The 576,716-nt window shown below is 43.2% G+C and overlaps 10 protein-coding genes and 1 long non-coding RNA gene across 24 annotated transcripts in view; 6 read left to right on the top strand and 5 right to left on the bottom strand.

The window, feature by feature from the left end:
• Window positions 1–78,430: 78,430 nt before the first annotated feature.
• CFAP58 (cilia and flagella associated protein 58) lies at window positions 78,431–166,857 on the bottom strand (the record flags this gene model as incomplete). Its single annotated transcript, XM_084903540.1, has 18 exons — window positions 166,647–166,857; window positions 162,841–163,122; window positions 160,639–160,787; window positions 154,803–154,959; window positions 153,421–153,615; window positions 150,644–150,781; window positions 148,543–148,702; window positions 144,530–144,612; window positions 143,106–143,297; window positions 130,586–130,747; window positions 129,547–129,693; window positions 123,355–123,495; window positions 122,168–122,391; window positions 118,931–119,042; window positions 116,188–116,292; window positions 85,044–85,163; window positions 82,536–82,669; window positions 78,431–78,539 (listed from the first exon to the last, which is right to left on the bottom strand). Exons 1-18 carry the CDS (start codon window positions 166,653–166,655, stop codon window positions 78,431–78,433), a joined length of 2,619 nt encoding a protein of 872 aa, XP_084759666.1. The 5' UTR covers window positions 166,656–166,857.
• Window positions 166,858–179,766: 12,909 nt separating this feature from the next.
• On the top strand, window positions 179,767–203,590 carry ITPRIP (inositol 1,4,5-trisphosphate receptor interacting protein). 4 transcript variants are annotated; one of them, XM_084903543.1, is made up of 4 exons: window positions 179,767–179,923; window positions 180,001–180,062; window positions 180,329–180,550; window positions 199,895–203,590. In XM_084903543.1, exon 4 carries the CDS (start codon window positions 199,908–199,910, stop codon window positions 201,564–201,566), a length of 1,659 nt encoding a protein of 552 aa, XP_084759669.1. In that variant the 5' UTR covers window positions 179,767–179,923; window positions 180,001–180,062; window positions 180,329–180,550; window positions 199,895–199,907; the 3' UTR covers window positions 201,567–203,590. The 4 variants fall into 4 exon arrangements, with proteins under 4 accessions (XP_084759669.1, XP_084759670.1, XP_084759667.1 ...); XM_084903544.1 differs by having other exon boundaries at window positions 179,767–180,066; window positions 180,354–180,550; XM_084903541.1 differs by having other exon boundaries at window positions 179,767–180,066.
• A 110-nt stretch (window positions 203,591–203,700) lies between these two features.
• Window positions 203,701–221,077, bottom strand: GSTO2 (glutathione S-transferase omega 2). Its single transcript, XM_084903547.1, has 6 exons — window positions 220,525–221,077; window positions 220,183–220,291; window positions 219,812–220,034; window positions 218,774–218,875; window positions 212,023–212,129; window positions 203,701–210,365 (listed from the first exon to the last, which is right to left on the bottom strand). The coding sequence occupies exons 1-6, from the start codon at window positions 220,556–220,558 to the stop codon at window positions 210,206–210,208; spliced, it is 735 nt and encodes a 244-aa protein (XP_084759673.1). The 5' UTR covers window positions 220,559–221,077; the 3' UTR covers window positions 203,701–210,205.
• A 4,669-nt stretch (window positions 221,078–225,746) lies between these two features.
• On the bottom strand, window positions 225,747–235,747 carry GSTO1 (glutathione S-transferase omega 1). Of its 2 annotated transcripts, XM_084903545.1 has the most exons (7): window positions 235,638–235,747; window positions 234,716–235,020; window positions 234,437–234,545; window positions 231,331–231,553; window positions 229,207–229,305; window positions 227,311–227,417; window positions 225,747–225,981 (listed from the first exon to the last, which is right to left on the bottom strand). In XM_084903545.1, exons 1-7 carry the CDS (start codon window positions 235,652–235,654, stop codon window positions 225,828–225,830), a joined length of 1,014 nt encoding a protein of 337 aa, XP_084759671.1. In that variant the 5' UTR covers window positions 235,655–235,747; the 3' UTR covers window positions 225,747–225,827. The 2 variants fall into 2 exon arrangements, with proteins under 2 accessions (XP_084759671.1, XP_084759672.1); XM_084903546.1 differs by lacking the exon at window positions 235,638–235,747 and having other exon boundaries at window positions 234,693–234,760.
• Window positions 235,748–239,979: 4,232 nt separating this feature from the next.
• Window positions 239,980–315,133, top strand: CFAP43 (cilia and flagella associated protein 43). The gene is made up of 38 exons (XM_084904014.1): window positions 239,980–240,160; window positions 241,971–242,224; window positions 242,980–243,076; window positions 245,377–245,544; window positions 246,829–246,979; window positions 250,556–250,715; window positions 252,107–252,174; window positions 254,338–254,469; window positions 258,827–258,943; window positions 261,031–261,111; window positions 263,864–264,012; window positions 265,402–265,505; window positions 269,088–269,228; window positions 269,976–270,148; window positions 270,915–271,064; window positions 273,199–273,329; window positions 276,020–276,161; window positions 280,349–280,450; window positions 281,155–281,232; window positions 285,695–285,820; window positions 289,231–289,335; window positions 290,340–290,456; window positions 291,800–292,030; window positions 293,551–293,757; window positions 295,632–295,721; window positions 296,017–296,097; window positions 296,674–296,799; window positions 300,248–300,367; window positions 303,831–303,938; window positions 305,907–305,993; window positions 306,790–306,878; window positions 308,490–308,703; window positions 310,027–310,139; window positions 311,037–311,196; window positions 311,705–311,869; window positions 313,492–313,572; window positions 314,543–314,696; window positions 314,906–315,133. Exons 1-38 carry the CDS (start codon window positions 240,096–240,098, stop codon window positions 315,070–315,072), a joined length of 5,004 nt encoding a protein of 1,667 aa, XP_084760140.1. The 5' UTR covers window positions 239,980–240,095; the 3' UTR covers window positions 315,073–315,133.
• Window positions 315,134–319,258: 4,125 nt separating this feature from the next.
• SFR1 (SWI5 dependent homologous recombination repair protein 1) lies at window positions 319,259–322,897 on the bottom strand. Of its 5 annotated transcripts, none has more exons than XM_084903371.1 (4): window positions 322,780–322,897; window positions 321,890–322,011; window positions 320,903–321,310; window positions 319,259–319,906 (listed from the first exon to the last, which is right to left on the bottom strand). In XM_084903371.1, exons 1-4 carry the CDS (start codon window positions 322,790–322,792, stop codon window positions 319,715–319,717), a joined length of 735 nt encoding a protein of 244 aa, XP_084759497.1. In that variant the 5' UTR covers window positions 322,793–322,897; the 3' UTR covers window positions 319,259–319,714. The 5 variants fall into 5 exon arrangements, with proteins under 5 accessions (XP_084759497.1, XP_084759498.1, XP_084759499.1 ...); XM_084903372.1 differs by having other exon boundaries at window positions 319,351–319,906; window positions 322,694–322,840; XM_084903373.1 differs by having other exon boundaries at window positions 319,351–319,906; window positions 321,894–322,011; window positions 322,780–322,833.
• A 212-nt stretch (window positions 322,898–323,109) lies between these two features.
• Window positions 323,110–355,559, top strand: LOC311632473. 2 transcript variants are annotated; one of them, XR_014796795.1, is made up of 3 exons: window positions 323,110–323,148; window positions 354,595–354,637; window positions 355,362–355,559. It is a non-coding gene; the product is annotated as an uncharacterized lncRNA (long non-coding RNA). The 2 variants fall into 2 exon arrangements; XR_014796796.1 differs by lacking the exon at window positions 323,110–323,148 and adding an exon at window positions 344,518–344,814.
• A 244-nt stretch (window positions 355,560–355,803) lies between these two features.
• On the top strand, window positions 355,804–405,764 carry COL17A1 (collagen type XVII alpha 1 chain). Its single transcript, XM_084904017.1, has 54 exons — window positions 355,804–355,998; window positions 361,240–361,302; window positions 361,807–361,851; window positions 362,859–362,963; window positions 364,370–364,501; window positions 367,247–367,294; window positions 368,265–368,300; window positions 369,380–369,427; window positions 370,882–371,019; window positions 372,316–372,474; window positions 373,317–373,388; window positions 374,621–374,692; window positions 375,462–375,530; window positions 376,466–376,627; window positions 376,976–377,053; window positions 378,629–378,673; window positions 379,647–379,877; window positions 380,653–380,871; window positions 381,155–381,184; window positions 381,548–381,574; window positions 382,886–382,912; window positions 382,995–383,057; window positions 383,769–383,873; window positions 384,575–384,634; window positions 385,308–385,343; window positions 385,899–385,952; window positions 386,207–386,242; window positions 386,714–386,749; window positions 387,573–387,635; window positions 388,958–388,993; window positions 389,247–389,318; window positions 390,035–390,061; window positions 390,680–390,715; window positions 391,214–391,249; window positions 391,501–391,554; window positions 392,711–392,746; window positions 393,190–393,267; window positions 394,237–394,290; window positions 394,438–394,470; window positions 395,018–395,050; window positions 395,148–395,213; window positions 395,522–395,554; window positions 396,055–396,180; window positions 396,752–396,889; window positions 397,326–397,397; window positions 397,733–397,852; window positions 398,486–398,575; window positions 398,669–398,779; window positions 399,262–399,408; window positions 399,646–399,945; window positions 400,398–400,535; window positions 400,747–400,809; window positions 400,955–401,035; window positions 401,379–405,764. The coding sequence occupies exons 2-54, from the start codon at window positions 361,251–361,253 to the stop codon at window positions 401,429–401,431; spliced, it is 4,281 nt and encodes a 1,426-aa protein (XP_084760143.1). The 5' UTR covers window positions 355,804–355,998; window positions 361,240–361,250; the 3' UTR covers window positions 401,432–405,764.
• Window positions 405,765–406,267: 503 nt separating this feature from the next.
• On the bottom strand, window positions 406,268–449,467 carry SLK (STE20 like kinase). 2 transcript variants are annotated; one of them, XM_084904022.1, is made up of 19 exons: window positions 448,671–449,467; window positions 440,090–440,254; window positions 437,750–437,798; window positions 437,270–437,419; window positions 434,299–434,371; window positions 433,950–434,144; window positions 432,510–432,591; window positions 430,595–430,723; window positions 428,895–430,250; window positions 426,157–426,287; window positions 425,595–425,718; window positions 423,655–423,834; window positions 420,951–421,043; window positions 414,112–414,241; window positions 413,375–413,499; window positions 412,660–412,848; window positions 411,979–412,104; window positions 410,751–410,864; window positions 406,268–407,395 (listed from the first exon to the last, which is right to left on the bottom strand). In XM_084904022.1, the coding sequence occupies exons 1-19, from the start codon at window positions 448,818–448,820 to the stop codon at window positions 407,249–407,251; spliced, it is 3,708 nt and encodes a 1,235-aa protein (XP_084760148.1). In that variant the 5' UTR covers window positions 448,821–449,467; the 3' UTR covers window positions 406,268–407,248. The 2 variants fall into 2 exon arrangements, with proteins under 2 accessions (XP_084760148.1, XP_084760147.1); XM_084904021.1 differs by lacking the exon at window positions 420,951–421,043 and having other exon boundaries at window positions 448,671–449,466.
• Window positions 449,468–473,118: 23,651 nt separating this feature from the next.
• Window positions 473,119–506,009, top strand: STN1 (STN1 subunit of CST complex). 3 transcript variants are annotated; one of them, XM_084904024.1, is made up of 10 exons: window positions 473,119–473,379; window positions 473,639–473,833; window positions 475,502–475,597; window positions 480,408–480,476; window positions 484,139–484,297; window positions 485,054–485,174; window positions 486,339–486,513; window positions 491,967–492,089; window positions 495,255–495,327; window positions 499,886–506,009. In XM_084904024.1, the coding sequence occupies exons 2-10, from the start codon at window positions 473,701–473,703 to the stop codon at window positions 500,041–500,043; spliced, it is 1,107 nt and encodes a 368-aa protein (XP_084760150.1). In that variant the 5' UTR covers window positions 473,119–473,379; window positions 473,639–473,700; the 3' UTR covers window positions 500,044–506,009. The 3 variants fall into 3 exon arrangements, with proteins under 3 accessions (XP_084760150.1, XP_084760149.1, XP_084760151.1); XM_084904023.1 differs by having other exon boundaries at window positions 473,634–473,833; XM_084904025.1 differs by lacking the exon at window positions 491,967–492,089 and having other exon boundaries at window positions 473,634–473,833.
• Window positions 506,010–526,420: 20,411 nt separating this feature from the next.
• SH3PXD2A (SH3 and PX domains 2A) overlaps window positions 526,421–576,716 on the top strand; it is a 213,135-nt gene continuing 162,839 nt past the window's right edge. Inside the window, exons 1-2 of one of the 2 annotated variants that reach the window (XM_084903835.1) lie at window positions 526,421–526,958; window positions 573,562–573,642. In XM_084903835.1, coding sequence (XP_084759961.1) covers window positions 526,887–526,958; window positions 573,562–573,642 — 153 coding nt within the window. In that variant the 5' untranslated portion in view covers window positions 526,421–526,886. The remainder of the gene's footprint in view (window positions 526,959–573,561; window positions 573,643–576,716) is intronic. The other variant, XM_084903836.1, reaches the window with a different exon arrangement.

Genomic DNA, 576,716 nt, shown 5'->3' with positions numbered 1-576,716 from the left:
TATCTCTTACCCCACATGCAGGAAGGGATGGGGGCCAGCAGTCTTCCACAGGAGTGGAGAGTGTCAGGGAGTCTGCCAGGGACAGGGCAGCAGCCACAGAAGAGGAAACCAGCCAGGCAGGACAGTCCTTGAATGCATCCTACCCACTGATTGATAGGTTTTAGTGGAGCCCGGTTTAATGAGGCCCTCACCCGCCTACACCCAGAAAACTCCCCACCCCGTTTTCAGAATGTTTGCATCTGAACAGAACAATCTCATGCCCGGCTCCAACAGATACCAGGAGTTCATTTGCTTCTCTCCACTTGATTGCCACCCTACTGTCCCTGGACTCTGTCACGGCCTCCCGAGTGTTCATGCTGACCCTTCATGGTCTGTTTCTCAGAGCAGCCAGAGTGGGACCCTCACACCACTCCCTGGCTCCAATGACTCCCACAACACTTGCAATAAAATCCAGACTCCCTTCCATAATGCCCATGATCCTACTAATCCTCACCCTACCTTTCACACACTCGGTGAGTGACTGATGGAATGTGCCTGCTTTGTATACCTGTCTCCATCTCCCTTTGCTACTTGAAGAAAAATTAAAACATTCTTACAAGGTGCCTCACAGCGGTTGTGAGAGATCAGACTCTTATCCCACCCAGTAGCCCTTCCCCTCCTCTCCAACAAGAGTCAAAATTAGGGGCAATGCCTCTGCTTTACCTTCCAACATCGTGCCTTCTTCTAAGTTCACACTATTTTCTTTTAATTGTCTACCCACACAGCAGAGGAATGCACCGCAAAAGTAATGGAAACTCTTTGGTGCCCCCTTGTGGTCATGTCTAGTTAGCCGGCTGAGAATTGCCCATAGGGATGCTTGCTTTTCCTGCAGTTTCGGAGATGGAGAAGGCTGCTCAGGGGACTTTCCAAATGGGAATTTGAGGCTAGATAGGGAAGTACTTCCAAGAGTAAATTCTAGAAATACACATCCACCACCCACAGGAGGAGGAAACCAGGTTAAAATGCTTACCAGTCAACTCCTCTAAGTCTCTGTCAGATTCCTGTTTGGTCAGATCGGTGTGCTTCTTGCCCAACCATTAGTGTGTTGTGAAGCTGCCATGAGATCAACTCTACATTTTTGCTGCTTAAAAAACATGCTTTTTCTAGTGCTCACTCTTGATAAATTAAAAAATGCTCTCCAGCCCCTGAACCTTTGCCTATTCATCGGAACTTTCTGTAGTCACCAAATGAGTCCGGCAGGATGGGAGGGAGGATGTGTTTGAGATCATGTGTGTCTGACAGAGAAGTGTCCGTATGCCACTCATCGCCATACAGAGATGTCCTGGAGAAAATGTCAGTGAAAAGCCTTTGCAAGTGGTGAGGTGGAGAGCTGGCGGGGGGGGGGGGGGGGGGGGAGTGCTGTTATCTCCCCTGGGAAACCCAAGGGCAGACGCTGGGTTCTGGGTTTTGCCAGGTGAAAGCCAAGATTCTATGATTAAGAAAACTAACCCTCACCTATTGTGTTTCCAGCCTTTGCATCCCACAGCCTATTAAAATGCGTGATACCAAACAGTAGACTTCTGTCTACTAGGTAGCACCTGAGCCATATAAAATTAAATAATTTCTATCCACTAGACAGTGAATGAATGAATGAATGAATGAGTAAATTTGATTTTGAGGACATATTTGCAACATCTTCAGCCCCCAGCTGTGAAGCTGCTTACCTTCTAGTCCAGCCCAAGCTCCTGAGGACCCTGTTCTTGTCACCTGCAGGCCTTAGCTTTTTCTTATCTCTTACGTTGAGAACAGTGAAAAGGGTACCTGGCTAATTTTGTCATGAATGCCTGGAGTCTTTAGATCCCTCTCTCTGCGCAGTTAATTTTGTGTTGTCTGTCTATCACATTGTCTTAGTCTGATTAGAGAAAATGCCTAATTGTAACAGTGAAAATGGATAACTTTTCCCTCCAAACCAGTTCTTAACTCTGGCTGAGCATTAGAATCATCTCAGAAATTTGTGCGCACACACAGACACACACACACACACACACACACACACACACACACACCAATACCTGGGCTCCATCCCAGACCAATTAAAATTTCTAGGGGTTGGGACCTGGGCCACAGTATTTTCCCAATACCCCCAGCCTCTGCAACATGCATCTGGGGTTAAGAACCACTGCTATGAATAGAGAGCACAGACTCACCAATTATGAAAGAAGAAAAAGCAGGTTTTCATGTTTTCTTCCAAAAACCCGTAGACCTAGGCCAGGAAGGAGGACAGGACCTCGAACCCAGAGCTGGTAAAGAATTCCAGGTTTCACTTCTCTTTGCGCACCTCCTTGTTAATGACCAAGAGGCATAGGGAACCCCAAGCTAGACCTGCCTCATTCAGATTGGGCAGAGACAGGAAGTCAGAAGCAGGCTCCAGCAGGTGTGATGGCATCATCACAGGCTCTGTGGTGGCCCTGCCAGCTCAGGCAGCCTGCAGGGCAAGCCCTGGGCAAGGTGAAGGAGGGTGATGGCTCCTTTTCATGGCACTAACTGTGGGGATGCTGCATGCAGAACACAGCACTCATTTCAAATTAGGCTCCCACCAGCCACTCATATTTCAAACGCAGCACATGAACCTGGTTTTCCTCTGATACGTTATAATTTCTTGCATTGAATTTAAGACCTGCAGGGCTTCAACTCATTTAAGGGACAATTGGTAACGAAAAGGACACCATCTTCTCACAAAAAAATGTCATTAGCATATAACACTGCTTCCCAAATTTGGAGCACAGTTGAGACTTTCCAAATCTTACCTCCACTTCAGGTTTTTTTTTTTAAAGTATATTTTATTGATTTTTCACAGAGAGGAAGGGAGAGGGACAAAGAGCCAGAAACATCGATGAGAGAGATACATCGACCAGCTGCCTCCTGCACACCCCCCAACAGGGATGCGCCTGCAACCAATGTATATGCCCTTGACCGGAATCGAACCTGGGATCCCTGAGTCCGCAGACCGACACTCTATCCACTGAGCCAAACCGGTTTCGGCCCACTTCAGTTTTTTTTAAGCTATGCACCAAAGCCATATAAAATTAATAACTTCTATCTACTAGGTCAGCAAATCATGGCCGTGTCCATCTCTTCTCCAACAAATCATTGGTTCATGTAATGTCTCCGTGCTCCTAAACATTCGGTGGCTGCCTCTGAAATCACAGAATAAACATGAGCACGATTCCTCTCTACACCGAGTGCAAAACAGTGGTCTGAGCGTGTTGCCGCGGGCTCCTGGTGAGAACAGCAGATGCCAGCTCCACCAGCTCCAAGCTGAGATCAGAAGTCCCACCCCAGGCGCAGATACCAACTGTCCATCATTGATGGGCAGGAACGTAGTGAGACCAGCCCTTTGTGTCTGATGGAAGCACACACGGGGAGAAGGCCGTGTTCCCGAGCTTGCTGCAGGCAGCGCTCGCTAGCAGGCCAGAGAATGAGAGGCACTGGCTCAGAGGCACAGAGGCAGATTGGCATTGATCAGCAGCACATCAGCGGGGGCCGGGCAGGTGCTCTGAGCCTGCTTTCCCGGGGTGCCCCGCACGGAGGCTTTAGAGGAACTTTGTCCACAATGGAAGATAAGTTACAGCCTTTAGAGTGAGCTTTTAGATAGCTTGTCCCCTGTGACTGCAGCAAAATAGCCTGGGTTGTTTTTTGTTTGTTTGTTTTTTTTTTTTTTTTTGTGGGTTGTTTTTTTATTGTTGTTGTTTTCATGCTTTTGGAGTTTGTTTTCCCAGTATGCTACAATGCTAATCAACATCACAAAGCATTCTTCTGATAATATTGGATAAAACGGTTCATTCCTTTTTTATCTTATACATTATATGAGGATAAATAAAACTTGAAGTGTAAGAGTGCGGGCTTTGCAGGAAGAAATCTTGGCGTTAAATATCAGCTCTGCTATGCCAACCCTCCCTTCTTCCTTATGTCTTTCTCTCTTCTTTTTAATTTATTGGAGGTGACATTGGTTAATAGAGTTCTATAGGTTTCAGATGTTCAGTTTTATGCCCCATCATCTGTATGTTGTGTGTTCACCACCCCAAGTCAAGCCTCCTACTAGCACCATTTATTTCCCCTATACCTTCTTCTACTTCCTCCTAACCCCCTTCCCTCTAGTAATGACCATACTGTTGTCTATGTACACAAAGTTTTATTTCTTTTTGCTCAATCCCTTCACCTTTTTTTACTTAGCCCCCTTCCCTTCTGACAGCTGTCAGTCTGTCCTCTGTCTCCATGAGTCTGTCTCTCTTTTATTAGTTTATTTTGTTTAAAAAGCATTGCCTTTCCCTTGCCTCACCCTTGAGCCTCATCCTCACCCACATCCCCCTCCATCTTCAAAACATTCTTGCCACAGGGAGAATACTCAGTAAATAGTTCTAATAAAATTCCCAACTAGCAAATGAGCAATTCTCCACTAAAAAGCTAACCCATGGGTCAGAAAGAAAGAAATCGGGGATAGAGCCTCCTCTGCTAGCAGGGATTTTGCTCAGACTCTTGTATTCATTGGAAGCACTTGATCTTAAATATCAAGGCCTTAATGGGGCCTTTCCTGCTCCCTCAAGAGTGAAGACAAGAAAACAGAAGGTCATGTTCGAAGGAGTCTCAGATTTCTTATGCGAACTCTCTTCTTTGGTGGAAGAGGAGTTTGAAAGACAGAGAATTACAGAACTTACACAGAGGGAGCAAGGGAATAACTGAGCTGGTGAGCGCACAGAATATGCCAAGATCTTTCTCTTCAAGCTCCCCTTCCAGCACCGCAGGGCGTCACCCTGCAGGGAAGCAGTCAAGACACAGCCCAGGCCGTTTCCACCGGAGCCTTCGTGAGGCAATGCTTCCAGGGAACTGGAGGACATGGAAAACCTGAATGAAATATAGCAAGTGGGGAAACTGAGGCACATCAGGCTCTTAAAAAAGAGGCAAAAGGAAACCATCGCAGGATTGGCCAATGCTTCAAAAAAAGACTGTGCTGAGTGAGAAATGAAGAAATAGACTTGGCTAAAAGGGGAGGGACTGAGTCTGTAGTGAATGATGGAGAGGAAAAAGCTAGGATTAAGGATCAAGGACAGTTCAGGTGCAGCCCTGACTACCTGAATAGCAGTGGGAAAATTAGGTCACTTTTTCTGAAAACAGTCTGTATGTAATGTCTCCCAACGTATGCTCACTAGGACACTCCTGGGAGGCAATATACTACTGTCCTTTAAAGTGCTCCAGGGCCCAGCTGGCATGGCTCAGTGGTTGAGTGTTAACCTATGAACCAGGAGATCATGGTTTGATTCCCAGTCAGGGCACATTCCTGGTTGCAGGCTTGATCCTCAGTGTGAGGCGTGCAGGAGGCAGCTGATCAATGATTCTCTCTCATCATTGATGTCTCTCTCTCTCTCTCTCTCTCTCTCTCTCTCTCTCTCTCTCTCTTTCTCTCTCTCTCTCTCTCTTCCTTCCTCTCTGAAATCTATAAAAAAAATATATTTTAGAAATAATAATAATAAATAAATAAAGTGTCCCAGGAAACTTGTCTACTCCAGTCATTCACGATGTAAAAGAGAGATACAGTGCATCTCAGCATCTTGAGGCTCTGAGCATTCCAGCAGCAAAAGAACCTACTTCGCCCAGTGTGGTCCACCCATGTCTGACCATGAAACCTTCTTCTCCAGGAGCATCCCAAGGAATTCATTCTATGGCCAACTAGCTTGGGGAAATGCTGTGTAAGCATTGGTTCTCAACCAGGGGTGACTTTAGCAATGTCTGAAGACAGCTTGGGAAGTCACCCTGGAGGTGGGGGGAGGGCAGCTAGTGGCATCTAATGAATAGAGGCTGGGACACTGATAGACTGTCATGCCCAGGACAGCCCTCTCACCACTCAAAATGGCCAGGGACATAACATCAGCAGTGCCGGAATGGAGGACCCCTGGTCTATACTCATTTCTATTCTTTCCCACCATTAACTCTCTTCTTTATCTCTGGTAACCAGCCCAGCTCAGCCTCCTTTGGGTCCATCCACATGTCATCTTATTGGCACCCAGGAGCCTTTTCTCATTTCTGTATCACTTCACACTGATGATCTCTATGTCTTTCTTGAAACTCTTTCCTAAGCTTCTAAAACCTTTCTTCTGATTTTCCAACCCCTCTGGCTTTTCTCCCTCTTCCCTCATGTAATCCAAGGATCCACCAAAGACCTTTCCAACCCTCTTTTCTTATGGTCCTTTTATCCTTCCCTAGACAACCACACCTCAAGAACCCAGTGATGGTCTCTACATGGCAAACACCCTGGGAAGCAGGGAGACAGAGATGAATAGATGGTTTCTGCTTTGTAAGAACTACTTTGGAGAAGAAAAAGGTAGGTGTTTATTTGTTCAGTGAAGTACCTACTAAGTGTCCACTGTGTGAGAGGCACAAAAAATAGACATGCCTCCCTAACCACGTGGAATTCAGAATCTAGTGGGAGACACGTAGGAATCAAAACACCATGTGAACAAATCTGAAATTGCTTCTGAGATAAATGATAAGGCAGAAGGGACCTGGTAAGAAGTACCTATGACAGGGAGATGGGACATGACAGATGGTCAGCAGAAGCTCAGACACGTGGCTGAAGGAAGCAGAGGGTTTGCCATGTGGAGGCAGGAAATAGATGGAGTTAGAAGTGAAGTCAGATTGGATCAGGTCTTGGAGGAACAAGAATGTTAAAACAAGTATGGACTGTAGATGTTGCAAATCCATTCAGAATTTTAGAATCTATAAATGGCATGGCAAGGAGCCTGCTATAATTCAAAAGACTAATTTTTAAAATATCATAAGATTGCAAGTTGCTGGAGACCTGGTGTGACATAAGACTTCCTGCAATATGCTGCTCAAAGTGAAGGTCAGAAATAGCTATTATGTCAATCTGAATACCCTGCCCCACTCCAAACACCAGAACCAACACATGACTCACCAGCTCCAAGCTACCAACTAAAGTACAAAATACCAACCTCATGCCAACAAAAAATCAATTTCTGTGCTTTACAAATGGTCTAGATTTTCCAAGTGCAGGAGAAGAAATAAGGTAACTTTTCCAATAAGATTATTTCATGCAAGAAACAGTCTCCTTTTCAATAAATAGTTTTAAAGCATTCTCCCTGGATTCTGAATCACACTACTCTCTGAAGATATATAAATATCAGGTAGCAGTTTTATTTCCTGTGAGTGGGGAGCTTTGGTTTAATAAGGAGGAAAGAGGCAGGGTGATAGACTTCGGGGATGAAGCAAGATCTATTAGATCATCTCAGCCATTTCGCTGGGCTCGCCGAAATTGCTCCCAACTGCATTGGCATATTCACTGCTGCTCAGGCTGGTCCAGTTTTAAATGACTTAAGGGTAATATATTAAAGGCTCAGGACCAGCTATAAAGAGGTGCTTCTGCCTGAGACACTGGCAAAGGTTTGGCTGTGATTATTGATGGATGCTCATCCGAGCAGAAATTGGAGGGCACCTTGCCACCCTTCGGCCAGTCCCACACCAGGGCCATGGAAGGTATGCGCATCCAGACTGCGGTCACCATCCGAGGAAGAGCACAAATTCCATGCACATTTATCAAAACCTGGAAGCAACCATGGGCTGTGCTGCTGAAGCAAAGAGCTGCATTCTGGCTATCCATGGCACTCCGTGCAGAACATGGTCATCCTGTTCCTTTTTAAACCTGGTTTGTGTACAAGGTGGGGTGCATACCTCAAAAAGATAGTCTTGGAGTAGCGGGATAGGAAGGCGTGGGCAGAATCGCCTTCTCCTCTTCCCCAACAAGAATGTATATTGCCTTTACTGAGTCCTGGGAGTGGTCTCTTATAAGACTGGAGGCTCTAGAACTAAGAAGATCCTATGTCTCATACACCGTTGTCCACTTAGGCTCATAGGATCAAGATGATATGAGTATATTTAACCGGTGAACTTTAAAATTTAATTTGTGACAACAACATAAGGGAGGATGGAGTTCTATAGGAGTAGAGATTTTGTATGCTTTTGAAATTAAGTTGATATCAATTCTAACTACATTGTCATAAATGTAGAATGTTAATCATTATCCCCATGGTAATCACTATGAAAATACCTTTATACACAAAAAAATAAGAATGAAATGAAAATATTACAGTACAGTACAAAAAATCAAACACAAAAAATAAAGTTACAAGACATACAGAAGAAAAAAAAAAGCAAAATGACAAAAGTAAGTCTTTTCTTAGAAAAAGTTCTTTCTCAGAAGTAATTATTTTAAATGTAAAAGGATTAAACTTTCCAATCAAAAGATAGAGACTGACCAAGTTGATTAAGAAAAAAACTCCACCCATATTCTATCTATAAGAGACTCACATTAGACCCAAAGACACAAATAGTTTGAATGTGAAAAGATGGGAAATCATATTTTATCCACATAATAACCAAATAGAATTGGATATGCTATACTAATATCAAGCAAAATATTGATAGAATCTAAGTCTAAATCTGTTACAAGAGACAAAAAAACGACATTATGCATTAATAAAGCCTATTCATCAAGAAGACATACTAGTAATAAACATGCATGCTAAACAACGTTATGTCCTGCAATGATAGTTTGAGACTTCAAAACAAACGAACATTTTCAGTAATAAATAAAACATGCAGACATAGAATGCATGAAGGAATAGAAGACTTGGACAAAACCATACTGACATGTGCAGAACACTCCATCCAGCATTACAGTATACACATTTTTCTCAAGTACACGTGAAAAATTCTCAAGGATAAACCACATATGAGGCCATAAAACAAGTCTTAGTACATTTTAAAAGATTCATATCATACAAAATATGTTTTCTAACCACAATGGAATAAAGCTAGAAATCAATAACAAAAAGAAAACTGGGAATTTTACACATAGGTGGAAATTAAACAACATATTTTAACCAATGGGTCAAAGAAGACATAACAAGGGAAATAAGAAAATACTTAGAGACAAATTACCAAAACTTATCGATGCTGCTAATGCAGTGCTCAGAGGAAAATATATAGCTATAAAAGCTTACATTAAAAAATCTCATATCAATAACCTCATTTAGCATATTAAACAACTAGAGAAAGAAGAAGAGCAAATTAATCTCAAAGCTAGAAGAAAGGGAAGATTGCCAGTAGAAATGTAAAATATTAAGCTGCTCTGGAAGATAGTTTGGTGGTTCTTCAAAAAATTAAATATACCTGCAATATGAACCAGCAAGTCAACTCAAAGGAATATAGCCAAAATAAGTAAAAACAGGCACTGAAACAAATACATGTTCAAGGCAGCACAATATTCAAAGGGTAAAATCCCAAATGTTTTCCCCCAGGATAAATGGATTTAAAAATTGAGCCATAAAAAGGAATGAAGTACTAAAGAACTGAATGAAGTACAACCAGAAGAACCATAAAAACATTATGCTACAGTGCAGAAACCAGCCACAAAAAAAAATTACATATTGTATGATTCCATTTATATGAAATATCCAGAACAGGTAAATCCATAGAAACAGAAAGGTGATGGCCAGAGGCTTAGGGGAGAGGAACACTGGTTGGGAGGGAGAGGAATAATTGCTTTGTTTGGGGGATGATGGGAATATTTTAGAACTAGAGGTGGTGGTTGTGCAACATTGTAAATGCACTAAAGGCCACTGAATTATTCACTTTTAAAATGGTTAATTTTGTGTTGTGTGAATTTCACCTCAATTAAAAAGAAAGAATAAGCCAGATAAACCAATTTTTAAAGTTTACTAAAAAGCAAAGCTACTGAAAGTAGAAATCAAGTCTCATTTATCCTTATGTGCCCTCACTGCCATCATCTTTAGCACAGACCAACTCATAAAGACTTGCCTGGTGCTTGCCTGGATGAATGAATAATCTGAAGAAAAGCTACATATACATTTTGGAGAGTAAGGAGTCTTATAAACTTTCTTACCTTTCATTCACCCTTTCTGTTTGTTTAAATGTTTCCTTAGATCTTTCTTTCTTCAACTACAAAAGCAATACTCACTTGTTGCTAGAAGCCAACAACAGACAGGTATAAAAAAGAATGCTGCCCTACCTGGTTTGAGCCTGCAGACTGAGGGGTTCCAGGTTTGATTCTGGTCAAGGTCACATGCCTGGGTTGTGGGCTCAATCCCCAATGGAGGGTGTGCAGGAGGCAGCCAATCAATGATTCTCTCTCATCACTGATGTTTCTGTCTCCCTTCCTCTCTGAAATGAATAAAAAGTATTTTTTTTAATAAAAAAGAAGCCCTAGCTAGTTTAGCTCAGTGGATAGAGCATCGGCCTGCAGACTGACAGGTCCCAGGTTCCATTCCAATTAAGAGAATATGTGGGCTTGATCCCCAGTAGAAGGCGTTCTCTCTCCCTCTCCCTTCTTCTCTGAAATCAATAAAAATATATATTTTTAAAAATATATATATATATATATATATATATATATATACACACACACACACACACACACACACACACTCACATATATATATATATATGTTCTTAAAAAACCATCTTTTAGAGCACAAGTTTTCCAGGGGCCTTGAGGGGGTGCTCCCTTAAGAGCCAAAAAAATATAAATAAATAAAAGTAAAAATAAATAAAAAGAATGCCTAGCACCTGTCCACCCCAACCCATCCTGCAACACTGCTGCATTCCTCAAAACACCAGGTTCCCCATATTAACAGTTCAGTGTGTGTCTTTCCATGTTTTCTTCCTATTTATTCAAATGTTCCCAAATGACAGGGGCAATCCACCGCTCGGTTACTATCTCAGTATTAGTATTCCCAGAGTGAATTACTCCTGTATGTTTTTATTCCTTCATCTCCTCCCCTGAGATGCCAGGGGCCCAAGAGGAAATGTTTAGGGAGATGTCCCCAGTCCCAAGGAATGACATTTCAACTGCTACATGTGCTGTGTAATTACACAAAGTAGGAGTTTGGTTTGAAACTTCACATGAGAATGCTTAAGTGGGTGAGACATTTGGCAACACCCATTCTCCCGCCCCTAATACATGCGATTCCTAATTTTTTAATCAGCCCACTTATCATCTGCCTCTCAGCCTCAATTTTATCCAGAAGTATTTTGACTTTTATCAACCCAAAGATGGAATTTCATCACTTCTAATATTTACTTATTCACTTACGTATTTTGCTTACCACATGTGTGTCGTGTCCCCCCACCCCCCACCCCCTCCTCAGCCAGCCAGCATGTTACCTCCACAGGGCAGAGATTTGAGTTTATTCTGCTCATTGAGCTATGCCAGCATTGAGAATACTGCCTGACATGTAGTAAATGATTGAGGGAGGGGAGGACTGTCAAATGAAATTTGTCTTGGCCTCTTGTAAAGGTCACTTCCGCTAGGAAAAGTTGGGAGTACAAGTCTGGAACATTTCCTCTTTTCCACCTGGTTTCCCAGGAAGATGGCAGCTAAGTAGGGTACAGACAAGGCTCTGGCTTGCTTGGACTCCCCAGTGACTCACCTTGCTGGGTCCCCAGTGAAGTTCAGATCATCCCTGAAGAATCGATAAGGCTCTCTACGTCAGCGTTTTTCAACCGATGTTGCCTGGTGTGCCGTAGGTGCAGACAAGACAAGAATTTTATAATTTTTCACTATTTTGTTTACTTAATATTTCATAATAAAGTAATTATAAAATACTTTCTTTGTGTTTATTTGATTCCTATTCAAGAGAATTACTTTATATATAGTCAATATAGGCACAGAGTTAAATTTTTTAACATTTTCTAATGGTGGTGTGCCTCGTGATTTTTTTCATGAAACAAGTGTGCCTTTGCCCAAAAAAGGTTGAAAAACACTGCTCTACGTGGTCTCATTGGGTCCTGAGGCCATCCTTTGGGAGAGGCAGAGAAGGGGTATCACCATTTTACAGAAGGATACCGGGAGGGTTTCTGAGTGACATGAGGTTACTGGGCCTGGAACTCACAGCTCCAGCTGCTTGCTCAGGACTCTGCATTGCCAGAGGGATGCACCACTTCTCCCTCACCAGGCTGCATTTTAAAACTCTAATTTAGCACCCTATTTGTCTACCCCCAGGAAGCAGGGTCCCCCCAATCTATTTTGAGACCAAATTACAGGGAAATCCTGTACTATTTTGGAACTTTTTCTGTAAATATAAAATCAATTAGAAATAAAAGGTTTTTAAAATTGTTATGTTGGTTGTTCTTATTCTCCCCACCTCTACGTACCTGGAAAGAGACAGAGGGAAAGACACACATCAGTCTAGCTTTTTGGGGGTCACAAAGATGGGAGCAGTCACCCCAACCAAAATAAGAACTGGAAAGTTCTACATGACTTCTGAGCTCAGTGTTGGATGACCAGCAGATAATGCACTCGCCCTGCAATTCCAAGATGCGGTATCTTGGACAGTTTGCTGAAATTTTGTTCCTAAATACTTGGTTGTATCCTAATGTAGGACCCTGGATGATTGGTCTCATTGGTCAAACTCTCTACCAACAGGGGAGGCCCTTGTTCTCCCACCTGTCGGCATGACCACCCTTATCTTCGTCTCTGGCAGGCCAGGGCTCTAGGCATGCAGTTATTAGCATTTCAGAAGATGGATTCCCCCCCACCCCCATCCTGACCCTAACTCTGCCCCAATTTATACTTGACATTCTCTGCCATTATCTCGGATGGCAGTGATGTGCTCCGTGTAATTTTCTACTTAAACTGTATAATTTTCACATCATCGAGGCATACTCAATATTTTGGTAGTACGTGTCAAGTTGATATCAAGCCACTATCCATTGTGGGAAGCTAAAAAAGAAAGAACTTCCAACAAACCCTAACCTGTCACATCTCATTCATTCAACAAATCTGTACTGGAAGCCTCTTGAGTGTCAGACACTGTGGAGCAATGGGGAATGGTTCACTGCCAGTACTGCCTTCTATAGCACATGGTAAGTGAGTCCTCTTTGATGAACTTAGGCCTATCCTAGGATTTGTTGAGAGCCCCAGTTTAGTCTGGACCCATGGGAAGCATGCACACACCCAAAGCCAAGGTTAAGGTTGATGTAAGAGACATTGAAAAGGAGCAAAAAAAGTCATGAGTTAGTAACCAGATGTGGAGGTATCCAAAAGGAGAGAAGGAAAGAGTAATATAGCCCTCCTCTGTTTCTCTTTCTAGGTACTGAGGCCAGATTCTAGCAGGAGCCTTAGATCTTACATCAAAGAGGCCCTTCCACCAACTCTCTTCGTCTGAGCTGCTATAACAAAAATGCCATCGCCCGGGTAGCTTATAAACAACAGAAATGTATTTCTCCTGGCCTAGAGGATGGCAGTCTGAGATCAGGGTGTCCTCATGGTCAGGTTCTGTGTCTAGTGAGAGCTCACTTCCTGGTTCAGAAATCGCTGACTCCTTGACCTAAACTCACGTAGTGAAAAGGAGCAAGGGAGCTTTCTCAGGCTTCTCTCATTAGGGCACTAATTCCATTTGTGAGGGTCCTGCCCTTTTGACCTAATCACCTCCTGAAGGCCCACCTCCTAATACCATCACCGAAGGGTTAGGTTTGCTACATATGAATTTTGAAGCTTTCAGACAATAGCACCAACTACCCTCAGTCCTTGTTATTGTTTTTTTTCTACAATAGATTAAATCTTGGACTCATCCTTATAGATGGAAATTAAAAGTAGGAATGATTTGGGTTCAACCTTGACTTGAACTTGACTTTTGAAGTTCTGAGCTATTCTAAGGGAGAAGACTAAGAGCACGTCAGCTTGGAGAACAGACTCCAGGACCCAGAGGAATCTTTCGGACCCTGCCCCACTTTTGTGGCTATGATGATGATATAACCATGGTGTTTCCGAGGCCACTGACCACATCCCCGAGTCCCCACTCCTCCCACTGTCCACTGCTGTTTGGGCTGCTGAGCTGGAAAGGCGAGGAGTTAACAGCACTCCGCACTGCCTTTTCTGAATGCTGAGAGGAGCTATTTTTCATCTAGTCCCTTAAATGTCTCCCAGCGTGAGTGAGATGCAGCCAGCTACCTTGTTCCCCCATACGTCGGGGGAGTGCGACTGTCCCACATCTGCTCAGCCCAGGCTTTTAATTGCTTAATAATAGAGAGTGGGCTCCCGTCTTTCCCTCCAGCATCGCAGTGTGGGGGGCTTTGACATTCAGGGCCCGGCGTGTGGGCAGGAAACACAGATGCGGCTGGGAAAATGTCAACCTCCTCCAGCTTCTCTCCCAATTAATCACCGCGCTGGGTGACAGGGCACACCTCTGACGAGGAGCGCCGGGCTGGCAGTCTACCAGCTTGGCTCCAGCCCTAGCTCCACTCCAGAATTAGCCACATGACGTAGAGTAGCTGGCTCACCCTCCGGAAGTCTCAAGTACCTACTGGTTTGAAACTTTCAGAGAGAAAGAATTGGAGAAGAGGGTGTTGAAGGGATGTTTTTATGGGGTGGTGGTTAAGAGCACAGACTCAGGATCCAGACTAGCGGGGCCCAGCTCCAACTCCACCACTTGCCAGGAGTGGGGCCCCAGGTAAGTGACTTAACCTAGCTGTGCCACAATCCCCTCAACTGCAACACAAGCATAGTAATGGTCCCTGCACAACAAGGTGGTTGGAAGGACGTGGAACCCACCATAGCATGTGGTATGCCTTTAAGGAAGATTAGTTGCTCTTATTCTTCAGATTCTAGTCATTCAAATTGATTGACTACATTCACAAGTCCAAGGGAAATGTTTTCAGAGATGAATAAAAGATGGCATTTGCCCCCCAGATACTCACAGTCTTGTGGAAAAGCAAAGACGTGCAATAAAACACTTGGTGGGCTGAAACCAGTTTGGCTCAGTGGATAGAGGGTCAGCCCATGGATTGAAAGGTCCCAGGTTCCATCCCGGTCAAGGGCATGTACCTTGGTTGTGGGCTCATCCCCAGTGTAGGGTGGGCAGGAGGCAGCTGATCCATGTTTCTCTCTCATCAATGTTTCTAACGCTCTATCCCTCTCCCTTCCTTTCTGTAAAAAATCAATAAAATATATTTTTTTAAAATAAAACATTTGGTGAGTGAGGTGGGCTGCCATGTGCTGAGGGCTCTACCTGTATTCTCCTATTTAACCCTCACAGCCACCCAGGGAGGTTGACTCCATTTCATAAAATGGAAGCAGACTCAGAACATTACATAATTTGCCTCAGATCACATACTTTCTGTGTGTCAAAGACAGGATTCAAACTCAAGTCTTAAGTCATTGCTCTTAAATTCTGCATTGCTCTTAAACATTGATTAAAAGGGAACTTCCATTTTCCCAAGGGCTCCCAAGATCATTTCCTAGCAGGTGCCTGAAACGTGACTATCAACCATTTGTTCCTTAAGTTAAACATCTGTCCTAGGCCAGGGGTCTCCATGTAAACAGAAAAGCCACCCAGAGGAATAAATAACACCCAATTCTTAATAACGTTCTGTTAGTTGAGGAAGGATAAACACCTGGGAAAGTGATACAGACAGAGGCAGAGGAAGGTAAGAGAAAGGCCCCTACAAATGGGGACCAGGGAGTGGCAGAGAGTTAGATGGGTTGTCTCCTTCATGATTCCACCAAGGGCTGCCTGTTTACCTCTGCCAGGGTGTTGACCCCTCCCCACTCTGCCTTCCCTTCCCGCAGGGATGGTATATGAGCTGGGCCCTCATTAGCATGTGCCACCTTGAGTTCAGAGGGATGAGTGATGGCTCCCCCAGAATGGAGGGATGTTTGATGCAGGCTCGTCGGCCCTGCCATCCTTCACCGGCACCTGGAGCCAAGATTCATATCCTCTGTCAGAGGCTCATCCAACACCCCGAGCTGGCCTCCACCAGAGTCCAATTTGTATACTTTCTCCCCGAGACTGGCAGGCAATCTTTCAGGGCCTGGAGACGGGAGACACAGCAATGCGCTGTGTTTCCTAGAAATTGCGTAGGGGCTGGGAGTCAGGATAAACTACAAGAGGAAAAGGAGAGGAGGATTGAGAAGGGATGCATTAACCATGACTTTTTCTTCTCAAATATATTTCATTGATTTTTTACAGAGAGGAAAAGAGAGGGATGGAGAGTTAGAAACATCGACAAGAGAGCATCAGCTGCCTCTTGCACACCCCGTACTGGGGATCTGCCCGCAACCAAGGTACATACCCTTGACCAGAATCGAACCCGGGACCCTTCAGTCCGCAGGCCGACGCTCTATCCACTGAGCCAAACCAGTTTTGGCAACCATGACTTTTTGCCTCTTTTCTGCCATTATCACACGTGTCCATCCTCCTCTGGCCCCATCCCAGGTTCTCTAGGCCAGTGTTTTTCAACCTTTTTTGGGCAAAGACACACTTGTTTCATGAAAAAAATCACGAGGCACACCACCATTAGAAAATGTTAAAAAATTTAACTCTGTGCCTATATTGACTATATATAAAGTAATTCTCTTGAATAGGAATCAAATAAACACAAAGAAAGTATTTTATAATTACTTTATTATGAAATATTAAGTAAACAAATAGTGAAAAATTATAAAATTCTTGTCTTGTCTGCACCTACGGCACACCAGGCAACATCTCGCGGCACGGAACAGCGGTTGAAAAACGCTGCTCTAGGCAACATCGCTTCCAGTAATGGCATATTATTCAATATCAGTTCAAGACACTATTCTGTCACACTGGACAGCTCCTCTCCAAGAGAAAATGATACCATGGCACGCCAAGATCAGATTGGTATGAGAAATAAAATTCTCAAGTCAAAAGTAAACAGTTTGACTATTTTAACTGGAAGCTCTGCTCACCTCTGCACCATTATGTCTTGCTTGGGATGCCATGTCTTTAAGGTAAGTCCCTATCATGTGCTGGGGGCTGGCACACACAATAGAGAGTGTGGCCAAGTCCCTGCTCCAGGAGCTCAGTCTTGAGCCTGTGATTGTAGGCCTACCAGGGGCAAGAGTGAGGCTTCCACAGTGCCTGGCACACAGTAGGTGCTCAAGAGGGCCTCTTCAGTGATCAATTTCAGTATCATCTTTCTCACACAAAAATGTTGCAGAAACCAACAGGAGTGAAGTCTTACATTGTTTTTCCTGATCCAATTCATTCCAGGGGAAACTGTTTTTTGTTGTATTTTTGGGTGTTTGTGTTTTGTTTTGTTTTCATTGAGATTGGACAATAGTATAAATGCTGCAAAACCTGACACCAGGTGCTCAGTCCACTTCCCTGAATTTGTGTGGTACCAGGGGAAGGAGGTCTGGTCTGGAGGCTTCCAGTTAATGCTGGCTGTACCCTAAGGCCCTGAGTGACTATGGAGCCCATGGCTGAACCTGGCTCTTCCTAACCTAGCAGGATACGAGAGGCAGCTGTTGTTCAAAGATGCCCTCACACAGAGGTTCTGCGATGGGGTCTGTGGGTTCTGGTCTCAAAGCCTAAAGTTGAGGGAACAAAACAGATGTGGGTTTAGGGCCCACAAGTTTTAAAGAAAATTGAATTCATTCCAACAACGAGAAATCAGGACCCTTTACATTTCAAAAGCTAACTATCTAGCTTCTCTTGAAAACTAGAAAGTCTGATGACAACAGACCAAAAGCTCAACATGAAAACTGCCTTTTGTGCTTGGAGAGGGGCTGTATCTGAGCCTGCGCTCTGCAGGTCCCTACAGTTCTCACTACAATCAGCATTGCTTTGTGCAAGCCACCTCCCTGGGTCCTGTAGGCACCTGACTGGGTAATACACCTGACTGGGCAATAATCAACTGCTAGTCCAAGACAGCATGTGCCCAACACTACGTAGGAATTCACACTTACAGGCACAAGTTGGCCCCCAAGCATTCAGAGGAAAGACAGCTCCGGGGTTTGGAGGTGGTGGAGAAAATGAATGTAAAATATGTGTAATGTAAAATGAATGAATGTAAAATAACCCCTTATCCTCACCATACAGGAGACATCACATTGATGTCCAGGTGTCAATCATTCTGGCTGGAGCCAGGGTCTGTGCAGAGAAGCCGGGAGGACCAGGCTGGGACTGGTAAGCTGAGCCCATACTGTAGGAACAAGGGCCCTGAATGCCAAGCATATTATCCTCAGCTTTTCATGCCAGAAACTCCAGATACAATGTGGGGTTTAGGGACAAAGTCTGCCAAGCTCCCCCTACACACATTTCCACTCCCACCTTCACACCGAGAGTTGAGGGAGGAATCTAGGCCTGGGGAAATACCAGGCCAAGCACAAAGTTCTGACAACCACTCTCCACCTTCGCAAGCTCCTCATTCTGCAGGTTTCCTAAAGCAGCCAGAGGCACCCCACAAAGTCCGAGGGGCAGCAGGGGGCAACTTCTGCATTGAATTCTCCCAGAGCACCTCTGGGGGGAAAGAATAGGAGAGAGAGAGAGAGAAAAAAAGGGGGGGGGGGGTACCTTCCTTTCAGCTTCATTAGAGTTCTTGCTTAACCAAGCTAAAAATAAAACTAATTGCTTTTGCTATTCTAATGTGAAAAATCTGTTTTTAAAGGATCAAGATTCCTTCCCTGGCTGAAGAAATCATTGAATCGGTAATAGACTACCAATGAATTATGAATATTGTAATCGAGTCTTGGTTACAAATGGGCACTCTAATTAGAAATATGCTAAGGTGCCTAAAGCAGACTGACCCCCACCCCACCTTTGCCTTTTTTTTTTTTTTTTTTTTTTTAAGAAAGGAGGCATGGACTGCTCCTCTCCAGGTATCTGGCTTGTTTTTGAATAACACCTTATCCTCACCATACAGGAGACATCTACACAAGAGAACATATGAACACCATCCCTTCCCATCTCTAAAAAGTCCCACCAATCTCCCCCAGGAATGACCAGGAAAGGGTTTGAAGCCTCTTCATCTATTACTCGGAATTCCACAAACTATAGGTATTCTAGGACAGCAAGCCGCCTCTTTTCAAATCTAAGAGGCCTGGGGTATGAGCAGGGCTCAGTCATCCACATGTTACTGAGAATCATTTTGATTCAACCCTTTCATTTGAACAAATAGCTGAGCTCTGCAGGATTGGGAGCTGGGAGAGTTAGGGTGTGCATATCAGGAAGATGGGTGCAAAATGAGAAAAGAGGGGTGACATTGAAAGTTAAGGTTCCAGGGAGGATGCATAGGAATGGGGCTGCTTCCTTTCTCCAAGCCCTCAGCCAGGAAGGAGAACAGGTCCCCCCACAAAACCCAGACAATGAGAAAAGCCAGTCTACATCAACAGGGTCAATAATAACAATAATGTTCTCCCCCAAGCTAGACTCATGCCTGTGAAGGAGTTATCTTACCTCATTTTTTTGAGGATGGATCCAATGTAAGCAAAACAAGGGCGGGGAGTTGCTGTCTTCTCTCAAATCCTTTCCCTTTGACTTGGCCTCTCGAGATGGGCTCAGTTCTAACCAGAAAGCACCTTGAACAGGAGCTACTTCCAAGAGCTCACCTTGTCCCAGCCCTGGAGCAGCCAGTTGGGGGAAGAAGCTGAGGGCTCGGCTTCTCTGCGCTCAGGACAGAAGGTGAGCCAAGCTCCTGGCACATCTCAGCATGACCATATGGGCTCAGTGTTCCTCAGCCCTGATTGCACATCAGCTTCACCTGGGAGATTTTTCAATGTAATATCCTGGAGCAGCTCCCAGCACCACTGTTTGTTACAGCTTTCTAGCGATGCTAATGTGCAGTCATGATTGAGAACACCTGACTTCATCATTCCCTTCCAGAACCTCTTCTCTGTCTTCCTGCTTCTCCTCTCAACTTTCCAGACCTGGAATGAGGGCTTCTCTAGCACGAGGGTCTCCAGAGGTGGCAATGCCTTTACCCCCAGGGTAAGGCACCACATTCTGGAGCAACTCTGGACAGCACCCAGGACAGTTTCCCCCCAACCCAAACCATTCCATTAGAAGAGGCCATAAAGCACATCTTATCCAGGGTAGCAAACAGGATGCATCAGAAATGGTTCTTTAGGGCAGCGGTCACCAACCACTGGTCCAAAAGGTTGGCGACCGCTGCTCTAGGGCACCATATTGAGAAAATCCTCCTCCACAGGACATGTCCACGCTCAGTGGGAAATAATACTATCTTCAATGTCAGCCAAGGGAGCAGGAAAGGGAAATGGCAGTACAGAAGCCTGACATTTGTCAAGCCTCAAAAAATGTCCTCTTTGGCTTAACGTAAGGTGACCAGATGTCCCGCTTTTGGCGGGACAGTCCCGATTTTTAACAATTTGTCCCATGTCCCATGGTGTTTTTAAAAAGTCCCGATTTTTTTTTTAAAGAATTGGGACTTTTTTTTTTAAAGAATCTTTCCAAAAATCGGGACTTTTTTAAAATGCTGTGGGATGCGGGACAAATTGTTAAAAATCGGGACTGTCCCGCAAAAAGCGGGACGTCTGGTCACCTTAGCTAAAAGAAAAAAAGAAATTCAGACAAACAAAGTGGCATGCCCAGTCACCATTTAATAAATCAACAAATTAGCTTGAAAAGCTCCGTCTGATACTGTAGTGTACAGCCTTGTTACACCACAATCCACAGGCCATCAAGATGAGCATCAGCTGGGACCTTGTTAGACACACAGAATCTCGTGCTCCATAGAAGATGCATTGGATCCAAATCTGCATTTTAACAAGTTCCCCAGGTGATACAACTTCACAAAGAATTTTGAAAAGTTCTGCCAGGGGTAGACAGAAGATGGGAGTAACAGAGGGCTCTGCCATCATCCAGATCAGTGTTTCCCAAACTTCTCTCATGATGAGAATCACCTGGTGGAGTTGTTAAAACACAGATTCCTGAATCCCAACTAAGAAGTGCTAAACTAGAATTTTTGGGAACATATAGGTAAAATTGTATACTTAACTAGTGCTCTAAGACAGATTTTATATACAGAGCACTAAGTTAGGTATGCAATTTTACCTATATGTTCTCAAAAATTCTAGTTTAGCACTTCTTAGTTGGGATTCAGGAATCTGTGTTTTAACAACTCCACCAGGTGATTCTCATCATGAGAGAAGTTTGGCAAACACTGATCCAGATGAACAATGCAAGTAAAAACTCAAACTGATGCAACAATGCTAAGCAGGGTGGGAGAACAGAAGTGCTGTCTGAGCCCAAAAAGGGGAGAGATCTAGTAAGTGGGAAATCCCAGAAGGCTTCAAAGAGGAGGAGGTGTTTAGACCAAGTCTTAAAGAATGGATAGAGTTTAAAATAGGACAATCCGGTGGGCGTGGCTCAGGGGTTCGACCTATGAACCAGGAGGTCATAGTTCAATTCCCATCAGGACCCATGCCCGGGTTGCAGGCTTCATCCTCAGAGTGGGGTGTGCAGAAGGCAGCAGATCAATGTTTCTCTCTCATCATCGATGTTTCTCTCTCTCCCTCTCCATTCCTCTCTGAAATCAATAAAAATATGTTTTTAAAGCATTCATTAAATGAGGACAAAAACCATAAGGCCCAGCCCTAGGGCTAACCCTCCTCTTAAAGCAATAGCAGAGAATAAGAAGCTCCCGGGAAGAATTTTAAGGCAGATATGTGATGTGGTTGATTCCCTATTCCTGATATTGGAATAATTCTTCTTTGATTGAGAACATGAAGGAGCATCTCTGTCTGGGTCATCCCTACCAACAAGCAGTCCTCCTACGGCTGCGGACTGTTGGGGCCACCTCTACCACGAAGGCTAAGTCCCCCTTGGGAAAGCCAGCCCCTGAGTCCTCTGAAAACATCACCCAGTGGAAATCTCCACCCCTGCCTCCCCTCTAGCCAAAGAGAACACCCTCCCTCCGAGTGCAGGGGACGGGGTGCTAACAGCAGGGAGGTCCTGCTTTCCCCTAGGTAGCCCTGGAGCGCAGGCGGCTGGGTGAGGACTGGGGGCTCCTAGAGTTATATTCCCCACTTCCCTCCCTTCTCAACGAAGGCCCGAATGGCAGGAGCAAATTGAATATGAAATCCATCCCTCAGCGGCTGCCGAGCGTAGGGGGGCAGGGAGTATTTGGAAGTAAAGCTGTAATATGCCTGCCATAAAAGTTTACCAGCTTTATATAGGTTCCCAATAATGAGGGGAGATATTTCAGCAGCTCAGCAGGTGCCGTGAGAGGAAAAGCAATTCCCAGCACCGCCTCTTTAAGACTAGAATCTGCCTCCCCCTCATGGTTCATAACTGGGAGTTTTTCCTATCTGGACGGGATTGCATTCTGTGCTGCCTCTTTCATTCTTCATCAGGGTTTGTCATGATGGCTCAAGTCTTCTGAACAAAGAGTTCATCAAATGTAACTTTGCGCCGGAGGAAGGTGGTGAATTTTTATTCCCCCAAACCTTGGAGGAGTTCAGAGTTAACAGCAACAGAAAGGTAAGGGGATGAGGAATTCTGGTAGGTTCTAGGAATTCTGGGGGCAGGGTAGGGGGAGGTGAAAAGGAAGCGTGTCCTTAAGCTATAGACCTTGGGAAATAAATTGAAGGGGGATCAAGGTGTTGTGGGCCTAGAGAGGGACTTTAAGGAGCGGTGTCCCCATGATGTGGTCAGAAACTTACCTATAGAGAAAAATATCCCAGTGCCTGGGAGTGGGGGAACAAGTGGGGAGCCGGAAAGAATGCTTGGCCACTTAGAAGCAGAGAGAATGTCAATCAGAGATACTGGGAAGGGAGGCAGAAGAAGGGCAGAGGCCAAGGCAAAGGGACAAAAGGAGGGAGGCCAGGACAAGGGCAGGTGAACCCGCTGTGTGGCCAGGAGAGCAGCCTGCTCTTACGAGCTGCTCTCCCACTGCTCAGAGAGAATGGACTCTCTTCTCCGCAGGGACCAGACTGTGGCCTGTGCTGAGATGCCCTTGTGGTTGGATACACATGCATGGGGCCCAGTGGTCTTCACTGTCCAGTGGGCATCCTGTCAGAGCTTATTAACAGAAACAGGCCTGACTTCCGACTTGTGATCATTTAGACACAGACAAGACTCGAGTTGACATGCGAGCTTTCCAGGAAAATAGTTGGTTACACAAATTAAGGGTGTGAAAGAATTATGAGCCAGGGGGATAATTAATCTTCTTGAGGAAAACCAACCGATTTGAAGAATTCGCAACGACACCAGCTCATCTGTGTGTGTATCCAAGCCATGTCACTTACAAGGGACTGCCACCTCACCTCAGGGTGGCCCTAGCAGACCCTCTGCCTCAACACTTCACTGGTCACTAATCGGTGTTGTTCCACATGCTTAAAATAGCAATTGTAACTCTCCCTTCATTCAAGGTCAAACTCAGGTCACCTTTCCTCCCCCTGCAGGAGGACTTCTCAGCCCACAAGACTTTTCCTAAAGCACCTGGTGTCTGCACCACCTCTGTGCCCTGGACCAGCTCCCCTGGGACAGTGGGTTCTCCCATCCCACGCCCGTGTCTCACAGCCCCAACTGAACTGGAAGAAGTACTTGGAGTCTGATTTATGGTAATTTGACCCAGTAGGTCACCAAGCACTCTATGTTGGCTCACGGAAAGAGAAGTGCATTTTTCCAGCAAAGTATTTATGGATGGGTACTATGAAATGCAGTTATTAGGAAGTGATTAAAAAGGATGAGTTGGAGCTCCATGTATTGATTGACCTAAAAAGATATCCATTTCACTTTTTAGTGGAAAAAAATGGATGGCAGGGTCATGCACGTTGTATGATCCCATTTTTGAAGAAAAAAAAATACTGGTTGGGATGTTTTAGAAATATTTAAATATGTTTGAGTGAGCATAGAGGAGAGGAAGGAAGGCTGTACACCAAACCATGGATGCTTGTTTTCTCAGTTTGGAGGTTGGGGTAGGGGGCGGAGGAAGTATGGGGGCTTTCCCTTGCAGGGCTCGGTGTTGCTTGGCTCATGACAATGGGCATGCATTACTTTTTACCTTGAGTGGGAGCTGGCAGGCATTACAAATAGTGCAAAGTCCAGCTTTGTCAGTCTTTGCACAGACCAACACAAGTTCGCCCCTTCCCCCATGAAGCTAAAGGCCAAGCTTGGGATGGAGAGGGGCCTGGCAGATCATCTGTTCCTCCTGCCATCCATGTAGCCTCCACACAGTCTCCCTGGGGAGCTCTGTAAGGGGTCTTCAGAGACTCCAACTTCCCCCTGCATTCCCACCTTTGCGCTCCCAGTCTCATCACCTGCTTCTCCTTGAGGGAACCATGACTGGACCTGCTTCTAGCATCCCAGACAGCCCTGTGTGAAATCAGGAGATAGAACTGGAGAGCTGGGGATCGTCTGTTTTTCCTCTAGGTCCCCTCTCCACCCCTCCAGCTGGCTTCGTGCCCCCGGAGGCTGGCATCATGGCCTGGGTCACTAGGACTCCCTTACAGATTGGGTTCAGAAGGATCCAACAGGAGACCAGAGGGTGGAAGGAGAGTGCGGTCAGGGTCTTCTCTCTTGAGCCCAGAGCTGCTATGGGGCAGCCCTAGCTGCTGCCATCCCTCTCTCGGGGTGTGCTCAGTGTTCAGATCCCGGGTGCGGAGTGAGTGTAGTAACAGTTTCTTGCTATTACTAATCCCGAGGTGTGCACATTCCTTGCTGGTTCCCTCTGACTTGCCCACCCCCTTGTGAACTGTCCGCCCCTTTATAAACTCTCTGCAGTCTTCCCCTTGTGAGGGTGACATCTGCTTCCTGCCGAAGCCTGAGCTGCCTCCTTGCTCTCTGCTTTCAGCAACAGGCTCCGGGGCACTCCAACAGAGAGCGAGGGCTCTCTCCACACGCTGCCTGTGCTGTGAGAGGCCTCTCTACACCAGACATGTGCACCCTGGAAACACCTGTCTCCACACACTGTCCGGCCTGAACGCAGGGAGGGTTCTTTCTCACAGCGATGCCTCTGGCTTCTCTCACCCACTGACCATGCAAAGGTAGTGAACAAGCCCAGCTCACCCCCTCACAGTCCATTTGAACTCAGGAACCTAGGCGAGCTAAAAGAGGTGGAACTCTCCAGGCCCTTAGCTGGGAGAGCAGAATAGCAGGGTGCTGGGAAGCCAGCCACTGTAGCCAAATCTCTCCCATAGCAAAGTCAAGCTCCTATGCCTCTCACCCGGTGGATGTCAATCAGGTGAGCAATAGGAAGGGAGCAGATGCAAACAAGCCAACTAAAAATACACCCATTGCAGACTTCGTTAAAGGTGCAGGAACATGCTCAGTCCCTGGGGCAATGATGGGACCTCAGGATCTCAAGGGACAGAAGAGGGAAGGCAACCAAAGTAAAACCCACTGTGAAAACAATAGCAGGCATGAAAAAATATGTGCCCCATACCAAAACAGAAACTGCTCATGTTCATATCCTGGTGGATACTAGCATCTAGTTATTAACCGAGCTGTGGTCTCCAATCAGCTTCCTTCCACCATCCAGAGCCCATCATTCGATCTGCATGAAGCCAGTGAACTCCAGGAGATGTGAACGGGGACCCACCTCAGGCCTGCTTCTAGATAAAGCAGAAAGCTCCACCACGTAGGGCCTGAGGGACGGGCAGAGAGGTTACCAAACAAGCAAACAAGCCCTCCTCCACTGCCCTCCACATCCTGGCAACAAGAGAATTAAGGATGTCCTAGACCCAGCTTTAGAACAACCAGGAGGACAGAAGACTGGCTTTCACATTTAGAAAGGCCTGTGTGTTACCTTTATGTTATGTTATGGAAGTCCCATTTAAAATGGCTTAAGCAGAAAAGGGATTAATAGAAGTGAAAAGGCCAGGGGGAGTTCAGGCATGGCTGGATCTAGGTGCTCAATGGATATCACCAAGAATCTCGAGCTCTCTCACTCTCAGATGTGCTTTCCTTGGTGGGACATAATTCTCACTCCTCCAAGGTGGCCCCTCGAAGCTCCAAGCTGATATCTGTTATTAAGCAACTCCGGAGGGAAATACATGCTGCTTCCCACAGAAGTCTTAGATTTGAGTTTCAATGGGCAGGTGACTGGTGTCACCTGCCCATCTCTAACTAATCTGTGGCTAGGAGAATGGAATGCTCTGATTGGCCAGGTCTAGGTCATGTGCTCAACCCTGGATCTTGGATGGGGAGTAGTCCGGCATGTAGTAGGCACTCAAAAGATATAGGCTTAATGCATTCATGAATGAATGAATGAATGAATGGTCCAGAAGTGTGAAAGCTCACAGCACATTGGGGCACAGTGAGTTGACCACTGTAGGTGAAAGAATGTGATGGGAAAACCAAGACAACAGACAGTGTGGTTGCCATGGACAAGGTGCTTGCCAACCGGACACAAGGAGAACTGGATGCACCACCTACCATCTGGAGCTTACACCCTAATAAGAGTCACCTGACAACCAGCCACGTGATATAACACAAGGAAAAGGTGATGGGCCCCACCAGAGCAGAGAGAATGTCTTCCTACTTGGGGAGGAAGTGGGGCTCAGAGGCCTTCTAGTGAAGGAGTTTGAATTCCATTTGGAGTTGTTGAGAGGGAATAGTTTGGACGGGTGAAAACAAGGATGAGAGCTTTAGGCAGAAACTCTGCTCAGGGAGGTGGACTTGATCGTGAGTTGGTCCAGGGAAGACAGACCCCTGTGGGAAAAGCTTGGGATGTGGGGCTATACATGGGTTCAGGAGACCCTAAGGGAGGCTGAGGCTTCTGGGCCAAGCAAGGACTTAAGAGTTTCACTCTGTTGGCTGAGGGGCATGGCAGGTGCGTCTTGAGCCTGATCCTCTCAGTCGCTATCCCAGAAGTCGCAGCGACCTTTTCTGGGGGCAAATCAATCCCAATTCGTGGGTTTAAGCCACAGACAGGATCTCTCCTCCAAATGGCTGCCCCCGCCTGCTGCTGCAGGAGTGGGCGATTCCTCTCCGAGGGGCAGTGTCCCCAGGCTGCAGATCGCCCTCCTGACTTTCAACCATTTGCAGCAGCAGTGGCATAGCTCATCTTAAAGAGGCAGGTTTCTCTGCATGCGTGATAAACTCAACTTTAAACTGATTATTGCAATCTACAAGCTGTTAATCCAGAGGCTGCCAGCAAAGCCTCATTCTCTCCACGATTTAATCTTCACTTACAGTGACGGGATTCATATGTTCTCTCAGCTGCTCTCTGCCTCCCCAACATGCCTCCTTCCCGAGACCTCTCCCGCAGACACTCTGTGCTGCAAATTCAGCCACATCCCCACTCTCGCGCGCGCTCGCGCGCGCTCGCGCTCTCTCTCTCTCTCTCTCTCTCTCTCTCTCTCTCTCTCTCTCTCTCTCTCTCTCTCTCTCTCTCCTTTCTCCCATTCTTGCTCTGTCTCTAAATAAGGCATATCTGAAAATTGCTGGTCAATGCAAGCACAGGAATCATTTGATGGCTAATTCTGTGCAGGGGAGAGGGGAGAAGAATGGATGCTCACGGATTTTATCAGGGGAATGAGTGTTCGGTCTGACGAGTGGCCTCCGCTGGCCACCTGGTGGGCCCCATGGTTGCAGCAAGCCTTGTCTGTGGCTTAAACCCCTCCTTCCCAATATCAGTTTGGGCAGGGCAAAACCATGACCAAATGTGTAACTATGTGTAGAACCTGTCATAGTTACACATTTACACTACTAATGTGACTATTTATCAATGTCTGTCTTCCCAAGCCATGGCCCAGATCAGGTAACATAACAAATATTTTTCCACTCATCAGGATGCCAGGTATTTATGGTTAGGAGTGGGAAATTATAAGCTCTGTACCAGAAGAGATGCTCTCACAACTTCATCTTTTGTCCCTTCACTTGGAACAGAATTCCACCTTAGGTACCTAGCATGAGCTCCTCAACAAGCCCTGGCCATGCAGTTAGGCAAGCAGGTCCAGACCCACATCCCAAAGCTGCGGGAACATGGCTGAGAATTAACCAATGGACAGAGACAGCAGGGGAGGTGAGGGCATGTACAGAAGTGGGGTGGGTGGGGGCAATGGGAGATATAGAAATATATGTAATATATTAATCAATTTAAAAATCAACTAAAAAAGAAAGAAAGAACAGAAGGATGTGGGGCTGAAGATCAGGGCCACTGGGTACTCCTGCAGGTTGCTCACCACACAAGGGCTCCTGGCAGGTGGGGTACCTTTTTCCGATTTGCACAAAGACTCCATAGGGAGTAACTATGGCCCTGAGAAGACAGACTTTTTAAATGGCTTCAGAAATCATTTCCCATCTCTGATGCCCAAAGTCAAATACCTCTATTATAAGCTCTCATAGCCCGTGTAGGTCCATGTATAGAACCTGTCATTGTTACACATTTACACTTATGTATTGTATGTGAATATTTATCACTGTCTGTCTTAATTCTGGATCATAATGCCCATGAGAGCAAGGGGTTGCTTTGATTCCTAGCAATGCCTGGCACATCACAGATGGTCAGTAGAGGTTTGATAAGTGAAAACAACTGTCCCAGTGTGGATCACCACAAAGCCCTACAGGTGGCTTTTGTGCCCAATCCCTTCTCCAGCAGTGGGCTAGCTCAAGTTCCTTGGATAAGGGCTGTGGATTGGAAATGGGTGAGAATTCTGGCGATCACCATGCTCTGGCATCTCCAGATTTAGAAGAGAGTGCATTCTCTGAAACTCCTCAAGCCACAGGCGAGGGTGGACCCTAATTAGGCTTCCTCACACCTGGTGTCCCAGCCCTCATAGCACCAGTGATGCAATGAGCCGGCCAGGAACGTCATGACAGAATGATGGAAAAGTCCAATTTTTCTAAAAGGCATCCACGTCAGGCTTTGTCTGAGATCCACAGCCTGCGTGCACACAGGCGTTATTCTGGGCTGCAGAGTTCCTCACAAAAGTCAGCAACAGGAAACACCTTCTGGAACAGAGGAAAATGGGCCGCTTTTCAGAGAAGCCCAGTTTGTTTCCTCCCACAGAAGCCGTCATCATTCTGGTTTTCACAGCAACAGGCTTGGCTCAGAGAGAAAGATGTTTGGGGAAGTTTTTACACCTCCTCCACTTCCCTTGAGTTCTCCATATTGGCAATAACCAACCATTTCTTCCTAAAATGTCCACGTTATCCCTTCAAAACAACTCACATCTCACGGCCTTCTATGTTTTTCAGCCAACACTGTAGGTTAACAATTGTACGATGAACTGTTGCTACATTACAAACAACCTCCCAATCCCCGTGGCATCAACAGTGGGCATGTATTTTCTCATAAATTTGCAGGTTGCCTAAGGCAGCTTTGCTCCATGAGTTTCTCATTCTTATAAGGGGAAGAGGAGGATGGAGGGCCACGAGGCGGGGGGGTCGGGTGATATAAAGAAGTACAGGAAGGCAAGACAACTGGACCGGCACATCCCAACCCTCTGCCTGTACCATGTCCACTAGCATCCCATTAGCCAAAGCATGTTCAGTGGCCAAACCCAAGGTCAAAGGGCAGGAATACAAAATCCACCTTTTTAAGAGGAACTGTAAAGTGACATGGCATTGGCATGGGGCATGGACATAGAAAGGGGGTAAGCTCACCCCCTAACAATAAGAGAACTATCAGCTACTCACCACGTCACACATCTGCTGAGTTTCCACTACATGCAAGGCACTATGGGATGCCAAGTTGAATTGGATCCAGTCTCTGCCCTCCAAGAATTTACAACCCAATAAAGGAAACAAGTGAGTCCATAAAGAGGTGACATTTGAATGTGAAGCAAAGAGCCTGGGAGCAGGAGGAAGTGACACATTCTGGCACATTCCCTGTAGGAATACTTTGCAGGGGAGGGAACATCTTAGCACAAGAATGATTTTGATGGCTGAAAAAGGCAAGGACCCTTAGCTCTCTAGCCAAGAGCAAGAAATCCAAGATCAGTGATGGGTGTCTAACATTGTGTTCTTTTATGTTGTAGTAAACTGCTTTCATAATTCTGGACAGTGATACTGAGGACGAAGAGGGTACTAGACTCCCAGCTGAAGAGGATTCGAGAGGTCCCCTAATCCAAGCCTGTTTCTGGACCCCAAAACTCTGCTAAGCCTGAGGACTCAAAGACAATGAGGCACAGGCCACTGCTTCCCCAACTGGTCAGTCCTTCAAACTGTCAGAATAGATGAGACACTTGTTGGTGTGGACAGGAGTGTGGCTCATGATGGTGAGAAATCTGCAGGGCTAGTTGTAGCACCAAAACCACATGAAGCCAGGAGAGCCCTAAAGTGACAGCCTCCAAGTGACAGAAACCCTGAGAGGCTTTGGGTCAGGGTCCACACTCCACGCCTCTTCCTGGAAGAGGCTCTGAACTCTGTGTGCAGGTGTCTGGGTGGAATTTCACTTGAAGCTCCGAGGCTCCAAAGGGTCTGGGGGACCTTGATTATCTTCCTAGCCCTTGGAAATTGGAAATATGATTGCCTCTTCAGAGCCACCTGTTCTCAATTACCCTGGGGAAACCAAGGCAGCGTAGCAGACCCTTCTCTCACCGGTGATCCTACATAACAAATAGTCAAGGGCATCTAGAGGTTAATGCAGCCAGGAAATCACTCGTAAGTCTGATGGCACATAAAATGTATGTTTTCCTGAGTACAATTTTGGAGGAAGAATTCATAGATTTCACTGTGTTTATATCCTCAATATCATTAGGTTCACCCACTCCCAGGAAGTTAGTAAACTTGATCCACTCATCCTCATCCCTTCATTTCTTCCACCAACACTTACTGATGCTGACTATTCAGGGACCAAGTACCCAGCACTAGGATACAAGGAAGATAAAACATCACCCCAGCCTTCAGCTAGGACCCTCCATACATCCTCTCTCTCTTCCAAAGAGCCTGTTATTAGGTCAGAACTGGAACCCTTTTCAGAATGTGGGCCCATCTGGCCACCCAACAGTATTCCTCATGAATCCCCGAATCCTTAACCCTCCGCACCACTCTCTCCCTGCCTCCCTCTCTGCCTTCAACCATTATTTAAGGGGCTTCCCCTATCTGTGTCTTGTTTAATTTCTGGAACCATGCTTTGGACTGAGCCAATTTTGAGGCAATACATCTCAAGGCGGGGGGGGGGGGGGAGGGAAGAGACAACAACTAAGGTCTCCCCTCCCCTCTTCCCACCCCCCTGCCCTACCCCAGTCAGGAAAAGCTCTGCTTTCTACTTGAAGAAGCCATAATGAATACTCCCCCTATGTTTATGGTTTATGGTGGAAGAACATTAGAGAATTGCCATGGTTACAGGCCCTATTCTGCCTCCGTTCGAGGACCAGAGGGAGCTGGAGGGAAGCACTGAACAGCAGCTCCTGATGCCACTCAGCTCGGAATCATCATAAAAAAAAAATGTTTACATCACAGGAGAAATTGCTTCTCAAATAGCAAAGGGAAAGCGCCAGGTTTGATGAGATTGTTACACAGAATCTTGGCTGGGCTGTTTCTCTCAGCCCCCTTCCCCCTGACCCATGATTATTTAAGGTTGTATTAAATCAGGCAAAGGGAGCAGCCGACAAAACGCAACTTGGTTTTGGCAGCTCTGGCAGGACGCCCGGGCTCAGTGTGGCCCCACATCTAATCCTCTTCATCTTCAGCTGCCAGATTAGCATCCCCTGCAGCCCTGCCTGAGGACCAGCCGACCACGGCGACCCCATTCCCTCTCCCTGCGGGCTCGTGGGCTGGAGTAACCCATTCTGATTCTGAAACCAAACCAGGGCAGGCCAGAACTGGCAACCAGGTCTGAGTCCAGCTCTGTCCCTTATTAGCTGTGTGTTCTTGGGCAGGTGCCTTTGCGTCTCTGAACTGTTACTTCCCTGTCTTTCAAACAAGGGCATAGGGAACCATCCTGAGAGGAAAGCAGTGAAATGCTGTTGTTTAGGGTCAGTTCCCTCGCCTGGATGGAGGCACTCGCCAGACGGAGCTGTGAGGACAAACACAGCATCACTCAGAGGTGGGCGTGGTCTAACCACTCTGGCCTCAACATTACCTGATGAGATAAACACGATAGCTATTCCCATTGTGGAAGGAAAAGGCACCTTGGAGAGGCTGAGTACCCTCTTCAAGTCCCCAAAGTGGATTTAAAATCAGAGCTGTCTTACCCCGGAACCTAAAGCCCTCTCTCTGTGCCCACTGCATCCCTCCTCAAGGCAGAAAATGAGGACTTCCATGAAAGCACCACGCCAGCTCTATTTAACCCCAAGCCCACGACCTTACCATTACCATAAGTCCCTTTTCCTCAAGGAAGTCCAACCAGCTGAAAGTCGGGGCAGCTACCAAAGCCAGCTGTGGATGCCCATCAGTGAGGGATGAAGGCAGGAGGCATAGACACGTACAGAAGGAACATCCACGAGGGTTGTCGGGAGGATGTGCACTAAGAGCAGTGAGCTGGCAGGATGGGCCCACCAAATCAGAGGGGGAACCAGCCCAAGCAAAGGTGGAGAGACGGGGAGACAGGGAAGGGGCAGGGAAGAGAGGAGAGTCCACCTGGACACCCTGTTGGAGGAAGTCCCCTCCAGGGGGCTGCGAGGTATGACAGGAGGTCACTCTAGGTTGGGAGTTTGATGACAGGGTTTCGAGAGCAGCTGTGAGCACTGAGCCCTCGACTCCCCGTTTGTCCCACAGAGGGGCTCTGGGAAAAGAACAATGCAGCTCGGACTAAGAAGGGGAGCTCTCACACTCCGCCCACCCATAAGCTCCCTCCTCAGAAGGCAAAAGGCAAAGCAATTTTCCATATTAATGTATCTGAGTCCCAAACCTGCTGACCTGTGAAAAACCCTTCCTAGTGATTTATTTGTCTCCTCTCGCTAAGACAACGGCCTCATTATTTTAAGTCACCCACACAACAGCGGCACTCGCTCCCTTCTGTGCTCAGACAGGCCTGCCATGGGGGCCAGAGAAAGCCCAGGACAGGTCTCCAGGGTATCGGGCCCCAGGAAAGCATCCCCAGGCAGGGCCACTTCTCTGTGACCACAAGGAACTCCTAGAGGTCCCAGACTGCAATGGATTTGTCCAGGAGGAGCCAGACCAAGAGAAAGGCTGGGCTTATGCTAACAGCCAGTGAAAGAACCTCTGGAAGCTTCCGTTGGCGACCTATGAAACCAGGCACCTGTGTCATGGCAGACATCCTAGAAGAGCTTTCACAGATTCCACCATGGACCCAGCCGGGACCCAGCCGGGATCAGGAAGAGTCTTGTACTTTAAAGGACCTTATTCTCAGATAGAAACAGAAATAAAGATATCCCATCCACCCCCTTTCCTTCTATGCTGGAAAAGGATGGATGTCAGAGACCAGTCCATTCAAAGACAACTCAGAAATGGAAACTCGGTTCCCAGTGGAACGAACGTTGACTTAGCACCTGGCACGTGGCCGGCGGGCTTCCCAATGTGCAGGGAAAAGAAGATAATTAACTGCACAAGAGCTAATGGCAGTGCCCTCCCAGCCACTCTCAGCCCTGAGAGAGGCAGAGTAGTAAAAAAAAGCAGGAGCTTTGGAGTCTGAGAGTATATGGGCTCAAACAAGCTCCCTGTGGCACTAGGCATATTATCAACCTCTCGGTGTGCCTCCATTTCTTCATCTGTAAAATGGGGATATTGGCAGCCACAGTAGATACTCAATTCACATGATTTCTCTCCCTTTATATGACTCAGTTATTCCACTTTGTGAAATCTTTCAAAGCTCACCTCTCCAGTAAAACATGAGCTATCTACCCCTCTACCTCTGCCTACTAGTACTGCTTATTATCTATAATCTTTTAAATATGTCATCAAATATTTTCATGTGCATAATACTGTTTTCAAAGTGAATGTCCTGCCCTTCAATCACAAGGACAGTTTCTTGAAGACAGAGCTGTCTTTATACATACTGTGGATCCCCTCCGGAATCTGGCATAGGCCTGGTGCAGGGTGGGAACTCAAGCAAGAGGTATTTCACCAGCAGAAGGGAGCTATGGGTCATAAAACTCCGTCTGCTGGACTGGCCAGTTAAGAGCTGGCTCAGTGTGTACTGAGGATGTGGTCTGCCCATTGCCTACACATACAAGGGTTGGATGGATGGATGGATGGATGGATGGATGGATGGATGATGGATTGTTGATGGATGGATGATGGATAGATGATAGATGGATGTATGGATGATGGATGATGGGTGTATGATGGATGGGTGATGGATGTGTGATGGATAGATGATAGATGGATGGATGATGGATGGATGATGGATGGATGATGGATGGATGGATGATGATGGATGATGGATGGATGGATGGATGGATGATGGGTAAATGGATGGATGATGGATGAGTGGAAAGAGGGAAGGAGAGAGGAAGGGATGATGAACACATAGATGCATGGAGGCATGGACAGCATGTCCTTACCCTGGGGAGATTTCTCTAGGTTCTTGGTCCCTTCAAGTTTAATCTGAATCTTGAACTTTCCTCCTCCACAGGCTGTTATTCTAGCCAGGCACCCAGAGGCCTGTGAGACAGGCTGATTAGTTTTCTCACTTGCTTATGTTATATAAATAAATAATATAAAAACAACTCAGTGTTATATCCCAAATGTTGCTGCCAATGCTGTCTGCCTCCTAATGAATGCCATTGCCTGGCTCTGCCATCCGGTGACTGTTTCACCTGTTTCCCTCCTGTATGATGTGAAGTTTGGACTAACAGATCCCTGAGGTTCTGTCCAGCTAGAACATTCCAGGGCTCCTCAGACACTGAGTGGGCAGCCCTGCCTGAATCAGAGCCTTGCAGTGGGGATGTAGATGGATCAGTGTCTAGTGAGCCAGCCCACCTTTATCTTTTTTTTATTATTAATTTTTTTACAGCAAGGAAGAGAGAGGGACAGAGAGCTAGAAACATAGATGAGAGAGAAACATCAACCAGCTGTCTCCTGCACATCCCCCACTGGGGATGTGCCCGCAACCAAGGTACATGCCTTTGACCAGAATCGAACCTGGGACCCTTCAGTCTGCAGACTGACGCTCTATCCACTGAGCCAAACCAGTTTCGGCCCACCTTTATCTTTTTACTCCAAATAATCCCAGCTTAATCCCTCAAGGCCCCAACTCCTTCCAGGGCCCAGATCTCAGCAATGACTCACCCATCACCCCTCCCTGGAGTCTGAGTTTGGTTCCCACAAAGTCACCTGAAATAGGGATGATCCCGTGCTCTAGTATAGAAATTTCCTTGAGTAAAGCAGATGAGAACAGGTGCATTGAAGAATTTCCCTCAAGGACCCTTGTGTGGGCTTCCATCCATTCCTGCAAGAAAGTGCATTCAATTGTCAGGCTATCAGTAGAAATATAAGTAGCATTGACAATCTGTGGCCAGGAAGGCATCATCCCTAGCAGCACTCAATCTCTTCTCAACAATCCCTGCAGACACGAGCCCATATCTTCCTGCTGCTGCAGCCAATGATGCATCTCCACTGAGGAACAGAACCAAGATAACCAGGCTCCCCATCCAGACAGGCCAGGGCCCAGCTTGTCTAATGCCTCCAGAAGAAGCCCCAGGAAGAGATGTCTACCCCTTGCCCCCTCCAGGAACTCCTGAAATGCCAGGAGTGTGGGCCTATCACTAGAGTTAGGAGACCTGGAGTCTCGTCCCAATGTTGGCACTAACAAGCGGTGGGGCTTTGCGGTTTGTCAACCCTCCTTCCTGGGACTCAATTTCCTCAGATTTAATTCTTTCCAACCCTGTATTAATGACATAATTAATTATAGTAAGATCCGAATTGCTTACTCTGTAATGATGATACATGAATTCAGTTAGATAACAGACAGCAGCCCTTTCTACTGAAAGATAACTTACTTTATGACAGGTCCTGAGCTAAAGCCTTTTACATTCATCAGAAACCAAACATCTTATGCATAACAAATTACTACCATCTTAGCTGCAGAAAAATAGTATCTATTTGTTAATTTTTGGTTACATAGTTCAGAAGTCCAGGCCCAGTGTGGCCAGGCTTCTCTGCTCAGGGTGTCATATATGAAATCCAGGTGTCAGCCAGGCTGCATTCTTTTCTGGTATGTCTGGGGGAAAGCCCACCCCAAGCACTACACTTCCTTCTAGCTGGCAGAGTGAGGTCCCCGTGTTCAAATCATTGGGAGAATGTACATTGTGTTAGGGACCAGAATCTTGAGGCTAGCTTAGAATTCTACCTACCAAAGCGTTCTTGGCTATTACAAATCGAGCTGCTGTAAAATTGAAGGGGGAAAAAAAAGCTAAGCATGTTGCATACATTCAAATCAGGTCAACCTGGGATAGACTGAATTGTGTGTCCTAAATCTCAGTCATGGGTCCATTGAATGGTAGCTGAGCCATTCTATGCTCTTCATGCCTCAGAACCAACAGGCAGAAAAGGGGGCTAAGGTGACTGATCCAGGGAAGGGGACTGATCCAAAGGGAAGTTGGGTTGCTGCTCCCCAGTGGGGCAAGAGAAATTGTGTCTGGAACTCCGGGGAATCACCGGGTACCTCTGGCATTCTTTTGTCCAATATTCTCAGCCAATGCAAAAGGCAGCAAGCTCCAGGTCCCACAGAATAAATACTTGGGACCCCACTCAGTAGGAGCTCAGTGACAGCAGCAGGCCTTCCTGAACTTCTTTCCTTCATTTATGAAGAGAAAAATCCTACCCAAATGCTCCTTTTGTTGTGCTTTAAATCGCAGAGACAATCTACTACACAGACTTTTAAGATTGAACCGCAGACTCTCCAGATTGGCAGTCACTTCAAAAATAATTCAGTTCACAGGCATCGAGAGGAGTCAGACGCACAGACAGAAAGCACGATGCTGGTTGCCAAGGGTGGAGGGAGCGGGAGTGGGTTCTGCAAGATGAAGAGAGATCTGGAGATGGGTGGCACAACAACGTGAATGCACTTAATATCCCTGAACTTAAGAATTGTAAATTCTAGCTTATGTGCTTTTTAAAATCGTGGTAAAAATACAATTTTAATTAATAAAATTTTTAAAAAAGTAATTCACAATTTATAAAAATAATTCAGTTAAACCATGACCACCACCAAAGTTCAACTCCCCTCTACAGCATTCTCTCTGAGAGGACTGGTCCATCACCACCACTGGCACCCTCTCTGTGCTCTCAATCCGGTAGGAGGGCAAGTCCGGGGCAGGAAGCAGGGGAAGTAGAACACGGTTCTTGCCTCTGGAGCTGTGTGCTGGGGAAACAGTCGAGGCTCACAGTTTAAACACACACAGATAACCTGGGCCCGTCCTCGCCCCTCCCCTACTCTGACCTTGGAGTAGCTTCCTAGGTCAGCTGGTCCGGCTGGGCTGGCCCAATGGGCAGCATTAATTGGAGACTGGAGGATGAGAGGAAGGGAGAAGTCAGAGTACACCCCCTTCCTTCTCTATCTGAGGACATATCTATGGCAACAGATGCTTCCCTAACTGGCACCTGCTCCCTTTGGAAATGCCGGCTCCATGACTCCAGTTTCTTCCAGGTGACACCCTTGCCCCCACTCCTGGGCTCTGGAAGCACCACCTCTTCCCTTTATCTGTTCAGCCTGGAAAAGACAACTACTTCCGCTATTGCTCATCTCTGTGATGCCTTGTCACCCCTTGCAGCTTGAGGCTTTTTCATCACATTGCATTGAATATCCAGCATTGTCAAAACTTCAGTGGTGCCTGCGTTTCTCGTCAGACACTGTCTCTGATACCAGCTCCTGGTTATGTCAGAATCTCAGGCCTGGAAGGCAAAGCACCTTTGGTCCATTGCTCTCCATGTAGCTCATCCATGGGTCCGTGGACCAGAGGAGGGACTCCCAGGCCCCAAGCAACTAAGAAAGAAGCTCAAACAACTTGCAATTCCAGGGACTGGAACTGCTAGTCCATGAGCTCCTCAGCTATGGCTCAGGCTCGCCCTCTGCTGGGGACATACCCTCCACTCCAGATGTGTTTGAGGACCCAGTGGCCAGATGCACCCAGAGACCACTCAGAGCTGGAAGAACCTGCCAATGACCCGACAGCAGTGGGGCCCTTGGTGGAGAGGGAGTCTGGAGCAGTTCTGAGAGGTCATGAGGGAAGCTGACCACCTCTCTTCCCCAATGGAGATGCGTAAATTCTTGCCAGGAGTCCAGGGGTTCTGCAGAGAAGTGTGTGAGGGTCGTTCCCACCTAATCAGGAGTGATCTCCCTCCTAGACTTGCACTGTTTACAATGGGGACCAATAGTCACATATGGCTTTTTCTCACTTCAATGTAAATTAATTAAAATTAAGTAAAGTTTAAAATTCAGTCCTTCTGTTGCACAAGCCATATTTGAAGTGCTCGTGGCTAGTGGCTGCCATATTAGCACAAACAGAGAACATTTATCTGTTGGGCAGCACTGCTGATAGATAATACCATCTCTATAAACAGGAAAAGAAATGAAACCTGCATAATACAAATTAACCAGTTGCCTTTAACAGCTAAACATTCTCCTGGCCACGTGTGTAACCAAAGGAGGGTTGCACTGTTATACAGAAGTTGGCTTTTAGCTGGATCAGCTGGGGGTTCCCTTGCAATGGAAGAGGCAGAGAGGTTGTTTCCTAAAGCCTTTTCCGAAGATGCATAAATCGAGAGAAGATGGGATTAATGTGAGAATGCAAGCCCACCAGAGTAAGGAGCCTTCAGAAATGAAAGAAAGATATTTACTTACATGGAAAAGAGAAAAACAACATGTTTACTCTTTACTTGGTTCTCTAAAGAAGAAGAGAAATAAAAGAGCAACAGCAAAGGAAAAGAATGTGTTTAACTACTGCACACGCTGAGTCTGAAGGCAACGCTGGCAGCGGCGAAGGAGAGGCTATTGAACCTGTCTGCTCTGACAAGAAAATTAAAGACAACGAGCATGGCATTGAGCCTGGAGACACAGACGTTCCTTTGCACGATACCTCCTTCTCTCACTACAGCTCTTAGCTGGAAGGAAACAGCTCTATTTCTAGTTCACTGAAAATCTACATGCTAACTGGGATGGGAGCGGGGAGGGGGGAGAGGGGGAGGTATACAGGCTGCCAGAAGGATAAAAGGGAGTCATTTGTTAAGCCTTGGAAACTTGATCTTTTTATAACAGACCAAAAGGGTCCGAAGGGATACTGACCTGACCTGGAGAGAGAAGACTCTAGGGGCTCTCCCTAGCAATTTCCTGTGCTCCATTACTGACTCAGTCCATCTGGTATCAAACCCAATAATTTTCATTTTAATAAGTTCTCAGATGATGTTGCTACTGCGGTGGGAGCTATTCTTTGAGAACCACTCTCTAGAGTGAAGTTTCAGACAAAGCAAACCAAACGAGGGTTATGTTCACTGTTGTCCACATGGGCCCATGTCTGCATAAGCAGAATGGGATGCACTAATTGTGATTTTTTTTAATGTTACATTAAAATATTATTTCTCTTGCCCTGGCTGGAGTGGCTCAGTTGGTTGGGCATCATCCTATGCACCAGAAGGTTGCAGATTCAATTCCCAGTAAGGGCACCTGCCTGGGGTTTTTGACTCAATCCCTAGTAGGGGGCATGCAGGAGGCAGCCAATTGATGTATTTCTCTCCTCAATGTTTCTCTCTCTCTCTCTCTCTCTCTCTCTCTCTCTCTCTCTCTCTCTCTCTCTCTTTCTCTCTCTCTCTCTCTCAGTCTCGCTCTCACTCTCGCTCTTGCTCTCTTCTCCTCCCTCTCCCTTCCTCTCTTTCTAAAAGTCAATGAAGAAAATCTTTAAAAATTATTTCTCTGGTTACTGAGGTTTTGGTGTCTCCCTGCTTAAATTTTGCACCCAAGGTGAGCACCTGACTCTCCTTACCCTAGTCCTGGCCCAGCTCTAAGATTGCCATATGGGTCCCCATTTTCTCCCTTTTGAGGCACAGAGAGATGTGGAGTGACTTGTCCAAGATCACAGAGTAAGTGCAGAGACTCCAGCCAGGACTTTTGGAGTCCCAAAGTCAGCATCCTCTGTCTGCTTTCCCACTGCTCATGTGACTCCTTTGGGCAGGTCAGCAGAGGCTGCCCCTTCCCCTCAATCCTGGCCATCCCCCATGCATACAAGGAACTGCTGTGACCCCCTGTTAGTCAACTCCCCTAGTCTACACCAATGAGCCTTTTTGTGTGTGTGTCTTATAGGTGTCCAGCTGGGAACTGACAATTCACCTATTGAATAATAAGAAACAACTCTGAACCAAGAAAAAGTAATTGCTAATATTTGTTTAACATTTACCACTCTACCTACAGCATCTCATTTCATCTTTATATCAAATGGGGGTGAAGGGAAGATACTGCTGGTCTTTCAGTTTCACAAATGAGAAACACATGTGACTTGCCTCCTGAGGAGAAAGGAAGCTCAGGGATTCAGCAGCTGCCCGCTGCAACTGCATTGATTGCAAATACCACACAAGGACACCTCCAATTTCTTCTTTCAGCCAAAGACTGATTGCACACCTACTATGTGTGGGCACCCGATAAGATTTAAAGATTCTTAGGCCTCAGTTCCAGCTTTCCAGGATTTTACTATTGACCTCTTCAGGCACACTGAGAGGGCTGCTCCTTCATGGATAATGCCCAGGTCATTTTTCAAAGAAAGAAAGAAAAGAAAGAAAGGAAGGAAGGAAGGAAGGAAGGAAGGAGGGAGGGAGGGAGGGAGGGAGGGAGGGAGGGAGGGAAGGAAGGAAGGAAGGAAGGAAGGAAGGAAGGAAGGAAGGAAGGAAGGAAGGAAGGAAGGAAGAAAGAAAGAAAGAAAGAAAGAAAGAAAGAAAGAAAGAAAGAAAGAAAGAAAGAAAAGAAAAGAAAAAGTGTAATGACACATTTTAGCAAGTAAGAAGATGCCAGAAGGTAATTGCTTTGCAAATTACTGTAAGTTATAAATGGATCAATGATTTTCTCCCAAGTTAGAATCAACTGTAATTAGCAATATGCAAATTGAGCCCTGTGTGGGCCACAATGAAGTGGGAGGCATCCTAAGCATGATTTACAATCTTTTGGAGGAAGCCCTGGTGGATGCTCACCAAACAGGGTTTGCAGGCTGTGAACTGAAGGAAGGTGGGGAGGAGAGGAGAAGAGAGGAGAGGGGAGTCCTGATAAAGTTGGAGGGTGCTCCTAGGAGCTCTCCTACCCCTGCCTGAGTGGGGATAGCAAAGGAAGACCTGGATGGCATATTATTTCCCTTCCACACCAGACAGCGGGGTTGGGAGAAGGGTGGGGACACTGTCAGGATTTAATTTCTAAATGAGACTGCTATGCTTGTCACCTGAAGGAAGAAGTTGGCCTGGGTGAGAGGAATGAGCGCTGGACTAGGAGTCCAGAAGTGTGGTACTAGCCCCAGCTCTGCCCTGTTAGCCTTGAGGCCTTGAGTCAGGCACCTCACCTCCTAGGTATTCAATTCTGAATTTGTATAAGGAGTGGATTGGACACAGTGCTCCTTAGGGTTCCCTCCATTCATTTATTCATTCACTACAAGCTCTTCCTCTTCCTACTGTGTGCCGCCGGGCACTGTGCTAAGCACTAGAGACAGAAACCTAAATAAAACATGTTCCCACCATTAGGAACTCTCAGAGCAAAGGTTGCATGCCCGGTCATCTTAAGGATGTACAATAAGCACCCCCATACACATGTAAACAGGTTCCTCCCAAGAGAATTGGAAAAGCTTCTGAGAGGAGGTGACATTCTTTGAGGTGTTGGACCTCAAAGAATGACTCTGTACTTCATTTCCAAGCAATTCACTTGTCACTCCATCTGGGGCCACTAAAGGTTTAAGGCAGTGCTTTGAGTTTTATGAACATGTGAATCGTCGAGGAGCATCTTAAAATGTCCACTTCTGGGGCCCATATCACAAAGATACAGAGCAATCCGTCTGAGACTGATACTGAGAACCTGCCTTTTCACAAGCTCACCAGTGATTCTGGAGCAGCTGGCCTGTGGACCACATTCTGAAAAAAAAACTAGTTCAGTTCTCCTTGATTCTGTCTGTATTAGCACAAAAAGAAAAAGAAAATTCCAGGGCTGTTTTCAAACACTTAACATTTGAAAATAATTCTCCACATTTCCACGTAGGGGATCTCCTCCCCAAGGAGCAAACCAACAGCTGCTGCCACTTCACTGGTGCCACCAAGAGGCTACAAGAGGTTTTTTTGTTTTGTTTTGTTTTGTTTTGTTTTTTTCAGAAATGAAGACCATCCCCCAACTCCCATCCATGCCCTGTGAAGGGCCAATGGCTCAGTTCGGTCTGTTCTTCAAAAGCACCCAGGAAGCAGTCCAGAAAGATGTCCCCAGTCTGTTCCTTCAACCTCTGACCAGACCACCTAACATCCTCACCCCCACCTCATCAGTCCACCCATCCTCTAAGATAGCCCTGTAAATGATGTCCTGATCCATCATGGTTCTGATCCATCATGCCTCCAGTACGTATGCCCTACTCGGTCTCATCCCATTGAATCTGGGCTGGGCTGATGCCTTGTTTTAACCACAGAATGTGGCCCAGGCAGCGCTGAGCCCTAAGAAGTCGCTGCAGCTTCTACTTTTGTGTTACGGACACTGGATCCCCCTCCTCCTGGACAGAGCACATAGAGAAGCCCCATGGAGAGGCAGAGGCCCTGAGACAACAAGAAAAAAGAGAGGGAAGGAGGGAAGGAGAGAGGGAGGGAGGGAGGAAGGGAGGGAGGGAGAGAGAGAGAGAGAGGCCCTTCTGACCTAGTTGATCCCAGACATCTCCAACCTGCCAGCCAAATGTAGCCACACAGGCAACCATCAGCAAGATTAGCAAAAGACCCACCCTGCTGAGTTAAGTCCTAAGTGTAGAATTGTGAACAATTTAAACAGGTGTTGTTTTAAAACACTGAGTTTACAAATGGCTGGCCATACTATGCAGTATAGATACCTGATACCATATCACTCCGTTTCCCTTTGTAGCACCTGTCACAAATCAACACAAGCATTACCAGGAGGTAAGCTCCGGGAGAGCAGGGGCCGTTTGCTCACTGCAGGATCCCCACCCAGAGCCTTGCCAGGCACCGGCAATATCCCAAATGTTGGTTGAATGAATTCACCACCATTCGTCTAACCTCCAGGCTGGAGCAGAAGAATGTAAGACACTAGTCTAGTGCCCGGCAGCCTCTCTGCCAGAGCCAGAGTCAAAAAAAAAAAAAAATCACGTTGATTTTCCATGAGCAAACTTCACACTAATCAAAGCAAACGTTCAAGGATAGAGAGGAACAGCTATTGGGGGATTTTATGCTTGTTCCGAGATGCCATAAACAGCTGGCTTACAAGCAACAAGCACTGCGGTTCCCGGGGGTCATGGACGCAGCAGCCGAGACCAAATAGCAGTAAAGCCAATCTGTGCACAGTCCCAGAGCCCACAGCCAGCCTTCTGTGCTCCTGCTCCCCTCCTCCCTGCCACCCGGAGTGATGGCACTTCCCAAACAGATTCTCAGCCGCCCCTCCTGCAGAGCACAGCCAGCTGCTGATGTCCCAGGACCCAACCATCCCCTCTGGGGTAGGCAAGCTGGCTACCTATGAGACAAAGGGGAACAGTGTGGAAAGATGCTTCTTGGCTGCTCTTTTTGCACAAATGGTCCCCGGACACCAAGCGTTTTACTCCCGTTTGCATGCTCTTCTGGCCACTTTGTCTTTCTCCACCATCTGTGTTTAAAAAGGCCAGCTGGACCCCTCTCTCCTTAGCAAATGGCTTCAAGGAACTCATGGAAGTGTGCAAGAGTGCTATCCGCCAGGATCCCAGTGCCCCTACACAAGTTGGCACTGGGATTTTTGAGACCTAGTCAACCCCCTTATCTTTTTTTTCTTTTAAAATATGATTTTATTGATTTAGAGAAGAAAGAGGGAGAAATAGAAATATCAATGATGAGAGAGAATCGTTGATCAGCTGCCTCCTGCATGCCCCACACTGAAGATCCAGCCTACAAGCAGGACATGTACCCTGGCCGGGAATTGAACTGTGACCTCTTGGTTCATTGGTCAGCACTCAAATATTGAGCCACACCGACTGGGCAACCAACCCTCTTATCTTTAACCTCTCCAGGTTTCCTTATTTTCTCTTTATCGGGGATTCTCTCAGCACTTTGGTGAGAATTAAATTAGGAAAAGTCTTTAAAGCAGTGGTTCTCACATGTATGTTGCTGTGCATAAGAATCATTCAGAGGCCTTGCTCAAACACGGATTACTGAGTCTTGCCCCAAAGTGTTAGTAGGTTGGGCACTGAGGCCCAAGAATTTACATCTCTTACAAGCTCCTCATTGACACTGATGCCGCTGGTCCAGGGACCACACTTTGAGAACCACTGACTTCACATAGCCAAAATGTAAATATGAACATCTAAATTCACACACGCACACACCAAGAGCCAGGATTTTTCTGCAACTGTCCCAGTTTCTAGTCAATAGAAATACATAAATCATCTTAAACTGCCCTCACTGCACAGCCCTCACTCAAGAGGCTGTTGAGAAAACAACTGAGCAGAGGAAGGCTGTAAAGGAGGCAGAGAGGAAGGCTAAAGGCTCAGAATCTGGTGGTCCTCACTGGTCCAGAAAGAAACCAGGGAGTGTCTGGGAAGAAGAGAAAGGCATCATGCATCTTCTAAATCCATTAGCCAGGGAGCATTCAGTACTTCATTACTCACCAGTCAAGGAAGACTTTCAGGTGGAGGCGGACTTTTAGGGCTGTGGGAATTTTGGTGTACTAGCATCAAGGGAACACACTCCTCAAGCTCTAAGATCCATAGACGTGCCATAACAGCATCACAGAAACTCAGGCCCACAGACGTCACTCCAGACCTGTGGAATGAGAATCTATCAAGGGAGGTTTAGGATTTCGTGTCCCATTAAGGATGCAAGGAGCTGGGAGAAAAAGAAATGAGCAGTTAATGTTTCATGGGTACAGAGTTTCAGTGTGGGAAAATTAAAAAGTTCTGGAAGTGGCCCAGCTGTTGAGTGTCAGTCGACCCAGAAACCAAAGGTCAGAGGTTTTTGCCAGGTTGCGGGCTTGATCTCCAGTAGGGGGCGTGCAGGAGGCAGACAATCGATGATGTTTCTCTATTATCAATGTTTCCATCTCTCTATCCCTCTCCCTTCCTCTCTTTCTAAAAATCAACTTTAAAATATATTAAAAAATAAAAAGTTCTGGAGGTGGATGGTGCTGATGGTGTAGAACAATGGGAATGTACTTAATACCACAGAACTATACACTTAAAATGGTAACTATTCTGTGATGTATATTTATCACAATAAAAAAAAAAAAAGCCCCATCCAGGAGATAGAAATATACCAATGAGATAAGTTGTACCTCATTAATTACAAATTCTTTTGATAAAGTTGTCATAATGTATTGGACGGAGTACAGAAAGACACAAGAAATAATGCTTGGCGGGATCCCTGCCCAGTTGAATGGATGGTCTGATTCTAATACCAAATGCTTCTGAATGAAGCAAAAGCATCTTCAGGATGAATGGGAGGCAATGTTTCTGGTGAAAATCCAGCTCCCTTTGCTCCTCTTCCGGGATCTGCAGGCAACATTCTGATGGAGGTCTTGTCAAGCACTGCTCTCCACCCCCACCCAACCCATCTCCCAGGAAGCCATGTGCCCTGCAGGTGCATATGGCTGGAGAAGCCTTCTATTGTAAATTTCCACCTTTGCGCTCTGCTACATGCCTCATCCCCCTGGGAAAAGCCATCCATTCCCCGAAACCTCAATGCCTGGCCAACGGAAAAAGCTGAAGTTCTAAACCTGCAAAGCCCAGAAAGCAAATGACCCCCCTAGAGGATCACAAATTCTAGGAGAGTGAACTGTCAACCCCATCCACTATCTTTCTCCCAACACATACCTGTGTATAATGAAAGTATACATCAAATCTGGGAAATGCTCTTATTTTACCCAGAAATGAAAGAAGCATCATCTGCTAATGCTTTCCAAGCTCCTCACAGGGATCTATCACATCCCACTTTAATTTCCCCTCCTCAGCAAAACCGTGGCTGAATTCTCCAATCTCATTCCCACCCTCTCTTCTAAATGCCTCCGGAACCTGAACCACATGTTGGGCATTTAATTATGCAAAGCCTGGCATACATAGCTCGAGAGGGTGCAAAGGGTCTGGGTTTCGTAGCCAGAGATTTAGCTTCGAGGCTAGCTCTGCCATTCCCTGGCTGTATCGCTTTGACTTGGAGCCTCAGAATCTACATCTATGCTTAGAATTTAAGAAATTCAGTGAAGGTAGAGAGAAAAAGCCAGTTAGACAATGCCTGCAAGAGTGCCCAGCACTGTGCAGGCACCAGACAGCTACTGCCTGAGCTTTTAGAGAGTGAGGAATGCTAGTCTTTTTCCCTTTCTCCCAGAGCCACGGCTGCGTATCAGTCTGGTGAATAGCTGTGAATGCCCAGAGATCCCAAGGTGTGGCTCAAACCTCATCTATTCTTTTAAAGCTCCCTCAATCCACTTCCCTATAGCAAACAGCACGGCACTGAGTTCTACAGATGTTCAAGGAGGACTTAATAAATAGATTGAGATACGCAGAGTTGTGTAATCAATATAATTGACAAGAAGAGATTATCCCTTGAAGGCATCATCATGATTGGGCTCCATTATCATAGCGAAGGAAAACCCCACAGAATATCAGATAACTGCAGAGGAGCATTACCTGGGCTGCCAAACACGTGGTCCTAAGGCCAAGGATCCCCACCATGTTTTTGTTAATTATTCACATTGGACATTAGCGTCTCTTCATGAACTGAGGCTCCTTATTAGGGAAATAAGCACCTTCTCCGAGACACACTTTGTTTGCTGCAGCGGTAAAACATAAAGGGTCACAGAAGATCTTGGGGAGGAAGAGCTGAAAAACCCTCTGCATATAAATAGATAGTTGGATGGTTGCTAAACTTGACCCTGGAGTCGTATAATTAGAGAACAGAGTGGGGGAAACCTCATTAACTACAAAAATCATTAGCCGAGAAAGACAGAAGAGGGAGGGCTGGGGTAGAGGTATTGAGCTTCCCAGGGAAGGCAGCTCTGAATGAGGCCAGGACTGCAGCTGGAGCCAACTCGGTGGGTCAGAACGGGAGTTCGAGAGACGAGAAGAGCTGGTCAGCCCCCGCACTCACCTGGGCTTTCCATAGAACACAAGAGGTTGGAAATGCCTATGGCATGGAATTGGCCGTGACCTGCCTCCCAATGCCTATGCCCTGAGTAGCGTGGTAGCACCCCTGCCAGCACAGAGGTCTACAGAGGTGGCCATGACTCACTTACACCCCATGCATGGCCATGAGGGGTCCCCTGTGACCTGGAGACTAAGCCCAACTAGCTAGCCCTATCTGATGCCGTTCCCCAGTTCCCTCATGGACTCTCCAAGCCCAGATCCTGCCTTTGACCCAAATAGAGTGAACTCTGACATCTGCCCCACGACTCCATGAGCATAACACACCTCGCATCCCTTCAGCCCAAGAAGCGAAACACACCTGCTTACATAGGAGCTCATATGTGCCTATATGACAAACACCCACCAGAGAGCCCAGCATTGACAAGACAGGGTCAAGGGCTCAGCCCTGCTTCTCCTCAGCAGATGCCAAGTGAAAAACATGCTAGCTTGGCAGTGCCCTGAGGCTTCAGCCATCGGGCAAGGAAGGCTAATTAATCAGTCTTACATCCAAGGGGGAAATGCTGACAAACCCAAGAAGCAGCAAGTGCCTGGGCCCCAGTGGCACTGGAACCACAGGAACGCGGAGGGCAGCAGGTGGGGGCAGCGGAAGGGCAAACAGGTGTTCTCCAAAGAGCCCTTTCCCTGCCGACCTCTCCGGCCTTTATTCCAGAGGTTATTTTTGAACAACATTAATGAGGCCTTACCCAGTGCCAGGCACTGTGTTCACGCTTTCTCAGATGCTCATACCTTAGAAACAGGAGAGGGGTGGATAGTAATGGAGAGCAGGTACCCAAAGTCCCAGGCTTTGCAGGGTGTGCACACTACACCGTCATCCTGGAATGTCAGTTCTCTGTCCAGAGGTGTGGGGGCAGAGACATCACCGGATATCAAAACAACCCTGTGTATATTATGAGATATAATGCACTCTCTGCAAAATGTTTAAAATAGAGCTGAAAGCTCTTGGATTAGGGCTACACACACACACACACACACACACACACACACACCCCACAGCACCTGGTCAGTATCATCTGGAATTGGGATGCATCAGTGGAAAAGCAGAATATAGTATACTAGAGGCCCGGTGCACAAAAATCATGCACTTGGGGGCATTCCTCAGCCTGGCCTGCACCCTCTCTCAGTCAGGGAGCCCTTGGGGAATGGGGAGCAGGCCTAAGCCATCAGTCGGACATCCTTAGTGCTGCCAGTGCACTCGCCAGCCATGAGCCCAGCTTCTGGATGAGTGATGCTCCCCCTGTGGGAGCACTGACCATCAGGGGGCAGTTCCTGTATTAAGCATCTACCCCCTGGTAGTCAGTGCATGTCATAGCAACTGGTTGTTCCACTGTTCGGTTGATTTGCATATTAGCCTTTTATTACATAGATTTTATATATTCTAATAGCAACTGTAAGGGTTAAATTTCAGATCTCTTTCTTGGGTGAAAATAATAATAGTGACTTAATGACTAGCTCGAGCTCACCAGCTCATGACTGAGCTAGAGGTGTAAACTGTGTCTGATCTGCCTCCTGTTCAAGAAGACAGCTGGGAGGACCCAAATCCCTATTCAGACTAGAAGAGCATTGAAGCCCCTCAGTATTCCCCCTCAGGTTTCCCAGTGAGCTCTGAGGGTACCCTGACAGGCAGAAAGAGACAGCTGTGTAGAAAAAGACACTGGACAGGCCCAGAGAGCAACAGGTCACCCCTACTGTCCACCCAGCCACCACAGAACATAAGAAAATCCTGAAACAAACCAAAATTGTCCCTTCCCCTAGCGAGGTGTGACGGACACTGGGTTATACAGAGGGGGGAAAAAAATCTCTTTTCATCTCATATAATGTACCTTTCTTTTGATGTGTCGTGACTCAGGACATCACAGAAGCAGACCAGTTGTGAAAAACTGATTTCAATTTCATTAATGTGTTCGCATACTTTCAGGATCTTGGTGGAAACATTCAATTATAGCCATGTCCAAGTATTTCTGAAGGTTAAAATTCATAAAGCTTGAGTGAGCTTTATTTCATTGGCATATCTTTATTTCATTTCTTTCCTTGCACATCTTCCAAACAGAAAGAAATACTATAGGCAGGTCTGGGAAAGCAGAACATATATTTTATATACACTTATACCAACTATAGGGGTTATTTCAGGGTCTCTTTAACAAATGAAAAGCTGCCCTGTGTTGGGGCAGGAACCAGGGTCCACACTGCTTTCTGGGGGGCCCCGGAGCTTTCCTGCCCAGAGAGCCCTGTCCAGAAGGCACAGACAACTCTACGGCGGTTATAGTCTAGCAAAGGAATAGACTATGGACTTCACCCATTCACAGATAGCTACCCTACACCGACTAGTCCGCAGAGGTCAGAGTCTAGCAGAGGAACAGCCTATGGAATTCACTCATTCAATACATAGCTACCATGCCAGGCGACTGACCCAGGTACCAAGGATACAACAGTGAGCATAAAAGTCAAACGTCTTCCCTCAAGGAGTGATGCAAATTCAGACTCTTCAGCGGATTGTTGATCTATCTCTAGTACAAAGCAGGAGCCCCGCGATGCTAGTTTTCTTAACTCACTAAATTATCTCACCTCCCCGGGCCTTAGTTTCCTCATCTGTACATGAAGGTGGTTTAACAGCCATTAGAAGAGGCTGTAACAATTAACCAGTTTAAAATAGATTACATAGGAAGCACAGTCCAGGAGTGAGATAATGACATGGGCTTGAGGGTCAGAGACCCGAGTTTGAGGATGTGACACTTAGGACAATGCCTGGGACATATCAGCACTGCATAAGGATTCGTTTTTCTAATGTATAATGAATGGTATTGCATACGTGTTCAATATATGTATGTCAGGTACCATACCTGCCTCCTCCTCTTTCTGTCCCCAGGGGGCTGGGAACGCACTGAGTGTTAGTGAATATGTAGGTCCGATCTCTGGCTTCACTGCAAACCAAAGAAATGATGGATTTTGAACTTCCTCTGGGTTTGCAGCAGTTGTCCCTGAGAAGAGCCGAATGTTACCCAGACACGAGGCCAAGCAGAGGAGTTTGGTTAGCATTTGGTTGTTTCTCAGCCTCAGTAATCCGGATCATGGCCTTATTGCCCTCTGGAACTAGCTCTCCTTACAAAATAAAAATAAACAAGTGAAGCAGGAGGAGGGGACGGATGCAGCAAACTGTGTCCTTGGGTTAAAAAAAAAAATTTCTGATCTGTGCTTTATTCCCAAATAGACAGGGGCTGGCTCCGCCAGGGGTAGTGGTAAGTAAAAAGCCAGTCCTGAGAGCACAGCTGGAGGTGGGAGCGGGGAGCACGCTCACAACCCTGCTATCTGCCCTCCCTCTGACCCCCACACTGGCCTTCAGTGCGGAGGGGGCCCATTCTCACAAAGCAGCACAAAGAAGCCGGTTGGGGATCTGTGGGAACAGATGTCTGACTTCCTCCCTGGCTCCCTAATGCTGCTTTCAGCTTAATTAACCAGCTGGGCCACTTTCACACCTGGATGGGATCCGCAGAGCTGAGCAAACACCCACTGCGCCCCTCAATGGACGGCCCACACGTCAGCCCTCCAGGCTTTGTCTGAGCCACAAGAGCCTGCACCCACACAAGGCTGCTCCTAGGAGCCTGGGCTGTAGCCTGCACCCTTGACCCACCACAGGGGCAGGCTCTTAAGAAAGACCCTTGTTGCCCAGCTTCCATCTAGGCCCCCACTCCGTGGTCCTTGTGAGGGAAGAGCAGGATCTCAGAGACCAGACACCCCCTACAGCTCAAGTGTGTGTGGTCCCTTACTCCTGACAGGAAGGCTTAAAGTGAGGGGTGTTACTTTGTTACCTCTGAGGGAACTGAGGTGCAGAGGGACTCGATAATACGCCTAAAGTCACTCAGCTACTGAGTAGTTTAATGACATTAAAATCCAGGCATTAGCCCAGCCGGTGTGGCTCAGTGGTTGAGTGTCAACATATGAACTAGGAGGTCACAGGCCTCAATACCCAGTGGGGGGCTTGCAGAAGGCAGCAGATCGATAATTCTCTCTCATCATTGAGGTTTCTACCTATTTCTCCCTCTCCCTTCCTCTCTCTAAAATCAATAAAAACATTTTTAATGCATTAAAATGGTATTAGAATCTGTGTTCTTCCCCATGACACCAGATGCCTTATGAATGATCTCACCAGGGAGCAGAAATGAGTGACTATGTTTTAGGTTTGAAGACAAAAATATGGATGCTGATCACCCATCAATCCAGGAAGCCAGTGCAGCTCCCAGCTGCCCTAGAGAGAGCAACGGAGGAAAGGAACATGGTTTCTGCCTGGCAAGGTTTACTGTTTAATAATAATGGCTGACATTGGTCAAGCACTTACCCAGCCCCCAACTCTATGTTTTTATTTTCATTTTACAGATGATGAAAACTGACACCTGGAGAGGAACATGCTTGAGGTCACATAGAAAATGCAAAAAGGGGGATTTGAGTGCACCTATCTATCTCCTGAGGAGATGAGCTGTTGACCCCTTTGCCAGGTGAAAAGGCATAGGGGGCAATCAAGAGTGGGACATCCTCTCTCTCCTCACCCCTTCTCGGAGCTACAGAAACTCCTGGGCCCGAAGAGCTAGACTTGGCCCTTGCCCCTATTGGGCCCACCTTTGGGCTCTCTTGGCTAATTCTGGAAATAAAGCAGAATCATGGGCTTTAGCCCTTTCCTCCTGCCCATGCAGCCCTCTCGACCAAGAACCAAGGTTTCCCACAGCATGTATTTGAGTGGGAATCCTTTTTCTCCAAGTTCCTCTGAGGAGAGTGGGCAGATGCCCCCAAGAAACCTGATCCTCTTGGCCTGGACCTGCCCCTGAGCCTGCTGTGCAACCCTGCCCAGCCTGCTCAACCCCCACACCCACCTTCCCATTTCCCCAGGGTGGTGAAAAGGACAGCCTGACCGCCTCAGGGGGATGCTCTCTGCAACTTCAAATTTTTGTTCAAACGGTTACTTTGACTTTTTGAGAAGGCTCTCCTGAAGCTCTGTATTTGGATCTTTTTTAAAATATAAATTTCCTATTTTCAATTTCGTTGATTTCTGCTTTAATTCTTATTCTTCTGCTTACTTTGGATTTATTTTCTTCTTTTTGCTAGTTCCTTAAGGTGAAAACTTAGATGATTGATTTCAGATCTTTCTTCTCTTCTAATACATGCATGTATGGCTACAACTTTCCCTCTAAGTACTGCTCTCACTGCATCGCACAAATTTCAAAAAGTTGTGCTTTCATTTTCATTTAGTTCAAAATATTTTTTAGCTTAAGATTTCTTCTTTGACCCATGTGTTCAGAAGTGTCATTTAATCTCTGTGCACTTTAGGATTTTCCAGTTATCTTTCTGTTATTGATTTCTAGTTTAATGCCACTGTGGTCCGACAATAGACATTGTATAGTTTCATTCTTTTACATTTGTTTTATGGCACCAAATATGGTCTGTCTTGGTGAATGTTCTATGTGAACTTGAAGAGAATATGTATTCTGCTGTTGTTGGATTGAAGATATCTATAGATTTTAATTGTATCTAGTTGGTTGTTATTGAATTCAACTAGGTCCTTACTGATTTCTGCTGGCTGGGTCTTTCCATTTCTGATTGAGGGGTATTGAAGTCTCCAACCATGATAGTGGATTCATCTATTTCTCTTTGTGATTCTAAAAGTTTTGCCTCATGTAGTTTTATGCTCTATTATTAAGCTATAGAGCAATTGTTAAGGATTGTTATGTCTTCTTGGGGAATTGGCTTCTTTATCACTGTGTAATACCTTTCTTTATCCCTAATACGTTTCCTTAGTGTGAAATCTGCTCTGCCTGAGATTGGTATAACTATGCCTGCTTTCTATTGAATAGTGTTAGCATGGTATATTTTCGTCCACCCATTTAGTTTTCATCTATCTGTGTCTTTATATTGAAAGTGGGTTTCTTATAGAGACCATAGATTTTGGTCTCTGGAGTATTTTTGCTTGTTGGTTGGAGCAAATGAGCAAAATGTTTTTTATCCTCATCTGAGGATATTTTTCCTTTTTTTTTTTTTTTAGAGTGGAAGGGGGTTTCTGTAAAGTCCTTAGAATGGGGCCACAAGAAGAAGCTGGGACAGTTTTTCCCTGCAGACTCAGTTTCTTCCCCAACAGGAAAAGAGCACTGGGTTGGGAGTCTGGCACCTGGGGTGTGGAAATTCATTCTCTCCCACATCAGCTGGCTGGACTTCAATTCCTCCTGTGACTTGGGGGTGCGGGGTGGGGGGAGGGCTCTAATTGGTTATAACTGCAGAGTCAGCAACTGTCTGGTTCAGTTGGGAATAGAGCTGCATGATGAACCCTCCCTCCCCCCAGGGGCCCCGATCATTGTTCAGAGTTAGTCATGCCCTGGATTTCCTATTAGAGGTAGGCTGAGCTAAAAACTCCCAGCCACTGGAGCCCCAGCATTAAGAGGGAGAAAGCTAGAAACCTTTGCTTCTTGCTGTGATGGTTCATTTACAATCCAAAGATGCATGGCATGTGGGTGTCAGAGAAAGTGGAGTTCCTGAATGGGGCCAGGAAAGCAGTAAAACTTAAGTAGAGAAAAAAACATTAAGAGCAGGAGAGACGGGGTGGTGGGAGATAAGAGGAGACGAAGAAAGAGGCTCCTGGTTAAAGAGCTGCATAACTCTAGACTGGAAAAAAAAAAAATTAAATCCAGGGGAATAAAAGCATTAAAAGGTTCATCAATTCATGTTGGGACTGATGCTGGTGCCACCCCAGCTCCTTGAGGCATTTGCAACCTTGGCTCCTCTGTCCCCACACTGTTAGGATGCTCTATCTGCTCACCCTCCCTCTCCATCTCCCTCTCTCCCCTCCGAGCTCTGGCTGCTTCCAAATGAGCCCCAGTTCTGTAAGCTGTTTTCTTAGATTGCATCTAACAGAAAGTGTTCCACTAGAATAATTTTGTTTTCATTTTACCGAGCAAGAGAAAAGACTTGAGATGCTTTTAAAAAGCAGCGAAGCCCAGGCAGTTTTAATAGGCTAGCGGGTGGGGCAATAAGGGTACTTTAACACAGATTTAAAATAAACACTCCAGAGAGAAAATGACAGAGAGAGAAAGAGCGAGCTAAACCACAAAGGAATGGGTTTTGGATCTGTCCTTGCAAACTGCAATGCTTCACCTGAAATCCAAGACAGGCTCTAGGAAAATGAGTGTCCACTGGCAGAGTGTCACCAACCTCCTTCAACAGCCTTGACAGACACTCTCCCTACAGCTGGCCCTAGTCAACGGTCCCCCTGAGAAGTCCTCAGCCATGAGTGACATTTAGGGAGACCTGTGTACATGTTTTCCAGAACAGGATAAGGTCCTTGGCCTTTCAGAAAGCCACACTAGGGGTCCTGCTCACCCCGAGGCAATATGGCACAAAGTTCCCTAGTGAGGAGACACAGGGAACTCTAAACCCTGCTAAGTCATGGGTGGAGCATGGTCCTCCTTTAAACCTGAGCTCTGGAACTTGGAGTGGGTTGGAGAGGAAGGGAATAGTCCTCTCCACTGGGCATGAAAAACAACTTCTCCGTCAGCACTGTAGCACTGTCTCCTAATGGGCTTGCTGCCTGCCTGCTTGACCCCACCTAGAGTGCCTTCTCCTCACTGCAGCCATAGGCTTATGTGGGAAACTTGAATCTGATTCTACCAAGGGAGGATCTCATCTGCTGAAGACCCTGTAGTCACTCCCCATATCCTATATAATAAAAGGCTAATATGCAAATTCACCGAACAGCAGAATCATCTGTCACTATGATACACACTGACCAGCAGGGGGCAGATGCTCAGTGCAGGACACTCAGCCAAAAACTGGGGGAGTGACACTCAGCCAGAAACCAGGCTCACAGCTGTCAAGCACAGTGGCAATGGCGGGAGCCTCTCCCGCCTCTGAGGCAGCGTTAAGGATGTCCGCCTAAGCCATCAGTCAGATATCCCCCAAGGGCTCCTGGACTGTGAGAGGGTGCAAGCTGGGCTAAGAAGACCACCCGCCCCCAAGTGTATGAATTTTGAATAAGAATGAAATCCTGTTAAAAGAAGGTGATCGTAAGTTCTGCCATTCAAACTAAGATAGTTTTTACTTACCTTAAATCTGTTCTGCCCAACTCTCTTTCTGGACCAACTTTACCTTGGTCCTCAAGTCCCATCACGCTGCCTGCCCCAAATCACTCACCCCTCCTTCTTGGTCATCCACCCCGCCTGGTCTCACACACAGTCTGGGCCACCAAAGGCAGCATTGGCTTGTGTCCTGCTCTGAAACATTCTTGAATGGTTTCATGAGTAACTGTCATGTCCCCACCTAATGTAAGTTCAAGAGCAAGAGCCTCTCAGGTGGAGGGATTCTCCAAGTTCTGAGCCAACTTCTCAACCTGAGTGGTTCTCAATCTTTTTTCTTTTTTTTTCTTTTTTTTTCTTTTTTTCTGCTCCAACCCACCTGAGACACGCAGCACCTCTCATCAGGCTTTAGCTCAGTGGTTTGGAGCACAGACATTAGGGAACGGCATTGTGGCAAGAGGAAACAGGATATACCAGTACAAGGAACAGAAAAAGTAGTGGGATAACTAGATGGATGGGAACAAGGAGAGAGTATTTGGGGGGAGCTTGGTGAGGGGATCCAGAATGAGAGGTGCACAAAGGAAAGCAAATCAGGTCCTTGTACTTTATAATTTACTGCCAGAAACAGACATGCTTGCAAAAATAACTGAACAAATCAATGTGTAGTCATCAGGGAGATAAGTGATCCAAAACAGCCCTGCCAGGACCTTTAAGTGATGATGGATAGAGGTGGGTACAGTATAATTTTTTTAATCTCCTATTCAAATTTAAATAGCCACAGGTAGTCGTGGCTATTGTATGGAACAGCATAGAAAAGAATAAACTCAGTTCTGAGAGTTTATAACCAAGGAACTGGTCTCAACCAGGGGATCAGGGTAGGTATTCGTGGGGAGGTGATGCGTTAGGGTCACAATAATGAAGTGGCAGATACTGCTGACTGGCTTGTCTCAAAATCCCTAATATACAGTCGAAGGGGAAACTACTAGTAAAACCAAAATACACAAGATTTTGGCTCTAGCCTGGGCTCACTGATTTACAAGCCAGGCAACGCATTATTCAAGTCACTGATTTGCTCTGAGCCTTAGTTTCTTCATCTGTGAAATGGGAATAATTGTTCTACCTAATTCACAGAACTATTATGCAGATCAAACAAAAGGATGCACATAAAAAACATTGGAAACTATAAATACTTTATACCTGTAAGATATGATTTTAATATCTCTTCTGCTCATTACAAAAGAAATACATGCCCATTGTAGAAAATCTGGAAAACATAAAGATTGAAAGGTTAAAAAAAATTAACATTTTATCGGTCTCTTCATCTTTTTCGTTGCACCTATGTGTGCATATATGTCATTTTTTAAACAAGATCTGGGAGCATACTTGTGTGCTGTTTTGTAGACTGCTTTTTTCCCCTCAGGGATCTATCATGAAGCTTCCCCCAAGTCATTCATTTCTTACAATATGGTTTTCAATGACTGCAAAGTGTTCCATGAGATGCTGTCATTTTACCTTCAGAGCCCATTACCTCCTTCATTAGCAGGTAGAGAGTGAGTCATGGGAAATCTCCAACTGCTTCGCTATGCACGGAGCTGCCAGCACATCCCGACAGTCCTGGCTCCTGGACCCCCGGCCTCAATGTCCCCAAACAAACCAAATCCTGAATGAAGAAATCTCCTGGGGAGCCTGCTGATCCCACCCAGATCTGCGCGGTCGCTTCCCAGGCCTGGAATCAAGCCAAGCCCAGATGGCAGCTCTGCCAGATTCAGCAATAATTACACCTCCACACTCGGCACCCAGTGCTGTGCGAATTCCCCAGGGGGGTCACCACCCAGCCCCCCTCCCCATGAGTTGGGGGATAGCTTCCTTTCTTTGCCACCTTTTGCAGGTCTTTACTATTTCCCCAGTTCAGGTGGCCCCAGGGCCCTCTGAGAGGCACTCCTGCTGAATTGGTTTGCAGACTGTGCCACTTCAAACATGATTTAAGAAAAATGACCGGAGCCTCCACTCTGACTGCCTTTGGAAATGGTCTTTGTGCTCACATCATTTGCCAGCGACACTCCATCTCCACAATTACCCCGGCTATTTTATCTTTATCCGCCTGGGACACCGAAGGGAGAGCGCGGATAGATAACACCATTATTTAAGTGGCTTGTTCAGCTGAAAGACGTTTGCCCCTCAGGGCAGGAAATACCCCACTGCTGCCCTGGCCTTTCCCTGGGAGACCAGACCCTGCACTGTCTTTAGGTTTGAGCGGGAGAGAGAGAGGCTGCCAAGGAAACGTTTCATTACGATAGGGCTGCATCCTTAGGAAGGCAGGACAGGTGGCCCATGGCCTAGGAAGGTATTTTACCAATCCTGTAGGACCAGTGTGGCCTCTGCACAACTACAAGACTCTGCAGTGGACAAAGCTATGGCATGCCTGAAAGGTTAACGGGGAAAGAGCAAGGATCAGACCACTAGGATGATCCCTCACGTGGATCTTTTTTATGCACTTACTATATACATACTCGTAATATAGATACCGAGAGGAAGATGCCACCCCAAACCTCCTGCCTTCGGGGAGATAAAATAGCAAAAGATACTGAACAAAACCAGGCAGTGCATGCCAGGCTAATAACAACAGCCAGCAATGACTGAGCGCTTACTACGCTCCAGACGCTCTGCTAAGCGCCATCACACTTTCTTATTTACTGCTCGCAACCATCCTATGAGGTGTAGGGGCTGAGCCTCGCTTTTCAGGTGAGGACACTCAGCAATAGTACGACTAAACAACTGGCCAGCGTCACACAGCAGAATTTACAACCAGAGCTATCTGCCTTGTAATTGGCACAGTGCTGTTTCCAAAGGGAGCGGTTAGGAGAAGGAAAAGAGGGGTCCCAGCCCACTTTCCAATGAAGGCAATCTATTGGCCGTTTCAAGTGGTAGGACTGGACACTGATACAAGAACGCAGGGCAGGCCCTGTGGGTGGTGAGCACAGCTCTCCACCAGCCCTGGCCCTTCTGAGACACACATCCCTACATTTGATGCCTAAGATATAGTCCTTTCAGGCTTTTTTCCTTCCTTCCTTCCTTCCTTTCTTCCTTCCTTCCTTCCTTCCTTCCTTCCTTCCTTCCTTCCTTCCTTCCTTCCTTCCTTTTTTTCTATTTCTTCTCCTTTCAAAATGAGATTCCATTCTTTCCTGTCAAAGATTGGACCCGCGGGAATACCAGCCACATGGGCCAGGGAGGGGCCTGGGAGACAAGCCAGGTCATTGCTCAGAGGAGCCCAAGACAGAAGTGACCTGAGAAGTCCTGCCAATTCTAGGTAAGGACAGAGCAAGAAGAGCCTCTGACAGCCCCAGACAAGCCATGGGTCAGACCTTAGATCCAAGGTGAGAGTCAGGGCAGAGGCCGGAAACAGGAGTGAGGTCTTAGGTGTGAACCCAGAAGCAGACTCTGAGCTAAGGCTGAGTGTGATGGCTTATTAGGGAGGTGGCTCTGAGAAGAATAGGGAAATGGTGATCTGACACAAGGAGAGGACGTGAAGACAAGGTGTGTTCATAAGATTATTATTTGGGGCAACTGGAGCGGATTGCACCAGGAAATTCTGGGAGACTATATGCAATGTGGCTCATGCAACATGGCTCGGAGTTGTTCCCCCAGGGGCTAGGGAGCTGGGGTATTTGCCCTCTGATGCCTTCACATAAATAGTGAGGGCTGCTCCCAAGTGAGATAAGTCTCAGCATTGCAGCCCACCCCACATACTCACAGAGGAAGCCCACAGGCAGAGTCTCACTCAGGTGCTAACTGGGAGTGGTGGGGATATGACCCAGTCAGAGCCAGAGCAAACAGTAACCAGGCGGGAAAGAATGTAAGGACAAGGTGCAAGTCCTCAAGCTACAAAGGGAATGGAAGGACTGTGGGATCCCTGGTTCAGCCTGGCTAGTGACTGCAGGACATGGGGACAGGCAGGCCTGGGGGTTTCAAGGGTCAGGGCTAGGCTGATGGGGAAGCAGCTACAACCGGTAATTCACCCAGGCCCTCTGTCCCTTGTAATCCTGCTCCTCGATCCTTTCCCTATCCTGGGGATGAGCTGGCCAACCAACCTTGGAATCAGACCCCAGGCTATGGAAGGGTGGCCTGCAAGGTCCTTTGGTCACCTTCGAGCTTCTCTCCCTGCCCCACTCCGCTCTTCAGGGCCCCACGAAACTTGGTCCCTAGGCCCAGGGCAGGGTGATCTGATTGAGATGGTACCTGCTCTCTTTCAACCCAAACCTACCTACTGACAACCCAAGCCTCACCCCCTGACAAAGGCTCCAGAACTGTCTCTGAAAATACATGTGGCCAGAGCGAGAGAAGTCAAAGTGAGGATCTAAGGGAGGCAGCTGGAATTTCACATTTGGAAAAACCCAGACATTTAAACAGAGGTGCTACTTCAATTCTCTCACTCCCATTTTCCTTTAACTTAAGACTGAGGGAGGAATAAACCCTCTCGGCTTGGTAGACTGAATTCTTTAAAGAGCCACCTTGTCCTTTTTTTTAAATTAATTTTTTTTTTTTTTCCTTTTGCTTAGGGCAGACATCAGGGGCTCAAAATGGAGATTTGGTACCTTGGTCAGTCGGCTCAAAATGCCATAAGTTACCATGGGAATAGGGTGCTACCAATCATCTTTTCCGCTAATCCAGAAGTCAAATAAGTCCATAAAGGCTTTTTTTTTTTTTTTCCTTTCTAGAATTTCAGGCTCCCTGAGGACTAATTTCTCTGAAAGCTGCATTAAACTAATAGCACCATAAAAGGCCCATTGTGAGATATAATGGGTTTGCAGGACTTTCCTATAAAAATAATAAAAAGACTGCCAAAGGCAATTTCCAAAGGTCAATTATCTTTGTGTTGCTTGAGCTGAGTGGAGGTCAGTCCCAGGATTCCATTTGATGGGCATATTCATCAAAACGGGGCCTGCCCTACCCATCTGACCCCATCACTGTCAGAGAAGTCACAGGTTCCTCCTGATGCTGGTCACCAGGAGGGAGCTCAGGGCTCCTTTTTCCCCAGGCAGAGACCGGCCGTCTACCACAGCGAATGCTAAGGTGGAGGCTGAAGTTTCCAAGGGACAAAAGCTACACCCTAAGCACAGGAAAAGAGACATGACACTCAGTGAGCCAGGCAGGCATGTGCCTGGCCGCATGAACAGAGACTAGGCTAAACAGGGACTCTCTCCCCAAGGAGCTGGGGAAGCAGTTACGACCAGGTTATATTTAACCAAAACCAACTTCAGTTAGCTTAAGCAATAATGAAAAGTTTGCTCATAGATACAGGTAACAGATTGGTGGTTACCAGGAAGGAAAATTTCAAATAGCAGTTTTTACACAAGATGGAGGTTACTATGCTTCAAAACTATATGTATAATATTCACGTGGACTCTGCATCTATTTATCAAGGACATGAATAGCAAACTAAACATTTGCTATTTATTACATTTCTTATTATCTCTCTCCTATGATTTAAAGCAGTCCCTTACCACATCCCTATGAGTTTTTGAAGGTGGGGAATGAATAAATCTAGTAATTGGAGGAATCAGAGTTTACCCAAGTTTGCTTTGTCTCCATCCCACACCTGCTTCCAGTGCCGGTATGCACCCTTCTCAGCAACAGTGCACCTGTATGTGCACACAGCGTGCACGCCCATAGGCAAAACATCTGTGATAAGCTTGTGCAATGTTCAGGTGCCGCATTTTCTGCATTGATTGTATATTAATATGCAGGCAGTGGAAAGGAATGCAATGTGAGAAAAACTCCAACAAGAAAGAAAAATGGAAGGTAGAGTTAACTCCACGAGAGAAAAATCAGTTTAACTTCAACAGTCCTCCTTCCCAATGTACAGAAAGTAAGCAGCTGAGCAGTAGAATCTAGACAGGCTTGGCCACCTCTGGCTTAAATATTAATACAACCTCTTCAGAGGAAATTTCCTGAAGTGTCAGGTGGGCATAATTATAAAATGAACACTAAACATCAGCAGGAAATAAACTCTGTGGTTATAAATCCCCCAAGGAAAGAGTAAAAAATAAATAAATAAATAAATAAATAATCTCTAGCTAGATAACAGCACAACACACCAATATTCCGGAAAGACAAACATGAGTATAAGTTGCTGCCTGCTTGAAGAAGAAGAAGAAGGAGGAGGAGGAGGAGGAGGAGGAAGAAGAAGAGGAGGAGGAGGAGGAGGAGGAGGAGGGGGAGGGGGGAGGGGGAGGGGGAGGGGGAGGGGGAGGGGGAGGGGGGAGGGGGGAGGGGGAGGAGCAAATTCACTCCGCTAGTTGGCTGAGTCCTGCCTATTACGGCCTGAAAAGTTACATGGCCCCAGAGCCTGTTCTCATATCCTATTCTCTGAAAGAGGTGCCGGCCAAACTGGGTTTATTTCTTCTAACGCTGGGACTGTGGGAAGTACAAATCTTTTCTTTAGAGGTTCATAGAAAACAAGACTGGCTTATGGTGAGTTTGGCTTTCCTGTTGTGTTCCTTACAATAACAAGAGGCTTTGGAAACACACTTGGGTTTATGAAGTATAAATCCCGCTAAAACCTGTAGGAGTTAAGAGGACGTGAGGGTTCTTTAGAGAAGAAAGCAGAACCTCTGGCGGGTTGCACTCAGCAATGTTCTTTCTTGTTGGAGATATTAACAAATCTCCAGGTCTTTGAGAAGGGGAGCTAAGACAAGGAAACTCATTTCAAATCATATCTCAGGTGGGCGTCTGAGCCAAAATACGATGAAAGTCATTAATTTCTTTTTCTGCTAAGCCACCAAGCACAAGTGGAATAGTTCTCTCCTTTCCTTATTTTGATCTGAAATCTGTTCAGAACAAGAGCCAAGATTCCTGTTCTAAATTTTCAGAGAATGGCACAAAATTGTTCTTTTTCTTTCTCCTTAACCAAAACAACTAGGTGTGAACAAAACTGTCGCTTAACGTGGTAATTAGTACAGGAAAATGTAATTAACTGCCACAAGCCTTCCTTTCTCATCTCAAACATCGCTAATGCCAAAGAGATCAATGTCTATATCACAGGTAGGATAATAAGCCCACCAAGTGGATAGGATGCTTTACCTGCCTTGATTTGGTAACAGGATGTCCCAGGTTAACTGTCCAATGATTTTTCCAAGGCCTCTTCATAGATGAATAGAGTCCACAGAGGCAAAATGCTTTCAGAGGTAAAATCTTCACATCTGCAAACATAAACAGCCTTGTAACAGACCACTTAACTTTCTGTAACAACATAAATAGGGGTGACACAAGTAAGGCAGCCAAACACTGACCTTGGATTTTAGGGCAAAGCTGGAATAATCCCCCATGGTCACACACTAGACAGGCAACACTCAAGTATTTAACCGCCTACACCAAAAACCACACTGCCATCCATCAACACGGGGCCCTATAACAAACAAGATTAAAATACCATTTTTAGCAGCCTGTGTTTAGATGTGGTTGCACAAATTTATACTACACCTGGCTCTCCATTTATTACAAGAAAACAAAGGCTGTTCGATCAGAAAATAAAGCCCAGGCATGCTGTTTGCTTCGTGTAAGCATGCTGCTCCTTTAACTGGATCATTTCATCACCACAACCAGCCCTTTCTCTCTGCATCTAAAACAGAACACAAGCTTCCGGTTACCTTCTTCCATGGCCCACCTTCCTCCTTATATCTGTCTATTCACACCCTCCCCTGTAGCTTATATACACAAGTCAATTCACTCTAGTCTTTGCTTCCTATTTTTTTTAATTGGGAACTTTAATGTGATCCTCCCTGTATAATGAGTTATAAAGTGTAATTACTTCTTTCTAAGTAGAATCACCATTCCATCAAGTTTATTCATTTCTTCAGAAAAAAATAGGGTTGCATAATATTTGAGTTGAGAGTGTTTTTTCCAATGTTGTCAATTCTGGGCTCTCTCTCTAGGACACGAATCCTGTCTTGAAAAGCCTCATTCGTGATCTTCTCTCTCTGCTTAAACACTTCAGGTAGAACGAAGGTCATCATGTTTGAGGCAACCTTTTGCATTGACAGGCTGCCAACAGCTGTACTTACATTTGCTGGAGACTGTCTCCTACAAATTGAGTTATTGATACGGGTTCCACTCTCAGGGGCTTGTGGACGAAAAAGGGGCCACATGCTCACCTGACTAACTCAGAAAAGGCCTGTGTGACAGCTGTGCAAACTCAAGAGACCTGATGTAACCACAAAGGATGGTATACAATTAAAAACTCTTAGTTAAAAAGCAATTTATAGTGGGTAGTCATGTCCTAGGCCAGTATCTTCCCTGACAAAGTCAATCTTTACCTTAAATGAGCCTATTGTCTTTTTGTATCTAAGATAACATGAAATGTTAGGGTATCTTGCAACTTCCCTTTTTCCAGGCCCCTCGGGGCAACCAAATGCGCCTGGGCACCACAAATTCCTTCACTGTTATTGTTATCATGTTAATTGTTGACTGAGCATTATTCGAATATGTTGACATTCTGTTTCCCGGCAATTGTCCACAGTTTGGCTCAAATAAACTCACAAAACTTCTTTACTGATTTGAGTGTTGTTGTTTTACATTAGAGGCTCATCAAGAATACCTCAACTGCCCTTCTAACTAAATGGTCCCTCAATCAACTAGAGACAGCAATTTCACCAGACACTACAAAAGTCAAACCAGGAAGGCTCTTGGAACAGGGGGAATCACAGTGTGGCTCATCCGAGGAGACTGGCAGACCTGGCACCACATGACTATTGTCATAGATGAATATCCAGTGCTGCCAGATCTTTCAGTTTCCAAGAGGCACATGAAATCTGAATTTGTCCCAGTTTTTGAAGGTTGACAACCAAGCCAGAAGATAATTTTAAACACCATGTAGCCCAAATGAAACTCATTTGGAAGCCAGATCCAAACCACAGAACTTACTAAGTTGGATCTACTTCTCTACAATCTTTTCTCCTTGGCACTAGAGGCATGTGGTTTAGCTGACAATGACATATGTTGTTTGGTTTGCCTTTTTATTTTTATTGCCCTACACACTCGCCTGTGGAGAATGTTAAGTGTCTTCTTGCTGAGAGTATATAGTTTTATTTACCTGGAAGCTTTCTTTTTTCAAACTATTCAAACCAAACTAATTCCTCATGCAAGTCTGCCCACATGAAAACACGTTAGATGGCTCTAAGTGACTTAGATAATTAGCCAGTATCATTAGTCATACATCTTTGTGTGGCCTTAGAAAATTCACTTAACCTCTCTGAGGCTCAATTTCTTTATCTGAAACTGGGATAAAAATTACTTTCCTTGGTGGAACTTAATTACTACCATTCCTTCACAAGTTGAGGTTGCACTTGAATTAGTAACTTGCTTCCAAAGAAAATAAGAATGAAAAGTGAAAAAATAGCAATTTTATACTAGAGAAATCTGGCAAACAATAAGTGACAAGGAGAAAAACTCAAAAATCCTAAAATGTATAGGCCTTTACATTTCCTGAAGTGCTTAACATAGTAAATTATATACAGTAGAAACTCAAAACATTGTTGACTGAATGTTCTTCCAATTGTCGTATCATTTACAACTTGTAAAATATCAATAAAGTCTAGAGATCAGAAAACACTATTATGTCAACATTAATTTTCTGAGGTTGATTTTATCAAAGATAGGTGACAGAGTTCCTTGTTTTTAGAAAATATGCTTCTGAAGTATTTAGGCCGACAGAGGCATCATCTCTACAACTTACTCTTAAATGGGATAAAAAAAAAAAATAGGTAAATTAATAAAGCAAATGGAGTAAGACAAAAATAAACAAAAATAAAATAAAATGAGAAATCTTAATGGAAACAGTTGATTTGTCAAAGGCTTGGGTTCTAGAAGCTTTTTGTTCTTTCTAGTTCTCATACTTATTACAGCTATATTGTTGGTACAAATATCTTAGAAAATATAAATATGAGAAAGAAGGAAGGAAGGAAACATTCTTCCTATCATTTAGGAGCTAGCTAATAAAAAGAGAACTGCTGGAGTAAGAAAATCACCATTTGGCAAAATATTGTGATTGCTGTTGATTCATGGTGCTAAAACTAGTGGGTGAAGTCTCAAATTGTTTATCTACTAGATATTTATGATGACAATGGATGAAGAGTAAATTTGCAATGGAGATTAAAGATACCACCTGAAACAAACTATCACACTTAACGAGATTTACCATCTGCCTCCTGACAGGATGCACTGGGAGCTCAGCATCACGTCTGTGACACTCCTGCCAAACGTGTGTGACCTAAATCTAACCATGAGCAAATATTAAACAAAATTGAGTTAAGTTTAAAAACAATCTTCAATACCATGAAATATAAAGTCTCAAGATCTGTCCCAGATGAAAGGGGTCTAAAGAGATAAGACAATTGAATATAACAAGTTGTTAGGTTTTTACATTTGCTAAAACAACATAACTAGGACAACTTGTAAAATATCAATAAAGTCTAGAGATTAGAAAACACTATTATGTCAACATTAATTTTCTGAGGTTGATTTTATCAAAGTTAGGTGACAGAGTTCCTTGTTTTTAGAAAATATGCTTCTGAAGTATTTAGGCCGACAGAGGCATCATCTCTACAACTTACTCTTAAATGGGATAAAAAAAAAAATAGGTAAATTAATAAAGCAAATGGAGTAAGACGAAAATAAATGGATAATCTGGGTGAAGAATATCAATAAATTCCTGGTACTATTCTTGCAAATTTTCTGTAAGTCTAAAAATAAGTTTAAATTTTTTAATAAGCCTGTAAGGTAATCCACAAGCAACTTAACTACCAACCAAAACAAACTTGCTTACTCTTTAAAGAAAGATAACAAAATCTAGACACTCAGTAGTGTAATGTTTACCATAGCTAGCATCAAATAGAAAATTATCAGATATACAAAGATGTAGAACAAAGTGACCCAAACCAGGAGAAATAGTCAGTCAGTAGAAATAACCACAAATTACAGAGATGACATAATTAATAGATAGGATTTCAAAATAACTGCACTCAATGTGCTCATGGATGTAAAGAAAAGCATGAACATAGAAAGGAGAGAGATGAAATATATAAAAAGTAAGCAAATGAAGCTTCTAAAGCTAAAAAATATAATCTATGAAATTTAAATTGTACTGAATGAGGTTTAATCACAGAGTAAACAAAGCACAAGGAAATATTAGGAAAACACTAAAACATAGCATCAGAAACTCTCCAAAGTGAATCACAAAATAATAACAACAAAAAGATTAAAAATAAATAGAGGAATCAATGCCTATAAGATATTATCAAACTGCCTAACATAAAAGTAAAAGGAATCCCAGAAAGAGGGTGTGCACACAAAATTTTTTTGAAGAAATAATGCTAATTTTTTCCCCAAATTTTACAATTATAAGTCTAGAATGAACCCTAAGCAGGATAAACATAAAAAATAAAAATAAAAACATAACAAAGCACATCATAATCAAATCCTAAAAATCTGTTTTAAAGGACAAATTTCATAAAGCAAAAAAATATTCAGGGGAACAAAGAATAGTGCAATCTTATAATCTACTTAATAAAAGAATAACATGCTAATCCACCGTACCTTCGTGACGCCCACCAGCCAATCAGGAGTGAGTATGCAAACTAAACTAGGAAAGATGGTGGGTTAATTTGCATACACAGGCACTGAGTGGCCAGGGACAGGATAGGACGCAGGCATTCCACACTACCCCACCCACTCCAGGCCTCTGGGCAGCTAGGGAAGGCAGAAAGGTGGCTTCAGCCAGAGCAAAGGCCCATTTTTGCACAAATCTTCATTCATGCATTGGACCACTAATCTTATCTAATAAAGAGGGAATATACTAATTGACCCTCACACTGTCACAAAGATGGTGGCACCCACAGCTAATAAGGAGGGAATATGCTAATTGACTGCCCCACCCTCAAAGATGGTGGCGCCCAGTCCCCTCAGCCCTGCCAAGGCGCAGATGCAAGGCAAGGCCAGGCCCGCCCCCAGGTGGGCCCAGCCATTCTGCACACCTGCCTCTGGAATCCCCCAGCCCCCTCATCCTCCCCTGCCACCCAGGGCCAGCCCAAGGCACAGGCAAGCCTCAGATGTCAGCTGCCCAGCTGCCCAGGGCTGCCCGAGGCTCAAGTAACCAGGGCTGGCTGAGGCTTACACTGCCAAAAGTGGCAGCAGCAGAGGTGTGATGGGGCATTGCCCTCCCCTGATCGCTGGGTCGCCTCCCGCCCCTGAGGGCTCCTGCACTGTGAGAAGCAGCTGGCCAGGCTGAGGTACCCCCCCGCCTCCAGTGCATGAATTTTCATGCACCGGCCTCTAGTCAGAAATAATACAAATCAGAACACAATTATAACAAAGGAGAAATTGGTAAAGAAGATAGACTTTCAGTTGTAAGGTGGAAAAGGTCTAAGGATATAATGTATTATATGGTAACTATAATTGATAACAATATATATTTTGTATAATTGAAAGTTGCTGGAAATAGAATTGAAGTTCTACTTACCCATCACAAAAAGTGTTAATTAACTCAATGGGGGAATGCTTTCACAATGTATACATATATCAAATCATCCCATTGTGTACCTATATGTCTTATAAAATTTTGTAAATTATATCTCAATAAAGTTTAAAAAAAAACCTCAGTATAGAAGCAGACTAGAAAAGAATTACAATGAATGGATGGGACAAATAAAAAACAAGCAGCAAGATGGTAGACCTAAATGAAGTAATATTGATAATTACAATTGCAGGGTAATTGATCTAATCCCTTCAATTAAATGGGAAAGATTATGATACTGAACTTTCAAAAAAAGCAATATCCAACTATATCTACAATGGATGAATTTTAATATAAAAACACCAATAGCTTACAAGTAAAATGATATGAAAAGATATAATATGAAAACACTAATAACATTAAAGCTGGAGTGACTATATTAATATAAGACAAAGTCAACTTTAAGACAAGCAATATTATCAGGAATCGAGATATTTCATAATATCGATAATAAAAGGGTTGTGTATCAAGAAGACATAATCTTGATGTCTATGCACTAATTTCTAAGCTTCAAAATACATGCAGCAAAAACTGATAACAGTAAAAGGATAAACAGATAAAGCTACAACCATATTTGTAGATTTAATACTACATACTTAATAATTAATAGGACCAGTAGACAGAAAATCAGTGAAAATTTAGAAGACTTAAGTAACAACAGCAACTACCTTGATCTAATGGACATTTATACAACACTCCACCCAACAAAAGCAAAATACGCTTTCTTTTTAAGTGCACACAGAACATGCACCACCAAGACAGTCCATATTGTGGCCTATAAAACAAGCCTCAATAAATGTGGAATGATTCAACATATACAGCAAGCATGTCAAACTCACAGTTCGTGGGTGGCAGGCTTCATACTTGGTATACAGGGACATATTCTCTGATGACAGCAGAATTGCATTAAAAATCAGTAACAAAACGATATCTGGAAAAGCACATAAATGTTTGAAAATTTAAGACATGATTCTAAGTAGCGCATGAGTCAAAGAAACAGTAATAAAGGATAAGTAGAAACTAGTTAAACTGAATCATAATGATAAACCACATAGTAAAATGTGTGGGAGTCAATTAAAGCAGAGCCGAGAGGAAAATATATAGCTTTAAAGACTATATTAAAAATAAAGGAAAAGACTAAAACCAACCGACTACCTAAGAAGCTGTAAGTGGAAGAGAAAATAAAAGAAAATTTAATACAAAGTAAGTAGCAGGGAAAAAATACTATTAAGGCAGAAATCAATGAAAAACAAAAACCTGGCAGCAGAGAAAAATTAATGAAACAAAAAGCTGGTTCTTTGGAAAGATCAATAAAATTTTACTGACAAACTCCTAGCTAAACTTTCAAAAGAAAACAAGGAGAGATGATTCAGATTACTAATATCCAGAATGAAATAAGGAACATCTGTCTATATTCTAGCAATGCTAACGATAGTAATAGGATATTTTCAACAACTTTATGTCATTAAACTCAACACATATGTAATACACAAATTCCTTGACAGACCCAAATTATCAAAAGCAGCACAAGATGGGAGGAATCCAAGATGGCTGCTCGGGTAGGCAACTAGCCGCAGCTGCACACAACAATTTTAATAAAATACAACTAAAATATAAAATGGACATTACCCAGAACTACAGGAAAGTCGACTGACTGGAAATCCTACAACAAGAAGCAAGGAGAAAACCAGAAGGAGGCGCGGAGGAGCTGTAAAAGCCCAAGGTACGGAGACACGCGGCGCGCGGAGAGGACGGAGCCGGAGAGGAGGGAGGCCGAGTGCCTGGCGGGTGTTCCCTAGCGGAAAGGAGAGAAAACTCCGACTGTGCTGGGCCCCTGACTGCTCTGAACCCCAGTTCTGGGCCAGACCCCGGGGACTCAGGCTCAGCCATAGGGAGCTGGGCTGTAAGTCGGAACCCCGGGGTAGCGGAGAAAGGAGGTCCCGGAGGCGCGCACACTGCCCCCAGAGAAGGGACGGTCGGCTGTGCCGTGGGATTGCCCTGACGGGAAGGAGACTGGGGCTCCAGACTGCTGTGAACGCCACCTCCAACTCCACTTCCAACTGAACTGAACCCCAATACCGGGCTCATTGGGAGAGAGCATAGAATGTTTGGTAGCAGGCGAAAATCGAGGGCACCTTTCTCTCAGAGGCGCCGGCAGCAAGCACTGAAGGACCCGCATAGGGCGGGGCTGACGGAAGCCAAAGCTGCAGGCTCCACCCTGAAACCCCGTCCCATCTGTAACTGCGAAATGCGACAACAAAATAGATCACAAACGAAAGAAATGGAGGACAAAAAGCGTCTGGATATAGAGTTCAAATCTACGCTTATAAGGTTTTTCAAGAATTTCCTAGAAAAGATGGATAAGGCCTATGAGGATATGAAAAGAGATCAACTAGAATTAATAAGGAGTCAACAAGAAATGATAAGGGATCAACAAGAAATAAAGAATACATTGTCTGAAATAAAAAATATTCTACAGAGTCCTAAAAACAGAAGGGAAGATCGCAAGAATCAAGTCAAAGATTTGGAACATAAAGAGCCAGAAGACACTCCTCCACAGAAGCTAGAAGGCAAGAGAATCCAGAAAATTGAAGATAATGTAAGAAACCTCTGGGACAACTTCAAGCGAACCAACATCAGAATTATGGGGGTTCCAGAAGATGAGAGAGAGCAAGATATCGAAAACATACTGAAAGAAATAGTGACAGAAAACTTCCCCCACCTGGTGAAAGAATTTGACTTACAAGTCCAGGAAGCGCACAGAACTCCAAACAAAAGGAATCCAAAGAGGACCACACCGAGACACATCATTATTAAAATTCCAAGAGCAAAAGATAAAGAGAGAATATTAAAAGAAGCAAGAGCAAAGAAGGTAGTGACTTATAAAGGAGCACCTATACGATTGTCAGCTGACTTCTCAACAGAAACCATGCAGGCCAGAAGGGAATGGCAAGAAATATTCAAGGTGATGAATAGCAAGAACCTACAGCCAAAAATAAGCTACCCAGCAAAGCTATCACTCAGAATCGAAGGCCAGATAAAGAGCTTCACTAATAAAAAAAAGCTAAAGGAGTTCATCACCACCAAACCAGAATTATATGAATTGCTGAAGGGGGTTCTTTCAGAAGAGAAAGTAAACAAAGATAAAAATTATGAACAACAAATACGTAATTATCAACAAGTGAATCTAAAAACCAAGGAAATTAAAAAAATCTGATGAACAATATTAACTGTTGAATATAATAGAATCAGAGGTATGGAAGGGGAGTGAACTGACGATTCTTGGGGAAAAGGGGAGAGGGGGGCGTGGGAAGAGACTGAACATAAACTGTGCACCTATGGATGAGGACAATGGGGAGAGGGGAAAGGGCAGAGGGTGGGGTGGGAACCTGGTGGAGGAGAGCAATGGTGGGGGGGGGGGGGGGAGGAAGGAACATTTGTAATAATATGAAAAATAAAAACTTATTAAAAAAAAAAATACAAGTCAACGCCAAGCAAGATTTTAAACGAATGTTTAAAAACATTAATTATTACTAGACCCGATATTATGACAACAGCAACAACAACAATAAAAACAAACAACTGAAAAAAAAAAACAAAAAAAAAAAAACAAAAAAAAAAAAAAGCAGCACAAGATGAAACAGCATATCTGAATAGCACTGTATCTATTTAAACCATCCCATAAGAAAAATTTTATTATCAGATGACTTGACTGCTAAATTATATCAAATATTTAAGGAAGAAATAATTCCAATTATACTCAAAGTATTTTAGGAAATGGTAGAGGAGCACTTCCCAACTCAGTTTTGAGGCCAGCAGAAACTTGATACCAAAACCAGACAAAGGCATTACAAGCAAAGTATAGACCAATAATCCTCATGAACATAGTTGTAAAAGTCCTTAACAAAATATTGTCAGATCTGACTCAATACATAAAAATAATATGTGATGACCAAGTGGGCTTTACCCAGAGACTGCAAATTAGTTTCATATTTAAAAATCAAAGTAATTCATATGTGGGATATAATGATCAACATAATTTGATGAACAAGAATAGATCCAGAGACAAATGGCAGGAGAGGGAAGGTTAGAGAGCAACCAAAGGACTTGTAGGCATGCATATTAGCATAACCAATGGACATAGACACTGGGGCAGTGGGGTATTGCTCAGGGTGAAAATGGAGGAGGGGCGGGGGAGGAGAGGAGAGGGTTAAGCAGGGGCAGGAGACATATGTAAAACTTTAGACAATAAATAAATAAGTAAATAAATAAATACCAAAGTAATTCACCATGTCACTAAGAGGAAAAACACATATGATTATTTCAATCTATGCAGAAAAAGCACTGGCAAAATTCCATATCTGTACATGACTAAAATCTCTAGCAAATAATGAATAGAAGCAGGCTTTCTCAACCTAACTAAAGACATCTATGAAAATTCTGTAGCTAACCTCATATTTTATGATGAGAGACTCAAACTCCCCTGACTCCTACACCTACCCAGCAAAGATCAGGAAGAAGACAGAGATGTTGCTCTCAGCATTTCAATTTGACACTGTACTAGAAGACCTGGCCAGTGCAAGTTTGGTGATTATGAACAAAGAAACAAATAATAGAAAGCATACTGATTAGAAACAAAGAAAAACTGCCTTTATTTGTAGAAAACATGATTATGATCACAGAAAATCCTAAGTAATTCCAAAACACATTGAAAAACAAATAAATTTAGCAATGTCATGAGATACAAAATTAATTGTATCTCCATCCTATATAATAAAGAGGTAATATGAGAATTAAAACTCAAGCCCTCACAAGATGGCGGCCTATGACCAGGCTGGCAGGGGGATTAATGAGGGGCGACCAAACGACTGAATAGCAGGCTGCTTAGGGTGACCAGGTCAGCAGTGGGGCCACTGGGGCAACCAGGCCAGCAGGGGAGGCAGTTGGGAGTGACCAGGCTGGCAGGGGGAGGGGGGCAGTTAGGGGTGATCAGGCCAGCAGAGGGGGAGCAGTTGGAGGTGACCAAGCCGGCAGGGGGGCAGTTGGGGGTGATTAGGCTGTCATGGGGGCAGTGAGGGGCAACTAGACCAGTGGGGGGGAGCAGTTGGGGGCAACCAGGCAGGCGGGCAGGTGAATGATTAGGAGCCAGTGGTCCAGGATTGTGAGAATAATGTCTGACTGCCAATTTAGACCTGATCCCTGGATCAGACCTAAAGTGGCAGCTGGACATCCCCCAAAGGGTCCCAGATTGGAGAGGGGAACCCCAACACTGTGCATGAATTTCGTGCACTTGTCCTTTAGTATACTAATAAAAATGAAAAGTGATACTTAAAATACCATTTACAATAACATCAGAAAATGCAAAATAGGCATAAATTTAACAAAATATGTGCAATGTCTATACATTGAAAACTACAAGGAGTAACTGAGAGAAATTTTAAAAGGTGTAAGTAAGTGAAGACATACATACCATGTTCATGGATTAAAAGTCTCAATATTGTTAAAATGACAATGTACCCAAAAGGGATCTATAGATTCAATGCGATTCTAACCAAACTCCCAGAAGACTTTTCTGTAGATAATGACAAGCTGATTTTAAGCTGTATAAAGATATACAGAGGACCTAGAATAATAAAAATAATTCTAAGGAGGAGAAAAAAGTTGAGGTTTTAATGCCATACAATTTCAATACTTACTATATAGTTATTATTATCATGATAGATAGATATAAAACTACAGAACAGAATAGAAACAACTCAAATACATTCAACTGATTTTCTACAAATGTGCTAAGGTAATTCAATAGGAAAATGACTCTTTTCAGCAAATGAGGCTGAACTACTGGTTATCCATATGGAACAAAATTGAACCTGTACACTAATCTCATACCTCACATAAAAATTAACTCTAAATGGATCATAAATCTAAACATAAAAACTGAAACTATATTAAAACTTCTAGAGAAAAACACATTAAAAATTACTACTGTCTTGGAGTAGGCAAAAATTACTTAGGACAAGAAAAGTACAAACTACGCAAGAAAAATAATGATAAGTGGAACCTTATTAAAGTTTAAAATGCCCGGTTCTTCAAAATATACTGCTAAGAAAATAAAAAGTCAGCCACAGAGTGAAAATATTTATAATATTTATATCCAGCATATACAAAGAACTTTTACAATCTAATGAAAAAATTAAAAATGGACAAAAGATTTAGACACTCCACAAGATAAGACATGTAAATGTCCGAAGAGTATGAAAAAAAAGCTTAACATTGTTAATTATCAGGAAATATAAATTAAAATCACAATGAAATGTCACTATACGTCCAAATAAAACGGCTTTTAAAATACTGACAATACCTAATAGTAACGAAGGTTGGAGTAAGTGGAGCTCAAACACAAGTAATTACAAACACAAGTGGAGCTCAAACATAAAATGGTCCAACCAGTTAGAAAAACACTTTGGCAGTTTCTTATCAAGTTAAATGTACACTTACCCTTCGATCCAGCCATCCATAGCTCAGTATTTACCAAAGAGAAAAGATAATACCTGTCCACATAATAACTTTATATGAACATCCATAACCACTTGATTCTTAATAGCTAAACATTAGAAACATCCTGACTTCCCATCAACAGGTAAGTCAATGAGCAAATTGTATTACGTCAATATAACAGATTATTATCCAGCAATAAAAATGAATTACTGATATATGCAACAACATGGGTAAATTTCAAAAAGCATTATAACAATGTGAAAATAAAAGCCAGGCACAAAAGAGTACATAGTGTATGATTCCATTTATCTGAAGTTCTAAGAAAAACAAAAAATACATAGATAATGATGAAAAACAGATCTGCCGTTGCTTAAGCTGGGGGGGGATGGGAATGTTGACTGCCAAGAGGCATGAGGGCATTGGAAATGGTGTGATAATTGCGGCTATATGGGCATATGCATTTGTCAAAGCTTATCACTTAAAGTACTTTCATTATATGTAAATAGTATCTTTTATTTTTTAAAGTTATATATATATATATATATATATATATATATATATGTGTGTGTGTGTGTGTGTGTGTGTGTTCATTTTAAATGTCCATAAAGATACCCTCAAAATTATAAAACAGCAGCATTGCATAGGTGATATTCAAAATATTTAACAATAGGGGGTTATAATATAAGCACCAACTAATTAGAACAAATTGTAGGTATGAGCAATTGGCACAGCTAACCTATGTGATGAGACAACTATTTGCTCAGAAAAACCATAGTTACCAATAGGTGGTGAGATTATTGATGTCCTCTTCTCTTTGCTTATCTGTATTTTCTAATTGTCTATCCATATTTTTAATCAGGTACTTTAAAATAAGGGGGAGGGAACCCATTTTTAATTACAATAGAGAAAAATGGTGCCCTGTTGATATCACATCTTATGCTATTATAAAAATGTAATGGGTCTCAAAATCCTAATGGAACTTTTAAATAATAGATATGAGAAATGGTATACTAAAATGGCATTGAATTAGAAGTTAAAAATGGATGATGCCATAAAAATATTTCCCATCTACTATAAAGAAAATAGTGAGATGTATTTTTAAACTATTTTACCATTTTAATATTTTAAAATGCCCTCCCTCAGCTCCTGTTCCAACTAGATCTCCACATAATTGGTTATGTTTAAGAGAGAGATAATATCTTTCCTTAAATTGTCCAGCCTCTGAAATACCATACTGCTCACAATGCATTACATAGTATTTTCCAAAGGGTATCTGAGGCTAGGTCAAACTTCAGAATCTTGCTGAGCAAACCAAGAAATCAAATGATAATTATCAACCTTGGATAAATTTTTATAGCAAAATTACAAGCTCTTGACAAGGCAAGTTGCTGCCATCTCCCCCTGGCATGACTACCACCATCTCTCTGGCTTATCACAGCAACAAACCTTTGCTCTGAGCAATTTCTTCAGAGGTAAGCACCATAAAAGCCTCGCTGTAAGAGCAGTCCCTGAGACGCTATGATCAGCAAATAACGACCAGGCAGTTCTCTTTATCATGTCTCTCTCTATCCACACAGAAACTATACCAGCTCCCCAGCAGCCCAGGAGAGAGTCAACGGCAGGTTTAGCAATGTGAGTCCTTTAAGAAACTTTGAAAACCCCAGGGTGAAATGATGCTACTGTACAATCTCCTAATGTTGCTCTACAGTGCAGCTGAAATTTGTAATTTTAAAAGCACCTCATCCCACTGTGAGATCACAGTTATCCTTAATGATTTGCAAATCTCAGTGTTTTGAACAGTTCATTTTTGTACTGTGGCCACAGTGGTAACACCTGCACCTAAATAGTTATTGCTTAGAATACCCTGGGCTCTCAGGATGTGCAGTAAATGAGAGGCAGCAGCAGTATCTTCCACCTTTTCTAACCTTAATTTACTTCTGCGTTTGAAATAAGCATACTGAGCCCAGAGGGCAGCCATGTCAGCCCCAGAGCCCACGGATCATCTGTCATCAGCAGAGGCTGACTACCCTGCTCCGTTACATGGAGAGAAACAAGAAGATGGTAGCTCAAGGCCACTCGTGTCTTTCCCTTTGGAAGCTCTGTATATTAACAAAAATAAAAATAAGTATAGAGAAGTTTTCATGAGGCACACAATACAGCATTTTTGCGAGATATTCAACTATAAATTTCATGAACAAATTCTGCTTCACCCAGACATATTAGTGTCATTCACCCTCTAAGCATTAGAATCACCTCTATAGTTGATATAATAAAGTATTATGTAATGATGTTTCTTATCTAGTTTTAAAACACTAAGTATCTCTTATGTCATAACAATGACGGATATGTATTCAACAACTATGTGCCTAACATTGTTCTATGCTTAGACATGCATTAACACATTTAACTCTTAAGAGAACTCATTGTTTTGAAGCCGGGATTTGAACCCAGCATCCATTTCCAGTCTTTGCCACACTGGGATAGATCAAGAATCATAGACCCCATTTCCCTGGAGAAGTGACCTTTTTATAGTTATCAAGGGCTCAGACTGAACAGATGGGAAAATCTCCAGTGCTGTGTATGTTATCATGACTGCCTTGCCTTACCTGCAAAAGCTTTTGTCTCAAGAGAATATGGTTGGCTCTGTGGAAAGATAGCACCAGTGATTTTCAAAAATAGAAATGGCCCCACTGTGATTCTTTAAAGTGCTCTCAGCAAATTCTCTAGGGATCATACCCATTCGCCGCAGCTGATGGTCACACCTCACCACAGAGAGGTCAGCTACATGGAGATTGATTTCTCTCTATAATTCTCCCTCTGGAACCATTTTGGAGAAATGGAAGACCCATTTCCCCAAGCCCTTAACCACTTTCACTTCCAACAGTCAGCACCTGTGGTCCCTTTGTCTGTCTAAGGCCACCCCCAGGCTGCCAGACCATGCTTTGCCCACAAATTGGAAGAACCAGAAGGATCCCTTCAGAGCAGTCCTTGGTCAATGACTAACAACATGAGGTATATAAGCACCCCAGCTCCCTCACCCCTGTTGGCGACAACTCTGAGAGTGATTACCTTACTTCAGAGTTCCCTGCAAGATCCAGCCAAAGTCCCCAGCATTGACTTGACTTGACATTGCACCCTCGATGGGTTCTCCTTCCCTTCCCAGTTCCACTTCCCTACTCTTACTGGGATTTCTAAGATTACTTCATAATAAATCACTTTCATGGCCATCATTGCCTGAGGTCTGCTTCTGGTATCAACTGAAAGGGACAGCAGAACATGCAGAAGATGCCTCTACAGTCCCAACTCTGCGTAATCTGATCCAGAGTATTGGGTCATTAGTCATCTCTTCCTCTCGATGAAAACCTTGGTTCTGTAATACAAATGGATGACCCACTTGCACAGTCCTTGTTCATTCCTGAGCTTATTCATCAATAACTTTTAAAAATTACAGAACTCAAGTTATTGTGAGAGAGATGGCCAGAGTGTCCTCGCATAATATTACCAAATGAGCACTCTTAATGAGGGAACGTTGGATGATGTACATCTAACGGTGGCTTCAACAAAAAGAAAATACAATGGATTCAACAGCTCACAACGCTGACGGCAGCATAGGAAGCCAGATCCCTGTTCTATGGAACTCCATTCTCCAACTGTGAGGTCTAGAAAGGACAGCCCTGTGAAGAATACCAGCTCAAAATCCTTATTTTACAGTCTTGAAAATGAACCAAATCCTTTAAGTTAAACATTTCTTACAGTACCTCTAAACCTTACTTACTTTGCCAAAGATCAAAATCTCTACAAATATTCTTTTTTATTTTTTATGATGAATATTTATTATGTCTCTTTGCAATAGATTTTCATAACCCAGGCCTAAAAAAGGAATTCCACAAAAAAAAATCATTCTGAAAAATGATTAACATTATTTAATTGTAAATATGAATAATTAAAATAGATTCTTAATAATAAGAATGCACTGCATTTCAGAAATGTTTTTAAAATATAACACCCCTTCAAATGCACCAATGTCTCATAACAGAGAAATAAAGACCCACAACTTTGTGCTTAAGGAGTGTCTAGATGTGATGCATTTCAAATCATCCAACAAACGTGGTCGTAACAAAAGACCTGCTTCATGCCATGGGTCAGCCTAACTGAAGAGAGATAATTCCACGCTGTTACTAGCCACGTGAACCGAGTAGAATTTCATCACTCTTATATGTACATGACTATGATAGTTGTGCATTTTCTTTCCAGCCTGTAATCTAAGCACTGATTTCTGTAAATTCCTAAGGGGTTTGAAAGAGACTTCTCCAAAAGGTTCCAGAGCAAATGTCATGAGCTGTTCAACTGGACCCAGCCAGCAGCTTCAGGTTAGGACTTCACTTGGGGCGACTTGCTGAGTGGAAATCCACCCCCAGTAAAACGAGTGCCAGTTGGTTTGCCCAGCGCGATGGTGATATCCATGGATTTGTCCTTTTGTCTGTAAGAGAGGAGGTGAGAGTTAACCTCCTGAACACTGTTTTCCTCTTTTAAGTTTGGCATTCTCTAAGTTCATAGGGTGAAAACTGCTTAATTAAAGCTCCGGTTTTAGAAAAGGTAGTTGTTCAAGATCTAATTAGGAGTTTGCTGGTAACACATAGAATTAGGGAAAGACACAATTAAATCTTCCATGCTGATGGGTAGACGAACAACCTCATTATAACTCAAGCACTATGGACTTAAGACGTCTCTGATTTGTAATCACCTTCCTGTTTTATAAAACACTCATTTAGTTCCAAAGATCAGAAGAATCTTTCTCTGGGCTCAACGATAATGATTAATTCATCATTTATCAACTTTTATATTCCAAAGTATCAGCACAAAGGTATCTTCGTCAAACTTGGACATTTATAAAAGCAAGTTATCCTATACACAAGCAGCAATTATTATTATTAAAAAGAGTTTAAGATGCAAGAAATCTGGGAAAGATAAATAAGATAGTTCGTTTAGCAGTAAAGGGATTTCTATCATAAAGTCCACAATCTATCTTCAATATAAAGGTCCTTTACACACACCCATAGCACACATACACATACCACACACACATATTCAGGTTTCCTACAGAGGTACCTTAAATTTACACAAATTACCTATTGTGTAATTAGGGGTATTATGAAAATTAACTCCGGAATCCCTTCTAACAATTAAGCAAACTACTAAGACCAAAACCAATTAGATTTGACAACTAGGAATGACTTACCTTAGGGAAGTGGTCTGCAAACTCATTAGTCAACAGAGCCAAATATCAACAGTACAGCAATTGAAATTTATTTTGAGAGCTGAAAACCAACTTCTGCACATGGGCCACGAAGTTTCAAATAGTGCACCCACTCGTGGTATTTTGTGGGAGAGCCACACTCAAAGGGCCAAAGAGCCGCATGTGGCTTGTGAGCCGTTTGCCGACCACTGCCTTAGGAGAATAAACCCAAATCTTGCAAAATAATCTGACTGGTACTTCAGACTCTAGACCAGCCTGGGGGGTTCAGAGTAGGGGAATGGGGAGCAGATGGGTGGGTAGGGGTACAGGTTGGGACTGAAGCATGATAAAAAGGGTGTTTGGAGGGGGAAAAAGAACAAAAAAAAAGGTAAAAATGATATGAGTTATATTATAAAATGCATGTGTGGGGAGAACACCCACAGAGATTATTCTAAATTATTCCATTTGGGAAGAACCTATAGACTCTAGAGTATTGGTTCATCAATCCAGCTGTCTCTTAGCAGAATTGATTTCACTATTACTTTTTTTTTTTTTTTAATCCTCTCAAAATAGAACAAAGTTGCCTTGAGTGGACCCAGCAAAGCGGATTCCTTCCAGCACTCTGGCAACTGCCTTCCTCCTGACTGTAGCTACATGCAGGCGGCTCTCCTCTCCCCCATCCCCTCCCCGCCCCCTCTGCCCTCAAATAACCCTATTTTTCCTCTTTGAAGGAACTCACCCTAAGGCTTCTGACGTGGCCTAAGCTGACTAATGGGAATGATGTCTCCTTTATATTCCCTTTTTCATGTATTTATAATTCCCTTCAGCCTTTTTCCTTCCAATCTAAACCACCCTAGCACTTTTGTTTTTGCCTTGGCTTATTTTCCTTAGTCCCTTGAATAATATTTTGCAATTCTCCTCTGAACTCATCTCTCTGTCTATCTCCAGTTTACGGGTCCCCAACTAAATGGAACCACCAGTGACACTCCAGTCAGGTCAGAGTGGCTACCAGTAATGAGCATGTAAGGGCAAGAGGAGGACAGGGAAAGGAAAAGATACTGATAGAGCAACACCAATAAGACTTTTGTGCTGATGGACAACCTCTGTACCTGGGCAGTGTCCACCAGCCCATGTGGCGACTGAGCAGTGGACATGTGACTGAGGCAACTGAGGAAGTAAAAATTTAATTTTACTTCATTGTCATTCGTTTTCATTTAAATAACTATAGGTGGCATATGGCTGGAGCCCTGAAGTGCTAGTAGATGGGCAGTTGGGAAGGGCTGAGTTCACAGAGGGATGCCCTCTGCGTACTCAGCATGCTCTTTGTGTCCAAAAAACTCTGGAAGATGGGGATCAATAAGGTCAAAGGAGAGTAGGCCAAACCCAGGGCCAACCCGGAGGAGGTAATCAGCTCTTAGAGAGATGATCAACAATTTAGCCAAGCTAGCAATTTGTTGGTGGGTAATTCATACCACCAGACTCCAAAATATAGTACAAGAAATCCAAAAGGTGAGAGACATGATCCACTGTGGACTGAAAAGAAGATAATTATCTTCCAAGTTTGATGAAGATACCTTTGGCACTTGCATTCTAGTCTCCCAGAGAAATGAGAGCTCACATGGATACCCCAATGCAGTTACTGAAGTCAGTCGCTAGACACAGAGATAGTTTATCTAAATCATAGGTGAAAATAATTTACTGGGGACTGAAAAGAAGATAATGGATAATCTCACTTTACTAATAATTACTCACAGTGTGACAATACTATTTGTATATAATTTGTAAATTAAAATGTATTGGAGGTAAAAAAAAATTTCTAAAATAAAAAAATCATTTTAAAAACTACATACATATATATTGGGAAGCTGCAAGTTAAAAAATGTTTTACTGAGAAGGGTGTGCAATACAAAACTTAGAAGGTCACGGAGCTAGACGCCTGCCCCATGTGAAAACTAGCCACATGGACAGCTTATAGCATGCCTTTTCGTTTCCTAAAAGAAAACTACAGTGTTTCCACTCCACTCATCTGATTCACGTCATTAATGGCCGTGGTTCTCAAACTTCAGCATGCATGGAAATTGCCTGTGGAGTGATTACTAGTGAACTGCAGATTTCCGAGGCCCGTCCAGAGCCTGCTGAATCCTCATATCTGGAAATAGGGACTGAGGACTGAGGTTTAATATGTCTCACCAGTGATTCTGAATCAGAGAGTTGCTAGACCCACACATTGTGGCAGACGCGCCTAAATTAGCTATAATCCTTGGCATATTTTATTCTAACAAGGAACTGACACTGAAATGTAGAATAGGAGAACATTCTCATTTATAAGGGTAGAATTTTTACTGGCAAGTGAATTTGCATCCAGTTTCTTTGAATAGCTGTTTGCCACTAACGAACCCTAGGCAGATGCATTCAAACCCTCTGAAATGTCTGTGTGGGAGAAATTGCAAACTTGACTTTCAACCCACAATGTGAGCCGCAATCCAGTGAGCTAGAGGAGTTGGGTAACGCCACACAGCCACGCCAAGGTTCAAACTGACTGATGTGGGCTCACTCTGTCCCCCTCAGATCAGGCAACTAACGCCAACAAAGGAAAGAAGACTTACTCCTTGACATGTAGGCATCCTGAAAAGCAAAACGCTAACCTGGCATTGCATTCTAGTCTCCCAGAGGACTGAGAGCTCACATGGATAGCCCAATGCAGTTACTGAAGTCAGTTGCTAGACACAGAGAAAGTTTTTCTAAATCATAGGTGAAAATGATTCACAGACTGCTCGTCAGGACAGTGGTATGGCTGTACTAGAGAAAAAACAGCTTTGCCAAGCCCAGACGCCAGACCCACTGGCAAAATTACCTGTGGTTTTCAATGTGAGTAAGCTGTACAAGGCTGACTGTGAGCATCATTTGCAAATGTAGTTATGTCATGATTATTTCCAAATTGTGAAAACAGTGTGTATGTGGGAGGGGGGGCGGAGGAGAATCACACTTTCCTGTGGTCCACCTTAGATCCACCAGTGAGCAGATATTAACAGATCCCTGATAGGATCCTAAGGAGAGGCCTTGGTATCAGCTGAGATACTGATCTAACTCTAATACATACCCAGTGAGTGACCTGTCAATTGTTCACCCTGTGACTTAGTTTACCCCAGTGAAATCTGCAACTCTGTGACTGTAGACCAAATATTGTCCCACCAGCCGGTAACAGGCACACCAAAATTAGAATACTGGTCTGATTCTTACTTCTGAACGTACTCTTTGCGTTTCTGAGCGAGGTATTTCTTCTTTAGATTCATCAGTTCATTGCTAAGTTTTCCCAGCTCATACTTATACTCTTCGCTCTGGGATTCATACATATTCAATTCTGAAGACAAAACCTAGCGTGGCAAGTAAAACAGCATAAACAGAAGACGTGCAGTTAGACATGGGCTTTTTCTGAACAATCTTTTTAACCTGCTGCCATTTCCCTCAGTGAGGCTAGAGGTACAAAAGCAGTTGAACAGTTAGCCTGCACGCTTCTACCAGGGCAAAAATCTGGCTAGGGGCAGAAGACTCATAATCCAGGCACAAATCTAAATGAAACCTCTTTCACCTGCTTAAAAAGAACTATCAGGCAACATTCAACAGGCTCACACATGAGTGATGTGATGTGTCTCGAGGAATACTGGGAGGACAGGCAGAAAAACTCACGGACACACTGTATAAAATTGCCTTTAAAACCTTTTTTAGAAAACATTCGGCAGAGATATCACTAGGAGTGTGATTTGTCTGAGGATTATGGTAAAAACAAAACAAAACAAAACAAAACAAAACAAACAAACAAAAAAAACCGAATAAATAAAAGATCTGAAGTCACCCTGCCACCACCCCACTAAGCAGGAATTCGATTTATGTGTTTTCTGCTAAATGTCCGTCACCTCTTGATTGTATTCTTTGCGACTGTTCACAGGTTCCTGATTTATCCCGGCACTGGGACGCTTTCCTCTACGAATCAGGAGCTATGACTGTGCCTGGGGGAGTCTATTGCACGTGAGGGCGGTAATGGGAAGCCCGGTGGTCCGCCTCTCCCATTGTGCTGTTCAATAGATGCTGCTGATGTCAGGCTGGGCAAGAAGAGCGGAAGTTTCCTCATCGGAACAGAAGTGGAAAACGTGCCAAAGCTGGGAGTGCTCCCCACAAAAGCCAAGGGGAGAAAAGAAAGGCTGTTGTTCTAAGGGACATGCACTAGACTCGTGTTTATTTTTCTTCTCACTCCGTACTTTAAATTTTTCTCTTTTGAGTGTGCATCTGCTTCTGAACTCTCTCCTCTTAATGGCTGGGGAAGTGATTCTGACTACGTTATCATGAGCTAAAGGATAGAATTTTCATGTTGGACTGAAACCTGTCTTAACAGTTAAAGTCTTTAGAAACTAAGATCTTGTGAATGTGGAATTTCCTTAAAAAAAAAAAAAAAAAAAAAAAAAAAAAAGGCCAGATCATGAGGATAAACTTGCCAAGAGATTCAGTGCATCTACCTCTGAGCCTCTTCCACCATTGGTCACATTTCATTCAGAGAAAAAAAAATCCAGATTTCCTGAAATAAAGGGTTAAAGTGACCAAAGGCTCCTATGAGCCATCAAATGCAATCCTGTGCTCAGTGTGGCTTTCTGACAGTAGTGTAAAGACAGGCACGTGCTTTTCTATTCTATACCCATCCCTGAGAAAGCAAGCTTCAATTTTGTTTGAAATATTCCACTATTTAAGGGGATGAAAACAATCAAAAGATTATGCCTCATGCAAAACTCAAATTACGTCTCAGGATGATCGTGTGAAATGGATACTTGGAGTGATACGTTGAAAAGTAATGTTCTAATTAGATTTCTGTTTCATCTGCCTTTTTTAACTAAAAGGATGCAATTCTGTCCTATTTGTGAAAGGATCGGGACTATATTAGTAGCATGACATCTATTGTACCGCAGGCAAGAAGGCTATAATTATCACCCTCAGTGCGCAGGTAAGTGCCAGAATCCAGCTGGCGTGTGCTACCTTCTGTGCATGTGTGTGTAACAGACTCCCCTGACATGCCCAGAATTTCCAAGTACTCGCTTAGAAGAAAAAGCTCAACATATACTGGGGAAGCATAGTTTTCTAGAAAACTTTAAAAAGGGCATGGGTAACGGTGAAATATTCTCTTTCCAATTGAGTTCTTATGTCATTCAGAAAGGAATTTATGCTAAGAGGATTCCTCAGGGTTTTATTTCCCATTAATGGCAATTTGTTTGATAGAAGGTCAAGGTCCTAGACTTTGAAGCAAGACCCCAGGGGCTAAGAAGTAGCTGGTGCTTCTTGTGCATTTATTTTAGGTGGAATAGAAGAGCAAAGATCTGCGTTGGCACAGCGATGTCCTTCAATGGGCAATGGTGTTAACGGTTCCTCTGTTCTCCCCCACCATCCAGGTGCCCTAAACCATCTTGAGATCATCCATACAAACCCTGACCCCCAATTTCCATCCCATTGCCATCATCTTCTCCCTGGCTCTCTCCCCACTTGCTCACTCCCCTCTTTCGGGAGATGGAGAACTGTGGGGTCTATCAGTCCAGGAGCAGAGAGGGGTAGCTCTGAGGCCTCCCTGCTCCTCCTGGGAGGAAGGTGCTAAAAGGGCTGGCCTTGGTGGAGTGTGGCATTTGGGAAACCAGCTCCTTGAGCTGAGGCAGCAGACTTGCTTGGGTGTGTTCCCCAGAGTCTGGCCTGGAAAGAGCAGAGGCTACTCACTTTCAGCTGCTTGGTCTTCTCCCGCAGCGTCTGGCGGTAGATCTGCAGCTGCTCCGCGGCCTCGGGCCCGGGCTGCCTGGCCAGGATGTGCTTTAGTTCCACATACAGTCTCTCCTTTTCCTGATGTAGAGCATAACCACAGTGGAGGTTAACAGCCCCAGCAAGACAAAGGAAGTGCCTCTGCAGCACGGTCAGGAGGGTTCAGGACCATCCTAAGCTACATCACAGCTCCATGCTGATTACACTCACCCATAGATTCCTTCAATCATGCATTGAGCCAACCCTGATCAAGGGGCTAGGATGTGCCCAGCATTTGGATACAAATAATATGGCAGCTAAGGAAAAGTGAGTCCCTTTCTACCTCAACTCACGATCTCAGCACTGAGACAAGTGCAGTGATGGAAGAGCTGGACAAAGTGTTATGTAAAGGCCAGAAGTGGCTACTTCCGGTTGCAGGAGCTGAGGGAGATTTCACATCAATGGCACTTGAATTGTCCCTTGCAGAATGAGTAGGAGTGTCCCCCAAGCAGAAAGAGAAAGGAATAGCTCTGAAGGCCAAGGTTTAATAAGAGGATAGAGGAGTGGTAAATCCAGATCAGCAGGTGCGCAGGGCAGGAGGAGGGAGAAGCAGAGAGAACAGGCTGGGCTCACTGGCTGGGACTAGACTGTGTGTGTCACACAGGATGTATTTGGGACCACATCCTTTACATGAGGGGAAGCCAAGGATGAGCCATGCCTGGGCTTGTCTTCAGGGGAATAACTCCAGCAGCAAAGCAGAGAACAAAACGAGGAGACTGCTCAGGGCACCAGTACAAGCTGGATGAAGAAAAGCTGGGCCCAAGGCAACCAGTTAGGATGGAAGGTAGGTAGATGTGACGACATTTCTGAGGTAGAATCAGTGGGGCTTGTTACAGAAAAGTGAGGAACCAAAGTCTCTAACAGGGACATGTGGGGGCTGGAGGGTGATGGTCCTGGAGACCGGCTAGAGGGGAGAGAGTATTGGGAGAAGGGTAAGGGATCTGTTACTCTACCCTCTCCTGATAATCAGTGGTGTTTGGGATATGTTGAGCTTGGGGCTGTGTAAGATATTTAGAAGAGGAGTTGAAAATGTGGTTCCAGAGTTGAGCACTGAGGAGCAAGCTGGAGCTAGAAGTGGGTCCAGGCCAGAGCCACAAGAGTGGATTCCTCAGCCAGGATGGCTCACAGGATGAGCCAGAACAACAAGATTTTGGGGAAAACCAGCATATACGTAGTAGAAAAGTAAGACAGATGCAGAGAAAGAAAATAAAGGAGAGTCATTGAATGTCCCCAGATGTTTAAAAAGGGAGGCAGGATGAGTGGACAGTGACATCAAATGGGGTGAATAGAAGAAACAGGAGAGGGACTGAAATGGCCTTCGGGTGGGCTATTAGGACATCACCACTGGCCTCATTCAGCATTTTGGGAGCAAAAGTTACAGAGGTTGAAGAACAAATAAAAAAAATAGGAAGTAAAGAAAATGAGTCTTTTAAGAAATATGGCATGGGTAGAAAAAGATCTGAAAATTGTTTGAGGAAATAGGAAAATAAAATCCAGAAAAACTAGAATATGCAAATTTGTAGACTTAAAAGAAAGGACTTCCTAGGAACCCAACACAAATCCCAATTTGGTATCTTAATTTAACCAATAAACAATATAGAAATCCCATTTGTACCCTAAGGTTTAATTGCTTATAATGTGTTTTCAGATCCTTGAACTAAAGATATTACATACAAGCAAAGATTTAATTCTAAGGCATATTAATTCTTGATTTCCTTTCTCTAGACTGCACTAACTTGAGCAAACATTTATAAAGGCTAGTGTCTAATCTCTACTCATTTGTCTCTGTACATATTATTTTCTTAAGATAATTATGTTAAAAGAACAAAATATAAATAAAAGCCCTCTCATTAAATGAAATATGCAGTCAAATGGAAACGATTTTTTACCTAGAGTTAAGTATTCTCAGCATTGTCATCAAATAATCTGTTTTTGCCAGAGAACATAAAAGTCATTTTATAAAAAAGGCAAAAGAAAATTCATTAACTAGTCACAGTAACCATTTGTCTTAATTTTTTTTTCTTTTCCCTGACTAAATTATAGAAACTTTATTATAAATAATGTGGCTCTATTTTCAAAAGAATGTATGCAACCTAAAAATTAGTTGGATGGAATAAGCTTTTGGAGAAACACACTTAACAACACAATATCCGTTATCTAAGAAATAATTCCAGCCCTGGCCAGTGTGACTCAGTTGGTTAGAATGTCATTCTGTACACTGATTCCCAGTCAGGGCACATACCTAGGTTGTGGGTTTGATCCCTGGCCAGGGCCTGTGTGGGAGGCAACAGATCGGTGTTTCTCTATAGCCCTCTCCAATACTCTCTCTTGAATCAATAAAAAGCATATTTTCAGGTGAGGATTTGAAAAAGAAAGAAAGAATTCTAGAAATGACAAGGAAATCCAAAAGCCCACGCAAAAGAAGAAAATATCAACAGACTGAATTACAAAGTTGTTGACTTCCCTTTGCTGTACAGCACCCCGTCACACCTTTTAATATAATCTTAGCCACTTAATGACTGCTCTGTGGGAAAAATATCACTTTTGCCAAGGCTTCCAGATGCCTCTGGAAAGAGTAATAGATATGTGGAGAAGCCCATGAGCCTGTTTTGTCCATTTCTTTCAGCTCACCATTCTCTAGACCGGAATATAGGTAGATTTTAAAAGTAGAGAACCCCACAATGAGGAGAAGGAGGAGGAGGAGGAGGAGGAGGAGGAGGAGGAGGAGGAGGAGGAGGAGGAGGAGGAGGAAGCAATCTGGTTTGGGATAGAACAATATCATAAAAAGACCCTTTTACTCAAGAACCTTCAAATGTTTCACAAGAGTAATTCTTTTCTATTGTTCTGGAAGGTGGGGAGGAAAGGAATACAGAAGGAATGCTGGAAGAAGCAAATACCGTTACGTTACATCGTAGGTGAGAATCCCAAGCTTAACAGGAATGAACGGTGTGTTCAAAGTTCCTCCACAAGTCAAAGCCTCATCATGAGATATTCGAGGGTCCCTTTTCCCAAGGAACACCACCTCTGGGGCTTGAAAAGGTGTTATAACCCTAAGGCAATCTAGATCATTACTATGAGCTACAAAGTTCCTAAAGGCTACATGACAACATCCTCGAAGGAGAGAGCCAGGTTCAAAGCCAGGTCAGAGGGCTTTAGCAGGAAGAGCATGGCACAGCTCCCACCTCCCCTGACCTACACCTTCCCAATGAATCTTGCCCATGTCCTGTCCTAGCACAAGCAATCTTCATAGACGGAGTGAACAATAGTGCCACTTATCCTGTCATCTTCTATTACTTCCTGTGGTTTTTTTTAGAGGCTGTATGGGAATTGAAATGGATTTACTCTAAAGGATAACTAAGAGACTGGACAGTAAGGACCCACAAGTGGGGAGAAAAGCGAAGACACTGAATCAATTAGCATTAAGCCTTGCCTGAGTGTTCCGAGTCAAAAAAGTTCTGAGAGTTAAATAACCCAGGACAAGTGATGCATGTGTGCTCACAGTGGGGGAAAGAATACCAAGTGAAACCTCAGGGATTAAGACAGTGGATGTATGAAGAGTGGAGGGAAAGGGGATGGGAGGGTAGTGGTAGAGATACACTGCCAGGCTCCAACGTGCATCATTTTAGTCTGCGCTTACGACAGAAACCCTGATAAAAACAGACGTGGAGGCTGGTCAGCATTAACATTCTAGCTGTGTGTATCATCCAGACTTGTATTTTGGAAGAATGTGCTAGTAATTTAGATAAATGTGGAGTGTTTGATGGATTGAAGGTCTTAAGTACGATTGTTTTCCAATTTATTTCTCTCCTAACCCTCTATAAGGGCCAACGAAGCTCTTCAAACATTGTGCAATGGTGTGTATAATAACCCCATTTAGAGACAAAGCATGCAATTCTATTATAAGGAGAATTTATCTTATGCAACAGAGACTCATTTGCTGTCCGACGTATATTGTCTCCATAAGCCGGCAGTGGCAGAACCAGCTGCCTCGTAATACACATCCTGTCCTTCTTCATTAAGCCACCTCCGTTTCTTTTTAAACCAAGTCAATTAATTTGTCACTGGTTTAGAAGCACCATATGTCAATGAAACATCATAAGAAAATCATAAATAGTTTATTATTTCCCCACCAACAAAAGAGCTCCAGGTCAGCGTTTATTTATTCAGAGTTTATTCATAATGCACATCAGTATTATATTATAGCATGCCTCACTCTTTAAATTACTTTATGAACAGCTATACTAAAAAAAAAAAAAAAAAAAAAAAGCCAGACTATTAACACCAAGAGACTAGCTTTCTCTTTGGCTGGGTATGTCTTGCGCACATTAACTGTATACTGTCCATCCTTAAAATGATGTTCTCTTCCTAGGTGTCCCCATCTCTCATTTGGACAGACTGCCACCCATGGTTATGGATTCTTTTGTTACAAGGGTCTTGACCAAGTTATATTGGGTCACAGTATGGTTCATTGTCAACATTAGCTAAGTAGAGTGGTAAGAAAGTAATTAACAGAATTATCTTCGAAGCTATGGTGATAGTCTCAAACCCCATCCTGGAAACTTTGTATTTTATCTAACAATAAAAGTCTACATTCTGAACAGTCTACACAAATAAGAGTCTGTGCTATTCTGGGTACGATTCAGAGGAAGAAGCTGAACTGCTCACAGAACGCCTCTCCCCGCCGAACTACAATTTTATATTCACTGTCTGTTTATACTCCCTGCCTTTTGCTTTGCACCTTCAGCTGAAAACAGAAGGTGGTTCGCATGCAGTGTGCACCTAACACTTCTTCCTCAGCTCGCCTACTCGAGGCAGTAACTGACTAAGAGGAACTAATTAATTCTGCTTTAATCTGAGTCTGTGTTTGGCAAATGCCAGTGCATTGGTTCTGCTCACCTCGCACTCATCAATTTGCTTGGATGAGCTCTGGGAATAATCACCGTGACTGGCTAACCCGTGTGAGACAGGCAGCTTTCCTCCGGAGTCCAAGATACCTGCTTATCTCCACCCACCAGGGTGAACGCCACCCACTCAGATGCTCGGATACCATGTACTCCAAGGAAAGAGACTCTGTCTTGTCTTCTCTCTAGCTCACCCGAGGGGTTCAAGATGAAATTACTATTTTTTTCTAATCCCAGAACCAATGCTTCTGAAAAAGGCTACTTCACAGACTGCACAGAAAATCTCTTTTCCAAAATGTCCACAGATGCCATTTATGATCTTGATGAATCCACTCCTTCTCTCCAATTGCATTATGAGCCTTTAAGTTCAGAACCACAGTGGATCTTTCCAAACATCTCTCGTACCTACTATTATGCTCTGCTCATTCTAGGAGCTCGGTTACTCTGTTGTTTGCAGTTGTATTGTCAGCAAACTATGCCCATTCGTTGTGTTTCAGTAGTACACATCAACAGAGGCAAGATATAGTTATTTTGAAACTTTTACTTGAATGAGACCATCGGGTGACTTATAGAATTCCCTGGTACCATAAATTCCATAACTTTGAGCTAAACGTTTTCATTGTATTATATATAACTCAAAAAATCACTTGATGCACAACCTTGATCTCTTATTTAAATGTTAGTAGTGCTTTTTTGATAATGTGAGTGGTCTCAAATGCTTTTTTAATTCATAAAACTTGAAGAAGTACTCAAACTACAGTCCTCAACTAGATAATGTGTTGACTCTTTTCTCCTCATATATAGAAATTAGAATTGCACACATAATTCTCTGCCACACCTAAAAAAAATACACAACGTTTTTGCTTCTTTGCTTGGTTTTAGTCCCTTTTTCATTCCCCAATTCCTAGCCATAATTTTTTGCAAAAGACTAAAGCCAGATTTCAAATCTTAAGCAAAATTGCTTTCCTCTCTCTGTAAAGGCAACTCCAGGATGCTGCCTAATTTATCTAGAAATGCCTGTTTTCATTAGTAGGGAAATAAATTAGAAACTCTGTAAACATATTACATGTCTATCTAACTTTAAAAAAAAGGAAAAATAATGGCTGATACGTTGGGACTTTATTGTTTATTAGCTTTATAACAAAAATGTCAGCTAAACTGATCCCTGGACCTACTTTGTTTATAATCATGAAGTGGTAGAGCCCCCTGGAGAGGAGAAGAGATGCTGAATTTGGGGATGAAACAGAATTACACAGCTGAGTTCCTTATGAGCAGGGAACTACTTGGTTACACAGCGGTTCTTAGCTTCAGATGTAGATGATTAAGTATTTTATGAGGCATATGAGAAATTTGCATGCACTAACCTTCACCATTTTTGCAACAATAGGAAAAAAATGCTTCTGGTGCATTCTGATAGAAGCAGCACAACTTTTCTGAGAGATCATTTTTCAAGGGTTTTTATTTTCAAATGCAAATAGATATTTGTAAAGTCCTATACAAAGTATCTAATCATCTAGGTTAGCCAGAACTTCATTAGCAAAACAGTTGACTTATTTCATCTTTGCACCTTACCCGGCAATTTAATATATGTGAAGAATTTACACAATTAAACAATGATAGTGTAGATTCTTTCAAAGCCTGCAATAAAACAGATCTAGAAAAATTCAAGGCAACTAAGTTTCTAATTGGTACCAGTACCATGCATATTATGGTGCTATTTCACAGAAAAAAAATAAGTAAGGCCTAAGAGTTCAAGGAGCTTACTATTCAGCTGAGGAAAAATAAATAAGTCATAAAAAAAGATAAGAATAATGCCAGGCCCCCAAAGAGGTGTCAGAAATAGTGTGTAGTGTATGGGTAGATTCAAAGGTAGAGATAATATCCATTTGGTGGACCATAGGAAGGGAAATAGTTTAGATGGATTTGGGTGAAAATAATGGAAACAATAACATTTGTATTTATAAATTGGAGAAGAACCTCATGGTCAAAAGGCAAATTTAATAGTTAAAGTCAATACACTTAACCTGTAACTGATTTCCATAAGATGTAGTAAATAAAAAGTTTGAGTAAGATTTTTTTTTTCTTGGAAAACTGATCTAATACTTATAAAAAGAAGTTTATTTTGTAATTTAAAATTTTCCATTTTAACTTTAATAATGTACTACTTAGTGGAAAAAAACTAATTGTTAAAATGATTGGGGGTTTTGACATAACAGCATTATATAGTACACATTATTGTCCTCATCCAGCCATTTGACTTCCTTCACATATCTGACTTCTACAATACAATTTTTTATTATTATGCAAAACCACACAAAAGAATATATAGCTTATATAACAATGAAGCATAATAAGAAAATGAAATAGGACATTATCAACTACCTGAAATCTTTGTTCTTCCTTCTCCATCCCATCCCTATACATACACATCAGCCAAGGTAAGCACCATGTGAATCCCATGATTATTGCCCAGATTTTTTCATACAGTTTTAGCATATATCTATTATTAAACTTTGCTTTGCTTTGAGCTTAACAAAATATATCCAAATGTACCTAGTTTTCTTTTATTTGTTTTATTTTCTCTCTCCCTGTGTGTGTGTCTCTCTCTCTCTCTTTCTCTCCTCTCTCTCTCTCTCTCTCACACACACACACACACACACACACACACTTGCTTTTTTTTGGTGATTTTTTTCAGGTGTGGGTGGACTAGACCGCATGAATGTTGGAATTCAAGAGAGAGGTAGCCTAGGGACATGCTTCAATCAAGTACATTACATATTCCTTGGTCCTAAAGGGGGCTCCTTCCTCAGGCCCTGTCTAATTTATTGAACTTAGGCCTCCTTTTCTCCTTAAAACCTGGGGTCAAGAGTCAAGCCAGACAGTGAACTCCCAGCTTCCTCTCACCAAAGGGCCACTGAGGCAGAAAACATAAGGAAAATTCTAGAACCATAAATAATTAATTGGGCCTAGAATATGAATGATCTCTTGGGGGCAAAGAGGAAAAAGCATAAGTATTCCTATTATTCATAAAAATAATCATTATAATAATAGCTAACATTTATTAAGCACATACCACAAGCTCTGAAAACCACTTTTAGGCATTGTCCATGTAACCCTCATACATCAACTCCATTTCACAAGTGAGGAAACTGAGGCTCAGCAAGGCTAAGTAATTTGCCCAAGATCATACACCTATAAATTACACTCAGAATTCTAACCTAGATCAGTGTATCTCCAAGCAAGGACCAGCACACCCTTGACTCCTTTCAGTCCATTGCCCAACAACTTCTCTCTACCACTCTACCCGCCAAACCAGAGGGAGTGGGGGGGGGGGGGTAAGGAGAGAACAGAGCAGCTCTGTAACTACATATTGACAATGATGGCTGCACAAAGCAAGGACCTTACACAACCAAGTTATGAAAACATGCAATGGGGCCAATGAAAGGCAGCCTGAGGGAAATCTCGCTAAATTGGGAAAATTTTTGGAATAGAGCATAGTTTTGAGTAAGCCAAATTAAATTTTAAAACAAGTAATACTCTGATGGAATTACATGCTCAAGTTGAAATAACTCCAAGTGATGTAGATATTGTGATTAAATCCTAAGAAGCTTCCAAGCAATAATAGGACCATGACATCACAGGATGGGCTCAGAACAGAGCTCCGTCCTCTCTCTCTGCTCCCTGTCACATTCCCTATTTGCCCATTACAATAAGTCACTGTCACTCCCTGGCCACTTATTTCTCCAGAATGCCCTTCTCCCACTACCACACCCATCCCTTGTCAAACCTTCTCATCCATCAAGACCTTACTCAAAGTCTCTTCCATTGGGAGTCCTTTTCAATTTCAATTTAACTACATCCTTAGTGTTATCAGAGTGTTGTTGGGTATTTTAACCTTGGGTTGATTTAGTCATATTCTTCAGTTCACAATATATAAGCATCATTGATCCATGGTTAATTGTATATAAAGCATAAATAGCACTACCATAGGCATCTTCAGTATCACATATTTTACACAAGTGATTTATTTTCTCTGGATTAATTCCTAATGTGGAATTTCTGAGTCAGAGTTTGTTCATTATAAGGTTTGTGATATGTGCTCAATAAATGATAGCTATTATTATTTTATAAATAATTGAAATAATTTTTTGTCTTTTCTTATTAGTCCTCAAGGGATCATTCACATTATAGGCCCAATTAATTATTTATGGCTCTCGAATTTCCCTTGTTTCCTTCCTCAGTGGCCCCTGAATGGGAAGAAGCTGGGAGTTCACGGTCTGGCATCACTCTTGACCCCAGGCTTTAACAACCAGCCCTCGGGCCATATAAGGCCCACAAAATCATTTGGTCTGGCCCTGCCAACGTATTAGGGGTGAGTAAATTAAATGTTTAACCAAGTATAGCAGGCTAATTTTTAAGTCGATAATTTTGTAATGGCAGACTGATGAACAAGAACAGACCAGGAGACAAGGAAGCATAGATCAGACTATCGGACCTCAGAGGGAAGGTAGGGGAAGGTGGGGATAAGGGGGAGAAATCAACCAAAGGATTTGCGTGCATGCATATGAGCCTAACCAATGGTCACGGACAACAGGGGGGTGGGGGCATGCGTGGGGAGGGTTTGGGGATGGGAATAAAAGGATGAGGACAAATATCTGATACCTTAATCAATAAAGAAATTAAAAAGAAAAAGAAAAAAATTGTAATGGCCCTGAGTAATGTTATAAATATCCAAATGACCATTGGCAGAAAAAAGGTTCCCCACTTCTGAACTTTTAGGAGACAAGCATAAAAAGTTTAAGTTACACAAATTAGACAGACCCTGAGGAAGGGGTCCCTTTTGAGACAAAGGAATATGTACTTGATTGAGTTTGACCTCTACCAAACTCTCTTCTAGAAAGTTTACTTCTATATATAAAAGTGCCCATTACCCCCACTAGCACTAGGTATCATTATTCTCTTTTTCATCTTTGACAATCTGATAGGCAGAAAAGAATATACTTTTAATTTTCATTCCTTTGATTCCCAATAATGTTAATCATGTTTTATATGTGTATTAGCCATACATATTATTCCTTTGTGAATTGTTTGCTTATATCTCTACCAATTTAATCTCTGAGGTAATAATTTTTTTCAATTAATTTTAAAAAGTTCTTTATATGTTAAGGTTATTAAGCTTTTTTTATGCAACAGTGGACAACTTCCTAGTGGCCACATCCTTTCCTCAGTTCCACTTCTGTTGGTAAATGCCAACAGTGATGACTATGTACTTCCCTCCTGAAAGTCTCCCTTTCTCTGGCCCCTGTGAGGCTGCCCTCTGAGTTCCAGTGTAAAACTGAACACCTTTCACTGAAAGATCCTGAAGACAGCCAAATGAGCTTTCCTTTTTCTTCTCCCAAAATCAAAGGAACTAAGAGGAGTTGCCCATCACAATAAGAATGCAGAGCATGCCGAAACCGGTTTGGCTCAGTGGATAGATCGTCAGCCTGCGGACTAAAAGGTCCCAGGTTTGATTCCGGTTAAGGGCATGTACCTTGGTTGCGGGCACATCCCCAGTAAGGGGTGTACAAGAGGCAGCTTATCAATGATTCTCTCTCATTGATGTTTCTAACTCTCTATCCCTCTCTCTTCCTCTCTGTAAAAAATCAAATATATATATATATATATATATATATATATATATATATATATAATTTTTTTAAAAAGAATGCAGAGCATGTGTTTGCACACACAATGTCATCTTCCACATATCCTTGCACAATCACCTTCTCTTCTGTTTCCTCTTTGGGAAAAGCCAAAGATGATAAAACCACACTAAAGTTTCCATAACCCTCAGTGTTGCTGAGGGGACTCCTGGTCAACCATCCTCCACATGCATGTCTCCAGGGGCCATAAGACCGGTCCTCCCTTCTTCGGCTAGCTTGCTCAGCTTCTCTCCACTCTACCTCTGTCATTACCTCTCTTTCGTGAGAAAGGGGCAATAATAATGCCCTAACTACACAGGATTTTGAAAAATGAAGAGAGATTTAGTGTCTGGACAAGGAAAGGATGAACATTTTATGTAGAGAATTTCATTTTAAAAGCCAGAAAAGAAAATATGTTTAGGGAATCACAATTAGATAAACCTTTTGAGTGTATGTTAAAATCAATGAATGAGAACATTAAATGAGGTGGTGTAGGTGGGAATGTTTTGCAAAATGTAACTTGCTAGACAAATGTTAGATACTTCCATCATCATCTATCTCACAGAGTTGTTGAAGATGAAATCAGACAATATAGGTAAATTTGCTTTGTCAACTGGAAAGAGTATTTATAAATTGTAATTATTATGTGATAATTTGCCTCTAGCTAGATTAAGAGTCAGACCATGGCAATACTGAAGACAATTAAAATATTTGCTAAATTCTTTTAAATCTGCATTCCTGGGCCTGTTTATAGACAGAGAATTCAAATTAATTTTTTTCTTCTCAGGTAAACTGATTGCAATAAACTTCAAAATCTATTAACAATAAAGCCAAGCTCCTGGTAACTATCAGCTAGACTATTGGACTTTGGATTTAAGGCCTGAAAGTCATCTTTTGTGCCAGTCCCACAATAACTAGGCCAGTCCATTTTCTTTTGTGACTATTTCAATTTCCCTCAGCATCATAACACCGCACTTCTACTGCAGCAGCTCCCCCGACATTCACTCTATCTTTAGCCTCTCTGAATTCCCATCCATCCTTCCTCCAGGTGCTGAAAACAACAAACAACATCATTTCATGATTCCAATTAATTTTTTTTAAATAACTGACTTTACAAACCAAGTGATGAGTCAGGAAATAAAAAGAAATGGAATATTTATTGGAAAGGAAGAAGAAAACCACTTCTTTGAGAAGATATGATTGTAGACCTAGAAACCCCAGAAAATCAACTGAGAAGTTAGGATGGGCTGGACACAAATAAGCATGTGAAAATTAATAGCTTTCCAATACGCCAGCAGTAATCAACTGGGACATATAATGGGGGAAAACTGTCTTTGATCCTAACTGCCAATCCCCAGCAGAGGCACAAGACAGAGTGTGTAACAGAAAGATTACTGGAATCTCTAGCTTCTCTGTGATAGTAGCAGCCTTTATATGGCATGGGTTTTCTTTCCTGTTTTGTTTTCTTTTTTGCCTTCTGTTGAAGGTTTAAAGAGTCTAAGTCCAAATCTCAGCCTGGACAGTTGTGGGGAAGAGGGAGACGGTCGGGGAGATATCAGGTGAGGAGGAGCAGGAGGGCTGTGATGTGGTCACTGGGCCCAGAGGCAATGGATTAGCAACATCAACCTAGGAGTTATTGACCTGGATGAAAAACTGGAAGCCACCTTTGACTTTTCTCCTTTGACCTTCATAGATATTCAATTGCCCCAAGTCCTACAGTTGGTCTTTTTAAAGCTCTCATATATTTATTCCTTTCTCCTCATCCCCAGTATCTGTCCCTTACCAATATCCTCAGTAACTTGGGCCCAAATTATAGCTGTCTCTTAGCTGCTTCTTTATCCCAATATGGTGACCACACCCCTGTGTCCCTTTCAGTCTTCCCTCCTCAGCAATTTTACTGAGTCATGTTCCTGACTGGTTAATATTCTGCAGAATGTAGATCTGGAAGGTCAACGAACCTGGGCTAGAATATGGGAGTCACCTCTTACCACAGAATGCATGGGTTTGAGCCCCAAATCTGCCACTAGTTAGCTCTGTGAACTTGATCACATTACATAAACACTGAGCCTCAGTTTCTTCATTTGTAAAATTGGCTTAATACATAAATAATTAAAATAATTGTGAGGACTAAAAATAATCCTATATAATAAAATGCTAATATGCAAATCGACCAAACGGAGGAACAACCGGTTGTTATGATGTGCACTGACCATCAATGGGCAGATGCCCAATGCAGAAACTGCCCCCTGGTGGAGAGCGCCACACAGCCAGAAGCCGGCTCACAGCTGGCAAGCGCAGCAGCAGTAGGAGCTTCTCCCGCCTCTGTGGCAGCACTAAGGATGTCCGACTACCACAGGGAGTGGGCCTAAGCCATCAGTCAGACATCCCCAAGGGCCCCCAGACTGCGAGACAGTGCAGGCCGGGCTGAGGAACGCCCCCCTGCCCCCCGCAAGTGCACAAATATCATGCACCGGGCCTCTAGTACATAAAATAAAGGACCCATCACAGGACTGGACACATAATAACACAATAGATATTCAAAGACCCTGACTGCTGCCACAGGAGTGTGGTGTTTATCACAATTAGAGATCATAGTTGTCTTCTGGAGCAAGTTTGATGCCTATGCTTCGTCTCTAAGACCATATAATTGGTCCCCACCCAACATATCCAAAAGTCCTCCTCAATATAAAATAGCCACTTAACCTCATATCCACATCCCAAATGTATGCACCCCATCTCAGAACTTTGACTCATCTTCCCTCAGCTTGAAATACCCTTTTCACTTGTTTCCAAATGTACCTCCTTCAAGAGAACTTTCCTTATTATTTCACCCATGTGCCTCCATGGTGCCTTTCCTATACCAATACCACTACCTTCATATGCAGTTAGCTCTGACAACCCTGCCTGCCTAGCTCTGTCTGTCCTGGACAGCTTACATGAGTTATCTCACTTGATCCACAAAGAACCCTGTGAACCAGGTACTGCTATTCTTGTTGCCATTTTACAGCTGAGTCACTAGGGCTCTGAGAGGATGAGTTGCTTGCCAAAGGTCACAAAGTTGCCCAAGGACTCAAAACTCGGTCTGAACTCTCTACTGCTATCCCATCCTTCAGCACATATTTTTAGGCGATGGCTGGTGAGTCATTTTAACACGTCCAAGTCCAGCCCAATCACGTCTTCTTTGTCCTCGAGAAGCCAGTTCTCATTCATCTCCCCCTGCTCTTACCCCTTTGGCTCTTCCAGCTGTTTTAAACAAATAGCATATTATATATGTCCTAGACAGTATCGCTGCTGCATAATTGGGCACTCACTATTGTCTGCATGCAACGTAATGTGATTATGCATAATGGGGTATTGTTCGGTAAGTGGAACCATAAAGTAATGATCTGGATTTTCACACACTGCTCATAGAGACCAGTCTCGTTTCTTCCCAGTTACACAGCAGGAATCTTCTCAAATAGAATATAAATCTCCTGCCAGTAAGGACCACATCCTTGATTCAATTGTGTCTCACAAACTTCTGCAGACATTAGAGATACCCCAAAATACCTTTTGGTTCATAATTGGCCTTCCAAGCAGGCTTTCTTAACTGGGGGATGAGGGTGGGGGGAGTAGATAGCGGATCTCCAGAGATACGCAGGACAAAAGGATATAAATGGGAATGATCTTCTATTATTTCAGAACAGAGAGCACGCTGGGTCCCTTAAACACATTGGAAAGAACATTTCCAATTGTCAGAAGCCAAAAGCAAACTGGATTTGATGGCATCAATATAATGCTTAATATGCTGCATATTTGGCATCTGTTCCAGAGGAGACTGCATGTCAGAAACTCAGAAAAGGTCTCCTGGGCATATAGGCAGCTTTCAGTCTGTCTCCACACATTAAATACACTCAGAGTGGGGAATATACATTTTTAAATGCATGGAACATGAGCCCGACTTGACACCCATCTATCAGCACTGCTTTAAGGGTAATAAAATCAGCTCTGCCATTATAAGGAGAGGGAACTTGATGATCCACTGGGGATTTCTTCCAATCTAAACGATTCTATAAATTCCCCTAAAATCATTTAAAAAAAAAAGCAGATTAAGGATTCATGTAGGTGTTTGGGCTATAAATACAAATTAATTTCTGTTCCAGCTGCAATTTTTCTCATCCTTATAAGAAACACCTCCATCGCTGAGGTATTTCTGGGTGCAACACCAACAGAGCAGCTAAAGATAGATAGGACTCCCTCAGGTTCTTGTTGGCAACTATTTTCTTCTAATTTCCCAAATAAATCTGCATCTTGAAATGAACTGAATTGAATCCTGCTGCTGTCCAAAAACATTTATCACTGAAAATCTGTTTTGTTTGGGGAGTAACATGTAATTGTGTACAGATTCAATAAGAACCTAAATGTTCCACTGAGAAATTCTTTATTGAAAATGTTTTGTTCGGACTCTAAATAATCTATTTATTTCCATCCTCAGTTACTAGTCATATAATTCAATTTGTTTTTACTTTAAAAAATGTGCTTAAACACTACTCTTATTTTTTTAAATGGAATAGTTTGTGATATTGGAAATTCATACTATTCTTCTCACTTGGCTTTGTGAAACAATTTAAACTCACCCTTATAAAAGAGAGAAAATTATTTTTTTTTAACATTCCCTCACCTATTAGAGCTCCTGCCTAGTAGAAATCAAAAGAAAATAGTAAATAACATTTTTAAAGATTAAGTTATCAACTAATAGATTTTTGGTTCACTTATTTGCTCTGATTCAATATGAAGTCAGAGACCAAAATAGAAAGGAACAAATGGATTGTGGATCGTGTCTCCAAATGCATGGGGATAAATGCATATCCCTAAGGAAATGTGCTCAATTATGACATCACAGCTGTTTCTCTTATAAAAAGAACTATGTCCTGCAGCAAACTATAATTTCCCAAATAAAGGGAATAAAAGATTAAAGAAAAGAAAAACATGTCAGCAATAAAATCCAAGGATAGGGACCAGATGCCAGGCATAATAAAATACCATATCAAACAAAGGATTAAAAAAAGGAAATCTTATACCACTTGAATACTTAAATGCAAAAGTATTTCTACCCAACCTCACCAAAGAAAGAAGATGGTTGCAATAATGCTACATGTATCCATGATCTTGGACAATCCTCTCCCACATTTACTCTAGGCTTGGCCACATGACCTGTTTTGGCCAATGGATGTTAACAAGCATGACACAAACGGAGGCTCAAAAACTGTTTGCACATTGGGGCTTAGCCTTTCTTCCTGGGAAATCCTAATACTGTCATAAGAATACACCTGGGCTAGCTTGGTGGAGACATGTAGTTCAGTCACTCCCCTCGTCCCAGCCAACTGCCAGCACCAGACACTGAACATGTGATTGACGCCACCTAGAAAAATCAGCTCCAAGCAACCCGCCAGCTGCTGGCAGAAACATGAGTCCAGGCAAGCTCCACAGAAGAACTGGATGGCTGAAACCTGCCTAAATTTCCAACTAACAGAACCATAATCTAATAAATGATTATGGATTTAAGACACCAAATTTTGGGCTGGTTTGTTATACCGCAAAAGCTAACTGGTACTGAGGTCATCACAGAACCTATATCATGAGAACACCAACTAATGGACCAATCACCATAGAGGAAAAGAGAGAGCTGTCTAATGATGGATAGGTCTAGCAATTATTCCTGAGAGTGAGTTTGCAGAGGAAATACTGAGTTGTTATACTAAGTCACTCATAAGCTACTATTTTGGAGATCCTTCTAAAATCTATATCCAAAATGCAATACCACGATAGTAGCAAGTAACATTTATTAAGTGCAAGCATTGGGATCTATGCTTGATAAAGACGATCTCATTTAATCTATACAATAGCCTCATCTGTATTTTACAATTAAAGAACTGAGGCTTCAGAAAGCTAAGTAACTTGATCACAAGATACTATGAATGAGCTTGAACTCAAAGCTGATTGGCTCAAGAGTCAGCATTCTTAATCACTATGTTGTTGTTTTTTTTCTACCTGATTCCTACCGCCCTCCATAAAAGGCTTCTCTAGTCCAGTGGGCTGGGAAAGTCTGGACCAAGAAATCTAGTCTATCTTCTTGAATCTCAGAAGGCCAGGCAGAGCAGACCCAATTGTACTTAGCCACCTAGTTAAAGTATAGAGGCAACAGTGGACTTGGTGGGTCTTGCTCTGGCCTGCTGACCTCATCCAGAGACCAGAGCAAGTGAGTGGTCAGTGCATAGGCAGGAGCTATTTAACTCATAATGGCCTGTGCTACCAGCAAGGTGCATTTGAAGTCTCTTGTGACTGTATGCTAATCAGATTAGCAATGCCTTCCTTTCAGTCTTGGAGGAAGGGAGTGGAGAGGAAAAAGATGTCATGGAGGGGGGCTGAAAAATAGTGGAAAGTTGGGCAGAGGTTCCTTTCTTCTCCTAGGTGTGGAAGGTGTTTCCATGAGGAAAAGGAAGAAGTTCAATATCTACTACACAGTTATTATCTATCGTTCCTTGTTAATGAACCCATTGGAGTTGGACCTGTTATTTCCTGGATTTCTGACAGTTTAAAATGCCTCAACCCTAACTCTTAATATTGAGATGAAAACAAGGGTGAGGAGAAGGAAGTCAGTTAAGACAGCCCCTTTTAAAAACTACTTGATTCAAGATCAAAACCCTTCCTAATCAAACCCAAAATCGAACCCACCAGTTAGCTGTGTAGCTCCTTGTGTTGGCTGAAATTCAAGTGTTTATAGAGTATGGTTGAAGGTATAAACTGGTTTTTAACCTCTATCTGCCTAATTGAGCCTACCAAAGCCAATCTGTTTTTAAGAAATTCTTAATGCTTGTAGGATCCTAACACTATGGGAAGTTATTCCTGGCACATTTATAGAGAACTAGTGAAAGGGAATATGAGAAGGCATGAGATAATTGAACACATTAAGTATACCTAGGCAAGTGTGAAGAGACACGGGTTGGGAAATTTATTTGCCTTAAATGAAGCTGAACATAATTTTAAGCCCAAAACATCTGCATATTAAAAGCCTGCTCCCATAAAAGAGAATAGTGAGTCCTAGACAGCCCTGCTCAATTGCCCTTTATCCTAGAGCTGCCAGCAATGACAGAGGGATTTCCTTAGGGCCTATAAATATCTCCAATCTTTTTTTTCCTGATCTGTTAAATGGGGGTGTTACAAAGATGAAGAGATAAAATAATAGTTCCTGGATTTTATATTTCTTAGACCTGAATAATTCTCCCCAAAAATCTTGGAGGCATCAGCATAGTCTTGCTAGTTTCTTCTTTTGCTAAGTTTTAACATGAAAAAGAAAAGACCAATCTTCCATATATATAAAAGCCTAATATGCAAATTGCCCCCTCAGGAGTTCGATCTGGAGACTTGGAGTACAATTGCTCACTATGACGTGTGCTGACCACCAGGGGGCAGTGCAGAATGAAGGAAGGCCCTGGCCAGCAGCAGGGAGCTAGAGAAGGGAGGCCCCAATCCACCCTGATCACTGACCAGGCATAGTGACCCTACCCATGCATGAATTTCATGCACCAGGCCTCTAGTACAATAGATAATATTAATGTATGTAATGTAGTGTTTTGTGCCAGGGACTATTCTAAATGTTTTCTAAATATTAATAGAATCTCCCCAACAATTTTTGAGATAGGTACAGTTACTCCCATTTAACAAATGAGGAAACTGACTTAACATTAACAGGTTAAGTAACCTGCCCAGCATTTCAGCGCTAATAGCAGAGCCAAGATTCAAGCTTCAGTAATCTAGCTCCACGATCCATGCTCTCAACAAATAGGAGATTGTCTGGAGCTCTTCCCAATTGTTTCACAAAGAAAAGGAATGCACACACTAAAATAAGAGAATGCCATTTCCAAAAATATTTTATATCTCCAAAAGAAAGAAGAAACAGAAAAAAATAGTAGTCCCCAAAACTGAAAAGTAAAAATTGGTTTTATACTAGACAGTCATTGTGTTCATTTTACTATAGACCAATGAATATTCATGTCTGGGAACATATAGATTCTCCCAGTCCCCGGATCAGCCTTTGGGAACCACTGAGATACAATGTATGGAAAGCCATTCAGACATTAATGGTTAGTATGGAGCTAAAAGATGATGAGCAAGGTGACTCAGACAGAGCCCACCCTCTTGGAGGGCTCGCTAAGGCTGTGTTAGCCAAACCAAGTGCATAGAGGTATATTGTCCCCCATGGGCCAGCCACATGAACGTCTGCACATCTTGATTTATGGTCAGCATCTGCTTTCTGTTTTTTGAACAACCCATCTCCAATTGTTCCTTCCATCCTCCCTGACGAACAGAAAACCAGCCTGCAAGGGGAAGCATGCTGGGGAAGGAGCCTCCTCCACCATTCCCCACACTTTAGATATTCATTGGTGACAACAGCAAGACTGCAGAAAGTATGTCCTCCTCTCATTCTTCTTCCCCTTGATTTTAGAACAGGACAAAAACCTGTGGATGGCCTTCTAATCAACAGCTTCAGGATACACTGTGCCTTTCGATCCATCGGGCTCCCTATTGATGGAGCATCTGCAACAATTTCAGCTCAGCTTTGAGGAGGATGACACTTAGTTACCCGCTAATAGAGTGGGCAAGAATTACGTTTAATGTAGGCTACCCCACCAGCAGCTGGGACATGATATTAGAATTCTGCTTTCCATATCTTAGAGCAGCTTTTAAGTAATTAAACAATTCCTTGGGAATTCGAGGAAGTGGAATGTTTAGTGGCTTTATTGGGAGGCACCATAGAATAAGGGTGAGTGGCTCCGTGCCAGATTCCAGTGACTAAGGTTGATAAGACAGCCCAGTAAATCTGTTCTGTAATGGACCAGATAGTAACTACTATGGATTTTGGGGACCATATAGTCGCTGTCACAACTACTCAACTCTGCTTGTTATAGCATGAAAGGAGGCATAGACACTACATGAATAAATGAGTGTGGCTGTGTGCCAATAAATCTTGATTTGTGGACACTGACATTTGAATTTCATGTGATTTTTACATGTTACAAGATATTGTTCCTCTTTTGACTTTTTTCTAACTATTTATAAGTATAAATACCATACTTGGTGTGGGCCAAATACAAACAGTGGACCAGAGTGGCCTAAACCCTGGTTTATATCTAGAGCTCTGGCATTTCTTAGCTGTAAACTCTGGAGCAAGCCTTGTTTTGAAGCCTCAGTTCCTTGTCTGTAAAATGGACACAATAAAAGCATCAACCTCATCTGGGTTTCCTGGGGGAGACGGTAAAAGGAAAATAATTTAGCACAGGGCGGCTGCATATACTCAGCATAAATAAATGTGAACTGTACTGCATTACCTTCTTTCATCAAAACGCTCAGCAGCTTCTGCCAAATCCATCCAGACTATTGTCAAACAGGATCGAGGATTTTCATGTCTCTATTAACAAAGAGCCATTCTAGACATTTCCTACTAACATCAGAACCCTTAGAGTTTGGGGGGGCCCTAAAACATACCTCAACGCTAGATGCTCTCATTTGTCAGTTTCCTCCTGGATCTCAGTCATGGCAGTTCAAGAGCTGAGGATCAGAATGTGAGGTTATCATGCTCCAAACCAGAAATAATGATCCCCCCCCCAGAAATGATATTTTTGAGCCCTGGCCAATCCTCATGACTGGCATCCTGCTAAGTATCCTCTGCAGTTCTTTCTTTTCATCTTCACAACAACTGAAGGTGCTGATGAGATGATGAGCTCCAGGTTTCAGAAAATGAAACCAAAGTGTAGGAGGCTTGGGTAAAAAGGCAAGCCCCATGCCAGGTAACCAGAAATCATGGGGTTCCTTCCTGAACCACAGCTCTTGCTTTGCAGCAAAGAAAGGGATGACCATCTTTTAGGGCTCCCATGCTTCTCTGACTGAACCAGTACCCTGAACCCCTGAGGATCTTGTTAAAATGCAGGTTCTGAGTTATTAGGCCTGGGAAGGTCCTGAGGTTTTGCATTTCTGCAAAGTTCTCAGGTGATGCCAACGCCACTTGTGCTGGGACATGCTTTGAGTAGAAAATCTAGATGGGGGGTTGACCTTTTTTCTACCAAAGGCCATCATGGGCCAAATAAAATTATCAACTTACTATGCCAAAGCAATATCTTCACCAATACAGCTCAGGGCAATGGAAAGTAAAGAGAAAATAAACAAATTGGACTACATCAAAATAAAAAGCTTCTGCAGAGCAAAAGAAACAATCAACAAAACAAGAGAGCCCTCTGCATGGGAGAACATATTTGCCAATGTTATCTCCAATAAGGGTTTAATCTCCAACATTTACAGGGAACTCATACAACTCAACAAAAGGAAGCTAAACAACCCAATCAAAAAATGGGCAACAAAAGGAAGCTAAACAACCCAATCAAAAATAGATACTTTTTTAAAGAGGACATAAGGAAGGCCAAGAAACATATGAAAACATGCTCAAAGTCACTAATCATCTGAGAGATGGAAATCAAAACAACAATGAGGTACCATCTCACACCTGTCATAATGGCTATCATCAACAAATGACAAGTGCTGACGAGGATGCAGTGGTGCACTGCTGGTGGGTATGCAGACTGGTGTAGCCACTGTGGAGAACAGTATGGAGTTACCTCAAAAAACGGATCTCCGCCAAGACCAGTTTGGCTCAATGGATAGAGCGTCGGCTTGGGGACTGAAGGGTCCCGGGTACGATTCCGGTCAAGGGCATATCCCTAGTAGGGGGTGTGCAAGAGGCAGCTAATCGATGATTCTCTCTCATCGATGTTTATAACTCTCTATCTCTCTCCCTTCCTCTCTGTACAAAATCAATAAAATATATATTTTTTTAAAAACGGATCTCCCATTTGATCCAGTGATCCCACTTCTAGGAATATATTCCAAGAAACTAGAAACACCAATCAGAAAGGATATATGCAGCCCTATGTTCATAGCAGCACAATTTACCATAGCTAAGATTTGGAAACAACCTAAGTGCCCATCAGCAGATGAGTGGTTTGGAAACTGTGGTACATCTACACAATGGAATACTATGTTGTGGTAAAAAATAAGGAATTCCTACCATTTGCAACAGCATGGATGGACCTGGAGAGCATTATGCTAAGCGAAATAAGTCAGTCAGAGAAAGATAAATATCACATGATCTCATTCATTTGTGGAATATAATGAACAACATAAACTAATGAACAAAAACAGATCCAGAGACAGAGAAGCATCAATCAGATGCTCAAACCTCAGAGGGAAGGTAGGAGAGGGTGGGAGTAAGAGAGAGAGGTCTAAATTTTATATATATGTGTGTGTGTGTGTGTGTGTATAGAGTGGGCAAGAATTAGATTCTAATATATATGTGTGTGTGTATGGGAGAGATCAACCAAAGAACTTGTATGCATGCATATAAGCATAACCAATGGACACAGACACCAGGGGGGTGAGGGCATGAATGGAGGGAGGATGGGGGGAGGGGCAATGGGGGGGATAAAGACACATATGTTATTCCTTAATCAATAAAGAAAGAAAAAAATTATCAACTTAAAAATTAGTTCACTATATTTGGTCAAATATTTAATTAACTCACCCTTAATGCCTTGGCAGGGCTAGATCAAATTATTCCAAGGGCCTTATACGGCCCATGGCCAGATGTTCCCTACCCCTACTCTAGATGAAGTGAGAAATTAGAATTTTTCCCACTAATGACCAAGGTGGCCCATACAAAATAAATCAATGACTATGGATTTCTCATGGTGAAGAGTCTTTGGAGCCAGACTGCAGAAGTTATACGTATAAGTCTACCAGATGCCAGATGTGTGGCCTTGGGGGCAATCTCTCAACCTTTCTGTGCCTCAAGTTTCCTGCCTATAAAGAAGAAAGATAAAAACTCTTAATCACATAGGGCTGAGATAATGATTCAATATGATTATATAGCATACTAAATATATATATGAAATCATATGTATTATACACACACACACACACACATATATATATATATAATTTAGAGCAATATCTCACACACTGTAAATGATCAAGAAATGGAAGATAGCCCTAACTGGTTTGGTTCAGAGGATAGAGCATCAGCCTGCGGACTGAAAGGTCCCAGGTTCGATTTCGGTCAAGGGCATGTGCCTTGGTTACAGGCACATCCCCAGTAGGAGGTGTGCAGGAGGCAGCTGATGGATATTTCTCTCTCGTTGACATTTCCAACTCTCTATCCCTCTCCCTTCCTCTCTGTAAAAAATCAATAAAATATATATATTTTTAGAAGAAGTGGAAGGTAATCAGAAGATCAGGAAAAATGAAGTATCTAAAAATGTGCTCTATGAGGTTTGTTCCCCCCACACAGCTAATAGCTTGAGCAGATCCATCCAAATCTGCTTATCATTCAAGCCATTTTACAGTTAAGTAAACCAGACTTGCATCCAGTCAGTCACAAAATTAAATTACAGAGAAAGTTCGCCTTGAAAGGGCAGAACCCAGAGGCCAACAAGGAAGCAAACCTTTCCAGCTTATTTATTATTTATTTATCTGAGGGGCATGTCCATTGCCTGGACCTCTGGGCACAAGCAACAATCGAGAATACATGCAACAATTTCCTAAAGGGACACAAACTGAATTCCACCAAAGCAGCTTCTCACTTAGGTCATGTCAAAGTGTCATTCATCATTAGGCGGTGTGCTCCCAGGCATCATAACCCCCAAAAGTAATTAACCCTCTAGTAAATATGTCACTGCTGTCTAGATTAAGGGAAATGCCTCGGTGGTCTCGTCTATAAAATGAACATTCTGGGCAAGATAATCCAGTGCTAACATTCTACAAAGTCAAGTTTGTGTCCTTTTACCCAAACTGCACCACCTCCTCAAGTGAATCGCAGGTCATTCCACGCCCCCACCCCCATCTGATGAGCTATTGTTCACTGAATGTCACCCAGCTCCTGAGGTCTATGGGTGATAAAGCACAGTGTCAGCCTCATAGGACATGCTCAATAAAGGATGGCTGTGATTAGAACCCAATCAGGGCTCCATCTTTTGTTGTTGTAATTTAATCCTTGCTCAAGGATGTGTTTTCACTGACTTCAGAGAAAGGAAGGAGGAGAGAGAGAGAAACATTACCTATGTGCCCCAGCCAGGCATTGAACCTGAAACTCAGATATGTGCCCAGACCAGGAATCGAACCGGAGACCCTTTAGTACACGGGATCACACTCCAACCCTCTGAACCACTTCAGCCAGGGCCAGGGCACCATCTTTTAAATAGAACCACAGTGTGACGTGATCATGTCATCTAGTTACTAGATATCAACTGGAATGTCAGTAGGTGGGGGGAATGGGCAAGGCCAAATGGGAACTTGTTGAGAAAGTAGTCCTTGCTCTTTCTAAAGTTGGATTGGCAATTGACCATGCAGCTGAGAGCCTAAGGGGGAAAGAGACTAAAAGAAGGGATCTATCTACTGGTTGGAGGTCTTCAGGACCTATCGGAAACCTCATCTCTCAAAATCTCAGCTATTAGCTGAAATTCCTGGCACACGGGATGGCCATCAGTTCCTGGAACACTCTGGCAGCTCCCACCTCAAGGGTGTGCAGAGTCAGCTTTTCTGCTGCAGGCCATGGCTTCCTCAGGGGTGGAAGTGAAAACAAGTCAAGTACCCTCTGCTTTCAGAAGCAGCCCAATGGCCCAATGCAACTTTCAACCAGTAGGGAATGGGAGTCAATGAAGTGACCCAGCCTCCCTCCCTTTGACAGGACAATTTCACAATAGTTTCAATGTGGTTTCTCAGAGGAACTCTAGTGACATTGGGATCCATATGTTCACAGCTGTGACCAGTTCTCTCTCTCTCTCTTTCACCGCAAACCTATCCCCCGCCACTGTCTCTCTCTTTTTTTTTAAATATATTTTATTGATTTTTTTACAGAGAGCTAGGAGAGAGGGATAGAGAGCTAGAAACGTCGATGAGAGAGAAACATCGACCAGCTGCCTCTTGCACACCCCCTACTGGGGATGTGCCCGCAACCAATGTACATGCCATTGACCGGAATCGAACCCGGGACCTTTCAGTCCACAGACCGATGCTCTACCACTGAGCCAAACCGGTTTCGGCCCCACTGTATCTCTTTACTGGCTTTTCCTCACCTGCCTCACTTCTGATATTACCTCTCAGATTACCAGGATCCAAGCCCTTGTCTTAGTCCCCGATTTGGGAACCCAACTGAGACCCTTAACACTGCAAAGTCTTGTTCAGAGTCCCATAGCATCTGTATGGAATCACAGCCCTTGTCACAATGCACTGTGACTGTAGGACTAGGAGGTCCACCCAGGCCAGGATCAAGTCCATCTCATTCACTCTGGAGCCCAGGTGCCCTGGCACAGAGGAGGCACTCTGTAACTGTTAGCGGAGCGAGTGCCGGCAATACATCTGCTGCCTGGGCATCAGGGGGTCAGGAGGCAACCTCTGGTCTTTCCAACAATTCAGAGAAGTCCTTTTCTGTTCTAGAAAGGCTTGTAAATAAACTAAGACGGAGTCATTAGCAGCAGGGGAAAAGACATCTAAAGAAGGTCCATCTTCCCTTAAGCTCACCCATCACTGTACCACCAAACACACTCCAGACTTCTCTGCTCTATGCTTGCCTCCTGGGAGGGACTCAGCCTCATCTACCTCTGACTGCCCATCCCCGCACATGACCTGCAGCCTCCGCCTGCTTCTCCGTCCACACACTTCCCTTTTTGTTCTAGTGCTCTGTATTCTATCAAGGAATCATAGCAAAGGACTAGATCAAAGAGAAGTAATTCGAACAAGTAAAGCTGATGGTATTATACTACTGCTGTTCCTTTAAATCTCTTTCTCCCCCCGGCTTAACGCTAGATGTTGCAAATTAGCCTCCTGCGGCTCAAGGGTGGTTGGTAGATGTGTTTCTGAGAAGCCCGTGCAATGCTCCTGAAGTTGCCAATATTTAAAACTCCACATTCCCAGCTACTCTTAAAAAATTAAAGATTTAGTAATGTAGGCTCTCACTGGGGTGGGGTTAACTGCTTCCTAGAGACGGGAGGCACAGCTCCCTGTGTGCTGCGGTCCCCACCACTCTCTTTTGCCTCCGACTCTGAGAGTCCTGGCAGTTGCCATTTACCATGGTGATGTGCAAAGTTTACTTTGTTCTTTCTTGTTACCTGCTTGGCCCTGGAGGGAAAGGGGAGAGAGATATATTTGAGCTTGCTACTCCATATTTAAACACTTGGAAAAAAACAAGTCCCAGCTGCTATGATTGTTCCATGTGTTTTAAGTGCCTCTGGCAAAAGGTTAGATTAGAGCTTCCTATTCTAATGCTATCAGGCCTTATGCCATTATTTGCAACCAGATCTTTATGACAATGGTGATGATGATGATGAAATGATTCCTGTGTAATGGACAGCAGTTACTCTTGCACATATGTCTGCTTAATTCTACAGGTGCTCTTTTTTTTTTCTTTCATTAAATCATTAAGGCTGAGGGATTCAGAAGTGATGAGGAATAAGTGGGGCAAAAACTGAAAGGAGAGGCCAGCAGGAGGCACAGCTCAGCGAGGCTTGCATTGCCCTTGCTTCCTTCAAAGGGCGAGGAGACCGGTGAGCAAAAGAAAAGAAACTCTTCCCCTCCACACCTTAGATTCTAATTCTGGCAAGAATACAGACTTCTTCATCTCACCGCTGAAGCTATCAAGTCAAGTTCAAGAACCATTTCACGTTGACCCCAAGCAAGGGAAGGACTTGGGGAGCACCATGTGAGTCAGCCTGCCTCAGCATGCAAAGAAGACGCTGACAGTTTGAATCACGTTTACAGATCTATAAACCAAGCCGCAGTAAATTCCAGACTCCTGCAGAGCTAGAAGTGAATGACAAAAAATGCAAAGCCAACAGGAAGAATCATTTCCATGACCTCTCAGAGCTCAAAGACAGAATGTAAACGACTGTGAGACATATCACTGACTGAAGGGCCGGCATTCTTCCAACGTTTAATCAGTCACTAAACCAATATTTGCCTGTGTGCAAGGACCCAAGGCAGACACAGGAACTGCCTGTATGAGTGGTCTATCAGGAAAGAATAATTAAACATACAATTATAATTATGTCATTCATTATAAGTGTGATGAGTGGCATAAAAGAAAAGACAATATATGGGAACATTTACAAAGAGCCCTCGCCCACCTCTCTACTCTAAGAAAAAAGCATTTAAGCCAAGACCTAAAGGGTGAGTCGAAGTTACCCAGGCAAGGAGCCTGTCCATCTTTATTGAGCACTTACTATGTGCCTGGTACTGCACCAGGAATTAGGGTTAGAGAAATTACCAATAGATTTTCCTCAAAGAACTCAGTCTACTGGGGGTAAATAGGTTTCCATCAGATCTCCTGCTGGGAAATGATGGGATCATTTTTAAAATGTTCTAATACTCAGAAGAAGTCAACCAAAAATTTTCTTAATTGCAAAATGTTCTGTTGTGAGTGCAGAGAACTTCTCTAATAACTTGATAAAACAGATGAAAATGAGAAACTGCCACATCCCGTGGGACACCTGAGGCTTCACCAAGATAACAAGGCTTGTTGTCTGGGGATGTGCAAGCCACCCAGCCATCCAAGAGAAAGGTTAAACGTGGACTTGAATAAAGGGAGAGGAGATTAAACTTTGGAGGCGTGTAGAAAACTGCTTGGTGATTAGTAATATTAATCATCATCATCATAATGCTAATGACATCTAAACACTGTCACAAACCTTCTGGGTACTTAATTAGCAAATTTAATTCTGCGGGTAGGCACAACTATTTTCCCCATTTTGTGGATGAGGAAACTAGCGATTACAGCAAACAAGAAGTTTCTGTTTATGGCAGTGTGGCAGATTAGTAACCTGAAAACTAGAGTCTACAAAGCATTAGACATGCTAAATAGAACGACACATCTGTTTCATCACAAAATGGAGATGGCAAGTAATTTGATCCTCAAGTGTCAAAATCAAAGCATGAACTGTATATTGGAGCCATGAAGAGATACTGCAATTATCCCTTGGGGGCTGATTGGGACAAGTGACCAGACTCACTGAGCAAAGAGCTTGGATTTTAATGGCCACAGGAGGATAAAAGATGAGGTGCTGGGCCTGTGTGGAGTGGGTAGTCAGTACTGAGACTCCTCCCTGTAAAGTTGGGGACTTAAAATGACAGCCTCAGTACAAAAAGAGACGATACACAGAAATCCACCCACTGGGACAGAAAGACCATCAAGAAACCTCTCTCTCCTAGGCTCTGGGTAGGGTGGGAGGCAACGGCTACTCAGAGAATTTGTATCCATAGATCTTCCATCACAAGAGTTTGGGGTTCTAATGTTAATTTACTGAATGGTCCGGGAAGCCCGAAAGTGAGAACTTAACCTAAAAAAATTATCTTAAGCAAGAAATATTCTAGGCCCCTTGTAAAATCAAATGAAAAGACATATCTTTAACCTGGACCATTCCAAATCCCATAAAGAAAGTCTTTCTGAAAACTAGTCTATAATCCAAAATCATAACATAATAGGAAAAAGGTCCATCACAAGTAAAAATCAGCAATCACAATAAACAATAGGAAGACCTCCAAGTAATAGAATAACCTAATAAAAACTATAAAATATTTAAATCAAATGAAGACATAAAGGAATTAATAAAGCATAAGATCAAGATGCTATCACCAAAGATTTGTGAAAAAGAATCTCTAAAATATAAAAAGAAAATTATTGAAAATAAAATCTTGACCCAGCCGGTGTGGGTCAGTGGCTGAGCGTCAACCTATGAACCAAGAGGTCATGGTTCGATTCCCTGTCAGGGAATATGCCTGGGTCACAGTTTGGGGTGTGCAGGAGATAGCCAATCGATGATTCTCTCTCATCATTGATGCTTCAATCTCTCTTTCTCCCTCGCCCTTCCTTTCTGAAATCAATAAAAATATTTTTAAATATTTTAAATAAAAATTATAGAAAAAGTATGTTTAAAAAACCTGGGCTATATTAATTCAAGGCAGTTTTGTAGGTAAAAGCATTATGAATAAAGGAGGTTTCTTGCATAATATTAAACAATTCATCAGGAAGAGATAAAAACCATATGCCTTATAAACATAATCTAAAATGTACTTAAAACAAAATAAAATGACAGAACTAAAAGGAAAAACAGTCTCCAAACATTTTTCAGTGATTAAGGAGACAAAAAAAATCAGGCAAGAGCACCGTTGATCTGATGAACATCATATCTATTCCTGACTTTTGAACATTTAGAGAGTACACATCCTTTTCAAGCTCACAGGCATCGGTTATAAACCTGTCCTCTTAGCTGATCACACAGCATGTCTCAACAAATTAGAGACCACAATGCATAAAGTGAGAAATCAATAATAAATAAAAAGTAAATAGAGAGATTTGAAGATGGCAGCGTAGGAAGAGATTAAACAAAGATCTTATATGCATATCTGCATTACCTATGGACACAGACAATAGGGTGGCAAAGGCCTGGGGCAGGGAGGGAACCAGGTGGAGGGAGGTAACGGTGGAAAAGAGGGACATCTGTAATAATCTCAACAATAAAGATAAAAAAAGAAAAAAGAAAAACTACTTCAATACTATATATTTAGAAATTAAAGGTTGTGGGGGAGGAGGGTTGGTTACCATGGGAGAAATAGTAAATATTTTTTAAGAGTTACTCAAGTCTTATTTAGAGCAAAAAGAAAATACCACGTTTCAAAACATATGGGAAGGAACTAAAGAAATTAAAAGACATTTTATAGCTGTAAAAGCTTACACTAGAAAGGTAGATTGAACATTAATAAGCTGAGCATCAATATTAAATAGAAACGAAACAGAATAAACCCAAAGTACATAGAAGGAAGAAAGTAATAAAGTTAGAGCAGTCAAGGAAATATGAAACAGACTTATAATAGAGAGGTTTGGCAAAACACAAAATCTGGTTCTTTTTAAATCTAACAAAGTGATAATAACTGGAGAGGCAGGGTAGGGAAGTGGTAGAAAGCATGGGCTCTGGAGCTGACTGCCTGGTTTGAGTCCCCACTCTGCCTCTTACCAGCCTCATGGCCTTGGGCATATGACTCATGGCCGGCAATGGTGGAATCACAGCTCAAACCCTGGGCTGCTGGACTGCTGTACCCAGGCACTCATTGGTTATTCTTACGACATGATTTCTGAGTAGTGGACTCTGACGAGACTGACTTCCTTCCATAACGAAACTAAGGATTATTATCCCAATTTAACAGACGGAGTAACTGAGGTTTGAAGGTTTTATATCATTCTCCCCAAGTCATGACATGAAGAATTGGAGCAGACTCAAGACCAGATCTCACTCTGAAGTTTGTCCTCTTAACCATCATGCTCATCTATGAGCAGATAGGAACATCTCTGTCGACCACTCAGCATAACAATACTCTGGAAAGCTACTTACTGTATCTCCAACTTCAGGAAAGATGCCTTTTTTTAAGGTAGAATGTAAAGAGAAGCAAAAAATGTCCCTTGTTCATAGACAGAATTTCCTACTCTTTCTTACGGTAAACCCAGTGGTTAAGACTATGTGCTCTGGAATTAGAAATATTAAGGATAACTGCTAATACTTATTAGACACGTACTATGTGCCAAGCATAATGCTAAGCTCTTTCAATCTTCACAACATCCCTCTTCACATCAATTATTATCCCATAATATTAACAACCACAGGTGCAGAGAAGTTAACCTCCTCCAGCTACAAATTGGCAGAGGCAGGATTCCATCCCAGGCCATCCAGCACCAGAGCTTACAGTCTTCTCCACACTAAACTCCTGGGGCCCAACTTCCTCATCCCAATGATTGGATGTGGCAGCACCCACCCTCATGAACTCTGATAGGAATTAGACAAAGTAGGTAAAGCTGCCACCAGCACAGTAGCTGGCAGGATGATGATAACGGTGCTGATGGCGATGACAGCAGGTACTTGCAAAGATCTAAGCCTAAAAGCACGGTGCCATTCCCGATTGCTCCCGAATAATTAACTGCATAAAACCCTCAAAAAGAAATCTTTCTTTCCATTTCACTCCCATAAATCTTCAAGAGGATATACTGTGAAAGCTCATTTTCAAAATCAAAATCACGGCATTGCACATTACGTGAGGATATGAGGAAAAGTATTTAAACAAATCTAACAAAGAGAACCGTGGAGAAGTTGGGGGGGAGGGGGGGAGCGCGCATTGCCCAATGCAATAACTCTAGCCTTGAACTTGTTTTCCAGAATTCTTGAAGTATCAGCGATGGCAGGATAAACCACCAATTAATCAGGTTGTTTGTTCTCTGTGTGTGAATCACTGTTGCCATCTACAGTTAAAAATGGGGCATGCAACCCTGCCAAGTAATCCTAAAAAAAACACAGTCCTGGAGGGGGCGGTGCTCAGAAAATGCGCTTGTTCCATGAGAACAGAAAGGGAAAATGCTACCTGAAGGAGCAGCTCTTTCTCCACCACCTCTTCGGTCTTGCTGATGAGACGCTTCTGCAGGGTGTGAATTTTCTCTATCAGCTCATAGGTAGTGGGGTCACTGGCCTGTTCGAGGGAACAAAATAGAAGACATTGAGACACCACCAGTTGAGGTCCCTTTGCTAAAGAATTACTGATTTATTGAAATCTACTATATACCTGCAGACCCAGTTCAGAGAGATGGGTATGTAACAGATGAGATGGTCGTCAAAACAGACTGACCTTTGACTAATGTCTTTCTATTGACTCTGCGTGGACAATACATGGAAAGTGAATATGTTTGTTCCTCCAAGGAAACTACTACTACTGATAACAACAGCAATAATGATAGCCACTGTGCATGATACCTGATTCTCTGTCACAACCAGACACCGTACGAAGTGCTTTTCCTCCATTACCCAATTTTAACCACACAACAGCCCTACGAGATAGCAGGAGTCTTTGCCTTTTACAGAGGAGACAAGTGAAACTCAAAGCATTAAGTTATTCACCCACACACGTAAGGGTCAGAGCTGGATTCAAGCCCAGATTATGCCAGGCTCTAATTACTATGTTCTGAGATTTCCCCTACCTATCACCACCTCTGTTTCCATAGGAATGAGACAGGGTTCCCTAATTCATTCAGCCTCAGGGTTCTCCTTCGATACTGTCAACAAGAAGATGCCTTACAGTCCGTGATGGGGAAGCTTTCTAGGATGCGGACTTCTGCTAATAACTGACAGCAGAACACGACCATGGCATTCAGCTCTCAAACGGTGTTATCAATCAGCAAAGGTCTGATGCACCTGCAGTAGCTATCTGTGTACAATTCAAACAAGATCGGCACTTATAAATTGATGGTCTGTCCTCCAGACTTTGAGCCAACGCTTCCCTTTCAACTGTAATGACATTCTGAATTAATCTAACAGCTACATCTTTTCAACTGCCTCCCACAATCTCTATTTTCTAATTTTTAAAATGGAAATTGACATGGCATTGGAAACTCTAAAGCTCAGCTTGCAAACACGTGGAGTAAACTAATGTGACAGTAAATGGATTTTAAATCTTCAGCTCCACTTCCCTACACATCCATATTACGGTCAGTTTACTAAACTGCGCCACTCCTGGCATTTGAAGAGGAATAAATGAGGGTCCAAGAGAGTGGGGGAGAAGGAGATTCCATTAACTCGGGCTTTGCTTATGAAATACTAAGCAGCGCTGAGTGATGTCCATGCACTGGGACTGCATTTGGCACACACTTTCACTTGGCAAGACCGGGTCTTGTTCAAATCCAGGCCTCATGTTTATATAACAATTTATAATGCATTATCCTTAATGCCTTCTTCATTAAGAAGGAAAACTAAAAATGAAAGAAAAAAAAATACCTTGGCTGTTTTTTACCCTGGCCCTGCTTTTTCTTAAAACACATCCTCTCCCAACATCCTAATTGTTCATTCAATTAGTGCAGGGGTCTTCAAACTCCGGCCCGCGGGCCACATGCGGCCCACAGAGGAGTCTGATCCGGCCCGCCAGGTTTTTTGGGCAGTGAACGCAGCCGAGGTGTTACAGTAGGAATTAGTAGTTCATATAGTCCGGCCCTCCAGCTCTCTGAGGGACCGTGATCTGGCCCCCACTTTAAAAAGTTTGAGGACCCCTGAATTAGTGGAAGCCCCTACTGGTGCCCACATTGCTGGGTACAACGAGAGGATATGGCCACCTTTTATGGAATAAAGCAGAGGCTGGTTTCAGCCGTTACCCGTGGTGCCGGTGGTAACATCTATCAGGAAGCCATAAAATAAAATAGGAAGTTTACAGGCATACCTCGGAGGTCCCAACCCAGAATAAAGCGTGTATCAAAAATAAAGCAAGCCAGTCATGATCTTTTTGCTGGTGGATGGGTTTGCCTTCAGTGTGTTTAAAAAAAATTAACACTGGTGAAGAGCAATAAAATGAGGTATGCTTCTATTATCCATCGCCTACCAATGGACTTTGTGCTCCCAAGATCCTAGGGCCGTGGTCGGCAAACTGCGGCTCGCGAGCCACATGCGGCTCTTTGGCCCCTTGAGTGTGGCTCTTGCATAAGATACCACAGCCTGGGCGAGTCTATTTTGATGATATGGTGTTAGAAAAAGTTTAAGTCTAAAAAATTTGGCTCTCAAAGAAATTTCAATCATTGTACTGTTGATATTTGGCTCTGTTGACTGAGTTTGCCGACCACTATCCTAGGGGAAAAGGTTTGACTAACACAATGCTAATCCTTCAAAAAGAAGGCAATTTCACAAGAGCCTTTATTTCCTGCATGAAATAAAAAGATGCAAAGACCAATTGAAACTTGGCTAAAGACACTGGGGGCCAATATAACTAGATGCAATGAACTATCTGAGACTAACAGGCGGCCACGGGATACTAGCTATTTGAGTAAAACATGGCAAGAAGAGAAAAATGAATGTCCATTGCCGAAGCCAGTTCACGACTTCCACTAAGTCTTCTTTAGGCAGAAAGAACTGTGTCCAAGACTGTTTAGACAAGCCCCAAGTGAACCATCCGCTTCTGGGAATGCCTGTTCTTCTGGGAACTCAATTTGCATTCGATCCAGTCTTACATGTTAGGGAACAATTTGCATAACTTTCAATAAAACCAGACTTCGTGTTGTGCTTCAGTTATGGAGCCGTGCGGGGCAGAAGAAGGGATTGGGGTGTGAGAGGAAGGCTCTGCCAGGGCTTACCTCGAGTTTCCTCCACCTGTGCACGTTCATGGGGTTCTCCAGCTCCTCCTCCAGCGCCCGGCAGCGTGTCCGCTCCTTCATGAACTCTCTCTGCATGTGGAACAGCTCCTGCCTGAACAAGGCACACTTCATTTGCAAAGGGATTCTCTACCCATTTGAAAACCTCATCTTTATGTGGTTCTACATATATGCTACATCTTATATAAAAAGTTGGAATTAAGGAGACTTCTATGAACACTGAGACCAGACTCCTAACCAGAGCCAGATACAGAGGATAATGATTTTTGCAGGGCTCAAACTTCAGCCTTAGCTTAAAAAAAATAAAAGTGCCAAAGCTTCAGAATCATAATTCTGGACACCCAAGCAATTTAGAAGTATTTGGAAAGAATAGGGAGGAGGTGAATTACAAGGATTTCAATATACTTTCAAAAAAATATTTTTTATTGATTTCAGAGAGGAAAGAAGAGGGGGAGATAAAAAAATATCAATGATCAGAGAGAATCATTGATTGGCTGCCTCCTGCATGCCCCCCACTGGGGATCAAGCCTACAACCCGGTTATGTGCTCTTGACTGAAAATGAACCTGGAACATTTCAGTCTGCAGGCTGATGCTCTTATCCACTGAGCCAAAACAGCCAGGGCTCAATATACATTTTATTTTTTTATTTTTTTAAAAATATATTTTATTAATTTTTTACAGAGAGGAAGGGGGAGAGAGAATCAGAAACATCAGTGAGAGAAAAACATTGATCAGCTGCCTCCTGCATGCCCCCTACTGGGGATATGCCCACAACCAAGGTATATGCCCTTGACGGGAATCAAACCTGGGACTCTTAAGTCCGCTCTATCCACTGAGCCAAACCAGTTAGGAGTCAATATACTTTTTAATGTTTCTAAATGTCTTTACAAGCAGCAATAAGAGCACCACCTACATTCCACCACAAGGTACGGCACTTGACTGCAAAATATTGAGGCTCAGATGATAACCTGGCCCATTAGAATCACCTGGGGAGGTTTGAAAACTTGCTTTGCCTGACCCTTATCCCCAGAAAGATTCTGCTTTACTTGGTCTTGCATGTGGCTTGGATTTTTTAAGTTTTAAAATCCTAGTGGTAATTTCTAATATGCAGCCAGGATTGAGAAACACCGAGTTAGGAGTGATGTTTAATGTTATCTGGTATTCCATAACTATACAGATGGCTGAAAGACTAGCTCTGGCTCAAACTAAAATCTGTGGGAATCTCTGGTTAGTAGGCAATGTGCCTCAGGCATCCCCAGTACCCCATGAGCTGGCTACCACCCTATTGAATAAGTCGCTTTGTTGGGGGGGGGGGGGGCGGTAAGGAGAAGAAGCAAGCACTGGCATTGAAACGGACCGTAAGGTTGGACAATACGGAATTATTATCTGTCCTCGTCTGCTGTGGGTGTGCAGATTACCAAAACTAAGCCATCTCTTTTACTTAATTGCTTCATTTAAACCAATAATGCAACTTCCCCTCATTAGCAAGGCAAACCATTAGAATTAACTGCATCAGGCTCACTCAACAGGGAGCTCAGAACAAGCTGCTTGGAATTAAAAGCATATTTTTAACACTTCTATTTTCTAAAGTGCCATCAGAAGAGAAGGGCAAGAGCATTAGCTACTAGACTCTGTGGGAGGCACATTCTGTTTGTTTTCGTGTTTAATTGTAACTACAAGTCTTAAGCCCAGAGAAGTTAAGTGACTTTCCCAAGGTCACACAGCTTGAGATTAGAATTCATGCCTGCTTGCCTCCAATATCTTTATTAAGTTGTCTTCCCACTGAAAATAAAAACAAAATCTATTATCAACAAGCCAGCAATCCTGACTAGGAATGGGTAGAATTTGGTCCTTTGGATATATAATAAAAATAACTCATGGCTGGCAAGTTTAGTAATGGTGTCAGAGATCATTCAGTAGCTACTTAGAATGAATCCATTTGTCTCCAAAAAGCCAATGATGGTATGAATCTCTGGGTAGTAAACTTATGAGTAATTTTTCTAATTCCTTCTTTATATTGTTTCTGCATGTCCCACATTTTTCTACAATGAATTTGTATTACTCTTATCATCTGAAATACTAGCAAATCTTAGAGGGGGGGAAGAGTATTGATATATCCTTGGTAGTGGCAACTTCCTTTGCTATTCATGAACATATTCACTGCATCTAAATAGCAAAACTATTTTCTAATTGGATTCATTTAAGAAGGCAATCCAAACGGTGTCCTTGTCCCAAGGTTATCAAGGATACTGTTCATCTACAAGTCTGTGGGGACTAAAGATAGTTACTGAGCAAACACCAACCCTCTTATTTGGTTCCTGCAATTGCCTATATAAAACATGGTGATGGTTTCCCAAAGGGAAAGTACATCTTACATAACGTAAGATTTAAAGCAAGAGGAAGGCGCACTAAGCTAAAGTGAAAGCTGCAGGAGATAAATCAAGAGTGAGAAATAAAATTTGGCCTCCTTCTAAGGAAACAGAGTTTTCAAATAGTGATAAAATTAAATGTACCCCCTCTTTTCATTCTGAATATAATTCCAAGAAAAAATATGTGCAAATGTTACCAGGATTAACTTTAAATATTGATGTTCCATCTCTTGGGTACTGCCTTATTAAAAAAAGTATAAAGAGCTCATTGGGGGAAATTTTTTTTTTCTGAATTGTAACTAGTTCATATTTGTAATTTGACTTGAAATGTCTTCTTTTAAATTCAAAATTAAATTAAAAAAAACTTTTTGCAGTCACTTATATTCCCCTGAAAGGGAACAAATTATTTGTGTGTGTGTGTGTGTGTGTGTGTGTGTGTGTGTGTGTGTGGCATAGAAGGGGCACAATGTAGATTCTGAATTATGGGAAAGTTATTATTTGCCAATAATTTCAATGTATAAAAAAATGTGTACAACTTGATAAAGACCTCAATGATAAACAAAAGGAACACAAGGACATATAGCTGGTGTGGCTCAGTGGTTGAGCATGGACCCATGAACCAAGAGGTCACTGTTGGATTCCATGGTCACTGGTTATAGGCTCAATCTTCAATAGGTGTTGTGCAGGAGGCAACCAATCAATGTTTCTTTCTTGATGTTTCTATCTCTCTTTTTCCCTTCCTCTCTCTAAAAACAATAAAAACATAAATAAATAAAAAAGGAACACAAGGTCATTTCAGGAACTCCCCACAGATTCCTGTGCCCTCAGTTCAGAGGGGTCTCCTGTTACCTGAGTTCCTCGACATTAGCCACACTCCTGGCAAGAATCCCCTTTTCCCGGCGAAGCTTCTTGATCTCAAGCTTGAGGATCCTCATGTCCTCCAGCCTCTGGTTGTACTGGGTCTCGCCTTTATTCAGCACGGACTGTTGGATCTTGATCTTCTCATAGAGCAAAGCCAACTCATCGTTGCGACGAACAAGCTGTGACCCGAGGATATCTCTCTCGCCGATGACCTAGAAAGATAGGGAAGGACATGGCCACCAAGGGACAAAAGGTCTCACTCAGCATTCATTCAGTCGACAAATACCCGGCCAATGGCCATATGTGCTCTGCACCCAGGGGATAGGGTACTGGAAATGGTCTGCTCGTCAAACACTGCGCTCCTCCCATGAGGGCTTGCAATCTTGTTAGAAAGAATACAACATATATTCCATCATAATAATAATTCAGTAATCCTTGGCCTATAGGTATTGAGTCTTTTTTCCCCCCAATCCATCTAAACTAATAAAAGACTATGTGGTCATCACGCCCTCAAGCCGTGATGCTCTCACGCCATAACAATCCATCACCAGGAGGCTGCATGCACAGAGAGGCCGGGGGGGGGGTCCCAGCGGCTCCATGTGCAAGGAGATCAAGTGTGGGGCTCCCGCACTGATAGTGCTCAGGCCAGGCTGGGGGGGAACCCCATCAACCCCAGCCCCAAGTGCACAAATTTCATGCACCAGGCCTCTAGTTATTTTATAAATGCTTCCATTTGAGTGACTTATCATGGGCTAGCTTTTGCCACATTGCATCACTCCTTACTGTCTTACACGGGCAATTTCTTTTTTTTAACCGGCCTGTTCTTTGAAAGCATGTTTGTAATCCCCATATTATGTAATTATTAATTACAATTATATGCAAGCAATTATATTACACTAGAATGTTCAGCTCCCTGAAGACAGGAATCTTATGTTCTTATTGGTCAATGGATCCCCAGTTCCTAGAGGAGTGACTGTCACATAGTAAGTACTTGTAGATATGACTTGGATAAATAAATATTTCATAATTAATCAAGAGAAGATGAGCCTCTGCTACTGTTCTTTCAATAAACTGAGTGGAAGAGCTTAGAGAAGAATGCGGACTTGTGAAGAGTTGAATCAAACAGTTGTGTCTGCTGATGAGGTCTGTAGATCTGGTGAGGAGATGTTCCTCACCTGGTCTAATTCCTTCTTCTGTCTCAGCCTCTCCCCATCAGCCTCGGCAATAATGCGCAAGAGTTTTCTCTCTTCAGCTTCCTGTTTTTCAATGAAGTGTTTGGTCTCCAGGGCTTGTTGTCTCAGCTTCTGCAGCTCGGCCTGAGAAACAGTGAAAAATACAGGCAAATTTCACTCTGTAACAGCACAAATCAGGACTGCAGGGTCCAGAATTAGATGTACAGTGAACTTCTCACTCTCCTCTGATGTTTTAACATAGTTTGATCACTCTCACAATCAAAACAATCTACACATACACACACACACACACACACACACACACACACACACACACACACACACCATAGCCTGTAAAGAAACAGCAATGCACATTACAGTGATCAGGTTTATTCCATGAATTGTACCCTTGGGAGATTTCCATCATTTTTCTATATGTGTGTAGCAGGATCTTCGTTGGTATTCAGCAGCACTTCTCTAACCAACTAAAAATGAGAAAAAATCACAAAGAATAATGCAGCAGAAGATGCGGGAGTGAGCCATTTCCTGTAATGGTCCTAATACTACCAGCACATCAACTACAGAGATAAAGACCATTTTAAGAAAAAATTAAATTAATAAAGGTAACAGCCTATTGTCTATCTTATAAAACATCTTGATGGAACAGAAGAGATGTCATGCATAAAAAGATATGTAAATCCTACTCCTAAGATGCTTCCAACCTAGATGAAAAATAAGATATGTAAATGTTATGCAAATATGAACAAGTCCAGGCAATAATGTTTCCATATTGCTATTGTCACAAAGACAGCGACTTGATGTTACAGGAGGTCAGAGGATTGGGATTGTCAGGGAAACTTCCTGGAATTAAATGCAGATCTTGCACCTCTTTAAGTTACATGAACTCATAAGAATGATGGAGAAATGGTGTTATAGTTGCTAAGTTTCAGAAGGAAAATTTCTCTAACCAAAAAAATACATTCACTTCATTTCCACAAGTGTATTTGTGACCTACAAAATCCTACAACATTCTAGACATGATATTGGGTATTTTGCATAGCTACTCGTATTCCCATTTCACAAATGCAATTACAGAGACAAAGAAAAGCAAATTAACTCACCCAATGTCACACATCTAGTAAGTAGCAGAGTTGAGATTCCAACCTGGATCTTTTGGCCCCAAAACTATCATCACACAATTCATCCAAGTCAAATACAGAAGAAGAGTAAGGCATGAGGTTGCTCCATCCATTGGAGATGATGAGTATAACCAACCACACGACAGTGTGGAAATGCTATGAACAGTATGAAAAAGGACATGGGGGTACACGGGAATAAGTTCCTGTTTCTGCCTGGTGTTTAGATGAAATAGTCAATCAGGGCCTTAGCGGGTAAAAGATATTCCCAAAGGGGAATGTTTTATGGGGAGAGTAGCTTACAGTCTGGCTTGTGTGAACAAAGGCGCATGCAAACTCTAAAGTGCCCAGTGCACTCACCAGTCAGCAAAACATCCCATGTGGCTGGATTAAAGTGTTAGGTAGAGAACAGCAGTTGGTAAGGCTGGTCAAACAGCTGAGCCAGCCTGGAAGGGCCTTGTAGGCCACACACTGTAGAGTGTAGGCAAAGGGGAGTCACAGAGGTATCCATGCCCAAATTGGAAAAACAGGTGTTATCACAGCCCAGGGGAGCACAAGAAGAAACAGATGGGAGGAGAGCACTGTTTTACCCATGCCGAGAATCACAAGGGAGATCACAAGACAATATTAAGGTTTTAATTCTTCAATGGCTTGCAGATCAGCAAATGACAGTGAACAAACAAAGGAATAACATTTTCTTTCAAGGAAATATTAGCAACCCCACCCTCCCTACTCATGAATCCCACTGGGATGCTAGAAAAGCCATATTTGCAAGTGCCTGTGAACCACCCCAACTTTTCTTAAGGTCTGCCTCTAATCCATGAAGACCAAGAGTCATTAACTCCATACTTCAAACTTATCCAAGCAGTAGAAGATACTGGGCGATGCCACAAATGTGTAATGTGTAAATGTCACAAACTAAATGCAGTCAGCTACTGTAAAAACAAGGGCTTCTCTTATGACACTTTGTTTGTTCACTCATGAAATACGTTCTGGTCCAGGGATAAGCAAAAGGAAATACTTACTGAGAAAATATCTGGTTTAGTATTTACCACTTTGGGGGATTGCCTGTTAGGAAAGCGTTTGAAGAACCAGCCTTACGATTTCTATAATCATTTAAGGTGACAGTGAAGACAGCAATAAAATACCTGCTTGGCTCATGCTTTCTTTAATAAAACTTTTATTTTCCCAGATGTGTAACATTCACTTCCCTGTTCTTAAGTGCCAAGAGCTGATCAGAATCCATCAGCAGAACAAAATGAAATCCCTGTTATATTAAAATGCAATCAGTGGTGTGTAGAAGTCTCTGTCTGGAATGTAAAACCGCTAGTGCGTTTGGCATTGCTGGGTGTGTTTTTTCATAATATATCAAAATTCTGGATGGTCTCCTTATGTCACAAATTTATAGGCTGTAAACAAGATGTGGCATTAGGTGTTGGCAGCAAATGTTAACATCAACACAATACCTTTGGTCTAATGCATTTAGCAGCTATAAATCTGAGCTGTCTCGCCCAGAAAAGTTGGTAACAACTGCTCTGCACCCAAACACCCATCAAGCAATGTTGTAGGTGTAGCCCAAGGTATCAGCATTTCTCAAAGTGGGGTGAAGTTGTAATACGGTGGCTGGACACATTTTTTAGTCACTGCCTCCATAATTATGCCGTTGTGTAGTAGTTGTTTATGGAATATTCACCATCTAACCTGGTTGCAGGCATAAACCATATCTCCAGAACAACGAATGTGGGAGTTTCACCCATTCATACATGATCTTGATATTCACTGGGCTTCACAGAAATCATGCATTTACCAAACAAACAGGGGGCACATGAAGCCCTCTCTCCCTCCATTCCTCCCTCCTTCCCTCCCTCTCTTTCTCCTCCCATCTCCCTCTCTTTCTGACAGTCCCCATCTATGTCATTCTAGAGTCCACTAAGTAAAAGGATGTGGTGCCCTGAAGCCAGTCACTAATGTGATCCTCAGCTCTGGACATAGAGAATTTGCTGCTGAATTTTTCACCAGAAATCAAAGTGCTGTCAGATTGATGTGGGATGATTGGGAGGTGACGAGACAGAATCAGAGGCTTGTTAGGACTAGAGAGCAGACACTCCAGATGAGCTGGCTCTTTCAGTGCTGATGAAACAAGACTGGGACAGACTGGATGCAGCCACATCTACCGAGAACTATTGACATTCTGTCATAACCCTAATGCGCTGACAATGGCTAGTGTCCTGAGGAGTCAGTAGAGCCTGGTAGCAACTTAAAAGGGAAAAGAAACGTGAAAGGAGGAAGATTTTTTTCTTTTGAGCGGATTAAAAGAGAATAGGGATGACCGATTGTAGGCAATGGTTTATCTGTTGGCTTGGAGAAGTAGTAAATTGTGTTATCCTGTCAAAAGGCACCTCCCGGTCTACCAAACAGATGAGAGGGCCTGCCTTCCAGGAGGATTATGTACCCACGTGGCTTTGTAGAACTCACAACAATAGCTAAATGTTTCTTGGAGCAAAGTTACTAGGAAGTAACTGCCCTTCCCCTCGGGGTTTTGGTGTTTGAACTACAGATGCATGAAATCCAGAGACATGTGTGGAATATGATTCAAATTTGAGGCTAAACAAGTCAAGAGGCTCAGACTCAACATTTGAGCTGTCATATTTTTCTACAGAATGTCAAATGGGCTTAATGATAGGCCAGAAGTACCCAGTAGAAGCACCACTGCAAGTCACCCTTGGATAACCTCAAATAATAAATCAAGCTGGCATCCTTTTTCTGTTACTCATTTTTGCCTTAATGGGAAATGCTGGGGGGAAAGGTATCATAGTTTCACAGTACGTCCAAAGCAATCATCTTACTATAACTGATGACCCAAAGCTACGCAGACCCAGGATTTCCCATTTAGAGCAGACTTTCTGGAGCAGAAGCTCTTTAATCACCTTTCATGTGCACCAACTCTGTTGGATCAGAACCAAAAAAACAGGGTCCTATTGACCTTGTTTTATTTTATTCTGATGCTTCTTTGGAGCTATACGTCTGGATGCCTAGTGATGGAATGCATAAGTGAAACCAATGTTAACCGAAGTCAAATGCTAAAGAATTAGGAAAAAATGCTCTTTTGCATAGGACATTGCTTATTCTAAAGCAGGATTTGTATGGGTTAATAATTAATCTTTTAAATAGTAGTAGAGCATTACTTGGGAAAGGAAGAGATGAGGATCAATGCTATCCTGTAAAAGGAAAGAGATCGTGTACTAGATCAAGTTATACTGAAGCCTGGCTAACATGGGTCCATGAGGCCATAGGTAAAGCGATGTTTATAAGATTATTCTAAATAATTTAATGATAAATAAACCCATTTCCACTACAGGCTTCAGAGTGGAACAAGATAACTTCTATAAAATTAAACTTTTGAACAAGGATAGTAAGAGCAATGATGCAGGAAAGTTTCGCATTTTAGAAAAGGTATTCATTTATAAATATATATATATATATATATATATATATATATATATATATATATATATATATATATATAAATTTTAATGCAGAATCCTGTATTACTTTTCATCATAAGCTAGAGTTGGGAGATGAAAGTCTCAGACAGGTAAGTGTAATCAATTACATATTTTTTGTAAAGATGCCTTTCTTACATGTTAATCTTTCTCAGACCAAATGTGCCTTAATTTAATGTAATGTTAGTTCTAGTTCCATGAAGACCTGTCATTAGTTTGCGAAACCCATTTTGAGAGTGCATAAGTCAATTGATGGCATTTTGGAATCAAGGATATATAGCATTAAATCTGTCAATACAAAGATATGTGTATTAAATCTGATTACACATTTTCAAGGTAATCTGATATACTCTGCAAGCTAATATGTGCAGAAACCAAGGTATTCAGTTCTCTTCTTTGTTACAGATAGTTCCTGTGAGTGGCTCATAAGCACCCATGAGTATTCTGGATGTATATTTTCAAAATAAAGTGCCATCATCCTCTCAAAAGTTCCTTTTTTAATTCTTTGGTCAAATGGATTAGAAGAGAAATCTATTGGATTGAATAAGAAAAGGAAAATAGATTAGGTTTAGTAAATGTGTATAGTAAAACATATTTGGTTCAAGAATTTGAAATAGTATAATTATGTTGTATGTATTCTTAAAGATAGATTTATGTTAGCAGACATAAAATGTCCTAAGTTAGATTTAAAACTATGTCTTAGTGCAGGGGTCTTCAAACTACGGCCCGTGGGCCACATGCGGCCCGCAGAGGAGTCTGATCCGGCCCGCCAGGTTTTTTGGGCAGTGAGCTCAGCCGAGGTGTTACAGTAGGAATTAGTAGTTCATATAGTCCGGCCCTCCAGCTCTCTGAGGGACCGTGATCTGGCCCCCACTTTAAAAAGTTTGAGGACCCCTGTATAGTGTGTGTGTGTGTGTGTGTGTGTGTGTGTATACATATACACACACACACACACACACACACACATATATATATATGTATAGACACACACATCACATATATGAAGTCGGAGGTAATTCCCTGGAGGAGTTGCTGCAAAGTGTTTAGATCCAAAGAGGGAAGGTGAACTGTGAACCTGAGGTGAGGGGAAATCAAGTGAGAACCCAATACCTAATGATATTGTGGGCAGAAAGTCATGCACAGGTGAAGTAAATAGGAATTAGGAGCGGAGGGACAAAGGGTCTTGCCAACATTGCCTTACTGAAGGCCCAGGGAGGAGAGTAGGAGGGCGGGCCTGTGTTGTCAGTGCAAAGGGATTGTGGGAAGCCTGCAAGCTATAGGACTTCCTGGGCACTGCTGACCTGCTAGGCTCTCTTCTGCTGATGTGATGATAACCAACATAGCTGAGCCAGGTGTCTGTGCGTCTCCACCAGCCTCGTCCTTACTTACCTGGGAGCATTCCTGTAAGGCAGCCTGACCTAGAGGTGGTAAAACTCATCCTCCTGGCACCTCGGCTGTCCTCCCTCCCTCTTGTTGCCTTCGGTGAGTGTAGAGCCTGCCTCCATCCATTGGATAGAGAGACTATTGGTCCATCACGTTCACTGTGAGATCTGTACCTTCAATGTTTCCTTCTCCTTCTCTATGCGTTGCTGTTCCAGATGTAGCTTCACAAGCGCTGACTCTTTGGAAGAGATTTCCTCCTTCAGCTGATCTACCTGATGAGTCATAATCTTTAATTTTTTCTTCATTTCCGTTATTTCATCCTAACAAAATGAAAGGAGAAGTGTTTGGAAGTGAATTAAATTGACACCACGGTCCCTATGGAAGTTCAAATGTGCATTCGAGAACTTTTAAGGGAGGCCCTCTCAAAACAGTGGTCTCCTGACTACTTACGAAGGGGCTATTCCTTTGTATGCCATCAACCTCACGGTACTTTATAGCAGGAACTCTCAAAATATTCTCATGAGATATTTACAAAGTATGTATAATGACTATACCAGACACACACACACACACACACACGCACTTATTCCTCATTTTACAGGAGAGGAATTGGAATCACTACAAACATTATAACTAAAAGATTACAAAGCAAAGCTCTGAAACTAAATGACAAGAGTACGCTGCTGCCCTCTGAGTCACAGCAACTAATAGCAGTTTTAAAATTTAGAAACAGGAGAATGGCAATGCTACATAATAATTAAAAGCCGGACTGAGATAGTCAAGTTGAGTCATATCCATTTCAAACAATCTGAGAGTTCTGAATAAAATTCAACTTTTTTTTTCCCAGATGAATTCCTCAAGATTATTTTCTTGATCTATTCTAAATTCTGCTATTACAATAGTATGATAGAAATTGCTTTAAACCCAGGATGGGGAGGGAGGAATCAAAGTATTTATATATATAAAAGCCCAGTGACCAAACAGCGGAATGACCAGAACGACTCGCTATGACGCACACTGACCACCAGGAGGCAGACACTCAATGCAGGAGCTGCCCCCTTGTGGTCAGTGCTTCCAACAATGAGAGTGCCCCTCGGCTGACCAGATGAGTGACTTACCCACAGCTGCGGATCCCCGCAGGCCATGCCCCCGCCCCACCCAATGCATGAATCCGTGCACTGGGACTCCAGTAAAGACAAATATATTCTTTACCTGAGCTTCCACCAGATTTTTGCTGTACAGATTCCTGTCTGACCTCACAGCTTCGTACAGGTTCTGTTGCTGTTTTAATTTAGTCTCTGATTCGGCGATTTTCTTTTTGTAGTCAAAAATCTGCATTTCGCGGACTTTTATGTCTTCCATGTTCATGAGGACCTGGAGGAGAAAGAATACAAAAACGGTTAAACAGCCCATTTGTGGTTATCAGTTCAGTACACAGACATTTTTATCCCAGGGTAGCTAGTAGAAATGCCAGCAATCAAAAAATTGGACTGTGCCTCTAATCACTGAGGTACAACACAGAAATTCAGCCCTGATGATTAGGGGCAAACACACATTTTATCTATTCTGGAGTTATGTTCAAGGATGAGCTAAGCACGGTTATTTTGTGATCACAAAAGGGGAGGGGCGGGAAATAAAGAAATCCTTTCAATTCTGAAAAACCTGAAAAGTCTCAGGTTTAAACAGATCTTAACACAGAGGGCTCAGAAAGATGAGAGATAAGTTAGCTGTTTGGATACACTCAGGTCTTTGTAGTTAAACACAAGAAAGAAAAGTGGCCTTTACACACTGATAGCAATCACAACACTGTCATGCCACCATCCATGTCTCTCCATCAGGGAAACTCAAAGGACTTCACAAAAAATGTGTTCTATCCTGCACAAAACACTTCTGGGAAAGATAAGATTCGAGAATAACTGCCTCCTTTTTGCAAGTATGGAAAACTTAGGCACAAAATTCCACAGAGAGCCGGTACCTCTCAAGCAAGCAAGCCATACAATGAGAGTTACATAATCATGACTCTTGGAGCTGCAATGTCCACAGAAATGGATATTTATAAACAAACTTCTTCAGAAATTCCTTAAATTTCTTAAATTATCATGTATTATACATTATCACGCATAATGACTATTATCATATAACTATAATTATTTATTAATCATTAACATTAATGTAAATTATGTTAATAATGTTATTTATTAACATTAATAAAAATGTTAGTGATTCAATCAATGGAACTCTGGTCTAAACAATACACAGAACGAAAACACATAAAGAGAAATTTCTTAAGATGTTACTGCATTTCAGTGAAGTTCTCTTAATTCTTGTATAGAATGGAAGGAAATAAACAGAGCAGTGTGGTAGAGAATAAAAGGACAGGGTGTACTTGAAGTAACACAGCCAGGGAGGTTCCTCTGATAAAGAGGAATTTTACCTAGAATTTAAAGGTCAAAAAGTACTTAGACCTCTGCCATGCTGATCTTCATTGATTCAGGTGTGGGCTACCTCTGAGAAGCATGTCCCCAAATCATTGCACTACAGGATTCTTTTATTCCACAGGTGGAACTAGTATTCTGGAGAATACACTTCGAGAAACCCTGTTGTTACATTTTTCCTTCAGAGTCAATGATAGCTGGTGTTTATATCTTTAAATAAACACCTTTCAAAGTTTCTTGAACTTATAATTAAGGAGAAATGGTATTAAATTTTAGCAAGTGTCTTTTCAGCATATATTGTTTCATAGCATTTTATTTTATTGTATTAGGTTTATTGATTTGATATACTTGTATTCCTTTTACAAGTATTTTAATTTTATTTATTTATACACAACTGGAGGCCCGCTGCACAAAGATTTGTGGCAATAGACCTTCCTTCCCTTGGCTGCCAGCACCCGGGACCCAGGCCGCAGCAGAGCCCAGCCTTCAGCCTTCAGCCTTCAGTCTTCACTCAGGCAGAGCCTTCAGTCTTCGCTCCATTCCTGCATATGCAAATTAATCTGCCATCTTTTTTTTGGGGGGGTTAATTTGCATGCTTATTCCTGATTGGCTGGTGGGCATCACAGAGATAATCAATTTGCATCTTTCTCTTTTATTACTGTAGATTCTGTGTGCCAACATTTTAATTAAATGCATAAATGTTTAAATATACATTTATTTTATTTTCCTTATTTACTTGGAACTTCCTTATCTTTTGAACCCACATCAGCTCCTCATTGGTACATAAAGTAACCAGGTTAACAATCTAGTATGTTTTCTTCCCTGTTTTCTTTAAATTCTGCATATTCTATTCAAGTCCAATAACATCATCATCATCATCATAGCTAATATTTCTCAGGTACTTTCTATGCAATTCATTTAATCTTCACAAAAATCCTATAAAATAGACATTATCATCACCCCACTGTTCAAAGAAGGAAACCAAAGACAAAAGAAGTAATGTCATTCAAAACTATTCCACTAGTACATATACAGATGCAGAAATTTGTTTTGTTTTCCTTAGTTTTGCTTTTTGGGTTTTGTTTTTATGTTTTGGCAAAATGGGGTCTTTTTATATACACTGAGTGGCCAGATTATTGTGCTCTCTGAAAGCATGCCTTGTGCTTATATTTTTGCTTGGGTAGGGTCTGGCCAGCCTGGCCAGGGGAAGGGGACATGGGTGGTTGGCAGGCCTGCCTGCTAGTCGAACTCCTGGTCGAGGGGACAATTTGCATGTTAGCCTTTTATTATATAGGATATACACTCAGTGTATACTTTTATTCACCTTGCTTTCTATCATTCAATAATACTTTGTGGAAATCATGTGAACTAGCTCTAATTTATTCTCTTTAAGTTGGTGTAAAACCCCATAGTGTGGGTGTACTATCCTATATTCAGCTCTTCCCTTCTGAGAGCCATTAACTTGGTTTCCACAGTTTTGCCACTATGAACCGTGCGGCAATGAACAGCGTTGTACATATGTCCTTTTACTTCTTCCACTTGTGCTTTTACTTCTGCTGGGATGGATCCCCAGGAGTGGCATATCTGACTCAAAAGAAATATATCTTTTGAAACTTTAATAGATATTGCTAGATTGCTTTCCAAAATGGCTGTAACACTGCACATACCCATACTGCCAGCAATAGTTTCCTTAATAGAAAACTCTCCTTGTGGTTTTGGGATAAACTCTCTTTGGTCACAGTGGATGATTCTTTTAATGTACTGTTGAATTTGGTTAGCTAGAATTTCATTTGGGATTCTGCATACATATTCATAAGTGATCTAACTCAATCCCCTTCTTTTTGGTTCTATTTTAAAATCAAAGTTTCTGCTGGTTTCAGAAAATGAACGGAATCTCCTTCTGTTCACTTATTAATTCACTTACCCATTTATTCATTCCATCAATAGACATGTAATTGAGGGCTTATCTAGGGCAAGCACTGTAAAAGCATTTGTGGTGTAAAGAAGAAGGCTCATTGCCAACCCTCAAGATCACCTCTAGTGAGTGACTCAACCATAAAATAGATAATCAGGGAATGGATACAACCAGTAAACTGAGATATGCACAGAATGTTATGAGGGTCTGAGGATGGTCCTACTCATCTTATCTAAGCAGTTAATATTGAACATTTGCAGAATTTGTGGGACCTGCCTCTGTCTTGATATTCAATCATTCCAACCTCAGACCCTAAGCTCTCTCCTGGTCCTGGAATCATTATTCGTTATCACTGCAGAAGGCATGGGTAATATCAGCACAGCAATGCCTATCAATATTACCCCAAAGAATACAAAGTGCATGAACAGCACTTTTCTAAATTTATTTGCAAATATATGTGTGTGTGTGTGTGTGTGTGTGTGTGTGTGTGTGTGTGTGTATTGCCTGGGAATTATCTGATTCTTAAAAGTCTGAAGAAACTCAACTCTATAATCATTAGGCCCTCGACAATGTTGGAGCTAAATTTCTCTCAACTTTTTTGGTAGCATCCATTGTTATTGATCTTTCCATATTTTCTACTTCTTCTTGGGTCAAACCATGATGTACATACACATTTTTCAGAGAACTATTTCAAACCATTTTTAAAATGTTTATGTCTAGAGTTGTACAACATAAATTTATGCTTTTAGTATTTTACTGTTATTATTTGCTATCAACACTGTTTGGGGAAAAAATGGTCCAAGGTAAGAATATATGCAGACTCAGCAGTAGATATCTTTAAAGGTTGGGGGCCTAGAAAGAATAAAATTAGCTGATCTGGTTCAGTGGCTAGAGTGTCAGCCTGTGGACTGAAGAATCCCAGGTTCAATTCTGGCCAAGGGCACATTCCTGGATTGTGGGCTTGATCCCCAGTAGGGGGCATACAGGAGGCAGCCAATCAATGATTGTCTTTCATCATTGATACTTTTATCTCTTTCCCTCTCCCTTCCTCTCTGAAATCAATAAAGATATATATTTTTTTTAAATTAGAAGACCTATGACAAGGAGGTCTGGGGAAGAGGCATGTGAATAGATCTGAAATGAAAAGAAATTCCCTTCCTTCTTCAAAGTCTTTGATCCATATCTAATTTGGTTCCAGCCCCACAGCTGGCACCCCACATTCTCTGATAAACCATTTTTAATGGGGGACGTGTTTCAGTCCTTATGTTTTCATAAGGACTGAAAAATTTTTAAGGTTCCTTAAAAATCAGTAGTAGACGGTCTTTCAAGATACCACCACTAGAAAATGTGAAACATGAGTAAGGTATCCATGACCGGATCTGTTATTTGCTTGATTTTTTTTTAAATGCACCTTTCTCTGAACATGATCACCCTCTTCGGGGTCAGTGAAATGAATAGACTGAAAATACTTTGAACAGCATGATCAGCTTTTGGAATATCAAGAGGCCCATCAGAGAAAAGAAAATCTTCAATCACTTTGAGAGATGTTATAATAATCCTTCGCACAGACAGAATAATGCTCCAGAGAAAGGATTCCCACTTCTTCTGGGGCATCACCTGGCAGGATCCACCTCTCTGCAACAACAATGCACAATCTCACTTCTGCATCCTTGAAGCTGGGAGCAGTAAGAACCCATCGTGATACCAAGAAGATCAAAGGCATTCCAGTTAAATGACAATGAAACCATAAGGACTGAAACTAAGGGAAAAGACAATTCACAAAGCCATCTAGTTCTGTGTGTTGAGAACCAACCTTTTTTTTAAGGAAATCATTCAGAGCAACGTCATACAGACGTTCCAGTCCTGAAAATTCAGAAACGGTGCAGGGTGTGAAGTAGGAGCAAAACCTTTCATCAGCAAAACATCCCCCCATTAAAAATGGTTTATCAGAGAATGTGGGGTGCCAGCTGTGGGGCTGGAACCAAATTAGTTGATTACACTTTAGATATCTCACCCCAACACATGAGATAAATCACACCCAAATATAGAAGCTTTTATCACAGCCAGAGAGCTGGAGCTCCCGGCATTCGCAGGCCTGCTTTAGAGGAGCCCAGAAACTGCTTACGGTGCACTATCGTACGCATGGGCACGTGCGGCCCCAGTGTATAACCTACTCCTACCTTTTCTTTTTCTCTTAAAACAACCTGCCAATAGAAATTAGACTGAGATAAAAATCAATAATACAGGCTAGAAAGCTGCAGCGTAGTCAAAACATCATATAGACGAAGACGGGGTAAGGAAGTAGGTCACTGAATGTGGAACTCTTTCACTTGCATTTGATGAAATAGTGCAATAATCTTTTCAAATAAGTTTTTCTGACTTGATGTCAATGGTCTGAAGGTGACAATGCCTTTGCCTTCATAAGGACCCTGAAAAACTCACTCTCTGAAAGAAAGAGCCTGGGTGCCCAGGCAGGTGAAATGTTAAGTCTTCTTTTACTAGCTTTCTTATTTCATCCTCGATCTTAAACGTATAGTGGCATGTCTATGTTTCTGGTTTTTTAATAACGTTACAATACATATACTATATATATATATATATATATATATATATATATATATATATATATATGTGTGTGTGTGTGTGTGTGTGTGTGTGTGTGTATATATATATATATATATATATATATATTTATATAATGCTAATTAGCCAGGCATCACATCACGACCACTCAGGAGGAGCTGCACACAGAGATGGGCAGGAGGGCACTGCAAGCCGCCCCCAGCCCCAGCAGCCACGGGGAGGCTGGGGCTGGGGGCAGGCCAGAGTGGAGACACAACACACAGGAGTGCCTGCTCCCACCCCAGCGGACACAACGCCATGGCCGGTGCTACGCGGGTCAGGCATGGGTCCCAGATCCCGCGGGGTGCCTCCTCACAGGGCGGGAGGTGGGGCGCCTCTTCCCACGCTTGGCCTCTAGTATTACTATATAATGAGGGATATAATGATATCTACCTCAGAGGACCATTATGAGGCCTTGAGTGAGAAAATGTGTATTTGTCATGGTACAGGCTGAGAATTTCAGAGGGAAGGTGTGGGTCGGGGTGGGGGAGAGTGATTAATCGGGGAACTTATCTTCAGAATTAAAGCCTAAGCAACTGTTATGGCGGAATGACCAGTCTCTATGGTGTGCACTGACCACCAGGGGCAGACGCTCAATGCAGGAGCTGCTCCCTGGTGATCAGTGCGCTCCCACAGGAGGGTGCCACTGAGCCAGAAGCCGGGATCACAACTGGTGAGTGCAGGGGCAGGAGCCTCTCCCGCCTCCATGGCAGAGTGGTAAGGAGCCTGCAGATAAGGAGCAGCAAGCCCAGCAGTAAGGAGAGAGCAGGCAGATGGTAAGGAGCGAGGAATCCCAGAATGCGAAGTACGTAGGCTGGGCCGAGGGACACACACCCCCATGCACGAATTTTCGTGCACTGGGCCTCTAGTATGCATATATGGGCACAGATAATAGAGTAATGAAGGCCTGGGAGGGGCAGGTGCTGGGTGGAGGGGGTCAACGGGGAAAAACAAAGGGAACATCTGTAATACTTTAACAAAAAGAAAATGTGTATTTGTGCCACCATTTAAGTACCTAGCATAGCATAAATCTAATCACTTAACAAATACTAACAGATTACCATGGTAGGCTAACATTATATCATATTGTATTAGCAGTATACTTAACAAATCAGTTTGATTTTTCTATGGACCAAATTCCGTTCTGCAGGAAAATAGTGACCGATAATACACTTCTTTCATTATAACACCAAAAGCTTATAACTTGTGGATGCCTCATTGAGGTTCCTCTCCAGGGTTCTAGCCTATTGAAGATGCTCTGTCTAAAACTTCAAATAAATATCAAAGAAACAGGAGCTTCAGTTCATTATGCAGTACCTATTCAGTGAACAATATTTCTTTGATCTTTTGCTTACTTCTAAGCCCTTGAGAGCACATTATTTAGTATTCATTTCTTGGAACCTGTGTCTAGAAGAGCTTTGCTTGACACTCTTATAGGCAAGCTAGCAGCGAGCTAAGACACTTGTAAGGAGGATCTCGTTGTAAAAGACCGCTTTGGGGCATGTAAAATGTATGGGAGGCAAAGGGCAGAAGTTTAAGGTTTAGAATGAAAAGGGAGGGGCCCTAATGTAAGCCATGATGTGCAAAATTCTCTTCAGATTTAATAATTAACAGAAGCGGTTTTACTTAAAATTTGTTAACAGTTGAGAAAAAGAGTACGTATGGTGGACCACAACCTACAATGCCATTCCTGATGCCTCTCAATTTATCTGAATAGTAAAATCTGAGAGTGCAGCAGAAGAAAAACCATGAGGCTAAAAGGTGCTGAAACACTGCAGTAAATCACTTTTGGGGTCTACAAATATTCACTCCCTCTCCCTACCCCTACACCCTCCACCTTCTACAAGAGCCCAACCTACTTCTTTTTTTATTATTATTAAACTATTTTTTTCATTTCTTTATTGATTAAGGTATCACATATTTGTCCTCATCCCCCCATTCCCATCCCAAACCCCTCCCCACGCATGCCCCCACCCCCCTGTTGTCCATGACCACTGGTTTGGCTCATATGCATGCACACAAGTCCTTTGTCAACCTATTTCTTGTATGTTTGTATCATCTCATCCTTTCAAATCTCCTCCACATTTCCTGCTCACCAAAACCCCCTCTCTTTCCCAATTTGCTACTTGTCTTACTTTTCTTTGTTTCACTCTGGTTCATTTAGGCCCCGCCTTTCAAACAATGCAAGGATCAATGTATTTTGCTAAACAAACACTATCCTTTACCTTAGAAGAAACTTGACAATAATTTTCTTCTATTAGGTCGAAACTTAAGAAATCTCTGATCATCCATGTTTTTCAAAACAAAAACAGCTATTTTTAGAGGTTCAACCTAAATATCTTCCCGTAAAGGAATTTTCAGAGCCTGGCTTTTACCCTGGGGCTTCCAGAGGCCATTCTCTTTCTCTAGTTCGAAGGCATATTTTTTCCGTAGACCCCATTAAGCTGCCTTTTTCCTTATTTATTCTTGGAACCAGGAGGATTTATTGCACCCTGGGAGCAGCTCTATTAAGGTGGATTCAACTCTTAGAATCACAGGATGGTGCTAGAATCCACTTTCAAAACTGCAGGTGGGAATACGATGATGTACAGACAGCCCTGTCCACATCTAATCTTTAGCACCCTTTCATTTAGGGATATTGTAGGAGCTCCAGGCCCAAATGCCCATTCCTTATCACTGTGAGCTGATGTAGCCTACGGACAATTGTAACTCCCACTATGTCCCACTTTCAGGGGTGATTCTCTCTGCCCTGCCACATCCCTAAACCGCCATCCCCACAATGCACTGGGCAACCACCAGCCCCACCCTGCCTTCCCCATTCTTTGGATTGGCCACCATTGTCCGACTGGCTGGGCACAAGCACTTGACTAGCAGGAAGGTGGAATGACCTGGTCAGTGTAGACACTGAGTAGGGGAAGAGATGGTAGAAGAGTTCTGAAGCATCTCTCTAGCTCTTCTCTTTTATGAAGCAAATTCAAGGGACCGTGAGTTGAGGTCCAGATACTAGATTTTCTCAGTTCACTTCTGTTGGTTTTAAAATTCCATTCTCCTTTCTTCTGCTTCAGCATCAGGCTCTATGTCTGCCTTAGTGTTTGATGCTGTCAAAAGTTTTCATTTCCCATACAAACCATTGTAAACCTATTTTTATCTCCCAAACAAACCATTGTAAACCCGACCTGTACAATTTTGCATTGTGTTTTTATCAGATTCATATTGTAAGCATGTGTCCCATTTTTTAAATGTTTTTCTAACATTTAATGTACATGGTTTTAATGGTACATAATACTTTATCAAATACATGTAGCACAATTTATTTTGAATAATATTCTTTTATAGAAATCTTTCCGTGTCTTACGTTTCCATAGATTCAGTTTTTAAAGAAATTGATGGATCAAAAGAATAACTTTGGACAGTGTATACTCTAGAAGTAGATGAAAATATCAGCTTCATGACATCATCCCCAGCACCTGACATTATCCCTCAACTCCCTATAAATAGAATGCATGAAAGGCAACTTTCTGCTTATTCAAATAAGGAAATAAGGGGTTGGGGTGTGTGTGTGTGAGTGTGTGTGTGTGTGTGTGTGAGAGAGAGAGAGAGAGAGAGAGAGAGAGAGAGAGAGAGATGGGGGGAAAGAGACAAAAATATGAGGAAGAGCAAAAAAGACATATATGTCCTTGATAAGAAGTCCAGAGAGGACACAAGTTGCTATAGCAACTGATATATGCTATCAGGGATTAAGTAACAGATAGAAAAATTATAATTGATAATATATTTTAAGGACTTAAAACACTGTTTAAATTATTTAGGTGAGACATTGTATAATCTTGTGCAGTTAAACATCAGAAAAGTTGTGATAAACAGTTATCAGCCAAACTTGGTACTATTATACAATAGTATCTCTCCTTTGCAGGGAAACAGAAAAATACATAATCCTATACTGAAACCAGTAGCAGCATTCTTTTTATCACACATCATCTATCCATTTGTTTAACAAACACTGTTTTGGTGCCTACTATTGTATTTACCAGCATGCTGGAATGAAACAGTAAATGAGATAAAATCCTTGCTCCCAAGAGCTCACTGTAAAGTAGGAAAAACAAATATGCAAGGAAATAACTATACTAGAGGATGATAACTGCCATCCCAGAGATATAAACAAATCCATCGAGTAGGAAATGACTAGCTCTGCCTAGGCAGTCAGAGCAGGCTTGACCCCAAAGATGAACATTTGAGCTGGGTATTGAAGGATGCATAGGAGTTTTCCATGCAGAGAAGGGGAAGAAGAACTTTCTAGGGAGAAACAAAGGGCTTGGGTTCTGTCTTTTAAGTCCGAGCATACCAATTGCTGTCTTGCATGGGTGACAGGTATATACAAAAATATTGATTCACTCTACCCACCGGATGGCCAGGTGAGGTGGGACTTGGGCAGCTCTCATCCCTGGGTTAATCCCCTCCAGCCCTGTCTCATCCTCCTTTTTCCACCTGCCAAAGGCATTGTTTTCTATGAGTGCTGTGATGCAAAAAATGTTACGAAGCACTGCCCAAGGTGGCTCAGAGGTGACAAAGGCTGGTAGGGCCAGGAATAATTATAAGACTACATTGGGATTTTTAGCAGTTAGCTCTGATGGTGTGGTGGCAGCCAGGAATGGAGACAGACTGATTACCAGGAAGGAGAAGTAAGAGGCTGCAACGGATTATAGGTTCCGATACGTTCAGTGTCTGGCCATATAAGCCCCTCCTTTAGGGGGGTCACCCTCCCGCCCAGGAAATAGGATCAGGCTTTGCCATGTGCCTTGCTTTGGCCAATGGAAGATGAGTGGACAGGCCCTGTGCCCTTCCTTTGCCAGCAGAAGCTCTGAGAGCACCTTGAAGGTCCACTGTTACACTATTTTCCCTCTGAAGAGCCCAGCACATCCTCCCTTCTTGAAGTGAGGAGGACAAGAAGCAGGGCTGCGGCTGACCCTCAAAGGCCACTAATGTGAGCAAAAACGAACCTTTATTGCCGTAAACCATTCAGCTAACGCTGACAGATACTGAGGCCAATGGGCTAGCCCCATGGTCGGCAAACTGCAGCTCCCGAGCCACATGCGGCTCTTTGGCCCCTTGAGTGTGGCTCTTCCACAAAATATCATGGCCTCTCTCACCCAGAGTCTATTTTGAAGAAGTGACATTAGAAGAAGTTTAAGTTTTAAAAAATTGGCTCTCAAAGAAATTTCAATCGTTGTACTGTTGATATTTGGCTCTGTTGACGAATGAGTTTGCCGACCACTGGGTTAGCCTAAGCCAGAGAATATGAATGCCTGAACTGACAACTACCGTAGTCCTCTCAATAAATCAATCCAGGGAACTTCTAAGATGATTAAGTCAGCAAAGAAATGTGCTGAATGCCAGAGGCTCCCAATCAGGGGTAGGAAGCTGGACGGATCATATGCATTTGTGCTTCTCTAAACTTATATTCTGCAAATATCTGCTCAGCATTTATTTGGCCTAAATGGAAAGAAGTTATAAAGCTTGTTTCCCACTTTCTTTATGTTTATGACTCAAATGTTGGCTGTCCTCCTTTTCATCTTGGAAATTCTACTAAAAAAAAAAAAAAAAAAAAAAAAACACACACACAAAACAAAACAAAAAAAATAACAAAGCAAAATTTAAACATGCAAAAGCATCAGTAAACACTGTAGAATTTACTGCAGGTTTTATTGAGATGGAAGAGAGGGCTATGCAATCATAGCAGACAGTACTTTGCTGGAGGGACAATCTCATTAAATCAGTCTTTTCTCCAGAACTCTCTTCTCAGCCTCATAGCTAAAACTCTTCTTCATTCCCCAACATCCCCCCATCCTGAAACCACTGCTCATTGCCATCTGTGAATGCACCAAAACAATACTTGTCTAACCACTCATGCTTCATGCAGGCAATGTGCTAGGGTGACTGGTTAAAAGTAACATTCAAATCCCTGAAGTCCTGCCTGAGGATACTGCCTGAGCCTTCGCCCTCATAAGCAGTTTAGAAGTAGAATCTGAAACTCAGATACACAATGGGAGGATTTCCATTACTGGCAAAGTTTAAGGTTCCCAATAGTTTTAAAATAAAAATGCTCTTTGAATGCTCTCTCTCTCACACACACACACACTTAGCTGATGCCAGTATTAACTCTTGATCTGAGGCCATTTAATTAGATGCTTTTCTCACAGGGAAGATGGAGAACCGGGAAATTAGGACAGAGGACCAGAAAGGGAAAGTGAGAGCACCAAACATAAGCCTTGCCCATTTCACTGTTTGGCCCAGGATCAGCTCTGGGACAGCTTTTATACAGTCAACACCATCCCTCTTAAATCTTCATGTAAACCACAAGCTGAAATCTGAATAAATCGCCTTTATGTGCCGATCGCAAATGTGACCACTAGGGCCCTGGCCGGTGTTTCTCAATGGTTAGAGCGTTAGCCCACACACTAAAGAGTCACGGGTTTAATTCCTCGTCAAGAGAACGTGCCAGGGCCAGGAGCATGGGGGAGGCAACCAATTGATGTGTCTCTCTCACACTGATGATTCTCTCTTTCTCTTTCTCCCTCTCTTCCTCCCTCCCTCCCTTCCACTGTCTCTCAAAATCAATAGGAAAAATATCTTTGGGTGAGGATTAACGAAAAATAAATACAATTAAGAAAAATAAAAAATTTTTAAAAAGAAAGAAATGTGACAATCAGAAAGAATGTGCTGCAGTGTCCCCTCCCACCCAGACCATCAAGGAATGGCTTACCTTTTGGGTGAGGTCACTGGCTTCGTTGATGTACCGATCTCTGTCCTTTTCCAGTTGAAAGATGATCTTTCTCTGCTTCTGAGCCTCATCTTTGTAGTTCTGGATTTCCTCCTCCAAGTTCCTCTTGGCTTGTTCATGGAGCTTCACCAGGTCTACCTGTTTCTGGGTCGCGTGGATTGCCTTGAGCATATTCTAAAAATAAGGACAAGAGAGCATCCCCATTACTCAAAGTGTTTGGGTATTTGCAGTTAGATGTACCCCCTGCCTCAACCCTAAAATAATTAGATGCCTTGTTTTTGAGATGAGCTCTAGAGAATATCACTGTATATAAAATACAAATAGACTAAATGTTATGTGTGTTAAAAATACATTTAAAAATCTAAATCGAACAATACTGTTTGCATGTACAAATTTATAGAAGGAACAGTTTCCAGGATTTTGGGGGGGGGGGGAGATTCAATGATTTTCCTAAGGAGTGCTATGCATGTAATAACATCTAATCAATTATTTCCTGAGATTCCCTAACTAGTCTACCAGGTTATCTATTTTATTAACAATTGTTCAATTCTGGGAAACTTAAAGAAATCACAAAAAGTCAGAATGAACAAATATAGGCTGTGTCTACTTGGATGAGATGAGATTGTCTTGGCCAAAAGCCATTGGGCTGTTAGGAAGCAGCCTGCCCATTCTGCACCTGGCCAATCACTTTTCCTCCTCGAAGGAAATCCTTGAGCAGTAAAGTTATTCCTATAACCCTGAAAGTAGTTAATCTCCTAAGGGTGACTGTCAATGGAAGGAATCCTTTGGAAGAGGCAAGAGGAGGAAAAGGGTAGGGGTCTTGCCTGGAATGAAGGATCTCCAGGCCATAAGCTCTCCCAACCCCTCCTTTAGCTTTTGGCCATACTGCGCTCAAAGAGTAGGAGAAAGAAGGGCAGAGAACAATACCCAAAACCTACAACAATCCTGAAAAGATGGAGGCAAAGTTAGAGACTTTCATATCACCATCCCTTTTTCCAGCATCCCAAAGTTAAAATTTTATTAGCAGTCAGCTCTGCTTTCTAGATTAGCAAAAGTTACAGATCATAGATATTAAACTCGGATACTTTAAATGACTTGGGCAGTTTGGGATGCCAAATAACACACCACCAATAAAAACAGAATCCACAAAACACTCTGAAACCCCCTGCTAGTTTGCATGATAATGCTCCAAAATTCCTTTGTGTTCATAGGTGATAATGCAGTTTCAATTCACAGCCAGTAAATGCTGGACTGCAGACAGCTCCTTAGAGGAAAATTGAGCACTATTATTTATTCTAATCTACTGCTGTTTGCCTCGGAGTTTCCTTTCCCCATACAACCTGATATAGGCAGTTATTATAGCTAAAGAAAGGCATTTATTTACCAGTGTTACTGTAACAACTCACCTTATTTAACATGTCCCTTTCTCTCAGAAGCTCATCCATTGCTTTCTTATCAAATTCTGCTTGTTTCTTTGACACCTCCACCTCTAAAGCACCAGGGAGAAAAATAATGATAAATATGGAATCAACCTAAAAAGAAATCTGCCCAGCCCGACCAATGTGGTTCAGTGGTTGAGCATCGATCCATGAACCATAAGGTTCAATTCCCAGTCGGGGCACAAGCCCAGGTTGTGTGCAAGAAGCTGGTAAATGTTTCTCTCTCATCCATGTTTCTCTCTCTCTCTCTCCCTCTCCCTCCCTCTTTCTCTAGAAAGCAATAAAAACATTTTAAAATAAAAAGAATCTGCCCACACCCAAGTGATATAAAACTTGCTTTATATATTTATCTATAGCTATAAAATTACTGTTTTTTTAACTGTAATTCACTCTTCATTATAACTAAGGAAGATCTTCCTGTCTCACTACACCACTGGTCGGCAAACTCACTAGTCAAACAGAGCCAAATATCAACAGTACAACGATTGAAATTTCTTTTGAGAGTAAAAGTTTTTAAACTTAAACTTCTTCTAACACCACTTCTTCAAAATAGACTCACTCACCCAGGCCATGGTATTTTGTGGAAGAGCCACAGTCAAAGGGCCAAAGAGCCTCATGTGGCTCGGGAGCTGCAGTTTGCTGACCACGGCACTAGACAGATGGAAACTGAGGCATAGAGAGATTAAGCTACATGCCAAGGATCTGCAGCTAGGAGATAACAGGGCTGAGATTGGGAGCACAGATTCTCTGACTTGAAAAGCCCTTGCTCTTTTTAAATCCTTCTTATTATACAAGTAATTAGAAACACAAAGAGCAAAAAGAAATGAATTCAAATCAACTGCAATCTGTTTAGGATTTTGATGTCTGCAGATATTTTTCCTGTGCAAATTATATGTGTGTATCATTATAAATATATATGCATGCCAAAGTAATCATGCTACACATATTGTTTTGTAACTTGTTTTTACAATTAGCAAATAAAATAAATGCCTCTCTATATTATAAATGTGCATAGACATCAGTTTTAATTACTGCATACTTCTCTAGATGAAAATGTGTTATTTATTGAGCCAATTCCCCTTCTTAACATTTAAATTGCTTCCGTTTTATTTACTTATTTGAAATTTTTAGCAATGATCCTGTAAAAGTTCTTTTTAATTTGTTACTCTAGAAGTGGAAACCCTGAAACAAAAGGAATTTAAAAAAAAAAAAAAAAAAAAAAAAAGACATTTCTCTCCTACTGCCAAATTTCTCTCCAAGAAAAATTAATAGCAATTTAATTCCTCATGCAAACCACCACTGGTTGTTATCATTCTCTTTGATCATTGACAATGTGATGGATTATTAAAACCAGTATGCCTGTGTTTAATTTATATTTCTTTGTCTGGTAGTGAAGTTGACTACTTTTTCACATTTAATTATTTATTTGTATTTGTTTTTCGAACTGCCCACACTTTAACCTTTGCCCGTTTTTCTCATAAATTGTTTATCCCTTTTGTGGGTTTTTAAGAACTCTTTATGTATAATAAGGATACTGACTCTAACTGACAATATTTTGGTCAATTTGCATTCCTAAATCCTTTAGTACATTAAAAAAAAAAATAGCTATTATTTCACTAAATCTCTCAATCTTGGATTTATAGTTTCTACATTTGATGTCAACTTTTCCCCAAAAAAAGTAACTTATTACCATACTATCATTTTTTAATAACCAAGTCTATATTGTACAGTTGTATGAAACAACACCTTTACCTTAAATGAAATTTTTGGATCTTTCTGTGGCCTTTCCAATATTTTCCATTGATCTGTTAGACATCTTCACTATACCATTTAATTATTGGAGCTACATAATACACTTAAATACCTGGCAAGGCAAATGCTCCCTTATCACTCTTCTCCAGAATAGCAAGGCTATTGTTACATGTTTATTCTTCTGGAGAACACTAGAATCGGTTTTCAAGACCCAGCAATATAATTCACTGAAATATTCATATTAAATATACAGATTAATTTAGACAGATTTCTATTATTGTTACATTAAGTTTTCTAATCCAGGAACTTGGTATATCTCTCCATTTTTCAAGTCTTCCTTTACACCTCTCAATAGAATTCTGTTGCACTTTTTATATATGGGTCTTGCAGATATCTTGGTAACTTTATTCATAGATATTTTATTACTTTAGCTGCTATTTTTCCATCATATTTTCTAACTGATTCTTTGTATGAAAGAAAGCCATAAACATCTATATATTTATTTTATAACCTGCCAACCTATTGAACTCCCATTAGTTCTGGCAGTTTCTCAGTTCATTTCTTGGGTTTTGTGATAGAAAAAAAAAAAACAAATAAATGGAGGGTTCATCCTCCTAACCATTATGTCTAATGTCACTCTTTGATCAAGCAGATCAAAAGGAAGAGGTCCCTAAGAAGAAATAATGGTTAACGATATCTATAAACTAACAAGAAGAGAGAGTGTGAAGACCTCTATGAACATGATTTCAGTATGAAGAGTTGGGCTCAACACTAAATATGTAATTTATTTTCAAAGCTTAGAACTACTGCAAGCAAAAACACAGAAATAAAATAGAGGAGTGTTTTTAAAGTCACTAAGCCCGTTGCAAAACAAGCTCTCAGGATCCATTTTCCTTCCTATCTGTCACATTGGATTGTTAAACCGTGTTAAAGCATGCTGAGGGCAGGGGCCTCCGTGCACCCAATGCCTAGCATACTGCCTGTGTATAGTAGGCATCCAATTTACCGAATGAAAGAATAGGTGAATGGAGAAACTGTCAAGATAAAAGATTTTTTCCTGATGTCTTAGAAGGAAAAATAGCTTCCCTTCTCAAAGGCTTACATGACATATCTAATATATAAAGGCCAGTGGGACGACCAAACAACCAGTCACCAGGAGGTGCAGTGATGGGTCCCGTGGTGGCGGCAGGAAAGACTCTGGGTCCCGCAGTGGCAGCGGGCTGGACTCTGGGTCCCGCACAATTTCATGCGCTGGGCCTCTGGTATTTCCAATAATCTTACCTGGAGATTTAGATTTTACCTAGATGTATGTTTTTTGGTGATTTATGACTCACAGCAGCCCCCTGGGAGTGAATTCAGTGTTCCTGCCTCACATATTGTGGTATCGTTGGAATTCAGACCCGATCCTCTGCCTCCAAGTCCAGAGCTTTTTCAGACACCCCAAATTTGACTAGTTTCCCCTATTTTCAATTATATTACTTTCAGAATGATATCCTACTCTGTCCTACGACTATATACATAAAATAGTACTATACCTAGATAATAATAGATGACATTGAGTAAGCACTTATTACGTGCTAGGCACTTGGCCCCACATGTTTTATGTGTATTAGTTCATGTCATCCCCCAAGACCTAAATGTGGTGGAGGTGGGATATGAACCCAGGCAGACGTGACTCCAGAGTTTGTATCCATAGTGATTTTTCTGTACTAGATGGCCTTCCATGGCACTTAAATTTTGCCTCCACAGGCCAATGGGAGAACTGGTAGAACAAGTGTTTGCCAGACGGTAAAGTACTAACAGAGAAAAGAAATTAGAAGCCATTTACTTTCATCCCACTGATCCTTGGTACAGTATTGCCTCAAAGATTGTTGATGGGGGACATTCATTTTCATTGATCCCCTATCTTCAGTGAGAAAGGAACTAATGCTAAAGGTCACGTAGATCCAAACCTAACAGTATAGATGTCACTTACTCCATGACAAATACTGAGCAATACTTTGGGCTGGATTGACAGTGTACCAAGATAGTCTGCTGAAGGATTTTTAAGGAATTCCTAATGATGCCCCTCCATATTGCCCACCCACCAGTTCGAACATGGTTTTGCTGATTTCATTTGGCATGGTTTGTGTTTGTAACATACGGAGCCCTAAGTTGCCAAATGACATGAGTCACCAATGAAATGTCTATAAATGTATTTTAAAAGAACAAAATAATCCTTGGTTTACCTCTCTCTAATCCCAGGATCTGATTTTTCAGAGTGTCCTTGTGCTGCTCTACTTCCGCCTTTTGGTCTTCAATCTGGTGTAGTTTCTTATGGATTTGCTCCCTGACTTTGTTGAGCTTCCCGATGTCAGTGCGCATCTGATGAATTTCTTCCTCTTTGGCCTGTAATTAGAGAGAATTAGCCAGGGGGGACATTCGGTAAATAAAGGGCGACTGGGGGATGGTACACTCAGAACCAATAAGAGGAAATTCTTCCTCTGTCAGTGTGAAGTTACTCTATTGGACTAAATCAAAACACACACTGTTGGGTTTTGAGGGAAATTGAAAAACTCTATTCTCTGAATAAAATATGTGGCTATATAAGCTAAAAATAATAAAAAGACAGATTAAACCTGATGTCCCAATGCACCACTGAATGCTGAGCTGTGTGTATCACAAATGTGTGAATTTTGTGTTACAGATGCTATATTCGATTAGCGTTTTCACAGACTCACAAAGTGATCTCTCTCAGAAGGTTATTAACATGCCATAAAGTATTCAAATACTCGTTTGACCCACATGGCCAAGAGGAGGGGGCCATGCAATTATATCCACAAGAGGAGGGAGCCTCCGTCCTAAGAGGCTGGCAGCCAATGGGTGTATATTCAGACAGGTGACAGGGCAATATTAAAAGGTAAATCTACATAATGCCCAAAGGTACCAAAACAATAAGTCTAGCAAAGGAAAGCAGTAAATTTTTGTCTATGGGCTTCAAGTTTTATGAATTTCTTTTTACATTCAAATTAAATTCATTTTTCAAAATTTTGTCACTTTTAGAAATTATTGGGAAAGCAACCAGTGACACATCTGCAAATAAAGGTTGGGAATTATTCCCAGGTCTTGCCACTGAAGAGTCTGAACCTAGCTGGGCATGTTATCCTCAAATTACTGGGAGAAGTTGAAGGCCCTCGGTACAGGATCCCTTAACAAAAATCTATCATCTTTCAAGGTGCCCCAGTCGTGTTATCAAAAGAGAGAATTAATGGCATAAGTAATTTTACTTTAAGTTCACCTTAGGGGCTAATATATTATTTTGCCTTAAGTAGTCGTTTCATTTCTGCTTTAACTTGCAGCATTCTCCCAGAGAATGCTTTTGCGTTAAACCATTCTGGACTGTTTTTAAATGTTCCTCAGCCTCAGGTCCTGCAGGGTCCAAATTAACTTACTTAAATCCCCTTTTAATTGCAATAATAAGGTGTTCTAATTCAATAATTATGCACCCAGACCCCAGAGTCAGACTTCAGAAAAATCCTGGGGACCTCTGAGACTACATACAAAACAAGATATAAGATGTGCAATGTGTGTGCGCACGTGAGAGTGTGTGTGTGTGTGTGCTTACTTTGAGCTCTGTTCATATACTTTTGTTAGATTCTCAGAAGGGCCTGTGATGCAGAAACTGTATAATTCATTGCTCAAATCTTAAGTATTACTTTTGATCGGTCAGTCATTTTATAACCAATATTCTAACAACATAATGGGGTTTAGAGTTTTCAGAATTTTCTATTCTAGTAAGCATGTAGGCACAACACATGTACCCAGCATAAAGTTGTTGAAACTTAACTCGCGAGCACCCTTCAGGAGAAAGGGAGGAAGAACGGGAGCCCTGTCTTAAAATTTGCATTGGACAGAGTGAATATCATACTTCTACAATCCTAGAAGTAAATACCTAATAGAACCAGCCCATCCCCCGCCCTGCTCATTCTACCTTCTCCACACAAGTAATAAAATGCAATCTGACTCCTTTGCTCTTCGCTCGTGTAAATGGTTTCTAGCTCTCGGCAACCGGTGGCTTGCAAGGCTAAGTTGCAGAGATGAACAGCTGAGCTCGCTTTGGAAAGCATTTGCATAATCATATGATCAATAATCAGGTTTGCAATTTTATAAGTAAGAATGGAACTTATCACACTGTCTGCTTCCAGGCACAAAGCCATCATGGTAGGCTAGCACCTGTCTGATGCATCAAGGCTAATTCAGATTCTAGAACCAAGAGCTCCAACCGCACAGCAAACATATAGGGAAGGAAGGAGGGAGTGCTGGGCAACTGAAGTGTCACTTGATGCTTACTTTGAGCTCCAATGCCTTCTGCTGGTTTTCCTGGGATAGCTGCTCGCAAACCAAAATGTGTTGTTCGTTCTCTTGCTGAAGTTTAGCGTTTCTCATCTGAAACTGCTCCAGTTCCTTTGCAGCTCTCTCGTTCAATATCTGAAAGAGGTAGAATGAGCTGGTTAATTTTTTTATCTGATCACAATATCTGTGTCTCCACACAGGAAGCCCCACTATTTTTGTCTTTGTGGAAATGGTTCTTTATCCCCGTGAAAGCTCTAACGCACTCAGAAATGATGAATGTTACAGGTAAATGGAAGAGGAAAAGGACTCCTTATGATGAATAACATGGAGAGAACTTTTTTTTTTTTCTGAGAGCCTTGGGAAGTCTTGTTCACAGGTGGTGGATAAATATTTTAATACCATTCAGCAGCCTATGCGTACACAACCATTACTATAATCATTGCAAATGAGCTAGGGATTCAAACGAGTTTTATCTGCTGTGAGGTTCCCAAGCTACCTCTTCAGAAGCAAATCCTGCATTAACATGCCTGCTACCTTTTCTGGAACAGAACCATTCACTAACACCAACACAATTCCCCTTTAATCCAACTTATGTCAAAACCGTGGAATGGCAGTGGGCTGGTTTCTATCAGCCTGACTTCAGTGTCAGCTGGCTTTTCCTCGCACACACCTAGACTGTAGGTTTTATAGAAAGAGAGGATTAGATTTTAGGGTGCCGTTTCTATTGGGAGAAATTTGGGGAGATGGAAGGATATCAAATCGCCTGAAGGACAGAAAGAGAAAGACCTTGAACAACGTGAGGGTTAGAGGCACCCTCTCCACACAACTGAAAATCCACGTGTTACTTTTGACTCCCCGAAAACTTAACTACAGTTGCCCCTCAATATCCACTAGGGACTGGTTTCAGGATCCCCTAGAATACCAACATCATGGATGCTCAAGTCCCTCATATAAAATGGCACCAAACAACGCATACAGTTAGCCCTCTCCAACTGAGGATTCTCAACTGCAGGGTCCTAATGGATCAGAAACACTATTTTTGATCCATGGTTTGTTGAATCTGCAAATGTGAAACTAACAGGTAAGGAGGGCCAACTGTATATTGAAAAACATCTGCATCTAAATGGACCCGTGCAGTTCAAACCCATGTCGTTGAAGGGTTAGTAAAGCTTTCATGCAAGCAGGAGTTAAACATGAAAAGAATCCTTCCGATTTCCCACCAATGGGGACTAAATAAGATATAGCTGGCTATGCTAAAAATAAAACTGTTTTACAGGAGTTCTGGATATTGCTAAACAAAGCACTATAGTTTTTATCATGATGTCCAAAATTCTCTCGGATCCCACGCTCAAAGAAGTCTCATGTTTTTCTTGAGGATACCATATACTGTTTATTATCTATTTTATTTCTGGCTCTGTATAAAATAAATAAAGCGAACTGACAAAGAAATGTGTTCTAATATCTATTTTTTAAATAGAAAAATGCTATATGGCTTGACAATTCTTTGGAAACTTCCTCAGAGAAAATATTTTCAATAAATGACTTTTTTTCAATTACATGAACTGCTTCTTTAAGAAATGAGAAATGACAGACTAGAGTTATTGCTAAGTTACCTTACACCACTATTACAGGGGAAATGTTACCAAAAAAAAGGGCCTTACTTAAAGTGCATAAAGACTTGAGTATGGTTCCCTAAACTTGAACCTTAAAAATAAACTTGTTAAAAATAAACCATGTTATATTCACACAGTGGAATACTATATAGCTATGATGGTGAATGCACTATGAGCTCTGTCCAACAGAACTTTCTGCCCTCGTGTAAATATTCTCTTCCTGTGCTATCCAGTATGGTATCTTCTCGTCACTTCTGGATCTTGAGCACCTGAAATGGTGCTCGTGAAACCCCAGGAACTCAATTTTTTATTGTATTTAATTTTAAAACAAATTTAAATAGCCACATGCTGCTAATGGCTTACCATACTGGACAACACATATAACTAGGTGGCAATAACATGAATGAATCTCACAGAAAAATATGGATAAAAGGAAGATAGACATAGAAAAAAGTACATCCTGTATGATATCATTTCATAGTACAAAAACAGGCAAATTCTGATCTCTGCTTAGAACTCGGAATAGAGGTGACCTCTGGGGGAGAACGTGACTAGGAGGGGGCAAAGGGGAACCCCTGGAGTACTGTTTTTTGGAATGAGTGCAGGTGGCCAAGTGGAGAAAACAGATCAAGCTGTATACTTGTGACTTATGCACTTTTCCATGGTTATTATACTTAAGAAAAGATTGTCCTGGCCAGTGTGGTTCAGTTGGTTGAGCGCTGTCCTATACACTGAAAAGTCACCAGTTCGATTCCTGGTCAGCTCACATACTCAGATTGCGGGTTCAAGCCTGGGTCGAGGTGAGAACAGGAGACAACCAATCAATATCTCTCACATTTATATTGTTGTTATTTTTTTTTTCTCTCTCTCTCTCTCTGCCCCCTCCCTTCCTCTCTTTCTCAAAAATAAATTAAAATGTATTTTTAAAAATTAAAGGTTAAAAAGAAATTAACCTGTTGAAGCTGGGGGTGGAAAAAGAGGACACATATCAACCTATAAGAGCTATTCAAAGGCTCGGTGTCTTACTACCAGCAACTACAGTGAAGGGCATCTGCTGCTTTCCAAAGAAAATACAAAATGCCCCAACGGACCATGAACCAAGGTGCGTTTTGTTTTTGTGAGGACACCCCCTCCACCCCCGCCCCCAGGTGCAGCCCGCACCTTCTGCTCCTTCAGCTGCTGCTCCAGCCTCTGCAGCTCCTCCTTGCTCTTCTGCACATACTGCTGCAGAGCCTTGATCTCCGTCTGCCTGGTGTCCATGTCCGTCTGAATCTGCTTGAGCTCTTTCTCTAGTTTTTCCTTCTTTCGGGTCTCCCGCAAAGCTTCATTCTGACGTTGCTGGATTTCTTGTTGGAACTACAGGCACAGAAAGGACAGGGAGGGAAGACATGAACGCCTCCCCAGGGCAGGTCTCAACCAGCCAAGCTTCTCCCTCTCTCGGGGCAGTCACTTTGTAGTAGCATTTCCCCTACAGGTCAGTCATCTTTGAGCCCTCATGTAAAAACATCTCAAGAGTATTCTGTTTTGCCCAGCCAGCATGACTCAGTGGCTGAGCGTCAACCTATGAACCAGGAGGTCACGGTTCGATTCCTGGTCAGGGCACGTGCCCAGGTTGCAGGCTCAATCCCCCAGTAGGGGGCATGCAGGAGTCAGCCATTCAATGATTCTCTCTCATCATTGATGTTTCTATCTCTCTCTCCTTCTCCCTTCCTCTCTGAAATCAATAAAAACAAGTTTAAAAAAAATGGGATGGGTAGGAGATGGGAGCTGAGAGGAAATGGGGAAGGATGGGGAAATGGGAAATATATGTAAATTCTATCAACAATAAAGAATATATTTTTTAAAAGAAAATTCTGTTTTGTTTTTCAGAGCCTTGACACCAAATATCCACCTTGATGGTGGAAACAAATCCACAAAGAAGGTATAACATCCAATTAAATATGGAAGGCAAGAATCGAGAAAAGTTGAACATGGAAGGAGCTCATCCAATTCTCCATCAATGGGAACTAAATTTAAATGTAGCCAACTACCCTACATGTGAAATCATTTTGTACATGAGTGCTGGATATTGCTAAAGAAAGCACTAGAGCTTTATCACGGTGTCCAAATTCTATGAAAGGCCTTTCTCTTATCTCACAATCAAAAGTCTCACGTTTTTCTCCTAGAGTTGGGATTTGTGTATTATCTATTTGACTTCTGGCTTAATGTAGAAGTGTCCAGAAAGGTCCAGCCAGATGGCTTCCTTACAATGGAAAAGGATCAAGGGCACTACTTTCAGCATCTCCAGATGCAGGGCACCCTGGCCTTCACCAGGGACAGTTCCTTGGGCCAGAACTGGAAGCAGTGCCCTGCCTTAGTGGCTTCTCAGACAATGCTGAGAAGAGCGGCTCCAGTAGAACTGCTCCTGCAAGAACAAACCAAAGAAACAAGCAGAACAGTGGATGCCACCGTAGGATGGGGGAGCAGGGGTGTGAGAGAGGGAGGCCGGGGAAGGACAAAACCTCCTTCTGGTTCTTCATCGCGCCCTCCTTGGCAGAGCTGACCTGATTGATGGTGTGCTCTGCCTCGTCTCGGCTTCGCTCTGCTTCCTGCTGATGTTCAGTGATGTTTGCTAAGGACTCTCGTAATTTCACCACTTCGGACAAGAGCTGGTCTCGCTCCTTAGTCACTTCTTCTTTGAACTTCAGTAAATCTCGGATACTAAAGGAGAAGAACACAAGAGTCAGACTAAACAGCCATCTGCCCACGAGGCCTCCTTATCATTCTCTGAGCTCATTTTCATGGGAAAGACTCTAGGTAAGTGGTTCTCAACCTTCCTAATGCCGCGACCCTTTAATACAGTTCCTCATGTTGTGGTGACTCCCAACCATGAAATTATTTTTATTGCTACTCCAGAACTGTAATTTTGCTACTGTTAATGAATTGTAATGTAAATATCTGTGTTTTCCAATGGTCTTAGGGTCATTCGACCCCCAAAGGGGCTGCGACCCACAGGTTGAGAACCACTGCTCTAGATCAGGGATGAACACTATTCAGGTGTGAAGGGGACAGATCTTCATGCCCTGACATGGGAGTTGTTTGTGAGTTGTTAATTTAAAAAGTGCCAATAATACCATGCACAATGTAGTCCTTTTTCTTATATTTATGAAATTACAGTATCCAGGGGAGGCAGGGGAGATTAGGTGAGTGGGAAGAGATTAATCATATAACTTATATTCATATATACATAACCTATGGACACTAGTGTGAAGGCCTGGGGTAGGAGATGTGGGCAGGCTAGAAGGGGATCAGTGAGGACATCTATAATGCTTTCAATAATAAAGATAAATTGGAAAAAAAATTTGATTAAAAAAATAAGGAAAAAAAACTGATGAATAAGTACTCAATATAAGTGATTAAATTTTTTATATTAAATTTATTGAAACAATAAAAAAATTAAAAAGTGTCTGTGTGTGTGTGTGTGTGTGTGTGTGTGTGTTTTATAAGGATTTAGACACCAACTATGGTAGTAGCTTATCTCTGAAAAGTGGAATTTAGTGTGGAAGAGTTGGGGAAATGAAGTGAAGATCACCCATATCTCTGTAGTATTTTGAATTTGTTACAATAAGACTATAATTGCTATTGTTAACTCTTGTAATTAACCCTAAGGAATTATGAATTTAGGAAACTATTGATTTCATATGTTCCCTGGAGGTCTATGATTATAGCTATAAAGTCTAAAGTAAAGACAAACAAGCAAATATAATAACACACACTGCCATTTTTCTATCCACTCGGCCACAGAGTACATTTTCTCCCAAAGAAATGCAACACATATCAAATGTTTCCAACAACAAAGTTTGGAAAATCATTCATGATGCCAGTATTTAGAGAGTATGTGATAATATTTGTTTATTTGAATTGTAAGCCAGTTACTTCCACATTTCAAAAACCATTACATATAATTTGTCATGACTTTCTGCAGAATTAGCATTTTGAAAGCAGAAAAACTATGTCTGATATGACTTGTGCAACAGAATTAGACTAAAGCAAGGGAGCCACTTTGGAGCTGAGAAAGCAGAGGCCCTTGCAGCTGACAGTCATCAAAGGACTTTTCCAAACAACAATAATCTGATGTTTTTTTACCAGCAGCTTTGATATAACATAAAACCACATTGAAACTCCTTTCCAGAAACAAAACCTCAAATCCTAAGGTTACTATGAAGAGAGAAACTACACCTGAGTGCACTATTGAAAATAAAATCTGGGCCAGTTTCTTCAATTTCCCTCCTTAACCAGGTGCCACTTCTCATTAAAATACCTCCTAACTCAGCGGTCTGCAAACTCAGTCCACAGAGCCAAATATCAACAGTACAATGATTAAAATTTCTTTTGAGAGCCAAAATTTTAAACTTAAACTGCTTCTAACACCACTTCTTCAAAACAGACTCACCCAAGCCATGGTATTTTGTGGAAGAGCCACACTCAAGGGGCCAAAGAGCCGCATGTGGCTCTCGAGCTGCAGTTTGCTTACCACAGTCCTAACTGAATCAGCTCCCTCACATTGCTCTACAGTAGCTGCTCTGATTATGTTTGACTTCCTTAATTAAAAAATATTAAATAATTTATATGATTAAATATTAAATATGATGGATACCGTATCTTATGTTTTTCTAGTCCCTCCCCCAATACCTACACTTAGAACTATTATCTATCCACATTGGATAAATGCATCTATCGATAGAAAGCATAAGAAATCTAGATGGAGAAACCAAGATGGCAGTGTAGGGTAGACACCTGAATGCAGCCTACCACAGCAAATTTGAATTTAGAACTGGAAAACAGGGGAAACATCGCCCTGAAGCACCGGACAGCTGCCTGAGAGGAGGCTCTACCATCTGGGAAGGAGAGAGAAGGCACACTGAACCTCAGGAACTGTGAAGGTACGGTGAACTGCGTGCGAAAAGGCCGCCACCCATCTTCGCTGCTGGCTTGCTTGTGGAGCACGGAGAGGGCGGGCCGGGTTCGCTACTGGCTTACTCCCTGTACATAGAGAGGGCAGACAGCTAATGCGCGGCTAGCTTTCTTGTTCGGGAGGAAAACAGAACCACCCTATTTCTCTGATAGATGGCCCCAGACAGGGAGAGGCCAGACTGTCAGGCAGTGGGCACAGATCTCTCGGAGGTGTATGAAGCCAGCGGCCATTACTGTGGGACTCAGAAACCAGACCCTCCTGGGGAGGGGCTGACCAAAGCTTGTCTGCATCACACCAAGACTCCGCCCCATCCAAGCGGAGCACAGAAGCCCTTCCAGTGGCTAGCTTTCTCGTTCGCCGCAAATAGGACTCTCCTAGGGAGGGACATACCAAAGAGGTGCTTGCACCTGCAACCAATCTTGCGGGATTCACCAAGGCTTGTCTGTGCCACCCAAAGACTCCGCCCCATCCAAGCAGAATACAGAAACCCTCTTAGCTGAGACACTTCTGGTCCTCATAGCCAATTGGCTTGGAGATCAACGCTTCCCAGTGATACCAACAACAAGCAAGGCTTAACAACAAGACTACACATACAGCCCGCAAAGGGCTACACCAAGACTGTCCACCTCAGGTAACTGGGAGGCTGACCCACTGAACCATATAGGACACCTTGGCACACAAAGCCACCCTACCAACTCAGGGAAGCTGAGAAAATGCCAAGACAAGGAAACAGATCACAAACAAAAGAAATGGAGAACAAGAAGCAACTGGATATAGAGTTCAAAACCACGCTTATAAGGTTTTTCAAGAATTTCCTAGAAAAGGCCGATAAAATAAATGAGACCTATGAGGATATGAAAAGGGATCAACTAGAAATAAAGAATACATTGTCTAAAATAAAAAATATTATACTGAGTCCTAAAAACAGAATGGAAGATCGCAAGAATCAAGTCAAAGATTTGGAACACAAAGAGCCAGAGGACACTCCTCCATAGAAGCAAGAAGATAAGAGAATCCAGAAAGTTGAAGATAGTGTAAGAAACCTCTGGGACAATTTCAAACAAACCAACATCAGAATTATGGGGGTCCAGAAGAAGAGAGAGAGCAAGATACCGAAAGAATACTGGAAGAAATAGTGACAGAAAACTTCCCCCACCTGGGGAAAGAAATAGACTTCCAAGTCCAGGAAGCGCACAAAACCCCAAACAAAAGGAATCCAAAGAGGACCACACTAAGACACATCATAATTAAAATTCCAAGAGCAAAAGACAAAGAGAGACTATTAAAAGCAGCAAGAGAAAAAAGCAGGGAGTTACCTATACAGGAGCACCCATAAGATTGTCAGCTGATTTCTCAACAGAAACCATGCAGGCCAGAAGGGAATGGCAAGAAATATTCAAGGTAATGAATAGCAAGAACCTACAGCCAAAAATACTCTACCCAGCAAAGCTATCACTCAGAATTGAAGGCCAGATAAAGAGCTTCACAAATAAAATAAAATAAAATAAAATAAAATAAAATAAAATAAAATAAAATAGCTAAAGGAGTTCATCACCACCAAACCAGAATTATATGAATTGCTGAAGGAAGAGGAAGAAGATAAAGATAAAAATTATGATCAACAAATACGTAACTATCAACAAGTGAAACTAAAAGCCAAGGGAATTAAAAAAACTGATGAACAATATTAACTGGTGAATATAATAGAATCAGAGGTATGGAAGGGAAATGGACTGATGATTCTTGGGGAAAAAGGGAGTAGGGGGTGCGGGAAGAGCCTGAACAAAAACTGTGCACCTATGGATGAGAACAATGGGGGGTGGGGAAAGAGCAGAGGGTGGGGTGGGAACCTGGTGGAGCAATTGGGGGAGGGGAGGAAAAGAGGAACATCTGTAATAATCTGAACAATAAAGATTTTAAAAATATTAAAAAATAAAAATATCAATTAAAAAAAAAATCTAGATGGCAGTTACATTTGGTTAAAGATGACTAAGAAAGTGCATGTTCATTCCTGAGTAATGCAAGGTTTTGCATGGCATGCACAGGGCTAGACCCCTGAAGGGAAGGTAAAGATGTCTTACATCAAGGGGTTCACAGCCTAATGGGTACAGAAGCACATGAACAACTAATTTCAATTCAATGTGATCAGTGCCATACTCGAGGTAGATGAAGATCCTATGGAAACTGTGGCTTTTCTGCTTGGTCATTGAGTCTGGGGATGGGAGGGAAATTGGAACAGAGATGCTGATGGCCATGAAGTTAAGAAAGTGTTTGAGATGGGTCTTGAAGGATGCATAGCTGTGTACTGGCTGGAGAAGGGAAGAATAACACACACTGCCATTTTTCTATCCATGCTAAGCATTCCTGGCATAGAAAACAACACGTTCAAAGGTGTGGAGGCAAGTAAGCACGGTGTTGCTGGACATGAATCGAGCCAGCCTAACCGGGGCACATCTATGAAGAGCCCAGAAAACATGTTCAAGATTTTGGGCTTTATCCTTTTGGAATGGATCGATTTTCAAAGGTGTTTATGCTGGGGATGGAATCATGCAGGTACATGTTTCAGCATCATAAACCTGGCAGGTGGCAGATGGTGAAGCGATATCTCCTTGAAGGCAGGGAAACCAGCTAGGAGTCTACTACCAAGTCCAGCAGGGGAAGGGAGGTCCAAACCAAGGCAGCAGCACTGGAGATAGCGGGGAGGAAAAGATTGAATCAACAAGACAAAGTTTTTGCCGAAACCGGTTTGGCTCAGTGGATAGAGCGTCGGTCTGCGGACTGAAAGGTCCCAGGTTCGATTCCGGTCAAGGGCATGTATTATACATTGGTTGCAGGCACATCCCCAGTAGGGGGTGTGCAAGAGGCAGCTGGTTGATGATTCTCTCTCATCAATGTTTCTAACTCTCTGTCCCTCTCTCTTCCTCCTTGTAAAAAATCAATAAAATATATTAAAAAAGAAAAAGAAAAACAAGACGAAGTTTTAAGGGAAGAAGCAGTGGCAAGGGTGAAGAATAACTCTGTTTTCTGGCCAAGAACCTGAGAAGCCAGAAGGATGGTGATGCCACTAATTGGAGAGAAGTGGGGTGGGGAGTGGTACATGGGAGGAGCTGGAAATTAGAGCCAAAAAGCAGCCAGTTCCTTCCACACACATTTGAAAGAAATAAACCTTTATTCATTTTGAAACTGTAGTACTGATTCCTATAGACCCAAAAGTTTAATATAATCATAAATTAGGAGTTTTGTACAGGGAGAAAGGCAGTATTAAAAAGAAAAAATAGCAATAGCCAGAAAACAATCTCTAGGAAACCAGAAAAAAAGAGAGAGTCTTATATCATGTTCAAAGTGACACCGGCAAACCGCAGGCTGTCTGCTGAAAGAGTTCTCTACAAAGGCAAATCCAAATATACGAAAAGGCTATGACCTACTTGCTATCCTGGTCCATTGTCAGGCCAGACCCTTGCTCGACTAGTTTGGTTAAGTTCACGATTTCCTCTTTCAGAGCAAGAATCGTCTCCTTCGCCTTCTGCTCTTTATCATAGGCCGCGTCCACCATCTTCCAGGCCTTTTCAATTTCCTAGGTGGGCCACAGGACATCAGTGAGAAAAATCAAACACCAGGTTCCAGATGCAAGGTGAACTGGGTAAACAGAATAATAAAACCACTCCCATCCAGTAGTCATTTATGGGGAAAGAAGATCATAGAGTATACATTGTGCTTTAAATTTGTACTGAGTGACTGAATTATTCAACATGAGCTAATCCATGCTGAACACCAGTTTTTAAGGGGGTACTGGAAAAGGGTATTTTTTTTTCTTGTGTTGGTGAGTGTGGCTACAAAACTCAGAATCTTCAAGGGTGACTATCATAGGAGGATGTTTCTGCTAAAAAATGTTAAGATAGAAAAGCTTATGTGCTTTCCAAGTCCAGATTTTTTAAGTAAACTTTATCACATAAGGAATGATCTTGGATCTAAGCCCTAACTGTGAAGCTCCTGATAGATTCTGAATTTTAAAAGATATATTTTGTCCTTAGGTTCCAAGAGGACTCCTAATGGCCATGTGAGCTTTAGAACAAGCCATAGCAAAGTGGTCTTTGCTGTGATCTAATTGTGCACAACGGCCTTGGTAATTCCCATTTCCAGAAACTCAAGCCCAGGCCTTTCCATCAAATAATTATAAAGAAAGAACAAAACCCACAGCAATGACTCATGTAGCTTTGGCTTCCCTACTATTATGAAATGCATGGTTGAATATTAACATAAATACTTAAAAGTGAACTACAGCCTTCAAATTAATGAACAAAGCACAGTAACTATTGCAACAGTCTTGATTTTTACCCTGCCACTTAATTTTCTTGCAAAATTTCACCCATTGGTATGTGAATTTTTTATGCAGGTAAGAACCTGTTGATTTAAGGCAAAAAAAATATTCCACTTTCATGTTGACAAGGAATAGAATGAGTGGTAGAAAGTATTTAATTTAATTAAATAAATTCATGCTATTATAACAGAAAGAGATGGCCCTTGGGTTACAATTCAGTGATTTAAGACAAAGTGTCACTTTATTGGGACATCTTTTTCGATAGCAACCATGTGTACTATTTTTAGCAAAACAAATGAAGAATATTTAAATGAAAATATGATTATATGAAGATTTGTCCAAATCAACTTCACTAATTAGATTTTAAGCAATTCATAACTTCCATTTCCACTTTTTAAATTTTCAATAAAAGGTGTGTGTGTTTTCATTATAAAATGAACTGGAGCCTTCTTTATGTTGATTTTTCAGCAAAGAAGGAAATGACAACGGCAAGAAAATAACACTTCAAAAAAAGTTGTTTCTAAGAAAACATGTCATATTTTGCACTAGTCTTGGAAATTTATTTGAAGTGGCTGACATTTAATATCATGACATCAAAAGAATTTCTTAAAAGTTTGTGAGGTTTTTTTTTCTCATCCCTAGGGTTTTCATTATAAATTAAGATGCCTTAACCTCTTATCACCCTAAAATCAACATGGAACATTTATGTTTTACCTTCAAAATAATGCAACACACTTTAGGATGGAAAAGAAAGTGTAAGATAAAGCCAGACCAAATCCCTGCTCTCCCACTTTGAGGAACTGGGAGGATCAAGGCAGAAGCAAAGAGATGCTAAGAGGAAATATGAACATTACTATTTGAGTATTTTCAGGCTACTATCTCCTAAAACAGTAAGAAACAAAAAAAAAAAAAAGTGGGAAAATGGAAATATCTTTACCAAGCTATCATTATGAGATATTTAATTACTCATCTTGTATCAAACAAGACATAGACATGCTAAGATCCCGAATATTGCTCTTACTTGCCTCTAATTCTTTTGGCTAGCCCAATATTTTTTCGAAACCAAGCCAGTGAAGTTTTACATTATTTTCTGAACAGTAAAACTCATCCAGCCTAAGTCTTTCCTCTGAAAATGAACATTATTCCCTAGGCTTAATGAATACATAAATCATGTAAATTTTACCTTAATAACTCATTTACTATCAGCCCAGAGCTGTCAATATGATGAAAAGATGATGTTTTAAATACAGGATGCATTTACATACAGGATGCAGCTCTCCACGGATCTCGTCTCTAGAAGATCACTGACCTTTTTCAAGGATGCGATGGTGGTCTGGTCATCCTGAGAGAGCTTCAGGGCAGTGGCGACCTTCGCGGAATTAACCACAATCTCCGCATTTAGTTCTCTGCATTTGGCCATCAGACGCTTTTCATTTTCATAAGACTTTTTCATGACAGCATGAAGCTTCTCATATTCAAGCCTAAATTTCTCCAGACTTTTGTCTCCTACAAGTTCATTGAGAACCACATGAAAATCCCTTTCGATTTCTTCAAATGCAGTTTCTTCCAGCACTGCTTTGTCACTCTTTTCCTGTATGGGCAGGGATGGGAATGAGCATTGCAACCTTTACTCCGTGATTATTCAAAAATTGCTGTGAATATCTATGAATAAAAGGCTTTCAGACAAGCCAATTAAAAAAGCCCTGACAGTTAGGACATTTAAGACTGAATATCGGGAAGGGAAAAACTATATGATGTTCATCCCCTGATGCTATTAAGATATACAAGGGTGGGCAAAAGTAGGTTTACATTTGTACGTACACAAAACACAGAGTTTATTCTTGTATTATTATTTATTAATTATTGTACTATTTATTTGTATAACAATTGTAAACCTACTTTTGCCCAACATCCCTGTATATAATATTTCCTACCATATGGTGTTGTTATGGATTGGATCAAAAAGGATAATTCATGCTCAACACTTAGCCAAGTGTCTGGCAAACCGTAGGCACTCAAAAAAATTTTTATAGCTGTTACAATATACAGCTGTACCAAACCCTGATCTGTTTTCATTTCATCCTACTTCTTGTTGCCCTCAGGATTGCAGAGGGAGTCCACAGCATGTTGCGTTCAAACATAGGAAAATTTAGTATAAATACCATGAAATCACACATACTCACAGGGAAACCCATAAGAAATATGCAATGAGTCTCCTACAAGATATTCCATCATTTTTATCCCTTAAGAAAATTAGGTCATCTCCACAAGTATACAGAAATGCTCCCTGTGCAATGTTCATGGGCCTTTTCCAAGATTATGTAGACAAGTTCTTATAACTATCAGCCCAGATACACAAATGTGATTCAAGCAAGTCTGGCTATGATTTAGATGAGAACCCAGGAGTAAGATTTATAAGATTTTATATATATATATATATATATATATATATATATATATATATGATTTATTATTTCCAGCGTATGGGTTGAATAGTGCCCCTGCCTCAAACACACACACACAAAGTTATGTTGAAGCTCTAACCCCAGTACTTTTTAATCTAACTCTATCTGTAAATAAAAGTCATTGCATATATAATTAGTTAGGTTGAGGTTATACTGGAGAAAGGTGTATCCTAACCCAGGTGTCCTTATAAAAGGAGGCTGAGTGGATTATAGCTCTGTGGGGTAATGGATGTTAACCAAATTTATTGTGGTAATCATTTTTCAGTATATACATGTATCAATCATTGTATTGTATACCCAAAACAAATATAATATTACATATCAGTTATATCTCAATCAAAACCAGTGGGTGGGGTGTGGATTTGGACACAGACACACACAGGAAAATGCCATGTGAAGACAGAGGCAGAGATTAGACTAATGCAGTGCCAAGCCAAGGCAACTCTACATATTTTTGGTTTTCAAAAACACTCGCACCCTTGATTCATTTCTAAAGATGGCATGCAAGCAAAACAGAGCCCACATCTTAAAACAGATTTCTGAGTTACGAGCATATCTATAACATTTCATGTAACAATGTTAAATTCAACAGAAGTTTTCTTCCTGACTAAAAGCAGATTATTGCAATTCCACAAAGGAGGAAAAAGCCATATTAAGGAAATATGGAGCTGCTGCTGCTCTGTGCTTTCCCCTTGTTGATGCTAAACATGAGCACACCCAAAAATTCATCATGGCAATGTTCTCAGCTCCATCCCTGTAAATGGTATTAATGTCAACACTTGATCACCAGCCTAATGATTTATTGGCAGACCAGGTTTTCCCTGCACACCTGGCCCTTAGCAAAGGAGTAGGGAAATATCGGAGAAAGAAAAGTTTTAAAGAAACTTGGATGAACAAAAGAAATGTGTTCAAATTTATATTTTTTAAATATACTATTAAGAGGAAAGCAAAAATTGTCTCTTGACTGTGACCAACAACCAGTTGGCATATAAAGCTATCTATTTTGGAAGCCTGGTTTCAACAGGAACTAATCAGAAAGGAACCGTGTTGCTCCTTCATTCAACACCTTTCAATTGAATGTTTACTATCTGCCAGACACTGTTCTATGTGCTGGGAATAGCAATTAGTGGGGAGAAGGAAAAGGGAAAGAGAGCCACAATGAAAAATGAGGCCAGAGTGGGAATTAAGACTTATGAAAGCAGAGGTGAGAAAAAGTTGGCTGAGATCAAGTGAGAAGAAAAATAGAAAGAATAAGGGGAGATAATGATAGGGAAAAAAAGACTGGGAAGTAATTATTTCATAATATTGGTATCTGGGGCTAATATATGGAAAATGAAGAAGAGTGAAATAAACCAATGACTAGTGGAGGGTGGAGGAAATACTCAAAAGCAAGGAAAAGGGAGACTTAGAAGGAACGGGAGGAGAAGATGGGAAGAAAAGAAATATGAATAAGTGTGAGTAGTGGGGAAAAGAAATGTGGCCCCAGCAGTATGGATATGAGAGAGACAAGAGGTGATGGAGCCCAGGCAGTAAGGAAGGTAGAGGGGATGAAAGAGATTGCATGATAAGGAGAGGGAACTCTTGGCCACGGAAGATGGAGTTTAGAAGGGGAGATTAGACATGGAGGACATGGCATGCTGAGGGGATGTGAATGGTGTAGAGGAGACATGGGAACCAATAGGGGTGGGAGTATGATGGTGGTGGTGACAGGAGCTGGGACCAGGGCTGGCCTCATGGGTTGCATAGGGCCCCTTGCTCAGACGGGCCTCATTTTACTACTTTACTGTCTCATCTTGAAATTCTTAATAAATTTTAACAAGGGGCTCTGAATGTTCATTTTTCATTGAGCCCCACAAATTCTGTAGCTGATACTGAATGAGACTGACCGTGTGATGGGTGAGATGGGAGAGAGCTCTGATAGGGCCACGAAGGATTCTGTAGGGCCTTGGTGGACGGGGACTATGCATGGCAAGTGATGACAGGGACCAGCCATCGAAGTTACAAATGAGGGTGCTAATGGGCAGACAGCTGTCTTTAGAGGGTTGCAGAGATTACCCCTCATCGGTGAGGCTGAAGATGGGGTGAGCTACAACGTTGGAGAGTGAATAAAGGCTACAAGATCATAACACAATGGCCAAGGATAACACAGGGCAGAGGTGATGGGTGATGAAGATGTGTCACATAAGGTGCTTAGTTAATAGGGAATCATGGTGTGACAGGTATACAAGAGTCAGTGAATAAGGGTGACAGGAGATATCTCCTAAGCCTTCTTGAAGGTCCCATCAGTCCGTGGGCCATCAATATATCTATTGTATATGTCTCTTTCTTGCGGCTCAAAATGTAGGAGTGGGTGCCAGTAGAGCATTTCCTTCCGGGCCTAGCACTGCGCCAATGTAATAGTTGGAGGTGGGGGTGAGAGGGGAGACAGAGGGGAGGGGAATCCACCCAATTGAAGGAGGGGCAGGAGGTCATGGGGCCAGAGCGAACTGGGCCAGGGGAGGGTGGGGTGAGGTTAGGATATTAATGGGGAAAATACTAGAATCCGTGGGTCTGACAGAGGTTAAGTGGACAGTAGGAGAGGAACGGGGTGGGGGGGGGGGGAAGAAGGGGGTGGAGAGAGAGGCGACGGAGAGGGGCGCTGCCTCCTGACCTCGGCCATCCTGACGCTCTCTGCGGGCAGCCTCCGAGGCTGCGGTGGAGGTCGCAGAAACCCGATGGGCTTTTGAGGAAAGGGCTGTGCACTGGCCCCAGCGTCTAAAACCGCGCCACGATATTTCTATTTCCGGCGGGGGGTGGGGGGGGCGGGCCGGGGGCAAGCGGCGCCCGCGGACGCCAGGGCGTCCTCCCGTCGCCTAGCAACCGCCACGCTCTCTCCAGGCGCCACGGAGTTTCGAAGGGGGAGGCGCCCCTGAGGCTCCCACGGGGGCCACGTGCTGCCTTGAAATATGCAAATCTCCCAGATGGGGCGGGGTCATGGAAATGAGGGGGCGGGGCCTCTGAGAAGCTGGGCGGAGTCCCAGGGTGTGCGGAGACGTTGGGAATTGCCAAGAGAAAAGGGAGGACGAGTGGCTGGAGACAACGGGGAAAGGGGACTGTGGAAGGGGCAGGGAGCCGGGCAGAGCAGAGCCCGAAGACTAGGGCTTGTGGGGACGTGGGGACCGGACGGTTCTGGATGGGGGAGGGCGGGCAGCCACCCTCTGCGACAGAGACTCTGTCTGGGGAACAAGAAATCATCTCAATTCGAGTCCATTCCACCCCTTAGGAAGCAGTTAGTGTGTGTAAAACACAGGCAGGAAAGGGGAAGAGAGAGAAACTACGGGCTCTGCCTCTAAAGAGTTTGGTCAATGGTGTGAGAAAAAAATAGGGTGCGGAGTTCAAGACACCCTGGGAAAACGTCTTTGAACCACATTGTGAAAATCTGCTCTTCTCTCAAGATATCTCTCTCTTTCTCTCTCTCTCTCTCTCTCTCTCTCTCTCTCTCTCTCTCTCTCTCTCTCTCTCTCTCCCTCCCTCCCTCCCTCCCTCCCTCTCTTTCTCTCTTCATAAATCATGAAAGACCCCTCTAGTTCTACTTTTTCCCCTTTACCCCCATCCTACCCTCATCCTTAGCCTCTTGGCATTCATGCTACTGTGCTGGGCTATGGAATTTGAAGTATGTATACCACTTTTATTAGTGCATTTGTGTTTGATAATGGTATCAGACTTTAGGAGTCATCTTATTTTCTACTTTTTTTTCACTCGACGTTCCTTTTCAGTATCTATCCCTGTTGCAGTGGGTGTTGTCATCCCAGTTCATTGCTTCTGATTGCTGCACAGGACCCTGTATTGGACACCCACACATTTCACCTCTATCTCCTAAGTGGAGGATACCAAGGCTGCCTCCGCATCTCTAATACCACCAACAAACAATGCAGCGATGATTGTCTGTGGTCCTTCATAGATCCATGTGCAAATTCCTCTGAAACATATACCTAGGAGTGAGCTTGTGACAGTCATAGGGAATGCACAGGGTCATAGCATTCACTTATGCAACTTGTCCTGCACAGAGACACCCAGCCAGGAGGCCGGTGGGGGCTGAAAAGCAGCCCCTGCTCTCTCTTCTGTAATGTGCCCTGCTGGAGGAAGATGTCTCCTTTTCTTCCCACAAAAGCTCTGTTCCCTAGTCAAGTCGTGAAGCTAGAAGGCTAACCACCCAGAAGTTATGCCTGTTTCAAATTCACGTGTCCAGCGGTGAACTCCATTTTCCAATGCCACAAAGTTGCCTAGCAGCTTGATGGAAGCCTGAGTACTTACCTTCACCAAGTACTGCTAGATTGCACGCCATAATTGCTGCCCTCCACTCTAGTGTAAGGGTTTCTGTCCGCCACTCCCATCCTTGTCAGCATGTGGTAGTTACTTATTTAAAAATTCATATAGTGTTTACTAAGTGCCAGATAATAGTCTAAGTGCTTTATAAAAACTGACTCATCTAATTAGCCAATTTTTAAAAATTTCTGTCAATATTGAATAGCATCAACACATTTTTAATTAGCATTTCTCTAACTTCTAATGATATTGAGAATCTTATATAATAAATCCTCCTATATAGAAAAAGGGTAAAATGCAAATAGACTGAACAGTGGAACAACTGGTTGCTATGATGCATGCTGACCACCAGGGGCCAGAACACAGGAGCACCACTCAGTCAGAAGCCAGACTCATGGATCATGGCTCACAGCTGGCAAGTGGGCCTAAGCCATCAGTCGGACATCCCCCGAGAGCTCCTGGACTGCTAGAGGGCACATGGCGGGCTAAGGGACCCCTCTGAGTCATTAATCTTATGCACCGGGGCTCTAGTTTCTTTATATATGCATAAGCCACTTGGGATTCCCTTTTTGTGAACTGTCTATTAATACCTTTGCCTGTTTTTCTATTGGTCTTTTTCTTTTTGATTTCCCAAAGGCCTTTGTAAAATCTGGACATTAATCTGCTTTCAAAGACTGGACATTTTGTCTATAATGTTTTTTGTAGAACAATGATCCTTAATTTTGTAACCCTTTTTTTAATATTTTTAAATTTTTATTAGAGGACCAGTACACAAAATTCATGCATGGGTATAGTCCCTAGCAGCTGCTAGTTGCCAGCTGGGGCCTCCCTTTCCCCACACCAGCCCTGGGCTAGGGGGAAGGGGCTGTGGGCAGTTGGCCAGTGGCTCTGCCCCCTGTTCGAACTCCCATCAAACTCCTGGTGGAGGGGACAATTTGCATATTAGTTGTCATGGTTAAAGGGCAAGGCCCTCAACCTTACTTCTTTGGTCAAAATTGCATTAGCTGTTCATGAACCTTTACCATCCCATATAATTTTTTTTAAGTTGTTCAAGTTCCTCGTGAGAAATTTTACTTGGAAACATCATTGACTTTATGAATTAATGTTGGAAAAATTAACATTTATACCATGATATCTTATTCATGAACTGAGACTGCTTATCTAGTGGACAAACAGAACAAAATATGGCTGAGGCATCATGTGCAGGGAGGTGGTGGGAGAGGTGGCAAATGAAGCTGAAAAAGCAGGCTGAACCAAACTGTAAGCCACACTAATAGAAATGAGGTGGAGCTGGGCAGGCATCAGGTCTTGGGTCACTTGTATGTTTATGGGAAACCTGACAACACATTGGGACCACCAACTGTGGGACCACCATGATTCTAGAGGGACTCCATAACATTCCTAAAGATCATACCATCAGAGTGAAATAGCCATCCATTTCTTATACTCTTGTGGAGCTCTGTGTCTTCTGGTTTTCTAGTTATTTCTTAAAGGACCATTGCACAAGCAGGTGGCCTGCCGAGGCGACAGTAATCCAATCCAGAAAACACTCTTTTTAAGTACCTGTTACATGCAGGCACAGGCAGGCGCAAAAACCACAGCCGTGACTAAGGCAGAGCCACTTCCCTTTCCACTGGGGGAAAGGAAGAAAGAGAAGTCTGCAATTCTAACACAATATGGTGGTATCATTTAGAACATGCCATGTCAACAGAGAGCACACAGGTGCTCAGAAAATCTAAACACTGATACTTGAAAGCATTACTTATACGGTGGGGAAAGAAAGACCCGAGCATGGGAAATCAGGGAACCACAGGAGGTGGAAAGGAATGTGACATGTTCAACTCAAGGGAAGGATATGCATGTGGACATAAACATGGATGAATGGCTAGATGAGAGCATGGGTGGTTGGACAAATTAATATATGCTGATGAGAGAAAATGCTTCGCTTCTGATTTTTCAGATTACTGAAAAACCCTCCAACCTGCTCCCCTTTGTTGTTGTCATACAAAGGAACACTAGGTGGCATCATAGTATCAAAAGTCCTCACCTTTTAGAGCCTCTAGGAATAGCACACCCACCAAGCTTGGGTTAGCCCCTAAGTTAGACGAATAAAAAGTGCTTCTATCAATTTCATTTCTCATTACAGCCACTGCACTTATTTACTGAGCACCTACTATGTCCCCAGGCCTATGCTGTACACTGGGCAGACTACGAAGGAGTCAAAAGGATATCCTCCCTAAAGGAGCATGAGGAGAAGCCAAACATGCATCCCCCCCACACAAAAAGGTTTTAGAACAGTCCAAGGCAGGATGTAATAAGCACTGACTTGAAGAGGTCAAGACATACTATCCGTTGTAATCTGACCCATTTGACCTCCTGGTGCCTTCCTACCGCTCCTTGTCACGCTGAATTCCTCAATTCCTCCTATGTCTGTCCTTTCCCGCTACTTGAAATTCACAAACGCTGAGCTCTCGGTCTAGAATACTCAGCCCTCCCTCTTCACCTGGCTGATGCCCATGCATCCTTCCTACAAATCTCACTTCCTCAGGGAGGCCTTTCCTGGCCAACTCCCCAACACCAGACGATCTCGTCAAGTACCATGTGTCCCCATTCGACCATCCCACAATGGTAATTAATTATGTATCCATGGAAATGGTTGTGTAATATCTGTCTTCTCTACCAGGCTGCCAACAGCAAGAGGACAAAGATTCCATGTGTCTTGTTCAGCCCTGTCTCCACTGGTGTTATGGGCTGAATGGCATCCCCCTAAAATTCATATGTTGAAGCCTTAACCCCTCCTGTCCCCTACTCCCCAGTACATCAGAATGTGACTGTTTCGAGATAAGGTCTTTAAAGAGGTTGTTAAGTTAAAATAAAGCCATTTGGGTGGGTCTTAATCCTTTGGACACACAAAGAGACACCAGGGAAACACACACACAGAGGAATGGTGCAACTAGAAAGAGGCCATCTACAAGCCAGGCAGAGAGGCCACCAGAGAAGCCAAACACCTTGATCTTCGACTTCCAGGCTCCAGAACTGTGAGCAAATAAATTTCTGTTGTGTAAGCCACCCAGTCTGTAGTTCTTTATTATGGCAGCCCCAGCAAACTAATACAAATGACCATCATGCCTTTCAGTATGTAACTACTGAGTGACTATTGAATAAGGAGCATTATCAGGGAAAGGGTTATGGTAGACATAGCTCTTATACTTGACCTTACATGCTACATTTTGTGAAACCCAGGAGAGGCAGAGAAAGGTAGGTTGCATAGAGGGAAGAATAAAGCAAATGAGCAGGAAGAGGGAACCCCCAGGCCCAGGAGAGAAAAGGAGAGTTGAGGGCCAGAGGGTTTCCTTGGCTGTTGGTGCCCCCTCTGTTTCTTGTTTCAGAGCCCAAGGAGGCCCAGCAACACCTGCTTTCTTGGGTTCTGCTAGAATGGTCGGCAAACTGCGGCTCGCGAGCCACATGAGGCTCTTTGGCCCCTTGAGTGTGGCTCTTCCACAAAATACCACGGCCAGGGCGAGTCTGTTTTGAAGAAGTGGTATTAGAATAAGTTTAAGTTTAAAAAATTTGGCTCTCAAAAGAAATTTCAATCGTTGTACTGTTGATATTTGGCTCTGTTGACTAATGAGTTTGCCGACCACTGTGCTAGATCATCTGCATCTTCCTAACAAAGTCACCTTATTTGTTTCATCCAGAGGAAGTGAGTTTCCATGGCTTATACTTGCCCCCACTCCAAAATAAAGCCCAAAGCCTTGACCAACATAGGTCGTATTTGTGCAGTCATTCTTGTGGAATCTCTGGATTTAGAATCTATGACATCTAAAACCTGCACCATCAGGCCCCAATAACCTGGTAAAAACTGCTCGGGCCATCATATCTAACATTTCTCCTCCAGTCTGTTGGGAAGATTAAAAACCCACGTGTTGCAGAAAATTATTATCATTTACAATATCAGCTGACCCCATGCTCACCTGAGATGTCAGAGCAGAGTCCCAGCTGGCATGTGCTTTCGAAACTGTTCGGACCACATTTTATTTCTTTAATCTGAGCCGTTTCCAGCAAAGGTAAAGTAACAGAATATTTGTGCAGCGTTTGACATGGGTTCCCAGAGGGTCTTCATACAAACTCTCCTCTTGATACCAGAGGAGGCAGCAAAGCTCGGGCAGATTTATTAGGAAGACTGAAAGGTCAGGCATGCGGATGAAGCGGCCGGCAATCTGCCACCGCAGATCGGTTTTACCAGGAGAAGGAGACGACAGTGTCACAACCACCCAATCATCTTGGGATTTTATTGGCTTAACAGCAACTGCACTTCTCCCAGTCAGATTACTTTTGAGTGTGACTAGGCCAGCTCTTTCAGTTGGTGCATCTTGCCCACGAGGCCAAGGTCACAGTTTGGTGTCCTACCTAGAACTAGTGCTGACTTGCTAACCAGAATGCTTAAAAAGACTGAATGGCCGAGACCAGTTTGGGTCAGTGGATAGAGCATCGGCCTGCGGACTGAAAGGTCCCAGGTTCAATTCTGGTCAAGGGCATGCACCTTGGTTTCGGACACATTCCCAGTGGGGTGGGGGTGGGGGGGTGCAAGAGGCAGCTGATCGATGATTCTCTCTCATCGATGTTCCTGATTCTCTATCCCTCTCTCTTCCTCTCTGTAAAAAAATCAATAAAAATATATTTTAAAAAAAGACTGAATGGTTCCACATAACCATTCCCACCACAAATAAATTGAATAAGTGAGTAAATAAGTAAGTAAATTAGTTAACAAATAGAATTTTTTATTTTTTCAAAATCAGAGCACCCATCCCTTGGAGTATGGGTCAATACTTTTATTTCTACTATCTCCTGGGGGGGGAAAACAACAACAACAACAACTACATTTTTCAAATAGCTCCTGACTTTATCTATGCAGGTCCCTTGTCTGAAATGTCCTACTTTATCCAGTGAGTTACTCAAGTGTCGCTTCCTCCAGGAAGTCCTCCCCGGTTTGGCACTCCTCTCTGTGTTGCCAGAAAACCTAATTCTCCTCCTGTCAATAAACCGTATTTTAATCATGTGTTTATTTCTGTGTCTTTCCCAAAAGACTGGAAGGACCAGTGTTTTCGGTCATATATCTGTGGTGCTGATACATAAGAGACACATAAAATAGAAAGTTTGCTGGAGAAAAGAAGAAAGAAGGATGAAATTAGCTTCTACACTCAGACATACAGCAACTACTCCTGGGAGTCAGTGGTGACTAAGGGAAGTTAAAAGCTATTGGAACACAAATATTTAAGATTCTAACTTAGCTGAACAGAACCACCTCCAAGTACACACTAGGTCCCCGAGCAGAAGTACTAAGAATTACAATTAAATGCATTTATCTCATTTCTCTTCCCATCCTGATGCAAATGACAACCAACCAAGTTTTGTTTTGTTTTTAAACCCACAGGGCCAGATGCACCGTGGGTACTCAAGTGGATGCCCTGCTTCTCATGGCAGCAAAGATAGACATCTATAAAATGAAACTCTTTGCCGTGTTAAAGAAATAGGTGGCTTTCTTTCCGATATCTGCTGCCAGATCTACTGAATAATTTCAGCAGCAGAGAATGCCTGCTGGGCGCCTACTGTGAACAGGTGTTCTCCGAGGCAATTCGAGGGAAGCAAAGGTGTGGACAAATCCCAACCCCCTCCTCCCCAAGGAGCTTGAAACCCAATTGAAGCTAAGCAGGATATTTCAAATCTACAGGATGGCAGAGACCTGTCTCAAATGCCATTATATTTTTTAATCTAACACCAGAGTCTGCAAACTCTTTCTGTATAGGGCCAGATTAAGATATATTTTGGGGTTCATGGGGCTCTTAATCTCTGTAGCAGCTAGTCCACTCTGCCATCATAGCACAAAAGCAGCCACGGACAATACTTAAATGAATGGGCGTGGTTGTGATCCAGTAAAACTTTATTTACAGAAACAGGTGTTGCTCTGGAGTTGGCCGACTGGCCATAGTTTGCCACAATGCCTGCTATATAGTAGGTGCTCAAATATTTATTGAATGACTAGATACATAGATGAAGGTTTTCCTAAAATTACAGCATGGTGATTTGTTTTAAAGCCCCTGTGTATCATCTTTAGACATTAACTACTGTGAGAGCAATAAATACCTACTGACCAGAAATGAGCTTGATAGAAATTATCTGAGCGTCTTTCCTACTCCAAGCGATGTATGGATGGAAACTTAACATGTATAAACCACTAAGAGCTGTCATGTCATAACAGAGCTCTGAGCAACAAGGTTGATTTAGAGGAGCATTTTTTTTTTCAAACTGTAGATTATGATTCAGTAAAATTATAACCTGTAATTTTTCTCAAAAAAAGAGTAAGAGATGGAATAGAAAAAAAAAGGAGAGGGAATATTCCGGGGTATATCACAAATAGTAAACCCTAGGATTGTTTTTAAAGAAACTTGCTATTATAACACTCTGTGTGTAAGTATATTGGATTCTACGGTAAAATGTACTTTCAAAACAGTTTGAAAAATATTCTAACTATTGTAATCTCATTTGTGGGAAAATTCAGTGCTGTACATTTGAAGGGGATTTACTATGAACATGACATAGAATCATAACTAAGGACAAGATTCTGGAGCCAAGTTTCTGGTTTAAATCCCAACTCTGCCACTTACTAGCTGTGTGTCCTTGGGTTAGTTACTTAGCCTCTCCAGGCTTCATTTCTTCATCTGTTAAATGGGAATGCTAATGACACCTATTGTATGCGGTTATGATGATAATTAAATGAGTTGTTAATTGTAAAGTGCTTAGAGTAATGCCTAGTACCTAATGTAAGTTTTAGCTATTATTATGTTGTCACAAAGCAAAAGGGTGACCTTTATACGTGACCTAACTTCTCAGGGCTTCATTTATGTTGGTAAATAATCTCTAAAGGCTCTGCTGGCCTAACATAATAATAGCTAAAATTTACACTAGGTACTAGGCATTACTCTAAGCATTTTACAAATAACATTACTCCAACATGCCTGGAGGAGGTGGAGGAGTTCCCAGGACAGACTTTGAGTAAAGAAATAGCCAATGGCAAACCATTCATCCTGTTCAACGGACACCTTTGAGGTCTCAGCCAAGCAGTCTGTTCCAATGATACATCCTGTAAGCCAACTTGTTATTATCTCTCAAAATTGCATGCAAAGGTGAATTCTTGATGGTGATAAATTGGCCAAATCAAGAAAAATGTTCTTTTTTTCCATCCATCAGACCCTTCATAACTGACACTGGCTTCCTGTCCTCTCCCATTGTCATGTATTTTATTCCATTTACTGGGAAAACCACAGCTGGGGGTGAACAGGAAATCTGTCCTCATGTTTGTTCTTTTGCTTTTATTGCCAATGTTTCTGACGGTGAAGTACAGTGTGTAGCTGCCCATGGTTGGTCCAGTGTTTATCACCTCTCACCTCTCACTGTGGAATTTGAAGTCATAACTAGCATCTAAGATCATGAAAAACAAGCCAACAGAAAAATAGGTGAATTTATGACTATTTACAAACAGAAAAGTTCCATTAAATAAAATGTTCCATTTTGCCTCACTTATAATTAAAGAAATGCAAATCAAGACATTAGGATATCTTTTTTTTTTTCACCTATAAAAGAAGCAAACTAATTAAAATCAGGAACTAGCCAGTGCTGAAAAAGACTTAAAGAAACAGGCATTCTCATATTTAATTGGTGAGTCAAAATTGGTGAAACACCTTTAGAGGACAATTTTGCAATATACCAGATTAAAATAGTAAGTGTACATAACTTTGACCAGTCCTCAAACTATCAAAACATTGAGCCAATTGCAGCTCCTACCTACAGACCTAAAAATAAAGCCCACTCATGGGGTGGAGTTGGGAATCAGGTGGAGGGGAGCTATTGGGGGGTGGGGGGGAGAGGAACACCTGTAATAATCTGAACAATAAAGATAAATAAATAAATAAATAAATAAATAAATAAATAAAACTAGAAATGCACTATGCGAAAAATAAATAAATAATAAGGCCCTGATTGTTCAAGTCTCTTATAGTTTTAGACACATAAAATTATAGTCAGATATTCTATTACTTGCAACCAAGCACATTACTAATTGACAAGTTAAAAAAAAAAAAAAAAGGATAAAAGAAGAATTCTTTATCTTGCACTGACTTTAACATGAAGGTTTCTATTATTGCCCCATTAAGCATGATGTTGGCTTTGGGAGTGAACTTCATCTCTCATTTTTTATCATGCTACAAAAGTGTTTGTTTACATTTGGGTGCCGATTTTATCTAATGGCTTTTCAGCATCTATGGTGAAGATCTTTCCATTTGTCTTTTTTTATCTATTCATGATATAATAATTCTTTTGATGTGTTACTGGGATTCTGTGTTAATATTTTATTTAAGGTTTCTAAAACAGCATTTTTAAATTAAATTAGTATTTTCTTCATTTTCTCCTTTTTTAATGAGTTATTTCTATTGGATTTTTGGCTGATATGTTATTACTGACTTAATGGGGGGGGGGAGGGGGGATTCCAACCATTGAGGTTTGAAAATCTAAATGACTAAATATTTATTTCTATATGTTTTATTTGTGCTTTTTAAAGATTATTCCTTTTTCATAGTGTTATGTTCTATCATTTTGACTCTGTAATTATTTTGAACATAACTGTTCTATTGTCTTTTGCAAATTATTCCATTGTCTCCAGTTCTGAAGGGGCTAATTCTCCTCTTTATTGATCCATCCTTCATGTAGTTCATTTCCTACTTTGGTTTATAATTTCTTACTGTAAACTCATCGTCCATGGGAGTTGTTCATTCTGGGAAAGAGCAGAATAAACAACTAACTGCATTTGCTTCTGACAGGACCAAGGGGGTCACTTTGGAACCAGCTTTTATATTCTGTGTTGACTTCAGAATTCCCTCAGCACATGGGTAGTGTAAATTGGAACCTCACACCCATGAATGGGTTAGGCAAACTCTGGTTTCAGTTTCGCTAGCAGTCATTTTTAAAAAGTCATCCAGAGCCCCAGACAAACCACAAACTTCCTCATTGTGGCCTTGGACCAGTGGGAGGATTCTTGGTATTTTTCCGTCCTCCAGTCACTGAGTCTTTTTAGTGTCCCCGATTTAAGTGGGGTTCTCAGTCCAGATCTCTTATCTTTCTAGAATCCAAGGCCTGAGTGGGTGTTCACCTCCCAGTCCCTAGCCATTTAGGCTTATATTCCTGGCAGACACCCTTATGTTCCTGAGAGGTCCCTCCTCCCATCTCATACCTAGAGATTTCCCCCTCTCCTCCTTTCAACTGTTAATTTTTTCCCCCCAGCACTTCTGTGTTTGAAGCAGAGGTTACCTGACTTCTTGGCCTCTCATTTTCCCAGAAACCGAATCCTTTGTAATTTCCTGTCTTTTAAAAAAACCTTTTCTAGAGCAATCACAAAGTGCTATGGAAACTACATCGGGAGGTGGAGAGGGTGTCTAATCCAGGTGTGGGTGTTCAAGGAAGACTGCCTAAAACAGAAATCATCCCATCTGAAGACTGGAAAACTGAGTACATATGCAGGGGGGTGGGGAGGAGCGGGGGAGTTAATGTGCACTGCGCGTGACAGGAAGGAGGAAGAGGTGGGGTGAAGGTTACCAGCAGAAGTTAGAGCACATGTGCATACCCAAGTGGGTGGGAACAAATCAAGCATCACGTTCTGAGAAGCACACGTTCCAAGAAGTGGAGGAGTTTGGTGTGGAGCATGAACTGAGATAGGGGGTTGGGGAGATAAGTAGACGCCAGCTCATGAACGGCGCATGTGCCCGGTTAAAACAGTGGTCCTTGTGCTGAGAGCAGAGGGAAGCCAATGAAGGAGACCACGTGGAGGGATATCATCAGGTTAAAAAGAAAAACAAATCTAATCAATGTTCCTTATATAAATAAATACGCACAGCCGGTTAGAAATAGCTGATGACAGTACCACAGAGCCTCTCAGCACTCACTTCGGCATTCCAGCATCCATAGCCCTCAACTCTTACCCCAAGGATTACAAGTTAGCATAGTGACACTCAGTTTAGCGTCCCCATCTCCCACTCATTCAACTTGCAGACATTTTGTAAAAACACACGTCTTTCAAGACTATTTCCCCAGATTACCTCTCCTCCTGCCTCCCCCCAATCTCTCCCTCCCCCCCACCCCTGCCAACCCCCAAACGCAGGTCCCAAAACTGCCATCACTGTGCCTGATGTAAGTAGCAGCAGAAGGAGCTGTAAGTAGCAGCAGAAGCTGGAAAACAAGAGTAACCCAGGGCAAGGGCCAAGGGATCTATTTTTAAAATTTTTCCTTCTCACCCTGTCTGGGTCAGATGCTGGAACCCTGGGTCATGGAATGGTGGTCAGGACTACTGTGGAGGTCTGGACCCCAAAAAAGGACTGGATACTGGATTTGAGAACTGTGACCCAGATTGGCCTTCAGGGCCCTGGCATGATGGTCCGGGACCCAGATGTAGGTTTGAGCCCCATATGGAGGTGTGGGTCCTGAGACAGAGGTCTGGGCACCGGAGGGTGGTCTGTGCCCCAGTGGAGGTCTGGGTCAGGGGCTGGAACTCTGGGTCATGGAATGGTGGTCAGGACATCAGTGGAAGTCTGGACACCGATTAAGGACTGAATGCTGGGTTTGAGGACTGGGCCCCGGAATGGCCTTCTGGGTCTTGGCATGAAGTCTGGGACCCGGATGTAGGCCTGAGTCCCGGATAGAGGTCTGCATCCTGGGAGGGAGGTCTGGGCACTGGAGGGCGGTCTGGGCCCCAGTGGAGGTCTGGGTCAGAGGCTGGACCTCTTGTCATGGAATGGTCTGATCTACTGTGGAAGTCAGGACCCCAATAAAGGACAGATACTGAGTTCAAGGTCTGGGCCCCAGCATGAAGGTCAGGGACCTAGCTGTAGGTCTGAGCCCCAGATAGATGTATGGGTCCAGGGATGGAGGACTGGGCATGGGGGCAGTCTGGACCCCAGGTGGAGGTCAGATCAAGGGTTGGACCTTTGGGTCATGGAATGGTGGTCTAGACTACAATGGAGGTCTGGACTCCAATAAAGGACTGGATTCTGGGTTTGAGAACTGGGACCCGAGATGGCTTTCTGGGCCCTGCCATGAAGGCCTGGGACCCTGATGTAGGTCTGAGTCCTGGGTGGATGTTTGGGTCCTGGGAGGGAGGTTCAGGGCTGGGGAGGGAGATCTGGACGGGGGGGGGGGGGGGGGGGGGGGGTAACAATGGCAATAATCACTTGGGTTTTCTCCTAATATCCCCAACCTGCCTTCACTGATGTTTGACTACCCCCAAAGCAACTTGTGTAGGATTAATTCAGCCCTTCCTGGTCACCTCCGCTGGCTGTGGAATCTGGGCAGGTTCCAACGATCACAGGTTATGGATTTCAACCCGCTAAGTACCACCAGGGTGGTGCTGCCCTCCTGGCCTCAGTTCCCTGGCGTCTAACACAGAGGTCGAACCAACTTCGCAGCTGTAAGCAGACTTTGGAAACTAAAGCGCCCTCTGCAGATAAAAGCATCCAAGTCCTCACTTCCCTTTGTGCTTAGGGAGAAAGGCAAGATGCCTTCGTTTATCGTGAAATTTTGGTGAGTTATCTTAAGCCTTTCAAGCCGAACAGGAGAAAAGGGCCGGCCCTTGTTTCTGTATTTATATTTCCCTCCAGAGGACAAAAGAGGTGGCCCCTGGAATCCAACTCCCAAACAACGCGCGGGCGGAAAGCGCACGGTAAGTGAGCATCCCCCGGGACCGGTTTTTAAGGGAGTCTTCCCGGATTCCCCGTTCCCTCTTCCCGGTTGACTCTGATGGCCAGACCCCGTCCCTCCTGGTGACCCTCCAGTTCTGCTGCCCCCTCCGGAGATCCTGGGGGGCAGGGAGGGGGTCCATGGACAGACCCCCGCGGCGGACCAGGGCCCGGCGTCCCTAACTCGCGCGCTCCTCCTTAAGAGGCTTCTGCGGCCGAGCGTTAGAGGCGGGTGTTTTGTTCTTATAAGGAGGAAAAGTTTCTGTGACATCCAGGAAATGAGTAACTGCGAAGCCCTTTAGTAGAGCGCGGCCGATGGAGGCCAGAAGGCGGGAGCAGGCCGGGGTGTCTCCGCCCCCGATCGTCTGATCGCCCACCCGGACCTCCGCTGCAAGCACAGCCCTCGGCGGCACCCAGGCCCTGGGGACCCCGAGTGCAGCTTCCGCGACGGCCAGCGGGACAAAGGCTGAAGGTAAGTTCGCACCGGCAGCTGTGAGGCTCTGCTCCCTCCTCGTGGGTGGAAGGTGGAAGGAGGCGATGGCCCTGGGGGCCCAGGCGGAGCTGCGCCGAGATGGCGTCTTGGGGCACGGGGGTGCGGGGCTGCATGCGGACGAGGTGGTCTCCTAGGGTCCCCAGGTTAGCGGCTGACTCTGGAGACCCTGCGCAGCGCCCGAGCCCACGGGGCGCATTGTCCTCTGCGGCTCGTGATGCCTCCTGGCGCGGCGCGGGGTCCCGGGTCCCACTCTCCAGCCCCCATCGCGGGCGGACTGAGGCCCCTCTTGCAGGCGCCCGAAGCGGGACCACGTCTTTGTTCCTCCTGCCTGGCGATCCGTTACTTTTCACCGTCCGAGCGGAGTCCTGGGGCTGAAAGACCGGCCGGCTCTCCTCCCGCTTTCTTCCCCCTCCTGCGAGGAGGGAGCAGGAGGGAAGCTTGCTTGTTCTTTCTCTGTTTAGAGTAGTGAAACTGGGAGGTTGCTGGGGCCGGATCAAGCCCCCACCGCTTCCTCTCTGAGACTCTTAGTGGAGGAGACCCCACGCCGCACAGAACTTTCTCTTGGGGTTGGCAAAGTCTCTGCCACCTGACCCATAACCTCATCCCAATCCCATGGCCAACCTTTTCCAAGTGTCTCCACCTTTCTGTGCCTCTGAAAACTCTGGGGCAGGGCTTCTCTTTAAAAAAAAAAAAAAAAAATGCTGCCCAGCAAGGGAATATATTTTATTCTCAGTAATAACACGTTGCTTTCCCCCCTCTGTCTGGTGTGAGAAGGAGACTCCTTTCAAAACTAGAAGAGCACCAGGTACTTGGCAGAGCCTGGGTCCCAGCCTTTGAGATCTCAATCAGTTTCCGAGTTGTATTCCATTTTCTTGTTCCTCTTTTGGATTTGACCAAGGGCCCTTACCTTTCATAAACCAGCTCTGCCTTGGAGAGGTTGCCAGGTAAAGCTGACTGGTGCCCTGTGCAAGTCCCTGGTCCAGGCTACATTGGCAAATGGCATGGCACACCGTAGAATTGCTGCCCTTCACCTCCTTACTGATAACATAATAGGCTGTGCTTCTGAGTCCTCCTTGCAGCCTCCTGCCTAAGTGGCTTTCGTTGTTGGCTAATTCCCTGTGTCTGCTGCTGCTGCTGCTGCTGCTCCAGGCCATTCTGAGCCTCGTGGTTTCCACTTGTGGGTAACCATGAAGTGGCTATCCTGACTCTGCTCTCTCTCTCTCTCTGGGTGGATGGAAAGGCTTTTGCTGGAGTGCCATCCGCTAGCTCCAGAACGGTCAAAGATGCAGCAGTTTCCAGCTCGAGCTGGTTACATTTCACAAGGATCTGAAATGTAACCAGATGCCATCTTCCCAGAACTTGTCACCTTTCCAGGAGGAATGGGCTCTCAGCTTCTGCAGTGCCCACAAGGAAAACAAAAAGGAGGGTATGTGGGTGGACTTTTTATCCAAGGGCAAGTTCAGGGAGAAACTTCAGGATGGAGACTTTTGGCAAACTTGTCCATCCGAGAAGGTTCTATCTGGGAGGAACCTAGTTTTGTATTTTTCTCTTTTGAACTCCTTGGGTCAATAAAGAGAAAGAAGGTGCTGGGGGGAGGGGCGCGGTGCTGTCTGATGGAGGGGGTACCCCTATTGGTGGAAGGCAGTGACAGCATCCTGGGCACAGAGCCCAGGCAGAGTAGAGTTAGTCCACTGGAGAACAGAAACTCCCTCCGTAATGTCTTTTCTGTCGAAGGATACTGCTGCCAAATGGGTACCTGTCCACCATGAGGGAAGGGGGAAGGGTGTGCAGGTCTGAGAGGTATGCTTGTGCGGGAGAAAGGAATGCACAGGCAATAGTTCCCGTGAGGATAAGAGGCCTGGGGCTCAGGGCTGTGACCTTCAGGAATCTCAAGTATTCTCACTTGAGAAAGGATTTGTTCTGCCCAGCCTCAGAGACTACTGGTTAGGAGAAGCAGGGGATGGAGCTTACTCAGAAGTCAGAAGGAACCGCCAACTAGAGCTCCTCAGTAGGCATGCACTGCCCATCACTCAGCAGAGACGAGTGGCCATTGACAGTGACCAAGGAGAGAGTCCTTTCAGAGGTTAAGCCTCTGTGACTCCATGCTTGGGGCTGAGAGTCCGTCAGTGGGGATGAAGTAGTAGGGCAGCCTGTGGGCCTTTGGGGGGAAGGCTTTAACCCAGAAGTGTCCTAGGTGGGGGCATGTGCACCCTGTTTTGTGGGGAGCTGAGGAGCAGGACCTTGTGTGTGCTGAGACCAGTCCATCTTGGACTCCCCTCTAATCCAGGCTTGCTGGGGAGGAGTTCATGGCCAGGATAATGCTGAGAGCTGATAAGAATAACCTCCAGGGCTGCTGGTAGCCTGTTCGGTCCTTGGTGAGAATTAGAAAAAGGTGCTCTCTCTATCGGCAAGAAGATGTTTCCTTAGTGCCATTCAGAAAAGGAGTCTCATCTTGACACAGCCTTGCACTTAGCTGGGCAAACTGCACGTGAGTTGGATCTATCCTCACCACCCTGCCGGGTGTTTTAGAGCAGTGCACCACCTATCCAGCCACACACAGCAGCCTTGATAACCAACAGTCACTAGGGACTTAACATTTCCTGGGCTTTTTTTTTTTTGTCCCCCTAAAAACCCTAAGTGGCCTGTATTAGCTTGTTTAAACTTCACCGTAGCCCTATGACAGTGGTCGGCAAACTCATTAGTCAACAGAGCCAAATATCAACAGTACAACGATTGGAATTTCTTTTGAGAGCCAAATTTTTTAAACTTAAACTTCTTCTAATGCCACTTCTTCAAAATAGACTCTCCCAGGCCATGGTATTTTGTGGAAGAGCCACACTCAAGGGGCCAAAGAGCCGCATGTGGCTTGCGAGCCGCAGTTTATCGACCACAGCCCTATGACATTAGGTATTGTTATCCCCATTTTATAGATGAGGAAACTAAGGCACAGTAAAATGTTCAGGAGCCTGGAAGCTGAGTCCCAACCACTGAGCAGCATTCCCAGCACATGAAGCAGGTTAAGCTTAAAAAACATTTGTTTGATGTCTCTTATGGGGGGAAAGAGGGAAGAGCAGTTGTCTTTTTGTTTCCTTATCAAGGGAAGAAATACCCACCCTCAGCTCAGACAGAGAAAGAGATAGAAAACTCATCTGGCAGAAGAAAGGCACAGAAAGAAAGAGGCAGGCCTGGCCTTGATGACTGATGGCAGGCCTGCCCCAAGCATCAGATGACTTCTCAATAACTGGGTGGTGTGAGGTGGCAAATCCAGTTTGGGGCCTGGCATGAGGGTGATGAGTAAGTGCCACTTGGGTGTGGCACAGAGGGAAAAGGCCACAGCTACACAGGAGCCCTCACAGGAGCACTCCCCCAGGAATGGAACCAAGTGGGAAGTGTCTAAATATGCTGTCCTGACACTTCCTACACACCGCTACCATCCGGTCCCATCCCCTTCCAGATCCTGTTCACCTGCAAACACTCTTCCCAAGTTCATTCAGGAAACATTTCCCAAAACTTATGCTTCACAGCTCCATCTTTATGATCACTTATTTTCCACGCTATACATCTCAGCACTTAATTAGCTGGAGTGGCACATTTTTCTACATACAGATGGACAGAGAGACAGCATTTTAGACAAACCAGGCTTCTCAACCAATAAGGAATTCTCAATGACTTCTTAAAATATATATTTTTATTAATTTCAGAGAGGAAGGGAGAGGGAGAGAGAAACATCAATGATGAGAAAGAGTCCTCGATTGGCTGCCTTCTGCATGCCCCACATTGGGGATCGAACTGCAATCTCCTGATTCATAGCTCAATGCTCAACACCTGAGCCACACCAGCCAGGCTCTTGATGTCTTAATGTCTCCTGGGAAGGGCTGGCCCAGCAAATCTTCATAAGGATAGTTTTTACCTGAATCATGAGACCCGTCCCAGGGTCTGGCTCTTAGTTGTGCCCACTCAGAAACCCTGTCTCCACAATTTCCAGAGTAGTTTGGACTTGGGCTATTGAGTCACCTTGAGAAAGCTCCCAGAAGTGGATGCAGATCAGAATGCTAGTTTATGAATTTGCAAGGAGATCTTGTGATGCAGACTGGATGCTATCTGTTCCCTGCATCCTGAGCAAGCCACGTGGGAAACCAAAGATTAGAAGGCAGCTTGAGTCTTGGGAGGCAGAGGGAGTTTTGAGGAGTGATGTCCAAAAGTATGCGCTTTGTTTGCCTCTGTAGACCTCTCACTAATGGAGAAATGCCTGCCAGGTAGACCAGTACTCCGGTCATCCTGGCTGAGTGCATTTCCTTGGTCAGTTCCCTAAAGTCAGTGTTTACCTGGTAGGATTTCCCCATTTTCTCTTTTTGTAATTTAGCCATTTTTATTTATTTTGCTTAGTTCATTATAAGTTTTAGCTCCCAGCCACTCAAGTTGCATTTGCATAAGTTTGACTACTGGACAGATTTAGGGTGGGAGTTTCAGGCCACCGGGGTAAAAGCTATATGCAAATCAAGAGGACAGTCAGGTGGCCTGGATGAGTCAATAGGTAGCCAACCACAAAAAAAAGGAACCTGGTCCCTAATCTGCACTGCTGCAGTGGGAGGTGGAAGGGGCAGGACTGGCCACCAAATGGCAGCCCCTGTGCAGCATGGAGTCAGGCAGTCCTAAGGCAAGTCATTACTTTAGCTCCCCCAGCCACCTGGGCATCCTGGTTGACTTCTTTGTATCGAAAGGGTTCTTCCTTATCTCTGCCCAGCCCCCCTCATGGCCCATCTTCAGTAAGCTGCCACCCAGGCAGGCTTGGAGGAGGGCAAACTTGGGTTGCATCCTGGCTCCACTGCTCAGTGGTTGGGTGTTCTCTGTATTGAGGCAACTGCTTTGACTTTTCCAAGCGTTGGTTTCATCCTCAGTAAGATGCATAGGGCATGCATGGAAAGAGCTAAGCACAGTGCCTGGCTCATATGAGCTCTTAAAAACAGTGGAGATCAATCGAGAATCTGCATTCTCTGCCAAACTGGGACCCTCGCTTCCCCATTAGTACCGCTGCTCCCTCCTCTGAGGTCTGAGCAAAGGACAAGGTCACAGGACCCAGGCCGTCCTAGACGGTGAGAAGGAGATCCTCAGTGCCCTTGTGTGCAGTTTGTTCAGAACTGAGGGCAAAGCTGCTTGTCCTGACCTTTCAACCAACTCTGGGAGAGGGAAGGTCAGGTTTGAGGCTTGGCCTGCCACAGGCAGCCAGGTGGGAGAGAAGGGTGAGAAAGGCTTCTTGGGAGAGAAAGAAGGTCATTTGGAAGTGCCCAAAAGGCCTACACGATCCTCCTCAGCAGTTTGAGACCTGTGATGTTTTCTAGTAGAAAGCACACCCCCCTCCAATGGGTTGGCCCACCCCATGACATCAGCAGAATGGAAGCACTCTGCTGGTGACATCACTGTTGCCCAAGGCAACAACACCTCCACCTTAAGGTAGATCAGGAGGAGCAAACAACCACCCTAATTGTAAGAAGCAGGAGCACAGAAGGCCTAGCATCACAGGTGTGTTTCTCAGAGGATGGCCAAGAAGAGGGAGGGGCTGCAGGGCCCAGATCTGGGTGGTGAGCCAACTGGGGGCTGGTCTTCCGGCCTTGGGTTTAGCCTAAGGGAATAGAGCTCAGTGCTGACCGCTGCAGTCTTGTTTTCTTCTCTGAGCTGTGACAAGGAGCAAAGAGCATGACTCCATACAGGCCTTCTGGGCCTCCCTTCTACACAGGGATGGGGACATCAGACCTGTGGCTTCCTCTTCTTCACCCTCACCCCCAACAAAAGTGAGAAACAAGGATGCTTAGGTCCTACTATGGGGGGTATGGGGCCTGACTGAGAGAAACCTTCATTCACTGATTGGGCAAGTATGTATTATGAACCTACGATAGGCAAGGCATTGTGCTAGGGATTCAATGGCCACATGTAACTGTGTGATTGTGTGACCGAACACACACAGAGAGGAGGAATGCCTGGAATCCACTGCCCCAGAGGTTGGGAATAGAAGCGAGGGCTCACGGGTCACATCTTACCCAGCTCTAGCACGCCCCTGGGAATTCCTGGTGGTTCAGTTAAACCTTTGGAATCCCTTCCTGCCCAGTAGCTCATGAAGGCATGAGGAGGTATCTGAGAATACATCTGTGTTAAAGAGGACGGCATAGGTGTCTTCTGCATCCTGCCAAAAGGAAAACCTGGGGACAGAGAGCATTGGGTAGAAACTCACTTGGCGATTCTGATGCTTGGTGGTTTGTGGTTTCCACCACGTCTCATAAGGAGATGCCTCCTGTTCTCCTTAAGGTAGAAATTCCTAAGCAAGGACCGTTAAATGCCAACACAACAAATGAAAAATACAGAAAAGGAAGAACGCCTTGCCTTAAAGAAAGGTAAAAACCTAGACGATGTGGTAGCTTTCCCTCTAAAGAGGTTTCAGAACAGGAATTCCCTTGTCTTTCAACTTGAAAGTATTCAATTAAAGTTTTTTCTTTACACAACTGGCCGTAATTTCAGATGCTCTAACATAGCTTCCCAGACTTCTGGCATATCAGTGGCTAAAGAAATGACCCTAATTTTTTTTTTTTTTTTATGAATGTAGCCTTTTCAGGGTTATAAATAAAAAATATTTATCATTATCAGAGAATGTTATTTGCAAATTATGCTTAGGAATCTGGTCCTCAAATCAGTTGTCATCTTTTTTAATTGCTGAGTGAATACATGGTCAAATTAAAAGGAGATCTTTTGTTCATAAAAGTAGAATAGCCTTTAAAAAAAAAAAAGTGTGTGTGTCGGGGGGGGGGGGGGGGAGGAGGTGGACCTTCATCCATTAAGTACCTACTCTGTCTGAACCAAGCCCCATCGCAGGGGCTCTGCATATATTTATTTCTCTTCCTCACAACAGCCCTTTGAGCTAGGTCCTAGTCCAGCTTTATAGGTGAAGACACAGGCTGAGAGAGGCCAACCTACTTACCCAGAGTCACAGAGCTTCAAACCCAGATCTGTGCCTCCCATAACCTTTGGCTCTTTCTGCCACCTCCGGCCTCTGCTGGACACCCTAGCCCAGTGAACGTAAAGGTAGCATACAGAACCTCACAAATTCTAGGTGTCAAGGGTGAGAAGGCAACAGGCAGAGATCACCTACGCCACGTTCTCTCTTGCTGTGACATGCTCAGTGATATTCGCTGACGGAGTGCCGTTTTCCTATCTGTTTAATGGGGGCAGTAGCAGCCAGCATCAGATAATATTCAGAGCACTTGAGATCCTCAGATGGCAACCCCTAGAAAAAATAACAAAGCCCACAATTTTCAAATGACTCACTTTCAGGTGGATAACACAGTGGGACGCTCACTGCTGGGGAGGAGGGCTCACCTTGAAGCCATCCTAGGCTACTCCTTCCTCCCTCCAGGCTTTCCCTGCAGAGAGTCTCCTATCAGCCAGGATCAAGCCAAAGGAGGGCGTTGCCATAATTCTGGCCCTACTTGTTAGTGCAAGACCACGTGCTCATAACAAACTGTTCTCCTGGGAGCCCGTTTCAATAGCCTTCTTAGCAGCAGACAGGGGACCCGCCTGAAGTTCATGAAAGGGTTCTTTGTTCGCTGAGACTTTGTTCCTGAGTCATTGAGGAGACAGGACCACAGTGTGCCTGGGTTAGAGGGTGTGGACGGAGAGCAGGGGATGCCTGATACCCCTGTGTGTTGCTCCAGAATGCCCGCAGGGCATCCATGCCACTTTCCTGATGGTCCACCCCAAACACCACGGCCCAGTGCCAGGAGAGCCCTCACTCCTGTTCCCTAAACCACTGTGGGGAGGGCTTCCCCATCCTTTTGGCTGAAAAGCCATTTCATGTCCCAGGTCACACTCCCGTTCTCTCTCCATTAAGTCTCATTCCCTGCTTCCTGCCTAAATTCCACCTAAATTGTCACCTGCCTTTCCCTAAGCAGTGAGAAGAAAGCCCATAGGCCAGGTCACTGAGCAGCAACATGGGGAGACTGAAGACTTGAAGATTAGACAGTCCTGGGTTTGAATTCTGGCTCTGAGATGTTGAATGAGTGGCCTCACCTCTCTGTGCCTTAGTTTCCTTATCTGTGAAATGGGGACAGTACCTCCTACAGAGCTTTATTGTGACATAAAGCATTTGCCCAGTGCTTACATCTGGTGTGTCGGTTGCTAACCCTCCCGTGGGTGACAGGGCCTTGTGGCTTGTTGGGTTTTCTCACTTGCTCGTCACTGTGCCTAGGATTGCTTCTCTGCTCCTTCGTTTACCTGAATCTCATCAGACTCTGCAATCTGCCATTCACCTTTCATTCCAAGGACAGGGTTTCAGGGAGAGAGGCAGCGGTGGGGTCAGATAAACTGACATGGGGGTTCAGTCCTGGGCCATTTTCATGGTAAATGCTGGTGGTGAGTCAGTCTGCAGCTACATGGAGGCCAGCCAGGCTCTGGTCTGTCTCCAGGGCTGCGTCTGGAAGGGATGTTGCTCACATTTCCCAAGGCACTGACCGCAGTTGGCACTTGGCTTTTCTGACCATGGGGTGCCTCCCAGGAGAAAAACACTACCAGTTACTTCACCCAGGACTTCCCACTCTACTCCTGTTTCGGATTCTTACTCTTGGAAGTGAAGGCAATAGGTTCTTTCTTAGGCCTGACTCCATTCATGCATCCATTCAGCAAGCATGCATGGCGCTCCTGCACCTTTAATGCCGGGCAGCAGGCACCAGCACTGGTTTGTCCTTCTAGGAGCTCAGCGGGAGAGGAGGAACTTTCAACGGATGCTGCCAGGCTGGAGTGGGGAGCTATGAGTTTCCCGGGACCCAAGCTTCCTGCTCCAGCTCTGTGGCAGCCCCTGAGGCCTTTAAAAGAGAACATGGAGCCGAAACCGGTTTGGCTCAGTGGATAGAGCGTCAGCCTGCGGACTGAAGAGTCTCAGGTTCGATTCGGGTCAAGGGCATGTACCTTGGTTGCGGGCACATCCCCAGTAGGGAGTGTGCAGGAGGCAGCTGATCGATGTTTCTCTCTCATCAATGTTTCTAACTATCTCTCTCCCTTCCTCTCTGTAAAAAATCAATAAAATACATTGACAGAGAGAGAGAGAGAGAGAGAGAGAGAGAGAGAGAGAGAGAGAGGGAGAATAGAGGTTGGGGGCCATGTCCCCAGATCCTGGAGTTGCTGCAGGGATGTTGGTGACCCTCCTCTTCGCAAAGGAGTACCTAAGGTGCACTCTGTGGGATTTAACAAATTAAAAGGAGGCCTGGCGCTATCGCCAGTACCATAGCCAATACCATGTCCCTTCCAGGGCACTGCCATGGGACTTCCATGCCATACGTAGGTTCTGTTTCCATATCTTGAATTGGGAGATTCAAACACAGGGCTACCATAGGGAAGCCTCTGCAATGGGATAAGCTCCTCTGAGCCTAAGAGCTTTGGCTGTTTCTTTCTGGTTGGCCTTGGGGCAGGAGTTTGTCCTGGTGAACTTGGCAGTGTCGGTGGCTGCTCGCTGCCCGCCCCACTGTGCACCAGTCGTTGGTTCAAGGACACCTACTATTGGTCAGGTGTCACCTCCGGCAGAAGCCAGGGCAGAGCGTGGGCATCACTCGCCTTCACATTATCCCTGTGGCTGGAAAACGATGTGGTTGTAGGTCAGTGTTCTGGGAGGGTGTCTCTGTGCTCATAGGTGATTCTGGGGTAGTTTTGCTGCCTGTACCTGGCCTTAGCTCAAGGCCCCTACTTTCCTTGAAGGACAAGAATTGGGTGCGGCCCTGCTGTGGGAGGGCAGGCCGATGCCTGGCCCTGGTGTTCAGTCCCAGGCCCCTGCAGCAGGGCACACAAGCCAGGAAGCCGACCACAAGCTCTTAAGTATTTTACAGAGGGCTTGGCCTCCCCCTCGCCTTTGTGTCTCTTGCTGTTTCCCTTTATTAAGATGAAAGGGGTTTTAGATCTCTGCAAGCTCCCAGCATGAGTGTGTGTGTGTGCTTGTCTATGTATGTATGTGTGTGCATGTGGGTGTGTTTGAGTGGGTATGCATGTGTGCGCCTCTACACAAGAGGCCCACAGTACTTCCCTTTCTCCTCACCCATCTCCCTCTCTCTCCAGCCTAGCTGGGGCCCAGGCATTGTGTCAGGTACCACACAGGCAACAGGGAAACACGGCTCAGGATTTCTCGGTGTGGGGGCCCGAATCCCCCTAAACCAGGACGTGAGTAAGAGGTGTGAGGCAGAGAGGGTGGGCGGGGAAACTGTCTCTGCTGTGGCCGTGGAAAATCCCTGGGGCCCGTTCCCCATGCTGAGCGGCCTGGCTGTCTCTCTGAGCTGGGCTCTCCTTGTTCCCACCAATGAGGAAGGCGGCTTGTGGGTACCGGCAGTCTGTTTAATTCCATCCACCCCAGCCCTTCCTGAGAGCGGGCAGCGGGTGTCCAGGGGAGAACGTTGTGTCCCCTTCGCTGTCCTTTGTATTACTCTCTGGATCCTGCTCCACCCGCTCAGGTCTCCTTCCCATCAAGCCGGTGTGTTCGCTGTTGTCTGGAACCTGTTTCTGTCCCTGACCTCCCTGCCCAGCAGCCAAAGTGTGGCTGGTCCTGAGCATTCGCGGCTCTGCTTGGGGGCGTGGGTGGGGGTGGAGAAAGAGGGCAAGTTTGGGGTGCCTTGGCATGCCTGCCCTGAGGTGGGTGTTCATGTTCCCTCCTCCGATGTGCAGGTGTTCTTGTGGGTGAGATGGGGCCACCGACAGGGAAACTGAGAAATACAAGCTGAAGACAGACACGTCTGAGGGCTGCTTCACCACGTAGCACCGTGTTCAGTTGTTAGCACGCCCCTGTGATTTCAGGTCTAGAAGTCTCAGATGGGAATTGGGGGTCCAGGGAGGCCCTTTGGCGCACACTTGCTGCAGGGACCGCTCCTTCCTAGAACGGAGCCTTGAAGCAGGCTTTCTGTCGGAAAGTGGGTGTGTCTAGCAAGCCGGGTATGAGCATACTGGTGCGTTCCCAGCTTCTGGAGGGTTCCCAGGATTGCAAATGCCCTGCGTGCTGTGAGCAGGCAGCCCTGCCTGTGGTCTCTGCCAGGCACTCTGGGGAATGGCAAGACAAACAAGCCCTGCCTGGCCCTGCCCGGGGAAGGCAGCAGTGGTATGAGACCAGAACTCAGGAGCTCATCTGATGAAAGCGCAGGACGGGTCACGGAAGAGGCCTGGCCTGGCCTGGCCTCCAGCTCCTCTGCCCTGTTCCTGCTTGTGTGGCCTCGAGGGGTTGCTCACCCGCTCAGTGCCTGGGGCTCCTGCCTGGGAACTCGGCTCAGGTGAGAGAGCTGCCGAGGATGAGATACACCTGCACAAGTGGCCGGGCGCTGCCTGCACTCAGAGGGGCTGCACAAATACTTCTCCCTCCACCACTTCTGTCCCTTTCAAGAAAGGATTTGTCTCAGGAGTGGGTGGGGGTGGGGGAATGGGAGTGGGGGCAGATCAGGAAGGCTCCTGGAAATGGTTTCTGAGATAGGCTCGCTGTGAGGTAGGGTTTTGAGCACACAGACGTGAGGTGTGGCCGTGGTGCAGGGAGTGGTGGGGAAGGACAGGAGGTGTTTGGGGACAGTCGATAATCTGAAGTGGCCGGGTTGACCGAAAGGAGTCAAAGGGTCCCCTGAAGCCGGTTGGAGCCAGGCCATGAACATCAGGCTCAAAGCTCGGTCCTGTTGGGAGAAATAGGGACCCTCCGAAGTGGGGGAGGAAGCCCCGCAGAGCCGGGGAGTCTGCTTGTGGTGCCTGGGATAAGGGGAAGCTCAGAGAAGCTGATGCCACAGGTCCATGCTAGCCAGGCCCGGGAGCCCCATTCGTGTGGCATCCCCAGGCTGGGTACTGGAGGTGGGGAGAGCGGGGTGCATGGAGCTTTGAAACCGAGTTAGTCTCCTGGGTCTGCTGTGACAAAATACCACAAACTGGGTGGCTTTGAAAAACGGAAATGCGTCCTCTCACAGTTTTGGAGGCCAGATGTCTGAGGTCAAGCCACCTGCTACGCCACACACCTTGCAAATGCTCCAAGGAAGAATCTGCCTCCATCTTCCATTGCCTTTTCCTCTTGGTCTCTTTCCTCTATCTCTTTATAAGGACACTTGTCATTGGATTTAGGGCCTGCCCGGGTAATCCAGACTGAGTTCAGCTCAAGATCCTCAATCTAATTGCATCTGTAAAGACCCTTCCTCCAGATAAAGTCGAATTCACAGGGTCTGGGTATTAGCATTTAGATTTATCTTTCTGAGGCCCACCATGCCACCTACTACAGTGACTGTTGGATTCGAGGTGCCCTAAGGAGAATGGGGAGTGTGGGACTGAGCTCCGGGGAGCCTGTTCCTTGTCTCTTGACCTGCAGACCTCCCTGTCATCCCTTAGCCTCTTCCCCTTCCGCAACACAGCCTGGCCAGGCAGTCTGTCTTTCTGCTCCAAAGTCGCTGTGATTTTCTGCGACGTCCCGTGGGTCAGGGCCTCTGCGGTGGGGAGTCAGCATGGCTGGACAGGAGGACCCCATGTCCTTCCTGGGAGATTGATGGCTTCCCTGCCCTCTACCTCCTCTGGGACAGGAAGGATGTGGGCTCTCCCACCCACGTCGGGGAAGTCCAGGCTGCTGTCCTTCCTGTGCCTGGACTGGCCAGCTGCATGACCCCAGTCCAGAGGATGGGATTGGCATCCTGGTGACTTCTTGGAAACCCCTTCCTCTTCTGAGAGTGGGCCTTGAGGAACCTCAGTGCTTTGGTGGATGGGACCGGGCACCCTCTGCGAGTCTGGCCAGTGTGGCCAGGGGCGGCGCCAGCACTGTTCACCTTAGTGAGAAGGCCGCTCCCCTCACAGTGTATACCTTCCCATGGCCTCACCGGGCGGCCCTCCTCCACTGGGCATAGGGGTGGGCATCTCCTCTATGCTCTCTTATTCTGTTCCTCCGCCATCATCAAGATCCAGTCTTGACCCCTGGGGCTTTCTGAGCCTGGGTTTCTGCTCAGTCTGCCTGGGACCTCCCCTGGGTTAGAGAGGGGCAGGGGGCTCTGGTTCTCGGGTCCTGGGGACCACTGACTATAGTCTATAATATCAAGTGCTCCCTAAGGCAAGGTGTCTTTCTCTCTGTTTCTAGTCCCTGGGAAGACCATGGGGAAGACAGTTCTGTAAGCCCTGTGCACAGGCCTGGCACATAGTCAGCACTCATAAATGCTAGTTATGGTTATTCTGAGGGTGGCTGCTGGGGCCAACTGGTAGGCACCGGCCAGGAGGGTGGCGGGCCAGAGGAAGCTGAGCCTGGCTGGAGGCCAAGCCTAAGGTCCTGCCTAGTGGGAGAGGTGGAAGGTGACTACAGGGATGCAGGGAGGATTGCAAAGATGTTGAGAAGGGGAAGTACTAGGGGCCCAGAACTGCACCCTTTCTACCCACTTTCTCAATTATTTTGGCCTGGGCCTCTTCCTTCCTATTTCCTCACTTCCTTTTTTTGCCTTCCAAATGTGGGCTGTTAATGAAAAACATCATCACTTCCACAACTTCTGTCTGTGGGAGTCCCTGTGAGGTTGACAGGTGATATCCAGCCTGCCTGGACCAGCTCTCCCTCCACCCACCTGCCCTCAGAGTCAAATGCATCCCTTCTTTAGGCCTCGGCTTTCCCATCTGTGAAATAGGGCATAGGTTAGCATAACTAAATCCTGACACTTGAATTTTTGGCGTTATTACCCCCAAAGAGCAAAACTCCAGCACAAGGCCAGGCGCACAGTAGGGCTTCAGCCCAAACTTATCAGCAGTTGGGTTGCCCTTGGCCCCTTCTTTCTCCAAGGGCCCGAAACCTAGGCAGTGAGAAAGGGACCCAAGTCATCCCCCCTGGGGTGAAAAGTGCTTTCTCCTGCCCTCAGCCCACCTTCTTTATTCCATTTTGTAAGAAAGCACATCAGCTGTTCCTTTGGGCTCAGAGGATGAGGCCAGGGCCAGGGCTGCCTTTGCTGCTGTAATTAGCAGAGCTAATGGCACCTGACAGGCTGGGCCTGGGGCAGAGCCTCGGAGAGCTCCAAAACCTGGGCTTCAGTGACACTCCGGAGCCCCGCCCACCTCCTCCCCGGAGGCCTTCCCTGCTTGGGCAGGGGTGAACTCAGACCTGAGTGGGCATTAAAACCACGTGGAGGGCTTGCAAACACAGGTGCTGGGCCCAGCCCTGTCATTTCTGATCAGCAAGTCTAGGATTGCACCGGACAATTCGCATTTCTAACAAGTTCCCAGGTGATGCTGGGAACCACCTTTTGAGAGCCACTGGTCCAGCAGGACTGCTGGGTCACTGAGAAAGGGGTCCTGGGCACCCCTACTGTTGAGGCTAGAGTCAGTCAGCCCTGGGTCGGGGTAGGTGGGCGTTTTGGGGTAGGAAGCATATTGAACACATCATGGGGTTGGACACAGGCTCCCACTGTTCCCAGTTTGTCATAGGAATTCTGTCTGGAAGAAGGCAGGGAAGTGGATGTGGAGCTGAGCAGTTTCACACCCCCATCTCCCCAGGAGGTGGGCACGGGAAAGCTCTACAGACAGGGAAGGGTCCCGGATGAACAGGAATAAAACTGTCTCCTCCTATTGCTCACACACTATTGATGCCCCACTGCTCATTCTGCCCTGTGACTCATTTGGTGGCTGTCCGCTTTCCCATGTGGGCTGTAGTGTTTTTACTGGCAAGGATCATGCTGCAGCCTCAGCACACAGTGTGTTCCTTGCGCACAGTGGGGGCTCTGGAAACCTAGCACCGCGGAGAGAGCTTGGGCTGTGCAGGTAGAGGCAGCAGAGCAGCTGGGTCTCAGCCAGCTGTGCCTTTTCTAGCTGTATGGCAGGAAACGCACCTCGTCTCAGGCTTTGGTTAACTCATCTGTGAATAGGGGTAGCCCACTGCTTAGAAAGCTACAGGGGTCACTGTGTACAATGCCCAGCACATCCCAGCAAGGGCTTGTTGAACGGAAGCATGTCACTGACAACTCTTAGTGGCATTCACTGGATTAAACTACGGTGGAGGTGCTGGAGGGCTCTGGGGGGGACCCAGGAGTGAGGGACCCCAGGGAAGGGAAAAACCACCTTGGATTTCTCCCCCAGGGTCTGGCCAGGCTCAGAGTAAACAGTCTGAGTAAATCACTGGTTCTGGCCAACCACCTGCAAGCCTCTGCCCCAGCCCCCGCGGCCCCGTGACCCTGGCCCTTTGCCAGGCTAAGTTTAGCGGTGACCTGCACGGGCTGCCCTGCTCTGTGGGCAGGGGCCGGGGTGGAGAGGAACTAAGCAGGCTTCCTGCCGGCTTCCTGGCAAGCAGATAGGCCCAGCCCTCCGAGTGACCCGGGTTTATTTTCAAAGCCAAACCCACCCACTGGATATCTCAGATCACGTGTGTGGGGCAGCCTCTTACTAGTAAAGGTTAGAGCTTTGGGCCAAGGAGGAGGGGGACATCCTTGAATTGGAGGAAAGGGGTCCTTTGGGAAGAAGAGAGAGAGAGAGAGAGAGGAAGAGAGGGGGGGGGGGTTGTGAGAAGCTCCCAGCTACTTGTCCTATCCCCATAGTCTCTGAAATTCTAACTGCCCAGATTCCCTCCACTCATATTTTTGTCCCCATGGCCCCAGGGCAGTGTTCCCGGTGACTTGGTTTGGGGAGGGGAAGGAGCGAAGGCTTCAAACTCACCCCAACTAGTAGGCACTGAGTGGCAGCGCCAGCCTGCGCAGAGGTTAACAAGGAACAGAATGACTGCTGGGATCCCCTCTGATCCCTGGGAGGGCGTTGATGGTTTAAGTGCGGAGTGAGTCAGCGGGAACTCTGCCTCCAGGAGGATCCAAGGCTCAGCAGGCTTCTCCCCTTTGCTGGGGGGCAGGGTGGACGGAATGGTGTGCCAGGAACAGCCATCCCCAGGCAGTGTTTGTGCTTTCAGAGCACTTTTGAGCGTGTATTCCTCCACGCCCTGGGTCTTGGGCAGGGCCGGTGCGCTTAACAAGTGACAAATAGGCCTATGGAGGCCCAGATGGGAGGGGCCGATGCTGTCAGGTACCTCCCCTTGGCAGCGCATGCAGGGGTCTTCAAACTACGGCCCGGGGGGCCACATGCAGCCCCCAGGGGAGTCTGATCCTGCCCGCCAGGTTTTTTGGGCAGTGAGCGCAGCCAAAGTGTTACAGTAGGAATTAGTAGTTCATATAGTCCGGCCCTCCAGCTCTCTGAGGGACTGTGATCTGGCCCCCACTTTAAAAAGTTTGAGGATCCCTGTTAAGCGCTTGAGATGCATTGATATGCATTATCTCACTTATTAACTCCATCTCCCTGTGAAGGAGGGATTGCTGCAGAGGAGCCCAGAGAAGCCAAGTGACTGCCCAAGGCCACTCAGCAACGAGCAGAGTCAGGTTCAAGCCCTGGCCCCTCTGCTCCTACCGCCCAGGCTCCTCCCACTGTTCCCCTCAGGCTCCTGTCCAGGTCTTGTTTGTGACCCTGCTTTTCACAGTGTTGTTGTGGGCTGCCTGCATCCTGCCAGAGCTCCTCCTAGGGGCATCTGTATGGCCCGTTCCATCGTGAACCCCTGCGGGAAGGTTCATCTGCTCTTCCCATTCCCATCCCAACTCCCCCTTTACAAGAAAACTTGCTCAGGGGCAAGCATTTTGCTAAGTGCTTTCTGTGAATTCTCTCAATCAGGCTTTACTGTAGATATAACATCCCACTTTATAGATGAAAAGACTGAGTTTCTGAGAAGTTCAATGATTTGTCCAAGGTCACCTATGTAGTAGGTGCACGTGGTGGGTGCTGACCTAGTCTGTCTCCTCCAGAGTCCTTCCTGTTACCCACCTCATCCACGGAGTCCATTGCTCCAGTGGGTTTGGAGTTGTGAACCTTGCTGCCCCAGGACAAGGTGACCCATATAGCCCTTTATCCTCCTGCAGACACCAACACAGGGAGCCCTGTGGAAGCTTCGGGTAGAGAGGACTTCCTAGTCAGGGCTTGGCGATGGCACCACTCCCCAGCTGGTGGCACCCTATCCTGAGTTGACCTGGAAACCAACCTCCTGGGTTGGGAGTTGCCAAGGGCTATTACTGTGACTTGTCAGGACCTGCTGTGCCCAAAGGTGTATGACTAAAGGGGAATTCACATTATCTCCTCACTGGCTGCTGCCTGGTATTCTAGCATTAATACTCCCTTATCTTAAAACTCGATTCACATGAATCCGCCAGTCTCATGGCTTTGCTTTGGACCTTCCATTGAGGTTTCTCTAATGTAGAAACCAGGGCTGATCTCAATTACTTAACAAGCTGCTCCTTGTCTGGGTTCAGAAAAGCTGGCTAACTGCCCCCCCTGTCCCCTTCCACTGTGACTTCCTCCACTTTCTCCGGTCCTCTACTTCCTCCTCAAGTGGAAACAACCTGTTTGCTTCCTGCTGACACATCCAGCTGTGTACAGCGTGGAGTCACATCTGGGCAGCAACTCAGGTCATTTACATCCTGACCCTGCCAGTAGGAATTGCAGAGGGATCTTAACTTGGTGACAGATAACCTGCTGCTTGGCACCATTAGGGTAAGAACCAAAACAGGTGGTTTCCGGGGTGCAAATTCAAGATGAGAGAACGGACTCAGACACCTCGAAGAAGCTTCTATCAGCAGGTGTTGGCATGCACCAGGGGTGCAGTGGGAGGAGCTCTCTGCATTCTCTTTGTTGTTCAACAAGGATCTCATTTGGCCATGTGCTCTCCTAGCTGGGGTCTCAGGCAGGAAGGACAGCCGGGCTAGTGTAGAAAAGGCCCATTGTCATTTCTCAAGGGTTCTGCTGAGAGAAAACAAGGCCTTACGCCAGGCCTGCACTGTAAGACAATGCTTTTCAGGCTTTCAAGTGGACGGGCGATTAAAATGCAGATTGTGGTTCAATAGGTCTGGGATGTGGCTGAGATTTGCACTTGTCGCAGACTCCCAGGAGATATTGCAGCTGCTGAGTGCGAATGGTGATGATGGGAAAGGGTTAGCCCTTCCCCAAAAGTCCCTTGAGATAATAAATAAGTAAAAATTTGTTTATCCTAGAGGAACGGAGTATCCCCTTTCTCTATCACGTTCAGATGACTCACGGTAGGAAAACCAATGACTGGTGTGTCTCTAAGATTGTCCTGGGAAAAACCCAAATTTGGGGTGGGTCTTCCAGATTGGAAGCGTTTGCAGTAGGGAAAGATAAGGGCTCAAAACTGCTGCAGAAGCATAGCTGTTCAATGAAAACAGTGTGCACCGTTCACTGTGCTGTGTGTGCCGTCTGCATGGATCACCACATCCATCAATGCAGTGACTCTGAGTGCCATACTTCCCTGGTGTACAGTAAGGAAATGGGCTCAGAGATGTGGGTTAACATGCCCAATACCACCCAGCCAATCAATGACAGGGCTGGCTTTGGAACCCAGCCCTCGTATCCACTGGGCTTTACTGCATTGAGGAAAGATGCATTGCCACACAGCATTCGTTTGGGGAAGAAGAGGGTATCTTATTGAAGACTATTTGAGTTTCAAGTGATAGAAAAACAGCTCAAACCAACTTTGTCATAAAGGGGAGTTTATAGATTTATATGATTTAAAAGCCATAGGCGCCAAAACCAGTTTGGCTCAGTGGATAGAGCGTCAGCTGCAGACTGAAAGGTCCCAGGTTCGATTCCGCTCAAGGGCATGTACCTTGGTTGCGGGCACATCCCCAGTGGGGGGTGTGCAAGAGGCAGCTGATCGATGATTCTCTCTCATCGATGTTTCTAACTCTCTATCCTTCTCTCTTCCTCTCTGTAAAAAATAAATAAAATATATATTTTTTTAAATAAAAAATAAAAGCCAGAGGCAATGGCTTCAGGCAGAGCTGGATCCAGGGGCCCACTCTCCTCTATGTTGGCATCTTAGGCAGACCCTGCTTTGAGTAGCTAGGAGCCAACAGCTACCTCCATCTCCCATTGACCCGGATGGAGTCATGTTCAGTCCTGAACTAATCACATGGTGGGGGTGGGGCCTAGTCTCGGGCCTGGTGATAGGCACCCCTGGAGCTGGGGGTGTTTATTCCCACCCAAGTCATATGGACCGAGCTGTAAAGAGTTGGTTCCCAGGGAAAGTGGGGTGCCGCTACCAGAAAGAGGACTGTCTGGGCAAACAGCAGAAGTCCATCTCAGTGGGTCATTCAGTCAGCATTGCTGGGGTGGGTCAGTGCTGTGGCTATTCTCCAGGTCGGCCTGTAACACCGAGGAGATGGTGGGTGGAGCGCAGGGAGAACTGTAGGACATTCTCACATCAGCAGGGCAGGGGTTGGTGGGAGGGTCCAGGGAAGAAGCGGTGTGGAGGGAAGCTTGGTATGATGGTCGGTCTCCTTCTGTTTCCAGGAAAGCTGCCACCATGGCACTGGGGCTCTTCCGGGTGTGCCTCGTGGTGGTCACGGCCATCGTCAACCACCCGCTGCTGTTCCCGCGGGAGAACGCCACGGTCCCCGAGAACGAGGAGGACATCATCCGCAAGATGCAGGTGCTGGAGGAGAAGCTGCATCTGGAGCAGCTGCGCCTGGAGGAGGAGGTGGCGCAGCTGGCCGCCCAGAAGGAGGCCCTGGAGCGGGTGGCCGAGGAGGCCCAGCAGCAGAACGAGAGCCGCACGGCCTGGGACCTGTGGAGCACCCTCTGCATGATCCTCTTCCTGGTGATCGAGGTGTGGCGGCAGGACCACCAGGACGGGCCCTCGCCCGAGTGCTTGGGCGGGGACGAGGACGAGCTGCCCGGCCTGGAGGGTGCCCCGCTCCGAGGCCTCATCCTGCCCAACAAGGCCACGCTGGACCACTTTTACGAGCGCTGCATCCGGGGGGCCACGGCGGACGCCGCCCGCACCCGGGAGTTTGTGGAAGGCTTTGTGGATGACCTGCTGGAAGCTCTGAGGAGCCTGTGCAACCGGGACAGGGACATGGAGGTGGAGGACTTCATCGGCGTGGACAGCATGTACGAGAACTGGCAGGTGGACAAGCCGCTGCTGTGCCACCTTTTTGTGCCCTTCATCCCCCCTGAGCCCTACCACTTCCGCCCAGAGCTCTGGTGCTCCAGCCGCTCGGTGCCCTTGAATCGCCAGGGCTACGGCCAGATCAAGGTGGTCCGGGCGGACGAGGACACGCTGGGCTGTATCTGTGGCAAGACGAAGCTCGGGGAAGACCTGCTGTGTCTCCTCCATGGCAAGAACCACTTGGCACAGCCCACCAGCGAGGCGGAAGAGCCCCTGTGTGCCAGAGGCTCCCCATACCTGGACACAATGCAGGTCATGAAGTGGTTCCAGGTGGCCCTCACCAGAGCCTGGCACCGCATCGCCCACAAGTACGAGTTCGACCTGGCCTTTGGCCAGCTGGACACCCCGGGGTCCCTCAGGATCAGGTTCCGCTCGGGGAAGTTCATGCCCTTCCACCTGATTCCTGTGATCCAGTGTGACGACTCGGACCTGTACTTCGTCTCCCACCTTCCCAGGGAGCCCTGTGGGGGGGACCCGGCCTCCAGCACGGACTGGCTCCTGTCCTTTGCCGTCTACGAGCGGCACTTCCTCCGGATGACGTCGAAGGCACTGCCCGAGGGCGCCTGCCACCTCAGCTGCTTGCAGATCGCCTCCTTCCTGCTGTCCAAGCAGCGCCGCCTGACCGGCCCCAGCGGGCTGGGCGACTACCACCTGAAGACGGCGCTGCTGCACCTCCTGCTCTCCCGGCGGCCCGCCGACTGGAAGGCCGGGCAGCTGGACGCCCGTCTGCGCGAGCTGCTCTGCTTCCTGGAGAAGAGCCTGCTGGAGAAGAAGCTCCATCACTTCTTCATCGGCAACCGCAAGGCGCCCGAGTCCCTGGGACTCCCGGAGGCCGTGCGCAGGGCCGAGCCCCTCAACCTCTTCCGGCCCTTCGTCCTGCAGCGGAGCCTCTACCGGGAGACCGTGGACTCCTTCTACGAGATGCTCAAGAACGCCCCGGCGCTCATCAGCGAGTACTCCCTGCACATCCGCTCGGACCACGCGAACCTGCCCCCGAAAGCTGTCGTCCGGTAGAGCAGCCGGGACCCCGAGGACCGAGATGCAGGGCATCCCACGTGTCCACGCCCCCAGGGGCATCCGCAGGCCCTGTCCTGGGAAGACGGCGGGCTTCGTTGGGCGCCACGGCTCAGCCTGACAGAGGCCCTGTCCTGGGGGAGGAATAGAATTCCAAGCTGGAAGCCAGTTTGCTTTCATGCCATCGGGGCCTGCTGGTGACGCTGGTCTCTGGGTTTAGGGACTGAGCCTTTGCAGCTTGCTTTTGGGTCATCGCGAATGGCCGAGATGAGGACAGAGCACTCTATGGACGTGGACTTAGAGATAATGCAGCATCAGGTTGGGTGTAATTCTCTTTGCATCCCAGGTCCAGCCTTTACTTAAGTATCCACAGAGGATGGAGGGAATGCTGATGGGGTTAGTGTCTCCAGGAACCCTTGGCCCCAGGCATCTAGTAGGGACAGATACGGGAATTCACCACCTTCCATCCACAGCCTGCGCAGCCTGTGACTGCCATTTTTTATATTATTCGGCAAAAGGACCTAGTAGAGATGCAAGGCCCCGAGTGACTAATGTCCCCATTGCACAGAAGTGGGTACTTGGGGGCAGAAAGAAGTTCATTTTGCTACTTTTCAGCTGCATGTCTTATCCAGGGTACACCCCCTTTTCGCTGCCCCTTTCCCCCAGCGTGCTGTGCCCCACGCACCATGGGCACCGCATACCATGCTAGGTACCAGTTCAGTGGCCCCTCACCCCTCTTTGTTCTCCCCACAGCTAGTAGAGGAGGGCAGGCACTAAAGGTAGACGATGATAGAGAAAGAGGGGCACAGGATGACTGGGGTGAAGGCCAGCCTGGCACCCGGGGTGCTAGGATCTGGCTTGCATTCTGGCTTCTGATGCCCAGTCCAGGGAAAGTTGCAGAGCTGAGAGGTGAGGATGCCGTAACCCTGAGTCCTCCTGGGAGCAGGAGCTGCTGTGGAAACCCAGCTCCCAGACCCAAGACCCCCTAAGACCGTCTCATTATCCTTTCTGGGAGGGACTTGCTGACTGCACAGACGACTGACACCCTGAGAATCCAACAGGGGCTCGGCTGACTGGAAATACACAGACAGCACTGGGGGCACAGCCCCAGGCCTCAGGGAGGCCACCTCGGCATGCTGAGGGCACCAGAGCCTGCAGTTGGAGCTGGCCTCTGTCTGCAGGCCCGGTTCAGGAGGGTTGGGAAGCCATTCCTCCTCCACTTGTGGCTTCACTGGTCCTTTGGGATTTCCTCTCTTGGCATCGCCTCATTAACCCTTGCAGGGAGCGAAGGAGGAGGCAGGAATGTGTGTGCCTTCACCAGCTCCTGGTTCTCCCTCCAGGGTGAAAGCTGGCTATGCCTCCCAGACAGCAGACCCAGTTCCACGGGGTATCGGGTTCACCACAAACTGAGGAGAGGATATTGTCCCTGCCCCAGGAGCGCTCTCACCTGGCCTCAGAGTGCTCATGATGGACAGTTTGCCCGACAGGGTTAATGGAGCCGGGAGGCTCAGCCACAATGGAGCATTGAAGTCTGTGGGAAGCCTTCCATGTGAGCTGGAGTTAGACAGAGCAGTGCTTGCATCTGCCCTCCCCAGGCCCTCCGTGGCTGGGACCAAACCTACCCACGTGGTCTCCAACAATAGCCCACACCCCTCATTCTACTGGGATTCATTTCCAGAATCAGGGTGAATTTCCTTATTTATTATACCCTGTGCCTTCCCCTGCCCCCTTCATCTTCATCTTGTGCTTGGAGGAGACCCCGCCAACCAAGAACCGGCCCCCAGAGGCCAAGACCAAGCCAGACACTCCCTTGGCTTCCCCTTTGCTTCCAAGAGAACATTCACTGAAGAAAAAAAAAAAAAAATACCTTGTCTATACAAAGAAGACGGAACTCAGCGGGAAAAAGGGGCTCTTTTATCCTCCAAGGCAGCTTCTGAAGCAGAAAGCAGCAAGGCTCTTGGTGTTTCTTGCTGCCTTATTTATGTTAATGGAAGAATTAAATTCTTGCAAGGAGTAGAAACTGGTCACAGTGTTTGTTTTTACTTCTGGAAATCTGAGAGGTTTCCAGGGCAGAGTTGGAAAAGGGGGTGAATTTGGTGGGTTTTCTATTGACGAACAGAAGCTTTCACTCTTTTTTTTTTTTTTTATTCTTATGCTTTCAGGAAACTTTTTTAAAAAATAGCAAAATAGCTGGGCCCGTGTGCTCAGTGATTGAGCATCCATCTATGAACCAGAAGGCCACAGTTTGATTCCTGGTCAGGGCACAAGCCCTGTTGCAAGATCAATCCCCAGTGTTATAGGAGGCAGCTGATTAATGATTCTTATCATTAATGTTTCTATCTCTCTAATCCTCTCCCTTCCTAAAATCAATAAAAATATATATTAAAATAATAACAAACTAGAACATTTGTAGCCCACCTTTGAGGCAGCCTGCAGTAGCAGAAAGGGCCTTGAGTAGCCAGCTGCAGAGTAGAATGTAGCCCAGCACCTTAGTTGACACAGCTTGATGTGTACAAAGAAAAATGTGGGAATGGGAAGCTTTTGGTTTTCAAGGACAGATTGTCTTAGATAGGCGAGTTTTAGCCTTTTAGGACATTTTGGCCTTCCCACTGAGGACCACTCTGCTGTCTTTTGCCGAGGAATCCTTTTCCTTCCCCAGGATTCGTGGCTTTACCCAGCATCTGCTCGCTTGCAGGCCAGAATGCTCCGGGGCTGCATTTTGCTGAGCCTCTTGACAAGGCTTACGTGAGTAGGGTCAGCCCAGGGCCCAGTGGTTGGTTAGGTTGGGGAGGGCCCTATATCCTCAAAAACCTCATCCCCAGCTTCTGCCATGCTGAGGCACAGCCCAGGTTGAGAACCTGGAATCAGCACTTCGGTTCATAATCAAGGTCAAATGCCCACACCCCACCCTGGACCTACATGGTACCCATGTAAGGCTTTATCTAAAGCTCCCTCCAGGGACTGATGACATCCAGAGTTGAGGATGGCTTTTTACATCCTTTCCAGATGGAAAGTTAAAACTTGTGGCCTGCTTGCCCTGCAGAGCTGTTGGAAGAAGCCAACCGGCCTGCTTGGGGTCAGCTACACCACAGCTTCCCGCGAGTGCCCCACACGCACAGCAGTAATAAGAGCAGCAGAGAGACGGTGGGGGAGGGAAAAGTTGGTGAGCACTTCTTTCTAGCAGGTCATTAATAGTCTACAAGCAGTTATTGGGAGCCTGATATACGAGGCATTGTGAATGAGAAAAATAAATAGGACCGAGCCTGTGCCCTGGGGAGGACGGTAAGATGGCTTCTCAAATCCTCACCTGTGAAAAGCGCGGTAAGAAACTGGCAGTGTGCTGCTGCTGGTGGGGTCGAAGGGAAAGCCCAGGTAGGGCCTGACTCCCCCAGGAGGTCCTGCCCTACCCACCTGGTGATCGCCCCTGGGCAGGTGTCTTGGCCCCCCACTACAAGACTTCAGAGGAATCTCTAGGAGTCAGGCTCAGGAATCTGCATTTGTAAAGCTCCCAGGTGCTTGTGAACCATTAGGGCAGGTCTCATGGTAGGGTGCTGCCTGATACAGCTTCTCAAAGACAGACAGCACTGGCCAAGAAAAGCATTCTAACCAGCCAGGAGCATGAGTGAGGGTGGAAAAGCAAAATAATAGATGTAGGCAACATTTAAGTAGCAACTACCGTGTGCCAGGCACACTTCTATGTGCCTTCATGTAGTCATTTAATTCCTATGTCAACCCTATGATGTGGGTGCTGTTTTGTCCAGATGAGTTAGGATTGGAACCCAGTGGTAAGCAGTTAGGACTGGAACCCAGACAATGCTGGAATCTCAGTGCTGATATGTACTGAGAAATAAGTTTTTAAATGTTGAGTAGGGTTGACCATAGAAAGCCCTGAATACTGGCTTACGGTAAAATTGAACTTGATACACAAAATCATTTCATAATAAGATTTGGACTTCACACAATGGCGAGCTATTGGGGATTTTTGAATGGGACAGCAACTTGATTCACCCCAAAGTACGAATCCCTGAACTATGAGATCCTCGCTGTTCAGTGCCAGGGGGTTCGTGGCTGGCTTCCAGAGTGGGGCTGGTGGTAGCTGTGGCAGCAGTCGGTGAATGTCCCAGAGGTCCTCACTTCAGTCACTGAAGGCTGTGGTTCAGAACGTTCTCATGCTCCGTCCCTTCAACTCCTGGGACAGAGCTGGAAGGTTGTTTGGTTTGGCCGGCAGACTGCAATCAGAGAGAGCCAAGAACCACACAGCAAAGGAAATGTGTGCCTCAAACTCCTTCAACTCGCCTCATCCCCACCCACGTCACCCTCCTCTGCCCGGACCCACTCTACTACCCTGGAGGGCACTTTTTAGAGTTAACTTTTCTCATTGCCACCCAAAGATAGCTTGTTTATCTAACTTTTTAAAAAATAAAAACAATGCAGTCATGATAAAAAAAAATTGTCAACCACTGACAGGAAATTTAACACATAAAAGCTCACCCTCCTGACTCCAGTCCATTCCTCAGGAATAACCAGGATGAGGCTTCTTGTATATACTTCCAAATGTTTTTCTATGCATGGATAGATCCCTTTTGTTCTTGTTTACATAAATTGCATCATACCATCTAACTTCTTGGATATCTTTCATGAACATTTGACTATCATTTTCTTAAAATAGCTGCTTACTATCTCCCTGTATGTATAAGTGGTCCCTAATTTACCAACTTCCTCTGCTGAGGAACACTTAAGTGCCCCCTGCCCTATTTTTTTTTTTTTTCCTATTGTAAACAACATTGCAGTGAACACTGCGCATAAAACTGGCTTTAAGGGATTCTTCCTCTCCTGGTAATTTCTATGCGTATTCTGTAGTCAACTACATACTGTACTGTGTATGGATTCACCACCAAGCATTTGACCATAAAAATAAACAATTGCCTGGGATTGATTCAATCATCATGACGCCAGAGTGAAGAAAAGGCATTTTTATAACTAAATACAGCTCCTGTTCTACCCTGGGTCATGCCCCATGTGGGCAACAGAAGTTTAAGGCAAGGGCTGTGTCCCCAATAAACTGGGTCTATTGGGAAGACAAGACCTATGGTCACAAAAACAAGTCAGAGAACAATGAAGGGTGTTGGTAATTGAAGGTGAAAGGATGTGGCTCTGAGCCCCGCATGGCATGGCACGAGGGAGTTGTAATAGCTTTTGCTCCCTTATACGTGGAAAATGTGAAGAACTCCTGCAAGGAACTCCCTGATGTCATTCTGTCCCCAAGTGCTTGTGTTCCACTCATCTGAGCCCAGGGCTGGCTTATTGCCTCCTGCACAATGTGGGGCCCCTGCTCTACAGGTGAAATGCGTTTTTCCATTGCTTTGGTGTTCCTCCAAGCCCCACAAAGAAACCAGGAAATAAAACATCAACAACAAATTATCTCCCAACAAAATGCAATCACATAACACTCAAAAATGTTCAGAGATCTTTCTACTCTTCTTGAGTAGAAAAAGCTAGGTCTTCAGAGTCCAAGATGAGATTGGCAGGGCAGGGGTGGGGTAGGAGGACGGGGAAAAATTGATCCCATCTGTTTCTTTAAACCCTACCAATCAGTGATAGTTTAGGTTTCTTTTAGGGAAACTATTTAAACTAGAAATAGAAAGTCAAGACCCACTTCCTGCCACTTATCACCAGCCAACTCTGGGCCTGTCTTCCCAGCTGGCCAAAGATGACTCACCCAGCCCCCCCCCCCCCCCCCCCCATGTCATTGCTCACCTATTCCTTGAGAGTGGACTAAGCTATGTTAGACCAAAGGTCTCTTGGGACAGTGGTTGGACCCCAAAAGGATGACAGTGACCTTGCATCTCTCCCAAAAGTTACAGTTTGCTGAACCAGCCCCCCAGGATTTGAACTTCAAGTCTCCCAGTGAAGGATACGAGTCAGCTCTTCTATTCCCCCAACACCAGAGAGATGACAGCAGAAGGCTTAGGTAGAGCCAGATTCAGGGCTATGGAGGTTGTCGGTGGTCATTCCTCTTTATATTCATGGTTTCCTAGGATACCTGGTAATTCAGTTAATCCACTCTATCACTTTATTAGAGAAATTTAGAGCCAGAAGGAATTTCAAGTAACATTTAGTACCATCTCACCCCCCCTCTCCTACTACCACTGCCACCTGTCCGGGCCACCTCCATCCCACCCCTACCTTGTAACTGGACTTGGTCCAGATGTAAATGGACTTTGTCCAGATGGCTCGAGTGCAGAACTCTAAAGCAGCTCTACCCAGTCTCCTCTGGTCATGGGTCAGATGGCAATGGGCTCTTTCAAATGTTGTCTGTGGTTGAAACTATTTTTCTCTTTTTTCCAATCTACAAGATATAGAGGAAAGCTTTCTCCTGCATTCCTTAAATTTAACATGCTTTTATATGTACCAATTATTAAAATTGGTTATCTCTGAGACAAGAGAAGCAACACCTCCTATTCTTTTTCATTGAATTTTTATTACCCTGATGCATTTCTGCCCCTCTCCCAGTAAAATAAGTGGTATTTTAAAAAGCTCCTCATGCCCGGCCGGTGTAGCTCATCGGTTGAGTGTTGACCTATGAACCAGGTGGTCACAGTTCAATTCCCTGTCAGGGCACATGCCTGGGTTATGGGCTTGATCCACAGTGAGGGGCATGCAGGAAGCAGCCCATTAATGATTCTCCCTCATCATTGATGTCTCTCCTCATTTCTCAGAAATCAATAAAAAAAAATTTAAAAACTCTTCATGGAACATTAAATTCCTCTTTTCTCTGGGCTAACTCCTAATATAGTTTCATGCAGAGATTAACAACTCAGATCCTTTTGTGGGTCAGATGGGTGGCATTAAAAAAACAGAGAGAGAGAGAGAGAGAGAGAGACTGAGAGAAAGTGGAAGGTGGAAGTCAGTGTAGGTGACCCTGGCAAAATGCAGAGCACAGCTGGCAGAAAGGCATTCAAATCCCAAACTGGGCTGTGGGCTGCCGGCCTGCAGCCTTTCCCACAAGCACTCTCCTCCATGCTTTATTTCGTGGTGCTTCAAGCCTCCTAAATTAGTATGTGGAGCCCCAACAGAGAACATCTTTGGTTTTGGCCATCAGAGACATGCCATTATCTGTTGCGCTGACAGTAATTTTGGTCCCATGCTAACCACTCACCAGCACATGGCATTAATACCTACAAGGACCGATCAATCGCCTTGGAGAGGCCACAGAAGCCAAACACAGATCCCAGGAAAATGTAACTCAAAGACGTCACTCTGCATTGGCTTGGCTGCCATGGCAACAGGGCATCCTATCCTGAGAAGTCGGTGCAGCAAATGTCCCCTGTCATGTGGCGCCTGCAATGGCAGACCAGGCCACCTCACTGAGCAAGATTGCTTCTGTCCAACTGGCATGGAGTCACACTGGTAACTATTTACATGAGTCAAAATACACCCAGAGGCAGCAGATGGCCAGGCCAGGCTGAGACGTGGGGAGAGATGAGGCCGGTTTGGGCTGAGTCAGAGGCAAGGGCAGCAGACAGTTCCTCTGTGGGCATCGACAGTTCACAACATCACTCCTGGTGCTGCCCGGTCTCTTAGCCTGGCTGGAGGCTGGGGGAAAGTTAGGCTGAAAGGATCCCAGGCTGATCCCTAGACCCTGAGACAAGATGACATTGGACAGGCCCGCCCCACGCCTAAGACACCTGCCGGCACACCGGGCCATTCTTCTGGTGTCTCTGTCACCTTCAGTGGTCCGAGCTGGCATATCAGGCTGAGATCAGCATTCCCATAGCAAGACAGGCAGCTCCAAAACACGCGGTCTAACACCCCAACCAAAACGAGTGGCGGGCCCTGGGGCTCCCATGTCTTTGTCACCTTTGTCATCTTATCACGCAGCTGTCCCGGGGTTTGGTACACAACAGGCAACGGGAGGTGTTGGTTGCAATGAATTGAAAGAGTGTGTGACGCAAATCCAACAGAGTGACCTTTGCCTGGGACGGGGTTTGGGGTGTGTGTATTTTTTTAAGACAGGATGTTGGCTACAGAACATTTTGTGAGCCATCACGATCCCCGACAGCACTGGTAAAATCCTGACGTCCTTAGTCCAGGGTGATAACGGGTGTTTCATTTCCTGCTTTGGAATTCTTTCAGTCATGGGACCCCCGGTGTCTCCCAGGCCCACAGCCAAAATGTGGACGACAATGATACGCATGCTCACCCACGTGAGCTGCCACTTTCGTTTGCCAAATGGAGAATATTTGGATTTGGAAGTGTTTTCTTCCTTTTCCTCTCTGCCTTCCCTCCCCCCAGGGAGGTTGTCTATAGTGACAAATATCCATGATGGGTAGGCCTTAAACATCAACATCAGCATCCATAATCTGGAGGTCAAAATGGGGCCAAAGGTCAAGGAGCCAGGACACACACGGGCTCCTAAAATGTGCCCTGGGGACTGGATCTCTAGACAATCCTTAGCAGCTATGGGCTCGAGGAGTCAGACAGCAATTACCAGAAAGAATACCTTTTCTGTCCCCATGTTTATTAGGAACCTCAAAGAAAAAAAAAACACAGAGATTGATTGACCCACCCAAACAACTTCTGGTACAGAGTCAGACATGCTTGGGAGTTCTGGGTGGTGAAGGGGTGGACCATGAGGCTCAGCATTTCAGCCCATAGTCAAAGGCATCGGGGTGGTTCTGAAAATAGAGATTCAAGAAGCCCAGGAAAATGTTCTTATCTATGAGAAGAGCACACACCGTGGGGTCCTGCTTCATGGCATCTATCCAGAGCCGAAGAGCTGGGGTGTGGTTCACGCAGCTGCAGGACAGGAAAGAAGTGTTAGCTTGCCGGAAGAGGAAGGCATCAGGGAAAATGGCACGTGTCGCTCTTTAGATACCAAAAAATGGTTTTCTTTGGGCAATAGAGTCATCTTAGTTACCTATGATCAACTGAGCTTGATCACTTACTGAAGGAAAACCTTGTTTTGGGGATACCCGTATGTGCTTTTGAATTGTGTAAGTTGCTACTGACTTTAACAATACAGTTCAAATACTTGTGGGCTGATCGCTCTGGGGAAATAAGGTGTCCATGACTCGCTGGTTATCAACAGGAAGACAACCCTCTCTCTGAAAGAGATATTCTTCTGTCATTCTCAGAGCTTACGTTAGTGGGTTTGGAAAAAATAAAAACAAGTCATTTCCAAAACACTTAAAAAAATAATAAGAGTAAAAACAATCATCAGCCGAAACCGGTTTGGCTCAGTGGTAGAGCATTGGTCTGCGGACTAAAAGGTCCCGGGTTCAATTCCGGTCAAGGGCATGTACCTGGGTTGTGGGCACATCCCCAGTAGGGGGTGTGCAAGAGGCAGCTGATGGATGATTCTCTCTCATCGATGTTTCTAACTCTCTATTCCTCTCTCTTCCTCTCTGTAAAAAAATTAATAAAATATATTTAAAAAAAATAATCATCAAACTTTGAAATAATGAAGCTGATTGGGCTCTATTATTTCAAAGGTCAGAAGTTTAGGTCTAGAATATGTCCAGTGACTCGTTCATGATAGTACAACCTATTTGTGGGACATCTTTGGTTCAATACTCTGTCCCCATGACAGGTTTTTCATGATGTTTGTATTGAAACAGAGTTTAAAATACCTGAATATGTTCTATCTGATCTTCACTCAGAGACAGCCAAGGGGGAAGTGCAGATGACTCCTGGGTAGAGTCAAACCCACGCATTACAGGGGCACCCATGCAGCTCTGGCGGGGCAGGACCGAATTCCCAAATGTCGTCTAGCACCCACCATGCGACTGGTTGGGATTAGAGCAGGTGCCGGCACTTCTCCTCCAAGCATTATGACAACAAAGCACATGTTCTGCCAGGGCCCCTACACAGTCCCCCAGCCCCCCCCCCCTCAGGCAATTTCTTCTTCTTTGTACATCCCTGCACTTCCATGGTGGCTATTTCATTTGTTTGTTTTAAAGTCAAGTATCTACTGCTTTTAAAATTGGTGCTTTTGTTTTGTTTTTAGGATTCCTATCTGGGGAAGATTCCTCAGAGAACTAAATGTGCGTAAAGTGTAGGGTGGGCACTGGATTTCTAGACAATCCTTAGGAGGATTATCTCAGCAGGTCCAGGAGCAGAGTCACTGAGGGAGCTGCAGACAAGTCTCCAAAACCCGGTGACTAAGACTCACCAACTGCTTGCACCCCTGGCCTGAGTTCGGATGGGCTGGTGAGGACAGGAGCTCTGAGGTACCCCAGGGTCTTAGCAGAAATATGGGGGGGAGTTTGGGTCCCCAGAGAGTGGCAGAAGAACACAGGTGCATTTTAAACAAGGAAACAGTTTAAAACCTGATTTCATTTCACACGCATCGTGAAATTCGTCCGAAGGAGGACAAAATGGCACACACGCCATTTCAACCACTGTTGCCCAGTCCGCCCCCAGGAATTCATGACCAAGCGGTCAAATGTCTTACTCAGCTATTCCATATACATCCAGCCGCTCAAACCAGGGCCAAAAGAGGTAATCAATCATGGATATACAGTCTCCACCAAAGAAGACGGTGTTCTGATAGCTAAGAATCTAAAAGTTTAAACAGAACAAAAGCAAGTTAATTTGCTGACCTGCTGGCATAGTTATAGACACTAAATACAAATATCAAATTAGTTCCCACAGAGGGAGAATTTAGGCTTTGATTCTCCTCCTGATTTTTTAGGTAAGTGCTTCCTCCCTTTTTCTGAGGTTTCCTCCACCATGTTTAGGGTAATACTCCTGGCCACACTCAGTCCCTGCCCTCCTTTGAACTGGGAGGGTGTGGCTCCTCTGATTGGAGAATTTGGAGGACAACCCAGTCTGAGGGAGCCCCGCCCCTCTCCCTTAGCCTGGAGCAGGCTCCTCCCAGTGCTATTCCCCTAGAGAGGGGAGGCTCTGTGTCAGGCCAGTGCAGCCCAATGCTGGGATGGAGGAGGGCCACATTGGGAACCCCACTTGTTCCAGTTGTGAACCCCGACTCTCCAGGATTCACTTTATCTGTAACAAAGGGGATACTGTATCTCCATGTGCCTTCCTCTTTCACTTTCTTTCATTTTTTTGTGTGTTTTTTTTTAAATATTTTTATTGATTTCAGACAGGAAGGAAGAGGGAGAAATAGAAACATCAATGATGAGAGAAAATCATTGATCAGCTGCCTCCTGCACGCCCCCTATTGGGGATTAAGTCTGAAACCCAAGCATGTGTCCTGACCAGGAATTGAATCATGACCTCCTGGTTCATAGGTCAATGCTTAACCACTGAGCTGGACAAGAAAGAGCAGTGTTACTTAATGGACTTCTTCTAATCCCACCATTGCCTTTTATCATATTTTCTTTTTTATTTCAGTTCTTTGAACCTCACACTTGTTGGCCACTCAACATTATCAATTTTTTACATTAAAATAAAATTTCCCTTTCTCAAATGGGGCAAATAAATCCAGATAGAAAGCAGATAAACTCTTAACAGACAGCCTAAGTCAAAATAAATAAATAAAAGCACCTGAAAATTTAAAAAGCAAAGTACTTAGCAGAGATTATTGTTGGGTCAGGTTTTCCCAGAGAGAAAGGTATGGTGTCCATTACCTAGCTAAATCAGATGACTTTGACTCATTTAACTCATAATCAACTAAATTCTCCCCTGTAGTTATAGATCAAACTTTGAAATAATGATTTCAAAGATTCCTGTGCCCTTTATCCACACTCCTATCTTTGTCAATCAGACTTGATTTTTTTATACTCTAAACCAGCTGTTGATTCTATGATATAGTGTAGGGTTGTAGTTAAGAAAGTAAGTTCTTCTCTGGTGGTTTGGTTCAGTGGTTAGAGTGTTGGCCTGTGGACCAAAGGGTCATGGGTTCAATTCTCAGTCAAAGGCATATACCTCGGTTGCAGATTCCTCAGCCCCATAGGGACCCTTGTGGGAGGCAGCCAATCAATGTGTCTCTCTCACACTGATATTTCTCTTTCTTTCTTTCCCCCCTGGTCCTATGCTTGGCTCCATCTCTGACTCAACATGAAACCCAAGGCAACTTATGTACCTCTTCTTCCAAGCCTCAAATTTCTCATCTGTAAAATGGTGGCAATGTTAGTGCCCACCATGCATGGATAAACGTGAGCTTTTGTGATGACAAAGCACAGAGACCTCAGAAGGTTACATCTACACAAAGCAAATCCACCCCTCACAGAAAGCAAATCTTGTGGCCCTAAGTCTAAATCTTCATTGTCTCCCAATATGGCATAGAGAAGCCCCCTTCCTGGTGTCCTGAAAATCTGAAAAAAATGTGAGATGGCGTCACTTTGTTCAAAGAAACAGGATAGTACTAAAACAGCAGAATCTGGCCAATAAAAACTCAAAACAGACACTATTTTCAGTCATGTATAAATAAGCTCTGACGTACAGAGTCGAGGAACAAATTGTTCTGTTTTGATGAATTCCAGAAAGGCACAAGCCTTCTTTATGTTCAGGAATAAAAATAGTAATAATAATTACCCAAATTTGTATCACCGATTTTGAAACACATCCCTCCAGCTTAGGGGTGTCGAACTCAATCAGAGAAGGGGCCAAAATCTAAAATCCAGCCTAAATTGCGGGCCGAATGGTTTACTGAACAGTCATAAACTGACAATGTCATAAACTGACAGCAGAGTGCAGTGATGACAGCGCGGTGCGGGCCACATTGCAAGGCCTGGCGGGCTGGATTTGGCCCGTGGGCCTTGTGTTTGACATATGTGCTCCAGCTTATTACTGGCTTTCATGGCACAAGTCAGAACCCAATCTAAGCAGATCGACTCTGGGATTTCTGTGGAACTCCTGTGCTTTACACGGCAGAGGTGCTTTTGGGAAAGTCATTGTCAGAAGAAATCATATGCAGACATTTAATGGAGCCCAAGATGAGTCCTTTGGTAAAGTAACAAGATATTTTAAAAATGAATAACTGCGTAGTAATTGATATTTATTTAGTATATATTTCTGAAGCTTTTAATTTACTCAAAGTAGGAGTATATGCCACTACATATATATGATCTTATAGCTATGATCAACCTGTACATGAGCTCTCACAAAGTAATTCAAGTCTTAATGAGGTAACTTTGTATAGTAAAGTCAAAATGAGCATACAGATGAAATGGGTGAGCCATCAACAGTCTTCTGGAAGCTTCTACCCCATCCCCAAAATACATATGCACATTCTTTTGCACTTTTCTTAAATCCAAGCGTGACCTGGGACCACTCACATTAAGATCCTTAAGAGTTCTTGCCTCAGCCGCCCCGGACAGACATTTCTCCACCAGATTTCTCACAGGGCAAATCTAAAAATCCCAGCAGAACATCTGGCTTCCTGTAAACTTGCACAACATGCCAGCTCCTTTACAGACACATCCCAGTGATGTAGGAGAACATACTGGCGAGCCCTCCTCAGAGATTTACTGAAATCTCAGGACTCTCAATAGGAGAGCTCCCTTCTATGCAAACCTGATAATTCCCAAACATGTGAAATAACTTTTTCCCTTAGAATCGCAGAACATCAGCACCGGAAGGGCCACTGGAAGTCACCTAGTATGACTCCCCTCCCCCCCACCATTATTTTGCCATTTTTTTAAGACCATGCTCATTACATAAAAGATTAGGGCTGCAGTGTAAAAGAAGTGTGCAAGAAAATATTAACTATGAAAAATAACAAAAGGCTAAGATCTGGGATAATAAAAGAACAGAAGGTCAAAACAAGGAAGGAAAATGGTATCAAGATATCAAGCCAGGAGTCCTGCAGAGACCTTTAAAGCTTTGAATTGGACTTGGGTTTCCTGGCAGCAGAATTGGAGAGGAAAACATACTGGCAAGCTGAGTCTTGTCTCTCATGTGGAAGCACAAGAGACTCTCACTGTCAGGGTAGGAAACAGACCCGGGGAGGTAAAGGGACCCTCTGGCGAGAGTGCCAGAGCTAAGACAGAAACACTATCCTCCCAAATCCCAGACTAGAGTCGATCCTTGTGTCATTCTACTTCAAATGTGGGAGGACTCTACTCACAGAAGATTCCAGTCTTTTGTGAACTCTTTGTTTGTTCTTTAAGAATCAGCAAAAAGCTTAGAGTCAGCATATTCTGAAAGCCTCTCCTGCTCTGCAGCTGCGGATTGGCTCAGCTCAGCCTCCCAGGAGAACTGCCCCCTCAATTCTGCTCTTTCTCCCCACTTAGTCAGGGGCTCTGCAGGGAGGGGACACAACCAACATACTCATGGTTGCAGAGCTCACCAGAATTCCCTCCTTCCTGTTTCAGGCCTTTGATAAGGTCTTCAGGCAACTTCACTCCAATAGTTCTTCTGTGTTCTCAGTTTAAACTAGTGCCTTGCTTACAGCCAGTGAACTCTGACAATTTTTGGGATAGTCAGCGGCAAATCTACCCGGCAGTCTTAATTTCCAGTGTCTTATCTTTCCTACGTGTTTTGTCATCAGAAACAGACTGGGAAGCTGCTGCTGCTATCCCTGAACCCACTTAGCCGTGGTCATGTTAATATCCTGCATCATTTTTTAAAACTCTATTTTGAGATCTTTCTGTTTCCCGCCTGCCACATCAAATGATGTTGGCCATTCTTAATATGGAATGGCTTCTCTCACAGTGGAATCCCTCACTCTCAGAGCTATTGTCCTTGGCATCACCAAGCAAGGCAAAACGGCCCGCTTAGAGGAGACATTGTTCTACCAAGGCCCCAGGCATCCCACACGAGGGAGGAAACTGAGGCTCTGGCTTCTAGCCCTGCTAATACATCTTCAATCCAGGCTTAAGAAATGAGATATTTTGGGGATAACCATTTTTAAAAAATCTATTTTTTTTTTTAACTTTCTGTTCTCCAGTTCACTGAGAAATGGCTACAGAGGGTGGTCCCCTTGCTTTTAAAGGATGTGGCAAGAGATGAAGAGCGGGCATGCAAATGAAGAGCAAGGGACCACTTAGTTTGACCAGGGAACACTATTTCCACTCCCTGAAGGTGAAAAGCCTGGAAGGAAGATCCCCTCATCTTCTGCGAGGACCTCTCGGGCTCCCCCAGGGGGATGGAAAGGAGGTTAGCACTGGAGCACAAGTGGAAGGAAGAAGCGTGCTGGGCTCCCCCTTGTGGTCATCGATGGTGAGGCGCACTGCCTGTGGCACCAGCAGGAGGTTCACAGGGAGGAAGAAATCTTATCCGTAAGGTTTTTGTGTACAAACAAGGTCACAAAAAAAGAGAGAATCCAAGACTTCCTCAAACCAAGCATTCTAACAAGCTTCAGTCTACAGTCCTGGACTCCGGGATTCAGCTTCGTAATTGCTGCCCTGCACCCCCAGCCTCTAAGGAGGACAGACAGCGTGGTAGTTCACAATGGGAGTGCTGATGTCCTTGCAGGAGGAGGAAAAAGGCAGGATGGAAATAGTTCTGTTTTTAAAAAAAATATTTTTATTGATTTCAGAGAGGAAGGAAGAAAGAGGGAGAAAGATATAGAAACATCAATAAGAGAGAATAATTCATCAGCTGCCTCTTGCATACTCCAACTGAGGGTCAAGCCAACAACCTGGGCATGTGCCCTTGACCAGAATTGAACCCAGGACTCTTCAGCCCGCAGGCTGACGCTCTATCCACTGAGCCAAACTAGCCAGAGCTGGAAATCGTTCTTAAGAAGCAGAACCTCTGCTCCTTCCCTCCCCCCTACACACACACCCAAAAGACACAAAGCTGCTTGCCAATAAGCCAGCAATTCAGACCCTTATCCAAAAGCAACCAGAGGTAAAGTACTCAACTCCAGAGCAGAAGTCTTTTGAGTTCATAAAAGATAAGGCGAGATTCTCAAGATTTTGAATTTCAGGGCCTTGCTACATTGATATACAGCTGAAGTTGAACGAATGACAATGAACCAATCCCCTATAAAACAAACCAAGGGTGTAGAACAGAGTATAGATAAAATCATTTGTCCTCTACAAAGAAACCTTGGAAATAGTGTAGGGTAGAACATGCCCCATCTTGCTGCTCATCGCTATGAAGCTTCAGAAGGCATCTTGCCAACATTGGGGATTAAAGGACCACCCTGAAAATTCTATCCTGGAATCCTTTTAATGGGCTTAATTCTTTTGCCAAAATTTATTTGTAAGATGGTAAGGGGGCTGGAGCTAGCAAAGCAATGCTTGACAAGTCAAACATCTTTAAAGTGATGGATGGTGGATGAAAAGATAAATGAATATTGGTCAAAACTCTGCATTGAGGGGGAGGGGGGCCTCCTGTGTATGAAAACCATGGAAGAAATCAAAACAGAAAAGATTATGGCACCATATTTTTTAATGTTATAGTTCTATGCATACAGTAAAAGAGAAGTCAAATTAAAAGTTATAGCAAAAGAAAAACAAAAGTGTCTTAAAAACAAGCCAATATATTTTACCTATGAGATACTCTTTAAAAGGAACTTTCACAAATCAGCAAGGAAAACCAGTAAGCCCTTGATAGACAAGCTGGCTAACAGACCATTTTCACACAAAAGAACACTAAGAGATGGCATACTTTGGGGGAAATATCCCAGTGTGCTAGCAATCAAAGGAATACTCATTATATCAACAATGAGAAATGGCTCTTTCTCTTTGAAACAGGCACATATCTTTTTATGTGAAGTTTCCCAATAATGAAAAGGGGCTGGAGCAAAGGGCATTTTCTTTTTTCTTTCTTTTTTCCTTTTTTCCCCCAATATATTTTATTGATTTTTACAGAGAGGAAGGGAGAGGGATAAAGAGTTCAAAACATCGATGAGAGAGAAAGATCAATCAGCTGCTTCCTGCACACCCCCAACTGGGAATGTACCAGCAACCAAGGTACATGCCCTTGACTGGAATCGAACCTGGGACCTTTCAGTCCGCAGGCTGACGCTGTATCCACTGAGCCAAACCAGTTTTTGTGCAAAGGGCATTTTCATATCCTGCTCTTTGGGGAGGAGGTAGCATCCTACAGCTCCAGCATATAAAGTGTTCATGCCCTTTGATCTGATAATGCCATTCCTGGAAATCCGATCTAAGCACATATTCTAAAATAGAGAAAGCACAAGTTAAGATGACGGGTAGCTGAACTTACCTAAGTCAGGCAGAAAGACTAAGTCTATGACAGCAGAAGGTGTCAGGGTGACCAGGTTAACGACCCTACATCGCTCCTTCCGTTGGATCTAACCAGGAGAGGGGCCCCTTTTCTGTTACCTCTTCAAGGTTGCAGAATTCCTCACGAAGGGCTAGCTTCAGATCACAGCATTCTTTCCCGCATCTCAATGCCACCAGACACTCCTTGGTCAAATGTGGGACCTGATCAGAGGACACAGGTTTCTTAGTGGAGAAATCGGCGGGAACTCCAAGCTTCTGCTCTGCCTAAAAGCGCAGCCAAAGCTTTGTCCCTCCAGCTTAAGAGGCCAACGCCCACATCCCCGGCTCCTCAATAGGAGTATCACTCTGAGGGGTATCTGTGGGGCCAGCAGATGTCATGGCTCCCTGGTAAAACAAGGTGCTTTTAAAAAGTGTTCTCAAGTGCTTCTTCCTTGATCAGCTATTTCCATGCTGTACAATCTTAGGCAGGCACTTAACCTCTCTAAGCCTCAGTGTTCTCATCTAAAAAATGGGTACAGTAATAGTACCCACCTACAAGGGCAGTTGTAAGGGTTGCAAGAGTTAACCTTTATAAAGGTAGTTAGAATAGTGCTTGGCACATCATATATGCTCAATATATGTCAGTTATTTTTATTGCATTTCAAAAAGAACCATCTTAAAGTTTCTCCACTCTCCCCCGACTCCCCGTTGTCAGCAGGTACACCCTTTTGTCTTCACACTTCCTGGACAGTTGGCACTCTTGCTCTGAAAGAAAGAGCAGTTCTCTTCCATGCATGAATGTTTTTATTCCCCAATATTTTTTTAACCTGCAACCTTAATAATATTCCCTGTAAAAGCATCACCAGTTTTCAGCTCTTTCCATGTTTCTATCTTAAGTCACACAGTCAAAACTTTGCCATAATCATACCTCGGGAGACTGCTACTTCCCATGGAAGGCACCTATCAATAAAGGCTTTAACCTTTAATTCAGAGGCGATAGCTCTACTATAATCGCATACCAGTGATTCTCCTAAATAAGGCACAAGCAGTATCAAAACAGTTTCACCGATGATTGGGCTTTAAACGTGAATTGAAGTTTGGGAAAGACATACAAAGTAAGAGAGAGTACAAGTGGCTTTAAAAAAAAAATCCACATACCTTATAGAATAGCTCCAATAGCATCTTTTGGCGTGCTCGCTCGTAAGGGTCATACGGATACAGCTTCCTTCCGGGATAAGCATCATCCAGGTACTCACACGCGATCACAGACTCGTAGATCAGCTGACATCTGCTATTTTCCAGGACAGGAATTTGGCCAAAGGGGTGCTTTGTGTAGTACCAGTCAGGCTTGTTTCTCAGGTTAATGTTGATAATTTCATGGCTTAAAAAGCAAAGGGCAAACAAGACAACACAGATGAGAGGCTCACACAGGCAGACACTCATCTCCAAAGCAGGAGGAAAGCCAGGGCGCTCCGGATTTTCAACATCCCCCGGTGCCTGCAGGCTCTGACTGACCTTCCATCTCTCACCTGATGCCTTTGGCCAGGAGGACCAGGCGCGTTCTGTGGGCGAAGGGGCAGAACCTCATGCTGTAGATTCGGATCAGGCCCTCCGGGACAGGCCCTGGGGGGACACTTCCTGCAGAGCGGGTGAGGGGGACCAAGAGGTGGATTAGGCCACGGGGGAGAGGGGCTCAGTCTCCTCCCAGTGACCTCAAGAGGGCTGGGCACACTCTCCTCCTTCGGAGTCCCCAGACTGGACACTTTTTTGCACGTGGCTTTTGTGCAGAGGAACCGGTCCAGGCCCTCCCCACCGCGCTGGTCGGGGGGCCAAGGCCCAGCGTCTCCATCCCGCGGGCCCAGAGGACTCACCTTTCCCTAAGCTCCTGCTCGCATCCTCGCCCATGGTTGTCGCGCCTCTGCTCAGCGCCCAGCGATCCAAGCCTCGGTTTTGGGGCTCACCGCCACCGCAGCCGCAGGAGGCCTCGGGGCGCCGCCCCTGCAGCCCAAAGTCAAGGTTTAAGGGAATGGAAGGGACTGGGCTCTGGTAGGGCAACGGGGACGCGATCTGGGACACAGCTAGGTAGGATAACAAGACTTCGCCCCAGTTCGATTCCGGTCAAGGGCATATACCTTGGTTTCGGGCACATCCCCAGTAGGGGGTGTGCAAGAGGCAGCTGATCGATGATTCTCTCTCATCGATGTTTCTAACTCTCTATCCCTCTCTCTTCCTCTCTGTAAAAAAATCAATAAAATATATATTTTTTTATCTTGATGGGTTTTGAATATTGAATATTGAATGAAATCAAGCAGGAGTGTGGGCAAAACAAAACAAACGAGAACCCAGAAAAGTACCCCATGCTCTGAACACGTGGGTGCAGCATTGGGTGGGGTCCCTTGTCCACACCAAGAATCTGTCAAGAGTGAGCATTGAAACGCCCGCATGTATCTCAAGCGAGTTGAACAAACATCAACCCGGGCAACAACACTAAGGTTTTCTTTCCCGTTCTAAGCCCTCCCTCCTGCGTTTCTAAGACAATAGGCCACATTCTCTGCAGGAGCACAAAAACTAAAGGCAAGCTTTTTCATAATATAGCCGATGAGAAGAAAAACATGTTAGTATGGAGCTCTTGCATACTCATGAGAGTACGTCCTTACATTTTGTTCCCTCACTGGCCTCATTCCAGTTCCAGCCCTATTTGTGAGATTGTACCAAAACTATGAAAAAAACAAAACAGCCGAAACCGGTTTGGCTCAATGGATAGAGCGTAGGCTTGGGGACTGAAAGGTCCCAGGTTCGATTCCGATCAAGGGCATGTACCTTAGTTGCAGGCATATCCCCAGTAGGGGGTGTGCAAGAGGCAGCTGATCGATGACTCTCTCATTGATGTTTCTAACTCTCTATCCCTCTCTCTTCCTCTCTGTACAAAATCAATAAAATATATTTTAAAAAACAACAACAACAACAAAAAAAAACTGGTAATGGCCAACACTGGTTTGGCTCAGTGGATAGAGCGTCAGCCTGCGGACTGAGGGGTCCCAGGTTCGATTCCAGTCAAGGGCATGTGCCTTGGTTGCCGGCACATCCCCAGTAGGGGGTGTGCAGGAGGCAGCTGATCGGAGTTTCTAACTCTCTATCCCTCTTCCTTCCTCTCTGTAAAAGATCAATAAAATCTATATATGTTTATTTTAAAAAAAAAAAAAAGAAAAAGAAAAAAACTGGTCATGAATTTGAAACAAGATGCCTAGGGGCAAAGAAAAATTGGTGGGCTCTCCCCATCCCCCAGCATAAATCTTAGAGAAGACTCTTTATAATGGCTAAGGACACATTGTCAACAGCCCAGCAATGCAGGGGTCTCTTGGATGGCTCTTCCATCTACATGAAATCAAGGAGGTCGCTGGCCTTTGTTCTGACCCTAAGAAGCTGGGTGATCCTGAAATTCAGCAGATGGAAAGACAACTTATTTGATTTCACAGGATTGAGCTGAAATAGGAATTCCTCATCAATGCATTTTGGAGGGCTGACAGGTAAAGAAGGAAAGAAGGACATTCTATGCCTCACTCATTCTGATTAAATGGTTTCCATGGATTACCTTATTTGATTCCTACAACTACTCAGTTAGGCAACAATTATGATTCCCAGTTTACAAAATACAAAATATCTTTGGGAAAATGAAATTATTTGTCCAAAGTGACCAGCTAGTAGGGTTGGAGAACTTTAAAAGTCCAGAGCCTGACTTACTGTCTTGACCTCTAAAGCTGCTAACAGTGTGGAGAGGAAAGGATATGCTAGGAAATCCTGGAATAGATCTAACATGGAATTGCTGCTCAACAATTGTTAGCTGAATCTAAATATCCTTTATTAAAATGACAGGACCTAATTATGTAGCTCATGATTGGACACCTTTTGTCTTTTGGAATTCCAATCTATCCAGAAATTCTTGGTTAATAGTGTTAACATTTTTCCTTACTAAATAGGAATCTTTGAAAATCCTTGGAATAGTAACTCAACATTTTTTTTGTTGGGTCATGCAGAGTGATTTCATGTGAGACATGACAAGTTGCTGCGGATTTATAAGTTTGGGGAATGGCAAAAATGTTCTAATAAAATGTTCTCTTTTTCTTAAGAGAAATTGCCTATGTGTCAGCAAAAAGTCTGGTTTTGGAAAAGACATTGGTTCTTAACTTACTATGATGACAATTTTGCATTTTGGAAGATAAAGTAATAGGATAGCTACTATTCTATAACTAATTTAATCAATAAAGACAAACGGAGGGTGAATAGTTTACATTAGGGTTTCCTCTTGGTGAATTTCATATAATTTTCACATGTCATAAATTACAATTCTTCTCTTGATTTTTTTCAACCATTTAAAAATGTAAAAACCATTCTTAGTTCTTATGCTGTATAAAACCCAGCAGTGGGCTGGATTTGGCTCTCTGGCCTGAGTTTGCACATCCTGGAGGAAACTGGCAATGAATGCATTTTTAAGGGCCAAACTGGGAAATCCATTTGCAAAGTAAAAGGTTCCACTTTTCCAGTATGCTAGAGAGAACCTATTTCTAAGATTTCCCCCCATTATTGTTGCCACCTTTTAAAGGAAACCAACTCTGAGAGTTGGTAAATGCTGTTTCTTCAAAGTTTATCTGTGTATGAGAAGTCACATTCTAAAATGTAAGTCTATTTGGTGTAGTTAGAGGAGAATACCAGTAGACAAAGTAATGAAAACAATTCTTCTTCTGAAGGGAGGAGGAAAATGTCAAGGTTCTCCATTGGCACTTACACTCAAACCCTGGCTTTGGCACTTAGACAAGCTATCTTTCTCCTTTGACCTTCATCCTTCTCATCTGTGAAATGAGAAACAGTACCTTCTGGATGGGTTTTGAATATTGAATGAAATCATACAGATGATCCTCAGTATAGTAAGTGGCTAATAATAGTGAATAAGAACACATTTTAAGAGCAATTTTGTATCCAAAAAGATGAAATGCACTGGTATCCAGCTTTGCCAAGCATGTTAGAATTAGAATTCAACACTGAATATTTATTTCACCAGTTACCAGTTAAATGGATTGAATGCTGCAGGCTACATTTCAGTAATGTGGTTTTTAATCTTACCACTGAACACTATGGTTTCCCTGGAAAGAGTTTAATTATGACCTTTGAGCTTATCCCTACTTCCCTTTAAAAACCCAATAGGTACTTCTTTGAAAACTGTCCTTCTATGTAATTATATCATGTTTACACCTCTATTATCCAGACTCGTTCAAGCAAGAAACACATGGTAACAAGGCCATATTAAACCTACTCCAAATTGGTTTCCAGCTCCCTGAAATATAGTCTGATCTATTTGAAAACGTGGGGATCTTCAGTAATAGAAACTTAAGTCTTCTAGGAAAAGAATGCCACCACAGAAATAATTTACTCTACTTAATGGAATCTCTGTTTTGAGAATAGAAGTGGAGTTTGCATTTTTCAGGTTTTATTAAAAAAAAAAAAAAAAAAAGTTTGTTTTTCTTCTCCTACCTATCTCGGATAGTGGCAAAACCTGGAGGACATTCCTCTTAATACTTCAGAATCCTGATTTACACGAAAGATTACTAGGTGTTCAGATATTGTTCACTGAGCTTGAAGAATGAGATAAGGGAGAAGAAGGGGGGGGAAAGCTCTATTTTCAAATAGACTTGTTTGAAATAGAATCAGGACTTGTTTCCAGAACTGACCACAAAGCCCTTTTCCCTTCAAATGCAACCCTGGCCAGAACCACTCACCCACCCGGTGGAGGTGGCAGGACCCGCCCCCCGGAGTGAGCTCCTACCCGCTTACTGGCCCCGGCGCCCAGAGCTCCAGCCAAACCCTCAGTCCTTCAGAAGCGCGCCGCCGGGCAGTGCCGAGCCTGGCCAACGGGAGGCTGCGCCACCGGATCCTGGGAACCGAAGTCCTGGTTCCCCACGGGCGTCTGTGACCGGGTAGTGGCTCTCTGTGGCACTTCAGTGCCCGGGTCTGCATCCGACTGACCGCCCGCAGCCGACCTGAGCCCAGAGTGTGTGGGGCAGGCCAAAGGGGGCAGAGAGATGGATCGTCCCGAGCTTGGGCGTTGGCGGCGGAAGACCCTTTGTGAAGTCAACCTTTGTCAGCTGCCCCGCAGGGTGCGGGCTCCAGATCGCTTGCATCACAATAGGGTGGGAGGGGGGCGCTCATTTCAAATGTGGCCCATCCCACCCACCCCCAGCAGTGAGCTCTCCGGGGATTGCTAGGTGCTCTTCCGCTTAAGTACAGGAAACCAGACTGTGTTGTGGCTGGCCTGTCAACGGCCCCTTAATCCTGACAGTAAGAACAGGGTGCTGGGTGTGTCCTCCAGATATTTCTGCCAGCATTTTAAGGTCTCATTTAACCTCAGGACCTTAGTTGAATGATCTATAGAGTGAAGTGATGCTCTCCAGCCTATCTTCTCCTGGAGGTGATGTGATGATAAACATTAGTGAGAAGACCAATGGGACTGTGGAAGTGTATGGAAGATGGCATTACTACTTCTGAATGGGGATATTACCTGTTACTCCTTCAGCCTTCCATACCGCATTAAGGGGTTTACATAGTGAATGGGTTGTACAACATAATCTCTATGTTGAACACCTGAACTGGGATTTGGTAGGAAGGAGTTGAAGAGGATAGAGATTGGATATTGGAGATCAAATAGGAGGCCACCTAGTCACCTGACTTTGAGGCGATGCAGGTCTGGTCTTCATGGGTGACAATGGCAAGTGAAATTTAGTTGATGATGGGAAAAAATGAAGAATTGAAAATTCTCAATTCAGAACCTCGAAGACAAACTTGAAAGGGCATCTCGTGAAATGGCAACGAGGTATCCAAGTGGAAATGTTCTAGGGGCGGATAGAAATCTAGATTGAAGTCTAGATCTCAGCAGAGAGGATGACTTAGAGGTTTTCAGCATGGACTGATAGAAACCTTAGTGTCATTTGAGCACCCGGAGCAGGAAACGTGTTTACATTTCTGTAGGAAGGCCTTAAGGAAACCCCACCGCTGGGCCATGATGGCAACTCAAAGAAGGCGATCCCCAGAAACATGAGAGCGCTTGTTAAGATAAAAGCATGTTTTTATTCCCATTCGTGAAGGAAAGCATCAGATATATTTTCATTGTTGACTCCTGCACCCATCAGAGCCCGTAGTCACAGGCCTCCACGCTGTTCTGCACGTAGAGATTTAAGAAACCTTGAAAGGTCTTCCCATCAGTGACGAGGGCTGACACTGTGGGATCTTTCCGCATGGCTGCCATCCAGAGCTTAAGTTTCGGAGTGTGGTCTATACACCTGTGTGAGAGGGAAAGAATTGAAGGTGTGAGCTAGACAAAAGAAGAAGGCATTGCAAAGTCTACATGTCATCACAGCACTCTGCAGGTTCACTTTGTTCTCTCACTTTTCAAAGTAGTTCTTTAAGAAGAGTTCTTTAAAATGGACATAGTTATAGAATAAGGCATGCCTCCTTTTGTTGGGCTTCTCAGATGTTGCGTTTTTTTTTTTAACAAACTGAAGGTTTGTGGCAACGAACCTGCATTGAGCAAGTCTGCACTGAGCTAGTCTATGGGCGCAATTCTCCCAAGAGCATTTGTCCGACTCCGTGTCTCCATGCCACGTTTTGGTAATTCTTAGTATATTTCAAACTTTTGCCATTATTTTTATATTTGTTGTGGAGATCTGTGATCACTGATCTTTGATGTTACTAGGGCAAGACCCTCCACTATATACATATACGTATATAGGTAACCCTGAAGAGCTCTAAGCTCTAAGAGGGAGATAGCTAAAGTAGTTGCTAAACTTCAAAATATGGAGCTTGCAAACTAGTATGGAATCTTACTGGTAACTGGGAGGTAGCATTGGTCATATAATCCTGCATGACAGCCTTATTAAAATGTACATCCTTATAGATTAAAAAAATTTCAATTACAGTTGACACTTAATATTAGTTTTATATGTACAGCATAATGGTTAGACATTTATATAACATACAAAGTGATCCCCCAATAAATCTAGTACCCATCTTACACCATATCTAGGTATTACAACATTACTGGCTATATTCCCTATGCTATATTTTACATCCCTGAGACTATATTGTAACTGCCAATTGTGCTTCTTAATACCTTCACCCTTTTCACTCAGCTCCTCCTCCCCAAACCTTCCTTGTGGATTTTTATTAAGGAGAGAAGGAGCTGAGACCGGTTTGGCTCAGTGGTAGAGTGTTGGTCTGCAGACTGAAAGGTCCCAGGTTTGATTCCTGTCAAGGGCATGTACGTTGGTTGCGTGCACATCCCTGGTAGGGGGTGTGCAAGAGGCAGCTGGTGATGTTTCTCTCATCGACATTTTTAGCTCTCTATCTCTCTCCCTTCCTCTCTGTAAAAAATCAATAAAATATTTTTTTTTTTTAAAAGGAGAGGAGTAAATTATTTTTAAAACATTTTACCACATGTCACAGAACCCGTGATGAGAAGCAGTGGTGCGTGTAGGTATAAGTCTTCCTCCTGTCTGCCTTTTCCCCATTCATAAAAGTTGTATAAAATATTTTTGTCCAGAAAAAGATCAACATATACTATTCAAATTATCATTATCCTAAATTATGCACAAAATAGTCAAATGTCTTACTCATTTAACTCCAGTGCTTCCAACCGTTCAAACCAGGGCCAGATGAGGTAATCAATCATAGAAATTGAATTGCCACCAAAGAAGGTTGTCTTCTTATTGGTCAGGACCTGAACATTAAACAGCATAAGAGTACTTCTTATTTCAATATCTAGTGAGATTCATCATCAGAGATGATGCAGGTGAGTTAAGTATAATGGTGAGACCAGCAGCTTTTACCCTGGCATATCCAAGTTCTATTTGATCAAATAGTAGAGTTTAAGCTTTACTATTAGTTAGTTCGGGATGAAACAAAACAATCAACAAAATAAACTGGAAAGTGGAGAAAAATAAAATAAGCAACAGAGTGCAAAATCTTCATAATTCAACATAGGACTGCTATTCAGAATGTAGAAAGAACTCTTGGGAATTAAGAAAAAAAGGCAAACCACCTATTTAAAAAATTGGGCAAGACTTACACTTCACAATTAAAGGATTTCCAAATGGCCTATGACCATTTGAAAAGGTAGTCAACTACATTAGTTATCAAGGAAATGCAAATTAGAACCAAAATGTAATACCACTATACATCCATCAGAATGGCTAAACTGACAAGACAAAGTTAGCTAAGGTGATAGGAATGTAAATTGGTGCAACCATGTTTTAATAGTATCTACTAAAGCTGAGTGCATGCATACTTTTAACTACTTGGATATGTGAACATATATTCCCCAAAGAATGTTCACTGCAGCACTAATTGTAATAGCCCCAAAATGGAAATGTTTTCTGCTCACAAGAAGTAAAAAAGATATTTTAAAAAACTGTGATATAGCCATATGCTAGAACTACAAAAAAATAGGAATGACCTACACACAACACAGATGAATTTCACAAACCCAATACTGTATGACATAAGCAAGACCCAAAAAAGTGCATATTACATGAGTCCATTTATATAACAAAAAATAGCAAAAATGAATATTCTGTGTTTTGCTATAGGTGCTGGTTCTATGGCTATGCTCCCTATGTAAAAATTCATCAAGCTGGACTCTTATGTTTTGAGTACTTCTCTGCATATAATTCTTCAATAAAACAATTTACTTAAAATATGCTGGGTATAACTAGTTTAACAATTAACTATTAAATAAAATTATTTGAAAACCAAGCATAAACTATGTATTCGAAATTCAAGAAGGTAAATTGGTATTATGGTTTTGTCAAAGGGGGGAATTCAGGATATTATTTGATTAGTCAACGTCAAACCAACTTAGCCCTTTATAAGACTTCTATAGTTTTTTTCAGTATAACAGTCTACATTGTAAACTGATTGTTTAAATCTACCTGAAGTATTTGGAATGTCTGAAGGCCAAGAGGAAGACTCAATCTAAGGCCCAAAATGACAGCTCTCCCCTGAGGAGGTAAAACACATATGGCTTTGCCAAGTGTCTGTATGATTCATGGCAAACTCTTTGTGGTGAGAAATGTTTATTATATAATACTATGTAAAACAACACAGAATGGTATCTATGCTCTGATTACATTTATGTTAATCTTTTATTTTTTTTAATTTATTTTTTTTAAATCTATGGACAGGGACTGGAAGCAGCATGGGGGAAAAAAGAAAATAGGTGACACATTAAAGAAATATTGGTGAACTTCCTTTTTTCTATGTTATTTTAACATAGATGCAACAAAACATTTTAAAAGCCCATGACAAAATATTTTTAGGTGTTTTGGTTTATATCTTAAATGCACAGCTTATGTCAATCTGTTATCAAGTAAAATTTCTTATTTGGTATTATTACTGATTGCTATAAAGTGGTATGGGGAATGAGGATATGAAGAAAAGAGAGCAGAAAGAAGTGGGGAGGTGCAGTGTATCATTTACTCTGATAAAAGCCAAGAGTCGCGATTGATTACCTCCTCAAGCTTGCTGAATTCTTGGCGAAATTCTTCTTTCAGGCCAGAGTGGTCTTCCTTAGTTTTGCTTCTTATAAATCTTCCAACCAAAAGTGGCACCTAGACAGAGAATAATTGCCTAGTTTATTGGTGGGAGACTAAGCATACCAGCTTCACATAAAAACACGATAGAATCCAGTGTCAGAGTGTTCTAGAAACTTCAAGGGTACACCCATTCTTGTGTTCACAGAGGTCATATACTGATCTTAAAAACAGTTTTGTGGCCAGAGATGCTATATTAAACAGGACTTTGTAAGTTGCAAATAAAAGAACGCACTTTGGCAAGTTTGAGCCAAAAACATCTGTAAAGGACACTGAGTGTTGAATTGAATCCTTGGGAGGCTGAACAAACAGGCTCGGAGCTAAGCTGGAACATTCCAAAATCATGCCCAAACTTGCCTGCAGAAAGCAACCCACTGTGACCTGTGAGCTAAAACTAGAGGTTACAGTTTGTGCCGCTGCCAGCAGCGACTCTGAGATAACCAATGCCACTAGCACGAAGCCGTAGCTGCTCTGGAATGTAAACTCCCAACCAGCATGGCTCCTGAAATCCAGAAGCTCTGCTACCAGCCACTCTCACCAGCAGCACCAGTGCCTCACGCCAACCCATTTCCTCACACTGATCATTTCTGAATTGAACTCTACCATGTGTTCTGACAGGGAGAGCCTTCTTCCCAGCCCTTGTCCACAGCTGCAAAGGGAGCTTGAGAAAGAGAATCTTTCTGATTTCTACCTTGGGGAGGACATGAGAAGACTGTTCAAAAGGGACTGACTATCTGAAGACCTGACAGGTGTAGTGTCACATGCTGTAAGGCTTGTGGTGGAGGTGTTTGTTGTCTGTTTTAATCCTTCAGTCTTTGGTATCATCTCATTGCAAAAGACAGAAGTCTACTCATCCCAGTTTAAGTACACAGGCACTCATAAAAATTCAGGGGACTCCCCTGCATGTCAGTACAACTTCCCCCATTGGAGCTGAAAGTTTGCAGGCAGCCCTTCCATCCACATTTCCTGCCTGTTCTTTCCTCTTATCCTTAAATATCTGTTCCACATTATTTTCCTCATACAGTTTCTTTTGCAGTGTTTTTAATTTCCACTTTTCCAAAAATGTATTTTTTATGTGGTCTTGGTTTGTCAAGTCTCTCTCTCTCTCTCTCTCTCTCTCTCTCTCTCTCTCTCTCTCTCTCTCTCAGCTTCCCCACTTTGACTGTCTTAGTCCCGTAGAAGAACTGTATTTTAATTACTAGCAATATTGTAGATTAGTTCAAGCAGTTAGTGTTCACTAAGACATGACCGATAGTAGACAACAAGAATAGCAATGTCAGGTTATATAATCTTCTACGGGACTGCCATTTATGCCATTTACTCAGTCAGTTGAGGGTTACTGCCAGCACAAGCTCACTGCTAGACACGGGCTAGAACAAGAACTAACACTGAGATTTACCATGTGTCGGACTCTGCCCTCCATGTTTTCGATTAACTGATTTTATCTATGAGGAGGACATAATTACACTCATTCAGCAAATAATGACCTGAGACACAGAGGTAAAAAGCAATACTAAGTAGCTTAGCAAGTTAAACAACTTGGACGGGGCAGAACGGATCACAAACCTGCAGTGAGTCAACAGTAACGGCAACACTGCCCTCACCCTCAAGGAGCTCACACCCTGGTACCACTCACAGGCTTAAGGCAGGCAGGCAGCAACAAGGAAATGTTAGTACTTGTGGGAGCATAGAACTGAGCGCTCATACGGTCTGGCAAGCTTCTGGAAGGCAGCGACATCTGAGCAGATGCATGAAACAGAATGTGGAGAAAACCAGGCAAAGTGAGAAGGGGGAAGGGTCTTCCGGTAAGAGTTGATAAGGTGGTGAGTTTGGGAACCTGAAACATTCAGTATGGCTGGACTATAGTGTTTCCGAAGAGGGGTAACTTTGTAGGGGTAAACAGGAACCGATCAAGAAAGGACTTGCAAAGAGTATAATCCTGTTTTGTTTTCCAAATGACTGAATCATACATGACCACTGATGTAGCTTAAAAAAAAAAGTGTTTTTTTTTCAAATAGGAACTGAAATTTCTTATATACACACCTTAGAAAATAACTCAAAGACCATCTTTTGGCACGCTTTCTCATAGGGGTCAGCTGGCAGCAGCCTCTTCTCTGGATATGCTTCATCCAGGTACTCACAAGTGATGGCAGATTCGCAGATCAGTTGGCCCTGGTGGTTTTCCAGAACTGGCACCAGACCAGCGGGATTCTTCTTAAAGAACCACTCGGGCTTATTTTTCAGATTGATGTTGATGACTTCGTGCCTGAAAGACACAATAGAAGACAATGGAGAGAATGAAACATGTTTGCACTTCTGAAAATCCTCACTGGATCCTACCATCCACTTAGCTGACCAGACCCCAAATGTAGGAGTCCACTCAGCCTTGATTCCTTTCCCCTTGGCCCCCTTCCTCAAGTCAAATGGTCAGCTAGACCTCCAAATCACACTGACTTTATTCATTCATAGCTTTATCGCTTCCAAAATATCATCTGCCACCTGGACCTCTGCAACAGTCCCCTACCAGCCTCTCAGCTTCCACCATGGCCTCCCTACTCTCCATTCTGCACACACGGCCAGGTGAAGCGCTGACAAAATTAGATCAGGTCACTCTCCTGCTTACAACCTTCCGACTGCTACTCAGTACAAAGAGGATAAACCCTGAATGCTTTCTATGACAAGCAGGGCACATCAGACCTGGTCCCTGCTTACTTGTCACACCTGTTTCCCACGACTTTCCCTTGGTCATTCTGATCTGGGCCCATCGGCCTTTCTTATATTCCCTGATTTTGCCAAACATGTTCCCATCTTAGAGCCTTTGCACTTACTGGCCCTCTGCCTTCTCAGCCTGTCTTCCCAAGTCAAACATCCAATGTGCAGAGAGACCCTCCCTGACCACCCATTCTGAAGCTGCCGAGAGCCTCCATTACAAGATCATCTTGTTTTACTTTCTTTATTAAACTGATACGTATCTGAAATCACTTTGGCCATTTATTTACCCATTATGTCAGTTATCTAGAATGTAAGCTCCATGGAAGCAAGGATCTTATATTTCTTGTTCATACACACACACCAACATCTTTTTGTTGTTGTTAATCTTTACCTGAGGATATTTTTTCCATTGATTTTTTTTTTTTTTTTTTTAGAGAAAGTTGAAGGGAGGTGGAGAGACAGAGAGAGAAATATCGATGTGAGAGAGACATATTGATTGGTTGTCCCCTGCACATGCCCCAATCAGGGCCTGGATCAAGCCTGCAACAGAGGTATGTGCCCTTGACCAGCATTGAACCTGGAAACCTTCAGTCCTTGGGCTGATGCTCTATCCTCTGAGCCAAACCAACTAGGGCTACACCAACACCTTTGTAGAACAGCACTTAGTTTAAGGGTTTAAATATGTCATCACCCACGGGAACAAAGGAATATCCAGATGAAACACGTCTCTGTGTGTATTAAAAGATTCATGTGCTGAGATAACATTGGACACTCAGATCGGAGCCAGTGCAAGAAACTATCAACACTTATGAAACAGTATACTATAACAACAAAAGGTAGATCCTAGGCTTGTGTAATAAAGAAGGTTCTCAGAACACACGGATTAGGTGGTAACCTGGCATCATGAATCAAGTCACAAGTTGGAAGGTGTATCTTATAAAGAAAACCATGCTTTGTTAGGTTATACCATGTGGTAAAAACCTAGTACCTCTCTGATAGTCTCCTGGGACTCAAAACTGACCCATGAATGTAGCAGGCCTCTGTTGTCTGCACTATCTGGCAGCTGTCACCATTCTTCACCCCCACCCCCATACACACCCTATTACACTAAAATCATTTCAATTTTCCTTTGGAAAATGCCCAGTAAGTAAGGTAAGGCTGTTTTCAACCTGAAGTTACAGGAGGACACATAACCCAGGATTTGGTGCCCCGAATTCAGCTGCATCTTGCTCTTGGACTTTTCAATTATATGAGTACGATATATGCCTTTTATCGTCCAATTTGAATTAGTTCTCTTACTTACAATAAAATAATTCTGACTAATACAAAAATATTACAGTATTTTGATAAAATACAGTGTTTTGGATAAATGTTACTAAATGTTGAATATTTTGCTATGTGTTCAGGATCAATTTCATTCAAATAAGATGCCAATCTTAGTGAAGTGAGGGCTAATCCATAAATAATTTTGGTGGTGGTTTTCTTTTTCTCTCCTTTAGAATGCATCTTACATTTCTTTTAGGGAAAGGAATTGCTGTCTAATCCTCCCCCCCCCCCCCCAAAAAAAAAAAGACTAAAATCTATAATAATAAAAGTGTAATGTGCTAATTAGACTGGACGACTTTCCGGAGGAAGCCAGGGCTGCGAGGGAAGCGGGTGCTGGCAGCCAGGGGAAGGAAGGCCTACTCTTGCACGAATTTCATGCATCGGGTTCATTAATAAATCTTAAGCACATACATGGAAAATTTCTTAAGAATGGGGGGCTATGTTTTAAACTTCCACATCATAGGTATCTATTCTATTGCCTGTTCCACAGATTCCAAAGGACATTGGAATGGGGTAGTTCCAATGGATCTTTGGTGTTGATAGAGAAAGGTCAAATGAATCTGCATAATTCCTGTGGCTAACTCCTATGTCAGGAGCCAGGCCAGTTCCAATGAGGCTTCGCAAAAGACCCAACTGTACTGTACATATTCCTGTAGTTAACTGTACACCCTGCCAGGAAAGTGAAGCTCTGAACTCTGTACTGGGGCTCATTATCGACTATTTAGTAAGGAACGATATACTCAGAATAACAGTCAACAATGCCAGATAAGCTGGACATGCATGGAGAAATCTGGTGAAAGTGCAAGGGCAGCTGACCAGGAATCAGGGATCTACCAGAACTGAAAGAGCCGCTGCCTGTCACTCCCTTAACCGGAGCCCATCTTTCTGACCATAAAGTGAGTAGGTTCCTCTCAATGGAGTGTCCTAGACCGCTGGATCTATGGCATTTCTGCCTCCCCAGGGAGAGGGCCCATCCCTAGCCATGCCCTCTCCAAAAAGGCCGAGAATACTCATTTTATTTGCAGTAAAGGAAGCCCCAGGGGCCCTAGATTCCCACCCCCGCCGCCCCCAGCCCGCAGCCCCTACCTCCCGGCCTCCGCTGGGTTCTCACCTGATCCCCTTGGCCTTCAGGACGAGGAGCGTCCTCTGGGCGAACGGGCAGAACCTCATGCTGTAGACGCGGATCAGGCCCTGGGGGACCGGCCCCGGGGGCGCGCTCCCTGCAGGGGACAAGCGGGGCCAGTTACACGGCTGGGAAAGCGGCCGGGACCCCCAGCCTCCTCCATCTCCCCTGGGGCCTGACCCATCCCCTCCGGGAGGAGACCCTGCGGGAGAGTTCGGCTCCGGATCAGCGCCCAGATCCCCACCTCCCGCGGCGGCCGGGCCTCACCCTTGTCCAGGCTCTTGGCTGACCCGGCGGACATCGTGGCGCGGGTTTGCAGACGATCCAGGAAGTGCAGGCCGCGCCCTCCCTCCGGTCTCCCCAGCTCGCTGTCCGCTAAGTGCGAACTGGGGGCGGCGCTTCCGGGGCCCCGGAGCGGGCCCGGGGCGGCGAGCGCGCCGGGCTCCTGCCCACCCTGCGCGGGGGGGACCGCGGCGCCCCTCCCAGGGCCGGCCTTCCGGGGTTTGTGGGGATCGTGCTTAAATCTCTGAGCCCAGAGATCAACCAAAGGACCTATCTGCATGCATATACGCCTAATCAAAGGACACAGACAACAGGAGAGTAGGGGCATAAATGGGAGGTGGAGGGCGGGGGGGGGGGGGGGGGGGGTTATAGGGGAAATAAGGACACAAATGCAATACCTTAATCCACATGTGTCAAACCCAAGGCCCGCGGGCCAAATCCAGCCCGCCAGGCCTTGCAATGTGGCCCGCACCGCGCTGTCATCACTGCACTCCGCTGTCAGTTTATGACATTGTCAGTTTATGACTGTTCAGTAAACCATTCGGCCCGCAATTTAGGCTGGATTTTAGATTTTGGCCCCTTCTCTGATTGAGTTCGACACCCCTACCTTAATCAATAAAGAAATCAATCAATCAAACAAACAAAACCCTGCGCCTGGAGGATGTGCCTAACTGTACTGTGTTGGCCCAGGGAAGGGATGCGCGCGCGCACACACACACAACTCAGAGTCATTCCTTGTCCCTGAAAGAGGGTGGTCTGTTGTCTGCCCTCCTTCCCCCTCCCCCCCGGGTCCACACCCCTGCTGGGAAGCCCCCCTCCTCCGTGTCAGGGGCCTGGTCATAGCTCCCCCTCCGCTCCAAGGCTTCCCCCGCTTCAGGCCTGTGTCCTGGGCCCAGCGCTCGCTCACCAAAGGTTCCGGTCCATAGCACAGGGACAGGTCGCCCAGCCACCCGGACAGCCTTTTCCTTCTCCTGCCAGCACTAGCTTCCTACCACTCCTGGGATGGCCCCTGTCCCTCCTGTAACTACAGGACATGGCCTTTTAATTTTAACCCAAAAGAAACAGCCCAAATCTGGATCTTACTAACCTCCGTCGGTGCTGTTTTCAAAAAAAAATTTTATTAAATATTTGAATTTTGAAGCTCTGGTAGGGCTCAGAGTCATGCAGGCGAATGGAGTAAATTCAGTCCCACTGGTCTGCTCAAACAGCCCCTCTTAGTTTAGGTTTAGGAAAAAGGGATTCCAGTCGAGGGCACACGGAAAAGGATAGTCAATGTTTGACTTGTCTGCCTAAATTTGAGAGCTGGTGACTCCTGGGCCATTGATTTGCAAAGCAGAACGGAGTGGTGGTTGGTGTCTGCTTTTATGTTGATTAGCTCTATTATGGGAGAAGCAGAGAGTAGGGGATAAGCACATCTATCTCAGAGTCTTCCTGTCTGGGTTTGATCCTTACTCTAGACCTGTATTTATTAGTTTGCCAGGGTTAGGGTAACAAAGTATCAATACCACACTCTGAGTGGCTTAAACAACGGAACTGTATTCTCCCAGTTGTGGAAGCTAGAAGTATCCAGGTAAAGGCAGGGTGGGTTCCTTCTGAAGATGGTGAGAGACATGTGTCCCAGGCCCCTCCCCTAGCTTCTGGTGGTTTGCTGGCATTTCTCGGAATGTAGAGCATCACCCATCAATGCCTTCATCTTCACGTGGCACCCTCTTTGTGTGCATGCCTGCATCCCAAATTCCTCTCTTAATATTGGGTTAGGGGGCCATTCCACCCCAACGTGATTCATCTTAATTGAACTAATTATAACCGAAATGAACCTATTTCCAAATAAGATCACATTCTGAGGCCCTGGGAATTAGAGCTTCAACACAAGAATTCATGAGTTTGTAATTCAACATATGAATTTTTTATGAAACCATAGTAGTTGTAGTAACCCCTTATTAACCACCGTGTGACTACAGGCAAGTTCCCTCTGTGATTCACTTCCCTCGCCTGTAAAATAAGGTGGCAAACACCTAATAGCTCCTTTATAGAAGTTGAAGAATGATTAAATTAGTGAATATTAGAAAGCACTTTAAGCAGTTCTTGGCACAGAATAAGTGTGACATAAATAAATGCTTGTTATTATTGCTGAAACTCAGTGAAAACAAGTTGGCTACATTTTTGCTGAAGCATGGATGTGGCTTAACTCTTTTTCAGAAAAGTAACTTTTTAGAAGGTCTTTTAGCATATTGATACATCATTCAAATTAATGTAAATTTAAACTTGGACAGGCAACACCCCTAACTGGCCAAACTAAAAATTTCATGTCAAGGTATATCTTGAGAACTTTTACTTGAAATGGTCTGTCCCCTAATTCGTATGAACAGTGTATAATGTTTTATTTAAATGATTTGAAAGATCCAATTCATCAATAAAGTAAAACGTTAATTCCTCAAAGAAATAAAATGAAAAAGAAAATATACATCCAAGGAAACAACTGTACTGTTAGCACCACTCTGCATTATAGAGAATCATCTCCAAGTCGTTGGTGGATATGTACATGATATGTGCACATCTGGATACATATTGCTGTTAGCCACAGGGAAAAACATAGTATTTCACACTTTTTTGCAGCTGAAACGGTCAATAATTAACCTGAGTGGGCTAATCTCAACTGATTCTGCTGGTTAAAGATTAAGAGTTAGAGGTCCTGCTGGCCAAAATGGCTCAGTGGATGAATATGGACCTATGAACAGGAGGTCACAGTTTGATTCCTGGTCAGGGCACATGCCCAGGTGGTAAGCTTAATCCTCAATAGGGGCATCCAGGAGGTGTACAGGAGGCAGCTGATCAAGGATTCTCTCATTGTTGATGTTTCTACCTCTCTCTCTCCCTCTCCTTTACTCTCTGAAATCAATGAAAAAATATATATATTTTAAAAGTTAGAGGTCCTAGTGATAAGAAATAGTTTTCTACATTCTAAATACCACCTTCTCTTTCCTGACAATATACACCCACTTGATAGACTTTTCAGGAATATTACTTGAATAATTTTATACTCTTTAATCTATAATAATAAAAGCATAACATACAAATCGACCGAACAGCCGAACAGTGGAACAACCGTCCAGATGACCTTACTGACGACCTTCCAGAGGACCTTCCAGATGAAGCCGAAAGGGCCAAGCCCCTTGCACAAATATGCATCAGGCCTCTAGTATATAATACATCTATATATATATATATATATATATATATATATATATATATATATATATGGTATTATATAGAGCAAGTTAGGAATATTGAAAGTCACATGAAGTGTTTCACTGTTATTATTTTAATTAATTATATTTAAAATATCTTTTTTTAAATTAGGGGCACTTATCTTATGAATATGAATGTTACTTTAAAAATTAACATCCCATGACAGTCCATAGTAGGGAGAAATAGCTTTCATAAAATAGATTTCATGGAAAGATCCTGACTGGAATGATTGAGTGAAAGTATTATGGGGCCTAGAGTGAGATCAAATGAAGAAAAAAAAAACTATTATAATCCTCACGATAAGAAGCTATACAGAAATAAATAGTCCATAAAGAAAGGAGCTTGAATAGCAAAAAATATATATAGGTGAATATTAAAACTGCATTGAGAGTAGAATGGATAAATAAATCGTGGTCTATTCATATAATGAACAACGATCCAGCAATGAAAACTAATAAACTACAGCTACAGCTATCAAAATAAATGTATCTCAAAAACCTAAGATTGAGTAATAAAAACAATATATATGACTACATAAATTAACTTTAAGAACATGCAAAATGAAACAGCATATCGGTTATGGCACATACATATATGGTAGAGTTAAAAAACAAGAAACAATAAACAGAATTCAGAAAAGTTTTTACTTCTAGGGGAAGAAAAAGAAAAACTAAGGGGGATTGTATAGGGGGAGTGCTTCCCTGATATTAATTTCCATTTCTTAAGCTGGAAGGTGGCCTCTGGAATTCAGGTAGGAAAGAATGAGGTGAGAAAAAAAAAATGTTGTCATTTGCAAAACCTTCCTGTGGAATTTAAGTTTTTACTATATACTATATGGAGGGGGGTGTGATTTATGGAACAGATTTCTAAAAGAAAAACAACAAAAACCCTAACTACTGTTAAAAGTATATATATATATATATATACTGATGCAGAAATATGTCCAAGATATGAAAATGTAGAAAAACAGCATAGAGGAGATAATTTCACTGGTGAATGCAAATTGCACATCTGCTAAGCATTCTATATGAATGAAATGTCGGAGAGACGGTGGCAAGACAGGAAGGAGGGACTTAAAGAAGGAGGGGGCAGGGTAAAGGAGAGGACTGGAGGGGAGGGAGGAAGGAGAAAGAACCGGGGAAATGGCTAGGAGGGATCTGAAAGGGAAGGGACGAAGCTAGGACAAGCTGCAGACAGACCTTTTGATCAGATCACTTTCAGAATCTCTCTGCCTATTTTAAGTAGTAGAGGGTACATTTGAAAGTGTAACATAGCAACGAAAGGCTTGGAGCTCGCGGAAACCCGTTTGGCTCAGTGGACAGAACTTCGACCTGCGGACTGAAAGGTCCCAGGTTCAATTCTGGTCAAGGGCATGTACCTTGGTTGCAGGCACATCTCCAGTAGGGGGTGTGCAAGAGGTAGCTGATGGATGATTTTCTCATCGATGTTTCTAGCTCTCTCTCCCTCTCCCTTCCTCTCTGTAAAAAATCAATAAAATATGTTTAAAAAAAAAAAAAAAAAAAAGAAAGAAAGAAAGAAAGAAAGAAAGAGAAAGGCTTGGAGCTCTAGATTTACACTAGACCTTGCTTTAAAACCCGTTTTTGCAGCTTCAGGCAAGTTACTTTTCTTATCCTCACTTTCCTTATCTGTAAAATGGGGCTGATGGGGAGTTGAGGATTAAATGAAATAATGCCTTCATGGAGCTTGAAATGTCTGGCTCGGCAGCATTCAATATTAATTTATCCCATTGATATTCATTAATATTGAAATTATTATAATATTAATAATTACATAATATACAGTTATGTAATTGTATATTACGTACATAATTGTAATGTGTGGGGCCCCTGCAGCACTTACTCAGAGAGGCCCGCCCCTCGCTTCGCTTGCCGCTCGCCTATTGGCTGACACGCTGCAGCGCTTTCACCAATGCGAGCGGCTCTAGAAGGAGAAGGCCGAAGGGGCAGAGCCAATGGGCGCAGGGGTTACGGTCTCCTGGCGACGATGCAAACAGTGGCGGCTGCGCCGGCGGGGCAGCCAGGAGCCGCGGAGCAGGCGTTGCCGAGCGGAGGCCGGGGTCCAGCGTTTGCCGCCCCGAGCGCGGCTTTGAGGAGCCATGTCCATCCCGCGAAGCCGAGAGGAGCGCTCCCTCTCCGGCGGCGGCGCGGCCCTGTCCGTGAGGTGCGGACTGACTGCGGCCTCGCGGAAACGCTTCCTCTGACTTCACACCCCTTGCCTACGCTCTTCTTCCTCCCTTTCTTTAGACCCTCGGTCCCAGAAACGTGGACCTCTTCTCTTGAAACCCCGACACCTTCCAGCAGACACCCCCCCCCCCCCTCATCCCTGGGTGACCTCTTCTCTCCATCCCGTAGTCAGTGGCCACACCTCCATCTGTCTTTCCCTGCCCCTCCCCGTTCCATGTCCCCCACCCCTCGCTGGTTTACCTTCTCCAGGCTCCGTATTGCCTTCCGTGGTCCTTTTTCTCCCGACTTTTCTTTGCAAATACCTCCCCGTCCCAATGACAGCGCCCATTTTATCCTTGTAGTCTTTGGGGCCCTTCATCTCTTCCTCCTAACTCCTAGCCAGTCTCTGGATTTATTTGCATTTATAGCAGGCTTTTGATTCACTCACACCGGACAGCTATTGGGTTGGCTGTGGTCATTTTTTAAAATTTGACAATCTAAGGGAAAAGAGAGCAGTGCCCCTGGCTAAATAATCGGGTAGTGATCGCATGGTTTTTTGTTTTCTTGAATCTATTGGGGTGACACTGGTTAAAATTAAGCAGGTTTTGGGTGAATTCACAACACATCACCTATGCACTGTACTATGTATTCACCAAGGTATCGCATGTTTCCATTGTGGCACAATAGTTGCAAATCACTATTCTGGAGTGTTAGTTGCAGTCTGTTCCACACAGTATACTCCCCTGGTCCTGGCTCTTCTCTCCAGTCTCTTGAAGTTTCTTAGCAACCTAGTGTCCTTCTCTTACCTCCTCCGCCATCTATCTTTAAGCATATCCTTAATCCTTCCTATAGAGTAAAGATGTAATATGCAAATGGTCATTGTGCAGTGTAACAACCGACCAGGAAACTGCTGGATCTTGGATCAGCTGGAGGGTGGGGCATAGAGTTACAAGCAGGCAGCAGAGAGCTACAGGAGGATGCAGGGCAGTAAGCTATGAGGGAGGGGTGAGGGGAGTTACAGGAGGGCAGGGCAGCAGGCACAGAGCTACTGGAGGGCAACAGGGAGCTACTGGTGCACGGATTCGTGCGCAGGGCTACTAGTACTTAAATAAAACTGGAATCTCCCCTCATTTCAGACTCTCCTTACTTCTAGCATATACCCACCACACATTCCTTCCTTTAAAAGTATCTTCCTTTTGTGTTCTAACCTTTCATTCATGTTAGCTTAATTCCTTTATTTTCTATATCCGTATTTTTAGATCTATAATATGGCTACACATGCTTCATCTTTGTAAAGAAAAACGTTTCCTACTCCACTCACAATCACAAAGCAGGCTGCCCTCTTCAAAGTTGTTCTTTAAAGATTGTTTTTTAAAAAAATCAAAGCTAATTATAAAAGCAAGACCCAGGATACAACCTGTTTTCTATTAGAATCAAGGGGGTGTGTGCTTCTCTTTCTTGCTGTTTTCACTCTCCCCAACCCCCTCAAGTAGACAAGGCCCCAGAAATTCTTCTGAGACTTCCTTGGGTTTGAGTAGAGGATTTGCTTCACTGAAAAAGTTCTCTGAAGAAGTTTTCTTGAAACCCATGAAACTTTAAGGCTACGTTTAAATTTCTCTCCTACTTGGATTCAAACTGGCCTCACAGCCAGCATAAGTGTTCTTTCATATTAGATAGTGTTTTAGGCAGAGAGGGGGTGAAATTAGTGTAGACGTGTTTCAAAGATTTTGATGACCTTTTGTTTGCTTTGTCAAAAACAAAGTGTTTGGAATGTGTTATACTGATGGTGATATATCTTTTCCCTAAAGATGGGTGCAAGGATTCCCTAAGCAGAATGTCCATTTTGTCAACGACAGCACCATTTGCTACGCCAGTGGCAATTTCATAATATTTATTAATCTCGAAACCAAGAAAAAAACTCTACTCCAGTGTATGAATGGCATTGTGGGCGTCGTGGCAACTAACATTCCTTATGAAGTTGTTGCTTTTTCTGACCGGAAGCTAAGACCTCTCATCTACATATACAATGTTCAAGGATTGACCAGAAGGACCAAATTAAAAGGTATCCCTCAAGACCCTCCCTCCGCCGTAACTGAAGGATCTTGTCCTAAGATGTAACCAAACCTAGTTCTGATAAATGAAGAATGTTTTTGGAAGATTTTTGTTGTTGTTGTTGTTGTTATAATACACATTTTTAAAGAAGGAATCAGGCTGATCACAACGGATTTAATGAATTGGGCTAGAGCCTTGCTACTCACAGTGTGGTCTGCTTACCTTCAACATGGTCATCACCTAGGGTACTTTAAATGCAGAAACTCTGCTCCCATCCCTGACTTAATGAATTAGAATCTGCATTTTAACAACATTCCCCAGGTGATTCATATGCACATTATGATTGAGAAGCATTGAGCTAAAAGACGCAGTTACTAAATACATTTTGAAAAAAACCTTTTTCAAAACAATTTTTTTTTTTTACTTTTCTGGTAGTTTATTGAAAATCCAGGTGAATTGATGTATTAAAGGTAAGTCTCTGAGCCTCAATTTTCTTTTCTGTGAAATGGGGATAATGGTAGTATTATTAAGACTAGTGATAAGAAATAAAATTATATCTATAATAACAAAAGGGTAATATGGTAATTAGACCAGAGAGCTGAATGACCTTCCGGACATCCAGATGTCCTTTCTGACAAAGCTGAGGCCCCTGGAAATAAACTAGAGACTGTAGTTAATCTCAGAATATGATAATTAAGTCCCTGTAATGTTTTTTTTGTTTTTGTTTTTGTTTGTTTGTTTTTGTTTTTTTTTTAAATATTTTAGGCAATGTTCTTCTGGACTATACTCTACTTTCATTCAGTTATTGTGGCACCTACCTGGCTAGCTACTCCTCTCTCCCGGAATTTGAATTGGCTCTCTGGTAAGTTTCAGCATCCTGCCAAATTCCTTTCATTTGAGTGAAATTTGACTAGTTAAAAGAATTTACAGAATGCTTTTACATTAGGTTACTTATAAAAATCAAAGGAGGGATACATGAAAAATCTGAAACAACGAAAACAGAAGAAGTAAAAGTCCTAATCATGACGTTTAATTTTAGTTACTACTTTTAGGCATGAATTTTGGTAGGGCAAAAGCTAAATGAGAGTTAAATTAATTACCCTAGTTCTCTTTTTATTAATGTGTTACAATATTTCTTTTGTCAAAAAAAAAAAAAAAAGAATGCATTTATAAATACATAAGCTTTCATCTTTTCTACAAATAAATAGCCTGCTTCCCACTAATGTTGAACTTAGTTAGATGGTCTCTATATTAGAGCTCAGGGTGAAGTGGTTGTTTTGCTGTACAGGACTACCTGTGGATAAGATATAGCTGTGGTCTTTGCTGGGTGGTTCCATGTGGCCAGATTCAAAACTGCAGGCACTCTTCCATCCTTAAAACAAACTCCTTCAGGGGAGTCTTATTAAGGGAAAATACAAAATGTTCCAGGAATGATTGAGGATGCTCCTTACATATTAGTATTTCTTACATAAAAGCTAGAGCCCAGTGTGTGGAATTGCATGACACTCAGACCCGCCTCGCCAGTGCAGGACCCATCACTGCACCTCCTGGTGAATGGTCGTTTGGTCATTATGGTGTTACAGCATTACAGCCACTGGCTTTTTATAATATAGATGTAATAATCTAGGTTCAGTGAGCCACATTTAGTTTATGCAGTTTATTTCTTTTTTTTTAAAGCTTTATTGAGATATAGTTGACTTATAATAAAATATATATACAAATGTACAATTTGATAAGTTTTTACTTATGAATAAACCCATGAAACCATCACTGTAATCAAGATGATAAGTATATCCATCACCCCCCAAAAGTTTCTTTGGGCCTCTCAGAGCCTTCCTTATTGACCCTTGCCACACAAACTCTTACCCCATCACTGCCCTGCTCCCTGCCCCCTGCCCCCAGTCAACCACTAAAATGCTTTCTGTCACTCTGGATTTGTTTGTGTTTTCTAGAATTTCATATACAGGAAGTCATACATTGTATACCCTTTTTTGGGGGTCTGGCATTTTCTATGCAACATAATTATTTTGAATTGTCTTATTTTTAAACTCTCATGCTATGTATCAATTTCATGGTATAGGTAAACCACAGTTTGTTTATCTACTCACCTGTTGATGGATGTATTAGTTTTCTAGTTAAGCAAGTACCACAAACTGAGTAACATAAACAGCAGAGTTTATTGTCTCATGATTGTGGATACTACAAGTCTGAGATTCAGGTGTGAGGGCTGTGAGGAAAGCGACCACTTTAGAGAATAGAAGAGAGCCCTCAACAGAGAAATAGTGGCACAAAGGTTGTATTGAGGCTTCAGTGAATGTAGTAACCAGGAATTGATAATGTCACTGACACACATAGTACTATGATCTTCCTATGTCTCCCTACCCCATGTTTTCAGTTGTATCCATCCAGGCTTGACAATTTTTGCCAGGCATCTGAGGCAGAAAAGTCTAAAGATCAAGGAAGCAGCAATACTAGCAATAGAATGATTGACATGATGGACAGGACATTTGGGATGAGGATGGAAGAAGGCGAGAGCAGAGGAAGCCAAAAGACCAAGCGAGCTTATAAATATTAATTCCAGTTTCACAGTCACAACTCTGAGTGGAGTGCTGGCTGCCTGTATGCTGCGGGTGAGAGAAGGGAAATAGCTTACATTAATTTTTTTTCTTTTTATTTCATCTATCAAAGGACATTCAGTAGGCATTTATGACATTCAAGTGAATAAACAAATTAATACATTTTAAAGTATTGGTACTGTGATTGAAGAAACTCAATAAATGATCAATTAACATCAATGTATACAATACACCCCAGTATCATAAAGTATTTGCATATACTATAGAGATTTAGATACCTACATTTATTTAGATACCTACATTTATATTCAATTTTCTAGATTTGGATGAGTAAAATACAAATTAAATAAGGAAGATAAAATAGACTTGGTAGCATATGAATAATATTTTTTAAATAGTTATTTTCCTTTAACAGGTACAGTATAATGATAATCATAACTGTTTTATGAGTGTAATATTAATGCCATAGAGTAGATAAATTATAAGTCACAATTTATGTAAATTGTATTCATATAATTAGATAATTATTCTCAATATATGAAATTCACATGAATTGTGTTTTTACCAAATGCCATTTTTCTCTAAGGAACTGGGAATTAGGTGTCATTTTGTGCAAGAAATCACAACCTGGTGTAGATGTGAGCCAGATGACCTTTAACCCCATGAACTGGCGCCAGTTGTGCTTGTCAAGTCCAAGTTCAGTGACTGTGTGGACCATTGAAAGAAGTAACCAGGACTATTATCTCAAAGCAAAGTGAGAGACTTCATTGTAATACAATTAGAGGCCTGATGCATGAAATTTGTGCGGGAAGGGGGGGATCCCTCAGCCCAGCCTGCACCCTCTCGCAACTCAGGACCCCTTGCTCCGAACTGCCTGCCTGCTCCTTACCGCTCAGCTAACCGCTCCTTAGCACTGCCGCAGAGGCAGGAGAGGCTCCTGTCACCACCACGCACGCACGCCAGACCTGAGCCCGGCTTCTGGCTGAGCAGTGCTCCCACTGTGGGAATGCACTGACCACCAGGGGGCAGCTCCTGCATTGAGCGTCTACCTCCTGGTGGTCAGTGTGCTTCAAAGCAACCAGTCATTCTGGTCGTTCCACCATAAAGATCGCTGGGCTTTTATTATATAGATACAGTGGTGGACTTCGTATTCATGTAATGTTGATTGGATCAATTTGATGAATTAAATGTCTTAACCATATATCTTAAGTTATCACATCTTTCTAAAAATATAATGACATTGGTTTGCATTCCAAAAAGATTCTCTATGACTTGATTTCGAATCAATTTCTTTTAAATAAGAAGTCCTCTTAGAGTTTTAAAAACAGCATGATTTAATTTTCCAAATTTTTATTTGCTATTACTATTTCAAAACATGCCTATTATATAAAAAGAACAATTTTGAATTTTTGCTCCTGTTACTTCGGTGCCCAACTGAAATATCAAAAGTAAGAAACTTTTAGATATGGAAATTTTATATATAGGTTATATCTTCAGCTACATTATCTATAAATAAAAGGGTAGTTGCATATAGTGGATCATGATAGTGACCTATTTAAATAAAACTGGGTCAAAGAGAAATTCTAGCCCTGGCCAGGTGGCTCAGTTTGTTGGAGTGTTGTCCCATACACCAAAAGTTGGCAAATTCATTTCCCAGTCAGGACACACCTACATTGTGGGTTCGATCCCTGGTTTGGGATGCATATGGGAGGCAACCAATCAATGTTTCTCTTTCTCATCAATGCTTCTCTTACTCTCCATTCCTCTGTCCCTAAAATCAATTAGCCTCAGGTGAGGATTAAAATAAATGAGAGAAATTCTATAACTCATGTCCTGGTGATAGTTGACGATAATGGTGTCTTTATTGAAAAAAGTTCAAAGATTCAAGATGCCCCTGAGCTGACTCTACTATCCCAAATAAAGACAAAGGAGATGTTGGCCATATACATCCTTGAAACTGTAGTATTTAAAAACTGTCTTCTTAAAAGAAATGTAAATATAGTAAATAAAGTTATTCTGGTGTTTCTTTTTTCCATAGATCGGTAAAATTGCCTATGGAAGATGGGTCATATTTTAATGAAAGAGACATAGTGTTCCCTGAATCACTGCCCAAGGATCTTATCTATGGACCTGTCCTACCACTGTCAGCCATTGCCGGGCTAGTAGGCGAAGAGGCTGAAACTTTCAGGGTAATGACCTGGCATGTCTTCCTATTTATCTTCACACTAGAGTCCCGATGCATGATATTCATGCACTTGGGTGGTGGGGCTCAGCCCGGCCTGCACCTTCACACAGTCTAGGACCCCTCAGGGGATGTTCAATTGCCATCTTAGCCCACTCCTCCTGGGCCTAAGCCGCCAGTTGGACATCCCCTGAGGGGTCCTTAGTGCTGCTGCAGAGGTGGGAGATGCTCCCACCACTGCTGCTGGGCTCGCCAGCTGTGAGCTCAGCTTCTGGTTAAGTGGTACTCCCCCTGTGGGAGTGCTCTGACCACCAGGGGGCAGCTCCTGTGTTGAGTGTCTGTCTCCTAGTGATCAGTGTGCATCATAGCAACTGGTCATTCTGCCGTTTGGTTGATTTATTTATTAGCCTTTTATTATATAGAATGATCATCCCTTGAGACATGCAGGATAGAGAGAATCATACTGGTTTTTAATACAGATTAGCCTGGACACCATGAGACATGAAGACTGGGTGAAGATAATGGCACTGCTAACTGACACTGGGAGCCCAGATATGATTTTAATTTTTGACATACCAAATTTGGTGTACTGAGAATGCCTCCAGCTGCAGATGCCAGGCAGAAGTCAGCAAAGTGATATTACTGTTAGGGAGAAGTCAGGGCTGCAGACATAAGACATCAGAGTCATTCTCACAGAGTAGAAGCACTGAGGGGAAGGATGTGATAAAAAGGAGACAGAGGGTGTCAGGGAAGAGAGCCAGAGAGGAAACTGACTGCCAAAAGTTGGAAGAAGGAAGATGAGTCTGAGAAGGAACAGCCACAGAATAGGAGCAAATCCAGGAAAGAGCAAGACTGTGTAGTAAAACAGTGGAAGAAAGTTTCAAAAGAGAGTTGGTCAGCAGTTGCACACTTATTCATTCATTCATTCATTCAACAAATTTATCAAGCTCCACCTATGTCGCAGGAACTGTTCTAGGCAATGGGGTCACATGATGACCAACCAGGCATAATAAACACTGCCACTTGGAGCTTACATTTTATCAGGAAGACAGACTAACAACACCAAAAATAAAGAGAAACATTAAATCACTGAAAAAAGTGATAATTATCTTAGGAAAAATGGAGAATGGAGGTGAGGACAAGATTAACATATGCTGGTCAAGAGAGGTCTTTGGGGAGATGACAGTGAAACTGAGACTCTAAGGACCAAGAGGCATTACTCATGTGACAAGCAGGGTTGAGTGTTTAGGAAGAGGAAACCACATGAACAAAGGTCCTAGGGGAAGAAAAGAATGGAGTATGTCTGGGGAGCAGAGAAAAGACCATGTACTAGTAGCTGGAGCATCTATAATAATAAAAGCGTAATATTCTAATTAGACTGAACAGCCAAATGAACTTCTGGACATACTTCTAGACAACCTTCCAGATGAAGACGGGGCTCTGAGGGCCAAGGCAGCCACCGCAGCTGTGAGGGCTGAGCCCCTTGCACGAGAAAGAGTGAGGTGTAGGTAATCTTCAGGAGGGAGGCAGGGAGCAGAGAGTAGCACAGGCAGGGTCTTTGAGGTGAAGGTAAGGAGCTTGAAACTAAGCCTCTTTGGCCTACAGTATGCTAATGCTTGTTTTAAAGCTTCAGGTCAAGGATAAAAGAGAGGTTCCCAAGTGTTTTACCACTGCAGAGAATTAAGCTATAGATGTTAAAAATAATTCAATGTGGTAGTTTATTTAAAAATTTCTGACAAACACGAGAAAGGATTGTATGCTCTTTGTGTTTCTTTTAAAGTATGGCAATTATTTACTCATTTAAATTACTGAGAGTGACTAATTCCTTTTAATAGCACAGACCTTAGCCTTGAAAATACAACCACAGTGGGGCAGCAAAGTAAACACAAATAAATCGCCATCAGGGTTTTACAACTTAAAGAAAAAAAAGTTTATATGTTTAATATTTCATATGCAGGACTCCACATATTCAACTCTCTCAAATATTTTCTTTTTTGTTTTTCTGTAGGAGCCCTCAATCTTTCACATTTTGCACCAACATGATTAACACTACATACAACATTTAAAATTCAGGCAATTGCCCTTGTCATTTGAGAAATGCTATGGGAATGCCTTCCTTAAATATTTAAAAGTGGAATTACCATCTTAAAAAATTAAAAAGACATCTTTTGTACTCAGTGCATTTTAACTTTTTTCTGAAGACAGAAATTTAATGTTTAAGTTTGACATCTCTAAATCATACAGGGAATATTAATAAAGCCATATAATTTGTACTTAAATAAGAAATTAACTTTTTCAATATTTCTCCATTTTATAGATAATGAAAAATGGCTAAAACATCAATTTCTAATCAATGAGTGAAAGCATAAAATAGATCTCAAATGTCTTGATTTTATTCCTTCCTTTGAATGGCATTTCTTTTTTTTTTTTTTTTTTTTTTTTTTTTAAATATATTTTATTGATTTTGTACAGAGAGAAAGGGAGAGAGACAGAGAGCTAGAAACATCGATGAGAAAGAGTCATCGATCAGCTGCCTCCTGCACACCCCCCACCGGGGATGCGCCCACAACCAAGGTACATGCCCTTGACCGGAATCGAACCCGGGACCCCTCAGTTCCCAAGCCGACGCTCTATCCATTGAGCCAAACCGGTCTCGGCTGAATGGCATTTCTTGTGACCTGCTCTGTCCTTATAGAAAGGGGGAGTGGCTTCTGCTCTGCTGGACACAAGCTTTAACACTGCAGGAGGCATAATGCTGCGGTATTACTAGTTAAGACAGCAACCAACAGACTATAATGTGCTTTTGTATGGCCCCAGCCTAAGAGTGTCTTTTACACTTTTTTAAGGTTTGCTAAAAAAAAGAGTGGGGATGTATGTGACAGAGAACTATGTGGTCCACAAAGCTTAAAAATATTTGCTACGTAGTTCTTTATAGGAAAAATTTGCCTTAGATTCTTTGCCCATATTATTTTTAGTCTCCAAAGCCAGATCTTTTTTTTTTTTTTTTTTTTTTTTGCTTTTTTTTTTTTTTTTCTAGGTACATCCCATAGATTTTGTGCATTTTTCTTTGAGTTTTCCATGCAAAGTCACAGGATGTTTCATGAACCGCATTTGAGAGGCCACCAGAATCAGACAAGTATTCTTTTCATTCCTCATGAAAGCTAACTAAGCAGAGGATCTAAGGAGACCTCTCCGTAACCACTCCAGGAAAAGTTGACGAAAGTCTTCCTCAAAAAATGGTGATTGTAGTTAGACCATGACTCTCTTAGATTCAAGATACAAAAAAGTCTACCAAGAAACATTGTAGAAGTTATTACTCAAAACGCATGAAAATCTGTGACACTAGATCTCTGAGTGCCACCAGAAAAGTGGTGACAAGAATGCCTTTTCCTTGTGAATTAAAACGTAGAGAAGTAGAGAAAGAAAGGGAAGTTCAGTTAACTCTTGGCAAATAGTGGGGCCAGTGGAGGTGTGTATGTACATATTTATTTTTTCCCTCTTGGAAATTAATTTGATGGGTATTTCTCTGGCTCTTAGGCCATAATTGTTTTTTTAATACAAGGTTTCTAATCTTTCTTTGAAGCCCAAAGATGATCTATATCCTTTGCTTCACCCAACTATGCACTGCTGGACTCCACAGAGTGACCTGTATGTTGGCAGTGAAGAGGGTCAGCTTTTAATGATTAGTGGAGAAACCCTGAAGGTGACTCTGCTTGAGAAGATAGAAGACACATCACCATTGGGTGAGAAACTGCTTTGCTTCCTATTCCCAGAAGCATAGCCATTAGCGATGGTTTTGCACTTGAAGGTGAATGTGTGTTTTTTCCTATTTTTCTCTTTCTTGGAGACATCTTGAAATGTCTTGACTCCCCCTCCTTCTTTATCCTGTAGTAGTTAGTTACTTTACCAAGTCCTATACCTTCTAGTTAACTAATGTTTCTTAAATGTTACATGATCTAGTCATTTTGCTATCACTCTATAATGCAAAATCCTCAGAACAGCTTTACAAGAGATACATTTTTATCTCCGTGATATAGATGAGAAAATGGAGGCATTGAGAGGTTAGCAAATATGCCTGAATTCACATAACTAGTAAACTGTAGAACTGAAATCTAAACCCAGGCTATAAGACTTCAGAGTGCAGGTTGTTAGCTACTTTTCTATATCCTTTTCAGTAATATGCCTATTCTGTTTAATAAGCTAATGTGTTCTTTTCTGACCTTTATCCTCTCAACCCTTTCTCCATAATAGTCTGCTTAGTTCAACTACCATCTTGAAAATTGCCTTTATGTTAAGTGGTCAGGATTTCTAAGAGAACTTAATCTACTCTCTTTAGATCGGGTGTCCATTCCTGGTTCTATCAGCTCAGTCCAGAGTCGGGCCTAGGTCACAGAAGCAGCTAGGTATAGGCCCTTTGAAAAGGGAACCCTCCCTGGGCCAGCTTCTCCATTCCTTTTGCTCTGATTATTTCACACCTTGATTTTTGCAACAACCTTAGGACTGACTTAATTGACTTTAATCAACAACTGACTCAAACCAGGCAGCTCATCCCTGCCAAACTGCTCTTCTTTAGAACCGTTTTTTAACATGTAATTCAAGGTATGCTCCACCTTCCTTTCAAGCTCTCTCCAATCTGATTCTTACCTGCCCCAATAGTATTAGTTCCCACTACAAGTCTTCTGTCTAAACAGCCAGTTCTTCCCATCATTTCGCAGACATACCTCCTACTCATTCCCTTCCCACTTTACTCTCTGAACCCTCCAATTCCCAGCTCAAACATCGTTATTTACTGAGGTATAGAAGTTTACATACCATAAAATGTATAAACTTTAAGTATACATTTGGTGATAATAATATAATAATATAATAATAATTCTACAATGTTAGTTACATAGATCTGATGATACTGACCTTAAAAAAACTTGTGTGATTTATATCAGTAATCATTGCTAAGCAGCTTTTATTATTCATTGTTTGGGAGAATTGTAGTACATATTCTAATATGAAGTTGATTTTCAGAAAGAAAAAAAAAGTTACAAAGAAATAATAGTCCTAAGAAATCAAATGAGATGAATTACTCTGTATTGTACTTTTAATTATGTCACCTGTTTTCCTTGTTTTTCTTTTCTAAAAGGTAGAAGAAATCTTATCAGTTCAATCACCATAGCATATCAGAAGGGAGGTCTGCTTGCTTCTGGAATTGTAATGTATTTTTTTCTTAAAAATTAATTGCTTTCAAGAAAATGTGTAATTTTCATTTGTTGCCATTTACTATTATGAGCCATAATTTGGGATGGCAGGATCTGTGTGATTATGAATTGAAGTTGTTTCCTTTTTGGATGCTATTATAAAACTTTGTGCTATGAAGAATTTCAAATATATATAAAACTAGTGATCACAGTATAATGAACTACCACATATTTACCTTATTGCAAATAGGCAAAAAAAAAATTTAAAAACCAAGCCTCCCCCAAACACTTACTATCCATCACTCAATTCCATTCCTGTTTGTGCACTTAAAGTATGTTTTCAAGTACAACTGGAACCTTTTGTCAAAGCTTCAGCTTAGCCTCCTGTGTGGGCCCATTTTGTTTACCTGTATTATATGTTACCAGTAGCCCTGTGCACAAATCTGTGCACCAGCAGGTCACTGCCATCCTCCTGTGGCTCTCCTCCCACTGCCCCACCCTCCTATAGCTCCCCTGCCCCTCCCCCACTCCTCCATTATAGCTTGCTGCCCTGCCCCCTCTTGTAACTCTCCACCTTCAGGTTGTAGTTCGCTGCCCCACCCTCCTGCAGATCCGTGATTATCATTACACCTCAGGGCATAACGGATAATTAGCATATTCCTCTCTTATTATATAGGATTGTCCATGGTAGAATTAGTATTAATAGCCACTATTTATTTGGTGCTTATTTGGTGCCAGGCACTATGCCAAGTGCTTGCTTTATTAGCTTATTGTTCCTTCCAACAACCCCATCACGTAGAAACTATTGATGAAGGAACCATGTCTTACTGAGTTCACTCAGCCTCAGTACATATGTCAAAGGTCAGACCATGTTACTTTTCCATACTGTAGTAATCAGTGTTAAGGTTTGGAGCTGACCTACATTAAAATCTCAGGTCTATTGGTCCTGAGACTACTATTGTTGCCACAAATTACATCTTTAGGACCCCAAGGGCAGCTCGTCAGTGTTGTCAAGGTAAGAGATGTAGCTCTATCAATGAGAAACAATCTGGAGCTCATAAACCTACCCTCAGTTCATAATACACTCCCCCCAAACTTGTAATGGACTACCCCCACTCCTACATTTAGTCTGCATTGAGTGTTTTCTTAAAACTAATTTAAAGGAATGATCTGAGCATCTGCTCTGGTGAGGGATAGAGAATGAGGAAAGCACCTGGCATGTTCCCCCTTTTCCCCCAGTGTATGAACCCAGCTGTCTCACAAACTCTTACTCTTAATTGTAATGGGGTCTAATCTAGAAATTAAGGATGAATTTGCGGAAAGCCTCTTCACTATTGTAGAAGTAACTCAAATTCCTCGTGAGTGGTAAAATTTACCTAAATCTGTTCATGATCAACCAAGCAACTAACTCATTTTTATTGCATACTGCAAGAATATAAAGGAAACAAACAGCACACTCCCTATCCTTGGGCCATTTAGGGAGATAAGAAATTACATATAACAATGATTAAAGAACACTAAGACTAGTGTCCTTTGAGGTAACGAGATTGTTATATATACAATCCACTCAATAAACTGTGCCTCATTTACCCCGCCTTCTGTAGAATAAAGTAGATGATAAGAAGATAGATGCTAGAAAAGTTCAAAGAAAGAAGAGGTCAGTAAAATTTTAGGCAATTGAAAAATTTATCACCAAAGAGATAAAATTGAAACTTGATCAGAAACCATGGTTAAAAGTTGTCTTGATAGCCCTAGCTGGTTTGGTTCAGTGGATAGAGCACTTCGGCCTGTGGACTGAAGGGTCCCAGATTCAATTCCAGTTAAGGGGACATACCTAGGTTGCAGGCTCCATCCTCAGTAAGGGACATGCAGGAGGCAGCCGATCAATGATTCTCTCTCATCATTGATGTTTCCATCTCTCCTTCTCCCTTCCTCTCTGAAATCAATAAAAATATATAAAAATAAATAAAATAAAAGCTGTTGAGCAAAATATGTTACTAAAAAAAAGTTACTTAAATAAAGGTAAGAAGATAGGGCATTCTAGATCATGTAAACAGATTATTCCAAAAGTAGACATTAGTTGGTCATAAGTCTTAGCTTGTCTGATAATGAAAGTATACTATGCAATGACTGAAACTGATTTTTCTGCATTTATCTCATTGCTTTTGGTCTCTAGGACGGCTTTGTATATTCTTTTATTATGAAAGATACAACTTACAAAGTAGAAGATTTTCTTCAGGTTGAAGAGCCTGTGGAGCATCTGCTGTTTTCTCCCAGTTACAAAATGTTGCTGATTCAAACAGGGAAGGTATGTTAGATGGCCATTTCTTAGTATGCTGTTTTCAGATATTATTATACTAGAGGCCCGTTGCATGAAGAGATTTGTGCAATAGGCCTTCCTTCCCTTGGCTTCCAGCACCAGTTTTCCTCTGGTACCTGAGACCCAGGTCTTTGCGCCGGCCAGAGTCTGCCACCTTTGCTGCAGACTCTGGCCAGAGCCTGCCTTCTTCATCTTTGCTGCAGGCTCCAGCCAAAGTCTGCAGTCTTGGTCTTCACTGTGGCCAGAGTGCTGCTCCTGGAGATCCCTTCACCCTTGCCTTCATCCCTCTCATAGTAGGCATCTGTCCCACCTGGACACTCCACACATGAAGCAGCTGGGCGGCCACCATCTTTCTCCTTCTAGTTGGCATTTTTCCCTTCTGGTTGGCTGGTGGGCGTAGCAGAGTGATAGTTAATTTGCATGTTTCTCTTTTATTAGTGTAGAAGATCACTAGAGGCCCAGTGCACAAGATTCGTGCACTCGTGGGGGGTGGGGGTGTCCCTCCACGCAGCCTGTGCTCTCTCGCAGTCCGAGAGCCCTCGGGGGATGTCTGACTGACAGCTCAGCCCTGCTGTCAGTCAGACATCCTGAGTGCTGCCTGCCACGGAGACAAGAGAGGCTTCCGCCACCACCACCATGAGCTTGGCTTGTGGCTGAGTGGTGCTCCCCCTGTGGGAGTGCACTGACCACCAGGGGGCAGCTCCTGAGTTGAGCATCTGTCCACTGATGGTCAGTGCATGTTATAGCGACCAGTTGTTCTGCTGTCTAGTCAATTTGCATATTACCCTTTTATTATATAGGACTAGAGGCCCGAAGCACAAAAATCATGCAAGAATAGGCCTTCCTTCCCCTGGCTGCTGGCACCGGCTTCCCTCTACCACCAAGGACCCAGACTTCCGTCCAGTCACTGGCAGACACCTGGGATCCGGGCTTCCCTCACAGTCCCAGCTTTGTCCAGAAGGTCACCAGGAAGGACATCCAATCTAATTAGTAGATTACACTTTTATTATTATAGATTGCATGACAGGAATGAAGGGCAGAATATGCTGCATAATGATACTCTCCAGAGTCAGGACTTTTTTAAGTTGCCAAGAAAAAAAGAAGAATTAAAAAGGCTTTACTAGCAAAGGGAACTTTGTTTTTGTGCATGTAACTGAAAGGGGATGTTCATCCGAATCCAAGAGCTCCCATAAAGCCACTGGCCTTGTTTCTCTGCCTTCTCTTGGCTCTGTTTCCTCTTGGTTCTCCCCTTCCCATCCAGAGTCACCCCTGTGGTGTCCATAATTGTAGTTTATAGTTTTGTCTTTTTGTTGATCTTGATGGAAAGATACCAAATGAAAAAAAAATGAATCTAGACTCTTGATACTAATTTGGGTCACCTCTCTTACCAGCTATCAATTACTATGTCCATCTGGATTCTAGGTTCTGATTGGCTAGGCCTACTCTTGGACCCTGGGTAGAGTTAACCCACCCAAACATGGGCTGAGATTGGAGTCATGAGTAGTTCTCTAAGGAAAATATGGGTTCTATAAGAGAAGAGAGGGGAATAAATGCAGGATAAAACCAAATGTCCACTTTAATTATCCTATTAGAAAGACTCCTAATTAATGGAATGACCTTCAAAGATGAAGATTAGCAGCAATTTATATTGTTAGGCAATAATTTTAAAAGTGCAATGATTTTTCTGTCTAATTTTTTTTTTTTAATTTAAATATGGAAAGACTTTAGTTTCTGATAATTACCAGAAGTTAAAACAACTGTATTCACTATCTATATATATAAAAGGCATTCATCCAACGGATAGCTATGATGTGCACTGACCACCAGGAGGCAGATGCTCAATGTAGGAGCTGCCATGACGTGCACTGGCCATCCTATATAACCCTATATAATAAATGGCTAATATGCAAATCGAATGATGGAATGACCAGTTACTATTACTGGCCACCAGGGGGAAGATGCTCAATGCAGGAGCTGCCCCCTGGTGGTCTGCACTCCATAGGGGGAGTGCTGCTCAGCCAGATCTGGGCTCACAGCTGGCAAGCGCAGTGGCAGTGGCAGGAGCCTTTCCCACCTCTGTGTCATCGCTAAGGATGCTTGACTGTCAGCTTAGGCCTTCTCCCCATAGGGAAGGGCCTGAGCTGGCAATTGGACATCCTCCAATGGCTCCCATACTGCAAGAGGGCTCAGGTCGGGCTGAGGGACCTTCTGCCCCGAGTGCACAAATTTCGTGCACCAGGACTCTAGTTCAAAAATAAATGGCACCACAGATCTGGCACCTACAAAGCAACACTCGGCTTCCACCAAGTAGAACACAGGCCTTGCCACCACCCCAGAGCAACACCCCACCAAATTTCAGCCAACACTGCCAAGACCCCATGGTGCAAAGTGGGGCCCACAGCCCAGTCCAGCCTGGAAATGGTCGCTGTGGATGCTGGGTAATGATGATATGTAGCAATACCCAGCTTCTTGTCCCTAGCAACTAGCCTCCAAGTTTCTTTAACCCAGGAACCCAACTTGCTTTATAGCCAGGAGGAAACATTTTACAATTTAACCAATGTTTGTGAAGTGTTTTCCTGTGCCTCATCTCATTTGATCCCCACAGAAGTCCTGGAGTAAGTAGATAGGAGACTCTGTAGAATCCTATATTCTTTTCATTAGCAAGATGCAAATAGCATTAGTAAAATATTTCTTCTAATTAATTTCCTTTCAATGTGCACAAATCTATGCACTAGGACACTAGTGTTTTAATAAATAACAATTAAATGACAAACTTAAAATATTTAGAACATGAAATTTTTTTCTTAAAAAAATGTAACATAACAGAAGGGAGAAAGAACCAAATAGAACTTCTAAAAAAAAGAAAAATATACTGACAAAGTAAAAATTAAATGAATATGCCTGATAGAAATTGGACATAGCCAAAGAGAGAATTAATTAAACTGGAAAACAGAAGTTATTCAAAATATAATCAGAGCCACAAAAGTGTAGGAAGTATGGAAGGAAGGGTATAAGACATGAAAGATACAGTGAAAAGATCTAACATATGTTTGATTAAAATCCCAGAGATGAGAGAATGGGACAGAGGCAATACTTAAAGAGATATTTTCCAGACCTGATTAAAGACATGATTTTACAGATTCAAGAGGCCCAGTGAATCCTAAGCAGGAGACATAAAAATATATCCACCTTAGACTTAACAAAGTGAAATTGTTGAAAACCAAGGCAGAGAGAAAATCTTAAAAGAAGTCAGAGAGAAAAGCAGGTTATTTAAAAGGAATTTCAATTACACTAACTGCTGGCATCTATGTGGCAATAATATAAATAAGAAATAGTGACTATATCTTTCATGTGATGATCACCACACTGTGGCCAGATCTCCCAGTAGAATGTAAGATGCTTGAGCACAGGAGCTTTATGTCTATGTGGTCCTCTGATGTAGCCCCAGCATGCAGAGCAGTGACTGGCACAGTGTACCCATTTAATATTTGTTGAAATATTAATGACACATAAAATTGGTAAATATCTACCAGATTTTGAACTCTACAGAATTGTTTTTTATATAAACAAGAACAAAAATATTCATATTTAACTCAAACTTGAAAAACTTGTGATTAGTAGAAAACAGACTTCTTATTGCTAGTTAAGTGACCATACCATATTACAGTTATCTTGGCAGAGATGCATAACTTACAGGATAGATTTTTTTTTTTTTTTGGTGCGGGGAGTGAATTTGGAAGCTGGGAATGGTAAAGTGACATAAAGTGACAGCTTCAGCCACATCTTCACAATTTCCTCACAGGCTTATTAAAAGCTTTCATTGGTGTTCACCATGATCTAGTATATGACAGGATTTAATTCATCTTAATAATTTTTCTAGTTTTTCACATTTCTCAAATTTTCCACATCAGCAGACATTTTTATTTTCCCCCCGTTATGTACTTTATTACATATACCTTTACTAAGTATTTTTTTATTAAAAATATATATCCTTAAGATAAGTATATTATTTACACAAATGGCTTTGTACAGGTCTCCCTGTGCATAACAGACATTATTTTTAAGTTAGAAAAAAATGTGTTTTTTTTGTTATGTTTTATAACTTAAAAAACTAATGCCTGGAATTAAAGAAAAGAATAAAGTCCCACTTATTGATTATGATGAGTGAATCAATAAACATATTATGCATCTAGGTCAGTGCCTTAAGAAGTTGATCTCTAATATTCCATCACCTAGTCCCATTTAGTGCTTTACTCACAGGAGGCATTTAATACATATTTGTTGAACTGTTCACACAACAATTCCATTAATTTCCTTTTTATTTTTCCTTTTGGTATATTTAAAGGGATCTGTTTATATTTACACTTTTGGTGAGGAGCCAACCTTGGATAAAGTCCTAGAGGCTTGTGATGGGAAATTTCAATCAATTGACTTGATCACACCTGGAAATGAATATTGCATGGTAAGGAATATTTTATTGTGTCATAGTAGGATTTAAAGATGAAATTTTGGAAGTTTGTGTGCAAACTGATGCAAATAGGAGGTAGAGATTATTCTTGAAGATGTGGTATAAATGCCAACCACTTTCATCATCAAGTGTATTCCCAAATTAGAATGACATCATCATGTTGGGACTCCATAATATTAATTTCTATTGCCAAAACAACAGAAATGTTAGGAGCCATTCTGTTTGCATTCACCATACAAACTTTCCAAGCCAGACCTTGAAACAAATTCATCACTAATGAGTCATCAACACTGGTTTAGTTATTAGTATTTACCTTCTTTCAAAGTGATGCAGTACCATCTGAAGATGAAAATGAAAGAGCTGCCATGCACAAAACATAAATCCCATCTACTTAGGAAAAGAAACCTCTATATTTCAAAAATAAACTTTTTTTCTAGGTGTTTAACTATTTACCTATTGCTGATCTTAAGAAACATAATTTACTTTTCATATGATTTATCAACAAATCCATTAAGATTTGGGGAGTTCTAATAAGTAAAAAATACATAGATTATGGAATAGCAAACATTTAAATTTTCTTCCAATCTTGAGGTTCTGATGATATGATTTTTCCTCCAGGTGTTCTCTGAGAAGCATTATGTATATTCATATGTTTGTTTCAACTCAATTAAAAATTCCATACAAGATTTTCACATTTAGGGTTTAGATACTTGGCCCACATTTCATGTTACCTACTCCATAGTAGTAAAAAAACAAAAAACAAAAAACAGAAATCATACCATATTGCAGTTACTTTAAGCTGCTTTCAGTCTTGATCTTGTGAAAAAGTAAAAGTTATTTGTAAAAATGAACAATATGAACTCCTGGATTCCAATTCAGCATGTAAGGAGCCTCACAACAAGAAAAAAGATGAATGAATTTAAAATCAGTAATTCTTAGATCCATCAGATTGAGGTTCTAGGGAAGATCACTACCCCAAAAATTATAGAGATAGACAGACAGATACAGAGAATCACAGCTTATGGAGATGATGCCCAGAAGTAGAAACCATACTGGAGCCAGTACCAGGGGGATTGCAATGGAAAAATATGCACACCTCAGACTTTATTTAAGAAATCTCATGGGAAATCCGAAAAACAACAGGGGGAAACAAAAATAATAATACCAAAGGAAGCAACCCAGATGTCCTTCAATAGGAGAATGGATATACAAATTGTGGTACATCTATACAATAGAATATTATTCATCATTCAAAAGAAATGAGCTATGAAAAACATAGAGGAAAGTTAAATGCATATTGCTAAATGAAAGAAGCCAATTTGATAAGGCTGTATGATCCCCTCTATATGACATTCTGGAAACAGAAAAACTATGGAGAGAAAAAGATCAGTGGTTTCCAGGGGTCCAGTGGGGAGGGAGGTGCAGATGGGAAGCAGAGGATTTTTAAGGCAGTGAAACTATTCTGTATGATCCTGTGATGGTGGATACATGTCATTATACATTTGTCAAAACCCATAGAATGTGTAACACAAATAGTGAACCATAATGTAAACTATGGGCTTTAGTCAATAATAATGTATCAATATTGGCTCATCAATTGTAATAAATGCACCACATTAATACAAGATGCCAACAATAGGGGAATTGTGTATATGGGGGAGGAGGAAAGTCTCTGTGCTATCTGTTAAAATTTTCTGTCACCCTAAAATTGCTCTTAAAAACAAAGTCTATTCAATCAATAATGTATGATTTTCTATTTCTAGGTTTACTCATTAGACAATACTCCCATTGAATTTTAAGTAATTTTATCTCAATTATGTCAGGCAGAAAAAGTATTTGTTTTACTTTTCTAATCCTAATTAGTAATTATGTTAGGTAAGTCATATTAAAAGTAGTAGTTAATGTTTGTTAAAATCAGATTGATGTTGAGATTGTGAAGTAATTGTAATCCACATAAGTAAACTAAAATTTTATACTAAATAATCAGAGTGATAGACATACTAGAGAAGCATTTAGAACATGCTTCCAAGACAGAGTCTTGTTTTCCACTTAGAGTTTTATTTTTAATTTTTTTTTTACAGACAGTCACATATTCAGGGGAAGTTTGTATTTTGTTAATAGAGGATGGTTCTTGTGTCAGCAGGCTTCCTCTAAATACCCATGTAAGTATGCCTTATAAATGGACTTTTAAAAATATATTGCATTCTAACCAATCTACTTTTGCATATTCACTGTCAATAGTCTGTGGCAATACAGTTTAAGATGCCTTATTGCATTTTTACCTTATATATTTAGAGTAAATCTTGTGTATATAGTATATTTTATAGCCCAGAGGATGAAACTTGAGGCACTACATTGGTGTATAGGAAAGAAAAAGTTTTTCTATGGTTGCAGTTATTTCTGAAATTCTAATGGTTTCTCTCTCATTCATAGTATAATTTCACTGTGGATTTCTGCTCCACACAGGCTCTCAGGGAGACAGGCCAATGGAGGCTCTATCAATGAATAGCTCCTTGGACCATGTCATTGTAAGAGGGTGCTAGAGGATCTTGAATTCGCAGTTAAGTGCTTTTACTCGGAAATGAAATATCCTCTTGGCCATAACTAGTTAAATGGCCCCACCTAAGCTCAAGGGGATTAGGTCTCTGTATACTATTCTTTATTTCAGTCAGTGTATGCTTAATTTCTAGTTGGTCCTTTTTCACATCCTTGAGGGTCTCACTATATTTCTCAGAGGTTTCTAGAAGATTCTTGAGAAACCTTATAACTGTGGTTTTGAACTCTATATCCAGTAGTTTGCTTTACTCCATTTCTTTCATTTGTGACCTGTTTCTTTGTCTCTGCATTTTGGCTGCTTCCCTGTGTTGGTAGAGTGGCTTTGTGTGCTAGGTGTCCTATAGGGCTCAGTGGCTCAGCCTCCCTAATTACCTGAGGTGGACACTCTTGGTGCAACCCTTTGTGAGCTGTATGCACAGTCTTGTTGTAGTTAAGCCTTGATTGTTGTTGGTATCACTGGGAGGAATTGACCTCCAGGTCAATTGGCTGTGAGGATCAGTTGTGTCTATAATGGGAGAACTGTGCTGGAGACAACCTTATGGGGCAAGACTTGCTTCAATGGGGCTTTGGCACTCACTGAGTCTGCCCCCTGAGTGTGTCTCTTATGGATGTGAAGAGTTGTAATCTGGATCAGTGGTCAGCAAACTGTGGCTCACATGCGGCTCTTTGGCCCCTTGAGTGTGGCTCTTCCACAAAATACCACATGAGGGCGTGCACATACAGTGTGATTGAAACCTTGTGGCCTATGCACAGAAGTCAGTTTTCAGCTCTCAAAAGAAATTTCAGTTATTGTACTGTTGATATTTGGCTCTGTTGATAATGAGTTTGCTGGTCACTGATCTGGATGGTCTCACTCTGACCACTGTGTACACTGGTTCTTAGATCTCCAGAGAGATGCAAAGTCAGCCACTGCTGAGGCTGCCCAGCAGGAGCTACATAGAGATCTGCAGATTCCTCCTCTTTGTTTGGGGTTTGGAGGTGCCCAGATGAATATCAGCTGTGAAGTAATGGAAGCTGCTGTAGAGCCTTGGGCCTTCTTTTGGAGGCTCTGGGCTCTCTGACCCAGCTGCAGTATGTTAGCTTTTAGATTGCAAAAGGCTAGGCCATTCATATGCAAAAGCCTCTGCACACAACTTGGGTGCGGTTGTAAATTGGGTGGGGTGGGGGTCTCAGGGAATCACCAGGGTGGAGAAAACAGCAATGGCTGACTGTCAGCCCTGCCCCAAAGAGGCCCCGGGTCTCTGTGTCCCACAGCACTATGTAGGAACAATGATTGCTGCAAGCACCTCTGAGAGAAAGCCGCCCTTGTGTTCTGGCCCAATGCCAGATGGTCCAGTTTCTCCCTGTATGAGCCTGGGTCCCCATAGTCTCACCCAGAACTGGAGTTCCAAGCAGTTGGGAGCTTGTATCTTCCCCCCAATTGAAAAAGACAACAGTGTACTCAGTTTCCAGCCCCTTTCTGTGTGCACCTCCATACCTCCTCCCAGTCTCAGTGTGCTTTTCTCTTTCCTTCTGATTGTATAATTTCCACTCAGCCAGCCTTCCTGTGGTTCTGGATGATATCCGTTTTGTCTTTTAGTTGTAGTTTTGAAGTGGTTGTACAAGGCAACAAGTTCAGGTGTTTACTGATGCCACCATCTTGGTTTCTCTCTCATAAAAACATATTTTTAAAAAACCTTTTTTAAAAAAATATATTTTATTGATTTTACACAGAGAGGAATTGAGAGGGATAGAGAGTTAGAAACGTCAATGAGAGAGAAACATCGACCAGCTGCCTCTTGCACACTCCCCATTGGGGATGTGCCCGCAACCAAGGTACATGCCCTTGACCAGAATCGAACCTGGGACCTTTCGGTCCACAGGCTGACGCTCTATCCACTGAGCCAAACCAGTTTCGGCTTTTTAAAAAACCTTTAACATTCTATAAAGATGTCAAAAGGGTGCTAGGAATTTATTTTAAATTTCTTATTTTATTTTTAACTATTATTGGTGTAATTTTATAATTCTTTAGGGATAAAAATGAAGCCATTGTTTAAAGTTTAAGAAATGTCTTTATATTTTTATCATTCTAAGCTTAGGATAAAAGAATAAGATGTACAGATTCCTGTGACTTATTATACAGTTGGTTAGTTCAGAACTGTTGAATAATTTGTCATACCACACTACACAAGCCACTCTTCTCTCATTCTGCAAGCTTTTCCAATAAACTAGAATTCCGATGTGTAGGAGATCTGGCTTCACTTTTTTATTTTATTTTTGTGTGTGTATGCTTGTTTGTGGTTTTTTTGTTTTGTTTTGTTTTGTTTTGTTTTGCTTTTTGGCACCATGAAGTTAAGCATCTGGGGTTTATTTAAACAGACAACAGTTCTGGCTTGCTGTCCCTCCTCCTTCTCTGCGGCAGTGGGGACTGCAAATGGCTCTGTCCACTTCCTTGATGTCGTAGATGCCGAAACCCCTGAGGAAATTATCATGGTCCATGTTTGTGACACTGAAATTCAACACCTCCTGTAAGTACTGCCTGCTTCTGGCAGCAACGTTGTTAGACCTGTCTGTTGAGAATTCCAGTGAAGCCACAATTCCTTTACATTTTAAACTTTAAGTGTTTAATTTTAGAAATTAATATATTGACCCTGTTCAGTGTAAAAAAAAAAAAAAAAGTACAGAGGGATGTGTAGTGAAAGGTGTCCTACCCTTGTCCCTGAACCCCAGTTCTCCTCTCTGGAGGCAGCCTGTTCCCAATTTCTCAGTTTCTTGTGTCTTCTTTCCAAAGATATTTTATCCATAACGAAGCAAAAAGATATAAACTTTCTTTTTTACACAAATAATTATCAAGCACTTAGAGTGTGCCAGACACTCTATTATATTAACTTTATGAGTTACTTGTATTGTCTCCCTTTTACAGCTGAGGGAGATGAGCACAAAGAGTTTAAATAACTTGTTTAATATTATACAGGTATAAATGGCGAATGTTGGGATTGGAGCCCAGGCAGCGGGGCTCCAGTCATTGCCTCTCTCTAAATGGGAGCAAAATCATATACAGTGTTCTCCATCTCCTTTTTTTTTTTCTCCTCCTCCTCCTCCTCCTCCTCCTCCACAAATGAGGGAATTTAGGTTCAGTAACCACCCTCCAGTTACACCCTCTCCTCGGTCCCATGTTTTTGTTGCATCTTCTTTCTCAGATACCTTCTTTCTTACATTAATTTGTATTTCTCCACTTCTTCTAATTTCATGAAGGTTGAGAACCATTTCACTACATCCTTCCTCCTCCTTCCAAGTACTAGTTCTGAAGGATACTGACGTGTACTCATCACTAATTTCAGAATTGCTTATTTCCACTTGAAATGTCTAGAAAGCTCTGTTGTTGTATTTCATTCACTTATCCTATATAATAAAACCCTAATATGCAAATCGACCAAATGGCAGAACGACCTATTGCTATGATGCGCACTGATTACCAGGGGCCAGACGCTGGACACAGGAGTTGCCCCCTAGTGGTCAGTGTATTCCCATAGGGGGAGCATTGCTCAGTCAGAAGCCAGGCTCACCTAAGCCTGCAGTCAGACATCCCCTGAGGAGTCTTGGATTGCAAGAGGGCGCAGGCCAGGCTGAGGGACCCCCCCATAGTGCACTAATGTCATGCACCGGGCCTCTAGTGATGAAATAATTGCCCATCTTTAAGTGAATCTTTCTGATTGTGTTGAAATTTGGAAATAGCATTAACCTAGAATGCAGTGATTACATTTATACGTACTCGCTTGGCTTTTATAAGGTCAGATAATATTGAAAATCACAGACCATTAGAATGACTGGGTTTGAATGGATCTTTGTGCTGTAGTTCAATAAATATTTACCATCTTACTAGTGAAACAAGTAAAATCAGATTTCTCCTTTTCCAGTTATGACCAGCGAGGGATGTTTCTATTAGCTGGGACAATGGAAGGACTCATCTTTGTTATGGATGCCAGACCCTCAAACTCATTTCAGATTTTTGGATTTGTAGGTACTACATAAAATGCTTATTAATTTAAAATATTGGTCACTTTATTCCAAAGAACTAAAGGTGGTGAAAATGGGGCAATAGTGAGATAATTATTTGTGGCTTATTTTCTAATAGAGAAACATTTAAATAACTGTTAAAAGTTACTTAGGAGTATTCCTATGTCATATTTAGAGGTATTTGGTATATCTGCTTGGTACATAGTTGATACTAAATAAATTTTCTTGAATCAATCAATGAATTAATTAACAAAATGGATAAATATTCCTAATGTTATTACAAAGAGAAGTTTGATTGTTTATACCTGAAATATTTTTTTAAAAAATAATATTTGACCTCTATTTAATAAATATATTTAAAGAAAGTTTTATGACATGAGTCTTTAATGTTACCTCTTTAAGCAAAATGATATACAGCTTTTTTCAATAATGTTTATTTAAATGCCCAAGTAAACCACATTTAGAGGCAAGATGGCACTTAATGATAAACAGTAAGAACTAATATATATTCTCTCTGGCTTTATGTACTAAGTACATATATCTATTTCACCTGAATATATATTTTAAAAATCCATTTACCTACTAGGTATAAAATGCCAAATTAGGCCCTGTGGGGTTCAGAAAGGCCAAGGAGACAATTTAGTGCAGGAGGAATAAGCAGAGTACTGTGTAGGCACAGAGGAAGAAGCAATTTTAATTCTGCCAGGTGTGAGGAAATGAGTGGAGGTAAAGGGTGGGTGGTGGTGGGGGGAATAGTGGAGGTTAGTGCAGAGGATGGGGAAGAGTTTTCCAAGGGGTTAAAGAGTGGAGGATGGGCCATATTAATATTTCATCTCCAGATGAAAGTTGGAACAAAAGCCCTTGGAGTGGTAAGTCTGGTGTAATAAATAGGTAAGCAGAAAAGTTTAGTAGGTGATAATTATGGCGATAAAGTCTGAAAGAAGTCAAAGAGTCTTGAGTATCATTCCAAGGAGTCTGGACTTTGCTCTGTGGTTAAAGCGATATATCGTCAGAAGTTTTCAAGATGGAACTAGCGTGATTTGACTTAGTTTTCAGAGGATGACTCAGGCACAAATGTGAAGGATAGAACAGAAAGGCAAGAGAATGGGATAAAAAAGATGTTAGGCAATTATTCTAGTAGCCAGACATAAAGTGATATTAATCCTAACAATAGCCAACTTTTATTGAGGGATTTCTGTGTTCCAAGCACTTGTTAGTTTATGTAATTTGTACAATTTTTATAGGTAGGGACTATTATTGTAGTACTAATTTACAGATAAGGCATTTGAAGAAGAGAGAGAGGAAGTGCTGTTCCAAGTCATGCAACTAAGTAGTGGTGGAGTCAGGACTCAAACTCAGGAAGTCTGACTTCAGGTCTCCTGCTGTTATCCACTGTGCACATGCCAAGGCAGTAATCACAGAAAGGAAAAAGGAGGGAACAGCCCGGGCTGCTTTGGCTTAGCAGAGCGTTGGCCTGCGGACTGAAGAGTCCCGAGTTCAATTCCAGTCAGGGGCACATGCCTGGGTTGCAGGATCGATCCCGAGTAGGGGGTGTGCAGGAGGCAGCTGATCAATGGTTCCCTCTCATCATCGATGTTTCTATCTCTCTCCCTCTCCTTTCCTCTCTGAAATCAATAAATATATCTTAAAAGAAGAAAAAGGAGGGAACAGCTATGGGTGATGGGATTGTTGGTAGGACTTGGTTTTTGACTATATGTGAAAGGGCAAGAGCAGCAATTATTAAATTTTCTAGTCTGCATGGTGAAAGTTAGTGATGTTATCAAATGAAGTAAAAAGCAAAGAAAAAAGAAAATTATTGAGGTTGAGGAATTGAGTGAGCTAAAGAACTCTGTAGATTTGAAACCAATAAGCTTTTTATTCAGGGATCTTTAACATTAGTTTAGAGATGGAGATTTGTAGTTCACAGTTAATGGTAGCATTCTAATCTTGAAATCATAGAAACTGTTGAGATGGCAAGAGGACAGAGTAGAAACAAACCCAGTTGCTTAATGAGGCTAGACAGGTAACCTTAATATGTAAATTAGGTGGCACAGAGTGTGGTAGGACCTATGGCTGACCTCAGAGTGGATGCAAGTTCTGCCTAAATAGTTCGTTCTTATTGTTGTTGATAATCCTCACCCGAGGATATTTTTCCATTGATTTTTAGAAAGAGTGGAAGGAAGAAGAGAGAGAGAGAGGGGAGGGGAGGGAAGGGAAGGGGAGGGGAGACATCAATTGATTGCCTCCCACATCCCACATGTGCCCTGACCAGGGCTGGGGATTGAGCCTGCAACCTAGGTACCTTCCCTTGACCAGAATTGAACCCAGGATCCTTCAGTTCGCAAGCCCATGTTGAGCCAAATCAGCAAGGGCAATATTCCATTTTTAAATAAATCTGGTCAAAAAGAATATGGGTTGGGAAAAACTTTGAAGTAGTGGACAGAGAAAGATGAGGCAGTGAGGAAAACTGAGGACAGGCCAAAGTAATAAGAAAACTGGGAATCGCCCACTCTAGACAAAGCTTGAAGGAAGAAGGCTGGGTGAGGGTATATACATACTGTGGCAGACGTGGGGTGAAGACTGGGAAGAGGCTTTCATATATATCTGCCCGTCATGGTAACCCCTGGGAGAGTTATTTCTTTAGAGGGGAGAGACAAAGAGGTTAGGGAGAGAGTGGTGATCAGAAAATAGTAAGTGACAACTCCTGTTTTAAGAAGTTTGCAGTTAAAAAAAAGAGAATGGGATTGTAATTGTGGTGGGGAAGTAGGGTTGAAGGAAGGACCTGATTTGAGCATAGGGGAATCTTTAGGGTTAAATAGAAGAAACCATAAAAACAAAAAACAAACAAACAAAAAAACCCACAAGAAAATAAAGAGAAGTCATTGATAGCCCATGGTCTAAAAGGACATTATTAGAGGCCTGAGCTCATTTCCCACAAAAAAATGTCAGGAAATGCAGGGGGAGGATGGGAACAGTGTGAGATCTGGATAAGAAAGTTGAGGTCATGTTCTCAGTCTGCTGTGCTAAGTAAGAGGAAAGTTCATCCACTGAACACCTGAGGGGAGGGGCTGATATTTGGGGCCTGAGAGGGTGGTACATGCAGAACAGCCCCCATAGAGTGGGAGTAGTGACCCGGAGAGAACTCACGGTGGGCCCCAGGTATGAACCCTGCAGAGGTCTGATTATCTAGGTTTCTGGAGGACAACTAGTCCTGTATATTTCCACCGCACCCTCAATACCTTGACTTAAGATGCAAAGAACACTAAAGGCTGCGTTTGTCCAATATTGGGAATGGGCATTCCATCTAGAGTGGACTTTCCAGGGGCAGGGCATACAGGTGTTCTGAGTTTGGTAGGCCTGGAGGATTCCCCGGAGCCTCCCGGCCGGGGAAAGATACTGAGCCCCTTATCAGGAGACTCCATTATCTGTTCACTTACTATGTTGAAAGGTCATTTTAAATATCTAGTAAATTTGGATCTAAAGATTTAGTGAAGGCAATTCTATAATGTGGTATCTTACTTGGAAAGATAAAAGATTCCTTAAGCTTATCGATGAGCACTTGTGGTGTTGGTCTCTTTTCTTTCAGAGGTGGCCAAAGGCATTTTACAGATATCCACGGTGTCTCTTTTGGAAACAGATATAGTGGAAGTGATGGTGCTTTCTCCAGCTCCAGAGACAGGACGAAGCAGGCTGGAAATATTTACTCTGCCTAACGTGCTACCACTAGGTAAAGAAAAGCCAAGCAACCAAGTCTGTCCTGTGTTGGACCCTGCTATAGCTTTTTTTCTTTTTCTTTTGATAGCATCCTGCCCTCCACCCTGCCCCCTTTAACACGTGAAGAGGTACAATGGCCATCGTTTGTGTATCTTACAAAATGAAATTAATGAGGCTACTCATCAATATGAAATATGGACTTTCTTCTAGGCCTTGTCATTCATAAGAATCTATCCAGTTATCAGAGAAAAGAAATAGGATCAACTGGCACTTTTGTCAAGTTGATTTGCCATTTTGTGGTGTCTCTTTTTTTGTAATTTTAAATATACATAGGGTGCTGTGGAGTTACTTTCACTGATGAAATTCTAAAGAAAGCTTTTTGGCCAGAGGTCTGATTAAATATCTAGGTAGCTATTTTGCAAACACAAGAGAGCTAAAAACCTCAAAGTATGTTTATATTTTCACTAGCCATGTTTTAATTAAAGATCATCATGAGTTTCTTTGAATGATATATCTGTTTAATTGATGAAACTAAGGCCTTATAAAAGATATCTTATTCACTATTTAATTATTTAATACTCAAGTATTTCTGATGGATCCAAGTTTGTTTTTAAATCATTTTTGTCACCTACTAGCCTCTGTATAATTAATTGAGCGTTTATATTTTTTATTTCACTTTTCAGAGTTTTTTATAACAATTAAAAAAAATAAAATCAATATATGGTGCAAGTGATCTCTCTTCTTTCTTACATCCTTACAGTTTTTGCAACCTTTGTTGATGAAAGAGGGAAGATGAGAGATGAATTCATTCATAAGTTCCTGTATGAGACGGAGCACTCTCTGTCCTCTGCAGTGTTGGACTTCCAAAGTCACATGGTATACGGTTTTTGCAGTGAAGTGCCGTACATCTGCTGCTATCGACTTTCTAGACAAGTAGGCCAAAACTTAAGCTTGCCATCATTTATCTCGGCAATCAAGATTGACACATGGTATTACTTAGACTTGACCCGTGCTTTAACATTATAGTCCAGTTAACAAATGGCTTTATTATAGTACATAATTTCCTTGAATTAGACATATGTTAGCACGACTTGTTAACCCATCAAAATACGTTGCAGCAACTTCACACTTGTGCTACATATATCATACTTGTCAGATAAATATGCAGATGACATATTATTAGTTTAGTGGAAATTTGTACTTAAATCCTAGGCAAAATTGGACAAAAATAGAGACATGGGAAAATATTGTGGACCATCCTTCTGGGGGTTGGGGAATGGGATTGCTGAGGTTGGGAGGGAGTAGGATTGGTGGGGATGGGGAGGAGCAGAGCATTCCAGACAAAAGTCACAGTGTGTCCAGAGGCCTGAAGATGGGAGTACGTGAAACATATAGGGGGTATATTGAGTAATTTATTTTGACTTGAGCATAGGGTTATATGAAAGTAATTCATGAGAAATATTCTCAGGGTAGTGTGGGATCTTTATTGGTAACTAACACATAAAGACTTTTCTTAGTTGGTCAAAATGAACTTTTATTTGCAAACAAAGATGAAAAATGTGATACAAATACAAATGCCTACTTTGTATCAATGACTGAATTTGCACACTCGAATCTGACTGTGTATGCACAACTGCAAACCCTAAGATGCTGCTTCCCTCATCTTTCCTATAATGCAATCATTTTCTTTGATTGGCAGGAACATAGCGGTGTTTTCGTTACTAAGCCAATGCAAAAAGCGCAGAGCAAACTATATGGACCTGGAATGCTCTCTCTGTCTGTTCATGGATTGTGGCTCATATCAAGAGCTAAATGTGGAACTATACATATCCGAGACGTTTACACTTTGGTAATCTCTTTTAAAAAAATTATGGGATGTATATCTTGATCTCATATAAGGAGCAAAAACCCTTAGGAAAGGAATTGGAATTCTTTCTTAAACTGAGGCCTCATTTATTACCACTGAAGGTATTATTGACTTTAACATTAAGTGTATTTATGTGCCGAGGTTTACATTTCTGAGGGAGGAAACATCAACCGGGGACTAAGAACTGCAAAGAAAAAGCCCATGGCAGGACTGCCAGGCCAGCTCTTCCACCACGTAGTTGTGTGTCTTGGAAACGCACTGAGCTTCAGATGCTCCTCTGTAATATCAGGGAAGGCTTGCTTGCTCTCAGCAGCGGAATTCTGGCAAGAGCCAGTGGGAGGATATATGCAAAATTGTTTTGGCAACAGTGCAAACCTAGGGATTATTGCTGTGCCAATTTAGGGATTATTGCTGTGCCAACCTAGGGATTATTGTTGCCATCTGCCTGTCCTGAAGGGCCTCTGGGCTGGTTGCTGCTGCCCCCACCTGAGTCTTTCGTAATGCTGGAATCAAGTTGTACTGGTCATCAGTATAATGTAATGCAGTCAGTGAATCTTATCCAGGGTTCCACCCCACACACTTGAAGCTTCGCAGAGACCCACACAACACATGCCTGGTGTTCAGATCAATTGGGCCCTAGTTGTGCCCATCCAGTTCTCGCTCACATGTGCAAGAAAACGTATTTGGAACAAGGTGGGGCAAAAGTGTAATTATTATTATGCAGGAAAAACCTTTAATCCCTTAGAGATTATTTTTAAGTGAACAATTTGCAAACTCTGTTACACTGTGTATTAGTCAAATGATTTGTAATGTACAAGACAAGTGATAGTGGCATGATGTGGCAAGATGTCAAAGATTTGGGGGTTTATTTTATGTAAAGTACCTAATATACTATGAGGTTATTATCCATGGCAGCATTGCTTGTGAAACAATCCAATGCCCATCAACAGAGGGCTGGTTAAATAGAAGATGGTACATAAACAATGCATAAGTACATTGTGGAATATTACACAGCTGTAATACAGAATGAGAAAATCTTTATGCAACAATATGGAAAGAACCCCAAGAACACTGTTAGGGAAGAAAAGCAAGGTGCATAATATAGGTATTATACTATAATTTATGTTTTAAAAAGTGTGTAAACATTTATCTGCATAAAAATGCCTGAATTGTTGAAGATATTGCCTTTGGGAGGTGGTTGGGGAATGGTGACATGAAAAGTTCACTGCATGCAATTTTATAGTCTTTTAAATTTTGAACCATTTAAATGTAGTACCTATTCAAAAAGTTTTTTTAAAAAAAATTTAAGGTATCAAGTGTTGAGAGAATCAGTATGACACAGAAATCCCAGTTTTGAGTCCAGGGGCTTAAACTGTTACCCTGTGTACCAAATTAGTGATGTGTTTGGGTTCTAGCTAAACTGATTTGATTCATGTCCTCCATGTGGGGCATGTTATCCTTTTTAAAAATATATATATATATTTTAATTGTTTTTGGAGAGGCAGGGAGAGGGAGAGATATAAGCATCATGATGATAAGAAGACTCATTGATCAGCTGCCTCCTGCATACCTCTGAATGAGGATCGAGCCTGCAACCCGGCTTTGTGCCCTGACTGGGAATCAAACTGGCTACCTCTTGATTCCTGTGTTGATGCTCAACCACTGAGCCACACCAGCTGGGCAGGCATGTTATCTTTTTTTCACTATGTCTTATCAACCTCTCTTCTCACACCCAGCCTCTTTGCACATAAATGGAACCTGCCTGATTCTTAAAGCCATATGAATTTGCCACTCGGCTTGCTCAAGGCCCCTCCCTTAACTTCATAGTTTTCAGCAAGTCATTTACTTCTCTGTGTATGATTATCCTGTTACAAATAGATGATGATAGTCCCTCTCCTTCCATACTACCTCAAATGGGAGAATGACTCAGTCTTGGTGTTTGGACTAGGGATTTTCAGTGCCTTGTCTTACCCAGAGGCTACTTCCTTATCAACTGAAACACTTGTTAACAAATAGAAAAAGACTTGTCAACAAGCAAAGTACACGTTACCCCCTTAGAAAAACCACGTGATAGAATTGTTAGTAACTTTTGCACTTTGTTCCTAAAACTATTAAGGAAATACTTGTTCGGTGTCGGACTCATTCTCACCAGGGGCATGGAATTCATTCAGTGAGAATTTCATTTGATGGACAAACCATTCTGGTGAATGGGAGAGATGATGGCACCCTTGTTTGCCTAAAATGGAGGTACGTACAGTAAATGTAAGCAACCTCACATGATATGTTTTAAAATAAAGACTTTGTTTTTATTTAGGTACAGCAAAACCAACATAACAGGATACAACTGCTATTGAAAAGATTGTCATGCTCACAGAATCCAAGGGTGGTGGTGGGGGGGAATATGCCGTGCTATTGGGGGCCCACATGGGGTACCACCAGGGTAGGTAAGGAGGCAAGAGCCTTTATTTTGGTTTCCATGGGAAGGGGCAGACAGATTTAGGATTGACTAGTTTGGATAATTTCAGTGGATTCTGGGACATAGGGACTCCTAATTGTCTGATACTTCACCCTGAGATTATTAGGACCAGGAAACCATGGCCCTGTGTATAGAATCCCAGTGGAGCTAATGGTTGGGGTGTGGGGTTCTGGATTAGTTGGTTTGGATTTGAAAGGTGGGCTGCTGTATAAGTTATTGACTATCTCCAGGATTTGGCTAGCCCTGGGAGGGTAGTCCCTTCTGGGTAAGCATGGCCCAAAATGTCAAAGGATCAAAAGACAAGAAAAGGCTTGGTTAATATGTATAAGATTATCAGTCCTCTTTTATGAAACCTGTTGGAAGAGTACAAGAATTGAGGACAATTTTGAAGAATACATACTTTAAAAACTCTTGTTTATCCCTAAAAATACTTACATAGATATGTATGTAAGTGTACACCAGAAGAGGCTGACTCTTCAAATTATAATTTGCTTAAAATATATTAATTTATTTACTAGTAGACTTGGATTAGACTAAAATTAAAATTCTAGAACTGCAATCTAGAAATCTCTGTCATTTATATCATGTATTTCCATGTGTTCCAGATTGCTTTCTGGGGATTTCTTATTTTCTTTCTGGTTGTCCTTGTAACCATGGTTATTCATGGTATTTGCTGTTCTTCTTTGTTTAGACTCTAGACTAGACATCTATATCTGTCTATTTTAATGACCCCTAACAGCCTCCTCTGAAGAGGTCTTCCTACTATTTTCCAGTAGATGGCGGTAATTCACAAGATTTTTTAGCTCTGTGATCTAGTGAACTTCCACAGCTTTCTTAGGATAGTAGAGGCATGCTGCTTGCAGGTAGGGTTTGTTTTGCCCTCATTGTAATAGTGACCCCTGGCCTCTGTGGGGTCCTGCCCCAAGTACCCAACCTGGGGATCACTTACAGAGGGAATTAGAGGTTCTACTGCGATAGTTCTACTGCAATAGTATGCTCCTCAACTGGACTTGAGGACAATGAGAGGCGAGCTTTGGGAGTCCAAGGGGCAGGACTCTGTGGTTCCTTTTGTTTGTCTGAAACACCATCACTGGCCCCATAGTGGAGAGCATCATGGCAGAATCCCAGGCTCTATCATGCATCTGCTAACTCACACACTCTTCACCCTACTGGGCTGCCCTCCCTCCCCACAGCATCCTGTTCCTCCAGACCAAAGGAAGCACCTGTTACCACTGGCTTCATCCCCTCCCCAGGCTAAGCCATCGCTACTTCTGCAGGCTGTCTGCACTTTCCTCCCTTTCATCTATCTGTTTATTCCAGGTTGCCTACCTTTAGATGTTTCAATGCACAGATATCTCAGGCATGCCTCTCTATTGAGCAGGGAATTCTTTATTGAATTATAGTTGATTAACTTCTAATTTCAGGGAGAGAGACCAAGGAGATCTCTCATACCACCATTTCTCTGATGTCCTAGAATTCTAAATAAACAAATACTACTGAAGCGTGCAGATAATGACCAGGGGCAGAGAGCAAGAAGGTGATATCCTGGACTTTGAGTGTTGTTTTGTTTGATCTGCCAGTGGACATCACTAGTCACTGTGCAGTTCATTTCCTTAGAAATAATATCTCATAGTGCCTCATGTGATAAAAGCAATAATAAATTTGGGTGACATTTGAAAATGTTAAATATTGTGGAGATTTTATATCATAACAGTTGTGTTGGCCACTTAATTCAAAGACTGATTTGAATACTGCAGCATCATGCTCATTTTATTCTCAGACTCTTAACTAACTTGTATTTTATATATGTCCTAACATACCCTTTATAGTCGGTGAACAAATAGCATCTAAGGTAACAGCAAACAATATAGTTTTCTTTAAGCCCTATTTATGGAACTAAAGACATTTCCACCCATTATAATTAACTAGAGGCCCGTGCACGAATTCTTGCACAGAGGGGTGCGGCCAGGCTGGTGGGAGTTAGGGGAGACTGGAGGTTGGCCCGCTGGCTGGGGGGAGGGGCTGTGAACAGTTTGAAGGGTAGCTGATTGGGGCCTGATTGGGCCTGTTGGCCATTGCAGTTCATGTCATAGAGACTGGTCATTTTGTTGTTTTGGTCACTATGAGGACTGAATGTGATTATGTATGTGAAGCACTGCAGCACCTAGTACATTCCAAGGGATCAACCAGAGTAGTGGCTCTTCTGTGTCATGACCAAGGCAAATACAGAGTACGTGCAGGGCAAGGCTATGCAGATAGCATGTGAAGCGGTCACCCAAATAAATCCGGGGGCTTGTCATGTCCTGGAGCCTGTGAATGGGCTCTCCTCTAAGAAGTAGAGTCCTAATATCTACAGTCCACATATTTCTTTGTGTGGAAATGGTTGTGTGTCTGGAAATAATTCTGCTAAATGTGACCTTTGTGGTTTTATAAACTGTGTTTTTTCTTTTTATTAATACAGGCGGTTTAGAGGAAGCATAAGCAGTGACATTCTTCAACATTGCCAGCTTCTTTTAGCTTCTCTGAGCAGCACCATGGACGAAGAGAATATTTATTTAAGTCTGAGACAAAGGGATTCCGTGGATACAGAATCTGAAGCAATAGTTGAGTTACAATATAATTTTTTTTCTCTTTCTGTCAATGTAAGAAATATCCAAACCTGTAAAGAATTTTTGTAGGATTTATTGGAGCCAAATTGACAATTGCCAGGAAGCAGTATCTCAAATGCTTCACAAATCGACAGTTTCACAGTTTCTTTTATGCATCTCAAATTAGGGAGGGAGCTAATGAAGATTATATGAATGCAAAACAAACAAAAACAAACAAAAAACAAAAAGGCAGGGATTGTTAGGCAAGGATAGGATAGTTAACAAGACAAGACTATGCCCTCTGTTGGGACATAACAAAAACCATGGGTAAGTCTTGCTTAAGGCAAAGATAAACCTTTTACTAAAGAAGTTATATGCCTGGGGACTTTGGAAACTGCCCATCATGATCTGCCCAGTTAGGGATTTATGATTAGAGCTGTCTCTGAGGTTACTTTCCATAGAATCCCTTTTCATCCACACTCACTTTCTTTTTAAATCAGCTATCAGTTTACAGTTATAGTTTTCTTTAAGCAGATATTTATTGGGTCGGCAACTAAGTAATTGCGGATTTTTTAAAGAAAAAGACAATTTTTTCATGGAACTAAATAACTTTATTCTGTAATGTATTGCCCATTTTTATCAATGACCTTTTGCCATCTTTCAGGCAGCATCATAATCCCACGTTCAAAAAACTTCTGGTTTTTATTAGCAAAAAACCGAATCAGGTACGATTTGACATCATCATCATTATTGAAATTTTCACCATTCAAGGAGTTTTGTAAAGATCGAAACAAAAAGTAATCAGATGGTGCAAGGTCAGGACTATATGGTGGATGTGGCAAAACATCCCAACCAAGCTCCATTAATTTTTGCCGAGTGACCAAAGATGTGTGTGGCCTTGCATTGTCATGATAGAATACAACACCTTTTCGATTTGTCAATTCGGGCCGCTTTTCTTCAACTGCATTGTTTAATTTCGTTAGTTGTTCAATGTAGACATCAGAATTGATCGTTCGGTTGGGTGGTAAGAGTTCAAAGTAGACAATTCCTTTGTAATCCCACCAAACTGATAACAAAACCTTCTTTTGATGAATATCAGCTTTTGATGTTGTTTGAGTTGGTTCACCTGGCCTGCTCCACGATCTTTTCCGCTTGATATTGTTGTAAACAACCCATTTTTCATCACCAGTTATCAGTCATTTTAAAAATGGATCATTTTCATTACGTTTCTTTAGCAAATCGCAGCTGCTAATGCGTTGCGTTAACTGTGATTCTTTCAGTTCGTGAAGAACCCATGTATCGAGTTTTTGAACATAGCCAAGTTGTTTTAAGTGATTTTCAATGCATGTATGTGATACATGAAGCTTCTCTGCAATCTCACGTGTTGTACTGTGAGAGTCCGAATTGATTATTGCTTTGATTAGGGCGTCATCAACTTCAACTGGACTACCAGAGCGTTTTTCATCTTTGAGTGAAAAATCACCAGAACGAAATTTGGCAAACCAATTTTGACACTGCCGTTCTTTTAAGGCTTCGTCACCATAAACAGCACATAACTTTTTATGAGCTTGCAATGCGTTTTTCCCTTTGAGGAAATAAAAAAGCAAAATATGACGAAAATGTTCCTTTTGATTTTCCATTTTTCAACGAACGCCAAACGAAAACTACAAAACAGATCAAAAAACTTTTTTTACTGATTAACAGCTGAATAGCCAACTATCAAATAACAAAATGTGTTTTACATTTGTACTACGTCTGCAAACCTAAAAATTCAACTGAAGCCATATATGTGTGAAACCCGCAATTACTTAGCTGCCGACCCAATAGTCATTTTCCTTTTTATCCAGGTATACCATGATTCTCAAAAAGAGCGTGAGCTAAATGTGACTGAGAGAAAATATTCATCCTTTCTCAAAGCAATGGCAAATATTATACCTCAGAAGTTATTCAAACCATAGTATAAGATCAGGCTTGCCTGGAAAAAAAAAAAAATTCTTACTACCAATTCTGGTGCTTAGTCAAGTGGTCTCGCTTCTATACTCTTAGGTCACATACAGTATTTAGGAAGCATCTGGCCAGAGAACTACATTCATTCATTCAATCATTTAACAAATATTTATTGAGCACAATATGCTCCATGTGCTAGGACTGTGGGGAGTATAGGCATGAACAACATAGACGTTTCTGCTTTCATGAAGCTTACATTCTAATTGAGGGTTGGGAGTGAGCAGAGAGGGTAAGCAAGCACATAAATAAGAAAAGTAGATAGTAACAAGATCTATTTGGTGAATAAAAATGGCTTGGTGTGGTAGTGTTTGGCTGGAATAGCCTCTCCATGAAGAATTTAAGCTGAGACCCGAATTAAAAAGAGGGGGCCCACATGCAGCATAGATGGGGCAGAAGTCCTCAGGGAGGAGAGGAAAAAGAATTGGACATGTCTGAGGACCTAAAACAGGCCTGTGTAGCTAAAGGGAACAAGAGAGAGAAAGGTAGGAAATGAGGTCCTCAAGCTGGGAAAAGGCCTGGTAACAAAGGGCTTTGTAAACCAGATAGAGTTTAGATTTAATTTGACATTTGGTAAGAACCTATTAAAGTGTTCTGAGGAGAGGATTTGCGAGATCTTATTTACATTTTTTTGAAATAACTACTTCCACTGTGTGGAGAGTGTTTTCTGTAGGGGACAGGAGTGGACTTGGTAGATTAGTTAGGAGGCTATGCCAGAGATCCAAATAACAAGGATGGACATGGAGGACTGTTGTGGAGAGGAAGTAATTTTTACTTGAAAAACTATGCAGGTGATGATATTATTTGTGAACATGGGGACGACTGTGGGGCAGGGAGCTTCTCTGGGAGAAAGAAGGGAATCTGAAATCGGTTACTAATGCCAACCTTGAGATACCAAGTAAGCCATTGGAGCCTTGAGTTCTGAGAATGGGCCAGCACTGGAGATGTTGATTTGAGAGTCAAAGGCATGTGGATGGAATTTAAAGAAAAAGAACAAAAACAAAAAACCAGGCAAAGTCATCATGGAAGAGTGAATGATAACAGAAGGGACCAGGAGAGAGCAACTTCTATATATCCAGGAAAAGAATTTAGGAAGGCAAAGAAAAATGAGAAGTGTAAGACAGTGAGGTTACAGAAGGGTCAGGAGAGTGGACATCCCAAACTCAAGACGTTTTGTTGAAAAGAAAGAGAGAGAGAGAGAGAGAGAGAGAGAGAGAGAGAGAGAGAGAGAGAGAAGGAAAGGGGTGGTAGCTGGAGGGGGGATGTGATGGTCAATGGAGAGTGGCTTTCCTAGGACAGGAGATACTGTGTTTCCCCAAAAATAAGACATCCTCCAAAAATAAGACCTCCTTACTGGTTTCCTTCTGAGTGAAATATAAGGCATCCCCCGAAAATAAGGCCCCCCTAGGCTAACCATGAGAGATTTGGTCCACTGATTCTGAAAGAAATGGAGTCACAAGAAATTCACCAGGAAATTCAGGAATTGGATTGTTATGATGATGTTCCAGAAGATGATGACATGATTGTCATTGAATAAATGAGTAAATTCTTGATACTGTAGGATTCACAGTTTGTCTGGTTTGTGTTGACAACTATCGTACTACCGTACCGTACACAGGTAATAAATTTCCTTTATTTTCACTTAACTATAAATGTGTACAGTATTCTTCTTCATGGAAAAATAAGACATCCCCTGAAAATAAGACCTAGCGCATCTTTGGGAGCAAAAATTAATATAAGACACTGTCTTATTTTTGGGGAAACAGGGTACCAGTGCGCATTTGGGAAAGATTCTGTAGAAGAGAGAAATGGATGATGCAGAAGGGCAATGGGATTTTTTTTTTTTTTTTTTTTTTTAAGTTAAAGACCTCGAGAAGGAGGAAAAGATTAAGGTCCTAAATCCAAATTGTGGAGCAGGCCTTGAATGGCAAGAGCATTTGGCCTATGGTAACATGAAGAAGCAGAGAGTGTTTTGGTGAACATGTGATCACCTTCTTTCTCAATGCAAAATGTAGCTGATGTGGGGACAGACTGGTGGAATTAAATTAATAAAACATTGCATGTTGGGAAGGCAAAAATTGTGGCTTTTTTTTTTTTTTGATGCAACAAATGCAAAAGGATTCAAAATAATTATATGAAGTAGGCTGGGAGGAAGAGAACTTGATGAATTTTAAATTTAAGAAATGTCTTTTTCTAAGGTATATGAGGATGTCACGTTCAGCATTCAATCATCACAAGAAGATTTAGTCCAACGTGATACTAAGAAGGAAATTTCCTGGTTAGAACGAAAAAGCCAAGAGGTATTTATAAAATATGGGAGAGTTTGAAAGAATGCTTTCCTATGATAACCTGCTGGCAAGTAGAATGAGATACTACTTGGCCAAGCATCCCATCATACAAGTGTAACCTTCCTGAAAGCAAACGAACACCCCAAAAACAGCCCAATATTTTAGATGATATATGAGCTTTAAGGACTATACTTACGCTAATATGAAACCCAACAAAGTTGCCCAGGTAACCCAAAGCAAAGAATGAAGTGTGATACCTTATGCGGGAGGGAAATTTAGGGGAGCTGCACAGGTGATGAAAGAGAAAGGTGGGCCAAAAATAGGAAAAGGGACATCCTGGCTTCAGACAACGGTAGTAGTAGCTTGTGTCTGGATTGAGCCCACTTATCTAGTCTCACTGATTTTCCTTTGTCAACCATTCTCTAATTTTTTACTCCTTAATTATTTTCTTTCCATTGGCCTTACAATTGACTGGAAACTACCATGTTGCCTCAGTCAACATAATAGCAGTTGACTTAAGCAAGGTATTGCAGTAGTGTTACTTAGGGTACAATTTTATATTATTAGTCTTTAAAAATTTTGTTCCTAGAGAAGTGCTATCTATTACATATCTATCTGTACCTGTGTATATATATCTGTGTTTCTGTGTGTGTGTGTGTGTGTGCCTCTCTATAATTTCTCTTGCCTATTTAAGTGATAAACTTGTCCCATTTCAGGCCATCGAAAAGGAGGTTAAACAGTTTACCAAAAAAAGGAAGGAGATAAAAAGAGAAATCAAAGTACTTGCTAAAACTGTAAGTGTTGTGGTTTCATATACTAATACAGTTGACTCTCATTCTAAAATCACTTTTTGACATTTATTTTGTTCAATACAGCATGAGAAGCTATACCCATTTTCTTTTTTGCCTGTATGTAAGCTCAGTTTTCTGGAGTACTTCAACAGGGTAGAAATTTTACCTTACCGTACTACATATAAACAGTGGGTTTTTTCTCCAAAATACTTTATTAAAAACACATAACTTTAAAATAATTATTAAAAAGTAAGATAAAGTAAGATAAATACTTTATCTTACTTTTTAATCATTATTTTAATAAAATTTATGTGTTTACAATTTTACAAAGTTAAGTAATGAGTTAAATAACTAAAAATAAGATTTTAAAGCAGCACCTGCCCTACTTTTTTTCACTATGACTTCTATACTCTGAAGGCTGTTTTCAATTCTTCAACATTTCTGTTTGGATATTTACCTCCATCTTTCTAAATAGTTTTCTTGATACTGTTATCTCTTAATATTTCTATTTTAACAATAACTATGGGATTACTGGTATGGTAGATGAATATTTAGGTTCTTTTATACCCTCCACCCCATCACTACAGCATATATATAAATCCATACTTACTGTGCACACTATTATAGTTATGTAAATACGAGAGGCCTGGTGCATGAATTCATGCATGGGTAGGGGTCTGGCCTGCCCGCCCCGATGGGGCCCTTAAGCCAGGCCGGCTGGGGCAAGAGGTTACAGGCAGTTGGCTGGCCAGCCCACCCCCAACCGTGGTGTTGGAGGACAATCAGGGGTGGAACCGGCCAGGAGGAGGGGCTGCAGGTGGTTGGCCGGCCAGCCCTCCCCCAATTGGGATGTTGAAGTCAGTCAGATCCTGGATCAGTCTGCTACAATGCATGTCATAGCCACTGGTTGTTCTGGTCATTCTGGTTGTTCCACCGTTCTGGTAGGTGGGCTTTTATATATATAGATTCTTCAGAGTTGAGCCACATGGTATATCATAATTACATTACCATTTTTACAATTTTATTTTTCCTGGAATTAATCATTGCTTTTGTTTTGGATCGCCATGCCTATTCAAACTATCTTAAAATGCCACATTAGAAAAATAACCTCTTCTCAATAAAAGTACCTGAGGAAATCAAGCTGTCAGAGTTGTGTGTGTCCTCCCTTCCAGAGCTTTCCATTTTCTAGATCCAATCTAAGCACCTTGCTCTCTAGACCAGGCACACAGTTGCTGTCCTAAGGACTTCTCTTGTCCATTGTCCTAGAAACCTTCTCACCTGCCTTCTGATTTGTAGCCCCTGTTTTGGGGGTCTCATGCATTTATCTTTGTTTTCTTGGTGTGTACCTTCCAATAGCTTCCTATGCAGGACTTCTGTGTTGTCCCATGCTTGTGGACAGCATTTATCATGTAGCTGTGCTTCTGGCATACCATTCAAATGTAATAGCAATGTGGATGGTACCCGCCCCCTCTAAGAGTTGGCTCTTGATAAAGGGTACATGGGAGCTACATTTTTTGAGACTTGGTTTTTCTTAAAATGCCCTTATCCCACTCTCACACTCATATTTGCTTAAGTATACAATAATTTCCCCTCAGAATTTTTACTTGCTGCATTGTTTTCTAGCTTTCAGTTTTTGGTTTAGAGAATTCAATACTTTTTTGATTCCCAGCTCTTTGTAGGAAACCAGATTTTTCTTTCTGGAGATTTATAGGATCCTATCTTTATCCCCACTGTTTGGAAAACTCACAGTTACGCACAGTGAGATGTTTGGTGGATGTTCTTGGCTTGCTGGTACAGAATTGCTCTCCACCTTTTCTCACCCTGTTCTGAGCCCCAAGAGGCCAGCCTTTGTCTCCAGCTTCTGTTTAGGTTTAGCCACTGAGTGGTAGCAGCAGGAGATCAGAGTTTCTTTCTCAAAAACCAGCTCTGGGTAGATGTTCAAAGCAGCAGCTGCTCTGTTCCAGGCATTCATTCAGAGACTAGGGTGGTGGAGACCCTGCTAGCTTCTTCATAGGGCTTCTAAGGTTGTCTTGCTTGATCTCATCCCAGAAAGAGGAAAAGAGCATGAGGTGTGCGTGGGGAAAAAATCTAGAGATGGCCCTTATTATTTGATTGAACCACATGAAATTGCTGTTTTATATGGTTCAGCCTAATATACTACAAGTATTTGGTCTTCTTTCAACTTTTATAATGTGCCTTTTTTAAATGCACAATTTAAAAATTATGACCCAGGTGTATTGATCATTTTATTTATAGCTTTTGATTTTAGTGTCTGATTTTAGGAGAGCTTCCAATGTCTCACATATTTTCTTCTAATACCCTTCATTTCACCTGTAATTTATTTTCATGAATGGTATAAGGTGTGGAGCTAACTTCATATTTTTTCAAATAAATAGCCTATTTCATCAGTGCTTTTTATTGAATAGACCCTCCTTTCTCCACTGATTTGCAACTCCTCCTCTATTAATCCCTGGAGTCCCAGGTATATGAGATTGTTTCTGGACTCTCCATTCTGAAATTGAATATTGATCTTTTCCTGAGCTAATTCCAAACTATTCTGATTGTTATAACTTTATAAAATATTTTTATATCTTGAAAGTAATTCTCCTTTTGCTCTTCTTTTACAAAAAAAATTGACTTCTTTATGCACACTTTTTTTTTCTTTTTTTGCAACTTATTTGCTCTGTATGTAGAGGGACATGTTCTTGGAGTTCCCTTCTATGCACACTTTTTCATTTGAATTTTAAAGTCAGCTTGTCAAGTTCCACAAAAAACTCTGATTTGATTTTGATCAAGAATATATTGCTCACAGTATGATTTGGGGAGGAATTTCTTTGTTATGTAAAATTATATATATGTAATATATACGTTTATAATATAAATCTTATATGTAATATGTATTATATAAATGTAATATATAAGCATATATCTATTTAATTTTTAAAAACATTCTTCAGTGAAGTTTTATAATCTAAAAGTGACTATAATTTTCTTATTAAGGTTATATTTTAAGTATCTTATAGTGTGTTTTGCTTTTGTGAGTGGAATATTTTTCTATTACATTTTCTAATTGGTTACTACTGCTATATATATGAATGCTATGATTTTACATCTGATAACCTTGTTGAATTCTCTTTTTTTTTTTTTTTTAAATATATTTTATTGATTTTGTATAGAGAGGAAGTGAGAGAGATAGAGAGTTAGAAACATCGATGAGAGAGAGTCATCGATCAGCTGCCTCTTGCACACCCCCCACTGGGGATATGCCCGCAACCAAGGTACATGCCCTTGACCGGAATCGAACCCGGGTCCCCTCAGTCCCCAAGCCGACGCTCTATCCATTGAGCCAAACCGGTCTTGGCTGAATTCTCTTTTTTAAAAAATATTTTTTTATTGATTTCAGAGAGGAAGTGAGAGAGGGAGAAATAGAAACATCAATTGTGAGAAAGAATCATTGATTGGCTGCCTCCCACATGCCCCAATTGGGGATTGAGCTCACAATCTCCTGCAACCTAGGCATGTGTCCTTGATCAGAATTGAACCTGGGACTGTTCGGTTCGCAGGACAGTGCTCTATCTACTGAGCCAAACCAGTTAGGGTTAAATTCTCTTTTTAGTTCTACTATTTTATCAGTTGATTTTCTTGGATTATGTAGGTATACTACCAGATCTTCTGAAAAATCGCATGTCTTTTCCTTATCAATCTTTATACTTCATTTCTTTTTCTTGTCATATGGCAAAGTCTTCTAATATAATAGTGGTCATGATTGGAAACATGCATATCTTCTTCCTAACTTTAACAGGAATGCTACTAGCTTTTAAGTATGATGCTTGCTGTAGCTTCTGTCTTTTGTTACCTCAGAGTTTTTATTGTGAATTTCATTATGAAATCGATCAAATGCTTTCTATGCCTCAGATAGACATTGGGCATTTTAAGTAGTACACCAGATTCCATTTGCTAATATTTTATTTAGGATCTTTGTTATTTCTATTCATAAGTAATGTTGGTCTAATTTTCTCATGCTTCTTTTGTCTCTCATCAATGTTTCTCTCTCCCCTTTCCTTCCTCTCTTTTTCTTTTTTTAAAAATATATTTTATTGATTTTTTACAGAGAGGAAGGGAGAGGGACAGAGAGCTACAAACATCGATGAGAGAGAAATATCAACCAGCTGCCTCCGGCACACATAGCTATAATAGCATTGGCACACCTAAATATCAATAATTCCTTAATATAATTTAATGAAGTCATGATTTTATACATTTTGTTGGTTATTAATAGATGAATGAGCTTTTAAGGATTAAACTTTAAAACTTAGATTATCACAATAAGCACATAACCTACTTCTTTATCCAGTAGTTACAATGAAATAAACAGAACATTTTTTTTTTATCTAAGGGTTGGAAAACTGTGTCTTTAAAATTTAATTCTTCACTTGTCACCATCCTTTCCTATTTTAAAATTCAGGTTATGAACATGATGGAAGAAAATGAAGCAGAAGATAATATTGCAAAATTAGATCAACGGGAATTTGGCCTAGATCTGGAAGAACTGGACCGGCTTCAGAAAGAAAGTGAGAGAGAAGTGGCAGAGGTATGGAAAAATCTGACTTAAGCACTACAGTGAAGGAAGCAGAGAGAAAATAGGAAGGAAAACTTTTCTAGAATTATGCAAATAAAACAAAAACTTTTCCAGCACACAATGTGAATAAAGCAAACCTAGAGTGAATGGGTGAAATGAGTCAGAGAATTTTCGAATTTGGGGGTAAGGAGGAAGAAGACCATCCAGGCCAGCCAGACATCTGATGTCTGTCTCTCTTCCATGATATTCATACCAAACATCTTCCACCATGTGTTTGAACATTTTTAGACATCCCCGCCGCCACTTCATGTCAACTTTGGACACTGTGGAGTTACCCCTTAATTAGAATTGAAATCTTTTTCCCTATTCTCACTGATTCTTCTATTCTTTGGACACCATCAACTCTATGGCCACTCTGAAAATGGTTAGAGAAGATTGGTAATTACCATGGTATCTTGTATTGTCTCAGCTAATTATACCAGCTCCTATCACCATCATATAATGTAGTTTGAATAGCTTCATCATCATCACACGTAAGTGAATTTTCTCTGATTTCATTCTTTTTGAGGCTGGCACCCACAAAAGAATTCCACTTATTATCTGTCCAGTTTAGAGAAAAGCATAAACTGAAGCCTGTACATTCAAAATTCTGTACTTCTATTAATTTAGCCTTTGCTTCTTTTTGTGGCAGTCACATCACATCGTTTACTCATATTGATTTTATTTTAGGCAAAATCCCTAATTGTGTTTTATACTGGATGTTCTTAAGTTTCCCCTTTCTCAACATTCATGGTATATTTGATTTTTTTGAGTGTACATGTGTAAACACATTTCCCACTCTTAATAAGAGAATGAAATATAGCTGGATTTAAGGACATGTAAGTGAATTACATGGTTGGTTAAACAATTACATAAACAGAAATGATGTCTCTGAGAGAGAGGTTTCTAATAATATGCATCAGGACTCTGTCCTGTTAAACATGTTTATTAATGACCAGAGGCCAGTGCACGAAATTTGTGCACTGGGAGGAGGTGTCCCTCAGCCCAGCCTGCACCCTCTCCAATCTGAGACCCTTCAGGGCATATCCTACTGCCGGTTTAGGCCCAACCCCACAGGGTAGAGCTCTAAACTGGCAGTTGGACATCCCTTTCACAATCTGAGACTGATGGCTCCCAACCACTCACCTGCCTGCCTGCCTGATCACCCCTAACCACTCCCCTGCCAGCCTGATCAACTCATAACTGCTCCCCTGCTGGTCCAATTGCTCCCAACTGCCTTCCCCTGTCAGCCCGTTTGCCCCTAACTGCCCTCCCCTGCAGGCCCAGACACCCCTAACTACCCTCCCCTGCAGGACTGGTCTCGCCCAATTGCCTTCCCCTGCCGGCCTGGTCACCCCCAACTGCCCTCCCCTGCCACCCTGGTTGCCCCTAACTATCCTCCCCTGCAGGCCTGGTCACCCCCAACTGCCCTCCACTGCCACCTTGGTTGCCCCTAACTACCCTCCCCTGTAAGCCTGATTACCCACAACTACCCTCCCTTGCTGGCCATCTGTGGCAGCCATCTTTGACTCCATGGGGGCACCCATGTTGTGCAAGGGCATGAGGGTCAATTTGCATATTAACTCTTTATTATATAGGATTGGGATGACTATGTAGAAATGAGGCAGATATGTCAAATTGGGGGACATGATGCTGAGGATAAGTGAAAATTTATTTGGATAACAGAATCAAGATCAAAAGGACCTCAACAGACTGACTCAAGAAGATAAAATGTACCTGAGTGATTGCTTATCTATCCATCAATTCATTCCACAATGCTTATTGAATACCTATTTTTTGCCAAACACTATTGTAGGTGTTGGAAATCCTATATAATAAAGCCTAATACACAAATAGGCCATGCTATGACATGCATTGACCACTAGGGGGCAGATGCTCAATGCAGGAGATGCCCCCTGGTGGTCAGTGAGCTCCCACAAAGGGAGTGCCACTCAGCCAGAGACAGGCTCACAGCTGATGAATGCAGCAGCAGTGGCAGGAGCCTCTCCCACCTTCACGGCAGCACTAAAGAGCAGTGAGCCGAGTGGTAAGGAGCAGTGAGCAGGTGGGCAGTAAGGAGCAAGGGGTCCTGGATTGCGAGAGGGTGCAGGCCTGGCTGAGGAATCTCCACCCTGCGCCCCTGAGTGCAAGAATGTTGTGCACTGGGCCTCTAGTCTATATAAAAGCCCAAACAACCAGCCGACTGGCCAGTAGCTATGATGCACACTGACCACCAAGGGGCAGATGCTCAACGCAGGAGCTGCCAACCTGCAGTGATTTGGCAACTGCGGTTCTCAGGTGACACACCCAGAACGAGAGAGGAGGGAGCCTGGTTCTGGGGTGCGTAACCCGAGAACTGCCCTCTCGCTATCCAGGACCCCTTGGGGGATGTTGGAGAGCTGGTTTTGGCCCGATCCCTGCAGGCCAGGCCAACGGACCCCACTGGGCCTCTAGTACAGTAAATAAAACTACATGGGGCTAATCTAGTGGAAAAGACAGACCATAAATAAACAAACCTCTCTATATTGTGTGATTAAAACAAACTGGATGCTGTGATAGATGTGGGGGATCCACTTCTGTAGTAAAAGAAGATCACTTAAAAGGGTAACATTTCAGTTGGGAATTAAAGAGAGGGAACTGGCTATGCAGAGTTCTGGGGAGAGAATGTGGGCAATGGCAGCAGCAAGAACAAAGGCCCTGAGGCAAAAGTGGCTTAGAGTATTCCAGGAAGAGAAAGGCAGACAGGCTGTGGGCAAGAGAAAGCCTCATTGAATGTGGAGAGGTATTGATTCCTTGTGTATCATGGTAAAGAATTTCACTTTTTGAATTAAAAGTGCAATAGGAAGCTGTTGAAAACGATCCTATTTTTATTATATCAAATAAGCACCAATTTGGGGGCTTTCTGAATGTTATTTGGTTTTGGAACAATCCAAAAATATAGGTTTTTGTTTTCCACACTTGCAGAAACTGAGACTTCAGGGCTAAGATCCCATGACTAGGATCTGAATAAGGAAGTGCCAGTCTGCCCACCAGGCTTCAGGCTCTTCCTCCTTGGCCCTGCCTTCACTCAGGCCTGGAATGTCTCTTCCTTATTCTGGTACCGGGTTCTCCCAGCCCATTCTGCTAGACTGCTCTGCAGGGAGGGTGGGTTAGGTGCCTGTTCCCACCCTCACTCTGGCGTTGCTTCTGTCTCCAAACACACGCTGACTACCCAGTGCAGAGCAGCTGTGGGCAGAGCAGAGCAGCACTGTGTTGGGGAAAGAAGACAAAACTCCATCACTATTAAATAAGCAGCCCTGACATTTAGTGAATTTACAAATGAGATTTTTTTTTTAAGAGGCCACATTTTCATTTTTATCTTCGTTTCATCTATGTTCTTCAAGATAAAAAAAGATGTGGAGATGCATAATCTAGCCAAGAGCTATTTGGCTAATATTATTAAAGAAGAATGCTGGAATTCAATGGCTGTGAAAGGTCGAGCTCTGAAGGTAAAAGATATAACTGCAGATATAAGGTACCCACCTTAATTTAGCCAGTGAGAAGTTTCATTGAAAGTTATGGCAGAAAAAAAAATTAAAAAGAACATTAAGAAAATTTATACATAAAAAGTATTCGAAGCATACCTTGCCCTTTTCTGTGCTGAATTTTACCTAGATGTGTCACTTTTTCTTGTCTCATTTTTCCCTCTCTGCTCAGTCTCTGTGTATTTCCAAGCTAGCACCTCTTAAGATTTGTCTTAGCATCTCTTTCCTCTATAATACTACCTGCATCCAAATCTTCATATCTGTCTGTTTCAAAATGTCACTCACCATCCACACAGATTGAAAATTAAACACTATTTTTTACCTTTCTACCTGTGCCTGCCTTCACATTTTCTAAAAGACTGTTTTTCATTGAGATTCCTGTTTCCCTCTTTGTGTAGGGTGACCCAAAGTCCCAGTTTATACCTGTGATCCCTCAGGAACTATAATATTAACAGCACCCTCTTCACTTTTCATTATGCCCCGGACCCCATTTGGTTAATAAAGTATATGGTCAGACTACGTTTATGTGATTGCATATTCCACAAAAACAGTTTTGGACTAGATAATTCTTTATTGTGGATTGAATGTAGGATGTTTTGCAACATCCCTGGCCTCAATGCTAAACCCCCAATGCTTCCATTAGTAAAAACCAAAAACGCCTCAAGATATTGCCAGCTGTCCCTGGGGGGCTGGAGAGGAGGGGGAAGGGCAAGCAGCATCACTCCCAGTTGAGAACCACTGCTCCAGAAGTATGATAAATCCTTCACAAAGCACAGTTTTTTTAAACAAAGTTTACGCCAGTACTAATGGAATATATTGTTTTATTTTCAAGAAAGCTTCCATCTTCACTGTCACTCATGCATGATAACCTATGAGTTAATTTTCGTCAGGGGAAACATCCCCCACTCCATCCCAGATGCACACACTTGCACTAAAAATGGATTTCTCTTGTGTGTTTTTCCAACAAGTGTTTTCATATCCCCGTCGTGGTTGAGAACTTCCCAATGAAAGAACGCACGGAAGAAGAGCTGAAAGAAGTGAAGAGGGTTTTGCGGCAAAAGAAGATTGAAGCAGAATGTTTGAAAGTACAATTTTAAATATATGTGTGTTTATATAAGTGATATGTTTTATTTCAAAACCTTCACACAGATTTGAGTTGGGATACAATTTAGAATGAATTTAGGTATTGTCTGTATTTATGTTTTCATTCTTTGTTAATTTGTAGAACATATCCTAATGAATATAGGAATCAAATCCACAGAATCAAGAAGCCTGTATCTACACAACACTGACTAGCCTTTAAATGTGAGGATATAGCCCAACCAGTTTGGCTTAGTGGTTGAGCATTGACCTATGAACCAGAAGATCACAGCTCTATTCCGGGTCAGGGCACATGCCCGAGTTATGGGCTGGATCCCCAGTGTGGGGCATGCAGGAAACAGCCAATCAATGATTCTCTTTTATCATTGATGTTTTTCTCTCTCTCCCTTTCCCTTCCTATCTGAAATCAATCAAAGTATATTTTTAAAATAAAAAAATAAATGTGAAGATACACTTTAAAAAATGAGATTTGGGAATGAAATGTCCTATTCTTTTTATTATATCTTCTCATCTCTCTAGGGATTGCATTTTAGGATAATTGATCAAAGATGAAGTAGTGTCTGTTTGATGGAATTAATTATGCTTTTTCCTAAAGCAATTCCAGCTTTTTACAAAGCAGCAATCTATCAAACCACTACAAAAACACTTGCCCCACTAGTGTAGTTTTGTTTTGGCAAGAACCTTGCATCCATTATTTTTCTGAAACATAAAATGAAGATATATTTAATTCTTCTCAACTTACACCCACCAGTCCTGCGTGAACAAGTTCAGTTGTAAAACATGAAGAGGTGTATTTTTAAAGCTTAAGTTCTAACAAAGATTCAAAATATTTACAAACAGCTATCATCCTGACAGCAAAATATAAATATTACATACTAGCAAAGACAATTTCTACTCTTTTGATTTACCTACAGTTTATCAGTTTCCAAAGCTTTCATCTCTTCTGCAGCAGTTTTAAGTCTATCCATCACTTTGAATTCAGTTGTTGACAGGACAATTTAAAAAACACACAAACAAACACATTTTTATTGATTTCAGAGAGGTAGGGAGAGGAAGAGAGAGATAGAAACATAAAAAATGAGAGAGAACCACTGATCAGCAGACTCCTGCACACCCCCTTTTAGAGATCCAGCCCACACCCTAGACATATGCTCTGACTAAAAATTAAATTGTGATCACTTGGTTCATAGGTCGATGCTTAATCACTGAGCTACACCAGCCAGGACAATTTAACATCTTAAAGTGATTGTTGAAGCAATTAAGTTGTCACAAAATTGCCCTTTAGAGAATTCTTATTAACTTCCATGTCACCTTTTTCTATATTTAGCTACGAAAGGAAATTATAGAGGTTCAATCTGCTATTACCATGGTTACAAAGCCTCATCATGAAGAGGAGGATGAAGAAGAGGATGAAGAGTTGGTAATAAAAGATACCAGGTTGCCCAATTACCTGCTTGGCAGTCTGTGTACTGATTTTGGGATACATGCCTCTTTGTTGACAAGCCAATTGGAACTTCATTCCAGAGAGGAGAAAATCAACCAAATTATATTATTAAAAGTGGGTAAAATTTTTTTTTTCTTTATCCCTGAAAATCTCTAAAAATTCTCATGAGGTGTCTTATAAAGGTTCAAAAATGGAAATCTCATGCCAATCAAGTGATGTCTTTATATACACAGAAATATCCAGATGTTCTTTAAATATCCACGTTCTTTAAGCAAAGCTGTGTACAAGCGTGTCTTTCATCCATTTGGATTGGGTTCTGTGATAACAGATTTTCTAAAGAACACCTACACTGCCTGACACCACAAACAAACCATTCTTCTACTTAAATCTTCAATAAGCTCAAAGATAAAAGAAATCTTTGAATGCCATCTTCAAGGAAACCCCGATGTCAATTAGGACCTCCTTGCATGATCAAGGTGTAATTGCTTGTCTATCTCTTTAACCTTGGAACTATAATTTCCTCCCTAAGGTTTGCATAACTTCTGGAGCTCAGAAATAAGGTGCAGCATCCCTCAGGCTCTAAGCTCCTACTGCTTACTTTCCACCAAACAAAACTCAGTGTCAGGACACATCTGTACATGCCTTCGGAATGTTTTTGAGAATTCAGTGATGGAGATCACACCAATGCAAATAGTCTGAAATTTAAAATTCATTCCTGATCCTGGAAGTCCTTCAGCCATGTCTACACTTTGAGTTCTAGCCTCCTGCCATGTTACTCTGCTCTCTCTTCCTATTTATTTCTCTTCTCCTTCAACCCCTGAAATTACTGTGCATTTATAATAAGAACTGTTTAGTTATCTCTTTTGCTGCCTGTTGAACTATGCATTTAAGGTCTCACTTTTCTGCTGCTTTAATAAACCATTTTCCTACAAAAAGGTTCTTTTAGCCCAAGATAAATTCTGGTGCCAGCTGCGAGGATCATTTTCCCATCCTGCTTTAATGGTTTCATCTTCAATAGGATAGATATAGAGACTATACTCTGAAGTAAAACAAAGCCTACTTTGAATTGATCCATTGTCCCTAGCAGAGATGGGAACGAGTCATTGAAACCCACCTGCCACCTTAGTAATTGGCTGATCCACCTAGCCAGGTTACATCCCCTTCTTACCTGAGAATAGCCTGACTGTACGTGGGATCAATATTGTGTGTGGTTGTGCTTGTCTAGTAGATTTCAAATAACCTCTATAGGCCATCTCTTCCTCACTACATCTCCCCCAAACACAGTTCCAAAGAAAAGACATTTCCCAAGTTAAGCACGTACACATTGTTTTTTGCATGTTTCATGATAATTTTTAAAGAATATATACAAAAGAATTTCCAACTGTTCACCCCCCACTTCAGCATATTGAGTTATAACTTACATTTTGGGAAGAAGGTTGTGGTATAAGTTGTTGCCTTAATCTTATATATGGGATACCACTGTGGGTTAATGAACCAAGAAATGACTTAATTTAAACTGTTTTAGAAAGAGTAATTTGCTGAAACTTAAAATGATTTTTGTGGGAAAAGTAAAGCTGTAGGATTGTGTTACCAGTAAAAATGTAATGTTTTTCAGTAACATATTGATATTTCAGGATATCATTTACAAGGTAAAAACTGTTTTCAATCATGAGTTTGATGCTGCTTTTAAACAAAAAGAGTTTGAAATTATACGTGTGAAGGAAAGAAATATAAGAATTCAAGAAATTATTTCAGATCTGGAATTGGAAGAACCAGACTGGACACCAGAGTTTGACGAATGTGAGAAGCCAGAGAGAGCCCTTGTTGTGGCAAGTGATGAGGTACTGACAAGCTGCATTATCTCTTCTTTTGTTTCTCGTGACTGTTTCTCAGGCTCTTATTTACTCATTTTGTTTGTACTTCTAGAAGTGACAGCATTCCCAGTTATCAGTAACAAAAATGTTGACATAGCCTCAGCAATAATGAAGATTTTTTTTATGAGGCCCAAGTTGTTCAGAGGAGATTTGGACACCAAGTCTAGAAGGAAGCAGGAACCTCAGACTGGAGTCTGGTGGGGAGTTTGGGAGTCTGTCTTCATCTCTTGGTCCTCTTCTCTCTTCATTTCAGCTTCCAGAAGCTTCTGCTTTGTATCTCCCTCACTGAAGAGAGCAGCTGATCTGGATCTTAATCTCTTAGTCCCAATGGCAGATTTATCTGGGAGGGGGCTCCTTGGTGCAACTTGTGTCCAGTGCCTGTGCGGCAGGAGTTTGGGTTCCATTGTTGGAGGGAGGGTGACAGCGCTCCAGTAATTCTGTAGGCCATCAGGGGAGCATGGGCCCCAAAGAAAGGGGCTTCCTGAACAGCCTTGTTAAAAGGTGTGTGGCACAGAAGCGATTAACAAGAAATGCTTAAAAAAACAACAACAAAGTACAACCACATTTCAATTCTAAAAAGTAAAAAGTACTAGAGAATGTTCAAAGAAAACCCCTTGTTCACATGAATTGTTCTAAATTGCTTTGGGACAAAAGGAAATGATGTCACTTAGAAGTAACAGCACACACTTACACTGTCACTGTTCAAAGTGCCCTAGATAGATTGAGACTAAGTTATCATTATAAGAGTTTATAAAATAGGGACCAATATTACCTCCGTTTTACAGAAAAGGAAACAGGCACAGAGAGGCGAAGACCACAGTTACAAAGGTAGTAATCATCAGAGTTGGGGTTTGAACTCAATCATTATACTTCCAAGTACTTCCTCTTGCCCTCTACACTCTATAGTACCTGTTTCAGGAAGTCGATTCTTCCAGAGCCAGACTCTAGCTACAAGACTTAAGACAAAAGGACCCCAGCCAGCTTCTCTCACAGTCAAAATTGCTTACAATTACAAGGGAAATATAACATTTGAGATTTTTGCAATGCAGTTCTACTGTTATCCCCTTCCACTGTGAAGAAACATTCCCATGTCAAAATTGCTGCTCTAGGCTCACTTTGTATGCTCATAGTTAATGCTGCCCACTGCTTCCTCTCATGTGCTAATCCCTGCTGCATTTAGGAGAGTGATCTTATAAAAACCATTCTGTCCTTCCCTGCTTAACCCCTGCAGTAGCTGTGCATTTCACTCTGGATAACACCCACAAGTCTCTTTCTAATGGCCCACCCTGGGCTTCCTTCACTCCAGCTGCTCCCCCTGCCTAGCTCTGTTCTGGCCACTCTTGCATTCTCATAATTCCTTGAATGTCCCAAGCTTTGCCCTTTCAGAACCTCCATCCTGAAGGGTTTGGCTTAGATGGCACTTCTTTGGACCCCCTTCCCTTCCCATCTAAATCAGGTCCCCTGTTTAATTTCTTTAGTGACAGAGATGGATTTAGACAGCTAATAGAGAAACAACTAGTTTTTGTTTTTTTTTCAATCTTCTCATTTTATTTATTTATTTTTTAAAGAATTTTTGTGAGTTTATTTGAGCCAAACTGTCGACATATGCCGGGAAGCAGAATCTCAACGAATTGAGATAATGCTCCGAAGAATGGCGGGGTTACATTTAGCCTTCTCATTATAGACCTTCTCTTCATTCCAAATATAAGAAATGGGTTGTAAAATCTGGATATACCCTTTATCCCCTTGATATCTTCTAACCTCTTCTTAGTGTGTAGAAGGAACGTTTGGTTGAATTTTGTAAGAAGAGCAGCAGAAAACTACTTTTTTTCTTCTTTCAGATTTCAGCTCAAAAGCATATTCCTCCTTGGCAAAGAGCCAAAGCAGAATTGCTTGCAGCCCAAAAAATGGAGCAATGGCTTATGTCAAAGGTATGCAGTTTTGCACAGTACCTAAGACCCTCATTCCTTTATGGTTTCCTGAACCTAATTTGGTTTAATAGTGTTGTTCTTGAACTCTACTATAGAAACATATAACATACTTATCATGGGCAGAGTCACTGGAATCTCAGTGGCCCCCTTCTCCTCTCCCCTCCATGCCACTGCTCACCCTCCCCTTCCTAAATGCAGTCATTCTAACATTGAGTGGTAGGCTGCCTGAGGTCCCACCAGAGTGTCCAATCTCTGGGTCATCTACCTGCCCTCGCTGACCCTGGCTCTTTTTCAGGTCCATAGCACCAGAAATCGAGCCCTGATGGACATGATGGGAGGAGTTCTGGAAGTCAAGAAGGAAGACATTCTGAGAATGGTGAGATTTCCGACACCTTTATCAAAAGTGGAATTGGGTGATGAGAACTATTTACAGTTGACCAATGTTGTCTATATGAACCTGAGCTTCAAAGTTCTACAGCCACAAGTAAACAACCTCCAGTACCTTATAAACATACCCCATCAGGCAAACAAGATATTGGGAACCACAGACTTGCCTTTCCATCTGACAAAAAAGGGCAAACAAGCAACCATAGTGGTTTGGTCTCACTGAAAGCAGGGATAATGCTGCACCTGTTGTCCTGAGGATCATTCCCTTTGACACCTGACATAGGTGTCCCTGGAGCTCAGGTGTAGTTCTAGCTATGAAGATATCAGCACACACCTCCAAACCTGTCACCTAAGAGTTTGGGTACATCCCAAACTGTCCAACCTCGTTTCAGTTACAGAAAAACAGTTGTTACATTTTTTTCCCTTATATTTCGGTCAAAGTGTCAGGTGATTAGCTTGCCACTGTGAAGAACTATACCATGTTAATGGGCTCTTGCTTTGAACTTGTATTGTACTGCCACATGTAGGTTTGTGCTCCAGTACATGTTTTCCTTTCTATCTTCAGGTGATTCCTCAACCTGCTTTCATGGCAAAACCTGACGCTATATGGACTGAAGAGGAAAGAAGACAATTCAAAGACTATGAGAAAAAAGTCAGGGAGTTAAATGAAGAAAGAGATAAATATAGAAAGGTCAGAAATGCAAATAATTCATTATATCCTACCATATCCAGGATTTTGTTTTAATATATTTTCAAATGAAGTGTTCTTGATTTTTCTCCTTGTCATCAGTAGTTTAAGGATAGTGTTCACCCGAAATTTTGAAGGTAATTTAGGGAAGTGGGTGGATATAAAGTTAAAGAGTTAGAACAATTTAAAACAAAAAGAATGTATTTAAAAAAAATGTTTAAGTCCTTACTGATTTCAACATTTCCAAGTCATTACAATTCATTTGGTTCTCCAAACATTCTTCAAGTGTTTCATGAACACCTACTACAGTATATTCAAGGCACTGCTCTGTGTTGTCGACAGCTATTTGAGTTCAGTATTCCTCCTGCTTGATTTACTCTCAGTCTCAAGGAAAGGACCTGAGGGAAGAAGGACACCATCAGCATGGCACACACTTTACAGTTCCAATTTGAGGTTTTTGCAATGCAGTTCTATTTTTATCTCCTTCCATTGCGAAGAAACATTCCCACATCAAAATTGCTTACAATTACAATGGAGATATAAAAGCTGATGGTATACAACCAGATAAATAACATGTATTCCTCTGTGAAGAAAATGAAATCATACTGTCATTCGAGGCAGGACAGTTTGTCAGTTTTACAGTGACTGTATCTCATGGACAGTTTCTTTGAACCTATTGTTAACCTGTCCTGATTTTATTCACTGCAGTCCTCTAAGAGTGCCCTGGCATTTTATCTTAAGATAGTACTTTCCTGAAAGCCAAAATGAGTAGTTTTGAATGCAGTAAAGATTGCAAGGAGTTGGGGAATAGATATAAAGTGTGATATTTACTCCATGGTCCTGCACTGTATGATAGTGCACTGCCCACTCTCTTACCTCCCTGCTCCCTGGTCACGCTCACTCGGTAAAACCCAGCTTTGACAAAGCCCGGCACTTGGCCTTCTCTGCGCTTGCACCTGCAGTAGGTAAAGAAAATAAAAATACTGACTGGTTTCGCTCTCATGGCCTTAATCTTCATTAGGTCCTGACACCTGCTCAGCAAAGCTAGTCCATCTCCCTCCCATGGTTACTCCAGCACTTTGCCTTTTCCCCTGCTTAGTCCACATCACCTGGGAGAGCTTGTTACACGTGCAGATCCGATCCCATCATTCTCAGGAAATGGGAGTTTGTTACACATGGAGATCCATATCTCATCATTCTCAGGAAATGGGAGCTTGTTACACATGCAGATATGGATCCCATCATTCTCGGGGGGAGCTTGTTACACATGCAGATCCAGATCCCATCATTATCAGGAAATGGGAGCTTGTTACACATGCAGATCCGGATCCCATCATTCTCAGGGGGAGCTTGTTACACGTGCAGATCCGGATCCCGTCATTCTCAGGGGGAGCTTGTTACACGTGCAGATCTGGATCCCATCATTCTCAGGGGGAGCTTGTTACACGTGCAGATCCGGATCCCATCATTCTCAGGGGGAGCTTGTTACACGTGCAGATCCGGATCCCGTCATTCTCAGGGGGAGCTTGTTACACGTGCAGATCCGGATCCCATCATTCCCAGGGGGAGCTTGTTACATGTGCAGGTCTGGATCCCATCATTCTCAGGAAATGGGAGCGTCCTCAGATTCCTAACAAGCAGCTAGGCAGTAAGCCAACCGCACTTTTGTACTCTGGTCCTAGAGGCTCACTTCACATGGTCTCTAGCCTTGAACTTCCAACCTCCCTGTCACTTTATGTTCTGTTGCACTTGGAGAAGAAGAGCAACTAAAAAAGGTTTCCCTTACTCTTCTGCCACTACATCTTCCAGCCCCTGAGGTAAATCCCTACAATCCCCCTGCCTTGCTGTTTCTTGTGGGAGAAACGGCCTTGCGTCCACCCACGCCTGGTCCTCCACTTGTGCACTAGAACCATCCCGTCTCCGCCATGCAGCATGGTTACTCCAGCACTTTGCCTTTTCCCCTGCATCATCAGTGTTCCCTTCTCTGCTGGAGTTTTCCTACCAACATAAACATGCTGGGATCCTTTACATTGCATACAAAAGAAAAAGAAAAAAAGACTTTTGTGAAGGAGATTTTGGAGTTCTTTCTACTAATCTTGTTACTTAAAAATAAAAAAGTTAAAAGAAAAAAAAATTCCTTTGATCCCACTTTACTTGTCAACCCACTACTCAGTCTCCTCAAAAAAAAAAAAAAAAAATTCCAGAAACAAACTATGATCATTCCTATTTCTCTCTTCTCAATCTTTAAAAAAATAAACAAACAAACAAACAAACAAACAAACAAATAAATAAATAAGGGAGGAGGAGAGGAGAAGGATAGACATTGAGCAAGTGACAAAGCAAATGGGGCAAAATATTAACAACTGATTAAATTGGTTAAAAGTGTATGGGGATTCTTTGTACGTACTACTGAAACTTTTCTGTAAATTTGAAGTCATGTCAAAAGGTAAAAGATACCAAAAAATTTTAAAGATAAAAATTGTAGCAATGGGTCTAGAATTGATCTGCAGTTGTTGTTTTCTTTAAAAATATAAATTCATAGTTTTTTACTTACTTAGTGTATGCTTAGCTTTATGTCCTGGTGGATTTGTTTTTAAAGGGGGTGGGAACGAGCCAGTATTGCCCAGGGGTTGAGCATCAATCTTTGACCCTTGCACCAAGAGGTCACTTGTTCAATTTCTGGTCAGGGTACATGCCTAGGTTGTGGGCTTGATTCCCAGAAGTTGTGCAAGAGGCAGTTCATTCCCCCATTGACCTTCCCCCGGGGCCAACCCGTAAAAGGAGACATATATAATGCTATATGTAATATTTTAAACAATAAGATAAAACTTAAAAAAAAAAGAGGCAGTTGATTGATGTTTCTCATCGCTGTTTCTATCTCTCTCCCTTTCTCTCTCTCTCTAAAAATCAATAAAAACATATTTTAAAAAAATAAAAAGGGGGTGGGACTATTTTTCCCTGATGTAGAACTGCTTAGAAAAATAAAACATACCAAAAAATAAGGGAAATTATATATTCACTTCTTATTTCCTTAAAATATAAACAATTCTATGAAGATGTATTCATGTCTTTTACAAAAATCAAGATTTCTTTTTCCAGGCTGAATGTGTGCCTGGAAATTTCTAGCCTATATGGAGTCATAATTTTCTGGAAAGATTTGCTGTGATTTGTTTTACTAGGCTTACTGCCACCTACATCATTAGTAATGATCAGTGGTTTTTAGCTTTCCTTTTTTTTCCAGTAAAATATTTTTAAGTAAAAATCTCAGACTCATAATTTAATCAACAAATCCAGGTACAACATCTCTGATTGAAGTGGGGCAGAGGGCCCAGAACACCTCTCAAGACTTGTCTGCCACCTGCCCCTCCCTTGTGGCAAAACATGAACACCACTTCCTAGGACATTTGATGTCCCTAAATGTTAACTTTGCTGTTGACTTCCTTTCTTTCAGTCCTTAGAAGCAGAATTGAAGAAACTTCAAAACTCAATTCAAGAAAGCACACAGAATTTTGATGAATATTTGAAAAGACTGTTTGAAAGGAGAGTGAAGGCAGAAATGGTTGTCAACCAGGTAAATAAAAGTTCCTTATATTCCTTTTTTAAAAATGAGTTTCCACGTCCTTTCAGTGTTCTTGGGATATTGACCAACATCCTTTCTGGCACCAAGGTCCCGGGGGCTCTGGCCCTGGCTCCCACTCCAGCCTCATCTGTGCCACCCGCCTTCTCACTTGCCACACCCCCCTCCTCTGGTGCCTTTTGTCCTTCCTCCCAACTCTACTAGTAATAGTCTATGCCAACTTCTTTGCATCCTGGCCTGTATCTATTTAACTGTCAGGTCGCAGCTTAAAAACCAATTTCTCAAACTACATTAGATCTTCCTATTATATACTTTGTTCTTTTGCTTTGAATCATTTAGTTCAACTATATTTTAATTTTTGTGAGGTTACCTTTTAATGCTCCCAACACTGTCTCCATGAGTTTGTCTTGTTCATCCCTGTATCTCCAACAACTAGCAAAGGGCTGGGTTTATCTAGTATATGTTAAGTAAGTGAATAATCTACATACACAAAAGATCAAATGAAAAATATGGCTTAATTTGATTCAGGAGTAAGAATATAAATGAAGCTTGCATTGACTAGAAAAGCAAGAAGACCAAGAAGTGGAGCCTTTAAATTCTGAGGGAAAATTATTCCTAACATTAGACTTTATACCTTGCCAAGCTATCAACTGCATGTAAGAGATGAAGAAGAAGATTTTGAGAAATGCAAAGTCTCAAAAATTTACATGCACCCATTTTCAGGGAGCTGCTGGAAGATGTTTCTCACCAAAGCAAGGGGACCAACAAAAGAAGATGAGGGCAGTTAAAGGAACCTTGAGGAAGCAATCTATATTCTTCACAGCCCAACAGGAATGATATACCAAAGAAGGTTTTATTTAAGAGAGTTTAATGCAAGGACTCTTTTTTTAATATTTTTTATTGATTTTGTACAGAGAGGAAGGGAGAGAGATAGAGAGTTAGAAACATCGATGAGAGAGAGTCATCGATCAGCTGCCTCTTGCACACCCCCTACTGGGGATATGCCTGCAACCAAGGTACATGCCCTTGACCGGAATTGAACCCGGGACCCTTCAGTCCCCAAGCCGACGCTCTATCCATTGAGCCAAACCAGTTTCGGCAATGCATGGACTCTTTACTGAGGTATAGGCAAGGGAAACAACAAGGAATGGCAAAACACACAGAAACTAGAACCAATGGGAAGCCAGTACCATCCCTAGAGCTAAAGAGGCAGGAAAGGAAGCTGGTACCAGGGCCCAGCAAGACCTGTAGCCATGGGAGAGGTGTCACTGCTCAGCAGACATGGCCATAGATAGAACACAGTGACTGGCCTGGCAGGAAGGGAGTGTATGTATATGGTAGTTGGGTGGGGGAAGACTGGAAATGAATATCCCAGCATTAGTCATAAGAGCAGCATTAGTCATAATGGCCAAAAAGTAAAAATAATCCAAATGTCCAACAATTGTAATGGGTAAATAAAATGTGGTTTATCCATATAATAGAATGTTATTCAGCAAAAAAAGCTAGTGCATGCTATGTCATGGATGAACCTTGAAAACATGCTAAGTAAAAGAAACCATATACCCAAGACCACATAATGAATAATTATATTTATATGAAATGTCTAGAATAGACAAGTCCATAGAGACAGAAAGTTAATTAGTAGTTGCCTTGGGGCTGAGGCAGGGAAGCCTATGGGAGGTAAGCAGGGGGGAAAGGGGGAACGTGGGGCGTGGAGAGAAATGGGAAGTGACTGATAAAGGATTTATTTTCAGAGAGAGAAATATTCTAAAATTGATTGTGGTGATGGTTGTGCAACTCTGTGAATATAGTAAAAATCAAAATGGGTTATACACTTAAATAAGTGTATGGACTGGGAAACACATCTTAATAAAGCTCTTATTTTATAAAGATATGCTTATAATATCTTTCATACAAGATAATGAGAAAACTATCACAGACTACTAAGTAATATCAAATGGACTCAGGAAACAACTTTAAAAGTTCCCCTAAAGGGAACAATTTAAGATTCAACAATGGTAATAATTGCAACAAGCTGAAAACCATCAAATTTGTTTAAATTTATAAATTTGTGATATTTTAAAAAGTAAAAAAATGCTAATGGTTCACTTTAAGAAGATAACAACCAATTCGTTATATTAATATAAATAAATAGGTAAAGAGAAAGCATCAAGTATTTATTCTACCTTTCTATATGCACTGTAACAAAAAGAAGAAACCTCTCTTTATAAAATAACTAGAGGCCCAAAGCACAAAAATTCATGCAAGAGTAGGCCTTCCTTCCCCTGGCTCCGGCACCAGCTTCCCTCCGGCCCCAGCTTCCTCAGGAAGAACATCCGGCATGATGTCCAGAAGGAATGTCTAATCTAATTAGCATATTACCCTTTTATTACTATATATTTCAATTAGTAAGTTAAAAAAATAAATAATAGAAATAGAATATTACCATTTTGCAACTCCCAATGGATTAATGGACCTGGGCATTGAGCATTGATAGCTGCTAACATCACAAAAAGAAAGACAACTGGTATTATATGTCTCCTTTTCAAAGAACACAGTATCTCCTACAGTCTTGCCAAAGGGACCTAAATATGGGTCTCATTAGACCTCTGATCCAGCTGCCAATTTTCAGGAAATACATGGGATGAAGGACCCTGATAAAGTCACCGTAAATATACAACTGGTAAAATGTAGATTAGGTGATAACTACAGATAAATGTAAGGAAAAGAAAGGGATGGAAAGGAATCTGTGGAGTATTAAAAAACTTTAAAATGTGACCTTTTTTAATACATAAGGTTATACTATTGTACTTGGACAAACATACTTGGGAAATAAAACTCTAAGGAAACACAAGAAAATGATTACTCTGAGTGATGACAGTGGTTATCATTGGGGTGGAGGCTATGATGAGACACATGGAAGGGCTTTGGGTTGTGCAAAGTTCTGTTTCTTGAAGTGGACAGTGACTACAAGGGTATCTGCCTTAACAATAATACATTAAACTTCATATTGTTTGATACATTTTTTCTGTATATATGTTTTACCTTATATTGAAAAGATGAAAAGTGTAAAATAACTAAGTAATTATTGTAACGGTTTATATCCCCATTTTCTTAAAAAAAGATTTATCTTTCTTCTACCCTGTTTCCCCAAAAATAAGACAGTGTCTTATATTAATTTTTTCTTCCAAAGTTGTGCTAGGTCTTATTTTCAGGGGATGTCTTATCTTTCCATGCGCTAGGTCTTATTTTCGGAGGATTTCTTATTTTCGGGGAAACACGGTATGTCATAAACTTGATTGATGAGTGCCAAGTCTTTGCCCCTAAGTAGAATAATCCTTTATTTATTATTATTACTTTAAAATCTTTATTGTTGAAACTACTACAGATAAAAAAAATCCTTTCTTAAGTAGTACTATTGATCATTCTCCCCTCCTCTTTTTAAATATTTCCACAGGAGGAATTGAAAATAAGTAACCTTCTCTTTTCTTTGCTATTGGATGAAGAATTAAGCACCAGAGAAACATTTCTAAACAACTATCTTACAAAGAAGCAGGAGGAGAAAGTAAGTATAGTATCTGATACCTGAGTACAGCATTTTTGGATAGACATGCTCCTTTCGTAACAAGAGCACACATGCCTCGACCCTTCCTTCCTCCCATATTCCTCCTCAGCTGTGTGCCTTCCATGGCGCCCTGTCTGGGACTTTGCTCCGGGGTCAGGTGAAAGTTATGTGATTCTTCATTTGCAATCATTTAGTCAAAAGAACCATTTACCTTTCATGTGACAGCTATAATAATAACAGTATAATATTCTAATTAGACCGGACATCCCTCCAGACAACCTTCAGGACGAAGGCAGGGCTTCAAGGGAAGCCTGGGTCCTGAGTGCCAGAGGGAAGCTGGTGCTGGCAGCTGGGAGAAGAAAGGCCTACTCTTGCATGAATTTTGTGCATCAGGCCTCTAGCATGGTTTATAAAATGAGGCCATATAGCTTCATGGTTGAAAAGATCTGATTTTAATCACTGACTGGCTATGGGGCCTTGGATAAGACATACAGCCTTTTAAGCTATTTGCAAGCACTTCACTAAGGAATGTTGTTCTCTCTGGACCATATGGCACCCTAAGTTTTACTAATGTAAGCATTGGGTTAAATTATAGGATAAAAAGCTATCATATTCTGTAAAACTTTATCTAATAAATAGGAGCATGGATAGATATGCTTCATTAAAGAGACAATGAAAGAAAAATACTTGTCACATAATTTTCTAAAAATGTCAGCCTTTATTGGTAATACTAATAAAAGATAAGTTATGAATATGGATGATTTAAAGTATCATATATGACATATGCACTTACTCTTTGCTAAGTCTGTTAAGCAGCATATGCAAAGCGCCTTCTACATACAACCCTACTCATAGCAACCCTGCAGGGTATTGGCGTTCCTTACAGATGTGGAGAGCATCTCAGAGAGACTGGTAACATGCCTAAGTCACCCAGTACATAATATGGCAGGAACTGGAACCATGAAAATAAGTGAAGACCATCTAAATAAGAATAAGCAGACTATTTATTCAGAGCTTGATATAATAAGGGAACCAGCCACCATCATTTGTGTTTGGCAGACATTCAAATGCAGGCAGGGGGATGGGAAAGTTTTATAATAATAATAATAATGATAATAATAATAATAATAATAATAATAAAAGAGGGCTTCAGGTGCCCTCTACTCTGATGTTATTGGCATGAGGAAGTGGGGTGGGAGTATGGGGGAGAGGAAGTTATTTAGAAATTCAGCAGCCTATGTGATTGGTTTGGGGAGTACGTTGGCTTTCTCTGATTGGTCCTAAGTTAGAGATGGTGGCAAATATTGAAAAAGATGAAAGTTATTTTTTCAAAGTCTTGACAGTTTGTGGCCAATTGCTATAGAGGTTAAGAGTAAGAGTTCTATTTTTACATTTCATCTGGCCATTGTCCTTTTACTGTGTATATTCAGTCTCTCAGAATCCAGCTCTAGGAGACTCCCAAGCCTGTGAGATTTTATCATCCATACTGCTCTGCCGAGAATGTAGCATGCTCTGTAGTCACTTCCACACTCACAAACAGAACTAGCTATCCTCAGAAACAGGTGATTAGATGTTTGTTTTTATAATGTTTCCAGTTGGTTTATTTTTCTGTAAATGTTATCTGCAGCCCAGCTGCTGTGGCTCAGTGGTTAAGTATTGACCTATGAACCAAGAGGTCAAGGTTAGATTCTCAGACAGGACACATGCCTGGGTTGCAGGCTCAATCCCCAATAGGAGGCAGCCAATCAATTATTTTCTCTCTTATCAATGATGTTTCTACCTCTCTCTCTTCCTTCCTCTCTCTGAAATCAATAACCCCCCCCTTTTTTTTTAATGTTATCTGCAATGGATACGTCACTGGAACATTTATCTTGTACTAGAAATTTCTTGTTTTTTTAGTACCTCAAATATTTTTGTTTATTCTGAAGAATATTCCATTACAACTGGCTATTCCTAATATTATTATAGACCCAGACTACAGAGGCCATCCAGAAAGCTAAAGATGACCTTGAATCGTACAAGGAAAACTATGACAACTTACTGGCAGAAGACAAGGTGAGAGCCATAGTCTTACCCACTCACCAATGCAGTAGAGTTGGTGCTGCCTGGACTTAAGAGAAGATTAAAAGGACTACAATTTAATTTCCTCATAGATTCTTCTCCTACTACAATTCCCAGTTATGAGTTAATTCCATTCTATACCTTTATATATTTCTGAGAATCACTGTGTAAAATAAATGAGTGTAAACATCTCTGGTTTAAGCTTTCTCTTGCACAAAAATAAGAGAGATCATCTAGACTTTGGAGTTTTTCAAATTTCAGGTTGCAGGCCCCATTATTTGGTTATGATATCAATTTGGTAGATTATGATCAGTAGTTTTTTAATGGAAAATAATGGAATAGGGAAGTATAGAAAGAAGGATGGAACAGCCCTTTCCAGTGTTCCTCAACTGTTAGCACATAGGCCCAAGGACTGAAGGGTAGTGGGTTCGCTGCTTGGCCCTGGTTGGGGCACATGTGGGAGGCAGCCAGTCAATTAAAGAAAAAAGAAGAATGGAATAGGAATGGGAAGGAATGGAATAGATTTTCATGTTTTACGGGTAAGTATTTTGTAAAACTTCAGTTCTAGGACCTCTTATATGAAATAATACTTTTAATTCACTGATGTGCTTCCTAATAAAAATAAATCTTTGAGAAATCCTTGTACAGTGAGTGGTCGCTCCCTAACAAGTCTACTTTATAAACCGAGTTTTCATGGATTTAAAAATCAAAGTGATAATAACCCTATATTGCCAACAAATAAAATGTTTCTGAAACAATTGCAATCCTGCAATGACCTGTTTGTGCTTAGGTTATGGATCGCAGCTTTAAAAAGGAATTTTCTGAAGTCCCCAGTCATCAGGTGGATATGCTCTACAAACTTTTTAAACGCCGACCAAGGTTTGTATCTCCTTTGCTATCATGTTTCTGAGGAAAAGTCTCTAAATAAATAGGAATGTTATCAGATTTCAGCTTTTCCTCACAATTAGATGGAAATATTCAGCCTAACATCTTTTAAGTGAAAATGTTCAAGTGTCTTGATATAATTCAGTTTTTTAAAAGATTATTCTTATATCTTAAGGTTAGTAATGAAGAATAATCATTTCTTTTCATTATGTAAAAATAGTTACCTAAGTAAGCATAGAGTCCCTTGTGGTATGAATTGGAACTACATGTAAAAGGCTTCCAGGACAAAATAAGTTTGGGGAAAACACTGATTTAAAAAACCAAAAACGTTAAACAGTTTTCTTTACAAGAACTTCTCAGGACTTGTTTTTGGCCTTTGGATCTCCAAATAAAAAAAAATATTAAAAAAATGGAGTAAGCAGTGTGCTCCAAACTTATTTGACCACAAATCACTTTTTCTCAGAACATCTCATGTGATTGTGTTTAAGACAAAGTTCAAAAAATGCCAGTACAAATTCTTGAATTACATTCCTGCATATTTCCAAATTTTTATAAATTTATATTTCCGTAGTTTTCAAATGTAATCTAGAAATCAGGAGTTTGTCAGAAAACTATAGGCTCATTTGTGTATGAGATACAAACTCATTCTCTCACCCTTGATGGGTTACATGCAACCTGAAGACCTCAATTTAGAACATGCTTCATATCTTGATTTCCCTATTTTTAAAGTAATGCATTATAATAAGCCTTGTGAAGAAAGTAATGAAAGCTCTCATATATTGGGAGGCAGCAATGGGAATAGTTTAAGTTTTATTGCCAAACAGAATTAGCCTTAAATCCTAACTTTACCATCAGATCTGCCCTGTGTCTTGGGACCAATAAGTTCTCCCAGAGCCTCACTTTCCTCATGTAGAGAAACAGAATAACAATATTCACGTCATGGTGTATTATAAAGCATTTGATAGTGAACTCCCTTCCCAGCCACAGCAGGGGAACAAAACTAACGTACTAACGTAGATAAAAGAGGCTCTTTTCAAGTTGTGTACGTATCGGAACATAGCCTAAGCTACTCACCTGCAAAAAGGGTAGCTGCAGAGGACATGGCACAGGACAAGGGAGCACCCACCCTTCTCCTCGGCCTTCCCCTGACAGTTAAAAAAAAAACACCAAGAAGGGTGTATTTTTTCAATTCTCGTATTTTCTCATTTCTGGTTATGACCTTTCCTTTACTGCTTAAAGAAAACCATTTAACATTTCTTGTAAAGTTGGTTCATTGGTAATGAACTCCTGTGGATTTTGCTTGTCCCGGACACTCTTTATCTCTCCTTCAAGAAGGGAGACATTCTGTAATCCAGGTAAATTTGCCAGTGCTGACAACAGTCAGGGAACATCTATAGTTTAGCCAAGGTCATGACTGGGATCCAGAGAATATGGAAACAGGTCAAAGAGGGTGCTTTTCTCTTTGGAATAATCTGACTTCAAGTGCCAAAGGAAAAGTGTCATGCAATGTCATACCTATGCTAAGGATCATATTATTTAACATTGATTTTGTTTTTGTATGTGTGAGGATGTGAAAGGTTGATGGGCTTTTATTGCTAATACCAGGATTCACAAACCAAAAGCACAATCAGAATCGGCCACTCTTGTGCCTTTTGGAGAACGACCAGGATCTGGGAAATTGAATAGAGATGCCTTTGCTCAGTTAATGAAAGCCATGGATGACCTGGACAATGTGAATAACATGCCAGAAGGCGTGGACCTCGCAGTCTGGAATCATTTCTGTGCAACCAGACGAATGAAAGTGGAAAATGAACAAAAAGTATGTAACATTTTATTTCTTTTCATTTAGTGCACTAATATAAAATGTATAGGTTATGGTGGTCAGTACTCCCAGAAAAATCTAATTGTTTAGGTTTTCTTGCTATGGTAGTATTAGTAATATTAATAAGAATAAAATGAAATAAAATATTAGCCATAGTGTTACTGAGGGCTAAGTATAGGTCTGTACCTGTGTAGACCCACACTGCATGTAGTTATTGTTTACTTGAAATAAATATGGCTAGTCCTAATTGAGACATGCTGTAGGTGAAAAATACACACAGATTTAGAAAACTTAAAATAATGAAAAAAATAATAGTAAAAGTCTCAATATTTTTATATTTATTACAGGTTGAAATGTTAATATTTTGGATATGTTGTGTTAAATAAAATATATTAGTAAAATTAATTTTACCTGTTTAATTGCACTTTTTATAATGTGGCTACTACAAAATTTAAAATTACATATGTGGCTTGCATTTATGGCTCATATTATATTTTTCTTGGCTACCACAATATAGACATAACTTCCCTTCTCCTCTCTGCCTTGATCCTGAGTAGTTCTTATCTCTTTTTTGCATAGATTAGAATTATATTTCACCAGAAACAACCTTTTATAGTTCTGCTAGAATATTTTTTTTAATGTAACCCAGCCAAAGTGGCTCAGTGACTGAGCGCTGACCTATTAACCAGGAGGTCACAGTTCCATTCCCAGTCAGGGCATATGCCTGGGTTGCAGGCTCAATCCCCAGTCTGAAGCATGCAGGAAGCAGCCTATCAATGATTGTCTCTCATCATTGATGTTTCTCTCTCTCCCTCTCCTTTCCTCTCTGAAGTCAATAAAATATAAAATGTAGAAAGGGTAAAAAGTTGAGAGTGTGTTTAATTGGAAAGAGAATTCTTCCTCTTGTTGCTTGTTGACTACCTCCTTTCTCCCCTCCCCCAAATTCCCTAAATTCAGTGCCACAGGTTGGCCTATTTTTATAAAGTATCTATGGTTTTATCATTTTACCTAAGGTGATGAGAGCAAATGTTAAAATATGATATAAGAAAAATTCTATTGCTTGCATATTTGATTTTCAGCAAGAATAATATTTGATACTTTTCAAATTATTCATGGGATATACCATATAAGTTTTAGAAATCTTGTATTATTACATATGGCAGGGATCTAATTTTTTATTAATCTCTTAGAAAAATGGGTTTGTTACAGTTTTGTTACAAAGTTAAAAGATGTATGTTTTCTAAAATTATTTAAAATTTTATTTGCTTTTATTTCTAAAGCTCCATATGTTCTGAGATGTTTGTGGCTTGGTTTCTTCAGGTAAAGCAGAAAGCAGCTGGTTTAGTGGAAATGATGGCTTTCCTCCGGAAGAGAGTGGAGGAGGATGAGAAGGTGCAAGAGGAAATTGAAAAAGTGACCCATGAACTCGTTCTGTAAATCCAACCTTTCACTTATGTTCATTTATTCAAAGTCTAAGCTAGGACTAAGTTAGCTTCTATTATCCTGGAGGAAGAATGCCTGCTCATTGGCTTACAGGTGGCAGAGACTTATCTATCTCCTTGAGCCTCAGAATTTCTCCGAAAAAGTGCATTTTGTTACGTAGCACCTTATTTCAGAATGGAACTTGCCAGCATGTTCCATTGCTATTATAACAAATAGGTAACTTTTGGGGGAAAATTAGTATTTTTTTCATCTCCTTCCACAAAAAAACACAAAGAATTTGTTTTTGCTGATCAGTAATTTGGGGCTCAAACCACACAAACAACTGCGTGGAAAAATTAAGCAGATATTTAAGAATTTTCCATTCAGTCACCTAATCAGCTAATATCTTTTTCTTTAGGAGAACTTGTTGTATTTTGCTGAGTGTGGGGATAGAGCTTTGACCTTGCTTTACTTTTGGCTATATTTACAGCCATATTAACATGTCATTTTAAGATCTAGTTATAAAGAGAAATGGATTTGATAAGTAGCAGATAGATTAAACCTTGTTAATATATCATCAGAAGTCAATACATAGCCAAAACATCAATAGATTTATTATTTGGTAGCATTTCTATTTTCTTCAACTTATATCACAATTATATTAATCTTTTATATAAACTTTATGAATATATTTTTGTCCGTACCATTCTTTGAGCAGCCCAAGTGATCCATATTAATTAAAAAAAAAAAAAAAAAAGGTATCCTGGAGACATCTAGGAAAGCTCATTATTGGGAACATATTTTCCACATTAATTTCGGACATTTAAGTTTGGATAGTCTCAGATAATGGTGAAATTTGAAATATAAATACATTATAACTACTTACTTTGAAGTCTTTTTCAATTTAGATTACAGGAAGAGAAAGTGAAATTCCAGTTGAATTTGACCATCCAAATTCTCCTTAAACAAGGACAAGTAGAAATAGAGAATTTCCAGTTATTGCTGGAGTATGCTGACGCCATTCTTATCAACAAGACCATCATTGAAGACCTTAATGCCGTGATTCGGGTAATTATTATTTTTTAAAGAGAAAACAATTTAAATATTTTTTATTCTTTCATTTTTATGACAAATGTGATTATTTTCTCTGGCTTACAAAGTTTTTGACATGTTACGTACTACATTTCAAAAATATATATTTGTTCTCTTCACTGTAATGTGTCTGCCTTTGAGACTTTTTCTTAATCTTGGTTTTCAACAGTTTATCTGTTGCATCAGGAAGCAGGGCAGAGAGCCAGGTTACAAATGCATACAGACTGGGAGATTGAGGCATTGGCATATAAATCGGCTATATCATTCAAATTTATCCTATAATTTCTTCTGTTTAATAACTACCATGCTTGATAGGGATCAGATTTTGCCCAAGAAGTAATTTTTTAATACTTGCTATATTTTTAAAGACACAATTATTTCTGTGATCCATGTTTTCCAATTATAGAATATAGCTTCAAATATTCTGTGTTCTTTGTGCAAAATCATATTATATGACTATCAGATTGTACCTTTTTTTTTTAAGACTCAAGGGCATAAGAAAGTTGCTAGCATGATGGAAAGTAAAGATATCCACAAAGGAATATTTCAGATTGAGTGGGAACATAAGAAAATGGAGATGGAAATGGAAGATCTAAATCAGAGGGCTTGGGATATTCAGATGCTATTTTTCTCAAGAGAACGTCAAAAGGTAAGTTCTCCCTGCCCCTCTATATAATTTTAATTTCATTCAACCAGTTCTTAATAAAAAGCCTCAATGATATCAAGCATTTTTGAAGCCAGAAGTATTTCATAGTGTGTCTACAAAATCTGTCTTTCCTTCCAGTAATTTACATTTACTGCCTTGGGTTCTTTGCGATCCATTCTGTCGTATAGCTCTATCTTATAGTTCATCAAAGATTTCCTACTTATCAAATCCAGTGGTCACTTTCCCAGTCATCAAGATCCTTCAACTCTCCATAGCATTTGACTCTCTTGATGCCCACTTTTGTAGCTTTTATCATCCTCGTTTTCTCCTTTTTTGCTTCCAACACGTCAAACCACTTTGCCCCTTTTACTGAATTCTCTTTTGCTTCTAACTCTTGAATATACCTATTTTCTAAGACTTTGCCCTTAGCTCTGCTTGTGTTTCTTTCCATGCCCTCTCCTTTGATGGTCTCTGTTTTTCTAACTTCATTGATTACTTTTAAAAGACTAATCCAAGCTCTCTGGTTTCCAGTTCAATTTCATTCCAATCCAAGCTCTCTGGCCCTTACCTCCCTCAAACTATTTCTATATTTCACACCTCTCAAGAGCAACTCTTCTTAAATTGCTCCTGTGGTATGTTTTTAGTCACTCACTCAGGCTTAAAGTTGTAGTCATCTTTGATTACCCTCTTTGCCTTGCCTTCCATGTCTTGCCTAGTTTAGTTAGGTATTTTTTCATTCTCTATCCCCACTGCCTTTACCCTAGCTCACAAGTTCCTGTTCAATGGTTTAGACTAGGTATTTTATAATCATCTCCTAACTGGTCTCTTGACCTTGACTCTTTCTCTTATCTAATCTATACTATATACTACTGTCAGATTGATATTCATATTCTGCTCAAACATATTTCAACTGCCATTTCTTACCTGGCTTATGAATTATGAAATCCTTAGGTGAATGTTCAGTATCATTCAACCTTATTTTTCAAATTCATTCCAAGATCCTATTATACGTCAGTATTCTCAAACCAAACTGATTACTGTTATCTAGGATTCTATCTCTATGCCTTTGCTTATTAACAGTTCTTCTCCTTAGAATATCTTTCCTCATTATTTTTACATCCCAATTCTATTTTTCAAAGTCTAGCTTAAATGCCATGTCTTCCATGAAGCCTTTTGATTTCCCCAAGTCCAGTGAAACCACATCCCAACACAATCTTCGAATTTGCAGTCATTTTATATATTTCTTGGCAACTAATCAAGTCTATATGTTCTCTTTTTCTCGATGGTAGGTTGTGTTAATCTTTGTATCTCCCTCGGTGTTTTTAACGAGAACACTGTTAATGTGGGACTCAAATAAGATAATATTTAGTGACTTGAAGAATGAATGAGAAAACAACTGTAAACATTTGTAATCATTAGCATTGTAGGTGAGCATTTCAGTGGCTAAATACAAGTAAATATTACAGCAAAAAAGTCGAATGACTTAACTTAGATGTATAATTTTTATGAAAATAATAACTCTTAAAACTAAGATATCTTAAAGTTATCTATTGAAAGAAATAGAGAAAAATGTTTTTACATTTATTGTGAGGGGTTTTTTTTGTTTGTTTTTTCTTCTCTCAAAGTACCTAAATGAACCAAACTATGAGACTCTGGTTGCCATTCAGATTGGAATAATGGAGCAAACTATTGCTGTTATAGAAAAGGTAAGTCTCAAAGATATTTATCATTATAATCCCAACAATGGTGATCATTTGAACAAAGTAACAGTGTTCCAAATCATGAATTCAAACAGAACCTAACAAAATTAAGGACCTTTACTGATATCAGGATTAGAGGTCCCTGAATAGTGTCTTTGCAACCATAACAAGTCTGATAAATGAAGCACTTCTTTTAATATTAGAATTAACCTCTTGGGACATATCTGAGTGCACATGAATTTCCTATTTCACATTAGTTTATGATTTGTATAATAGAAATATTGATAGACTTTTCTTGGCATTATGAAGTTATTTTTCATAACTGCTTAACAAATGTAGCACATCTATAATAATTAAAGTATAATAAGCTAATTATACTGGACAGCCGAATGACCTTCTGGATGTCCTTCTGGAGGAAGCCACAGTGGCGGGGGGCTGAGGCAGAGGCGGTTAGGGGCAATGAGGCAGGAAGGCAGAGGTGGTTAGGGACAATGAGGCAGGCAAGCGGGAGAGCAGTTAGGAGCCAGCAGTCCCGGATTGCAAGAGGGATGTCTGACTGTCGGTTTAGGCCCGATCCCTGTGAAATTGGGCCTAAACCTGCAGTCAAACATCCCCCAAGAGGTCCTGGATTGCAAGAGGGTGCAGGCCCGGCTGAGGAACTACCCCCCTCCTGTGCATGAATTTTGTACACCAGGCCTATAGTAGAAAATGAAAACAAAGTAATATCAAGTCTACATGTTTTAATCTTATCTCATTCTTAAGAATATACAAGATCTTCTAAAATGTTGTAGTGTACAGTTCCTTCTTTCAACAAATAATTTAAGTACCTACTATGTTCAGGCATTATTATAAACACTAAATATATGATGACCAGATGATATCTTAATGATGATAATAAATTTTAAGAATAATGTCTTTATAAAATATATTTTTTCAAAATTACTTTTGTGGATCTTCATGGGAACAAAAATTTCAGACCCATAAAAAGGACGTGGAACACCGTAAAAAACTACTAAAGAAACTAGGAAATGTCAGCAATCAAAAAGATGTAGCAAATTATAATCTAAGCTGCAGTTTACAAGAAGAATTGGTGGCTGTCTCAGAGAGAAAAGACATCTCTACTGCCATGGGTAAGCTTTCTTTATGTCTTTACTCAACTGTAGGTTTTTGTTTTGTTTTTGTTTTTTTAAAGTAACCAGTAGTTCTGAAATCTGTACAGTTGTTATAAAAGCTACCAGCATTCCTTTTATGCTTTTAATTGATTCTGTATACTATCATTATATTTGACAGTATAGAAAATAACCCAACTAATTTTTTTTCTTCTTCTTTTTTGGGATAGGGTCTCAACTGACTTTTGAAAAAATTGCCAAAGGACAATATGCAAGCATGATGGAACAACAAAAATTAGCACAAATTTCAAAAGAACAAGCTGAACAGATTTTAGTACTGCAAGCTGAAGTTCAAAGATTAAGGATGAAAACATATCCTGCTCTTATGCAAATGTAAAAATACTGGTGGGAAACACAAGACCAAATCAATCAATTAAAAATATTTTAATTTGATTAAATGGTTTTTTGTTCTTTCATATCAGGAAATTTAAGTGGAGCCTCTTCTCAGTTGCATAGTTTAATAGCAAATTATTTAATTTTAGTATTATTAATTATAAAAATGTTTGTCATGCATACATAAATAAATTATTGTTTTTAAGAATGAACAAGATTTTTTCTCAGAATTCAAGATCTATTTTATTTCATTTCAATTTTATCAAAAATTATTTCCACAGTGATAGTATAGGAAGTACTAAAGATAATAGAAAGTTATTTTTTGCCACAAGTGACATTTCTAATTTTATGAATTACCTGAAGTTATGATGAAACTATGGATGATTTTTATACTTTTCTATATTTCCTAAGTTTTCCTCAATAAGCATTTCTTCTATAGTCAGAAGAGAAATTGCCAGAACATATAAGATTATTCCTTGTTCTAGCAATGAGAACATGGTAAACGATTTATTTTTATCAAGCCCTAAATCATTCATAAATTATGACATTTTTTGTACATAACATACTAGTAATCTTCTACATGTTATGTTCATTGTAACAGAATTCAATTTTGTGTCCTACCCAATTGTTTAGCAAACAGAAAAAAAAATGTGTATTTTTTTTTTTATTTCCATGAAAAGTTTATTGCTATGTTCATGCAGATGAGAATGGAATAATGAGATTAATTGGTCAGAAACTGCTCTGCTCTTCTATAGCCAGTGGACTGCTACATTCCAAGATGATACCATATGGAACACTGACCACAATCTTCAAGTGATGTCAATGTCTCATTGTTCTGCAATTTGTGAATTAATTGCTAATTTTAATCTGCAACGCCATGTCCAATGTATACTGGTGTAGGTAAATCAAGAGAGCTACTCTAAAACCTATTTAGAAAAAAGTAGTTAGGAGATTTAAAATTTATTTAGAAATTGTCAGGACAATACTGTAATTGACCACCCACACACTGATCAATACTAGATGGGAATGGTAAGAGAAATAATATGACCAACATTTTTTATGACTTCCCTTAGTAATAGAATCACTCCTGAAGTAGTCAGATTTTTTTCTGATTCAGCAGGGAAGTGCCATTGGTAACATTTCCTATATCTAAAGTCCTTCAAAATTATCTGACAAGGGAATTTTGGGTTTGGGGCATGGGAACATAGACCCAAGCATGGATAAGTGTGTGAAGAATACAAATACCTTGTACGTAAGATAGGATTGACAGTTCTCTGTCCTGTCAGTTGGAATCAATCATGGACATTCTAGTCTTCCTCCCTTCCTCCACTGGCGATACAAATTCCATGTCACCCAAACTAACGGCCTGCAGGCTCCATTTGCTAATAGTCCCAGGGGTCCTCAAACTTTTTAAAGTGGGGGCCAGATCACGGTCCCTCAGAGAGCTGGAAGGCCAGACTATATGAACTACTAATTCCTACTGTAACACCTCGGCTGCGCTCACTGCCCAAAAAACCTGGCGGGCCGGATCAGACTCCTCTGCGGGCCGCATGTGGCCGTGGCCCGCGGGCCGTAGTTTGAAGACCCCTGGAATGCCATAAATTTCACTGGATAATGCTCTGTGAATTCCAAGATCTTAACAAACCAAACAGTCTGTGTGGTTTCTATTTCTTAGTAGCCACCCTAGGTGACCGGCAATGTTTTTTGCTTGAATGCCACAGCTTTGAGACGTGCATAGAGTGGAGATTAGCAGGAACCTCATACCCCCTCCCCCCAGACTATATTCTAATATTGAATAGCAGAACTTTTCGAGAGAAGGTATCCTCCAGTTTGGGGGATTGGCTGTGGAAAGGTACCTGGGTCATGCACCCCAACCTATTTTTGATACTGTCCATGGTACTGATGCTTCTCAGCTTCTGCTGAACTAACAGCAATTATATTCATATTTTATAGCACTTTAAAATATCTATATTATTTAAAAGCAATGTAATGAACTGGGTCAAACATAGCATGGCTTTAAGGATAGCACTTAAGAATAGGGCTCTGGTATTGATTTGCCTGGTTTCAGATCCTGGCTCGGGCACTAATTTTAAATAACTAGTTTTTAAAATAACTACTTGATATTAAATTTCCATGTCTTAAAAATTGTGATGTTGATCACTGTAATACTCAAATGAGCTAATATAGTTTTTAAACTGGCACAAAGCAAGTGCTAAGTGTTCACTTTCATTTTTATGAATAAAAATGTTATTCAGGCCCTGGCTGGTTTAGCTCAGTGGACAGAGCATCAACCAAGGGACTGAAGGGTCCTGGGTTTGATTCCAGTCAAGGGCATAGTTGCAAGCTCCATCCTTGGCCCCGCCCTGGTTGAGGCATGTGCAGGAGGCAACCAATTGATGTGTCTCTCTCATGTCAATGTTTCTTCTGTCTCTCTCTCTTGCTCCCTTCCACTGTCTAAAAATCAATGGAAAAAATATCCTCAGGTGAGTATTAACAAAATTAAGGCTTATGGCAATACTGCTTCAAACAAGTCTGTTGGTGCCATGTTTTCAACAGCATTTGCTCACTTCATGACTCTGTATCACATTTAAAATTTTTTTCATTACTGTGGCCAGTGATCTTTGATGTTTCTATTGTAATTATTTTGGGGTGCCTCAAACCATGCCCATGTAAGATGGTGAATTTAATGGGGAAATGTGTGTGTCCTAACAGTTCCACTGCGTGGTTGTTCCTTTCCTTGGGCCTCCCTATTCCCTGAGACAAGACATAAGAATATTTAAATTAGGTCAACTAACAACCCTAATAAAGCTAGAAATGAATAAGCTTAATGAGGAAGACATTGAAATCTGAGATGGGCCAAAAACTAGACCTCTTGTACCAGTTAGCCAAGTTGCACGGGGAAACCAAAAAATTCATTACTCTCTTTATTGTGGTTGTCTGGAAAGGAACCATTTTTAATACCTCTGAGGTATGCCTGTAATGTGTACCATTAAATGGAGGTGAAATTCAACTGAAAAGATTTTGTAAAAAGGGACCACCTCATGGGCATCCCTATGCTCCAAACTCTCCCGTAAGTCTGAACCATATTCCATAACCTACTCCCTGTTACTAGAGAACCCACTATGCTGTTGGAGCCCTCAGCCTCCAGCCAATGCCTTGGAAATGCCCATTACTGTGCCATCTACTCCAATTCTCCTAGAACCAGACTCCCACTGATGCTGTAGTTCTCCCAAGTGAACACGAACATGTAAGAGTGACCCCAGGGGATGTGCTAAGTTAGCAGTGCAGCTGCAGTCAAGTGCCAGCACCATCAGCACCTAAACCACTTTCCCTGCCACATTTAGGCCCTCTGGCTGAGCAGCAGTTGATGGAAGCTGGTTGGCACAAAACAGCACAGCTCCCCAAGGCCAGGGAAGGTACATGTGAGGCCTAGCCCAGTCCTCTTGGTTCAGAAGCCAGTGACAATAGCAATTTCCAAGAATGGAGGAATTTGTGTATTGGGGGAGAAGATAGATAGGAGGGAGGTGACCGAGTTTACTGTCATGGGCACTAACAATTAGGATGGATGCAAGAGCGCAGTCCTTGGGTCTCCTGCCATGCCAAATATTAAGTTTGTTAGATCATTGGGAAGAACTGGGCTGAAAATGAGGTGCACCTAGAGGAGGGGGGTCTACAAGTAGGGAATAACTTTTTTTTTAGTTAGTTGGGTTTTTTAAAAGTAAGTAAAGCTGTTTTCGCCCTTAAAAGGACCCAAAAGCAGAAATCCAGAAAGCTCCCAGGAAGGACTTCCAACTTTAGATACAATAGCTTCAGCCACAAAGCTTCCAACTTTACATACAATAGCTTCAGCCACAAAGAAATGAGCTTTCTTCTGAGCACAATTCTAAATTCTCCGAGACTGGGCCAGCTTGGGTTATTGTACATGGCCAGGATGACACTGTACAACAGAGCAACCAGAAACACAATCATATGACGATGGGTTTCTGGCTGAGAAGTATCTGTGAACTAAGTAGACACTCCCATCTATTTCACAGCTGAAGCTAGAAAGGGAGATGAATGCAAAGACCTTGTAGGCCATAATGTCTTAAAGTAGGAGATGATAATGTGGTTTTGTAAGAGAAAGATGGTCATGTCACTAAATGAGATGAGGAATACAAGAAACAAATTTGTAGAAATGGAAATATAATTTTGGACATATGAATTTAATTACCTAATAGAGCATATTGATGGAAATATGTGGTAAATTGATGAAAACAAGGTTCACAAACTTAGGAGACAGGCAAGCATTTTAGACCAGTTTAGGTTTAATCATTCACCAGATTGAACTATTTTTTAATATTTAAAATAAAACATCTTTTTATAATAAACAAAAAAAATGTATTATAACTGACTTCCAAAACTGTCCAAATTGTTTTAAAACATGATTTAAATTTTTTTCAATTATCTTTGTCAATTTTTTTCACAGATTATCCAAAATACTAAACTTTAATTTTAGAACTTACATATTTATCTAACAGAGTACCCTAAATTGATGTTCATCAAGATACCTCCTTTTAAGCCCTAATGGTATATATCTTTCCCTTTAAAATGTGTAAGTATTTTTTAAGTTGTCATCCTCAAAGATATTCTGGAGGAAAAATTAGAAATTAAACACCAATAAATTCTTCTTCATTTCTGTTGTAGTGTAATAATTTATCATCTAACCCATAGAAGTCTATCAACTGAGTAAGGCTGAGTTTCTTGTTCTCCTCAGACATAGCTGACTGCAACTCGTGAAGCAACAGTTGGCTACAGCTTCTCCACTTCTTTATTAACAACTGTAACTGAGACAGGTCATTCTGAAACAGGGGGAAAAAAAAAAAAAAAACCACATATAAATGTATGGCAATAACTAGACAGGCATAATATTTTAACTTAAGTTGTTAAATCAGCGGAGTAGGTTTGAAGGGTACCAAAATATTTGGTCATGAATGAGTCTTCTACCCGGGGAAAAATAGGGTGATTTTTACGATGACACTCCAATTGAGTTCTAGGGTATTTTGTTTGGTGGGACCTCTAGGCCTCCCTTTACCCTCAGGGAAACATCAAAGCATTAAGTAGGGCAAAACTATGTAGAAAAACAAGAATAGGTTTCTATTACAGCTGTACCTTTAAAAATGAAATATTCAAAATTATTTGCAGCATAAAACTCATAGCTGTATTTAGAAAAATCCTAAAAATTTGAAACAGCAAATAAGATTTACTGTTCCATCATTTATTCCACATTACTAGGGAAGGAGAAATTGCAGATATTTGAATGATCCAGGTAAATAAAGGTTATCTTCTTTCAAGTGTCCAAGTCCTATTTAATTCAATCTATCTGGGATGAAATCTAAAGTATATTTGTTGTTGTTTTTCAAACAAAATGTGTAGAACTTTTAATAAACTTGGAGGAATAAAAGATCACTACTAAAAATGCTTATTCTTATACTCTGTGGCCCATGTTTAACTTTTTAAATCATCCACTATCACCTGTCACTTCTATTCTCATTGTACTTACATATAACATTTGATACTTCTAATATTGCTACGTGCTAGAAAAACTACAACTGCTATTAAACAGAGGGTGGTACTTTTAAAAAGTTGAACCTGGTGTTTAGAGGCCTTGTCGATTCTACTAGTAAATCTGACATATTTAAGTTAAAAGTTGTTGGAAACCAGGTTTCTAGAATACTTGGCTTATTGCTTATTATGCTAAAAATAATTTCTTCTTTTTGAAATATCTTTCCTACTATTTACCTAAAAATAAATTTAACAATTTAAAAATTATGCAATGACTCTGAAATTATCCTCACCTTTGATCTATACATTTTGACTAGTTTTAGCCTCCTAAGAAGGTCTTCTTTCTCCTGAATCTGTTTCACCAATTTTGCCTTTTCTTCATCTAATCCTTTTTGGGGAAGATTCTCATCTAAGTCATTTTGGAGATCACTGCAAGAGCCAGTATCAAGTGGTTTATATTCACATGCATTGATATTCTTGATGGTATTTTTCAAATATGAACTTTCTTCAAATTCACTGTCTATGTGCTTAAAATTATCTTGCAGTTCCAAACAGTTTTCTTCAGTTGAACATGATGGTTTCTCTGGAAAGGTCTGATCATTTTCATCATTCTCTATTTTAAGACGTTTTACCACACTGTAACAGGAATTAAATGAAAATCTGGTTTTCCTCAATCGTTCTCTAAGTGTTGCACTCATAGGCTGTGAAAGGCAGAAAAGCATTAATGTTAATAAAAAATATTCTTGATGTAATTAAATCTACTAGAAATAAAGACCATACATTTCTATGGCACACAACACTATCTAGATGGCTGTCTCCATATATCTTAAGTAACCATCACAAAATGTCTTTAATTCCTGGAAGCTCCATTAGTTTTATTCTAGCAAAGTCATCACTCATCTACAACAGTGTTGAGACACTTATTCCAGGAATCACAAACATTTGTTCAGCAACTTAGCACATGCCTGACCCTGCTATAGGGGCTTCAGTTACAAATTTCAGAATAGACCTAGATCCTGCCAGCAAAGACCTTCATGCCCCTGCAGATTCAAACTTCTTCAATTTGTAATAACCTGATCTGAAACTAAATAATTGACTCAAAATGAAATTTTTGGGGTGAAGAAAAGTCAAATACATTATCTTGGGAAATCTAAAATTATTTAATATACTTATTAATGCTACACATGATGTTAATTAACCATCTTCAGTAGACTTAAAACCACCACTGCCACAATCACTAGAAACAGAACCGGCCCACTAAATGAACTAAATTTTCATACTTGCTTTCTTGAACTACTTGTTTGGGGAGATGGTAGATCGACACAGCCCTGTGGAGTGCTAGGTAAAATCACAGCTGAGTCCGAGGGACTTTCCACCTTGAAAATGTTATCTTGGTATACTTCTAAAAAACAAAAAATCATCACAAAACGGAAATCAAATTAACCCCCACATAAATTTTCTTTATCGAAGAATGTTTTATTATAGGTAACATCAGCAAGTAAGCCAGCGTCTTCCTCTTTCACTTAGCTGTGATTCGTTACTGCTTTTTGCTGTTGTTTTCCATTTACCCTCCTAAATAAGGTTGTGTTGGTCCACAAGGTGGCTACTAGTTTTTTTCATGACAAATTAGCTAGCGTCTCCATTTGTTTTCATATTCAAAGCCTGCCATATGGGGAGGAGAACAACGTTGGAGAGTTAACAATTCTTTTATTTCGTTCTGCCAGCTTCATAAGGAGAGGAAATACAATTGAAATCTTGCCCCCAAAGAACATGATCAGACAGTCCTGTCCCACCACCCTGAACCTTAAAGGCTGTGCGATGAGAACCAATGACCCTCCAGAACCCAGGGATAAGGAACACAAAAGCAAATAAATGTACGCCTTGTCTGCACCATTTCCGTTTAAATAGCGAAAAGACCCTGCAAAGCAGAGTCCACTTTAGCTTGTTTCCCGAAACAAAGGCGCCAACTTTACGGGGAGGAAGGGGGTGTGACAGAGGAGTCCTCCCTTCCCTCCCACCATTGCAGGAAACCACACTAGCCCTGGAGGCCCCGGGCCCGAGGGGAGGTTACGAGGACCCCTGACCGCGGAAAGGCAGCGCTGTTCGTCTGCACAGCGGACCCCCAAGGCAGGTCAGCTTCCACACAGCTACCCGCGGCCCCGGACGCTACCTCCCTCCGCCATCCCCACGGCGATGGACGCCCGGACCAGGGCTGCTCGCGTTCCAGGGGCCGGGCCTCGCGGGAGACGGGAACCGCGCGCGATTGGCCAGACTGACTGACGCGCGCAGCTCGGCTTCACCCAGCTCTCGAGAGCGGCGGCACTGCGCGCGCACAGCCAGGAGTCTCCACCAGGGGGCCAGGGAGGGGAGGGGCGGGGCCTGGAGGGGCGGGGCGAGGCCAAGGAAGAGGCGGCAGAGACGCGTGATTGGTCAAACTGACAGGCGCGCGCGCGTGCGCGCGCGCGCGCACGGTCCTGCTCCGCCCACCGCCCTGGAGCAGCGGGGCTGCGCGCGCAGCAGCGAGCCTCTGCGGCGTCAGGTAGGCGGGGCTGAGCGTCGGAGCTCATGGTCGATTTCTGTGGGAGCGCGCTTTTCTTCGCGACTTTCCCTCCCTCTTCTTTTCGTGCAGAACTTTCCTTCCTGCTTCGTTGTGTTTGTGTTTGGGCTCCTTGCTCGCCACAGCGAAGACCTTTCCTCGGACTTGACAGGACCGAGAGCCGCAGGGAGGTCTGTGTGTTGAATTTACAGCTCGTAAACTCCCCAAAGGCCGAGACCACCAAAGAGCAGCGCTGGGTTAATGGCCTGTTGAGAATCCACCCAGTTGAGCTCTTTTTTCTAGCCTTTGCGGTCCAGTCACAAAGGTTCTGCTGTATCTACCTCAAAAGTTAGATTTCCTCAGTTTGGCTTCAAATGTGAGAGAAAATGCCTCCCAAGGATGTTTGTGGTGGTACAGCAGAGGAATGAGAACACATCCTATCTGATAAAAGAGTAATATGCAAATTGACCATCACTCCAACTCAAGATGGCTGCCCCCATGTGGACATAAGATGGCTGCCACAACATGGCCAGCAGAGGAGGGCAGTTGGGAGGGACTAGGCCTACAAGGGAGGGTAGTAGGTAATCATGCCTGCAGGGAAAGGCAGATGGGGGGACCAGGTCTGCAGGGGAAGGCAGTTAGGGATGACCAGGCCTGCAAGGGAGGGCAGTTAGGGGCAAACAGGCTGGCAGGGGAGCAGTTAGGCATCAATCAGGCTGGCAGGGGAGTGGTTAGGGGGTGATCAGGCTGGCAGGCAGAAGCAGTTAGATACAATCAGGAAGGCAGGCAGGTGAGCAGTTGGCAGTCAGCAGTCATGGATTGTGAGAGGGATGTCCTCCTGCCCGTGTAGGCCCGATCCTAATTGGACATGCCTCAAGGGGTCCCAGACTGGAGAGGGTGCAGGCTGGGCTGAGGGACACACACACCCCCATGCACGAATTTTGTGCACTGGGCCTCTAGTCCCTACATAAGATTACGTTGTTGCCTAATGCAGACGTTTGAAGCAGACCTGGTCCTTGCTGAATCCTGGGCAGCGACAACCTTAGTCTGAAATACCCTCTCTGTTTCCTGTGTGGCGATGGTCTGTTGCTGGGCAACAACCATGTTAAGTAAAGTGGGTGGAGTACTGCGTTTAGGGAAAGACAGTTGAGTAATTTCTGAGTCACCAGGAAGGTGTGAATTTTAAGGGGCTAGAGTTCTCAGTCCTAGTGAATGAATGGCCCTTTTAAACATTGACCCTGTCTCTGTACTGGCATCTTTCTAACGGGCTTAGAAGTGGTCAGGACCCAGGAGGATTTAACAAATGTGGGAATCAAATGGCGGAGGTTCAAATTCCGGCGCCATTCTTTCATGTGTTTTGTAATGTAGTGTCTCTGTGCCTTGATTTCCTCCTGGGTAAAATGGGGTTATAATACCGACCTCCTAGGGATTAGAGGATTAAATGAGAATTTATTACAGATGATGAAAACAGTGCTAGTACCTAAGAAGCAGTCTATTTGTTACTTTATATGAAAATCTTGAATGGGTGTGGGCCCTACGCCTGGCAGGCGATCTAAGCACCAGCATCTGTCATGGAAGGGTAGGTCCCAGCTGACCTCTGGACCTGGGGCCTTGGGGTCCCCTCCACCTGAGTCAACAGCGCTGGAGTCCCCACACAGAGATATGGTGAGCACGGCTGCAGGCCAGAGTGCAGTGTAGGCCTCTTGACCTGGTGCTGCCCACTCATCTGCTCCACCATCCTGCCACAGTCCCACTCTTGTCAGGGCCCATGGGGCCGGCAGCCCCTCCACTGCCGCCTGCTGCCAGTGCCACTTCGTCACTGACCCCCACCATGTTCTGTGCCGCCCCTGGTGGTCAGTGCATGTCATAGCAAGCAGTTGAACGACCTGGGGGGGGGAGGGCAATTTCATATTAGGCTTTTATTATATAGAATAGCAACTATATTCATCATTCCCTAATTGACTTAAAGGAATGCATCAGATACTTCTTTCACCCCTGCACTTACCTTTCCAAAAAAGGCCACAGATTTTTTTTAATGGGGGCTGTGATCTGTGATATCTCTCACAATTTAAACCAGCAGGAAATTTGGAACCTCCACGTAATTAATATGTATTCCACTCCTAAATTTTTCAAAAATGATATAAATTCATCTCAAGGAATTTAGAAAATGAGTATGAGAACTCATGATTTTGTAATAGTGGTGTTATTCACCTAACCAAGCCACAGGTCTTAGTCTGTACTTTTATTTCTCCCTTTACTCATCCATTGGCATCAGTTACTGAGAATGATTTGTCCTGACACTAGAAGCACAGTGCAGACTCTGCATATTCTTTTCACCTTGGGGCATAAGGTTGGGTCCTTTTTATGATTCCCTCAAGTCAGCTGCTCCAAAATCCTTTTATCATTACAACATAAGCTCAGAGCTGTTTTTGCTGGCTGCATAAAGGAAAACATCTTGCCTTGCAAATGTTCTGACTTGCTTATTATGTAAACTGGTATATTAAAATGAGATTGTTTTGGCCAGATTTTTAAAGAACTTCAGAATAAGCACTCAGAAAGACCTATTTTCAGCCCTTGCTGGTTTGGCTCAGTGTATAGAGCATTGGCCTGCGGACTAAAGGGTCCCAGGTTCAATTCTGTTTGGGGGCACATGTTGGGTTGTGGGCTCCATCCCCAGTGGGGGGGGTGTGTGTGTGTGTGTGTGCAGGAGGCAGTCGATCAGTGGTTATCTCTCATTATTGATGTTTCTATCTCTCCCTCTCTCTTCCTCTCTGAAATCAATAAAAATATATTTAAAAAACAACACAACAACCCTGCTCTTCCCATATATGTTTGTGTTTTACCTACTCCCATCACATACCAAAATGGAAACATACATTCCACTATCAGATTAGTGTAAGGCAGTGTTTCCCAAACTTCTCTCATGATGAGAATCACCTGGTGGAGTTGTTAAAATACAGATTCCTGAATCCCAACTAAGAAGTGCTAAACTAGAACTTTGGGAAACATATAGGTAAAATTGTATACTTAACTTAGGAGTCCTATATGTTCCCCAAAATTCTAGTTTAGCACTTCTTAGTTGGGATTCAGGAATCTGTAGTTTAACAACTCCACCAGGTGATTCTCATCATGAGAGAAGTTTGGGAAACACTGGTGTAAGGGATCTGGGATATAGCCTCTATGGTTTTCACTGTACTTTTAGATAAAGCCTAGCAAACATTTCCATGTCCTTAGGAGCCCCAAATCTTTTGACCTTTAAGGAGTTTGGTGTTGCTGACACAGGATATTGTATTTTCCTATGAAATTTTTCAGGCAGAGAAAAACATTGCCAGCAGACAATGACTCCTTACCCTACCATGGAGAACAATTTGAGGAATGGAATTCAATGATAATAGTAATTAATATCAACCTAAGGCAGGTTTTCTCATTGTGTTTTTAAATTTCTTCAACACCCAGGGCTACCATTAGTCACTTCGTTATTCATTAAGGAGTGGTAAGATGTACCTTCCATTCTTCTCTGTGATTATTGTTGGTAGGATGATGACAGAGGCCTCAAAAATTTTTATGAGGCTTCTTATTCTTTTTTAATAGCAAGAAGAGCATAGTGAATGCTGTCTCCCTCTTCCCTACCCCTTTTCTTTTTACATACAAACACACACACACACACACACACACACGCACACTCTTTTAAGCCACAGTTCAAAATTTTGTTTCAGAAGATGTATTTCGTTTTTTAGCTCTTGGCTTTAGCATTATTTTAAAATTTTTAACAGTAATCTCAGGGGAACCTAAGTTCCATTCCATTAACTTTTCTGCATTTGACCAAAAAGAAAAAGAAAATAATATTATGTAGACATAGCTAGTATAGGTATATTTTTAAACAATTAAAAATGTAAATATACATTTTTAAAATATATTTTATTGATTTTTTTTTACAGAGAGGAAGAGAGAGGGATAGAGAGTTAGAAACATCGATGAGAGTGAATCATCAATCAGCTGCCTCTTGCACACTCCCTACTGGGGATGTGCCTGCAACCAAGGTACATGCCCTTGACTGGAATCGAACCTGGGACCTTTTAGTCCACAGCCCAATGCTCTATCCACTGAGCCAAACCGGTTTCGGCTATAAATATACATTTTTAAGATCAGGTTTAAATCCACTTAGGTGAGGAATTATACAGAATGCACATGATTAAGTTGATTTATAGTGTTTATTAAGACAAATTAAACTAATTCAGATTTATAACACTCAAAAGAAAATACAAATTCTCTTAATCAACTTTCAGTATTTCTAATGACATTTGTATATAATTGCCTTTAAAAACTCCCCTCTAGGTTTCTCTTGCCAGGAATTCAAATATAATCTTAAAGACTAATCTATTGGTAAAGAATATACATTTTATTTAGTCCTGTCTTCTCATAAGTTTCCCTTTGAGAATAATTGACAAACTATTTATTTTCTCTATTACCTAAAAACCTCATATAAACATTTATAACGTGTAATGATTCACTTGTAGAGAGTATTGAACACACTGTTATCAAAGGGGTGAACTGTTTAATACTAGTATACTTTAGCTCAGGAAGGAAAAAATTTTATTTTCAACCTCAAGATGAAAAAACCCTTGCCTTAGCTAGAGGCATGCCTGAAAGGTTGCCCCACTGAGTAGCAGGATGTCTACTGAGAGCAAAGAAATTCGGGAATGGTTAACAGTATTAGTATGATAAAAACCAGTCCACCCCAGGCAACTAGAAAATTGGTCTGGTAACTAATACTGAGGGTAATATATTGAACAAGATCCTAAAGAGCTCTTTCCCCCTAAAGTTCCTTTTCTTTTATTCTCTCAGATCTGGCATTTTATCAAGTCCATTAGAGACCAGAGAAGTAAAGAGTCTATGACTCACTGCTATTACTGGGGTGTGTTCCCTTGGAGAAGAATAGAGTGATTCAAGTTAGATTAATAACATTGAGGAAGGGGGTGAGGGTGTATGTGGGTGGGAGGGTCATGGCAGATGAGTTAGATTATGGAAAAGTAATGGTAATAAAAGTATTGCTCAGGGCCACGTCTTTCTCAGATCCTTTATTCACTCAGAAATTTCAGCAGTGCATTTATTTGGAGAAAAAAGGCATTAGATGTCAGCAAATCCTTAAGCAATAGAACATGTTTCATAATGACTTTTAACTACCTGAAGTTTGAGAGATAATTCCCAAGATAATTTCACAGTGCTTAAATCTGTTTGAAGTGCCAGCAAAAGAAGAAAAAAGAAATCAGCTCAATTTTCTACCCTGGGCTTTCACTTTTGTTCAGTCTTAAGAGTATAAAAGGGTACTTCTCAGTGATGTTTTTTTAGATGGGGAGCAAGGGTATCAATGGTACCAGGAAAAAAGGGGTTAAGAGACCATTCTACCATGAGCTAGGACTCTTTTGATCTTTTTGCTTCTGCTCTTCTACCACTTAGCAAACTTTGATGACAGAGAAAGATAGTAGTAGAGAAAATCTGAATTGTTCAGAACCAGGAATTTTATGGCCCTGTTCAGGATCTGAGAGCTAGAAAGAAACTTAATCCCCTTTCCACCACTCCCAAAGGTAACATAAAATGTCTTAGATTTTCCTCATGGACCTTTATGAGCTGTACCAAACCCACTGAATGCAGAGCCCCTGACCACCAGATCTGAATCACCAGGTAGAGTCCATGGAGAGTCATGATGAAAGATGGGGGAGTGGCTTGGGCAAAGGCATCTCTTACTTGATCCTCTCCCTTCCACCTTCAAGATTGGGCCTAGTGCTCATGTCCCCCGTGTCGCGTTTAAATCACACAGATCGTCAGTGAGATCAACATTACCCAGCTCTCTTGCTGAAACCGGTTTGGCTCAGTGGATAGACGTTGGTCTGAGGACTGAAGGGTCCCGGGTTCGATTCCGGTCAAGGGCATGTATCTTGGTGGCGGGCACATCCCCGGTGGGGGGTATGCAGGAGGCAGCTGGTTGATGTTTCTCTCTCATCGATATTTCTGGCTCTCTGTCCCTCTCCCTTCCTCTGTGAAAAAAAATCAATAAAATATATATATTTTTAAAAACACCAAAAACACATTAGCCAGCTCTCCACCTCTGTAGCAACCAATAATAATAATAATAATAATAATAATAATAATAATGTGTGAAGTTTAATAATGGCAAATATCACTGTTTTTTTTTATAGTGAAAATACATCTTTCCCATAAATAAGTTCTTAGAAAGAAGCATAGAACACAGCTACATTCACCATGACATAGTCTTCCAACATTACCCAGCTATTTAGACTTTGTTAACACAAGATTAAGACATAATACTTTTCTTTCAACGGTGTACATACACCTTTATCTCAAATTCTTCCCAACCCTCCCATTTCCCCAAATTTCCACTCTGTGCCACTCAGATTATTAGTAACGCAGCTGTCAAGTACCTATATCATCTCAGTTATTTTTCATTTGATGTAAGTGGCTCTGAGTCAAATTATCCTTTTCTTATAGCCACTTATTAACCTTACTTTTGTCATCTTTTAATCAAGAAAAGGTTAATTGTTTTCCAATACTCACAGTACGTGGGAATGATGGTGTAGTCTATCTCCATTGAACTGTTTACTCTTTTCCTTACACTCTGGTATAACTTGTGAATCTATGCCCTTCTATGAATGCTGGATATTGAAAATTCAGCTTTTATGTTGCTGAAGATTTGCTGTGAGTGGAATTCATACCAAATGCAGGAATAATACTCACCTTCAAAGATGGTCTTCTCAGACTTTTGAAAGCCTGTCATTTGGCAGTCAGTATCCCATGATACTAAAGTACACAGGTTTGGAGGGCATGTAACTAAACACGACTACATTTATAAGCAACGTCTTGTGAAACTATACATTATAAGCTGCCCATAGGTTTTTTAAAAAGAAACAAAAGCATTGCTACAGGTTGGCTTTATCTGAAATGCTTTCCTAGCTTAATTCTGAGCCACTGAAATAGGGTGTTTTGGACCTGTTTGTACAAGTTTAAGATTTTTGTGAAGCTGCCAAGTCTTAAATATAACAATAATTAGCATAAAGCTTGTGCAATTGAACTGCCCCAAAAGGAATGAGTTTGAATCTTTGGCAAGATGTTCCTCTTTTTTTTAAAAGCAGTTTTGTCAGTACATATTATTTTCACTCAGAGCTGTTTTCCTCAACTTGGGAAGGTGTTTAAAGTTGACTTTGTTTCATTCCAATAATTGCCTACGGAGATAGCGATTTATTTCCAGTCACTAATTTTCAGGATGAATCAATCAACCACTTCTACCCACCAATACAACCCTGTCTGCTATGAACACTTTCTAATTTTATAGTTTGACAGAAACAGACTAACTTCTTCCTTCAACATAGAATTCTTCCATGCTCAGAATGGGTTAAGTCCCCAAAATAAGCTCTAGGAAGAAAATCCATTTCAGAAAAGAAATTCATGGATATCAAACAGTAGATGCAATGAGTCACTATCTGAAGTGACTTGATTTTGAGCAGTGAAAATAGCATGTTATCACAGGTTTGAAAGACCACAGGTAAGAATTATGTGGACTAATGAGAGTACTCAGGAGGCTGAAATTGAACATTTGAATACTAATTAGCAAACCTATCGCCTTCCAATCAGCAATTGCTTAAGCGCAGACTACAGGAAGCTTTCCTGGACCATCACATTCATAACTGAAGCTGTCTTCAAGAGTTGAAATTCAATGCCAAGAATGTTGTTGGGGGCGAGGGAGCAAGGGAAAAGAGGGGTGGAGAAAAGGGGGGAGGAGAGGGAAGTGGGGTAGAAAAAAAAAGAGAGGAGGGAGAAGCAGGGAAGGGCAACATCTTTATTATATACTAGAGGTCCAGCACATGAAATTTGTACACAGGTAAGGTTCCTAGGCCTGCGATCAGGGCCACCTTCCTTGGCTGCCCGCAGCTGGCCCTGCCCCCTGCCGCCACCCACTCCTGGTTCCCCATTTACCATTGGGCAATTGGAGCCTGCCAGTCAGAAGGGACTAAGAGGTTGGTCATTCCTGCCCACTGGCTGCCACCCATACCCCCCACCACAGTCGCTCTGTGTGTAAGACAACTGGTGGGGTGGGGGCCTTGGCCTGATGCCATCAGGGTCCCTCACCACCCATTCCCGGTTCCCCATTCACCATTGGGCGATTGGAGCCCACTGGCCAGGGAAAGAGACCAAGAGGTGGTCAGTGTGCCTCATAATAATGGGTCGAGCAGTCATTCTGGTTGTTCCATTGTTAGGGTCAATTTGCATATTACCCTTTTATTATATAGGATTTCTTGTCCTTAACCAGAACAAAACTCTTGTGTTTTAAAATACTACTTGTTAAAACAGACTATTGATTACTAGGCTTGTTTACTTCATACTATAACTTATTCTATAGATTTAATCTGGGTTTTAATATCCAAATAATAGATCAAACACCACAAAACCTGAACATATTTAATTGGGCAAAATTCTAAAAAAAAAATAATTTCTTCCTTAATGAGAAATACATAATTTAATGTTATCAAAGTATTTTGATACAATTGAGTAAAAAAGATTATGGAAGTGCAAAAATTATCCTATCTAATAAAAGGGTAATATGCAAATTAACCATCACTCCATCACAAAGATGGTGGCACCCAGTCCTCTCAGCACCGCCAGAGTCCCCCAGTTCTGAGCGGAGGGCAACTGCTGAGAGCAGGCAGCGTGAGTGCCTGGTGGAATGCTTGCTTCATCGCCATGGTGTGGATGGGCCTCTGGGCTGTGGACAGCCTCTGGGCAGCAGGCATGGAGTGGCCAGGCCCTGCAGAGAGCTACTGGCACACAGATTCGTGCACAGGGCTACTATGTAGTGATTAATAAAGATGTAAACATGCATTATAGGTACAGGTGTATTTCCATAGGACAGACAGAATATTATAATAGGTTAAGTCAGATTATGTCTTGTAAATTAAATAAGCCACAATTTACAGCAGGTGAAATTTTAAATGAGTAAGGCTGTAAAGCCACAGACCTTACTTACTTACATTTTCTTCAGCAGTCCAAACATTTTCCTTGTTAATTTTTGTTGCTCTCTGCAGTGAATTGGGCATGAAATGGGCTGTGGTCACAAACTAAGAAGGTGAGGTTACTTAAATCTGTACTAAATATGATATAATCATGGGTTGTCAGTTTAAATAGGGGAAGTTATTTGGGATTTTTGTTTGAATACAAGTTTAGGTGAATACAAATGACACAATTGATGTTTACAACTCTTTTTCTCTGATTCATTCATTCTGATGGAACTGTGGCTACGTCAGGGATTAGGACTGAATCAGAGCAACTGAGTTCTTTACTGACCCTGCCACTAACAGCTAACTAGCCTTTGGCAGATTCAATTAAGTTCTATGGTCCCAGTTTTCTCGCCTATGAATTGTAGAGAAAAAGGCAATCTTTTCCAGCCCTGAGTTTCTCTGATTTTAGCTTTGGTACATTTTGGTACACCTGAAATTACCAGTTTCCAACATTACTTAGTTCACAGAGAGTTGGAGTTACAGATAAAAGTTCCTATAGAAATAACCATTATGATGATACTATGGAAAATGTGCTAGGTGCTGAAAATGGGAAAAGTATATAAAAGTATATTTTTTAGGAATTTACAAAGACAAATTGGATACATTGGTAGTTGTAACATAGATGCAATCAGCACCAGCCCTGGGGAGTGGGGGATTGTTACATTGAGGACTTTTTTCTTCAGTGACCTTTCCCTTCCTCTTACTGGTAGCAACCTTCCCACATCATCTGAGTCCCAGTCTCCCAAGCCCAGGACTTCAGGGTGAGTCCTATTTCCCACCACTTGCCATTGCAACACCCCTGGTTACTCTGGTTAGTTTTAATGTCATCTTCTGGAACTCATGCCCTTGCCTTTATTAACATTTGATGCTAAGGAGCAGCGAGCCAAGCAGTAAGGAGCAGAGAGCAAGCAGGCAGTAAGGAACAAGGGGTGCTGGACTACGAGAGGGATGTCTGACTGCCAGCTTAGGCCCACTTCCCGAGGGCTCCTGGACTGTGAGAGGGTGCAAGCTGGGCTGAGGGATCCTTCCTCCCAGTGCACAACCCCTCGCTCCTTACCGCTCACCGGCTCACTACTCTTTACCACTCAGGTCGCTGCTCCTTTAGCTCTGCCACAGAGTCGGGAGAGGCTCCTTCCACTTCCACTGCACTTGCCAGCTGTGAGTCTGACTTCTGGCTGAGCAGTGCTCCCCCTGTGGGAGTGCACTGACCACCAGGGGGCAGCTCCTGCACTGAGGCCCCATGCATGGATTCATGTACCAGTGGGGTCCCTCAGCCTAGTCTGCAAGGATCAAGCTGAAACCAGCTCTCTGACATCCCCAAGGGGTCCCAGATTGCAAGAGGGCACAGGCCAGGCCAAGGGACACTACTGTTGCATGATTGGAGCCGAGGAGGGCTCTAGGGCATATCTGGCCCATCTTGCCCTGTCCCGATCGGCCGGACCCCAGCAGCAGGCTAACCTACTGGTCAGAGGGTCTGCCCCCTGGTGGTCAGTGCTCATCATAGCTACTGGTTGAATGGGACATTTAGCAAACTAGGCTTTTATTATAAAGGATAATCCCTCTCTACCTCCCCCCTACTCCAGGACAGTTCCTGGTACAGTGCTCCTAAAATCCTTGTAAAATCCTAGGTAATAAGTCCACTAAGACCATCCTTATTTCAAATTTTGGTCTTTGACTTTAGTTTCTGACACAGCTCCTAAATCCCTTGTAATTTTCTGGGTGATAAGAGTGTCTTTGGCTGAAACCGGTTTGGCTCAGTGGATAGAGCGTCGGCCTACGGACTGAAAGGTCCCAGGTTTGATTCTGGTCAAGGGCATGTACCTTGGTTGTGGGCACATCCCCAGTAGGGGGTGTGCAAGAGGCAGCTGATCAATGATTCTCTCTCATTGATGTTTCTAACTCTCTATCCCTCTCCCTTTCTGTAAAAAAATCAATTATATATTTATTAGTGCTTTTGCTTCTAATGAGGTGACTCTGGCTCCTGGATGTTAGCTGGTTAGCAGGAAGACCAAGCCATGATTAGAAGCTTGGAATGTTAGTTGCTCTCCTACCCCTTTTCTGGAGAGGGACTAAAAATACAGTCAATAATTGATCATGCCTACCTGAGGAAACCTCCATAAAATCCCAATAGAATGGGAATTGGACAGCTTCCAGGTTGGTGAACACATGTACGAACTAGGAGGGTAACTCACCTCAATGCCCTCTGTATCCCCTCATCTGGCTGTTCATCTTTATCCTTTGTCATGTCCTTTGATAAACAGGCAAACATGTTTCCTTGAGTTTTGTGAGCTGTTCTGGGAAATAATAAAAGGCAAGGGGGAGACTGATCATGGGGACCTCCAATTTGTAGCCAAATTGGATAAAAATTGTGGGTAACCTGGGGGCCTGCTATTTGTGATTGGTGCCTAAAATAGGGGGGGGGGGCAGGCAAATGGGACTGAGACCTTAACCTGTGGGATCTGATGCCACATAAGTAGATAGTATCAGAATTGAATTAAATTATAGGCCACCCAGCTGATGTCACAAAGAATTGCTTGGTGTGTGTGTGGCGGGGGGGGAGGAGGGGGGAAACCCACACATTTGGTGACAGAAGTGTCAGAAGTAGTGTGAAAGTAAAGACACACAGGAGGAAAAACTGAGTATTTTCCTAATACACATGATCCAGCAATTTCACTTTTTAATATATACCCAAAAGAATTGAAATCAGAGACTCAAACAGATATTTGTACACCAATGCTCATAGCAAAATTATTCACAATAACCAAAATGTGGAAACAACCCAACTATCCATCAAAAGATTCATGGATAAACAAAATGTAGTGTGTGTGTGTGTGTGTGTGTGTGTGTGTGTGGGTGTGTGTGGAGATATATATATATATAGCTAATATATATATATATAGCTAATATGCTAAGTGTCCGTCCGACGGGTAGCTATGATGCTCACTGACCACAGGGAACAGACGGTCAATGCAGGAGCTGCCAAGCTGCAGTGATTTGGCAGCGGTGGTTCTCAGTGACTCACCCCAAAACCAGAGAGGAGGGAGCCTGATTCCTTGTGGGGCTGTGTGATTCCACCTTCGGCCGTGGGGCACTGTCGGCCCTGTATCTGGATTATTGCAAGCTTGCATTTGCGTTCCACACTCTGTACAACAGCAACTTTGCAGAGTGCCCTCTCTCACTTCGCGACCCCTCGGGGGATGTTGGAGAGCCAGTTTCAGCCCAATCCCTGCAGGCCAGGCCGAGGGACCCTACCTGCCAGAGGGACCCTGCTCACTCTACAGATGCCCTTCAAGCTGCAGCACCACCTCAGGTGTGGCAAGCTGGGGAGGGACTGTGGGAGGTTGCCTCCAGGACGTGTCTCGCCCAGTCCCACCCCAATAGCCACCTTTTAATTAATTTCCTTTCAATGTGCACGAATCTGTGCACTGGGTCACTAGTATAAATAAAATGGAATGTTATTCAGACTTAAAAAGGTATAAATTCTGATACATTTTGCAATATGGGTGAACCTTGACAACATCATGGTTAGTGAAATAAGCTAGGCACAAAAGGGCAAATATTGTCTGAATCCTCTTATATGAGGTACTTAGCGTAGTTAAATTCATAAAAATAGAAAGTAGAATAGTGATTATCAGGTAGGGATAGAAGACAAGAGAGTTTTTGCTTAATGGGTACAGAGTTTCAGTTTGGGATGATGAAAAGGTTTTGGAGTTGAACGGTGGTATGGTGATGGTTGTATAACAGTGTGAATGTACTTAATACTACAGAATTGTACTTAAAATAGTTAAGATGGTCAATTTTTTATATATTTTACCACCATTCCCCCCAAAAAAAAACCTCTAGTGAAGAATATTCTTTGGCATAACTGATATCGATACTGAACAGCTTCTCTGAGGGAGAAGCTGTTCCTCAAATCTAATCTAAACCTTTGAGCTGCATGTCTTATCTTATTGATGCTTCTGTCATTTGATCAAAGAGTCATAGAAATATTCACTAAAGACCAGCTCTCTTGGAAGCAGTGCCTTTTGAGTTGCTTTGTTTACAATGGGATGGGTTTTAACAGGTTTATCTTTTCTACCCCTTAGCCAATCCTCTTGTGAGAGACAGCATAATTTGTAGTCTGTGTAGCCAGGGAATGGAATAAAAATAAGGCAGGTTCATGGAAACCAACCTCTAACTTCAGCTTCAGGAAAACAAGTCAGATGGGTGCCTCAAGAAGTAAACATATGTTAGGCTTCATGAAAAGAACACTAATTCTGTTAATTCTGCTAACTGTGCTATAAACCATTAGTACAACCTCTGGGAAAGGTAGAGAAACTTGAATCATTTCAGGGAATATGAAAATGTAAATGCGTTTTATTTATCTGAAAAGCTAAGATTAGTGTTTTATTTTGCCCCATTTATTCATTTTATTTGCCTAAATTAAGTCTTGTCTCTCACTTCAACATCACTGCTGCTGTCTGAACTCAGGTCTGGCTGGATGCCTGCCTGCAAGAGCCTCCTGACTGGTCTCATGGCTTCTAGACTTGCACTCCACTTTCCCTATGCCATCTCATTGCCCCGCCCATCTGTTCTCCACATGGCTGCCAGGATGATTTTTCTAAAGATCTTAAGATTGTTCAGTGACACCTAATACTTAAAAGATAAAATCCAAATTCTTTACCAAATCACTCATACATACCTTTCCAACTTCATCTTGTGCCATTTCCCAGCCCACACCCCACATACAAGCCTTCTCAAATTATGTACTTGCAGTTCCCATCATTCAGGTTCCTCTCCTTCTTATCATCTTGTCCTTTTCTTCTGCACACGCACAGATAACACAAGTGCGTGTGCAACACACACACTCCTTCTCCATCTGCCTAATTCCTTTTGCCATCTTCAGACTAGAATCAAGAGTCAAAATTCCTACTCCCTCACCTAGTGGCCCCTATACTCGTTTTCTCTCTCTCTCTCTCTCCCAGGTCTTCCAGCTGGAGGTAGGTGCCTGTCCTTTTTCACGGCACCCTGTAGGTATCACCAGGAGCTATTTGAGAACAGGGACTGTGTCTTTGATCTTTGTATTCCCAGCAATTGCACAAAAGGCTTTTCAGGGGATCCAATCGGGGATGCCAGTCATGCCAATCACCAATTTTTAAATTCATAGAGAAAAATAAAATAAGAGGTAGAATGCTTCCTATTATAATTTTTTTTCTATATGCTCTTTTTAAAAGTTTAGTGTCTGCAAGTGGATGACATAATGAATAGGTGGCAAATTAATATTAAAAGGAAACATTAGTAAACTGATTTATTTTAAATACTTATCAATACTCAACAAAAGTTGTTTTATTAAAAGGGGTTTTCTTTTATAAAGACCTGTAAGCATGTAGCTTGGTCTCTTCATGCTAATATTATTGTTCATAGTTCATATGGCAGAATTAAATATTACTTTATTTTATGCTGTTCTATAAAAAGCACCAGGTCATACCCATGCTCAACTACTTGCAGAAGCACATGTTCTGTTTTTGTCAGCATCCCATTGTCTGAAGCATCAGAGTCCTAGTTACTATGGCACCCTTAAGGCTTTACTAAAATGTCCAACTCTTAATCTCCTAACCTACTTTTATAGCAGAAGAGGACTGCCTTACAAATACAGAATAAAAAATTTTTACAAAACCTTTGTTGCTACACACTTGTTATATATGTTATATACTCTGAATAAGTGAGTGTATCCATACCTAGAGTTACTTTCTATGGAATATTCTAAAAGTGGGAGTTAGAATAAATAGAAAATGTAGAGGAAATATGTCCTGCTTTAGCCCATGCTCAATACCAGTCATCCTCAAGAAAAGAAAACTATGCTGTTCACAGCTAAGAATTTAACAAAGCAGCTGCTCAATTTTGGAAAACACAAATGATTAAATCATGATTCGTCTTCTCGGAAATCCTCACAGGCTCAGAACAACTTGTCTATTGCTTGTTCTTGATAAGTAGCTGAGTCTAGCATATTTCTAGGTGTTGACTGGCATGACTGATTCCTGAGGATTGCAAGAAGCCAACCTGCTGAATAGCCTTAGACAGCCCTCCTCTCATGTTGTGGCTCAGTGTTACTTCATCCATGTTTATTCTAGTAAGTCTTCTATGTTTAGTCAGAGGCCAGGGAGAAAAGGATCTGGAAATCTCATTATCCAGATACAAATAAACTGGCTAAAAGAACGTAGCATGAATATGAAGATTTAAGTCCAACTTTTTCCAGGTAGTCCCTATTGTTGAGGGCTGGATGAACACTTCTGTATGTGTCAAGTGTGACTTTTGCAAATATAGTTCCACATTCAAAGACCTGTCATAATCATAAATGTGATTATTTGTATTTTTGTTGATTGCTTATCTCAAGTGTTGGTTTTATTGCTGTGAAGTGAATCTGACATGTAAACAAAAATAGGAGAAGTGCCCTAACCGGTTAGGCTCAGTGGATAGAATATCGGCCTGTGGACTGAAGGGTTCAGGGTATGATTCTGGTCAAAGGCACATACCTTGGTTGCAGGCTCCTCCTTGCCCCAGGCCCTGACCAGGGCGCATGCAGGAGGCAACCAATCTATGTGATTCTCTCACATCGATGTTTCTGTTTTTCCTTCTCTCTTCCACTCTCTCTAAAAATCAATGGAGAAATATCTTTGGGTGAGGAATAAAAAATAAATTTTTAAAAATTAGGAGTAGCACTCTTTCTTCCTAAGGATTCTGTACCCAACCACAGTTGACTTTAAAAGGAAAGCTTGATGGTTAGCTTTTGTTTTAAAAAAGGAGAATTTACAACCCTCTGGGGCAAATTTCCTGGGAAACTCTTTCTTATTATAGCTATGTGAGCCCTGATATTTGCTAAATATACTAAACAAATCCTTACATCAATAAACTCTTCTCTATACTGATAAAAGCATTTGATAAAGTTCAACATTTACTTATGGTAAAAAAAAAAAAAAAAGCAAATTAGTAATTAAAAGGAACTTCTTTATCTAATAGAGAATTTAATTTTAAAAACTATGATAAATACAATGGTGAAATGTTGAAAACATTATCTTTAAAATGTATGCTTGCTATTAATACTTCTAATCATTATTGTACTGACTGATGATATAATTCTTATTACTAGATGTAATAAGGAAAAAAAGGGGGGAACTACGGGGAACCAAGGTGGGTGGCGGCAGGGTGGGACTGGGGACTGGCGAGCAGATGGAAGGCAGACCTCTTGACCCCTCTCCCCCCGCCTGCAGGCTCTGATAGGTCACCAGATGGCGAACAGGGAACTGGGGTGGATGTCGGTGGCGGGGAGGGACTGGGAACTTGTGAATGAGCAGAAGATGGCCCTGATTGCAGGTTAGGGACCCTACTCATACATGATTTTTTGCGCTGGGCCTCTAGTTAATATATGAAAAGGTAAGAAACCTCATTAGATAAGGGAGATTCAAATTCAAGCTGCAATGAGATACCAATATAGAACCACCAAATCAGTAAAAGTGAAAAAGACTGACTATACCAAATGTTCATGTGGATATAGAGCAACTGAAATTCTTATACACTGCTAATGGGAATGTAAACTGGTGTAACTCCTGTGGAATATCTGGCATTAGTTACTAAACATGTATATACCTGTTATTCAGAAAGTACATTCCTAGGTATAGATCCAACAGGAACTTTCTCCACATGTTCAACAAACGACACATACAAGAATGTTTGTAGCAGCATTTTTCATAATAGTCAAAGTCTGAAAACATTGACATGCCATCAACAAATGATATATAAAAAACATATAATATATTCACACAATGGAAAACTGTACAGCAATAAAAATGAATTACACACAATAGTAAGGATAAATATCATAATGTTGAGCAAAAGAAGCCAGATACAACAGATTACTTTACAATTCCATTTTTTTATTTCAAAAACAGAAAAAATTAATTTATGCTACTAAAAGTTCCTGCAGAGTACTATTTCTGAGGGGCTGGTGATGTTCTATTTCTTGCCCTAGATGTTGGTTATGTGGGCATATTCACTTTGTGATTATTTATTAAGCTGTATGTTTATGATCTGTCTACCTTTCTGTATGTGTACGTATTTTTTAACTAACAAAGCAATAAAAACAAAAGTTATGCAGCAAATGAAGAACTTTCTCTTCCATGTTTTAAGTTTTTCTCCATTTTTTTTTTTAAAATTATGTTTTTATTGCTTTTCGAGAGAGAGAGAGGGATAGAGGCATAGAAACATCAGTTGGCTGCCTCCTACAAGTCCCCACTGGGGATTGAGCCCACAACTAGATCATGGAACCCAACCAGTGACCTCTTGTTTCACAGGCTGATGCTAGGTCACTGTAAATCACTGAGCCACACTGGCTGGGCATGCTTCTTTTTTAATTCAGGAGTTTTGAGGCAACAATGTTGATTAGCTACATTATTGAATTTTTAAAAATATTTTATTAATAGACTTTATTTTTTAGGGCACAGAAAATTTGAGCAGAAAGTACAAAGAGTTCCCATATACCCTCTCACCTTCTCCCCACAAACCATAGTTTCCTATATTACTGTATTATATTTTGCATCATTAATGTGGTTCATGTGTTAAAATTGGTGAGCCAATATTAATACATTATTATTAACTAAAGTCTATAGTTCTTTAAGGTTCATTCTTTGTAATGTATATTTTATGAGTTTTGAGAAATGCATAAAGGCATGTATACACCATTAAGGTTGAATGGGATTCTTAAATTCATTTTTAGTTTAAGTTCAGTTTCCATAAAGATGATTATTTCCCATTGCTGATTGATTTTGTCTTCTTTATAACTGCAGATATTTCCCAAAGAGGATGTAAATTTCTTTTTTGTACCACTAGCCAATGGTTTGTTAAATATCATCAAGTTAATGATTTAAGGCCAAATGTTTGGGCAAAATAATTGGCTTCCAGGCCTGAAGTTTCAGAGTTAGCCTACTTTTCACTTGTCATTGGTAGTTAGATGTGTCAACATTCTGGTAAAAGACTCTATTATAGTGTTTCAGAAAGAACTTGCCATGGGCCATTCACCCTCATCCCCAACACTGAGGATCACTGAGTCACGCTCTGAATCAACACATGATTCAGGACAGGATGCGTAAATTCTTCCTCTTGGCACAGTCATCTTTAAAAGGCCCACTACAGTTTAAAAAGTGAATATGAACCACACTCCACACGGAGAGGGTCTGGACAGCAGAATTCTTCTCTGCTCCTCCTTCTGCATTTCTCAGGCCAGCCCCTCAGAAATGACTAATATTATGACTGGGTAGGAAGATAACTATTCTCACCTGCCTTAGTTCACAAAGAAGAAGCAGATAGTGGTGGCTTCTAGTAAGCACTCAGGACTAACGGGAAATCTAATGACTGCATTTTAGCCTTAGAATGAACTTTGTTGGATTTGTAATTATGAGCACTGAATTAAAGATAGAGCCACTTTTTAGTCATTGGAAAGAACAACATACTGGGAGTGATGATTATATATTAGAAGAAGAAAAAGCAGATACACTTAAATGTGTTTAGAAACAACCAAAAAAACTGTCACATAAATACAACCCTTCCACTCTCTCTAAAAATCAATGGGGAAATATCCTCATTATAATACTAATTTTACTAAGTCAAAACAGAAAGATTAAATTGACATCTAATGACTCTAGGCTTAATGAACTTTCTCTTCATTGGAAAATATTAATAAAATTGAGGGGAATTATTTAGAGCTCTAAGAAAATAAACCTATTGTTAAAACTTTAACACCTGTAATCATTACAATAATTACTTACTCAATAAAACAGTGCCTTCAACAGCTACAATAAAGTAGTATGTTACCTGACTTTGAGTTACTATAACACGAGAAGCGAATTCATTACATTCATTAATTCATGTTTTCTCCTCAGATCATGGGAGTTCTCAAACTAGCCTGAATTATATTTTCTTTCTCTATCACCCATCTTTATTCTTATTTAGAGATTTTTCACCTACCAGATCATAAATCTTGTTTAAAATTAGCAAATATATAAACATTCTTTTTTTCTTATCACATTCTCATCACTGAAGCATGGTGACCCTTAGGTCTCTAAGATACCAATAGGCTTCCCCATTCCCAGGCCAAGTCTGTCTTCTGACGAATGTCATTAACTGCTTTTTGAAGTGCAAGGTTCTCAGATGTGTTTAGATAAATACACCTGCATAAATATAAACACTGGTAGTAGAGTTCATCCATGGTGCTAGTAATTTGCGAAAAATTGGGACTTATCTGAAAATGAGCTATGTGCTCGTTTCATTTGCTATGTGGTAGATGTCATTTGCTTTATTAGGAACGAATGTGTTGTTGTTCTTTCGTGAAAATTACTCTTGCCTGTGAACTCCCATTTTTTAGGACAATCCTTTGAGTTGTATGAGGGTTATACTGAGTCCCATCCTGTTGCCTAATTTCCTTGTGAGTACCATGCCTGAAGTCAAGCTGCCTTATGTTTTCAATAATCATTTATATTAGAAACCTAGACTGCAAAAAAGAATATGCTTCAAGTCTCTAGGCCAGGGGTTTGAGCAGGAAGGGACCTCCTGTTATTGGTTTTCACTACCTGCCTCCTGTGCTGACTAAAGGAGTTAATTCATAGACTCTCGCCTATTTATACTTCAATGAAAATTTCCATTCCAATAGAAAACCCTCTCCCAGGGATGCCAGACATCTGGGGTGCATAGGTTTTATGTACTCAGCATGTGAGGACAGCTGCCTCAGGAATAGCAGGTACTTTCACGGATTTAAAACAAAAATCACAGGAGTCCTTTCAGTCTCTTTTTTAGAACAAGTGTTGAAAAAAATAATTTCTCTGGAAAAGACCCTTTTCATAGATCTAAGCACCCTTGAAAACTACCAGATGGCAGCATGATTTTAGCAAGTCCCTTAAAATGACGGAATATTCATTACACATTTCCCTGCGGGCTATAATGTACCTCCCACAAATAAAATCAAGGTGTGCCTGTATCTTGTCTTTACTTGAAAATGTCTTGGGGTTACAGTTATGACATGTCGTCGCTCAAAGAGATTAGAGCATCTGACATAAAATAATCTAGCAACAGAACCCAAAAAGAAAACCAATACGTTACAAGACTGTAAAAACTCCAGCACTGGGAGAGCAAGCAAGATCTTGTCCCCTTACCTACCTAAGGCAAAATTGAGAATCACTCCCCATGGGAAAAACAAATGAACCTCAACCCTACCTCTGCATTTCAGAACCTCATCTCCAGAACTATAAGGTTTAGAAATTAGGAGTCTAATCCTAATTTTTGCCAACTGTCCTATAGAAACATGCTTCATAGTGGAACATAGCCCAGCTGCTGATAGCTGCATGTGTGGGAATGGCTGCAAAGGTGGAGACATGCCTCCAAGTCCCTTCTCTCATCACATAAATACCGAAAGTCCAACCCAAACTGGAAGCAGTGAAGACAACACTGAAGGGAAGTGGAGAAGATGGGAACGTGATCTAGCTCTTCTTTCAAGGGCACTTGGTGAATTCCATGCCTCCTGATTTTTTTTTTTTTTTGGGAGGGGGGGGGGAAGTGAAGGGGAATGGGGAGTTTAAAATATCTTTCTCACCCTCCTCTTCCCTCCTTTCTCTTTGTGGCCTTCATAATTCCCTTCTTCATTTTATTATTTTTTTTCTCATGCTTCTTTTCTGTTCTCTTTTTCCTAATTTCTCCTCTCATCCCGCTTTGAATATTTTCTGAATACTTAGAGTGAGTCGTGAGTCTGATACAGCCCAGGCCCTGCAGACACACAGATAAATACGGTACTAGAGGCATGGCTGAGGGGAAGAGACAGGGGGAAGAGAAACAAGTCTGTTTTTGAACATGTTGAGTTTAAAGTGCCAGTGGGACGCCGATGGAGGTAAACAGTGATAGTTGGGAACGTGAACCAGGAGCTTGGGAGAGAGGAAGTTTCACTAAAGGCCTGCTGTACTATAGGCACTGTGGTGTTGGCATATGATGAAAAGGTAAAAACCCAGCCCATTTCTCCAAGGGCTTTAAGAAAACAAACAAGTGTGCTCAAGTTTTAAAGGTGCAGAGGTGAAAGAATGGGCATGTGCTGAAGAAATACAAAGAACAACCGGTCAGATGTACCCCAGATAGGGGGAAGGGGTGACGTGAGCACCTCAGTTTCATTAAGTGGATCAGCCAAGGTGATCATTGAATTTGGGGTTGGCTGTTGAAGCTCTATTGATACCAAATTGTTTCAGCCAGTCTCACCCATGGGATGTAAGCTTTTCTGATTTGAATCCTTCTTTCGCTAACTGGATGCTGATCTCCCAGAACCAGAACAGTCTTCATCTCTATATAGAGAGGGGAAATCCATGACTACCTGGAAGGGCTCCTTCCCAAGTTGTTATAAGAAGCCTGAACCTTTTAGTTTTATTGTCAGTCTTAACACGATGGTGAATTTGCAAAATATCATCAGTGATCTCTCTCATTCCTTCCCATGCACTTCCTGGGCCCTAGAACAAGCCCGAGGGCATTCTGGGATGAATATGCAGGCTTTAATAAAGCTGCCAGCCTGAAGGGTTGCAAGAACTTCCTGGCAACACAGGTAAATAAATCTCTATTCTGTGATATCTGACTAAACTAGCTTTCTATTTCAGAAACCCTTCCCAGCTTTTGTGATGAAATCCTCTTTGACTATCAACTTATTAGATCTTAGAACTAAAGGCAATTCCTTCCCACTCTATCCCTAACCTATCCCAACCCCATTAGTTAGACCAACAGAGAAAACTCTCTACTCTTCCATCAGTCACCCATAGTGTCTCTCTCTCCTAATCTAAAAAAAAAAAAAAAAAAAAAAAAATCTTCATAGCCTGATTAAATAAATAAGGTTTACATACATAACTTAACTCTCCCTGTCTTTTCGCAGATACCGGAGTTAACCCAGACAAACCAAAAATGGAAACCCGAAGGTCACATACCTGCTATATTTTAATCCCTTTAAAGGAAAAGTCTCCCTTTGTGCTTTTCCTGGGCCAAGAACATTGCTGTCTAGCCACAAGTATCGCTAAGAAAACAGGAAGCCTTGAACATTGGTGTGGGCTTCTATATATAGTAAATCAATATGGCTGCCATCAACTTGGATATTTTTTCTCAGTGATGTCTGGGTTAATTTCAATTCAAATTGTTGACTTTCTTCCAAAATTACCTATTTAAGTGTTATTTAGATTATGGTAGTATATTATTAATTCATCACTCCTTGAAACTTATTTATGATACTCTTGCAAGTTACACGGGGTTATTATGAAAAACTTACATTGAAGATAAAACTGCTTCTTGTTCATTTTGGGAAACAGGAAGGACTGCTTATTAATTCTAATTTTTTGCCCATTAAAAATTTAATTAAGTCTCTAGCTATAGGCCAAAGAGGTGAGGATTTGAGGTCACTGAAAATGATAATATTTTTTTTTTAATTTCAGTGTCTCATTTCAGGTACTCTCCCTGTTATGGCTGTCCTATATATGAAATGAGCCCAATATATATGAAATGAGCCCAATCTGATAATATAAAATATATGTATGTGGCAAAAAATTACTTTATAAAACATTTGATATTATGCCACACTAACCATCCTGTCCTTTCAATCACCTTGTAGGTATGTAGAATGGCTGAGCCTACTTCTTGTTCCTAAGAGAAATGAGTGGATGGTAGAAATCATCAAGAGTAGAGTAATTCTGTTTAAGTTCATCATCACCATCGTGTTTCACTGAAAATGGCTAAAATGTGCTCAGAATTTTAGTGGCATAGACTTGGTCTGCAAATTTTTTGTAATTTCTCAATAATATGGATGAATCTCAAATGCTAAGTCAAAGAAGTCAAATTCAAAAGACTATCTACTGTATAATTCCATTATATGACATTCAGAATAAGACAAAACTATAGGGATAAAAAACAGCCAGGGGCTGGAGATGGGGGTAGACAAAGGAATTTGGGGATGTGATGAAACTATTCTAGGTCTTGAAAGTAGTGGTGACTTGACTAAATGCATTTGTCAAAACTCATACGATGCTAAAAAGGGCAAATTTTACTGAATTTAAGTTATTTGATTTACATGTGATTCTGGCAAATGGCTAAAACACCAGGGTCTCCAAAACATAAGCTGGGAATCACTGGAATAGCACAGTTCAGAAATGCTTGGATGAGTTATTATTAGTGGAACACTGAGTCAATGAACATGTCAGGCCACAAGACCGGATTTTCAGCATGAGTGTATGTATTAGCGATATACCCATGAGGATAATAGTGGTAACCATAAATCAGATAATAGGGTGTGGTCTTTATCTTAATAAAGACAGTCCTTGTGTTGACATGTCTTGTGAGAATCAGACCTGTCTTCTGAATCATGGCCTATAGTCAAGAGAATGCTCATCACCTGACAGACTTTTTAGATCTTCAGGCTAAATACCATTAAAATCTAGTAATAATCCCATCTGTCATGTGGCTTCTGCTGTTTAGTTGAATAGTTTTTTTCTTGCTCCTGAGTAGGGATCAAGCTTTACACATATTTTAAACAACTTGTCTATTTATATTAAATAGTTCACTTTTGAGAGCACATCTTTTTCTATGAGCAGTATTAAGTTTTTCATCTCTTGATGCTTCTGACATCCTTCCCATGTCATTTCTGAGCAAATAAAGGGCAAATAGCTTGGTTTGCCCCAGTTCTTAGAGAGGCTTAACACTGCCTGGGTGGGCAGGTTAACACTGCCAAACATAAGGCTAGAAATGACTTCCCAGCTAGACAGAAGGATTTTCATTTTTTCTATCAATAGAGAATCTTTTGGATTCCAAGGGAAGAATTGGAAGGCAACCACCATGACCACTATCACACATAATACATTCTTAGTCTACACAGAATGCTGTGCACAGAGACACAGCAATAACATGTACTGCCCACTTCTGGAAATCCTTGGTCAATTCCTTTCTAAATATAAGATCAAGGTCCATTATCACTAACCACATTATTAGTGATTTGTATTCTTTGAGGGAGGGGGTTTGTCTCATATGTGTTTCATCCCTCTGCTAGATATATTTCTTCTTTTTTGAGCCCACTGTTCTGGAATACCCACTTTTAAAAGATTTTTAATATGTTTTTATTAATTTCAGAGAGGAAGGAGAGGGAGAGATGGATAGTAACATCAATGATGAGAGAGAATCATGGATCAGCTGCCTCCTGCCACCTTTCATTGGGGGTCAAACCTGCAACCTGGGCATGTGCCCTGATCAGAAATGGAACCATGACTCCTGGTTCATAGCTTGATGTTCAACCACTGAGCAACACCAGCCGGGCTGGAATACCCACTTTTTTATTGATAGCAAGTGCAGTGAGTTTTGCATGCCCTCATGTGACAATTGTGTGTTTTTTTGTTTGTTTGTTTGTTTGTTTGTTTGTCTTAACTATTCTGACTCCTTTTTATTACCACCCCTGTGGCAGAAATTATTGATGGTGATAATATTAGTAGTAATCTCTGTCAACTCATTTGAGACTAGTTCAGTATGCAGATCTGTTTTTCTTCAGCAGCATCTTTACTGAATATTAAGAAATCATTACATGTTTTAGTTGTTGCAATATTTGAGATTTGTCCTCTAGGAAAGATGCACATACAAGATAGGGTGATTTACCTCAGAACTATTATTTCTTTTCTCTGATTACAAAAGAGTAACAACTAGTAAGACTAACACTTCACATATTTTTCTTTGGCTCCTTGCTGTATTATGACAGAACTAAGCTATAAATGTTAAATTGCTAGAAACAAATTATAGACAATTTAGTAGGGCATGTTAAAAAACACACAGCGGTTTTAAACCAATAAATGTATCACCTACAGATGACATATTCTAATATCCTATTGTTTTCATATCCAAATTCTTCAAGACATAGCATAAACCATTTTTTTAAACCTCACATTTGTAATGCGTCAGGTAATGAACACAGGACAAAATGGGACTGGGGAATGTTGGCGGCGAAGCAGCAGCGGGAGTTAGACCAGTAGAGTCAGACTGCATCTCTGTTCAGCAACCTTGGTGCTTGAGTTCTGGCTAAGAAAGAATTCAGATCCAAGACTCAAACTATAAAACAAAGTTTATTCAGCAAGCAAAGCAAAAGTTACACTTGAAAGAAGATTTTAGCCAAAGAGTGGCCCTGGGGTATTGACAAGGGCTCCTTGGGTGGGGGAGAGGGGAGGAAACCTAACTGCTTCCTTCTTTAATTTGACCCATGGGCTTGTCCCACTGTCTCCTGTCCTTGTATGGAAATCATGTGGGGCTTTTCTTCAGCCCCTTGTTTCTTCTCTAAGGTGCTCTACCTACATGGCTAGCTACATGCCAGTGGAGAAAAGGTCAGGGAAGGGTCTGACCTGCATGACGAGCTAGGGAAAGAAAGGGTGCTTCAGGGATAAGGTGCTAACTTATCAAACATATTTTCAATATTTGCTCTCCCTGGCTACCCATTGCTAGGTACCTGGGATTTTCTTCTCTGGTGGCATTCGTGCCTGACCTATTGACTTGCTTTGTTCATGCCTGTCTAACTGCCTAATAGAGGGAAGAGACCAAACCAAGGGGAATTTTAAAAATACATTTTTATTGATTTTTAGAAAGAGAAAGGGAGAGAAATAGAGAGCTAGAAACATTGATAAGAGAGGAACATTAATAGGCTGCCTCCTGCATGCACCCCACTGGGGATCAAGCCAGCAACTCGAGCTTGTGCCTGGACTGGGAATCCAAATGGTGATATCTTGGTCATGGGTTGACACCCAACCACTGAGCACACCAGCCGGATGGGGATTTTTTCAATCCTCCACTGAAATGTAAGTTTTAACAGGTGGACCTTTGAGGAAGTTAACTTGGCAGGGAAGAAGAGGGAAATGTGGTCAGATGTTAGCTTGGAAATTTTCAAGGGAAAGAACCATGACCTCCAACTTATTTCTAAGGTGCTAGGGAAGGTTCCAAGGTCATAGGTCCCCATCTTCCCTCCAGCTCTACAGCCGAGTTTTGTGGGACTGCTGACTTTTCTATTCTGTGATTGATTTACTGCCCAATGTTTCTGTTTCATTCCTGATCCTTTCTAAAATGCATTTTTCCTTTTATCAGGTGTACAAAGTTAAATACTGTGTATTTATTGCTTTAAAAGACATGAGGGGAAAAAAATAAGCCTTTGGTGTTTTCCACAGATGTTTAAGCTTCTCTATAAACTTGAAATAAACAGCCAAAATGGTGCAAAAGAAAAAAAAAAAATTTTCAGCGTCATCCTAGGCCATGTCCTCGTTCTCATCCTAACAGCAATCACTGAATGCCTTGTCTCTGTTCAGCCTCACTGATATTGCCCACCTCGGTTCCTTTCTTTTTCATCCTTATCTTCCTGAACTTTAGGCCTGTATCATCTTTTACCAAAACTGTTGTCCTGATCAGTCTCTTTGTCTCTTTTCTGGTCCACTCTCTACATTGTCACCAAATTAATCTTTGTCCAACCCAACTCTCATCATTTATTTTTTTTGTCTTCCTAGAATTCCCCTTCACCCACACAATGACGATAGACACTCCTCAGGCTGGCATTTCAGATTTCCCACATCCAACTGGCACATTCTACACTTCCAGCTTCTCCCCATCTACTCTTTTTTCACTGTTTCATCATCCTCCACTTGGGCCTTATTTTCTCCTGTACCTGTGCCTTCATGCTGGACTCCCTCCTTGAAATTCCAGCTCCATCTTCAGCTTCTTACTACTACCCATCTTTTAAAGCCCAACTCACATGACACCTCTTTCATGAAGCATTGGCTGCTATCCACAGCTGGAAGTGGCTTTACGTGGTTCCTAAATCTCTAATGGATTACATTCTTCCTTATATTATATTTTTTTGTATATGTGGTAAATACACCCAGCTGTCTTTTTTTTTACATTGTTAATTCCTTGAAGGCAGGTTGTACATTTCATCCTCAATTGTATCTATACATGCAGTGTCATGTTCATGGTAGACAGTCAATGGATATTTGTTTATTCATTCAACAAATATGTATGAATTTTGAATGGATAAATAAATGAATAGATTTGAAATTGGAAATGGAAGAAAGGAAACCAGAGTGCATTGTTATTATCATAAAGGCAGCAGAAACAATTTAAGAACCATTATAAACAAGAAAAGCTGATGAAGACCTTATACCCATGTATGAAGGGCAGGATTTGGTACTATTTCTCAGCTGCAGCCTTCCAAAAGCCAAATGCTCCATAACTGTGACATATATTATTGTTATAATTGCTTATTATCCAGGAGCACATGCTAACCAAAGAGAAAGCTAGGAGGAAATAGGGGCTTCTAGTCTTAGAAATGTTGTAGCAACCTGCAACAAATAATCATATTCTCTTTATTTTAATATAAAGGAATTCAACTTTTTTTTAAAAAAAAGTCAGTGATTTTTTTTTCCAACAAAAAAGCTAAATCAACTATTGTAGATAATGGAATTACTTCATTAATTATAAAATCATTTCCTCCTTTTTTTTAAAAAAAAATACTTTTATTGATTTGCTACAAAGAGGAAGAGAGAGAAATAGAGAGCTAGAAATGTCAATGAGAGAGAAACATCGACCAGCTGCCTCCTGCACACCCCCTACCGGGGATGTGCCCGCAACCAATGTACATGCCCTTGACCAGAATCGAACCTGGGACCTTTCAGTCCACAGGCCGATGCTCTATCCACTGAGCCAAACCGGTTTCGGCCTTTTCCTCCTTTTTTAAATGAAATGCTTATGAATTTGAATGTTCTCCTTGTGCAGGGGCCATGATTATCTTTTGTATTTAAAATTGTATTATTCCAATTTTAGTGTATGTGCTGGCAAAGCAAGCACTATTTTCTCCTTTAATGAACTTCACTTCTTATTGTCTCTTAAGAGTACAAGGCAAATATGTCTCAAAACTCTAGGATCCCTTGATGAACATTAGATAAAAACATATCGCTATAATAACCAAATCCAGCCCGCCAGGCCTTGCAATGTGGCCCGCACCGCGCTGTCATCACTGCACTCCGCTGTCAGTTTATGACATTGTCAGTTTATGACTGTTCAGTAAACCATTCGGCCCGCGATTTAGGCTGGATTTTAGATTTTGGCCCCTTCTCTGATTGAGTTCGACACCCCTAATCTAATAGTAGAAGGTCACGGAATAGGGAGAAATCCATCTACAGGGTTTATTCCTTTAAACCAAACAGATATAGCAAAATCTGTGTTCACAAAGGTTAATGAGGTAATGAATAATCATTTGACAAAAACATCCATCCTAGTCACCAAAAACCAGATTTACACATCCAGTTTTTCAGAAACTCATCAGCCACAGGAAATGGGGTATACCTGTACTCAAGTGCTCAGCAAGCAATGAGAGTCTGGTACCAGGTGTCAGTCTGGGCTACACGTAAACAGACATCTTTTCTCTCCAACTTAAAAGTCAATAGATAATTTGGGGAGGATGAATATTTTCCTGGTTGCCTCTTATGGAAATTTTCTTTCTGCTTCATCAAAAATTGATTAAATGTGACTCATTAAACTTAGTCCAAATGGAACAAGAAACACCTTTCCGGTGTCTTAGTCATTGCTTTCTCCTAAATCTGACTCTGTTCTTAATTTTAATAAGAATTTTGTTGCTTTCTGGCTAATTTGAAACATTTAAAAGACAATTCCCTAGTACCAGCATATGGTAGAAACTTAACATATGAATGTTAAATGAACATAAGGTTTCTTTCACCACATGTACCATGTCTTATTGGAAATAATTTTGCCAAGTACAATAAACTATGAAACTTTAAGTAACTAGAATATAATATGTATAGAATATAACCAGTACATATAGTATATACTAGAATATTAGTTATTACAGGAATCCAACAGGAGGAGAAAAACAGCTAACTCCAATGGTTGGTTGTATGTAGTAGTTATATGAATTGAATAATTGATCAGGTTATGGTTGCCAGCATCTAATACAGATTTTTATCTAAAATCATCTATAAAGTATACCAACACCATAATGCTGTGGGTTGAAAATATCTCCATTGTTCAGATGGTTTTAGTTCTTATTTAAGTTATCATTTTCCCTCATCTAGTTCTGTTTTGATATTGCCTGTCTCCTTTCAGTTCAAGCTGAGGGCATACTTAAATCTTAATAATACATAGGCAGTGGGAAATGAGGGTTCAAAGGTTAAGTGGAATATAGGCTCTGCACTGTATAGAAAACATCTCCTAGTCCTCCTCCTGTGTCTTTCTTTACTCTCACACTAATACCATACTCACAATACTTCTGACACCAGACATGATGGGTTCCCACAATGTGACACCAAGCAATTCTCCATGACACTAGCTAGGTGTACTACATTTAACTTTTCAGACACTATCTACCTGGTAATAGTGTCAGTACCCTCTGGTTAAAAGCTCAGTCCCATGGTACTTTAGATGCCAATCACAAGTGGTAGGACCCCAGGTTACCCACAACTTCTGTCTTATTGGGCTATACATTGGAAGTTCCCATAACCCACTCCCCCTTGGATTCAACTATTTGCTTAAACAGTTCACAGAACTCAGGGGAACGCTGACTTACATTTACCAGTTTATTAGAGGATAAAATAAAGGATACAGATGAACAGCCAGATGAAGAGGTACATAGGGTGAGATCTTGGAGGGTGCTGAGCACAGGAGCTTCAAGCCTCATGGAGTTGGGGTGTTTCACCCTCCCAGTCTATGGACGTGTTCACCAACCTGGGAGCTTTCTGAACCCCACACTGTTGGCATTTTAATGGCGACTTCATCATGTAGGCATGATCAATCTTTAGCTCCTTTTCCAGTCCATCTTCCCTCTCTGGAGCCACTTATTAGATGTAAGATCTTTGGCCCGGTTACTCAGTTTCTCTGAATTCCACTTTTCTCACCTATAAAATAAAGCTAATACATACCTCTTAGGGTTGCTGTAGGGATTAAATAAGATAATATATGTAAAATGTCTGACACGTAATAGACTTTAGAAAACATTAGTTCCAATCTCTCTTCTTTTTTTTTTGTTTTTAATGTTTTTATTGATTTAAGAGAGGAAGGGGGAGAGGTAGAAACATCAATGATGAGAGAGAATCTTTGATTGGCTGCCTCCTGTATGCCCCCCACTGGGGATCAAGCCTGCAACCAGGGCATGTGCCCTGATGGGAAATGGAATCATGACCTCCTGGTTCATAGGTTGATGCTCAACCACTGAGCCACACTCGTCAGGCTCTCTTCTTTCTTAACCATCCAAACATTCATACAGTGCCTATATAGAGTTGTTCCCAAAAGCCAATTTAAGAATATTTGCCAAATATTCTTTTATCAAATACCAAAACCACCTTCCTACCATGGCCTTTGAGACTATGTGTGATCTAGCTCCTGCCTCTCTCCAGCTTCTCTTCAAAATGTATTTTCATCACTGTTCCTAAACTGACCCGGCTTCTTCCACTTCAGAATCTTCTCAAACACTCTTTTCCCTATCTAGGTTCTAGAATCCCTCCTTTCACCTGTGTAATCTCTATTCAACCTTCACCTATCTGTTTACTAGTCATGTCACTTTCTTAGCAGGGCTTTTTCTTACATCCCTCCTCAAGATTATGTCTCCTCTTTTGCTCTCTCATAGTACACATAATTCTTTCTTCATAGTAGCTATCATATTTTGAATGTATATTGGTACATAATTATGTGTTGTGTACATAATTTGTTGTAAATTATGTCCCCCCAGTTTCAAATATTAAAGGCCAACCGCCAGTACCTTAGAATGTGATAGTGTTTAGGGACATGGCCCTTAAAAAAGTAATTAAAATGAGGCTGTTAAGATGGGTCTTAACCAATTTGACTGGTGTCCTTATAAGAAGAGGAGATTAGGATATATAAAGAGAGACACCAGGGGTGCCCGCGCATGCGCGCGCGCACACACACACACACACACACACTGTCGTGTGAGGACCCAGCAAGAAGATAGCCATTGGCAAGCCAAGGAGAGAGGCCTCAGGAGAAACCAAACCCGCTGACATTTTAATCTTGGACTTCCCACCTCCAGAACTGAGAGAAAAAATAATTTCTGCTGTTTAATCCACCAGAATTTGTTATGGCAGTCTTATAGAGTATTCCATTGTTTAAGGCCTATCTTATTCCACTAGGCCATGAACTCCCTAATGACAGAGGACATGTCTATGCTTCACCACTGAACTCTCAGCATATATCGATAGTTCGATGTCTGGTTCCAAGCATGAGCGAATATATTTTTGTTCAATTTATGAATTAATAAATAAGTGAATGAATGATGCAGGGTTGTATCAATTTCATGCTGTCTCTCTTCCAGATTTTCCAGTGCTCTTCTCTGAAACTGACAGCAGACATGTTGAGTAAGTATTTATTTGGGGAAGGCAGGAACATCCCAAAAAGCAAGAACCCAATAGTGTCACATTCTGGGACATTGGAATATTGGGAGCATTGGAGAGAGAACCCCACAAGTAGTGCTAAAACCAGTCAATGCATGAATGCACATAGCACGGTGCAGACATACATTGGTGTTCTGCTAAAGGAATTCCTTGGCTCTCCTCCAGGATCTTAGAATGATGCCTCAGAATTGGGAATCCAAAACTGACATTGGGTCCCAAGAAGATGCTACGGCTCCAAAGAAGCCTGAGTGAGTTCTAAGTTCAGACTTCCCAGGTTACTACACCAAGAGTCTCATCTAGTCTTTAGGGGTCCTGGAAAGCCAGAAGCTCTTCAGATAATCATAAAAATTATCCAGATTGGTGCGAACCGGCCCTCGAGGGAAGCCAAGGGTTCCACGGAATGAACCCAAAGTGGCAGGGCCCCTGGGAGTCCACCAAGGTGTATGGAGACTATGCAGTTGCTGATTTGAGGAACAAGAAGATCCTTAACCCTCCCCAACAGTATCCCTCTCCATTATTTAGGTGGCTACATGCCTAAATCCTGTGACTAACATGTTACTCTCTGGAGTCAGCATCACTACATCAGGTTGCCTTATTTTAAAAATATGAATCCCCATTCCACCAATTGCTTCACATTTTCTGTCACTAATATCTTATTCTAACTTAGTTCACCTACTATTTCTTCCAGGTGGACTTGACCTGGCTTGGGTCAGAATGGGGAAAAGAGGTCAAAGGTCTCGAACATCAATCCTGCCAACTTCACAGCTCTTTCTGGGGCTTAGACGACTTGACCACAGGCCACTACATGCCCAGCTACACCACGGATCATGCATATTGGGATTTTGCATATGCCATGGCAGTGAGGAAGGGGAATACCAAGTTGTGGCAGTTCTCTGGCTTAAAAAGGTAAGAAGTAAAACAAGGGAATTTCCTTTACACTGACCTTAGTTCCATTTCCCCACATTGGGCCCAGAAATGGTTAATCCTCCTAAACAGGTAGGAGAAAATTTCTGCAGCCTATAAAGTTTGATTCCTGGAGGCAGATTTTTTTTTTAAATCCCGCTAGTGTCAGATAATTGGGAGGGTGGAGTAACGCTGTAAACCACGACACACCTTTGTCAGGACTTGTCTGGGAGCAAAGGACTGAAAGAAACAAGGGGGGAGAAGAAGTGAACATTTCTGAAGGATCACTCAGCTTTAACACACCTTGGCTGGGCCTGGATAAAAAAAGTGGGAACTGCAAACATCTAGAGGACAACATCAGGGGAAGAGAGAGGGGGGATTTATTCAAAGTTGTTCCCCATTCCTTCAAAATCTCAAACGAGGTAAGTAACAGGAAGACTTTGATTTTTTTTTCCCTTTGCCTGAGACTTTGATTTGAGACTAGCCATGTAGAACTTAAATGTTTGTGGGAGAAAATAAGATAAAGTTATTGAATTTCAAGTGCTCTCATGGAAGTGATCAATTGATCATAAGTGATGTCTTTGATTTATGCATAATGCTTAGGATATAAGTCTTTTAAAGGATCAACAAGAAAGATTCATCAGTGGTAAACAGAAATGAAAAGCTAATTGAGATACAGTGGGCTCTATTGCAAGAACTTTTTGTGTTATTTTCAGTGTTATAAAATGGCTTGTGTTAAGTTGTTTTATTTAGAATATAAGAGTTTATGATTTCTTGTCTCTGAACCTCTCTCTCGTTCTTCCTCATTCTCCCCACTCCCTCTCTTTCCATCTCTCCCCTGACAGCAGAGGTGAAGTGGGGGAAGGGGAGCCTTCAGGAAGCAGTCCCTGAGCACTAAGAGCTGATGTGCTGCCCAGGCCTCTGTGCTGCCAGGTTCTGGTTAAGCTGAAGGCGCTGGCGAACGTTGTTTATCACACTCTAAAATTACTACTTGCCTAATCTAAAGCAACGTGAAATATCTGCAATGATATAATTAATCCAGGAATTTCCTAGTGTCAAATGTAGAACAAAAAGCAAACAAAAAAAAAAAATTGTGTGTGTGTTCATATTTTAACTGGCCAATTTGGGCCCCCAAAATCATTTTGGGGGCGAGAATTACCGGCTGAGGAGTCCCACTGGACCACATCAACTACTAACTGACAAATTACTACTTCACTTTCTGAAGTATAAGCAAAGACTCTGGCACACCACTTCTTTTGAGAAGCGGTTCATCAGTAGCCTACTAGTTGGATTTGTTCTGTCCATAAAAATGTAGTGAAATTTCATAAAGAGTTTCATTTGAAAAGCAGAATAGTTCCTTCCCGCCTCTTAGAGCTAAGGCACAGAGCTAAGTCACAACTGAACTAACGCAGGCGGCCAGCCCCTTCAGAGGATCAGAGGGGCCTGCTCTACTCTCGGCCCCTTCAAAACACCCCAATAATCTGAGCAGAGTTTACATGGGGAAAGCTAACATGGACAGTTCTGATTTAAGCTTCGATAGAAACTCCTTATTTTAGTGAAACCAATCCCACCTGAGAACTGACCACATTCTTCAGTGATGCCTGACCCAAAGAAACCTGTGTTTGCCTGGTTTGGCTCATTGGTTGTTATTGGTTTAACCAAACATGGCTGTAAACGAGCACCATAATCACAAAGCTGGTGCCCAAGCTTCCCCACTCCCAAGCTCTGAGAATCCTAAGACGCCAAATATTGCAAGTGCACCAACCCATTGCTAGCCTAGAGACAAAAGCTTGGAGGCAATCAACCCCAGGGCGCTGGTTTTCTTTGCTGTCAAACTGCTTGGCCCTCTGTGTCTACCGATCAATAGCTAGAGGGTGGTTTTCTTACACTTTGGCCATTTTTCCTTCTGGTTTTAAAAATAAATGTTGTTGTTGTTTTATATTAAAGTGGTACAGAGATTGGAGTAATAGCTATAAAGAGAAAACAAGCTTGTGATACCTTAGCAGAGTATAGGGACATTTATTATTAAAATAGAAAATAGAGAGAAAAACATTTCGCTTCTCTATTCTTTGTATCAAAGACCAAGGTGTTTAATGAGCCATTAGAATAAGATGAGGTCTATGCCGTGGTTTTCTATTACTGTCATTGCTTGTGGTTGTGTGTTACACCTCATCATCACTGGACTAGATTTAGGTGGATGTGACATCATTTAAATGAAGTGAAAAGAAAAAACTCAAAGAAGTAGAAAAATGATTTTGTAATTGCATTTTTTTTTTTCATCAGAAAATGGCCTGGGGTCAGTCCAACAGAGCATTAACTATGAAATAACCACAAAGCAGCCCCCTTAGAACTATAGATGGAAATTAGCATACTTTAGAAATTAAGAACTTGAGTGACTGCTCATCCTTAGTCCTGGTGAAGCGGCCCAAACATCCAAGAAGTTAGAAATTATTCTACTCTACTGTGCTTCTATTAAGTAGTGTTTTTGGAGGAGAGCACGTTGCTCAGAAAGACAGGATTGGGCTTGTGCCTGGGTATGTAATTTCCTTTCCCTACTGTTAGTTATGCTTTTTAAATCCATCGTCTCTTAAAATGTTTAAAAAGGAAGTCTTGTGGAAATACTGTAGATCCCACAGGATGATCCCAGTCTAGGTTGGTGCCTCAACCCCTTGTTTTCCATTTGATAACCCACTTACAGCAAGTTTCCTGTCACATTTAGTTTAAAGGAATCCATCTCCCAACACATTCCTACCACTTAGAGACTACCAGTCTGGGAAAATTTTGGCAAAGTCAACAAGTTCCATCTTGTACATTTCAGGCCCAAGAAATCATTCTGTTTGGCCATGGGACGCCCATTGGAAGGGCTTCAGGCTGAGAGAGAGGCAAGGGCCCATCCTGCACCCACCTAGGCCACATTCTATCCCAGCTCTAGGCAAGGAATGAAGCACCGTGGAAAAAGTCCCAGGTGGATCTGAGAATCCACAGAAGGGCTTTCTGTAGGTAGTATGTGCCCTCCCACCCCAGACTCTGAAGAAGGGCATCTGATTTCTTAGCACGATGTCTCTGGAAGTTGGGAAACTGTTGGCTTTCTGCTGCAGATCACAGGGCTCCCTAATTAGGATTTAAGAAAAAGACGGAGGGGCGGGGAAAGTCTGTTATTTTTCTGGGTATAGAAACAACAAGAAAACACTTGCCTGCTTTGCTACTTAGACACTTTAACTCTTACCAAAAGGTCATCAGCCTGCCCTGGCCGGTTTGGCTCAGTGGATAGAGCATCGGCCTCCAGACTGAAGAGTCCCAGGTTAGATTCGAGTCAAGGGCATGTACCTTGGTTGTGGGCACATCCCCAGTAGGGGGTGTGCAGGAGGCATCTGGTCGATGTTTTTAACTCTCTATCCCCCTCCCTTCCTCTCTGAAAATAAATAAATAAATAAATAAATAAATAAATAAATAAAATATATTTTTTAAAGTTTTTTTTTTAAAGGGCATCAGCCTGCCTTGATGGCCACAAGTGGAATAAACCCATCCCATGCCAAAGTTATAGTTGCTGGCAGCAACTTTCATTAAAGGATCAAAACAAGCAATCATTTGTGGGAAGTAAAAGTTTCCATGGAGTGTAATAAACAGTTCCTTTCAGGATAATGTTTCCTATGGATTCAGGTGCCATCCTAGGCGCACCCATTGGCAGCCAGGTGCATTTGAATGTTTAATCTTCAAAATGGTTCACAGCTAATGCCCTTTTTTTTTTTTTTTTTTTTTTTTTAAGTGGAGAGGGGCTTCAGAGGAACCAAAGCAATTAATGCTTAAACAAAGGATTTCAAAGAGGATTTCCAGTTATGTGTAGGTTTGCATGACAAAATCATGCAGGTTGTTGCTGGAATGCAGAGAGTCACAGGCCAGGTTTGGCCTCTCAGAGAGGCTGGATTCCCTTGTTAAACTGTTTATGGGCTCCTCCTCTAGGCTTTGGGGCACATACCTACCGAGAGGCCTTCTGTGGCTTCTCAGATCCACCCAGGAGTTTTTCCATGATGCTTCATTCCTTGCCTACAGCTGCATTTAAAAAACTTCGATGAGCAAGAAGTTGGCACATTCAACCCAGCCCTGAAGCTAGCTGTGACGATCTTGGTTAACTCTACCAGGTGGTTGCATGCAGTCTTGCTTTTCAAGGTGGGAAGTCACTCAGGGTTAGTGATGACTTTCATGGGTCCTAGGCACTTTGCCTTTGGGACCCCTTCCTCCATTAAAAAAGTAAAATATCCTTTAAAATGTATTTCTTTTATAACTGCATTGGAATAAGGTAATCCAGGTTGGAGTGTGTCCATTTTTTTCCTTCTGGTTTTAAAAAGAAGTTAAAATAGTTTTTTGGGCATGTAAAAGTATGATGGTATTAGGCACTAACATCACCAGGCAAGAAAAAAAGCTTGAAAGCAGAGATCTTCAAGTAAGGGGTGTCCTGGGCAGAAGTGGGTTGCCTCAGAATTCTAGAATCCAATTTGGACTTTATCCAAAAAATAACCTGGGAGGAAGGACAGGTTGGGAGTGTAGGGGAAGAAGACCAAAGGGAAAGCCAGATTTCAAGTTTCTCCAGAACCTGAAACTGGGATCTACAGCCACACGAGCTCAGTTGGGCTATATAATCATGCATGTTTAGACCTGAGCCCCACCCCAGCTCACCCCTTGTTGTCAGTCCTACCTTATCCCATCCACACTCTAGGACACAATGGACAAGATCTCAATGATTTTCCTTTCCAGAAGCAGAGTAATCATGAAGGGGGAGCATAGCTAGCATGTATGAATATTTTATATTCTTACATCTTTCAATAGATTTTACACATTTTCTTCATATTATTTTTCTAGTTATGTCTGTAAAAAAGCACAGTAGGGCTAATTTGTTATAAAGAGAAAGTTTCAAATTGTTAACAGTGTAGTTCCATACAAGTATGACCATTATCATGATTATTACCCTGATTTCAATCCATCAAACATTATTCTCATACCTGAACTCTAAATAATAAGGCATAAATGTCTTATATTCATAGAACTCCATATAGAAGATTGAACATTATATGATACATCAAATGAGTTACTAGCTGAAAGTACTAAGTGCTTTGACAGATAGATATCCTTCAGCTATTTGTTACTTTGACAAAGTGTGGAAGTATTCTAGTCAGAGGTCCGGGCAGCACATCATCTATGTATTAATGCCCAGCAGGGGGCAGGCAGCCTGCTCATTTAGATTCTGAAAAATAAGATCTCAGTACAAGGAATAGAATCAAAATTGAAACTATTAAATTGCTATTATAAATGATACAAGAATGACAAGGGATGCCTCATAAAAAATGTGCATGTGAAAGAATTATGCTTTGAATTCCAGGAATCGAGTTTTAGGTTCTCAGCTTGAATAGTAGGGACCTATGATTAGAAAAAGTGATAGTAAGCCTGACTGGCATGGCTCCATGGTTGAGCATTGACCTATGAACCAGGAGGTCACGGTTCAATATCCAGTCAGGACACATGCCTGGGTCTTGGGGGTCGATCCTCAGTAGGGGATGTGCAGGAGGCAGCTGGCCAATTATTTTCTCGCATCATTGATGTTTCTATCTCTCTCGTCCTAACTCTTTGAAATCAATAAAAATATACTTGGTTTCTGGCTTTTTCCACAGGTGGCTATGGTATGGATGTGACCAAGAAAAGCAAACGAGATGGCACCGAAGTCACTGAAAGAAGTAAGAGCATGATATATATGCCATTACCAAAGTGATTAAAATTTGGAAAGAGTAAATAATTCATCCCTAGTTCCACCATTAACTACTATATCATTTTTTTCTTTTTTGTTTTGTTTTTGTATTTAAGGTGTGGGGTTTTTTTTGTTTGTTTGTTTTTGGGTTTTTTTTTTTTGTTTTTTTTTTTTGCTTTTTAAAGAAACTATCATTTTAAAGGTGTTTCTAAAATATACATATATTCCTTCCCATGAAATTCCTTTAGTTTATTTTTATTTTAACATACTAGTAATAAAAAATGTGTTCTGCTTTTTCTTCAAAGATGAAAATTGCCATTTTGATAATTTTTATAAGCAGCATTTTTAATGGCTGCATAACATTCTGTTGAATAAATTTGCTATCTGTGGAACTGAATTTAATGCACTGAGCCTACGACAGATGAGACCTTGCTAGACTACAGGGATTTCAGTGCCTTACATAAGAGCTGACCTTTTCCTTGTCTTTTCCTAGTTATCACCGAAACAGTGACTACAAGACTCACATCCTTACCGCCAAGTAAGTGACTGTCTCCAGAGCTACTTCTCAGTGAGCCATGTGTGAAGGGCTCTGTGTCTGACCTTTCCCAGCAGCCCTCACACTCCAGTAGAGCAAATCCAAAATACCTGAAATCTCTTTTTCCTTTATAGTTATATTGACATCAATTCGTATCCATAAAATTCACCAGTTTGGGGTGTAGAATTCAATGGTCGTTAGTATATGTAGAGTTGTGCAGCTATTTCAACAATCAAATTTTAAAACATTTCCATCCTGCCCAAAGGAAACCTCATGGCAATTTGTAGCCGCTCCCCACCCTCTGTCCAGTTCCTGAAAACCACAAACCTACTTTCAGTCTCTATAGAATTGCCTGATCTGGAAACTGAAATGTTGACAATACTATTATTATCCCACCTGAGCATGGGGTGGGAGCAGGGAACCACCAGGGAGGTTTCTGTTTGAGTCTACATTTTCCTCGGGAGGTCGTTATGTGTAGTGGATGGTCTGAGCCCTCAAGTTAGTCCTGCCCCTCCCAGGAAGCCTGGCACCCAGAGGCAGAGGAGGGGTGTGGAAATCCACCATCAACATGGGAGTTTGGAGTATGATGGGCTGCCAGATGGGAAACTAGCAACACAGAGCTGTTACCACTCCCTCCAACAATTCTAGGGGCTGCATGCCTGCGGCACTGAACAGGTCTTTGAAAAAAGCAAGCCCAGCCCAGATCTTGGCCTCCAGGAGCTTTTTCATCATTCGCTACCTTTTCTAATATTTAAATTTTCCTAATAAACGACTTGCTATGCTCCACCCAGAAGACGTTCCTTTTAAATCAGGTGGAATATTTGCTTTTAACATTTCTATCAGGAACAAATGGAATGAGAGCCCGGCAGCTTGCACTCTAGATGGGAAAGGGAGCCCAAACCAAGAGGGTCATGGCTGAGAAGCTAGGGGAGGCTTCCAAGGGGCAAAGGATGAGGGACCCTCTGGGGTGACTTCACCCATAAATGACCGCCTACTTCTTGTTCCTGCAGAAGGGGGCACCACCAATGGCTATGCTAAAACGGGCTCCCTCGGTGGAGGGAGCCGGCTGGAGAAACAGAGCCTGACCCATGGCAGCAGCGGCTACATAAACTCAAGTAAGTGCCTGCTGGTGGGGGGTGAGGGTGGGGGAAGAGCTGACTGGGAGAGACTGAGTCCTGCAAGGAGAGGGGCCAAACTGCCATCCATCCAAATGACCCAAAGAGCATGTAAATGACATCGAACCCAGAAAAAGGGAGACTTTCACATCATCTGCATTTGATGCCAACCTAAAATGGGGTCCACCTTCATTACTTCCCTAATATAAAGAACAATGATTAATTAAGGAGGCTTCATGGGGAGGTGGCTCCTTCCCCCCAATCTCTCTTCATCTCCTTTAGAGAAGGGTGTGCACAGCTGAAGGTTTACAATTTGAATTAACAACAACCACTAAAGAAACTGAAGGACTAGGTCACTGCGCAGGGAATCTGGTCCCACACCCTGCGAGTTTCCACTGGGCAAGCACCCACCATCGGCCCATTGTTCCTCGTGAACCGCTCTTTCATGGTAGCTTTCAAACTAAGCAAAACAGAACAAGGCAAAGGGGAAAGCAAGCACACACATAGCCCACCAATTCATTTTTAAAATCTTGGAGTGACACTAAAAAAGAAGGCCCAAGCCTGACCGGTGTTGCTCAGTGGTTGGGCATCGACCTATGAACCAGGAGGTCGAAGTTTGATTCCCAGTCAGGGGGCATGCCTGGGGTGCTCAATCACCAGCAGGTGGTCTGCAGGGGCAGCTGAACAATGATTCTCTCTCATCATTGATGTTTCTATCTCCCTCTCCCTTCCTCTCTGAAATCAATAAAAAAAAAATGTATTATTTTTTAAAAAGACCCAAGTCAGGCAAATGGTCAGGCTAGCCAAGAAAAGCGTCTGCCCTCATCTGTTGAGGAACCTTCCACATGGGATTATGTTCTAGTCTAGGGGTGTCGAACTCAATCAGAGAAGGGGCCAAAATCTAAAATCCAGCCTAAATCGCGGGCCGAATGGTTTACTGAACAGTCATAAACTGACAATGTCATAAACTGACAGCGGAGTGCAGTGATGACAGCGCGGTGCGGGCCACATTGCAAGGCCTGGCGGGCTGGATTTGGCCCGCGGGCCTTGTGTTTGACACATGTGTTCTAGTCTCTCCAGCCGTGAGCTCAGAGTAGTGCCAGGTCTTTAAGAACAATGCTGCCGAAGCCCCTCCATTTCCATACACTGCAGCTGTGTGCATCAAGGACCCCCCCCCCCCCCAGCTTGGGGAGGAAGGGCAGGAACAATGATGCTGCCCCCATTTCTGAGCACCCGAGGGCATGTGGGGTGGAGCCTTTCAGTGCTATTGTCCTCTGGCCGCTCGCTCGCTCGGTGGAGCCTCTTTCATTAAGAGCAGCCTGATAGCAGCCTGGTGTGCGTAGTTAAGATAACTGGCTGCCAATCTGCGGAGATGCTAGAGGACTGACACTCTTTCTGGTTTGCAGGTGGAAGCACCCGGGGCAATGCCTCCACCTCCAGTTACAGGAGGGCTCATTCACCTGCCTCCACTCTGCCCAACTCACCAGGCTCAACCTTTGAAAGGAAAACTCACATCACCCGCCATGGAACGTACGAAGGTATGAGAGAGAGAACCACTCTCCTCCCAGTAACCTCACTCATCCTTCGAAGAACTGGCACCTGTATTCACCTGGACCTGCCCTGCCTCCTCACTTTTCTCTCCACTCTTCCTTCATTTCTAAGGACTGACGTTACCCCTTCGTTCATTCATTCGTTTAGTCACTTTCTCATGTGGTATTGTATCACATATCTACCATGTGTTTGACACCATGCAGAATGCTTTGAGGGGCACTTAAATGAATCAGACGCTAAATGGATCTTGTCTTCAAGGAATCTATAGTCTAATAGACAAGACGACAGGTAAAAACCGTAATACAAAGTACAAGGCAGTTATCATTTCAAGCTGAGTCTCCAGGAAAGTGTCTGTAGGGAAGGGGCCTGTGAGCTGGGCCTTCATGATGTGTAAGAGTTTGATGCCCGGAGGTGGAGATATGGGTGCTCCAGGCTGAGGGAGCAGCAGCACAGCAAGGACAGGCAGTAGAGTCAGGCCCGTGGTGCTTAGGTAAGAGGGAGGGCTTGAGGGACTCAGCGTCAGTGCCAGGCTAAAATGTTTGGACTTTATTCTGTATATAGTGAGAAGCCACAGAGACTTTTGAGCAAAAGAGTTGAACATATTTGAGGTCCAGGACTAGTGTTTTGAAAGCCACATGCAGGAAAAATAGGGAGGAAAAATGTTGAACATGGTAACGTGTTAGACTGTGCTCAATAGTCCAGGGAAGGGAAAGCTTGGCTGGGACTAGGGCCGTGGCAGTGGGAGAGGAGAGGAGGAGCTGGAGGGGAGACGCATTGCAGAAGGGAAATTGACCAGTTTGACAATTGATTAAATGTTGGGAAAGGGGGAGTGTCAAAAGGTCAGAAATTACAGAAGTAAAACCAACGAATCGCTAAAATACTAGTTAGTAAAAGTGTATTGTGTGCACACCAGAAAAACAGTTTGCATGTTGAGAGCACTCAAACCAAACATGGAATGAGGCTCCAGGTTGTATTGTTACAAAGCAGCTTATGCAGGTTATATTTCATGGTGACTGATTATACTGTTAGAATTCCCTTAAGTGATAGGGAATTGGTCAAAAGCTACCTCATTTTAACCTTGGGAGACAGTTCTCGTTTTGCTTATGATTTTCAGAGGCAAGAGCAAGAGGCAACTTAGTTCATCTTTCAAAGCTAAACTACGCTTTGCTTGAATGATTCATCAAGTTTTGTCTGTTGAGGAGATTGTTAAGGCTGGTCTCCCTTTGTTTTTTATTTTAACAGAAGAAAAAGGAGTTAGTGATTTTGCTGAAATTGGATACACTTGTGATTGGGTTCATGCTGGTGCCAACAATTACAGCAGGGAGCTCACGCAGATGAGTTCAGTTATTCGGTCTTTAAATAGAGCTATGGCAGGGCTTTCAGGTGTGGGTACCACGCCAGTAGAGGGACTCATAGAACTTCCGCTCATGGGAGAAGTCAGAGCCAGACATCCCATTTGGTGCCATTCACCAAAAGATGTTAGTAGAAGGTGGAAAACTGAAGGAGCTGGCTGAGGAAGAGAGTATGAAAAATAGAAGAGAGCAAAGAAAGGTAAGCTTTGGGGAAGAAAGAGAGCCGGGGATACAAAGGAAGAAGATACTTGGAGGGGAGCAGGAGACCATGTACAGGCGGCATCACTGAAGTCAGTACAAGAAAGTGCTCAGGGTCGAGAAGGAGATGACAGAAGGCAGTTACTGGAGTCCGGTGGTCTGCAGAAGCAGGTTTAGTGGAAAACAGACAGGCCAGGCAGAAAATGGGTCTAATATTGACTGGAAAAGCAGGATTAGGGTTGGGTACCCCCAGTAACTGACTTAAGATCCAGAACTGGCCCTAGCCGGTTTGGCTCAGTGGATAGAGCGTCGGCCTGCGAACTGAAAGGTCCCAGGTTCTATTCTGGTCCTGGGCACATGCCTGGGTTGTGGGCCTGATCCCTAGTAGGGGGCTTGCAGGAGGCAGCCGATCAATGATTCTCTCTCATCATTGATGTTCCTATCTCTCTCTTGCCCTTCTCTCTGAAATATATATATATATATATATATATATATATATATATATATATATATATATATATATATATTTAAAGACCCAGAACTGCCAGGGAGTCTTGGGGAGCCCCGAATCCAGGCTCAGGATGGTGTCACCACACTGCTTTCTGGTGTTGGGCCTATGCAGGGGCTAGTACCTTCATTTTTACAGGGTCCACACTCAGGGTGATCTTCGCAAGGTCAGAGACACTCTAAATAACAGCATATCTACTTGACCAGGGCCAGGCCACCTTCACCAGCACTGTAATGGGGCAAACAGTTGAGAAAGTGAAAACAAAAAAGGCTCCTACCTTCCTTTGTTCAATCCTTGCCCCACTGAGGTAGCCCAGGGGGCAGATTGAAGGGCCACAGCCATGTCCTATAGGTAAAGCAGGTGTAAGTCAGGAATTCGCTCAAGAGCACCTGTTGTCCTGAACAGGCAGGGCGCAAGGTTCATAAAGGGGCACCCGGCAGCACCTTCTCAGAAGCTGTTTGGGTTCACGGGGTCATTGGCACAGGCAGACCTCAGAGCGATTGCGAGTTTGGTTCCAGACTAGGCCGCCTCAATAAAACAATTATTGCAATGAAGCAAGTCATAATCCTTTTGCTGGTGGAGAGTCTTGCCTCCAATTTGTAGAAAACGCCAACACCTGTGAAGCACAGTAAAGCAAGGTGTTGTCTGTACTGAGTTATTTGTCCTCTCTCCAGGAAGCTCCAGTGGCAACTCTTCTCCGGAGTACCCTCGGAAGGAATTCGGTATGTCCCTTCCTTATTTCCTGAAGAAATGGTCAACTGAGGCACTGGAAAAGGGCGGGGAGCGGGGGGCGTGGTAGTGGGGCATGTAGGGGGAAAGAACATCCTGAGTTAAATGGATTCTCCTAAAAGAGTTTAACCTCTGCTGACCTGGGTTTTTTTGTTTGTTTTTTTCTTGATTTTCATACTAAAACATTTTTGGGGGGTTTGCAGCCTTTGCTCGTGATGCTACTGAAATAGCAAGCTATTCATACAAAGCTCAGGCGTAGACAGATAAGCCCTAAGGCCAAGCAACAATTGTAGGATTTATTTCCTTCCACAGAGACCTCCCAGCAAAGAGGAGTGGGGGTCAGAACACACACATGCCAAACATCCAGCACTTCGCCATAGCAGGCCTCTGAGAGGCATTGGTAGGACCAGTGAATCCCAAGTATCTTCTGGCCTTAAGTCTTCCATCCATGTTCTCAGTTCTCACTGTGCTTATGAATTGATATGGTCATTGATTATATAGTGGTTATAATTTTATTTGTTTGCTTTCGATGAGAAAACCAAAGCAATCTCTAACAAAACAAACAAAATAAAGAAAAGATCTGGCAACCTTTTGATACATTTGATCAGTGTATAGTGAGCTAGTCCAAATGGATCATGCTCCTAAATGGACTACCTCGGCTAACTTAACACTCTCATGGATTACCTCAGCCAACTTAACAGCTAACTAGAAACTCTTAAGTGTGAGCTAACTTGACATTCATTTAGCTATAATACTTTAGGCACTGGGGCCTTGCAAAACTCTCTCTGCCTTTTGGCTACATGGTCATCATTTATTAAACACCCACTATCCATAAGGATACCTATCTGGAAAACACATACTGTGAAAACCAGCTCCTCCCCGACTCAAATAGGTCTTACCCCCACATCAAAAATAGTTAGCATACCACCTCTTATCTAAGATAACTTTTTGTTTGTTTCTCAGCATCTTCTGCAACCAGAGGACGCAGCCAAACACGAGGTGAGCTCTATCTCTGGGTTCAATTCAATTCAATAAACAAGTATTCTCTGTGCATTTAACGTGTCCAGCCTTGAGCCAGGAAATGGGAGGAGTGCAGAAGAATAAATGAGGCCTGGTTCTACCACAAGGGGCCTACAGCATCCGGGGAATCTTTTGCTGGCTCGACCAGGATGGGAAGGGTAGATTTGACGATAATCTAACAGCCCATGGAGGTAGGAATGAAAATGCATGACAACCACCTGGGCAGTAGCTGGTTCTGCTGTGGATTGTCTGAAGATGATGGCCCTACATCTTCATTTCTAGCCTCCTGGTTGACTTTAACAAAGGTGCCGTGAATGCCTTTATGCATCAAAACTGAGCAAAACCCCTTTTCCCAATTACCCCCGGGGACAAAAGACTCTGTGACAGTGGTGCACTCCTCACATCCACCCATAGATAAGGCTGTAAGCGGGAAACATGGTCCCCGGCAAGCTGCCCTGATTGAACCTGGTGGGGAGCAGGTGTCAGGGCCACGTAGAAGGCATAGTTCTTCGGAGGCTTTGGGAGTTCTCAATGACCAGCCTAGACTTGAAAAGTTAGGAACACACCAACCAACCACAACTTGAGGCTGATAGTGGAAAGATGCCAGTCTTCCACCTGAAACTAGTGATGTTAAACTACCTGCTTTCTGCCCTCTTCATTTCTGAAGAGACCAAATAGCTAAGTAAACATCATAGGTTTTAGAATCCTCTTTGTACTGCCTTAGGGATTCTGGAGGCAGGGAGCAGCATGATTCTGGCATTGGAAACGGGTGACTGGAAAGGGGTGGGTCATTGATGACTGTGATGGAGCCGCCTCTTCAGCCTGGGGTTTCATCAGAACATCTCCAGGTGGCTGGAGGTGTGCGGTGGGCAAGCTGGGGTGTTGGGAAAGGACATTTCTTCTTGAGCAGCACTCGTCCTGGGTATACCTGGGTGTCCTGTTCCCAGGACACAGATCTCAAAGCAGCCCAAAGATATATCCACTGCTCAGAGCTCAGTGTCAGGCACTGTGACCAAGTTCCTTCACTCACAGCCATCTCCCTCCCTTTCCTCCTACAGAGAGTGAAATCCGAGTGCGATTGCAGAGTGCATCCCCATCTACCCGATGTAAGTGGGCACTGTCTTGCTGAAAAGAAAGGGCCCAGGAATCCAGGGCGCGCTCGCTCTCTCTCTCTCTCTCTCTCTCTCTCTCTCTCTCTCTCTGTGTGTGTGTGTGTGTGTAGTCACTCAATCATTAAATGTCTCTGGGAGAGAGATCCTGTGCTAGGTGCAGGGGCAAGTGGAGAAGGAGCTGAGTAAGTCACAGTCCCTGCTGTTCGTTTTTCACAGACTAATAAGACAGTCAACAACCAACTAGGACAGCTCACGAAGTGGAGGGAGCAGGGGTCCTGGGAAGCCTTCCTGGTTAGTGTCACTTGAAGACAGACTGAAGGCTGGATCACAGTTAGGCTCCATGGCATGAGCTGGCAGAGACATGTAAGGACCATATGATGAGACTTTGGAAAAAGCTTCAGTGAGGCTGAAGGAAAAGCAGCAGGAGGGGCCCTCATGGGATAGTTAGATTAGAGAAGGTCTGGAATAGAGTGTGAGAGTTTGAACTTGATCCAAAATGTTAGGGATTCCCCATTTCTGTCTGCTGACTGTGTTAGACTTCTTTTGTTCTTGTTAGAGGTTATTTGACATTTTGAAATGAGCCCAACTATTAGGACCGGAGCCCAGTAGAGTCGGAGGAGATAGAGCTGAGTGGGTGGCTCAGGAATCAGAGATGGGTACTTGCCCAAAGAGCTCAAGGCCTGGGGTCCAGGAATCTGCCTCTAGGCCTGATGCTATCTCAGGCCTAGGCTTAGGGGTGCTGAGTCCATAGGATGGGAATGTCAGGGGAGGGGGTCCTGGGTGGTCCTCCAGTGTTGTCTGCAAATCTGTCTCCTTTTATGCATTGCCCTTGCACCATGCCTCCCCCTTCTCCCTCCTCTCCTGTTTGCCATGTGGGAAGCACTGGGAGCCTGCTCCACTAGATTGCCTTGCTACAAATAATACTAACCAGATGGGCTTGAAATCAACTCACACAAAAACAGCATAATGCTTAGGAGTTATGGGCCACAAATCCCTTTGACACTGCAGAGCATACAAGGTCAGGGACCCGACACCTGAGGTGTCCTGAGCCGGGGTTGAAATCACGACGGAACCATTTGTTTCAAGGGGTCTGGTTCTCTAACTGCCCTGAGTATAAATTTCCCTTGACCCAGGATGACATTGTCTTTCAGCCACAGAGTCATCCCTGTGGTGTCTGATGAGGCATAATTAGGAAATATCTACCGACGACTTTGACCTCCTTGTAGAGGTACTATATTTATGAGGCCATTAATATTGCAAAGTGCCAGGTTAATAAGTGCTATAAATTGACAAAAAGCAAAAATTACAAGGCTAACCAAAAATGTCCCATCATGCAAAGTAACTGCCATCCTCTCTGGTGTTCAGAGCGCCATAAATGTAACTCTCACTGCAGCCAGACTTGGGAAATAATCCTGGGCCTAATGGAGAATGTGGGGATTTTTCTACAGGGACGGAATTGGATGAAGTTAAACGTTTGGTCAAGGGAAGCCGATCAGCAAGCGCGAGCCCCACCCGGAATTCCTCCAACACACTCCCCATCCCCAAGAAAGGCACTGTGGAGACCAAAACCGTGAGCTCCCAGTCAGGTGAGCCCTACAGCCCGGGGCTGCGTGGAGGGAAGGGAACAAGGTGGTATATGAGTCCTGGCCCAGGAATTCAGTCGGACTCTGGCAGGCCCTCCAGACTACAGCAAAGCACTGCCCTTTCTGCAGCATGAAAATGTGGGCTGGTCACCCATCCCAGGGGCCTGCTGAGTCAGGCTCTCCATCCTACAGATTTTCTCCAGGAGGTTCTTGACATCTCCTGGGAATGTGTTGGGCAGGTTCCCCAAATAAAGAATGTTGTGTTTTCTTTCATTGATGCGTTCATTCGGTGGATGTTTATTATTTGCCTCCTCCATGCCAAGCACCAGGCACTGAGGAAAGGCAATGAACAAGACAGACACAGCCATTGCCCTCGTGGAGGTGAGGGCCTCCGGGGGGGGGGGGGGGAGGGGGGGGTCAGATAACGAAGAGATCGTAGTCAGATGGGATGAGAGGATTGCTCAGCACTCATATGTCACATGCCTACCACATATAAGGTGGGTTCTGTGGGAGGCAGAAAGAGGAATGAGGAGATCCTTGGAGGGAGATGAGGAAAGAACCCAGTTTTGCCAGGATGTGAATGGAGCTTTCCTGTCATTTGCTACTGGGGGAGAAACCTTGAGATTGTGATCTTCCTTTTATTTTTTTTATTAAAACCAAAACCTCAGAGCACATTATGACCTGTGGGGCTAGCTCCCTCTCATAGAAGAATAGAAGAAATAGGCTTCAGATTGGAAGAAGCACCAAAACCCCTTCTTGGGGACAAAGTGCCATTGGGTCTCCTTGGCTAGGAGAGTTTAACCAGAAAAGGCTGTCATCTGTGCGGGGTGGCCTCGGAAGTGCGGCTCCCTGCCTGTGCCTGCTGTGTGCCTGGAATTCTGTGGGCATTCGCTATGGGGCCTCACTAGCTGCTCACCTAATATAGTTAAAGGTGGAGACAGGAACAAATAGAAAATGAGAACATTGGTGGGGACTGCTCAGAGGAGGTGTGTGTGTGTGTGTGGGGGGATGCTTAGAAGGAGAAATGGGCAACCCCAAAGCAAAATTTACCTACTTCAAATTTCATCAAGAGCCAGCAAGATTATCTAACCTAAGGGATAAGGTTGCACCAGCTCCAAGGCTTCAGACAGAACTGGGATGACCAATGGCCCTAGTTTGCCCTGGACCTAGAGGTTGCTGGGATGTGGGACCTTTAGGGCTAAACCAGGAAAGTCCCAGCAAACGGAGCCAACTGGGTCACCCCAGCACAGAGTTCTGGGTTGTCTCTCATTGGGGTGTCTGTCCGCTGTCTGTTTCCAGTGTCCGGCACCTATGATGCAACCATTCTGGATGCTAACCTTCCCTCCCACATGTGGTCCTCCACCTTGCCGACGGGGTCCTCCATGGGGACCTATCACAACAACATGACCACCCACAGCTCGTCCCTCCTCAACACCAATGCCTACTCTTCAGGATCAGGTATGTGATGCGCAGTGCACTGCCTTCCCACCCCTGAGCCCTCCTCACCTTACCTGGAGCTGAGAGACCCTGCTGGTGTCCCCAAGGCTTGCTAGCGGGCTTTCTGTGGCCAAACATTCCAAGGTTTTTCCACTGGAATTTCATTTCCTTTCAGTCTCCGAGGTGTTTCTTTGGGGGGGTTCTCTATAAAAAGAACTATATTCCACAGTGCATCAGGAAAAAAATGCAGTGGGAAAAAACACGAAAGCAGATGCAAGGAACCTGGCTTCACTTCATGTGCATTAACTGTGTGACCTTGAGCTAGTTATTTACCGTCTCTGGGTTTCAAGTTCCTTTTCTTTTCTTTTCTTTTTAATCTTTTTATTTATTTTGAGAGAGAGAGGAAGGGAGAGGGATAGAGAAATAGAAATGTGGATGAGAGAAACATCATTCATCAGCTGCCTCCTGCATGCCCCCTAGTGGGGATCGAGCCCAAAACCAGGCATGTGCCTTGACCAGGGAATCAAACCAGTGACCTCTTGGTTCCTGGGTCAACCCTCAACCACTGAGCAAAACTGGCCGGGCCAAGTTCCTTTTCTGTAAAATGGCCACTAACATGTGGGCATTGTCCAAACCCAATGTCCACCTGAGGCCCGACCAACCTCTGACCACCCCTTGGCTATGTTCTAAGGTGCAAACCAGACACGAATGTGTGGTTCTGTGCTGCAAGGCAAGTGCCTACGATTTCCTGAAAAACAAGTTTAACAAAATATAAAAATGCAACCTGTTCATTCTGGAGCTTTTGGGGCAGCCCCTGTTCTGCGCTAGATGTCCCTCTCACCAGCCCTCCCTGTCCCCTGCAGTCTTTGGAGTTCCAAACAACATGGCATCCTGCTCCCCTACTCTGCACCCCGGAATCAGCACCTGCTCCTCAGGTCAGTGCTCGCCAGCTTCCACCGCCTTTCCCAGGTGGTTTTGCTTTAGTTATATACATGCTCCTTCTTAGTGAGGAACATCTATGGTTTCTAGAGAAGATGTCCTCTTTGCCCAGGAGCATGAGGACATTCCTGCGTATACACCAACACAGAGGCAGTGGCCCGGGGGCTGCCCGAGGTCAGAGACGGCTCAGTCCCCAAGGGAGAGGTCTAAGGGCAGAGGGGCCAGAGACTTCACTTACATGTCTCCTCTGAGAGGTGGAGAAATGGGAGGAAAGAAGCTAAGTGAGGCCTGGCTTAGGACATTTTAGATAAAAGAAACAAAAAAGAAAATCACAACATTGTACAGTTAGAAAGCTCTAACTTTAGGTCTTTTTATAAATATGGCAGGTCATTGGGAGCTCAAATTTATTCACTCTGTTTCCACATACATTGCAACAGCCTGAATGTAGGTTCCCAGCCACCTCTTTTTTAAAAGGAATATGGCTTCTCCTTGTGGCACCATGACTAATTAACATAATGATGTGGGCCTACTCATTTACTTGACGGCATATCTCTGATTTCAACACCTCCACTTGACTAGCATCCCACCAAACCCAGAGATACCTGGTTCCGGCCTCATTTCTTCTGCCTTTGCTATTCTTTTAGCCAAGTCCTGACTGAAGACATTAAATCCACAACCTTGTACCCCAAACACTACACAGGATGGGACAAGAGAAAGTGTTAACTAGGGAGGAGTGAGCTTCGACTTTGAAATCAGACCAGGGGTGAGAGGAGCTTGATGTGTTTGAGGCAGAAGGAAGATCTCTGCCAAGTCTATGCCTTCGGCCCCTTGTGTCTGTATCCTATGCCCACAGTTCCCACACTGTGCACCAAGGCACCCAAGGGTGCTGTAGGGAACAGGGAACCCAGAGGTGTTTTTTTATTCCAAGGGTATTTTTGAGTACAGTGAAATGTCAGACCCTGTGTGAACTACCACTGTAAGCTGTGTAGACCTGAGTATTCAATAAATGGAACTATTTGTAACATTTAGCCCAAGATGGGGAGGTGGGGCATAAAAATATTGCTGTGTCACTTAGAATGTGAGCACTGAGAAAGTTTGGGAATCCCTGTCATATGCAGAGGCATTTATGTATCATGAAAGTGGTGTTGGGGTGCCGGGGGTGGTGCTGCCTTAAGCTTGAGGACTCTCCTCACTGCATCCCCGCTCACCTGTCTTCAATTCCTTTCAGTGTTTGGCATGCAGAACAACCTGGCCCCCAGCTCCTCCGCCCTGTCCCACGGCGTGGCCACCACCTCCACAGGTCAGTAGCTGAGGCTTGGAGCTTTGGGCCTCGGAAGTAAAGCTATAACTCACAATATCCCTTTCAACAACTGCATCGGAGGGACTGAGATGTCCCTAAAAATCAATCCACCTTTCCCACCAAAGAAACAGCCCCCGCTCCCAACCCAGAGATGCCAACCTCGATCATTTTCTGGATCAGACATGTGAAAACCCGGGGGAGTATTCCTGTGGGGTGTCACCTGTGTGGCCCTGAGATTCATTGCTGTTCCTGACAAATCATCTGGCTGATTTTGTGGTTTGCTCCTTGTGCACGCCTGAGGGAGGGTGGACAGAAGAGGCATGAGCCTCAGCTCTGGCCCTCAATTTGCTTACTGTTTAGTTGGAGTAAAAAGTGTAATAAACATGAAACTATTGGGGGATTCTATAAGATAACAAACCAAAGTGTGCAGAGCAGGTCTTAGGGTTGTAGGAACTCAGGAAAGGTGATGTGGGAGGATCTGGGAGGACTTCGTGGAGGAGGTGACCTTTAGAACTGTTCTAGAAGGATGAGAATTATACCAAAGAAAGTTCCATCTAAGCTCTCATTGCATGCCCCTGTGGCTAGAGAACTGATTGCATTATTCCTTATTCTTCGTGTTCATTATTTCATTCATTATTATTATTCATTATTATTATCTTCCTCTCACGTGGGAGGCTGCCTGTCTGCCAGAGCTGGCCAGGCTGCTGTTAAGTTGTGTGAAGCTGCCCTCCCACTCTGGTCCCACTCACTCAGTGGTTCTCTCTTGCAGCATACGGGATGAAGAAAAACGTACCCCAGAGCCCTGCCGTTGTGAGCACTGGCGTGTCCACCTCTGCCGGTGAGTGCTGTCCCCAGCTGCCAGGGGCAGGCTGCAGTACTGGGATAATTGCTCCTTGGTGACACTTAGTGTATGGGAGGAGCGGACATAACCCATTGGTGGTCTAAGGTTACTTCCAGAAATGAGCAGAGACCAGCAGCTCCCTGACCCCACCTTGACCTTTCTGTCCAAGGGAGGCAGGATGCTTCACCCTCCACCCCTGCCTAGGGTCGGACACTTACACCCCAGCTCCCACCTTTGTCTGGAAGCCCCTGGCCTGCTCCTGTTACATGTCACCCACGGCAAGAACCAAGGAGCAGGTCAAAGCTGCCACCGCCTCCCTACTTTCTGCAGACTCGTCATCGACTTGGGCTCACCCCACAGGGTCAGCCTTCTCCGCCATTGCTCTGATCCTGTGTGTTTTCTGTTCTAAATGCCTGGACCACACAATGAACAAGGCAGGCTAGTGTTCCTGCCCACCAGCCTGACAATTGAGGGGAGGCAGATAAACAAGTAGGCAAGATAACTTGAAGGAAAGAAATAGGTGAAAGAGTAGAAAAAGGAATGTGTATTAGATAGGGTGGTCAGGAAAAACCCCCAGGACGCTAACACCTGAGTCCACCAGGTTAAAGAAGGGCCTGTCTGAGAAGGGACTTTTGTCTGTTCAGTAGAGATCCTATAGCATCCAGGTGGGAGGCTGCCCATCAGCCAGCCCCCCAGTCCTTCTGACATGGACCCAACCTCCTCACGACCAGGCCCTGTGAAGCAGGGGAGGTTGTCTTTGGTCCCTAAATGCTTCTTAGCAGCCACTGTCAGGGAGACCAGAGACCCTTGGACACACCCACTAATCTCTTTTCCTCCTCCATCCCCCTTTCCTTCTCCTTCCTCTTCTAATCATTTCCTCCCTCCACCTCTTCCTGGTACCTTTTCCTTCCTCCTCACCTCTTCCTCTCTAGCCTGTACCACGAGTGTCCAGAATGATGAGCTGTTACACAAGGACTGTAAGTTCCTGATCCTGGAGAAAGATAATGTGCCTGCCAAGAAGGAGATGGAGCTGCTGATCATGAACAAGGACAGCGGGAAGGTCTTTACTGCCTCCCCCGCCAGCATCACTGCAAGTATGTGGGAGCCCAAGGGACTCGGGTGTCAGAAGAAAGACAGACAGAGTAGGAGACCCAGTGTCCTAGCAAGGTGGTTTGAGATGTCTTAATAGTGAAAGCGCAGTCATCCACTCAAATGAAACACTGCCTGCTAACCAGGGTGCTCCTGGGGGTCTGCCTAGAATGCAGACAAACCTGGAAAATTCTGGAAAAGGGCAACCTCAGCAAGACTCCCAAGCACAAACACAGAGGCGGGGATTAACCCCAGGAAAGCTGGGTCCTCTTCCTCCCCATGGGGACAGGAAGTGGAGTGGGGTTGGAGAGCGGGGAGGGAACATCCTAGATTGTCATGAGTTGTGTGCACAGCTTCTTTTTCAGAGGACACCCTGAAAAAGGAAAAGCAAGCTGCCTACACTGACACTAAGCTGATCTTGGATACTAATGGTAAGACCACATCTGATCTCCGTCCACTTTGCCTTCAGCCCATCCACGTCTCATTTACGTCTTTGTCTCCTGAGACCTCGCTACTCCACAGGTGGTCCCTGGACCAGCAGCGGCAGCAGCACCTGGGAGCCTGTTACAGACGCCCAGGCCCTAGCCCAGCCCTGCTGAGCCAGAGGCTGCGTTCTAACAGGCTTCCAGTTGACTTGTGTGCGCACAATATGGAAACAAAAGCTTTCCCATGACATGTGTAAAGCCTGCAATGATATTTTTTCTCACCTTACTCATCCTTCCTTAATTTTCAGAATTATTAGAAAATGCTTTCCAAAGCACTTGCTAGCTTTATTTTTTTCTTCTCAAACACCTGGAGAGGTCATAGATAAACGCATTGCTTCACTGTGTGAGTCCTGGACCCTCTCTCCAAATCACTGGTTTCAGGGGGAGAGGGAAGGGCAGGGTCAGTAAAGGAGGAGAAAAGTGCATCATAGAACATTTTTAGATAAATGCAAAAGAAATCAGTCCCAGCCCTGACAATGCCTGAGCTAGCAGTTCCTTATGTTGTCAGGGTGGACATGGGGCAGTGAAGCCAAAGACCCTTTCAGAATCAGATCCCAGAAAACTGTGCACATGCCCACAAACCCTCCATGGTCATAGAGCATCAGGAGCTCATGATCAGCCCTCCTCCCAGCCCATCCTCGCTGTCGGGTTCCCTCCACCCCAGGCCAGGAACTTGCATTCAATGTCCCTTCACAAGAAGGCCTTGGGGGAGGGGGAGGTTAATGGGGGGGGAGGCATCTGTAATACTTTCAACAATAAAGATAAATTAAAAATAAAGGTCCCTTCACCAAAAAAATCAAGCCATTTCTCACAAGCACATCTATTGTTTGAGGGCAAAGGTCACTCCTGAAAATGTCTAGAGCTTTACAGGTTTCAGGTCACAAGAGGGTTATGACACAGCTTTTTCCCACCATTCATTGTTTTCCAAGTCATGTCTGCATCGATGCAATTACTCAAGGTGCCTGGGGGTTCATCCACCTAAAGCCCTGCCTCAAATCTACACAGAGGCTGGCTGTGGGCTCCTCACATTTAAGAGCTCAAGTCAAGCCCTAGACAGTTTGGCTCAGTGGGTAGAACGTTGGCCTGTGGATTGAAGGGTCCTGGGTTTGATTCCAATTAAGGGCACATGCTCAGGTTGCAAGCCTGACCCCCAAGGAGGATCTGATTCTCTCTCATCATCGATGTTTCTATCTCTCTCTCCTTCTCCCTTCCTCTCTGAAATCAATAAAGATATATATATTTTTTAATATTGATTTTTTACAGAAAGGAAGGGAAAGAGATAGAGAGCTAGAAACATCAATGAGAGAAAAACATCGACCAGCTGTCTCTTGCACACCTTCTACTGGGGACGTGCCCTCAACCAATGTACATGCCCTTGACCGGAATCGAACCTGGGACCTTTCAGTCTGCAGACCGACGCTCTACCACTGAGCCAAACTGGTTTTGGCTAAAGATATATTTTTAAAAATAAAAATAAATAAAAGCTCAGGTCAAAACCTATTCTCGGTGCTTGTCTTTCAGGAGACGTGAAGACTGTGTCCACAAAGAGCAAGGCGGCCTGCGCAGGTAGGTGAGCCCGGCGAGTCCTGCAGTGACGGAACCCATGGGACTGGTGATGGTGAATGGAACGGATAAGGCCCCCTAGCTGGGAGTCAGTGCACACCTGAGCCACCCAACTCTAAAGAGTGTCTCTGAAGGCTCAAGGGAGCAGGGTGGAGGGCAGTAGAGGGGGCAGACCGGGCTAGAGTGGTTCACAGAAGCAGCTTGGTTCAGGGGCATTTTACTCACAGCTCCACACACACACACACACACACACACACACACACTGCTACCTGCCCTCAGGTCCAGAGGCTCCCCCTATAGCTGTTGTCCACCCCCCAGACACATACACACATACAGGCTTTAAGGTGGCACTAATTCATGCACATCTCCAACCCTTTACACTTTCATCTCTTCCTCCTCAAGCCTTGTGAGGGAGGCAGAGCAAGGGTTAGCACCCATTTTAAATACTAACATTTTTACAAAAAAAAAAAAAAAAAGCATACTTTAAATGCTGAGTGTCATTCTAGGCGCTTGGGGGTTACACACAAAGTTGTAAACACTGCGCCTTGGAGATGAGAACACCTTGGGTTTGGGCCTAATAAAATATAGGAGGTTGTGGCAGGTCCAAGTTCTTCATTGAGAGTTTTAAACCAAGCCCTCTGTGCTACATCCCCTGCTAACTGCCTTCCATGCTCTCATTTCACTCAGTAACTGTCCTATGGAGTAAGGAATCTTTTAAGCTCATTGTAGTTAAAAGAAAGGAAAAGAAAAAAAAAGGAAACAGAGTAGTTAAGTGACCATCTCAGGGTCACACAGCTCAAGCCCAGGGCTGTCAGACTTCTACTCTTCACCAGCCTCATCCTTCACAGAGCCGCCCAGGAACCTGAAAGACTCACTTAGTTCACTCGGGCCCACAGGAAGTCACCCAAAGCCAGAGAATTTAGAGGGAAGAAAGCCAAAGCCCCCTGCCTTCACCTTCCCCTTCTCTCTCCCACAGATATCCACGGCTACGGCTACGATCATCACAACGGTGTTGGTGGCAGTAAAAGTGGCGGCGGCGGCGGCGGCGGTGTTGGTGGCGCAGGCGGCGGAGCTGGCGGGGGCCCATGGGGAGCAGCGCCCAAATGGTGCCCCTGCAGCTCCTGCTGCAGCTGGTGGAAGTGGCTGCTGGGCCTGCTGCTCACCTGGCTGCTGCTCCTGGGGCTGCTCTTCGGCCTCATTGCTCTGGGTACGTGGCAACGGTGGCAGGGCGGTAGGTCCCAGTGCCCAGCTGCCCATTCAAAGGGCAGGAATTTGCTGGGTCCCAAGTGCCCGGCATCCCTGCAGAGCTCTGTGCTGCAGGTGGGGAAACAGGCTCTGGGAGGGCGCCACCTAGTGGCGGAGCTGGATTCTGGTGCAGCTCCCTTGCCCAGACCCCCATCCCTGCAGCAGGGCTCTAGGCTTCCAGCTGCCCCAGTAGTCAGGCCGGACCTTCTCATAGCAGTTTTGCCCGAAAGTTCTGTTGGCCTCTCACAGCTCCCAGGGAGGGTAAGGGCCAGCACTATCACTCTCTCAAATGAGAAGACTGAGCCCACCCACCCAGACCAGGTTTCCTTAAGGGTCGATGACCATTTTGAGTAGCTAATCTGGCTGCTAGCCATAAGCATTCTATCAAAATGCTCCCTGTGTGGCTCAGTGGATGAGCATTGACTTACTGGAGCAGGAAGCCACAGCTCCATTCAAGGGCAGGGCACATGCCCAGGTTGCAGGCTGGATAACCAGTGGGGGACAGGCAGGAGGTGGCCAATCAATAATTCTCTCTCATCGTTGATGTATCTATCTCCCTCACCCTTCCCCTTCCTCTCTGGAATCAGTAAATATGTATGTATATTTAACATCTCCCCAATGGCAAGAAGAAGCTCCCCAGCCCCCAGAGTCCCCAGTTCAGGCCCCCCGGGGGAGGGAGTGTGTGCTGGGAAGGCAGTGGGCTGACCCTCGGCTGAGCTGCCCGCCTGCCATTTCAGCGGAGGAGGTGCGGAAGCTGAAAGCACGCGTGGACGAGCTGGAGCGGATGCGGAGCGGCGTGCTGCTGCAGGAGCAGATAGAGAAAGCCAGAAAGGACCGGCTGCAGGGGCTGGCGCCCGGCGACGGCACAGGCATGGAAAAGTATGGGCTGGATGCTTCCGATCAGGAGACGCTCTGGCTGTTCATGAGGAACAGGCTGATGAAGGAGCAAGAAAACGGTGAGCCCATCACAGGGCAAAGGGTCGGCCTGTGTGTGTGGAGTGGTACCTGCTCAGGGGACTCCCACACTTCCTTCACTCTCAGGGCCAGTACTGTGAACCCATTTTTACTGTTGGGAAGACTGAGGCCTGGAAAGAATTGCCCAATATCACACAAGTAGCACATTTTAGAATCTGGTTGCTAGTCCTACCCTCGGTTTCTCCCCACTACACCACAGAGATTCCTTTCGTGCCTGTGCCTCACATGACGTGTAACTAACTCGGGGTTTGCTTTCTCTTGTAGGCAATCTCCGAGGAAACCCTGGCCCTAAAGGTACTGTGGTGGGCTGAGCCCTTTCCCTCTCGTTTCCTGAACTTGGAGCCCTCTTTTCTGGGTGGATTAGAACACTGTTTTCCAAACTGAAGGATGAGCAGTAGACAGATCTTACAGCACCTGTTGGGAGGGTTGGGGATTGGCTGTACGGTCAGAATACCTCAGGACGGGACGGGACCTAGGGCATCCTCTGAGAGGCCGGTGATATGCCAAGGGACACAGCCGGGTACTGGGAGGAAGCCATGCCCCACGCCAGCTCACCTTGAAATGTGGTTCCCCCGCTGCCAGTGGGTCTTACCGACTCTGAGAGAGAGGCCCTCGGGTTCTCAACCATTCACAATCATTTCATCTTTCTTATTTTAGGTGACATGGGAAGTCCAGGCCAAAAAGGTAATTTTTACCTCAATTATTAGTGAGGGTTGACGGTTTAAGGCAATCAGCGAGCACCAGAGAACCCACCTCACATGCTCTTGGCCATCGCCCTTCTGCGGTGGGACCGTGGATTGCAGAGCAGCCTGCAGGCCTTGGGCTTTGCGGGGGCCGGGGCTTCGTGACAGAGCAGGGCTTTCCCCCTCTCAGGGCTCCGGGGACTCCCAGGCCCTCGGGCAGCCTGTGTCAAGGGCTTCCATCTGCCCCCAGCTCCAAAGGGCAGTCTGAGGGCCTGCTACCACTCAGCTTCCCCACCCCCTGGAGGTTCCTATCAATCCAGGCTCCTGGGCCCTGCTGAGAATCAGGTGTTCCTGGAGCCAATGCTCTGGGGCTAGACCTACCCTCCACCCGGGTTTTAACTCTGATGGATCAAGTCAGGAACCACCATTCCAAGTGAGCCGCCTGCTCTCAGAGTCTTAGCCGAGGGAGGCCGGGGATAAAACGCAGCCGTTGGCAAATGAGCCTCCTGTGGGGGATCCAGCAGGAGCGCCAGCACCTGCCTCCAGCGGGGTGTGGGGCGCAGTCACAGGAGCAGGTGCCACAGTGCTAGTCAGTTGGGGACAACCGCATGCTGCCTCGTGTGGCACACACTTAGTGCTGTAAGAAATTGATGTATTTCCTCAGAGAAGTGGTTTGATGGTCCATGGGGTGGGCCCAAGAGTGGGGAGAAGAGGTTTCCAATCCTGGGACCGCAGTAGCGCCCCTTGATCTTGGAGTGGGGTTCACACACTTCAGAGTGCTTGAGCATGGACAGGAGATTCTGGGTCCCACTTCCAGAGCCTCTGACTCAGCAGTCCTGGTGGTACAGGTGGGTGGGGCCCGAGTCTGCAATCCTGATCACCCAGTTTCTTCTGAGAATCACTGTCACCTCTCTGGGCTCCATCTTTCTCCCAAGAGATCCCTCTGCAGGAGTTGGGGTTCCTGCTCTTCCCTTCAGGGGTGCCTGTCTCCATGCACACGCCTGGGTCACCGCCCCAGCTCCCCTCCCCAGGATTCCAGCATGTAGGTCACATGAAGGTCCTGGAGCCCCTGAGTCTGCCCAGTTGAATTCGAAGCACTGATAATTTTTCACTATAAGTTTATCCCAAATATTACATGAAACATACTTATACTAAAAGTTTATTCATTGTTTATCTGCAACTCAAACTTACCCGAGCACCCTGTATTTTTATCGGCTATATTTGGCAATCCTGTCTGAATTCCATCTGGTGGCTCCTGTAGGTAGTGGCCCAAGTCTTTGAGCTGACTTGTCTTTCTATCTCTGTCCCGCAGGAGATCGGGGCCTCCCCGGGACTCCAGGTGCGTGATCAGATGGCACGGCTGGGGGTGGGCTGCTGGGTCCTGCATCCCAGGTTCTAGGGGTGTTCTCATGTACCTACAGGGATCCCTGGGCTCTTGGGACAGCCAGGTCCAGAAGGACCGAAGGGACAAAAGGGCAGCATTGGTAAGAACTGCTTCTCCATCTGCTCCTTCTGTTCCTCCCTCCCTCTCTCACTAGACATTTATTAAGTGCCCGCTGTGTGCCGGGCCATTTTAGCTGTTGGGGAGACATCGGTGAACAAAACAGAGAAACTCCTGCTTACGTTTAGGTGGGGAAGAAGAATAATAGATAAATATGTGAAGTTCATAGCAGAGTAGGAGGAGGTTGGGAATGGGTAAGGCAGAGGCTGGTGGGACATGGAAAGGCCTCCCTGAGAAGGTGCCACATGAGCCAAGACATGAGGGCATGAGGGAGCTTGGCATGAGGAGAACCTAGAGCAACAGTCCAAGCAGAGGGAGCAGCCACAGGCACCCGCACAGATGTGCCCACTAGTCAGGGAGCAAGGAGGAGGAGGAGATCATAGGGGCCTCAGCTAGAGCCCAGAAGGGAGGCGGAGAGTCCAGAGGTAGGGCAGGGAGCAAGGCTGACCATGTGGGGCCCCGGAGGCCTTGTGGAGACTTTTCCTCCCAGCGAGGCCAATAGCCACTTCAGGTAGGAGGTCTGGGGCAGAGGTGGGACATGATCCTTTTGCATTCTTAAGGGTCGCTCTGGCTTCTGGGTTGAGGGGAGGCCCAGGGGACCAGTGCGGAGGCTCCAGGCAGGTGTCCTACCAGTGAGATGCTGCCCGCGGAGCCCTCGGGGTCCTTACTCTCATATGGCCATTTCTGTGTTTAGGAGAGCCTGGCATGGAGGGACCTGTGGGCCAGAGAGGGCGTGAAGGCCCCATGGGACCTCGCGGTGAACCGGGACCACCTGGGTTTGGAGAGAAAGGGGACAGAGGTAAGAGGTGATTCCCTCACCAGGAGGGTTAGTTACATCCACACTTCCTCCTTCCAATTTTCTCACTAGCATTTGCTGGGCATCTTGAACCAAGCTCTGAGCCAGAGGGTGTGGGCAAGGCCACAGGTCCAGGCCTCAGGATGCAGAGTTCAGAATGCAAGGAGAGCATGGTCACAGGGAGAAAGGGCTTCCCCCGTGGGGCGGCGAGAAGTCAGGGCTGACGTGAAGAGTTTAGAGCAGGGCCTGGCGGAAGGCAGGGTGTAGTTCAGATCCTCGAGCCTCTCTCGGCTGGAACTGGCCAGGGAAGGAGGCATGGAAAGCCCCAGCCCTGGAGTGGCCTGGAAAGATTTTGCAATTAGATTCTTAACCATGAGTTTGTTTTTGTTTTTGTTTGTTTTTTCAAGAAAAACCAAGCATAGACCCCAGAAATCTTCTCAATGCCAACAGGTCATGAGCTGAGCAAGAAGCATAATTTTTAACTTCCCTTTCTCTTAAAAATATTGCTCAATAAGCAACAAATGTGTATCAAGTATCTAGGGTGCCAGACTTCATGGAGCATGAAGGCTCTGAGGGTAGAAACCAAAGGCGTTTTGCTGATTGATGGCCTTGGGGAGGCACCCAATGGCTCAGAGGGTAGGGACCACCCCCCATTGACACCTCTGGGCTGGGTGGACTCTCTCAGAGTGCTCCTTTCTCCCCAGGGGCTGGTGAACCGGGTGTTCCTGGCCCACCTGGCGTCCCGGGTTCTGTGGGTCCCAAAGGTAAGTCATGTGCCCAGGATGGTACCCAAATGTGCCATGTCCTGGATAGAAAACAGAGGTCCAGGTGCTAGGATCCCAGACAGCCTTAACCCTCTGCCCCAGGCCTGTGCAGGGGCGATGGGCCCACAGAGGGTCCCCCACAAAGGAGTCAGGGGTTAGGGTTGGGGCTAGTTTGGGCTGCATGGTGGATTTGGGGCCGTATTTCCATCTGTTTTTCAATGGCCCCATTATGTGGCCCCTCAGTGGGTAAATGGATCAGGAAATCAGGAGTCAGACCATCTCCTCACCTGCCTGGGCCCAGATACACACATGCAAAATGCCATGTGTCTGAACCACCCGGGAGAGTGGGCCTTCTCGATTTTGATGCCCACGGCTCATCTCTTCTCCCTCCTCTGCCCCAGCCCAAATGTTGTACTCTGACTGGGAAGGAGCAGGGCTCTCTTGATCCCACCAGTTTCAGCTTCCTCCCTGGATGACTTTGCCCTGGACTTGGGTCATCTTGGACCCACTGGCTCTGGGGTCCTGGCAAGATCCCAGACCATGTGGGTGGCATGCACACACAGCCCTCACTGGGAAGTGAGCCCCACCCCTCCACCTGACCTTCACCGTGAGGTCAGCTGCCCCGACCTGTGTCTGACCTTTCTGATCATTGCTGTTCTGTCATCCTCCCCAGGTGCCAGTGGTTCTCCAGGCCCACAGGGTCCCCCAGGTCAGTACGCTTCTCCTTATAAATGACGTTATTTCTGGGGCAAAGAAAGGGATGCCAAAAGCAAACATTATTTAAGCAAAAGAAGCAAACTTAAGAGTGCCTGGAGGTACAAAAGTCAGTTCCACACTGTCCCCTGCGGCTGAGGTCGGGTACCAGGGAGCCCTGTGAGAGCCTGGCTTGGGGCCTGGGCCCTCTGGCAGCTTCAGCAGCAGGCAGCTCCCATCCTGCCCTCACATCTGAGCAAGTGCCTGCCTCCACCTCATTTCTACTGGCCAGAGCTCGTCCTAATGTCTTGAGAATCTTGAGCTACGGCCTACATTGAAATGCAAGCCAGTGTCTCTGCCGGGGTCCCATGGGGTTCCCTATGACCAGGGCCTGGTAGTCAAAGAGGCAGAGAAGCTGGACCAGGACGATGTGGAGGGAGGTGGGGGTGATTCCGCAGAGAGCAGCTCTTGAGTTTCACTCCAAAGTGTGTGTGCAAGCGCCTGGGTGTGTGCGTCCATCCATTCCAAAGCTGGGGCACTCACCCACCTGCATGGTCTCCTCTGCTCACAGGCCCTGTAGGACTCCAAGGGCCCCGAGGTGAAGTGGGACTCCCTGGCCTCAAAGGTAAGCTGGTGGGAAGGAGCCGGGGAGGGGGAGGTGTCACCCTGTAGGTGCCAGTCACTCGGGAAGAAGGTGTTGGGGGGACAGAGAGGAGGGTCGTCAGATGGACATAACCCACATCCTGTGCAGGCTGACAGGCACTCAAGGAGCGGGGAAGTCAGGATGGTGGGCGGGATGCTGTCTTCAGACAAAGACCCTGCCCTTCCCGGGCTTCCTTGCCAAGGCTCTCTATATCAGGTTGGCCGTTACTCTTTCAGGTGACAAAGGTCTTATGGGACCACCGGGACCTAAAGGTATGTTGCTCCTGCTGCTGCTCAGACATCACTAGAGCCGGCCCGACTCCTGGGAGCCCCAATGGGACTCATGCCCCGGCATCCAAGAACACAGATGACTCTGGCTCCCGGACCCTGGGGCTGGGAGGGATGTGGCTCTCAGATAGGGAAACTGAGGCACTAAGAGGAGTCACAAAGCACCCACATTGCAGCCTTGTGGGTGGGTAGTCCTTGGGGTGGCGAGGATGCAGTATTGAGGTCCTCCTGTTCGGGCCATCCTGTGCCCACACTGTGTGACCGTATGACAGTCAGGGCCGGGGGCAGCTTGTGGGTGGAATCAAATGCGCCCCTTTGACTTCATGACTGACGAGTTCTCACCTGGATTCTGCTGACAGCAGCTTGCAGGCACAGTGAGAATGGTTCTAACGGGGTGAGAATGCTTTTCTTGCTCCTGACCCATGCTTCCTGCCCCCCACCCCATGTTTGTTTTAGGTGACCAGGGTGAGAAAGGACCCCGAGGCCTCACAGGTCAGTCCTACATGGGAATCCACTTTGATCATTGAAAGACATTTTATAAATCTCCTGGGCACTGGAGGTGGGGGAAAAATACAGAGGTATGAGACAGAATCTCTGTCTACTTCAGGGAACTTGCAGTCTACAAAACACAGACAAATGGCATGAAGCGCTGGCTGGAGACAAGCCAGCATCAGGCTTGCCGGACAGTAAACATCGGGGGCAGAAAAGGGAATTAGGATTGTCACTAGTTCTTTTGGGGAATCCAGTTGAGGAAATTAAGCTCTTCCCAAAGTGGCAGAAAGTTGACATACATATATATATATATATATATATATATATATATATATATATATATATATGCCTAATATGGAAATTATTCCCCCATGCGAGTTCAACTGGGAGACCAATCGCTCGCTATGATATGCGCTGACCACTAGGGGTAGGGCGGAATGAAAGAAGGCCCCAGCTGGCAGCCAGAAGGTCCCAATTGGCCCTGATTGCCAGCCAGGCCTAGGGACCCTACCCGTGCATGAATTTCATGCACCAGGCCTCTAGTTAATAATAATGATACTTTAGCCACAAGGGGCTGCTCTCTGTTGTCAAGGAAATAAGACTCAGACACATTCAGCGGCAGACCAGGCTCATGCCTGCTGCCTGGGTGGCCCTAACTGTAGAGTCTAAGTGGACACTGTGTCCCCAACCTCTCTAATACCCGAAGCTCATCTGGTTGGGGAAGTGGCAGGCTTGGAGGTGGGCAGGGGGGAAACAGCATTCTAGCACGGTCAAGGATGCAAAGCTTGAAAGCCTCCAACCAGCTAGGCCTCTTCCTTCGCAGGCGAGCCGGGCTCCAGAGGTCCGCCTGGTGCTGCCGGGGAGCCTGGAGCTAAAGGAGCAATGGGTGAGTGTCCGGAGGAGTGAATGCAGCAAGTCTGTCCCCTTCCGGTTGTCATCATGGCTCTGGAGTTGAGATCCTTCTAGAGCCACCTCTCCTGTTCTCTGACCCCCCACCCTCTGGTAGAGTGTCTGTGTACAGGCCATTTCTGGGCCTGCACATCCCTCCTGGGGCTCAGAGAGCAGCAGTCTCTGTGGGTTTCTCACTGCTCTAGCAGGGGGACTGGGCAAGACATGGCCATACCCTGTCCCCAAGCCACTTGGGTCCCTGGAGAGGATAGGCAACGCCAGGGTCCTCTGGATGCCTCTGTATTCCAGACATAGCCTTGACATCCCAGGGCAGGTCTCACAACCAGATCCAGGGGCATGGAGCTGACCAAGGGCCAGGTGTTTAGCACAAGTCCCAGGAGGGATTAGGCCCCACCAATGGGGGATGTGATTTATTCACCTTCTCATTCATTTAAGAAATTGTTGCCCAGCTGGTATGGCTCAGTGATTGAGCATTGATCTATAAATCAGGAGGTCACAGTTCGATTCCCAATTAGACCACATGCCCAGGTTGGGGGCTTGATCCCTAGTCAGGGGGATGCAGGAGGCAGCAGATCAATGATTCTCATCATTGATGTTTCTATCTCTCACTTCCCCTCCGAAATACATATATATATGAAATTGTTAGGAAGTGCAATTCTACGCAGGATGCTTTGCTGGGTAAATAAGATGCTTCCCCTCCCTCAAGGGGAGATAAAGCCCATATGAGGTGACAAGTGCCGTGAGAGGTAGAGTGTGAGCAGGATTGCTTGCACTCAGAAAGGTGAAGGAGGCAGCATTTCAGATTGTCCTAAAAAATACAAGAAGAATTTGATCATGGTCAATTTGGAAAATTCCATGCAGAAACTATAACATAGTAAGGAAAGACAGAGATTGGGGGAAGAGGAGCAAGACATGGTCCCAGAAGGACCTCAGGGAGGTTGGCCTCACTGGAGCGGAGGAGACAAGCTTAGAGGAGCTCAACTTCTAAGAGTAAATGAGTCCGGCCTTTACTGAGCCAAGAAACACACGCCTGGTGTGTGCCGAGTCCTGCCCAGGGCACGGGAGATGCAATGGGAGTCACCGGGCAGTTTTAACGGGAAGATAGAAGTTACTGGTGTGGGGGAGAGGGCAGGGAGAAAGCCGTGACAGAGTCTGGGCTTTTCCTTGTTTGGCGGCCACGGAGGGGCCCAAGGGCTCCCCACCTGGGAGACAACGTGATGTGAGCCTGATGGGCAGCATAGGCGGGAGCCCAGAAGGAGCTCCCTGAGTCACTGATGAGCTGTGGTTCTGCTTTCCTAGGACCCGCTGGCCCCGACGGACACCAAGGCCCAAGAGGTTGGTCACTGATGGGCTCTCCTCACTGTCACTGCCTCCCCTGCCCCCACTGCCTGCCCTGCCCACGCCTTCTAATCATAGCTACGAGGCAAGCGCCACACAGAAACACACAAAGCCGGGTTTTATAAGCTTTCTCCTCCCCACCGGCCTGCAAGTCACTCAGTAAAACCCTACGAAGGCATTGCTCAGGTGTGCTGGCCAGGTCAGCGTTCCCAGGAGGAAAACATTTGCACGTTGGTCATCCTCCCTCCAGGTGAACAAGGTCTCAGAGGGATGCCTGGACTCCGAGGCCCACCAGGACCTTCTGGAGACCCAGGGAAGCCAGGTAACCGCGGGAAGAGGGAGCCACACCCTGCTGAGTGTGTGTGAGAGAGTGTGTGTGCGTGCGTGTGCGTGTGCATGTGCCTATCTGTCTCGTCCAATTTTCCTCCAGCAGCTCAGCAGTTAACTAACACAGCTGCTGGCTTGGCTTTGCACGGTGGCTGTGTCCTGACACCTCTGAGTCACCCAGTCTGGCAGCTGGGAAGAGAAAGGTGGAAAGGTTGAAAACAAGGGGCAGAGTTTAACACCACCTCAGCACCTTGCTCTTCGGAGCCTTCCCTCTGACCCACCTCCCCTCGGGCCGTACCTGGACCCTCACTAATGCCCACCGCTCTGATGAGAGGCCATCTCCACAAAGGCCCAGCAGAAGCAAGATGCTCGGGGCTGCAGGAGAAACAAATCAAAACCCGAGAAAGCTGGGAGGGGGTGGGGCTCATCAATGGTGGGAGGAGCAGGAGACCTCCTGGCTCCTTTGTTGGGAGCGCCAAGGAGGGAGCTGGGGGCAGCATGAGGGGGCCAGTGGATGTGTGTTTTCCTGAGTTCACGGCTCTCACATGCCAGAGGTCTGTGACCCCAAACAGACTGAGAACTGCTGCCCGAGGGAGCAGTGGGTCACTTCACGGCTGAGTCTGGCTGCCCCACCAACCCCACGGGCTCCTGCATTCGAGGGTGTGGCTCCTCAGCCCTTGAACTCTCCCTCCTGTGTTTTCTTTTCCGTAGGTCTCACGGGACCCCAAGGACCTCAGGGTGAGTCACGGGGCCACTCCCATTCCAGCCTTCCAGCATCCAGCAATGCCTCTCCTCAGCGCCCTCGATTCTCCTCTCCTCCCCGCACTCTCCCAGCGAAAATGGGCTCAGACCTGTGGTGTGCATTCTGAGAAGCACCTTAGGAAGGAAAGGCATGCTCCGGGCAACATAGATCGGCATCCTGATCTAGATTGTACCCGTTCTGCCTGCCTGTGCCCTGCTCCCCTCCGGCTCAGGCCCAGGAGTTGGCTGCCCCCTTGGCCTGGAGGAGTGGGAGGGGCCCACTTTCTCAGAGACCGCCTCTGCGTCCAAGTCCATCCTATAGTCTAGCCCCTTGTGCGCTGGCACCTCACACCCAGCCCCAACCCCTAAAGGGAATGAAGCAAAGATGTAAAAAGAAATCAAGCAGCAGGGCCCCCAAAAGCTGAGCACACAGGGACGCCCTGCAGACGCTCCCCAGTGGAGTTCAGGAGACAAAGGTTAGGCAAGAGCACAAGGCAAAGCCAGGGAGGCCTCCGGGTGGTGGCCATGCTGAGTGACCGCGCTGGCCACAGAAGAGGGTGTCGGAAATTGCTGGGCCTTCATTATCCTGACAGACTTGTTTTCAATCCCCATCAGGACTTCCTGGAACCGCCGGCCGACCAGGTGCTAGAGGTAAGTGACTTTCCAAACTAGATTTTCTTTCTTTTCACTCGTCATTTTTGTGGGAGGGGAGGAAAGGGAGGTGTTGGCAGGAGTGAAGCCTGGATCAACAGTGGCATCTAGTGGAGCCAGGGATCGGCTCTGCTCAACAAGCCACTGAATCCTGAAGCCTCTGTCCTTTGACCTCTCAGTACTTTTCCTGCCCAAGCCCGTTCCCAGTGAGATCCCGAGACACCCTGTGGGAGGAGAGAGTGGGAGTGGGAATGACTCTCAAGTCAGCCTCCCTTCTTCAGGGAGTCCCAGCTTCTTCCAACAGCTAAGGCTCCGGCCTCCAGGGGGTCCGTGCAGAGACTGGTGCTTACTGCATCCTGCACACTCCCCTCAGTTCATTAAAATGCCGTTAGCCTGCAGGTTAGAGGCCCAGAAGTGGATCTCAGAGGCCTTGCCAATGATTGACTGGGTCCCTGATTGATCCTGGGACCAACCACTCTCCTTTTCCTCCCCTCCCAGGTGAACCAGGAGCTCCAGGAAGGATCACGACATCAGGTAGGCACTCCCATGTCCCGGGCATCTGCCTGGGCTCTGCCCTAATACCGCCCAAGAAGCACCAGACTGAGGACACAGTGCTTGGGCAGGATGCAGTGCTGGGCTCTTCAGTCAGCACTGAGGCAGTGGGCGGGGTTTAGAAGTCACGAGAACAAGAGTTGAAGGCCCAGCCTGGCCCACAGCCTGGCCCGGGTCCCGGCACCCCTGAGCCAGGACAGTGGCTCAGTGTTGCCTGTGTCTTCTGTTTTCAGAGGGGTCGTCGACTCTCACTGTGCCAGGCCCACCAGGACCTCCAGGTGCCCCAGGTCAGTCTGTTTCCTGGCTTTGCTCCCAAATCAGCAGCAGCCCCAAGTTGCATTTGACAGAACCCGCGTTTCATTACTGAAATCCAGGAAAGGTACCGAGAGAGGAGCATGGGGAGGAGCTGAGAAAGCCCCCCAGGCAGGCTAGCGAGCCCTCATCACACACCAGCCAGCGTCCCACGCACTGCACAGGCCTTGCCTCCCCAGGCCCCACAGCACCGGGTAGACCGCTTTCTTAAGGTCGCGCAGCTAAGGAGTTGCCTCTTAGAAAACAGCGTGATAATACGCATCAAGGGCAACAAGATGCTAGGAATCCATCTGGAGAAATTTTCCCCAGATTGTTCAACCATAATGAAATTGCTATAAAAATTTTAAAACATAAAAGCTAGTTATTAGGGGATAATAGTATTATTGTGAACAGCAGAATGCTTGATAAATCTGCTCTGTGGTTGCAATAATATTTTTACAAGATGCCAAAAAAATGTATTTTCTATTTTTTTTCCAAAAGGCCTATTATTTTGATATTATATAGATGGGTTTGAACTGTGCAGGTTCACTAATACACAAACATTCTTTTGGAGATTTGTGAAAAAAATTTGCTAACAAACTTTATGACTTTCTTAATGACATTTTCTTGTATCTGGCTCACCTTATTGTAAGACTATAGCATATAATACATGTAACATATAAAATAGTGTTAATTGACTTATTGGTAAGGCTTCCAGTCCACAGTGTGCTATTCATAGTCACAGTTTTGAGGAAATCAAACGTTATATGTGAATTTTCAACTGCACAGAGAGCCAGCGCCCCCAACCCCCATGCTGTTCAAAGTCAACTCTATTTTTCCATTACCTAAAAATGTTCGCCTGTAAATGACATGCATGATTTAACATGACCAAGGCAGGTATGGACCAGCCTTCCCTCCTGATCAACTCCAGTGAGGGCGGGGGCGCTGGGGCGCGTAGAAGTCCCTGGTTGTGGAAGAGCAGTGTCTGAGGGGTGGTCCTGCCCATCCAGGGGCCCAGTGCAAGCTGGCCTCTCTGGGTTGCTGTCCACGCCTTGTGAGGACGCTAGGCGTGTACCCAGGACCCACCTGGTCTTCAGCTCTTTCTCGCACGAGGACCCTAGAGGTGTGACAAAGCCTTCTCTTCATTTCCAGGTCCTGTTGGCCCAGCTGGTCTCCCAGGACAGCAAGGTATGCCACGCCTGAGAGCACACACCGGTGGTCTCAGCTGGGAGGGCCTCCTTCCAGGGCTGGACTTGGGCCCCGGTCTGTAAAGAAAGCTAGACCTGCTTTTGGGGAAGGGGGGGGGGGGGGGAAGGTTCTTCACCAAGAGCCTTGCGAAGCCTCCGCTGCAAGGCAGGGGTCAGTCGAACTTGAGGCATTGAGGCTCTCTGGCCACCTGGTCAAGCCAGCTGTTTTCACTGGCCTCGGGCCTCTTGTGACCAGACCCTGATTGTGGTGTCCAGAGACGTCTCCAGATACCAAAACACACAAGTCAGGCTGGGGGAAAGCCAGTCCACTTCCTCCTGTTTGCAGTCGATGCTCTGGCCTGCCCTGACCCAGGCAGCTGAGCTGCAGGGTCCCCGGAGGGATTTCTGCTGGAGGCATCCACCCTGACTCTCTCTCTCCCACAGGCCCGCGCGGGGAGCAAGGACTTGCTGGGGAATCGTTCATTAGCAGCACTGGCTCCATCTCTGAAGTCCTCTCTGCCCGTGAGTGTCCCCGGGCAGGTGCAGGGGGTGGGGTCTAAGGGGGGTGGCAGCGAGGTCAGGACACCGGGGCCTGTGGCAACTGCACCAGTGAGTCATCGGAGCCACACACACACACACACACACACACACACACACACACACACACTCCCCCCATGCAGGTGAGCATGACAGTCCTCTGGAACACAGTGCCAGCCGAGGACAGCAGGGGCTTTGTCAGCCTTAGGGGTCCAGGGGGGCGTGATTCATGGAGATGGGGCAGCTGTCAGAAAGGTTCTCAGATTCCAGGGTCACGCAGGGCCTCCGAGTGGTCCAGGCACGGCTAGTGTCGCTGGCAGCAGTACTGCAGCCCCTGTCACGGGAGCAGTGACCTGGGTTCTCAGCCTCAGGCCTGGCCTGGGAGGGTGAACTCCTGGTCCTCCTGTTCCCAAAGCCTGTTAAGGAGCCCAGGTGGAGAGGCTGCTGGGCCTCCACCTCAGCCCCTGAGCGTCTAGACAGCTGAACCGCCAAGGTGACAGCCATCCCTGGCCCGCTGTCATGTGTACCGGACATGGTGCCGTGGCATCCCGCTGAGTCCTCCCGGGGCCCCTGTGCTGTGGCATCTGCCCTCACGGGGCCCTGTGCTATAGGCCACGTGCCTCTGGTTTACAGAGGAGGAAGCTGTTCCTGGGAAATATTGAGAACTTGCCCCGGGTCACCAGCTGGAAGTGGTGGAGCAGAGATTTGAACTCAGGCTCTCGACACTGAAGCCATGTTCTTGCCTAGCACTTGCTGTACCCATATGAGCTATCAGGGAGTTTGACTGTAGCCCCGCCCTGCCTCTGAGCAAGGGCACCACAGCAGAGGGCGTCTGGAGTGTGGATATGCATGCATCCCAGGGTGCCTGGCACTGACGATCCTGGTGAGGGGAGAAGCTGGTGGAAAGCACCCCTGTGTCAGCTTTTGCTCATTCCCATTTTCTTCTCCCTACAGAGGGTGTTGATTTACGAGGTCCCCCAGGCCCACCTGGACCACCTGGGCCACCAGGTGAGCATCTCGGGGATCTTTTGGAGGTGGGGAATCGTGGGGCACAGGGAAGCTAGGCTCTTAGAGAGGACGCAGGCCCTGCTCCTAGGGGCAGGCAGGATTGGCTCTGTAAGTTCAGCATTGCCTTTTCCCCTCTCTCTCCTGCAGGACCTTCCATTCCAGGCCCCCGAGGCCCCAAAGGTGAGAGCCGTGTCGTAGGGAGTACAGGAGCCTGTATGTGCCCAGCATGCCCAGCAGAGTTTGGATGAAGCTTGATGAGCTGGGCATTTCTTCACTCTCTTGCCATATCCCTGGAGCCTGGGGTGGGGGAGACATGATGGCCAGAGCTTTACACAGGATTTCTGCCTCTGCATTGGCCTGGTGGGAGGAGTGGCAGGAGGAGCCCAAGCCATCTCTGTCCCAGCCCTGGAGCCTGTCCCCTCCCCATGGGCCCCTTGAATTCACATTGTCCAGTTCATATGTATCTCACAACTCTGAGCCTCCTTCCCTCGGGCCCTCCAGGCCCCTGAGGACACCAAGGTAGAGCAGAGCTGGCATCAAGCAAAACCTGGGGTTGGGGTTGGCAAAAGCTGGTGTTCCAAGAGCCTTTGGCCAGAGATTAGTGTGTGTACCTATGAGTGACTGAGAACCCATGAGTGCGCGCGCGCTTTGTGTGTGTGTGTGTGTGTGTGTGTGTGTGTACGTACTACTCTAGGTACTGACTGTCCATTCTCACTGTGTTCCTCAGGCGAGCAAGGCCTCCCAGGGTTCTCAGCCTCAGGTAAGTGCTCAGGCCTCCCCCCCAGCCCCAATGCAGGCTCTGGCTAAAGCCACTCCCAGCCCTGGCTGACTGCACTGTGTATGGTGTTGGCTTCCAGATTCCAGTTCTCTGGGATTCAACCTGCAGGGACCACCAGGCCCACCGGGACCCAAAGGTGACAAAGGTCAGTAAGGGAGCAGCCAAGAAGGCAGTGAGGAGCAGGAGTAAGGCTGGCTCCCAGAGCCCAAAGAGTGACCAGCAGATATTTATTGGTGCTAAAGCCTTGAGGGGAAGAAAGGAGAAGCTGAAGGGAGGAAGGGAGGGGGATGTAAGGACACACAGTCTCTGCCCAAAGGGAGCTTGTGGTGTCATAGAGGAAACAGAGGCATGAGACAACTGTTGAGCCACGTGGTGATAGATGTGGTTGGGCTTAACCAAGGAAGGCTTCCTGGAGGAGGTGATGTAAAAAGGGCTTCTCGTTTTGGATTCCAGGTGATCCTGGGATTCCTGGTGGTTCATATCAAGGTAAGAACCAAAGGTGACCGAAGTTCCTTTCCTTCTTGAAGGCTGATCATTGCCAGTGAGGACATGATTCATTCATTCAGCCATGATTCAGTGTTGAATAGGCACTTTCTCCGCATGCTAGGATCTCTGAGCTGCCTTAAGGTTACATGTTAGTGGGGCAGGAGGGAAGAACCCTGTGTGTAAAGGTGACTAGCGATGCCCATGACAAGAGATGGCGCTAGAGCAAGCCCTGGGAGCCGGGGGTGTTCAGAGATGAGGGTTACTGTGAGGTGGTGAGCAGGCTGCCCAGAGAGGAGGGAGGGTTTAGCCTGGAGAACTCCCATCTCCGTGCCCCTTGCAGACAGTGGCTGCTGCAGGCACCCCTCTCCTCGTGGGGAGCCTTCTCTTCGCCACTGTCCTTTCTTCCGGGAAAGACCCTCCCTCCAGCTGGTGGGGGCAGTGCCTGGCCCCTTTGTCTGCCCCTAAGGTGGAGAAGTCAGCTCAGGCTTTCTCTCTTCCAGGGGGATCATCATCTGGCACCATGTTCATGCCGGGCCCCCCAGGCCCCCCTGGACCACCTGGGCCCCCAGGCTCCCTCAGCAGCTCTGGCCAGGAGATTCAGCAGTACATCTCTGAGTACATGCAGAGTGAGTGCCGGGCCAGTTGGGCAGTGTGTGTGTGTGCACACGTGTGCATGTGTGCGTGGTTGTGCGCAGGTGCATGCACATCTGTGCTGGAGGTCAGCAGTCTGTATGGCCAGGCCCAGGTCTTCCACCCCTGCATGCATGACAGCAGGTCCATGAGCTCCTGCCTGCTAGCTGCCCACACACACGATCTCAGCCTCACCCCAGTAGACACTCGCACACCCAAACGCTTGTCCACATGCATACACAGCTACACACTCACTTTCACATGTGTTAATTCCCGACCCCATCCCTGTACTAACCATGGATGTATCTTCCACAAATGTGGGCAACAGACCTTTGCTAAATGAGTGGCTGAAAAGTCTTATTGGTCCACAGCCGCCGAGCACCCCCTGGCCCGCCAAGGCCACTGCCTCAGTTTCTTTATCTGTAAGGGACACCGAGGCTCCCTGCTTGCTCTGTCGTGGGCCCGTGTGTGGGGTGTGGTAGGCTTTTCGTCCGGTGCTTCAGTCACCTCCATGGGAAGCACATGCCCGCCTGGGGACAGGCCTGACTTTGCTTTGTTTGTTGGCAGGTGACAGTGTTAGGTCTTACCTATCCGGAGTTCAGGGTCCCCCAGGCCCACCTGGTCCCCCCGGGCCTGTCACCACCATCAATGGAGAGACTTTCGACTACTCAGAGTTGGCTTCTTACGTCGTGAGCTACTTACGAAGTAAGCCTCTCCCACCTCTGAAATGACCCTTCTCCCAGGGCTCACTGTTGTTCCCAGAACCTTGTCTCCTAATTTGTGCAGCTTTGCCTTTCTTCTGAACATGGCATTCAAATCGGGCCCCAGGGTAATCAGGCCCCCTGGCGCTGGCTTCAAAAGGCTTTGCTCAGATGACGAAATGCTGCATAGCCGTGTTCAGTGAGCCTTCTTATGGCTGAGGGCTGTGTCCTAAATATGTGAAATGGGATCCTACGGGCTGGCGGGATCTCGTAGGCCTTAGGCTAAAGCACCTCCATAGCAAACTGCATTTACCCAACAACCTTCCACCACCTTTCCATGCTTTAAAAACAACCTCCCGTTGACCGTCTGTGATTCTGGAGTAAGGGGGGTACTGCTTTAGTACAGATAAGCAGGTAACCCCAGCTTCCCTTCCCAACAGCTTCCGGGTACAGCATCAGCTCGTTGTCGGCTGCCTCCATCACTTCTGAAGACATCCTGGCTGCACTGCAGAGTAAGTCTCTTGCAGGGGCTGGGTTTGGGAACCCCTCTGCCTTCTCCTGACCTCCCTTGTCAGGCGCATCTTGTCCCTCTTGAGCCTCGTGGGGGCTGCATAGGGGAGGTGGTCCTTTAGGACAAGGAGCCATTCCCTCACTGCTCCCAGCCACTGACGGGAAGGAGGCAGCAAATCTGGCAGCTGCCCCTCAGATACCTGGGAGCTTGCAGATTCCCACCCCACCCCCACCACCGTGGGCCCGAGAACCAGGGCTCACACTTAGCAGCCAGTCTGTGCGGGGAGACCACACTGTCCCATGGCCCAGGCAATGCTACCACACCCTTTCCTTTCAGGGGATGAAGTGCGTCAGTATCTACGTCAGTACCTGACGGGCCCAGGAGCCGGTAGAGATTGGTCCCTCCAGTCTTTGGACTACGAAGAGCTGAGCAGCCACATTCTCAGCTACATCTCGAGTGAGTATCTGACCTTTGCAGGCCAGGTGGTCAGGGGTTCAGGCTGACCTTCCTTGAAATGGCCCATGACCCGGCTGCACAGACCCAGAGGGAGTGAATGGCATTCGGAGCTATTCAAACCGAGGCTGCAGAACAGGTCAAAGAGCCTGGTGAGGGAAGCCTAAATGAGTCTTGGGCACCGTCCTTCATGGAATTTGCACAGGACTCCCACACTTCTCTAGACACACAAAATACACCCATACACAATTCTCTAAACAAACACACCTCACATGGACACTTTCATACACACACATCTATACATACAAATCACACACACACTTCTCTGCACACACACTTCTGCATACATACACATGCACCTCCATACACACACCTTTCTATACACATACACACACTGGCAGGATGGATATGAGCCCTTTATGGCCTATGCTCTTCCCAGGACTGGGGCCCCTCGTCCTTGGCGTCATTACCCCGGGTTGTATCTCTGCGTTCCTCTGCCTGTCCCTTCCTCCTGCCTCTTCCCTGTCTTGCTCCCACTTCTGGTTACATTGCTTAGCTGGTTTCCTCTCACAGGTGTTTCTAACTGCCTTCCCTATCTCATCTGAATCCATCACAACTTGGGATTTTGTTCCTCAGGTTCTGGAATTAGCTTTGGACCTCCTGGCCCCCCAGGGCCCCCTGGCTTGCCGGGAACATCCTTTGAGGAGCTCCGCTCCTTGTTGCAAGGTAAGGCTGAGCAGGGGACATCTGTCCAAGTGGTTTGGCAAAGCTCTCTGGCCCCGGCCATGACCAACTCTTGGCTTTTCCTTGGCATCTCAGGATCTGAATTCAGAGGCATCGTCGGGCCACCAGGTCCCCCTGGGCCACCAGGGATCCCAGGCAATGGGTGGTCCAGCATCAGCATGGAGGACCTCTCATCTTACTTGCACAGTAAGGCGTGGAGAGCAGGGGTGAGGAGGGCAGAGGGCTGCATGGCTTTTATAAGGAGTTAAATCCACTTACAGTTACCAAGTCCTCTTGCAGCATGTACAGGGCTGGGCCCTGCAGAGGGACATAGGAGCTTGGAGGTGCTCAGTCTGTCCCATCAGTGGGCAAAGTGGGAGGGACAGTGCTCCCAGGTGCAGCACTGCCCTCAGGCAGCTCATGAGCCAGTGTGTCCTCCATGATCAGGAGCCAGGCAGAGTTCAACCCTCGGGGGCAGGAGGACTGAGGGATGGGGATAGGATCTGGGTTGAATACAACTCAGGATTGGAAGAGGGAGGGCCAGTCAAGGGCAGTCAATTTCTTGGTGGTGCCCTGGGTGTCAGTTGTTCCTTCCTCATCCTCTCCTTCTCAAGAGGGGCCCCTGAGCTGGGAATTCAGCATTCTCACAGGGCGACCTCTGACCTTTCTTTCTCTTGCCTCCTGCTCAGCTGCTGGCTTGTCCTCCATCCCCGGCCCTCCAGGCCCTCCGGGTCCCCCGGGCCCTCGAGGGCCTCCGGGTGTCTCGGGAGCACTGGCAACCTACGCAGCTGAAAACAGCGACAGCTTCCGGAGTGAACTGATTAGCTACCTGACAAGTAAGTGCCCTGCTGCTGCTGTCCTCTCTGCCCCTTCCCAGACCTTGCTTCTCCGTCAGCGGAGCAGGTGAAGGACCCTGGGAGGCCACATCCATGACAGGCACTAGTCAGAGAATGCCAGTGCCTTGGAGTTCATATCCTGCTCAGGAGAGTTGAGGCTCTGAGAGACCAACCCCCTTCACTCCCACTCTCCCTCCACCCAGACCTGAGCTCCACTCACGCAGCTCCCCCCGACAGGTCCCGATGTGCGCAGCTTCATCGTGGGTCCCCCAGGCCCCCCTGGGCCCCAGGGCCCGCCTGGAGACGGCCGCCTGGGGTCCCTGGATGGCTCCTACAGCAGCTCGTCGGCCAGCAGGAGCACCTCCTACAGCTCCTCCATGGGCGTAGGAGGGACCAGCGGCGGCTCCCTGGGTGAAGGGGGAGCCTTTGGCCCGGAAGGGGGCTTGTATGGCAGCGACAGCGGACAGTTCGGGGCTGGCTTTGCTGGAGGTCTGGATTACAACGAGCTGGCTGTCCGGGTGTCCGAGAGCTTGCAGCGTAAGTTGGGGCGCGTAGGCCTCAGTGCGGTGGAGGGCGCAGGAGCATGGGAGCCTTTCCCCATCTGGGCTCCAGAAGCTCACCCTCTGGTTTTGGAGCACCCAGGCTGTGAAGCCAGCAATTCTGAAGTCAGAAGGACGGGGACTGAAGACAGGAAGTCCCAACCTAATTCTGTCAGCTTAGTTCAAGGGGCCCCAGACAACACCTGCTGCAGGGAAGGGAGAATCTGAGCTTTGGTCTCAGAAGTCTTTGCGACGATGACTGTGTCTGCTGGGCTGAGGGGAGGTTGTTGGCTAACAGGCTTCTGATGTAAGGCCCCAGCACAGGGAAGACAAGGAAGCCGCAGGCTTTTCCCTCCTGTCACTTAACCTCCTCTGATTGCGTTGGGAGCTACGCAGTCGGGTGCTGTACTCCCACTGTGAAGAGTGCGCCCACACTTTCATGCTTTACAGGTCAGGGCCTGCTGCAAGGGCTGGCCCACACCATGCAAGGCCCACCAGGCCGGCCGGGGCCCCAGGGCCCCCCAGGCATCAGCAAGGTCTTCTCTGCTTACAGCAATGTGACCGAGGACCTCATGGACTTCTTCCGAAGTAAGCGCCTCCCCGCTTGTCTTCCCAACCTGTACCTTGCTCCCAGAAACCAGTCTCCTGGAAAACCCCATTATTAACACTGAGATGCTAAAACTCTGACAAATTCTAAACTTTGTTTTCCTCTTACAAGCTCAAACTTTGCCACTGTCTGTGTGTGAACAAATCCCTTTAGCAGTCACCATGATCTAAGGCCAGTTTTTTCTCCTTGCAGCTTATGGAGCCATTCCAGGACCCCCTGGGCAAAAGGGAGAGGTTGGCATCGCAGGACCCAGAGGTAAGTAGTGGCAGGAAATGGCCACCAGGATCCCGTGTAACAACCTCATGCTGAAGAGCAGCTCCCTTGCCAATGCCTTGCTGGACTCTGCCGCTCCTCCAGGCCCCACACTCCTGCTTTACTGAGCACCCATCTCTCCTCCTAGGTGAGAGGGGCCCTGCTGGGCCACCTGGCTGGCCTGGGCCACCTGGCCCTCAAGGGATCAAGGGAGAAAAAGGAGACAGAGGTAAGCCTCCACTGCCACAGAGATTTGTCCCATAGCCAAAGCCTGGAGAATTAAGGCAAATGTGAATTACTAAAGCAGACCCTGCCAACAATGTAATCCGCACAACAATCAAACAGCCAGCAGGGGAGAAAGGAAAGAGAGTGCCAGTGCAGGGAGGAAAAGGAGAACCAATCTGGTACTGAAAGAGGGTAAACAGTCTAAATAAACTGGTAGTCTTACGAAAGAGTGCATCTTTCAAGCCAGTTTTGCAAGTAGTCACAGTTGCCATAATTGCCCACGTTAAAGCCCCCACAGACAGGCCACAAGGTATTTTTTAACTTACTACTCATCTTCTGACTTTCAGGTGACCAAGTCTATGCTGGGCGGAGAAGGAGAAGCATCGCCACTAAGCCATGAGCTGCCTACCCTTGGTATCACATCCCCCAGACCAGTTCTTGCAATGGCTTATGGTGCTTAGGTCAAAATCTCTCCAAAGGATGAAAGCTGGAGTCTCAATGCCAGTCAGCCAGTCAACTACACACTTATTTTAGTCTGACACAATATACGCATATATAAATAATTCAAAGACACGCCATCTGCAACAGCTTCGTGGGGTAGACTTGAGTAGCTGCAGTGTGTGGCAGCAGACACACTTCTCTGCTAACTAGATGTGAGCTCCTTGGCCTCTAACGTTAGTCCAAGCCCTAACCTAGGAAAGCCAGTTCCCTACGAGCTGGCTCAGCACTCCTTGGGTTTTGCCTGTAAATGAGCCCAGAAAATGGAAGATGGGGATGGTGGGGGCTGCCTTCCTGTGGGTTACACTTAATGGGAGTGCATTCTGATTAATGCTATAAAGCTGTCAGCTCCTTCCTCCCGTTCACTCCGCATTCTCTAGTCACAGGAAACAGTTGGCTAAGGAGCCACTCTTGCAACTGAAAAAGTTAAGAAATTCATTTCTCATGAAGGTGGCTACGGGGTTTCTAACTGTTATTTCTCACTACATATAGTCCCACTTGCTTAGAAAGTTTGATGGTAGCTGTAATCTATATCCATAGGTCTGTGCTAGAGTTTATAGATCAGAAGGGCAAGGGGCAAGAAGAGAGAGAGGGAAAATAGAATATCCACTGCTGGGCCAGGGTGTCACCTGTTCTGCACTTAAGCAAATGGCATTGGGTACTGGGTGCAGTTGGTTTTAAGCGCTTTTCAGTGTCTAAAAATGTTAATGTGGTCTATTAGATGAAAAGTCATTTCAAAAGTAAAATTTCCAATTAAAGGATTTTTTCCTTTTTTAATATGTGTAATGTGATCCATCCAACGTTAAGGGAAAAAAAAATATATTCTGGGTTTGATTCTAACACTATTACAAAAAAATATTCTGGGACACAGTTTCTGGTATTTTGTTTAATCTTTGAGATCATTAAAGGCAGACCTTCATCTGGAATTAATAATTCAACTTGGGCAATTAGAAACTAGCATTTGAAGAGTTTCCCTAAGCATAAATTATTTGAACTAAACATATATGCAACAGACGAGTAACAAGATTATTTTCAGCTAATGTAGTGATTTATCCTGGGGCAAAGGAATTGTAATGGCAAAACAAGTAATATGGAATATCAAAATGCCTATTAAGGAAAAACAAACATCAAATGCCCCACAGAAATGCAAATTCAGACAAGGCTACCACTGGTCTGCTTTTTTTTTTTTTTTTTTTTTTTTTTTTTAATGAGTTCATAAGGCCTCCAGAATTTCAAGCTTTTTACTTCCTAATGAAAACTTATTGTATAATAAATGACTACATTGGCCGAAACCGGTTTGGCTCAGTGGTAGAGCGTTGGTCTGCGGACTGAAAGGTCCCAGGTTCGATTCTGGTAAGGGGCATGTATATTGGTTGCGGGCACATCCCCAGTAGGGGGTGTGCAAGAGGCAGCTGGTCAATGTTTCTCTCTTATCAATGTTTCTAGCTATCCCTCTCCCTTCCTCTATGTAAAAAATCAATAAAATATATTTTAAAAATTAAAATTAAAAAAAAATAAATGACTACAGTTTACCTTTTTAATATTTTAGTTTTATCTAAAGTCTTACCTAAAGTCTGAGTCCATGTAGTGTTTTTTATTTAAATACAATTCTTTATTGATTTCAGAGAGGAAAGGAGAGGGAGAGATAGAAACATCAATGATAGGAGAGAATCATTGATTGGCTGCTGCCTGCCCACCACCTACTGGGGATCAAGCCCGGAAACCCCAGGCATGTGCCGTTGGCCAGAATCGAATCTGGGACCCTTCAGTCCACAGGCTGACACTATCCTCAGGCTGAGCTCAGAGTCCTAAGACCATGTGAATTAAGTGAAAGTCCAAACCTGCTTACCTTCTCTGAATAGGACCCAGAAAAAAACAGGCGGATATGTCCTCAGGAGAAGGCAATGACTCTGAGCCTCTTTGGTTTCTATTTTAAAAACACACACACAAAAGTTAAGAATGAGCTCAATAATGTATGATACTCCTGGATTAGAAAATGACATGCTTTGCCTCCCTCCAGCCAAGCTGAACTCTTTCCAAATGATACTGCTTGGTGTCTACTGAATCTTGCATGAACATATCAATGACAAAAAGAGGTTATTTTTAGCAAAAGTGAGGTCATATAGCTTGTGAAATGTTTGGTGAGAAAAAGAATCCATCCCAAGGGGAAAAGAGGAAAGAAAAAAATATGTACATATACATATGTTGATGGAAATACTTTAAGCACCTCTAATAAGTCTGAAAGGCCAGAAGACCTAGAGGACTGCAAGTGTTAAAAATGTAGACCCAAAAAAAGCTGCATGCTGTTCTCATGTATGACAATCCTGTTTCAATGGTTCTCAATAAAAGCTGCTTTCTCAACACAGATTAAGAAACAACTTTATTTTTCATTTGTCAATCCCATGATTGAAAAGACAAATTGCTCCCAAGTAGACAAGAGGCATAATCCGAAACAAAATTCTGAAAACTTAGTTTGTGAAGTTATTACACTGCAAATCAAAGAAGGGTCACAAAAAGCTGCAGCCAACATTTAAAACTGGTATAACATTCTACCCGAAGCTTAGTAGCAGAAAGCGTAAAGCTATAGCAAAACCATGTCAGCCACAGAAAGGTAACAACAGAGGCATTAACTGTTGTGCCTTAAACTTAGCATTTAAAATATCCCCATTTCCCATAAAAGAACATTTCCCAGAAAAGAATTGGTTTATTTAATCAGAGGACTATTAGCACTAGAACTAACTCTCCCCTTTCACCTCAGTTCTAGGTTTCCTTTAATCAACACTATCTCTAGCTAATCATTTGACAGAATTTGGCTTCTCAGAAGAGACTGTCATTTAAGCACAGTGTGGAATGGGAAAAAGTGTGTAGTTACAAGGGAACTTGGAAGAATACAAAAGACAGTTGCTTCTGAAACTCGCTGATGCTTGAGAAATTAGAGACCCTCCATTAAAGTGGGTCTCATATGCCTGAGAGCTTTGTGCTTGAGGAAACACTACTTAGAGGTAGCTCTGGTTCTGGTTTATATTTAACTACAATTTGCTGTATCCTGTTAAAGGAAAGTTCTAATATTTTTAGCAAAGTATAAGCATTCAATTTCCTCCTGACCCACCCGATAGCTTCCCCATAGAAAAGAGTAAGAAAAAGCTTAATTGTGACTCCACATAATATAGCAGCTAATTCAGCAATTCACACTAAGGATGGGTTGACAGGACTAGGAAAGGCAGCCTGGTGCAACAGCTCTAAGAGCTAGACCTGCAGAAAGGTGGCGGTCTGGTGTGTCCGCAGCACACAGGGAGAAGAGGGGAGGATGAGCAATTAGGGTACACAGATGAAGAATTTCTTTTATGCATTTCACAGCACATTCTGCCACAACATCATCCAAATCAGGAGCGGATTTGACTGCATTCTTTGATTTCAAAGAAGTCTGTGCCCCTCCCCCACTACCCATCTACATTACATGCAAGAAAGAAAGATCACTATTATCTATTTGAATACAGGGCCTAAGAAGAAATGGGCAAGGATGGGTACAAACAGCATATTCTATAACAAAACAGTTAAATATTAAAATCAACGTTTCACCTCTATGTATGTATCACTCTGTAGGCCTTCGGACACATGATATGGTCATATTTGAAAGAAGACAAGCATTAATACTGAATCCAAAGGGCAGTTTTAAGGGAGATACAAACAGTTGCAAATAAACTTACCAGAGTGTCAACCGTTCTACTCTGAGCCTCTTTCCTTTTCTCAATATCAAGTTAAAAGGAATAAAAAGAATCAAATATTCAGACCAAATGAATTATGTGCCATAAACTATTCAGCATACAGAATATAATTTAAATACCAAAAAAATGTCCACTGAAAACTCCAAAGAGAGCCTTCCTCCTCTTTCCCTCTTAAAATAAATCATTAAATACACTGAGTAACTTTATACTGTAATTTTTATCATAATATAAACAATTTCCATCATCCTGAATATTACTTTATAAAGATATATATTTTAAAAGGCTTTCAAAACATTTTTCAACCCAGCATTTGAGAATAAAGCATTAAAGGAGTTTTGTATACAGTAACACATTCATATGATAAATGTATGAATTTACAACCATACATAATATATATGTGTATATATATTTATATATTTATATATAAAAAACAAACTTGGCCAGAAGTTAAGGCTACCCACAAAGTTGTCCAAGTAAATTATGCTTGTCAAAACAATTATAAAATGAAAATCATACATGCATTTAAATCATCTAAACCACTGACAAAATAAGGTTCAGCATTCAAAGTTTTCAAATTGACTGCAAGAAAGTGCTACAGATATTTACATTTCCTTAATAAGTGTTCCCACAGTTACATTTAAATTTTCATCAGCATCAAATGTAATGTAACAAAAACTGAAACTTGTACAATTTGGTACCTGGTGCTCTTAAAAGAAAAAAGGTTGCAAATGGCAGGCAGCATCACTTACTGTGTCACACAGCACAGTACAGTTCACAATACTGTTTGACCTGACACGCGCTTAAAATTCTAAGCCTCAAGAGGGACTAAGAGTGAGCATTTCATTAATAATTATACATATCAGTAACCACATGGATATAGGTTTCAGGCTTTTCCCACTCAAATAAAATAATTTAAGAATGGAAAAAAATAAAACCAAAATATAAATGACTATTTAAAAACAACTAAGTCATTTCCAACATTTGCCTAAATATTTTATTTAATTTTTTTAAAAAAACTATTCTGATTAAATGCCTCTTATAAAATCAATTTCAGAAAATATGTAACTCAGAGCCACAAGGCCTCTGACAGTTTTCAATGAACAGAATTTACTGAGATGAGAGAAATCATTTAGCTCATGTATTATTTTTAGAAATAAGCTGGGAGGGCTAAATCTATATATTTTTTTAATTTGGTGAGTAATACTATCCAATTTGGACATCTAAAAGTTCTTTTTTTTTTCTTTCCTGTTTCTAACCTTGAACCACACATTTAGGATGAACATTTTTATCAAATGGTAATAGAACCAAGATTTAAAAAACAATAATGCTTAATGCTAAGGATGTTTTGTCCCTGTGGAATCAAAAAAGAAAATCCTATTTTAGACTCAATTGAAATTTAGTGTTTTAGGCACTATTTTAATAAAACCAGCACCCTTGAATACTAGCTCAGGCCTAAACAGATAATTATATTAGATTACTGAAATAATTTTTCTCTTTTAAAAGAGTGTGTTGATATTTAAAGATAAAATTGATTTAATGAATCAGTATTATATTTTGAGCAACTCATAGCTTTTTCATGAGAGCTGATATACGCAGAAAAAATTATTCCAACTCTCTACAGCAGAGTTCCAAAGATATTTACTAATACTCAGTGACATAACAAGTTTTTTAAAATAACTTTAAACATTATACCTCTAAAAGTTTTTTAGGTAACAGCATCTAAAGAACACAATGTTTAAGATTAATACTAGTATACAAAATCACCTTAGGGAATTACTGCAAAATGCTTCTATGCCAACATGGCCCAGCATCTGTCTTAGTTCCTTCCCCTTCATCTTTGCTAAATAAACAAGATAAACAAACAAACAAAAAACTTGTAGAAGGTGAGGCAGGTGATTGTCTTCGTGCACTCTCTATGTAGACTGTGGCAGAAGATGAAGAGAAAAAATGACATATTTCAAAAGCTAAACTAGACCACAGAATACTTCTCATTGTTACGATCCAGTGGAATGCAAGCTAGGGATAGGATAGAACTTGGAAATTCGGCTCTGTGTTGATGGGTTAAGGCATTCAGACTCCCCAGTCATTTTAAAGAATACTTCCTGTTCCTGCAATTTCCTGGCAAATTCTTCTTCCAGTGTCTTAAAAAGGAAGGGAAAAGGAAATTATGTACCGGTATTTCAAACAGAATTTACTCTGGTGGCCAAGATAAAACTACTTGCCCCAAACACATTCTCTGTATATTATCCTATGGAAGGACAGGCTGCTCAATAGTTAGGGTCAAAGGCTGTGCACAGCCCTAGGTTCAATTCAAGTCTTGGTTCAGCCATACTAATGGCTAACTTGGGTCAATTACTTATCTTCTCCATCTTACAGAATCATTTCATTCTTCTGCTATAAATAGGGAAAACACCACCTACACCTCACTGGGTTGCTGTGTGAGGATTAAATGTGATGATGATGTACTTAACACATACTTAGTACTCAATACATGGCACCTACTATTATCTGTGACTCCATGTGGACTTACCATTTTCTATTTTTTATTTTGATTATTGATGTGCATGTTTTTCCTACCACACTGGACTATAAAATGTTTAAAGTTAAAACCTAAATCAGATTCAACATTATATCCCCATAATACATAGCAAATATAAGTGCTTGACAAATATCTGAGATATCATTGACTTTGCAGAAAAGTGATTCAGTGATTGCTACAGAGGTACGATCAAAGTATAGAAGAAGATGGAAGGACACAAGGTTTCTCAGAAAAAATGAAACGTGAATTTAGTCTTGAAGTCAAGATAAGAAATTAATAGACAGATGGGGAAGGCATGCCAGACAAAGGGAGATGAAACAAGACAGAGGCAGGAAACTGCAAAAATGATTTGAGTAATAATAATTATACCCTATTAGAGGCCTGGTGCATGAATTCGTTACACCAGTGGGGGCCAGGCCGAAACCAGCTCTCCAACCACAATCCCCCAAGGGGTACTAGATTGTGAGAGGGCACAGGCCAGGCCGAGGGACCCCACCAGTGCACGATCAGGGCTAGGGAGAGAAGCAGGAGGTTAGCTAGCCAGAGAGGGACCGCAGGTGGGTTCCAGGGCATGTCCAGCCTGTTTCGCTCAGTCCTGATTGACCGGACTCCAGCAGCAAGCTAACCTATCGGTCAGAAAGTCTGCACCCTGGTGGTCAGTGCATGTCATAGCAAGTATCAGAAATGTTCTTAGGGTAAATATTCTGGTGATGGTAGGCAAGTAGGAAAAAAGAAAAGGAGCTAGAGACCAGAAGGCCCATTAGTATACTATTGAACAATGTTAAGCAAGTAGTAACATGATAATATGAAAAGAGAAATATTATGATTGAATGTAGGGTATCATGGAAATGAAAAATAATTCAGGTTTTTAGCCTAGATGGCAAAAGAACAGGAATGCGGAAAGAACAACTGTTGGTGAAGGGAACAGAGAGAGAGGAAAAGGGTGACGCATAGATGAAGAAAAAAGGATGTTAAGTTTAGTTTTATCTCCACAGAGTTTACAATCTTTAGTCAACATTCAACAGGTGTGTAATGATCATTATAATGTGCAGGAACTATTCTAAAAGTTAGGGATGTACCAGTGACCAAAGCAATAAATATCCTTGCTTTCAATGAACCTACATTCTTGTGAGAGGAAACAAACAATAAACAAATGTATCTGGTGGTGATGAATGCTATGAGGAAAAACAAAGAAAGGTGAGGGGATAGAGTGTGTTTGAGGTGGGCATGGAGTTTATTTTCTATATAGCGATCCAAAAAAGAACCTTTGATGAAATGATATTGGAACAGAAGCCTGAATGAAATGAGGAATGGAACATCAAGGTGGAAAATGGGAGCTCTGAGAATGAACCAATAATAATAAAACAATAAACAATAGTAGCAATAATAACCATTCATTGAACCCTGACCATGCTCAAGTACTGGGACTACTGCTGTGCATGCAGCACTTCTTTTAACTGTCTTAACCCCACTAAGAAAAAATTTTCAAATAAGGAGAACTAGACTTAGAAATGTTAAATAACAAAATTAATCAGTGTCAACACTGATACTTGAATCCAGATCTGTATGACTTCAGAATTTGTGCTCTATTCAACCCCTACAATACAAGTTTGGGGATTACCCTTAAATATGCAACAGTTTAAGGCAAGACTAGCTATAAGAACATCAAGATAAAGGACAGAACTAAGGATGTAAAACTGGGAAATGTCTACACTTCAGGTGCCTGGATGACAAAAGGTGATAAAGAGCACAAAGAAAAGAGTGTATCACAAAAGTCAGGCGAGAAGAGAATTTTAAGAAACAAGATTTATATTTATAGTCAGAACCATTAGATAATGTCATAGGACCTGGTTATTACCAGCTCACTTTGTGACCTGCTAAAGTTCAATTTGGGAGTCTGAAATGAAAGCTGGACTGCAAAGAGTTAAAAGAAACTAGAGAAAGAGACTTCTTCTCACTGTTTACCCTTCCATGCCTTTTGAATTCTGAACCATGTGAATTACCTATTCAAGAATTTAAATTAAAAGCCACACTATCAACTGACTTGGTCATTTCACTTCCTCTAGAAAAGTTAACCAATAATAGGTGCTAAATTCATATTTCTGTAATTCACTGATTGGATGAATAGAAGAAAGGAATGGTTGAAATGTATAGCAGGCAAGAAGCCCGAGAGGAAATACAGCTTTAAGTTTGAGAGTTAACAAAGGGAAAGGATCATATAGTGATAATAAGAACTGAATGGTTGACCAACTGGACCAGGCTATCAAACAGTCAAGTGCAAATAAGGAAAATGGGTAGCCGGTTAGATAAAGACAGGGAAGCCATTCCTATTTTATTAGATTGTCAATTTACATAGCACCCAATGGCCTTGCATTCTGGCTCCGTTAACCTGTCTAGACCAAGCTGTTATTACTTCCTTCCTTCTCCCCCTTTCCAATGCCTACACATAGGAACACACTCCCCCTATAGGGAGCTACTTACAATTTCTGTACACATTACCTTCAGTCATTTTCTTCTCTGTGAAGAAAATGACTGAAGGTAATTTTCCCACCCCAATCTGTCTGTCCACCCAGGAAGCTCTTACTCATCCTTCAAGCCCCTCTTGGCTTACAAAGCATCTCCTCTCAGAAGCTTCCCTGAGTCCCCCACTCCTGAAGACCTAAGCACTCCTCCTCCTTGGCTTGCACACTGTGCTCCTCTCCCCTGTATCGTGAACTTAACTCCTTCGGTAGATTAATGATGCTAGTGACCTGTAATTGCTTGTCACCAGATTTTGAACCTTTGGCAGAGATTTTGTCGTCTCTCCCCTGTATCTCCTGCATCTGATACTCATTAGGTAAAGAGCCAATAGCTGGGAGGATGGGTAGGTGGGTGGGTGGATGGCTGGGTGGGTGGTGGATGGCTGTGGGTGGTGGATGGATAGATGCAAACATTTTAATTCAAGTTTTTAAAATTACCTTTTTCCTAGGTCTCAATTTCTCTCTCCATTCCTTTAATTCCTGGCTGTGCTCCTCATCTAACTCTTTTAGTTTCTGAGTCTCATGCTCAACCAATAGATGGCATTTTTCATTCTGAAAATAAAGTTTGGGTTAAAAAAACTTCAGATCAGCAAAGTAACTTTTCACAAATACATTATCTTCCAAAATTATAAATTATTCATCAAACACTAGGCTATTACTGAGATTCAAATTCTCCTCTAAAAACCAAGGGCCAAGAATTAGGAAATGAGTCACAGCTTCATCTTTGCAAGTTGAGAAGCCAGGTCTATTACACATGAAAAGAACTTAAATAGGTAGCATTGGTTTGATCCTGCTTTTCCTTTCTAAGGTTTACTCATAATACTGACACTCCAGAAGGCAGCTTGTATGCATTTTACCCATTGGTACCAGAATATGGGTTTCAGAAATCTTCCGGTAAAGTAAGCAAATATGTAGAGTATCCAAAATGCATATACTACTCTGAAATTCTAGACATTTTAGGCCAGTGGTCGGCAAACTCATTAGTCAACAGAGCCAAATATCAACAGTACAACAATTGAAATTTCTTTTGAGAGACAAATTTTTTAAACTTAAACTTCTTCTAATGCTACTTCTTCAAAATAGACTCGCCTAAGCCATGGTGTTTTATGGAAGAGCCACACTCAAGGGGCCAAAGAGCCGCATGTGGCTGGCGAGCCACGGTTTGCTGGCCACTATAAAATTAGGCTATCTACTAGATGGGTTGTGTATTCTAGGAAAGGTTCAAAAACAGTCCTCTCTAAAGTAATCTTTAAATTTCTTAGGGAAAAATTCTCATATATTTAGTTTATCACCTTTTTTATAAACCTAGAAGAAAATAAGCTTATTTCTCCCTAAAAGAAATTTCAAATTCAGAATCTGGTAACAAAACTGCTTACATCATTTTGAAAACTTTATCTTCTTTGCAAAATATACTAAAAATACTCAATACTACTTTTGAAAGACTCAAATTCTTAGGTTATAATTTTGTTTCATGCTATATTACAGTTATATAAAAATCCAAACAAGTTCCTATGATACTAACGTGGTCTTATTTTCTGTCTGTAACAGAAAACAGATTTCAGTATTTTCATGAGTAAAGTAAAGCTTACTTTGGTTAGCTATTATTTTCCCACACCCGGTGCTGCCCATCTATGACCAGCTTTGTCTTAGAGCTTCCATATCTAACCTGCAGCTGATGCAGCTCTCGGACATTGGCTTCACACTGCAACTGAAGATCCCGCATTTGATTTTCATGTTTTTGATGCTGAGCCATCCTCTCATTTTTCTGCCTCTTTTCTTCTTGAGCAGCAAACTATAAATAAGAAAAATAAAAGCAAATATGGTAAACAAGCTATGTAACTACTGTATCTTCCAAAGGTATAATTAAGAAATTTACCAAAGCTTATAGTACAATAAATTAAAGCTGCATGTAATAATATATTGTGACTCAAGCTGGAGTCTATTTTATGGGAGGGGAGGACTTCTGATTACAACCTTGTTCCTCCTATCAGCTTAAGGACTGACCTCAGTTAATTTGTGTGTGGGACTTCTGAAATATAGTGAGGTCATATGTTTTTACTTTAAAAGCTGTCCAAGACCTCTCATTCCCAGGGCTAGTTTTAGGACCAGTATAACCCAGGACCCGGTGTGGGGCATGGGAGGGAGGGCTCTGCCCTCGGTGGCCATCACCCTAGGAAGAAAGACTAAATTGGTACATATCACATATTTAGCCCCAACCCACAGAGTCATAAGTGAACATCAATAAGTGTAAGCTGCCTCTAAATGTTTACAACACTATCATGTGACCCTTCTAAAGTCACTCAAATATTCTTAACCTGAAAAAGAAGACAGTAATTTGCTTATTTACCTGTTTAATTTTTTCACGGTCCTGATCTGGTGTGGCCGTTGAGTTAATTCTCAAACTTTTCTTAAACATGGCCATTCGAGTCTTGGCTTCACTACGCTGAATCTTAGGCAGTCTTGCTCTTTCTTGAGTCTGTCTATTTTTCAATTCCTCAATAAGTCGTTGATTGTAACGCTGCATTTGTTCTGTTTCCTAAGAAAGTTTTAAACAGAATCCAGTTGATGTAGATATAACACTCAGTAGCCCTGCATATGTTCAAACATGTCATTTTGTTGTTGTCGTTTCCCAAAATTACTCTCTCCCTTACTGCATAAAAATCAGCAAAACATTAGCCAAAAAATAACTTCTAGGAAAGATGAGCTATTTGTAATAAGAGTCTTATGTTGACACTCTCTTCTACTAAGTATAGGGAGTCCACATTTTTAAGATACATGAACCATAAGTGGTGCCATAATAGTTACTTTTGAGAGACCAAGTTGAAGATTATCAAGGCCATTAGGCATTATAATTAGTTACCTTCCATGGAATATGTAGAAAAGAAGTTTGCAATCAGGATCAACATACAATTAATTACTCCAAACTTCATCAAAGACATTTTAAGGATAAAATAAAGAAATCTGAAATGCATTCTCTAAGAAGTATAAGTTTCAAAACTGAAATCCTCACTCTGCAAACTTTAAAATGAACAAAAAAGTAAATAAATTTTCCTTTCATTAACCTTCTCATGGCGCTTCAGTAACTGATGTCTTTGCATGAAATACTGATCTTTAAGTTGCTGTTTGAGCAGCTGGTGTTTTTCTTGTAAGTGTCGTTCTTCAAGCTCCCAAATTGCAGCTTCTCGAGCTAGAAGAAAGCAATTTTCAAAAATGTCACTTTGATCTTTTTACTAATGTACTCTGGATTTCATTTTTTTACACAAATTTACATAAAAAAGATCTATATACACTTACATACAAGCTGAAATTCTGAGCTATAAATAAAATGTTACCAATGTAAAGATAACATCTATTTCTGCCTTCAGTTCTGTGCTAATGTCCTATAACAGAGAATGCCATACCCCTTATCCCAAAATTCTATTTAATCATCTTCATGAGAAATTTAAAAAAATATATATATAAGCTATTTCTTAGGGGAAATAAGTGGTTAAAATCCCATTCTATCATGTAGCCATTAAGTATACCAACAATTATAATGAGTATGTAAAATTATTCAGGTATATTTCTAGCATCATCTGGACAAAAAGATGTTTTAAGGAATATATTTTCACTTCTACTGTCATAAAGGAATACTATAACTCACAGTATTTTATCATTTTTCCTATTATTTACCTCAACTTTATCTTTCTCTCTACCACTCTAGCAAAGGAAAGCATTAAAATAATTTTTAAGGTATAGCTCCGCAATGTTTCTGAGATATCACTTTATATGTACACATATACTGCAAAATTTCATATACCTCTCATGAGTTGCTGCTTGTTATTCAGGCACTCTCTCTCAATATTGGCTAACTCTGCCTTCTGCTGCTGGATGATCTTTTTCAGAGAGCCATCTAATTCTTGTTGTTGCTTCTGAACAAACTCTTGTTCCTATTAGACATAGTTAACTATCAGTTAATAAATATTTACTGAGAAAAACATCCATTTATCTGTATGATTGTATACATTAAAGGTTATCAAGATTTCTAAACCAAGTTTTTAAAGTGAAATTTTTTAAATACCAAGATTATATAGTATATATATAATTTTATCAATCACCCAATTCAAGCCTAGAAAAAAAAGTATTAGAATAATAAAATACATATTATTCTAAATTCATCATTAATACTACACATACAAAAGTCTATCATCAACTCATAATTAAAATGCCCTGTTATACTGACATCTTTGGGAAAATAAATTTACATCTTCTAAAGCTAACTATTTCAGTATGGTGTGGCTAAAACAAGAACAAACAAGAAATGACTTTTAGGAAGAAAGGCAATAAACAGCAAATAAGTAAAACAGATGTCAGAATTTTACACGCTATTTTTCTGACAAATAAAGAGTTAGAAAGAAATACCATGCCTATGCTAATAGAGAAAGATAGTTTTTGTATCAACAGCCTGTGCTTAAAAAGAACAATAGTGTGAGGACTTAATAAGAAATAATACATTGCTAGAGAAATGTGAACTAGGAATAGGAAAGTGAGCTACATTTATAAATCTATAAACAAAATTCCTTATAGAGAACTCTTCGAAAATGTTTGGGATTCACTCACTCATTCACTCACTGAGTACATACCATATACCTAAATACCAAATTTATGCTTTAAAAATATCCTTTGGTTACTTTGTAAGAAAGGATAAAGTGACTTATGATCTTTATGCTAGAAGATTTACAGAAGAAAAGGAACAACATCCAAATTGAAGACATGTAAATTTTGCCCAGGAAATGTTTGGATCTCTACCCTTCTCTTGGCAGTTAGAGCAGTTTGTGATCAGCTCAAGGGATATTCATATCAATTTGAGTTTAGATTTAAAAATTTAGTGTTGAAGCACCATTTCTCCTATAATTCCTCCTCTTGCACATCCTAGAGAAGATAAAACCCTAACATCCTTTTGGAACTAATTTTTGGGCCTCAAATAGAGTCTCATAGATCTAAATCACAACCAGCCTGGCCTTCAATAAACAAAGAACATGTCGAGCAGTGTTCCTCAAGTCCCTGCATTACTACTGTCCCTGCAGGTGAAGATTGAGTCTTACCATTCAGGACATCCTGTAATTCAGAGTCACAAAAGCTGCTGTTTCATCTGCAGCATAATTTGTATTTTAGCACAAATACACAGTAGCAAAATACTAAAGAATTGCCTCTATAAAATTGTCAACTTAACTACTGATACCTATATAACTTTATCACAGCAAAAAATAAAGTAAAACTAAATAAATATTTAAATTCAACTACATAGAATAAGGTCTTTTGAGTTTTATTTAAAGAAATGCAAAATTGTCATGCCTATCTTTTATGCAGTTACAACAAAGAAAGTTGTTCAAGCTTCTCTTTGTCCTACAGCAAATATCAATTGTAATAAAAATTAAATTGTTTCTCTAATTTCATTATAAAATTTCTATATGCAAACTTATTAAATAAACTTACATTAGCTGGCAGACATATCAAATGGTTTTCTATTGTTCAATATTTTTTGACACTGGTTGGCAAATAACCTAAAAAAATATGTGTGGTCCTGGCCAGGTGGCTCGGTTGCTTGGAGCAATGTTCTATACCAGGGGTAACCAACCTTCCTTCCTTCCTTCCTTCCTTCCTTCCTTCCTTCCTTCCTTCCTTCCTTCCTTCTCTCTTTCTCTCTTCCTTCCTCTCTAAAAATCAACAAAAAGACATATCCTCAGGTGAGAATAAAAAACATATATATTTGTGCCGAAACTGGTTTGGCTTAGTGGATAGAGCATCGGCCTGCGGACTGAAAGGTTCCAGGTTCAATTCCGGTCAAGGCCATGTACCTTGGTTGCGGGCACATCCCCAGTATGGGGTGTGCAAGAGGCATTTGATCTATGATTCTCTCTCATCGATGTTTCTAACTCTCTGTCCCTCTCTCTTCCTCTCTGTAAAAACTCAATAAAATATATTTAAAATAATAATAATAATAATAATAATAATAATAATATTTGTGCAGAAACACTGGATCCAAATTAACCAGCATAAATATAAATATTACATTTAGACTCAAAAAAATAAAATGCAAAAATAGAAGATGGGGCAAATTTATTTGTACATATTTATATTGAAAATTAAAAAGATATATGCAAATTGGTGCCACTCAAATGCAATTTCTTGTCAATGCCAATTTTGGTCACATTCTATAATATTACTGTATTAATATGTCTAGATAAACAATATAAGAATTCCATTAAAAGAAAACCTTTAAGTATGCAGTGGGCCCCTTCTCTTAGTATTACACTTTCAAAAGTTCAACAGTAGCCCTAGTCAGTTTGGCTCAGTGGATAGAATGTCGGCCCTCAAACTGAAGGGTCTCAGGTTCGATTCCAATTAAGGGCATGTACCTGGGTTGCAGGCTTGATCCCTGACCCCAATCAGGAATCATGCAGGTAGCAACCAATTGATGTGTCTCTCTCACATCAATGTTTCTCTGTTTGTCTCTCCCCTTCCTTTCATGCTAAAAATCAATGGAAAAATATCCTCGGGTGAGGATTAACAACAACAAAAACATCACCACCAGAAATCATGATACACAATGAATGACTGACGGAAGGAGCTACAGAAGCATGCTGTGAAGCAGCTAATAGTAAATGAGGAAAAAGAAGAGCTAAAACTGCCTATGGAAGCAGGCAGAACTAGCATTGCTCTGGTCCAGAAGTTAAAACATGAGTCAACAGGAAAGAGTCAAGGTAGCAATACGTGGCAGAGCTTCCTAACAACTAGTTAGCAAAAACACAAGCTGCTTCACAGAGCTATGGACTTGAATAATTAAGCAGAGTCTGAATGATTACATAGTCAAGGATAATGCATAGATAACTGTTTATATTAAAGCTAAAAATTATCTGAAAGGACTTTTACAGACTAATATATTTTAATACCTCAAAAGAAATAAAATTTTAATATTATTGAGCTTTCATTAAATTTCCTAACTCCACAAGCCAAGTACAATACATTCACAATTAAATTTTTTAATTAGAAATTACTCTTAGGCTCTAAATGAAAAGTGATGTTACATTCCAAAAAGACTGTACAAATTATATTTATCCAATAAAAAAAATTAAGAGATGAATCTTATCACTGGAAGTAAAAAGTATTTTTTAAAAGGACACATAAATTGTAATATAAGTGCCCATTAAATGTACAAGTTTGAATTTTGATAAGTAATTTAATCATATTAATCAGATATCTATGAACATGAAAAATACAACTTTGTGTTTTAGAAAACTGTAAGAAAGGGTTATAAATATTGGGCTATTTGTACAGAATTTGATAATTTTAACTCAAAAGAAAATCTAAAAAATGGTAATGATCAGAAAAGTGATCGTAATTCATAATTTCTCCCTCTCGTTAAAAAAATTAATGTTTTGCTTACTCTTTTAGAAGACTATAGAGTCCAACAGCTACCAATAAAAAAAATTAATCTAATTTCAGGAGAGGGGAAATAGGGGGTTGAAATCAAGCTGTATTCTATCTATTCCAGTTGTATATGTCAAACAAAATTATAGTGTTAAATGAACTAGTCACTTCCTATAGAAATTGTGAGAAAGAATACAGCCTGGAATTCCAGACTTAATTTAAAACTACAAGAAAAATAGCAACTCACTATTCATTATGGACAATTTGAATAGTGAAAACTACAGTTAAATGTAACTAAAATCACCACTTTTAATATGGCTTTTCTGACCATATCCATAATTAAAACAGCTACATAAACATATATGCAATCAAAATGTCACTTCACACCAAGATAAAAATCTAACCACAGCATTCAATTTCTCACATGTGCAAAGTTCATAAAATACTTTTGGGAAGATAATTCTTAAAAAATATGAAAATCTCAAATTAAAAATTGTGGTGGAGAAGATAGAAAAAGAACACTGTATTCGAAGTGTTCTAGTTCTAATCTCTTTGAGACTTTAGGCAGATCACTTAGACTTCTATGCCTTGATTTCTTCATCTGTAAAATGAATACACTCCATCCCTACATTAGGGTGGTGGCAGTGGGAATCAAATGTGAAAACTCTGAAGAATACTGTACTAGAAAGGTCATGTCAAGTTATTACTCTTATTGTCATTATTGACATTATCATCAATCAATCTTCTAAGATTGTAACAAACAAAGCTAATAATGAAAGGCACATGTGAGCCAAAGAAAAACCGGTAAAACAGGAGAAGGCATCCTCCTACAGGCACATGGGACTTACATCCTGTATTTGGGCGTTGAAGACTGCACAAGATGACAACTGAAAAGACTGAATCATGACCTGAGCAAGACCCTGTGGATCAGAATACAACGCACCTCCCAGGTGAGAATACAGCTGGATGACTTTTTATAAATGGAAAAAAATAATTATACAAATGTTGAATTTCTTGAGGCATGGAACAGAAGGGCCTCTTTCTCCTCTGTAAAATGAAGGATTTGAACTAGATCAATGGTTTCCAAACTCTAGTTTGCTGGCATTTTCTTAAAATCAAACCCTCTTTTAAAAAACTCACCAAAAATACATAAAATTTATAAACAGATAAAAAGTGGTACTGCTTGAGTTGAACTGGAAGCAGGGGCCGAGATCTTACTTTCCAAAAGATTCTCAAGGTACTTCTTTCTAAACTCAAGAGCTACTGGAAGCACAATTTGAAAACCACTGGACCAGATGGTCAAATACATTCTAGCTCCATGAATATATGGCTATTATTTATAAACACTCAAAAAAAAGTTTAAAATAGATTATTTATTCAAGTTTTAGCACCTTCATTAAAAGCAGTAGCTAAAGAGAAATACTTGAAATTTGTTATACTAAATTCTTTATTAAGTTTACAAAAACAATTATTACCTTCAGCTTTCACTGGAAAATATAGGCTAACACCCAAAATTATATGAATAATTACCAACAAAGTTTTATTAAAGTATAGGATGACCTAATTCATTCAATGCTAAATTCTCAATTTCAACTCTATAGTCTGATATATTACCCTTTGGAATTTAAAAAGTCTACATTCCTTTACAAGGCAAAAACTGTATTATTATCTGATTTAAAATCCAAATTACCCAAAAACAAACATTTAACCAGCAAGGACTTTCCTTTTATCTAATAACAATAAATGGCCAACAATCACTAAGCTAAGCTGGTAAGAGTTTAGATTGGGCACAGAAAGGGTAGCTTGAATATGAGAGACAGTATGTTATCGTGGTTCAATGTGGAACCAAACTTGGCTAGACAGGTACTCTGGCTTTACCATTAACCAGATGTGTGATATTAGAAAAGTCACTCAACCTTCCTGAGCTTTTAATTTCCTTGCTGTAGAATGGAGATAATTAGAGAAACTACCTCATATGTTGTGAGGTTAAATGAGTTTATACAGATAAAGCATTTAGAACAGTGCTTGATACATATTATAGTAAATGCTATGTTTGCTATTTAGTGATCTTCACATCAGTCAAGAGAAAACTTTTCACTATTAAATTTTTTAATTCTGAGACGTTTATTCTTCTTTATGGTATTAAAATAGTCTCTTCTTTGAAATGATGGTGACAAGTAAATGGCAGTTTTAAAATATCCTTACTTGGCAAAAATTTTAAAAAATTGTATTGGCAATCCATTTGTCATGGCCCTCAATGTTTTTTTGGTTATATTATATGTTTCTTTTCATGGGTCTATAAAGTTTAAAAGTCTGGGAATCACTTCTGAAATTATATAAAACCGTATTAAAAGGATAATATAGGCAACAATTAATATATAATCCATATATGTTCTTCCTTTCATTGACATATGTAACCATCAATTGAACTCACTTTTCTTTGCCTCCAAGTTGATTGAAAACTTAATTAAAAGAAAGATGATTCCTAATATGAAAAACCTTGTAGAGTCACATGAAATAATTTATATAATAATATATTGAAGCCCTGGATGGTTTTGCTCAGTGGATAGAGCGCCGGCCTATAGTAATCTGGGACTCAAGGGTCCCAGGTTCGATTCCGGTCAAGGGCATGTACCTTGGTTGCGGGCACATGGAGGCAGCTGACCGATGTTTCTCTCTCATCGATGTTTCTAACTCTCTATCCCTCTCCCTTCCTCTCTGTAAAAAATCAATAATATATATATATATTTTTAAATATATTGAAAATACTAATTCATCTAATTTAATAAAGAATTCACTCATATTAATTGGCTCAGCCTTATAACCTAGAATCAAATTTATATGGGTAAAAATAGTCTATTTTTTTAACTGCTAGATTCTGAGTCAAAAAGAAAAAGCAATAGACTTATATTTAAAATTGGGCTCAGCCAGTGTGGCTCAGTAGTTGAGCATAGGCCTATGAACCAGGTAGGTCACGATTCAATTCCCAGTCAGGGCACATGCCCCTCGGGGTTGTGGGCTTGATCTCCAGCATGGAGTATATTAGCAACTAAAATGTCACCATTAGAGTGCCTTTAGAAACTACCTTAAGAATGCCCTGGGAACCTTTGTATGACATACAAAGTTAATAACACATACACTTAGAAATTACCCTTCCAACCATGATTTATTGAGCTGTTAGGATAATGCTGCTTTCTGTTTTTAGTAGCATCAAGCTGCTGCTGTTACCTGAGCATGCTGGGTTTGTGCAAGCTCCTCTTTCCTGCGTTTCATGAGCTCTTTTCTCAGCTCTTTGGGTGCACTCTCCACTTCATTTATAACCTACAGTATATAAGCATGCAGGAGGTGGGGAAATAATACTTTCTCCACGGCAAGTATTTATGTGAGCAGACAAGCTACAAGCCAAAGATTAAAGCTGTTAAAAAGTTGAACATGCATTAGCATAGGTGTTAGTTTGATGGAAAAGAATGAAAGGACAGAACATGCTTAATCTCAGTGCAGAAAAGGGACATTATGCCATGTAGAAGTTGCTTAGTAGTTGCTTAATTATCCCTATATATCATTCCCTCTAAAGACCCAAAGATAATCAATAAAGGATTACTTACAGTACTGATGCTCAACTAAGATAATAAATTCAACTGACCTTCTTGAAAGATCATAAAATTATAAGCATATCTCTTGACACTGTTTGAAATATTGGGCATAAGGAAAGCTAATGCCCCTTATAGAAGGGAAACATTTCATAATTAGCTTGATAATTTTAAATAAAATCCACTCAATGAGATCAAAAGAACAATGGGGTAAGTAAGCCTTAGAACACACAAAGGAGAAATAAATGGATACCACATTTTCTTTTTTCAGAAAACACACCATTTTATACACGGTGTGATAAAAATGAATATATCTGACACTTTTGAGTTAGATTAAAATGACATTCTCCTTTGCTGATAATTTAAGCCAAACTTAATTGTCAGGTTTAAAATCAGTAACATGAGCACTCATAAAATAAGTTTAATTTGCTTTGACTTATTATAACCAATAAAACATAACATAAAATGAAATATATTTTAGAGTTCTTTCTTTTAAATCATTTCAAAATTCTGGATATGTATTCCACCTAAAAACAGACCTGTAATCCAACTATGAAAAATGATCATGTATTCACACAAGTAGAAGCACCAAAAGCAACCAGATTCCAAATCACCACATGCTATTGATGGTTTGTGAAAGAGAATGATTTTGATTTAACAGTGTACTTAAAATTTCCCATCAGTAATTCCTCATGAAACCAAATCACCATGAAAAGGAAGAGACTCCCCAAATGCAAGAAGTTCAGTGATAAGGAAAAAAATACATAATATAATTATTTAAAATATGCATTATCATGATCTCAAACATATTCACTGGCTAAAATTCCCTTACCCAAAACAGTAATAATAACTAGAGGCTCTTATGTATCTAGGATTAAATCACATATTTATCTGTAAAATTTTATTTACTTAATTTGATATTAAAAATAACCTCTCACCTAACTGGTATGGCTCAGAGGTTGAGCATCTACCTATGAACCAGGAAGTCACAGTTCAATTCCTGGCCAGGATACATGCCCAGGTTGTGGGCTTGATCCCCAGTAGGCAGGAGGCAGCTGATCAATGATTCTCACTCATTACTGATGTTTCTATCTCTCTCTCCCTCTCCCTTCCTCTCTGAAATGGAAAAAAAAAATAAAAAAAAAAAAAAAAAATAAAAATATATATATATATATATATATATATATATATATATATATATTTTTTTTTTTTTTTTTAAATAACTTCTCAATGAAAACTACCCATGGTTTCAAGAGAATTAACATGTAGCCTCAGTAAAAGTCATACACCATGATATACAAAGCCATTTTATGTAAAATATAATGACAAAACAGTAATTTTAAGAAATGATAGTCACTTCAAATTATATACCATTTCATTCATCTTTACCTAAAGAAATCATTGAACACCCTATATTTATTAATGTTTGATTCTATCCTTTTTAAAGTAGATCCTCAAGTTCAGCAATATGAAGTTCAATTTTCCGCATAATTTAAATGTTAAAGTCAATGGAGCTGGGTATTTGAAACATACAAAGTGAAAATGCATTCACTAGTTTAGTTGAGTTGTTTTGGTTCCAATCTAATACAAATAACATAATTATTGTTCCTGGGTCCTTTAGAATCATGAAAATGTATCTTCTCCTCCTACACTGAAGGTACAAAATAAATGATAAAATTATCTCTGAAAGCTGCTAATATATTAAGTTCTCTCAGTTTGGGAGAAAAAGACATACTAATCCAATATATAAATCTTCTTTCTCAATCAATGATAATCTTTCATACCACAAACAAGATTCTACCACAATATGGAACAGTTTCAGAAAAAATGAAAAAATTCATCTTATTCAAATCACTTTACAGGTGTTTTCTATCTTTGATTCTTCAAAGTATCTTACAATTTGATGAATTTATAGATACAATTTTGAATTTCAGATTATTTAGCTTTTGTTTTGGTACATCAAAGATAGGCAATCAAGTTAATAAAAAGAGGATTTTAAGTATGAATTAAATATATTATTGCCTCCTACAAACACAACACTGTTTTCTTGAAAAAATACATCTGTAGTATGCCTTAAATGCTGTATTAATAAAAAAGAAATGATAATATGGAAGAAAAATGAAGATTTGGCTCAACATGTAATTGGATATTTACTGGCAGATTGTGAACTTGAACAGGCCATTAAAACCTCTTCAACTCCAGCCCCTGAGCAGTAAAATGGGTTAACATCTGACCTTACTACTAACCTACATGACTGTTGGGAAGATAACAAAAAATATAAAGAGAGTCCTATTTAACTAGTAAAGGTAGCTTTAATAATTAAAAACAGTAGTTACACTTACCTCCTTTTTTCGGTTCTTCAATATATTCTGAAATTTGGACAATTCTCTCTCTTGTTCTCCTTTAATGCGTTTAGCTTCATCTCGCAAGCGATTTGTGTGTTCCTGTTCAAGACGTTCAATAGTCTGTTTCTGCTGTTTTTCTAGATTCTCAATTTCTTGGTCATATTGTCGCTTTTTGCTCTGTAAAACAATGTAGCTCAAGATCAGTTTATTTTTCTATCACTCATATTAACTATTATAATGAAGATGTTTACTAAGAGGACATAACCAGCATTTTAATTTAGATGTAATGAATATATATAACCTTTGTAGTACTGAACAAGTACTACAAAGGTTATATATAAATGAACTAAAACATATAATTTTTTTTAAAGTCATGCATTTCTTTTCTTCTAACATGGAAAATACATACAGTTGACCCCTTAACAGGTTTGAATTGTACAGGTCCACTTATATACAGATTTTTTTTTTCAATAAATATACAGTTGGTCCTCTGTATCCCTGGATTTCACATCTGCACATTCAACCAATCACAAATTGAAAACAGTATTTTCGACCCATGGTTGGGAATCTGTGGATGCAGAGGGCCTATTGTATGCATTGTTCTACATCTGCAGATTCTGGTGTTTGTGGAGGTGTCCTGAAACCAATCCTCCGCGATACCCAGGGACAACTATAGTTAGGTCTTTAAGGAGTTACAAGTAGAGCGTGGATTTTCTACTGCACAAGGGAAGGGTTCATGCCCCTAAAATCCTGCACTGTTCAAGTGTCAACTGTACATTTTTCCATTATACAAGCAGTAGAACGTTGCAAATTTTTAAAGAATCTAGGAGAATATCCAATTGCTATGAAATATTAAAGTAAAAAAACCTCTACATTTATACAATATAATGTTTGATAAATCAAAGGTCTTATCTGAAGTCTATTTTAATTATGTACAATTGTCATTTTAAGATTTATCCTTCTTCATTAATTTCTTAAAATAAATATCTTATATCATTGAAATAAATCTTTTGGAATTATAAATCTACACTTTTCAACAAAAGATTGCTGCTCATATAAAACTCGAGTAACACTGCAATTTTGGATAAGAGAGAATTAAATATTTGTAAAGGGTGTTTTCTTTAACAAATTAAAAAGCAAAACATTCTGAAAAATATCTGGGGGAGAGGCGCAGGAAGAAACCCAGCTTTTATAAGGTTCTGGAAAATAGAATATATGTATTATAAAAATAGTAAGAAAAAAAGTCCATTTTTTTTTTAGGAATTCTCAGTTATAATCCAACAAATGTAATCAATAATACCGTACTTCACACAAAACAATTCTTAGCACTTACAAGAACAGCAAAAGAACTATATTTAAAGTATAAACACTGTAACATTTCAAATTATCTTTTTTCTAACCTACTTAAGCTAGATGGTCAACATAAGTTAGCAAAATGTTTACCTTTAACTTTGGGTACTAGGTAAAAACCAAAAGACTCAGTTACAATTACCCTTGACTAATCAGCACTAATTTATCTAGCATCTGTGAATTGCCAGAGAAGTTAGTTTGTCTTGAAAAAGCCCCCAAGAAGTTCTAATACTCAGCAAGGTTTAAAGATAATTGTTCTAGACTGGCTTAAAATCTTGGATTCCAAATCTGAGAGGTCAAACTGTGACACTGAAAAATGATCCAACAATAAGCACACCAAAGAACTTTGTAAACATCTTCATGATTCCAGGTTTTCATGATGGATTTTATTCAAAGAAAAATGAAGACACTGATCACACTATAAGTCAGTGATAGGAAGACGAGGATGGACCTTTTTGGGCAAAAACACATCATAAAGCCAGAAAAATCTAGTCATCTGAGAACAAGATCTAAAACCACTAGTGAGTTTTTTCTTAAAGCATCAAATTTCATAATTAACAAAATGGTACAAGTATTTAAGATTTTACCATCATTTCTTGCTCAAAGCGCCGGAAGATTTGCTCTCGCTGCTGCTGCAGTTTGCTATTGAGCTGTTGTTGGGCTCTTTGCTCTTCTTTTTGAAGAAATCTTAATTCCCGAAGTTCCTGGCGTCTAGATAAAATGTAATAGCCATGACAGAGGCAGAAAACAAAAGTTATACCTTTGAAGTATAATGCTTTAAAAAAAAAAAAACTTTAAAAATAATTTTTTGCAAACGTAAAAGTAATAAAAGAATGGTCCAAAATTAGCCAAGTCTTTATTCCTTTCTCTAGTCTTCTGACTTTGCAGAATCTAAAAAGAAGTCACAAAACCAGTTTTGTTTTATTGATTTCAGAGAGGAAGAGAGAGGGAGGGAGAGAAACGTCAATGATGAGAGAGAATCATTGATTGGCTGCCTCCTGCACACCCCCCACTGGGGATCGAGCAGCAATCCAGGCACGGCCCGTGACCAGAATCAAACCTGGAATCCTTCAGTCCGCAGGCTGATGCTTTATCCACCTAGCCAAACCTGCTAGGGCCCCAGTTTTAATTATGTTGTTCTCTACTCACCTAAGAAACCTCAATTCTTCAGTTTTGGAATCACTATCCGTAACTATCTTTGACGTTGTTACACTCACTTCTACACCATCAACAATAAATTTGCGTGTTTTCTTCAATGTTTTCTTTTGTCTTCTTGTTTCCTGAGTGAGATTTTATTTTAGTTAGGCTTTATATGAGCAATACTAAAGATAGAAAGCATTTTCTTCTTTAAAAAAAAAATTGAACAACCATTAAGTCTACACATATAGACTATAAAGCAGTAAAACTCACATGTAGAACAAGTTATATCATCTTATTTGACTTTCACATGACTTTACAGATGAAATCTAAATTTTTCAAGTCAAAGTATGACTTTTCATGATGTGCCTGTATAATTTTTATGATATCCTATCATAATCAGATAAGGACCCTTACAGTGGTAAGGATCAATTCACATAAGTGACTAATTATAACTTTTACTTAACCATTAGTTTTTCCTCCTCTTTTCACCTTGTAGGTTCTCAGATACCTCTGCTTTCAGTTTAGGACCACTGACAAAACAAAATTGAATTCCTGGGGTTCAGCCTTTAAAGACTCTAATAAATTAATAGGGTTAAGGGTAGTTGGGAATTTATATTTTGAAAAGGCTCCCAGGTAATTTTTAAACAATGCCAGGATTAGGAGTCAAAAGCTATTTCATCAGAACAATATCAACAGTTCTGCTCTCCATTTCAGGGCTGGAGATGAATGTGTGATTTTAGAGTTATTAGCAAGATAGCACCTCTACTGCACCTCAAAAGAACCATATTTGCCCGCTAGCTAATGTCTGCCATTCTTTTTTTTTTTTTTTTTTTCCAAACTAAAAGAGAAATTTTATTTAGAAAGTTACAAAGGTAGTAGAAGTGAGCCAGTTGGGCTGCTAAGCTCAGGAAAACAAGTTACAGAGGCAGAAAAAGGGCCCTTGGGGCTCAGGAGAGGGAAAGAGAAAGTAACACACCTGGAGAGAAACCCGAGAGCGAGAGCTGCCTGTCACTCTTTATTAAGACCAAACTCTTGATTCCTCAACTGATATCCAAATGTTTTTTAAATGTAAACAAATAATAAAAATCTAACACTCCTGCAAATACATAAACATGGTAAAAATAAAAGTATTGAGAACAGATAATTACTAGGTTTTGATATGGAGGAAAGCTTAGAAAGCAGAGGGAGCAAAAGTAGAATATGAAAATACTAAACTCAAAATGCATTAGAATTTTAAACTGTCACTTTCCAGTCACCTTTTTGCAACTTCTTATTGTTCTATTCTCCAGGCTTCCAGTTTCCTCTCCTCCCCTTAAGCACCCTAACCAGGCTTCCCCTAAAATCTAAAGTGGGCTTGCCCCCAAAACAGATCTGCATCCCCATAACCTCCAAACTTTCCATTTCTTCAGTTCCTACTAAAATATCCATAATTAACATGACCTTAATTCTCATAGTATTTACATTTTAAAAAAATTAGTATATTTTTATAGTATAGCTTAAAAGTTACCATACATAGTTGCATTACTGAATAAATCAGTGAATGGACTTCAGATTAACAGAATTTCAGTCAGTGAAACAAAAATAAAATGAAGACAATCTAGGCAAGACATAATAATCTGAGGCAGATAGGCAAGCTGATTAGTCATGCCCTAGTCTTATCCCCAAGGTCTGTTTTCCTAAGTTGTTTCTAATTTTCACAGTCTTATCTTCTGCTACCTGTCAACCCAAACTCTCTGTCCATGGTTCACCTGCATCAAAATTCCATGGGATCTTTTGTTACAAATACTGATGCTTGGGCCCCACTCCATATTCCTGTGTAGCTCCCCCCTGCTAAGTCTTAAACACACTAATCTTTAGGAAGTGCAAGTGTTCTTGGTTTTAGTTTTGTTTGTTTTCCCACAATGGTTCTCATGGCAGTAGTAATGGCTACGACTGAGGAAGAAGCAACAGTGGTGATCTGTGTGGGCCAGTGGTAAATCAAGGACTGTTTACACTCTAAACATGCTTTATAAGAGATCATTCTATATGTAAAAAAAAAAAAAAAAAAAAAAAAAAAGAGATCATTCTTTCTCAATTCTCTCATATACTATTGATTCTTGCTAAAATAGTATCTACCTATAGAGACAGTAAATCAACAAGTAGACTGTCAAATTACAGCGGGGAGGGGAGGAAGATCTGGGGGAGATAATAGATCAACCGAAGGACTTTTATACATGCATATAAGTATAACCAATGGACACAAAACTCTGGGGAGGGAGGGGATGTGTGGGAGGGAGGGTGGGGGGCAAAAAAAAAAAAAATCAATAAAATATATTTAAAAAAAAAATAAAAAAAAATAAGCACAGAATAGAAAAAGCCTTTGATACATTTTTTAAAAACTTTCAAATATGTACCACATAGAAGAGAAAAATATATGAAAATAAATGTATAAACACCCATAAAAAAAAAAAAAATAGTATCTACCTATATATAATAAGAGAACCCAAATCACACTAAGCAATAATATATACTGGTTATACCAAGTTGGCAAAAATAAGCAGGTACTACCAAAAAGTTTAAAAGTCACATCTACAACCTCTCTCCTTGGTTCTGTTCATTGATGCCTTTGTAGGCCTTAAGAATTTTATAGGGGTAGCAAATACTACACTGATTTAGTGCTGCCCCATTTCCAAGACATTAGTTTCACATAAACTCTAAATTTCCAAAATGACAAAGGAAAACCCGAATAAGAACTCATGTACACTTACTTGTAAAGATATTGATCCACTGTCTTTAGTTTTGCTTAGGAAGCTAGAGATGGATAAATTCAAGTCAATGCTGCTATTATCAGTAGTAGAACCAGTACCTGAATCAGTATCATTTTCCTTTTGAGTCTCAGATTCTGGTAGCAACATGGTTTCAATTTTTGATAAAGCACCAATTTCCCCTTTATTTTCTGCACCATCAGAGTTGATATTGATACTAGGTATTGGAACAGGCTGAGGTTCACTGGGCTGTGAAGTGGCAGTAACGTCAGGTTCTGTTTTAATTGGCACTTCACATGGAATCTCTTTTTGCTCTGTATCTGTCTGAGTAGTGGCTTCATGAGCACCCTGTGTTTCACTTCCTGAAGCCTTTTCATCAGTCTGAATCACTGCACTTCTGACCTCTATTTCTTCAGTGCTACTTGACTCATTAATTCCAACTTTGTTTGTCCTGGGTTCCTCAGTGGTTTCCACTATATTCTCAAAACTGCTAATCAACTGTCTCTCACCTTTACCTTCTGTAGATTTATGATCTATCTCATTGGTTTCAACTATTTCTCTAAGAGAAACATCCTCAGTACCACTAACCTCAGGACCCTCCTTGGGTTTACTTGGTAATTCCTGACCTGCTTCAACCATTTCTTTCCCATCATTACTCTGAGCGTCCTTAGCATTGTTTTCAACTGCCTTCTGAGCAACATCTATGGCCTCACTTGTTCCTATTGCATTACTTGTATCACTGATTACATCTTTTTTCATTTTCTCATCTTTTTCCAAATTCTTTTGGGTATCTTCCTTTGTAAGCTCAACTTCATTGTCAGTTGTTTGAATATCTATCTCTTTTTCTCCAGTCTCTTGAGAAACTAAATCAATTGTTTCCATAGTAGTATCTTTAATTTCTTCTTCAGATTTTATAACCTTATTTTCAAGTATCTGTTGCTTTTCCTGATCCCTTTCTTCCTCAGGTTTCAGACTCTGTTCAATATTTGTTTCTACAGTTATATTATTCTCTCTTCCTTCGTTGATTGACTTCACGTCTACTCTTTCTTGGTCTTCTATGTCAGGCAGATTTTCAAGCTTGGGTCTCTTCTCCTCTCTCCCATTTTCCTCGATTATTATTGGTCTAGTGTGGAGTTCAACCATAGGTCCTAAAGTTTCATCAATACCCTCCACACCTTTTTCAGGCTCTTCAATAGTGGGTTTTTCATTAAGAACTCTGCTGTTAAATTTATCTTCAGGAGTATTACGTTCTGTTTTTTCTGAGACAGATTCCAAAATACAAGCATTTTGTGAAAGTTTATCTTCTTCAGAGCTGGCAATACTGAGGTCAGAGGAGGCACGCTTACTTGCAGGTATTGGCTGAAAAAGGTTTTATATATTTTTAGTGTTAAAACAAGATGGTGACCAACATTTTACTTTTTTTATTTATTTATATTTTAAAGTTATCTACCTCATATATAATGATCTAATATATTTATTCGGTAAATCTGATGAAGTTATAAAAGTAGTTTAAAGAACTGATAAATCATCACATAATAAATATGATAAAAATGGATAGCAAGAGTAAACTTGCTATTAATCTTCATCTCTAAAATTAGTTTGTACTGCTACCCACCAACTAATCCTTAAATACAGGTATAATCATACCTCAAAACCCAACTCTAAACATTACCTAAATAAAATTTCCTTTCTATTATACTGACCAGAGAATTTTCTGTTTCTTCATCCTCCTCCTCCTCTTTACCATCTTCAACTTCTTCTGTTACTTCAGCCTTTGCCTCTGCAATCAATTCTCGGATTGGTTTGTTGGTATCCACAGTAACAAAAGGATGCTGTCAGATCATTAAAAAGAGCATGCTCAATAACACCTGAAATGCTTGTTCATAAAGTTTCAAAACATAAAACACATTATTATGTGGTAAAAATATGAATACATAGGTAGGAAAAATACAAACACAATCAAGTAATATTACATCTAGTAAAGGAAGAAGGTAAAGGGGATTGAACAGAGGCCTGTAACCCCTACTTGTACCTTTTTAAAGAATCTGAAGGAAATATGTCAAAAATAATGACATTATATCTGTAAGTACACATACATATTTTTGTGTATGTTTGAAAATTTCGTAATATAAAAGTTAAATTTAAATTTAAAGTATGTTTCCAGTTAACTGTATAATACCAGTTCTTAAAAAATAGCAATACTACAGCCGAAACCGGTTTGGCTCAATGGATAGAGCGTCGTCTTAGGGACTGAAGGGTCCCAGGTTCGATTCCGGTCAAGGGCATGTATCTTGGTTGCGGGCATATGCCCAGTAGGGTGTGTGCAAGAGGCAGCTGATCGATGACTCTCTCTCATCAATGTTTTTAACTCTATATCTCTCTCCCTTCCTCTCTGTAAAAAAGCAATAAAATACATTTTTTTTTTTAAAAATAGCAATACATATAAATCCAGTTTAAAGCCTAAATAAAATAACAAAAAATTTTCAAGTTAAAAGTGTCTACAAACACCTGCTTTTTTAACATGGTTCAAATATTCTTTTTTCTTTTTTTTAATTTAAATTCTTTATTGTTTAAAGTATTACAAAAGTATCCTTTTTTCCCCATTGACCTCTCCCCAGCCGCTCCCACCTCCCAGCATATGCCCTCACCCCCCTACTGTCTGTGTCTATTGGTTATGCCCATGGCTCTGAGTAAGAAGACACTTATTATTTCTGTGTACTTGGCACTTAATAGTGTCTGTCACAGACTAAGGCTTTCACATGTGGAGGTAGTAAAATAATAAAAGTGTGTTCCAGGGAATTGTTATTGCACAGAATAAGGCAATTTTTCCTGCTTTCACCACTCCCCTCCAATATAAATACATACAACTAACTTTTCCTATAACTCCTACATTATCGTGTTTTTGAAAACATGATAATGTAGGAGTTATACAGTAACTCAACCTAACAGTAAGTGCCTCAATATTTGCCATTCTTTTTGTTCACCTGTAATATTAACTATCTGACGTTTTATTTCAAATATTATAAACAGGTCCTGCTATAAATCAAAATTATCCAATCACTTTAACACTATTTGTTAAAATCAGCAACGTTTATCCTCAAGTGAAATGAGAAACAAAATGGAAGCACCTAACAAAGCGGAAATAACTAACAAAATAAAAGAACACAAACTCAATCAAAAAAGCACAGAAGGAATGACTTAAAAGTTAAATATCTTGCTGGGACCGGTTTGGCTCAATGGATAGAGCGTCGGCTTGGGGACTGAAAGGTCCCGGGTTTGATTCCCGTCAAGGGCATGTACCTTGGTTGCGGGCATATCCCCAGTGGGGGGCGTGCAAGAGGCAGCTGATCAATGACTCTCTCTCATTGATGTTTCTAACTCTCTATCTCTCTCCCTTCCTCTCTGTACAAAAATCAATAAAATATATTAAAAAAAAAAAAAAAAAAAAAAGGATTAGCAAATTCTTTAAAAAAAAAAAAAAAGTTAAATATCTTTTAGCAATGGCAGCACCTACTAATATATGTTGATAAAATAAATATTAACTACTATAATGTATTTTGAGTTTCCACAAGAAAACTCAAATATAAAAAAAAGCACAATGAATGTATCTTATCTTACCTGTAGTAGCTGAGATGTTGTCCACCTGGAATCCACATTTTTTTCCAAGCATTTCTTAAGAAAGTCCTTAAAATTCGAAGACCTTCAAAATAAAATTTTAGCAATGACATCTCATTTTACTTTCATGTTATTAAAATCAAACAAAACTCTAATAAATTAAGTTTCATTATGTATACAATAGTATTATTCAACATAAAAAACTAGTTAATGAGAATATTAAGATTTTATTAGTTATCTATAATAATAATAATAGCATAATATGCTAATTAGACCGGACAGCCGAATGACCTTCCAGACATCATTCCGGACAAAGCCATGATGGCAGAGGCCGAGACAGAGAGTGTTAATGGGCAATCAGTCAAGAAGGCAAGTGTTTAGGGGTGATCAGGCAGGCAGGCAGAAGTGGTTAGGGACGATCAAGAAGGCAGGCCAAAGGGTTAGGGGAGATCAGGCAGGCATGCGGAGTGGTTAGGGGCAATGAGACAGGCAGGCAAGCAGGTAAGCAGTTAGGAGACAGTGGTCCCGGATTTCAAGGGGGTGCAATCCAGGGTGAGGGACACACACACAAACACACACACACACCCATGCACACATTTTGTGCATTGGGCCTCCAGTTTATTTATAAATACAATTTACACATATAAGTAAGTAGGTTCAAAGTTTTAACCAATGAGATATAACCATATATTCACAAGTATGTCAAGTCACAAAAATTCTTCTATATTAAATTCCACAAATATAGATCAGATATATGCCTCACTTTCTCATAGAACAGAAAATACTTTTTTTGTGTAGAACTCAAGTCACTGGTATCTTCAAGTGTATAGGAAAACCCCTGGCCAGTGTGGTTCATCTGGTTGGAGAGTAGTCCTGGCAACTGAAGGTTAGATTTGATTCCTGGTCACAGCACATACCTAAGTTGTGGATTTGATCCACTGTCGATGTGTCTCTCTCACATCAATGTTTCTTTCTTTATCTCTCCCTCTTTCTCACCTTCCCTCTCTCTCTAAAATTGATTTTTTTTTTTTTTTTTAAGTTACGGGGCCCTAGCCGGTTTGGCTCAGTGAATAGAGCCAAAGGGTCCCGGGTTCAATTCTGGTCAAGGACTCGTACCTCAGTTGCAGGCGCCCATCCACCCAGCCTTGTTCAGGGCATGTGCAGGAGACAACCATTCGATGTATTTCTCTGACACTGATATTTCTTTCTTTCTCTCTCTCTAAAAAAATCAATGGAAAAATATCCTCGGGTGAGGATTTAAAAGAAAAAATTATAGGAAAAGTTAGTTTTAAGAGTTTAAATGGTCCTTAAGTCTTGAAACTATACCAAAATCAGTTTTCTACTTTATATAGTCTTTGTACCATAAATTTAAGTATTCTTGGAAAGTTGGAAGAATAAAGCGTCAAGTTTTGCTTTTTAAAAGCTTTGTTTAGAATATTTTACCATTTTGATGGTTGTGCTAACGTAGGAGGCTCAGATTTTGCTATTTTTAGCAGCACTCGCATTGGGTTTAATTCATGATGTGGTGGTTCTATCTCAGCCATTTCTATTAAAGTGATACCCAGGGACCAAACATCAGCTTTGTAGTCATAAGGTCTGTCCTTTGATGTTTCACACATGACTACCTCAGGAGCCATCCTATGAAAACAGAAAAGTGAAAATTGTTTAACTTAAGACTATTTATTGCAACCTTCATAAAAGATAGACAGTATCACCAATTATGTGAACAAATTAATGAGTATAATAACTGCTGACATAACTAACCTGTAAATCCATAAAAATTAATACATACCAATATGGTGTGCCAATAAAGGAATCTCTCCTTTGGATTGTCCTTGTGTTTTTAGCTGATACTCCAAAATCCGCTTAAAATAAATAATTATACAGAAGTGTTACTGATAGTGTTTAAGCAAAGTTCCCTGGAGTCAATGAAGTTTGGGAAAACATATCAAGTCCTTCATAAGGCCATTCTTATTAAAGGGTAAGGAAAATAAACTTCTCTAACCATCCTAATTTTGACCACCCTCTTTCTATCACACCGACTCACCAAAAATGATGCAGAAAAGATTACATCATTAAAACACTTAATACCACCATCTTTATACATCTTCAGATCACAAATTCTCCAGAATTGAAGAACAAGATTGTAATTTTAAAGCAGACCAGGCTATCCACTTCAAAACAATGTCAACTAGTGCTACATTATAATTAAATCAATAGATATAAACATTTTTCTATAGTGGGAAAAACAAATTATACCAAAGCAGCCTTATGATAGCATATGGCTTGCTAACTTCCTCAGAAAATTATATTACAAAGAAAAAAATTAGGAACCATGTTTTCTTATTTAAATTATAGAGCACAGCCGAGACCGATTTGGCTCAATGGATAAAGCGTCGGCTTGGGGACTGGAAGGTCCCGGGTTCGATTCCGGTCAAGGGCATGTACCTTGGTTGCGGGCATATCCCCAGTAGGGAGTGTGCAAGAGGCAGCTGATCGATGACTCTCTCTCATCGATGATTCTAGCTCTCTAGCTCTCTCCCTTCCTCTCTGTACAAAATCAATAAAATATATTAAAAAAATAAAAATAAAATAAAAAAATAAATTATAGAGCACAAAGGAAATTAAAAATGGTGGTGGAGTAAGTAGATACTACTACACAGACACATTCCCAGAACCAAACTGGAATTACAACTAAAATACAAAAAAAAAAAACAAAAAAAAACCTGAATAAGCAACTAAAAACTAGCTGGAGAGAATCCTGATAACCAAGGACAGAAAGTGGAGACTGCATAGAGACTGAGAGAGAAGAAGGGAGAGAGAGAGAGAGAAAAAAACATCCAAATGAAAGTGTAACATCAATCAGCTGCCTACTACACACTCCCTGCAGGGGTCAAGCCAACAACCCAGGCATGTACCCTGACCAGGATTCTAACCAGCAACCCTTCATAATATGCATAACCAACTGAGCCACACCGGCCAGAGCTGTATCTGTAATTTTGTCAGATATTGCCAAATTGCTTGCCCCTTCCCTTGTGGTAGGCAAAATAATAGTCCCCAAAGATGTCTAAATCTTAATCCTCTGAACTAAGTACATCACAACACTTCACATTGCAGATGTGATTAAATCAAACAGGGCAATTATCCTGAATTATCCAGGTGTGTCACTGGAATCCCACGGTTCCTTATAAGAAGGAAAGGAGGCTCCGAATCAGATACAGAGAAGATGCTAGTATTGACGATGGAGAATGGATCCATGAGCCAAAGAATGCAGGCATCCTCTAGAAGCTTCTGCTAAAGAAATGGATTATCCCTTGGAGTCTCTAAAAGGAATGCAGCCCTGCCAACACTTTACCATTAGGACTTCTGACCTCCAGAATTGTAAGAGAATAAATTGTTGTTTTAAGCTACTCAAAAATCTGTGTTGTTTTAAGCTACTCAAAAATAAATTTTAGAGAACAGCAACAATATAAAGCCGTTATTAAACACCATCTTTTAAGTTTACAACAGAGACAACCATTAATAGCAACATAAAACTCCTATAGCTGCCTAAATTACCTCATGTCATACATCTATCTTTCAAGGTTTCATGTTTGACATGCCACAATTCTCAAAATTAAATACCAAAATCCAGCATTTAGTACTTATGTCCCAAGGCCTGGGACAGTAAATGTTAGCTACTATTATTAACCATAACTATAATTCTAACTTTTGGGATATTTCATTGGTAGAACTCTTAAAACTCATTAAATCCTACTTTGTAATCTAACTATTTGTGTTTATTATATGGTTTTCTCTCTTTCTCTCTCTCTCTCTCCCTTCCCTCCATTTCCTCTCTTTCGATTAAAAAAAAAAAAAAATCAATACAATATATCCTTAGGTGAGGTAAGACATAAAAGAGTAACATTAAGTCAGAATTACAAAAACTCAGAAACGAGGTGGCAGGAACTTGAAAAAATTAGAAATAAAAAATCATTTAGAAAAAAAGACTAAATTAAGAGGAATGCAATATCAGGTAAACAAATTCATACCCATTACCTCTCCACACCTGTAACAAATATTAGCAAGGATGTGGAGAAATTGGAATCCTTATGCAATGCTGATAAGAACGAAAAATGGTGCAACTACTATAGAAAATTATATGGTAGTTCCTCAAAAAAATTAGCACAGAATCATCATATGATCCAGCAATTCCACTTTTGGAATACCCAAAAGAATTGAAATCAAGGGCTCAAACAGGTATTTGTACACCCATGTCCACAGCAGCATTATTCACAAGAGCCAAAAGGTAGAAGCAACCAAAGTGCCCATCAATGGATGAAAGGATAAACCAAATGTGGCATATATGCAAATACTACTCAGCTTTTAAAAGGAAGGAAATTGACACATGCTACAAAATGGATGAACCTTGAAGACATGTTAGGTAAAATAAGCCAGACACAAAAGGACAAATATTATTTGATTCCATTTATATGAGGTACCTGGAGTTGTCAAATTCATAGAAAGAGAAAGTTAACAGTTGTTGCCAGAAGTTGTGGGAGACAGAGCAATGAGGAGCCAGTGTTAAAAGTTTCAGCTGGAGAAGATGAAAAGTTTTGGATAGTGCTAATAGTTGTACAACAATGTGAATGAATTTAATGGTACAAAACTGTACACTTAAAAATGTTTAAATGGTAAATTTTGTTAAGTATATTTCACCATAATAAAAAAATGAAGATAAAAAGCACAAATTCAAATGCCTTATTTTAAAGAAATAAACTTACCCAATTTAATATCTCCATCTAGGGTAAAAAGAATGTTGCCAGCCTTTAGATCCCTGTGGATGATTTTATTATCATGTAAGTAGTTCAATGCCTCTAAGGTCTGTTTACAGACTACTTGTATTTGGGACTCAGTTAATGGTCGCTCAAGTTCTGTAAGGAAAAAGTAAACAAATCTAGATTTTTACACAATGAAAACATGTCAGCAGCCTCTTACTTTTACCATCATTGTCAATGATTTATATAGTGAATTTATTTTAGAAGAACTGAATATCTATAAGATTACTTTCCTCGTATATTATACTCATCATTTAATTTCAGAATTTTATTACAATTGTCTAAGAATATAAAAATGTAATTAAGCTGATTTCTTAACTGATTGAATTTCACCTACCAATAAGATATATGCATAAATGTTTGAAATCCATCAATTTTTATTAAGTGTAATTTAAGATATGAACATAAAGGAAAAAAGGTATTTACCAAGCATCACAGCATCCACTGCTCCACCTGCACAAAATTCAATGAGGATCTGCAAGCATATAAAAAAGCATGCATTTAACATTGAGCTTGAGTATTTTTCCTTCAATTTAGCAAAAAGGATAAAAAAAATAGCTGTCAAATTAACTGGACTATGGAAATAATATTATGCTAACCATACAAGTGTTAAAAGTATTAGAAGTCTTAATGACAATCATTTGAGAAAGCACAAAGAGAACACATTCTGGAAGTATGTGCTTTTTTTGTTAATCACCATTTTTAGCGTGCCTGCTTCTCTAAAATAACCAGGCATAAAATTTTTCCTCAGGACAGTATTTTTTTTAATTTATTGATTTGAGAGAAAGAAACATGGACCCACTGTTCCACCGATTATGCATTCATTGGTTGTCTTTTGTGTGTGCCTTGACTGGGGATCAAACCCGCTCAGTGTATAGGAACAACACTCTAACGTAGGGGTGTCGAACTCAATCAGAGAAGGGGCCAAAATCTAAAATCCAGCCTAAATCGCGGGCCAAATGGTTTACTGAACAGTCATAAACTGACAATGTCATAAACTGACAGTGGAGTGCAGTGATGACAGCGCGGTGCGGGCCACATTGCAAGGCCTGGCGGGCTGGATTTGGCCCGCGGGCCTTGTGTTTGACACATGTGCAACTGAGCAACCCAGCCAGGGCCAGGAAATACTATATATCCATTTCATCACTACTAAATGATTTTATTACTTTCATTTTTAAGGTAACTATTGTGATTTAAGTGATCAAATGTAGTATTTTTAGCTTTACTAATAGAAATAAATCCGGAAAATATAGAGAGTTCGAGTTAAAAAAAACAAACGATATACACAAAACCTTTAGATCCTAGCTCAATTATCACTTCCTGATTAATGCCTTCCCAGACCTTCCTGTACATACCAGCATGTACCTTTCCTTCTTAACCCTTATCACAGTTGTAATTTTGACAATGATGCTTTGGTTAATTAATGTCTACCTCTCCCACTAACCTGTTGTTTCCCTTCACAGTTGTCCAACTTTTTATGTTATACTAGTCTTGAATAAATATCTTATCTCTTTATAAAATCATCTAGGAGTTCATTTTTATCATAATCTCTGGAAACATTTTTTAAGAGACCTGATCAGTTACATTAAAAGATATCACAGTAATAATAACTGTAACTTTTTTAAAATTACAAATATTAACAAATTACATACCTTCCTGTTTTGTTTTCCCTCTATATAATAACAATTTATTTTTCACAGATGCTTGTCAATTACAAATTGTTTTTAAATGCATTATATCATTTAAAAAATAATTTGGGAGGTAGGTCATTGACTCATCCTATGAGTACACAGACTCATAAAAGTTAATTGATTTATTTAAGCTCCTAGCACCACCAGGATCAAAAAACATAGGCCTTTGATTCCTAGTCAGATATTATTTGTTCTACCTACTCTTCTGTCATAACACTTTGCTTCTTCCTTCAAGGAGAAAAACGAAAACTGCATTTCAAAAAGCCCTCTTGGTTAAATTAGTGTTGGTGCAGAGCAAGAGACTGGTTACTATAATAAACATTAATTTTTATATCTACTTGTGTCTAATATTTTCTAAAAATGAACATAATTTATACATATAGCCTGAACTACTTATATCATCTACTGAAGCAAGGCCTGATTATATAAGATAAATACATAACATTTCTAGAAAGCATTTTATATTTATTTTATTTTTTTTCCTAACCCTAACCCTAACCCCTAACCCTAACTCTAACCCTAACCCTAACCCTAATAGAAAGCATTTTATAATTTATTACATGATTTAGAAAAAAATTAGGGTAATAAAATTGTAAGCAAAAGAAATTTTTAAAAATTTTCAAGTAAATGCTAAGATTTAAAAAAATAAGAAAAGGCTATTTAATATCATAGTTTAGGAAATTTAATATTCTAACCAAGTTTCTCCATTTGGGTCCAATGTCAAACAATCATGAAATATGGTACAATCTGAAATACACATCTGAATACATAGGTGGGCAAATAGATTTACAGTTGTGAGTAGCAAAACAGAGAATTAATAAAGCTATTTTAATAATCATAACTTGCATGTCTTTTTCCATATGAGTAAATGTAAACCTGCTTTTGCCCACCCTTGTATCTGTTGAAGCTAAGGGTAATTATGTTGTCAATGACCCACTCATCCGCAGATAACTCTCAACACAATTAACTAAACAAAAGAGGTTATATACAAAATAGGCTTTCAAAATTTATAAACCTCTTTAGGACAAAACCTCATTTTGACTAGTACTCCTATAGATCAACAGAAAATACTTACCCAAAGATTGTTCTCATAATAGAAGGCATCTAAAAGTTTTACTATATTTGGGTGATCACAAGACGCTAAAATATCAATTTCAACCATGTAATCTTCAAGTTCTTCTTCAGATTTGGTGTCAATCACCTTTGCAGCAGCTAAAACATTGGTCTCTTTATTCTGGGCCTAAAAATTAAGATAAAAAATATCCCATTGCATACTTAGTTTTTTAATTTTATTTTTAATAAACTTCATTTTTTAGAATAGTTTTAGGTTCACAGAAAAGTTGAGCAGAAAGTACAAAGTTTCCATATACGCCCTGCTTCTACACATACTCTCCCGCACTATCAATGCCCTCTTGACACATCTTTATCATTCTCAGACCACTGTTTGTATTTGGTGTACAGTCAATCCATTTTTTAAAAAATATATTTTATTGATTTTTTACAGAGAGGAAGGGAGAGGGATAGAGAGCTAGAAACGTCGATGAGAGAGAAACAACGACCAGCTGCCTCTTGAACACCCCCTACCGGGGATGTGCCCGCAACCAACGTACATGCCCTTGACCGGTATATGCCCTTGACCTGGGACCCTTCAGTCCGCAGACCGACGCTCTATCACTGAGCCAAACCAGTTTCGGCTAGTCAATCCATTTTGACAAATGTAGGACATGTGTCCACCACTATATTATATAAAATAGTTTCACTGCCCTAAAAATCCTCTATGCCATACCCATTCATCCCTCCCTCCTTCATAACCCCTGGCAGCCATTGATCTTTTACTCCATAGTTTTGCTTTTCCAGAAATCACATAGTATATAGCCATTCAGATTGGCTTCTTTCATTAAGTAACATACATTTAAGGTTTCTCCATGTCTTTTCATGGTTTGACAAATTTTTTTAGCACTAAATAATAGTTCATTATATAGATGTGAGAATTTATGCATTCACCTACTGAAGGCATCTTGGTTGTTTCCAACTTTCAATAATTATGAATAAAGCTGCTACAAACATACATGTGCATGTTTTTGTGTAAGCATAAGTTTTCAACTCCTTTGGGTAAATACCAAGGAGCACAATTACTGGATCATATGGTAAGAATATATTTAGTTTTGTAGGAAACTGCCAAACTGTCTTCCATTTTTCACTTCCACCAGCAATGAATGAGAGTTCCTACTGTGCCACATTCTTGTTAGCATATGGTGTTGTCAATGTTTTGGATTTTCACCATTCTAAAATGGTTGTACAGTGATATCTACTTGTTTTAATGACATATAGTGTTGAGCATCTTTTAATGTACTCACTGACCATCTGTAAATCTTTGGTGAGATGTCTGCTCAGATCTTTTGTCCATTTTTAATCAGATTGTTGGTTTTCTAATAGTTAAGTTTTAAGAGTTCTTTACATATTTGAATAGTAGTTTATCAGATATCTTTTGCAAACATTTTCTCCCATTAGTGGCTTGTCTCAATTTTTTTTTTATCCTAGAGGCCTGGTGCATGAAATTTGTGCACCAGAGGGGGGCTGTCTTTAGCCCAGCATACACCCTCTGGCAGTCCAGGAGCCCTCGCTCTGAGGTTTAGAATAAAAAACTTTGCAAAGGAACAAGGAACCCAAACTATAGGTGACAGCTTCCCTGGTTCATATATAATTAAATACTTCACTTATTGAAGTTTTAATCACTTATTCACTGAGTTATCTAATGTTCACACAATATCATTCTCTGGCCATTAAATTAATTCCTATTTCCAAAATTTTATTTAAAGTCACTGTCTCCCATTTTGCAATTATAATGATACTACTTTGTTTATCTAACCACAGGTGCTAAAAGACTTTTAGCACCTGTGGTTAGATAAACCAGAATTTTTTCTTCAAAAGGTCCTTAAATAGTTTATTAATTTAAACAGCAAGAGATTGCAACTGTATGACACAACTAAATTCAATGACAGATAAAACATGACCTTTACCTGGCCAACAATAATACTAAGGCATCAATCAATAAAGGACATATTCCAATTTCAGAGATGTTAAAAATTAAGAAATCTGTCATAACTGATGAAAATACAACATTATGTTGTATCTCTAAGAAAGATACACAGTTGAGCCAATAATAATTAGAACTCGCCGAAACCGGTTTGGCTCAGTGGATAGAGCATCGGCCTGCGGACTGAAAGGTCCCAGGTTCAATTCCGGTCAAGGGCATGTACCTTGGTTGCGGGCACATCCCCAGAGGGGGGTGTGCAAGAGGTGGCTGATCGATGTTTCTCTATCATCGATGTTTCCAACTATCTATTCCTCTCTCTTCCTCTCTGTAAAAAATCCATAAAATATATATTTTTTTAAATAAATAATTAGAACTCACCGTCCACCTAAGTCAGAAGAAATAAGCCAATGAAACATAACCCCTTCTCTAATAATAGCATAATATGCTAATTAGACCAGAAAACTGACCAACCTTCTGGAAATCATTCTGGATGAAGCCATGACTGTGGGGGCCAAGGCAGAGACAGTTAGGGGCAATCAGGCAGGAAGGCGAGTGGTTAGGGGCGATCAGACAAGCAGGCAAAGGTGGTTAGGGGCAATCAGGCAGACAGGCAGAGTGACTGGGACAATCAGGCAGGTAGAGTGGTTAGGGACAATCAGGAGGCAGACAGGAGAGTGGTTAGGAGCCAGCAGCTCTGGATTGTGAGAGAGATATCTAAGTGCTAGTTTAGGGGGATCGAGTCTAAACTGGCAGTTGGACATCCCCTAGGGGTCCTGGATTTTGAGAGGGTGTAGGCCAGGCTAAAGGACATCCCCTGCTCCCCATGCATGAATTTCATGCACCAGGCCTCTAGTTTTAATATAATACTCTGAGAAGAAAGAGACAAGAGGAACTGTCTTTGAAGAGGCATACTATAAAATATAAATTCTGGTAATAGACTAAGGATATTGTGAGTGAAGTTAAAAGTCATTCTACTTCTGCATGCTTCTACTAATGTCCTTAGAGATTTTAAAAATGTCTTTTACTTATGAATGGAATAGTATGAAGAGGAGGAAAGTAACACTAGATAATCTCTAAAGTTCTGATTAAACCAACAATGGAACCTTTTTGTTTAATGTAATGAATAAAAGTTACATTAGAAAGTATAGTGCCTCCTACATTAATGCTTGAAAATAACAATTATTCATCAGGATTTGGTTCTAAAGAACTCTGAAACTCAAAACTGAAATAAACATTGATAAGCATGTAATACTACATTTTAAACAAATATAATGGAGATAAGTGTTAAAAAGAAACAAGCTCGCCATAGCCAGTTTGGCTCAGCAGATAGAGTGGACCGAAAGGCCTCGGGTTCGATTCCAGTCAGGGGCACGTACCTTGATTGCAAGCTCCTCCCTGTCTGGGCTCGTGCAGGAGGCAACCAATCTGTGTTTCTCTCACATCAATATTTCTCACTGTCTTTTCCTCTCTCTTCCACTCTCTTTAAAAAAATCAATGGAAAATATCCTTAGGCAAGGATTAAATAATAATAATAATAATAGAAAAACGGACTATTTAAAAATGTTTCAAAAGAAACAATCTCATTTTCACATAAAGAATTAATGAAATAACTAAACAAATATTAATAAAAATAGAATAACACACACCAAGATAGTACTTGACATTGATAAAATGTTTTCATAAAACTTACTGCCTTAATTTTCATAAATCATGAATAGAGCTTGGCCACTTTACATAAACAACTAGGGGCTACAGGGAAACATAATGATTAAGTTTCCTGTACTGTTTTCATGTTCTAAATCTAAACGAAGTAGTGTAAAAATTACATCATCTTACATTACTCTTGTTTCAACTATAGCTTATTTATTAGCTTATTTAACCAATCAGGGTCCAGCCAGGAGAAAGAAATCATATTGATCATTTTAAAAGAGAATTTGATATAAATAATTATTGATTCTGTTGTTATAGGTAATTAAAAAATAAACAGAAGATTAAGAGAGTCTGGGAGGTGGAAGTACTGTAACAACTGCAGGAAAAGACTAGTAGTACCCTGGGACCAGGGGAGCCAAGGGATTGGAATTATTAAAACTCAGAAGCTTGGAGGAAAGGTTCTGCAGAGCTGAAACTCAGATCCCTGGGGAGAGAGTGCTGCTCTGCTGCTGGCCTCTCTGAACTTGGAAGAGGGGTCTTATGGAATTTTTGAGGAAGAGGGGGCCAGCCAACTGGAGCTGGTGTTATGAAAGGTTATGATGAGGCTAGCTCTGAGTGTTGCAAAAACTACAAACTGGATTTAACTCCTGTCGCTGGATGAGGAATTTCCACTAGGATGATGGCATAGTAACAGGAAAGCAAACAGGAAGCCCACAGAAAAGGAAAAAGGTAAAAGTCCTTTCTTCATCCATCTCCTTACAGCCTTCCTCTAGTGCTCCAAAATTGTTAAAACTACAAATGAGCAGCTAGCAAGGTAGAAAAGTGATTTACAAAATGGTTAAAATCTATAATACACAAATAAACAAGAGAAAAACATGTAATAGGAACATGAACAAGAGAACTGAACCCGAAAGAAGAAATTCAATCTACCAATAAAGCTATCAAAAGAATTACTTATTAGTAATTAGTAGTCAGAGAAAGATGAATTAAAACCACAAAAAATATATATGTATAACAACATTAGATTGTCAAAACTGAAAAATTTTGACAATATCAAAATTGTTGTCAAGGATGCAGAGCAAGGAAATTCTCATATGCTAGCTGGTAAGAGTGTAACTTGGTATACTTTGAAATCATCTAGTAAAATTAAAGATACACTACCCTATAATCCAGCAATACTACAGAAACACCAATCAAAAAGGATATATACCACCCTCTACATGTTCACAACAGCACAATTTACAATAGCTAAGATTTGGAAACTGTCTAAGTGCCCATCAGCTAATGAGTGGATTAAAAACTTGTGGTACATCTACACAATGGAATACTACACTGCTGTAAAAAAAAAAAAAAAAAAAAAGGAACTCTTTTTTTTTTTTTTTTTTTTTAATATATTTTATTGGGGTTTTTTTTGCCCCCCTCCCTCCCTCCCACACAACCCCTCCCTTCCCAGAGTTTTGTGTCCATTGGTTGTACTTATATGCATGTATATAAAAGTCCTTCGGTTGATCTATTATCTCCCCCAAATCTTCCTCCCCTCCCCGCTGTAATTTGACAGTCTACTTGTTGATATACTGTCTCTATATCTATCAAAAAAAAAGGAACTCTTACCATTTGCAACAGCTTGGATGGATCTGTAGAGCATTTTGCTAACCAAAATAAGCCAGTTGGTAAAAGATAAATATCACCATAATTTCACTCATTTGTGGAATATAATGAACATAAACTGATGAACAAAAATAGATCCAGAGACATAGAAGCATTGAACAGATGGTCCAACCTCAGAGGGTAAAAAGGTTGGGAGAGGGTTAAGAGATCAACCAAAGGACTTGTGTGCATGCATATAAGCATAACCCAAGGACACAGACAGTAGGGGAGTGAGGGCATGTGATGGAGTATGGGAATAGCCAGGGAGAGATCAATGGGGGAAAAGGAGACATATGTATTACTTATAAACAATGAAAATTTTAATTAAAAAAAAATAAATAATAAAAAATAAGCCTTCGCCAGTTTGGCTCGGTGGATAGTGTGGGCCTATGGACCAAAGGGTCTTGGGTCCAATTCCAGTCAAGGGCACATACCTAGGTTGCAAGGCTTCTCCCCAGCCAGGGCCCTGGTCAGGGCTCATGCAGGAGGCAACCAATTGATGTATTTTCTCTCACATCGATATTTCTCAGTCTTTCCCTCTCCCATTCTCTCTAGAAAATCAATGGAAAAATATCCTCCATAATAAATAAAAAATGAATAAATAAATAAAAAGTTTGAGGGATATATGTTTTCCTTTATATGTCAAATAAAACAACATTAAAGAGAAAATTAAAAATAAAGATGTCAGAGACTTAAAAAAAAAGAGAAAATAGATTAAAAATAGGGAAGACAGATTTGTGTAGTGCTGAACTGAGTGGAAAGAATACAAGTATATGATGGAAAAATGTTTCAAATAAATTAAGTACTTAAGATGATTGCCTGTTTATAATTTAATCTTAATAAGTTACTAATTTCCATAAGTAAATGATGGTTACAATCAATTTTAGAAAGTTTTCTACAACATACAATACTGAAATTTAGTAGCTTTTCCACACACAGAAAGTTTATAAATTTAAAATTTCTAGCAAATCTTGGAAAACAGAAACTTTCAGAAAAAAGAGAAAAATCAGGTCAGATAAGTTTAAACTTTCTTCTAAAGAAATGTCAGGCTGGGAGAGCACATCCCTGTCCCATCCTATATTTGCTTCTGAATTCTAAATATAATAACAGTAATTTCTACCACTTACTGAGCCCTTTTATTTTTATTTTATTGGTTTTTTACAGAGAGGAAGAGAGGGATAGAGAGTTAGAATCATCGATGAGAGAGAATCATTGATCAGCTGCCTCTTGCACTCCCCCCATTGGGGATGTGCCCGCAACCAAGGTACATGCCCTTGACCAGAATCGAACCCGGGACCCTTCAGTCCACAGGCCGACGCTCTATCCACTGAGCCAAACCGGTTTCGGTATTACCAAGCCCTTTTTATGTGCCTTATATTATCTCCTTTAATTTTCACACATTTAAAACAAATCTTACTGATCAGGAAAAGTGAGACATGGAACAATTAAGTAATTTGTCCAACTCACAGACTATTGAGGTAGGCAAGATATAGTACAATTTCAGAGCCAGTGTTTTAATACTACAATGTTCTATTCAATAAAACACTTATACCATGAAAACTGCTTCTAATCACCTACCACCTTCTAACCACCGGATTGCAGGTGTCTTGAGTAACTTATTTTTGCCTTTCCCAGATTAACTGCATACTCAGAATTCTACTAGGTGAAGAAATCAAAACAAACGTTTGGGGAAACCTGTGATTCTCCAGCTAAGAAAATGGAGGTCCAGAGAAGTGTCCTGTCCAAGACCCCCGAGCTGGTTTGTGACAGCCAACACTACAGCACAATTCCCAGAGTGATCCTCCCACCGCACTAAAAGCCCTTCCTTCCTACCATACATCTAAACTGCAAACTCTCTTTGGAACCCATTCTCTATGCTCCACACAAGCACTGAAGTTTATTTTGCCAACTTTCACAGCATACCATAACTTCAATAGCACTCGCATGTAGGTAACATGCATTCTTTCATTTCAACAAACTCAGAGAGATACACTATGTGCTAAGGCAACTGATGAACCCAAATGTTTATCAGAATTTACATTTGGCCTCTGGTTTTATCATAAAAACATAAACATGTTAACTATAACATGTAACAGTGCCATAGCAGACATGTGAAGAATGTGTTCTGAAAGCACACGGAGTGTATATTTCAGCCTGAGTAAAGAATGAGCAAGGCAAGGGGCTGGGAGGTGCACCTGAGGCAGAGCAAAGGCAGAAGTGTGCTGGTGCTTAGAAAGGAGGGGGGAAATTCTATCATTTTTACAATGGACATTCGAGTAAAAAACAACAGTAAATATGGGGCCAGAAGACCTGAGTTCAAATCTAAACTGTGTGACTAACTCTGACCTGTGTGACTTTGAACAATTTCTGACTCTGTGTCATCTGTGAAATGTAGATACCACCGATCTCTCTCCCTCACAGGACTCTCATGGGGCCAAATTATGTGAAAGTGCTTTAGGCCTGTATAAACATCAGTTCTTTGTTTTCACGTGGATCTTTCCCCCAAACCTGTGTCTCATAAAAACCTCACCCTTCAGGATGAAAATAGTCTAATGACATCATTCAGATGCCCTTATGGGATAATAAACAGCTAACACTAATGCCTTCAGATTGAATCCTCAAGACTCTTTATACTGAAATATAAATAAATAGATAAAGAAAGTGTGTGAGGTTTTTTTTAATTTCTTAAGCACTGGTATTGACTTCTAGTCAATGCTTCCTCTGGAAACTAGTACTAAACGCAGGTTTTCTTCTGGAAATTTTCTATCAGAAATTCCACTCCATTTTATAGGACGTTGTGAAGCAACCAATTCAAGAATAGTGGATAAGTAGCAATCGCTGTGCTCTCATCCCAAGACATAGGTTATGTGTTACCTATGTATTTGCCCTGACTCTTAAAAAAAAAAAGCAGCTGGTTTAGTACAATCATACACACGATTGCAAACAGCTAGTAGACAAACATAAGGCCACTGAAAAGCGTAATGAGTTTCTGTAGTGAGTATGGTTTTAAAGTACTTGCAGGCCACACCACCTGACCCCTGCTTTCAATTAAAGAGCTTTCCCCACTTCCTTTAAAGTTTGACAGAGTAGCCAGTGTAAGAACCTCACCTCCCTTGAGCAATCCCTCTTTAACGTCCAACCTTAAACCCTCCTGTCCTGATTGCTCCTTGGATGACAGCCTGGATGTCAGTTTCCGAAGTCAAAAGATGGGCAAGAGACAGGAAAGGGACAAGGAGGGGGGGTGAAAGAAATCCTCGTGCCACTCCAGGACAATGGCTGTTTTATCTTACAGAGCGCAACTTCCCGTTTTTCTCCCCCTTACCTTGTACACTTTCCCAAAGGCTCCGTCGCCCAATTCTCCTATGATTTCCCAAAACTCCTCCGGGTTCAGGTCCCTCTTCACGTGCTCGTACTGCTTCTTCTTCTTCTCGCTCCCCAACTTGAAGATCTTACGGAAATTGAAGAAGGACATGTTTCCTCCCAACAGAGTTCCTGGCACTTAAGGACTTAACAATAAAAGGCAAAGTTTCTCCTCCCTCTTCTCCCGCGCGAGCCCGGCGGGCGGCGGCGGCGGCGGCGGCGGCGGCGGGCGCGGGCTCTCCCGGCTCCCGCCGCTCCGGCTGGGCGTCCCGGGGAAGGCGGGGCGCAACTCGGACTCCGACCCACGGGAAAGGGGGGCTGCGCGAGCGGTCCCTCGGCCGAGCCCGGGGCCCGCGGGCCGCGCGATGGGTGCCTTTGCCCCCTGTCGGCCCTCGCGGGGGCGGCACCTGCCCGGACTCGGTCCCAGTCCGGCCCGGCCCGAGGGGTCCGAGCGGTCCCAACGCCCGCGGTCAGTCGCCGCGGCTTAGGCCCGTGTCACGGCGAGTCTCCAGGGGCGGCGCCCACACCGGGCAAGGGACGCGGCCGGCGACCTCTGGGGCCGGCAAGTCCCCGAGGCCGAGCTCTCCCGCCTCGGGCCGCGAGCCCGGCGTCCCCTCCGCAGCTGTCCGCTCCCGCGGCGCGAGGCCCGCGCGTCCCCTAGGCTCCCGAGCTCCGCCGCCGCCGCCGCCTCGCTCCCTTCCCAGCCCACACAGCCTCGCTCTGGAGCGCGCGCCGACGCCGACGCCGACGCCACTGCCGCAGCGCGCGCCGCGCTCCGCAGGCCGCGCGCCCCGCTCGCCGCGCGCTCCCGTGGGGGCGTGCCCCCTGGCCCCGCGCACGCGCGTTGAGCGCAACTTGCCGGCGGCCTGGAGGGGCTCGCAGGCGTCCCTCCCCCGGTGCGACGTGGACTTGGGCGTCCCTCGCTCCTGACGCATTGTTCCCCACTGACCTTCTAAGACCCTAAAAGCCTATCGGCCCAGGATTTTGGTAGAGTTGCCCCGCGGGCAAGACCCTGTGGATGTTGATGGCGGATGTGGCCTCCATGCTGGATCTGAGAAATTTTGTAAACACTGAATGCTGAGCTGTACCGATGGGCTCCCCCCACTCGAAAGGATTTTTCTTGCTTTCAAATGGGGCCAACAGTACAGTGAGAGGAGCATGTGTGATGGCTGGGAGCTTTAGAGCCAGAAATTACCAGCTCTGTGACCTTGGGCAGTTTTGTTTTTTTTTCTTTCATTTTTTTTAAGGTATTTTATGTGGCCGAAACCGGTTTGGCTCAGTGGATAGAGCGTCCGCCTGCGGACTGAAAGGTCCAGGTTCGATCCTGGTCAAGGGCATGTACCTTGGTTGCGGGCATATCCCCATAGGGGGTGTGCAAGAGGCAGCAGATCGATGATTCTCTCTCATCTATTTTTCTATTGTAATTATCACTCTTCCTCTCTGTAAGAAATCAATAAAATATATATTTTTTAAAACGTATTATATGTGCACATATCTTACTATTACCCCTCTACCCCACTCTTACACATGCCCTGATTCCTTCACACACACACACACCCACACACACACACAGTGTTTTGCATCCATTGGTTATGCTTATTTGCATACAAGTTCTTCGGTTCATCTCTTATCTCCCCCACCTCTCCCTACCTTTCCTTTCTTACAGAGAGGAATAAATGAGGCCATGGATATAAACCGTTTACCCGGTGCCTGCTCAATTTTATTTCTTGCTGTTGCTACAAGTGTGCTGGTAAGTCCGACCTGTGTGCTTCAGTGGTTGAGCGTGGACTTATGAACCAAGAGGTCACGGTTGAATTCCCCATCAAGGCACATGCCCAGGTTGCAGGTTCGATCCCCAATAGAGGGTGTGCAGATGGCAACCGATCAATGATTCTCATCTTTGATGTTTCTCTATTCCTCTCCCTCCTCTCTGAAATCAATAAAAAAAATTTTAAGTGTGCAGGTAGATAGACATAGATATATATATATATAAAGCCTGTAAGTCCACTTCTCAAATGATGACCACAACACTCCTTGAGGGTAACCTACCTGCTGCTGGCCACTTCAACAACCGTATTTCCAGGCCACCCTTCCTGACTTACTGCCTTGGCTTCCAGATCTACCTCTGGCCCCTTGGGCAGCATGAGTGGAAGAAGGCTTGGGCCATGTGAGCGTTGGCTGGAATCTACCAGATAGTGACCTGCCTTCCTGTTCTCCACCAGAAAGGAGTGGTGAGGGCAGTGGCTTGTTACTCATCATTGTATCCAAGAACCTGACAACATTCCTAACATATTATATAATAAGAAGGCAGTTCCCTTGAATGAATAGAGTTTATCTGGAGCAGAGGCCAAATTGCTGTCTATATAAGACCCAACCATTTTTCCCTCCAGCCCCAAAACTCTTCTTCCAGAAAGAGGATTAAAATCATTTTGTTTCTCAAGATCCCTCTTGGTTTTTTCCCCCCATAGTTTCATTAAGGTAGAATTGATACGCAACAAACTGTACATATTTAAAATATACGATTTTATGTTTTAACAGATGTATACATCTGTGGCAATAAAAACTAATCTATTTTTAACTATTATTATTTATGCAGGTGGCACTAGAGGTAAAGGTAATACATACTCATTATGGAAAATTTTAAATGCACAAAGAATAAAATAAGAAGCAAAGACATACTTTAATTCTACCATCCAGATATAAACATTGGTAAGATTGTATTGTATTCCCAAACAGAACTTTTTGGCTGTGGATGACTTTTATTTACGTGGATTAAAGTATATGAATATAAAGGTTTGCACTCTACACATTTCATATTTCCATACCATTAGCAACGGTTGCCTTAAAACGTGAAATATTTAGATTACATAGAACTTTTCTCAACTTTAGATAAAACATTGATAAATATCTCTACAAATTTTTTTCCCATATATTTGATTATTTCCTTAAGGAAATTACCAGAAGCAAATTTGGGTCAGAGGGTTTAAATCTGTTTCCTTTTTTTGCTATTTTCAAAATAGAAAAACGTTTACTGTTTTCTCAAATTAAAAGATAGTATATCCTTGTTGTAAACTAATTCAAGTAATATAGAAATGGTAAATTAGAAACCTGTCTGAATTCTGCCTTCCCTCTACCCAACTTCAGTCCCAACCTAACCACTGTGAAACTTAAGCCTATGAGCAAGAGGGAATTTTGGGGAGTTAGAAAAAAAAAAAAAAAAAAAAGTTCTAAAAGTGTATTGTAGTAATGATTACACAACTGTGTACATTTAAAAAATACTTCTAAAAATGTATGCTTAAATAAATAAATAAATAAATAAATAAATAATGTATGCATAGAAAAAATCTGGTTAAATCTCTCTCTCTACATATATATCTTACTTTTTTTTAAAGTATATTTTTCATTGATTTTTAGATAGAGAGGAAGGTAAAAGAAGAGAGAGATAGAAACATAGAATGGCTGCCCCCTACTGGGTTTTGCCCTGGTTCTGCAATCTAACCAGGGACCTCTTGGTCCACGGGACAACACTGAGGCAGACCCGCTGGGCTATACATATATTTTTTAAATATAAAAATGGTGTCCAAAAAAATGTTGTCAAATATGGATCGTGGATATCTTTCCATACCAGTAGAAATAGATCTAGCCAATCATTTTTAATAAGTGCATGGAGTCCCAGCGTACAGCTCAACCACATTTTATTTAAACATTTCTTTATTGGTAGGCATTTAGGTGGTTTCCAATTTTTTTTTTTATCATAAACAACACTGCGTGAGCATGTATATACAAGCATCTTTGTGTTTTTGTCTGAGTGTTTTTCCTTAAGATAAAATACAAGAAGTGGAGTTACTGAGTCAAAGATCATTTTTAGAATTTTTTCCCTGTATTACCAAATTGTCCAGTAGAAAGATTGTACTAATTTATACTCCTACTAATATGTGAGAGTGCCAGTCTCACCACACCTTCAATAGCACCAAGGTATTATCTCATCTTTTTAATCTTTGTCAAGCTGATAGAACAAATAACCTCTCATTTACAATTCTCTGATTATTAATGATGTAACACTTTTTTCATATGCATATTGGCCACTTTATCTTATTTCATGAATTGCCTCATCATGTCAAATAATAATATCAAATGGCTTTGTTAATATTGCGTAAATGAGGCAATCAAGTATAACATACTTTGGTGAAATGAAGAGGGAGTTAATAGGAGTTTATACATTTTTTTCCCATGAAGTTATAGCCACAAAAATTATTTAATAATACCAGTGAGATGTCATTTAGAAAGATTCAGATTTTCCCAGTAATGACCTTGATAGCTAGATGTTTGTGTTATTTGTAAACCATAGTTTGGCTTCCTTGAATTTTTAAACCTTTGAAAGTGAAGTTTAACCAGTGGCCATGTAAAGTATTCATTTAATACATAGTTCAAGACATTCTCACTAATAGCTTGGTGAGGGGAGAACTATATTCACAATTTGCCCTCTCCCCTCTTTCCTCTCCCTTCTCCCTTCTCTCTTTTCCCCTCTCCGCTCTCCCCTCTCCCTCCTCCCTCTTCTCTCTCTCTCTAAAAATCAATTTAAAATTTTTAATTAAAAATTGAATATGTATTGAGTGCTTACTATATGTCAGCACATGCTTAGTGGTTTACGTGCATTGTCTCAGTTAAACCTGATATCAACCCAATGAGGTAGGATCTAAAATAGCCCCCATAAAAGTAAAAAAAAACTGAGATAGAGTTACTCAGAGATAACAATAGCAGATTTGAACTGGAATCCAGATCTTGGTAAACCAAACTCCCTAGCAAGGAAAAACTAAGATGGTCTATAGCTACCTCACAGGAGGTAGCCCAATATCTTCCTAAAACATAAATTTGTGTAGAATAATGAATGAAAGTAAATGAACTTTATACCTATCGAAAGCAAATTTCACATCAATTACTTTCACTTCCTTATTTCTAATTTAGGCAGCAAGTTTACTACTAAATTCGTTAAATGCTACTGTGTAGGTTACATGGAAGTAGCAAATTCCTTTGGTGTACAAGAACTGTGGTATAAATACATTTGTCTATCCTTGTGGAGTTATATTTTTAGAAAGAAATATTTTCTCGGGCATTTTTAAAAAAGTAACCTGCAATCATGACAGTCATTCTCCTGAAATAGGATTGTGTGTCATTCAGAAAATTCCAAAACGGATTTTTGATCTTTTTTTTCCTACTTTAAAAAAGTAAACAAATCACCTGGTAAGCTACTTTTGTTTCAAAAGGGGGAATCTAAAAATATCCTCCCTTCTACATGAATGTCCCTTTCTGCGTCATACAGAACTGCTGCTCTCACACTCCCACCCTTTCTTCATCCCGAGCTGCTGCTGTTGAAATGAATCATAAACATTTGGCAGTGTAAAGGCAAGTCTTAACATATTCAGATCTGGGGGGAATTAAAAACTCTAAAGACATACTTCTTTTACAAGTGGCACTCACCTTCCAGTTTTAAAAGTTAGATATCACATCTTTTGAACGTTAAGGACTTACGTGGTCAATACCGAATTCATCTCATTCAGACATTAGCTGCAGCCTTCAGGCAGCCAATCCTTTGTGACTAATAAAAGCCTTTGCGCTATTCTGTTGCCCATATCTTTATGTACTGCAATTCATCTTTGTTTCATAAGGCAAACAAGTTGGATGTGATCATTTTTTTAGCGCTGGCTCAAAATTATTTGTCCCATCATAAACTGTCTGTGGGCAAGTCACTACTCGACACTATGAGGCTTACACATGAGTTTCCTTTTTAACAGTGGAGGTTTCAGGGCGTTGAAACAATTCAGAAAGGGCCAGAAAATAGAAGAACTGCTAATAGTAGCAGTAGCTTCTTCAACACGAACTTTAAGGGCCCTTGTAACTGAAAAATTCCGTTTTCATTGTGTCTCTAACTTTAGCTGCCTTATGCATATACCAGTAATGGTGTCCATTTTTCTGACACCCTTGGGACCGAGGAGAAAATAAATGCAGTTAGGAATTTCAGAAAGGAGGGCTTGTCTGTCAAAAACTCATTGAGAATCCTGTTTCCGCCAAAAGCTATTTTTGGAATAACCCTTCGGAAATGTACCTAGTAAGATAAGAAAGCCTGCCGCATGCCTGGAGGATTGGGTGGGATGTTTTCAGAGTAATGTCAGTGGCTATCTTCCAAAAGGCATTTTCAGGTTTTCCCCCTAAGGAAATAACAAGTTCTTACTATGCTTTCATAATCTCCCTCCTTAACTCTTCTAATCGTTCCGAGCAGCAGGTTTTTAATGAAAACTTTATTACTGCACATTCCTGTCTCACAAAGCCGCCGCAACAACTAGAGACCAAAATCTGTGGCTTATTACAGTCACGAGACACTGCCTATTTGTCTGGGAAATCACGAAATTGTCTATTTCTGTGGCTCATGTTTCATGCTGCTGCAGGAGGAAATTAACCAATATAGATTCCGATTGGAGCCACAATCTATTTTCAAGTTTTCATTCATCCGAACTTTATAAAATGGCCATTTCTAACAAAAATGAACCAATTATTTGTGATTGAGGGTTCCACTGGGGGAAGAAAAAATGTATTCCAGAATTGACTCTTCAAATAACTATTTAGAATTGCCACCTTTCATCCACTCCTTCATTCATCAGATGGTCTCAATTTTCTACTATAGGCTGCTAGGCATATAGTACTCCTTTTTAAAGTAAAATTTTGATTTACTTAATATTGTTTCAATGATATATTGTTGCTTAACAAACGTTCCTAAAACTTAGTGCCTTAAATTAACAGCAATTGCTTATTTACTTCATGAATCTGCTGGGCAGGGCTCAGTAGGGAAGGCCTGGCTCTCCTCCACTTGCTGTCAGCTGGGGTCATTTGGCTAGAAGCTGGAAGATAATTTCAAGATGGTTTATTCACACGGATGGCAAGTTGATGCTGGCTGTTAGGTGGGAGCTCTACCAACTGAGGGCCTGGGACCCATGTTCCTTTTCTCCCAGGCCTCTCTACATGGGCTTCATCACGGGTTGTTTGGACTTTCTCAGAGCATGGTGGCTAGTTTCCAAGACGGAGTGTCTAAGTGACAGGAAGTAGAAACTGCCAATTTCTTAAGGAATGGGTCTGGAAACGGGCAGTGTCACTTCTGCCGTCTTATATTAGTTAAGCAGTCACAGCTCCAAGATTCATAGACACCCCTCTTGACAGGAGGAGTTTCAAAAACATGTAGTTGGCTATATGTTAAAATTATATATACAGAAACACATACAAGTCATAAGAACAGAGTCTAGTGAATCTTTTCATGATAAATCCTGTGACCTTTTCTAGTTACTATGTCCTCAAGGGTATCCTTTAGTAGCTGATCTCTGATACTAAAGATTAGTACTGTACAGGGTTTCTCAATCTGAGCTGGATAATTCTTTGTTGGACACAGGGATGGGAAGCTGTCTTGGGCATTGTAAGATATTGAGCAGCATTTCTGATCCCTACCTACCAGTGGCCAGTAGCACCCCCTCTCACAGTGGTGACACCTAAAAAAGTCTGCAGAAATGGCCAAATACCCTTGTGGGCATGTGTCTGAGGCACAAAATCGCCTTGGGTTAGAAGATAATATCTTTTATTACTTGTCTACATCCCACTTAACCATAAAGAATTTAAGTTCCATCCAACCGGTGTGACTCAATGGTTGAGCGTCAACCTATGAACCAGGAGGTCACAGTTCAATTCCTGGTCATGCCCTGGTTGCTGGCTTGATCTCCACTGGGGGGTATGCAGGAAGCAGCCAACCAATGATTCCTCATCATTGATGTTTTTATCTCTCCCTCTGCCTTCTTCTCTGAAATCAATACAACTATACATATTTTTTTTTAAATCTATTTCTTTAAAAAAGTATTTTTTTTTAATTTTTATTTTTCAGAGAGAAAGGGAGAGAGATAGAGAGTTAGAAATATCGATCAGCTGCCTCCTGCACACCCTTTACTGGGGATATGCCCGAAACTGCCCTTGACCAGAATCGAACCTGGGATCCTTCAGTCTGCAGGCCCATGCTCTACCACGGAAGCAAATGGGTTAGGGCTAAATCTATTTCTTAAAAAGAAAAAAGAGAGAGAGAATACAAGTTCCAAGAAGCTGCAGGGTTTTGTTTGTTTTGTTTTGGTTTTTTTTTTGGCCTATTTTGATCCTAACTGATTCTCTAGTCATCCCTAACCAGTTTCCCAGGTACCCCTTGTTATCATTCTTCATTCAGATCCTCTCCTAGAACCTGACCCCTGGAGATAGAGTTCTCCAGTCAATCTTCTCTATCCCACTCTGGATATACCCTACCGAAATCACAGTGCCTCCTGACTTCCATCCCATGACCATGCTGCCAAGTCTTACTTACCCTGACCCACGCCTGACTGCTGGAAAAGTTACATTCTGTTTGAACCTTTGTGTTCAAACTGTGCTGACTCTAATCACCTCACTCCCAAATCAATCAAGTTGGGCATTCTGGTTTCTAGATTTTTCTTTGGCTTGTGGAAAGACTAGTTGTTTTGTTTTGGTTTTTTGTTTGTTTGCTTGTTTGTGCATCACACAAAAGCATTCCCTGAAAGGGCAAGGAGAGGCGGAAATTCACTCCACATTTTATTAACTATGCTGAGAGGCTGTGAGTCTGTCTACCCAAAGGACACCTTCTTCTTGTTTTAACAAAGATGATTTGTAAAGCAATGATCGCACTGGCCTCTTAGACCTCAGTGTTGTCATTTAAGCATCTGGGACGTTCTCTTTTCTACCTTCTCTGTTACTTTAAGTTCTGTCCTATTCCATGGAACTTCAGACATGTCCTTTAAATGGGGGAGATCTCCCCATCTTTGTGACTCTTCCTATAATATGGAAGCGCTTTGGTGGTTTTTATACTTGTGGTTAACACCAATAATTTTATCCTGAGATATGTAGAACATTTTGCTCCTCTTCAATACTCACGAAAATCCTCAAAACACAGGTTTCAAGTGGAACACTGCAAGTCCTTCGCACCATTGAGATCTTCTGTCTCACTTAGGAGACCATCCGAATTCTATTCTACAGCTTTGCCTTTCAAATGTTTGCTGGTTCACATAACAACAAGGATTAGGGAATTACTGAAGGATCAAGGCTGCTTTGAAGCCAAGTATTACTGCCATCCAACCCCAGAGCCAATCTTGCTAAATCAACAAATTCAGAAGCACCAGCTCTCTCCTAGAGGGCTTTCCTTCATCTTCTCCTCAAGCTGCATGATTTACTTTTCCAAAGGGAGGTTATATTCCATTCCGATTTGATAGCATCCAGATTCTCCAGATAAACTCGTTTACAATGTGGTGCACTCCTGTGAACCAGGCCAACTGAATTATTTTCAAATTACCCTATTGAGCTGGAAAAGCAAGCTAGCTCAATTATTAACGTAAAAGCACTAGTAGGTGATGTGCTTCTTCAGCTTCAATAAACACCATTTTTATTAAAGAATAATGGTTTTTGTATAGTCAAAGTATTTCTTACTCGTGTGCTACACAGAAGGAGGGGAAAATCAGTATTTCTTTCATTCCCAAGGGTAGGTGGAAAATTAACCAGAGATTTAGAACTACTTCAATGAATCTTAAACAAGGAGAAGGTGGAAGCAGGATTTAAAAAAAGAGAAGAAGAAAAGTGACTATTGGGATAACTATGTTTGGTGCCAGGTGCATAATAAAGATATGGGAGGTGGTGGGAGGGGAATGCTTTGTAAAATATATAATTGCCTAACCACTATGCTATACACCTGAAACCAATGCAAAATAATATTGAAAGTAAAAAATAAAAGAACAAAGATGTCTCTGATACAGAAGACATTTTATCTTTTACATTTTGCTTAACACAAGAACTTAAGCACTCAGGAGGGACAGCAATCAAATGATGTTGGTCAATATCTATAATAATAAAAGCATAATATGCTAATTAGACCGGATGAAGCTCCAGTGAATGGAGGCCGAGGCCAAGGCAGAGGCTCCATGGCGGTGGGGACCAAGCCTCTTGCATGAATTCTGTGCACCGGGCCTCTAGTTTTAACATAAGAAGCCAGAGTTGAGGGGCAAGGGCCAAAAGCCAGTGCTGTTCTTAGCTGTATCAGTTGTCATTGAAAGGGTTAACTGGGGTTTTATTGACAAACTTAAAGTGTCATTGGGCAGAATGACAGAAAACTGGCTTTGCTACAGGAGTGGTGCTAAATGTGTCACCCACTACCCTCTTCAAGACTGAAGGACTTAACTCCCTGGGGTGATAGGAGACAGTCCTCTCCAGAAATGATCTGCTAAAGAGTCCCCTCTCCCCAGGTCATATCTTCTTCCTCGTCCATTGACTTGTTGATGCCAGTGTACATCAAGGCCTGACTCTCTTACCCCCATGCAAGACCACTCTGAAAGGCCATCCCAACTCCAGAGATCCCAACAGGCTTAGTGAAGCCCTTTGCTGAGTCTATTTCACAGTCCACCTTCTCCCTGCCCAATCCTACCTCCTTTCCTTCCTTTCCACAGGTGTTGGACCCAAATGTGTTCTCCAAGTGATAAACTTTTGGGATGTTTTATCTCAGTCTTAGAGCTGCCTTCCCCAAAATCTCTTTTCCCCACCAGCTGTTTAAATATATAATTAACAAATATTGGCCGAGACCGGTTTGGCTCAATGGATAGAGCATCGGCTTGGGGACTGAAGGGTCCCGGGTTCGATTCCGGTCAAGGGCATGTGCCTTGGTTGCGGGCATATCCCCAGTAGGGGGTGTGCAGGAGGCAGCTGATCGATGACTCTCTCTCATCGATGTTTCTAACTCTCTATCTCTCTCCCTTCCTTCCTCTCTGTACAAAATCAATAAAATATATTTTTTTTAAAAAAAAAACAAATATAACATTGGATAAGCTTGAGATGTACAACATGTTGATACACTTACATATTGCAAAATGGTGATCACCACAGAGCTGTTAGCTAACTACTCCTTCACATCACATAATTACCATATCTTTTTTTGTGGTAAGAACATTTAAGATCTACTTTCTTGACCTAGCCAGTTTGGCTCAGTGGATGGAGCATTGGCCTGAGGATGGAAGGGCTCCAGGTTCAATTCTGGTCAAAGGCATGCACCCTGGTAACCACCATTTTAGTCTCTGTTTCTGTGAGTTTGGCTTTTTTAGAATACTGTAGAAATAATACCATACAGTATTTGTCTTTGTCTGTCTTAGTATTTCATTTAGCATGATGCCCTCAAGGCTCACCCCATGTTGTGACAAATGGCAGAATGTCATTCTTTCTCATGGATGGATAATATTCCATTGTGTGTGTGTTTGTGTATGTATCACATCTTTGTCTATTCATTCACTGACAGATACTTATGTTGTTTTCTCATCGTGGCTATGGTGAATAATACTGCAGTAAACATGGAAGTGTTTTCATCTTATTTTTGTTTTAAATGGTTAAGCCTGGCTGGCACGGGTCAGTGGTTGAGCATAGACCTATGAACCAGGAGGTCACAGTTCAATTCTCAGTCCAGGGCTCATGCCCCAGTTGTGGTTGCAGGCTCAATTCTCAGTATGGGATATGCAGGAGGTAGCTGGTCAGTGATTCTCTCTTATCATTGATGTTTCTATCTCTCTCTTCCTCTTCCTTCCTCTGAAATCAATAAAAATATTTTTTTCAAAGATAAATATAAGAAAATACCTTTATGATCTTGAGATTGGAAAAAATTCTCACATAAAGTAAGAGAACAAGACCAATAAATTTAAACTTTCATACATCAGATATACTTTAAACAAAGTAAAAATATAGGCTATAAATTTGGAGAAAGTATTTGCAGTGAATGTAACTGATAAAACATTAGTGTCCAAAATACAGGGGTGGGGAAAAATAGATTCACAGTTGTGAATGTGCAAAACACAGTTTATTATTTATTAATTACTATATTATTTTCAATACGAGTAGCTGAAAACCTACTTTTGCCCACCCCTGTATATAAAGTATTCCTACAAAACACTAGGACACTGAACCCCACGACCACCATGGATGAATATGCACTCACAGAAGAAACTAAATGACATACAAGCATTTGAAAAAATGCTTAACAACACTCATAAGCAAAATACAAATTAAAACAATGATTTCAGATCATCTAACTGACAAAACTCAGTGTTGATGAAGATGTAGATAGATCACACACTGATCTATTTAGGGATACCAGCTGATGGAGTTCCAGAGTCTCCTGATACTACCATTTCAAAGCATGGCTTCCACAGTCTCTGCAAATAGGAAGAGCACAGATTTAGTCATTCTTTTATGCTTACCTTGGAAGTAATGCATACCACATCTGCTTACAGCCCATTGGCACAACTAGTCTCAGCTACCAATCCTCTTTTTTAAATATATTTTTATTGATTTCAGAGAGAAAGAGAAAGATAGAAACATCACTGATGAGAGAATCATTGATGGGCTGCATGCCCCTACTGGGGATAGACCCCACAACTGGGCCATATACCTTTGACTAGAATTGAACCTCAGTCTGCAGGCCAATGCTTCATCCACTGAGCCAAACCAGCCCAGGGCTCAGCTACCAATCTAACAGCAAAGTAGGGTGAGAGATGTACCCGTGTTTCCCCGAAAATAAGACATCCTCCGAAAATAAGACCTAGCTCATGGAAAAATAAGACATCCCCTGAAAATATGATCTTGTGCATCTTTGGAAGCAAAAATTAATATAAGACAGTCTTATTTTCGGGGAAATAGGGTAGTTCTTTTGTGGGCCCAGAAGGAAGAAAATGAAATAGGATTTGATGAAAACATGTTATTTTCTTTGTCACATTTGACAAAATATTACAAATTTATAAAATTGGTGGTAGGCAGACATTAATTTTTATTATTCTTTACATTTGTCTGTATGTTTAAATTTGTCATAATTGTTTTAAAAGGAGGGAAATTAAGATAATTCAAATGCCCTATTCAGTGTTACAGAGATAACAAGTGGTGAATTGGATTAGAACCGTCTCTCTCTAAGAAACTATCGTATTCCTGCTCTTGAGGAGGGCACAGTCCAGAGGTAGAAGAGACAGATGCATAAACAAATTATTGTAATATATTACAATTATCACAAAGGAATATGAAGAAAAGTATGTTCAAAGTGTCCCTGATCATTATAAACTGGTAACATAACTGGAAACTTTTTTATGATTCCAGGAAGTTTTAAAATGTGCATGCACGTTCCTTAGGTCTATGTAATCTTCATTTATGAGAGCCAAACTTTTGTGGAGAGTTATTTCGGGAAATTCCTGAAGTAAAACTTTGCTTTGAACTCTACCCAATTCATGATCAGTCTGTACAGACTTGTTAAGGAGGTGCTGTTAAACTAATATATATAGTCTTGTTCAACCTCATGTCTTCAAATAAGAAGTTCTTTGATCTTCAACACAAAAGAAGAATAGAGAGGCTCTAACCAGTTTGGCTCAGTGGATGGAGCATTGGCCTGCGGACTGAAGGGTCCTAGGTTCAATTCCAGTCAAGAGCATGTACCTTGGTTGTGGGTATATCCCCAGTAGGGGGTGTACAGGAGGCAGCTGATCAATGTTTCTCTCTCATCAGTGTTCCCAACTCTATATCTCTCTCCCTTCATCTCTGTAAAAAAATCAATAAAATATATTTTTTTTAAAAGAAGAATAGAGAGAAACAAGTTCCCAATGGAAAGGAGAATTGTTCAACATACTAGAATCAAAATCTTATGCCTCATTGAAACATCTAGGCATTGGAACAGTTAGACTCTCACACCTGTGGAGATTGGAAACTAAAAAGACCTAGCATATGGCCACAGACACAATTGCTTCCAAAATTTATCTCCTTATATTCTCCTCAAAGTTGTTAAAAATATTCCCATTGTATATACATCTATGTTTCTCAATGAATTCCATAATCTAGTTCATTCATTCATTTTTTAGTTAGGGGTGTAATACTTAGCAAAACAGACATGGTTTCTGATCTGATGGAGCAGATAGTCCAGTTGGTGAAGTAGGCATTAATCAAACAAGTACACCCATTAGTATCTCATATATGGATACAAGGAAAATAAAGGGTGTTTTAAAAGAGAATAGAGGCCACTAGGGTTTTAATTTAGAATAGGGGAATTAAGGAATACCAGCCTAGGGGCTGGCAGCCTCCACAGCGGCGTCCCTGCCTTTGGGGCAGCCAGGGCATCTGCAGGATAAATTAGGCATTTTTGTCCCAGGTGCTGGCTGCCTCAGCCACAGACAGAATCCTGCAGAGCTGAAGCAGAGCCAGAGAAGCAAAATGGCGATGCCACCTGGCATCAGGGGGAAAGAGCCAGAGAAACACGACTTTATATCGGATCCCAATTACATCTCCTTTCCAGGATAACCAGGAAACGTGGGTTAAAGCTTCAGCAGCACTTTTGTATTTTCTATGCAAATTGCTTGAGAACAAATGTGAAAAGCATTGATATTTTATTGCCTTATATAACTCATTAGGCTCATTTTTAACAACTCCTCACCACTTTTCCAATTTGTATAATGATGAATTAGATGTGCCACCCCATTGTCCCCTGGGGCCTATAGTTGGCTCAGTTTCCATGGCTTTATGAAATTTTCAGGGTACTTAGGTTCTCTGTCGTCTGGGGCTTTACACATCTATATTAGAGTCTGAATTGTAGCACAGGAATTTGCATAACAAATTCCATCTCCTGTTGCACCTACAGTGAGGGAAAGGTACCTCTTCACTGAAGATTTTAGGGGAGTGGTGGAGGGGGGTTTATATGGCAATGCCCATGACTTTCAATGGACAGAGGAGCTGGTTAGAAAAGCCCAAGTGTCAGGGCTGCTGTCAAAGCACCAGTCAGCTACACGGCTCAGTTACCAGCCAAAGAGCCAAAGAAGTACTCCTGAGGGTGAAAAATGCTGCTTGCAGAACCCTAAGAGCCTAGCAGGCATTGTTCTTCCTTCTTAGTAATGGGAGACATGAAATGCAACAATTTGATCTTTATTTTGAAGGGGTGTCCCAGTACAACCTGGCACCTATACCCTTCAAAAGTCACTACTGCAAATTCACTGGTGTAGCAGAGCCTTGAATCTCTGTAGATTTAACTCCCTCCCTCTGAAGCACAAGTGTATTACCAAGACCTTCAACATACTGACGCTTCTTGCTCACCTAGTGTGATTAATATGCTATCATTGATATAGCAGACCTATCTGATGTACTACCTCCTCCAAGCTTCCAAGAGTCATCCTAGTAGAGTGGTAGCACCATCTCATTGGGTCCTTGCTATGGTGAACTCCTATATCATGGGAGAATGCTCTATTATCAATGAATTCTTCCTTATCCAATTGTTCATTCCTCTCACGCCCACTCCCCTTAACCATGCATACTGAGGATTCATACTTTTCCAGCTTCTGCCAGTACAGTTCCTTCAAGGAATAGTCTCTTTTCTCTTTATCAGGACCATCACTTATGTTGTGATTTAATTCTAATTACTGGTTTGCAATAGGAAGTGGGTGTGGTGGAGTGAGTAAGGTTCTTTGAGGAAAGGCAATAATTTTTCTTGCAAGGCAACTCTTGAGAGTGGAGAATGCAAACTTTTAACCTGGAGAGTGGGCCCCTTCTGTAACCCAGATGATTCAGAGGAAATCTGGGAAGTCAAGATGTACAAGAATATCAACCCACATGTCCTCTTCCATATCACAAGATCTCAATCCTTCCCAATTAAGGCCAGGACTTTGACATAGCCAAGATGCTATAATTGAGAATTCTGTCTTCATTGGAGCTCTGCCACCTTATAATTTATGTTCTGTGCCTCAACCTCAGGAGGTCTGGTCTCTTCAGTTGGTGATTAATCACTCTCGGCCTTTCTTGTCTTTCTCCAGTAGGAGTTATCCCAGTCCATTGGCCTTGAACCTCTGGATGCCCAGGATGCTGCACCCTCCAGCTCTTTCTCTTCTGCTGGCATCCCTTCCCAGTTTGCCACTGCTGAAAGTTTTACAGTTTGCACTGCTACCTCCTCAAGGCCTCTAGTGAGGGGTTCTTATTACCAGCCAGTCAGCAGGTAACCCAACTCCAAAATCTTATTTTAGAATCTGCTTCCTAAGACCACCTTACTCTTGTTCCAATTATTGGAGGTCAGGTTCATCCAGATTCTTAGACTCTAGATTTGTCTGTAGAGTATATTAGGGAGAATTTTCAAGAGCTGCTCCTGTGAGGGGGTGAAGGAAGCAGGATCAGGTAGAGGGAGAAGTTGAATTGTAGGGCAGGTGTAATAGAGGCCTCAGTTGACCCTACAGGGAGTTCTTACACTGAAATGGTCAATCAGAAATGTCTTGAATTGAAGATTGGGGCTGGCTGCGTCAATTGGTTACTGACCCTGGGGACAAGGCATAATTGTGAGGGAGGTAATTTCCTGAGTAGGGTGTCAACTGTGAGTTCATACTACCAGCTCTGGTGAAAATGGTGCCTTGGTCCTGAAGTGGAGATCTGGGTGGCATACTATGATATCTACTGCAGATAGGATGACCAGGGGCAACCAGGCGAGAGGGTAGCCCAGGACATGGGGATATCAGTGCTAAAACTGGAACAGTCACAAGCAAACCAGGAGATTTGGTTGCCCTAGAAGCCCTGACCTTAAAATACTAAAGGGAGGTGTAAATTTGTCAACTATCATTTTCTCTATAACAATGAATATGTATTAGTAGAATATACATCAGTAGTTAAGAAGTTGGGCCATTGAATGAATTTTGAAGGAGTAGCTTAACTACAAAAAGCCATTAGGATAGTATTTGACCTGTAATCTTTAGTGGGTGAATCATGGAACAGGAATAGTAACATCTCTTAAGGCAGGTCCCTGACACAAAAACAGAGTAGAAGTTGCTCAAGTCTGGCCACTATAAGGAAATAAAAGAACATATCAGAAAAACCAGAAACAGCAGAGATTCCAGGTCAGCTAGCAACAGCATCAGAATCACCTGAGGTCTTTATTGCTAAAGCAGAAACCCACCAGCAGAAATACTAATTTGGCACCTACAGGGTGAGGGCACTGGACCATAGGAGCTGCCTTTTTAACAGGGTTCCTCGGGATTTCTGATGCAAATGACAGCAGATCACAATCTAAGAAACACTGTACTGTCTCTACCATCCATTCTTTTAGCCAATCATGTTTTTAAGTTTATAGCAAGTTAGGTTGCCAGGTAAAATACAGAACACTGGGTTAAATTTTTATTTCATACAAACAATACTTTTTATTGTAGTATAAATATGGGTCATGGGAACATGTAATAAAATAATATAAGTAAATAACATCAATATATGTTATGATAAAATAGTATATATGAATAACATGATGAATTATATGATTAAATTAAAATATATAAAATATTGTCATACTATATAAAGTATAAATTACTAATAGCAACAGATTATTTATTGTTTATTTGAAATTCAAATTTAACTGGGGATCCTGCATTTTTATTTGCTAATTCTGCCAATTCTGTTTCCAAGGGAATCTTTAAATACACAAAAGTAGAAAGAATAGAATAAACCTACATGTAACCATCCTTCTGCTTGGACAATTATAAACATTTTGCAGAGATGCAGAAATAATTAAGTCCTTAAGTAACTTATTCAAAAAATAAATGCTGCCGAAGCCGGTGGCTCAGTGGTAGAGCGTTGGTCTGCGGACTGAAAGGTCCCAGGTTCGATTCCAGTCAAGGGCATGTAAATTGGTTACGGGCACATCCCCAATAGGGGGTGTGCAAGAGGCAGCTGGTCGATGTTTCTCTCTCATCGACGTTTCTAGCTATCTATTCCTCTCCCTTCCTCTCTGTAAAAAATCAATAGAATATATATTTTTTAAAAAATAAATTAAGTGCTAAAGTGTGTAATACTGACTGTAAGCACTACTGGAGTTCAGGGAAGGGAGCATCATTGTTTACTGGAGTTGATGAAGTGATCTTGGAGTTGAGATTGCGTTAGGCCTGGTAAATCTGTATTAGTTGAGCAGGCTTTCCCAAGCAGAGTAACCAGTATGACCAGGTTGAATTCACTCGTTCTATAAAAGTCTCTCCATTTTAAAGCACTCACCTCGCTGAAACCGGTTTGGCTCAACGGATAGAGCATTGGCTTGGGGACTGAAGGGTCCCGGGTTCGATTCCGGTCAAGGGCATGTATCTTGGTTGCGGGCATATTCCCAGTAGGGGGTGTGCAAGAGGCAGCTGGTTGATGTTTCTCTTTCATCGACGTTTCTAGCTCTCTATCTCTCTCCCTTTCTCTCTGTACAAAATCAATAAAATATATTTAAATAAATAAATATATATATATATATATATATATATATATATATATATATATATATATATATATAAAAGCACTCACCTCCCCATGCTTCACCCTTTAATCTACAGGGCCCAAGCAGCTGTCACCCATTCAGCTAATATACATCGAGCACGACTGCAAATTACATCATCCGGACCGATTAGCTCTTAAACAGGTCAGCACAATGGCTGTTCAATCTTCTCCGGGTGACTCATTAATTAACCTCTGCAATATGCTGTCTTTGACATCATTGGAGAGTTCAGTTTTTCCTAGACCGAAAGTAGCCCTGGGGAGAATGATAAATTGATAAGAAAAACCAAATTCTATTCCATTGGCCAGCTTTATGCTAATGCTTATGAAATGCCGTGGCTACTTGAGCCTATTGGTATATGTCAAATAATTAAGAAAAATACGGGAGGAGGCTATAGCTCATCTCTTAAATTATATTAACATTTAAAATGGCTAGTTTTCTATGCAAGTGACAATAACACACAATGTGGGGCTTTATGCATTTAATGAGTTTTTGCTTTCTAATTTCTCTCAGCTTTGAATGCATCTAATTCAAATACTAAGGATGAAAACTTGAAAAAATATTTTCTTGAAATATAGCTACAGATCAAGAAATATTGAATATATTCAAGAGCCCTTTCATTCTTCTATTCTCAGTCACCACCCCCAAAAGGGTAACCACTATCCTGACTTCCAACACCATAGAATAGTTTTGCCTGGTTTTGTTCCTTATAAAAATAGAATCATACAGTATATACTCTCCAATATGTCTGGCTTCTTTCGCTTAACATTACCTTTGTGAGATTCAAGGGATGTTGATTTTAAATGACTTTTGTTATTAAATGAGTAACATATACTCAAAATTTAAAAATTAGAAAATACTGGCGGGGGGGCAAATGTTAAAATATGTACACAGATAATAATTTAATTTAAAAAATATTAAAATAAAATAATAAAATAAATTTAAAAAATAAAATACTCTCCATCACTATTGTAAAAAAAAAAAGAAAAAAGAAAAAAGAAAGAAAATAAAGCTATAAATGAATGAAAAATAAATAAATAAAAATTAGAAAATACACCATAATTTTTTCATTAGTTTTGAAATTGTGTGCATGCCTGTACACAATTTATTTTATCAAGATTATAAACGTTTATAAAAGTTCCGCATAAAAAAAAGAAAGGTTCTCATCTCTTTTTGACATTTTTAGTAATCCTTTTATTCTGGCTTAGACAATTATCTGCTTGGACAGATATCAACATTTTGCCCCAATTATTATTTTAGGTCTTTTCATTCCATTTCTTCAAAACCAGATCCTTAGTCAGCTCCAGGTGTCATGCACTTTCTGTGGAATTTTTATAATAAAAATAGAAAAATAAGAGTAAGACGCAGATAGTTTATTTTCCACCTGGTGTGCTCACTGGTAGATGGCGGTTTCTAGGGAAGCAGTTGTGTTACCAGCTCAGCCCCTCTAAGGGCATCTGCCATAGCAACACTCTGGGATTTTCTCAGAAAAGTGAATGTGTATCCTAAGACCTGAGGTGAAGAACAAGGCATGATTGTTTCCACTCAGCTCATTATGAGCATGAGTCCAACTCCAAAGAGTCCACCTATCTCATAAACCTCCCAGTACACACAGGAACCTCCACCCTTGGCAAGACACTGGGTGAATTTGTGACTTAAATGACCAGGTATAATGTGGTGCACAGGTGACTGTCACATAGGTTTGCATAGTACAAACCACACCATGTTCAGCATCTCCCTGAGATACAACTCTTTCTTCCATTTTTTTTTATTGTGACAAAATATATGTAACATTTACCATCTTAATAATTTTTAAGTGCACAGTATAGTGGTATTAAGTACAATTCACATTGCTGTACCATTCATCTCCATAACTCTTTTCATCTTGCAAAACTGAAACTCTGTACCCATTAAACAATAACTGCCTATTTTCTCCTCCTCCCAGACCCTGGCAACCACCATTCTACTTTCTTCAGGATACAGATTTTTAAAACATAAAATGGAAAATTCTTTCTCATGCACTCAACCCAGGCTCTTGGGACACAAGTGTTCCTAATGAAAAAGTTATTCTCTGCTCTCCAGGATGAACCCCAACCCCTTACCTCCTGCTCGCTTCATCTTTGCAAATGTCATCTTACCCTCATCTCTGGATCTCCTTTGGTCACATCAGACCATTTGGGCAAAAAAGAAGAGTTAGTTAGTTTAAATGTAAAGACCTAGAAGGTATCTCACACTCAGCCATCCTTTGACATCATTTCTGGTTCTTCTCATTCCAGTGAATTACATGTCTCCTGCTGACTTAGAAATTGACTTAAGACTCCATGAGGAAGGATAGGCTGTAAGTAACTGCTTTCACCAGCTAGGTAATTTCTGACTTTGTTCTACAATTCAGTCCTTCACTCCTTATTTCTTGAGCTACCACATTATGCTTGACCCAAAGGACCTATGTTAACTACGAACCCTACCATCAGGTATTTCCAGCCATAGCTGATGGAGAAAATCAGCAACCGGTCTCCCCAAAAAACGCAACCGGAAAACCGAGCATGTGCCCTGACCAGGAATCTAACTGTGACCTCCTGGTTCATAGGTTAATGCTCAACCACTGAGCCACTCCAGCTGGGCCTAAGACAGTTTTAAAATACAATAGAATCTGTAAATTGGATAGAGAAGTCTTCTTACAATCTTTTTGTATTCCTTACCATAATATGTTAGATGTGGCAGGTATTCCTGCAATATTTAAAAATTAAGTAAATCACTCCTCTGATCAATAGTCAAAGACACCCTATTGCTTACAAGGAATAAAAGTAGGAATTAATTCAAGCCCTTCCGAATCTAGCTAAAATCCTGGTCTCTAGCTGTTTCCACTGCAGCTCTCTTCAGCCAGCTGCTCTGTTGGCTTGCCCACAAATGTGCCTTGCTCATCCTGCTGCCTTTACCTTGCTCCCACCTCATCATAATATTCCCCCCCCCTCTTTACATATAGGGAGACTGAGACTAAAATCCCAACCTATCATGGCATATGAGGTCCTTTGGGATCTGCTTTCTGCTTATCTCTCCAATTGCTTTCAAGACCACTCTCCCCTACGCTCTTCTGTTCCTACAACTGGGAAGTCCTCTCCTGCCTCCAGACATTCTGATTGCTCTCTGCAATGCTCTTTCCTTAGCATTTTTTCCTGCATGACTGGCTTCTCTTCATCCTTCAGGTCTCAGCCTAAATGTCACTTTACTTGACTCGATTGAAACAGATCTATATAAAGTAAACACCACACTTTCATCTGGGCGATTATAATACACTTTTTACTTGCTTGGAAACACTGAGGACAATCTATGCTTATTTCATTAATTTATTTATTTACTGTCCTTTCCCTCCTCCTCCCCCAACAGAATGGAAGCTCCACTAGTCCTTAACCCAATCTGTGTCATCTCCTTCTTACTCCCAGTATCTTGAAAAATGCTTGACAAATATGTGTCATGAATGATGAATGAATGAACAACTCCTCCATAGCCTCAAACCCCAGCTTAAATCCCATCTCCACAGTGAATAATAATAATAATAATAACAGTTTACGTGGACTGAGTGCTTATCTTGTTCAGGTGGGTACATGTTACCTTACTTAATGAGCCCCTGCCCCTCTGTTTACCTCCTGTAACCCATACAGTAATTATTATGCAGGCCACACATTCTGTATTTCATCACAATGTAGGCTCTTACTTTGTTATTACATGCATCATTTTTTTTTTGCTCCAGTGAAATAAAAATTCTTAATGCTCCCCCACAGCACACAGGAAGTGCTCAAGGTATGCTGAGTCACTAAAGGTGGCCCTCCAGGGTTATAACCTTATCATAATAAGAATGTTGATAAGCTGTCTTTATTATAAACTTTGAACACAAAATCTAACCCAATTGCAAATGGGCAAACACCGTTTTACCTGTAAAAATATCAGAAATGGTTAAGTCCAGCTTTTTGAGCTCTGAGGTTGGAGATAGTTCAACCTCATTTTCCAGATGAGTTTGCTAAAATCTTAACTTTCTAGAAGAGATTGTCCAGTCTGTCAAAAAAATTTTCAAAACCAAATTATTTCACATTAAGAAGCTATAAAAAAGGTTCCCAGCATTAAGTGTTGACTATTGAATTTTGAAGTATCTGCTTTGGAGGATTTTTTAAAAGTTTTACTTATTGGTTGAGAGAGAGAGAGAGAGAGAGAGAGAGAGAGAGAGAGAGAGAGCGAGAGCGAGAGAGAGAACACACATTGTTCCATTTATTTATGCATTCATTGGTTGCTTCTTCTATGTATTATGACAGAAGATCAAAGCCACAACTTTGGTATATCAGGACCACGTTCTAACTAACTGAGCTATCTGGCCAGGGATGCAGGGTTTTGAAATCTCAAGCTGAAGAGCCTTCCAGTGTTAATGGTTTCAGGAGTCCCTTTGCCTATTGGTAAGCAGTGATTTGGGGAACCTGGAATCTCTCCTGATAGAGATGTCAGGGAAGAAGATCCTTCCAAACTCTTCTATTTATAGATGCCTGTGCAGTCTGGAAATTCTATTCCATTTCTCACCTTAGGCTGTTACACATCTCACCTTAGGTTTCAGCTACAACAGATTCCTTTATGTTTTAGGCTCAGATCAAAAGAAGCATCCCTAGAGTCTAAGGAGTTCTACCTTCCTGGTCTGCTCACAATCACCCCTTCTCCCAGGTGTGGCCCTCCCCAAAGCTGGCAGTAATCATGGAATCCACAAGGTCCCTTGTTTCTAGCACTCAGCACTCTGCCCCTGAAAACCATGACAGTCATTCCAAACTCTCCTCAGGCTCTGAGCACACCCATACTGATTTTCTTCTTGGGTTCCACCCTGGAGCAGATGTGTGCAGACATGAAAATGTCACCCAACCTGTCTCTCACCCAAAAGGTCAGCTGGAGGCACTGTCCTACAGGGTGTCCTCTTGAGTGTTGTTGCTCCAAGAGAGTCTCCCCTTACTAGAAAGGGTGTCTTCTCAATTCCACAGACCCAACTGTTCATGGCAATAGAATTTGGGCAATGCTGTGCTTTACCAAGGACTGGTTTTTTTTTTTAGCTTCAGTGGCTAGGGATGTAATTAAATGCCATCGTTCTAATGACATACATTTTCCATTCCAACTGCTTGGAGTTCCTTCTCCGCTAATGGGTTAGCAATGATTGCTTTGGCTACCACCTACCATCCCAGGAATGGCCTGCCAGAGTGACCCATACTCCTGACATTTTATAGTCCCCGTAAATTAGGAAGAATTACAATCTCATGTAACATCATGATGTGCTTATCTGTTCATGGGAGTGGAACGTGGCTATCTTTCCTCATTTTAAATTAGGACTACTGAGAACAAGCACCATCAAGGTGGCCATATTTTACTACCCAAAAATGCCAGCCTTTTAAAAATTCTTGAATGTATAACAATCCAGAGTGTAGCAAAGTAAGAGCAGAACCTCACATTTATATAAAGGCTCAAATTTAGATATTGACATTACCTCCAAGTGAGACTGTAGAATCCCAAAGCATGTGTTAGGACGGTCATTGATCAAGGGTAAATTAGCATTTAAAATATGTCAGAATGCAATCCTGCTTTTGGTATTGCTTTATTTACTTTTTCATTTAATATATCAGGAAAACCGCCCTTAAAAAAAAAATTGTCCGAACCAATCCCAACCTCTCTTGTGTTATGTGTGATGTGTGTATTGGGGGATGGGGAGGTGCGGGGGGGAGTGAAAGGGTGACTTTGAGCGCCGGGTTTAGGCAGCAGAAATTTCAAGGCCAGATCCCAAGGTCTTGGGAGAGTTGGGCTCTGCGTTCCCACGAAGACTCGCGGGTTCCGGGCGGGTGGCGGGACCAGGAGAGCTGAAACCAGTGCCTCGCAAACCGCCACCTGGAAGGCAGTGGTCTCTGGGTGGTGGGCGTGGCCGCGGCGGCCGGGAGGAAAGGCCTGGGCGGAGACGCGTGGCTTTGGTCCCGCCCCGAGGGCGGGGTCCGCCCCGCCGGAACTTCAGAGGCAACCAATCCGGAGTGCCGGAAGGGCCGCGCCTGCGCGCTCCGGAGATCTGAGGGCGGCAGCGCGGGCGCGGCCAGCCGGACTACAGATCACGTCTGTTCTCGGTTTCCGCTCGCCTTCTTTTCTCAGTCACATCCGGAAAGCCGGAAAGTGCTGGACCAGACCGACGGGCACACCCACCCCCTGTGCCCCACCAGTGTACGGCCACGAGGGCGCCAACTCCTCAGCGGGCCCCGCCCGTTAGAGCGGCTTCTGGTTACGCCTGTCTGGACCCATCTCCCCAAAGGGCAAAGTTGGTGTTTACTTTTGGGGGGAAGGAGACACTCCCGTGGGGCAGAAGAGACTCCAAGGGGAGAGTTCTAAGGAGCTGACACGTCCTCACGCGGGAGGCGCCTCCTAAGCCAGGCCCATGGCGTGCAGTGTGACAGGCCCCGAGCCCCTGGTTGAGCCCCTGCGGAGTTCTGGATGCCCGCCCGCCGCCATCGGCGTAGGGGCCACGCCAGTTTCACCCACTTTAACCGCCTTGCATCCTGATTTTGTCTCCAGTCTAGATTTCTCCACTCACTGATGTGAGACTTTCAGGATTGGCTGCAAGCCACAGCCCAGCCTTCCGATGGAGTCTGAATCCAGCCGGGGTGAGGAGGAGACCCCTTCCCTCATGTGGGGCTTGGATCCGGTGTTTCTAGCCTTTGCAAAACTTTACGTCAGGGATATCTTGGACTTAAAGGAGTCGTGCCAGGTGCCAGGTATGTGACTGGTCGCCTGGTGGATGCCCTGTGCTGCATCTGCACCCCTTCCGCCCCCTCCTCCCCCCAAACTGGAGAGACCTGGGGCTTGGGGGCTTTCAGGAAAGCCTTCCCTCCAGCAGGCTTTGAAAATGGCCTAGCCTGGATCCTCAAAAGAGGATCTGTGCAAATTAAAAACTGTCTAAAAATCTTTTTTGAAACAGGTGTTTGGAGGCGTAATTTTTGTAATGATGAATGTTTTTACAGTAGTTTGAAGTCTTCCGTATTTTAAAACGCCCAGTTATTTTTCTTGGGCCTCTTTTGGTGGAAAAGCTCCCTGGACCAGGCATCCCCAGGCCTTGCCCCCTTTCCTAACTGGCCTGGATGGGACTCACCTGTAAAGCTTCTTTGTAAAAATGGGGACTAACCTGATTTCTTCTTCTTCTTCTTCTTCTTCTTCTTCTTCTTCTTCTTCTTCTTCTTCTTCTTCTTCTTCTTCATATATTTTATTGATTTTTTTACAGAGAGGAAGGGAGAGGGACAGAGAACTAGAAACATCGGCCAGCTGCCTCCTGCACACCCCCCACTGGGGATGTGCCGGCAAGGCACATGCCCCCGACTGGAATCAAACCCACCTTTCAGTCCTCAGGCCGACACTGAGCCAAACCGGTTTCGGCTAACTTGATTTCTTGTGGGGTTTTATTTAGTTTTGAAAGCACGTCAAAATTTGAATTTATATCACAATAATATAAACTCCCTGAGAGGAAGGGCATCATCTGTCTTGTACTCCCAGTGCTTAGGGCAGTGCCTGGCATGTAGTGGGCCCTCGAGAAATAGTAATTGGAGCAACAAAGCATTTTAAGTGTAAGGCTAAAGAAATCGAGTTTTTGAGTTGTAATGTGTTGGTCCCAAAGCATAATGGTAACTTAATTATATTCTCTTAAAAAAAAAAAAAAAAAAAAAAGCTACTTCTAATTAATAGACATGATGACTGGTTTCCTTGGAAAGCACCAGTGAAAAAGTCCAAGAAGCCTTTCTCCTGGTTTCCTCTTTTTTCCTTTCCAGTCCCTCACAATACGGTGCTAATTTTGGTTCTGTGATATAAGGACTGTTTCCAGGCTCTTTATGAGAGTTCTTCAGGGAGTTACATTTCATTTTCACAAGTGGAAGGAAGATTAACCAAATCCAGTTGGGCAATATTGGTTTTCCTTTTGTACTAGTGCATGCTTCCTTATTTTTTTTCATTTATTTATTTATATTTTGAGAGAGGGCAAGGAAGAGGGAGAAACTGATGTAAGAGCAAAACATCAATTGGCTGCCTTCTGCTTGCCCCCTACTGGGGATCGAACCCACAATCCGGCATATGCCTTCACCCAGAATTGAACTGGTGACCTCTTGATGCACAGCTCAATGCCCAACCAACTGAACCACACCTGCCAACGGTAGCACGCGCTTCTTTAAAGCCAGGCTTTCTCATTATGACCCTTGAGGAAAAGACACCTGATTTCTTGGGGCTTGCCGTTTGTCAAGGGCTGGTTCTTAAGTCTGGAATTTCAGCAAGCAGCATGCCACAGATTTTTTTACACAACCACCCATCCCCACCCTCATCCCCACAGTTAACAGTGATTGAAACAGAAAATATAATCATACATTATATGGACTTTATCTTTTTTTTTTTTTTAATTTCAGGTATATTTTTTTATAATGGGCATCCAATAAAACAAGTAGATATCTTGGGAACTGTAATTGGAGTGAAAGAAAAGAATACTTTCTACAGTTACGGAGGTAAGAACAGTTGTGTCTGACACTGAGTTTATGTGGGAGGACCCCCACTTATGTGAATGCTGAATTTGAAATAACCCCAGCCTTTCAGAGCCACTGGGGACTCTCACAGACCCCCATGCAACTTTGCTCTATCGGGAGCCCCTTGGAGCCCCTGACAGGGACTAAGTGTAAAATGAGGCAACAAGTCAGAATGAGTACTGTCAGGTGACAGCTGCTGGGGAGTGAAAAGGCAGAAGAATTAAAATACGGCAGTCTAGGATCACTGGTTGATCAGAGACAACACCTGATACCTGAGGACGTAGCTATAAATAGCAAAGGATGGTAAGGTATGTCTATACTGATACTTTAAAAAGAAGAGGCTAGATTAATGCTAAAGTAGGCCCTTCAAGAAAGAAGGCAAGGAGGTGTGAAAATAAGCTGTAAGATTTATATCCAGAAAATTTTTTTTTAATATGTTTGTATTGATTTTGGAGAGAGAGGGGTATATAGAAAGAAACATTGATCGGCTGCCTTCTGCATCACCTCTGCTGGGGATCGAGCCCACAACCCCGGCATGTTCCCTGACCGGAATTGAACTGTGACTCCTGGTTCACAGGTTGACGCTCAAACACAGCCACACCGGCTGGGTCAGAAAAGTTCTTTTAAAAAAGCCTTTTGCTACTTAAAGAGCTAAATATGCATTATCAGAAAATTTCTCTTCCCTCATGATGATGGAAATATAAGGGTTTCTATAGTTTGGATATCATTGAATTATTGGAGTATGATTCTAGTGTCAAGAGTCTTGATTTTTTTTTTAATTGAGTTTAATGTAAGGATTTTAACACATTGCCTTATGAAGCTCTAAAATCCTTTATAGATAAGGAGCCAAGCTAGATATTTTGTGGGAAGCCTAACTCTGAATTCCAAATCTTTGCTATAATTGACATTGTCATTTTTTGTTGTGTTGCCTTGGATCTGTGTTCTTGCTCTACTTGGGGAAAGATAGAGGCAGTTGAACTAGGTGACCAAGAACATTTCATTGCTAGTCTGTGCTTGGTTGATAATTTACAGGTACAGTATCATTGAATTCCTTCAACATGTGTTCATTTTCCTGAGGATGATTGTTTTGTGCTTAGTATAAAATGTCATGCAAAGATGAGATTTCTCATGTCCTCTGCTTTTCCCCCCAGCATATTTGTTTTTAAAACTCCGAACTAGATTCCCTTATTGGATCTCATTTCTACTTTATTTTAACAAAGATATTGGTTTTATTTTTCTTCAGACAATTCAACAAGCAGTCACTAAGTTCCTACAGCATACCCAGCTGTGGGCAAAGTCATCATCTATAGCATCATCATTAGTCAACAGAGCCAAATATCAACAGTACAACGATTGAAATTTCTTTTGAGAGCCAAATTTTTTAAACGTAAACTTCTTCTAATGCTACTTCTTCAAAATAGACTTGCCCAGACCGTGGTATTTTGTGGGAGAGCCACATGCAAAGGGCCAAAGAGCTGCAGTTTGCCAACCACGGATCTATAGTATACAGTACTTTCTCCCAAATACCAGTGATGAAATAATAGTATCTTTCAATTTACAAAGCATGTTTACATGCATAATTTTATGTTACTCTCTCTCAGCTTTTGAAATAGAAAGGACAGATATTTCCATTTTACAGATGAGAAAACTAAGGCTCAGTTACTTGCTCAGTAATGGAGGAGTCCAGTGTATTTACTAACTAGTTGCTATATAGTTCGCATGTAATTCAATTGGATTTTTCTCTCACCCTCCCCTCTGCCCCAAGCATCTAGATTTAAATCAAGTAAATGAGGTTGTTTGAGGACATCAATCCTGGCTTAGGGCTAGAGTGGGTATCATTCCTGTGACCTAAAGGGGCTTCATTTAACCCCTTTTCCAGTATTAAAAAGATGAAGGCATTATGTCTGTGTCTTCCCAATAAACATTTCCCTTAGAGTGGATGTCATGACACATCTGTGAGCTGAAGGTTGAAATAATTGAGAGTAGAAATACTTTTGTGAGTTTAAGTCACGTGAGCCTATTCAAGGAAGAGCTGCTCTCTCCCTTCTGTCCTCGGGGCCCAGCTTAGCTCTAGGGTCACCTGCTAGGTGGCCGCTCCTGCTGTCCTGGGTCCTGCTCTGCCTGACTTACCACAGGTCTTTGCTGAGGATGCTTCCTGCTCCTACTGACCCGGCCCAGAGCTGAAACAAAAGGCTGCAGCCCAGGTGGTACTGCCCAGCTGGAAATGACCCGGCGTAGCAGCTAAACCTCAGGGCGCTGGGAGAGGGTCTATTGGGAGCACTTACAAACCAGGAAGTGGCATTGCCCTGAGCACACAGAGCACCTGGCATCTACTCTAGCGTAGACCTAGAATCCTGGGAGGTACAGTCAAGATCAGAATGACCTCCCATTTGTTAGAACAAATAATCATGAAAGTCATTTTTTGACTTTCAATTATAAATCAAGACTTTAAACTGGCCAGAGAAGCGCCATGCCTAAAGCTGTCATACATTTTTTAAAACTCAAAATGCCCTTATTAATTTTTTTGCTTCTTAAAATGATACTTAACTCATTAGAAAATAAAATTTTAAGCTAGAGAAATTTTTGATACTACAGAAAACTCATGTGACATCTGTAAGTCAGACAAAAACAATGTCAATGTTTGAACATCCTAATATTTCTAATACGTTCCTCATATTGAAGAAATACGCCTATTTCCTCATAACTATAATTCATATTTCTTTCTCTTAATAGCCCTGAAATTAGGCTTACAGTTCAAGAATACATTGAATATGGGGCTCCTTCCCCATATTCCAAGAGAAACTTCTATTAGCATTTTAATGTCTTAAAATAATTTCTGTCAAAATAAACTAATGTTTTTTATAAGTTAGATTATATATAAGATTATATATACAATTGCCTTTATCATGAATAAACTCTTTTTCCTTAGGGGGAAAAAAAGATTATATATACAATTTCTGTTTTGCAATGAAGCATGAATATTCTTTAACAGCAATGAACAGTCTTCATTGTAATGTCTTATTCTCATATGCTATGTCATTGTAATTTATTTAGTCTATTCAATATTTATAAATATTTAGTTTATTTCCAACTTTCAGTAGTGTAAACAATATGTATATATTGTATTTGTTCTGTTTTCCTCCTGAGGATAAATTACTGGAAGGAAATGCTAAGTCAGAGACTCCACTGTATTCATTTTAAAATTTGGTACATATTTCCAAGCTTGCTCTTTATAAATTTGATACAGATTTGCAGTCTCACTAATAGTAAGCACATGAGGTTATCAGTGTTTTTAATACTACTTGTCATTTTAGTAGTTGAATAAATTATTTAAATTTGCTTTTATTTTTTTGTAACTAGTGAGTAGTGTGCTGACATATGTTTATTGACCATTTTTATATCTTTCATGAATGACATTTTTTCTTGGCCACTTTTTCTCTTGTGGTCTTGGTCTTTTCCTCATTAATTTGTATGAGCTCTTTATATATTAAGACACTAACCCCATCATTTGCAATATTGCTATACAGTATTGGTTTTTAGTTGTACAAATATATCATACTTTAAAAATGATTTTTAGGTTTGCTTAAAGAAGTGTCTCACCACCAACTATAAGCCCAAATTTTCTTCTTATCTTCTGAAGTTTATCTACATTACACTTAAAATAAAATCCATCTAGAACGTATTTTAGTGTAAGAAATATTCTTCTCAGTTTTAGCTTTCCACATTTAAACCAGCAATAAAAAATGTTTGCCTGTGTTTCTCATATATTATAAGTGCTTTACAACAGTCTAGCTGAGGATTTTTACAAATCATTAAGCCTACTGACCCCAGGTTTAGCAACCTTTGCTCTGAGTTTGTCAGAAATTAGGCAAAGATACCCTAGCATGCTTGGCTCAGTGGATAGAGCATTGGCCTGTGGAATCAAGGGTCCAAGGTTCAGTTCCAGTCAAGGGCACATGCCCGGGTTGCAGGCTTGATCCCCAGTAAAAGGTGTGTAGGAGCCAGCCAATCAATGATTCTCTCTTATCATTGATGGTTGTTTCTATCTCTCTTTCCCTCTCCCTGTCTGAAATTAATATATATATATATATATATATATATATATATATATATATATATATATAGAAATTAGGCAAAGATAAAACACTTATCCCATAGTAAACATCTTCAACTACCTCTACATTTATAAATCCAAGTGCAATGGGAATTCTTTGATTTGGTTTGTTGTTTTTGCATTGTGGATAAAATAAGCCAGACCCGTATTATGTGGGTGACCAAGATATAATCATTTCCTATTATGAAAATAAAACTTTGCCCTTCTGTGATGTACTTGGCTTTTTTTGTGCTCAGGCCCAAAGACTTGGGATGCTTTGTCTAGGTGAGTCAGCAAGCTAGTGGAAGAACAAATGGTGACAAAAGGCTGCACCCTTAGTGCCTCTGACCACAAGACCACGTGACACTCTCTTGTTGCAGGGTAGAAGAGCAAGGCTAGCAGTCATTGAGATTTTTGCTCTTAACTTCCCCAGGACACCAGTTTTAGGAGAGGCTTAGATAAGAATCATTAGTACCCTTGAGGTGTAGGGTAAGTGGCATGTTGACTACATTCCACTGGGCCCATATATCACTTTGACATTGAGGAAAGCAGTTTCCACTGGTGTAGGGTGGGAGATTATGTCTAAAGCTGGAAGGAGAATTGGAAAAGGCTCTTTTAGTATGGCCTGATCAATCACAATATGCTAATTCACTGGCAATGCCCAAATCTCTGTTCTGTTCTTTTACACTTCTCTTGCAGTGGATGATAGCACTGGAGTGATAAACTGCATCTGCTGGAAAAAGTTGACTGATACCGAGTCTTCCCCAGGTAATTTCATTTACCACACTCCTTTGCTTTTCAGCTAACCAGTGGATTTTATTCAAGGCAGCTCATCAGAATAGCCGTAGGGCCTAAATTTTCACATTTACCCACCGATGAATTACATTGACTATCTTGAATCACTGCCCTGCAGAGAACTTTGGCTTCTCTGCAAATTGGAATTAAAGGGGAGCTGCTTGGTTTTCTTTTTTCCCATTACTTTGGTGCTCACTTCCTCCTAATCTACTGGAATGGGACTAGGTTACTAAGAATTTCAGCATTTCAGTCACTATCCAAATCAAGATGTTTTAGCCTAATTGCCAATCAGGTCAGAATTCCCTTGCTCCGGGCATGCCACTTGGCCAAAGAAGATTTTGAAGACTTTTCCTCTTAATGTGGTTGCCACTAACTTCTATGCTGCTGTTCAGATCCTAGTTTTGTTTTTTTTTAAATGTCTGCATGTTCAACAACTGTGCCAGAAATTCTAACATTGATGAGAATGAGAAGACAGGATTCCTTTGAAGTTAGACATTAAGTAATATAAACAGAAAAATTATATAGTGAACACATAGACTATAACTAAAACAGTATTTAAAATTTATTGGGTGTATTTTAATAGGTGGTTTTTTTAGTTGCTTAACTTCCTAATATTAAAAAAATACAGTGCAATGTTAGTGATCATTTTGGTTCTAGAGGAGCTACAGAAAGTGGGACCTTGTTTGTCCTGTTTTACGACATAGACAGTATGGGACCATGCACAGTGGGGTTATTCAATGTATATTGCCTGCTGTCGTATCTAACATCCAGTATCTATTTCATGTTATACACAGTAATGTGTAACCCTTGGGATGGTTTCTTCTTTCCTTTCTGCCATTTCCTGTCAGAATCTCAATCCCCTGCTTTGACTATACTGACTAATGGATACTATTTTGCCTAATTTTCTATTGCATTTACATTTAGAATTTGACCATCATTTTCACATAACTTTCGTATTCCCCTTTCCTAGTTTGAGAAAATCTAAATCAGTGTCACTGTAGGAAGTTTGCTTAGGAAGTTTTGTAGATTAAAAAAAAAGAAAGACAACAGGTTTTTATGCAGATATCTCAGAAGCAGGAAATAAGCCTATGAGATAATCAAATATCTGAATTTGCATATGTCTAGCGTATTAAAATCATTTGAAGATTTATGATTGTTGTATTGCCACAGTTTTCATTTAGAAGGTGTAGGTTTGTGTGCGTATTTTCTTCGGAAGATATAGTTTGAATGTGCATACATGTTTCATGCCAAGGGTCAGCACTTTTTCTGTATTGAGCCAGATGGTAAATGTTTCCTGCTTTGTGGGCCACATGGTCTGCCTTTCAACTATTTAGCGCTCCATTATAACATAGAACTGCCATAGACTATACATGAACAGCAAGGCTCTGTTCCAATAAAACTTTATTTATAGAAACAGGTTGTGGATGGAAATGGCCCATAGGCCAAGGTTTGCAGACCCCTGTTTTAGCCATTGTTTTATTTTTCAAAGCTCTTTTTTAAAGAAATGACATCATCAGGAATATTATATAACTCTTATACTTAGTAATTTTTAGGTAAAATTGCTGTTAATACTGAAAGTGTGGCTTTTAAAAAATATCTATCTAAATGAATACATAGATGAACAATTGGAGTGGACAGACTGAAAATTAATTGAAACTTGCTTTGAGAATAAAAATAAAGAAGGTAAGAGAACAGGAAAAAAGCCTGCAAATTGTTCTCATCATGTTGTATATGGAGTGGCATCTTTAAATTGTTCGTGACTAGCCCATTTTCTCCTTTTAGTTTAATTGTCCCCAGTTTTAAAGCTTTTCACTGGAAAGTGGCCAATGAAGACTGATTTTTTTTTAACCAAATTTTATGTTCCAATCAGTTGAGGTATAAGAATATGATATTAACTCCTATAAATGTCACATTGAATGTAGCATTTTGAGTTAGCTTAGGAGGAAAGTTAAGAAAGCTGGGCCCTTAATATTAGAATTTTAAAGAGGGCTTATCTTTCATCATGGAATAGACCACTTAAAATGAAATTCTGTCAGGCTCTAGCCATCTCATTATATTCATTAAATCACATATCTTGAGCTTTCCTTTTTTTTCCTTTTGGTAGTATCGTGCACCCTTTAAATGAAAGCTACTCAGCACCTTTTTCTCAGGCCAGCCATTAGACAGATCATTTCAACAGTACGATATGAAGCATTTATTATCACCTATACTGTCTGAATAATGGCAGTGAGACTTATAAAGGCGTTTAAAATTCAGCCTAAGTAGGAGAGGACTTGGGGATGGAAAACCTTTTAAAAAGTAATACTTGGGTATTTTTGAAGAAACCCAGTAAGCTGAGTGATATTAATGCTGATTGTGTCTAGATTCCTAGCTGTTGGTTACTGGATACATGAAGTCCTCTGTGCTCCTGAGGTTGCAGTTTCCCTTGATATAATAGATGTATTCATCTAAGTTGTGTTAGGTTAAAGAGCAGAATATTTGATTAGTACTCCCAAAGAGAGATTCATTTCTTTGTAGGAGCCCTAGTATATGACAAACCAAAAATAATATGGTAGAAAAGAAATAATAAAATGATAATAGGAAGTAAATCTCGTTGCTGTTTCTAACTCTCTCACTCTCCCTCTCCCTCTCCTTCTCCCTCTCTTTCTCTCCCCCTTCCTCTCTGAAATCAATAAAAATATATTTTTTTTAATAATCCAAATTACTGAAGCCAATGTGGGAGCCAGAAGCATGCATAGATGGCTGGTGACACCTTGTAGAAAGAAAATACTTTTATTTATTTATTTATTTATTCATTTATTTATTGCAGACATTCTGACAATATGTAATAAACTAGGAACTGATTTGTACTTTTCTACCCAGTAATCCCCAATGAAAAGCCTCAAAGAAAAGAAAATGATTTTGTCCAGAGGGCTTAATTTTTTTTTTTTTTTCCAAATAGCTGACATTTATTGAATTCTTCCTGTGGATCTGGCATTGTGCTAAGCTCAAAATGTAAGAGTTAATTTAGATCATGCACAGCAACTCTATGTATAAGATGGACTCTATTAAGTTTATAGTTTTAAGTGGCATGAGAATGAGTGTGTGTGTGTGTGTGTGTGTGTGTGAGAGAGAGAGAGAGAGAGAGAGAGAGAGAGAGAGAGAGAGATTATCTTAGTTACCCAACAAAGATGAGAGGTGAGAGATTAGACTGTTGAGCACCTAGGAAATCTGCCTAAGGTGATTTTGCTTCCCCTATACACAGACCACCAATCCAGACTCTTAGGCCCCCTTTCCCCTTCCTCCAGACCTCAGTCTCACTGCAAGGACACTTTATAGGGTTGTTGAGAGCTATTGCCACCAAACCCATTGAACCCATACAGAATTCAGCTGAGGACCACATAGAGCCTTTTGCATTGCTGATGTAGGGCTTCTAGACTCTGTACCCTTCATCCTACTTTTGAATAATTGCAGCTTAATGCCTTGATTCAGTAGAGGATCTTTTAAAGTTATGCAGATTTCCTATGTAGAACAACTAATCCAAAGTAGAATAAATAAGTGTCTTGTGATGGTGTTACCCCCAAAGTAGCTCACAAATGTGGTGGAGTGGTTATGTTAAACATTTCTCTCTTTCCTTCTGGCCCTAACAACTACAGCTGCTCCAAGTGCAAGAGAACTGAGCTTAACGTCCCAGCTTAAGAAGCTGCAAGAGACCATTGAGCAGAGAACAAAGATAGAAATTGGGGACATTATCCGGGTTAGAGGTTATGTCCGCACGTACAGAGAAGAGCGAGAAATTCATGCCACTGTTCATTGTAAGCAAAAGCTATTTCTGCCAAAATAGTTGTTATTCTGGGGGGGTGTCCAGTAGCAAACTTGTTTAGCTAAAAGTCAAACTTCTAAGTAGTTCAAATAAAGGAGATTAACTATTTAATGGAGGAAATTACATTTTATAATATGTAATTTTATAATTCTCTGGAAAAGCAGCATTTCTTAGATTTATTTTAAAGAGAAGTAACTATGGACAAATTGGGAAAGAAAACAAATGATTTATTATGTACAGTTGGAAGATTTATTTGGATAGCACAGTAGTTCCTAAAGTGCTTTGAAGTTCCAAGTATGAATCCATTTAGGGCAGAGTGTTCATATTCTTCAAAATGATGGAGATTTCTTGAGTACTATTAAGCTCATTAACTGAACCAAAACAGCTAATTAGATATACGACAGTCCAGTATCATCTGCGTGATGCCCTTTGCACTGCTCTTGCTAGTGTTTGCTTGGGAATCTCTAGGAGGGCCCCTGTTGTCCATCACTGTAACAGCTGAACGAATAAGCTAATGTGCTCGCCCTAGTCCCAGTCCACCCCTGGCCAAGCATGACATTTAGGGCACTGCCTTCCCTTTTGTATGATAACTGGGAACTATTTAGTGCATCTAGACTGTGACTCCTGGGCACCAACGAGGAGACCCTCTGAGTGCCTCATTTACTGTCATCCTAGCAGCAGTTTGGACAAGGGAAAGAATTGACCTTGATGTAATTTCTGTGATATATTTTCCCCCTCGGCTCCTTAGATAAAGTGGATGATCCAGTATGCAACATTCAAATTGCAAGGATGCTTGAGCTGCCCAGTATCTACAGGAAAGTTTATGACCAGCCTTTCCATAGCCCAGTTTTAGAAAAAGAAGCACTGAGGTAAGTTATGGCCAATCACCGCGGAAGGATGTGAATTCATTAGGAAGGCCATGCCAAGGGAGCCCTGGTGCTGGAGTGGCCCTGGGTACTCATGTGAGTACCATCATCTTACTCATGTGAGGCTTTGGGCACATCTGCTCATCCTCCATGTGCCTCAGTGTCCTCGTCCGTAACGTGAAGATGAAAGCAATGCAGATGTTCCAAGGTTGTTGTGAGGAAAATATACATATAACTAGGGTCCCTAAAGGAGTTGAGTTGTTCTCAATCGGGGCTGGTTTTACTCTTTTGTGTGTGTGTGTGGAGACGGGGGTGTGGGGAGGGAAAGGGGGGAGATGAAGGGCATAAAAACAGGAGGAGTAAGAATATATGGGTATTTTTTAGTATATGTATACATCAAAGAACTCCAGGGGAAAAAACAAATCAGTAATAGTGGATACCAAGGAGGTGGGAACTGAGAGTAGGATAGAAAGGAGGCTTCACTGTGTACACTTCAATTTAAGGGAGGGAGAAAAACATTGATGAGAGGAACAGCAATCGGCTGTTTCCTGTATGCTCCCTAAACCCTGGGTATGTGCCCTAACTGGAAATCACACTGGTGATTTCTTGGTGCACATGACAACACTCAACCAACTGAGGCACACCTGCCAGGGCACACTTGTTTTCAATGTGTACATATTACATATTTTTAAATTGTATTAAAAAACTACTCAAACGATAGACCTGTATAAAGTAAAAAGTGAAATTCCTCTAATGTCCTGTCTCCTGCCTCAGAGCATGCCCTAGAGGTTACTACTGTCCCTAGGTTGGTACATACCCCTTTAGACATTTTTTTCTGTGCAAACACAAGTAAGAATATCTACCCATATATTCTGTGGGTTGTCATTTGCTTTTTTATAAAAATGGGATCATATCTTACAAACTGTTCTGCAACCCGATTTTTTTTCTGAAGCGATCATGAATATCTTAGTTCTTGTAGTCCTGCCTCATCCTTTTAAACAACCACACATTGTCCATAGTATATTGGTCAGAAATATATTGATGCTTTCTTTATGTCAAAGAAAGCACCAATATAGTGTTGCTTTTCCTAGCCAAGTTTCTGTTTTAAACATACCAGAAAGGAACAGAAGTGATAATTTTCTACATAGCTTTTTACCACTTCCTCAGCAAAAATCCAGGTGACCTGGACCTTACCAGTCTCACATGTTTGCTGAGTGAAAAAGCCAACGAATTCCTCATGAAGAACAGAGTGCAGACCTTTTACCAACAGGAGTTGGAAATGGTGGAGCCTCTGCTGTCCCTTGCCAATCAGCCTGTGATTCATAGTGACTGCTCCAAGCAAGTAAGTGCAGGTTGCCCATGGGAGAATTCCAGTCCACTGCCCCAAATCGGCAGCTGAAGGATGTGAGTGAACGTGACTGTGGTATTAAGATTCACAGGGTGGACCAGGGAATAGAGGCTATGGTTCAGTCACATGTCCTTTCTATTCTGGGAAGGTTACTGACCTCTTAAGAATTTCATGAGAATGGAATTGCCCTTTTCCTCTCGCTTAATCTCATTAAGCTTAATCATTGGGTAGAAAAAAAAATAGTCTAAACATCATAGTACTTAGTTTTTAGTACTCACTGAGATGGGCATTTAATTTCACCAGGAGTCAAATGTTGGGGAAATAAATGAGAAGAGGTAATTACCCTTCCAAGATTATTTATTGAACTTGAACCAAGGCTTTTACTGACTTGCTGTTTCTTCTTCAGAATAAAGTTAACCTATTGCATTTCAGGAGTTTGAATGAAGGCCGAGTTGTATTCATCCTGTTTTATATGTAGAAATTTTAAGTGCTTTAAGTCATTTTTATTTCTCCTGGAAAGCGCTATCTCCATTTTTTCATCCCTAGTGTTAGAGGTGAATTTCAGTTGCTTGGCGCTTCCATATTTGCTTGGAATTAAGAATTATTTGAGACTTTGTTGTTAGGCTTTTCCTTTTATTTCAACTCTTGGGTTTGTTGTTGTAACCTAACTTGTGTTTATTATTTCATTGATTCCACAAGTGTATGATATCTGCTTAAATGTCACCTTCTTGCCGAAACCGGTTTGGCTCAGTGGATAGAGCATCGGCCTGCAAACTCAAGGGTCCAGGGTTCAATTCCGGTCAAGGGCATGTACCTTGGTTGCAGGCACATCCCCAGTAGGGGGTGGGGGGGGGTGCAAGAGGCAGCTGATTGATGTTTCTCTCTCATCCATGTTTCTAACTCTCTATCCCTCTTTCTTTCTCTCTGGGGGAAAAAAAAAAAAAAATGTCACCTTCTTGACCTCCATGGCCAGCTGCTCTAATGGCCACCTACTTCCTCCCTAGGTTATCACCTGTGTTCATATCTCTCCTTATTTGTTCACCTGCCTGTTCCTCCACCAGAATTTAAGTTCTCTATGAGCAGATATCTCATCTGACTTATTCTCTGTCCTCTAGAACCAGGGCCTAGGACAAGTCTGTCAGAAAGTAGGTTTTCAATAATTATCAGTTAATTGAAGAATGAGTGGTTTTTAAAAATTCAAATAGTCTCCGAAAGTATCTACTTAAAAGTAAGTTTCTTTCCCATCCTCCCTCCTTTCTCCAGAGACAGACACTAGTGTTACTAGTGTCACGAATATCCATCTGGAGATAGAATATCCATCTGCGTATGTAAACTAGAAGTAGTTGTATCCCCCTTTTTTTACACAAATGGTATCATGCTAAACACTAGTATTCCCTACCTTTTCATTGTCTTATAGATCCTTTCCTAGCCGTACATAGATTTGCCACTATAGAATAATCTTTTGTTACATGTCCCATAATTTAGATAACCACCCTCTCCATTCCTGGACTGTTTAGATGTTTTTTGATCTTTTGCCATTACCAACAGGGCTGCTCTGAACTCCCTTGTTAGTAACATAAGTTATACTTCCAGCTTCAGGCAGAATAGATATCATGTCCCCATCCAACTTCCTAGGTACGACCACTGCTTCTCAGTTTCATTCATGAACCTAATTATCTCTTCCTGACACCAGGCTGTGTGTCCAGTGACCCATGATTTTGTACACAGAGATGAGGGATATTGTTTCAGGAAACACCAAGGCGGAGAGGGTCATGACTGGCCGCTTTGTCCTGGGCCATCATCACTTCTAAACAGTTGCAGCTCTCCAGCTGTGCCCTGACAGCAAGATTGACCTTCTTCCATTTAATCATTTAGAGGGGGCTCAATGCCAAGTTGGCCTCCAAGGACTTCTGACCATTCTGCTGGCATGTTTGGAAGGAAAAACTTTGAAGCTTAACGAAGACCATTTTCTTCCTGTGAACCAGCTTTCCTGCAAAGGCTCTAATTAAGTAGAGAGACTTGAGGTCCCTGAGGACTAAAAGGCTCCTCCATTCAGCCGAAACCGGTTTGGCATGGATAGAGCTTCGGCTTGGGGACTCAAGGGTCCCGGGTTCGATTCCGGTCAAGGGCATGTACCTTGGTTGCAGGCATATCCCCAGTAGGGGGTGTGCAAGAGGCAGCTGATCGATGACTCTCTCTCATCGATGTTTCTAACTCTCTATCTCCCTTCCTTTCTGTACAAAATCAATAAAATATATTTTTAAAAAATAAAAATTAAATAAATAAATAAATAAATAAATAAATAAATAAATGGCTCCTCCATTCAAAACAAGAAGGATTGCCTATATCTTTTGAAATGCTTAGAGAAGAATCATGTGTCTGCCCAGTGCTGTATGTTTAAAAAGCAGTGTATATGGCATTTTATTTATTTTGTCTTTGGAAACTATTTTTCCATCAATTATGAATTGTTCCCTCACATGGCTCTGCTTGGGGAGGTCAGTGTCATTCAATCGAATCCAGTTTAATTGAGCCTGAAAAACTAGGGATGCTCTATAGCGATGGTGAAACCCTAGATCTTTTGGTACTTTGTGTTGTCATACAGATGAAAGCTCCATAAAAAAAATCATTGTGATAGTGATATAGTTGACAGGGATAGGGAGAGTGGGTTTGAATGCTTTCCCCTTTCTTTGTTTTTCATCGTGCTCTTCGTAGCAAGTCCAGAAACCTGATAAGCAGGCCTTGCAAATCCATTGTTTCTTTGACAGCTGGATAAATGTTGAGTTTATTTGGAAATGAAGACTCTATATATATTTCAGAGATCCACCCAGTTCCTGACCTGCAATGCGGAGAGGCCTGCTAAGGCTCAGCATGTTCAGCCAGTCAGTTTTTTTCCTCTGAGTAGCTTCAGTTTCCTGATTCGGATGAGTCTGCTCTTGCTCTTTAGAAAAAGACAAGAAAGTCACAAATCCCAGGCCAGGAAGAGCTACTGGCTAGTAGAGATGATTGGAGGTTCTACTCTGGAGACTGTGTCTTTATAAGCAGCAGGGAGATATGTCCCGAGGTCAGTTGAGGCCAGTGTTTTTGGAAAGGAAGCTTCACATGTTGTTTATATTTACAGAGAGCCTTTTCTGTTGGGTCCGCCTTATTCACAGCTGAAACTGTGCTTTTGAGCTCGCAGGCCTGGCACCGTGTATTCCTGCTGCTTGGTCTTAGTGAAGTCTGGGAGGAGGAAGCAGGCTTTATGTATGATCTGGGGATAATCAAGAGTCTTTTTTTTTAATAACAGGAATAATTATGTAACAAACATTTCTAGTTAGTTTCCAACTTGATAAAGATGTAATATTAACTTGACCCTTAAGAATCCTTATATTAAATTGACTAAAGAAAATGAATCTCCTTAGAATTATGAAGATTTAAGTAGTTAAAAAGTTTTGTGGGGGAGCCTATATTAGGTTGTGTTTTCCCTAAGAAAGAGGACTCATGCATGTAATTAAAAATGGCTTTGTCTGGAGCCCTCCTGAGTAAAAAGATGTGTGCCTGAGGATTGGAAGGTGTTTATTCTAAGCACATCCAGATAGCTTTTCTGCCCGTGGGAGTCGTCAAATATTTCTGGACCTTATTCTCCCTTCAGAGAGTGGATGTTGTCATAAGGTGGAATGCTTGTCAAGTATTAGGCTCTAATGTTCTAATGACTAGGTTCTGCAGTTTGTTCTGTTAAGGAAAAGCTTAGAGTACAATTTAAGAGTCTTAGCTCAGCTGGTGTGGCTCAGTGGTTGATGTTGACTTATAAATCAGGAAGTCACAGTTCAGTTCCTGGTCAGGGCACATGGGCTTGATTCCCAGTAGGGGGTGTGCAGGAGCCAGCTGATCCATGATTCTCTCTCATCATTGATGTTTCTATTCCCTCTCCCTTCCTCTTTGAAATAAATAAAAATAGTTTTTAAAAAGAGCTTTAGACTGCCCTCTTCAGCCCAAAAAAACATAAACATTTGCCAAGATCTATTAGATTAAAACAATGCCTGTTAGGGAGGCCTCTTCTAGAAAGAGATGGTTTCTCAGAGATGGATTGTCAACACTCAAAGCCATTTAGGAGTTCCTTTCCTTTCCCTGTCACTTTGAGGAAGTGTTGTGGGCATATCTCAAGCACATCCCCTTTTTCAGCATCTCTGAGGTGCTGCTAGACAGCCTTTACCAGTCAGCACCTTTCACTGGAGATAGGACTTGGCCTTCAAACACTTTTTTGGACACTTTGCCATGTTTCTTTCATGCTCTCATCTTCTTAATATCTTGAAAAATTTGTCACATTAAAAATGAATCTATAGCTGTAGCTGGTTTGGCTCAGTGGCTAGAGTGTTGGCCTGCGGACTGAAGGGTCCTGGGTTCAATTCCGGTAAAGGGCACATGCCTGGGTTGCAGGCTCGATCCCCAGTAGGAGGTGTGCAGGAGGCAGCCAATCAATGATTCTCATCATTGATGTTTCTGTCTCTGAAATGATACACAAAGTCCCCAATTCAAGAACCACACAATCTAGTAAACCCTAGGACATAGCTGAAAACCTAGCTTCCTTGGGATAAGAAATAGGATGACCTGATTACCTCTCTAGGCAAACCTTTCTCCTTGAAAAGGGAAGAAACATTGAAATTGAGGAGACAGCAAACTGACAGCAGCTGAGTTCCTTCCATATGGTGGGCGGTCTTGCTTCACTCTAGGAACCCTGTCCACCTTTAGCCCCCGGAAAGGTCTCTGTAGAGCTTTTTGCTGCCTTGTTCTTCATTTAAAATAAAGAGACTGTTTAACACTTTCTACATGCGGGAATCCCCAGCTTATTTCAGTGTGTGTGAAATTCTTTGAAGTCCTTCCTTAGGGAGAGATTGTATACAGTCAAGATTTTTTAAAATATATTTTTATTGATTTCAGAAAGGAAGGGAGAGGGAAAGAGAAACAGAAACATCAATGATGAGAATCATCGATTGGCTGCCTCATGTACATGCCCTACTGGGGACTGAGCGCACAACCTTGGGCATATGCCCTTACCTGGAATTTAACTGTGACCTCCTGGTTCATAGATTGATGCTCAACCACTGAGCCACACGGGCCGGGCTATAGCCAGGGTTTTAATGAAAAAGAAAAAGAAAGAACTAATATGTATACGGTGTTTTAGTTATGAATTAAAAAAATAAAGATTGTCCATTTGAGTTGTCCATTTTATATTATTGAATTAATCAAAAAATCATAACTACCAGGTAAGGTGTGAAACAGTTATCAAATATCCTGCCGGAACAAACTTCTTTAAATACTATCCTGCTAGGCAGGTGCATACCTGGATCTTTTTGACTCAGCAGATAAAAAGCCTGTTGGGTGAATTCATAAACCAGTTGGTCTAGGGAGTTGCTCTCATGTGCTATAAGATGGGACTTACTTTTTTTTTCTTTTTCTTCTTCCCACAGGCAGATTTTAAGAATGACACCACATCCAAGGCAATTCATAGTATATTTAAGAATGCTATAAAGCTCCTGCAGGAAAAAGGATTCATTTATCAGAAAGATTGTGGTTTTGATAACCTCTTCTATGTAAGAGACTTGCATCTTATATATTTTTTCTTCTTAGCTTCAACTGCAAATATGTTCATTACTTAAGAATACCTATTTACTGTTTTTAAAATCAATCATTAAAAACTCACATAAAGTAAGGAACCCCAAGGTGCCACATTTAACAGTATATTCTTTTAGACTAGGGGTGTCGAACTCAATCAGAGAAGGGGCCAAAATCTAAAATCCAGCCTAAATCGCGGGCCGAATGGTTTACTGAACAGTCATAAACTGACAATGTCATAAACTGACAGCGGAGTGCAGTGATGACAGCGCGGTGCGGGCCACACTGCAAGGCCTGGCGGGCTGGATTTGGCCCGCGGGCCTTGTGTTTGACACATGTGTTTTAGACATTTATGTATTTACACATACACTCATATAAATAGATATTCCTGTGGCTTGCTTTGTTTTACAAAAAAAGTGATCATTCTCAAAACCAGGATTTCTCATCCTCAACACTATTTGGGCCAAATGATTCTTTGTCATGGGGGGGCTGTCCTTTGCATTGTGGGCTATTTAGCAGCACCCCTGGCCTTTACCCACTAGATGCCAGTAGCAGCCCCCCCGCCCCAAGTTGTGGCAACCAATAATGTCACCAGACATTGCTAAGTGTCCCCGGGACAGTTAAGAACCACTGCTCTGAACGCTCAGCAACTTTTTTGACACCAAAATAGCACACAGCATCCTTCCATGTTACTATTATTATATAAATCGACCTCATTCTTTTTGATGTCTGCTTGGTATTCCATGTTATGAAAACTTGTCATAAATGTTTTAACCCCTTCCCTCTGATGGACATTTATGGTGGCTCCAACTTTTGCTCTCACAAATAGTGTTGCTATGGCTATTTTTGTGAACTTATGTAAATATTTCCGTAAGGTTGACTCTTAAAAGAGGAATTGCTGGAGCAAAAGCATGTACCTCTAAGCTTTTGGTCAACATAGTGTGATTGGTCACCCAGAAGCTTGCCCCAGTTGACGCTCTCACTAGGGCTATAAGTGCCTGCTTGTCTCATACTTTCAGAGTTAAAAGTTCCCCTCTCACTGCCTATCTTTAATATTGGAGGAGCCAGGCTGAAATCGGGCCTCGTCATGACCATTGATATCGGGAGCATAGATGTGGCTTCCGCTACAAGTGATTGTCCTGGAGACAGATCCAAATTCTGAGGCATCCCAAGGGGAATGATTTACAGGCATGATTCCCAAGGGGAAGCTTCCTTAATAGGACATTTTCTTGATAATGATTTAATCTAGTGATTTCTAATTTAAGAGCAATTTTGAAAACTAAAAGATGTTTTAAGTACTATTTCACTAGCTTTTTAAAAGGGTATTGCAATCTGCATAAGGATGACTGCAGTCCACTCCACCTCGGGAAGGGCTTTCAGGAGTTGGTTGGTTGCAGAAGCTCATGATGGCAGCTCACCTTAATAACGCCCCCACCTGCACCTACCCACACCCAGTCACAATTTCACTGGGAGACTCCACGGTTGGCCAACTGAGTCTATAGAAAGCAGCTCTTCTGAGGAGCAGCAGGACCGTTGGGCAGCAGCCCATAGCTGAGGTGTGGCAGCGCTAGGGCACTTCCTCCTATGAATCAGTATGAGCTGGAAGCGGGTGATGAAGCAATAATTGCTCTCTCTTCCTCAATAGAACCATTCTTCTTCCCCGACTTCACTCCTCCCCTTTCCACTTAACTGCCTGGCCTTGTTGGTTTGTGTTTTCCTGAGGGCCTGGCCTCAGTGAAATAATTATTACAGTAATGTAGACACTTCTTTTTATATAAGGCTTTCCAGCTTTCAGCAGTTCTCACCCAATTTAATCTTTTTTAAAAAATACATTTTATTGATTTGTTTACAGAGAAGAAGGGGGAGAGGGATAGAGAGTTAGAAACATTGAGAGAGAAACATCGATCAGCTGCCTCCTGCATACCCTCTACTGGGGATGTGCTCACAACCAAGGTACATGCCGTTGACTGGAATCGAACCTGGGACCCTTCAGTCTGCAGGCCAATGCTCCATCCACTGAGTCAAACTGGTTAGGGCCAATTTGATATTTACAATAACTTTGTGAAAAGGCAGGCAATATCAGTGTCCCCATTCTTAAATCTGGTCACTCTGTCAATCCCATCAAACAAACACTCTCTATATACAGGGTGGGGCAAAAGTAGGATTAAGTTGTGAGTACACAAAACTGAGTTTATTCTTGTACTATAAAAAATATGAACAACTAGCCCCACCCTGTATGTATTTGTTTGCATGCTTTTGTTTTGTTCTTCCTCTTTTCCTTCCTTCCCCTTTTTTTTTTTTTTGTTGTTGTTAGATTTACTACTGAACATGAAGGGAGACCCATTTGTCTGGTTTCCTCTTATCTGTGCTGGTTGAGGAAGGAACTAATTAGATTTAAAATATTAGGTGTGATGAAAAAAAATCAATTTAAAAAATAAAAAAAATAAATTAGGTGTGGAACACTGAATATTGTATGCTAGCCTTTACTCGTGCTTTTAAAAAAGAATAAACTATATAAATATGTTCATAAGTGCATATAACATCTCTAGAAGGATATGCAAGAATCTAGTAACAATTATTGGTTTTGGAAAGAGGAACACAGGGCTTAGGTATCAGAGCTGGAAGGAAGTCTGACCTTTGAAGACAAAAAGGGTCTCAAGGGATAGGCTAGATTAGTTCTCTTGCTAGCTTCTCCTTACAGTTTTATTTCCTTTGTTTTTCCTTGTGATTGGGAGGAGAAATAAAATGAATGAAATGCAAGGCAGGTGTCAGAGCCCAGAGGAAAGACTTTGGCCCCTTATGCCCCTTCAGAAATATAATAAATAAGAGAAATTATATGAATGTATTATGAGTTTTTAAGAGGAAAGTTGCTCGTTAAGAGAATTCCAGTTTCTCTTTACACCATGGCCTCATGAGCCACCCCTGAGGACTGTACCTCTGGGTCATCTACAGAGCAGCAAGCTGCTGAGCGACTGAGCTGATTTGACAACAGGCCAAGTATTGAAAACCATGTGGTTGGTGTAGGGATGATGATTGTTATGAAATCTTTAGAAACCAACTTAAATACTAATTTGGGAGTCTGGATGACACAACCTCTATGTTACTTAACAACACTTTCTCTCTGAACCTTTTTTCCTATTTAGGTAACCAAAGAAGACAAAGAACTGTACAAAAAGATCCATCGTATCATTCAAGAAGACTGCCAGAAACCAAACCGTAAGTATTGTAACGCACAGGTGTCCTGATGCACTGGAAGGGAATGTTTCCTCCCAGACAGCAAGGGCTAGAGAGTCAGGAGACGGAAGTATGACTGATCAAGATACCTGCCCTCTCAGAGCCTCAGGTCCTTCCTCTCTAAAGGAGTTAAGTTAGGCTCGCACAGTCGTCCTGACCTTGGCTACACGTAAAATTCAACCTTGAAACTTTTTTGAGCATATGAGTACTCAGATCCCACTCGTGGGGATTCTTATTCACAAGGGGATGGGGTGGACATGACAAGTGAGCTCCTCAGGGGATCCTGCTATAGTGAGGCAAGCCACTGGGCTAGGATTTTTGTTGCTGTTGTTTAATTTATTTTAGAGCAAGAGAGTAAGGAGGGAGGGAGAAATAGAAAGAGATAAACATCAGTTTGTTGTTCTATTTTTTTGTGCATTCATTGATTGATTGCTGACTGGGGATTGAACCTGAAACCTTGGTGTATTTAGACAATGCTCTAACCAACTGAGCCACCCGGCCAGGGCCTTGGCTAGGATGTTTTGATGTCCTCCTGGCTCTCATGTTCTCTATGGTTCATGTTATTTCTTGCTTACTCTTTCCCCTTGTCTTTGAACCCAAACCTTAAATTTTCTTCTCTTCCAACATCAAGCCCTTCAGAGTTGGGAGGAATGGCTCCAGACATTACAGTTTATGAACAGTGTGATTCAGTCACCTTGAACCTAATAATTTGCAAAAGAAACGGTTTAGAAAATAGTTGGTTTTTGTGGAGCTAGATCAACCCCTAGTGGTTAGAAACTTAAACTGTAGGTAGTCTGACAACAGGCATTATAATTTTCATACTAGGTAGAAAGAGAAGAAAGCATTAGTCCTATCTTTAAGTCCTGTGTAAGCTGTTCCATCTTAAAGGTGACTTTTCAAAGTCTGTCTTTTGCAGACAACTGTTGGAATATGTCAAATGACAAATGTTGGAATATGTCAACAAATGACAGTAGGAGGGAAGTGAAAAGGTGTGTTAATGACCGTAGGTCTCCTCATCCTGCTTTCCTTCTCTCCAGAGAAGTTCACCTCCAGTCCTTTCAGCCCACGCCTGCCTGGCGCCTGGACCTGGTCCAGACTGAGTCACTGGGTAGAGCTGGACCAGGTCTCCAGCCCTGGTGTTTGATATGCAGCCCTATTTAGCTTTTAAGAACCGATGAGGTCAGAGCCCAGAGTGGCATGATGACAAATCTTAAACTTAAAGCAACCAATTATTTGAATGCAGCGTTTGTGGATTTCATTCAATGCGTTTGGAGCAATAAGAACACGTATTCTTTAGTTGGTGTCGGGGAGACCCATCTATCCACAATTTAAGGAGCTTTAAAGAGCAGTGAAATGCGGGGTTTCTCAACCAAGAAGGCACAAGAGGCTGCTTCCCATGTAACATCCTTCACTCGTCCTAGTCCCAGGTCACCTGGCCAGATTCTCAATTTTGATCTGCATTAGGAAAAGAGTGGATTGAAATAATCCTAGGGCCTGATAAAGCAAATGAAAGAAATTCACTCTTTATCTCTTAGGAGAACCAAATAGCCTCTGTGACCTAAGGGTCTTAAAGTAGCAGGTTTTATATCCACTTCTCATCCACAGGCTTTGGTGAGTGTGTGTGTCAGGTGGACAGTCTCTGTCACTCATTCTATAAGCAGGAGCCTCTAAAAGCCATCAACCCATTCCCCAGAAGTAGTAAATTCCCAGGAACTGAATTCTGGAGCTTGAATAACTGAGAATGCCAACAAAAATACCTTGTAGGGACTGTCTGAATGTCTACTGTGGCCACTCCTTTTCACAGGAAATATCTATGACATTAAAAACTTCATTCTGAAGAATGTATGCACATGATAAAAAGTCAAACAGTGCAAAAATACACACAGAAAAATGAGGCTTCCTCCCAGCACCGTGTACTCTTTGCAAAGGCAGTAGTTCCTTCTAGAGATGTTATATGCACTTAAAAACATATTTATATAGTTATTCTTTATAAAAGCACAAGTAAAGGTTACCATACAATATTTAGTGTTCCACACCTTATATTTTAAATATAACATTGGCTTCTAGAGGTCATTCAACAATACTACATATAGAAGTGTCTCAGTCTTCTTAATAGCTGTACATCATTCCATTATATGTATAAAAATATATTTGACCATTTATTTAACCACTAGAGGCCTGGTGCACGAATTTGTGCATGGGTAGGGTCCCTAGGCCTGGCCCATGATTAGGGCCAATAGGGGCCTGCCTTCATTCTGTGCCGCCCCCTGGTGGTCAGCGCATGTCATAGCAAATGATCAAACTCCGGTCTCACAGTCAAACTCCCAAGGGGACACTTTGGGATATAGAGATTCCTCTGGACCTTTTGTTTGTTTCTAACCTTTCATACAAAATATAATATTGAGTTTTTCTTTGTCAGGATGATTGGGGGGAGAACTTAAAATCTTTAGTCATTATGATTATTTCAGCAAATGTTAAACCTACAATAATAAAAGGACTGTAAATACGAGGCTTGTTTTAGATCCCTAAAGCACTGATACTGGATTTATCTAAAGATGGGCAGCAAAGCATGGTTGTAAAGAGCTGGACTCTGGGACCACTTTTCTTGAGTTTGAATCCCACCTTGCCAATTTGCAGCTGTGTGACTTTGGATAAGTCTTTACCTCAGTTTCTTTATATGTAAAATGGGAATACTATTGCCTACATTATAGTTATGAGGATTAGATGCATTGGCATTTTATAAAACTATTTTGAAGATGGCAGAGTAGGAAGCACCAGGAATCTGTCTCTTAGGCAACTATTGCATCTGTCTGGTAATTAAAAATCTGCCAACAAAGGAAAGCCCTGGATCTGATGGATTATATCATACCTTTAAAATAGAACTAACACCAATCCTTCTCTCTGTGTAACTGAAAGGTCACTTTGTGAATAGCCTTACCAGAGCTCTTCAACAGCAGAATGGCCTGTCTGAAGAAATAGTTTAAGGCTTTGGGAAGAGTTGAAGCTTCTTTAGAGCAGGTACTAGATTATGAGCATCTTCCTAGGTTATGAGTACAATAGAATCATACTTGTTCCCCATGTAAGAAGCCCCTACCATGGATCTCCTTTCATCCACACAACCACTGGTGAAGTAGGTGATTTTATTGCCATCTTACAGATGAAAAAACTGACTGAGATGTGAACCACTTTGTCACAATTATAGAGCCTGGACTTGAATTTGGGTCTGTTGGACTCCAACGACAGTTTTCCATCTGCACTCTTTTATTTGCTGCTTTTTTTTTCTGACACCACACACATAGTAGATGTTCAGGAAGTTTTTATTAAATTAATGTTGAAGAAACAGGCTGCAAATATGGAGACAAGTAGAGGTGGCAAGTTTTCTAGCAGTAACCCCAATAGGAGGAATAATGAGTTGACAGAGCCACTAGAGGTCAGAATTTAGCAAGTCTTCATTAGTGTAGGCTGCTGATAGTCTCTGACCCTTTGAGCTGGAAAGGACCTCACAGGTTCCCCTACTCCCTCCTCAGTCTCCCTCTCCATAGGTGAGAAAACTGAAACTTGAAGGTACTATGATTTGCCCAAAGTCACCAGCTGCACCGACTCCCAAACTATGTTCTACCCAAAACCACAATACCTCTTCAGATGCCTTCCTGGAACCTAAGACATTTTTTTCATCTGAAAAAATACATCCAGTGATTGTGAGCATGAGAGGCCAAACCTGCCCTGCCATGGGGCTTTATGTGAAAAACCGGGGAGGGTTTGGTTAATGCGGTTTGACTTTAACTCAGGCATTATAAATGCATTTTACATCATGATCCAGTAAAGTATATAATTATAGTGCAATAGATATGTAGATATAAATTATATTTATTTAGAAGTTGTTTTACAAAATGAGATTTATCCTACCTACAATGCAGTACATTCTGTAATTTTCTACTTTAGTTCGTTGTACAAAAAAGAATGGTAATCACAACCCACTAAATTGATTTCATGATTGTGCCACATTAGCACGCCAAGGGTGAACCTGAGGAGGGGCAGTGAAGTATTGAAGAAAAGACAGACAAGAGAATACAGCTGGCCGATACCGATTTGGCTCAGTGGATAGAGCGTCGGCCTGCGGACTGAAAGGTCCCGGGTTCGATTCCGGTCAAGGGCATGTACCTTGGTTTCGGGCACATCCCCGGTGGGGGGTGTGCAAGAGGCAGCTGATTAATGATTCTCTCTCATCGATGTTTCTAACTCTCTATCCCTCTCTCTTCCTCTCTGTAATATATCAATAAAATATATTTTTTAAAAAGAGAGAGAGAGAAGAGAGAGAGAGAGAGAGAGAGAGAGAGAGAGAGAGAGAGAGAGAGAGAGAGAGAATACAGCTGGGGCTTGCATCTCTAACTTTAACATGCATAAGAGTCATCTGGAGATCTTATAAAGATGCAGGTTCTGATTCAGGAGGCATGGAGAAGGGCTTTGGTTTAGAAGGAAGGGAGAGGGAAGAGGGTCTGACAGGTGTGTCCAAGCTTAGCCAACTGCCTTTTTCCTGCAGACATGGAAAAGGGCTGCCACTTCCGGCACATCTTGGCTTGTGCTCGCCTGAGCCTGAATCCGAGCCTGAGTGAGCCTGTGCTACAGCAGGTACTGGAACTCCTGGAGGACCAGAGTGACATCGTCAGCACCTCGGAGCACTACTACACAGCCTTCTGAGGACAGGCCGCAGACAGCCTACGCAGAGCCGGGCCAAGGAGAAAGGCCAAGTGCGTGCACTCACAGGCTCTGATATTAAACATCATACAGAGGCTTATGGATCAGGAGGCAATTATTTTAAAATCAACTATAAAATAAGGTCATTGGAGGAATGGAATTTGGCATAAATTCTGTAGGCTGCCTTTTACCTGCTGTATTCTTGGGATAAAATGACTTTCATCTCAGCCATAACACACAAGAAAGCCCTCTGTGTTGACCTGCTGACTGGACTGGGCATCCTTCGTGAAGCAGAAAGAGAGGAGACAGTGTTGGTGCATCTGTGTGTGTGTGTGGAGGGGCTCTACCGTGGTAAAGGGGCATCACGTGGTAAAACCCAGGGACTGCAGCCAGATCACACAGATCTAAAGCTTTTTAGAAGTTCAGACTGTCAGAACATTCTTGTGAGTCTGCTTTAATGGTTAAGAACCCAACGCCAGGAAGTGGCTCTCCCTGGATATGTGTCACTGAACTATGATTTCCACGGGTTAAGCACCAGCGGTGGGTCATGAGTCCAGGTTGAATGCTTTTATCCTCTCAGAGATGACAGTTAATGGATCCAAGGCATGGCTCTGTGTCCCTTTTCCTTCTGAGTTGAAAGGTGTCTCAATGCATTTGCCCACATTGAGGACATATGGGACTAAAGACATTGTCCCTTAAAGTCCTGAACTTCCTGGAGGCTTTCATGCAATTGTCTGGCTGCTGTTGATGTTGTTTTCAAGGTTATTATTGAAGTGCAGTATTTTCTGACACCATCCAGACAAAGACTCAGTATGTGCCCAGACAGGTGATGGAGTTATGCTTCTGATCGAGATGACAAGGTAAAGGGGAAAAATCTCCGGCATGTAATAGGCTTGTTCTGACAGCATGACGACAAAGCCAGCCAGCAAAAATAGTGTGGAGAAAGATAGGGAGTTAATTACAGTCATTTCACAAAAGGCACAACCGCCTCTGTCTGCTGTGTTTGCTCCTGACATAATAAGCTCTTAGGGGCTCTGCCCAAGAGCCTGTCGGCCTATATAGTTGCTCTGCTCTGTGTGCCCAGACAGGTGATGGAGTGGATGCAGTTCCTTAGTCAGGCTGAGGGTTGGTTCTGACAGATCACTTTCTGTTAATGATTTTTCTGACTTGACCCACACCTCTGCCCTGTTTCTAACAGTGATTACCCAGATGGCTGCCCTGTGTCCTCGCTGTCCTGTAGAATGGGGTCTACCTGGAATGACATCCCAGTGGTTCTTCCTTGAGGCCAGTAGCTTTTCCATATTGAATATATCTCAGGTTATTGGAACTGCCAGGAAGGAGTCTTGAATGAGACCATATATACTTTGCATACAGCAGCCCCACTTCTAGGGGATGATCACATGGGTGTGAAAGGATGAATGCACAAGATATCCATTGCTATATAATTTAGGATTCTATAATTGGGAAGAGTATAGGGAAAGAATAATTATGGTAGATGTAACAATGAAATACTATCCAACCATTAAAATACCACAGATATTTTTGCCACAGAGCACACTTCCCAATAGACTAAGTATAATACTGCTGGTCTAAAACTACCTCTGTATATGTATATCTGTATAGAGTGCTTCTGTATGTATATATATGTAAATGTTGCACATGTACACACTTATATACAGTTGACCACTCCCCGCTCCTAGAAGTACTTTCTGTACTTGGCTTTCAAGACACCACACTGTGCGTGCTCCTTCTCAGTCTCCTTTGCTCAGGGTTCAGTCCCAGACCACTTTTCTCTCTAGCTTTCTCCTTTGGAGAGCTCAACCAGTCTCATGGCTCCAACCATCTGTATGTTGAGAAGTTCTACAATTTATCTCCAGTTTGGACCTCTTCTGAACTCAAAACCCCAGCATTCAACTTCCTGCTGACATCTGCCCGTAAGTGTCTAGCAGACAACACAAATTTAACATGCCCAAGGCCAGGCCCCCAGTCACCCCTGACCCCACACACGCCCCTGAAGATTTCCCTAATTCAGGAAAAGGCAACTTCATTCTCCAGGTTGCTCAGGCCAACCCCATTGACTTCTTGCTTTCTCTTCTATCCCGTCCGCCCGCAATTATTTTGGCTCTACCTTCAAAATATTTCTAGAATCAAACACTTCTCCCTCCTCCACTGCCACCACCTGGACGATTGTTGCCTCCTCGCTGTTCCCCCTGCCTCTGCCCTCACCCCTCTTTAGTTCATTCTCGGCAGAGCAGCCAGTGATTCTGTGAAAGCTGAAGTCAGACTCAGTCATCTGCTCCAGCTCTCCCAGGACCTTTCAGTCCCATTCCAGAAAGGAGCCTAAGGCTTCTCTGTCAACAAGCTCCTGCTCTGCAGCCTCCTCTCCCCCTCCTCCCTCCACTCCGCTCAGCATCAGCATCTTAGCCTTGCAGTTCCTCACACACACCAGAGACATTCCTGCTGTAGGGCCTTTGTGATTGCTGTTTCCTCACACAGATAACTTCGTGCTGGGCTTCCCCTCCCCTCCTTTGGGCCTTTTCCTTGAGTGTCACCTTCTCAGTGAGGCTTGCTCTGATCTCCCTTTTGCTAATTGCAAACAACTCCTCCTTCCTGCCCAGAATTTCTCAGCTCTTAATTTTCTCCCCAGTACTTGTCACCCTGTAACACACCCCATACGTTTCTTATTTGCCTGTTTTGTTATCTGTTTCCCCAACAGAAGGATTATTCCATGAGGGCAAAACTCTCTGTTTTGTTCCTGGTGTATCCTCTAGAACAGTGCCTGGCACATCTTTCCAGCAATACCACCCACCTTTGTGTGTATGTGGGTAGCTGCCCTCTACCAGCTAATATCTTCCGGTCTTTCCTATGGGGCTTTCTCCAAGGTCTTGGAAGGCTATTTAGGCCAAAAGTGCTCAGAAGTGACACCCACTGGGAGCAGCCTCAGCCAGTGGGACCCGAGCTTTAAATACTCCAGCTCCCTTGCCCTTCCAGTGATCCATGTCTGAGGCATGTGTTCCTCACCACTTCCCAGAGTTTCTCTATGAGATTAAGCTCCATCGACCATGCTACCAGCTAATGATAGCCACCCTTAATTGGCTGCCTTCCCCTCCTTTACTCCTCCACTCCCCATAAATGTCTGCCACCCTCCCAAATGAATTGCTTCCTTTCCAGTCTTTGTCTCAGGGTCAGCTTCAGGATGAGCACTAATGAACACCATGCACACCAACATATTTGAGAAAAGCTGTATGAGTAATTCTACACATCAAATAGAGATTAATAGAAATGCTCGCCAAAGTGGTACACTTGTTGCCTCAGAAAGGTGAAATGTAAGATGCTTTGATATGTTTGTACTTTGATATGTTTATACTTTGATATGTTTATACTTTGATATGTTTACAATTAGCAAGAGTCCCAAAAAGAATAAAGCTGTTTCTTACTCCCCAACACACACTCACATTACCTGAATCACGAGAGTGAACTAAGGATAAGATGGGCCTTATATCCCACAGCAACATAATAACTCTGCTTAGATGCGACACTCGGAAAATTCTCTGGGGCTAGCTGCAGCTGGGTCACTGCTCTTGTACCCGAGAGCCACTAAAAGGTTCCCTCGAGGAGGAGGGAAGCTGAGCAAGCCTTCCAGCTCCCAGTGTGCACATGTTTCGGGAGGTGTGAACACTGACAGAGTTTATGTAAGCAAGAAGACAAGTAACGCTGCTGTCTCGTCCAGGATTCGTTTGAAGATCCACAATTATCCCCATGTGGTAAGCTACCAGTACTCCTCATCCCTATAAGACACTTCTTTCTAATTATTCCCCCTCTGATAGTGTGCCAGGACACTGGCTGAGAGAAAGCCAAGTGGAAAGAGTCTATTCAGTGATGAGGAACCCAAGACTTGGAGCCAACGGTCGAAACCAAGCAAAGTTGTAATTTTCCGTTGGTGAACACAACCATGCTTTGTTATTAGTGTGGTTTTTTTCTCTACAAGTGGCCTCTACAGCAGCTGCCCCAAAGGAGCATCTTGTTTCCATATTAAATTTTTGTGAAGCATATGGGCAAACTCAAAGGCCAGGATGAGGCTTGCTGGAGAAGACAGCAGCAGGCGCTGGGAGAGAAGCAGGCCATTCTAAAGGAATGGTGCCGGTGGGTGAAGAACCTTGTAAGTTTTTATTTGCATGATGGTCTACTGGTGGAGGCTCCAAATCCACATACATGAGTTTTTATATAATCCAAAATTTATTTTTTAAATGCAGTATATATAAATATATATATGTGTAATATATATAATTTTATATATATAATATATGTAATATATATATGATTTTATTTTTTATTGACTTCCAGAAAGGAAGAGGGAGAGATATAGAAACATCAATGTTGAGAATCATCGATTGGCTGCCTCCTGCATGCTCCACACTCGTGATGGAGCCCGCAACCCAGGTATGTGCTCTAACCGGGAATCGAACTGAGACCTCCTGGTTCATAGGTCAACGCTCAACCACTGAGCCACGTCGTCTGGGCTTTATTAAACTTTTATTAGGTAAACCCAAACAGGTAAGTCATAGCACAGTCCAAGGTTCTATATTCACAAGAATTCTAAGTCAAATTCCACATTCCAACTTTCTCCCTGTATGTGAACTTAAAATGTAGGCTTTTCTTTTGGAACAGTTATTTTTAGATAGAGACAGTAAAATTAATAAAATCATTCATTCAGACTGATTTGTTGAAAGCTTTGTGTAAATTAGCAGAAATTCTGGGCTTGAAATAGTGCCATTTTATTTCTTTAGGCCTACCAAGTTACCATGAGGAAACAGGTTTGCTACTCTTAGGGAACCTCTTTAATGATTTTATTTTTCTGTCAATTCTTACCCAAGGATATTTTCCCCTTGATTTTTAGAGAGAGTGGAAGGAAGGGAGAGAAATAGAGAGAAGGAAACATCAATGTGAGAGAGACACATTGATTGGTTGCCATATGCATGCATGCACTCATGGACCTTTCAGTCTGAGGGATGATGTTCTATTCACCGAGTCAAACCGGCTAGGGCTACCAAGAGTTTTAATCACTGTCCATCTGATAGGTAAGAATGGTTTCTGGGTTTAGTTTGCATTTATAATTCTTTAGGTATAAATGGTTGAGCATTAGTTCATTGTGGGCAACCTTTAAACAGACACAGTTCTCACCTGGGTGTTAGCCATTGCTGGCGGCAGAGGCTGAGGGCAGCCAGGGTCATATGTTCCATCAGCTACAGAATCAGCCCAGAGGCCAGCCACTGAGGTCTTAGGTTAATACGCAGCTGGAATTAACACCCTGAAGAACTTGAACCTGAAGGTTCCCAATTTGCTACTTCAAATGGTTACATCCCTGCCCAGATACTAACAATACATGAAGGCAACAATCTTTTAAAAACCAATCACCATATTGTCAACTCAGACCTCTCATAAGCTAGATGCCATTCAGTCCCCGGTCAGATTAATGTGGAAAACTAAATTGCTTGTAAGAAAGTGCTGAGTAAGTGGAGAAGATAGTTTTAGTAACAGAAATGGTCTTAATCCTGTCCCCACTTTCATCAACATAGCCTAATTATAATACAACTATGCTTGCATTCTCATTCTTGGCTGGGTTTGGTATCATTAATTGGAGCACTGGGCAACAACAATTTTTTTTAATTGATAGATGTTAGAGAGAAACATTGATTTGTTGTTCCACTTATGCAATCATTGGTTGATACTTGTGTGTGCCCTAACCCGGGATCAAACCCTCAACCTTTGAGTATTGGGACAGTGCTCTAACCACCTGAGCTACCTGGCCAGGGCCAAGTTACCATGTATTTTAGAACAAAGCATCAGTGATATCTGTCTCATATCTGTCTCAAAGCATCAGTGATATCTGTATGGCACAATTAAATTGTGAAAAGTCCTAAATTGTGTGATGTACTGATTTGCGAACAATTAATCAGAAATTAGGTGGCAGGACAATATATTAGCATGAAGTTTGTTTTTCCCATATTTTACAGTATTTGTTTTCAAGCAGGAAGTCAGCCTTGCCTCAGGAAGGTTTGGCTTGGGGGCCAAATGCATGTGTTGTTGTGCTGCCAAGCTGGCTTATACTGCCTAGAAGCCTGGAGCCTGGGAGGGAATGGAGCTTAGTGGACTCCAGATATTACAGATGGGGTTGGCAGGACTTCTGTGGAGTGGCTTAGAGCCTTTGTCTAGGATTCCCAGCTTCAGGGCAGATTCCCAAGCCCTACCCACTACTACTAATATTATTGTCCCACCAGCACAGAAGATAAGGTCTCCAAGCACAAGGTAACTTAAAATAAAGAGAAAAAAATGAATATGACAAGTCTCTCCCGCCTGAGTTTTGGAAGTAAGATTCCTATCACACTACAATTAGAATAAATTCAAGGTGAATCTTAAAACAAGGGCCTGTGCATTCCAGAATAGTCTCTTGAGTGGGAGAGAAAGGGACAATGTCAGGGCACAGTTCCAGGGAAATTGCTATGCCCCTCCCAGGGGAGCATGCTGCCTAGGAAAACCAACCGCGCCTGCAGAAACTATCGGAAATCACTACCTCAAAGAGCGAGGGAGAGAATATGTGATGAGTTTGTTTCCTTGTGGGGACCACCTTATCATGAACCAAATAGTTCATCCTGTCTCACCACCCTCACGCATGCAGACCAGCCAGAGGCAACCTGTGAACACAGGCAAGTGAGGGAATAGAATCTAATTCAGGAGAGGGCCCGAACCACCTGAGCCATGAGCCTTACTCCGACATTAAGAAGCTTGAAAAGGCCTTACTCAGCCCACAGTGGGCCCAGCCCAGCGCCTGGGGAAGAGTCAGCAAGCTGCCTGTCCTGTGGTTTCTGTCCCGTCCGGGCTTGCCTTGACCTGGTGGAGGGCAAGAAGTGGGAATCCTGCTTCTGGGAATGACAGCTGGCTTGGGAATGCTGGTGTCAGCGCTCTGCCTGGGGCTGGGCTGTCAGGGCCAGCAGACACCCTGTTAGGGTGAGCCGGCAACAGGGAGTGAGCTGCTATTTCTGTCCATGTGTTGTAGACCCAGGTAACCAGGAAAGATGAGAGGTGGGCAGGTTCTGTACCTATAGACAGGAAACAGATGTCGGACATGAATGAAATGGAACTGAGTTCTAATTATGATTGCACAGGGCTGGAGACTTGACCGAACTTCACTGTCCCCAGGTGTTTTCCTGGGAGGTAACTCACAGCACAGTCCACCTGGAAGTCTGTGTCAGGAGTAGACACAGAGTGGTGCTTAATAGCTGTGTCAGTGGGAGAGCAGTGCACTTACAGAGTGCCACCTGCGTGCACAGCCTCATGCCAGGTATAGAGGGGCATGCTGAGACAGCACCAGCCCTGTCTCAGGGAACTTCCTGTCATGCCTACATGATTTATGACCCAGGGATGCAAATGTATCTTGTTTGACTATCAGAGATTTAAAACTTTATACTACGATTTTTAAAAATTGGCTACCATCGGTATAAGAAAAAGGTACTGGTGTATGTGTGTGTGAAAGTATGTCAGTGTCTGAAAGGCTCCAGAGGAGACTGCTAACAGGGGTGGCCTCTTCAGATCGGGAGTTGGGGCCAGAAATGGGTGGGAGACTTGTTGCAATGTTTTATAATTTTTAAAATGTGTCCATTGTAAAAACTAAAAATAAACAAAAAAAGGATGTGGGAATTCACATAAAACTCCAGATTTCTGGCTTTTCTTGACAACTCAGAATTCTGGCAGCACTGGGAACATGTCATCTGGAAACATCTTGGAGGGAGGGGCCTCATGAATGGATGTTAAGCTGAGAGCTGGCATCAGCTTTACCTTTTGGAAAGACTGACTGGGCGGCAGAGTGGAGGAGCTGGCCCGAGGGCCAGGTCAGGGCAGGCAGTCTGCTGTGGGAATCCAGGTTAGGGCCCACAGGGCGGCAGTGGCAAGGAGACAGATGTCAGACGCGAAGGAAATAGAACTGAGAGGTAGGTAACCGAGGTAAACGGAAAGGCCAGGGGAATGCCCAGGTTCGGCCAGGCAGACCCAGGGAAGTGCCCCAGGAGTTTTAGGCTAATGGAAGGGAAGGAACACTCAGAAATGTGTGGGCCTTCTGACCCGGAGACAGCAGAAATGCTCTGAGTGCATCTCCTGGCATGCAAGGAGAGGCCCGCCTAGGCATGGCCCTTTGGGGGCAGTTAGCTCAGGCACCACTAGTGTCTCAGTGATTTACCAGAGAACGTGGGGGAACTGGGAGAACTGGAATTGGATGCAGAAACTTAATGCCTGTGCACTAACTGAAAAGTAGTTGAAATCCTATTCCTTAGGGAATGGATTTTCTTGGACCTGTGTGTATCCTTTACAGCTTTATTAGTCATCACTAAAGCCCCTTTTGGGTAGCAAAGCTGCCAGCAGGGTGCTGTTCCTGAGAGGATTACCTTGAGCACCGGCCCCAAACACCAACCCTGCGTGTCAACAAGCCAGGCTGCCCTGGCAACACCACCCTCCAGAGGGAGGGGCTGTGTCCTACCCCTGAGGTTTGAGGCTGGCAGTGCAGGAGCCAGCCTGGAGCTTCTGCCCTTCTCTATGCCCTTGAGATTAGCAGTCTGGGGTCTTCCACACAGGGCAGAAACAGAGCGTTCCTTGAAGGCAGAGAGTCGAGTGTGAATTGCCTCTGCTCCTGCAACAGAGCTCCTGTAGCCATGACAATATTTGATCACTTTTGCTACTTGAACTACAGTTGAAAATATTTCCCCTTTGAAACTACCAATTTAGTAATGCTGTGGCCTCAGACTTAATCCATAATATAAGCAAGATATCACAGTTCTGGCCAAAACCAGTTTGGCTCAGCGGATAGAGCATCAGCCTGCGGACTGAAGTGTCCCAGGTTCGATTCCGGTCAAGGGCATGTACCTTGGTTGCGGACACATCCCCAGTAGGGGGTGTGCAAGAGGCAGCTGATTGATGATTTTCTCTCACCTATGTTTCTAACTCTCTATCCCTCTCTCTTCCTCTCTGTAAAAAAAAAAATCAATAAAATATATTTTTAAAAGATATCACAGTTCTGGAGGCTTAAAGTCCAAGATCAAGGTGTCAGCAGGGTGGGTTTCTTCTGAAGCCTCTGCACTTGGCTCGTAGATGGCCGTCCTCTCCTCTGTCTTCACAGGGCCTTTCCTCTGTCTTCTCTTTTTATAACGAAACCAGTCCTGTTGGATTGGGGCCCACCTCAGTGACCTCATTTAACCTTAATTACCTCTTTAAAGACTCTTATCTCCAAATACAGTCACATTCCTAAGGTGCCAGGGGTTAGACTTCAACATATGAATTTTGAAGGGAGACAGTTCCGCTGATAACACCAAGTAAATCAGGGTTTTGACAAGGTCCCCAAGAGACTCTTGTGCACATTAAAGTAAAAAAAATAACTACCCAGTGCCTGCTTCCAGTGGACAAAACACCGGTGGATCTGTCTGGGAATAGAACAGAGGAGAGGGGAATAAGGCCGAGTGATTGTTTAGATGAACTTTCTCTCCATTCCATAAGCCTGGTAAGGTGGGAATACTCTAAACTTAAGGTAAATTTCCTCTTGAGGGGGAGTTGAGTAGGGACCCTCTGCCCTTTGGGGAATATGAGCAGGTGAGGTGAACATGTGAGGCCTGATGAACCAAAGCTAATGTGAGTCTGACCCACAGGAGTTAAAAAGTGCAAAAATAGGTTGGAATGCTTGAAATGTGGCTCTTCTTAGCAAACAGGTCATTTTCATCAGGCTTCCTTTATCAAGATGCAAGATATGTCTCTTGAACACCCCAGAAGGGGGTCCAGGAAGATACACATTATGTTCCTCCCCACTGTGCACAGCTCATTTTCCACCTCTGGCATAGGCCTGATGTTATAGTGACAGTTGCCATGGAGATAACTCCTATGCATGGATGAAGCTAATCTCAACCTATACTGTCAATCATATGCTTTAAAATAGAGATTTTTCAAGCTGTGTTACATAGAACTATAAGGTGCTTTCAGGGTTTCATAAACATTTTATTCAAATCTCAAAAATATACATTTGCCGAAACCAGTTTGGCTCAGTGGATAGAGCATCAGCTTGGGGACTGAGAGGTCCCAGGTTCAATTCCGGTCAGGGGCACATGCCTTGGTTGCGGGCACATCCCCGGTGGGGGGTGTGCAAGAGGCAGCTGATTGATGTTTCTCTCTCATCAATGTTTCTGACTATCTCTCTCCCTTCCTTTCTGTTAAAAAATCAATAAAATATATTTTTAAAAATAGTATACATTTGTTTTTTGAATTTACAAAAATACACTTGGAGGGAAACTCAAACAGCATGTAATATGAATATATACTCAAATTCTCATCTGACAGTAGCTTAAGGCTAATCATTCCCATATATATATAAAAGGCTAATATGCTAAGTGTCTGACTGGCCAGTCACTATGATGCACACTGACCACCAAGGGGCAGATGCTCAAAGCAGGAGTTGCTGAGCTGCAGTGACTTGGCAGCGGTGGTTCTCAGGTGATGTACCCCGAAACCAGGGAGGAGAGAGCCCAATTCCTTGTGGGGCTGGGCGATTCCACCCTCGGCCGTGGGTTTTGTTGTTGCTGGGGCACTGTTGGCCCCAAATCTGGTTAACTGCACACTTGTGTTTGCATTCCACACCCTGTACAACAGCAACTTTGCAGAGTGCCCTCTCACACTCCAGGACCCTTCAGGGGATATCAGAGAGCTGGTTTCGGCCCAATCTATGCCACCCAGGCTGAGGGACCCCAGAGGAGGGGCCCCAGAGGTGTGTCTGGCCAGCCGAGCCCACTCCTGCTCCACCTGCTTGCTGTTCAGGACTCCTCAGGGGATGTCTGCCCACCTGCTTGCTGCTCCCCCTCTTGCATTCTGGGACCCCTCGCTCCTTACTGCCCGCCTGCTCACTGCTCCTTAGCACTGCCACGGAGGCAGGAGAGGCTCCCACCATTGCCATGGCGCTTGCCAGCCTTGAGCCTGGCTTCTGGCTGAGCAGGGGGAGCACACTGACCACCAGGGGGCAGCTCCTGCATCGAGCATCTGCCCCCTGGTGGTCAGTGAACATCATAGTGACCAGTTGTTCTAGTTGTTCCACAGTAACAGTCGCTTAGGCTTTTATTACAGAGATAATTTTTCAAAACTATGTTTTAACTATGTTTAAAACTAAAATAATAATATCCACATTCAAGTGTGTTGTAATTCCAAATAGGAATACATTGGTGACCATGGAATTAAAACACTCATTATATATAGTTCAATAGTCAGCCCTGCAATAACTGGTTTATATGTTATACTTATTAAGACAATGTCCAACTACAGCTATTCAATAAGAGTGTCTGATTAGCTCATGCATATTTTCTTCAAATGGATTTATAGTTACCCCTTAAAACTAACCATGGATTGCACTGGTGAAAAGCAGGATATTTAAGAAGAAAATTTGATGACCGGTGTGATGAGTTTGTTCAGGACCAAGGTAGCAAACATCCCACCTTAGACCAATTCTTCAAAGCATCAGCCTCACTGTTTACGAAAACAATATGACGAAAATGCTCATGTAAAGCCACTCAAGACAAGAGAGCATGATGGTACTTTGTCGTTTTGAGGAGTCACCTTTTATGGCAATAAAAATGGACCCAAGTCCTAATTATGTTTTGTGTAGTAAATTTTGCAAATTAGTTGTACGAACCCTGCCAAGTTGCGATGCCTTTTTGAGACTAAACACAGTGGAGCAGAAAACAAGGCTTGCCATTTCACCCCATGGAAAATGAACAGCTTAATGTTTCTGAAAAAAACAAACAAAACAAACATGTGCATTGAAGTCTGGTGATGAAGAATGCATTGCACGTGAAGGAGAACATATCATTAAGGAGCCGCTTAGAAAACCTTAGGCTATTATAAATAAGGCTTTTTAGCAATCGAGCTACAAGGACATTGGAAAAGCAGACTGCTGTGAAAATGCAACAGGAATCTTTGCCTAATCATCCTGCTCAGAGACAAATTTGCAAATGAACAAATTACACTAAAAATGCAAGTTCCTCCAGGGCAAGTCTATTCACAGGGTAAGTACTTAATAGGTCTGAGGTACTCTTGAGGATTAAAGTTATGTACATCTTTACAACCACAACGACCAGTGAACAAATGATGCTTATTTTAGTAAATAATGATGGCTACTATTTACTGAGGATTTACGATATGCCCACACTGTGCTGAACATTTTATATGAATTATCTCATGTTCATCTGACAATGACCCCATATGATAAGCATTATTATTTATCTCCATTTTATAGACAGAAAGTTCACCTGTGCCTGTACCAGTTTAAGCCATCACCATATGATAACCATTCGCCTTTATCAAGAAGACAGCATCTTAAAATGCATTGCACATAGCATTTCACTGACAAGGTACAGTTTCCACAGTGAAGACTTTTAAGACCTTTTTGGTTTATTGTAATAACAAAGGTAGTGAGATCCAGGATTTACTTTTTACTTTTCAGGCCAAAGCAAGATGCTTGTCAGATGATATCAAGTGAGAAAAGAAATTACTTTCCATGTGGTCAAAGAAACCTTTTATTAGCTAACCCCTTCTATTTAAATGAGTTAAACTTAAAATTGAACGCTTTAGCTGATATTTTTACAAACCTGAACAGGCTAAAGTCGCATTGCAGTCTTGAGATTCTGTTGTATTCACAACTCAAGATAAAGTGCTAGCAACAAAATAAAAACTGAGTCCCGGGGCTCTATATTAAAAAGTAATTCTAATTTGAAAAATTGCGAGATATCTGCTACATATAGACTTTAAGGTATCAGGTTTTTATTTTTTTATTTACTTTTTTTAAAAAATATATTTTATTGATTTTACACAGAGAGGAATTGAGAAGGATAGAGAGTTAGAAATGTCGATGAGAGAGAAACATGGACCAGCTGCCTCCTGCACCAAAGCAGGTGCTCGCTCCCTGTGGTGGCCGGCAGGGAATAACCCACCTCCAGCCAGGACAGGGTCTCCTTTTCATAGGGGGCAAGAGTAAAACCATATGGTGGGTAGTCAGGTAGACCCCCAGGAAGAACAATGCATTCCTAAGTTAGCAGATAACATTAGGCAGTTATCCACACTTTGTACATTCATTAACTTCCTTCCTGGGGCCTGACATTTATCTTTCTGGGTAGTCAGCCAAACCTGAGGCTACAGAGAGTTAAACAGTCACAGAAGGTTAAACAGAGAGCCAACATATCCCAGACGCCTTTAGTGCTGGAGCCATATTAAATCTCTAAAGTGAGTTCCCCTGCACCAGTGGTGGGCAAACTCATTAGTCAGAGGCAAATATCTATAATACAACGATTGAAATTTCTTTTGAGAGCCAAAATTTTTAAACTTAAACTGTATAGGTAGGTACATTGTTATTAACTTAATGAGGGTACTCCTAAGCCGGCCTTTGCTAAAAACTCAAGGGGCCAAAGAGCGGCAGGTGGCTCGCGAGCCGCAGTTTGCCGACCACTGCCCTACACTAATCCTTTTACAACTTGTTTTCACTCATCAGACTCTTACGGAGTTTTCTCAGGGCTGATTTGTTTAGTTTTATTTCATTCATGTGTGGTTTTGTTTTTTTCTTTAGGAATGTCTTACTCATTCTGGTCACTGTAACAAGAATATCATAGAGTGGATGGCTTAAACAACAGGCGTTTCTCACCTTTTTCGAGGCCAGGGTGCCTGTGAGGGTCCTCTTGCCTGTGGGGGGATATTATGGAGAGGAAGCAGGCTCTCTTGTGTCTCTTTTCATACGGGCACTTCTTATACAGCCCAAAGTCTCCATTTCCAAATACTTTCATATTGAGGATTAGGTTATCTATCACAGCGTTTTTCAACCGCTGTTCCTGGTGTGCCGTAGGTGCAGACAAGACAAGAATTTTATAATTTTTCACTACTTTGTTTACTTAATATTTCATAATAAAGTAATTATAAAATACTTTCTTTGTGTTTATTTGATTCCTATTCAAGAGAATTACTTTATATATAGTCAATATAGGCACAGAGTTAAATTTTTTAACATTTTCTAATGGTGGTGTGCCTCGTGATTTTTTTCATGAAACAAGTGTGCCTTTGCCCAAAAAAGGTTGAAAAACACTGATCTATCAACACATGAACTTTGCAGGGAACACAAGCACTCAGTCCCTAATGAGGTATAGCATACCTACACTGAAGTGCACAACGCTAGTCCACAGCTTAACACCCCCTCCCAGATCCAGGTGAAGGCCATTGCCAGCACCCACAGCTCTTAGTGTCCTCTCCCAATTCACACCTCTCAGAGGCAACTACTATTATGGCCTCTACCATATAAACTACTTTTGGCTGGTTTTTGTTCGTTTCGTTGGTTGGTTGGTTGGTTTTTGTTAATCTTCACCAGAAGATATTTTTCCATTAATTTTTAGGGAGAGTGAAGAGAGGGAAAGACAGAGAGAAACATTGATGTGAGAGAAACACATCAATTGGTTGTCTCCTGCATGAGCCCAGACCAGAGCCCGGGCCAGGGAGGTGCCTGAAATCAAGGGTTGTGCCCTTCATCAGAATTGAACCTGGGACCCTATGGTCTGCAGGCTGACGCTCTATCCACTGAGCAAAACAGGCCAGGATGCTTTTTTCCGTTTTGAACTTCATGTAAGGGAAATTTTATGTTAAGTACCCTAATGGTCTGTCTTTTTTTTATTCAACATTGTCTGCACTTCATCTAGTTTGTTGTGCATAACAGTTGTTGGTTCTTGATCATTAGTTTATAGTATTTCATTGTAGAAATGTCACATCATTGATCCACTCAGCATTGGTGGGCATTCGAGAGCTTTTCAATTTTGAGTTATGAATAATGCTGCTGGAAATATTTTTGTACTTTTTTTGTGTGAACAGATGCACTAATTTCTCTTGGATCTATACCTAGGAGTAAAATTGAAGGTCCTAGTATATAGGCAGAGTTGAATAATTGAAACAGCGATCATAGGCCCAAAAAGTCAAAAATATTTACTATCATGGGTTTAACAAATGTTTAGTGAAAACTTGTGTGTCGGACATTGTTCTTAGCACTGGGATATGTGAGAAAACAGGCCAACATCCCCTGTAGTTATAGAGCTGCATTCTATATATGTTTTAGTAATGTCATGAATTAATAACCAGACATTATTTACCTATTGTTTTGGCTATCTATTGGTGAGATTTTTCTATTTTTATTTTTTTAAAAGTCTAAGCAGGGTAGACAAATGGCTAAGAGTTTGGCCTGAAACAGCGGGATTTTCCAAGGATTTCCTGCCACAAACAGTCCAGTTCCTACCACAGTAAATAACATCCTCAAATAGCAATTCAGAATCCCTTCTCACTAGCACCTCCCATCTCCATGGAGTATTATTGCTTTGTGCCTGCGCAGGATGCTTTGCACTTGTAGACCGGGCAGAGCCAGCTCTGACCCCTGCCATCAGACTGCCCTGAAGTGCACTGTAGTCACCCCAAGTTTGCAAGGTCATGGTGCAGTAGTGCATGGCCTAGTGCTATTTCCCTAGAATGAATGATTTGTTTTAAGTTCAGGTTTTTAATATGCTTCCCAGAAAGTTAACTATTCAGAAAACTTCCTTTTCAGCCTCACCCCAAATTAATAACCAGACATTATTTACCTATTGTAAATAAAATTCTTAAAATATTTTTTAAACTCTTAAAGCTGTACCCACATAAGTTACTGTGGGTACATAGCAAGTATGTGAGTGACATTATCCAGGTATGAAAAACCATGAAATAAAGACAATTTAGAAAAAAACACACATAGCTTTCAGTCAATGTACTAAAGGCTTTTTTTGAAGGTAGAGAAAGAAGTGCACACTTAATAGAAAAGTCTTTTCTTTCAGCCCTCATTAGATAAATGCTGAACAAATATTTTAAAATTAGAGATTTGAAGGGGCCAAAAAGTCTTGGTTTTCCCTTGACCAATTCATTGTTTCCTCCATCTAGAGCTCCACAAGAGAGGACATTTGTGCTTGTGACTAACTTCCCATTTGTGGAATAAATACATGAGCAAGTGCCTGATCAACTCAATTCCTGGCACAGCATACAGAAGGAGCTTAATAAAGCATTGTTGATATTACTTGTTGTAATAGAGTTGTACTAATCTATACTAATAAAAGGGTAATATGCTAATTAGACTGTGAAACCTTCCAGGAGATCTTCCGGACGTTCTTCTGGACAGAGCCATGGAGGTGGGGCCAAGTTAGAGGTGGTGAGAGGCCAAGATGGGAGGGCAGTTGTGGGTGATCGGGCTGGTGGGGGGCGGGGCCATTGGGAGTAAGCAGACCAACAGCAGGGCCAGTTGGGGTGAGCAGGACATCAGTGGGGGTCAGTTGGGGGTGATCAGCAGGAGGAGCACAATTTGGAGTGAGCAGGACAGCAGAGGGGCAATTGGGGGTGAGCAGGCTGGCAGGCAGAGTGGTTGGAGGCAATCAGGCAGGCAGGCAGGCTGGTCAGCGGTTAGGAGCCAGCAGTCTTGGATTGCGAGAGGGATATCTGTCTGCCGGTTTAGGCCCGATCCCTGTAAACTGGTAGTAGGACATCCTTCAAGGGGTCCCAGATTGTAGAGGATGCAGGCCAATCTGAGGGACACCTCCCCATGCACAAATTTCGTGCACTGAGCCACTAGTAGTAACAATAACAGCTATTGTCACTATTATTATTATATGGTCTTTAATATATCAGCTAAAGGGAACTTTTGATACTGACTAGATTTCCTCCTATATATTGTAGACTAAAAAATAAGTTAGAAAACTGCGTAGCACACCCCTACTCTCCCCAGTTATGAGACTAAGAAACTACGATTGTTCTTTGCACCTCCATCTCCTTTATCCCTGACAAACATTACCAGAAACCACTCTATTTTCTAAAGTTCCCTTTACTCCACCAAGGCCATCATGCTAGTCCAACCTGTTGTCACCTCCTATATTCCACTACAGAACTTCTAATTGTCACAATTATCGATATAATTTTATATTTATTTGTATAATTTTTAAAACAATATGTATCTTTCTCAAAGATAAAGATAAAACTCCCTGAGGACAAGAACCTTGTATGGTTTGCCCCAACTATAGCTTCAAGTTTCTAGCATGTGGATAACACATGCTGGCAACTTAATACATATTCATTGAGTGAATAAATAAATAAGTTAAGTCCTTGAAAAAGTAAACAAACAAAAAAAGAAGTATACAATAATTTAGTGGATATATTTTGGGGTGTGTGGGCCACTCATACCAGCCTTATTTGCTTTTACTTTTAAAATATATATATATATTTCATCGATTTTTCACAGAGGAAGAGAGAGGGATAGAGAGTTAGAAACATCAATGAGAGAGAATCATCGATCAGCTGCCTCTTGCACACCCCCTTCTGGGGATGTGCCCGCAACTAGAAAGAGTGCCACAGATTGGACTCCCACAGTTGTGGGTGATCAGGGAGGGGGAGAAGGGTCTCACTGGGTTCTTCTTCCCAATGGCTCATAAAGGCTACAGATCCTGATGCCTGATATCCCCTCTGATTGGTCACTATTCCCCTTCGAGTTAGTTACTATTAGTGACTCCTGGGCTCAAAGGTTGAACCTCACATGGGACCTGTGAAGCTCTCCCCTCCCCTCCCCCACCCTCCTTCCTTATGAATGAAGGGATTCCTTCTCTTTATTTTGTAAATGTGACCTTTCTTGGCTACTTCCAGTTCCCTTGTCTTATTTGACCTGACTAAGAAAGAAAGCAGAAGAAAAGGCAGATGATTCTCCAATTAAAACCTGCTTGGGATCTGGGCCAGGGGAGTGGATGTATATAGTGGGTCAGAGATGTGCTGTTCTTGGAACTGTGTCTCAGTTTCTCTCCTAGCTGTCTAAGACAGTTGCGAGGACCGGGGATGCTAAGTGACCAACCCTTGTATGCATCCCCTGGACGGAATTTAATTACATGTATTGTTCCTGCGAGGCCCCTGCATGTCTTTTCGGGTTCAACAACCCTAGACACCCCTGCGAGGTCCTGTACTCACGTAAGGACATTCGAGATTCTTGAACCAGGGGGAGGAATTGCCTCTTTGATCTTTGTAGCTGGGCAGAGACCCAAGCACTCATTTAGTCGATGGCTGGGCTTTGTCTTGCGACTGGCAGAAGCCTAATGCTCTAATCCGACCAGCACAAGTTTATCCTTCCAAAGGAGACTTTCTTCCAGCGGCAGTGACCCTAGTGGCCTTTACTTGACTGACCCATGCCCGATTTGGTTTTGGCTCTGGAGAATACATCCAGAAAGGAAAAGAGAGAGAGAGAGAGAGAGAGAGAGAGAGAGAGAGAGAGAGAGAGAGAGAGAGAGAGAGAGAGAAGGGGGCTTTTTAGATGGCAGCCAAGTTTAAGTGACTGGCGGGTGGCCTCCAAAATTATACAAGAGACAGAAATGAGACAGAATCCGTGGCTACTCACCATTCGACGTGAAGAGGGTTGACTAATTTACAGAGAATTTCCCCAGCCGATGCACCATCTGATACCGAATTTTCGGACCAGAACCCGGATTCTTTGTCCACCGGAATAGAAGAATGAATTCATGGACAGAAAAGTGGTATAGCCAAGATGGAGATTCATTGAAGATCAAGAGTACACACTCCCACATGGGGAGAGGGAAAGAGTCCCACAGAATGGACTCCCAAGTAGGGAGGGGGCAAAGGATCCCCCAGCCTTCTGTCTTAGAATTAATTTTACAACCCAATGAGTTGGTTCATGATAGTCACATTTGTAAGACATGACTCTGTCTCTGATAATTTATCGGGTTAGGGTGAACACATGACCTTGACTTTGAGAGTCTTGAATCTTTCACCTGAAGTAGCTGGGCCAATCAGATTGTTTTTCCTGGAAACTGGGATCTGGACTCCAGTGAGTATCAGCTGTATAGGAACTGGTAGACACATGGGTGGTTGGGGACTCCTTCTACATGGGTGAAGAAGAGAGAAAGTCAGTCTACAGAAAGAGAAGAATACACCAGACACACAATACTAAGCAGAGATGAGAGATGGAGAAAATAATCATGCTCTCAAAGATGTGCTACTTCTTGGTTCTACTCCAAGATGCCCAGCTATCTGTGGATAACGAGACACCACTGTATATTGGAAATAAAGCCCACTCCTTTTTCAGCTGGCTGGGCTCAATTTCTAGTATGTGTAAACCAAAGTGGTTCAACTAAGACATGTTATTAATATACTAGATGGTAAGATTCATCAAAGTGATGATAGTAATTTGCCTAAGACAACACCTTTTTGATAACAGTCCAAATCCCAGCCAGGTTCACCTATATGGGAAAACCCATCCTACTGAGGCCTCCTCTGCTTTCTCTTAGCCTATTGGGTAGAAAATGAACCAACTAAGGGGATATTTTCTGCCTGAGACAGAGACGACAGGATGTGAGCTAGAGCCAGACTTGACTTTGAGAGTCTTGAATCTTTCACCTGAAATAGACATATAGATTCAAACAGGACAAAAAACAGTAATCCCTATGACATTTTTAATAGGGAACTAGGAAAAAAAAAAAAAAAAAAAAAAAGAGGGGGGTCAAGCTAAAACCAGACTCATAGTTTGGGTTGTGGCTTCAAGCTATTTAAAGGAACTGCCTTTGAATTCCCCAAGGGACTTTTTTTCCCTGTACTTTTTGTCATTCAGTGGCTAACTCAGGGTTTGCTGGTTTCTGGAAAATTTAGGGGATTTAAATATATTGATTTCAGAGAGGAAGAGAGAGAGAGAAACATCAGTGGTGAGAGGGAATCATCGATCAGCTGCCCCACACTGGGGATCGAGCCCATCACAACTGGGGCAAATGCCCTGACCAGGAATCGAACCATGACTTCCTAGTTCATAGGTTGACGCTCAACCACTGAGCCACACAAATTGGGCTAATCTAGGGGATTTTTAAAAAATTTCTTTATTGATTAAGGTATCACATATTTGTCCTCGACCACCCAAAATCTAGGGGGTTTTGAAATAGAAAATCTAGGGTGGTTTTTGGTTACAATGGAATTATGCAGACTGATCTTTTATAATAGAGTGATGCTGGTAACCCCCTACCAGGTAAGAATTCACTTGAAGGTGCGTTAAGTAGTTGAGTAAGATGGTATGAAACCATTCTCACTCTCATTCCTGAAGGTCTTGAAACACAGTTAGGGGACCAGATGTCTGGTCAGTGTTAGGGATGCAGGCTAGAGTTATGTAATAATAGTTTTTCCTCAGTAAATATAATTATGTCCTTTGGCCATGCATGTTACCAGATTTTCTTCTGGTATTCCAAAGCATAGTCATTTGCTAAGGCTGAAACTTCAAGTGGTTCTATAAAAAAAATCTGTTGTATAATGACCCTCACCAGAGTCAAGGCTAACACAGGAGACTGAGACTCAATGGCACCATGTAAAGAAACATGTTGAGATTTTGCTGATGAACTTGCCATTTTGGGAGTGAGAGAGAGGTAGTTTCTACCACCAGATGGTTTGGCAAGTGGTGGGAGGGCACTATTTTTATGGCTGCAATTAATGAACAGTGGGATTCAGCAGACAAGGGAGTTCTGGTGCCTCATCCTGATCTCATGTCCCAGCAACAAGGAGAGAAGTCTGGCCAGCCATTTACTTCCTCTGGAGAGAATGGAAGTTGGCCTCACTGTCTACCCCAAATCCACGAGGGACCATTCTCATGACACCTCCCATAGAGAGAGAGAGAGAGAGGAGAGAGAGAGAGAGAGAGAAGAGAGAGAGAGAGAGAGAGAGAGAGAGAGAGAGAGAGAGAGAGAGAGAGGAGAAAAAGGAGGAGGAGGAGGAAAGGAAGAAGAAGAGAAGCAGAAGGCAGCAGCCCTGGACTGCTTATAGTCTGTAGATTGGCAGGTTATCTGTGCTAGGCTCTCCTGCTTATCTCTGCCAGAGGTCAGCCAGGAATATAGCCGGGTCCACCTGCTTGAGTTAAAAGATGCTAAAACCACTTTGGCCAGGAGAGGGCCCCAAATTTCTCTCAAATTTGCACATCACTGGGTAATATCCAGTTAGACCTCACTTTACATAAGAGTTATCCTCCATGCTAGGGGAGGGAAGGGACCAGAAAGATCACCAGACACCCAGATATGAAAAGTGACTTCAAAGTCACAAGGCTGAGTTGTTGTTGAGCAGGACTAGAACCCAGGCTGGGCAAATCCTCCAAAACTCTGTTCAAATCTTCATAGATATCACTTTCACCAGCAGCGTCTACCAATGTCTGTTGAGAGCCCAGAAATTTAAAAAAGACAACCATTTATTGAGTCTTTATATATATAAAGACTTATAAAGGGTGTGCTGAGTGGGGTGTGTGGTAGATGGTCAAGTTGCTTTGGTAGTTGGGGTGGGAGGGAAACCGTGGTGCCAGAGTCCAAGTTCACAGTCCTCAAGACCCTCACTGGCTTCTTACTGGTTTAGAAGGTACAGCCTAAGCATAGCAAAGTTAAAGAATAATTTAAAAAAATGTAAATAAGGGTTTACTACAGTAGTGGCTGAACTAAGGCAATGTATGATTAGTAACCAAATGAATTTCAATTGCCATACATTTTCTGAGGAGGAAGAGAGAATTGCTAGTATACTGTGCCTCTGTTAAGCATTAATTGTTTTCAGTGTTTTCCTTTGTATCTTCTTGGGGGCAGTCATGGAAACTACATGGGAGAGGAGGCAGGCGGGCTCTGCACATGAGGAGCTGATAGGATTTGCTTGTGCACAGACTTCCCTGGAGACACAGACAGTCCCTGCCCTCGAGGACTGTTCGACCTCGATGGGGATCCAGGAAGTGTGTGGTGCTTGTGTAAATGGAGAATTGGAACGAGGGACCTGAGTTCAAGGAAGAGCGATGTCTGGATCTGCAGGTGTTCGTAAGTGTGCACAGCGTGCTCTTTAAATGAACTCTTCTTGCCTGTGACTAGGCTCATGAGTATGGTGTTGGAGAAGGATGATTGGTCTGGGACTACCTCTCTGCCTGGCATAGGGCAGCTTGCTTAGTTTCTCTTGGCCTCAGTTTGCTTCTCTGTAAAATTAGGGGAAGAAATCACTTCTTTGGTTCCTTCCAGTTGGAAAATTCTTTGGTGTTAAGCATCCTACAATTATGTTTTTGAAAAAAATTAGATTTTCATGTATCAGTCCATATTTATCTTAGTTTGAGTCCTCTTTCCCTTTTCCCTTTTTTTGTTGTTGGTATTTTTATGATTATACTAATATTTTGTCACTTGAATTCACACAAGGTCCTTAGATTGGAGTCATCGCCAGTTCATAGAAGGGGGTAGCAAAATAGAGGTTTATCCAGTCCTCTCCAGCACTGCTAGCTCCTTGAGCCAATGTTTTCAACATGGACCACCCAGTGTACCTACTATGTGCCAGGCATGCTGGGGTATTGAACGAACAAAACAAAATCTGGTCTCCAAGGAGCCTTCAGTGGCTCTCAATCATTTTCTGGGCACGCCAGGCACATGTGAGGCAGCCACTCAGTACATGTGTGTAGAACAGCAAGGAATGCCTAAGGCACTGTGGGGATGAGGGGAAAGAGGTTGAAATGTAACCAGAAAGAAAGGAGAGCCTGTACCATTTATCCTTAAACCCTCCTGGGCATACAGCGCCAGCAGGGAAAAGAGATTTCTTCCCACAGGTATAAATAACTTCCGCCCAATGAATCCCCAGAGACCTTGGCACCATGGGGGCAGGGTGAGGGCTGGCACTCAGTTGCTCCTTCCAATTGAAGTACTTTGGGAGCTCAGGGAGAGTTGGAAGCACTCCAGTTGTGCTCCAAGACCCTGAATTTAGCCTGTCTAGTGTGGCTCAGTGCTTGAGCATCGACCTATGAACCAGGAGGTGACAGTTCAATTCCCAGTCAGGGCACATGCCCCCGTTTCAGGCTCGATCCCCAGTGGGAAGCATGCAGAAGGCAGCTGATCAATAATCTTCATCATTGATGTTTCTATATCTCTCTTCTTCTCTGAAATCAATTCAAAAATAGGTGTGTTTTTTTTGTTTTTGTTTGTTTGTTTGTTTGTTTAAGACCCTGAATTTAGGAGATGTCAGGTAGTCTGGGGTTTCTTAGGCTGGAAGGAGGCCATCACCTTGTAGGTGAGCACTGAGTCACTAGACAGCAGGGTAGCATGGAACGTCCTCTCTCCTCCAGGTGTCTTGTGTGTAGGATCATGTTCAGGTCCCCATCAGAAGCTGGAGGGTGAGTGGGAAACCACTGATGCCTGTTCACTGAGCTGACTGCTCTGACTCCCAAGCCAAGCCCCTTCTCTGCCTTCCCTCTAACAGCTGAACACGAACTCCGCTCATCAGGTGCTTCTCAGGCTAAATTTGTATATTCAGGATGCTTTGTGGTCCACAGAGGAAGAGTCCCTGAGTGCCGTTATGAATCTCTTTACCATGAACCCACAGGCTGTCTTGATTGGTCCCCAGAAGCCCTTTCTGTAAGGGGAGCTCAGTGCCGAGGGCCTAGCCTGGGTCTACGCTGGACCTGCCAACAGGCCGCGCTGTGGGCTTGATGCCTGTACTTCTCCTTTTTCATCACTGAGATCACCTTTCACCAGGACTCCTGCTCCAGTATCTACAATGGTGTTTTTTTTGTTTGATTTTTGCTGTTAATACTCACCTGAGGATATTTTTAGGGAGAGTGGAGGAGAGAGGAAAAGACAGAAAATTCGATGTGAGAGAAACATTGATTGGTTGCCTCCTGCATGAGAACTGACCAGGGCCCAGGCCAGGGAGCAGCCTGCAACCAAGGTATGTGCCCTTGACTGGAATCAAACCCGGGACCCTTTTGTCTGCAAGCCGACACTCTATCCGCTGAGCCAAACCGGTCAGGGCTATAATGTTTTTTTTTTTTGTTTTTATCATCTTCTCTGATAGAGAAGCTGTACCTAATGTCAAGATCCCTCATAGTCTGGAACCCCCATGCCTATCCTTCTCCTTATTTCCGTCTCTGTGCCTCCCCCTCTCCCCTGACCTTTCCCCCAGGTGGACACTGTCCTCCTGGCCCTCTGCCTGTCGCCAGCTGGTTCAGGCTTCAGGTTACACGTCAGGTCTCCTCACTCCAGCTTTTCTTCTTCCACTGATCATTCATTTAACAGATTACCATAGAGTGACCATTACTGTGTATGTCTTAGTGTGCATGGCTGCAGGAGGAGTACACAGAAGTGTGAGATCACTTAAAGCTGCCCCTCTGCACGAGGTGCTCTCAGAGGAAATGAAGTGTGTCGGGCACAGATCTGCATGTGTCCAAGCAGCTCCAGGCAAGTGCCGCCGGCCTGGAAGAGTGCAGAGGAGGCAGAGTATTCCAAGGGGCTCCATACTCTGCCCGTCCCCCAGGCTCCGGCACCGGGACAGCGTGCTCCACGAAGATCTCCTGGATCACTTCAGCTTCCTAAGTACATTTTATGAGAGTACTTAGTTCTAAGGCACATTTTATGAGATAAAGTCTAATAAGGGGCGCCGCCTGTCCCTCCCCAGCACACACCAGTGGTCTCCCATCACCCTCCTGCTTCTGATGGGGACCTGAACATGACCTCTGGAGGAGAGGACCACGCTCCCCTGCTGTCCTGGTTTCTCAGTTGGACTCTCTTTGAGGGAAGGGATAAGCATCTGTCAATGGGATTCAGTTTTCAGTCCCACAAACATTAATTGAATTCTCTCACTCTCTTCTGTCCCTAAATGCCTTGTAAATGAGCATAGCACAAGTGTCTCAATCAATCCTAAAATTCTAGAATTTTAGAGAATAAATTAAAAAAAAAAACCTACTTTTTAAAGTGTCAAATCTATACATGCTAATTAGGAAAAACGAAGAACTCAAAGTATCTCCATATGATTAACTATTGCTAAGAACTTAGAGTGTATGCAGGAAGGAATTTTAAAAGGCCATCTACACACCAACCCCTACCTGTGTGGCTCAATGGCTGAGCGAGACAACCTATGAACCAGGAGGTCACAGTGGATTCCCGGTCAGGGCACATGCCCAGGTTGTGGGCTCGGTCCCCAGTGTGGGGCATGCAGGAGGCAGCTGATCAAAGATTCTCTCTCATTATTGATATTTCTATCTCTCCCTTTCCCTTCGTTTCTGAAATCAATACAAAAATATTTTAAAAATAAAATAAAAGACCATCTAGTTCAGCACCCACATTTTACAAGTGAGAACATTAAGATGGCTTTCAATGTTTACTCAAGGTCAAATATTTAGGTAGTGGGGTCGCTCAGGGTTCTAGCATCCTTCCCTAAGAAGATTGGAGGAATAGTGGGGTACTCTGACCCGGGCAAATAGGTGAATGAAGTCTTTGATTGGTACATAGGTTCCGACAGGGCAAAGAAGAAAATATTAATACAATAAAGTCGTAAAACATATCACCTCCATTTCAGATGTTTCACCTTGGTCCATAGTCACAAAGCTTTTTTTGTGATAGTGAAGCAGTCAGATTCGTTGTGAAAACACTCCATCTTTAAATATATTTGAAACTAGAATGGGAAAAAGTGTTGAAACACATGAGGTAAGGTAATTAAATAGTAATTGTGCTCTAGGTCCAGGGACAGACAAGTGGCGTGGAAAGCCAAGTTTTCCGTGCAAGAGGGAGAGGGGTGGGAAAGCCAGAGCCTGGGGCCAATGATGAGCTGGCCCCCCACCCCGTGAAAATGTCCCACCATGTGTACTCCCTTCCCGCCTCCCCCGTGGGAGCCAGGGCTTCAGGCAGCAGTGTTCTGCAGAGTCTTGTCACCTCCCTGGTAAGTGATGTCACAGGTTAGTTACAAAGAGGCCCAGATCGATGGGCGACTTAGGCAGCGGATCGATCCCATTTCCGGGGAGAATTCATCCTTTGTGACCCGCAAGGGGGGGGGGGGGGGGGCAGGTGGCTTATCAAACGAGGCTCAGGCTCGGAGGATTGGATGCGGCCCCATTCCCATCCCCGTTCCTTCCTGGGGGGCCAGGGCAGGAACAGCAGGGACATAAACTCCTTTTCATGAAAGAGATCTGGGGGAGAGGAAGGAGGGAGAGGGGCAAGGAAAGGTAGGGACAAAAAGACAAAAATCCGCTCCAAGACGTAGAGCTGGGGTGGGGGGCGAGCTGGCTCCCCCCTCCTTCTCCCTCTCGGAAGCCACCCAGAGTTTCAGGGCCCCGGAGAAGGGGCCCAGGGCCGCGCCAGGCCGCCGGCCGCGCTCTGGACTCCGGCTGGGCAGCAGCCCCCTCCCCGCCGCCGCGAGCCCCTCCCCCGGGCCCGGAGCCCCTCCCCGCGCGCTTCCCCTCTGGTCTCCCCTCCCCTCCCTCCCCTCCCCTCCCCTCCCTTCCCTTCCCTGCCTGCCTGGCCCAGCCTCCCTCCGCCTCCTGCGCCCACAGCCTCCGCCTGCGCCGAGCCCCCCGGAGCCGGAGCCGGAGCGCGGCCAGGGGCGCCGCCGGGCCCTCCCCAGCGCGCTGACAGCGGGCGCCGGGTCCCCGCCCCGTCCCCGCCGGCGGGACACACCCCCGCCCCTCCGCGCCGCCAGTTCCCGCCGGACCCACCGGGCGGCGGAGCGCGGGCGGCGGGCGAGCGGAGCGCGGCGGCGGCGGCGGGAGCCAGGGAGCGGGCAGGCCCGAGGGGACCGCCGGGGCGCCGGAGCCCGCGCGCCCTCGGGGACCCGCAGCGCCCGGGGCCGTACCTGCAGCGCCGGGGGCCGGGGCGGCGGCGGCGGCCGGGACGCTGGGGCGGGTGGCCGCAGGCACTCGGGGAGCAGGAGGAGCCGGAGCCCGGGCGGCCGGGATGAGAAGGTGACGCCGCCGGGGGGCGCCACTCGCTTTGTGGGGGAAGATGCTCGCCTACTGCGTGCAGGACGCCACCGTGGTGGACGTGGAGAAGCGGAGGAACCCCTCCAAGCACTATGTGAGTACTGCCCCCCACCCCCCAGCGCCTCTGCCCGAGGGATGGGGGGCTGGCCAGGGCCCCCCAGGCCCCCCGCGGTGCGTCCCGGAGCCGAGGGCGCACAGGCAGCCCGGCCGCGGAGTTTGGCGTGCAGGGCCGCGGTCTCCAGGGCAGCTCTCCCAGCCGCCCCCCCTCGTGCCTCCCCCAGCCCCGCGTTTTCTTTTTTTGGCGTTGGAGCTGGCCCGCGGTGCCCCGGTCTGTTACCGCGGCTGTGAAGTCCTCCCCGCGCCCGAGCGGTGGTGGCTGGTGGGGGGAACGGTCCTCAGATCCTCGCTGGGAAGCCCCACTGGGAAGAAGCGTCTTCCCGGCCCTCCCGGGGGGCTGGGGTCCCCCGTGCACGCAGCCGGAGGCCGGCCCTGGGGCAGGAAGCCACGCGCTTGCACCCCTCTACCTTCCCCCCACGTTCGCCCCGGTCTCTGCCTCCCCCCCAGGCCCGGGTTGGGGTCAGAATGGAAGCCGCCGCGCGCCCCCTGTCCCACCTCCATCCACCCTCCCCGCCCCGAGCTTGGATTTCCTCCTTCGTGAAGTCCTTGTGTCCGTAGGTGCGAGGAGAAGGGTGGCTTTCCCCTTTTATCCCTCCTCTGGACGTGACCCTTGACTGGGTTCATTTCCTCTCCCAAGGGATGCTCTCCGGCCCCAGACACCAGGAGGAGGCTGATGTTTGCTGTGGTTTCCGAGGAACGGCTGCCCCTCCCCCTTCCTTCCCCCCCAACTTAATGAGGAAGGGCTAAGGTGATGGAGCCGAGCTTGGGAGTCTGGGTGACACGGCTCCTTTGATCTCAGCCAGGCCTGGCGTCCCATCCTTCGCACCTTAGGATGCGAGCTCGGCATCCTTGTCGCCTGGGGACGCCCGGCCCCAGCAGCCTGAGCTCCCGCACCTGAGATAGAAGAAGCAGGCAGCCGGGCATCCCAAGCAGAAGGACTGCATCTTATTTTCAAATGAGACACTTAGAGGGGCATTCAGACTGCCCAAAGCATTAATTTTAACAATTAGAACAGGCTGTTGGTTGCTGCCCTAGACTGCACGCTGATTCCTCTGAAATGCCTTTTATTTCCCTGTTGGAAGGGAACTGAGGTTTATGCTAATGTTAGCCTCAGGGGGCTGTTTCTGCCTTTATGGCCAATAGCTCTGAACTCTGGGTTTCGTGTAGGAGCCACGTTCGCTGGGCTCCTGTGGGGTAAGAAAGAGGTGGACCCTGGGGGCTGGTTCCTGACTTGGGAGAGAGGTGGGTGCCTGTGGGGGGACATTTCTGGGCGTGGCCATAGAGTTGGTTCTTTTGCTTTCTTAGGCTCAGCAAACGACCTCCCCTGCTTTTCAAGAAAGCTCTTTTTTGGAGGACTTGGGTCACCCAGTGGCCATCCCATTCCAGGGGCAGATGTCCGTGTACACATCCCAGCGCTTAGTGTCGTCAGCCTCCCTAATTTTCCCCCTCAGATGTTACAGGCTAAGTTTTAGGGGTTCTTTGTTCTACTCTCCAGTTAAGGTCGGCACTGCTTTCCGCAGATTTGCACTCTGTACTCCGAGGCCCCACACAGGTTGCTTTTCCAATTCTGGATTTTAGGTAAAACATCAACTCTTACTAATCTGACAAATGATGTCCATCGTTATCGATGTAGGACATACTGGCGACCGGCCGGAAGGGTTGCTCCAGTGACCAGGGAGGGATCCACTGCCCAGAGTTTAAAGGCAGTTCAGTGCTAGGGCCCTGAGCAATGTTGGGTAAGTTACTTAACTTCTGTGGGCCTCAGTTTCCTCTTAAAGCGAGGGCAATAATGGTCTACTTCATAGGGTTGCTGGGAGAATTAAATGAGATCATCCATGCAAAGCACTTAGCCCAGTTCTTGGCACATAAGAAGCAGTCATTAAATGGTAGCTTATTTTTGGTGAGATTCTGACTAAGAAAGCACTTTTGAAAACCAGCTATTAATGGTCTGGCAAAAAAAGGGAGAAAGATTTTGGGTTTTAAGATTGATAATAACTTGTTTTATGTGCGAAATACAAAAGGAGTCTTGTCCAAATCCCTTGAAATGATCCTTTCCTCCCTTTTTACAGACAAACTGTTTCCCAGGACATCTCTGCTTCCCATGTTAAAAACCGACATTATGTTTGGGGCAGGGGATGAGGTCACTGAACAGATGGGGTCCTGCAGAGCCATGAACTAGCGTTGTGGAAAACAGTTCAGGAGAAAGTGTTACATGTGTGACATGGCGGAGCTGGCAGGGACCGACCCCAGGATTTCATCTGGCTCAACCCCCGTCATTTTACAGATGAGGAAACTGAGAGCCAGAAGGAGTCAAGTCCCTTGCCACTTAGCTAGTCCCAGCACCGGGGTCTGACTGGCCTCTGGCCTGTGGGGTGGGTTTCGTCCATTGAAGTGTCCCACATTTAGTTGGGGGCTGACCGGGAAGACAAATATCTGGTGGTAACAAGAGATTCCCTAACACATTTGGGGCAGACACATAGCATAGTGTCTAAGGGGCGGGTGCCCAGTAATAGAAAGTGTAGGTGGGGTCCACCACAGCAGGAGGAGCAGGTTGGGGGGCTGGGGACTGTGTCTCTGAAGTTTAGAATCTCTCGGCCCTGGCACCGTGGACACTACACACCGGAAGGTGCAGTGTTCTGGGTAAGGCAGTCCTGGTGTGGGCAGCTGGCAGGACACACTGTGTCTAACTCGCCTATATTCTGGAAGCCCCTGCCCTGGAGAAGTGTGCCTTCTTCCCCCCTGTCCTCCATGATGGTGAAGTCTTGAGTTTGTGTTTTGGCAAATTGCAGAGCAGAGCGATTTTCTGGGATGTGCATAGTAGCAGCTGGAGGGAGCTGAGCAGAGGCCTGGGGTCCAAGCAGGAGGGCTCTGCTGGCTCCAGATGCTGGGAACACAATGCAGAGGTTCTCTCAGGACATCCAGCAAAGGGCGTGCTCTTCCCCGAGAATGAGGGGGAGCTGCGGGGACAGCCGAGGAGGGTCTTGTGCTTTGGGTCTGTTTATGAGAGGCGGGCATGTGGCCTCCATCGTCTGGATAATGCCGTCAGGCCCTGGCTTCCTTCCTCTCTGCCAAGCCCCTGCTCGGGGTGGGGTCAGGGGAGGGTGGGCAGCTGCTGCTTAGACCGGGCTCCCTGGCTTGGAATTGGGCTCCTCTCGTAGCTTATAGGAGTTGCCACGGGGGAAACCTTAGGTAACCTGGCTCTGGCCCAGACCACTTGTGTTTAAAATGGCCCTGATGATGCCAGGTGCAAACTGCAGATGTCTTCCTTTGCAGGTTTTCCAGGTTCACAGAATTCTTTGCGCTCATGTATGTGCAGGTGTATGTCAGGACATGTGGAGGTGGAGAGGAGCTTGTTTACCTAAAACAAACAAGACGCTATTTGTTAGGATGTGGGAGGCACTGAGCTTTCACTGTCATTTCCTTTCCTGATTGTTTAATTCAGACAAATGCCAGGTATGGATGTTCTGAGCCTCTAACAGGACTCTTTAGGGAATGCCAATAACAGCAGTGTTAGCATTTACCGTTCCCGGCGCCAGACACTTCACATGCATGATTTCATGTGATTCCTACCATCCATTGCCTGTAACCCCACACGGGCTTGGTTCTTTGATGCCTTTATACAGATGGGTTAACTGAGTCGTGGAGAAGTTAGAGATTGCTCAGGGTCTCTTAGTTCAGACAGATCTGGGTAAACTCAGGTCAGTTTACCTCCAAAGGAGGAAATGAACCTAACACGGGGCCCTTCCCCTCCACTGGAGTCTGGCTGTGGAGAGCAGCCTCTGGCCCGCACAGCAGTGAGAGGGCAGTGCCGGACTGCCTCCCTGGGCGGGACATCCCTCGTGCTGGGGCAGGAGGTCACTGTGAGGCAGGGGCGTGGACCAAATCCGGGGTGACCTGAGGCGATAAGTGAAAGATGGACCCTGTGGAAGTAAGTTGTTCTCCTGTGTGTTTAGATCTTTACAGGTTTTTGCTTGGACCTGGGAGCTACATTTTTAGGAATTGGCCCCAGACCTGTCCATTTCTCAGCCCTTCAGTTTTTCTCTAAGTTCTTGGACTGTGGGTCCAGCCCCATGGGATAAAGGATGTGCAGCTGCAGCATGAAAAGGTCTTAGGGCCAGTTCCGTTAGGGCAGTGGTTGGCAAACCACATGCAGCTCGTGAGCCATGGTTTGCTGCTCTGTTGACTAATGGGTTTGCCGACCACTGCGTTAGGGAATGAGTGGTGTTGGGCAGATCAGGGTTTGAATCCAGCCTCTGGCTCTTCCTAGCCACACCACCTGGGGCCAGCCACTCTGGGCTGCTGCTTCCTCACCTGCACCCTCACAGAGCTTTGGGGAAGTTGACCTGAGATGATCTGGGGTAAAGCTTCCGCCATGGTGAGCACTGAGCAGATCCTCGTTTCCATCTGTTGTTCCCGATCACCAAAACAATGAAGTGCATGTGGGACCTGATAGGTGAAGCTGGGAGAAAAGGAAAGACTGAGGCGGAAAAAAAGGCCCAGCTGTTCAGAGTCCGATGGGAAACTGGGCTACATGCCCCGTGGAAAACACCCAACATGCAAGAGAAACACATAAGCAAGGAGCAGCTGTTCAGGCCTGGATGGCTTCCTGGAGCTGATCTAGGGATGGCTTCCTGGTGAGTTGGGAAGGAACATGGGTTGTGGGGTTCGGAGGGGGACTGGTAGAGGGTTGCTCCAGGGAAAGGCAAGGTCAAACAGGATCCTAGCCCAAGGTCAGCGCCACACGTGGGTTAGCCCTCTTGCCTGCTTTCTCTCTCTCACTCATGAGGCTAGTTCCTTCTCCTTCTCCAAGGAGGGAAATGATCTAGGGGTGATTCACATGTATGACAAGGCTCCCTGCTTATGAACAGACAACCACATCCTTCACGACCGTTGGAATGGGGCGCACAACCAGCCATTTATCATTGCCCTTTTTAGAGCTGAGTGAGGTTTTGGGGGGTGGGGAGAGGGCAAGTCAGGATTGGAATCACTGTGTGTGGTGGCAGGCGAACGGGAAGAGAAGGGAAAAGTAAACGCATTTGATGTCATCGGAGACTGGAACCAGCTCCAGAAATATAAGTGCCAACTGCTGCATTTTTCCAAAGAGATATTCCGGGCCTGGCGTGGGTTAATGGCCAGGGGAGGCTCTGAATTAGAGGAGCGTTGTTAGGGCTTCTGATTTGGGGTTTGCACAGCAGTCCCTTGGAAATTGCCTTTTAATTTCCTCAGCCTGAGTCACCGACCAGGCTATTTCTTGGCCAGAAAGAGTCCAATAGGCAACTTTGTTCTCTTTTGCCTCTTGATTAAACCGAATAAAACAAATAATAGCATCATACACACGGTAGTTACACTTACTCTTCTTGAGTTCTGAGAATCCAGGAAAGGGATAATGGATTAGGACAGGGATCCAGGGAACAGGAAGGGCAAGGGGTGTGTGTGGGAAATGAGGAGGAGATTCTGGCTCTGGAACTAGGTTCGGAGCCAAAGCCAGAGGTTTACTCTGCTCTGGCAATTGCCAAAAATAATGGAAGCGTCCCGTAGGGTAACTAGCGTTTCAGGGGGTGGATTCCCAGGGCTGCGTGTGATTTCTTGCCGTTGCTGTCGTTAGTGGAGTCAGTCATAGGAAGGCAGGTGAATGGAGAGAGAGGTCAGGGGCCCGGACAGGAGGACAGGAAGGCGGGTGGGTGAGCCACCAGAAGGCCCCTCTCATGCACCCGAGTAACCTCCAGGCAAGTTACCACATCAGCAGAGGTGCTGAGCAGAGCCCAGCGAGGGTAAGCTGCAGAGTGAGGAGAGAAGGGCACCTTTTATTTATTTATTTATTTATTTATATTATTATTTAAAATATATTTTATTGATTTTCTTACAGAGAGAAGGGAGAGGGCTAGAGAGTTAGAAAAATCGATCAGCTGCCTCCTGCACACCTCCCACTGGGAATGTGCCCACAACCGAGGTACATGCCCTTGACTGGAATTAAACCTGGGACCCTTCAGTCCGCAGGCTGACGCTCTGTCCACTGAGCCAAACCAGTCAGGGCGAGAAGGGCACCTTTTAGAGGGGTGCTTACTGGAACTGTGTAACAATCACATGCGGGAGGGAGGGGTTTTATTTCCGCTTTACTGCTGCGGCAATTGAGGCCCAGAGATCGTACGGGACTCTCACTCAGAGGAGTTCAGCACAGCTGGGATCCTCACTCCGGTCTCTGACACCCACGTCTGTGAACTCGTCGCTTTCTGCCCTGTTAGAGCTGGGAAATGCCCGAGGAGCCCAGGCAGCACCCCCTGAGATGATGGGAACCCGGAAGTCTGCGTTGTCGGAGAGCACCCAGGCTCTCATGTCCCTGGGCTGGAACCCGGTCTCCACCGTTTACTGCAAGGGCCCCAGTGCATGTTACTCATACTAGGTGTACCGGTTAGGGATGGTGGGTTTTGTAATCAAAGAGAACACGGTAATTTCAAGAGAAACAGCAGAAGTGCTTTATTCAAAGGAATGTCCATCTCCCCCATCTTTCAGGTTATTTGTGGGTACCGTCCCAATAGAACTTTTCTTGTTTTGAGGCAAACCATTCAGAGACCCAGTTGTCCACTCCTTTGTACGTTTTGAAGTGCTGCTCAGAAAGTGCGTGTGCCATCGATCGGAACAAGTGGTAATCTGAAGGAGCAAGGTCTGGTGAATACAGCGGGTGGGTTAATACTTCCCAGGCAAGATCTTTTAACGTGTCTTTAACTGGTTTTGAAGGGTGTGATGGTGCGTCATCACGAAGCAAAATTACTTTGCCGTGTCTTCTGGCCCACTCTGATCGTTTTACAGTCAAACCGTGGTTCAGGTTGATTATTTGTTGTCGGTAGTGATCAGTATTAATGGTTTCACCTGGTTTTAGAAGCTCATAATACACCACAGCTTCCTGATCCCACCAAACGCAGAGCATTGTCTTCTTTCTGAAGTGATTTGGTCTTGCAGTCGATGTTGATGGTTGACCTGGATCAACCCATGATTTTGTGCATTTGGGATTCTCAAAATAAATCCACTTTTCATCACCAGTCACAATTCGATGCAAAAAAGACTTTCTTTCGTGTTGTTGAAGCAACATTTTACTGATGACTTTTAGTTTTCCATTTGTCTTTCGTTCAGTTGATGTGGCACCCATTTTCCTTCCTTTAAAATCTTTCCCGTTGCTTGTAAACGATCAGAAATGGTTTGCTGAGCAATGCTTAATCTTTCTGCAAGTTGTTTTTGAGTTTGACACGCATCTTCATCCAATAATGCTTGCAATTGTTGGTCTTCAAATTTTTTCGGTTGACCTGGATGTTCTTTGTCTTTCACATAGAAATCATCACGTTTAAAGTGTCTAAACCAGCGTTCACAAGTTTAAGCATGTTCACGTAAGCTTCCTGAAGTATACGATAACTTTCAGCAGCACTTTTCTTCAAAATAAAGTAATGAATTAAAACTTCCCACAAATGTTCTTTTTTTTTTTTTTGTCACGAAATTTGACATTTTTAAGCAGAAAAATATCTATGATGTTAACATCTTCAGCAAATTTGACATTTGAAGTTTTGAAGCTTGCTGTCAATACAACAAAATAGCAAACATATCAAATCGCATATATATCAACTATGTGTAACTCCATCTATTGAAAAAAATTACGCATTATTAACTGGTATACCTAGTATCTCTGTGCCTCAGTTTTCTTATCTGTAAAAAAACAAACAAAACAAAAAATGAAGGGGAAATAGAACCTCACTCATAGGGTTGTGGTGAAGGTAAAGTGAATTAATAAGCGTGACGAGTTTAGAACAGTACATGGTACATATTAAGCACACATAGGTGTTTGCCATGGTAATGGTTAAGTTCAGAAGAGGGAAGATTGGCTAGAGAAAGCAGGCTAGATGGGCCTTGAGGAGTTATTAGGATGTGGATGGTGAAGAAGAGGATTTAGGGGAGAAAAAGACGGAGAGGGAATTCCAAGAAAGGGAAAAGCAGGGGTGGGTCACACCAGGAAAGTACAGGCAGAACCCACGTGGGGAGAAGGATGAAGCAGAAGGTCAGGCTAGCTTCTGAGAGCCTCTTACGAGCTGAGGGAATTCAGTTTATTGTGCAGACACCTCTGAACCTTCCTTTTCTCCCACGGATTGCGGGGGGAGGGGAGGTCATGATGGGGTCTTCCTGGTGGGTTCCGCAGCTGGCTCTAGAACTGTCCCTGCAGCCGTGGCTGGAACAGAGCTGGGCAAGAACTAGAACCTTTTCCTAGTTCTGCGATGGGGACTCTAGTTGGCAGGCCAGAGCCCAGGCCCTCTCTGTTTAGAGTTCTTACTCTGAGGGGTCAGGCTGCCTCATAAAAGTTGATTGTACCCCAGAGGTCTTGCAGAGGGAGGGTGGAGGAGGAGGAGGAGGAGGAGGAGGAGGAAGAAAAGGAGGAGGAGGAGGAGGAGGAGGAGGAGGAGGAGGAGAGGGAGTGGCAAGGAGTGAGGCATGGCTGCTTTGGGCCTCACCAATGGAGGGCCTGGTTGGCAGGGTCCGATGCAGCCGCAGGATGTCACAGTGGAGTGTTTTCCATCCACATTCCCAGACACGGCTGGCCCCTGCAGCAGCCCAGGGCAAGAGAGAGGAAACCTGGTCCTTGAAGGGTCTGGGGGCTGATACTAAACAGCTTTCTTGGGGCCCAGGATGTCTTTGAAGTCTCCGTGTTACCTGAAACAGTCCCGCCAATGTTGCCTTCTCCTTCAGCATCTCTCTGAACTTGTTTTACTTTCAAGCACAATGCTTCAGCTACCTCTGCACGTATTTAACCTCCACCACCCTTCTGTATATTCCAGTAAGCCTGATTCTTTAGGGAAAACTTAATGATAAAAGGAATAGCAGTTGCCCTGGCTGTGTAGCTCAGTTGGTTAGAGCAGTGTTCGGCAAACTTCGGCTCTCGAGCCACACAGTTTGCCGCTCTGTTGACTAATATAATGAGTTTGCCGACCACTGACTTAGACTCTTGATTCCAATAATTACAGGCTGTTGTTCCTTGTGATTAAGCCCCTATCCCAGTGGTCAGCAAACTCATTAGTCAACAGAGCGGCAAACTGTGGCTCGTGAGCCACATGTGGTTCGCGAGCCGCAGTTTGCCAATCACTGGGTTAGAGCATCGACCTGATATGCCAAGGTTGTGGGTTCGATCCCCAGTCAGGGCACATATAAGAATCAACCAATGGCAGAAACCGGTTTGGCTCAGTGGATAGAGCGTCGGCCTGCGGACTGAAAGGTCCCAGGTTCGATTCCGGTCAAGGACATGTACCTTGGTTGTGGGCACATCCCCAGTAGGGGGTGTGCAAGAGGCAGCTGATCGATGACTCTCTCTCATCTATTTTTCTAACTCTATCTCTCTCCCTTCCTTTCTGTAAAAAATCAATAAAAAATATTAAAAACAAAAAGAATCAACCAATGAATGCATGAATAAGTGGAACACCACATCAGTTTTTCTCTCTCTTTCTCTTCCCCCTCCTTCCTCTCTCTCTTAAGAAAAGAAAAGCTAACATTTCTGAATGCTTTCTTCATGCTAAGAGCTTCATGGAACCATTCAAAACTGCCCGAAGCGTGTATTTACTGCTGGCATCCATACTGTACCGTCCAGGACACGGAGACCCACAGAGCTTAAATGAATTGCCAAACGCCACGCAGCCAATAAGCTACATGTAAAGAGGGGCCTGCCCTGTCCCCACAGAGACCTCACAGCCCCTTTAATGCTGGAAACACCGGGGGTGACTGGACCCCAAGGAAATGCCATCTGAGGCCTGGCTGGTTGGCTTGTCAAGCCATGAAACCTTCCACCTGTCACTTTCCCCATCTATTGATAGATCTCCATTCGCCCATCTAGAAAACGGGCCGAGTGCTTCCTTTCTGTGCTGCCTTACAGAGGGGACAGTGGCTATGAAAGATGCTTTGGAAAATGCTGAGCCCAGAGGAAATAGCTGTGTGAAGGGTTCCTGGGTCCTTCAGTCTGGTTTCTTTTTTCTTTTCTTTTCTTTTCTTTTTTCTTTTCTTTTCTTTCTTTTTTTTTTTTTTTTACAACATTTTAAAAATCTTCACCCAATGATTTATTTACTTATTTATTTTACAGAGTAAGGGATGGGGGGTGGGGAGAAGGGAGAGAGAGAGAGAGAGAGAGACATTGATCAGTTGCCTCCTATACACACACTGACCAGGGATTAAACCTGCAACCTAGGTATGTGCCCTGATTGGGAATAGAATCCACACCATTTGGTGTATGGGATGATGTTCCAACCCACTGAGCCACCTGGCCAGGCCTCAGTCTGGTTTCTGAAGCATTTGGGGAAGGGGTTGCTTTACACACAGGAGCTGTCCTCCTGAGAAGCCTTGCAGCCAGGGCTGACTCAGGATCGCTGTAGGCCTTCCGTGAAGGTGGCTTCCAGAAAATTCCACCCTAGGAATTACACTCTGCATCTTTCCAAGCCTATCGTTTTTTTTGTGAATGGGAGGAGACAGCTATTTCCAGTCCCTTCTCTCCCTGACGCTACCTGAGGGGAGGAAGTGACGTCCCGGTGGCTGGGTGGCTGCGTTAGCAGAGGGGAAACAGCTGGGCTTTCTGCCCCTCCACGGGGCTGCTTGCTCTGGCCCTGTGCTGTCATTTCCTTCGGCTGGCGGGGAAGCCGGGGAGGGGGGAGGAGCATGGTGGGGTGGGGGCAGAACCCCTTCCTTTGTGTCCGTGCAGCCTGAATTATGCAGCCTAAATTGTGACCTGCCTCTGGGATCTCTGGATTGTGAACTTCTGAACTGGCAGGAAACGATCACTCTCACCAGATCTCTTATCAAGAGTCGGGGGTATTCTCTGATGCCACAGGAATATTCTCATTCAAGGTCATTAAGGAGACTTTGACCTTTTTTTCATGAGCACCATCCTCACCCAGCTACCACATACTGCATTCCTGTTTTGTGCTAGATTATTTATAATCTCTGATCGCGACATAGCCTTGGAGGTATGCATTTTAACCCCATTTTACTCATACGGAGACTGAGGTTCAGACAGTTTAGGGTGCATTGTTGGTCAAGTACAAAGCAGGTATGTTCCCCCCTCTCTGTCACCCACCCTCCCCCTCCCGCACCCAGCCTGTGCCTGTTTCACACTGTCTCTGTACCTTATACCCTTGGTCCCTCTCCAGGTCTGCTCTGGGGCAGGGTGGAGGCGGGGGGGGGGGGGGGGCGGGGGGAGGGCTTCTGCCTGCCCCACACGCTGTCCTCCTGTGGGATAATGTTCTTTGTGGAGAAAGCCTGCCGTGCTGCTTTCGCCCACCGAAGAGTTTTGAGCGCGAAGGGGTTGTCCCAGGCGTTTGAAGTGGCTGCTTTGTAAACGCTTTCATGGTAGGCCCCATCCCGACCCAGCTTATTCCGCTTCCTGATGGCCCAGGCCCAGAGGGCTATTTTAAGGGACTTGCCTGTGTGGGAGAATTTCTTTGTAACAACAGAGAGGGAGGCCTGGCTGGCCTGGCATGGTGCTGGCAGTGGGGCTCAGAGAGAGAGAGAGAGAGAGAGAGAGAGAGAGAGAGAGAGAGAGAGAGAGAGAGAAACTCTAGCCTGAATTCTGCCCCCTGGGCTGGAATTGACTCAGGAGCTCTCAGCCTGGGCCTGGCCCCTGGAAGGGACGCCGTCCCTTATCAGTGAGGGCAGGGGTCCAGAGGTGGCTGCCCAGGGTTTTCTGGAGCGCTAAGCCCTAGTGGATTGGCAAACGGACCCTTTTCTCACAGAGTTAATAAGGTCTATAGTAGAACAATGTCTGAAGTTGAGTTTCAAGCCAGGATTGTTCCTATGAGTCATCACTCACTGGCACCCCAAAAAAAGCAGCCTCATTCTCCCCGCGATTGCCGGACGTGGCAGCTCCCGGGCAGGGGGCGTGGGGGACTGAGTCAGGGAATCTGAGTGGAACCTCCCCGGTAGGTGCAGGCACCAGGGCAGGGCTTCTCATCCACTGTCCCCTCTGATCCCCACAGCAGCCGTAGCCCATTGTCCCTGTTTTGTAGACGAGGAAACCAAGGCTCAGAGAGGGGCAGCATCTTGCCTTCCGTCACACAGCAATCAATGTCGAGAGCCAGGGTTTGAACCTAGATCTCTGCAGCAATGAAGCCTGTGCTGGGGATTGGATGGATTGCCCCCCATCTCCCCAGGTGCTGAGGTTGGGGTTCTCTTTCCCCCCCTGCCTCCCAGCTGAAAGCATCCACACATGTCAGACTGGCTGTGCCTTCTCTACTCTCTCTGCACTATCAGACTCTGGCCTCTGTGTCTGTATTTCCTCCTCTGCTGAGGGCAGCCGTGGGGGTCACAGCCCTGGTTAGTGGCTCTGCAGGGGCAGAGAATGCTGAGAGCACTGCCCTGGGCTTACAGAGGGGAGGGGACCCAGAGGGAGTGTGCAGGGGGCCTTCCCTCGGGAGTATGTAGATGGCTTTATCTCAGGAGCTAGGAAGTGCACCGTGTGTGTGTGTGTGTGTGTGTGTGTGTGTGTGTGTGTGTGTTTCCAGATAAAACTTCAAGGGTCTGGATTAAACCTCAGTTCATCTGCCTACTCTGACCTTCCCTCCAGGCCCCTCCATTAGCACGTGATGTGGTTGGAGCTGGTGGGAGCGATAAGATATCAAACCTCTCTTACTGAGAATGGACCCTTGGCAACGTCTGGCCTCTATTTTGGGATTTGAATTTTTATTGCCTTTGAATTCTTGTCTAGAGCCTATATACATATATATATATAGTACTTTCAGAGAGGAAAAGAGAATATGAGAGAGAGAGAGAGAGAGAGAAACATCAATAATGAGAAGGAATCATTGATCAGCTGCCTCCTGCATGCTCTACACTGGGGGTCGAGCCCACAACCTGGGCATGTGCCCTGACCAGAATCGAACTGTGACCTCCTAGTTCGTAGGTTGATGCTCAACCACTGAGTCATGCAGCCGGAACAGAGCCGCATAGATAGAAACTCCAGGACCCCAAACACAGTGCGCGTGTTAGGGGATGTCACCAAGCGAACGCTGGTTTTGGACCTGCGTGTGCGGGCACCGTGCTGGGAGCAGCTCCCCCAGCTGGGAGCCAGAGGGTGGGGAGCTGCAAAGGCAGCAGCCCCAGCTTTTCATCTTTACCACCCCTCCCCCACACCAGCAGAAGGTCCGGATCACCTGGGTCCTTCATCAGTGGAATAAATCCATGAATGAACGCTATTAAAGCCCCTTCCTCCTATCCCATTCCTATTTATTTTTAAAAGAACCACATCTTTTAACTTACAGTTATGGAAATTGGCTTTTTGAAATTTAAAACATATATATATATATTCCCATAGATAGAATATTGTGAATAGTGTTAAGATTCTCAGGTCAGTCCACCAAAACCTTTCTCATCCATTGAGGAGATGGAATTATAGCGCCAAGGACCAGATGTCTCTACCGCATGGGCTAGTCCGGGAAACTCAGCTCTATGTGTAATATTCAGGAGAACTGTCTTCCGGTGTTCACAGTGAGCAGGAACCTCGAAGGCCAAGGGATGGAGGTGGTAATAATAATAACAACAGGCTGTCCGGCCAGCATGGCTCAGGGGTTGAGCACCAACCTATGAACCAGGAGGTCATGGTTCGATTCCTGGTCAGGGCACATGTCAGGGTTTAGGGCTCTCCAGTTGGGGCGTGCAGGAGGAAGCCAATCAATGATTTTCTCTCACTTCTCTCCCTTTCTCTCTGAAATCAATGGGGGGTGGGGGGGGGAGGTTTGGAAAGAGGAAGGAGGGCATTCGATGGGGTAGGGGAGGCTGGGGGAAGGTCAATGGGGGGGAAAAAGGAGATATATGTATTATTATGTGTAATACTTTAAACAATAACATTAAGAAAAAATATATATATTTAAAAATAATAATAGCAGCACTAATTATCTGTCAGCCACTCTTCTAAGCACTTTATTCATTTAATCCTTAAAATAGCCCTGTGGAAAAAGCACTGTTACCTTCTTTCCTGAAGGGAAAACGGAGCCACACAGAGGAGTTAATTGCTAGCTAGGGGGAGGGGGTCAGGGCCAGGCAGTGGGTCTCGGTCCTTCAGGAGCCCTTGGCTTCCCGGCCTCCCGGGGGATCCTGCGACCAGCCCTGCCATAGTCCAGGCTGGCCGCTTGCAGGCCTTACGTGTGGGACCCTGGCCACTGGGTGTCCATCACAAGTGTCAGAGTCAGGGGACCGCGCCGGGCCGGGGCAGGGTGGCAGACAGGAGCAGCCCTTCTTTGTCCCTGTGGCAGGAAAAACCATTTGTTCCTGGAACCTGACACCACGGGGGGTGGGTTGGCTGTGTCGGTTGTCTTCCTAGGCCATTTACAAATCCTGCACATGGGGCCGGGCTGGGGTGGGGGGTGGGGGACAGTGTGTTTGTTGGCCGGGCCCAGATTAGAGTGTCTGGCAAGATGTCTCTGACACCTAGACCATTCAGCTTTCAGCGAAAGCACAGCAGGTGGCCGGGGCTGTTGCTTTTGCTGGGAGGGAGTACCCTCCTCACCCTGCCTTGCTCAGCTTATTGTTGGAATGAGGTGGGTCCCAGCCAACCCTTCCCCTCTCCCGGTACCCCAAAATAAACAGCAGCTGTTGGCTACATGGCTGCCAGCCTGTCAACTGCCCCTAGCACTTGCTTGTTCTGCCACTTTAGGGCTTAATGGCTTGGGGCGTTGGGGGCCCTTTGCCTTTGCCCTACAGAGCCTGCCTTGTTGGCCAGCTGGCATGCCCACTGCCAGGCAGCGCTGGCCTGTTGACCACCCACTGGCACTGTCCCCTTCTGCCCCGCAGGCCCTCTTGGTGGTCACGAGCTCAGGCTCCCAGGTTCGACATCCTGGCTCTGCCACTGAACTGTTGGCTCCGGGTAGGCAGCTTCACTCTGAGCCTTCGTTTCCTTCTGGGTAAAATCAGGTAATGGTATCTGTGTCACAGCATGTCCTGAGGACTAAGACCAGAGCCACAGTGGAGCCACAGTGGAGTCACTGAAGCCAGACTGCCCGGGGTGAATCCCCGTTATGGCACACGGGAGCTTCGTGACCTCGGGGAGGTGCTGAAGCTCTCCGCGCCTCAGTTTTCGCATCTCTGCGGTGGGGATGACAGAGCGTCTCCCAGGCTGGTGGTGAGGATTCAGTGGGGACAGTGCCAGGCACAGAGTGACAGCTCAACGAAAGCGGTAGCTTGTACTCTCCTTGGGGGAGCACCCCTAAAGCAGTGTTTCCCAAAGTGTGGTACGCGTACCCCCAGGGCTACGGGAAGAGTTTGGTGGGGATATGCACTGCACCGTGCTTAGCTGCGCCTAATTCTACGTTCTCATGAGTACAAGGGGTACTCAGCGTTATAAAAATTATAGAAGGGGTACACATATGTCAAAAGTTTGGGAAACACTGCCCTAAAGAATCATTCACAGCCTCAGCCACTTTGGTTCAGTGGATAGAGTGTGTGTTGACCTGAGGACTGAAGGGTCCCGGGTTCAATTCCAGTCAAGGGCACATGGCCGGGTTGCGGGCTCAATCCCTAGTAGGGGGCATGCAGGAGGCAGCTGATCAATGATTCTCTCTCATCATTGATGTTTCTATCTCTCCCTCTCCCTTCCTCTCTGAAATCAATAAAATCTATTTAAAAAAAAAAAAAAAAAAAAGAAAGAAACACTCACAAGTGCATATCTGATAGGTGACAGGATGACTCTTCCCTTAACCTGACTTTGGGGTCTGTGTGGCTGAGCTAATTTGCTTGGCTTTGATTCTAGCCTGTGATCAGAACCTCCACTTAAAGGGGCCGAGGTGGTGGTAGAACTGGTTATATGGCAGGATGGAGGCACAAAAAAGGAGAGCTAGATTTCTGTTCTCCTTGGCCGTGGTTCTGCTGATATGCTCCATGGAAAGAAGGCTGTGTCTGCCTGCGGCCAGGACTTCTGTTAGCTGATGGGCAGAGCCCCTGGAGGATTGACCAGATGTCTCTGCTGATGTGTGAGCCCCAAGGTGTTCTTCCATACGATCTTCACAACCTCCCTGTGGGCCAGCTCGCTCCGGCTTCTCCCCGGCTTCATACCTAGGGAAATTCTAGTTACCTTTGACTGTCCTTTGCATTGACCCTCCCTTTTGGAGAGATTGTACCGAGAACCTTCCTTAGAGCATCCAGACTGAAAAGTCATTAATCTAAAAACAAAACAAAACAAAACAAAACAGCCCTTGACCCTTATTGTGTCTGGCCACAGCCTCCCCCCTCCTGCCTCAGTAAAGAGACCCTCACCCAGGACACAGTGTTTGCCCTGTCCCCTTAGGAGCCTGGCCCTTTAGGAGAGGTGGCTGGGCATGCTGCCTCCTCCCCTCCTTGTCAATTCTTGTCCAAGGAAAGAGGCCAGTGGCAGTTCTATTCCCAACGTCCGGGGATGTAGCCTCTGATAGTGAGGAGAACGGAGCCTGCACCTTCCAGGGGGATGTAGGGAAGTAGTTTACAGCAGGGGCTCTGGAACCAGAGTGCCTACATGCACATTTCAGCTCTACCATTTATTTCTGTGTGGCCTTTTTTATTTTCATTGCTTTCAGAGAGGAAGGGAGAAGGAGAGAAAGAAAGAAACATCAATGATGAGAGAGAACCATTGATTGGCTGCCTCCTGCACGCCAACCACTGCGGGATCGAGCCATCAATCCAGGCATGTGCCCCAAACCTGGAGTCAAATCCTGGCGTCCTGATTCATAGGTCGATGTTCGACCACTGAGCCATGCTGACCTTTTTTATTTTAATCCTCACTCAAGGGTATTTTTTCTATTGATTTTTTTTTTTTTTATCATGGAAGGGAGGTAAGGAGGGAAGAAGGAGGAGGGGAAGGAGGAAGAGAAGAGAAGAGAAGAGAAGAGAAGAGAAGAGAAGAGAAGAGAAGAGAGAGAGAGAGAGAGAGAGAGAGAGAGAGAGAGAGAGAGAGAGATCAGTGTGAGATACATATCCATTGGGTGCCTCCCCCACTTGCCCTGATGGTTAGGGTATAAGAGCTCAAACTTGCAACTCAGGTACATGCCCTTGACTGGAAATGGACCCCAAGATCTTTGTGTGGCCTTGAGCAAATCACTTAATCTCTGTAAAAATGGGATAACAACAGCACCTTTATCCTGGGGAGATTGCATTAGATAATGATGATAAAAACATGGATCACGATGTGTGGGGCAGGGGGGTTGGTGCTTTCTGAGTGTGACTGTGGTTATCTGAGCCCGCACACCAGGTGGACCAGCCCGAGCCTCTGGGGCCTGCGGGATGTATATTTAGAACCCTCGAGAGGCCCTCTCACCCCGTGGTGTTGGAGGCGGTGTTTGACGGAGCTCGTGGCGTGTTCTGGAGGGAGTGTAAAGAGTCAGACATGTAGACGTGCCGACTGCACGGGTCCCTGGCTGAGTAATCCTTCCAGCTCAGTTTCCTCAGCTACGTGTGCCCAGGACTTCCATGCAGGGTCACTGTGAGAACCTGAGACAGCACAGAGCAGCCAGGAGCCGGCAGCCAGCAGCCACCTTCCGTCAGAGTGGTCACTTAAACAGCCCTGAGGCTTGACAAGGGTCCCGGAGGATGGTCGGTGGGCTCCAGCCTGACTTCCTGGCTGGGAGCCTTGACTGACACTCTTTTCTCTCCAGTGCTGAGCACCTCGGGTGTTTATTGCAGCAGATGGTAGGTACCTCCTGCTGGTATCCGCAGTGTCAGCTTCCTCAGCCGACACTCACAAATGTTATCTCTGTCTCCGCGGGACCCTCCAGGAGGTGACCCGGGTCTCCTGCCTGTTTGACAAGTGAGGAAAGGTCTGGAGAAGCACACGACTTCTCTAAGCGCGGAGGAGACTGCTGATGCCCCGCTCCCTGTCAGGGCTTACCTGAGTTCCCCTGCAGCGAGTGCCAGCTCAGGACTTCCCCCTCCCCCCAAGCTTCCTCGTTCTCACCCTTCTCCCCACCTCCTCTCTGTGTGAGGGTTTTCTCTGGCCTCATGGCGCTATGGGAGCGTGGCCTGCCTCTGTAGGTGCTCCTGAAGAAGGGGGAGGGGTGGAGGTGAGTTGGCCTCCCCAGGGTTGCCCTCAAAAAGTTGGTGTGGCCAAAACCAGTTTGGCTCAGTGGATAGAGCGTCAGCTGCAGACTGGGTCTGCAGGGTCCCAGGTTTGATTCCGGTCAAGGGCATGTACCTTGGTTGCGGGCACATCCCCAGTGGGGGTGTGCAGGAGGCAGCTGATCGATGTTTCTTTCCCATCAATGTTTCTAGCTCTCTGTCCCTCTCCTTTCCTCTCTGTAAAAAATCAATAAAGTTGGTGTGTGTGGGGGGGGAATAGAAGTTGTGTCCCAGAAACCCTTTCTCTAGTGCAGAGGTTCCCAAACTTGTTTGTGCCGTAGACCCCTTGCCATGTTTTTCGGTTTGGGTAGACCCCCTACTTACCTGATATTGATTTTTTTGTAAATTTCTAACTGTAGTGAAGTTTAGTGTTAAAATTTAATAAAAAATAATGTACCTACTTTTCTCCGGCATTCTCAAACAAAATAACACTGATTCACTATAATTTGTATGATAAACTACCAGTTTATATTTTTTTAAATATTTTCTCAGCACTTTCCTATTCAAGATTCAGGAAACAAATGAACGTATTTTTCTCACATTCATATTTATAGAGTGACGAATTGAACAAGTCTGTGCAAGTTCGCGAAGCTTTGAGACAAAAATTGGCAAGAATGTTTACTGCGCGTATGCTTGTAACAAGATGATACTGGTATATCATTATGTGCAGGTTTTTATCCTACAACTTACACAATTTTATAAACATATATAATAAATTTTTTACTTCATAGGTACTTTTATAAATAATTTATATGTTTTTATATTATAAGATAATATGATGTAAGTAAATAGGTACTATCAGTGTATGTTGAGATCCACTATCGTGGATCCCCATTTTCATTTCATGGACCCCCAAATTTTTTTTTCGCTGACGTAGACCCCTTGCAGGTTGTCATAGACCCCTGGGGGTCGATATAGACCACTTTGGGAATCACTGCTCTAGTGGGAGGATTCTGAGGGGAGTTCCAGGCAGTACCTCAGTGGATCGATCCCCAGCAGGGCTGAGCCGCAGAAGTCCACACAGATAACCTGCCCATTAACACACCCTTTATCAGCTTTTATCCCTTCCTGGTTTGATTTTCTAGTCTTGCTCACTCAGACTTCCTGGAACCAGCTCCCTAGTAAACAGCCTACACCCACCTCAACCCTCACCTCAGGGTCTGCTTGGGACAAACCCAGGTCAGGATAGCAAACTTCTGCTAGCAGGTGGTAGATGGAGCTGGGACTGAAAACCTTTGTCAATGGCTCAATGCCCAGGCTATGCCGACTCTCTAGACTTCTGGGGCTCTTGTGATAGAGGAGTTAGAAAAGAACCTTGTTTGATACAGGTCATTTTGGGTAAGAAGAGGGCAATTTCCAGAGTCAGTTGGAGTGGACTGGGCTGAAGAATACTTGACCAATACAACAGCTTCTGGGGTCTCATCAGAGAAGGAGTCAGTCATGCAAACATGACCAAGAGAAGCTGCTCCTTGGAACCATGGAAATCTGACCTTATATAGACTTCTCCCAGGAAAGAGATAAGCAAACAAGGGCCTTATAGATAAACAGAAATATAGTATATTTATCCTCACAGATCAGGCTGCCAGGAACAGTGTAAATGTGTGAGAAATCGGAGGCTGGAGGCTGTTGGTGTCTGTGGCCAGGGCCAGAAAGACATGTGTTTGATGTAAAATTCTTGTCTATATCTGGCTGGTTGTATCTGCTGTAATCAGGCTAGTTGGCATGGAGTTGGACATTTATTTGTGTGTGTGTGTTTTTAATATATTTTTATTGATATCAGAGAGGAAGGGAGAGTAAAGAGAGAGAGAATCATCAATGATGAAAATGAAACATTGATCAGCCACCTCCTGCACGCTCCCTATATGGGGATCAAACCCTCAACCTGGGCATGTGCCCCTACTAGGAATCAAACTGTGACCTCCTGGTTCATAGGTTGACGCTCAACCACTGAGCAACACCAGCCAGGCAAGGAGTTGGACATTATTAACCTTAAAGCTTCTTGTGACAATGTTTGAAATTGTGGCAGGACTGGGTGTCCTTATAGATGGCAAAAACATCTTTAAGAAAATAAAGGGAGAAAAGAAGAAGTGTGTGTATGTGTTTGGAGGCAGATATGTTTATGTGTTGTGTTTGGATCTGAGATGTGTGTGAGTGGAACGCATGTGTACTGAGGATGTGCTGGGTATGCATGTGTGTTAGCAGGTGTTTGGGTGTGGTGTTTATGAATGTGTGTTTGGGGGTGTTTATGTGTGTTTGGGTGTGGTATATTGTATGTGGGGGTGGTATGTTTGGAGATGCGAGTTTGTGTGTGTGTGTGTGTGTGTGTGTGTGTGTGTGTGAGAGAGAGAGAGAGAGAGAGAGAGAGAGAGAGAGAGAGAGAGGGTATTGGATTGTTACCTATCAGAAAAGACCATCTTTTATCCTTGAGAGGTTGTTAAGGTCAGGCTGAAGGGTCCAAGACTACTTAGATTTTAGTGTAAAATGGTCTCTCATCCTCACTGTTGGCAAATTTTTCTCCGGTGCCTCCTCTATGCCAGACTTCATTGCACCCCCACAACAGATCATGTGTCTCCCACCTCGTAGGTAAGGAAACGGAACCAGAAAGGTTCGGTAACTCACCCACGGTGGCATAACTAGTCAGTGGCAGAACTGGGATTTGACCAGCCTCCTAACTCCCATCCTCTTCTGCTTCCTCCACCCATATAGGGTGAGCTGGTAGCTAGGGTTCTCCTGTGGGTTTGCCCGGGCAGAGAGGACACTGGCTCTAGAAATACTACTTCTAGCTTCATTGGAGGCCTCGGAGGAAGTGCGGGAGCAGGAAGGCTGTGAGGCTGGGCTACGAGAATCAGGCTGGTGCAGGCTAGCCTGGAGGACCCGATTCCAGGGAAAAGTTGTGACCAGAGTAGGGTGAAGATGGAGGAGGGACTATAAGAAAGCAAGGACTCAAGGAAGAGCTCGGAGGAAGCTGCAGCAGTCCCTGAGCTCATCCTCTGGGCCTTAAGGAGAGGATAGTGTAAACATTTGTAGTTGGTAAGGAACCTTAGGCCTGGTTTTAATACCCCAAAAGCAAATGTCCGTCTCCCTTCTGTTTGTTCGTGTGGAAACGTTATCTGTCCAGGTATGTGGGGATGGGCACTACCGATCTGTCAGTGCTATCTGATAAGAGATTTAACCTCTCATAAGGACACGAGTAGAGAAACAGGCATTTCCAGTCTGGATTCCTGGAAGGCATTTCGTCACTGGGAGTGCTTGGTTGACAGAGGCAGGGGGGCCATGGGGTGGCCTGGCTGCTCCCGCTCATGGGAGCTCAAGTCAGGGAGTAGGAAATCCCGCGGAAGCTGCAGTCCCAGACAGGACTCTCCATGGGGCATTTGGAATTTACTCATGGGGCTCAGGTACCCTTTGATTCCTAGATTTTCTGGGAGAGACCCCTTGGAACTCGGGCCAGCTTGGTGACTATAGCTCCCCCTGAGCAGACAGATTCTCCCTGTGCCCCAGAACCTTAAAGGGTGACCTCTGCCCCGCCCACCTGCCCCTCACCTCAGTCGAGGTGAATCCTGGGAAGTGAGCAGACTCATGCACATCAGCCTGAGCAGCAGGATTCTTCAAAAGCTGTCTTCTAATACATTCCCAGCCTTAATACTATTACTGTGAAATTGGGTCTTAATGCCCTGACCGGTTTGGCTCAGTGGATAGAGCATCGGGCTGTGGACTGAAAGGTCCCAGGTTTGATTCCGGTCAGGGGCGTGTACCTTAGTTGCAGGCTCGATCCCCAGTGGGGGGCGTGCAGAAGGCAGCTGATGGATGTTTCTCTCTCATCGATGTTTCTAACTATCCCTCTCCCTTCCTCTCTGTAAAAAGTCAATGAAAATATATTTTTTTAAAAAATTGGGTGTTAACCTAATACAGTGATAACCCTTGTGGATTTGTTTGGCTCTCTGTGGTTTTGGATTGGGATGTGATATGGTGCAGTAGTCACAGGCATGGCAGAGTCCGCCACAGCCGGGTGACATTGGACAGGTCATTTAATCTCCCTGAGCCTTAGTTTCCTTATCTGTAAAACGGGGATAGTAAGAGGAGCACAGACTCATACAGTTGGTGACTGGCACAGAAGCAATACTAACAGATTTTCTCCCCTACTACCACCTTGAGAGCTGGCTGAGGCTGGTCTTTTAGGAAAACGTTGAACTTGTCTGCAGTCTGTTCCCATCACTTCCTCTGGCCTGGTGAAGGCGTGGGGGAAGGGTGGAAACCGTGCAAAGCTTTTACTGATCTGTGCCCCAGGGACTTGCCTTCCGGGAGGGGATGGTGGGGAGAAACAGAAAAGCATCTTTATTTGTTTTTTAATGTTGATTAACTGCCCAGCCCCCTTACCAATTTCTGGTGAAAGTTGCTGGGTTCCTGGTCAGGCAGTCTTCCCTGGAGACACAGGGTCATGGGACTTCTCTCGTGGGGGCAGTTCATGGGGAAGTGGCCAAGTGCTTTGGAGTTCTCTGTGCGTGGAGTCAGGCCGCATTTATTTCTTCTCTGGCTACAGCTGGCCCAGTGCAAAATTGGGGACTCTATTAGGAGGTGTTCAGCTGCAAGTAACAAAATCCTATCTTGAAACTGTCTTAAACCACACCACGTGGAATTTTAAAAAAAATATATTTTATTGATTTTTTTTTTTTTTTTTTTACAGAGAGGAAGGGTCCCTGGGCATAAGAGTATGTATGTGTGCATGTGTATGCACACCCATGAACGTGTGTATATCTGTTTGAACGGGCCATTTACTATGTACCCAGCACTTGGAGTGCTTTCGGCTTCCCCTCCCATTGAATTCTCACAACAACGCTGTGAGATAGGTATTGACCATGCCCATTTTACCAGCGAGGGACGAGACTTAGCCAGGTAGCAGAGCCAGCGATGGGAGGGTCTTGGGAGTCAGAGCCGGGCGATCTGGACTGCTGAGCTTGTGCTCTTAACCCTTAGGCTACTGAGGGAGGCAAGAGGGAAAGATAAATATAGGCTGTCCCTGGGGAGGCAGGGATAGAGCGGACAGATGATGGGGCGCAGTGAGGAGCCCCCGTGTGGCAGCTTGGGGCACTGGGAGAGACTGGGGGACAGGGCTGGCATGTGGTGCTTGGAGTTCAGACTTCCCTGCGAGCACACGGAGCCTCTGGAGGTGTTGCTTGACATGACCCAGTGCGTGTTTAAAGATGAAACCCCACACGTGGTGTGAAGGATTGATTGAACTCAAGAGACCGGAGGGACCTGGAAGGCCAGTTGGGAGGTGATGGCAGTGTGGTGGCCAGGCTCTCAAGTCAGCCAGGAAGGTCAATATTACCTTTAAAAAAATCTCTTAAATGGCCCATGCAGCTCAGTGTCGAGGACACTTTATATTTGACTCGGTGCAGTGTGAGAACCACTGAGCTGGAGTGAAAGAGAAACAAAAGGCAAGTCAATAGCCCGCCTGGGGCATCCAGACCAGCCACCTGTAACCAACGGGCGTGGGGGTGGCAGAGCACGTGGGGACTCAGAGTTGCAGCCTGCCTGCAAGGCTGACTCCGTTTTACTTTACCACTAAGCCTCTCTAACCTGAAGCCTCATTAGGAGGCTTATGGCCATAAGGAGGGACCCAGAGGGTGAAGTTAGCGTAGAGGGACAGACAGCCTTCCTTTGTCCTGGTCTTCCCCACTTCTCATCCTCTTCCCCTCTCCTTGGATAGCCCTTTCCCACTCCCTAAAGGAAGGTACTTCCCTGTCCTCATGCTTACATGCCCTTCTCTGTTCTCTTTTTGCTCTGGACCCTCTTTTCTGTTTAATCTATGACCCCTGGGCAGATCTGTGTCCCCAGCAGGGACCTTCTCACCAAGGGCAATCCCTCCCTCCTCACCCACTTCACCTCACTACCTCACTGCCTGGTATTTATATTAATGGCATCACCAGTTTTCAGAAGTCAAAATCTGTGTGTGACTTTTTTTTTATATAAATATATTTTATTGATTTTTTTTTTTTTTTTTTTTTTTAAGATAGGAAGGTAGAGGGATAGAAAGCTAGAAACATCAGTCAGCTGCCTCCTGCACACCTCCCACTGGGGATGTGCCCGCAACCATTGTACGTGCCCTTGACCAGAATCGAACCCAGGCCCCTTCAGTCTGCAGGTTGACACTCTATCCACTGAGCCAAACTGGTTTCGGCTCTGTGCGTGACTTTCGACCTCTTCCCCCACCACCCCCCACCCGCTATTCATTTGCATTATTTGTCCTATTGGTGAGTGGCTCACCCCTCCAAGCCTGGAGGCTGCCTCAGTGTTCACTTAGCCTGATGTGGGGCAGGACCCAAAGTTCATGTCATTTTTCAAAGCTGTCCAGGAGCTTCTGATGCTAAGCCGAGGTGCTGGAATTATGGCCCAGGGTCTATTCTGTTCTGTCTCATAGATTCATTACCTTTTCATTTCCATTTTGCACCCCTCTCTTTATGACCCCAATTCTAGGCCACATGGCAGCGGAGACGGACTTCTGCAGGCCGATGCAGCCAGCCTAGACCAGAGCAGTCTCCTTGTGGTTACCTAGCATCTCCCTCTGCACCTTTGCTCTAGCCATTTTCATTGTCTGGATTGTGCCCCTTCACCGGCTGAAATCCTTTAAACTCATCTCAGATGTGTCTTCTCTCTAAAGGGCCTGCCTCAGGCATTCGGCTTCCTCTACTTGCATCTCATAGTCATTAGGTGTCTTTCCTTTGCAAGGTGCATTGAGCAAGCATATTTGAGGCAGTGTCCCAGACATGTGGGATGAGGAGAGGACAGACAGGGTCCTGTTTCTGAGCTCCAGGCTACTTACTAGATGCTCAGTCAGTCCTAGCCTGACTTAGAAAGTGGCATTACCTTCTTAACCTCCCAAGTGTTCATATTAGTCTCATTTATTGCTTTTTTGAGGTGGGGGGTAGGGGTCTCAGGTGAGTGACTCTGAGAACCTCTTTAATTTAAAAGAGACATCATAAATCACATGCCTTAGAGAAGGCTGGATGCCTGCGTGTGTCCCAGAACTGGGCTGGGAACATAACATTCTAGAGTTCTGGTGCACCTTGAGTGTCACACTGTTAATATTTGCTAATCCTGCTTAGTATCATGACATTTTCTTCTTAAAAGAGTAGATTGCATGCTTTTTTCTCAGTTGCAGCAATTTAAGTTGATCATATTTTTTCCAATTCATTGCCCATCATCATCATTGCAAAGCCCTCCTTTACGCCCTGCATTTTTACTTCCCCCTCTTCATCCCTCATCCTCACTCCGATCCCTTTTCCCCTTCTGCATCTACTCTACCCTGTTTCATACAAACCCATGTATCCTCAGGAAGTAGGTTGTGCTGTCTGTGTGTGTGGTTTGTCACCTACATTCAGACTGTGCTGTAGATTTTGTTTGGTAATTTCCCTTCTGACTCCATAGTACGTTTAGGAGATCTTTTACACGGTTGTATGCATCTATCGCTTCTGACGGCTGCGGAGCGTTCCATGGTGGCACCCAGCACCGTCTACTTATTCACTCCACCTCTCAGGGACACTGAAGCTGCCTCCAGTGCTCTCGACTGCAAACATCCCGGAGGCAGCGCCCCTGGCAGGCTGCAGAGAGTTCTCCAGGAGGTACACCCAGGAGGGGAGTGCTGGGCGTAGGGCAGACGCAGACTTAGTTTAAGTTGATACTGCCATATTGCTTTTCAGAACGGCTGCACAGTTTATACATCTACCAGCAGGGAGCCAGCGTTCCCACCTCCCTGCATCCTCACCGGCACTCCACAAGAGGCGGTCATTTTCCCTCTCCCTTGGGCTGTGGGCCCTTCTTCCCAAGGACCAATCCAACTGAGGTTGGAAGACATAGTGAATTTTAATGTCTTCATATCATTCCCTCTTGGCCTGTCTCCCTTGCTTGGAATGAAAGTTCTTTTCATAATCCCCTACCTGTTTCTCACGAATGGGACCAAGAAACCTAAAACCTCTCTCCATTATCTTCCAAGAACTCAGCCAGCCTTTCAAAACTAAACCTCCTTTGTTTTCCAGCTTAATCTGAAATAAGCCCTTCTTATCTTGTTTTCCCACTTTGCCCGGTGCCTCGAAGCCTCCGTGGCCATTCCTGTGTGTGGTGGCCAGAATGGCCCCTGGAAGGTGTCTGCCATGGTGGGGGGAGGGCTGCAGATCCTCCCCGGATGTGCTCCCACCACAGAAGTCACGGTTGGGATTTAGCTCTGTTTAACTTGTGGCCTACAGCCTTGTTTGCAAATGGAAATAAGTTGGGTTTATTTGTTGGGGGGATAATTGTAGGTAAAAGAATCCTATCTAGAGACTAACTTTTGGCCTGAATCGTTTGATAATTACAACTATCCTATGGCAGTTCCTGGGGTGGGTTGTTATTGAAGTCTCATACCCTTTCTGGTCCCAGAAAGGCATAAACATGGCTTTAGGCTCCATGTTAGGGACATGTTATGTGTTTGCCTGGTTTCTCCAGTTACTCTGGGAGTGCCCCTCCCCCTCCCCACCTTGCTCCGCAGAGCTTTGCACTTAGCAGGTGCTCAGTAAATACTTGTTGGGTGGCTGACACAGGATTACGTGTTAATCCGTCATCTTCAAAGGCTAAATCCAGACCTATTTAAAAACACACAAACAACCCTTCCTTTAAAAAGTGGCATTACCTTCTTACCCTCCCAAGTGTTCATGTTAGTCTCATTTATTGCTTTTTTTGGGGTGGGGGGACTGGGGGTGGGTCTCAGGGGAGTGACTCCGAGAACCTCTTTAACTTAAAAGAGACATAATAAATCACACTCCTTAGAGAAGGCTGGATGCCTGCGTGTGTCCCAGAACTGGGTTGGGAGGTTGGGAGCACAGCATACTAGACACAAGATGGTTCCTTTGCTCACCCCGCCCCCGCCCGCAGGGCTCGCCACCCACAGCAGCGTGCGGTATCCTACAGATCGCCGTTACATAAACAGCCCCTTGAAAATACGCCGTTAAAAAAGAAAGTGCCGTCTATGTATTGTACCAGGAGACCTAAATATTATGGAAAGGGCCAAATATTTCCACCGTGTTAAGAAAATAAGAACCCGGCCTCACGGAACTTCCCACTCGGTGGGCAAAAGATGTGGTGGAGACTTCAAAAGAAGGAGGAACTATGAAGACAGCATGAGCTGTAACGGGTGACTGCTGCACTGAGAAAAGAAAGTGTGTGTGTGTGTGTGTGTGTGTGTGTGTGTGTGTATGTGTGTTCCATACGAGGCTACAGAAGTTGCAACAGCGTCTTGCACCTGAGAAATAAATTAATGCACCGATGTACGTGTCAAAGCTCACCCAAGCGCTGGTCCGGCTGGGGCTGGGGCTGGGGGTGAGGTTAGGAGGAGGGGGAGGAAGTGCAGAACAGAAAACACTCTTTGTCTCGCAAGACCCAACAGGCAGATTCGCAGGAAGAGGCTCCTCAGCCTGGGTCTGAGATGCAGATGGACAGTCTGGCTGCAGGGCTGGCAGCTCCAGCAGAGGTCCTGCCCTGGGCTCCAGGCGGTGTCTCAGCCAGCGAGGGGCTCCCTGACCCAGAAGTGGGATGTCTGAGTGATGATGAGGTTCCGGCTTCGCCAGGCCATGCGGCCTCACTTTCTTTGGAAAAAGACCAGGAATCATCTTGCTTTTATTAAAAAGTCAGGCTGGGTTATCTCAGGGAAGACGATGCTTCAAAAGTTGACCAAGATCTAAGCGTCTGGCCCGCCTGCTCTAATGGGCTGGGGGAAGCTCGTTTGAGGAGCGGCAGTAAAACCGCTCGCTGGACTTGCAACCTGAGAATGCTGTTCTTAAACCGGGAGTGCTGTCCGTGAGTCCTCGGGAGAACTCCCAGGTGTGGAGAATGGGCTCTTGTTCCTTCTGCTGATTTGGGACTTGGCACTCTTCCTGGCTTCCCAGCTTTCTCTTCTTTAGCACAAGCCTCTCCCTCTGCGGGGTGTGGCTCCTGAGGTGGTGATGCACCCGCTCAGATTCCCTCCCTCACTCCCAGGGGATGTGCCTGCACACCGTGCTGGGCCCTGCCAGGCTGATAAGCACGGTCTTCAGCTTTTGTTGAAGTCTCTGCTGGGGACCGTGCAGAGCTCTGTACACGAGGACCTTCAGTCAAGCCTCACGCTAGGCCTCTACAAGGCAGGACTATTATCATCCCCTTTTGTGATCCCCATTTTACAGATGAGCAAGCATAGGAACATGGTCATGTAGACAGTCCCTGGCTAAGCTGGGATTCAGACTATGCAGCGACAGCCAGGACACAGCCTTGCCCTCAGAAATCTCAGTTTAGGTGGAGAGAGAACACATCCTCCTGTGGAAAGATAATTCTCAGGCCCAGCAGAATTGGGTACCAAAAACTCCGTGGGCATTCCAGGGAGGGACTGGAAGGGACTTGTGGTGCATCGAGCATCCTGTGAGCCAGGCTCTGCTGTGGCCTCGTGCCCATGACCTCTTTTAATTCTCACAGTAACTCTGTGAGGTTCATTTTACAGATACTGGAGAAGTTCAGAGAGGTTATGTAGCTTACTTAACACTGCACAGCTCACGGGAGGTGGAGCTGGGCTTGACCGCACATGTCTAACTCCAAAGCACATTCTCTGGGCCCAACACCATGACAGAGATTCCGTTTTAGTAGAGTTCTCAGGGACAGAAGGACTTGAAGGGGGTTAAGAGGAAAGGAGAGAGATAGGCATAGCAAGTATCCAGGCCCGGGGGTACAGGAGGACCTGGGGGACAGCAGGAATTCCAGCAGCTCTCCTGTGAGTGAGCAATTGGCTCCGTCTTCATCACCGTCCCAAATCCATTGTCTGTACGATAGCTGAGGACATGCAGTAGCTGCTGAAGGCCAAGTTTCTTTGGATCCAGGGAAGTGAGGTCCCTTCTCCCACCCCTCCAGCTCCTCCTGCCCCTTCTCTACCCCGAACTTTCTCGGTAATTGATTAGATGTGGTCATTTTCAATGGGTGTGGACTTGTCAGGATGACAGATTAGCCATGGGGCATCTCATTTTGGAAGGACCTGGATTCATCCCTTTATCACCTCCATGCTCTCTGTTCTCTCTACCTCCTGCCCAATCTGAAACACACCCCCTGATTGCCCTCCCAGCAGCATCTCCCGGTACCCTAACAGTGACCATGAGTTGGCTCAGCCATGTTGGCCTGTGAAAAGCACATCTATATCCATTTTCTCTGACCTCACCTTTGTCCAACAAGCATTTATTAAGCGCCTACTGTGTGCCAGGCACCATGTCAAGTGCTGCAGATTCCAAAACAATTACATGCTAGGTGAGGAGGGAGCTTACAGACTGGCAGGGGTGAGCAGCATTAACCAGCGTTACGTATGTGGACATGCAGTGATAGACTGAGGTCAAGGGCGATTGGAAAGGAACAGGATGCTCTGAAGCATGAACGGGAGACAGCTGTGCAAAGTTGGAAGGAGGGAGAATGGTGTTCTGGGCAAAGGGAACAACACTTGGCAAAGGCTCAGTGGAAGGAGGAGTGAAGTGTTTTAGGGTCTTCATCACAATCAGTGGAGGCAGTTCCCTTTCTTTGATGTGATACCATTGTATAGCCAGTGAAGGTGAAACCCAGGAGTGGCCGTCTCTCCTGAACTTAGGGCAGGACTGCTTTGTTGGTAGACCCTGAACTGAGATAGGCCTACGTTGCTGCCAGGTTCTAAAGTGTGCGTGGGGGGGGGGGGGGGGGGGAAGCCTGGTCCCAGTGGTTCAGTGGTTGAGCATCCACCTATGAACCAGGAGGTCATGGTTCGATTCCTGGTCAGGACACATGCCTGGGTTTTATGCAGCTTGATCCCCAGTAGGGGACGTGCAGGAGGCAGCTGATGGGTGATTTTCTCTTATCATTGATATTTCTCTCTCTCTCTCTCTCCCTTCCTCTCTGAAATCAATTTAAAAAAACAATGTTAAAATATATAAATAAAGTGTACATGATGCCCTGGCCAGGTGGTTCAGTTGATTGAAGTGTCGTCCCATACACCAAAAGGTTGTGGGTTCAGTTCCTGGTCAGGGCACATCCCTATGTTGTGGGTTTGACCCAAGTCGGTGTGTGAGGCAGTCAATTAATGTTTCTCTCTCTCATCATGTTTCTCTATCTCCTTAAAATCAATGAAGGCATGTCCTCAAGTTAGGATGAAAAAAATTTAAATATAAATTAATGCAAATAAATAGTGTGTGAGGGGCATTGGAAGATGTGCTCTCACATTTCCTAGCACTGGGAGCTGGTTCCACCAAAATGTTTCCCAACGTCTCCATGTTCCCAGTAGGTCTGAAGCTATCTGATCGCAGGAAGGCGCTGGGGAGCACCCTGGGAGCCTGGGATGAGGTTCTGTGCCTCGCCCAGAGAATATACAACTGATGGAGACTTCTGTGAGGAAACCCAAGAGGCAGCATTGCACAATGGAAAGAGCAGAAGTTTTGGAGTCTGGCAGACCTGGGCGTGCATCTGGGGTTATATCTATGTGACCTTAGACAGGTCATGCAACCTCTCACAGCCCAGGTGTCCTTGCTTGCAAAATGGGAGTGATGATACCACTGATATGGCTCCGTGCCTGAGGCGCTGAGGTGGCTGAGCTCTGAGCAAACACTCGCTCTCCCTCAGGGTCCCCTGGACATCTGCCAGCTCTGCAGATTTCTGCAGAAGGAAGAGTGTGCCTGGTCCTGGAGGGTCAATGGGGGAGAGGTTCCCCAGGAGAGTACCATATTGGGCACATTCCATGTGGCTTCAAGCTTTCAAAATAGCCTGGCAAGCCCGTGAACATCCTCTTAGGGGCAGGGGCGTAGCCTCCAGCTGGCAGGGGAACAGCCTGAGGGAGCACTCCCAGGTGGGGTGCTGGGGTGTGGGTGCTGAGATGTCTTCTTTCATTACTGGAGTAGCGAGTGAGCTCTTGGCAAGCTGACTGGCTTGGCTTGGCTGTCCCATTGGAGGCCTGCCCCCAACCCCCTTGCCTCCTTCCCTCAGTTCAGCTGCCTCTACTGGCTCCTCCCTGCCTCCCACCCCTGGGGCTCCCCATGCTCCCTCAGCTTTCCAGGAGTCAGCGAGGGTGCAGTGCGAGGCCTGAGGCTGTGCTGTGAGTTGGAAAGAACACAGGGGCTGGGATCGAAGCCTGCCACATCCTGACTGTGTAACCGTGGGCAAGTCCCTTAACCTCTCAGAACATCGGCGTCTTCTCCTGCAGGGTTTGTGTCTGCGTTTGCTGAGTTTGTATATGGATGATGCCTCTGGCATAGAGCTTGCTTGGAACTTGCGAGGGTGGCTTCTGTCCCTTCCTTAGGTGCCATGAAAGTTGTGGTGCTCTGTGACCCGGCTGACCAGGACCAGGCTCCCAGTTCTGTAGGGGAAGTGGCTAAATCCAGACAGAGAAAGGCCAGAGCAAGGAATGACACTTTCTCAGACCAAGTCAGCACCACCTTACAGAGTTTCTGTGCAAAAAGAATTGGTTCAGCACCTTGCTCTCCTCCCTTCTCCCGCGGTGTAATGCTCCTATGGGCAACTGTAGACAATCTAGCTCGTGTGGGATAGTTGCAAAGTATTTAATTCCAGCAATATCCTGGGACAACTGGATGGGTACTGTAAAAAGATGTCCTTGAACATAGAACTTGACACACTTTTGTGAGTTTATCCCGGGGTCATTTTCTAGTGGGGAACTGGTGAGTTAAAGACTTCGCATTTCTCATGTTGATGTATGTTGGCAAATGGCCCTCCTCAAAGAATTCACATCCCTCCTACAGGGAAGGAGACGTATCTATTTTCTCATGCCTTCATCAGCCCTGGGGCTTACCGAACTTGAATGTTTTGCCAGTTAGCTAAGAAAAAAAATAATATCTTATAGTTCTAATTTCTTTTCTCAGTGACACATGAAGTTGAGATCCATCTTTTTATGGCTGGATCTGCCATTTGTACTTCTTTTTGAATAAATGCTATGCACATCCTTGGCCCATTAAAAATGTCTATTGGGAGGTTTAGCTTATTACTCTGGATGTAGAGGGTTGTTCTTAGGGAGTGAAGGGTGGTCTCCCAGGGGGCCTGGTGGTGGTGAAGCCAGTTTCCTCTGGGGCTCTCCGTGTTAACAGGTGTAAGGACCCTGTCCCACCCCCATCCCGGGGCTGGGCAGTACATCAGGGCAGGGCTTATGATCCGATGTCTGTGCTGGGGGCGTGGTGATAGATCCATTGATTCTGGAATTGGGGAAGCGGGGGGCATGGTGGGATTCTGAGAAAGAACCTGCGTATGTGTGATGTGTGCAGCTATGGGAGAGCTCCAGAAATTTGGCAGAGGGGGAGGGGAAGACTTGGGTTGCTAGGGGTTATATCTGCCTAGGAAGCACCCCATTAAGGTGTATTTCAAAAAAAAAAATCTCCTAAAGTTGCTTGTGGTCTAGCATCCAGAAAAGGTCCGTTGTCTGTTTCCCTGCATAAATAGGTATACAAATAATAAGAAAGATAAGATGGATAACAAAACGATAACAGACTTGCCACTTGTATTTGGAGCGAGCTGACAGAGATTGCGCCTCCACTGGCACTGCCGGGCGGGAGCCGGGACATAAAAGGAATGAACGAGCTACCGTAGTGGGGCGTTTGTTGCGGCCAGGTATGGGCTAAGCCCTCGGCATGCCTTTTCCCGTTTAACGCTTACACAGACGGTCCAAGGCGTGTGCTCTTAGTAACCTCCGTCACAAGCACGGAAATGGAGCCTTGGAGAAATTAAATAATTTGTCCAAACTCTTACGCTAACTGAGGGGCAAAGCTGGGATTTAATACTGGGAGTTGTTGGATGCCAAGCATTGGGTTTCCCTGATTTTCCTCCCCAGCCCTTCAGCCTTGGTTAAAGCCAGAGGGAGATTCCGCATAGAGGGTGGGAGATGGGGCTGTGGTGTTCTGGCCCAGTGCCTCCAACCCCCAGCCTCCCCCCTCACCCCCCCACACCCCCCAGCCTCTCTCAGCAGCCCAGCTGGCATCTCCGAATACAGGGCTGGGAGAGGGGGCCCCTTACTCGGGGCTTTGGTGTGCGGCCTGGGAGGGCTGGAATCTATAGCTCACGCCTTTCCCTGCATGGGCCTGGGTGTGAGCGCGGGGGAGGGGAGGGGGCCTGCTCCCTGGGGGTGGGCTCCGGCCAAGTGAAACAGGCTGAGGTCAGAGGAGGGGGACCACCCTCCCCAAGGGAATGCCTCGATGACGTGATTCTGGGGAAGGGGGGGTGCTGGGGGAGGAGGCCGCTGTGTGTTTCTGTCTCACCTCCGCGCCTGGCCAGATGGGGAATCGGTGCGGGAAGCCCGTCCAGATGCAGCCTCTGGCAGGCTTCCCTGGCCGCTGCGCGAGGCTCTCCTCCAGCCGGCCTGGGCAGGTCCTCCTCCCACGCCCACGGGGGACAGGGAGCGAATGACGTCCTCGCGTTGGTGGTGGCACAGGAGAGGGTCTCCTCTGGCCGAGCAGCAGGAAGGGGCAGGGGGATGTGGGCTGGGGCTCTGGTACCCCACTCCTCATTCCAAAGGCTCTGTGTTCTGAGCCAAGTCTGCAGGAGGGAGAGGTGGTTTGTAAGGTTTGCTCTCAGATGTGGAGGCTGGGAGCGGACTGAGCATGAAACAAAGCCTCAGGCTCCTTGCGCTTGGTCCCTTTCCCCTTTCAGAGTGGCTTGCGCTCCCCCTGCAGCATATGACCTAGGCCTCTTTGCACTGTCTATCAGCGAGCAGCAGAGCACCCAGGCCCTGGGTTCTCTCCATACCCAACATTGCATCCTAAGTGTGACCCTGTCAGGTCCCAGAAGCCCTTGGGGTGGGGGTTTCTCAATCTCTTCTAAGCTCACTGTCTCCCCTCCTCTCCTTCCTGGACTCCCACGCATTTCACTGCTTGCCTTCTCCCATCACCAAGCCTGTCCTCACCTTCGTGCCTCCTCCTCACCCAGGAGCCCTTCATCCTTATCTCGTCCCCTTCGGTCCTGGAATCTCCCCACATGCCTGTTCTTCCCTCCCTCTCCAATCCCAAACCATGCCTCCTTTCCCACCCAAGAGACTCCGGCTTCCACTTCTGCTTCTCTGGCTTCCCCCGCTCCGAATCTCTCCTGCTCCGTCATACAGACTTCAGAACCTGGGACTCTTCTGTTCACCTCCTGCCTCTCTCTGCCGTGGGCTTCGGGCTCCAGCCCTCTCAGCTGCTCCTGGTTCTCTCCCCAGCTCAGGCCATTGCATGCCCTTCCCTACCCCCTGGCCTTTGTCTCTGCTCTTTCTTCTGCTCAGGCCACCCTCCCACCACTGTCACCCCCTGCATTAGCTTAGTTTGCCTTCTTCTGCTTTCACCTTCCTTTCCCCTCTCCTCCAGCACCACCTCCTCCCGGAAACTCTCCACTCCTCTGTGTTCCCTCAGGGTCATGCATGGCTCTCTATCTAGCCTGCACTGCAAATTACCCGTTAGTGCTGATCCTTCTCACCATCCAGGAGCTGCCCTGGGGCTAGGACTGTTATTTGATTTGACTTGGGGTTTACCACTGCCTAGAGCGGAGCCCAGCACTTAGTAAGCACTGGGTGCTTCTTCACTGGACTGAACTGAACTTTATCAGACAGAAGTGACCGTCTTTATTGAGGAACTACTACCTCATGCCCAGTGTCCTTAGGTATTGAGTTTGTGACACCGTTGAGGACAGTTCTAGAACGGGCTGGGGGAACAGACACGACGTTGGCAGTTTGGGTCTCTTGTGCGAAGTGAAAGAGGGAGAAGGTTGTGGGCAGAGAGGCTGTGAAGCCGGGGGGAGGGCGCTGGGTGGTGGGGTCCAATGAAGGAGGCTGGGCCAAACTGCAGGCTCAGGACTGTGAACAGAAGGAGAGGCATGTTTCTGGAGGTGAGCAGATTTCACCTGGTTCTGCAGGTAACACCTGTGGGCTCTTCCAAGGTGAGGGCAGGGTCAGCGGATTTTCAGTGCAGTTTTTTTTAATCCTGGAAGTCAAACAGGAGCTGATAACGTTCCCAGTTTTGCTGCTCGACGGGGAAAGCTTCACTACATGCCAGGCTCTTCAGGGCCAGTGGACTCTCTCCAGGCGGAGAGAGAAGGATGTTGCCGGCGTCAGTCCTTCCAGTCCGCAGTGGAAGAGAACCCGGTTTCTTCTTAAGGAGCCTGAGGAACCAGGTGCATTTGAAGTCAGGCTTTCTCCTTAATCAGCCAGGTAGACCTACTACGTGCCAGTGTTGGTGATCTGCAAATGGGGATCTCAGAGGCCCAGGATAGGTTTTCTTCAAGACCAATGGGTGTCACATGAGCCCTACCTACACAGGCTTGTCCTGTACCAGATGAAGGGGCAGAGGGAGCGCCAGGACGGAGGCAGTCCAGAGAGGCTTCTAGGAGGGGGTGGGTCTTGATTAGAATTAGGCAGGCTGAGGGAATGGAGAAATGGAGCCCTTCCTGGAAAGAACTCCTTAACCAACAGTGGCATCTTTTCCCTTTTAATATTTAAAACATGGGTATATTGAGGTATAATTCACATACCATGCATTTCACCCATTTAAAGCATACAATCCAGTGGTTTTAGTGCAGCACATTCACAGATAATGTGCAACCATCATGACAGTCAATTTTAGAACATTTTTGTCATTCCCGAAGTAACACCATTAACAGTCCTCGCCCATTTTCTTCCGTGTCACCACCCCCAGCCCTAGGCAACTGCTAATCTGTTTCTGTCTCTACAGATTTGCCTATTCTGGGCATTTCATGTACATGCAATCATATAATATGTGTCCTTTTGTGTATGGCTTGTTTTCCTTGGGATGATGTTTTTTAAGGCTCATCTATGCTATAGTGGGTACCAGAACTTCATTTCGTTTTGTAACTGAATAATATTCTATTGTATGGCTATCACACATCATTTTATCTATCTATTCATCAGTTGGTAGACATTTGGGTTTTCACTTCTTGGTTAATTTGGTACTATCTTTATCACAGACAGGGGGTCACCCGTCTCCTGCCCTGACGATCTCATTACTTTACAAGACAAGCCCCTTTCATCCTGGGGCAACTCTGGTTGGAACGTTCTCCCTGACATTGTGCGAAGGCCCGCTTTCCTGTAATTTTCACTGATGATCCACTGCCTGCCTTTGGTTACAACTGGAGTTGAACCTCCCATATCAATAGTCCTTTGAATATTTGAAACCAGCTGTCCTGTGTCTTCTGAATGCTCCTCGGGGCTCAGCACCCCTAATTCCTTCAGCTGTTCCTTCTGGAGCCAAGAAGGGCTGGACTCTGACCTCCCAGTCACTGATATAGGCCCCACAGAGCTGGGGACAGTCACAGGCTGCCAAAGAAAGCAGAGGCACGGCTACAGCTCAGGCTAATGAACCCCAGACTCCTTGTTTTCTTTCCCCATCTGAGCTGGTGAGTTCCAAAACTGGACTCAGAGCTTTGAGCAAAAGCACTGACTACAAACTCCCTAACTTGAAGGCAGAGCTGATTCTTAAAAAAAAAAAAAAAAAAAAGTAAAAAATAAAAATAATTATATATATATATATATATATACATATATATATATTTATATTTAATGTATGTATTTCTATTGATTTCAGAGTGAAAGAGAGAGGAAGAGGTAGAAACAACAATGATGAGAGTCCTAACTGGTTTGGCTTGGTGGATAGAGCGTCGGCCTGTGAACTGAAGGGTTCCGGGTTCAATTCCGGTCAAGGGCATGTACCTTTGTTTTGCGGGCACATTCCTAGTGGGGAGTGTGCAGGAGGCAGCTGGTTGATGTTTCTCTCTCATTGATGTTTCTAACTCTCTATCCCTCTCCCTTCTTCTCTGTGAAAAATCAATAAAATATATTTTAAAAAACACGCAAAACACTGATGAGAGAAAATCATTGATCAGCTGCCTCCTGCACGCCCCCTACTGGGGATGGAGCCTGCAACTCGGGCATGTGCACTGACAGGGAATCGAACTGTGACCTCCTGGTTCATAGGTGGACACTCAGCCACTGAGCCATACTGGCCAGGCCAGAGCAAACTCTTAATAACACAAATTTCACTACATTGCTTTATATTTAAAGAGTAATTTTTTTCTCAGCTTGTTCAGTGATCTTTTTGGTATTGGTCCACCTTTGTGGTTTTCAACCTGTAATAACCAGTACTCTCATCTGGGGAACTCTGAAAACCACTAGTGCCCCCCCCCCCCCCATTTCAATGGTGTGGGATGGGCCCTGGAAGTAGTGTTTAAAGCATTCTGGGTAATTGTGTGTGGAGACAGGGTTTCAGAACCTGGCTTCAAGAGCTCCCCAGCATGTTGGGTGTTACCAGAATATCTAAGAGCCGGCCTTAGCCAGAGGACAGGCCGAGAGGACACAGTTGTTTTATAAGATGGAATCTTGTTTTCAATTGCGAAAGCCATACATGTTCACAAGAAATAAGATAATATAGAAATGTATGAAGTATAAAGTGAAACTATTGCATTTTTCCTTATCTTAACCCAAATAACCAGTATTATTAGGTTGTTGTGGTTTTTTTCCTCCAGAGTTTTATAATGTACACATATATAGACATGCACAAATCCCCATACACACACCTCACCCCAAATAAACCTAAAGTCATATTATATACATGCTGTTTTGTCATCTGTTTTTTTTGTTTTTTTTTCTTTCTGTCCCGTGGACATTTCCCTGTCATGACAAGAAAGATCCATCTTCTCTTCAACAGATGTACGAATCATGATTTGATCATTTTAAAAATCAATAGATATTTACTATTCCTTACTTTTTTTTTTTTTTGCAGTTACAAACAGTGCAGCAATGAACATCTTTACATACATACACACAACCCACACCTATGCACACACACACGTTGTGTGGATAAATTCTTAGAGATGAAATTGCCGAGATAAAGGAAATGCAAATTTGGGATCGAGATGACCAAAATGCCCTCCCAAAGGACTGTTTCGGGCTACCCTATGCCACAGAACGCCCAGGGACAGCTCTTTGCCTGCGTCAGAGTTGAGCTTTGCTGAGCACAGCACAGAGGAAGGTGTGAGCGTGGCCGCTGGCGGGGAGGAAGCGGTGGGGTCACTTCCCCCGCAGGCTGTGTGTGTGGAGGCGGCGCTGGCCTCTGGCCCTGCCTGGCTGATGTGTTTCCCAGGAAGAGGAAAGCAGGCTGTGTGTGTTAACCTTTGCCTTGCTCTCCAGGGTGTGACGATGGAGAGAGGCACGTTCACAGGATGCGTACGTCCAGGTCAGCGGGCTTGGGTCAGCCATTGATTCGGGAGTGTGTGGACTGACAGACCTCCTTCCTTTCCAGCCCTTTCCTAGATCCACGGGGTTGCATCCAAGCCCGTGGAAGCCCAGGCACGTGATCTTTTTTGTGGTTCAGGAGAGGATACATCCAAGGTTTCTAGGGCTCTAGCTCCTGAATAATGTCAATGCACACCGAGAGGTGAGCCTCCTTCCCCTCGCCTGGGCACCCTGCCACCCTCTCTGGGCTCCTACGCATTCCCCATGATGCCCACTGCCCACTGCTTGGATTTCCATTGGAGCGACTGCTGGTTCAAGGTAGTCAGACCCGTTTTCTCCGATCAGTTGGCTTGTGGCCAAAGTGTGGAGGCAGCGTTGGAAGGAGAAAGGTTCAAAAGTTCAGTCGCGCTGAAACTGGTTTGGCTCAGTGAATAGAGCGTCGGCCTGCGGACTAAAGGGTCCCAGGTTCGATTCTGGTCAAGGGCATGTACATTGGTTGTGGGCACATCCCCAGTGGGGGGTGTGCAGGAGGCAGCTGATCGATGTTTCTCTCTCATTCATGTTTCTAACTCCCTATCGCTCTCTCTTCCTCTCTGTAAAAACATCAATAAAATATATTTAAAAAAAATTCAGCCTTGTGCCTTCAGTTACTATGCCCAGAGCTCTGGAATCTCCAAAGTGGGTTTCTCTCTAGAGCACATATGTCAAACACAAGGCCCGCGGGCCAAATCCAGCCCGCCAGGCCTTGCAATGTGGCCCGCACTGCGCTGTCATCACTGCACTCCGCTGTCAGTTTATGACATTGTCAGTTTATGACTGTTCAGTAAGCCATTCGGCCCTCGATTTAGGCTGGATTTTAGATTTTGGTCCCTTCTCTGATTGAGTTCGACACCCCTACTCTAGAGTCAGGGCTACTTGGTGACTCCAGAAACTTCTGGAGGAGAGGCCAAAGTTCTAAGAGTGCAAAAGACCACGCCAGACCCTTTGAAGGGGAAGATGGAAGAAGGTCACCTTTATGGAGCAGCGACAGTGTCTTCTGTTCTCATTGACCTTCACAGCGGGGCAAGCTTTACTACCCCCCGTTTTATGGATGGGGAATGAAGGCTCAGAGAGACTCACAACTTTCTGGTAGCTGATCTAATTGATTTTAAACCATGGATGTGAAAGTACTGGTTCCCACTCAGGGTTCCTTACCCACAGGCCATATGGGTGGCCTCGGTCCTGACTGATCATCCACACAGGAAGCAGCAGCTGTCAGAGCAGCGGAGTGAACCCCGAGGGCAAACCTTTGCGGCAGGGACTCCGCCTGGCTCCCTCCGTTGTAGCTGTTGAAGAGGAGGAAACGGTCAGGCTATGGAGCCAACGCCACCTTTGAACCTGAGCTCCAGCACCTGCCACCCATCAGTCACCTCTCTAGGTCTCTCTACGGATTAAGTGGAGATGATAACGGGACTTCCATCATAGAGTCATGGTAAGGGTTAAATGAGATCATCTGAACAGAGTACTTAGCAATACCTGGAACCCTGTAAGTGCTCAATCCACGGGCGTGGCTACCATTGTTATGCCTAATGAAACCAATAGCTTGTGCCTGTGAGAAAGAAGTTTGGAAAAACTGACTCTGCCTGCTGTTCCTCTCTTGGTTCTGGTGACTGGAAGGACAGGGCTTTGGCAGCCGAGCCTTTTCTGAAGATCCGTGTAGGGTTTGGAAATTCTGGGAGCTCTGACTTCATACACTCGTTTCCCCTCCAGGAAACATGGGGGGGGGGGGGGGGGAAGAAGAAGAAGGAGGAGGAGAAGGAGAAGGAGAAGGAATAAACACCTCTGACTCCGAGGGGCCTGCCCCAGGTCACCGGTCCTTTCGTGGTGGGGCCCCTGAGGGGGCCATTGTTTTCCCTGCCCGACAGCAGAGTTATTTTTGCTCTTCTAACTTTCCCAGGCCGGCTTGTGTTTACGGAGGTCCACCGCCTCCATGGATGTCTGTTTCCCATTTCCTGCTCTTTTTCTGCGCCTATTCCTGTCCCAGGACCAGTGGAAAGAAGCCGGCTCACCGGCTCCCTCTTCCTGGGTGTCTAACTAGCTAATGTGCATTGGGCACTGACTGCTATGCCAGGCACTGGCCATGGCCCAGGCCCTGTGCTGAGCACCCGGGGGCATCGTCACATGTAAAGGGAAGCTCCCGGTGTGAGCCACACTCTGCAGCTAAGGAAACCCTGACTCGGAGAGCCTAGGACACTTGCCCAAGCTCACACAGCTGGGAAGCGTTGGACTGAAATTTCAACCCATTAGATGCTTTTATTTTTATAATTATTTATTATTTTTAAAAATTTATTTTAAAAATACATTTTTATTGATTTCAGACAGGAAGGGAGAGGGAGAGATAGAAACATCGATGATGAGAGAGAATCATTGGTTGGTTGCCTCTTGCATGCCCCCTACTGGGAATTGAGCCTGCAATCTGGGCATGTGCCCTGACGGGGAATTGAACAGTAGCCTCCAGGTTCATGGGTTGACATTCAACCATTGAGCCACACCAGCCAGGCTTTTCCTTCAGTTATTTGGCAGACATGAAGTGAGCAACTCTTAGGTGGAAAGTGTGATTTGCCATGATCATGCCATGATCTGCCTTCAGGGAGCTTCCATGCTAGTGGGGAGACCTACAGGGTCGGCTCCCTCAGTCCTCACCACAGCCCAAAGTGAGGTCACCACGGTTATCGCCATACTGTGGAGTCATAAATGGAGGCACCAGCGATATGGAGCTTTCTTCTTCAACCCTCCTGCCTATCCTCTGCGCTCCAAATGAAATAAACAATCGAGGACAGTGCTTCCTGCCAACAGAGGCAGGCACTGAGTGTGATGAGTACCCATGGCACTCGCGAAGGCGTACGATAGGAGCCTGATGTCTGTCCCCTCCTCCGTGTGCCTGTAAGAAGCCTCTTTCCCCAGAGGAGGGCCAAATGGTCTGCAGCTGCAGCGCCTGTCGGAGAGGTGACTGCTGGACTCGTGGCTCTGGGAGGAGCGTTCTGCGCACACCCCCGCCCCTCCCGGAGCTCCTCTCCGGTTCCCTTACACTGCGGCTGTTCCATCAACACCAAGTCCAGAGGGAGCGTGGGGAGGGGGATCTGAGGACAGATCACCTGGTCATTAACCCTTAGCCGACCTCTGCAGGTGCATGCTGGGGTGGGGCTTGTCTGGGCTTCGAAGTGGGGGCTGTCCCCCCAATCAACAGCCCTGCCCCTAGCCAGCTGATCCCGCCTGGAGGCGGTGTGAGCAGGTGAAGCAAGATTATCTCTAAGCTAACATTTGGCCCGGGTCCAGGGCCGGCCAGATGGGACCCAGGGAAAAGAAGGCCTTCCTTCCTGAACTGAGCACAGCGCCACAAACACACACGACCTCCTCCACAGTTCCTACCTCCTGTCCCTAACTGCACTCTCTCCTTTGGCGAAGTGGAACATCGGGACTCGCTAATTAAGCACAGGCTGGTCCTAGGCCTTCTCGGGCCGGTTGGGCCACAGCTCTGTGGCGTTAATTGTTTGCAGCCCAGGTCCGATGGTGGACATCCCTCCGCAGGGACTGGGCCGGGCTTCATTCTCCGTGCGCTGGAGTTGAGCTGAGGGTCTGATTTGCATCAAGGCTGCTCTCTCGTTGCAAGGAGCAAGACTTGGAAGCTGTGGAAGTCTCGGAAGCCTCAGACATTGCTGGGCTTAACGAGCTGAGCAGATGGAAGGCAGCCTCGGGGTGGGTGGGCCGGTGGGAGCGCACCTTCGTGCGGGTGTCTGTCTGGCGAGAGTTTCCATCGCGGTGTCTGCGGTGGAGATCCTCCCTGCAGAGGCTGAGTGGGGCAGGAGGACCCGAGGCTCCGGGGCCTCCTCTCCAGGGAAGTGGGATGCAGTTGCTGGTCTACAGAGAGGCTTCCTAGACGCCTGCCATCTGCCTAGATGGCCAGAGACGGGGGAAATAGAATCCATGGGTGTGTTTTTTTAAATCCAGAAGGGAAGGGAAACTCCATCCGGGAAACATAACCCCAACGTGTGTGTGGAAGCAGGATGTTTCATTGCAAACCTTTCTGGAGACACAGCTGCCGGGTAATGTTATCTCGGTCGTTCCTGTGACCAGAGACGTTTATCTGGGGCCGAGTCAACAGAGCTGGCTTTCTCAGATGACCTCCGCCCTGTCCCCCTTCCCTGCCACCTGCTCTTTCTCTCCAGTTTATCCCTGAGGTTTCCCATCCGGCAGCACCCGTTCAGGGAGGCTTGAGAAAGTCTGGTGAGGGGTGGAGGCGGGCGGGGAGAGTGTAGGTCCATCTGGAGGGATGATCTAGGGTGCCCAAGGTTTGGAAGAAAGCAGAGGTGCCTCCTGCTCACGCGAGAGAAAGGGACCTGGAGCCTGGCCTCAGGATTTAGGTTGTCCAGGAGGGCGGGCTCCGGGGCCTTCGGCAAATCCCAGAGGTTTGGGAGAACCTGGGAGTATGGGTTCATTTCCCATCACCACACGGGAGTTACCCTCATGCCCTGAGGAAGTACAAGATGCTAGCAAGAGCAATTCTACATTTTTTATTTAATTATTGACATTTTGGGGGGAGACATGGGTTAATAAAATTTCATGGGTTTCAAGTGTGCAATTCTACAGCACATCGTCTGTATACTGTATTGTGTGTTCACCATCCAAAGTCAAGTCTTCTTCCATCACCATTTATACTCCCTTTACCCTCCCCCCCCCCATCTCACCCTCCCTTTAGCAGAGGCAAGTCTATGCCCAACAAGCAAAGAAATGTGCTTGAGGGGAAGCTGGTGGCTCTGGCGGATAAGGGTCACATGGACAGCTCTCCCCTCACCCCTGTCCTCTGGCTGTGTCTCACAGGCTTGTCTTTTGTGTGGGTTGAAGTCAAGGGTTAGACCTAGTTGACACCCTGTGACTTTTCAAGTATCTTGAAGAGTAAAAAGGGAAGGATTTTTCCAAGGGAGGCAGGCTCTGGTCCTGCCCTGTGAGTTGTACCCCTTCCTTTGGGCCCTGCTTGGTTGACCAGGGAGATAGGCTGCTGTCCAGTGGCCTGCAGGCAAGTGCAGTCTCTCTCCTGGGAGGACAGGGCCACGTGGGACCTCCGAAAGCTGCATCCACCTGGGCAGAGGCCAGGAAGGCAGCACCTGGTTGTGCACAGCATCTGCTCCCTGCCCAGGGTCTCCTGGAAGGCCAGACGCAGCTGGCAGGATTTGAGTGTCAAGGAGCTGAGAGTCAGTGCGGGGTGGGAGGGTGGGTTATAACCCCTGTGAAAATTCCAGAGCATCCTGCCATAGCTAGCTGGTTGTATATGAGGGTTTCCTTTGTGTTGGTCTGGTTTTGTAGCATTCCTAACTGTTGACTTCTGTCTGGCTTCAGGCTCTCAGAATTTACACGACTCCACCATGGTCCTTTAGGCTCACCCCCTAAACAAGGGGTGATCAGACTCTTCAGACCATCTAGAACACATGTGTCAAACACAAGGCCCGCGGGCCAAATCCAGCCCGCCAGGCCTTGCAATGTGGCCCACACCGCGCTGTCATCACTGCACTCCGCTGTCAGTTTATGACATTGTCAGTTTATGACTGTTCAGTAAACCATTCGGCCCGCGATTTAGGCTGGATTTTAGATTTTGGCCCCTTCTCTGATTGAGTTCGACACCCCTAATCTAGAACTTTATCGAAAAAGATGTCATTCAGCCGGGCTGGCATGGCTCAGTGTTTGAGCATCGACCTATGAACCAGGAGGTCACATTTGCAGGCTCCATCCCTAGAGGCGGCCAATAATTGATTCTCTCTCATCATTGATGTTTCTATCTCTCTCTCTCTCTCTCCCTCTCCTTTCCACTCTGAAATGAATAAAAGCATTTTTCAAAAAAGATGTCATTCAGTTCTGATTAAGTAGTTTGATTTAAATATCCACATTCCTAAGTCTACACATAGATAGTCCATGTGGTTAAAAGCAGGGGGATTGGACTCAGCTACACCCAGGTTCAAATCCTTTGCTCTGTATTTTGCAGCCTGTGTGACTTTGGGCAAGTTGCTTCGCTTCTCTGAACCATGGCTTCCTCCTGTACAAAATGGGGATAACAGTGGTAGCCACCTCATTGAGCTGCAGATGAAATGAGCTAATGCATATGAATGTTTGTCACTGTGCTGGCATGTGGTAACCAGTATCTAAATGGTTTCTACAACTTACTGTATGAGCTATATGTTTACAGGATATAAAACACATCATACCCTTATCTACAATACTTATTATAGTAATGGTCATTAGTTTATTTTGGGCTTGTGAGGATAGGGATTGCCTTTTACTTTATGTTCTTTCTTATCAGGATCACGTAAAACATGCCATAAATGCCCTTTCTTGGGCTGGTATCACTTAGGTCTATTTGCTTTGCTTGTGGCCCTCTCCTTGGGTGCATTTCAGAACAAACACGCCACCCTGCCAGAGGCTAACTCTGACTTAGGGGTTAGAGGGAAGAAGGGACTGTTTTCTGAGCTCACTTCCTTGGCTGTTAACGGAGAAGCCGGACAGAAATCCTCACCCCTGTGTGCAAAACCCTGGCTGTGATCTGGATGCTTGTGTCCCTCCTCCAATTCATACGTTGAAACCCTAGTCCCCGGTGTGACGGTATGGAGCTGGGCCTGTGGGTGATTAGGTTTCGATGAGATCATGGGGTGGAGCCTCAGTGCTGGGATTAGTGCACTTATAGGAAGAGGAAGAGACCAGAGCCCCCTCCCTTCACCAGGTGAGGGCACCGCAAGAAGGCAGCCATCTGCAAGCCAGAAAGTGGGCCCTCACCAGCGACCTTGATCCTGGACTTCCAGCCTCCATAACTGTGAGAATAAGTGTTTGTAGTGTAGGCGGCCTTATGGATGGTATTTTGTTAGAGCAGCCCAAGCAGACTGAGACAGCCCTTCTTCATGGTGGTGTCAGCCGAAGTGTCTAAATGCTGTTCCTTTTTGCTAACATTCCTTCCTTCCCACAGAGGCCAAGACGCCAAGCTTCTCTGTTCTTCTCATTTGTAGAGTGTCTCCCCAAACCACTGATTCAGAATTGCTAGACAGAGGCCTGGGAATACGAGTTTGTACTAAGCTCCCAGGTGATTTCCGGTCAGCAGAGAAGCCTTGAGGTTGTGTGAGGGGATCCCCTCGCCCTAACTGACGCCTCGCCCAGGAGGGTGTGCGTTTGGTGTGAGTTCTGGTGAAAGGGATAAAAATGGCGAGAGCAGCGGCCAGGTTGTGTAGGGAGAGGACTTTCTTTCCTCCAGCCACCTCCTAGGCAAGGGAACCTTCCAGAGCCGCCGAGGCAGCGGCCTTGGAGAGCCTGACTGAGCTTGGGACCTGAGGGGACATTGGGAATGGAGTCCTGAAATACCTTCATCTCTGAGAAGTTTACCCATCTTCCATGCGCCAACATCTCTCCTGCAAATCCACTTGTCATGCAGAGGGTCAGCCTGGTTGTTCAACAGAGCAGAACGTTCTCTGAGCGCCCGCTCTGTGCCCGCTCTGTGCCAGGCTGAAGTGCACTGAGCTAAGACTTAAGGATAGAGAGGAGTCGCAGGTCTGAAATGCTGCGGTCTCCTGAGTGGTTTTCCAAGCGAGTTCTGAAAATCAGCTGTGGCATGAATACCCCAGAGTGGTTTATTAAAACTTTTGATGTCCGTTTGCAACCAATGTACCACTATGGTGGGGTGTTCATAGTGGGAGAGACTGTGCCCGGTGGGTGGATCATGGGAACGCAGTACTTTCTACTCAATTTTGCTGTGAACCTGAAACTACTGTTTAAAAACAACATTTAAAAAAATAGAATAAAATGTAGATCCCCGAGCCCCTTAAAACCCAAGTTTACTTATGCAGAATTTCAGAGGGAGGGGTCCTGGCACCTGCAACTGTGAAAGGCCCCTTACAGACCCTCATTCACCCCAAAGTTTGAGAACCAGTGGAAATTAGCTACTTAAATTTTTTTTAACAACCCCAATTTTATGTTCATTGTATAAAGTACATATTAATGAAAAGAAGGAAATGAAAACTACCTGTAATCCTGCTCTAAGAAAATCATTCTTAGCATTTTATTGATTACCCTTCTAGTTGTGTGTGTGTCTGTGTGTATATTTAGACACGTGTGTAGCATTGACATGTACCTGACGCCGCACTGGGTCCTGGGGACAGAGATGAGAAAAAGAATGGTCCTGAGCACGGAGCACCCACAGTCATGTTAAATGGTGCCTGGTACCACTTGAAGCCCAGCCTCTGTCACCCTCTCACCTGCTCTTACTTTTACCCCACAGGTGTACATCATCAACGTGACCTGGTCTGACTCCACCTCCCAGACCATCTACCGGAGGTACAGCAAGTTCTTTGACCTGCAGGTGAGTTGGTCTGAGCTCACATTGTGCCCAGTTCTCTCTGTGGCCCTAGTTTCTGGTGGGCTGGCCTCTCCCATGCTCTCACTCATCTGGGGAACCCCCACAGAGCCCAGGTCAGAGCAGAGGGACAGACGGGGGAACCTGGATGGTCGCGCTGGACTTGGCTCAGTTTAGGACACTGCAGGCAAACGCTTGGGGCTTTGTTGACTTCATCACATGGTCTTAACAGTCACGCTTTGTCACTCTTCTTTGCCTGGCTGGTAGGAATGAGGGTGGAGAGGCAGGAAGATGGCCGGGAGTGCTATGTACATGAGCAGACATGTCTATAAACATCCAGAGTGAGACACAAGCCACCACATCATTGAAGGCAAAGAAAAGCAAACATACAGAAAAGACCGAAACTGAAAACAAGTAATTTCTTGAACTACAGACACAAACTGAGCATACCACTGTGTCTGTCTCACCGAATAAGGCTCTGCTGTCCTATTTGTACATGTGGACAGTATGTGTGTCTCTCTAATATACACAGGTGTGGTCACACGGGGATGCTGATATGGATCCCACAAATCCATTGCAAACACCTCCCTTGATACCAACTAATCTGGTTAGGCCTCTTTGGGTTACAAGTGATAGTTTTACACTCATATTCGCTTAGACAAAGAGAAGGATATATCAGAGAAATTTATTCAGTCAACCAGATGGTAAAGAGGTGATTTGAGGCAGTGGTTCTAAGGAACATCTGAAACCAGGGTTACTCTCCCTCTGTCTTATCTCTGCTTCTCTCTGAGCGCTGTCTTTAGCTTCTGTTACCTCAGATCCTGTCAACAGCTCCTGAATTTCATATCTTGTGGCTCCCAACAGCAGAGACCGTCTCCCACATCTAAATTGAAAAATTCCAGGGAAGAAGCTGATTGGCCCAACTTGGTCAGGTGCCCTCTCTGGACCAATTAGTATGATGTAGCACAGATGTGGCCACTTAGGAGGCCCACCCTTATATATGGCATAGGTACCAGACAAGGCAGAATCATTGTGAGCTGAGCAGCCACCCTTCCCATATAAGGAAGGGAAAGCTGAGAGATTCTAGATTCTTCCTCGGGACTCTGAACCTAGTTTAGGGCAATAAAAACACAACAGAGAGAAACCCATCCCTGGCCCTCACAACCAAGGCCTATTCCTTCCTTTGTAGGCTTTTGGTGATGAGTCATCTTGGAAAGGCCAGGCTTGCATATTTGCCCCCAAGTACCTGATTTTATCCCATTGTTCTTATTATATAACCTATGAGGAGAGCCAGCTTCCTGTATTACAAATCTTCTCTTAAGCCACCAATATGGGATTGAATATCCCATTGAATGGGGATTGAAAGCCACTCCTTACCCTCCTGCCTTCTTCCTCTTCCCTCCCCAGTTCCTGTCCAGTCTCCTCGGATCCTTCCGGCATAAACTGGTGGGATTCGCTGATACCCCATCAATGGGTGTAATGTGCTGGACAGGAAATGATGACTTCGTTGGGGGAGAGGGAACCCTGAAAGGACTCATTGATGAGCCAGAGGGGCCTGAGAGTCAGCAGAAACTCTCAAACAGGACTTTTCTTCCCCTCTCTCTGTTCTGTTCCCCTACCCCCTTCCTGGTTACAGAACCTAACAAGAAAGGAATGCTGCTGCCCCAACTTCTCCCTGGCCCGGAGGCTCATTTCCTGTGTCGGGAGAGGACACATGGCATGGAGTGGCTTGCGTGATGTGCTGGCCCTAGCCATGAGCATGGCCAGGCCTGCACACTGTGTCATCATCACCCTGTAGTTGCCGTTGGGGGAGGGTTTGAGATGGTTCTTTGGAATTTAACCTTTGAGCCAAACATAGCATCTTTGTGAACCCATTTTACAAAACTCATGGCATGATGACTTAGGGGGGTGCATTCGGGAAAGCCTTTCTTATTTATCAGGGCCAGTGATTTTAATATGGTAGCTCCTATAGAGAAAGGACACATGACATTGCTAACTCTGTCTCTGGTCACTCGTGGTCCTTGGAATTCAGTTTTCTGAGGAGCTGTATGAGAAGCTTCTTTCCTGGGGACACATTGCCTGGGACTGGTTTCTGGTTCTGTCACCGTGTAATTCCAGACAGGTTCCATAACTTCGCTGGGCTCTATTTTCTCATCTGTAGGGTGAAGATTCAAATAGTACCCACCCAGTGGGGTTATTGGGAGGATTAAATGAGCGAATCCGTATTTTTCCTGACACGTGGTTGTCTGTAGTGAGTTACCCGCTAGGTTGGCTAGTGGATGCGGGGCTGTGGGTGAAGGGTCTGTTGCTTTCCTGTTTCCCCTCCTTGGCTCCACTTTGTGTTGAAGAGCCCCACCTTGGAACCCTGCAAATCCTGGACTAACTAAGCCAGCTTGGGGGAAGCTGCTAAGCTGGCTTACCAATTTGTCGTTCTGGGCCTTCTGGGGACCACAGATCCCTTTGTGAATCTGATGCCTGTCCCCAGAAAAAGAGTGTGTATGTACATCTTTACTTACAGTGTTAGTCCACCCTGCTTGGGCTCCCAGTGAAGAACCGCTGAGCTGAACACACTCACACCTTGTACTACGTGGGCACCTTTTAGGGGTTTGTACACAGTGGAACTGAATACCCCTTTGAGGGACGCCTAGGTTACTTCCCTCCCACAACTTGATTTCACTTTCCCCAGTGTGGGTCTTCCCACACTTGCTTCTCTTATTTATCTCTCTTTAAACATTATTTTTTGCTCCTGGTGGCCTTGATCCCCCAGATTTCTTTCTTTCTTTATAAAATTTTTTTTTTTTTTATTGATTTCAGAGAGGAAGGGAGAGGGAGAGAGATAGAAACATCAATGATGAGAGAGAATCATTGATGGGTTGCCTCCTGCATGACCCCTACTGGGGACTGAGCCCACAACCCAGGCATGTGCCCTTGACCGGAATCAAACCTGGGACCCTGTTTACTGAGCCAAAGCTTGGCGAGGGCCCAGCTTTCTAATGTGACCCGGGAGTCATGTGCAAAGTGATACCAAGTGGCCCTGACCTCCGCTGGCTCTGGACCAAAGGCTGTGGGTGTGTGCAGAT

Source organism: Pipistrellus hanaki, assembly GCF_964339955.1.
Source record: "Pipistrellus hanaki genome assembly, chromosome: 14".
Lineage (NCBI taxonomy): Eukaryota > Metazoa > Chordata > Mammalia > Chiroptera > Vespertilionidae > Pipistrellus > Pipistrellus hanaki.
This window is presented reverse-complemented; position numbering and strand designations above follow the sequence as displayed.

What these genes read in the sequence shown, in the direction of transcription:
- GSTO1 (XM_084903545.1), bottom strand. An exon ending in AGCCAAGAGCCTGGACAAGG is followed by an intron (nt 234,546 to 234,715) that starts GTGAGGCCCGGC and finishes TGTCCCCTGCAG; the next exon opens with GGAGCGCGCCCCCGGGGCCG. An exon ending in GAAGCACTGGAGTTAAATGA is followed by an intron (nt 225,982 to 227,310) that starts GTAAGACATTTG and finishes CCTCTCACACAG; the next exon opens with GTGTATAGACCACACTCCGA.
- ITPRIP (XM_084903543.1), top strand. Translation starts at nt 199,908, where the DNA reads ATGGCACTGGGGCTCTTCCGGGTGTGCCTCGTGGTGGTCACGGCCATC.
- SFR1 (XM_084903370.1), bottom strand. Translation starts at nt 322,030, where the DNA reads ATGATTTTTTGTTTTTTAGAAGTATACCAAGATAACATTTTCAAGGTG. An exon ending in CAAGTAGTTCAAGAAAGCAA is followed by an intron (nt 321,311 to 321,889) that starts GTATGAAAATTT and finishes TGCCTTTCACAG; the next exon opens with CCTATGAGTGCAACACTTAG. An exon ending in TCAAAATGTATAGATCAAAG is followed by an intron (nt 319,907 to 320,902) that starts GTGAGGATAATT and finishes CCCCTGTTTCAG; the next exon opens with AATGACCTGTCTCAGTTACA.
- SLK (XM_084904022.1), bottom strand. Translation starts at nt 448,820, where the DNA reads ATGTCCTTCTTCAATTTCCGTAAGATCTTCAAGTTGGGGAGCGAGAAG. An exon ending in AGTGGATGCTGTGATGCTTG is followed by an intron (nt 437,420 to 437,749) that starts GTAAATACCTTT and finishes TTTTCCTTACAG; the next exon opens with AACTTGAGCGACCATTAACT. An exon ending in TGAAGAACCGAAAAAAGGAG is followed by an intron (nt 421,044 to 423,654) that starts GTAAGTGTAACT and finishes TATATACTGTAG; the next exon opens with GTTATAAATGAAGTGGAGAG.
- CFAP43 (XM_084904014.1), top strand. Translation starts at nt 240,096, where the DNA reads ATGTCCATCCCGCGAAGCCGAGAGGAGCGCTCCCTCTCCGGCGGCGGC. An exon ending in ACTGAAATTCAACACCTCCT is followed by an intron (nt 264,013 to 265,401) that starts GTAAGTACTGCC and finishes CTCCTTTTCCAG; the next exon opens with TTATGACCAGCGAGGGATGT. An exon ending in CTATTGCTGTTATAGAAAAG is followed by an intron (nt 313,573 to 314,542) that starts GTAAGTCTCAAA and finishes CAAAAATTTCAG; the next exon opens with ACCCATAAAAAGGACGTGGA.
- GSTO2 (XM_084903547.1), bottom strand. Translation starts at nt 220,558, where the DNA reads ATGGGCGAGGATGCGAGCAGGAGCTTAGGGAAAG. An exon ending in GAGCAGGAGCTTAGGGAAAG is followed by an intron (nt 220,292 to 220,524) that starts GTGAGTCCTCTG and finishes CCCGCTCTGCAG; the next exon opens with GAAGTGTCCCCCCAGGGCCT. An exon ending in GATGTATATGGAATAGCTGA is followed by an intron (nt 210,366 to 212,022) that starts GTAAGACATTTG and finishes CCTGTCCTGCAG; the next exon opens with CTGCGTGAACCACACCCCAG.
- STN1 (XM_084904024.1), top strand. Translation starts at nt 473,701, where the DNA reads ATGGAGTCTGAATCCAGCCGGGGTGAGGAGGAGACCCCTTCCCTCATG. An exon ending in TGATACCGAGTCTTCCCCAG is followed by an intron (nt 480,477 to 484,138) that starts GTAATTTCATTT and finishes TAACAACTACAG; the next exon opens with CTGCTCCAAGTGCAAGAGAA. An exon ending in ATAGTGACTGCTCCAAGCAA is followed by an intron (nt 486,514 to 491,966) that starts GTAAGTGCAGGT and finishes TTCTTCCCACAG; the next exon opens with GCAGATTTTAAGAATGACAC.
- COL17A1 (XM_084904017.1), top strand. Translation starts at nt 361,251, where the DNA reads ATGGATGTGACCAAGAAAAGCAAACGAGATGGCACCGAAGTCACTGAA. An exon ending in GGGACTCCCTGGCCTCAAAG is followed by an intron (nt 385,953 to 386,206) that starts GTAAGCTGGTGG and finishes TTACTCTTTCAG; the next exon opens with GTGACAAAGGTCTTATGGGA. An exon ending in CCTCATGGACTTCTTCCGAA is followed by an intron (nt 400,536 to 400,746) that starts GTAAGCGCCTCC and finishes TTCTCCTTGCAG; the next exon opens with CTTATGGAGCCATTCCAGGA.